Source organism: Ambystoma mexicanum, chromosome 13, assembly GCF_040938575.1.
Source record: "Ambystoma mexicanum isolate Mex_15411 chromosome 13, UKY_AmexF1_1, whole genome shotgun sequence".
In the NCBI taxonomy this organism is placed as follows: domain Eukaryota; kingdom Metazoa; phylum Chordata; class Amphibia; order Caudata; family Ambystomatidae; genus Ambystoma; species Ambystoma mexicanum.
The window spans coordinates 246,899,643-247,402,239 of NC_090938.1; the positions used below are offsets into that span (position 1 = coordinate 246,899,643).

At 46.1% G+C, this 502,597-nt stretch overlaps 1 protein-coding gene across 1 annotated transcript; it reads right to left on the reverse strand.

Annotated features, from left to right (window-relative positions):
- Positions 1 to 30,932: 30,932 nt before the first annotated feature.
- Positions 30,933 to 380,948, reverse strand: PIP4P1 (phosphatidylinositol-4,5-bisphosphate 4-phosphatase 1). Its single transcript, XM_069633725.1, has 7 exons — positions 380,785 to 380,948; positions 232,302 to 232,492; positions 128,621 to 128,727; positions 128,290 to 128,395; positions 69,177 to 69,229; positions 68,931 to 69,021; positions 30,933 to 35,111 (listed from the first exon to the last, which is right to left on the reverse strand). Exons 1-7 carry the CDS (start codon positions 380,903 to 380,905, stop codon positions 34,968 to 34,970), a joined length of 813 nt encoding a protein of 270 aa, XP_069489826.1. The 5' UTR covers positions 380,906 to 380,948; the 3' UTR covers positions 30,933 to 34,967.
- Positions 380,949 to 502,597: the final 121,649 nt, after the last annotated feature.

The window sequence follows — 502,597 nt, forward strand, 5'->3', positions numbered from 1 at the left end:
TTAAGCGTAACTAGGGGGACCAGGCTTTGTATCTTGCTCTGAATTATTATGCTCCTTACCCCCACCTGCTCCCTAGGTTGATGAAATATGTTCAACCTGTCCGTGGGTAATGGTAGTTATGACACAGAATGTTGGGTGGAAAGGTCTTCCATGAGAAGCTACATGGCTCACGTTTTGGGGTAAGGTCTGGTATACGACATGGCAGTTGCGGCACAGTAAAAATAACAAGCTGCAAATGTACAGAGTGAATGTCAACAGGCCTTTTTCTCTGCAACATTCAGTGAAGTTGGTTTCCAGATAATGGGACACTTTCATACTACTGTGGGTTGTGTGCTGTGTGCCAGACGGGCACAGTTTTCTATCCAAATTGTTTCCCTCTCCAGCCTTTGCTCTTAGGAGATAAGAGAGGGCAGTGCCTGCCAATGCTGGTGGTATCAGGAAAACTAAATCTCTTATTCAGTGGATACCTGGAAGTTGAGAAGAATCGGATATACTTAAAACCTCAGATTGGAGTAGTAATAAAATGGGATTTTTGTTTGAACTTAGAGGGTTGAACTTAGAGGGTTCTGATTTATCTCCCCATGGTCTCATTGCACGATTTATTTTTACAATCTCATGTTTTTATGCATGGCATGCATTGTCATAGTCATTATTGAGGGTGCCAGTGAACATTATTTCAATTGTTCTGCGCGTCAGTAAACTTTAAGACATTGGTACAGTGCATCTGGTATTTGTAGAATTGATAATTCAGACATGGTTCATTCACTACATTAAAAAATTCACTGATATTGGGATTGTGAAGAATGAGGACAGCCGTCCAAAATCTGGTTTGGTTGCTGTCTTCATAAATTCTCCAACATAGGGTCTGGCATGGATTCACATGCTCGTGAATATTTGCCGTCAGGCTAGGAATCCTCTGTAAATGAAAAAAACTTTCACTTTCACTTAAACGCTGTATTTCTCCACTAAACAATCACTGTCTTCTGGGTCATACTGTCCCATCCAATGACAGTCCTCTCCCTAAGCCCCTCTCCTGGCAGCCATCTTCAGATTTTTACCGCACGCTTCAGTGTTGGCAGTCCTCGAGTTTGCTCTCTGAGCTATTTGTAGGTTTGTTGTGTTTTTTAACGGAAAACGTTTTTGTTCTTTTCAAAGAAGCCTGTGTGCTCTTTTTTTCATCTGCCGACGGCATCAGTGAAGTTCTGCTCCCCTCAAGGGCTAAGATTGTCGAAGATTCTACAAGGCCTTTGGGCCTACTTTGCACCTGCCGACCATGACTGAGGAGAAGGAGGGAAGGTCCCTCTTTAGGCCCGGTATCAAATGCAGGCTACAGAATGTGTTTGTGGAGGACAAGCACCAACAATGCCTCTACTGCCTGCACCCACCCGGACCACAAGGAGGTAGAGTGTGAGATGGGCCTCGGTTTCTCCAAGAAGACAACGAAGGACACGTGTAGTAGGCTGGCAGCATGGCTCAACACCAAGGCCTCTTCAAAGAGAAAGTCCTTGCCCCCGGCTAAACTACGGGAGAGATCTGAGAAGCCGCCGACAGAGGAGAAGAAGGCCGAACAGCCCAACAACTGCTACTGCCACGACAGCTGAGGGCGCTGATCTTGCGAGGGTAGCCCCAATGGCTCAGAAGGTGTTCCTACCCCCGAGGCGCGACACTGCCGCAGTGACTTTGGCAAAGAATGCAGGCACACCAGAAGTGGTCAAACCGGCTCAGGCCCCGGTTCAAGACTCTCAGGGGGAAAAAAAGAGGAGCGAAGAGGTCCCAAAACATCCCTTCCAGGCCGTCGTCCAAACCATGAAGGTCTCGTCCACTGACGAAGATCAGAAGTCCTTTCTTACAGTCCACGAGGACGACGGTGAAGGGCCTAGTTTTCCTGTTCTGGCTTCTCAGGCAAGGGACATTTCCTTGGATATTTTGTCGCCTCTACACACCTTGGTGTCAGAGATCCAGATAAGGATGCCTCTGACTCTGGTACCTGTGGTCCCCGAGGTCCCCTATCAGCCTCCAGCGAAGAAGAGTAAGCGTCATCCGACGCCCCACCAGTTCAGCCTCTGCCACCACGTTGTGTCCCTTCTCCAGCAGCAGACCCAGACATGTGTATGGGGACAGATACAACCACAACGACAGAGGACGAGGATATTGTCTAAGCGGATAGTGAATCTCCACATTCAGATGCTCCACATAGGGTTTACCCACCGGATGAGGAGGGATCGTTCCACTCGATCTCTAGATCCTCCAAGCTGTTCCAGCTGGTGCCCTACGAAACCAAAAAGGAGGGCTTCTTGTACCAAAGGTGCGAGAGGTCAAGAGAAAGATTATCATGGTGGTGCCCCTTCTGGACAATGTTTGGGAAGAGGGCCTGGCCCTCATGAAGAACCCTTGCACGGCTCCAGCCAAACGGGATGGGCTGGAGAAGAAATATAGGGTGCCAGACTTCACACACAAGTGCCTAAGGTTGCAGCCATCACCTGATTTGATGGTATAGGCGGCCGTGTGGAAACGGTCAGCCAACCTGTCCTCGTCTTTGGTTCCTCCGGAACAGCGAAAGGAAAAGGATGGACACCATGGGGAAGAGGGTGATTTACACTGCAATGTCCACTATCAAGGCAGCCAACGCATTGGCGATCCTGGCCAGGTATGACTGAGTTTTGGTACAAGCTGGGGCTGATTCTGGAGTTCCTCCGCGACCATAAGAAGATTGAGGCAATCACTCTCTTCCAGGAAGGGGAAGTAGCGTCTGATTGGACATCGCCGACACATAGTTCTGACAAATGGGTGGGGAACGGTGTGTGCCTTAGTCGCGAAGGTTGGATGAAAGCCACGAAGTTCCATCAGGAGGTCCACGCGAAGGTGCAGGACATGCCCTTCGACGGCAAGGTCGTCGACGAGTTTCTCCAGGCCATCAAAACGGATACAGGGGCACTCTCCAGCAGCACTGCTTATCCTTTTGCTACCTCATGGGGAAAGTCGAGCAGGTCTTCAAAAGGTTTCTCTGCATCGTACCGACAGCATTCCAGATCCACAACGCAGGAAGCCTACAGTTCCCAGGCCTACGGTAGTGGAGGACAGCGTCTGGTGCTGAAGCAAGCCTGAACTGTCCGGGACGTCGGGTCCCCATAGGTACGGTGGGAGGCTGGCTGACTAGGTTCCTCAGAGGGTGGAGAAAGATCACCACGACAAATGGGTGCTGTACCCATCAGGAGCAGCACATCCCTAAACTCCTGGAAGAGGTACGGGCCATGCTGTGAAAAGGGGTGATAGAGCTAGTTCCCCGACGGCTCTTGGGCTCCAGAGTCTATTCCAGATACTTTCTGGTCAGAAAGAAGACAGGGGGCTGGAGGCCCATCCTAGACCTATGACGTCTGAACAAATACCTAAACTCCCAAAAGTTTAGGATGGTCACGTTGCAACACGTTCTTGGCCAACTGGAAAAAAGAAAAAGGAGACTTCTTGACGTCGTTGGACCTTGAGGACGCCTACTTCCACGTCCCCATTCACAAGAAACATGAGCAGTTTCTTTGTTTCGTGGTGCAAGGACAGCACTACCAGTTCAAGGCTCTACCTTGTGGCTTGAAGTAGTGTACACGAAATGCCAGGCACCACTGGCGACCCATCTGCATCTACAGGGCATTCACGTATGCCTGTACCTGGATGACTGGCGGATTAGCGTTCCCTCGCCGGAGCTGGTCGACTGACACACAGAGACCGTTCGGCTTCTGACGGTTTTGGGATTCTCCGTCAACTTTCCAAAGTCTTACTTAACGCCGTCACAGAACGTGCTGTTACTCGGCGCCAGACTCAATACAGTGTCTTGCCTGGCGTCGCCCTCGGAGGAGAGGATAGCAGCCATTCAATGAAAGGCGCAACTGCTGTTGACGAGGACGCCCAAGATGCGGGCCGTCAAGTCATTACTTGCCATGATATCGTCCTGCATCTACCACGTCCGTCTCTGTAGGTTGCAAATGCGACCCCTACAGGAATTCCTGGACGCTTGCTGGATACAGGTGTTCGGAAGCTTCACGGACAAGATCTCGCTCAACGAGTTCCGTCGGGAGATGGGCTGGTGGGGCGTTCGCTCCAACCCCCACCGCACGAGATTTCAAATCCCCCCATATCAGGAGACGGTCACCACGGACGCCCCCCTAGAGGGCTGGGGAGCGCACACCGGGCGTCTGCACGCCAGAGGCCTGTGGCTGCCAGAGGAGGATCTTCATATCAACATCCTGGAGTTCCGGCTGTGTTCTGGACCTGCAAGTCGTTCCTACCGTCTCTGAAGGGCAAGGTGGTATGGATGTTCACGGACAACACCACCACCATGTTCTACATCAGGAAGCAGGGGGGGGGGGGGGCACTCTATCCCCGGTACTCTCCGAGGAAGGGCAGGACTTTTGGCGCTGGGCCGTCGGAAAGGGGATGTTCCTCTTCCCTCTCCACCTATCGGGAGTCATGAACACCATTGCAGACTCCCTCAACAGGGAACTGTGCTCCTGCCACGAGTGGGAGCTTCATCAGGATCAGGTGGACCGCCTATTCATCACATGGGGCAGGCCCCAGATCAAACGGTTTGCGACGGCCAGAAGTTTGCCAGCAGATTCCACCAACCGAGGAGCCTGGAAAACGCTTTGATAAATGATATGGTTGATTATTTATAACGTGCTCAATACCCAGAGGTTTCTAAGCACGGATTCGGGGATTGAACCTGTGTTGCTCCATGTCGCCATGCTTCCAAGGTGAGCGTGTTGCCCCCGAGCTATCCTCCACCCGCCCCGCAGCTATCCTCCCTCTATTCTACCCCTGTGAAGGACTACTCCTGTACGCGTTCCCTGCGTTACCTCTCCTGTTAGGAGTCATCAACACATTTAGACAGTGTCCATGCAAGATGATACTCAGCGGCCAGTCATGGCCGAGGCAGATTTGATATCCGGACCTTCTCAGCCAGTCAGCGTCACCGCCGGTCCAGCTGCCGGTGGTTCCGGATTTTCTCACCAGAGAAGGATGCGCAATCCTTCATCACGACCCAGGATCGCTGAACCTGAGGGCTTGGCTCCTGCAGCCCTAGAGTTTGGAGGATACGAGTTGCCTGCAGACTGCAGGGAGGTCCTCACCTGGGCCAGGGCGTTGTCGACTTTGAAGTCCTATGGTCACAAGTGGAGGCGTTTCGCTACGTGGTGCTGGTCTCAGAAGATTACCCCTTTGAGGGTCACAGCTCTGCAGATGCTTCCATGCTTGCTAACCTAAGCCAAGGTCGGACTGGCGCTCGCCTCCATCAAGGTACATCTGGCAGCTATCTCCAGTTACACCAGGTCTCCAGGAAGGTCTTTGCTTTGGTCCCACCAACTCGTCAAGGAATTTCTCAAAGGGCTTTGTTGATCTTTCCTGCTGGTGAAGGCCCCTTCCCCGGCGTGGGAACTCAACGTGGTTCTGATGAGCCTCATGGGGGGCCCCCTTTGAGCCTATGCATCAGGCCCCTCTCAAGTTCTACACAATGAAAACGGCTTTCTTTGTGGTCATCACCTCTGCAAAAAGTGTAGGTGAGATCCATACCCTATCCAGCAAGCAACCATACCTTTCCACAAATTGAGGGAGATGCTGCATAGGCATATCTCTTTCATGCCAAAGTTTCTGTCTGAATTCCACCTCAACGAGCCTTTGGTGTTATCTGTTTTCTTTCCCGAAACCTTATTCACCGGCTGAATGGGCTTTGCACTCGCTGGACGTTGCTCGTGCCTTGAAGTTCTACGTCACACGCACAATGTTTTTGCAAGACTTCACAACTGTTCAGGAACTTTGGTCCTATGAACCATGGGAAGGCCTTGTCCAAGGCTTCCATTTCAAGGTGACTCTCCGTCTGCATCATGCATTGTCATCCGTTGGTCGAACAAGACCGCTGCCCGGCCTTCCGAGAGCCCGCTCTACCAGAGTGATCGCTGCAACGATGGCGTTCCGGTCTGGTGTGCCCCTGCTGGACATCTGCAGGGCTGCTACGTGAGGTCCACGCAAACCTTCATGAAGTTCTGCTGCATCGACAGGGATTCCGGGGTGGAGACCAGAGTTGGCCAAGCAGTGCTACGCAACCTGTTCACTTGATTCAAGTCTGTTCCAGAGGTAAGAGTTAATTGCTTCTGTTGAGCCTTGCCACTTCCCATGGTTGTTTAATGTTGTACTGCTATGTATTAATTATTCATGAGCATGTGAATCCATGCCAGACCCATGCTGGAGAACAATAGTTACAGGTAAGTAACTTATACCTTACTCACTGGTCAGTTCAGTCTGTTTTTCTCTCGATAGCAACATTGACTGTGGTTCTAGTGTTCGTGCAATGAGGGAAGCTCACAGCAGAGACATCATTGCACCACAAGGTTCTCCAGGTGCATGTAACATGAGCTGCACTGACACCAATGTTAAGGATGCTTCATGGCTATGCACGGTACAGACAAATTTCTGTCGTGCTGATAGTTACCATTAAAGAATGTTGGGTTCTAAATGTTCCTTTATTACAAATAGCTTCTTAATTTGGCCAAAGTGCACTCATAGTCCTTCTGGTATCAGGGAGTTATATGCCTATGCCTTTGTTTTATTCTTACATCCGAGATATTTCTTTACAATTAAATCCCTTTTACATCGGTCTGGATGGAGTGGGCTATAGTTCCACCGTGATTCACAAACATTAGAGGGAGTCATTCAATTGTAGGACATTCAATCCAGCACATTAGTGCGTCATTCTAGGATTTTGTACAGTTGGAGTTTGACAGACCATTGGCGGTATTACAAAACATACTGGGGTCCGTATTCTGCATCATTTTCTTTTTCCATTATATATAATTTGTGTAATTACATACGTTTCCATATTTCATCCCTTCTGGTTTGAAGGTGCAGTTTTCTTTTCATCATTCTAGTCTGCATAGCACTTTTTTCAGTTTGCTATTCTGTAGATATTTACTATTGAATTAAGACATGGGGTGTGTCAGCACAGTGTTTTATTTTTTGTTTTGTTTGTTTGTTTTATTATTTATATTGCGCACCAGACCCGGGGGTATTTTTGTCAGTGTGTGGTCATCTAGTTCAAAGACAAGGAGCTTACATCCTTACTTGCTCAGGACTTAGACAAAGAAGTTTGGACAATGAGGCAATGCACGGATTACATACTGAGGACCTTAATTACTCTATGTCGTATCTTTCTAGTCCTCTTCCATCCCACCTTCCCAGTACATCGTAAAACTTTGAACTTTATTTGGCTTGTGAGGTACAGAAAGTGGCACTGGAGGACAATCCTTCTGTAACTCAGGAATTGTTGCCCTTTACAGCACCTTTCCTTCCATTTCTTAGAACCCCCAAACCTTTTGCTTTTATTTTTGATTCTGGCCTGCTCGTTTTGCAGTGCAGTGACGCCTTCAGCTTCACTACTCTGGCTTTTGCTCATCTGTCATGGGGAAACGTGCATGTCCTTCAGGCTGTCAGTACTGGGAAACATTGTTTCCCTTGGTCTCGTTACTTTGTTGCCACGTTTGGTAACTCGTTATCACTTTGGTAACATGTTATCATTGTACAATGCATCTTACGATTTAGTACAATTGGGTACACATTTCTTTTACCATAGATTAACACTCAGTGGATTTACGGTCACTCTAGGTGTACTCAAGGGATAAGCTGGTAGCAGCAGTTCGTTTTTGCTATTTTGGTGTGCTTAACTTTAGCCTTACAGCATTTACTGTGTTTGGCTACCAACTGTGGCTAGTGTTCAAACATGGCCATTCCACATTCTTTTTATTTGTCCCTCGGCCATCTTGTCTTTAACTCTTCTTCCTGGACTGTGAGGCCAGGAAAATCCTTTTATGGACTTCCAGTGCCTGGGAAAGCAGAGGCTTTTGTTGGGCTTCTGCAGGGCCATAGGTGTTTGCTGCAACTGCCTGGTCCCAATCCACAAACTGGTTTCGGTGTGTCTGAGTGGTATTCATGAGCTGTGCCACTGCTTAGGCGTGGGGGGGGGGAGAGGAGGTGTGTGTGTGTGTGTCTGTGCGTGTGTGCCTGTGTGCGTGTCCGTCCGCCAAATATCCTGTCCAGCTGCAAGGCCTGGCGATCAATGTCTGCTGCTGTAGAGCCCCGTCCTGTCGAAGATCTCCAGCAGTCCTGCGAAGGAGCTGCAAACCCTGGAGTGGAGGGAACATCCATTCTCAACGTGAGCTCAGAGTCCTGCAAAGAAGAGCATTTGAAAGTGCCCCTGGATCGCCCAGTGGCTGACTAGTTTGGAGTTTCTGCTACAGTGCTGCAGACGTTGCTGTTCCAAGTTGAGACCTGGAACTTGGGGGTTTCTCAGCTTGTGCGATGAGACTTACCCCTGCGAAAGTTTGTGTTCCTAGCATCAAGGGGACCCGTGATAGGAGACAAAGTCTGACCTCTTGTGTCGCTGGGCATCGGTGGCTGTCGTCCGAAATTGCTTACCTGCATCCAGTCCTGTCTTGAGAGGGGCCCTGCTTCAAGTTCTTTTGCATTTCCCAGCCTGAAGACCTTTCACCAACAATAGTCGCCGGCCGGAGAAGTGCTTGAACCTGCAATCCCAGGGCATTGACGGAAGCTGACGGAAGGCAAAGCAACCTCAGACCCTCTTCAGCAGAACTGCCAAGTCCTACGAAGAATAAGAGTACAGAAAATGTGTTGTAGCAGTACTTATTTACCTGAATCCCTACCTCCCTCTTAAATGTTTTGATAACTTTTATTAACTTTTGAAATAAGTTGGCTTTGCCATTGCTTGTGCACGCAAGCACTTCGAACGTGGGGGACACTTTTGTTAGAACAACTTGTCCTATACCACTTGGAACTGTTCATTAGATCCCAGCGACCCCATCTTCATTTTTTTCAGCCTCACAAAATACAGAACTTTGGTCACAAGGACACATACATCTCAGTGATGGACTTCTGCAGCTAGTATAGTATCTTTGTGGACATGTACTGCTTATACTAATACTCACATTCCTTACAGCGGATTTATATCTATATTTTTCCCTATTACGATGATTGTATATATATGACATGCATTACTTACCGTAATAGCACTTCTGATGGCATTTAGCCGACCCGATAGCACAGCGAGTAAAGCGCTCGCTTTCACATCTGTGCAGAGCCTGCTGGCCCAAGTGTCGAATCCTGGTAGGGCCAAACTCAGCCCTTCATCCTTCCGAGGTCGATAAATGAGCACCACACACCATGGGTATTAATAAGTAGCGCTGAGATGCCTGAAGATTCGTAGCGCTATATAAATGCTAAAAATAATAATAATAATAAATAAATGATTTTATCTGCTTAGAATCACATGCTGTGCATATAGTTTGACATCTAGTGGTAACCGCATAGTATTGCATCTGGTCTTTCGAGGATTGAAAGGGGACGTAGACTGCCTGTAACACTATCCCCAACGTGACGTGTAGTGTACCCAAAATCCCTCACGTGTCGAGGTCCCTCCGATTGTATTTTTTCTGCCGTGAGGGAGCCTTATGACTATCGTGAGTGAGTACAGAAAGAGAGAAGAAGTAGTAAGATGTCTATGTACCTTCCATCCGAGCGGGGAGGAACGGTGGGCCCATGTGAATCTAAGCAGATACAATCATCAGAAATGCTATTACAGTAAGTAATGCATGTCTTCTGATGCTTGTTAATCTGTTTAGAATCACATGCTCTGCATAGAATAGCAAGCAGTACCCGGAGTTGGAGGTGGGATGTGAGAAGGATCAGTAGTGAAAAGATGTCTTAGTACTGCTTGTCCCACCTGAGAATCAGACCTAGAGTGTGTGTCTAGGCAATAGTGTTTTGTAAAGGTGTGTACAGAACTCCAGGTTGCCGTTTTGCAAATGGACGAGAGGAACATTTGCCATGAATGCTATGGAAGCCCCAGTTCCCAGAGTAGAGTGTGCTCTAGGTTTGAAGGGCATATCTCTCTTTGCAAAAGTGTAGCAGAGTGTGATACAACTGACAATCTACCTTGAGATGGCCGATTTAGAGACAGGATCCCCTTCTCTGCCAGCTGCCATTGAAACAAAAAACCGATTAGTCTTCCTTAGTGGTTTAGTTCTTTCCAGGTAGTACAGGACTGCCCTAAGCACATCCAATGTGTGTAGGCTTCTTTACGCAACATTAGTGGAGTTTTGGAAAAACGTTGGTAGTTCGATTGATTGGTTCACATGGAACTTAGAAATAAATTTGCCCACAAACCGAAGGTGAGTGGGCAGAACCACCTTATCTCTGAATTGTGACAACAGGTCTAGAATAGAAAGGGCCTACAGTTCACGGCCTCCCCTTATTTAACTGCCACTAGAAAGGCATTTTTGTAAGTAAGAGCTTTGAGGCTTGCTTTATGCATTGGTTCAAAGGGCGACCCCATAAATCTGGTCAATACCACATTTAGGTCCCAATCGGGAGCCGGGTTAGAAATGGGGGGATGAATCCTCTTCACCACTTCGATGAAAGCTTTAATAACTGGGATCTTCCACCATGACACCTACTGTTGGGACGTGGTATAGGCTGAGAGAGCAGCTAAGTGCACCTTCAGGGAATTGAATACCAGACCAAAATCTAGTAAGTGAGTCAGGTATAACACAATATGAGTGGGAGAGCAGTCAATTGGATTGATGCCCTTGGAATTGCACCAGATGATGAAGCATTTCCATTTATTAGAGTAGCAATGTCTGGTGTTAGGTTTTCTTGCTTCCCTAAGTATATCCATGAATCTTTGAGGAATCTGGAGAGGCCCTAACTCTATGATCTCAGGAGCCAGGCTGATAGTTGAGAGTCTGCAGGCATGGATGAAGGGTTTCCCCCTTGTCCTGTGATAGTTGTATGGGCAAGGTAGTTTCATCAGAGAGAGAGACATCTCCATCTGATGGGAGAACCAGGGCTGGCGTGCCCACATCTGGGCCACCAATATCATGGTGACTGGTTCCTAGTGCATCTTGTGCACTATCTTGTTGAGAAGGGGTGTCGGGGGGAGAGGGGTGGAGCGAAAACAAATTTCCCTGACCATGTTATGCAGAGACTGTTCCCAATGGATCGGTTCTGAGGGTACCTGGAGGCGTAATCTGGGCATTGTGAGTTCTCCAGAGATGCAAACAAGTCGATCTCTGGGAAACCCCATTCTGTGAAAATGTTGGAGACAATGTCTTTGTGTAGTTGCCATTCGTACTCCAAGGGCAACGGGAAGTCTCTGCTGAGCACATCTGCCAGATGATTGAGTTCCTCTGAGACAATAGAAACATCTTGTGTTAGAGAGCCCACTTCCAAATGTTCTGGGACAGTTTGGACAACCCTGGAGAGTGATTGCCCCCTTGTTTGCTCAGGTAGTACATGGCTGTGGTGCTGTCTGTGAGGATCAGTACTGTTTTTCCCTGCAACTGTTTCTGAAAGGCTTTCAGTGCCTTGAATACCGCTAGCAGCACCAACAGGTTTACGTGGTTGGCTGCTACTGCCGGGGACCAAACGCTGTGCGCTGTCTTTTGAAGGAGGTGAGCCCCCCACGCAGTGAGAGATGCGTCCGTCGTTCGAGTGGCTTCTACTGCGGGGTGGGGAAGGCTTACCCCTTCAGAAGGTTTTCCCTCAACCACCACTGCAGAGAGAGAATGAGAGCTGCCAATACAACCCACTAGATCATCCGATTGTCCCCTGGCCTGACACCACTGGCTGTTGATCCACTCTTGCATGGGACGCATGTGCAAACGTGCGTGAGGAACCAAGTAAATGCAGGATGCCATCATCCCCAAACAGTCACATGGCTTTGTGTTACTTCACCTCTCGACTGGCTACATACTGAGGGATCTGAAACATCATGTTTTGAACCCTCTCATTGGAGGGGAAGACAAGGCAGTCTTCTGTTCGAAATAGAACCCCCAGAAACTGCTTGACTTGGCTGGGGTCTAGGCTGGATTTCTTCTAGTTTATGTAGAATCCCAGACTGAATAAGAGGTCTATCGTCTTTTGAGTGTTTGGCAGGCATGTTCCGTAGGAGTCCCCTGTTATGAGCAAAGAGTCGAGTTAATGATGAACTGGGATGGATTGCCTGCGCAGGTGTGTTACTGCAACTGCCAGTACCTTTGTAAATACCCTTGGGGCTGAGACAATGCCGAAGGGAAGGACCTTGAACTGATAGTGTTCGTCCTTTATCATGAACCTTAGGTATTTCCTGTGTGCCGGCAACATTGAAATAGGAAAGTATGCATTTTTCATGTCCAATGTTGCCAAGTAATCCCCCTGCGTCAGTAGAGGAATTACCTCTTGCAATGTTACAATTCGAAACTTTGTGGTTTGGCAAATTTGTTCGCTGGGCGCAAGTCTAGCACAGGGCGCATGGTGAGATCCTTTTTGGGTACAAGGAAGTACACTGAATAAATGTTGTTTACCTGTAGAACTGGGACGACTTAGATTGCGCCCTTTTCCTGCAGGACTTCAACCTCTTGCAGCAGGATCTTTAGGTGTTCTGGTGTTAGGCACCTTGATCTTGGAGGTCTGAATAGAGGTGGTCTGCTGAACTCTATGCAGTAATCGTGGGTGACTGTCTTGAGCACCCACTGGTCTATGGTATTCCCCTCCCATGCGTGCAGGATTGATGTTATACGCCCCCCGACCAGGGAGGTATGGGAGGGGACCCGGACTTGAGTCAGTTCTGACCAGAGGCCTGGGAGCCTCTGGGGGTGGCGTTGTGACCCCTACCTTTCCCATGGCTTTGTCCTCTGGGTGGATAAGGGTTTGTGGAGGCAGACCCCTGTCCTGAGGACCAATTGTTGCCTGAGCCATATTGGTTGTGTGGGGAACGGGAGTAGGACTGCCCACGAAAGGAGCAGCGAGAACTCCCACCCCCCCCCCCCTCTCTGTTGAAAGGGTCTTTGAGTGATCCGATTCAAAGTCTTTAAAGTCTTGTGTTCCTTCTTGGCCATTTCCAGTGCCTCATCAACAGCCTTGCCAAACAAGTTCGAGTCTTCCATAGGTTTGTTGATCAACTATGCCTGCGTCGCTGGTTTGAAACCAGAGTTTTTTTAGCCAGGAGTGGCGTTTTAAAAGGGTACCCTGAGCCAAGGTTCTCCCTGCCGACTCAGCAGCATCCACATTTTTCTGGATGATGTTGTGGTTTACCCGATTATCCTCTGAAGCAATTGAAAGCAGGCGACAACGCACTTGTTCAGGAACCTCTTGAAGGCCTTCCTGTAGTAGGTTCCATTGGACGTCATAATAGCTGGCCAACAGCGTGTTGTTGGCTATGCGGGTAGAATATGATGCCGCAGTAGTGCCTCTCTTCCCAAGAGCCTACAACCTTTTACATTCTTTGTCTGGTGGAGCCTCGCCTGTGGATAAGGGGACCTCTGCCCTTTTTTCTTGTAGTCGTAACCACAAGAGAATCTGGAATGGCATGACCTCTAATATATAGGGGGTGAGGGGGCAAAAGTATTTTTTCCACCCATGGGTTCACAGCCCTAGTCTGAGAGGGCTGTAACAAGGAAGGGGCGATGCACCTTTTGATGGAATTGAGTAAAGGGACAGTCTGGCTGGCAGGAGGCTTCTCTTTTAATATGTCTTCCACAAAGTCTGAATCTAACACTGCCTCTTGCGTGGCTATTTGGAAGTGTTCTGCTGTGTAAGAGGATTCAATTCAACACTACAGCTAAGTCAATGCCTAGTCTGGGATACTGAATGGAAACCCTTATTAATATATCTTTATGTCCAGTTCATGCGTTCTGGATGACTACCCCTATATAACACCCCTCTCTTGGAATCCTCCTGGCCCGACTGAGCCAAGAAGTAATTCTGTTTTGCAAGTTTAAAGGTTTATTTGATAATTTAAACAATATATTTATATATATATATATATATCACGCTTTATAATAAATTAATAATTGAATATCACACTGAATCTGAGCAGTAATCAATAATGGATAGTCTGGCACTAGCACACTTGTGAATAGGAACAGAAGAATAAGGTGGTAGAGAATGCTTTATATAAGTTCAGATGGATGTAATGTTGAATGAAAATGCAATACAGAAAATACTCATTATGATTTCAACAAAACAATGTAATCACTTTTCTCTGGCAATCCCCTCCCCCCTTAATGCAATGCAAGGAAATGGAAGGAAAGCACACAGTTCTCAGAAATGCAATCAAATGTAATTCAGTTCACCCCAGCAAGCTTAGACTACAGAAGTTGGAAACACAGGCCCAAAATGCTTTTATATGTGCTGGCAATGAAGTGAAAAATATGCTAAAATGCTTTTAATTCCCTCTAAGGTTCAGGGTGAGTGGTATCTAGTTAATATTAGTCCAGGCTCACTCTAGCAATGATTCAGGGATGGTTCTTAAGAGGCAAACAAATTTTTAGCAAGGAAAGCAAGGAAACTGTTGTTTTCACACGTGGAGAAATTTGCAAATCGTGGCAAAATTCGCGAGTGCGTTTTTCGCGACTGCGGCAATAGTGTATGGAATAGGAATGCGGTTCTAGGTTCGTTGAAAAGCCAGGATTCTAAGCTTTCAGAGGAAAGTTAAACCAAGTTCCTAGCACAAACGGTTACGGAGTTATGAACGATTTTGTGAAGGTTGTTTTTCGGATTTTAAATTTTAAAAGTTCAAAGCTACAGGTTACAGCTTGCAGATAGAAAATGACGGGTGACAGCTTTTAGGCAGTTCTACTTAGATTAAAATAGATTGAATTATATTATTTTAACTAAGAGATTCGTTCTGCACAGTTCTGCTAGGTACTCGCAATGTATTTTTGAATTAGGCCTCGCCACGGATCTGGTCAGGTTTTGGACTGGACTCCGGTCTGGGTCTCTTCACAGTGATCCGGGTCAGCTCTCTGGTTCTGCTAACAGCGGTCTGGGTCAGCTCTGCTCTGCTGGTCTTGCCTCTCTGGATTCTGGAGATTGATGGATTTGAAGTCTGGATCTCTGGATGTTGTATGGTCCGGCAGCATGCTCCGCAGCAAATGGAATTGAATGTCCCCATCTGTCCTGACTGTCTGCTTTTATGTGTTTTGAAAATGGGTGGAGAGGCTAGCTTCCTAGGCCCTACCCCTCTCCACTTGTTATTGGCCACTTCATCCTCTTCCCCTTGATAATTCAATCAGAGAAGTGTCAGATCCCTTTTGGTGGGAGCAGCAAAAAGGCAGCTAGGCCTGGGAACACAGCAGTTGTGCAAGTCTCAACTCCTGTCGGGGGTAGCTGGTGGGCAGAATTCAGTTCCTTAAACCAGGCCCCAGCTAATGTCACTTTTAGTTACCCAGTTTTCTGCATTCAAATAAAATTAACCATTTTTACATATGCAGCTAGAATGCTGATTCTAAGTTTAAAACTATGACATTTAAACAATTGCAACGTATGTGACACTCAAAAGTAGGTCACTCATTCTTTTAAACATTTAGATTTTTTAGTGTCTTTCAGTCCAAATTTACTTAAACTGCTGAAATCCACACCTCAGCCAGTCTTGTTATAAACCTTCAAGTCACTTCAGAATCTAACTTTACATTGTATCCACCTCTCAGTAAGTCTTTCTTTGGCCTGCTTTGGGTTAATTTATTCAGTTTTACACAAAAAAGAAAAAAGTCTGGTGTTGTTTTAAAACGCCGGCTTTCTGATAGTGGTGAGTACTGGTAATGCACCCATTTTTGGGATTTAAGAAAATGAATTCCCCACAATTCTAGGTTGCTTTTGGCAATCAGCATTGCCATTCCCAATGGTTTCAGACTACTGTGTGGGTAGTCCAATGGTGGTTTTAGGCAGTGCCCTTCTGTGCCCATAACATCGGCAAAAATGAGTGGCAGCCTATTCTTCATGCATTTCCCTGTGCATTTTCTGGGAAGCTCTGGCCATCATGATGTTTTCCATGTCAGTACTGCACAGTTTTGAGGTAGGGCTCGGATGCATGGGTAAAAACATCCCACAAGCCCCCCTCTTGCGAATGCCATTCTGTTTCACTGATGGGACTCGCAAGACCTGGCATGTTTCCTCATCTTCTTCCAATAGATGGCACAGTTCAGCATCTTTTCCTCCATCCGGTACTGATCGATCGGTGTTCCTCGCCGGTCCTGATGGGAATATTGGGCGGTACACTGGGCCCCTTGCGTCTCTGTTCCCGGTCTCCGGATCGTCCTCCTTGGCCCGTCTCCAGGTTTTCTTTCTCCTAGGACGACAAAGGAAGAGCGGCAATACCTATTCATAGACATTTTTCCCCCACCATTGATATAGTGGGGTGGCATATAAATTTATAGTCAAAACATATGAACATGCACATTTCTTTTTGCATTCAAAAACGAAAACACCCACATTGAGAAACTCAGAATTTGATAGGCGATATGTAGGATCTTTTAAGTTAGAACTGAATTAATCTGAGACAGTACCCTCTAGGATTCCAGAGGATTCCTCCAGTTTTTGCAGAGTGTGCCTGGGATGACAACACTTCAACTGGTTAATGTGGACCCACTTGTCTTCCCCCTCTGCCAAACCGCCTTTGGGGATGCGGATCTTGTAGGCCACAGGGGAGATCTTGTCTATAATCTCAAAGGGTCCCTTCCATGTAAGCAAAAATTTTCGCTGTTTGGCCTGGTTCCTTTGGAAATTGTATAGATAGACCCGGTCCCCCACCTGATATTCCTTCCTGGAAGTCTTCAGGTCATAGTGGGTCTTCGTGCTATCAGCTGATCTTTCTAGATTCCGCTGAGCATAAGCAAAAGCATGTTGAAGGGGTTTCCTTAAATTCTCCACATACTCATGAGTTGTGGAGGCATTTATCAGTGTCTGCTCTTGGGTCCTGTAGAGCAAATGCTGAGGAAGCACCATCTTGCGCCCAGTCAACTCAAATGGTGACATTTTGGTTGCAGATGAAGGGGTAGATCTGATGGCCATTAGGACCAGAGGTAATCGGATATCCCAACTTGGCCCAGAATCTGCCACAAACTTCTTTAATATGCTCACAATGGTTCGGTTATATCTCTCTACTGCCCCAGAAGAAGCTGGCCGGTAAGCAATATGCAACTTCCTTTTGACCCCCAGTATCTCCCACATCTTTGTCATTACTTCACTGGTGAAGTGGCTACCCCTGTCTGACTCAATCCTTTGAGGTAGACCGAAACGGGAAAAGATGTGGTTAATCATCAGGGCAGCTGCAGTTTCTGCCTTGCAATTTGGGGCTGGGAGACATTCCACCCACTTGGTAAACAAGCATGTCACAGTCAACATGTACTTATTCCCCCTAGCAGAGCGAATCACGGGGCCTACAAAGTCGATTTGTAAATCTGACCATGGCAGTGTCATCCCCCGCTTTTGGAGAGGCGCGCGGTGTGTGAGGGACGTCGGCTGAAATTGCGCACACACAAGACACCCCTTCAAATATTGGTTGAGGTCCTGGTCCATGTGTGGCCAGTATGCAACCTCTCTTAAGATTTCCAATGTTGTGTGAAACCCCCTATGACCGGCGGTGGCCGCATCATGGGCGTGACTTAACATCAGGCTTCGGAATGAGGTAGGAACCACCCACTGATCGTGGCCAGCTTTGGATTTCCTTACCAGCAAACCGTCTTGGATTCGGAACATTTTTGGACATTTCATCAACACTCTTAGGTCCTCTTTCCCAATGTAATCGGTATCCGTCCGGGGAAAGTTCTAAGGGTCCTCAAGGTGCTGGTAAAATTTACCAATTATTGGATCCCCCTTCTGAGCGGTAATCAAATTAGCATCAGGGGTCTCCTTGCTCCATTGTGCAATTGAAAGGTCATTGTGAGCATTTGTCTGGGACCTAGTGATAGCAGTGACCTGGATTTCCCCCAACAGAGACTCAATCTCAATTAGATCCCCTTGGATGGCCCCGGTTTTGGCCAGCTGATCAGCTAAGTCATTTCCAGTTTTGTCTGGTCCCTCTACTTTGGAATGACCCTTGATCTTTTTCCAATAGATGGTCATCTCATTCGAGGTGACCAGATCATCAATGCTTTGGATCAACTTCCCATGTTTCAAGGGTTTGTTGTTAGCACATAACATGCCTCTGGTTTTCCAATTAACCAGGTGCTCCACCAACCTGTTCCGTACATAATCCGAATCTGTGATTATGACCAGTTCGCGGAGTTGATGCTGGACAGCAGTGAGGATGGCCTGATGCACAGCCATCAATTCTGCCACCTGACTACTTCGGGGATCGATTTTGTATCCAGCGGAGGGTTCTGGGGACTCATTCACCCATGCATTCCCTACGCCGGCCACCAGTTCTTTCTCCCCGTGGTTGTCAACATGGTACTAGCATCCATCCACATAGACAGTGGGCATTCCCTCACACTTGTCTTCTTCAAAGACTTTGTGTGGGGAATTAAGGTATGCCTCCGTGTTGTCCTTGATTTTTAGACTTTCGTCCTCGAGACAGTTTTCTCTGGCACAATCATGCAAGTCAGCCAGACCTTGCGCGAGGGGACTCTTCTTGTTTTGGCCATATCTGACCTCCACAGGAAAGCCTTGCATTGACAGAATCCAGGAAGTAATTCGGGAATTACTCACATTTCCGGCCCGGATTCTGTCACTTTGGAGATATTGCAGAGGCTGATGTGGAGTCTCCACTATGATGTGTTCCCCCTGGATAAACGGGCGGTAATTCTTCAATGCCCACACCGTTGCCAGGAGTGCCTTCTCACAATCGTTGAATTTTTTCTCCACAGAGGATAAGGTTTTGCTCGCATAGGAGATTACTTTATTGACCTTGTCATGCTTTTGGTATAATACTGCCGTCAAGCACGTATTAGAGAACCTCGTCTCCAGGAAGAACTCCTTGTTTCTGACAGGGTAAGCTAGGCAAGGCGCTTTTGAGAGGCTTCTTTTGAGTTGTTTTACTGCCTCGGCTTGTTCTGGACCCCATTCCCACTTGACCCCCACCTTCAAGAGATGAATCAGGGGTCTGGTGATCTCTGCGTAGCCCTCAATGAACTTTCTGCTGTAATTAGTCAGTCCAAGGAGGCTCCTTAGTTCCCGCAGAGTTGTGGGGTCTTTCAGTTTTTGAAGTGCTTCCACTTTCTTTTCCTGGGGACAGAGACCCTGAGGAGTAATCTCATGCCCCAAGAAATTAACACGGGTTCTACACCACTGTGCTTTCTGAAAGGAAAGTTTTGCTCCGGCGGCCCTCAACTGGGTCAGAACATAACCGATCTCCGCTATGTGTTCCTCCACAGATGAACTTTTGATGAGGACATCATCTACATAAGCCAGGTTACCCCTCGCACCCAGGTCGGGCATGGCCTTATGTAGGAAAATGTTGAATTCATTGCCGGAGTTGAGGTATCCGAAGGGAGTCCGGGTCCATGTATACTGCTGGCCCCCAAAGGTAAAAGCCAGCTTGTATTGGTCCGCCCTACTGACAGGCACAGTCCAGTATCCATTGGTCAGGTCTATTGCAGTGAATACCTGTGACCCCTGGATCTGGGCCAGCCCTTGGTCAATGTAGGGCAGAGGCCATCGGGAAGTATGGACCCGTTTGTTGAGCTCCCTGAGGTCGGCGCAGAGTCTCCACTGGCAATTTGGCTTCAATATTTCCAGCACCGGATTATTGAAGGTGCTGTGAACTGGACGGATTATTCCCCGGGACACAAGGTTCTTAATTATTTCAGTAAGGGACTCCATTGATGCGAGAGGCAAGCGATATTGCTTCACAAACACAGGAGTCATGCCAGGGTCCATGGGGATTGTTGTTGTGTGGATGTCGGTGCGGCCACAGTCATATGAGTCTACCGCAAAGAGATCTTGGAAATCCAAGAAAACTTGTTTCAACTTTTGCTTTTGTTCCATAGTCACACAGGCATCAGCTAGGTTGACTCTCTCTTCCACCATCTGCCTGAAGCCTGGAAAGACTTCTGGTTTGGCTATCTCAGCGGCCTCCTCCAGCTGGGTGGAGAAGTCCCTGGTCAGAGTGCTGATTTGGACTGGAGGCTTCAGGTGGGAAAGACAGCCCTCATGGACCTGGAAAATCACCTCATCCCTCCTGAAGTCACAAGTCACATCTTCCTTACCATAGGGGCAGGAAGTGTACACCAGGAAGTTCCCCCTATGCTAGGTAAAAATCCTGTCTGGTGTGGTGTCATCATCACTGTTACTGTCAAAGCAGTCCTTGGGGATTGGCCCTAACAGTTCATTACCTAAATCTATGGAAAAATGTCAGTCATCAACCGCCATTCCAATAATGGTGCCTGCGGCTAGAGTAATACTCTTTAAGTCGCTGTTATCCACCTCTATTAGAATGGTGTCATGTTCTATGTTGACTAATGGAGTTGGGTTTACCCCCAACCCTTGCTGTTGGAGAGAAGCGTTTAGATGTATGTAAGCATCACAGTTTTTCAAATGTTGTCCTCTTTTAGCTTTCACTTCCAGGGAGAATTGTCGGGTCCTTTCTGGGATGGTGACTTCCTCTTTGATCTGAATTTCAACTGCATAAGGTAGCAATTGAGCTGACCTAAATGCTTTTTCTGGATCATCAAAGCCCATGGGATTATCCGCTAATCGGGACCAAGCTTTGAAGTTTATTAGGTCCAAACTAATGGCACAGCGATTGAGAATGTCACTGCCTAAGTAAAAAGCGGCAGTGACGTCTCGCACGACCCAACAATTGTGGACTATGCTCTTGGTGCCAATGGAGATTTTGAGCATACACCTTCTTGGCAGGAGATGTTTGGAATAGGGTGCTTCCAGGTCCATTTCCCATTTGTCTATCAGTTTGAATGTGGGAATGGCTGGATCTTTTGGGAGTTGGCGGAACATGGCTTCGCTGATGAAGCTCTTACCGTTGTTCACACACACTCGAGCGAGAACAGAGTCCTTCCCATCATTTAACTGGACAGGGATGAACAACTGCTCTCCAATTTGCTGAATATCAGCCAGGCTCTGAGCTGATTTCACATCTTTCTGGACTATAGGAGTGGGAGTTTCTGATTGTGGATTAGTATAGAATTTCAGAGTATTTCCTTCCAGCGTGGAATACCACTTTAGGCTGGAAGGAAGGTTGATTTTCAGAAATAGAGAGGACCCCCCATCACCAGTCTGTTGTCCTACTGCTATTACTGTCACGTCTGGAGTTTGGTTGTTCTGGAAGTGAAATTCTACTTGGTCAGATTTTTGTTCAACCATGTGGCAGGTGCCGTTTAAACTAACATGGTTGACACTCTGTTTTAATTTTATTGGTCGGCTAGTCTGGGTCCAGAGGACCTTGTTTACGCAATCTATTAAGGGTGACAACCTCCTCAGGAGGTAATTCCCCAGTAAACAAGGGGTGCCCTCTGGAGTCACAACTATGACCGGGTGTTTCAACTTGTGTCGCCCGATCTTAATGTCCAAGTCTGCCGTCCCCTTGACGGGAATTTCCTTCCCGTCAAAGTTCTGGAGTTGTCCAGGAAGTGAGGTGAGAGGAATTTGGTAATTCCCTCCCCTTCCTGCATTCAGTTCATCAAAGGCCCTTCTGGACAGAAGGGTAGCTTGAGATCCCGTGTCCACCAGCGCTGAAATCGTACCCTGCCCCTGTACTTGTACCGGGGCATAATATCTTCCCTCCTTCTCCTCAAGGGGGCACAGATAATGCACATTTTTGGACAACTGGTGGGCTAACCTTCTGGTTTTGGACATTGCTAGCGAAGAGATTTGGGCAGAACTCTGTGGAGAGCCTTGGGAATCTGAAAGAAAAAGTTGGCAACTGGAGATCAGAGCCATTGTGGGTTCCCCTGGCTCCGGTTCTGGGCCGCCCCCCCTTTTTGGAGGCAGTCATCAGGATGGGTTTGAACCAGGGGATTTTCTTGCTGTTGGTTCTGGGATGAGATGGTGGGCGGCGGTAGCTCGGTCTCCACATCTCCCCAGTCTGGATTTGCATCCCTAGGGACCCATTTTTCTTTGGGAGGAGTTCCCCCCTCTCTGAAGGAGAAGATCCTTTTCCCAGGATCCTCCGATGATCCCTCTCCCTCAAATTGGAAGATCTGTACCTCCTCCTCAAACTGTGTCTGTTTGGGTCTTTTGTTTCTCCTACCCCCCCTCTGTTCCTTAGGAGGCAGACTTTCAGGGGCAAGAGATTTTGTTTCCGGTTCCTGGGTTTCCAGGGGCTGTTTACAAGTGAGGAAGGAAGCTTCCTCCAAGGCTTTACACCCCCCTTCCCTTTGTGCCTCCTCCCTGGGAACCGGCGAGTTATCGGGGTGCTGCCCCGGTCATTGCTCTGGAGCACCAGGCCCAGAGTTTGGTGCATTCTGTGCCGGCATGCCCATCTGAGGGTTCTGCTGCGCCCTCAGTATGTGACCCAGATCCCGTGCCATATTTTGGACCTGGCGCTCTAACTGGGAAACCCGCTCAGGCTGATATGGGGCTCTATTTTCTCCCCTGGGCTGATCCGGGAAGGGTAGCTATCCCTTCTCTGGTAGTACCCCTGGTTGGGAAGATTTGGATATCCCTCCACCCTTGGCCTCCCCTCTCCCGGATTCGGTTGTCTGGGCTCAGGGAATTGGAGAAAGAAGGATGGATGATTTTGGGGCTGGAAATTGGGTGGATACCTGGGGAAGAAGTTCTGCCCAGGATTTGGAGAATTTCTGCCCTCCTGTGGGAAGTTGGGAGGGAAGTTCCCGGGGGTTAGGTGCTTGGCTGGATCACCCCCCTTGGGCTGGAGGAGTCCACACATAACCCAGGATGGGTCGATTTCCCTTGTAACGGGGACTTACATAGTCAGGAGAGCGAGGGACCCCATTTGTGGGACTACCTCCTTGACTCCCTGTTTGTGACTGGCCCGAGGGCCTTCTGGGCCTAGCATTATTAGGTGCAGGTGGGTTTTTAGGCCCCCCCATCTCCAACTCTAAAACGGGGGTGACCTTTACCTCTGCCACCTTGGCAGCAGCAGGGGTGTTGTTGGCTTTGGGGTTTTTGGGCGCATTATTTTTATTTTCTATTGGCTTCTGCACCTCATAGATCCGGGTCGCCTGTTCAATGACCCAGTCTAAAGATCTTTTCTCGTGAAAATCCCTCACAAGCTGGGTCATTATGTATTTGGGCAAGGAATGGAAAAACGTATGAATAAATTCTCTGCTATCCGTGCGCACCCTTCTTGTGGTCTGTGCAAAAGCACGCTTTAACTCCTGCACAAATTCTTGTGGGGCCTGATCCTCCCCACATTGTAAATTGTAGGCTGCCTTGCGAGCCTCTTGAGGATTTCTATGAGTAGAAAAATGTTTCAAGATGGCCGCCTTATAGGCGGACCACCTGGAATGATTTTGGTCCTCCAGCCCTGCAAAGAAACTGGAGTACTCTGGGGAGAATGTCCACTTTACATATTTGATACAGCTTTGGCTGTCCTTCAAATGAAAAGTCTCCATCATTTGCTCATAGAGCTCCAAGTGTTCCCAAACAGAGTACTTGGCGTTCTTATGATAAGGCGTGATGACACTCCTGATTGCCTTAATCTGTTTCAATGGGTCCTTAATCAAGGCCCCTTTTGCCTTATTGGCCTTTTTGGTTCGGGTAACCCTTGTCCATTCGTCCTCTGACTCAGAGGCACTGCTCCCAGAGGTTCCTGTCTGATCTTCCAGGTTTTCCCGGATTCTGCGAGCCTGGGAATGGCTGGCAGAATGTGGGGACCTGGTCTCCTGTGTCCTGTACCGCTCAGAGGAGTCTTCAGATCCCTCCTTGCTGCCAGGATTTGATGGGTACCCCCCCACTGACCTAACTGGGCAGAGGTTTTCAGGATGCCCTTAACGGGCCTACTCTCCTGGGGTTCCCCACTAAATTGCACTGTGCTTGGGTGCCCATACCCGGATGCCCGCCCATCCATTCCTGGGAGGTACTGGCCTATGAGCCCCATGCTTCTGGCTGGATAGTAATCTGCCATCCCTGTGGCCCGGTGCTCATGTGCGCCAGGGGACATGGGGGTGGCAGAGTCCAGGGACTGAGAGAGATAAATGCCTCTGGTACTAGGGCTCCTGAGGTTATGCTCAGGAGTTTCCCTTTCCCAGCGAACCTGGTCTCTATCCGCCCCTGCTCCCTGTTGCAATGCAAGAGCCTGCGCCTTCAGTTTCTCAGTTAAGGCCTTACTAGACTCTATCAGTCTCTCCTGCATTGCTACCTGTTGTTGGAGCCTATCATTGTGCTGGCAGAGAGCCTCATTCTCTCTCTGCGTTTCCTGATTGGTCCTGGAGCACTGGGCCAGTCTTTGCTGCAGGAGGGTTACCTCCTGAGCTGTGTCCCTATTGGCCTGCTCCTTTCTTGCCAGAGCATCCTCCACCTTCCTGGTGTGCTCTAACAAGTTCTGGTGTTCTTTTTGGAGGTCACCCAGTCCCTGGAGGGCCAGGTGATTTTCTTCCATTTTCCTTTTTAAGTGGCAGACTTCCTGGCCTAAGGTATCCCTTTCCTGACTAAGAGCCTGCATCTGTGCCGCCAGGTCGTCCCTTTGCCTTTGGAAGGCACCCGCTTTCTGGCGCTCCTGGTAAAACTCTGCCTGGGTATCCAGGTCTTTCAAAATCAGTGTATTGCTCTCTGCCTTCTCCCTATCTAGGTGGCTTTGCAGGGTGACTACCTGCTCAGCACATGCCCTATTGAAGTCTTAACTGTTGCTCCAGCTTTTTCTGGCTCTGCAGTAGGGAGTCCAAACCTTCTTGGTACTCCTTCTGCAAGGCCAGAAATCTGGTATCCTGGTCAGCCTTTTCCTGTTGCAGGATGTCCATATCCCTCTTTATTTTAATGATGTGCTCTCTACTCTCATTTTCTGACTCCTGGCTCCCCTGCAGCCTCTGCTCAGAAGAGACCAGGTCAGATTGGACCTTCTCTAACGCCATCTGTCGCTTATTCGCCAGATCTTGGCTTTCAGTACATTTATCCTGCATGTCTCCCATATATAGGTACAGGTGTGCCGCTATCCTAACCATCTTGTCTTGTTCATCCTTAGCTTTAGGAGCCATGTATAGTTCACTCAGGGCCACATGTAAGGGACCCTGATCTCTCCATATATCTGACCCTGTTTCAGTGATCTGGGGTGCGATTGCCTGCAACCAGACCGTCTGGTCCTGATGAGTCCACTCACCTCTCACAAATAACTTATCTAAGAAGTGCTCTCTGGCTATTTTCATGTCTACTAAGGTCGTCATTCTGGAATTTGAGTTCCTTCCTGACTTACAGAAGTTTGTGTTTTATTTTTGCAAAACAAACCTTTTCCTTAGAGCGTTCCTTTGAGGAGTGCTTTACAGCGTAACACAGCGTGGTGATCCGACCGGATATGTGTATCTGGTCAGCTGGCACACTGTATTAGTCTGCACAAGTGATAGATCTAATCCAAACGTCCGGCACGAGCCCCCAATTTGTAAGAGGATTCAATTCAACACTACAGCTAAGTCAATGCCTAGTCTGGGATACTGAATGGAAACCCTTATTAATATATCTTTATGTCCAGTTCATGCGTTCTGGGTGACTACCCCTATATAACACCCCTCTCTTGGAATCCCCCTGGCCGCACTGAGCCAAGAAGTAGTTCTGTTTTGCAAGTTTAAAGGTTTATTTGATAATTTAAACAATATATATATATATCACGCTTTATAATAAATTAATAATTGAATATCACACTGAATCTGAGCAGTAATCAATAATGGATAGTCTGGCACTAGCACACTTGTGAATAGGAACAGAAGAATAAGGTGGTAGAGAATGCTTTATATAAGTTCAGATGGATGTAATGTTGAATGAAAATGCAATACAGAAAATACTCAATATGATTTCAACAAAACAATAATCACTTTTCTCTGGCAATCCCCTCCCCCTTTATGCAATGCAAGGAAATGGAAGGAAAGCACACAGTTCTCAGAAATGCAATCAAATGTAATTCAGTTCACCCCAGCAAGCTTAGACTACAGAAGTTGGAAACACAGGCCCAAAATGCTTTTATATGTGCTGGCAATGAAGTGAAAAATATGCTAAAATGCTTTTAATTCCCTCTAGAGGTTCAGGGTGAGTGGTATCTAGTTAATATTAGTCCAGGCTCACTCTAGCAATGATTCAGGGATGGTTCTTAAGAGGCAAACAAATTTTTAGCATGGAAAGCAAGGAAACTGTTGTTTTCACACGTGGAGAAATTTGCAAATCGCGGCAAAATTCGCGAGTGCGTTTTTCGCGATTGCAGCAATAGTGTATGGAATAGGAATGCGGTTCTAGGTTCGTTGAAAAGCCAGGATTCTAAGCTTTCAGAGGAAAGTTAAACCAAGTTCCTAGCACAAACGGTTACGGAGTTATGAACGATTTTGTGAAGGTTGTTTTTTGGATTTTAAATTTTAAAAGTTCAAAGCTACAGGTTACAGCTTGCAGATAGAAAATGACGGGTGGCAGCTTTTAGGCAGTTCTACTTAGATTAAAATAGATTGAATTATATTATTTTAACTAAGAGATTGGTTCTGCACAGTTCTGCTAGGTACTCACAATATATTTTTGAATTAGGCCTCGCCACGGATCTGGTCAGGTTTTGGATTGGACTCCGGTCTGGTCTGGGTCTCTTCACAGTGATCTGGGTCAATCTCTGGTTCTGCTAACAGCGGTCTGGGTCAGCTCTGCTCTGCTGGTCTAGCCTCTCTGGATTCTGGAGATTGATGGATTTGAAGTCTGGATCTCTGGATGTTGTATGGTCCGGCAGCATGCTCCGCAGCAAATGGAATTGAATGTCCCCATCATCCCGACTGTCTGCTTTTATGTGTTTTGAAAATGGGTGGAGAGGCTAGCTTCCTAGGCCCTACCCCTCTCCACTTGTCATTGGCCACTTCATCCTCTTCCCCTTGATAATTCAATCAGAGAAGTGTCAGATCCCTTTTGGTGGGAGCAGCAAAAAGGCAGCTAGGCCTGGGAACACAGCAGTTGTGCAAGTCTCAACTCCTGTCGGGGGTAGCTGGTGGCCAGAATTCAGTTCCTTAAGCCAGGCCCCAGCTAATGTCACTTTTAGTTACCCAGTTTTCTGCATTCAAATAAAATTAACCATTTTTACATATGCAGCTAGAATGCTGATTCTAAGTTTAAAACTATGACATTTAAACAATTGCAACCTATGTGACACTCAAAAGTAGGTCACTCATTCTTTTAAACATTTAGATTTTTTAGTGTCTTTCAGTCCAAATTTACTTAAACTGCTGAAATCCACAGCTCAGCCAGTCTTGTTATAAACCTTCAAGTCACTTCAGAATCTAACTTTACATTGTATCCACCTCTCAGTAAGTCTTTCTTTGGCCTGCTTTGGGTTCATTTATTCAGTTTTACACGAAAAAGAAAAAAGTCTGGTGTTGTTTTAAAACGCCGGCTTTCTGATAGTGGTGAGTACTGGTAATGCACCCATTTTTGGGATTTAAGAAAATGAATTCCCCACAATTCTAGGTTGCTTTTGGCAATCAACATTGCCATTCCCAATGGTTCAGACTACTGTGTGGGTAGTCCAATGTGGTTTTAGGCAGTGCCCTTCTGTGCCCATAACATCGGTAAAAATGAGTGGCAGCCTATTCTTCATGCATTTCCCTGTGCATTTTCTGGGAAGCTCTGGCCATCATGGTGTTTTCCATGTCAGTACTGCACAGTTTTGAGGTAGGGCTCGGATGCATGGGTAAAAACATCCCACAGCTGCCCTTTTCAGAATTGCATTAAATGCCATCTGGTCATCGACAGGTGAAGCCTGACGTAGAGGAGGGAGGGTCCATACATATGGTATCTGGGTATGGGTGGGTGAAAGCCAGGGTGGGCGAAAGCCAGGGTGGGCCATCCCCCTGCTGGTCATCCTCCCAATCCTGGGTCTGATCAGTGGTTTCCACAAAGGGATCATCCTCCTGCAAGTAAGGGTCAAGGGGCTCTTGATCTGTAAGGTCAAAAACCTCCTCATGAAGAGTTCAGGATGTCTTCTGAAACTTGGCCACTGCAGGATAAAGGTCGTCTGCCCTAGGCCTCTTACAGTGAACCTCTCAGAGAAGTCCTAAAATCTAGCCAACCTGTCCATACATCCCTCTAATTTTTCTGGTCAATGGGGAAGAGTCAGATGGGTCCAGAGCGGGAAAGGGCTCCTCCTGGGGATCCCCTAGCCTAGAACGTCGAGATTTATTAAGGAGGGTCTTAGATAAGGATTGGGAGCTTTCAGAATAATCCACCCGCCCTTATGGGCGTTCAGACGTGTGTCATTCGACGTGCCTTTAGACTTGTCTTTTTGTTTACTGGCCGCCGAAACGATCTTAGCAAGGCTCTCGCTGATGTTCGGCGTTACCGCAAGGGGTTTAGGCTGTTTAGACGGTTGCATTACAGATTTTGCCACAACCATAGCTTTATGCGTCAGCGCGCTCTTAGGATGCATCTCAACGCTTTTGTGAGATTTAGTGATGGTGCCCTTACTTGTAGATTTCCCGGACGCATGCTGCTGACACGGTTGAGGGAAAGGCTGCCGATCACACGAATCGGCGGGTGCCGTTGAGAAACTCGACGTATTCGTCGGCACCTTGGACCGCTACGACTGATCCGCCGAGGCAGAACCGTGGGTTGTGTGTTTGGTCCTAAGGGTATCATGTGCGTCCCTGTCACCGCGGTTTACAGTTCCCATAGCAGGACTATAGTCATGCCTGTTGGGGCCAAGGACGGACGTCGTGGAGCACACACGCTCCGATGTGAGGTCAATGGCAGCCGAATCCGAGCCATGGCTGTTGCTTAGCTCATCACTTTCAGCGGCTGCTGCGGCGGGGAGCTAAACTCGGCCTGCGACATAGCGTAGGCTGCCCAACGTTTTACTCGATGCTCCTTATCGTCTTAGGACGCAGGAGTAGGCTGTGCTTACAGGACACTTCGTCGTGATTGAGGGGAAGACACTTATTGCACCGACAGTGCTGGTCTTTCCAAGGGTATTTTCCTTTACAGGAAGGGCACAATTTAAATGGTGTCCTGTCCATAGCTGAGGTGTGTGACAGCAACAGCAAAACCAAAAGGGCAAAGAGGGGAGAAAGAAACACATTCTTGAAAAGAATAGAAAAACCTTAGACCCCACTCTCCCTACTATATAGCCAAGCCAGAGGGCCAGGCCATGCGGTCGGCAGCGCCGACCGGAGCACCCGCCGTCAAAGCTTGTTCTTTGCGGTATTCGGCAGTGATTTAGGAAGTAATAGTCGACGTGGGGACGATAATTAACGACCGGAGGTCGGGAAATAACAATTTTGCAATAAGTAGGAGCTCCACATTAGGCGACCAGCTGACTAGGCGGAAAAAAACAATCTGAGGGACCTATACGCGTGAGGAATTTTGGGTGCACTACAAGTCACGTTAGGGATAGGATTACAGGCACGCCCATTTCGACGCCCCCTTTCGAACCTCTAAAGACAAGATGCAATAAACTGCGGTTACCACTAGATGTCGGACTATATGCACAGCATGTGATTCTAAGCAGATTAACAAGCATCAGAAATATATATTATCTATTAGTGTTGTGTGATAATATAACCGGTTAGTAATTTTCTCAGTGTTATATGGACACAAATAAATAAGTATTTGTATAACTAATTGTCTAAATGTAATCCCTGACTTTGCACTGTGTGTGCTCATTCGAGACCCCTTACAAGCTCACCACCTCGTGAGACTTAGCGTAGACCATTCGTCCACCTACCTTGAACTGGTTTGGCTACAGCTCCCAGAGTTGTGCCCGTCACCATACTAGGTTGTCCTTCTATACATCTGTACACCAGACCAGAATATAGAAAATCAATCCCAACATTTCCCGCAAAAGGGGAAGACCTATAAAATCAAGATATTTAAATAAGATGCTTGTTAGCAGAGGTTCGTCTTGGGACTGGCAGCCCTCACTTGTTTAGGTGTGGGAAGAGGAAGAAAGGGACTCCACCTTTGAAGACTACTTGTATGTAATCAGGGCATTGGTCACACAGTGACAGAAACCCAAGTGACGCCTCTCTGATGAAGTTGAAACAAGTCTGATTGGTTGTGGTCTTGTGAATAAGGGATGTGACATAGCAGTTTGGGCTGGAATGCCCCTTTTGGTGTGCGACTAAGCTGGATTTGCATTTGGTCTTTCCCATTCAGTAATGGCATGGAAGGCTGAAAAACAATGGTCAGGGGGTTGGGATAAAGAGGGAGTGTGGGCGAGATGGCCAGGGATTTTGGATTCATGGTTCGTCCACAACCTTCCATCCATCCATCTATCACTCGTTCGCATTGCAAAAATATTGCAGTCATCCACAATATTGTGACGGTATATTCAACAGATGCAGACTTAATGCTTATATTCTGTTCACACATTCTGCCGCCCACAAGTAGCACTAGCCCTGCAGGGAAATGCTTTGCCTAGAAGGGTCATGCTCCTTGTTCTACAAGACATTTTCCACAATTTAATCGGAAGGGAAAAATGTACCGAGGGGTCGAGGGGGCTATAGGAGGTGTGAAACAAAGAGGCTTGATTCTCACAAAGGACCCAACATACAGTTTTCAAGGTGAAACCCACACCCCACTACTAAAGGCTCGTCTCCTATGGGGCAGCTTAAGAAAATCTCAGTTTAATGAAGGAATGGTTTGCAAATCCTCAAATGTACTTCTATATGAGGCGGAGGACTCTTCAAAGAACAATGTGTTGTTACACTCTTAAACTAACCGCTGAGGTGGAGCTTCGGTCCTTTCCACATCACTAGCTAAGGAGCAAAAGGCCTGAAATGTGGTTAATAGGTTGCACAAAGTACTGCAGATTTTTTTCACTTCAGGACTAATATAAAACTTTAATCAAGGGTTCACAGCCTGATGACATGATATTCAAAGCATGTGAATCCATGAAAAAACCAATGCTGGTGAAATGAAGTGGCAGGACACTGGAATGTTGGGTAAAGTCAACTGCTATTTTAGTATGTATAGTGGACAAAACAGGGTAATTTGTAGTGGAAATAACCTTCAGAAGGTTGACAATTCAAAACAAATCCAACACATTTCTTCATTCTTAGTCATCAGGGAGGATTTTTATTGAATTATTTCAGGAATGTCAAACCCTGATCACAAATGACAAACATCATTCAGAGGGGAAAAAGAAAATATATATAAGAGGGGATAACAACAGAAAAGTTCATTTTGTGCAACTTAAAAGACGGATTCAAAAGAAACATTTAAATAGATATTTACATCCGTTATTATACAGCTTTAAAATGTTTTTATACCAGCATAAACTTCCAGTGGATTCCAGCGTTTAACCCGTGATTAAAATGGACGAAAGCGCGGCCGATGCTGTGCAAATTATGCGCCAGGGGCAGAAGGCCTACCTCGCAGCTGTAAGTGGGCGAACAATAGTGGAACATGTACCAGCACTGATAGAGGGAGGTATGAAGTCAGCCACAGGTGTGGTGGGAGAGCCTTGCCATTTAGGAAAGAAGGCAATGGTCATACAGGGGTTATAACATGTCATAACAGCTGCCAACAAACATTTGTCTGGGAACATGAAACAGTCTTTCAGCGCCAATAAGGTATAACCTCCAACGTACGAGATACCACCCTTCTCTGTGATCACCCAACAGCAGTCCAGGGTCCACAAATCTTGCATAAAATACCTTGAATCCCCAAAAAGACAAAAAACAATTATATACCATCCTGGGAAATGCCACAGTATCCCTCGATCCTCAGCTGATGATGGGAACACTTTCTATTGAAACCTCAAAACACCCAAAGGCACTACAACCTCCACACCTTAGCCTAGGAACATCTAAAAGCTCTTGAGGGCCACCGACCCTTCAGACAGATCCAGGGAATAACCAACAGCACCCATAGGACCATCAAAATATCGCGCCTTTCCAGCAAATTGCCAATATCCTGATCAGAGTTACATCATCATAACTTAAAGCCAAAAGCAGTAAATGTCTCTTTTGAGGGTCATCAAATCAAGCCATCCGGGCCCGCAAGGCCAGGAAACCATCAGACCTTTCCCCCATTTTATTGTAACACTATTCAGACCCAATACCTCAGACCATATGCCCAGTCTGAAACCATACAAGACATTACCTGAAAAAGCAAACCATCACACACCTACATTCTGATAAATTAAACAGCACCATCCACCAACACAATCACACCATGTCAGGGGAACACCTAGGATAGCACTGCTCCACCATATCTGATAACTACTTCAACCTTACCAGGAACAAGGCAACAAAACCATGACCAACATCACAACTTCAACAGAATCAGCCAATCACACCAAGAGCCAACAACCGTTAGAACTCCACCAGGATCCCCCCAATAGCCTCTAAAGCTAACACATCACTAATAGGCTCATGCAAACGTACCACTCCACTTGGCCAATGGATTCCACACCACCAGATGGTCACACAGACAAGAATGATCCCAAAAATACCTTCAGTCAGCATGACAATTTTCAAATCTCAACATACCCATAATTACCATGTACTGCATGTGACATGGCAGCTAGACTACCACCATTTCCCTCCTCCGAACAGTCACAAACTCACTCATCTGTATGAGTGTTCATACCAGATGTTAAAGCAACAGTTCTACCATGATTTTCAAATAAAACCAAGCTCTTAGCCTGAAGATGGACATCTTTAGAATGCACTTCATGTACCTTTTGACTTTACTATGGATTAGGGTAACCAATGAGAACCTTAAGGACACATACTCTCTAAGAAAGCTCTTTAGATTTGCCACAAGGTGTTTATTTACCGCCTAATGGGGGAGGGCAGATGCCCTGTGGCCTAAACCTTGCATGCCATCCTGGACATCACCCACACCCCAGTTCTGTGGATCCCATAAAAAACCTTCTATTGTGTCCCAACTCTGAAGACCAAAGGCAGAGAAAGAGGTGGCATTCAAACTGTTAAGATCTTCATTTTATTACTTTTTGTGGGTTGGTAAGAAAGGATAGCAAAGCATTTATTTTAACAAAATGTCTCGTACACACATGCCTTCGGCCGTGAGATTATGTTGTTTTTAAAAGAGCCACGTATTTAAGAGTGTTGTGTGTGTTTTCTTGCTGTGTGATTACTAATCTAATTATTTATTTTGATATAGGGGCACGAGATCAGCAAATCCTCTATTGCTTACAATTTGATATTATAGTACCCCTCTATAAGGTTACCTTATATGTGTTTGTTTTGATATTACTTGGAGAGGGTTTCCATCAACATAGCACAGTGTGTACATGTAACTCAGGCCAGACCAGTACTTTGAAAGTATTCTTTTATGCATATATATACTTTTTCTTCTCTCGATGTTCAAGGCTGCTGTAAAGACCGGTTTCTCTTGATACATACAGATGGCTCATGCAGTATCTGAGAATCTGCCTCTGTGACTGAGGGGGTAACATATTAACACTGTTCTACAGCGGCCCACTCCGCGCCTTCGGGTTCTAAGGAAAATGTAGATACAGAAGATATTTGTCAGTTCTTTCGGTCTTACTACTTCAAAATGATTTTTTTTATTTTGCTTTGTTGCTTCAACGTCTTCTAGCCACTGTGTTCCACTTCTTCCCCGTCCAAGATATGTTTTGGGCCCTTTAAACATTTATGGACATTGAGGGGGCCCTATTACCCTGACCCGCAAATAACCACTCATCCCGAATGCCTCAAAACAGGTTGATGAATAACTTTTAGACTACAACTTCTGATTTACAGAACGTCTATCTATGGGAAATAGAACTGAAACATTTGGGATATTCCATCAGGTTTAGTCTTATTGTCTAAAATAAGAACTTCTAGAGTATTTGCTCTTCAGCCATCCTGCAAACAAGAAGACAGATATAAGTCACAAGTGGCACCATTGTATAAAATCAAGAAGCGCTACTTGCAATATGCTGCATTCCAAATAACAGACAGCACCTTTCGCATCCACTAAATGAGGAGCAATGCACTTTCAGAATACACCCCTCAATGCCTGGTCTGTCCTGATCTCCTAAAAATTTCTCTTCCATTCTTGAAATAACAGACTTTAAAATATAATCATCTGCCTATTGACTTCACCAGAGGCCTCCAACATTGACAACACTGTCTACCAACGTTCCCAACACTATCCCTTCCCGATCCCGAGCCCCACACGCCAATAATGGTCCATCCTTGTGCTCAAAACTAAATTTCACGCTCTGCTTTACACACACAATAGCTGGGTAGCTCCACCCTCTTAATTGCCACTTCATGCTCCAACACACTTTGGCAGACCTGAACCATCCTTCTGTAGGTCACTTGGCCATACAATATTATGCAATGTGCTGCACATTTGCAATGTGAAACACTACCAAATGCCACGAAATGCACAGTAGAAGTTGTCCAATGAGGAAAATAAAGAGTTCACCAACAGAAGGAATCAGGGGTCATTAGGCGGTTCAGGGATTTTAACTCACCAGGTCCCCGGTTCCAAAAAAAAAAAAAAATGTACCTATAACCGCCGATAACCTACGACAATTACTGGCCCATCATGGATTGTAGCAGACACAGAAAACTTTAAATGTTCCTCCAAGCATGACAGTGTTCAGTATAGAAGGAGATGCAGTCAACGGACATGCCACAAAGCCAGGTCAACCACACTCCTAGCAATCCAGTCTTCCTTTTCAGGTGGTTCAGTTCTGGGTGTGCAAACAGCAGAGTCCACCCAGCTTAACAAGCAATTATTAATCAGTTTGGTTTCTTCTTTAACTATGTGCAATATATCTCCAAATGAAAGGCAGCAGGCAGGGCACAGAAGAACACCCTTTGATATCACAGCTGGCCAGTAGGCATGATGGTAGTAGCCTCAAGATGTTCTCACTGTTCCCGCTGTGCTTCAACCTCAGCCTGGGAACAACTGCTGCAGTTGCATGTAGGAGCCTTGGAGGCCAGAAAGATAGGGAAGTAGCTGCTGAGCACAAGCAGGCTGGAACCAAGATTATGAGTATGGGTTAGCAACAAATGGTTAGGGAGAGGGCCGGACCGACATGGCTCAATGACTTCTTCCACTCACTGCTGCGTGATGTCTGGACGGAATGGAGCTCAGGAGAAACTTTGCACAGGGTGGCTGACTCGCATGCAGGCCCAGTAAATGGCACGACCCATAAAGGCTAGAGTAAGCAGCATGACTAGCACCCAAGAGGCGTAGATCCCACCATATGTCTGTGCAAGCTTCCAGGTCCCCACCTACAAGAAACAGGACAGAAAGTTAGGGCATCTCTATTAAATAAAACATGCCTTGTTCAGGCTCTAATACAACACTCTTGAATGGCCAAGTGACCCCATCATTCACTCCAATTGACGGTACAAGACTAACACCACAAAAGAAAGTCTTACTAGGAGGTGGGTACTAAAGACAAACACAAATTACCAGTGAGTTTTAGAGCCATACAATGATCATGGTAAAAAATGTGAAGCTCAATACAAACAAAGACAGATCAAACAATTCAAGAAATACACATCAGATAACGTCTAGTTTTGTACTAGGAAAGAAAATGTAAAATATGAACAGTTCAATATCTAGACTGCGTACAAGAAATCAAGGAGGTCCTTTTTCAGTCCAAGTTTCTATAAAAATAGGACAAACTTCATTGTAGCAAGTAAGGCCTATTGCTTTCACAGCTGTTGATGACTTGAGTTTTGTAAGGGTGCAGGAGGCGACTGACAAACAGGTTGCATGTTTGTTGGCATAAACTTTTATTTTATAGAAATTAAAGAGGACATCTCTCCCTCCTTAACTCTAAGAGAGGTTTCCCTGCCTCAACTAAAAGCTAAGAGTTCTGTCAGGATGCCCTTCTAAATTAAATAGTCCACGTCCTGTGTCAAAACCTATTTCCATCCTTCACACTCTAACTTAACTAAGGAAATGCTGATCTCTGTGGTCCAGAAAAAGGACTTCCTTCTTCTGACAGGCAATCAGAAGTTAGTTTCAAGATTTTGGGTTGGCCTTGTTTGTATCCTGGTTTCCTTTTTGGTCAACCTATTAATGTTCATTGTAATTGTTTATTAGTAGAGCGCTTATACACAACTGAAGTGCTTCAAGGCGAGAAGGGAACAAGGGAATACAACTGTCATTCTTAGGCCTTGACATTTCCGAATGATCTAACAAAGATAACTAGCTTACTCCGCCAGAGGCATTTCTACTAGTGCAAGTGCATGACAGGAAGGAAAGAGAGAAGGGGTCTGGCGGGGAAGGAAGAGAGCATGCAATCAGTAAGACATGCATTACTTACCGTAAAAGCATTTCTGATGATTGTATCTGCTTAGATTCACATGCTGTTCATATGGTCCGACATCCAGTGGTAACCGCGGAGTATTGCATCTTGTCTTTCGGGGGACCGAAAGGGGACGTCGGCATAGGCATGTCTGAAACACTTTCCCTATCGTGACGTGTGTAGTACCCAAAATCCCTCACGCACCGGGGTCCCTCCGATTGTATTTTTTCTGCCATGAGGGAGCCCAAGGCTATAGTGAGTGAGTACACGAAGAGAGAAAGTAGTAAGAAGTCTATGTTCCATCCACCCCGAGCGGGGAGGCAGGGAGGGCGCATGTGAATCTAAGCAGATACAATCATCAGAAATGCTTTTACAGTAAGTAATGCATGTCTTCTGATGCTTGTTAATCTGCTTAGAATCACATGCTGTGCATAGACTAGCAAGCAGTACCCAGAGTTGGAGGTGGGTAGTGAGAAGGAACAGTAGAAAAAAGAAGTCTTAGTACTGCTTGTCCCACCTGAGAATCAGATCTAGAATGAGTGTCTAGGCAATAGTGTTTTGTAAAGGTGTGTACAGAACTCCAGGTTGCCGCTTTGCAAATGGACTCTAGGGGAACATTTGCAATGAATGCTATGGATGCCCCAGTGCCTCGAGTAGAATGTGCTCTAGGCTTGAAGGGCAGTTCTCCCTTTGCAAGAGTGTAACATAGTGTGATGCATTTGACAATCCACCTTGATCTTGCTGATTTAGAGACAGGGTCCCCTTCTCTACCATCTGCCACTGAAACAAAGAATTGTTTAGTTTTCCTCAGTGGTTTAGTTCTATCCATGTAGAACATGACTGCCCTGCGTACATCTAGTGTGTGAAGGCTTCTTTCGGCCATGTTAGTAGGTCTCTGGAAGAACATGGGTAGTTCGATTGACTGGTTCACATGGAACTTCAAAATAAATTTCAGCGCAAATCTGGGATGTGTGCGCAGAACTACCTTATCTTTGTGGACTAACAAAGGGGTCCAAAACCGAGAGGGCCTGTAGTTCGCCAACTCTTCTGATAGAAGTGATAGCTACCAGAAAGGCTGTCTTGTAGGTCAGGTCTTTCAGACTAGCTTTATGCATAGGCTCAAAAGGGGGTCCCATGAGCCTAGTTAAAACCACATTTAGGTCCCACCCAGGGGCTGGGGGGGATACATTCTTTTAACCCCTTCCATAAAGGCTTTGATCGTAGGTATTTTCCACCACGACACCTTGTGCTGTGACGTGGTGCAGGCTGACAACGCCGCTAGGTGAACCTTTAAGGAATTGAAGACTAACCCAACAGTCCAACAGATGGGTTCGATATAACACAATGTGTGAAGGCGAGCAATCGGTGGGATTGACGCCTTTGGAACTGCACCAGATGACAAAACGTTTCCATTTGCTGGCATAGCAATAACGTGCGTTAGGCTTTCTTGCTCCCTCAGTATGTCCATGCATCGTTGAGGGAGTTGCAGATGTCCAAACTCTATGACCTCAGGAGCCAGGCTGCTACGTTCAGAGTTTGTGGGCATGATATGATATGGCATTTGTAACGCGCCTATACACAAGTGCTGGGTGCAGAGTCCCCCCCCCTGTCCTGAGACAACATGTTGTACGGGCAGGGCAGCTTGACTGGTGGGGAGAGGGACATTTCCATCAGGTGCGCAAACCAAGGTTGGCGGGCCCACATGGGAGCCACCAGAATCATGGTGACTGGTTCCTGGTGCATCTTTTGTACTATCTTGTTCAGAAGGGGAATCGGGGAGGTGGGGGGGGGGGGGCGTAGACAAATTTCCCCGACCAAGTTATCCAGAGACCGTTCCTCTTGGATCGGTTCTGGGGGTACCTGGAGGGGTAATCTTGGCATTGGGCGTTCTGCTGAGTAGCGAACAGGTCGATCTCTGGAAACCCACATTCTGCGAAGACGTTGGATACAATGTCTTAATGCAGTCGCCATTCGTACTCTTCTGGCAGAGGAAAATCTCTGCTGAGTACGTCTGCCAGAAGATTGAGTTCCCCTGGAACATGTTGGGATATCAGGAACATCTTGTGTTTGAGAGCCCATATCCAGATGTTCTGGGACAGCTAGGATAGCCCTGGAGAGTGAGTGCCCCCCTGTTTGTTGAGGTAATACATTGCTGTTGTGCTGTCGGTTAAGACCAGCACTGTCTTCCCTTGCAGTTGCTCCTGAAAGGCTTTCAATGCTTTGAACACTGCTAGTAGCTCCAGTAGGTTTATATGGTTGGACGCTACCTGAGGGGACCACACTCCATGCGCTGTCTGTTGAAGCAGGTGAGCCTCCCACCCCGTGAGAGATGCGTCTGTCGTGAGAGTGGCTTCCACTGCAGGGGTGGTGAAGGTTTTCCCCTTCAAGAGGTTCTCCCTCGACCACCACTGCAGAGAGAGAAAGAGGGCTGGCGAGACAACTAACAGATCTTCCCATTGTCCGCTGGCCTGACACCACTGGCTGTTGAGCCACTCTTGCATGGGACGCATGCGCAGCCGCGCATGGGGAACCAAGTATATGCATGACACCATCATTCCTAGCAAACACATAGCTTTGCGTACCATCACCTCTCGACTGGCTACATACTGAGGAACCCGAGAGAGCATGTTCTGAACCCTCTCGCTGGAAGGGAAGACTAGACGGTCTTCTGTACGAATTAGAGCCCCCAGGAACTGTTTTACTTGGCTGGGGACCAAGCTGGATTTCTTTTCGTTGATAGAAAATCCCGGGCTGAACAGTAGATCTACTGTTTTTTGGGTGTTCGAAAAACAAACGTCGAACGAGTCCCCCGTGATGAGCCAATCATCGAGGTAAGGGTAACATGGAACTGAAAGTCTGCGCAGGTGTGCCGCTGCCACTGACAGGACCTTGGTAAACACCCTTGGCGCCGAGGCTATGCCGAAGGGGAGTACCTTGAACTGGTAGTGTTTGTCCTGAATCATGAACCTTAGGAATTTTCTGTGCACTGGCAGCATTGAAATATGAAAGTATGCATCTTTTATATCCAATGTTGTCATGAAGTCCCCCTGTTTTAGAAATGGGATCACCTCTTGCAGTGTTACCATGCAAAACTTCTGGGGCTTTATGAACTTGTTCGCTGGGCGCATGTCTAGAACAGGACGCATGGTGAGATCCTTTTTGGGTACAAGGAAGTACACTGAATAGATACCCTCGTTTACCTGAAGAATCGGGACGGCTTCTATGGCGTCCTTTCCCAGCAGCGCTTCCACCTCTTGGATCAGGATCTGCAGATGTTCCGGTGAAAGGTGTCAATGTTTCGGCGGTCTGAACTGTGGAGGTCAGGCGAATTCCACGCAGTAACCGTGGGCGACCATCTTTAAGACCCACTGGTCTGAAGTTATCCCCTTCCATGCCTTGAGGAAGGATGTTAATCGCCCCCCCGACCGGGGAGACATGGGAGGGGACCTGGACTTGGTGGTAATTTCTGACCCGAAGTTGACGTTCCTCTGGAATTGGAGCCCCTGCCTCTATTCTTTCCGCGCTTCTGACCCCTCTGGGGGTAGTAAGTGGGGCTTGCAGCAGGTTGACTTGAGTTGAAGTTGCCCGTGCCGAAGTTGTTTTGTGCGGCGCAGGCTTGTCCTCGAAAGGACCGCCGAGAATTACTGCCCCTCTGTGAAGAGGATTTCTGGTAAATCTGGTGCAGCGACTTAATAAGCTCCTTCTTGGCGGTCTCCAACGCATCGTCTACCGCCTTCCCGAAGAGGTTGGTCTCTTCGATGGGTTTGTTGATAATGGATGCCCGAGTCTCAGGCCTGAATCCGACGTGCGCAGCCACGCGTGCCTCTATAGGAGAGTACCCTCTGCGAGAGACCTGCCTGCTGTCTCTGCGGTGTCCAGGGTATTCTTTACCACATTCTGATTGGCAAGTTTGCCCTCCGAGACAATGACGAGAAGCTTGGCTCTGGTTGGTTCCGGAACCTCTTGAAGGCCTTCCTGGAGTAGGTTCCATTGGGCATCGACGTAGCTTGCTAGTAACGTCCTGTTATTGGCAATCCGGACGGTATAGGCCGCCGCCGAAGTAGCCCGTTTGCCTAAGGCATACAACCTTTTGGACTCCTTGTCCGGGGGTGACTCTCCCGTGGCAAGGGGAACCCCTGCTCTCTTGCGAGTGTTGGTCACCACCAGCGAGTCTGGGATTGCGTGTCCTTTGATATAAAGCGGGTCGGTGGGGGAGGGTCGGAAAAGTTTTTCGACCCTTGGGTTCACAGCCCTAGTCTGAACGGGTGTAAGGAAGGGGCCAGCCGTCTCTTTACAGAGCTCAAGAGGGATAGACTGGCTTGCTGGAGGCTTTTCATTAATAATGTACTCCGCGAAATCTTGTTCGGGCAAGGCTTCAAGCGTGGCAATTTTAAAGAATTCCGCTGATTTTTTAAACATGTTGTTGAAAGCCATTTGATCATCCACCGGGGAAGCTTGTCGAATCGGGGTGGATGGGGGGAAAGTCGAGGCAAACAATATCAGAGTTGTGATCGTCCTGCTGAGTGTCCTCCCAGTTGTCCGTTGCTCCTTGATCTTCCCCATAGTAGTCCAGAAAAGAAGACTCCTCTTCTTCTGTATAGATGTCTCTATATGTGTCCATCTGGACATCTTCTTGATAGTCAACTTGGTGTTGGACATCTAGGTGTTGGATATCTTGTGTTTGAGGGTTAGGGTCTACCCGAGCTTTTTTCGGGTAAAGTTGATCAGAAGCCCTGAAAAACTGCTCCAGCCGATCCATACACCCCTCAAATTGCTCCGTGGTCCACTTGGATGACCCAAATGGACCTAGCTGAGTAGGAACCATGTTCTCCGTCCTAAGGCGTCGAGAGGATCTCCTCAGGGTGCTTGAGAGGGGTACCTGGCTTTCTTCGTAACAGTCTTCAGGATCGTCTTCCCAATCAGTGGAAAACTTTTTGGCAGATTAGCCCATAACTGTTGGCGGAACCGGTACTAGACCCACTGCCGTAGCAATCCTATTGATGCTCTTACGGATAGACACCTAATCTTCGGGAGACAACGCCTCCGACGATGTGTCGGCAGTGAAAATGTCTTCCGTGGCTCCAGAAGGGCCAGCGGATGGCTTCTCGGGTAGAGGCCTAGTCGTAGTTTTCGGGCCTGTACGGGCCTTGGAAACCTTGGAATTCGTCGAAGTTTCTTGTTCTGAAACTTCGGCGCGTGTAGTTTGGGGAGTAGCGCCCTTGTTATGTTTGTTATGCCCAGTCGTCATGCGCTGCTGCGGATGCGGGGAAGGCTTTGGATCAGACCGATCCGTGGGCGCCGACTAAAGTTTCCGGCGGACCCGTTGGCGCTTTCGCCTTCCTCGATGAAGTCGTTGAGGAGGGCGTTTGGGTTGTGTGCTTTGTGCGGTGCGATTGTACGCCCCTATCACGGGGTGTGGTCCCTAAAGAAAGGCCGAAGTCGAGCCTGGAAGGATCAGGGACAGGTGTGGCAGCCCTAGAATAGTCTGCCTCAAGGTCTATAACGTCCGCGTTGGACGTTTGATCATCCGATGTACCCCCGTTACTTTCGGCTGGTGTCGCAGCAGGAGAGGGAGGCTCCACGTGTGACATTCCGTACGCGGCCCACCGCTTCAACCGGCACCTTAAGGGTTTTAGGTTTAAGGAGTTTACACGCCGAACACTGCTTTTCGTCGTGCTCTAGGGGGAGACAAGCGTTACACGACGTGTGCTCGTCTTTCCACGGATATCTGACCCTACACACAGGGCAGAACCTAAATGGAGTCCTTTCCATAGCAGAAGGGAAGGGTGACCAGACCAAAAAGGAAAGCAGTGGCAAAGAGGAAAGACATAACAGTATGGCAAACCCCGAGCCCACTCGCCCTACTGTGTAGGCCGGCCCGACCACGTGGAAGTCCGAACACCGGATCTTAGGCGCCGGAACCCACAGCCGTAGACGATTCCCCCGTAGTCTTCGTCGAAGATGTTCATGATGGGCGAAGTGACTTAACGGGGAATAACCGACAATTCGGTAAGATAAACAATGTCTCATGAAGAGCTCCGCTATAGGGCGACCAGTTATCTGGGCGGACAAAAACAATCCGAGGGACCTCTGCGCGTGAGGGATTTTGGGTACTACACACGTCACGATAGGGATAGTGTTTCAGACACGCCTATGTCGACGTCCCCTTTCGGTCCCCCGAAAGACAAGATGCAATACTCTGCGGTTACCACTGGATGTCGGACCATATGCACAGCATGTGATTCTAAGCAGATTAACAAGCATCAGAAACTACCGTACTACGCCTAAAGACTGTCAGACAGTGTAAGTGCATGACAGAGTGGGGAGAGCGGGGGGTGGAGGGGCAGGGGTGAGAGGGAAAAGTAAAAGTACATACAGGACACTAAACTACCGTACTAGGCCTAGTACATTCAAACAGGACGTGCAAGTGCGCTGACAGGAAGTGCGGATGGGGGAGGTGAGGGTGGGCTTTTGTGGAGACAAGTGCGCCCAGTCCACCAGGGGCCTGGGTTTAGTGCAGAGTGGTTGCCCCTCTCATGGAACGTATTCCGAGTGCAGTAGTGCCAAACAGAGTGCAGAGGCCCGGAGGCAAGTGCAGTACTGGAGGGGGAGCCTGGGACCTGTGAGGCTCTGGAGGTGCCACCAGGGGACCAGTCAGCGAACTGAGCAAGCTAGGGAGGAGAAAGGAAATGAGGAGGGGAAGCAGGAGAGGAGAGAAAGCAGGTTAGCAGAGGAGAGGGAGAGAGAACGAGGAAGAGAAGAGTAAGGTCTTGAGGAGTTTCTGGAACTTAAGGAGATCCGGCTCAAGATGGAGAGAGGCATGGAGGCTGTTCCAGGGAGGCACCTGCAGAGGATAAAGATCTACCCCCAAATCTGTGTTTGGAAAAGCAGTTCACCCCCAGAGAGTTGGAGGAGGCCAAGCGGAGGGCTCTAGAAGTAGAGCATTTAGGAAGAGAGTTTCAGAGATAGTATGGGCCCCGGCCTCAGAAAGCCTTGCAGACTATGCAGAGGGATTTGAACTTGATCCTTGCACCCACAGGGAGCCAGTGGAGGGATTTCAGTGCCAGAGAGATGCGGTCCCTAGGCTTGAGGCCAATGATAAGTCTTACGGTTCTTTTCTGAGAGGTAGAAGTAGAAAGATTGAGAAAGACTGTTGCAGTAGCACAGTCTGGAGAGAACCAGGGCTCTGGAGACAGCGAGCCTCTGAGGGAAGATGAGAAAAGGTAGAGTACCTCTGAGGAGGAGCAGCTGATAATGGGACTTTTTGGAGATGTCGGAGATGTGAGAAGATTTTCTGCCTCACTGGTGTGCGAGGGCGCAGGAACAAGGGAGGCTGGCCAGAGTGAAAGTGGGAAAGCGGGAGCAGGGGTCATAATGAGGACAAGCTCCGTCTTACTGGCATTAAGGCAGAGATCATTAGCAGCACAGCAAGACTGATTTGCGGACAATTAGGAATGAGCGAGGAGGAGGAAGAGGCCGTGGGTAGCCTGAAAGAGAGCAGAGTGTCATCCACATAATACTGAAAGTTGAAGGTGAAGGCAGAGATCTTGTGGGCCAAAGGTGCTATGTAGAGATTGAAAACCCAGGGGGATAGATTAGATCCCTGTGGGACCCACAAGTAGAGAGAGTGATAGCGGAGAGAAAGGACCCAAGTTCCACATGGGAGGGACGGTCAGAGAAAGGACGGTAGCCACGCTAGGGCCTGATCTGTCATGCCCAGAGTATCACGGTGACGGGAGATCAGGATGTTGTGGTTTACTGTATCGAAAAGAGAGGTCAAGAAGAATGAGGACAGAGGGAGGCTTTCAGGGCAGGTGTTCAGAAGAGCAGCTTCTGTGCCTCTGAATGCTCTAAAGCCAGATTGATGGTCATGGAGACAATCAACAGATTCAGTTAGGAGGGTAAGATGAGAGATAGCCAACATCTCCAGGAGTTTGGCCAGGAAAGGGGTGATAGAGATCAGGCGATAGTTTGAAGAGCAGAAGGGTTGGCAGAGGATTTTTTGAGCAGAGGGTGTGCAAGAGAATGCTTGAGTTATGTGGGGGAAACTCCAGTGGCCAAGGCTGGAGCTAGAGAGTCGATGTTGTCCTTGATGGTTTTGGAGGGGCAAGGGTCCACCTGTTTGGAAGAAGTTTTCATAGACTGACCTCCTGAGGTGTGACAGGGGAGAGGGAGGAGAGTAGAGGGGCGTGGTGGCGGCAGCAGAGGGGTGGGGGGCAAGAGATGATGGTGCACGAGTGGGTGCAGACTAGAGAGGACAGGATGGCAAGTGTTTTGGCGGTGAAGTGTGCACTCAGGGCCCCCGCAAAGGGCCTAGGTAGGTGCAATAGAGGATGAGGCTGCAGTAGGGTGGGCGAGTTCCATGCAGACTTTGAAAAATTCGGCTGTGTTGTTGGAAAAGAGAGAGAGAGAGAGAGAGGGAGAGAGGGAGAGAGAGAGAGAATAGAGGGGGAGTATGGAGAGGGAGAGAGAAGGAAGAGAAGAGAAGGAGAGGGAAGAGGGAAGAGGGAAGAGAGAAAGAGAAAGAGAAAGAGAAAGAGAAAGGGAGTATGGAGAGAAAGAATAGAGAGGGGGAGTATGGAGAGAGAAGGAAGAGAAGAGAACGAGAGAAAGAACGAGAGAAAGAGAAAGAGAGAGAGAGAGACAGAGAGAGAGAGGGGGAGAGAGAGGGGGAGAGAGAGGAGGAGAGAGAGGAGGAGAGAGAGGGGGAGAGGGTCCCTGACTTGGTATCTTTCACTCTTCTTTGGCTTCTACTATACCCGGTACTTTACCTGAAATAAAACGGCCAGAGGAGACCGTTTGGCAACTTCCTGAGTCAGTCTTATTAAGGGTTCAAATTAACCACAAACAGAAGTATTATACAAAATAAAGGTTCATTATAAATACAACTAGGCCAAGTTAAGTCTAGTACTTTGTCATAGGGCCTCATTACAGGTCAGCCGTTCCGGAAAGAACGGTGGTGGTAAATCCGCCACCACCGCTCTTTCCGAACCGGCTGATCTCGGGTTCTGCAGGAGGGAGGTGTCACTCCCGCCAGGTCTGACCTGGCGGGTTTAACACCACCTGCCTGCAGGCGGACATGGAAACACTGGCACCATTACAACATGGTGCCGGTGTTTCCACTTCCCCACTCCCATGGAGTCCTGTGGGACTCCATGGGAATGGGGAATTACAGAATTCCGCTTCCGGAATTCCCGGGTCACCGGGGTCGTAATGCCCCGGCAATTCCAGGAATCACAGAGGCGGAATGGTAACACTAGTCCGGCGGTAATCTGCAGGTTTTTCCGGCTTGGTTACCGCCAGACACGTAATGAGGCCCAGAGAGTCATAAACACATTATAAAAACACAACACAATGCTTGAAGGTACACCGACCAAAGCATAAACATTCTTCAGAATAACTAATCGTAAGGAAGTTAGACCGTATCAAACAATTAGCATAGGGCACACCTATTCATGGGGAGTAAAACCATAAGTTACTTTTAGATAACTTTACAGTAAGTCAAGGTTAGTAGACCCTGTCAGTCATGCAGTGACACACTAAGAAATCAATTAATAAACCAACCGTGTTACCAGGATACTTTTCTGAATAGTGGAACACAGAATTAAGGAACAGTATGAACCTAGCATAACACAAGGTTATACCAGGTGGGTAAGACCTTATGGAGTAATCCACAATTACAGTTGCTGTTCAGATCAGTGGAACATAACACAGACTAAGGTAAGCAATAACTCCAACTTATTTTAGGATGGCACACAGCTATTGAAGGCAAGTAAAACACAAAGCAGACCTATTCTAGACAGGCTATACAGCAGATCAGGGGAACAAGATCCAGTTGGCAAATGTATACATTAATATTCTGAAAGAAATAGCTAAGTGAAGCCAACAGAATTACTTTTGGGAAAGCAGCATAACCAAATCACAGGTGAGAAAGATAACCTTACATATACTTTTCAGAATGGCAAAACACATTCAAGGTAAGTAAGAACCTTTGCAACTGCCCACTCTCAGAGGGGCAGCTACCAACCATAAGTAAGTAACTTTTAAACACTTGTTATACTTTTCAAGGAAGAATCCTTTTTCCTATCCAGTCCTTCCCTAGTCTACTGCATGAGTTCTCTCAGACGCAGAAGAGGGACCCTAGTGGTCTAGGACCCCAGCTATAGCCAGGGTTGAGATTGGGTTCAGTTGCAGGTAAAGTCAGAGTTCCTGAGGAAGTCTCTTCAAGTAAGCAAGTATTTCACTTTAGAGTTAGTTGAAAGGGCCCAGGTTGTTCTGTGAAGACACCCTATGAGGATTCCAGCAGTCGGCCTGGGTGAACTAGATGGGGACTCCCAAACACAAGAAGCACGTCAAACCTTATTGCAACAGCCTCCTCAATCTTCCCTGCGACCCCTCCAGCTAACCCAGAATAGGGCAACAAGATTTATCCTTGGCCTGAAGCGCAGGGATCATATCTCTCTTGCCCTACAATGCCTTCACTGACTCCCAGTCTCAGCACAGATTAAATTCAAATCCCTCTGTATCATCCACAAGGCTATCTGGGGCCGGGGACAACTATCTTCAATGCTTCCTGACCAAATACTCACCTTCTAGACTCCTGCGTTCATCTGGCACCGACTCCCTTTTTGTGTGGCGGTTTACTAAACAGAGAGCTGGTGGGCTCCCTCCTGGGGAATAGCCTCCCTCTCCCTGTGCGTCTTGAGCAGACCGCCTTAAGTTACCTCTTCCTTCTCCTCTCTTCCCTGCTAATCATACAGTAGCGTGACTGATGTGCAGGACCCTTATGTATCCTTGGGGCCCTGACCCCAATCTCCCAATCTCTCATCCCAGTTGCTGTCTATTTCCTGCACTTACTTAGGCGCACCCTCCCAATGGGATTGCACTTATGTTCTTCTCTTCTTAGCACTTCACCCTGAGCACTTCTCCATGAGCACCACAGCACTTATCCCTTACCCCCTCCCCTCTGCACTTGCATGTTCTGAACACTCAAAAGGCATAGTAGATTAGTCTCCCCTCCATTTTATTCTCATTATTTGTTTGTACTATTAATTCAATTATTTTCTTTGTAGTAATTTATGGTCTACCTTCACCTGTTGCCCTGTGGAAGCTTTGAAACAGTTTTGCTAATTGTATAAGCGCCTAACAAATGACCAATAAATAAAATAAAGCTATACAGAAATCACAGGCTTAATAAGTAAATACCCCAGCCAAAACAGTACCTTAGCACATAAGAAGAGTTTGCAAAGGGGGAGATTTCAGGATTTGCAGCCAAAAACCCAGTCGATGAATTCCTTGCCATGAAGACGGAAGACAGGGCACTGGAAGGGATTTTGCAGCAAGAATCAACAGGGAAGGCTCAGGCAAGAGTTACTTCACAACTGGATGTGGCTCTGTGGTTTTGGCGCCCTTTTCAGGCACCAGGAGAAGACTGAATATCGCTGGTCGGATTCCGGTTTCTAATCTGGTCCAGCACTCTGGTTAGGGGACTTCAAGGACTTAATGTCTCTGGTGGGCCAGGAGGCTGCCACCAAATTGTCCGCTCGATTCAGAATTCGGAAGACCATACACTGCACAATGGCTCAAGGTCCCAGGGTATTGAAGCCTTGCAATGTTGCAGCACGACGTGGGATGGCTCAGCAGCTTCCAGGTTCAGAGTATTTAACAGGAACTACAGCACAACTTCTGCAATCTCTCCCTGCATTTTACAGAAAAGGGTGGCCTGGCTGTCCAATCAGGACAGCAAGCGCCCCCATTGAGACGGGGCTCTTTTCAGGCAAGGTGAAAGACAGTGCTGCAGAGATTTGGACTCCTACCTCGCATCCTGCCTTCTCAGACCCTCTGGAGCCTTGGCAGGGAATACAAAGGATTCACGCCGAAGTTAAAACTCCCACTGAAGTCGTTCCAGCCCAGAATCGTAGGGGAAGACCTCAGAAACTACAAGCAACCAATGGCAAAAAGGAAAGGATCCAACCATTTTGGAAAAATGGTGGCCCTTCTGTGCTTTACCGAGGCTGAATTACAAGCCTGCAAGTAAAAAAAAGGTAAAACCACTGCCATCAACCATTCATGTAAACTCGCAATTGTAACTAGATGTTACCAGGTAAGTAAGAAAGGGGATACATTGTATCCTCCAGCACTCCACATAAAGGTGGGGTGTGCTGGCTCACTATTCAAAATGTAAAGGTGGATTAAAATCCCTCTTTACTACTTGCGAATTGAAGTTCAACCAAGCACATGAAAGATAAATTAACAGGGGAGCCCATAGGGGCAACCCAGCCTAAGCCTGTTAGGCAAAGTTTGTATGCAGTACCCTCTGGGAACACTACAAAACTCTGACTACAGGTATAGGAAACCCAACCTTTGGTATAAGCCTGTACTACACAGTGTTGCTAGTGTGTTGAGCAGCCAGGCTTATCTCAAGAGGGGTCAATGTGAGCTGTAGGGCAGTTAAACAGAGATTCACAGTGACAAGTATTCAAATAAACACTTACACTCAAGGTTTCTTGCATTAACAATTATTAATTTATTTATCAGTCAGTTAGAATAAGCCTTCTTCAGACGGGAGCAATACAATGGTTACACACAATACACTTCAATACTGCACACACTTGGTTTCTAAATCAGTAAAAACCCTTTTGGGATGGCCCACAGACACAACCTACACCCTCAGGTGACTTCAATTGCTAGGGTGCTGGGGACATTAATATCTTACTGTTTGCATTTAGAATACTTTTATAAGTTGGTAAAAGGAAAAGGTTATTACAACAAGAGACCACAAATATTCTTAAGCAGGCAAATACTTTTGGATCCCCACAGCAGAGTCATTCAGTATAACAGGCTAGGACACAGTCAATGGGCAAGCGTCTTATATAGGATGAAGCACGTAGAAAAGTCTTTGAACAATGTTTTAGAAGTCTTTGAAGAAAAGAAGAATCAAATGTAAGGCCACAAGCCGTTAGACTTGTGAGGGTAGAAGATGCAAGCAACTCTACAGCAAGAGGTAAGCTCCCTCAGACTATGTACAGTACCTTTGAATTGAAGAAAAAGTGCAGCAGATAACTTCTGCTCCTGTGGAGCTCTGCAGATCTCACTGTTCCTGGGCCTCAGTCATGGGGACAAGAGGGAGGACTTCTGGGGACTCCTGCACTGCAATTGAACGGTCACTGCTCGCAACTGGCAATCTTGAAATCAGTGGCTGTTCAGTGTTTCAGCTCCTCGCTTCTACCGCAAATAGCAACACTGCGGTTCCTGGCTGTCGAGGTGGGCTTTCCTTGCTTCTGGGGTCCTGCAATCTATTGAGGGGGCTCAGGCTCGGTCAGTGCTGCTTCCTGGGAGCCCAGAGGAACTTCCTGAAGTTCTAGGTCTGCTTAAAAGCAATGTACACAATCTGGTGTTCCTCTCCCTGGCTATACGGTTTCCAGCAGCAACTCTGTGGAAATACAACCAGCTCAGAGAAGGATGTCCAGGTGGCTTACTTTGGAGTTGATTGGTCCCACCAACTCAAGGGGAGAAGTCGTCCTTGAAGGGGCTTCTCTGTCGATATGAATTTTGAGTTTTAGCACAGCAGCAGGGCTTCATCGGGCAAACCAACGGTCCAGGAGTTGCAGCATGCGTCCTCTTCAAGTTCTTCTTCAGTTCCTTTGTCCAGTGGTCGACTCTGCCTTCCAAGCCAAAAGCCTTTCCTTTCATTCAGTTCCCTCCCATTCATTCCAGCCGAGTTGTCAGTCACCCAGCAGGGTGGCTGTCCTTGTTGGACAGTCAGCCGGCCAATCACTACAGAGTGCATTTGTGTCTCCTAGGAGACTAAGCACAGTGAGTTTCAGGCACCTCCCTAACTTCCTGCCTACCCCAGACACCCTGGAGCCAGAGGCAGGCTTCACTCGTGAATCTCACCAAAGGCAAAGCGAACAATGGGACCAAACCTGGTTTGGCGCGCGGAGCAAATCTCAAGAACCTTTCCACAAAGAAATGGTGAAAAAAAGACAACCAGGGCCATTTTGACAAAAATCCTTAGGTGCTTTACTGCAGCTGCGAACGCAGCCCGCAGTAAATGCACACCATAGTAGTTAAAACGAAACCACTACCACCAGCCATTGGAAAGGGTAAAATAAAAAATGTTAGATGAGAAGTTAGACAAAGGGGATACTAGGTAACCCCTCCAGCACCCTATTGTAAGATAATGTGTGCTGGGTCTAGAAAGTTACAAATGTAAGTAAAGTCAATTTCACATTACTGCTCTGGGAAACAGTAGTTTATCCCAGAGAAGGTATTTACACCTTGGGGAAATGTAACAGACTTCCCTGTGCCACTGCACTGAAGGTGCTGTGTGACACAAAAGATGATGCCTATGGAGTTTGTCAGACTTAACAACCAAAAGAAACGCAAAGCTCAGAAATCACATTAAATATATGAGTGGGAAAAAGGTCTCGCTCTCTCCAGGTTAAAAAAAAAAATCAAGTCCTCAAAATCCAGCAAAGTTTCTGGGGGTCTTTAAGGTGGAGGGTAGCACATTTCTGAGAATTCTCCCTAACAAAGCCCAAAAGTTGTAGGAAACTATAAACTTCAACCATACACTATGGAGAGACTTAAAAAGGTTACCCATTAACAAAAAAAAAAGTAAAAGACTTGGTAGGAGGGGGTGGGGGGGGGTAAGATTCCCCTTCACCTAGGGACAACGTAAAATAGTTAACTAATCAAGGCAAAAAAGTTCTGGGGTTGACACAGTTTAGGAAGATTTATCACAGATATGAAAATCTTACCCAACACTCCTCTACGCCAACTACACTGTTCAAGGTTGGCCTGTTAGGCAAGGACCTGTGCTACCAATGCAAGAGACAGCAGCTCTCTATTACATATGTTCTGTGACTGTCAATGGATTTTCATTTTCTGGGCCAACATAATGGACAGACCAAATAGAGTGTTTGACTGCAGCTATAACCTAAGCTTTAATGCTCGATCATAAATCCATCAAGAAGCTGGAAAAGGTTTTGGCCGATGTACCCGTACTGAATCCCATTGAAAAATCCACAGCCAGGAACTCTTTCTTTGTCAACAACAATATCATGATCCCACCAACACATAGGAACCAACGCCACAACTGACACGACATATCCGATCTGGTAAAACCACAACTACATGGACAACTTTCAAGACACTGGAAAACCTCACAACCACCCTAGCATCCCACAAGGCCACACCGTATGTAGACTACATCCTTCCTGCTCTATAATTCAAGGCACCTTCCCCTCGACTCTCACCAGACAAATACTCTGCTTCTCAAGAAACCAACACTGGACCCTGACGACATCTGCAACTACCACCCCATCTTTCCTTCCTATGCAAGATCCTTGAGAAAGCAGTAGCCACCCAACTCCTCTAGCACATCGAATGCAATAACCTCATTCGGGATTCAGACCCAAATGCAGCACAGAAACAGCTACCATCAAGGCCATCGACAATGCCCTTAAAATAGTTGATGATGGTCGTCCTTGCCTTCTGGTTCTCCTTGACCTCTCACCAGCAATTGACACAGAAGACCACCAGACACGACAATCTACATCGTCACATGAGGAACAGCAAGATGATCCTCAGCTGGTTAAAATTCTACCTTGCTAATCACCAACAGCTCATGTGATTGGATTCCTTCAGGTCACCAAATCCAGACATCTGTGCAGTCCTGCAAGGATCCATCCTGTCCCCTTTGATTTTCCATCTTTTCATGGAAATGCTTAGATTTGCCCAATCGCTTCAACAGTTCAGGAAAGGACTCAAAACCTCCTTGCCAACACACCTAGGTCCCCATACCACCTACTCCCCCACCCTACCTGAGATTGATCTGCTCCTCACGGTTTCCTCCCCTTGTTGCTTGCGGATCCCTTTTTTGCCAATTGCCCCACAATCTTGCTAGGGCCCTACTCCCTTTTTCCCTGCTTGCCTCACTGTGTTCTTCCCCCTATAAAGCGCTCTGTTGCTCTCCAAAGCTAGGTCTGCACTCAATAAATACCTAATAATAATATACCATCTCTTTTTGTGTATAGAAATGGAGCACAAACCTCACAAAAGGAATCTCAGTCCTCATGCTCTGAGCGATAAGTCAGAGAATTTAGCTTTACTGAAGAGATTGAACAATAGCCTGATATTTCATCAAAAAATACTGCCCTCTGTGCATATTTCTCATGCAGTTAATTCTCATGTTTCCCCAATTTGTGATTATTTTGTCCTCACGTTTCCATCAGGAATTTTGTAGTTTTCTTTCTTTAATGAAATATATTTGAGTGTTGATAACTCCATTCCCTTCTACCTTCAGATATAGATTCCAGATACTGGGTCTGTGTTCTGGCGTCCATTTGTAATTCAAATTATGGAACTTTCCTGAAGCTCTAAAAATGAGACAAATTCTCCCTCTAAAAATTGGATCCTAGTGAGAAGGCAGATCATCCCATTATGGCCTTACATTTATGTGAGAGATCCAACAGAAATGTACAACAGATCAGCATCCCCATCACTTAAACCAACATGGGTTATTATTACTGAGTTATCAATCTACTTGCCAGTTCGGTTACAGCAGCAAGAGGGTCACTTTGCAGATTGTGGATGACGTTATGGATTTCTTAGACTTTGGTGAGGCTAGTTTACTTGTGCTTCTGAATTTCTCAGGCGTATTTGACACTTTGGACCATGAGGTGCTGTTTTCCAGCCGAGTAGGAGTGGTGGAGACGGCCCTGACCTGGTTCACTTTCTTCATGTAGTTTGCTCAGGTGTGCTTAGATGCCTTCCAACCTGTTGCAGGGTTCCTCAAGGTTCCATCCTCACTCCAATATAGTTTAATATCTACTTGGAACCACTTGAGATGTGGTGCTCAGGTCAAGTCTTGAGGTGTGCCAAGATGCAGAGAACACCAATTATATCTTAAGGTGTCCCCTCCAGCTTACATTGTTTGTCTGGGTGATGATTTGGTTGCTACTGAGGATTGGATGTCTACAGACGCTCCAAAACCTAATCCACTGAAAACTGAATTCGTCACATATTCAATAGTGGATGACTCCACTCTGATTTCACCTACTTTGGTGTTCTCTGCAAAAGCATTGGGCCTCATTACGACTACGGTGGTAGCCGCGCCGGTATAACCAGAGTCGTTTTTGCCGGCGCCCGGGAATGGGCAATTACCGGGTCATTACGGCCCTGCCGAACCCGGTAATTGCCCATTACCGGCCGTCGGTAAAACATGCTCCCCATTCCCGAAAGGGCTCAATGGGAATGGGGAGGCCGGATGCACCGGCACAATTCAGAATGGTCGGGCCTGGCTGGCGGTAAGGCACCCGCGAGCAGAACTCTTAGTTTGCCGATACCGTAACAACGGCACCAGCAAGCTTCCCAGTACCATTGTTACTCTATCAGCAAAATGTGGCCCATTGTGCTACATTTTGAATTGTATTGATACATTTTAAGTTACACATTTCTAGTTTATTAAAGACTTATTTTTTTAGCATAGCCCTCCGCAGAAGCTAAATGTTTTCATTTCCTCCACATTTGTGTGTAGTAATCAAAGCCTTGATTTCATCATGACTGGATAGTTGGAAGGTTATTCTAATCGGTTTACCAGCTTCATTAGTTACCTTGAAGTTGTCTTACATTCTGTTGCCCGACTGGTTTCCGGCTTATGGAAATTTGATCACAATTCGCCTAGTATAATCTTGCCTTTGTTGCCTTCCCATTCACTTGTGCATTTATTTCAAGATCTGCTGCTCTACCTGCACAGCTATAGTCCTAGGTACACCCGACTATCTAGCTTCAAATCTATTTCCGGAGTCATCAGATCATCTCTGAACCAGGAAATTCTGCTGCTGCTCTATTCGAGGTTTAAACAGGCATGATTTGCTGCTCAAGCTTTCTCTTCAGCAGCCCCATACAACTGGAATCCTTCATCCCCTCCTGCCCACCCTTATGTTTTTCTGTAAAGCTCTGAAAATCTATTTGTTTTCCATTGCCTATGTTTAAATATGCTCCATCTGTAATATTTGCAAACTTTTTTCCATTTGGTGCATGATTTGTACATTTCTATGCTGGAATTTTATGTTTGCTGTAAAGCGCATGGATACTTTTGGGTTAGACCGCACTTTATACATTTAAAAAAAAACAAATAGCAATTGATAAATGCAAATCTATGTTTGCAAGCTGTTAGGGGAGTTTTCCTAAAGACCACTTGAGGTAAGACTTCATAAAACGAACCCAATGGTATACATGTCCCCAACTCTTAGTATCAGTCTGTACTACTCATGGAAACTTGGTTGAGTAGGAGAGCAGTCAGGCTTATCATAAGAGGAAGATGTGAGATGTAGGTAAGTACATTGAACCTATTTAGTAAAGCAGATCAAAGAACCACACTAATAAATGTATAATACAATATATATTATATGTACACAATGAATGTTTCATAAATGCTTAGATAATTGAACTAGAAATACTTTTAGATACTTTTCAAAGGCCACTGCTTAGATGCTCACGGTTTTAAATGTTACAGAGTTTGACACCAAAGACAGTTCTGCCGTGTTATCAGTATTAACGCACTGATTAAGATATACAGTAATTGTATTTAGTTAGCAAAACCACAAATTATCTTTTGAAGGAAAACAGTTGAGTTGGTCAAACAGTAGCAGAGCTTACAGTTCTAGAGGCAGTTTTAGTGCAAGTTAACACTTTTTAAGTCAGATCCCTAACTCCTTGTAAAAGTCAGTTGGGATAGGGCTGAAAGACTGAAGAAGCAGCAGAACAGCAAATGTTCCTGTGGCTACTTTCAGTCTCTAGGTAAGGATACTGTTAGGGAGAATGCTCAGAAATGTGCTAATTCCCTCTAACTTAGAGACCACCAGCAACTTTGCTGGATTTTGAGGACTTGATTTTTTTACCTGGAGAGAGCGAGACTTGTTTTCCCACTCTCTCATGTATTTTAATGTGATTTTGAACACTGTGTTTCTTTTTGTTATGGAGTCTGACAAACTCCATGGTCATCATCTTTTACACTGTGTCACACAGCACATTCAGTGCAGTGGCACAGGGAAGTCTTCCAGGTTTAAATACCTTCTCTGGGATAAACTACTGTATCCCAGAGCAGTATGGTGAAATTGACTTCACTTACATTTGTAACTTTCTAGACCAAGCACACACTACCTTACAATAGGGGGCTGGAGGGTCTACTTAGTATCCCCTTTGTCTAGCATGTAACATTTGTATGTTCCCCTTTCCTCGATGAATGGCTGGTGGCAGTGGTTTACTTTTAACTACCGTGGTGTGCATTTACCCTGGGCTCCGTTTGCAGCTGCAGTAAAGCACACAAGGGTGCAATTTTTGTCAAAATGGCACCCTTTTTTCGCCATTTCTTTGTGGAAAGGTCCTTCTTGATATTTACTCTGCGCGCCAAACCAGGTTTGGTCCCTTTGTTCGCTTTGCCTTTGGCGGGATTCACGAATGAAGCCCGCCTCTGGCTCCACGGTGTCTGGGGTGGGCAGGAAGTGATTGAGGTGCCTGAGACCCAAATGCACTCTGTAGTGATTGGCCGGCCGACTGTCCGGCAAGGACAGCCACCCTGCTGGGTGACTGACAGCTAGGCTGAAATGAATGGGAGAGAACTGAATAAAAGGTGAGGCTTTTGGCTTGGAAGGCAGAGTCAACCAATGGACGAAGGAACCAAAGAACTTCTTGAAGAGGACGCCTGCTGCAACTCCTGGACCGTTGGTTTGCCCGGTGAAGCCCTGCTGCTGTGCTAAAACTCAAAATTCATATCGCCAGAGAAGCCCCTGAAAGGACGACTTCTCCCCTTGAGTTGGTGGGACCAATCAACTCCAAAGTAAGCCACATGGACATTCTCTCTAAGCTGGTGGACTTTCCAGAGTTGCTGCTGGAAACCGAAATGCCAGGGAGAGGAACACCAGATTGTGTGCGTTGCTTTTAAGCTGGCCAAGAGCTCCAGGAAGATCTTCCGGACTCCCAGGAAGCAGGACTGACTGAGCCCCATCAACAGAGTGCAGAACCCCAGAAGCAAGGAAAGCCCATCTCGACAGCTAGGAACAGCGTTATTGCTATTTGCGGTAGATGTGAGGAGCTGAAATACCAAACAGCCACTTGTTTGAAGATTGCCGGTTGCGAGCAGTGACCATCCCATTGCAGTGCAGGAGTCCCCAGAAGTCTCCAAGACTAAGGCCCAGGAACAGTGAGATCTGCAGAGCTGCTCAGGAACAGAAGTCTTCTGCTGCACTTTTTCCTCAATATAAAGGTACTGTAAAAGTCTGAGAGAACTTACCTCTTGCTGTAGAGTTGCTTGCATCTTCTACTACTCACAAGTCTAACAGCTTGTGGCCCTACATTGATTCTTCTTTTTCTTCAAAGACTTCTGAAACATTGTGCCAAGACTTTTCTTACCTACCTGAAAAGAAGTAAGTCAGCTCATATAGACTTTTTCCCATTGACTTTGGCTTAGTCGGTTCTACTGAATAACTCTCATTAGGGGATCTGAAAGTATTTGCCTGCTTAAGAATATTTGTGGTCTCTTGTATGTTCTAATAACCTTTTCCTTTAACTTACTCCTAAATGATTCTAAATGCACAGTGATATATTAATGCCCCCAGCACCATAGCTAATGAAGTCACCTGAGGGTGTAGGTTGCGTCTGTGGGCCATCCCAAAAGGGTACTCACCGATTTAGAGATATTAAGAGTGTGTATTTTGTGAAGTATATTTGAGTGTTACTGTTAATATTGCTCTTTTCTGAAGAAGGCTTACCCTAACTGACTGATAAATAATTGTTTATTCAAGAAACCAACCTTGCGTGTAAGTGTTTATTTGAATACTTGTCACTGTGACTCTCTGTGTAACTACCCTACAGCTCACATTGACCCCTCTTGAGATAAGCCTGGCTGCTCAACACACTACCAACCTGTGTAGTACAAGCTTACACCAAAGGTTGGGTTCCTATTTGCAGGAGGTCAGGGTTGTTGTAGTGCACCCAAAGGGTACTGCATACAATCTTGCCTAACAGATAGTAGCAGAATAACTGAACGGAGGAGACCCTGTTAAAAGACTTGCGAAAGGGACAAATGCTGTCAGGTTGGGTCCGAGGTAAGAATGGACACCCTGGATACCTCTATGTGCACCCCAACACTCTGGAGTGACTTCTTGGATTAAGGTAAGCAATACCTTTTCTCCCCACAGTACCTTAGGTTAGAATACATTTTTGAGGCTGGATTCTCCTTGATGTAGCAGCACTAGACCCGGTCTCTGGGTTCCTTGGTCTGGTGACGAAAGGCAGGACACTGAATGGGATTGCTCAAGAGCAGTCTCGAGGGCGGACCTTTGGTACATATTTCCTCAGTTTATCTGGTCAGTCTGTGGTTTTGGTGCCTTTTCTTCACCAGCAACAAAAAAAAAAAAAAAACACAATTCGCTCTGTCAATCTTCTTTGTTTCCTAGAGTCCTGCACTCTGGTGAGGGGACTTGGATGAGTCGGATTGTGTCTCTGGAGGTTCAGTTGGAGCTCAGCAAATACTTGGTTGGATTCGGCCTTGGTAAGACGATGCACTATAATTAGGTCAGAGGTCTCGTGGTATTTGCGGTCCGCAGCTCTGGAATGCCACAGCACCTCGGGCGATGGCTCAAATTGTAGTTTGTCTTAGGACTGGTTGTTCCCACCAGTCAAAGGGAAGTAGTCACCCTCTTCGGAGTTCCTCTGTCGCATAGAAAATGGGGACAGAACAGCAGTGGTTTCTTCATGGTGTTGCAAAGGGTCTTCAGGCGTCTCTGGTCATCTTCTTTGGTTACTTCACTTTCCAGTGGCCGACTTGCCTTTCAACTGAAGAACCTCACCTTTTATTCAGTTTCAGCACACACTCCTCTGCAATCTGTCAGTGGTTTACAGAAAGGGTCAGTTGGCTGTTGGACAGCCAGACGCCCAGTGGAAGCTGGTCTCATTCAGGCACTCAGGCAGACAAAGAGCAGGGAAGTGAAAAACTCTTCCCCCACTTCCGACCTGTCCAGACACAATGGAGCCTAGGCGGGGACCCCCAAGGGTTCCTGCCAAAGGCAACAAACCCCCCCCCAAAAAAAGCACGCACGCACCTCCCAGAATGGTAGAAGAAGGGCTAACAAGAAGAAATGGTGCAAAAATATAGGAGCCACCAAGTTAGTACTTAGGTGACCCTTTTGTGCACCGCCGGTACTATGAATACAGTCTGCAGTAATAAATAGCAAAATAGTTGGTAGAACATATCCACTGCCACCCGCCATAACTAGAAAGTTGTCTATGTGACTAAAAAGTCACAGGAGCAGAGACAAGGGGGATACTAAGTATCTCCTTGGCACTCGTGTGTGCTAATTTCTCAAAATAAAACTTTTTAGGCGATACAAAGTGGTAACTTGCCAATAACCACTTGCCAGGTCAAAAGTACTGAGGAATTTCGCTGAGCCCAGTTTATCAACCAGTTCATCTGTCCTTGGCAAGGGATGGGCATCAGTCTTAGTCAAGTGAATTCAAGGCCATATAGTACACACAGAATCCAAGCTCTCAAGTCCCTGCCTTTGGCACAAACAACTGGGCTAGCCCATGGACTTGTGTAATAGTCACTCCAAGGTCAAGCATTTTGTTGACCTCCACCTTAATGTGGTTTCTCACATTGTCTGACATTCTGTAGACCCTGCTTTTAATAGGTACACACTATCACCAGGGTCAATGTCATGTTGGTCCCCAAGGGTTAAGCCTGCTGTACGTGAGAACAGAGGGGCAAACTGATTTAACAGAGCTTTGAACTCCTCTTGTTGCTGCAGAGTCCTATTAGAAGAGAGTTTAACTCCTTCTATAGACCCATCTGAAGGGTGTCCCCTGAGAAGATCTGGGAGACTCACTCTCTTCATCTTCTTCTTCTTGGACAGAAGCTAACGGCAAAGCTCCTATCTCTGGTCTGGAAACATAAGCCTTGAGGCAGTTGGTATGAAAGACCCTAGGAGCCTCCTTGGGGTTGCCGAAGTCAACCAAATAATTCACCTCTCCAAATGTGCCTACAACCTTGAAGGGCCACGTCCATTTGTTCTGTAAGACCCTCAGTCTTACTAGGACCAATATAAGAAATTACTGGTCTGGAGTAAACGCCACCATGTTAGCCTTCTTGCTTGATCAGAGCGTGACCAGCTTTCAAGTTCTCAGAAGCCGCTATCAACATCATCATCATCTGTGCCATCCTCTGTCTGAGGCCTAGCAGTCTATAATCTTTACAGGCTTGAGGTGAGGGTTAGAGCACTCTCCAGACCCTCCTCCTTAATCAGGGCCAAAGGGCCTCTGATAGGATGACCATGAAGTAACTCAAAAGGACTCAAGCTCACTCCAGCTTGAGGTATTTCTCTATAGGCAAAAAGAAGGCGTGGCAGAAGAAGATCCCACTTTCTTCTAAGCAGTTCTTCTAAAGCTCCAATCTTGATCTTCATGGTCCTGTTAAACCTTTCTACCAACTCATTTGTTTGAGAGTGGTAGAATGTTGAAAACTTGTAGGTGACCCCACAGATTTTCCACATGGCCTGCATGTAGTGAGACATAACATGTGACCTCCCCGCCCCCTGTCGGATATAAACGTGCGGTAAATAGCAAGTAGGGTCTTAGCCACTGCCTGAGAATTAACAGTCCTCATTGGAATCGCTTCAGGTTATCTAGTGGCATGTTCCACTACAACCAAAATAAATCAGTTGCCTGAAGAAGTCGTATGGTCTAGGGGACCAACAATGTCAATCCCCACCCTCTCAAAAGAACTCCCACAACTGGGAGAGGCACTAAAGGTGCCACATTAGTGGCTCCACTCTTACCATATAACTGGCAAGTGGGCGACTCCTACAATGATTCCTAACCTCTGCACCCATGTTGGGCCAGTAGAAGTACAATGCTATCCTCAACTTGGTCCTTTTTGGAGCTGAAATGACCAGCTAGAGGGAACTTAAAGTGCTAATTGTAGGAATTTGGATCTCAATCCTTGGGTAGCAGCAGCCACCTGAGCCCTCCTTGAATAGATTCCATTTGCTCACTGTAGGGGAGTACATCCTCCCAGTAACAGCCTTTGCTTCCCAGGGTCTTGCCCTTCACTCTGGGAAGCTGCCTGCTGATGACGCATATCTTCTAGAGAGGGATCCTCCCGCTGTCCCCTACTGAAGAGAGTCCACCTTCTGCAAGCAAACTCTACAGCTCAGGACCGTCTCTAGGATCCAGATCTTCCTGACAGGGTATAATCTCCTCCACCTCTGACTCATCAGCAGATTGTTCTTCTGGGGATTCCTCTGGCAGCAACTCAGCCTCAGCTGGTGGTGGGGTCAGATGTTCAACCTCCATTTTCTCTTCTACAGGAACCTTCTTTCTTGAGGAAGTTTTAGGCTTGGGGACAATCTTTAGTTGGAGACTCTGGGTTTCCCCTTGGCCTCTGTTGGTAGGTCTCTTAAGGTTGCCTCCCTTGCTTTTCTTGCCAGCTCCCATCGCTTCTTAGGAGGCTTTGGGTCCTGGAAACTACACACAGGTCCTTCAAGTCCTTGCCCAAGAGTACCTTACCTGGGAATTCAGACTGGACACTCTGTGATTTTAAAGTCATGTCATTACATTTAGTGATAGCTGGCTGCATGGGACACATTTGGACTGGACCGTGTACTAGCTTGATAAGCCTTTTGGGAGCCTTAGCAACTTCCTCAGGTTGAAATAAACTTTCAACCACCACGGTTATACTGTCCCCAGTATCTCTAATTGTCATGAGCGCTACTCCCGAAGAGCCAAGACTGGCCCAGCGTCCCCGGAAGCAGGCTCATCATCCACACCCCCGGTTCCAGCAGACCCCTACTGGGGCCCTTTGGACCATGTCCTGGCGCCTCTGGCACCAGGCTCATAATGAACCACAGGCGCCTGGCTCATATTCTTAAAGTGTGCAGTAGTGATTGGGTGGACTTACCTGTGGCAGACCATGCTGCATACTCACCTAGAACAATCCAAGCTGGGTGAAGTCCCAGCCACTGGCAGGGAACGACCAATCCTCTGTTACAGGAACTCTTTTCTTACCTGGGTGGGGCTGATGCTAATCCCCTGACACAAACTCTTTTCTTACCTGGGTGAGGCTGGAGGAAGAATACACACCAAAGCACTTCTCCACTATTTAAACCACGCCTGATAGAATTCACGTGCTTCGCGTTATTCTGCAACAGCAGCAGGACGCTCACCGAGTCGGCTCCTGCATTCCAGGTCCAGACACACCCTCAGCTTCTCGAGCAGCAACCTGTGGATGAAGAAAAGGCACAGGAACATCTACTCACCAGAATTCAGCCACAAGAGTCCAGTCTCCGACAACCTGCAAATAAAGACATAAGGTTAGAAAACGGGCAACAAGCTCGCAGCTCCGCTCGGTTACCTTATCCATCCGTGATCACACCGGAGTTCACCGCGGCCTTCGCTTCGGCAGCATCCCAGCACCTGGAAGACAAAAGACATTGTTAGTGGTGTCCGAGCCGAAGGGTTCGCAACTCAGTTATACTTACGCGCTTCTTCACGCGCAGCAGCATCGCCCTCAGCATTTCGGCATCTGAAAGAAAGGAAATGACATTAGAGGTGCCCATTTTGAAGTGGCCACAATTCAGTAATACTTGCGCGCTTCTTCACGCGCAGCAGCAGCAGCAGCAGCAGCAGCATCGCCCTCAGCATTTCGGCACCCGAAAGGAAGGAAAAGACATTATCAGAGGCGCCCATTTGGAAACGGCCACAATTCAGTTATACTTACGTGCCACCGCACGTGCAACAGCGGCGGCTTCGCCCACAGCATCTCGGCACCTGAAAGACAGAAAAGGACATTATAAAAGGGTGCTCCTTCAGAAGCGGCCTCAGATCTTCTATACTCACGAGCCTCTTCTTGCACAGCAGTGGTGTGCCCAACAGCTCCTCGGCACCTGAAGGACTATTACAAGCCACAAAAGGACACTAAGCCTAGACACTGAAATCATCCAGTGACGTAACTGGATTACATGCGCCCCTGCACCAGAAGCAGGTTGGAGAGCTCGGCTTTACTAAACCAAAGGTGAGAGTTCGTGGAGACCAGTCGAGAACCAAGAAGTGGGAAAAGCAGAAGATTGGTGGGAGAACTTATCCAACCAGCTTGTAATTACCCCTTTTTCTTCCACCTGCAGAAAACTCACCTTACAAGCCTGACAGTCAATATTCGGAGGTCCTGCCCAGAGCGTCTTCCGAGTTCTACGCCTCATCATAGTCATAGAAGCAACTGTAGCAGTCCAGTTTGGGTCAGCGCCTCCGTGGGAATCAGGTGAGCGTTACACTAATGGCAGGGGTGTCCTGGCCATTTACAAGTACACTGTCTTTATAATACTCTTTAGTAGTATCAGGAATGGACAGACTTCAATGTTCTGTTGTTCCCACAGTCCCAGGGATACTAAATAAACTCTAGCTTTAACACCAATGGGTTCTTCAGTATAGTAACTAGCCACGAGGATGGATTATTTGAACACAATACAACCAGGAGTCAATGTTATCCAACCTACACAAATTCCACCGTTGCCACCAGTGTTAGGGGAGTTTTACTAAAGTCCACCTGAGGTAAGACTTCATAAAACTATCCCAATGATATACAGGTCCCCAACTCTTATTATCAGTCTGCAATACTCATGGAACCTTGGTAGAGTGGCACAGCAGTCCGGTTTATCATAGGAGGAAGATGTGAGATGTAGGTAAATGCACTGAATCAAGTTAGTAAAGCAGAGCTAAGAAACACACCAATAAATTATCTTAAAATATATATCTACAGAAGGAATGTTAAAAAAATGCTTAGATAATTAAACCAACATACAAAGAAATACTTGTAGATACTTTTCAAAGGCAAGTGCTTAGTTGTTAGTTGCTCACGGTTACAATTGTTACAGTTTGACAATAATGATAGTATTGCCGTATTATCGGTAATAACGCGCCCTCGCGCACAGAGAAATATATAGAGTAATTGTATTTAGTTAAAAAAACAAATAAGATCATGGGCCTCATTACGGTTCCAGCGGGACTGCAACCCTGGCAGCCCGGAAAGCCCAGGTGCCGGTAGATTGTAATTCCCCATTCCCATATGTGGGAATGGGGAACACGGAAGCACAGGCACCGTAGTTAACTGTGCCGGTGCTTCTGTGGCAGTTTGCCTACCGTGGCTGCTGTGCTCGTCAGGGTCCGACCTGTTGTAAGCTTACCGACACCGTTGTTTCCAGACCGACCTAGTTGTAATGAGGCCCCATGGCTTTTTGGAAGGAAAACAGTTGGTTAGTCAAACATTAGCAGAGCTTAAGGTTCTAGAGGCAGTTTTAGCGCAAGTTAACACTTTTTAAGTCTGATCCCTAACTATGTAAAAGTCAGTTTGGAGAGGGCTCAAAGTCTCACAAGTAGCAGAACAGCAAAGGTTCCTGTGGCTCTTTCAGTCTCTAGGTAAGGATACTAACAGAATAACTCAACGGTGGAGACCCTGTTAAAGGACTCACCACACGGGCACAAGCTGGCAGATTTGGTCAGAGGTAAGAGTGGACACCTCTACGTGCACTCAACACTCTGGAGTGACTTGATTAAGGTAAGCAGTACCTTTTTTCTCCCCACAGTACCTTACGTTAGAAGAAATGTTTGTTGCTGGATTCTCTACGATGTAGCAGCGCTGGACCTAGTCTCCAGATTGCTTGGTCTGGTGACAAAAGGCAGGACAATGAACAGTATCTCTCAGCAGCAGACTCGAGAGAGGACCTTTGGCATGGGTTTCATCAGCTTCTCTGGTCAGTCTGTGGTTTTGGCGCCTTTTCTGCAGCACCAACAAAGGGCATGATTTGTTAGTCAATCTTCTTCATTTCCTGGAGTCCTGCACTCTGGTCAGGGGAATTTGATGAGTCAGATTGTGTCTCTGGAGGTTCACCCGGAGCTCAGAAAAGACTTGGATGGATTCAGCCTTGGCAAGACTATGTGCTATGATTGGGGCATAGGTCTCTTGGTATTTGCGGTCCGCAGCTCTGGAACACCACAGCACCTCAGGAGATTGCTCAGTCTTAGGACTGGTTATTCCCACTCATCAAAAGGAAGGAGTCATCCTCTTCAGAGTTCCTCTGTCACAAACTGTGTCAGGACAACAGTGGTCGCTTCACCGTGTTGCAAATGGTCTACAGGTGTCTCTGGTCGTTTTCTTAGGTGACTTCAGTTTCTAGTGGTCGACTTGCCTTTCACCTCAGGAACCTCACCTTTTATTCAGTTTCAGCAGACACTCCTCTGCAATCTCTCTCAGTAGTAGAAAGGAGCGGGTGGCTGTCAGGACAGCCAGATCCCCAGTGAGAGCTGGTTCCATTCAGGCACTTGGGCAGGCAAAGAGCATGGGAGTGAACAATTCCTCCCCCACTTCCTGCCTGCCTAGACACACTGGAGCCTATGCGGGGACACCCAAGGGTTCCCGTCAAAGGCAAAACACACACACAGACCTTTCCCTCCCAGAATGGTAAAAGAAGGGCTAACAAAGAACAAACACGCTAGAAATGGTGAAGAAAGAAAGGAGCCACCAAGTTAGCACTAAGGTGACCCAATTGTGCACAAACGGGACTGTGAATATAGTCTGCGGTAAAACAAAAGCACAATACTTGGTAGAACACGTCCACTGCTATCAGCCATAACTAGAAGGTTGTCCATGTGGCTAAAAAGTCACAGGAACAGAGAGAAGGGCACTCCACATAAGGTGGTGTGTACCAATCTCTCAGAACTGAACGTTTAGGAGAGATACAAAGTATTCCTCTATCCTTAAGAACAGTAGTAAGGATAAAGAATCTCAAAGGAGAACTCAAAGGGTTCCCCAGCAACACTGCCCATAAAGAGCTGTGTGCTGCAAAGGTTAAACACAGATGCCTTAAAAGAGTGGAGGAAAGTAGACACCATAGTAAAGGTAAAACAGAACAGAGTTGCAAAGGACCGAGCACATAAGAATGAATGAGTTGAAAAAGGCTCCACTCATTTTGGTCCAGGAAAAGACTGTGCACATATTCAATCAAGGCTAATCATAAGGAACAAAAGTGCGTTGGTAAGGGAAGATGTGCTCCGCTCTAATCTGTGACAAAGCACAGGGATGTAAATAGAACATAAAATAACATGGAATAAGTTTTGTAATTTGCCAGCACAAAAGGTAATGCAAATCTGCAGGAGAGAAAAACAGTTTTACATACGGAATATCAGTGGAAAAAAAGGAGGGTAATAAAGGAGGTTGAGGTTGGGAGAGTGTACAGGTTACTAGGATTTTTCAAATTTGCTCCAGCACGGGCTTAGGAAGAGCAACCTGGTCAGTGGTTAGCAGGATTACCCTGGAGTCACTCAAAGTGGTAACTAGGCAGAGCAGTTGGGACTTCACTCTTAGGAGAGGGGTGCAATAATGTACATTTGACACAAATCAGCACACAAAGGAACTTCCATATAGTATATTATTTAAAATATATTTTTTATCAAACGTTTTATCAAACGTTGCAAGAATAAAACTACACTAACAAAGGAAAAAAGTGTCAGTTACCAACTTTGTAGGGGAGCTGCAGAGGGCACAATCTTTGATATAAATTTGACAAGGGGCCATAACAGAGGAGGCCCAGATGAGATCCAAATGAAAGTAGGCTATGATGACTCCAGGTGGGGTCTTCGAGACGAGGTGCTGGAGGAAGAGGAGGAGTCAGATGACGCCGAGAACCAGCGCCCCCTTTGGACTTTCTCTTCTGCAGGGGTGAGCCCAACCTCAGAGGATCCGGCGTTTCCTGTGGAGGCATAGGCCCCCGGTGGTAGCACCCTCTACTGGATTACCGTGACCAGAGTGCGTAGGGTTGTTAGAATATCCAGTTCCCAGCATAGCAGTGAACGCGCTGCAATATAATAATTTACAGATACGTTTTTCGTGCAACTGCAAAGTAATGGGAGCCCACTATTAATTAACCCAAACATTTAGCCTCACCTCTGTAACTAGATTTAACATAAACCAAGATTAAGCCTCAGTAGAAGAGGTGGAAGCTCGAAACACGTGTCAGGCTGCAACGGCACGGATTAAAAATACTTAATTAATCTGCAATATGCTTGTTACTTTATGTGTGAGCGCAGTTTGAGAGCAAACCCATTTTTCTCTTGTTAGAATATCCGGTGACAAGTCCCTAGGTGGTCTAGAGGTGAAACAAGACAGTGGAGTGGGGTGGGGTCTGGGCTGACGCGTGTTCTCTTACGAGCAGGGGAGGTCCACCGCACCCAGATCCTACCCCTTTGTGATCTGTAGCCAGTCGGTCCACGTACCGGAGGAGTTCCACCATAGAGACCGTCTTTCTCTCCTTCACAGGTGATTACTGGGTCTGTGCGGTCGCCAGGTCTTTTCCTGGCCCCAGAGTGCCTTCCGCCTTCGTCACTGCCTCTGCAGTCGTATCTCGCCTTGGGGGTAAGGAGACCCATGGAGTGGTTGTCACTTCCTTGGCAGACCCACTCTCCTTCAGCGCTGCCATAGCGGACGTTGTTGCCTTTGTCGATGATGATGTGCTCCTCAGTGCTTTCGTCGATGGCATACTGCAAGGTCTTAGCCAGCTTGAAGGAGTCCTCTGCGAACTGGTCTTCCTCGGTTTATCCGCGAACACACAGTTTGCACGGGCTTAGGCACTTTTTCCTTGAAGATGCCCCTTTTGTTGGTAGGCTCACTGTGCAGGCCGATTGCCTTTTACCCAACTTGGGACCCGCATCAGCGCCGAACCCAGCGGTCTTCTCTTGGAGCCCTGCGAGCGGGGCATCCTAAAAGAATCACAACCTCCTCCCAGAGGGAGTTCGCTCCTCGGACTGGCTGGCTCTAGATGAGGCTTGACTCAGCCCCGAGTCTGAGCGAGTGGCCTTGCTCGACTTGAGCCACGCTGACAAGTCTGCTGTAGCAGTCTTTTTTTGGTTTTCTTCGAGAAACCACTTCACACCTCACAACCCGCCTCATCATGGTCGGATGTAGGCAATATAAGCCTTTATGATGCCGATCTTCCACAAAGATGTTTCTTAATCTACACTTCGGTAAAACCAGACGTCCAGAGCGGGTCCCGCGAGGGAACCTCGTAATAGGGCGGAATGGGATTAACGGCGCCGGCACCATTACCCGCGCCGCTAATCACATTCCGCCCTTCTTGTAATGAGGCCCATTGTCTGGGTAAGAAAATGAACCAACGGACATAATGGGTATTTATAGATTACCCCTGGCCTCTGGTAAGCATAAGGGCTGCCAAGACAGCATATACAATCCATTTGCTTTGCTATCCCTGTCTCCAGTGAGGATTTCGATTAGTATTACTGGTGAGAACAATGTCTCAGAACAGAGTAATAGTCAGCAAAAAAAAGTTGGTAGGCTTTACTCAGGTTAGAAACCCCACTGAGGTTAGAAAAGGGAACTTTCTTACCAAACAGTAGAGAAAGAGAATGAAGGAAGTCGTTTTAGCATTTCAAAACTACAAAACAGCCTGAAAAAAATTGAAAGGGGAGACAGAATAGGAAATGGGGAAGCCAGGAGGTGTGGCTAATTCGCCCGTTTCACAAACTAGTCAGTTTTAGAGGACTGTGAAAAGGTTTGAATTTAGACAATGGTCGGGGATATGAACTGTGTGAATCGAGAGCCTCCAAACGTCTATGCAAAGTACTTTGATACTCAGAGGACTCTTTTCACAGGAAGAATGGGCGGCACTGCAGTAGCAAACTTTTTTCAGTACCAGGGACCCTTGAGTGGGGTGGCTTAAATCGTGCAAATGGTTGACTGACCCCTACTGCGGTGGATAAAAAGTCAGTATGCCAAAAGATAAATGGAAAAGAGAGCATATGGTGAATTCCATGAGGAACACTGTGATCCAAAGATGGGCTTGAAAACATACTGCTTACCAAGAGGATGGCTGCAAAGGAAGGCAAAAGACTATTGTGTTCCTTGTGTTTAGCATATACACATCACAAGGAGCGTAGCAAGAGGAAGAAGGTAAGTACATCGAACTTAAAAGAGCTGTAGTGCAAAGAATGGAAGAAAGTACAGTACCTACAATGAAGACAGCAATAAGATGATTAAAGCAATGCAACCCTTCTGTGAAGTACAACTACTGACCAGTTGGACATTATCAAGAAGAGGAAGGGGAGAATGCACAAGGAATATACATTACCATAAAGTGAGTGGAAACTGGTGGGACGAGAGCACATACTACCTGTGTTAGGGACAATTAAAGAGAAGAATAAAGGGGCAGAGCATGTAGCATTTACAGGGACTGGATTGGCTGAGAAGCAGAGGAAAGCTGAAGTGCACACAATAAGGGCACCAACCATCCCAGACGGGATGAGGTTTAAAGGAGGATTGTGGGGGCACATGGGAATCAACCCAATTGGTATAATTACAGAAGAACAGTGAAGGAGAGCACATGGCAATCTGCAAAGCAGATGTAGGGAGATAAGGAAGATGTGAGCACATGGCACTCACCAGGACGGATGTAGTTAAAGAAAGTCGTTGAGAGCAGGTTACCTACCATGAGGACAGCTGTAGTGAGAAATGGAATGTGAAGGAGCAATTGGAACTTTGAACAAAAGGGGCTGGTACTGACTCTGGTCAGTAGGAAACATGGAGCACACAATACTTACTTAGAAGGCTTTAGTGAGAGGAAGAATGATCAAGATATTGAAGTAAAGGTGCTGTAGGCAGGTTAAAAAAAACAGTACTCACAATGGGGGCTGTAAGATGCAGAGATAGGGGAGAGCATTCAGTACTCACCACAAGACCAGCTGTAGTGAATGTGACAACAAGGCCAATGAGGAAACAGCAGAGGCACCTCTTCCGGGGATACCGTCTCCCAATGGAGGATCTGGAACCAAAAAGAGCAGGTCACATACGTACGCAGCAGGGGGTTACCCTCTACTCGCCCATTTATACACAGTGGTGTCCCTATTGCCAAGTACTCTCAACCTTTCTTTGCATGCTGCACCACCCCAGAGCACAGTCATACGAGGAGTCACTTACACTTTCCTGCAGTGTGGGCATCGGGCCAGGGTCCGGTCTGTAAACTCTGTCCACTGGGATGGGTAAAGGGTACAATGAAGTAGCAGAAGGTAAGGGAAGTGAAGTTGTGGAGAAAGGGAAGAGAAGGAGATGAGGAAGGGGGGATGAAGGAGAGGGGAGAAAAATAAATAACTTTCAATGTTTTGCATTGGAGTCTAATTTCACAGCATGTCTTCTACCACTGTTGGAAGAGCGAAAACAGCCACTTGTCACTGCTGATGCAGGATGCACTGATAATTCATGTTTGATTGCAAAATGTCTACTCCACACCCCATAGCGCATAGCCAGACATCTCTTACTGCAGGAAGCTCCCTAAGAACATTTTGTAAAACCACCAAGTATTCTGTTACCTTATCACATGATCCAGTCAGAATGTGAAAATACAGTGTCAAAATCATTGGCTGTATTAACTCCAAGCAGTCTCATGGCATCAACAGGGAACCCTTGTATACGTGTAACTGCAATACTCTTAAGGCTGTATTTGTAACACCCTCTGTTGAGGATGATACACCACTAACCTTGAGGGGGGGGGGAGGGGAAGAGAAGGCTAATATAGCTGACAAGAGCAGCCAAACCTCTTAAAAAATTATTTATTAAAGTAACAGATATAAAACTATCAGTTCAAATAAGTACTTTGGGTATTAATACACAGTATTAAAAATATTCAAGCAGATTATTGAAAAATAGTAAAGTCTCTACAATGACTCCTAACCCCATTGTTTATATGGGAGTCCTTTACCAGGGGTAAGCACCTAACATACAACAGTGGGGAGGGGGAGGGGAACAGAGAACCAATAAACTCAACAAGCCGGTAAGTTACTTATGGGTCTGCACCATACAGTATAGTGTCTTATAGACACTCCCCGACCAAAGCATATGTGGAAGGCCCTAGACCTAGTGGTCTGCAGCTACACAGAGGTGTATTGGCAAACAAGTGAGACAATTGTACAAAAAGGAAAAATGTATGCAATACATCCAAAAGGCCTAAAACATTTCTCCATATTAAATTGAACTCCCTATGGCATTGTACACATATTTATATACAGGCACATATGATAATACATTATAGGCAGAGAGAGTATGAACAAATGTGAAGTATAGCTAAAGGCTCCAAAGAGTTAGAAAAACATTTACCTGATTTTTTCATTTCAAGGGAAAAGTGTTAGTTACTAGAAACAGTCACAATGTTACACTTTTAGTCCCATGGAAGAAATGGATATGAAGACGTTAACGGTCAACTTAAAAAAAAAAAAAGAAAAGTAAAATAAAATAAAAAATGAAAGGTTAACACAAAAAAATGCCAAACTTAGTCCAAAGCTCATTTAACCCCTTGGAGATCCAGGAACAATGGCCAGGGGCACATACGTACCACAGAGTTAATTTGAGAAGAGTTGCAGATAAGTTCTCAGTTACAATGGAATGAATAGGAGAAGGTTAAAAGGCCACCTATAGTTTGATGGAAGCAAGTTTGTTTGATCCGACAGGTGCAGTTTCTGTAGCGGGGGAAGGCCATAGGAGACTCCAATGAAGTGATTCAGAATTTGGAGGATGGACCCAGGCACCAGACGATGAAGCAGCAGAATAATCACCCACCCAGGACCCAAAACGTATATACTCATGTTGGTAGTTTCAGTGAAAACCCTTCCAGTAGCACGAAACAGCCCAGTGGGAAAACAGCTCTTTCCCACAGGTGCGGTTTGCAGGATTCTGTTCTCTAGGATTTGAATCCTGGACAAAGGAAGGCCCCAGCTTTCCAGGAAAGCAAAAAAAAAAAATTCCCACGTCTGCCATCAAGCATGCATCAATGAGTTCGGCAAGGACAACTCAGCTAAGACTAGGGAAACTGTAGAAACTGTCTGCGGTTCAGGGAGTCTAAAAAGGAAGACCGCTAAGCAGAAAATGGCGAAAGAAAGGCAATTGGTGGCACCTTTAGAAGTGGAATATTTGGCAGACAGTTGAGACCTCAAACACATAAAGGACTTCAGTAGCTACACAGCCATTCAGAAGAATCTGGGGTTAAACGGCCCAGACAAAGGTCTTGGTATGAATCGCCTGACCCAGCTGATTCGGGGAGACTGCGGGAGCCTTTTGGAGACCCTAACTGGACCTACAGAGGCAAAGAAAATGAAGCAGAGCTATGCCCAAACCATTGTAGCCAACCAGTATGGTATGGGTAAAAAAATTGCAAAAACAGTACAAATCGGAGGGAAAAAATCTCAAGCACGTCACCGAACCTGCATCCTACACAATGCAGAACAGGAAGCAAGTGAGTGCAAGAAACTCAGGCCCAAATACATCTTCACAAAGGGGTTGGCCTTTGGCCAGCCGGTTCATCAGTAGAAGGGGCGGAGGTAGGCTTGGGGTTATTTAACCAACCATAATGGTTGGTCAGTAGGAATGCCACTCAGCCTTAGCCACGGTCCTACAGGAAGTGTGAGGGATAGTTCCAAGGAGGAAGCCATGATGGACTCGCAAAATGCCCAGATGGTCAGAACAGCCATTTTGAAGCCACCTTGTGGTTACCTACAACAAAGGAAAGACCTGAAATACAAAATGTCAGAAGAAAAAAAAAATTGGCACCACAATGAATACCAAACAAGTACATTTGGTTAACAATGAGGTAAAATGGTCTGCACCTTTGGTTAAGCCAAACTGAAGTATTGCTGCCACCAACCTACACAATAAACCTCTGTATGGTGATATCACCACCTAAGAGCAAAAAAATAAGGGAGCCAGTGAGGTACCCCTGGTACTGGGCACCTTAGGGTTGACCGAATAACATACACCCAAAATACAGTAAAAGGGAAGTAATGGCAGAGGAACTTCAGAAGTGCCTCTGGCCACCAAAAAGAGCATTGCTCAGCATTGTCCAGCAGGGTCACAAGTCCCAGAAGTTCCATATTGTCATGCTGCAGCACATGCTCAAACAACTTCTCAAAATCCCCTGATTCTGCGACTGATGAGGGCACTCAAACAGACCCATTGCAGGATGATACGCCTTGCTCCGACGTGGCCCAGGGAGATCTGGTACTCAGACCCTGACCACCTGGCTCTGGCTCCTTGCGTCAAGCCGCCTCTTCTCCCATACCTACTCTCCAGGAAAATCGAGAGCCCTTTCCACCAGGGCTGTGGCTGCTACTACGGCGTTCCAGTCTGGTGTTCCCCTTCTGGACATTTGCAGGGCTGCTACATGGAGGCCGACTCATAACTTCACATGATTCTACTGCATCAACAGGGATTACAGGGTTGAGTCCCGTGTTGGCCAGGTAGTTCTTCACAACCGGTTTACTTGAGGTGAGTGTTCCAGGTAAGCATATGAATCCAGGTAAGATCCCATGCTGTAGAAGGAACAAGTTACTTACCTGTAACTCCGGTTCTCCAGCATGGGTATCATACATGGATTCACATGCAACCCTCCCCGCTACCTACTCTATGGCTATTCTTGGTTCCTACTGCCACTTCACATGCACCTCCAAATCTGAAGATGGCCCCTGGGGGTGGCGCTGAGGAGGAAGAATGCCAGTGGCTTGGGCAGTATAACCCAAAATGACAGCAATAGGCTGTAGAAGTGATAAGCAGTTTTAGTTTTAAAGCAAAACTGCTTTTTAATACAACCAAGGATTCCCAGCCTGACAATGGGGAATATTCATGTGCATGTGAATCCATGTGATACCTATGCTGGAGAATAGGAGTTACAGGTAAGCAACTGGCTGCATAGCAGACTTCGTTCATTCCCCTTCTATTGGTGCTACTTTGGAAGACAATTTAGGAAGACAATTTATTTATTATTAATATGCATTTAGCCACATTGGCTTTACATATATTTCACCACATCATCAACAGCATAAAAAGAGTATAAAAAGCACATTCCAATATAGACAAATTAATCTCAATCTGAAATACATAAAAAACCTTATCCTTACTCATTTTTTTTAAAACAACTATTAAAAAATTCTGTAAAAAATCAATACATAACATTTTGCTCCTTTGGATGTCCCATTTTGCCTAGTTTCTCTGCCCTTCTCCTAGATCTGCTAGGTGCCTAGCATCTCCTGTGTATGAAGGGACTTCTTGCACTAGCAGCATGGCGGATTTCTGGTAACAATGGGCTAAAGCACAATCTCATCTGTACAAATGTTCCACAGATTGTGAATTTTCTCTTGTCTGTGACCCGCTGGACATCTTCCAAGACCATTAAAGTCTGTACTTTGACTATTTCAGCAGGTTGTACAACTTTTTGGACTGGGAAGAGGACCTCTTGCTTTCCATTTGAACTTCTCAAAAAACATTGCTTATTTCATGACTTTGCGTTTCGTACAAAGCCCCTGTATAGTTTCTACTCATTATGACATTTGTTGTGTGTGGTTCATTGTTTGCACGAGTATGATTCTCGCATTGCACCATATGTTATCTTTGCAAAAGCTTTGCTTGTTTTTGCCAGCCTCACAATCCAGTTTCTACTCTGACCTGGGCTTTCCAGATTGGTCTGGTTTTGAGGTTTACATTTTTTGGGTTGCACTCCTCTGGGTGAGCGATTTACTCTACGGTGTTTGTTTCAGGAGGAAGTCTGATTAACGGTACAAAACGGAGTAACTGCCCATTCTAGAAGCCTATTAAAATCACATCAATTGAGGTTGCGTGGCTTTCAAGTAGCAACACTCTAGCATCTGGATGAGAAAGTAAAAATCAGTCATGGGTAGAGAATCATGATTTTACTAATTATTCACAGTCACATTCTCATACTGCCTCCTCATTTCACGTTAGTGTTTTCTTTCCTCGTCAGCCATGTGATCATCGGTCCTATGAAAAGATCCCCTGTGCGGAGTCCCATGTGACATCTCTGCTTCGGACGGGGGTTTCCTTTCATTCAGTGATGGCAACAAAAAGAAAAAGGAAATTGGACCCGGGCTTGTAGCATTCATTGTTCAGGAACTACATTTCTGATGCCAGGGATTTTCAGACCCACAATTCAGCAGTCCACCTTCAAAGCATCCTCCCACAGATCAGGAGAGTATATCAGGAATGAGCAGGGTCTCCCATAGATATGCACCTTTACTTGAGGCCCAAAACAACATGGCCGGGAGTAGAGTAACAAAAGGCATTACTACCCCAATGGCTCCTATACTGGTACATTGGACTATTAATGCAGTGAAAATGGCTACATCCTTGGTGAAGCTAAAATTAAAATCACAGCTGGGTCCTCCTACTCCACAACACAATTGTAGTGCGACAGACTCACACTGGGGCCAAAATGGGGTACCCCAGTCCTGGGAGCCATAGAGGCTACAGAGGACAGCATAACGGAAAATAATGCAATGGCATGGGGACTTCTATTGAAGTCCCTATGACCACAAAAATGAAAGAAAATAAAAGGCAAAGATTTAGAAAAAAGAAATAGGGGTCCCATAATGAAATACCCAAAAATGCAATTCTGTTCCATCACCGGACATCCAAACACAAACTTGGAAAACCCTGGTGCCCGTACACTGCGGATGAATGTCCACTCTCCCAGTGGCCCGAACATGGCTGTGATGCACTCACAAGACTTGAACTATTCAATTTACCTGGGTTTTCACCTGTAAATCTGCATTTCTTTTCTCGTGCACAGCAGTAAATAAAAAACATGTTTTAAGCAATAGGTTATGCAGACATTGCCTTAATGTAGGTTAAGTGTTTACTGTACCTTCAACCAATCTACTCCGCTCTCAAGAACGCGGTCTCGACTCCTCTGCCACGTTTACCGTCAGGAGGATAACTTTTACCTAGCTGTGGATAGATTCTTTTCACAACATGCCCAAGCAAGGGAACGGAGAAATCCTCCTACGACTTGGGCAGTTAACTCTACTGGTTGGCGAGTTTTCTTGAAAGGTGGTATGTCAGGTCCACTGTGAAAGCAACAAAGGCTAAGCAGAGATAGTTGGCAAAACTCATTACTGTTTTATTTGCAATGATCTAAAACAGGGAGTTACAACGGACATCAACGGACGTCGCACAGTACGATCTGAACGCGTTTAATAAAAAACATAGCAAAAATGTATCAAAATTGATGTCATTCTACGTGGCAAACTACAAAAACCTACTTGGAGATGCGATAGGCTTACAGGGAACATCTAAGTATACATTCCGTACTAACGGGGGTTGTGATTGGGTCTCTAACATCAGGTGACAACTAAGCTCTCCTCTAGGGCAAGTCAATTTCATGGTCACAAAATACACAACGATTCATTGGTTACACAAACTATAGGGCTCTACGATATGTACCCCTCTACGATAGGTTGGCACGCTTGTACCCTTCTGGAATATTTCACTTGCTAGGAGCACACAAGCTGGTTATCCCAGGTGCTGGGAGGCTTCGGCCTGGTTATGCCTCCCCACCCAATTAGCCCAACATCTATAATCACTCTTGCGGTCTCCCATTCAATTAAGGCTTTGAACTTTGCAGAAGCTCTCTGTGCCTGAGAATAAAAAGGGAGTGTGGCATGGTCATATCTTCTGGTTTCGGTGTAGCTCGACCCAAAGTCTATTTTCATCTGACCATGTGACTGGAGACCACGTTTTCGAGCTCTTCGTTGCATACAATACTATTAAATGATGAACCATTTACTCCTTCAGTGTTTTTCCATTGCGCTTCAAACAGAAGTTTGTTTCTTTCTCACGTTCATGTAGCTTCTTGACGGACAACCAGGCCCACGGTGGCTTCGACTCCAGGTGCTGGGCAAGCCAGCCTTTCTTGAATTCTCTTCCGCCATAAGCTAATTTGCAACTGCGCCACACTCGAGCCCTTTCCATCCATGGGGTTTTAAGCTTACTAAAGTGCATTGTGGAACACCCAGATTCTATACATGTCCTATGCATATACATTGGTGCATCGCTGCAATCTATTTTCTACGTAGTCCGCCTCAGAATCATTTTGTCTACTTGTGTTACAGCATCTGTACAAGTATAAAATGACTTTGCATTTTCTTCAGCATTTCGTTGCATGAACATCTTCATTTCAATCCCAAAATGTTGCTCATCTTCGAAATCTCCTCTTCAGAGCTTATAGAAAGTGTATGTTCTTTCATATCTTTTCAGGGTGCATCAGTTCTGCTTCGCATGACGTCACCAGTCCTTTTTCTCATCCACTGTCACACTTCTTCTGGGACTCTGTCCAGAAGAACATTTCGTGAATGCATATAGGGTTTTCTCAACGGATGCCTTGTTTCAAGAATTCTTTGCGGTATAGGTATCCACACTGGTACTGCATGTGCCACAATTTACAGTTCCCAACATATAGGCAACATGGGGCAGAGCTTCTGGTAGGGGTATTTGACTCCTCCTCTACATCATCTTTAAAAGATTTGAATTGCTGGTCATGAGAGTTGCAGTCCCTGACAAAATTCAGCAAATGTTTGGCTTGCTGGCTGGCAGGTGCCTGCCAGCTTTTTTTATTTTTTATAAACTGACGCTCACTGAACCAGTTTTTCACAATAGTTTTGTTGTTCACAAAACATAGCACATTTTACAATTTCTAACTTACCATCCTCGGCAAAACCATTAGTGTGTGTAGTGGTCAAACTATTACTGCCATTTGTAGAACCCAGTGATAAACTGGACACTTCACAGATCAATAGACATATCTGTTTTGGAAGACCTAACTATGCAAGTGGACAAAGGGAAGGGAGGAGTACTTTTGCTCATGGACCTCTTGGGCGTCTTTGAAATGGTCAGTCATTCAATCCAATTTTCTCGGCTTACAGGTACTACCATTAAGAAGAGCACCTTAGTTGTACTGGATGCTTCTTAACCAACTGTTTAAAGTAAGTTATCTTAACTCGTTTTGTCACACACGTCACCACTAACACGTGGAATGCCTCAGGGATTGGCACAATCTCAACTTTTATTTAATATACAGATATAAACATATGTTTGCCACATTAGTGTTCACCGCCTAGGTAGTGTTCACCGCCTAGGTGGTCGTTCTTCGGTGGTTTTTGGCCTAACTACACCCGATTGATTGGACTACAAGGCAAACCTGCCAGTAGCAGGTAAGCTGCAGTCGGCTCTCCTGGTAACGCAACACCCGTTGTCATCCACTTCCATACCGTGCAGTGTAACATTGAATCCTTGAACCATCGATTCCTTGACAAAGATCATGGAGCAGGGCTGTGAGTGAGCATTTATTAATGGTTTATTGACCCATTGTGCTCTCCCTGCATCTCCGCGTATAGTGCATTGTTCTATTGGTATCCTCAGAGTGACAGGCTACCAGAGCAAGGGTTCGTCTCAACTCTGCTGCAAAATTGATCCCGACGGTTGTATAGAGTAGGGATGGGGGTAGAGGGAGTCGGACTATGGATGCCCCTAAGCCAGTCGGGCCTTGCTCTTGTTCAAAATCTGTTTTATACCAAGAACTGCATAACCGTTGATTTGACAACTTGGAGACTTATTTTCTTTTATTTATTACTTTTATTGATTCTTGCCTGCTCACCGGACTCAGGACAGATTGGCTCAATTTGGTGTTGTGAAAGCTGGGAGTTGTAAAGAGTAGTCTGGAAATTGAGTGTGTTTTTCTTTTTACCCTGAACCTTGAACGGACTATAGAATTGACTTGAAGGGTGCAGGCTCTTCCCCTGCATTTTAACTATCATTTTTAGTGGACACTAAATTGGCACATAGGCATTGTTTTTAACTGTTTATAAGTGGTTTTTATTAGTGATGTTTTAAGTGGAGGTTGTTTAATGAATTTTAGTGTCTTATTTTTCTTATCGAATTGAAACCAACCAAACTAGGTCATTTTATTTGCTATACTGTCTATCATTACTGCCACTATTGTCATTATGACAAAACGCATGGCAGTTCGGTCTATCTCACCTGGAGGGAAAAATAAAAGGGCACATAAATTGCTAGAACCTCTTGATTATGTGAATATTTTAATCACAGAAATCAAAGACTTATTATATAACTTTGGGTGCCCCCTAAAAAAAGAAGGTAATGGAGCTTGTCATAAGGAAGGCAACAGCGGCCAATTGTGTGGCAACAATGGAGGACACTGAAATTCTTTCTGAAAGTGCTTCCCCAATCCTAAAACCCATTTTACAAGCATAGGCCCACCTCTTTAGAAAAAGGGAGAAGCCGAAAGATTTTTTGGAGCCATGAGATTGGCCCTTCTGAAGGACAGAAAGGGGGGGGGAATGTTGTCGTCTAGGTTAAAGGCCAAGGGGAGGAGGGATTACCAGGTGATTGTATTGCATTCCCCCCAATGACAACTTATTGGTTCTATCCAGCCCCTACCATCTGTCTACGAGTGGAATGTTTCAAACTTCCCAGAGGTTGAGGGGGAGAAAAAGCTTGTTCACCCAATATGAAAGACAATATAGGGCCATCAGGGCCTATGCTAGCCAATGTGGCTATTGGATCCCAGTGCTTGTCCTGTGGGTGCCCCTATGCGAGAGAGAGCTGGTCATATATGGGGTAGGCAATGGAATTTGCAACAGACTACTGAGGCTTATGCTGATCCCTTGAGTCCCCATGTACTGGAAAGACAGATGCACAGGAGGGCTGGATAACCGCGCCATAGCCCATCAAACAATTGTGGGCCCCCAAGACAATTAGCACGGCCCTTGTGACACTATAATGTATGCCGCCTGCAAGCTCATCTAGAATCACAGCAATCCCTCAATGTCTTAGAGAAGAGGGTGTAAATCCATAATTCGTTTTGACAATGTGATGTGAGAGGTCCCAAATGAGCCCCCAGGATTATGATAAGATTGTGGTCCATCTTAAAAATGAATGGCTAGTTGATGGCCTACTGTCTATTGAAGAGAGAGCCTACCCCCCCCCCCCCCATGGACTCTAGAATTAAACTTAGGTCAACGGTTGTGAGCAATAGGGATTGTGGTTAGGATACTATTCCCCCACCTGTAGTGCAACCCCTCCACCCTATGGCACAGAGGAATGCCACACTATATAACATCCAGAACTATGTAGATCTTGAGGCAATAGATTGACATGATGTTAAGCTGGTTGCCCCAACCGGTCAAGTTTGAAAGTGGAGAGATCAGTTTGATCTCCTGCAACATAGCAGGAAGGAAAAACCTGGTTGACCCGACTTGGTGTGATTTTATCCGGGGGCACAATATCATCTGCTTCAAGGAAACATGGGATATGCAGCAAACTATCTTCCAGGGCTACAAGGTTTTTGTGTACCAGCAGGAAAGGTTTCTGGCAGGCCTTTGGGGTCCTATCCACTTGGATCAATACCACTTTAGATTACAAGGTATTGAATATAGAAACTGCCCCCCCCCGATCTTCAATATATAATCTTGACTACTGGGGGTGCTAAGCCTGTGTCTCTTTTTAATGTGTATAATCGAGTGGCTAGGAAACGCCCAATTAATATTATTGAAATGTCTGGACAGCTGCTGGAGTTATGAATACAATGTGATAATATGGATCCCCAAACCTTAATGGTGGGTGATGTAAACCTCCAAGTTGAACCCCTTGTGGATTTTGAGGGTGTGTGGAATGAGATTAATGAGGCCTGGGACATCCCGCCCTTGACACCACTGATGAAGCATAGGGCACATTTTATGGCTATTAGCTATGCTACTGCATTATTGGGAATGGGACATTAAAGCGTGCAATGGCTGCTTTAGAGATGATCAACCACCCAGACCAACGTTTCAGGGTCAAAATTGTTCTTCGATTATTGATTATATTTTTCTCTCATTGAACCTGTGGAGAAAAGCCCTTGGGTTTAAGGTAATGAATGTGCAGGGGAGTGTCCACAAGCCTTTGACGTTGAAATTATCCAATATGGAGGGACAGCCAGATAGAGAATGGACTTCTGGGAAGTGCCTGGAGATCTTTATATGGGGTCTTTCCAGGCAGCTTATTAAATGGATCGAGGTCATCATCCCAGTCCTAGAGCAACTCACAGGCATGTTTCTGAAGGACCTGGGGATCTTTTAAATGTATGATGATCTTGTCTACTTTGCTCAACCGTTTGTAACAAAAGCTGGTAAAAAACATAAAAAGACGTTCCATTAAAACAAACTTGTGGTACGATGAGGAATGTAGGTGGGCAAAGAGGGGTGTATTGAAGTGCTCGGAAAAAGGAAAGGATCTGGATAAACCACTGTTGAGATCCCGGAGGCTGGCTTATAAGTCCCTAATTAAGACAAAAAAAAGAAGCCCATGTAGGGGCCGAATGGGACAAAATGTATGTGGCCTCTACCTACGGCGACTGCTGCACATTCTGGAGATTAGTAAGTGGGAACACCAATGGTCAGGCAAAGGATTTGGTAACGGATACCTGCCAATGCCTGGATACAGCACTTCCAGGAATTATATAGTTTGGACCCAATAATACAGGACCTGGATGTCTTGCCTGACCATTATGAGAACGTGGATGGGCATGAACCAATACAGCTGCAACTGGGGGAGGTTTGCAATGCCATACTCTCACAGAAGGGAGGAAAGGCCGTGGACCCCGATTTGTTGCCAGTCGACTATTTAGAGATGAGGACAGGGTTTGGGCTCCAATTTTGTGCCTTTTGTTCAATGCCGGTTTGAAACAGAATAGGTTCCCCCATTCTTGGTGCAAAGCTACCATCGTACCCATTTATAAAAAGTGAAGGCTTGGCGATCCATCCAATTACAGGCCAATTTCCCTACTAGATGGGGTGGGTAAAATGTTTGCCAAAGCCCTACTAGAGCATTGACAAGAATGGGTGGACGGGAATGGTATTATTGACCATTTGCAGGCAGGGTTTTCTACGGGGGTAAGCACACTGCACCACCAGGTATTCCGGCTCTATTGGATTACACAAAAATACATGGTACTGAGGGGGACGAGGGTATATGCAGCATTCATCGACCTCAGCACCGCGTTTGATAGCGTCTCGAGATCAACCCTGTGGGCAATGCTTGCCAGTGGGGGGATTCCAGCTGGTCATCTCCAGATAGTGATCCAGCTCTACTCTGATAACTCTGCTAAAGTATGTTGAGGACTGGGTGGGGACCTCACTGATCCCATTGCAGTAGTTAGAGGGGTTCGACAGGGATGTGTTCTAGTGCCTCTATTTTTTCTGATGTACATCAATGAGGTAGTCCACCATGCAAAATCGAACTGTTTGAATCCCCTGAATTTGGGGCGGGAGATCTATCCAATGTTCCTCTTTGCGGACAATGTCATTTTGCTATCAAAGTCCGTAAAGGACCTCAAAACCACACTGGAGGCTTTTGTCTTGAGATTAATATGGCCAAGACCAAAACATTGGTCTTTAGATCCAGAAGTAAAAAAAAGTCGATTCCAGTGTTGTTGACCATAAAAGGCTCACTACTCGAACAAGTACACAATTGCAACTATCTGGTTGTTAGACTCAATGATACTGGAGACTGGACACCCCAGTTCCTAAAAGCTAGTTTGACCATGGGAAAATATGGGGTAGGCATCATAAGGTTTTTTTACTCGCATGGCCAGGGTGCTATCTCGCCTGCAATCAAGATGCTTTCGGCTTAGGCAAAACCAGCAGCTACTTCTGGGGCTCTCAAAATGTAACCATGTGGGTTTGGCTGAGAGAGCCTGTTTGAAGAAACTATTGGGACTTGCCAAAAGCGGTCCCCCTGCTCCCATTTATTATGAACTGGGATTAAGCCCAGATTATGGTTGACCCCTGAATTACAGATTTTCCGAGAGGGGGTGTCACATTCTGGAATCGGAGGGCAGGAAGTCTCTACCCTGGTTCCAACATGTAAAAGAAAAACTCTTGGCTCATATGAGCATGGATGACCTATGGTTATGCCCACAGATAATCATCATCCTCTTCGGTTTCGGTTCCAGTGGTCGACTACCGCTTCAGGTTCCAGGATCTGACTTTTATGCAGGAACCCAGACAATCAAACATCCATGCAACATTCAAACTTGGGGGGTTGACATCCTTTCAGGACAGCCAGCCTCCCAGTTTGAACTAGATTCTCGCAGTCAGGCTGGAAGACAAAGGGCTGCAGAGTTTTGGACTCCTCCCTCACTTGCTGCCTTCACATACACTCTGGAGCTTGGGCGGGAATCCGCAGGATTCCTGCCGAAGACAAAATTGACACAAAGCATTTTCCCACTCTGGAGGTCTGGGGAAGGAACAACAAAGGACAAGGAACACTGAAATGGTGAACAAAGAAGAACAGGGCTATTTTGGTAAAATGAACCCACGGTAAAGGTTCACCGAATTAGTGAAAAGGTTCAATGTCATCAGTCATTAAAGGTAAGCTTGGACCTGTAACATAAATGTTACAGTTAAAAGGAGAAAGTGTATACATTTATTTATTGATTTGCATTTTTAAAGCACTCACACAGCCCGTGGGCAACGAAGCGCTGTTACAGGAATATGTCTCTTAGTTGCAAATTTATAACGCGCTTAATACCCGGAGGTTTCTAAGCGCGGACCCGGGGATTGAACCTGTGTTGCTTCATGTCGTCCAAGGCGAGCACATTGCCGCTGAGCTATCCTCCCCATTGCATCTCCCCAGCATGCCACATAAGGTGCGGTTTGCTGGTTTCACATAACAACATGTAAAAGTGATCCAAAGATCCTTTCTACCCTTGGGAACTGTAGTTCCAACAAGATTAGCCAGAGGAAGTTAAAAAGGGGAGCCTCAAGGGCAACCCAGCAACAATAGGCAGCATGTGCCAAAAGTTGTCAAAGAGGATAACATTAAAAAGACACTATGCAGTCTTAAAAATGACACCCATAAAAAGAGTAAAAGATGTGAGTGAGGAAACAGGTTCCCACTCACTGAGGTATAGGGAAAAATAATCCACCGGCAAAGCAAAATGTTCTGGTGTTAAATCAGGAAGATTTATCATTGCTATGAAAATCTTACCCAACATAAGCCAATGTCATTTTTAAAGGGGTCTGAAATGGTTCTGGCAATGGTTTTAAGAAACTTGTATTTTTCTCTCTGATAAGTGGCATTGCCTTAATCCCCAAAACATATGGCACCGATTTACTCTTGGCCTGTGCTGATCTTTACCGTGTTTACTATTGCGACTGCTTTTTATTCATTGTATGAAGATGATTGACTCGTTTTAATAATTGAGTTGTAATTCTGTTTTATATTGGATTGTTTAATGGATTGTGATAAATCTGAACAAACACATTTATCACTACCTTGATAACACTAAACATGACTAAGGATAGTGTACTACAAGAAGGGAGTAATTTCTTACCTGTAACTCCATTTCTACAGTGTTATCTTTCATGGATTCACATGCTAAGAATATTCCCCGTTGTCAGGCTGGGAACCCTCGCTATTTTTATTAAAGCGTTTTCCATTGGAAAAACTCAACACTTTTGTGTCCTACTGATGTCCTTTTGGGACGCTTACGCATGGCCCAATAGGACGTATGGTATAAATAGCCCCGCCCTGCGGCTCTCTTCAGATTTTAACCCCCAAAGTAGAGGCAATATCACGTCTGCATTGAGGGGAGGCTGGCGGGCGCATGTGAATCCATGAAAGATACCAACGCTGTAGAAATGGAGTTACAGGTAAGAAACTACTACCTTCTCCAGCATTGAATCTTTCATGGATTCATATGCTTAGAATAGATTACATAGCAGTATCCTTATATTTGGAGGCGTGTAATGCAAACCAATACCATAGGAACGCAAACACAGAAACCACTATAAAAAGAATCAACAAGCATGGTACATTAGAACGGTTAACCCACTTTGTGGGGGTTTAGCTTACTGAAACAGGTGTTGCAGGACTGCCCGTTCCATCTGCTCCATGCTGTTGCTCTAGGCAGTAATGCCGAGTAAATGTATGCAGCACCAACCAGGAGGCCGCTTGACAGATGTCCACCAGCGGAATTCCCGACCACAATGCCGCTGATGACGCTGTGGATCTTGTCGAATGAGCCTTCGGACGCCTTCCGAGCCAGAGGCTTCCCTGCTTTAGAGTGACAGAAGGCAATAGCAGACGAAACCTAGCGGGATAGTCCTTGTTTGGAGATTGGTGTTCCCTTTACTGAGGGTCCGTAAACCACAAACAGTTGTCTAGTACGCCTGAAAAACTTCAATGCTCTTTTGACGTCCAACGTATGGAGAGCCTTTTCTGCCCAAGAGGAAGCCGCAGCAAAGAATGCTGGTAGCACAATAGAAGAGTGCTTATGGAATGTAGTTGGTACCTTCGGAATAAAATGAGGGTTAGTGGCTAACACAACTTTTCCTTGAAGAAACGCAAGTATGGGGGATCAATCACCAGTGCTTGCAGCTCCGACATTCTTCTTACTGAAGTAATGGCGACCAAGAAGGCCATTTTCCATGACAAAAATTTCAGGGGTGACGACATCAGCTCGAATGGAGCCTTCATTAGCCCTGATAGCACCAGATTGAAACTCCAACCAGGAGGGAACTTCTTGGCCGGAGGAAAAGTCCAAAATAAACCTCTCAGAAAATGTTTGACTAGTCGATCAATGAACAACGGAGTTGAGTGCCTCTTCCGAGTAAACCTAGAAATGGCCGCCAGGTGAGCTTTTATGGAGGAGAAAGACAAACCTCTTCTCGCCAAGTATAGTAAATAAGGCAGAACTTTCTCCGATGAAATGTTTAGAGGGTCCACCCCTGGCTGATCCTTACACCACACACAGAATCTTTTCCACTTGCATGCATATGAGACATTCGTGGACGGAGCTCTCGCCGCCTCTAAAATGCAGCGACAATCTCTAGAAATGTTCAGCGAACCAAACTCTCAGAAGTCAGGAGCCAAGCCGTCAGGCTGAGGGAGCCCGGGTCGTGATGCCAAATTGCTCCCTTGTCTTGGAAGAGAAGGTCCGGCGTCACTTGTAATCTCATCGGTTCTGCCACTGATAGATGGAGCAGGTCTGAAAACCACGGCTGCCTGGCCCAGTGAGGGGCAATCAGAATCACACGGCATGGATATTTCTGAATCCAGTGGAGGGTCCGTTGAATGAGCGGAAACGGAGGGAACGCATATGCGAACTTGCCTGTCCACGGGAAGGAGAACACATGCCCCAGCGAATTGGGCTGCAGCCATCTGCTGACGAACTGCTTGCATGTTTTGTTCTCCTGGGTTGCGAAGAGATCCAGCGAAGGACCCCATTTTTTGAAGATTCTCAACACTTGCCGATCGTTCAGCTGCCACTCGTGGAGTTGGCTCATCTCTCTGCTGAGAGTCTGCCTGTACATTCTTCACCATTGGCAGGTGAAACGCCACGGTGTGGATGGGCCCTCGAACAGGACAATGCCATAGTTCATGAGCCTCGCTCGAAAGCACCCTGGAATGAGTGCCCCCTTGTTTCCTGAGGTAGAACATTGTGGTTGTGCTGTCCGTTAACACTCTCAGAACCGATCCCAGTATGCGCGGCAAAAACGATCTCAGAGCCCAACGAACGGCTCTTAGTTCCAGTACATTGATGTGAAGGTTCGCTTCTCAAGGGGACCATCGACCTTGAACTCGTAAAGTCCCCAGATGAGCTCCCCATCCTGTTTGGGAGGCATCCGTCACAATTGTGGATTGAAATTCCGGCTTTGTCAGATTGTCTGAGCGTTGCCACCACCGAAGATCTTCCAGTAGGTCGCTGTTGATCATCACTTTGTCGGACCACAATCCGCAACTTTGAGACCATTGGTCCGCCAGAAATTCTTGTATTGGCCTCATGAAGAGACGACAGTTCTTCACTAACGGGATACATGGCTCCTCGAAGCGACATGTAGCCTCTGACTGACACTCTGGTTCCAGCTCTCCACTCTTCTGCTTGAGTTTCTGAACTCTCTCTACAGAAGGTTTTACCAGTCCTGACTGGGTTTGGAATTCCACGCCCAAAAACACCCATCTCCAGGAGGGAGAAGGAAAGGATTTCTCGAAGTTGACTGCAAAGCCCAACCGTTGTAGCAGCTGCATGGTAACGTCGAGGCTTGCCTGTGCTGCTGCCGGCGACGAGCCCCTTTATTAGCCAGTCATCCAGGTAAGGGTAGACGTGATGACCTTCTCGTCGTAGCCATGCCGCCACCGGGGCCAAACATTACGTAAACGTCCTGGGAGACGATTTTAGACCGAATGGGAGCACTTTGAATTGGTAATGACTCTGACCCACCACAAACCTCAGGAATTTTCTGTGCCGCCGACGCATGGGTATGTGGAAATATGCGTCTTGTAAGTCCAACAACGCCAGAAAATCCCCTGGTAGTATCGACCGGATGACCTCCTGAAGCGTAAGCATCTTGAACTTCAGGCATTGTAGTCTTGTTGAGAGCTCGAAGGTCCAGAATGGGTCGCCACTTGCCGTTGGGTTTTTTGACCACGAAGTAACGCGAGTAGACCCCCCAGGCCTCTCTCTGCCACCGGAACCAATTCTATAGCCCCTTTTTGCAGCATAAGCACAACCTCCTGCTTTAAGATGTAAAGATGGGGTTGCGCTGAATACACAGGAGGAATGGGCGATGGCGTGATCTTGAATTGCAAAGAGTGGCCTAGTTTCACCGTGTCCAACACCCAACGGTCTGATGCTATCCTTTCCCATTTGTTGACGCAATGGGACACTCTGCCTCTCAGGACTTCTTGAAGATTGTCATTGCTGAGATTTTGATTGCTTACTCTTTGTAGATGAAGACTGTCGTCCTCTCCTTCTATAAGTATGGAAATCCCGGCTTCTCTGTGTCGCTTGGACAGTTCGCCTGTATCCCTGGGAGGAGTATGTCGATCTATTGAAATTCCGGTCTCTGGATGTGGCAAATCAAGAATTCCCTGAAGCTCGGCCGAAGGGGCGAAAAGGCCGAAATGCTTTTCCACTTTGTAATGCCCGCAGTGACCTTGCCGTATCTGAATCCTCCTTCATGCCCCTGAGGGCTTCGTCTATCTTCTCCCCAAATAACTGTTCACCTTCACAGGGCATGTCCAGCACTTTATAATGGACCTGCGGCCTAAAGTCTGTACATTTTAACCAGGCCTGGCTTCTTAGTACCACTCCATTATTTATTTGCTTGAATCCCGACTCCGCCAAATCCACAGCGATGCTGATGCTGTCATTTGATGCCTCCTCACCTTCACGCACCAGCTGTCTTTTGGTGTTCTTCGGGCAAGTGCTCCAAGATGGGGGGCAGGCGATGCCACATTTCACGATCGTATTGTGCTATAATAGCTAACGAATTAGCCGCCTTGACCGTCGTCGCTCCTACTGTTAAGACTTTCTTACCAAAGGCATCATGTCTTCTAGCTTCACTGTCCGGAGGTGTTGTGCACTTGTGTTGTGATCTAGCCTTTCTGCTAGCCGCCGCTGACACCACTGATTCAGGAGAGGGCTGTGCGGTCAAACACTTAGATGTAGAGTCTGGAGCCTTAAACTTTTTTTTTCTAACCTGCCCTTGATTGCAGGCTCCAAAAATGGATGGCGCATGGTCCGCAAGCCTTTCTGCCAAACGTGGTCCAGAATCGAGGCCGAGAAGATTGACTTCCTCCTCTTCCCCATATGGTCAAAGAAGAAGCATTCCTTCTTTTCTTCCTCTGGGGCAAGACCAAATTCAACACAGGCTTTCGCTCCGATGTCATCTCGGGGTGGCGGTTTGCCAGGCTTCTAGGAGCTTCCACTTCTCCATCCGATTCCCACGTAGGGTCTCTTGACGGCGATGATGAAATGGCCGAGATGGAGTCTCTGGGGCCTTGATCCGACTCAAGAGTCCTGTAGCTCACCCTTTTCTGGATGTGAACGGGGAGGTTCTTCACTGATCGGACGGGAGAGCGGCAACTCAGCCGTTGACATTGAACTTGGAGCGGGCCTGCCGCATCGACGAAGGGTGTCAATGGAGGCGCACCCATAGGAGGAAGTCTTGCATCCCACTGGCTTAAGAGAGACTGCAGCGTTGATAAAACTTGCAAAGACAGCATTGACTGCGGATTTAGTAGAGAAGGCGTAGGAGGAACATCTTGGATCCTCAACGTTGTCGACGGGCCAACGCCCTGTAAGCCGAGATCTGATGGATGAACCACCGGTTCCCGCTCCTCCTCCATCAACTACACCGATAGCGCCGACTCCTGCTGTATTCGAGTGTCCGGCAGAACTGCGTCATACACCGTCGGTTGCCAAGTCTCTGGCGGGCCCACCGTCGACGATGAAAACCTGGGAGTTTCTACTTCTCCCTTATCGATCGCCACCACGGGTGTCGACGACACCACCGCAGGGATGGACTGTGCGGACTGTATTGGAGCTGTTGACGATACTGGCAGTTGTGGCGCAGACTTTTTAGGCGATCCCACCTTTTTTGAGTCTCTAGGCCGGTGTTTAGAAGATTCCCTACTCGAGGAAGACTTATGATGGTCTCCTTTCCATCCTTTTTTGCAGTAGATGAAGACAAAGATTTTTCTGTCTTACGGCCTTGGTCCAAACGACCATGTTTTGACGCTGAAGGAGCGTCCTTCGTTTTCCCTGAAGAGGAACGACTCTTCTCCGTAGGCCGTAGCTTCTTCGCCGGAGGCTCAGCCGACACTGACCGGCGAGGGACTGCAGGGGACTTTGGTCTGTTCGATGCCAGACTGCGCACTGATCCTACCCCAGATGGAGGGTAGGCCCCTTCGTTCAGCCATGATATGAGACGCCGATTACGGTCCCTCAACGTCTTTTGCGAGAACCCCTTGCAGATATCACAGGTGTCCACAGAGTGATGAGGGTAGAGACAATAAAGGCAATCCATGTGCCCGTCCCCCTCAAACTTTCTTCATTCCACACGTAGCACACAGGCGGAACAACGCTTTCCCCAACATTGGGAAAGAAAGTACAACCTAACAAAGTGTAGAAACACAAGGTGATCCCGACTACTTTGGAGACGGTTGAAATCTGAAGGGAGCCCTGGGGGCGGGGCTATTTATACCGTACGTCCTATTGGGCCATGCATAAGCGTCCCAAAAGGACGTCAATAGGACACAAAAGTGTCAAGTTTTTCCATTGGAAAATGCTTTAATAAAGATACCGAGGGTTCCCAGCCTGACGACGGGGAATATTCTAAGCATGTGAATCCATAAAAAATCCATTGCTGGAGAAGGTGTAGAAACCTCTGCTATTAGGGACACTTGGGCAAGCTGGACTGTGTTGGATTCCACTTTAAGTTCCGAGGCTCTGGCCAGAACTCCTCTGATGCCCACCAAGTAGGCAGATGGTCAGCCCCCCTCTCCACTTCTCAGTTATGCCGGTTACTTTAGCGGTCAATGGAGGAGTGGTCAGAACACCGGTCAGTGTGAGGAGGAAATTTCCAAGAATCGTTCTGTCACAGAATGTCTGCAAGGACTTGGGTCTTGTGGAGGACACTGTAGACTTTCTGAAGACTACGTCTCAAGCTAAGGCTACCTTAGCCAAGTCTAAGGGCCAGCCTAAGCCAAAGGGGAAACCTAAGGCTAAAGGTGGGAAACATCAAAGAGGGAGTGAGAATATTTCCCCTGCCACACCTACAATGGAGGTTGAGGAGGATGAGGTAAATTGGTAAGAACCTTGAACCCGACAAGGTTGTCAGAAAATCTCAAACCCCATGAGAAACCTGAACTGTCGAAGAATCCGGGCCTGCTCTCAGTTGGAGCAAATAACCCAGACGGAAGGTCAGTTACTTGATAGTAAGCACACTGGAGGAGACCATAAGCGGTTGGTGGTTCCTCAGGATGCGTTGTCCTTCCTCCTGCAGTTGGTGGATGAGGCTCCCCTTACAGTTCCTCTTAACATCAAGAGAACCAAGGAGAGGTTATCCCAGCACTTCTACTGACCCAAGATGGGGGTCCAGGTAGAAAACCACTACAGGAGTTCCAGGACTTGCCAATTATCTGGAGGGAATGTAACCCAGATTCAGGCTCCCCTAGTGCCACTATCAGTAGTGGATTTACCCTTTAAGGAGGTAGAGATTAAAGTGCATAATCCCTTCCCTCAAATCCTCTTACATCCTGAGGCAACAGGCTTGCAATAGTGGTATTTGATCACTCCACAAGGTATCCCAAAGCCATCCCACTCACAGTAACTGCCAAGTCAGTTACTCAAGCTTTACTAGACACCTTTACCAGGGTTGGTTTCCCTAAAGTGGTTGTTGCTGATGAAAGCAGAAACCTCATGTCTACGTATACGCAGGCCAAGTGGAAGGGATATGAGGTTATTGGTCATCCACATCCCCTCCACAATAAACTGGTTTAATCAGGAGATCAATTCAAACTCTCAAGAGCATGATTAAGAGCCCCAAAGAAGGAAGTGGGAAATTCTGATGTCACGCTCAATGGTTTCCTTTGAGGTTCGCCATTGAGACTCCTCAACCTGCTCTACCGCACAGGTTCAGGTGAAAACATTGCTGAGGCAATTTTGCCTCTGGTTTCCCCTAGCTCCAGGCTCAACACTAAATTTAAGCAGGTCATTGACACTGGTGTTAAAGGGGCTACCACAAGTAGGAGCTGTAGAAAGTCACACCTAATAAGGTCTCACCTCAAGTCTGAGGTCAACTAGATGTTGGATCTTGGGGAGATAGAGCCCTCCCAGTGGTCTCTGGTCCAGTCCAGCGGTTCTGGTACCAAAAGCAGGCACCACAGATTTGAGGTTCTGTGTGGACTACAGAGCTCTGAATGCTGTCAGCAAGACACATGCTTCCAGGAGAGGAGTTAGTGAACAAACTGGGTGCTGCAAAGTATCTCAGTACATTTGATCTCACTGCAAGGTATTCGTAAATATCCCTGACAAAGGATGCCAAGGAGAAGACCGCATTCTCAACACCTGAGGGACAGTTCAGTGTAATGCCCTTTGGTCTAAAAAATACACCTGCCACTTTTCAGAGACTAGCCAACCATGTCCTGAATGGGTTAGGTGAATTCTGCATAGCATCTCTGGATGATATTGCAGTATCCAGCCCTACTTGGGAAGAACATGACACCCCTCAATATTGTGAGGCAGACCCTTCAGCAGGCCCACTTGACCATAAAGGCAATCATCAAGTGCTTTGGACAAGAGGTTGGTGGGGACAAGATTCAGCCTCTACCCAGTAAAGTACAAGCTGTACAAGACTGGGCAAAACCCACAACCCAAACTCTTATGGGAGCTTTTCTAGGCCTCGCTGGATATTATAGGAAATATATGGCAGTCTGTGGTACCATAGCTGTTCCTATGACTGCCCTCAATACTCCAAAGAAACCTAACAAAGTCTCTTGGTCTGAAGAGTATGAGAAGGCCTTCCAATTCCTAAAGGATTCCCTTTGTCAAGCCTCTGCCCTCAAGGCACCCAATTACTAGACCTTATATTGTGCAAAAAGATGCCTCTGACACTCGGACTCTCAGTTAGAAGACAAAGGCAGGAACATCCTATATGTTTTATTTGCCAGCTTAAGGAGAGAGGGCTCAGATGGGCAACTGTGGACAAAGAGTGCTTCTATATTGTATGGGCCCTTAGGAAGCTGGGACACTCCCTCTTTGGGAATTACTGAACTGTGCAGACTGACCATAAGCGCTTGATGTGGCTAATTAACAGAAAAGGAGAGAATCCTAAGTTGCGTAGGTAGTTAATAAGTCTTCAAGGCTTTGACTTCACCATTGAACATAGGACAGGTGCTCAACATAATAATACTGATGGGCTGTCTAGGCTGTATAAGCGACTGGAACAGGAAACCCACAGGAGGGGTGGATTAGATCCCCACCCCCTGTCCCTAGTTTGCAGGGTGTAGGGGGCAAGTGTTCAGAAATATTTTGAAAATTTCCCTCCTTAGTTTCCTATGGAACCCCATTTCTTTTGCTCTGTTTTTGATCCTGACCTGACTTTTTGAAGGGAAGGAAAGCCTTCAGCTTCACTTCCTTTGCCTTTTGCTAATTTGTTATAGAGAAACTGATCAGTCCTTCAGACTATCAGTAGTGGGAAATTGTTTCCCCTTTTGTATTTTCATGTTGCACACAGCATCCTAGAGAGTCCAGATGAATGGGGATACATTTGTATCACCCTAGCTTTTTACACATGGGATTTTTGGTTACTTTTATATGACCTAATGATAAGTTGCTGGCAGCAGTTACATTTTTTCCAGCATTTGCATTATTTTTGGTGTGCACTTTTGATTATCAAGTATGGCTACTAAAAGAGGCTAGTGATTTTCGCTTGTTCTTTGCCCATATTGGAGTTTGTCCTTCCTGCCTTCTCAGATCAGGAACGTCCTTATAAGGTCATGCACTTGCCCGGGAAAGCTGCTGCCCTCATTGGCTAGTGAGCCTTTCTATGTGTGTGGCCCAAGAAAGGGGCTGGGACTGTCTAGTCCCACTCCAGCACCAGTAGCAGACGTTCTGTCCCAGTGATGTGATGTGAAACCTGTAGTTATCCCTTACTGAAACACTTCTGGCTGTTTGAATGGTGCAGATCCTTACCATTGGCGGGCTTGGACTTGCTTCCAGCTCAAATTTTGGATAAGAGGACAACTCCTGCAATATTTTCTCAGGTCTACAAATCCCTCAAAGAAGAGCAGCCTGTAGATGACTCTTGAAGACTCCTGAAGTAGCCCAGCATCCCCTTCAGGGTCTGGCCCGGCAAAGCCCTGCTCCTATGCCTCATCTCTGCAGACCCTCTGCGGTGCTCCAGCCTTTGGATAGCGGGATCAACTAGTCTCAATTCCCTCGAGAATCCAGCCCTTCAGAGTCTTCGGAATTGTCCCTGGACTGCTTGGTGGACTGACCAGCTCTCTCTCATGGTCTACTCCACCAGAACCATCATGATTCTGCATTCAAGCCAGAACTTTGGTGGTCGCCAGCTTATGCCACAAGTCACTTTCTTGCAGAATGTCAGCTTCCTATCTTCAAGGGAACTGGTTGTGGAGCAGCTTCTGTGACCACGACGGAGGAAGCTTGTGGTCGCCTGCAAACAGTAATAGTCACTGGAACTCACTTTCCTCCATTCAGAGAAGCGCCCTGAAGAGGTCTGCATCCTTGGAATCCGCATTTTTTCATCGACATGAATTGCATCTCAAACTTGCAACCCCTGGGCATCTCCATCTGGAACAAAGGATGAAAGATCAGAGTCCCCCGCGACCCCCAGTGGACCCATCATGACCCCAGGGAAATCGGAATCAGGGGGGAAAGTAAGCTTCACTGTGCCAGTCCTTCCCTCTCCTCCACAGGAGAACATTTGGAACAAGTCCCATTACCTTCTATCTCTTTTACTCACCTTTGGTAGTCAAACTTGGGTCGTGGATCCTGTCCCTGGTTTACCCTTACGCCTGGAAGAAAGGAGAGAACTTAACTATCTTTCGATAAATGTTGTTGAACTTTTAAATAGTTTAAAACTAATCACCACCACAAGCCCATTGCATCCTTTGAGAGACCTAATAGCTGTGAGAAACCTTTTGTTGGAACCTGTGACCTTTGGGCACTAGGTCCCATACATCTTATGGCTGGACTTCGAGAAAGGGCTAATATACTTGTGACTGGTCTCCATCATTTCACTTCACTGGCACTATTTACCTGCATGACCTGGCTAGGATATTTGATGGGGTATATAAAGTGAACCTAATGGTGATTGTATATATTTGTATTTTAGAGTGTTGTGTGATAATGCTACCTGACAATTACTTCTGTGTGTTCTAAAGACCTAAAGTAAATAACTATTTTTATAACCGACTGTCGAAGCTGAATAATTGTGTCTCATTCTGTGTAAACTCAATGAGGGCCCCTGGCAGCGCTCACACTCTCCTGAGACTACACCTTGACTGCTCTCCACTCAACATTGATTGGGGTTTGGCTAGACTCTCAGCTCCCAGTTCACCATAACTAGGGTGGCCTAAAATCTGTCCGCCAGGCTAGATTCTAGAAATCCATCTGAACAGTTACCGTGTCCATGACTCGGAGCACATAGTCTGCTGTTTTGAGACCGTTCTTCAGCACCTGGCATGGCACCTCTTTGCCGTCCTGAACAAACTATTTTAATAAGTATCTGATCTCACTTTCAGGGAGGTGCTCTGATGCCTGGGAAACCACCTTTCAGAAACAATGTGATATTTCCTTTCCCTATCTGGGGCAAGGAACACTGAGCTCTTGGAGCCTACACTGGCATCTGGAACTCCAGGCTCCCCGTGGTAGCATGCCTTGATGGTTAAACCGGATCAGTCGAGGCCCCTTTGTACTTCCTTGATAACTACCTGCTTGATGGCACCAATACCATGACTGACTGCATCTGCCTTCTTCATTCCTCAGCAATCTTCTTGGTGGTCAACTTCTTCTCTGGATCTTCTCTGAAGGGATCCCCAAGTGCTGCCAGCTCAAAGGTCGACTCTTCAGCAGTTCTCCCTGGAATATGGGAACGTTAAACCTCCTTTTTCCTATAACAGAATTCAGCTTAATGGCCCTGAGAACTAACCAGTCTGCAAACCCTCAATTCACTTTCTGTTAAACAAATCTACCAAGTCAGCTGCATTATCTTGATGTTTGAAAACAACGCTCCCAAATACTTGAACATAGAAATCTATGTAACAAGGGCATTGTACAGCTCATCACAACATAAACGAACAGTGCCCATGATCAACAGTATTAGAACCGAAACTCTGGAACACTCTCTTTCTACCCCTACAAACAGAACAAAACCTGAGGGGTTTAAAAGGAATATGAAATTCCAGCTTTTCAGACGGAAGGCCACAGTCAGTAATCTTCATACGCATTAACTAGCCTTATTAACTTCCTGATTCATTACTATCATTCTTCAGCATTTACCAGTAACAAATAGCAACGCTGCCACACAGCGAAAACCTACTCATTATGTCTTAACCTTGAATCTGCTGGACTTATCCCAGCAAATTGATATTTGCCTTGTACCTATTGTCATGAATCTGAGGTGATCATCCCAGAAATCCTGGCCTGCACCCCTTCTCATGTGTCCAGGGAAAAGGCTGCCACTGACTGATCCGGTCCCTGGAGGTGGCATCACATGGGAAGAGCCTCAGACCAGGAAGAAGGGGAGAACACTCTGAATAATTTCCCTAATGATAATAACTTGTTAATGGCTTATTCTTCATCATCATCATCATCACCTGGCCTTTATTTGACATTGTCATTTGCCAATAATAGATACAAAGGACAATAATAAAACATCAGATAAAGTCACCTGAAAAATACAAAAATGGCGCACAACAATTATGAAACCAATGATACCCTTGCTCTCCATATGGCAACCAGAGACAGTCCATTTTGGGTGGAGACAGTTCGAATTATATTAACAAATTTGTAGTTGGGTAGGATTCATAGATATCCTGTAAAAGATAGAATGACAATGTCCAGGGGAAGATCATTTAACAGCAACACGAGATAGACGTGCAAAACACAATTACGTAACCATAATAATCATTGTATTCTATATGGTTGTTATATGCATATTAGTTGTACCAAGTGGGTTAGAATTTAATTCCCTCGCCTTTCATTATTTTTGCTCTTACACACCAGGACAGGCTGATGTACTTGGCCACAAAAAACTACATTTATATCTTTACAGTATCTGAATAACAGTAGTACACGTTGCAAATAGTTTTAACGTACTGGTTCCTGGCCACACGATAACCGTCACACAAAAAAAACAGGAAGTGCCCTATGGATTCACTAGCTTTACCGCACACGGAGCACAAATCAGTGCCGGCTATGTGCCATCTACATGTTCGATAATAATGGTTTATTGTGAAGTTGAAGATTCTGAGGTTAAAACTAGTAAGAACATTATGGACTTCAAGTCCCATAATGCTCTTAGTACTGAGCCGAGGAAGAGGCGCTCAGAGTTGCAAAACCGTAGTGTGCAGACTAGTGGTTGTAATGTCCCACACCCGAGTGGGTCGTTTAAACATTTAAAGGCCATTCAGGTGTGAGCCATTAGAGAGAAGCAATGGGAGCAGCAGAAGCAGGAGGAAGAAGTAGAAGATGGAGCTGCCGCTATATTGCAAGCAGGACGCCGTATCGGGTGGCAGAAGTCAGGAATCCTGTGAAATGCAGACACGCAGCAGGAAGTGGTGCTAAAACTAGCTTTCCCAAAGGCAAGCAAAGCGCTCCCCATCCTGCATCCTACTCCGGTGGCTGGCTTTCATCAGAATATGCGCATAGCAGAAAAAAGCGCCCTTTTCGGGATGCGCGAGCAGCAGGTGTGTTACCGGAGCTGTCAGGCACCAGGACAATCCCGACGAGCCAAGAAACTGAATCAGCGGGTCCAACAAAGATGCAAGGAAAGACCAGTGAGCTGGCCTTTGCTAGCTAACGCCGGGGTGCTTCCGAAATAGACTGCTGAAAATTGAAAAGCTTTTGAATACCGAACTGTTGAATCAAAGCATTTAAGAGAGACTGAATTGAAGAAGATTGTAACCTCCATGGCCAAAGTAAAAAGGGCACAATATTCAAACTAATGAGGGGTATCCAGAAAGGAGACATTGTAGACGATCTTACCAACACCAAATTGGTGGTGTAAAAGGAAATCGAAGATTGCAGGATAAATGCCCTCCTTATAGAAATCATCAAGGGGGAGAGAAATGTAACCTGCATTGCCTGTGGAAAACAAATCAGAGTGAGAGACATTGTCAATGTGCACTTTATCCTTGTGGAAGAAGTTATAAACTGCTTATTGTTGAAAGTCAAAAAACGTATCCAAGAAGCAGCTTTTAATATACTTTCCCCATTGAGGATTTAAGTGTGGAAAGTTGGAAGCAAACCTCACGGAGGAGGAGGAGGACGACGAGGAGTAGGTAGTAAGAGGAAGAGGAGGAGTTTTATCCTGGCCGGCGAGTGGTCCAGGAAGAAGACGTACTGCAGTGTGGTAGAAGGTTGTGGTGGAAATAAAGTGGCAAGTCCACAAATGTGTTATAATGAACTTTTGTAAAACCATCCTGACAAAACTGTGTTGCACATGAGGAAGAAATGTGATTTGAGGAAAAGTGATTGGTCTTCCAAGAAGAGAATAACTACATTAAATACTGACTTCGTGCGAGAAGACAAAGTCTTTTTGGTTTGTCAAACAGAAGGTGGAGGAAACTAAATTGTCTTGAAGAGTGAGCAAATCTGTTTGTAAATAAGACAATCAAATGAACAAGTTACTTACCCCGGGTAACGTTCTTTTGATTGGATGTTCCTCCCACGTATTCCTCATCTTATGATAGACTCACAAGGCAGTAATAATTTGGTGGTGAGAGTACGAATTATATTTTGCTTTAACTGTTGTCATGGACTGAATGAAGGACCGCTTTTGCAAATTATCCTTACTGACTGGAAATAAATGCAGGCAGTAATGTCTCACAAACGTGTGAATAGACGACCAAGTAGCCACTGAACATTATGTATTTTATTGGGACACCTGTCTGAAGAACAGCAGAGGTTGCCATGCCCCTAGTGGAGTGTGCACTCAAGCCTTCCGGCGGGTCTTTGCCCGCTAACCAATAACATTCCCCAATAGCCAGGAAGATCCATCTGTATAGAGATCGTTTTGTAACAGCTAAACTCAATTTAGGGCCTGTATAGCCAATAAATAATTGGTCAATTTGACAAACTTTTGCCATTCTTGAAATTTAAAAACTGCGAGCCCTTTTGGGTCCAGTCTATGTAATCTTTCCTCCTCCTTTCCAGGTCGAGGAGGTGAATAGAAAGTTGGCAAAATTATATTTTGCGACAAGTGGAAGTCGAAGACTACTTTAGGTAGAATAGAAGGTTTCACCCTGAGAACAACCTGGTCTGTATAGAAAACCCTATGTGGGGTTTACAGGAAAGCGCTTGCAAATCACTTACCCTGTGGGCTGACGTTATTGCAATTAGCAAAACAGTTTTGCAGGTTAACATTCTTAATGGGCAAGAGCGTATAGGCTCAAAAGGAATTCATGTTAGAAATGTTAACACCAGGTTAAGAGCCCATACAGGGACCTTTTTTTTTGTAATTGGTTATTTATAACGCGCATAATACTCAGATGTTTGTAAGCGCAGACCCGGGGATCGAACCTGCGATACTCCATGTCGCCTTGCTTCCAAGGCGAGCACGCTGCCCCTGAGCTATCCTCCCAAGCCAATTTTACTTTGAATGGAACTGGTGGGAATCCATTAGTAAGACCCTTTAGGAATTGAACAATCAGAGGGATTTTAAAATATTAATCCTCCTCTGAAGAGCCCTTGAAAATAGATAGCGCTGCCAGGTAGCCTTTATTTGTTCCTATCTGGAGCCCCAGATTCACCAAAAATAACAGAAAAGAAAGCACCATAGGTGTGTCACATAAAAAGGGGATCCACATTCTTATCCCTACACCAGCTCTCGAACTTGTTCCAACGACAGCGCTGCAAAGATTTTGTTGCTGGCCTTCAGGAGGTCCCAATCCTTGTATCTCAACCTCTCAGAAACCATGCGTGAAGGTTGAGAGTCTTGACCTCTGGATGGAGAACCCAACCCTCCTCTTGCGAGAGAAGGTTCTCTCTTTGAGGAAGACATACTGGATTGCAAATGGACATGTCCATGAGGTCAGGATACCACGTCCTACTGGCCCAATCTGGGGCAATTAGGATCATGGGTTTCCCAAACTTTCTCAACCTCCTGATCACATGAGGAACAACGTGGACTGGAGGAAACGCATACATGAGTGGAAACTCCCAGTCCACTACGAACGCGTCCCCTAGAGCTCCTCTTGTGGGAAATTCACAGGAGCAGAACAGTTTGCATTTCCTGTTGACACTGGTCGCCAACAGATCCACTTGAGGGGTTCTCCAAAGGGTGAAGATCTCTAAGAACTTCCTGAGCTAGGTCCCACTCCTGGGAGACTGAGCTCTGCCTGCTTAAAGCTCTCTGGCTAGGCGAACTGCTGATAGAGCGATTCCTTCTTGAATTGCCCAGAACCAGAGCTGCATTGCTTCTCTGCACAGTGGTAGTGACCGTACACCACCTCTCTTGTTGAGCTAGTACATGGCTACTGTATTGTCCATCATTATCAGGACATTCTTTCCCCGCACAGATGGCAGAAAGGCCTTCATTGCAAGCCTGATTGCCCTCTGCTCCAAAAGGTTGATGTGCAATTTGTACTCCGATGGAGACCAACAACCGCCGACTGTCAGCTCCTTGGTGTGGGCTCCCCAGTCCATGAGAGAGGCGTCCCATCACTAGTGTGATCTACGGCCATGGATGCCAAAAAAAATTCCCCCTTGAAAATGTTGTCCTTGCAAACCCACCACAGGTGGTCCTGAGCGACTCTGCTCAGAACTTACAGGTGGTCTGACATTCTGCCTGAGAATTGGGAGCATCGAGTCCTGAAAGCCCATTGAAGGGATCTCACTCTCAGGTGAGCCTCTGGCACCTGGAAAATGCAGGATGCCATGAGACCGAGCAACCTCAAAAATATCAAAGGCCGGAAGACACTGGCACTCTGGAATTTGTTGAGCTCTCACCTTGGGTGCCGAGGCTTTCACTGAGGAAGCATCCAGGACTGCTCCAATAAATTGGAGTCTTTCAGATGGTATCTTGTAATTGAGAGAGAAGAACAAGTTACTTACCAGCTGGTAACGGTTCTCCAACGTATTCCTCATCTATGACATAGCTGTGCTGCTTCAGAATTTTTTTCGGCAGTGGGCGCCCTGCATCGATGCCGCCGAGTCGATGACCCTTGAAGGCCTCCGTCGAGGGTGACGTCATTGGATGTTATAAGAAGCACACAAGGCGCACATAGCCTCAGTTCTTGTTTTTTCCCCCCACACATGTGGCACACGTGCCTATAATACAGCCTTGACTGCACTTAGCCTTGTTGTAATGAAAGCTGTAATGGCATGGGAAATTCTCACGAGGGGTAGGCTGGGAGGCCGATGAGGAATACGTTGGAAGAACATCCAGTCGAAATAACATTACCAGCTGGCAAGTAACTTATTCTTCGAATGGATTGTGTCCTCCAACGTATTCCTCATCTATAACAGACTCCAAAAGCAGTATCCATGAGTGGAGGATGGAGAAGAATTTAGACATACCCGATCAAATGGCAGAGTAAAGCACTGCCTTACCAAAGGCGACATCCTGACCATGGAAGGTATACAAGGAATAATGCTTAACAAACGTGTGTATGGAAGACTAGGTTGCAGCATCACAGATGTTCTTTACCGGTACACCCCTCTGCAGGGCTGTCGATGTAGTCATGCCCCTGGTGGAATGAGCCCGTAAGCCCTCGGGAGGGTCCTTGCCAGCCAACCTGTAGCATTCCGAAATAGTGAGGATGATCCACCTAGAGAAGGTTTGCTTAGAAACAGCCTGGCTTAACCAGTGTCCAGTATACACCGCAAAGAGCTGGTCGCCCACTCTGACCTTGGATATTCTGGAGAGATAAAAGCTGAATGCCCTCCTAGGATTTAACCTATGGAGTCTCTCCTCATTCTTACTAGGTTACGAGGCGGATAGAAGGTGGGGAGCACCACCTTCTGACTTAAATGAAATTCTGATACTACCTTAGTTAGGAAGGACGGACATACTCGCAATACAACCCTGTCCTTGTGGAACAAAGTAAAGGATGGCTTAGAAGGAAGTGTCTGCAACTCACTCACTCTATGAGCAGAGGTAACTGCAACCAGGAAAACAGTCTTAAATGTCAACAATCAGAACAGACAAGAGTGCAAAGGTTCAAACGGAGCACCCATCAGAAATTTTAAGACCAAATTAAGGTCCCAGACCGGCACCTGAAAAGGCGACTGCTGGAACACATTTGTGAGCCCTTCCAGAAACTGAGTGATCAGTGGAATCTTAAAATATGAGCATTTCTTGGACGAGCGCCTAAAGATAGAAAGCGCTGCCAGGCAACCTTTAATGGTCCCCACCTGAAGACCCCTGTGGGAAAAAGAAAGGAGGAGAGAACCTCCAGAATAGAGCACTGAAAAGGATCAACATTCCTTCTTCTGCACCAGTCACAAAACTTATGGCAACGGTACAGGGACTTTGTTGCTGGCCGCTTGGCCGAAAGCAACACCTCCATCCATATTCTGGGATGTCCCAATCCTTATATCTCAACCGTTCAGAAACCATGCGTGAAGGTTGAGTCTCTTAACCTCTGGATGGAGAACCCGACCTTCCTCTCGCGAGAGAAGATCCTCTCTTTGGGGAAGACCTATCAGAGGACAGATGGACATGTCTAGAAGGTCGGGGTATCACGCTCTCTTGGCCCAATCTGGAGCAATGAGGATCATGCGGGTCCAGAACCTTTGTAAACTCCTGAGAACTTGAGGAATGACGGGGATCAGAGGAAATGCGTACAGAACCGGGAACAACCAATCCATGACAAACACGTCTCGTAGAGCTCCTCTCAGAGGAAATTCCCCTTGAGCAGTACCTTTCGCACTTCCGGTTGGCACCGGTCATGAACAGGTCCACCTGCTCGGTTCCCCAAAGGGCGAAGATCTCTTGAAGGGCTTCCTGAGCTAGTTCTCACTCATGAGCGACTGCCTGCTCAGAGCCCCCACCGCCATGTTCTCCTCGCCGGCCAGATGAACCTAAATTAGGGAAATTCCTTCTTGAATTGCCCAGAACCAGAGCTGCATTGCCTCCCTGCACAGAGGGAGTGACCCTAAACCACCTCTCTTGTTCAGGTAATGCATGGCCACCATGTAGCCCGTCATTATCAGGACATTCTTTCCCCGTACAGTCAGCAGAAAAGGCTTCAGTGCTAGCCTGATTGCTCTCAGCTTTATGTGTAGTTTGGACACCAATGACTGCTGATGGTCAGACCGTTGGCATGAGCCCTCCGCCCTGTGAGGGAAGCGCCAAAAAGGTTCCCTCTTCATAAGATTTTCCTCGCTGGCCCACCACAGAAGATCCTGGAAGACCTTGACGGGAACATGAAGGAGATCTAATATCTTGCCTGAGAACTGGGACCATTGAGTCCGGAGAGCCCACTGAAGGGATTGCATTCTCAGCCGGGCCTCTAACACCAGAGAAATCTCTAACACCAGAGAAATGCAGAATGCCATGAGGCCAATAAACTTTAAGAATTTGAAAGCCAGAAGAGTGTGGGCTTGTTGAAACTTGAAGACCATCTGGGGAACGTGTTGAGCCTTCACCTTGGGTGGCGAGCACATCCCCAAGGACGTGTCCAACACAGCCCCGATGTACTGGAGCTGTTGGGAAGGTGTCATATGCGACTTCTTGAAATTGAGGGAGAAGCCCAGTTTGTTAAGGAAGCGGCAGGTGACGCTGAGATGATCCAAGGCTTGTTCGGGAGAAAGAGCCCTGATCAGCCAATCGTACAGGTAGGGGTAGACGTGAATCCCCCCCTCTTCTGAGATACGCTGCCACTACCACAATGAGCTTGGTGAAGACCCTCTGGGTGGAGATCAACCTGAATGGCAGGACCCGAAACTGATAGTGCGAGTCGCCAACTGTGAACCTCAGGTATTTTCTGTGCTTGAGATGGATTGGCACATGAAAATAAGCATCCTGCAGGTCAAATGACACCAACCAATCCTGAAGTTGGAGGGTCTGAAGGATCTGAGAAAGAGTGACCATCTTGAACTTGTCCTTCCTGAGGAACTTGTTCAAGTACCTCAAGTCCAAGATGGATCCCAGTGCTCCGTCCTTTTTGGGAATCAAAAAATACGAGGAATACCAACCCTTGTTCCTCTCCACTACAGGCACTGGTTCTACAGCACCTGTCTCTAGCAGGGTCAAAATCTCCTGCACAAGCAGCGGATCCGGATCCCTCAAAGAGTGCTTCCCCGGTGGATTGTCGTGAGGCTGTCTTAGAAAAGGAAGGCAGTAACCGCGGGCTATTGTTTACAAAGCCCACGCAGCGGAAGTAATGGCTTGCCACTCTTCTAGATGTTGAGACAGACTGCTCCCAAATAGTGAACAATGAGACAAGGCCTCAGAGTGGTTGTGAAGCAGCTGTGGCAGTGCCTGATGGTAAAGAGGCTGCTGCTTGAGCGGCCTTGGCACCTCTACCTCGTCCACAAGGAAATTTACGTTGGCCCCTCTGACTGGCCATCTCTCTCGCCCTTCCAAATGAGGAGTAGTAGCGAAAGGAACCCCTCCATTGCTGTCCCCTAGGACGAAAAGGTGGAGGTTGTCGAACAGCTGCGCCCAAAGATTTTGCAGCTGCTTTGGAGGTCTCCAACCTCTCAAGGCTCTCGTCAGCCTTGCTGCCAAACAGATGCGACCCGTCCAAGGGCATGTGGAGAAGACAAGCCTGCACTTCTGGTGCAAACCCTGACTTCCGCAACCATGCACATCTGTGCATCATGGTGCTTGTGGCCAGGGACCTGCTGACACTATCCGCGGTGTCCAACCCAGACTGAAGGGATTCACACATGGCATCCTTGCCATTCTTCACAATAGCTAGAAGGCAATCCCTTTATTCCCCTTCAGGAATATTCTCAGCCACTAAAGAGATGCAATTCCACAGAGTGTGCGAAAACTTTGCAGAGGCACAGGTGCAGTTGGCTGACTTCAACGCCATACTCCCAGCAGAAAATACCTTGTGTGCCCATCCATCCATGCGCTATCAGGAGGGATGGTAGGGTACGCTGCCTGCTTCGAGGTGGCCGTAGCCGCCTGAACCACCAAACTCTCCGGAATGGGATGTGTGCACAGGTAGCTGGGGTCGCTACAGGAAGGGCGGTATTTCTTTGTCAAAGACTTGTTCACTGCCGGAATACTCTCCGGGGTGTTCCAAGTAGCAGCCACCCTCTTTTGCAATGCCACATGAAATGGCAACCCTGGGTCAGTGGACGGACCCTGATCCAGAATATCTTTAAGATCATCTTATCAACCAGCACCGGAGGCCTGGCCCAGCCTAGGTACTCCACAACTCTCAACATCAATCTCTGATAAGAGGAGTCGGCATGGTCCATCTCAGGGGAAGTGTCAAGGCCACTGGCATCATGCAAGGACTGACCCAGATTCTCCATCCGACTCTTCAGAAATGAGACACTCCGGAACACCAGGAGTACCATATGGAAGACCTAAAGGGCCAACATCCTCCTCTGACCTTTCTTCGTCCTCATAAATGTCCTAGAGACACTTAAAGAAGTCCTTCCTCTGTAACAGTCTTCACAGACTTAGAAGTAGCCTTCCTCGGAGAGTCTAAAGTCGCAGGGACCTTCACCGGTAAATTCGGCCCAGATGGCATGGATTGCTCTGACGCCGACAATGGCACCCACGGCTTCGTGGGCCTGACTGGGGGCAAAGACCCGACAGGTGCACCCGACAGGCATGTTGCCAACACCTTCGAGGATTTCACAGGTTTCGACGAAGATGAAGACCGCGACTTTGACCTGGCACGTCTCTGGTTAACACCCAAAAGCCTTGTCCGAAAGGGGCCACGAAGGCTCATTGTGTTTATTACGCCGTCCACCCGGGCACGAAGGCGGACAAGTATCCGGACAAGACCGTACCCTGCCGGCTTCGTCAGAAGGCACAGACAGAACTGTGCCTTGGGATTGAAATATCTCCAACATCTGCACCCGGAAAGCATCCCACTGCTCCGAGGTCGAGGATTTGGTGGGGCAGGTCACCTTTTTCGAGGAGGTGTCATCCGAAAAGGACGAGGAAGGCTAACGGTGACGTCGCTTCCTGGACCGCCGCGACGAAGGGGACGAGTGGCGTGAACCACTGCGGGACCTGGAGCGCTTGGACTTGTTCCGACGAGGAGAGTCCCCTCTCGACTCATCGGTCGAAATACCAGTCGACTTGGATTTACGGGGCTGGGACACACTTCCTACCTTCAATGTCCCCTTACGTTCCCGCAAGGCCTTGGCAGACAACGACTGGCACTTCGAGCAGTCATCTGTAGAGTGGTTCTTTCCCAGGCACCACAGACAAATTCTATGCAGATCCGTAATCGACATATTGGAGCCGCAGTCTCGACATTTCTTGAAGCCAGACCGCGGGGTCGTCAGGGTAGGAAAAGAAGACATAATACGTAACTTAACAGTAACCACGAGGCGCGCCATGTTTTACGAAGCAAACGCGTTTGTGGAAAAAATGGAACTGAGGCTACGGGTGCTGTGCATGCTACTTATAACATCCGATGACGTCACCCTCGACTGAGGCCTTCGAGGAACATCGACCCAACGCCATCGACGCAGGGCTCCCTCTGCCAAAAACATTTCCGAAGCAGCACATCTGTGGACATTACATGTCATAGATGAGGAATACGTTGGAGGACATAATCCATTTGAAGCCCAGTTTGTGGAGAGAGTGGCAGGTTACGCTGAGATGTCCCCAGGTTTTTTTGCGAGAATGTTCCCTGATCAGACAATCGTCCAGGTAGGGGTAGACGTGAGTCCCCCCTCTCCCGGGACTCGCTGCCACCAGTGCCATAAACTTGGTGAAAACCCTTGGGGCGGAGGTCAGCCCGAATGGTAGAACTGATGGTGAGAACCGCCAATCACAAACCTCAGGTACTTTCAGTGCTTGTGATGGATAGGCACATGAAAGTAAGCATCCTGAAGGTCCAATGACACCATCAGTCTTGGAGTCGGAGAGCCTGAATGATTTGGGAAAGGTTAACCATATTGAACTTGTACTTCCTGAGGAACTTTAAGTTTCTGAAGTCCAAGATGGGTCTCAATCCTCCGCCCTTTTTGGGAATCAGAAAGTTTGGGGAATACCAACTCTTGTTCCTTTCCGCCACAGGGTTAACATTTTCTGGGAGGATCCGGAACTTTGAAAGAGTTGTTTTCAGGTGGATGATCCAGAGGCCTTTTTTGAAAAGGAAAGGCGATGGTTGTCCATCCGGTCCTCTTCATATAATGCTTGGATGTGCTCTGTCCATGGGTGACAAAGTTTATCAACCTCTCGTTCACGGAGGGGACTGTCCCGCTATTTCTAAAAGAAGCCTGGGTCTCACCCCTCTTAAAAAAGAAAAATCTTGATCCCTTTGCAGTGGAAAACTATCACCCCATTACAAATGTCCCTTTTCTTTTAGAATTTTTGGATAAACTACTTATATCCAATTTCAGAAATTTGTTGAGGGTAATTTATTTATTTATTAAAATGTATAAAGCGCTCAGCAGCCCATAGGCATTGTGGCACACAAGACAGCATGCTTAGTTACATAATACATTCTTAGTTACATAACGAGTACAGGAGGGAGGGGGAGGAAAAGGCAGGGGGCATAAGGTAGGCTGTGTTAGTTGAAGAGTGTAATTTTTAGCACTATCCAGGAAGGTCGGGAGGGAAGTCTCTGCTCCGAGTGTGGTGGGTAGGGCATTCCATAGTTTGGGAAGCCAATCCCACCCACTTTGGCCCTTTTGATGAAAGGTATGTGCAATTGGTTGGCATGGCAGGTTCTTTTGGGACGTGAGGAGGTAGCTCAGGAGGTAGCTCAGACGATTGTCTGATAGGTAGGGCAGTGCTGTGAGTGGTAAGCACTTGTGCGTTATGGTGAGCGTCTTGAAGGTGATCCGTTGCTTAACGGGGAGCCAGTGAGCAGCTAGCCTGGCCTGTGCAATGTATCTCTTTTACGAATGTTTAGTGCTGCTCTAAGGGCATTGTTTTGTATGACTTGGAGTCTATTTAGATTTTTTGCCGAGGTGCCTGCTAAAAGGACATTACAATTAGCCCGTCAGATAGCAAAGAGATTAGAACGATCGCTTTGACATCCGTGCAGAGCCTGCCGACGCAGGTTGGAATCTCGGCAGGGCCCATCTCGGCCTTTCATCCTTCCATGGTCGATAAATGAGCACCACACACCGTGGGTAATGAGCAGCGCTCAGATACCAGAGGGTTCATAGCGCTATATAAATGCCAAAAAAAAAACAAAAAAATAAAAAAACACCCAATGGTTGTTCTAGCTATTGAGAGGCAGTTCTGTTTGGATAGGAAAGATTTTACTGCATTTATTAGCTTGGTGGTGTGAGCCGAGGCGGAAGCAATGGTGCTAACCTGTCTCGTCATGGATAGAGTGCAGTCTAGGTAAACCCCTAGTGTCTTTACTGAAGAGGAGACAGGGATGATGGAGTTATCGATTGTGAAGTTACAGTATTGTGTACCAAGTTTGGATGAAGTTTCTTTGGGGCCAATAAGGATAATCTCGGTTTCATCTCCATTGAGACATAGCCCATTTGCCACCATCCAGGTTTGGATGGTGGCGTGTACAAGGGGGAGGGCTGCGGCGTCTTGGTCATAAGAACCTGAGAGTGGTAGGAGTACCTGCGTATCATCGGCATATTTTGTATATGCTATGCCGAGGGTGTCCAGTTTGTCAAAGAGCGGCTTTGGGAACAGGTTGTATAGAGTAGGAGCTGGGCATGACCCCTGGGGGACACAGCAGTGGATGGTTGTAGGAGCTGCACTTAGCTGGTTTGAGAAAACCTTCATGGCTCTTCCTTCAAGGAAGGACGTGATCCACGAGGAGGCTTTGTTAGAGAATTGTGCTGCATGAGTGAGATGTGAGGTAAGAATCCTATGATCCACAAGATCAAAGGCGGCCGAGAGGTCCAGAAGTAGGAGGAAAGCTAGTTTACTTCTGTCCATAATTTCTGTTATTTTGTTTTTAAGGCCTAGAAGGGCAGTTTGTGCCATGGCCTTTGCAGAATCCAGATTGTCTTTTACCGAGGATGGAGTTAGATTCGAGGAAGTGTTGGATTTGATTGTGTGCCGCTTTATGCAGGATTTTTAGGAGAAACGGGAAAGTGGTGATGGGTTGGGGGAAGTGGGATCTAGGGTTTTTTTTTTTTGTAGTAGTAGTGGGCACACCCACACTTCTTTGAGGCTAGAAGGGATACTACCTCTTGTAAATGAGGCATTGATGAACGACGTTAAGATAGGTGCCAAGGAGTCAGCGCAATCTTTAATAATGGTAGGACGACAAATGTCTCCTTTGCACGTAGATGGTTTAAGATTTTGGAGGATGTTGAGGACTTCCAATTCAGTGACGTCTCGGAAGGAAAAGTGCAGGCCTTTAGGATTATAGGTGGGGAGGCTAGGCGGGGGGTGTGGGACAGCTGGTCATGGTTAGGTAGGGCTTTTAATTGCACCTGGATTTGTTCTTGGAATAGTTCTATTTTGCTGAGCAAAGCTGCTTGTATGCTAGAGCACTACGCTTCATCTTTAATGATCTTGTCAGGGCTTGTAGAAGGGGTGATTAGGTCTCTGAAAATGGCAAGCATTTCCTTGGATTGAGAATTGGCCTCAGAAATCTGTGAGTTAAATGAGTTAGACTTGGCTTTAATGATCGCTTCTTTATACTGTGCGGATAGTCTTTTGAAATCTTCCTTAGTGGAGTCACTGGGCTTGGATTGCCAGTTTGTTAATGCGTCATGTTTACTGATACGTAGGGTCTGTAGTTCATCTGTGAACCATGAGTGGACGTGCATTGATTTTTTCTCTTTTTTGCATTCGATCGAGGCTATGGAGTTGATGGCTTTGGTAAGGTTGTCTGTGTAGATATCTGCTAGTGTGCCAGGGTCACTAGAGAACGCGGGTTTCATTTCTGCGACTTACAGAAAAGGACGAAGGTTGTCCTTCGCTAATTTTTTATAGCTTCTAATCTGAGCTGGTGGGGCATAGGGAGAGCTTTAGTAATTGGGGCTGTAGGAATGGTAAATTGAACACAGTTCTGGTCCGTCCATGGGTAAGCAGAGTTGGAATTGACAGTGGTGGAGCAGTTGTGGTCAGCCACCCAGTCGAGGGTGTGACCTTTGCAGTGAGTCGGGCTGGTGACTTTTTGTAGGAACCCCATGTCTTTGAGTTCCTTTGCTAGGGCTGTGGCTGCTTTATCTTTCAGATAATTTAGGCATAGATTAAGGTCGCCGAGAAGAATGGTTTTAGTGGAGCATTTAAGGTTATCACCTAATACGTGGAGGAGATGTCCATGAAGTCTAGGGCTAGGCCTGGTGGCCTGTAAATGAGATGTATATTTATGGTGCAGTTAGGGGATGTGGACAGTATAGTGGGAGGTTGTGCAACCTGATGGAGAGGGCACCTTTTGTAATAAGAGCTACTCCTCCTCCTTTCCTCAGCTGTCTGTCTTGTCTGAGGATGGAGTATCCAGGTGGGAGGGCTAGAGAGATGGCCTCATGGAGCCATGGCTCGTTCTTTTGGCACACTATTCCGAATTTAGAAAGGGGCATGGCACAGAAACCGCCATGCTAGATCTTAAGGCTAACTTGTTGCAGAGTATTGATATTGGGCAACCAGCTGTACTTATGTTGTTGGATCTATCCTCTGCTTTTGATCTTGTCGATCATGTGTTGTTAGAGGATAGACTCCGCTCGGTAGCTGGATGCTGGTCTAAGGCCATCCCATCCAATGGATCTCCTCTTTCCTGGGCCCTAGGAATGCCAGAGTGAGTGTGGTGAGGTTTTCTCCACACCTACCCCAATTACATGCAGTGTCCCACAGAGGTCCTGTATTTCCCCTCGCTGTTCAACATTTATATCATCCCTTTTCTAAGACTCCTTGACAGCCTGGGCGTCGAGTATGCAAATTATGCAGATGACACCCATGTTGTCGTAAGATTATCTGGCTCCTACTCTGAGGACCCGGCCAATCTCAACTATCTATGCTTCAAATCATGCCTGGATGGCTACCAACTCTCTTGCGCTTAATGCCAAGAAGACTGAGCTCTTGATTGTCGCGTCCAGCTCAAAAGTGAAATCTCTTTCGCCTAATTCGCGTGGCTAAGAAGGTCAAGACTCTTGGTGTTGTCTTAGACGCCAAGATCACCATGAATCAACATGTTGCCAAGGCCAGATCCTCCTGTGGCCTGCTCAATACACTTTTATGCAACATTCCACGATTCCTCACCCACAAAAATGTAGCAACTTAGTCCTTATCAACTCTCAACTAGACTATTGCAACAGCCTCTTGAGTGGCTGTTCACAGTCTAAAATCCTCCTTTCAGGTTATGGGGAAGTCGGGCTGTCTTTGGTTTATCAAGAAACTCATATCACTGCGTCCAGGCTGGACTTGCATTGGTTGCCAGTGAAGCTCAAATTTAGACAAAGTACATACCCTGACCCACAAATGTCTCCTCAACCTGGCTCCTAAATATCTGGTGGTACCTGTCCAGCCTTATGTTCCGGCCTGTATACTTAGATCACAGAACCTACTTAAACGTGTACAGCCCAGATTCAAATTGGTGAAGGCCTGCGGGTGTAGCTTCAATGTTCAGAGCCCTGCTTCTTGGAATCTGCTCCAAGCATGCCTCAGAGCTATTCCGCCAACAGTAGAGTTCGAGAAAAAGTGGAAAACCCTTCTCTTTCACCTACCGCCTGATTAATTGCTCAGCACCCCTGCTTACTGTCCCCCTGACCGTTTCTCAGGTGTTTGTATGCCTTGCCTGTTGTATCTGCGCGCCCAAGGGCATGTGGCATGGTATACATGTTTTAAATAAATAAAAGGCAGTAAACTTGGGCTACGGTTTCCAGTGCCAAAGCATCTGAAGTAATGCCCCGGCATTTTTTCAGATGCTGAGTAAGTCTGCCTCCCACCTGTGTCTCTTGAAAGGCCTCAGTACTTTTGAGGTGGCTGAAGCGGCAAAAAAAGTACTGCTGCTTGGGTTGGGTTAGCACCTCTCCCTCATCCACCACGAGGAAATCTTCACTGACCTCTTTGACCGGCTTGTCCTCTTCCTCTTCCAATTGAGGAGGAGGATCGAAAGGACTTACCCCTCCAAGAAGATGAACCGGAGTAGGGCTGTTGAGGCTGTCTAATAGCGGCACTAAGGGATTTAGCCGCCACTTCGAGGTCTGCAGCTTTTCCAAACTCTCATCAGCCTCGCTGCCAAACAGCCTTGAGCCATCAAAGGTCATGTTGAGGATTCTAGACTGCACATCTGGTGCAAATCCAGACTTCCTCAACCATGCACATCTGCGTAACACTGTGCAAGTTGTCATGGATCTGCTGATGCTGTCTGCAGTATCTAGACCTGACTGGAGGCATTCACCCACTGCCTCCTATCATCCTCGATGATTGCCAGGAAGCCGTCTCTTTCTTTACCTTCCGAGATGTGGTCAGCTGCCATAGCTACGCAGTCCCACAGGGTAAATGTAAACGTTGATAAGGTACAAATTGCGTTAGTCAACTTTAATGCCATACTGCCAGCAGCAGATATTTTCCTTGCCCAGGCATCCACTCTCTTACCATCTTATCTAGAGGGATGAAGGGATATGCTGGTTGCTTGGTAGATGTAGCAGCCTGAACCACCAAACTTGGATGTTTTGCCAAGTACTCTGGGTTGCTGCTGGATGGTCTAGGTTTCCTAGCAAAATTTGTATTCACTGCAGTCGTAGTCTCTTGTGTCCCCCAATTTGCTGCAACCCTTTTTTGTAGTGCAGTGTGAAATGGCAAAATTGGATCTTTTTGGGGACCCCGATCCAAATGATCTGTCAGGTCATCCTGCTCAAAAGGAGTAGTAGGCCTGCTCCAGCCTAAATCACCTCGCTCATCAGTTTCCTATATGAGGAGTCAGCATGGTCAGTAGGATATGGTTTGCCAAATTCCATTTCGGGAGAGGTATCTAAACCACTGGCCGACTGAAGGTTATCATGCAAGTCTTTTAACCTAGACTCTTCTGAGATGAATTCATCTGGTATATTAGGGGTGCCATACTGTAACCCAAATGATGGTGCGTTATCATCTGAAGGTTAATTATCTTCATAGATCGAGGTTAAAGACTTTAAAAAATCTTTCTTCGGCAAAGATTTGAAAACCTTTTCCTGGGTTATTACTGGCTTCGACAATGTTGAAGTAATCGTCGGCAACAACTTCAAAGATTCAGTCGATTTTGTGAGAGTCGACTTTGACACTGGTGTCGACGGCTCCAACGCAGATGGTGTCAGCGAATGCATCAGTGTTGTCGACTTATGCTTTTTTGAAGGAACCCTTGATGGACTGGATTCCTGACTTGTCAAAGACCAACTATTTTCCATCAGATCGAGATTTTTCCTCGATGCTGTACCAGTTTATGGCTCGGTTTTTGAAGATTTCGTCTTCACCTTCCCTTTGTCGTCTTTATGCAGATCGACAGGGGCATGGGCTTTCTACTTGTCCTTCGAGGAGGTCTGGGTCCTATTCTCGAAGATTTTAAGCATTTCATTACAAAATGCATCCCATTTTGCTGGGGATTCCATTTTAGTTGGAGATTTGATTACCTCAGCCGAGGAATCACTAGAGGTTGAAGGGGTGTGCAATGCCATTTCTTGGCCTTCTTCGAAGAAGATGAAGAATGGCATGATCAATTTCTCGATCAAGACCTTTTAGATTTTTTCTGTTGAGAATCCCTCTCGACTCATCAGTCTGTCTCTAGGAGCTCTTCAAAGGAGATTTTGAAGGCAACCTCCACACTGCCAATTTACCTTTACGCTCCCTTAGAGGCTTCTTTGTCATCGCCTGACGGAAGTGACAGTCTGAGGTACGATGACCGGTACCAAGGCACCATAGACATATGCGGTTGGGATCAGAGATCGACATCTTCGATCCACAGTCTTGGCACTTCTTGAAGCCAGTCTTAAGCGTTGATGGAGCCGACAAGGAATACATTTGCGTTGACTGAAAATAAATGAAGTTCTCTGAAGAACCAAAGTGCACCGTAATTCTTCAAAGCGTTAGCTCTGAAAAACTGAACTGTAGCCAACAGGCACTGTGTGTGCTATTTATACTGATGGTGATGTCGACAGTCGAACAGAGGCCCTCGAGGGACATCGACTCGATGAGACGGCATACAGCACCCCCGGTCGAAAAATCTTCCAAAGCAGCTGAAGCTGGAAGTCTAATTATCGTAAGAGGAGGAATACGTGGGAGGACACAATCCATTCGATATGTATTTATTTCAGACCCAGAGGTATCTTAGCGCTAGTACATAATTACAGCAAAGGCAGTAAAGTCATGAGCTGGTAGTTAAAACATATTTGTTGAACAGAACGGCTTTCTGTTTTTTTCTAAAGGTTGGGTACGAAAGCACTTCTTGGATACATGGAGGAAGGGCGTTCCAGAGACTGGGAGCTATGACTGAAGCTTACTCCCACTGCACTTTTTCTGGTGTATCTTGGGGGTGTCTAAGGCCAAGGTTGAAGAGGAGGGTAAGTAGCGTGGTTTGGACATTTTGAGATACGCTGTTTGAGGTTGGAGGGTGCAGCGTTGTTAATACATTGGGGAGCAATTCATAGAATTTTGAACTCCATTTAGGCTTTGATAGGCAGCCAGTGTGCCTCTCGCTTCGCTTGAGAGATGTGATCTGTGCATTGCATACCTCAGACAGCCCGTAGGGCATTGTTTAGGATCAAGATTAACACGGAGCACCAGTCATCCTCGAGAAAGAGCGCTTTCAACTGACCCTAAGGGGTAACGAACATAAAGCACCAGCTTGATCACAAGCAAACAACTAGTATGAGGAGCCTCAACTTGTCAGAAAAAATTACAGGCAGAAACACATCCCTGCACAGGTGTACTGAATTTACAGCCCACCGTCCAGGAACCTATGGATGACATTGTATCTCAAGCAAATGTTAAATGATTCAATGAATGCACGCTTTGAGCGCAATGATTTGTACTAAACCATTATAAATTACTTAATGAATGCACGCTTCAAGTGCAATGATATGTACGAAATCAGTAACCTGTAGCATTACAGAACCAATGCAACAACTGTACCAACACTATCTGACAACAAGCAGCAAACCACAAACTAAATCTTAAGCATATGTGTACTATGACATGGTTATACAAGCAACTGCATACAAAGTACCAATTGATGACTAAATAATTGTAATGTATGCACTAGGCTTCACCTGATCACAACATGAACGTACCATGCAATGCCTTGACAAAGCCTGATAAAGAGAAACATTAGCACGTGCCACCACTAGGCTAATGTTGGCTCACAAAAGAGGCTTCTAATTAGGCCGAAACAGTACGTAGGACTGATCCTCAGTTCCTGCCATTCCAAATGGAACTTCGAATAGATTCCTCAATGCTTTTTTTAAAATCTTTTTACAAACCACGTTTAATTTCTTATATCCTAGCGCAGCACCTTAACGGACTGCTTTCCCAATACATTGTTTTGGATCAGTTGAGAAGTTTAATTATTTGGTAGAGGTTCCAAAGAGTATGGCGTTAAATGAATCCAGTTTACTGCCAATAATTGGCCTGGCCCTGCGGGTTTGCACCTTATTTATTATTTGTAAAAGTGTGTTATACTGTATGCACTTTACACATAGCCATAGACAAATATTTGTTCAAAATTAAATGTTCATAAAACATTGATATACAATAAAGTTTGTTATAAATATTAAATACTTAATTCTTACATTGTTATTCTTCCTAATTATATTTGTAATTTTCTAGATATAATTAGCTAGGATTACAATATACCCAGGATTAATGATATCCGACTCCTTCCAAACACTGTATCCAAAAGCAGATTGTACCTACCATCGTAATATTGTGAACAATTTCACCAAGCAGAATAGTGTGCACACCTGAGAGTGCTATACACGGAGTCCAAAGATGGCATCGTTTTCACTTGATTCTGCTGTTTGCATGACCTACATATTCGCTGCTCTCATGGAATGTGTCGCAATGCGCCTTTTAAAAATCCACAAAAAGGGCACTGGGGGATGGACTGCTTAAAACCCTCCAATACTATCGCATGAGGTCCGCATTTATCAGGAGGTGGCCGCTATTTCCAGACGAACCAGTGGTTCATCCATGTTTACAACTAATAACGACTACAAATGGTCTGGGGATCTCCAGGCTGTACTCTGCGGTTCAGGCACACACCCCCACGCTGAATCTATTAGGGAGAAATGGGAAGCAGATTTGCAGAGGTCAATTGGGGAGGAGAAATGGGAAAGGTATTGCATGCTCACTAAAAACGTTTCACTAAATTCGGGGCCGAGATTGATCCAATTCAAAATTCTAAACATGCTACACTATACACCAGCCAAAGTTGCAAAATTTACACCAGATGCCTCAGACTCCTGTCCCAAATGCAATTCACCTCAGGCTGATGCTTATCATATGTATTGGAAATGTCCGCTGGTAGCGGGGTTTTGGAAAGAAGTTGCGGTATTGTTGGAAGAAATAACAGATACCCCTGTGATGACCCCCCCAGAAATACCTATTTGGCGATATTGGCAAATGCTCTGAAAAAATTCGGAGATTATTCAATATTACGCGTGCCATAGCCAAAAAATGTTTACTTCAGAAATGGAAGAGTTCCACCCCCACCCAGTATGAATCATTTCTTGCACGAATTGACACACATAAATGAGGCAGAAGAACAGTTTATGACCCAACCTGTATCATGCAGACCCATGCACATGGCCCCTTCAGAGTCTACTTGTGCGATATGATTGAAGATGATAACATGTCCTCGTAACAGTGTAAACAGAATTGAATTAAGATGTCTTCTTGTTGTATATGCGAGTTGAAATGTGCCATGGTGCCGCTGTACTTTTGTAACCACGAATAAAGAAAGTTTTAAAAAAAATAAAAATATCCAGAAAAATGTAAAGCATATTCGCAAACTTTATGACAAACGACAAAATGTCCTAAGTATTGAAAACTCTTACTTCTCTGTAATGTGTTGCCTACTTGTTTAGATTATTCTTGTGTACCTCTTAAAAGTCACTTTACTATTTGTAATAAACTCTTTCAAATTTTGGCAACATCACATATTTATTTGCATTCTCATTTAAGTTTACTGTGCAGACCTTCCTTTCAGAAATTGTGTTAGTCTGTTTGTAAACTGCCCTTTACTACCACACGTGTGGACTAACTTAAGGGAAAACATGCAAATAAACTGCAAGCTTGTCTTCCTAAGCCCTCACCAGAGGACATTTAGAATATCCTGCCATGCTATTGTTACTTCACAGCATTACTAATCTGGAACATATAGTAAGTGTAAGTATTTAGAACCAACACTGCATGTTGTGGCACAGCGTGATATTCCAGATCTGAAACTAGAAACTAGCAGTGCAGGCGTTGGAGAAGATCCCTCTGCAGTTCTGATGGAGGGAAAGAAGGTCACATTCAGTTCCAAGATGTTGATACACATCTGTGGATGCTCATTCCACTGGTTGTGTATATAGAATGATCCAAGAGTGACACCCCATCCATAGGAGAGGAGTCTGCCATCAGAGTATCCATAGGATTAGAAGCCTAGAATGGTCCTTTAGACAAACTTTCGAAACGTGGCCACCTGGATCCACCTAAGCAGATCCCCTCCTCCCCCATTTCCATTTAAAGCGGGTTGCAGGATGACTGGGGGCTTACTTCTAGGGTTTTATGTCATTTAATCGCCTGCAATTTCATCCCCTGTCATTTTACATTCTAACGAAAATGCTAATCTTTTTTTTTGGGGAGGGGGCCCAATCTCCCATTCCACACTTCTTTCTGGCTATTGCCTACCACCCAAACCCTTATTCCGCCCCTTCCCACCCCCCCTAAATAATTAGATGAGCATATTCGTTGTAAAATGCACGTTAAAATGCCAGGGGATGAAAATGCAGGCAATCAAAGGACGCTGTACCGTCTTCTAGACCTCAATCAAAGTAATCAGGCCTCTCTGATGATGCGTCTTTAACATAGATGTTGAGCTAGCCTCTATAGACACTAGAATCATGAATATCGGAGAGCGCTCAGGGTGTGCTGGGATAAAGGTTACCTCTAAAACATGGAGCCACTTGCCTCCACGGTGGATAAAAGGGCGTTAGGACGCGTGCTAGAGTGTTACTGGCTCTAGCCGTTGGAACTTCAGTGCAATTCACAGGAGAGTTCCTCCGAGGGACTCTTCGAAGAGGGGAAAGGGAGGAAAATGTCCCAAAATGTGTCGGTTAAGGGCCACGGAGACCAAATCTGAGTTGACAAGGCAGGTCTGAGAGCCTGGACACTTCTTTTAACTGAGAGGTCATGACCAGATGAACATGCAAGAGTAAAGAAGAAGGAGGCAGGAGATGGCTGGACGAGGACACTTATGTGTGAACCCTTTACCTGAATGCTCTGCCAACGTTTCCTACCATGCAGGCACATTGGTTGGGTCACCTGTGAAGAAGCGCAGGGTTCGAAGGCTCAGAATATTTCAAAGTAATCTCTTGGTACAAACCCTCAGGAATGGGGGCAAACACCAGGGCTAACGCTCATGTAGAGGGCCAGAGATGTGTCTGCTACCCAAAATGCAGGACTGGTGAACGGTTTAGGCAGACCAAGGAGGACAAATCCCGATTTGTAGGCTCGTTTCTTTGGCAGATCCAGTTGGCCTTTACAGGGAAGCACTGGAGTAGGCCAGAGATCTCCTAGCCACCCTCAGCCCAACAATAAACAGCCTCTGCTTGACCATTGAATTTGTTCCTTCCAACCTGCAAGAACCACTAAGAAGAGGTGCCGCTGAAATTAAAATGCATTAAGCAATTCATTACAAGACACTTCTGTTCAGGACAGATGCTTCCTGTAGAAGGAACTATAGCGAAGGTCAAACGCCCTCAAGGCCCTAAATAAAAGTGTGCTACAAAAGATAAATGGTCACTCTTAGAAATATGTATCTATATACATTATCAACCTATGCCCTGCTTTTGATGGAATTTCACACATTTTGTTATAGGACACATTCCGTTCACAGGGAATCCCACATGCAATACTTTCCGCCATATTGCTGCTATACAAAACAATGAGGCAGTTGCGAGATCGGGTTTAGGAAACCTCAACTATTGAAGGTCACAAAAGAGGTGTGGCAGGGCTGTGTTCTAGCACCCGCACTATTCTTATAGTACATAAATAATGTAATTTATTAAATCATAGCATCTACTGACGCATCCTCACTGTACTATGAAAAGTGCATAGCCCTCAAATTTGCAGACAATGCCGTTTTGGTATCCTGAACAGCTTCGGGTCTCAGAAAACAATTACTGGAGGAGTTCTGCACTGAGAAAGGGCTCGACAGAAATGTAGGTAAAACCAAATGTATGATTTTCAAAAAAAGAAAAAAAGATACAACACGTGTCACAGTGACAGACGAGTGCCTTGAACAATTGGAATCTTTCGATTACCAAGAAGTAAGATTTGCCTGTAGCAGCAAGTAGGACCTCCAGGTGGAAAAGTCAAGAACTACTAGCCCTACAGGTAAGGTGTATCGCCACCTTTACTCCCTTACAATTGGTAAATACTCCCCCCCCCCCCCAAAAAAAAGAAAAATAGGGAGTAAAAATATTCATAACAAAAAATAGGAAACAGACACGCACGACCTGGTCCCTCAACTTTCATCCACATAGCTCCATCGATATGTTTGTATAGGTAGCACACTTAGTGTCCGAGGAAGAAATTGCTATAACTACTGCCTGATCCTAAGAGTTAACAATGCATGAATAACTAGGTACAAAGAACGTGCACAAACACATGTTTTATAGTTTAAACGTGTTTTTCTCGCTTATAGAATACTTTGGGAATAGGACTTTTTAATTCCCTAAAAAATCATTTTACTGCTAACTTTAAAAAATAGGGAGCAAAATACTCCCACTTGGAAAACTTATTTGAAGCACTAAGAAATACCCTTTCTAAGTTCTGTGGTGCAATACGTAAACTTGCATTAAAACATGGAAATGGGCCAGTGAGACCATGCACTGAGGCCTATAAAATCCGAGCAAGACAGGTGGCACAATATGGGCCCCGAGATTTGGGGATATGTGAATTGCTCCAAGAGCTGAGTTATACACTTTTCTGAAGACGATACCGGGTCTACCCAAAAGCATGTCAAATATCCTTCGTCATGAAGAACTGGATTTGCCATATTTTGACCAGACAGTAACACTTGGACACCTTTTTAATTCGCTAAGATTGTAGAGTGTGCCTATGCTGAATAAGTACAGGGATGCTGTAATTGGTGTACCTGGTCAGGAAAGAGGCTCTTCATTACTATGGTTGGCCCATGTAAAGAGAACCTTATGCAGCATTGGATGCATGGATTTATGAACTAATACATCATTAATTGACAGCAAAATTATAGAGTTAGGGCAGAGGCTTTTGCAAAATGTAAATTTGACGTACTAGATAGAATGCAAGCCTCAATGTCACTGAGAGCATATTGGGATTGCAAATGCGCACCAGGCTATGAGTTATATCTTGATGAGATGAGACCTAGATTGACTAAAATCAATTCGGAAGAACACTTTCTTTGTGTCTGTCCCTTATACATGCCATACAGAAAATGTTATCTGAGGCAAAGGTTTTTGTTCTGTGGTATTAGAACAAAAAGTGAAGCCATGTGTCTTTGTAACAATACGAGCGACACACAGTCTTTGCTGTTGCCAGATATGCCTACAGAGCATGACTGACGGGGTCAGTAATGAATGTTGTAGCCATAGTACTAGTAATAGGCTCCTTCTTACTAAACATCTCAGGACTATGCCAGCTGGTAGATTGTGTGTCGTACTGTGTTTTCTTGTGCTGTAACATTTTTATTTAAAATAGTGCAATATTGACTTAGATAGAGATGGAATTTTTGCACCGAATAATGTTGAATTTACTGTATATTTTAATCATTTTTATGATGTTTTATACTGATGGATTGGTATTTTAAACCGAAATAAAGTGAGAATTGACTAAGCATTAAGAGCGTATGCACTAAATGTAATGAGAAGCTTTAACCCATATTGTCAGAGAACCCATCCGCACTGTAAACAGATTGTTCCAATGCATAAATAAACAATACAATACAATCTAAAACGTGTTCCTCAATGAAACGGTTTCTAGCCACACCCTGATAATTGTTTATCTGTTATTTAACCTCATCATTCTGCCCTAATGTAGTGCTTTATTAGTGATGCATCACTTTGGCAAGGCAATTTCGATATAAAAGTAAAACATGCTGAAATGAACATTAAGGAAATTCCACCTGACATCTGTTGCTGACATCTACTGTGTTTACTGAGAAGGATGTTCCTGGAATAAGTCCGGTCTTTTTGCAAAACCGGTTTTTCGATTTCACAACTGTTTTCTTCAACTACTGATTGGGACCAAGGGATTGCAGAATATAAAGCTTTTGGGTTTAGCGTGGAAATCAATCTGGAGTTTATAAGCACTCCTAGAATTAGATCCCTAACCATTAGTACGTCCAGCCCTGAAAAGAAGTGCAATTCCAGTGGTTGTGGTTAAGTGTTCCAGACATCAGGAAAAGTTCAGTTAAGTGTCTCTCCCAGTCCCACCACCAGGGAGTGGATCCTCGACTAGACCTGCAGATTTTAGTCAGGCAAGGCAGAGATAGGACCAGGACTTTATGCCATGTAACCCTATGGATTGTGGCGTGGCAGGAATAGGTAGTAGAACTTACCTCCTTGATGGTGGTCAATGGCCACGATCGTCCACCTGTCTTCAGAGGATTGCAATTCGTCATAGGGGTCCAACAATCTGAAAAATCACTGTAGGAGGCCTCCTTTTATCCAAGATTTGGACTCAAGTCGCCACCAGGTCCACCAATGGTCAATGTCTGTACCATTCAAACTGGCAGTGGCTATATATATATATATATATATATATATATATATATATATATATATATATATATATATATATATATATATATATATATATATTTTTTTTTTGTTTATTTGGTAGGCTGAGTTAATCAACCTTTCAAATTCATTACAAAATCCATATATGGCTATTCCGGACCAGAGAGGTCAAGAAGAAGCTCAAAGTACAATGGGCAAACGACAGGTGGATATCTTATGGAACGGCCATTTTAGAGTATATGGTAATGTTTATGGCATTATGCAGTCAAATGCAAAAGTGCTTGAGTAAGTCAAAAACGTGGTAGAAAAATATCCGTTGCCACTGGCCCATCCTGGACACATTGTATTTGTAACCACAGAGTTACAAAAGAAAAAATAAGGCTACAAAGTACCCTAACCATGCTTCGCTTTAAGTTGGTGCATGTAGCTTTCAAAATACAAGAAAATCACCCAAAAAATAAAAATAAAAAAAAATAAATGTCCCGTTGCTGATACTCTTATGGACTGATCAATTTCCCCATAATATTGAGTAAAAGGAGGAAGTAAAGTGGAGGGCTTTACGTACCTCCAAAATCTCAGGTCAGCAAGCAGTACACTAGCAAAAAGAAAGGGTGCCCCATAGAAGTCTATGGGAGTAAAGCAGTACAAATAAATCTTTCCTAACAACTGGCATGAAATTCTCTACAGGATGTCCTCAACAAATGTTCAAGCGGTCATAGCAGTACTGAAGCAACATTCACCTTGATAAAATCTGCATCTGTCTACAAATGTTATTTGCACCCACTCTGTGGGTTAAGATTTTATAGAAAATTGAGGGTATTACCAAGTTTGGGAGCACTGGAGGCATTGCTGGGGGCGGGTGTGAAGGGTGGTAGAGGGGGCTATATGCCCAGGTCTTTTCGATGTAGCCCCAGATAGAAACTTAGGGGCTACAACCAAAGGCTAGCTAGCACTGAGTCCCTGACAGTCCCAACATTAGCGCAGACCCAGATCTTTTTCAGATTGATCTTTTGCAGTTGCTCCCTCCTTTCCCAAAAAGAAAAATAAATTCACAACAGAAACCCAATAAAATGTTAACAAATCCTCACAAAACGAGATACTAAACTGGTTTCAAAGCAGTGCACTAGGCCATGTGAAGCATCTGCAAACTTGTGCTGGGAGAATGGTGCAAATTACCTAAAGGTGCAACACAGGTTTCGATACCTATTGGTAGCAAAATAGGCTTTTCTGCCTGCTTTCCTGTAGGGGTAAGAGTAGTGTGTAGTAATACCCCAAAAACATTTCTCTAGCCACTGTTTGGAATGTCACTACTTCACGGAGCCATCTGTGGGATATAGAGACATTTAAAGCACAATGTCAAAGCATGTAGACGCCCAATTATAACTGATCGCAGGTGTTTTGTTGCACTATATAAAGTACTGCTACTTGTGACCTTACAGGAATCTTGATCCAAATATCATTGATCTATGAAAGATGGCCACAAATATATTTCATTTGCCTTTGTAAAGCATGTGCGTGTGGTGTGAGCATGAGTGATGGAGGGACGCACTCCCTCCCGATAAAGAGTTTGGAAACCAGGACAATGGGAAGAAATAAGGTATACATAACGGTAAATAAGGTTGAACATTAGATCAGGCACAATGTAAAACAAACAAAGCCGAGCACACTCCCAACTTATGCACTTTCAACAAGCCAGAACTGAACAACAATCTGAACCTGAAAATTCTACCCCTTCATCTGAACAAGCCTGCATGGGCCTGTGAATGTCTGTTTCAACGTACTGCTCTTGATGTTCCGTAGATCAATTGTTACGAATCATTGAACCATAGGATTGTATTTCACAGGTAAAACCAACTTAGCCACTACGTTATAAACCACACAGAGGTATTCAAATCTAAGGTATTGCTGCATCACCTGGGAACATTAAAAACACAACCCTAAAATTTTCCAAATACATAATGTCCCATTACACACATAATGTCAAAGAACAGGTTGCTCTACATCAGGAGTTGTTTGCAGGCCAGACGGTCCCCGAATCCCCTTTCACAAGGCCTCTGCAAATTTCAGAGAAATCGCCCCGGCAGAGGGGAATCCAAGACAAGACTCACCTGCTGCAGCCAGGGGCTGCAGCTAAAATAAAACGAGAAAGCATCTTCACAAATATCCGGGTTTTTTCAGAGTATCTCTTGCGCTTTTTTTTTTTTACTTTTATTACCATAAAATGATGGGATAATTCGGTTTCTGAAAAGGAGGTCTGCTAATCCAACCCCCTTTCATAAGCGCACCATGCTGAAATGATAGTGCACACCTGGGCCTATGCTGTAACTAAGTCTCCTGACATCTGCAGCCTGAGCGCTTCCGTGGCGCATAGTAGGTTCAAAGGTCACATGTGCATCACCAGCTACACTCGCATCATGGTGCTGATCACTGGAGCCCCTCTGAAGACCGCAGGTACGGGAAGGAGCAGAATTAGAGTAGAACAAGAGCGAAGGTAAGCCCAGATGGGTCTGCCGCTTTTAAAGCTAAAACATCTCAAAACTTACCTGACATAACCAATTGCACGACGGCTTTAGTAATGGATTCAACCTAATTCATGGAGTGCACAGAAGGACCCAGAGTAGGCACTTCCTCTAGTAAGGCCACAGGGGTCTTAGAAGCGTCAACCAAGGATGAAATGACAGCCCTGAGCAAAGGAGAAATTACTTTGCTCTTCCTATGGATTCTTCTCCTATAGATTCGTCACCTTGATCATCCCCTCAGAACCTTTAGACAGGGGGCTTATAGCGCCACTCCACTCGTGATGTTGGTGATCGTACTTAAGGCATGCGCTACTCCCCCTTCCCTCAGTTCCCCACCTCCCAACTCCTCCCCAGCCCCGAAATCAGCATTTGAGGATAAGAGCCCATACACTGAAAGGAAAAGGCCTGTAATTAGCTTTTATTATGAGGAACAGATACACAATTATGTGGGCCAAGAATCCATAGAAAGAACATTGCTGGTAAGTAATTTCTTCTTGAATGGATTGCATTCTTCCAGATTGTTCATTTTGACAGACTCCCAAAAACAGTGCCCCTAACAGGAGGTGGGAATGGAAGCTACAACAAGAGATGCTTAAGCGCAGCCCAACAAAACGAGGCATGCCTGCCCAGGGCCAGGTCTTAATTGCAATGTTTCGAAAAGGTATGCAGTGAGGCCCATGTTGCAGACCGACAAATCTCTCTCACTGGCATGCCCCTTTGGAGGGAAGATGAAGCGGCTACGACTCTGGTAGAATAGGCCCTTCCTTAGAAGGGCGTTACTTGGAGCCGGAGCACGAAGCATGGCTCAGTGACAGCTCCTGGCCTAATCCTGGCACTGGCCCTGGACTATGGCGCAAAACCACAAATCTGCTGGAAAAGTGCCGGGTGTGACAGGGAATGCTGAAAGATGCAGCTTCGGAAGAATGGGGATGGGCAGGATGGTTTGTTCGAGATATTGTCCCTGTCACCTCGGGGGCCGTGAATCCAGTATGGTGCCTCGCACCTCCGCAGCCAGTAACCCCACCGAGCAGTTGACCCCACCGAGCAGTGGGCTTGCCCGCTGGTAACAACCCCACGCCTGGCTGGGCAGACCTGAGGCAGCAGCGCAGTGTCCTCCACTGTCATCGCTGACGAATGAGCTCCCCATGTTGCCTGCTGCAGCGCCCAGAGGGAGGGGCTTGCACACGCCTCTGGCGTGCATGAAGAGCACAGCTCCTGTGTCTCCCCCCAACCACCCGACATGCTGCCAGGTGCAGAGCGGAGGCTCCTGTTAGCGGCGCCAGGCTGAGGTGTCAGTGTCTCCTGGTCATTGGGCCAAAGTGGGCTGAAAGGCTTGAGGTGGGGGACATCTGCGGGGGGCTTGCACCTGGCCATGGTGCATGTTCTGGGAAGCCACCTGGTGGTATCCCACAATAGATCCCTGCTGTGAAAGGAGGCCAGGGGTCCCCACCTGGCCCGTGTGAGCAGCCTGATTGAGAAGGGAGCATGGACGCAAATTGAGCCTGGCACCAGTCCGAATGGGTTGTGGCTGTGGCCAGCCTTCCGTGAGCCAGCCCGCCAGTTAGGGGCTTCATTTGTGGAATCTCTGGTGCAACGGCTCCAAGAATACTTCCTGGTCCTGGCAGACCAGAAGGGGCCCGACCTTCTGCTGCCAATTGATTGCTGGATGAGGTTGGACGCCTGGTGATTCGGCGGAGGGGATGTTGAGACCCAAGGGCCCTGCGGAGCACGCACTTCACACGGCAGCCACAGCGGGCAAGCAAGGCAGATTTCAAGAGGTGGCTAAACCACACAAAGACTGTGGATCAGTTGGCAAGCACTGCTATCTACCATGGGGGCTGCACAGCACCACCATAGGAGAATATGGCGAAAGACTCCAAGGCAGTGAAGCAATCAGATATCACAACTCTACTGTTGAGCGCCACAGAGAAGCCTAAAAAGGGGGAGCAGGTTAAAGCCATGGTTCACGCGGTGGACTCTGTGGTGAACCCTCTGCCCCCCCCCCCAGCCTCCCGAAACAGTGACAAAGACGGACCTGCAGAATCTCCTTGCTGCCACAATGGAGTATCAAAAATACAGGGGAGGTCTTAAAGGAGATCACTATCTTGGACAAGCAAGTCGAGGAGGCGGACAGCAGCACAGCTGAAGTGGAGTCCGCCCTGTGCGAGCAAGGATACAAAATAGGCTAGGGTGCCAACAGGATCATGCGTTGGAGGCCAGATGCAAGGCCCTAGAAGCAAAGCAAGAGGATGCCGAGAATCGCTCCTGCTGCAGTAACATCCGCCTGCGAGGCATTCTACCCACGGTCCCCAGATGCAAACCTAGAAGAATGTGTGCGCAAATCTCTTCCGCTTTGTCCTGGCCCTCCCCAACAGTGCCTCGCTGGAGGTGAACAGAGTGCATCGCACCGAGCCGCAGCAAGCACAGCCCGCTCCTCCAGATGTCTTGGTGAGAGTCGACTATTATAAGGTCATGGAGAAAATTATGAGAGTGTCTAGGGACTCTCCTATAATCCAGTTCAGGGTCGCCTCAGTCGCACTGTACCAGGATCTATCAGCCTCCATGCTTGCAAAAAGGAAGGACTTGATACAGCTCACAGAATGGCTGCGAGAGAGCTAAATCACCCATCGCTGGGGGTTACCCAAAGCTGTGATTTTTGCAGCAGCAGGTTAGCCTTGGAAGGTGCGCTCGATGAAGGAGGCGGAGGAGCTTCTTAACCCGGATTCCGGAGGTGACAGGGGACACTCCTGACTCCGCGCCAGGTTCTCCCCTGTCCCCTGCCCCCCTGCAGGGGCCCGTGGAGTCCTGGGCCCAAGTGAGCAGAAGAAGGTAACCCAATGGTCCGGCCTGCAAGAACAAAAAAAGGCTCCATGGGTCAAAGCAAGGAAGACAGTTGACAGGTGCCGAATGCAATTTCTTGCGTTGGAGGCAGGGGGCTGGGGTGGCTTGGTGCAGGGTGCTGGGACTGCAATAGGACTTTGTCGTTATGGGCTGTGGCAGCGACTCCCGATAGGAACTGGGAAGGGGTGAACGCTGTAAAATGTTAATTGTTGAGGAATTGAACTGGACCCAGGTCTACAGGATGCTCCTGGAATCCTCCGAGAAAAATTTGCAAGGTGAGGGATTGTGGCCGGCAGTTCACGGTCATTGATAGAAGTAATGTTCATTGCTCTTTGGGGCCTGGTTGCCTGGTTGGGGTTAGTTGCCCCAGGGAATGTGGGCTTTGCTATTCTGTTCCGATGTTGGGCTGGGAGTTTGGATGGGGGAAAATCTGTAGGGGATATTATCTACATCACTTTACCATCAGCAAGGCACTCCCTCACGTGGCAGGTCGATAATTTATATTTGTATTTATTAATTTTATATAGCGCTTTACGCCACATCACTTTACATTACAACAAGAATACATTAGAAGCATGAGTTTCAAACTTGAGTCAAACAATCGAAAACAGTATGCAGAACAATTTGCTGAGGACTAAGAACAAGATAAAAATAGTGGAAAAGTATGAAGGCAGTAATAAGGAGCTGTCAGGAGGAAGGATGAAGAAGGTAAGATTTTAAGGAGGAGCGGAAGGAGGGGTAAGAGGAAATGAAGCGGATAGTAAGAGGTAGAGGAGTTCCAGTGTAGAGGGGCGAGGAGCTGAAAAGATTGGGTTGTACGCACCACATCTTTAGCAAACCATGGCTGGCAGCAGTGTAAAAGAACTCGGTATGGTGACATGGAATGTGCAGGGCCTTAACTTTCCAGCTAAGTGAAAGTCAGCCGCCGCGGGCTAACAGACCTACCAGCCGACGGTCTGTCTGCAGGAGACGCACCTCTTAGCCACAGCTGAGAGGCGTATACATTTTGGCCAGTTTCCTAGATCGTACTTAGCCACGGTGGGGGGAAAAAGGGGGCTCTGCGGTTCAGCAAAGTGGTACCTTTAATTGAGGTCACAGTGAAGCGGGACCCAATTGGTAGATATATACTAGTTAACGGACGTCTGAGCAACCACTCACATTTGCATCAATCTACTGCTCAAACAGTGCGCAGGATCGGGTCCTGCGAGCCAATCGCACCAGACATCTCCTTTGCATAGGGATAGATTCTCATGGGAGGGGTATTTCAACTTGGTCCTCGGCCCAGCAGCCGGCAAAACTCTCCCGCCCACTAGAGAGGACTACAAAGAGGCCACAAGGTTTGCCTGGTTTATCTGGGAAGTCGGGATAGTGGACGTCTGGAGGATATTTCCCCCAAGGTTACAAGTCCAAATACTATTCAAATGCAGCACGAAATTTTGCTGTGCTCTTTTTCTGTGAGGACTATAATGTTGCCAACAGCACTTCATTGACTATGTTATTGCACGTTTATGTTTGAATCCCGCCCTCTCTTTGTATCTTGTTCCTTCAATAAAAAGAATATGTTGAGAAAAAAAAAAGAAATGAAAAAAAGAATAGGCCCTTAATCCTGCCGCCACTTCCTCACCCGCTCTTGCATAGTATTACAGTTTGCATAAACAATACAATGTAATTGTCTACTTTGTAATTGCCTGTCTCTAGACAGGGAAAAGGCAACAAAAAGCTGATCGTCCCTCCAAAAGGCATAAGTTCTTGCCAAGTAGATACTCCGAGCTCTCTTTGGATCATGCCTCATCATAACCCCAGAAATGATCTGGGTTCTTGCACATGATTGTCTGTGTAATCACTGAATATGTTAAACAGAGGAAATCGAGGTTAGCGTTACATGATTTTGTGCTTTTCCGCCCGTCTTCCACGTTTTCGATATTGTTTGTATTCTTGTATTTGTCTTTGATACAGTGTGCCAGCTCTGAACAGAATGGGCACAAAAAGTAAAGTTTGCAGAAAAATGAAACCAATACCATTGTAAGATAATTTAAAAGCTAGTCAGTACAGAATGTATGTATTAGTTAAATAATGTTAAAAATGATGTGTGGGTAAAGTACAAGCCCATCAGCTCAGAAAAAGTTGTTATTTTTGCTTCTTGGACTACTACAAAAATTGGGCATTATATGTCATGCATGGTCATAACAGTAATGCTCATTTTAGTGCACAGAAATGTGTCTGTTAGGACACTCCTTTGTTATACGAGTGTTTGCCAAGTTTCTGCCCACATGATAAAGTCCTGCACTCCCTCATTACCCTGAAAAGGTGTAGAAAAGGGACATACCAAGAAAGTGTTTTTGCAGTGTCCACACACAACTCGTACGCCCACTGGCTGTGGATCTGGGCTGAGGGGTCCGGCATGCACAGGTCCCAGGTTGATGATTCGTTTACTGAAGAGAAAACCAGAAAGGCGATTACACACAAAAAATGAACAACCATAAGCCAGGTCACTGTTCCCAGTACAGTCTATGTTTATAGGCCAAAGATGTTCTAAGAAGGGCAGAGGCCTGACCCAGGACAGCCCATGGTGCTATGAAGTTTGCGCTCCTTTTATGACTCCCCACTCCCTCTGCACCCCTCTCCCCCCCCCCCCCCACTACTGCCCAGTCACTTACCAATAAGGCCTGGGACACGCTATCCGTTGTGATGTCACTTTACAGATGAGAAGGCAGTTACAGGGGCAGCGCACATACTTTTTTCCTGGAGGAGCATTCTTGATTGGCTAAAAAAACAAAAACTCAAGTCAGAAAAGAGTTGTTGCAGCATAATGCAAAGAACTATCCATCATTGTTGTGTGATAGGTTTGGCCTGGGTGAGCAAAGTGGGAACAAGGTGATAAGGCCTGATCCTCATAGCAGCCAGCGGAAGGTGGAGAGGGGAGGCTAAGGCAGACTGTACGACAGTACAGAGGCAAGACAAGAGCCTGCAGTTTTAAGTCTGGCCAAGGGTGAAGGTTGACAATGATGGCCATGCAGAAAGAGAAGTCAGGTTGCTAGGGCATACAGCAGACTGCAGGAAGCAAATAGATAGGACATATGGTAATAACACACAAGCCTATGGTGATGACAGACGTATGGGATAAAACGCTGGAGGAGACAGGTGGGGGTGAGGGTGAAAGTGTTGAGAAAAGCCACGAGAGTTAAAGGTGAGGCTTTGCACCCTATGTATAGTAACGGAAAACAATTTTTAAAAAATGAAAAAGAAAAAATAATAATCTGACCAGAATAGGGTACACCCTGTGCAATAAATACAGTTTTGGAGGCATGAAAAGACCAATACATGCTGCAAGAGTGGAATTGATGAAGCCAGAAGGGGTGACAAGGTGAAAATGGCAGTTGTGAGGCACGCCTTACTGTCGAGCAACACAGTCCCTGGGGCGGTTATAAAACCAGATCCTGGGCAGGTGGTTTAAGTAAGCCATGGAATGAGTTTGAAAGCATGCCCATGTACTAAGCAAACTAAAAAGAATTGCAATCCAGCATTCTCTGTGGAGAACCTCTGCTCCAATCTAGATTTAACTTAATTTTGTAACTTCACATTATTGTATAACTGGTTTGTGCATCTAGAGAAAATATGCAGGCTCTCCAGTTCCAAACTGCAATAAAACAGGACTGGGCTGAACTACAAGCTTTACAGTACACTGGGATTGAAAGTCTGGATGAACCGAGGTAAATACAACCTACATCGCCTTTTTTTTTTATCAACCTCTCGCTCAGATTCACACAATCTCTGAGACCAATAATAATTAACTGCGCTGCGTTTTCTTGCTTCCAAGACAAAATGTCTTGCCCTTGAGCTATCCTTCCTCCACTATATCTAAATTCTATAATCTAATCTTCAACTATTATACACTCCTTGGCTGCATCAAATCAAGGGCTAAAACCATAGAGGCCATCAGTGGCACTTGTTATTTATTGTATATAGTTCTAACAACACTTATACAATTCACATACAAACTTGACAACAGAACATCTTTACAAATACGGTACACAAATATTCCTAGCTCATTGACACAATAATACAATCTTTCCTTCTATTCATTCTTTCCTTTATATCCTACCACATCGACCACATCATACAGAATAAATACATCATATCAAAATATAAACAAATTAATCCGAAAAAACATTTGAGTGACAAAACATCAAATGTATCCTACTTTCCTCCCGTTTAATCACAAATATATGGTTGTACCCCTCTACATACCCTATTAAGTGCAAACTACGTCCTAGTTGATTCAGCATTTAAACGAAAAGCCCAAAACTCAGAGGATTTAATCGCATTGTAATCATGGACAAGGCATCCCAAGGTGGTCATATATGAAGGTCCCATACGAGGACACTCGGTAAGGACATGCTTCATGGTCTCTCTATTTACACCGATTTCACACATTCTACAAAATCTGCCATCTTGCGAGAGCTTCAATTTGGCACCACACATGGACTGGCAACTGGTTGGTGCGCATTTTTGTATGAAAACCGCATACCGCGAGATGCGGACAAAGCAACAGATATAATTGAGGTTAAATGAACCTATGGACCACCTGGGCCACATGCTTAAATCCATTTAACTTTGCCAGGTGGTAGTTACACTGCCAGGCCCATTTTGCCAGACGGTGGCTGAGGGCCCTTTTAATGTTCAAAAAAACTGAACATCGCTTAAAATCAGGAAACCAATCAATTGCATCACACATCTCCCTAAAACATGTCACAAATGACCCTTTCAAGACTATAGTCAGATTGTGGCCATAACTCTCACCCAATTTAGCCAGAAGAAGGCAGCTTGGAGACATTATTGCCTTTAAAGAAAGGGCACCTCTACGCAACAACTGCGTTTTTAATGAAAGCAGCCCTAATTCAAGGTGTAAACATTCGATTGAGGCAGACCTAGATAACTCCAAAACATTCCTCCAAAAATAAGCCTCTATCACATCTAACCATGTCAGGTCCTTTAGCACCAATGCCTCAAAGCCATAAATAATCGCAGGACAGAACCACTGTTTATAGAGTGCCAAGACTCCACCTAATGAAAAGCCTGCGTTTTCAATGGTACATTTTCTCACCAAACAAGTGATTTGTTTTGCCCTTCTGGATTTGGCTTCAATTATGTCACCATATCCAGACGTAGCCGACATCTCAAGCCCCAGACCCTTATTTGATTTAGTATAGTCAATAAGGCCCACATTTAACAATAAACTTAGATCTATTCACTTTCTTGGAAGACAACAGCATTATCTCGATTTTGTTTAAATTTACTGATGGCTGATACTCCACCAAATACTGCCTCAGCCCATTCAACATGGACTTCATTCCAGTCAGCAAATGGTCAATAATTGCCAGATCGTATGCGTACAACATCACAGAGACCGGGCAAGGACCAATTTTTGGTGGGTATCCAAAACTATCTGTCAAATGTTCCAGTAGGTCGTAGATATATATGTTGAACAGCAGGGGAGCAAGCCTACATCCCTGCCTTACTCCCCAGTATATTCTCATTTGTTTGGACAAAAGTCCATCATCACACAAACCGAATCTGGGCCATTGTATCAGAGTAGAGAACCATGATGACTTCCAACAACCAACTTGGACAGCCCCACCTTCTCATTTTATTCCATAGGATGTTAAAGTCCACTTCATCAAAAGCGGACCTAATGTCCACAAATGTATTATATACTGAGGGATTGTGGCTCAGCTTTGCCTAAGTAATTTAAGTGTCCAATACACAAATATTATGCATCTTACAAGACCCAGGTCAAAAACCTGTCTGGAACGAGTGAAGAATGTCATTGCTACTAACAAAGGTTTGTAGGTGTTCCAAGACAAGAGGCAAATACCTTGCCAGCGATATCCAACAGAGATAACAGCCTGTAGTTTTCGTGGGATAATCGGTCCCCCGATTTAAAAACAGGTACAAGAATCGATTTTTTTTCCAGGAGTCCGGTATCTCCCTAGCAACACAAACTTGTTGGAATGATGGGGTACAGATTTTCAATATTAAACTCAATCGGTAATTCCAAAGTAGTAGGGCATACTTCCTCTATAATATCCACATGGAACATTCTTTCTTCAATATCGGAAACCGAGGTCCCCTCCATAATGGGGTTTAAAATTGAAGGGTCTGAAGACCCCCTGACTAAGGTCAATACCCTCCACATGTTACCAACATTACCACTCTTCACGGCATCTATCATACGTTGCCAATTTTCCGTTAAACCCCCATGCCTTCTCCTAGCAAGCAAATTTCTATATTGATTCTTCAACTTATGTGAATTTCTCAGCAATACGTATGCCGAAATAGATGTCTTTTTAGATCTCTGAACTGTTTTTGCAGGCTTCTCTTGGCTACGGAAATCTCAGGAGTGTATCGCCTGTTTGGCAGACACTGATGGTCGTACCCCTCCTCGCACCTGATCTACTGGCAAGCACTGTAAACCAGTGTTCAATATCGTTTGGAGCGCGTAATTTTAAATTAGAATGGACTTCTTGCATTTTAAGTCTCAAAATGCTACAGGCTATGCACATTTTGCTCTGACCAAACCAACCTGTTTCCCGCCTTAGTGGGCACAAGATCGACCGGACCCTAGATCCCTGCTCATACACCTCTGGATGCCAAGCAAGAATGAGAATGGCGCCATCACTGACCGACCTTCTGCAGATAAAGTACTTACTCTTTCGGTCAGTACATTATCACAACACACAATCCAGAGTAGCCCTCCTAGTTCCAGCATACCAAGTGGGCTTCCACAGAATATCACAGCTAGTTCTCCCATTCAGGATCACCAATTTCCAATCCGTCAGGAATTGCAACCATCTTTTACCACTGGCATTTGCGTCTTTTAATACCATTTTACTGTCCTCCACTACAGTGCAAGATTTGCCAGGATTCAGATGATCACCACATATTGCATTTAAATCTCCTCCCAATATAATACCATCCTCTATTGGGACCTTTACCCAATTGGTAATCAGCGCATCAACATAAATATTTATGACCCTACAGGAATTGGGGCTGGTGATTCATTAATCAACAAGAGTCATTTTAATTTTGGTGTCCCCCCCTGTTAGCTCCCCTAATAACACTGACTGCAAGTTGATTACCATCTGAGTCAATAGGGGATACCATACTAGATTTTAACTCATGTTGAATGCCAATTAGAAGTCCTCCATAAGGGCGCCCTACTGTTCCTTTCTTGGCCATGACTAGATGTATGGTACATCCGTCGGCAAGAAAAAGTGCAGGTAACCAGGTTTCCTGAAGCATAAACGCTGAATAATACAGCAAAGAAAATAAATAATAATAATCAACGGACAAACCCTTCTGAAGGAAGTGATAGTGGCCTCTAGTATTCCAGGAGGCCAATGTAAATGTTCACTTTACCAAACCCTCAGTCCCTGCTAACATACTCTTCAGCCATACCCAGCCTTGGGCATTGTCAAAGCCCACCGGGGGCGAATCATTCTTACCTTTTACCACGGGAACCTTATTTTCCAATGGATTTTAACACGGATTACAACAGACTTTAGTGTCCAAGGATAGGGTAACCTTGTCCAGTTCGTACCCAAGGAATTCTAAGGATTCAAACTGGGCTCTTATTAGAAAGGCTGCCATCACCCGTAAACAATAATGCACCCGCGAGCAGCCCCCTGCCCCCACCCCAGACTTCACCGGCTCAATAAAATCAAAATCACAAACTTAATGAATGCTTAAAGAAGGGGTTTTCCCACAAGTTCTAAACAATTTGCTTCTATTAATATGTCTTTTATGTCCCATAGCCAATTTCGTCCTGAGTGTGAATATTCTGGTATCAAGAGGGTGACCGCTCAGCAGATCCAATTGTAAATGCTTAGTTGAGTCCACAGGTCCGGTATGTCCCAGGCCTAAAGAAGCAGACCTAAATGCACCCCCTACCTTTTGGGGGCCCTCGTGGATCAAGTCCACTACATTAACCACAGGCATGAGCAATCCCAAGTGGGTTGCTGGGGTCGAACTAGGCACAACATCAGTGTCCTTAAGAAGCCAGCTTTTTAGTGTACCCACACTAAGTTGTTGTCTTTTCTTCTTTCATGCCACTCTTTTCTTGGTTTGTTTAGTCCCCTTTCTCTGATTTACCACTGTCACAATTGTAGATTTCAATTGTTGGTGAAAGTCATCACAAGGGAGCACCTTTGTCTCCACGTTACTTGCCGCAGCCCTTTTTCAGTTTTTCCCTCCGTCCAAGTTGTTTGTGGGTTAAATAACAAAAGTGAGATTGGAGAGATATTTCAGGTTTGTCACAATTCTCTTCAGGAACTTGGGATTGAATAGTAATAAGCGAAACTTCGGTGCCTCAGGTTGATTGCTAGAAAACCACCATTCAGGGGCCAGACCATTGCGTTATGCTGTACAGAACATGTTGCAAGACAACCTTGCAATTGTAATATATGGCCATTTTGCTTCAATACTTCCTCATGAATAAACCCACATAATTTTAGGAATATTTTCCATGCAAAATCTCAAACATCGCAGGAGAAACCCACCTCCAAATGGAACGTATGCTTGTCAGCAGAGTAATTAGATTTCTCAATTGGGATAACAGACCCCTTATCATGTGCCAGCTGATCCCCGTTTACCTGCACATACTCATCCGATAAAGAAAGGTGAGAGGATAACAATTTGGAGGACCCAGATAGCCTCTGCGAGGCCAGTTGTACGTCCAAAGGAGGAGCACTTGTTGCAGGCTCGACCCCAGTAATCAGGTTTCCAGATTGTATAACTATTGTGGGGTCCGATACTCGTACACTGTTAGATAATGAGCAACAACTGCAACAAGAATTTTTCTCTATGCCGCCAAAAGTAGCATTTGAGTCCACACCCAGCGAAAGCCCACCCACGCATCAATTTTCTCCTCCTGGGTGGACTTCGCCGGGGAAACTTGAACCACCTTAGAACTGTTTGCTATGAAATAATTAGTTATCTGGCCCGCACCAGTGACAGCCATAGCCGGAGAAAAGCTTTGCTGCTCATTAACCAGTTTACCAGCAGGGTCCACAGACATCACTACTTGCGGGTCACTAGCCACAGCACGTTTGGAGTGGTTTGTTTTTCTATAAGGCTTACTCCTGCTCTTACGAGGTTGTAAAGCCCGGCATAACCAAATTAAAAGCAATAATCAAAAGATCAAACGGTTTCTCCCAAGATGCAGAAGTTAGTTGTGCAAATTGCACTAACCAATGCCGGAACCATCTAAAACGTCCTTTTCCTCACCTTAACACAACCATAATCAGGGAGAAAACACAGAGAAGGTAGAAAGTGTCCCCTGATGACGTAAACCTTCCCTTGCTGATTACCACCCGCACCAGCAGGTGCAATGAGCTCAGAGCTCAAAACTCAGATCATTAGACTCAGATAGCCCACTAGGAAGCCTTACCAGTCGCACCCACAGTGCCTGCTCAACTCAGTTTAACACCTGGCCGATGGTCGGCAAACCCACTCCTACCAGCTCTGCCACGCCACCAGACTACAAGGGCAAGAAGCAAGGGGCAGAGGAGATACAGGGGCCGAGCCTGCAGTCAGGATTGATGTAACCACAGCAGTGTATGTGCAAGCCACTCAAATAGACTACTCAGGCTATAGCAGCACCAGCTCTCCAGCAACTCTCTGCTCTGCTACTGAATCCCTAGGAAAGGACCTCAAGTCCAGCATGTCACGTAAAACGTTATCGTCAAACCGCACTGATCCTCACCATCGACAAGTCAGCTGCTTCCGACAATCAGCCACTTCTATTACCTGAATGAGAACAGCAGATCAGCTTCAGCTAAGTCACCGTTTTCATCACTGAGGAGGTGAGTGCATTGCGTTTTCTAACCCACCTGGGCCCTTCCACAGTGTAAATTTATTTTGAATTCAAGCCCCCAGCCCCTTTGTCCACCCTCCGATTGCCGTACCCGATCCCTCTTCCTGGTTGCTGCTTCCCCTTCCCGCCCCTCAACCTTCCCACCACGCCCGATTGGCCCACTGTCCGTGTGCCTGTAGGCCTTGCAGCCCTCACTGCATCCCGCTCGCATCTTTTAGCTGAAGCTGAGGAAGTGAGTGCATTGCGTTTTCTAACCCACCTGGGCCCTTCCAGTGTAAATTTATTTTGAATTCAAGCCCCCAGCCCCTTTGTCCACCCTCAGATTGCCGTACCCGATCCCTCTTCCTGGTTGCTGCTTCCCCTTCCCGCCCCTCGACCCACCCACCGCGCCCAATTTGCCCACTGTCCGTGTCACACAGGCCATTACTGCCTTTCCAGGGTAGCCCTCTGCCCGTGCAGCCCCCACGGCTTACGACCCAAGGCAAAGGACAGATCATACAGAGACGGCTCCAGATTGTATCTGCAGGTATCCAAAGGAGGAGCAAGAAGCCAACAATAAGTAAGTGTGGCAAGGGCGGGGACTGAAGCAACTACTTCACGCCATACTACCCCCTACCACTCATCCGCCGAAAGCTAAACCGTTGTAATCTCTTACATCTATAGTTAATTGCATATAGAAATGTGCCTAATAGCATGCCCTGGTGAATTTAGAATTGTCCCTGATAACCTCTCTGTGCAAAATTGAACTTCAAAGTGTGCCCAAAAGCCTCTCTGTGAAAGTTGAATTTAGAAGTGTGCCCAATAGCCGATCTGTGAAAGTTGAATTTCGAAGTGTGCCCAATTGCCTCTCTGTGTTCGGTCTGATTTTAGAAGTGTACCTAATATCCTCTCTGTGCAAAACTGAATTTAGAAGTTTGCCCAATAGCCTCTCTGTGAAAATTTGAATTTAGAAAGTGTGCCCAATAGCCTCTCTGTGAAAATTTGAATTTAGAAAGTGTGCCCAATAGCCTCTCAGTGCTCCGTCTGATTTTAGAAGTGCAAAGTTGAATTTAGAAGTGTCCCTAATATCCTCTCTGTGTAAAGCTGAATTTAGGCACTGTGCCTAAATTCCCCTCTGTGTGAAGTTGAATTTATAAGTGTACCTAATATATCTGTGTAAAGTTGACTTTAGAAGTGTGACTAATATCATCTCTGTGTACATTTGAATTTAGAAGTGTGCCTAAAAACCTCTCTGTGCAAAACTTAAAACTAGAAGCGTGCCTAAATATCCCTTCTGTGCAAAGATTAATTTAGAAGTGTGCCTAAATATACCCCCTGTCCAAAGTTGAATTTAGAAGTGTCCCTAATATCCTCTCTGTGCAAAGCTAAATTCAGAAGTAGACCTAATAGGCACACTTCTAAATTCGGGCAAGGTGCGCTAAGAACGTGCCCTAGTTGAATTCAGAAGTATCCCCAATACCCTCTCTGTGCAAATTGAACTTAGAAGTGTGCCTAATATACTCTGTGTGTACATAATATCCCTCTCTGTGCAATAGTGTGCCCATTAGCTTTGAGTTATTAGTTGAATATAGAAGCATCCCTAATATCCTATCTGTACAAAAACTCAAATTTAGAAGTCGGCCTATTAGTGCCCCTCGCTTGAATCTAGAAGTGTGCCCAATAGCCTGCCCCGATTGAATTTAGAACTACAATTAGAAAGTCCTCCTAAACAGCACTTAAAAGTCCACCTAAAAGCATACCTGCAGCGTTGCTACACTCAATCTCTCCCTAATAGCTCACCAGTATTCCAGCTTGCTAGAAGAAAGTCTACCCATCAGCGTAACTGTGCTGTAGTTGCAACTAAATAGGCCGCCTAACAGCATATCCCAACATCTAGCTATACCTCAAAACAGCCTAATATCTGCAGCCTAGTTACAATTAGTACACTAAAACCTAGAATAAGTGAATAATATCACCCTGCCTAGTGGAACCCTGAAACGAAGACTAATCTCACCCAGTAATATAGCCAAATTTATAAAGTCCAATAAAGTGTAAGTCCTACCTGAAACTACACCTAATAGCACCTACTGACCATGAGCGCACTCAATCCACCAGGGTCGGCCGGAAACGACCACCGTGGGCCGCCTCCGGTCTCAGCCTGGACTCCCATCCCCTCCCTTCCCAAATCATCCCATCCTCCTTCACATCCCCTACCCTTCCCCTTTCCAAACACCAAGCCAGAGGGGCACAGTGGTGATCCAACCACCCTAAAACCACCGCTCCCCCAAACCACACCACCGACCAGCCTACGTTGATCTTGCCCGCTCCCCTCACTATCATACTGGGCACACCCAGCCCTGCAATCATGCACCCCCTGCTTTTCCCACTAACACCCACCATGATACCCCGCCGACCACACCCCTTCCCCACCCTAAAAACTGCATGCCTAGCCCTAGCAAGAACAGAAGCCTCATCCCTCTCCTCCTCCGACCCCCCCACCCTCTCTCACACACCAATCGCAACAAAGACACTAAAGAGGAAACGTACCTGGTCCCCCTCAATCTCTCAGCATTCATCCCATCCCCTGTTTCGAACCACCACATCATTCCCCCAATCACCACCTTCCCCCCTCGCTTCACCCTTCCTGAAACCCCTCTCCCTCAATTTCTCACCGACTGGAACTGAAACTCCTAACCGCCCACACCCCACCTTCAAATCCGGCGTGCCAAACCCAATCACCCTAACACACGCATCCATCCACTCCCACCTGAAACCCGTCAACTCTTCTGCTCGCCCACTTTTCCCATCGATCATCAATCACCCCACCGCTCTCCCTCTCCACTTTCCACTCTCTCCACCCCCACTGCCTTCCGCTGCAGCTCCGACACCAACCTCACCTACCGAAGTTAATTGCATCCTATTTAATGCCTGATCCATAGCAAAAAACAGATACAGCATCTATGACCTCCTCGCCTCTGACAAACAAAGACCTGGTTTTCATCACCGAAACTTGGTTCTCCGACGACTTCGCCCCAATCTCCTATGAAGCCTGACACCCTGCCCCTCCCCCCCAAACTACTCCCTCATCCCACTGAACCGTCCCTCTAGGAGGTGGGGGAATAGCATTCATCTTCAAATCTCACTTGCACGCCTAAATCATCGACAATCAACCTTCCATTCCTTCCTGCGAATCACTCCTCGTTAAACTATACCTCTCCCTGTCGTTCTCACACAGCTTCCTAATAATCTACAGACTCCCTGGCTATGATAGACAATTCTCAAACCACCTCTGCGACTCTATTGCTACCCTTCAACTAAACCATCCCAACCTCACCCTTCTTGGAAATTTCAATATATGGCTCGACATCCCCACCAACCCTATGACACTCTCTGGTTGACGGTCTAGATGCGATTAACCTCCAACCCCACATAAATGGCCCGACTCACTATAAAGGACACACTCTTGATGCCATCTTTAGCTCCCACAACCGGATACATCTAAACCCCCCCCTCCCGACCCCTATCATCTGGACCGATCACTTCATTGTTTCTTTCGCCATTCGCTCACCCGAACCGCTTCCCGTACTCGAATCTGAACCTCCGAATCTATGCAAATGCTGGAAAAAAACGAATAATCGCTCCTGACCTAGCAGACGCACTCCTCCAGTCTCCTCCACCTACCTGCCAACTCAAACAACTAACCCCAGACACCTTTGACTCATGGCTCAACACCTCACTAATGCGGCTCACACCCTCTTGCAAACCATCAGCTCGCTGTGGCCTTTTCCCTAGATGGTTCACACCCGATTTGAAGACCACTAAAAAACTATATAAATACCTAGAATGCAAATGGCAAAAAGACAAAACCCAAGAGAGCAGAGCCACCTTGTACTGATGAAGGTGTCGGGCCAAGGCCGAAATCCGGAAAGCAAAAAAAGGCCACTACAACTCCCGAATCTTAAACTGTGAAAACCCCAGCAAAGAACTTCACAAAATAATCTCCGAATTCACCAAACCGACATGCACTACCTCTCTCCACTTTTACGCCATAGCTCTCGAAAAAACAAAATGCACTAACCACCAAACTGGCTCTCTTACATCCACCAAGCAACCCTCCCCCCATACCGGCCAACCCCCCGCCTGCGACCACTACGCAACCAACGTTCGACTCCTTTAGCCCAATATCACCTGACTAATTTCTCAAACTTCTCTCTGCCCCCAAGTCATCCGGCTCTCCGCTAGACTCTTGCCCAGCCACAACCCTCAAAGAAATGTTCACTTCTACCTGCGCAGGAGAACACGCAAGATCCATCATAAATAACTCCCTTTCCTTGGGTATTTCTCCCCCCCACCCCCGACGCATTCAAAAAGGTTCATGCCAAACCTCTATTAAAAAAAGCTTCCCTCGACCCTCCGGAGCCCAAAAACTACCACCCCATCTCAAACACCAGGCTCCTTGCCAAACTCATTGACCGAACGGCCTACTCCCAACTAAATGCCTTTGTCGAAGCCAACAATCTCCTAGACCCTGCACAATCAGGTTTCAGAGCCGTCACAGAACTGAAACCACCCTAACCTCAATCTGGGATGACCTTAAAATCACGGCAGACTCCGCGGGATGCGCCGCATTAATCCTTCTTGACCTATCCGCCGCATTTGACACAATCAATCACTCAAGCCTCCTTGACCGCCTCCACTCCCTAGGAATTCGTGGAACCGCTCTCAAATGGATAGCCTCATTCCTCAAAGATAGGTACCAAATAACGCTACTCTCCAACTATTCCTCCCAAGCCTGACCAGTCGACACGGGAGTCCAACAAGGAGCATGCCTATCTGCTCTCCTGTTCAATCTGTACTTGATCACCCTCCCACCAATAATCAGTTCACACAACATCCTGTGTTACAACTACGGTGATGACATGCAACTAATTCTAAAACTCCTGACCTCGCAACCCAACTGCCGACCTGACCTTGCCTCCTGCCTCCTTGACAGAGCTCTGGATGGCCCAAAGCCACCTCCTGTTAAACCCCTCCAAAACTGAAATCATGGTATGTGGCAACTCCAAACTTCTTCCTCACTCGCTACCCTGGCCATCCGCCATGGGCAACTCACTGACTCCCTCTAACTCAGTAAAAAACCTTGGATGCACCCTTGACTCTGACCTAACAGTCTCACGCCAAGTCAACAACATCTCAAAGTCCTGCCACTACCACCTTAAAACACTTAGGCGCATTTTTCCATACCTCTCCTTTCCCAACTCTCTGCGAACCAATCAATTGTTATATCAAGACTGGACGACGCTAACCCCCTCTACCTCGGAGTCCACGCTAACCAACTGAATAAACTTCAAAGGGCACAAAACGCCACAGCCAAACTGCTACTTGCATCGGCCCGAGAGACCACATCTCCCCAGCCCTTAAAACACTGCACTGGCTCCCAGTGGCCCGAAGGGTGACTTTCAAAACGTTTTGCATTGCTAATCAAGCATTCCATAAAACCGGACCTCAATATCTTCGAGACAAGCTAAAACCCTATCACCCTTCACGTACCCTAAGATCAAGCTCAGCCGGCCTCCTAGTCATACCCAAAACAAACGCAGTCAGGTTAGGCGGATCATCATTCTCAGCCTTGGCCCCTAGCCTTGGCCCCTACGCTATGGAACACACTCCCACCCCACATCCGCCTAACTGAAGATCTAATGTCTTTCCGTAAACTACTGAAAACTTGGCTCTTCCCCTAAAACTAACCCGTATGCAAAATAACCCAAACAGAATAACAGCATCTCAACAACACCAATCCAACTAACTACTAGATCTTGAATAACAATAAGACAAATAACAATACAACATCAAGATGCATGCGGGAAATCGACAACTAATAACCGCTAATGTAAACTAAAAGAACAAACAGAAGGGAATGAGTAAAGTCGATCAAAGCAGTGAATTGGATAAAAAGAATAAATCGTACGAAAACAGTAATGAGGTTTAAATTAATGAAATGGATGTAATGAGTGTAATGGACAAAATGAACAATATGGGCGAAATTAATAAAGAGAAGAGGATGGAAAGATGAATACAAGAGATTCATGGATACAGAGACAGATGACTCCGACTGTATGTGTTCATGGCATAGTGTGTAGTGTGGACAAGTATGTAGAGCGGATGAGTGCGTAGAACGCAGGAGTGCATTGAGCAGATTAATGTGCAGAGTGGATGAGTGTAGAGCGGATGAGTGTGTAGAGCGGACGAGGATGTAGAGCGGATAAGTGCGTAAGTGCAGACGAGTGTGTAGAACACAGGAGCGGATGAGTGTACAGAGCGGATGAGTGAACGACTTTGTAGAACCGATGAGTGCATATAGCAGATGAGTGCGTGGAAAGAACAAGTGCATAGAGCGGATGAGTGCGGGTAACAGATGTGTGCGGGTAACAGATGGGTGCGCAGAGCGAATGGGTGCGCAGAGCGAATGGGCGCGCAGAGCGAATGGGCGCGCAAGATCGGAAGAGTGCGCAAGAACGGAAGAGTGCGTAGAGAAGATGAATGCGTAGAACAGACTAGTGGGTAGAGCAGACGAGTGTATGGAGCAGGCGAGGGCATAAGAGCAAATTAATGTGTAAGAGGAGGGGTGCGTAGAGCGAGTGAGCGCGTAGAGCGAGTGAGCTTGTCGATCGTGCGAGGGCATAACACAGACGAGTGCCTAGAGCAGACGAATGCCTAGATCAGACAAAACGGGTGACGTATGTGGATGGAACGGGTGACGTATGTGGATGGAACGGGTGAAACATGTGGATGATACGGGTCAAACATGTGGATGATACGGGTGAAGCATGTGGATGATACGGGTGAAGCATGTGGATGATACGGGTGAAGCACGTGGATGGAGGGCATAAAACAACTTAGAATACACAGAACGGATCGGAGTACATGGAACAGATTCGAATGCATGGAACGGATTGGAGTGCGTGGAGCAGATTGGAGTGCGAGGAGCAGACTGGAGTGCGAGGAGCAGACTGGAGCGCATAGAATTGTGCAACTTATATGGAATGGTTTGGAGTACATGGAACGTTTGAAAGAGCATGTAACCCATCATATCACATCGCCACGCTTACCCCCTTCTTTACACCACCATTCAACTAGAACAAAGAGATACTATGACACCATTCGGTATAGCTGTTCTCATACCAACATCTGCCTCATACTCCCCATCACTCTAACTAAACACTGCTGGTTACACACCCCCCAGCCAGGCGTTCTCCTCAGGCCTAACGCAGCCACAATTGGTCTGGAAAAATCCTGCCAGAACGAACACATACTCTTGATCTCTCAACCACCACACCTACCGCTAAGAAGCAGCTATTACACGAATGCCACACCAGCGGCACACATATCCAGTGCTCACACGCACCTCTGACTCTCTCTACTCTCTATACTGACTTGAACTTTGGTTCCCAAGGGCGTTCAACCTTCCAACGCCTTCAGACCACACCAAAGGTACATAAGGCGCTATATAAATGCAAAGTAACATAACATATCAAAACTTAGAGGCCAAAGATGCCTTTCACTCACAAAAGCGAAAATCTGAAGAGTTGTACTAAAAGCAAAATTACATTTTAAATATCTGTTTGCAAGCTCCCTAAATCAAACCCATTCTCTTTTTGCCAGTTTGCAGTATACAATACACTCCCTGATATGACCTTCATGCATGCCTCAGATATTGTGCGGAGGCATCAAACACTGCATTCCGAAAGGCACCAAAAACTATGCTCTTCGCCTGAACAACCCTGTACTTACCTGTCTTCACACTTAAATATGTAGGACCTGCAAATGTATATTTAATCAGTGCCTAACTGTATAAATGTAAAAAAATGTAATTGTATAACAGTATAAATGTAAAATGTTGTAATATGTATAATCAACCTGTACCATCCCCTGTAACTAAGTTCCCCTCAAGTAACAGCGCCTCCATGCCCAAGGGCTGTTTGTGCACTATACAAATGTAAAAATAAATAAATACATTGTTTATTCCGGCATAGTTGTTTGTCAATAAGATTTACAAGTTCAAAGAGCAACGACCCACTGCTGACATTAGAAATTAAAAATGGACTGGGACAATCCCCCTTAATGAAAATCTACACAAGATCTGGCCTCATGTTGCCCTTTTATATCCCATGCTAAAGAAAAGAGAAGAAAAAATGTCTTATTGAGCTTGCTAGGGCCAAATCTCGATGACAAAATAGCAATCGAAAGTATTGAGCCTACTGATGATGCTAAATGCCCATAGGAAGTGCCAATGGACAAAGATATTCAGCATGGTGTCCAATTTGGATATTAATACAACATTCTCTGAAGGAATAATCGCCTTATGACATTTCATAGACCAAACATTCTGCATTAAGAGAAAAATATCAGGTTACCTCCTTTTGGATGAATCTAAGAATTACAGATGCAAGTTCATCCTTTGAGAGACGACAGATGAACAGGAGAAGAGGATGACGAGCCAAAAAATGGTCAATGAACCAATTAAGTGCAGCAAGACTGAAGAGATGTGTTTGGGCCACAGAAGAAATGGCAAAAGCTGGTCATCTTCCTTTCACCTTTTTCACACAATGGGACCTCGGCTCGTAGATTTAAATTCATCACGCATTTTCACACATCTACACTATAAACAATAGTGGTAAAACACTTCATAGCCCCCAATAAATTAATCAACCTCTATAATACCACAAGAAACACTGGATGTCACATTTTTGTAGTTGTATTTATTGAGTGGTAATAGTATTTTAAACGAAAGAAAACCTAATAATGGTAGACTGGGCAGTCCTACACACAGATGCACTGTATGCGAATTTCAATAGCAAGCAGATATATTGAACCCCAAAAGCCCAACTAATAGCAATGTGGTGGGTTTGGGGACTCATAAGGGGGGCTTAATGTAACACTCACCTGGTTCCCACGGAGGCGCGGCGTCGAAGGCACAGAACTCTGAAGATGGACAGGAAGGGCCCCTCTATTCTGGCTTCCCTGGCTCGTTGGATACTCTCCTGTGCGTGAAAAGGGAGTATTACCAACTGTGGAACAATGCTCAAGCCTCCCACTCCCTTCCAACCCTCCACGATACCTCCTCCACGATTCCCCGTGAAGCCTCACCTTAGGGTTTGGAAGGATGAGCTCTCCATCCTGCTTCTGATGCAGGGGCGCATTGAAACCCAGTTACTTCACTGGATTGAGGATTGATGGGAGTTCAGGTAAGCTTGACTGTTCAGGTAAGGCGCTGTAAAAGTTCTGTTCAAAAGTTCAAGCTTAATAATAATGTTCGTTGTCTAATTGCAGCAAGCGCTAATGCTTATGTCTTTTTCCCCTTAGGGGCCGGAGTTCGGAGTGCCGGAGATATGGCGCCGACCCGAAGTGAAACAGTTCTGGATGAGCGCTCAGGTAATGTCTTTGCATTCGCTCATTCAATGTCTTTGTCTTTTTTCCCCATACGGGCCGGGGTCCGGAGATGCCAGGAAGCGGCAGGACCCGAAATGCAGTGGGAATAATCCAACAGGTAAGACTTAAAAGGAAACTGAGCTTTCCTTATTCCTTTTCTCCCTCTCACCTTTGTTCTTGTCTTTTTTCCTCTAGGCGCCGGGGCGTAGCTGAATCCGGAAGATCGCTGCTGAAGATGGAAGCGCCTTGCAAAGGTGAGTAAAATGCAGCGCTGCAGCGAAACAAAATGCCTTTAAAATGATGTCTTCCTTTTCAGGGCCGTTGGAGAAATGACTCTGGGATGCAGATTTAGCAGGTAAGGGCTTTTCTTCTCCTATTCTCTTCCTTTCTCCCCTTGCAGGTGTTCCAGGGTGCTGGCAGGCGTGGCTGAAGTCAGGATGCAGGAGCTGACACGGTGAGCGTCCAGCTGCTAGGTGCAGAACAACGTGAAGCACGTGTGGCTGTTCGGGTGGGGTTTAAATAGCCTTGGAAGAAGTTCCTGGTATGTATCCTTCCACCAATCAGGTATGTATCCTTCCCCGACCACACCCGGGTGGTGAAGTAGTCCTACAGGTAAAGTAGTCCCATTCAGGCCTCAAGAGGGCCTGGATGAAGCAGCAAGGTCTGCATCAGGTAAGTGTGCACCCAAGCACTTAAACACATATCCTCTTCTATGAGCCTGGCGCCTAAGGCGCCAGGACTGGGGTCCGCTATGAGCCTGGCGCCTAAGGCGCCAGGACTGAGTCCAAAGGGCCCCGACTTGGGCCCGCTGAGACTTCCCTGGGGAAAATGATGTCTGCCTCTGGGGTTGCTGGGCCCGGCCTGGCTCTTTGGAGGTAGGCATCATGACAGTACCCCCCCCTCAAGGCCCCTCCCCAGGTCTTTTCCTCCGGGGTTTTGGTTTGTGCGGGAATCTTCGATGGAATCGTTGAATTAATCGTGGTGCGTGAACATAGTTACTGGGTTCCCAAGATCTTTCCTGAGGTCCATATTCTTTCCAATCAACAAGATAGAAGAGTTTCGACTTAACTATCTTGGAATCTAAAATGTCTTTCACTTCGAATTCTAATTCTCCATCAATTTGGACAGGGCCTGGGGGCTCAGACAGTCTGGTTCCAGGTTGTACTGGTTTTAGAAGAGATGCGTGAAAAACGGGATGAATCCGCATGTTGGATGGTAAATCGAGTTTAAAGGCCACTAGGTTGATAATAGCTTTGATGGGGTAAGGCCCAATGAATCTGGGATTAAAAGTTCGCTGGCCCTTGAGGGGTAGATGTTTAGTTGCTAGCCATACCTGATCTCCTACTTGGTAAGGAGGAGTTTTACTTCGGTGCAAATCAGCGTTTTCTTTATACTTTTTCTTGGCTTGCTGTAAGTGGGTTGTAGCTTCTTTGAAGGCTTGGGTTATTGTGGAATGTAGGTGATTTACTGCAGGCATCTCCAGGGTCAGAGGTGGATCTAGGTCAGAGGTCCGAGGACGGTGACATACAGGGTATAAAAAGGAGTCTGTCCGGTTCCAGAATGCACTGAATTGTTGTATGCATATTCTGCAATCCAAAGGATGTCTTTCCAATTTAACTCGGATTGGTGTAACATGCACCGCAGATATTGCTCAAGAGTCTGATTGGTTCTCTCGGTTTGTCCTTCGGTCTGGGGGTGGTGGCTGGTGGATAACCGCACGTCTATTTGTGCTAGTTGGCAACATTTCTTCCAAAAGTGGGAGATAAATTGACTTCCACGGTCTGAGACTAATATGGAAGGGAAACCATGTAACCGCACTATATTTTCCATAAATTCCTTGGCCAAGGTGGAAGCTGATGGCAATCCTTTTAAAGGGATAAAATGGTCATTTTGGAGAATAGATCCACTATTACGAGAATCGTGTTGTAACCACCACAAGGAGGCAGGTCAGTTATAAAGTCCATTGACAAGGTGTGCCAAGGTGCTGGTGGAATGTCCAAAGGTTGAAGTAGGCCAGCTGGCCTTTTCTTTTGACTCTTATTTTGGGCACAGATTCCGCAAGACAACACAAATGACTTTATGTCTTTTCTCCAAGAAGGCCACCAGAAGTGGCGTTTGATCTTTTCTTCTGTTTTCGCGATACCGGGGTGTCCTTCCATTAATGATTCATGATGACGGGTAATGACAAGTTCCTGCAATTCTTTACTTGGCAGAAATAACCGCTCTTGGAAGTAGGGTAAATCATCCTTAACGGTGTAGTGAGGACCCTTTTGACTCCATTCCAGTAAGGCAGAAGAGTCAAAAAGCTGTTTTACTTGAGCTTGGATGTCCTCAATGGTTTGCAATGAAGTCAAGCCCAGAATTCTTTGTTCCGGTATGATTGGCACAGGTTCTAAACTCGAATTGGGTTCTTCCATGCCTATCCGGGATAAGGCATCTGCCTTACCATTCCTGCAGCCGGGGCGATAGGTAATTACAAAATCAAATTCCGCAAAGAATAAAGCCCATCGGAGTTGTCGCGAAGATTGAGCTTTGGCCGTCTTTAAATACTGCAAATTTCGGTGGTCCGTAATTACGGTGATGGTGTGTCTTGCACCGCGAAGATAGTGACGCCAAGCCTTGAAAGCTGATTTAATAGCCAGTAGTTCTTTGTCGGTAATTGCGTAATTGAGTTCAGGTGGAGAGAATTTTCTGGACCAAAAGGCTACAGGGTGTAGTTGGTTAGTTTCTGGGTCTCTTTGCGACAGGACAGCTCCCATGGCCGAACTGGATGCATCGGTTTCCACGATGTAAGGGAGATCTGGGCGAGGGTGCTTCAATACAGGTGCAGAGGTGAATTTGGTTTTCAGGTCCTGAAAGGCTTGTTCAGCCTCAAGAGTCCATTCAAAGCGTTTATTTTTCTTTAGGAGAGCTGTGATGGGTTGAACAGTTCGAGAAAATACCGGGATGAACCTTCGATAGAAATTGGCAAAGCCAAGCATGCTTTGCACTCCCTTCACAGAGCTAGGAGATGGCCATTTGAGAATGGCGTCCACTTTCCGCGAGTCCATTCGGATTCCTTGAGGTGTCAGGATGAATCCGAGAAACTCCACTTCTGTGGTATGAAAAAAGCATTTTTCGAGCTTGGTAAATAATTTGTGCTGGTGCAATTTCTCAAAAACTGCCCTAACATGGTTTCTGTGATCAGATTCTGAGGAGGAATACACCAGGATGTCGTCAATATAAACGATGACACAAACATCGATAAGTTCCCGAAGAACATCATTCATGAAGTACTGAAAGGCGGCAGGTGCGTTGCACAAACCGAAGGGCATTACTTGATATTCGAAGAGCCCAAATTTGGTGCGGAATGCAGTCTTCCACTCGTCGCCCTCTTTTATGCGTACCAGGTGGTAAGCTCCTCGGAGATCTAGCTTGGTGTACACACGAGCATCTTTTACTTGGTCGATAAGCTCAGGTATCAAGGGCAAAGGGTAACGATTCTTAATCGTTATCTGATTTAGGACGCGGTAGTCAATAAAGGCCCTAAGGTCTACTTCCATTTTAGGTACGAAGAACAAAGCGGAAGAGACTGGTGACTTTGATGGGCGAATGAAGCCATTGGCCAGGTATTGATCCAAATACTGGCGCAAATGCAGGTTCTCAGGTTCAGTAAGAGCATAAATCCTACTACAAGGTAGTTGTGCATTAGGCACCAAGTCGATTTGGCAATCGTAAGATCGATGGGGAGGTAAGGTGTTAGCCTGCTCTTTCTGAAAAACGTCTTGGAATTCTTGGTATTCAGATGGTAGCTGTACAGGGGTGGAAGTTACAGAGGCTAGACACATAGCTGGATTCCTTGGGTAACAGGTTGGTTCACAATCAGGAAAAGTTATCTTCTTTGCTCGCCAGTCTATTCTCGGATTATGTGTTTCTAACCAAGGGATACCAAGAAGTACTTGAAATTGTGGGGCCTTGATCACATCAAACACGATTGTTTCCCGATGTCCGCCCTGACCCACCAGAGTGATTTCAACTGTGGAATGCGTTACAGGCCCTGAGGCTATTTCGGTTCCATCAACTGTAGTAATTACATCTTGGGTTACTTTCGGGCGGAGAGGAAGCTTAATCCTGGAAGCCAATTCACGGTCTATGTAATTTCCAATAGCTCCACTGTCTATGTATGCTTTTATAGCATGCAACTGCTGAGGCTGTTTTGGGTTCACAAGCACCATTGGCATGACAAAATGCGAGGTCAAAGAGTTTGTTTTCAAGCTCGGCAAGCGGACCCCTACGCTTGTCGGGCTAGGTCGTTTCCCGAACCAGGTGTCAATAACTCGTTATCAGTGGCTCCAACGACCTTCTTGGGTGGTTTAACTGGACAACTTTGAAGAAAGTGACCGGAAGTTCCGCAATACAGACAAAGTTGCATTTGTCGCCTTCTCTCTCGTTCCTTCTGCGTTAATGGTCCTTTAACACTGCCAATTTGCATAGGTTCGGAAACGTCAGTACTCTTAGAGTTAACATGGGTCTTGATAGGTACTCTGGTTTCATACTTGAGCCGATCTGCTTTTCTATTTTGAAGTCTGTGATCAAGTTGAACCACTAAGTCTATGTAGTCTGCGCAGGCCTGGGGTGGATCTACTATCTGAGCTATAACATCTTTAAGCTCTCCGCGCAGGCCTCGATGAAACAATGTGATCCTTTTATTTTCAGGTCATCCGGTTTCCACAACTAGTCTATTAAAGGTGGCGATATAGGACAAAAGATCCTGATTACCTTGTCGTAAGGATAGCAGCTCGTTGTCAAGGGCCTGTCCCTGCGAGTGTCGAGCGAACAATCTTTCCATGCTGGCCTGGAAGCCCTGGAAATCCCGGAGCATGGGATCATCCTGATTTACCAATTGAATAGACCAATCGGCAGCACAGCCACTGAGGTAAGATAGTACAAAGGCTACTTTGGTCTGGTCGTTGGGGAAGGCCCCGGGCCTGCATAAAAAGTGTAAACGGCATTGGTTCATAAAAACGGCATATTTCTTGGGATCCCCCGCAAAACGTTCCGGCGGGGCCAAAGGCATGTGTCCAGGTAGATTGATTTGTACCGGGTTATTCGAACCCATTGTTGTAGAAATATCTCCGGAAACAGGTAAAGGAGTGTGCTCTGCCTGGCCCTGCAATAACCTTTTGGCCAGATCATCAGTTCTTTCCTTGGATAGGATTAGTTCCCTTCTGAGAGCATTAGTCTCCTGGCGGGCTGAGTGCACTTCTGCCCGTAATTCCCCTAAAAGATGGGCCAGCTGATCTGTCTCGGAAGTCTCCATAGCGCCCAGATGGGAAATTGTGGTAAGGCTTCGCGTTCTGTAACGCTCACCTGGTTCCCACGGAGGCGCGGCGTCGAAGGCGCAGAACTCTGAAGATGGACAGGAAGGGCCCCTCTATTCTGGCTTCCCTGGCTCGTTGGATACCCTCCTGTGCGTGAAAAGGGAGTATTACCAACTGTGGAACAATGCTCAAGCCTCCCACTCCCTTCCAACCCTCCACGATACCTCCTCCACGATTCCCCGTGAAGCCTCACCTTAGGGTTTGGAAGGATGAGCTCTCCATCCTGCTTCTGATGCAGGGCCGCGTTGAAACCCAGTTACTTCACTGGATTGAGGATTGATGGGAGTTCAGGTAAGCTTGACTGTTCAGGTAAGGCGCTGTAAAAGTTCTGTTCAAAAGTTCAAGCTTAATAATAATGTTCGTTGTCTAATTGCAGCAAGCGCTAATGCTTATGTCTTTTTCCCCTTAGGGGCCCGGGTTCGGAGTGCCGGAGATATGGCGCCGACTCGAAGTGAAACAGTTCTGGATGAGCGCTCAGGTAATGTCTTTGCATTCGCTCATTCAATGTCTTTGTCTTTTTTCCCCATAGGGGCCGGGGTCCGGAGATGCCAGGAAGCGGCAGGACCCGAAATGCAGTGGGAATAATCCAACAGGTAAGACTTAAAAGGAAACTGAGCTTTCCTTACTCCTTTTCTCCCTCTCACCTTTGTTCTTGTCTTTTTTCCTCTAGGCGCCGGGGCGTAGCTGAATCCGGAAGATCGCTGCTGAAGATGGAAGCGCCTTGCAAAGGTGAGTAAAATGCAGCGCTGCAGCGATCGAAACAAAATGCCTTTAAAATTATGTCTTCCTTTTCAGGGCCGTTGGAGAAATGACTCCGGGATGCAGATTTAGCAGGTAAGGGCTTTTCTTCTCCTATTCTCTTCCTTTCTCCCCTTGCAGGTGTTCCAGGGTGCTGGCAGGCGTGGCTGAAGTCAGGATGCAGGAGCTGACACGGTGAGCGTCCAGCTGCTAGGTGCAGAACAACGCGAAGCACGTGTGGCTGTTCGGGTGGGGTTTAAATAGCCTTGGAAGAAGTTCCTGGTATGTATCCTTCCACCAATCAGGTATGTATCCTTCCCCGACCACACCCGGGTGGTGAAGTAGTCCTACAGGTAAAGTAGTCCCATTCAGGCCTCAAGAGGGCCTGGATGAAGCAGCAAGGTCTGCATCAGGTAAGTGTGCACCCAAGCACTTAAACACATATCCTCTTCTATGAGCCTGGCGCCTAAGGCGCCAGGACTGGGGTCCGCTATGAGCCTGGCGCCTAAGGCGCCAGGACTGAGTCCAAAGGGCCCCGACTTGGGCCCGCTGAGACTTCCCTGGGGAAAATGATGTCTGCCTCTGGGGTTGCTGGGCCCGGCCTGGCTCTTTGGAGGTAGGCATCATGACACTTAATTAATAGGGAAACAGTGGTTGCAGGAAATCCACATGGGGAATACATGGGTCAAATAGGCCCAGAATCAGCCCCGGCACGTGTTCATTTTACATCGTCCAACTCAGGCAACAACTTTGAGGTTGGGTTTAACTCTGGTTCCTTAGTTGAGGATCAGTTAGTCTCTACAGTATCATTAATACTGAAATTAGTTCATAATATATGTTTCAAAAGTGATTTACATTGAGAAACGGGACGCAATTGTTTATAAAGCAAAAAGAGTATGTTGGGTGCAGAAAGTAAGGAAAACTAAAGGAGGGGACTGTGGTGTTAACTTGCAAGGATCAGTCTATTACTAAAAGCGGAACCACAGACTTTTTGATGATACTGATACTAAGTGTTATTGTAGATACTAAGCGTTGTTGTAGAAAGTTAATCCAACACTTCACTGTCCCAAAAGAGAAACACATCTTTTTATTTAAAAAGTAGTAGCTACTATCGGTTATCGCTCCTGCTGAAATACTATCTGCGCCCAAATGCAATTCTTTGCCTGGTTCCTTACGGATAGGCGCTTACAAAAATTCCTAAATGAAAAACAAAATAGTTGTGGACAGTGGCAGAATGCTTTCTTTAGACTAGATAAACAATTCTGTGTGAAGATAAAACCCCCCACCCTAACCTTGGCAACATGTAATGGAAAAGTTAGGGAGTTAACATATGCTGTCTTTTACAGCCCAGTCCAATAATGTTCAATAACCTTCTGCTTTCTTTTAAAAGGTTCTACCGCCCCAAAAGTACCTGAGAGGCCACAGGAGAACAGGATCCAAGACAAATCTGGGATCCCTGGACGACTCATGAGGCTAGAAGATGTTCTTTCTTGCCACAGTACCTTTGGTTCCTTGGCAGGCAAAGTGGCAGAGTTTCTCAGTTTCACTTGATGATTCCCTCTGAGGGTGTATTCACCCCCCCCCACCCCACCCACCCCCTTTGAAGAAGGAGCTGCTGGATTTTGAGTATGCAAAAAGAATGGAACCAAAGTCTTTCTGAAGTGCAGCAGTTTGGCCCTTCGTGGTGCTCTCCTTTGGTCAGCAATTTCTCTGCCTGTCGAAGTCCTGTGAAGATGAAACTTGCTGTGGGCTCCTTAAAGACTTGGCAGATGAGAGTAAGACCCCTGGGACCCTTTAATGACTTCTGGCGGCAACGGGTGCATAGGTCACTTTTAGTGTCGGGTTTCGGAATATCGCTGTTTTCCGACTTTCGGTTCTTCAGTGCTGCAGCTACAGCACAGACCTCTGGACGGCTTCTGGTGACCTGGACTCAGCCACTGGAGTGGACCCTCACCAAGTCTGGACCCTCGGGACATCTTTGTTAGCTTCTGGTCGTGGGAAATCCACCAACGGACCTTCCCCTGCACTGAGCGACTCTGAACTCTCTCCAGTGGGAAAAAGTGGTCAGTGATGATGGCAAGGATGTCCCTTGAAAACTTCTTAGGCAGTTTGGAACTTTCGTCGCTCTGGGTGTTCAACAGCAGTATGCCAACGTACCTCCTTTTCTGGGCAGTAGACAGCAAAGGCTTTCAGGGCTCACGAAACGCACTGCCAGACCCTGGCTGACAACAATGGACTTCTCAGACTCGAGATGTCCGGGCACTCCTCTTGAGGACTCACAAACACCCCTTTTCTGGACAGCAGGCACACAGGACTGGCTTCCAGGGTACTTGTGATGAAGAGTAACAGGTTGCACAATGGCCTCTCGTAGCTCGGGGAGAGGTTTCCTTTGCAGGTCCTCTTTGGATGAGTCCTTGGGAGGCACAGCAGCTTTTGGATTACAGTGAAGAAATTGCAGCAACACACTTCTCCAGCTGGGCTTCAATGAACAACTTCTACTGGCTAAGCTTCAACCTCAGCTTCTGAACAAATTGGTAAGTGAGAGGTCCCAGATATACACATCTGTCCCTCATTCACTCTGGCTGAGTCAGGCTCAGTGGACCAACCGTGCAGAAGGGCATCCATTCAGATAGGCAGCCAATCAGGCAAAAAGGAATTCAGGCCATTCACTCCACCGAGACACCCATAACAAAGAATGTGGATTGGGGCAAGTATCCAGCCTTTCAACACACTACACACTGCATTCATGTTAGTTTCAGTCAGGGCTATCTCATTCATTGTGTCACACACAGAAACCAGACATCCACAACAGAGAATGTGAGCTCACTTCAGACTCCATTCAAACAGGTCCTTCGGCTAGGGTGTACCCACACCACAGAGCCCCTGGGAAGGCTCCAGTCAGTCTGACAGGCGACATCTCCAGAGCCATATATGGTATTTCTACCCAACAGCCAGTCAGGAGGAAAGGACAGAGTCAGGGCTTCTCAGGACCTTGGGAAACAAGGTAAAAGGCAATGAAACCAAGAGGCCACAATGGCCATCTTGCCTTTGTGTAGGAATTGTGAGAGACTCATGGTGACAATAAGTAAAATAGACACAGTGTTTATTGAGCAATGAAAGATGTGTGTAGGTTGGAAAAATGCCTATTCTAAACCTAGATCTAAGATGGGAGCAAGTGTCGATCATCAAATGAAAAATAAAGCAGTCCTAGTTGCACTGTGTCAAAATAAAAGGGCCTATACTAAGAAACCTATTGCCAAATCGCACAACTAATAAAAAACAAGGGTGTGGGATAGTTTGCAAGAAAAGAAAACAAAGTGTTCTGAAATAATATGCAAGGATGCGGTAGCCTGGGCCTCCCTTGGATACAGGGTAAAATGGGAGCTTAGAGCACAGTACAGTCTCGAGCTTCTCCAGCACGAGACTACAGTTCTAATGGAAGCCCTCAGAACACACTCTCGAACTTTTCTAGCACGAGATGACAGTTCAGCTTTTAACTCACAAGCTTTCAGCCATCAGGACCATCTCTTGCCTTCGAGGACCTGACCTATTCAAATAACAAAACAAAAGTTCCTTTGACAAATGAAGTTTGTTTCCAATTCTTGCTGGGTGATGGGTTCACCCCCTGGTTCTCCCTATTCTGGGCACTGACCTTCTCAATTGTTTATCAGTTTCATGTAGGGTGACAGCTTCACATCTGGATTGCCCTCGGACATGCTCGGACCCCTCTTCTCTTTACATAGTTTGGTGATGGCTTCGCCCCTGATCTCCCCCGGTCATGCTCGGACCCCTCTTGAGTTTTGCAGGATTTCTCTTCCCTCAATTTCTCAATGTCTTTTGCTTGGGTGTGGTTTCAGCCCTGGATCTCCCTCGGTCGGGCTTTGACCTCTCAACTTTAGAGGGATTCAGTTCCCACAGTTTCTCAATGTTTACTCTAACTGTGGGATTCACCTCCCTTTCCCTCACACTGCTTGTAGATCAAAGTCTTTCGATTGCACAAGGATTTTGCTTGACCCTCTGTATGACCACTTTGACCCATTTTGCTGGCCCTCCTACGGCCTTCTGGCATCTATAGTTTCTCTCATATGGGGCTTGACCAGAGTCTCTTGAGTTAGCATCCTTGTGGTGCCTCTTTACCTCTGCAGCTGGTCTCCCCTTCACACTGTTTACAGTTCATTCATAGTTCATTCGCTTTGGTTCAAAACTTGCCCCTTTGTGATTCCCACTCAACACAGCCCGGTTCTTATCAGTTCTCCCCTCGACTCACCGGCTGTGACGAACCGCTTGGCTTTCGTCTTCTCTGGAGTCAAGGCCAGTACCACTGGCCCAGGAACTTCCCTTGCTCCTGCTTATCGGCATAGGCTTGCCCAGTGTACCGTTGATATCTGCTGCAGGACCCTTTTGCCATTGTTCGCGGTCTTAGGCTCTCTTCTACTAAGGTTCTGCGCTTCTGGGACATAAAGGGCAAAGTCACTTCTCTCCTCGCCACCCTCTCGATTTCTTGCTGCCTTTCTCTTTTGCTTGAACTACCGGGCCTCATTAGCCGCCTCGTTGCGCTTTCTGCCGTGCTCGCCTTGCTCGTACTGCGCTCTCTTGCTCCACCTTTTATCCCTGTGGGGAAAGGAAAGGGCTGACGTGTGTATTTTGAACAATTTCCTGACTTTGCCTGACCCTCAATTTGGGACACGTCAGGTATACATGTTTAACATTAGTCCAGTGTTTGTGGTGTGCGCAAGTGTTTGTGTCAGAAAAGGGGACAGTTTTAATGTCAGAGCATCGTACAGAGTCGGAAGGGAAAGAGTTGTTGTATGGGATCATTTCCTTCATATTTGGGTTTAGGGTGTTCTCGGAAGGGTAGGTTTTGGAGCGTTTGTTAAATGGACAAGAATGACCAGGATGGAGAACAGAACAGAGTGGATTGTGAGAACGGTAGTGTTCTGTCACAGTGGATTGGGTATTCAGAAAATGACAGAGGGAAGGGACTGGTAGGGTTTGTGGGGCAAATGGGAATGACCGGGATTAGTAGTATGAAGGGATGGAGAACAGAACAGGGGGAATTGTGGGAATGGTAGTGTTTTGTCTGAACAGAAGGGGAGTTCAGGATATAGCAGTCAGAAGGACGTGAAAAAGAATGACTGGGCGTATTCGGAGAGAAAACAGGAAGGCAAAGATTCGGAGAGGTGGTTTTTGATCCTGATTGGGTTCATGCTCCTAGGGTATTTATCAGATGTGAATGGGTTGTTGGTTTTACCTTTGGTTAAGGTGGATTCAATAGGTGGAAGAGATGATGCGTGGGAATAGCTGATAAAAGCCTCAGGGACTTTGTTCCTCCTCACCATCCTCCCTGTGATGGTACCGCGTCTCACCTGGGGTATTCTCCCAGAGCATAACCGCGGGTTCCCCTACCCAGGTGATCTCCCAAACTGGTCCACCCCCAGGAACTGGATCCAACAGTGATGGCTGTGTCCTGGCCACCTGAACAAGGGATTCACAAGGTTTCAGTGGGAGAATACCCTCTGGTTTCTGACAGCATCCATCAACTTCTATGGCATGGCCTGGACGTCACAAAAATGGAGGACACTCAGATCCACTGCCAAGTCAGCACTAGCTGCCACCAGCCCATACCCTGATCTGTGGGCAACACGTAAGTGCCCAAAAAAACACATAAGGGGGAACAAGGGCGTACCCCCACCCAGGGTGACATAAGGGTATCCCATGAGTAGTGTTCACCAAAATATAAAAAGAGCTGCACTGCCAGAGGTCCAGGCTGGACCTCGGTGGCAGAAAACAGAAAAAAAACACACAGAGAAGTTGTAGGACAAGGTCAGGAGGCCCTATCCATCCATAAGGCATTTGCAGCATCAAAGTAAGGAAAACTCAGGCAATGGAAATAATGGATATTTGAGGGCAATGATGCTGTCCAAGCACCTAAATCCATAACTCCTTCAAATAGATTCTGTTTTAAATCCACTGGATGACATTGATTGAGGTTATGTGAACAGGAGGGTGCAGTGTACAGGCCCATTATCAGCAGATGGCCTATTTCTTAAGAGAAAGTATTAGTGGTTGTGTATTTCCTGGAAGACTGCAGGTCTAGAATCCAAGTTTAAAAATCATAAACTGTGTGCTTATGTAGCCCAGTTTGATGCATTATATCAAGAAACATGGTCACGGAATTACTCTCCCTGGATTCTGTTCTTTTAATGTACTGGCACAACCATCAGAGGTACAGCGAAGGGCAGACTGTCTAGTTGGATTTCAACCTCTCTGCAAGTGACTGCTGGCCAGGATCATTTATTTTCTGGGAATATTCAAATAATAAGGACTCTAACAGAAGGGAAATGGAGAATGATTGTGACAATTGTGTTGGAGCTGGTAGGGAGCCACAACTTTGAATTCCCTTAAAACAATGTACTGTAATATTTTAGATTTGTTGTTCGTCATATTTTAGATTAGTTGCATGAAAGACAAGGATACAGTATCCTTGTATTAATTGATGCATATTTTAATGCAGGGGTCTTGTATTCCAATGAAGATTAAAAAGTGAGTGAATTGGGAAACTAGATAATCCCATAGTTTGTATTAATTACGCTTTTGTTAATAATGAAAGGTATTTGGTTAATAACTTTACTTCTTGATTTAATTATTTGCATTATTAATGGTTGGTTGTGTGTCACTAGCTAAAGGAACCTTTGTTAGAGAGATTTTTGTACAACCCACTGGTGAGGGCTGTGTAATCATATAACCTAATGGTGGAACAGTGGGACTCCCAAAAAGGAAGAACAGACTCTCCAATGGCAAGCGTAGCAGAGCAGTCAGGCTTAACCTTGGGAGGGAAGAAGGTTGGCAGGGAGGTACAATTAGTCCCAAGAGAGACCACACAAGAACACCTCACAATGATATACAGTAAACATATACACTTTAGTTGCACATTAAATATTTATGAAAGGAAACAATACGTTCTCTGGTTACACAGAATGCACAGCAGAGCATAGTGTAGATAAAAAAACAGTACATGACCAGTAAAGGCCCAACTCAATCCTTAACCTAAAATGTAGGCCCTATACCTGGTGGTACACCCTATACATATAAGCTTTCAGATGTAAGTTAAGAGAAACACCCCCTAGACAATACTGCACAAAGTAATGATACCAAACACAACTTAGTACATGCTTCCTATTACCTTCTACATGAAGTATTATACTTTAACACACATGCATATTACACGGTGTATCACTTAAGATGTTGAGCACAGAGGACCATAATGCCCAACATAACCAGAAGGACTACCAAAGTCCAGGATATCTTTCACATAGACAGTACCTAGGCACAGGAGGTCATATTACACATCAATGAGGGAAACAATATCAACACACACAGAAACAATGTATAACCTATCAAGGAGTTTAATATACAGACGTAAAAGCCCCTAGAAAGTCAGGGGAAATCTCCAAAGATCCAGGGCTTGGTGAGCAACTCCAGGGACCTTAGAATTAAAATGTCACAGACCAGGCGAGTACCTTGCAGTGTAACTTGTAAGAGTTCCAGTGTTGAGAACAGTGCCCCCACAAGAAACAATAGTAAAAGCTGGGCAAATCTAACCAGGTGTACCAAGAAGAAAGCAATGAACCCCAGGGTAAACCAGCGGTGATCCAGTAGAGGATTCAAGACTCAGCAGCCCAAAGAGCAGAGAAACTAAGCACGACTCAGGCCCCAATGGTATCCAATGGAAAAATGCAGCAGAAGGGGACCCAACGACCACAGAATACACAGACCCGTGAGAGGGAGTCTGGAATAACCCACCAACCCAGATTAAGTACGGACAGTGGTTTCATGCAGAAATGTGGTTTCCAGAAGAAGAAAACGTGGCAAGTAATAGCTTCTTTCTAAAGGACCAAATTAAGTTTCTGGTCACCCAGGGATTGGCACCCAGAGCAAACGATTGATTGATTGGGTATTTATAATGCGCCTATACACAAGTGTTTCGAGGCAAGACAAGAGGGTGGGGAAAGGGAGGACAAAACAAAAACGATCGTACTAGGACTTAACTAGTACTTGTGACATTCGGACCGTGCAAGTGCAGTAAGAGAAGTGCAGGAGAGGGGGGTATGCCGGTCAGGGAGGAGTGGCCCATGATAGAAAGTGAGAGCCAGTGGAAAGCAGAAGTGCAGGAGAGGAAGGTCCACAAGCTCAGTGCGAGTTAGGGGGCTACAAGGGTGCAGGCCCAGCTAGCGAAGTGTGAGGGGGGGGCAGAAGAGCAGGTTCAGGGGGACAGGGTCCGGGGAGACTAGGTGCAGGGGTAGACTGGAAAGAGGGTGGGGTGGTGCCCTGAAGACTCTGAAGGAACCAGGCAGCCAGTCAAGAAAAATACTGATGTTAGCGGGGGAAAGGGAAGGAAGAAGGAGATCCGGATCAAGTCAGAGAGGCAGGGTTGCCATTCCAGAGGGTGGCACATGTGAGGAGAGAGATCTACCCCCCACTCTTTGCTTGGAAAAGCTGCTCCTCTGCAGGGAGTTGGAGCTAGATGATTAAAGGCATGGTCTAGTAAAAAATGGTATTGTCCCTACGGGTCGGCCATGTTTTTTTAAGCCTAATTGGCTCCATTTTAGAAAACTTTCCTATGGACCTTACCCGAGTTTTCGTCCATTAAACGCACGCGAAAACAGGCAGTAGGGCGCCGCCATTTTGTGATAATCCTATCACTTGCCGCATCGCCCTGGCTGACCTGCTTCTGCAGCACTAAATCAATTCCCCCGCCCCTGAGCCTGATATTATCCAAACATTCATATTCCCCGCCTCTCTCCGTGACGTTACTGTGCTGCGTAGGCAAACGCGCCCAGTCGTCTTCTACGCGACTTCACACAGAACCCGGAAACCAACACAGACCATCTCACAACACAGCGCGCCACAATTCGGAATATGAAACTGTACTTTAAAATCAAACAGCAACACAGTACATTTGGTAAAGTACATTTATTTGACATTAAATGTTTAGAGAATATTCTGCAATTGCCATATGAACTCCGAAAGCCATTTATTTTCTTTTATCTGTATCCGCATTGGTACACAGGGTGTTGCTTTTCGTTAAAAGAAGCACTTTGGAAGCACGGTGACCCGCAAGGCTGTTCCATCAACTAGGCACTAGTCCATCGTAAAGGTTGATAGGGAGGTGCAGTACTTGGCAGAAGATCCAGGGCTGTCGCACTGTCCATCGCCGGCTAGCCTGAAACGTTTCCCTTCGAATGTACTTACTAGAGACAATTGTTCAATTTTCCAAGCATCACTAATGGCCGGAAACAGATAATCACGTTGGTATATGTAGTACAGCGATTTAGAAATGAAATGGAGTCCCACAAACTGAAAGAAAGCCTCTAACTTTCTAAAACTGGAGCCACTAAAAAGTGATGCAGCTGCACACAGTAGATTGCCTGCTGGCATTTTCCCCAGCATCGTTTGTGCAGACCATGAGAACCTATGATTTAATCTACAGGCGGCATTTATTTTGACGTTACTGTCTTTTATTTGACAAGTCACATTAATCAATGGCTTCCCACATACTTTCCCTCTAACGGAATGCACACATTTCAGCATACTTATAATTTCCATCAAACAACTGTTGAATACAATGTATTTGCTCTCTTTCATTAGACTGTCATCCTGCGTCAACGTTGTTTCGGCCTGTGACGTTGCGGAGATTTCAACACATTGGAAAGTAATATCGCTGATATCAAGTTCTGATGCGTCTATGGATGCTGCGGCTGGTTCATTCTTTGTCATTTCGACATCTATTACTTCAACATTGATGGGAAAACACAACAATGTTGACAGGTTTTTGGGTGGCACATTTTTGGCGGGTGTAGATTGTGTGAATTGATCTGCAACTACTTCAGAGCTATCTTCAATACATTCAATAACATCTTCTTGTGGTGCTACGGTCGCACTGTAGCAATGGTCCAATGCAACTTTGCTGTATTCTCCAAACACAGTTAATTCATGTTCTGGCCATTGGACATGAGCATCTCGAGCCTGAACACGCCTCGCCTCAATTAATAGTTCCTCCATAGTGTACATGGTCTGGCAAGCAACATCTCTCATTCGCTTCACTGTCTGTGTATGTATAGTTCTGACACCCACGGGTAACTGGAGGAGAGATTGGAAAAGGGATGTTCAGTTTAAACACAAGATAAAGTGTAGTCCAATTGACTGGAAAAAAACATAATAGTCCCCAGCACAAACATTTTTTTAAAGTTATGAACTGTTTGTAACTAACCTTTTTTTTTTTTTTTTTTCTTTGCAACTTTTTTGACTCGACCTTCAATATCTGCACGCTGTAGCTCCGATTCGTTTCCGCATGTCCTCCCTTCCTCTTGCGCTGCAACGACTATATTTTCTGTATCCGCATAGACAGCACGGAATGAGGCTCCATCGTCTCCCTGAAACATAGTACTTTCATTACTATGTATCAAAATATTGTTCGCATAAAACACACGTGAGGACGAACACATAGGTACATCTCAATAGCCAAACACGATTTAAACATTGTGTGCAACAATCAAACGACAAGTATTCGACCAGTGATGATCTATTTCGATGGAGCTGTCAGTATCCATACCCCTGGCTCTGCATGGACTGCCATGAATGGTTGTATTGGAGAGGAGGCATCCGCATCTCCCTGAAACACAGTACTTGCATTAGTATGGTTTTCAATATTGGAAACATAACACACACTTGGGGTCGAACGCACAGGTACATATAAAGAGAACCACGAATGATGCATTGTCTAAAAGAATCAAGGAAAATCTAAATATGATCACATTTCATCGACTTATTTCTCTGATTTATTTACATCTGCATCATCTAAATGGGATGTTGTGATTGTAGTGGAAGCTCCGTCGTCTCCCTGAAACACAGCACTTGCGTTAATAGGGAAGAATGTATAGCAAATGGAATCACGTTATATGATCACGCATGATGGAGCTGTCAGTATCCATACCTTGTGCTGCTGAAGAATATCTATGGATGTTGCAAATGTAGTGCGTACTTCCGAAAGCTGTTGCGCAGATTCGTATACGCATGGTCCCGCTTCCACTTCCCCTGGAATTACTTGAATGTCAGGCTCTGCATCAAGTGCAGGGGTTGACGCTCCATCAACTGCCTGAAACATAGTACTTGCATTAGTGAGGATTACAATAGTGAAAACATAACACACACCTGGGGTCGACAGCACAGGTGCATATCAACGGCTAACCACGAATGAAACATTGTGTAGAACAATCAAACGACAAGAATTCCAGCTCTGATGATGACGCTCGATGGAGCTGTCAGTATCCATACCTCCAGCTGGTGAAGAAAATCTAGAAATGTTGTAGATGTGGCGGACGCTTCAGCATCTCCCTGAAAGACAGTACTTGCATTAGTATGGATAACACTAATTATAACTGAAAACAAACATCACTGGACGATAACTAAGGTGTATATCAATTGGAAAGCACTAACCAAATATTTGGTAAAATAATTACACGATAGAATAAAACTATTACTTGACATGCATAAAACAAGTCTGTAGCGGATTAGCCTAGTAAGATTACCTGATGCGCGCTAGAAGTGGTTGATAACTGCGACCACGTCAAGGATGTAGAAAGTTCTTGCTTCAGATCCAAGGGATAGTCAAGAAGTTGTAAAGGTAAATTAATGATTGATAATGAAATGCCAATATTACAAATAGCCATGTAAGGCGACAGAATACTTGAAAAATGCTCAATACAGCACAGTTCCCTGTTCCCATATATATACATTGCGTTTGTGGTTTATGAAATCGAAAAAGAATATATTGATAAATGTCATTATTCAAAAAACTATACACTCATATCAATATGGAAATTATTACAAGGGATAGAACACCTACAATATCAATTAATCCATTCGGCTACCTACACACTACCGCAAGGCCTAAAGCTAAATCCGGACACTTGACTCACCGGTGGCGGAATGTGGACGAATAGAGTGGGAATAGCGTTCAAGCAATTTCCGTGTCGTTCGCCGTTTATTCTTCTTTGTTACCCAAGATGTTGTGTACATGCCCAAGGAAAAGTGCCGGCTGCAGATGCGGTATCGATCACCCCTCTTGTCCTGTAAGACTTGTTGGACTCTACTTTCCAGCTCATCCTGTGGATATCCGCAATGTCTGACCCATTCTCTTATTCGATCAACAGTTTCGGGAATACATGCATTGTAGTGCCTTCAGATTTCGCATTGGGGCTTCGAAGGGCAACCGCTAATCGAACAGGCAAGGCATTGTTGATAAATCTGAAAAGTAAATATCGACATTATTATACAATCTTCAAGAATAAAGATTTGATACAAAAGTAAATGAATCATACAATGATCAATGCAAGGTTTGTTTTGGTCGCAGGAACTATACCAGTTCATTATGTGTGGCTTAGTATTTGCATAAGTTGCAGAAATGTATAAATGATGTGACTAAAATCTGAACATGTGACTCGTCCCTTGGATGTTCCGTCTTGGATGTTCAAGTCAATAGCAATGAGACCAATGAACATAGCATTATTGTGTACTCTACTCGCAAATAGATAGAAATTTTAAAATCTGCGAAATATGACTAGAATACATGGCCTTACCTTGACCAACAAACAGTTGGATTCAGTAAGCAGAGCAGTATGTTGCAGGAGAATAGGTGGGTGGCCACAAACCTGATGGGTTTGCTCTAAGCGGTCACAGAAGTTCACGGATAGCACGACGACGAGCAGATTAGCGTAGATCTCAGTGTTTGCCAGGTAGCACGTTCAGGAGTTGACTTGCAAAGCACAAAGATATTCTCATGAGACATATCAAGTGGTTTATAAAGTATTAGAAACAGGGGTGTGTTTGTGAATGAATGACGTATGTATGTCGTGGTATTAGGGAGGCGGCCTGCTTCAAGGGGAGGCCTGCCTGGAGACACGGGGTCTGAGGAGGCCATGTGACCGATGGCCCCTTGGCGTGGGACACCTTTTGAAGTGTACATGTAGTTTGGCACCTTGGCCTTTCGCGCCCCTGATAGCGCGCATCCACTGGCGCGAACCGCCTTTGATAGAGGGGGGTGGGCTGGATGGGCCTGGGGCGTGCAGATAAGGCACAGGAAGACTGCTGAATGGAGACAAACTTATGTGGATTGCAGGAGGGCGGCCTGCCTGGAGACACGGGGTCTGAGGAGGCCATGTGACCGATGGCCCCTTGGCGTGGGATACCTTTTGAAGTGTACATGTAGTTTGGCACCTTGGCCTTTCGCGCCCCTGACAGCGCGCATCCACTGGCGCGAACCGCCTTTGATAGAGGGGGGTGGGCTGGATGGGGCTGGGGCGTGCAGATAAGGCACAGGAAGACTGCTGAATGGAGACACACTTATGTGGATTGCAGGGGGGGAGGCCTGCCTGGAGACACAGGGTCTGAGGAGGCCATGTGACCGATGACCCATTGGCGTGGGATACCTTTTGAAGTGTACATGTTTGGCACCTTGGCCGTTCGTGCCCCAGACAGCCCCGCATGCCAGCGCTCATCCACGGGTGCGAACTGCCTTTGATGGGGGGGGGGGGAGGGTGGATGGATGGGCCGGTGGGCGTGCAGATAAGTGTGTGGGAACGAGGGGCCATCAGGCCCCACTCGATTGCCCCTCTCATGCTTTACTTCTCAGTAGAAACTCGGACCAAGTGCCTCCAGTAGTGGGTTCACCCCTTGCCCTTATGTGATAACTTTGGTTGACAATCGCGTAGATAGGACCACTAAGCATGACTCTTCCTCTGAGATCACTGTCCTGCATGTGAAACAGCCTGAACTAAGCACATCGCTCGTTCATCTCCATAAACGTGTCCTTGCCCACGCACCCTCGCCAGTGGAAACTTACTGCCATTTTGACCCTGTGTACTTGCAAGGTATTCTCTTCAAGTGCCAGACAACTGACCACGACATAATGCCCACCTAGCAGATCCCCAATTAACATTAGACCCCTACTCCAGTATATCGTTGCTTATCAATAACAAATGCCACATACCAGAGATTCTTGTGAGCACAGACCCACACTTCAATCGGTGTATTATAGTGGTCAAGACCCTTAACCTAAGGCCTGTATAATCCAATGTTAATTGTTAGTATAGATATATGTGTGACTTTTATAGAGACATAACCTACTGAAAGACTTTGAACAAGTGTTATTTAATGCATGCATTATCGAGAATATTTTATGTTAGCTTAGACAGTGACCACCTTGCTTCACAGCGACCAGACCTTCACCCATTCGGAGCGCAGATGTCTGACGTCCATCCTTGAATGGAGACACACTTGATTCATTTAAAAAAAATCGAAACAACCGTTGTTAAAATATATGTGGTGTTTTATTTTGTATCTTATTTTCATGACACAAAAATACAAGACTTTAAAGATTATACAGGTCAGGTTGCAGCACAGCGAGAGAAAATCCCCTGTACTGACCGCTGTCACTCGGGAACGTTTCTCTTACGGCACGAACGGCACAGGCGGGTATCACTCTTTGAACGCGGTGTCCAAGCCTCCCGTGGAGCCACCATGTAAAGGAACGATAGGCCACCAGCCTGTACCACCTGTGAAAAGGAATGAAACAAACTGTTTTTAAATGACCAAGATAAGTTTAATAAACGTTTGTTGTCAATGACAATTCTTGTAACTAATGGCATTCTGCACGGACAAATGCTATCTAGACAATGCACACTATTGAACGACTTTCATGCGTTACTATGATATGAATATATAATTTTGGATATAGTAGAAGACCATAAAATAGGAGTGGCATGACAAGCAGAGTATACTTACTCGTTACTCGGATTACGAGGACGAACAGTTGCGCGAAGTTCGTGCATAAGCACCATCATTATTCTCAACACGGCCCGTGTGAGGCAGGCTGCCCTGAAGTCTGGCAGCTCAGTGATGCATTGCGGTCGTGGCTCGCCTTCCGAAATGTAGGCCAGGCATCCCGAGTTTTCTCGGCAGCAGCAGTTCTCCTCCTCGGTTGGCATTAGCTCGCACCAATTGCATCTGCACCAGGTGGAGACGCTGTCCATTCGACTAGGCCCAGGCTCTTCATCTGTTGATTCGTCCTGCCAACTGCCGTCCGAATCCCCATCATTTTCGCGTGCTTCCCTTTACAGTAATTCCTCCTCGGTATACTCGGGCTCGTACATGTAGGGCATTATTGTAGCCATTGTGTGGTAAACAAAGTAAAATAATTTACCGAGATGGTACAGGTGTTCACACGGGCTACAAGCGGCGAAGGTAGCTGACCAGAGCACAGAAACTAGTCACAGAATACTCGAAGTAACACAGAGAGAGGAATGGAATTGAAAATCTGCTGCTGTGTGTTGTGAAACGGTCTGTTTATACTTATTGAGGAAAGAGGCGTCCTGCCATTTCCATGGCGACACGTCATTAGCTGAAGCGCAACTAATGTTGACACAAGACATGCTTTGGCGTTGGGAAATGGGCGGTACGAGTCTGCTGATGACAGGCTCAGGAGCGGGGGAATTGATTTAGTGCCGCAGAAGCAGGTCAGCCAGGGCGATGCGGCAAGTGTTAGAATTATCACAAAATGGCGGCTCCCTGGTGCCTGTTTTCGCGTGCGTTTAATGGACGAAAACTCGGGTAAGGTCCATAGGAAAGTTTTCTAAAATCGAGCCACTTAGGCTTAAAAAAAACATGGCCGACCCGTAGGGACAATACAAATTTTTACTAGACCATGCCTTTAATGGGATCTAGCAGGGAGGTATTTGGGGAGAGAGAGAGTTGTATGTAGAGGGGTCCGAGGCCCCAGAAAGCCTTGTGGATGATGCAGAGGGTCTTGAACTTAATCCCTGCAGCAACCAGGAGCCAGTGGAGAGATTTTAGAGATGCAGTCCCTGGGCTTGAGGTCAAGGATAATTCTCGCAGTCCTATTCTGGATTAGTCGAAGGAGCGAAGGGAAGAATTAGGCAGATTAAGGAAGAGGCTGTTGCTATAGTCCACCCCGGAGAGGACCAGAGCTCTGGAGATATTGGGTTTCTTGGGGAAGGTGAGGAAAGGGAGAATTACTTTGACACAAAGGTTTTTAGCCTCACAGGAGTGCGAGGGGAGGGGGCCCATGGAGGGCAGCCAGAGTGTGGGAGGGGAAAGAGAGAGCTGGGGACCCAATGAGAAGGATCTCAGTCTTACTGGTATTAAGGCAGAGATCGTTAGCAGAGCACCATGCCTGAATAGCAGACAGGCAGCCAGGAATGAGAGAGAAAGCGGCTGAGCAGGGAAGCTTAAAGAGAAGCTGTGCGTCATCCGCATAACGCTGGAAGATAGGAGAGAAGGTGGAGATCAAGTGGGCTATTGGAGCCAGATAGATGTTGAAAAACCAAGGCGAGAGGATGGAGTCCTGATGGACTCTGCAGGTGGAGAGAAAAGAACCCAGTTGAACCTGTGAAGGTCGGTCCAAGAGGAAGGAGGTCAACCAGTCCAGAGCCAGGTCCATGATGCCAAGGATATCACAGAGCCGATTTATCAGGGTGGCATGATTGACTTTATTAAAGCCAGAGAAAGGTAAACAAGGATGAAAACAGAAGGAGAGCTGTAGTCTAGATCAGAGAACAGGTATTCACGGGTGTTCAGGAGAGCAGCTTCCGTGCCTCTGGTAGCTTTTAAGACAGACTGGCGGTCGTGGAGACAACCAACAGATTCAGTGTAGTGGATAAACTGGGAGAAGGCCAGCTTCTCCAAGAGTTTACCCAGGAAGGGGGTAATGGAGATGGGGCGGTAGTTTGCCAGACAGGAGGGGTCGGCAGAAGACATTTTGAGGTTAGGTTGCACAACGGAGGGCATGAGGAGTGAGGGGAAGAATCCAGTGACAAAGGAGTGATTACAAAAATTGAAGGCTGAAGCAAGGGAGACAATGTTGTTCTTGATAGTTCTGCAAGTGCAGGGGTGAACCCGTTTGGATGAGACCTTCATGGAGCAGACTTGTCTAGAAACCTCATCCGGTGTTATGTGAGAAAAAGAGGAGAATAGGAGGAGGGGAGAGGTCAAGGGGGCCAAGGGAGGCCTGAGAGCGGGTGAGGGGTAGAGGAGAGTGCAGACAAGATGTCCTGAGTTTTAGAAGTGAAGTGAGAGGCCAGGGAAGGTAGAGGAGGAGTGGATACGGTGTTACCCATATTGTTCTAACAATTGTTCGAATGACCGATTGTATTTCGAACAATTCGTATACAACCGTGAATACCGCAGTAGGGTTGGCGAGTTCCTTGCAGGTTTTTTAAAGTTCAGCCGTGTTTTTATTGGCTGCAGCGATGCAGTCTTGGATACAGGCCCTCTTCTTCGAGCAGATGGAGTCTGTATTCCCTCTGGAGCAGGCGGCAGGCCAGTTTGTCAGGGGATGCGCTTGAGACCTGCCACACCCGCTCAACCACTCTGTGCTTGCATTTCAGAGCGGCCAGGTCAGAGTCATACCAGAAGTTACACTTGGAGGCAGGTTTCATGCGGATTCTCATGACAGGGGCAAGGATGTCCCGAGCGAGGGAGATGGAGAGTTGAAGCTTAGTAAGGGCTAAGTGAGAGTCGGAGGTAGGAGGGGGAGTGAAGGTTGTGGCAAAAGCGAGAACTGACACACTTCATAGGTCGAATGACTGAAAAGGAGGCTAGCAGCACAGGTGGGGGCTTGGCAAGGGGGCCCAGGAGGTGCAAGGAGAGCATGATCAGACAAGGAGAGAGGAGTAATGGGAGGAGAGCATCCAAGGTGTGTCCGGCTGAGTACATCGGACCAGAGAGAAGAATGGAGAGGGAAAGGGTCAGAGGCTGTAGAAGAAACCAGAGGCCGCATCAGGAGAGTTGAGGTGAATATTGAAGGCTCTGAGGAGAAGCCTGAAGGAGGAGGCAAGAAGGGAAGATGTGATGTGTGAAACCTGTCCAGGGGGCCTGTAGATGGTGGCCAGAGTCAGAAAGAAGCCAGGGGAGACACCCAGCCTGCAGACAAGGCATTCGAAAGAGGAGTAGGCCTGAGCGGGTATGATGGAAGCAGGGACCCACTCAGGGAAGATCAGTGCAAATCCGCTTCTGGGCCGGTTAATCCTAGGCTTAGAGAGGACCTTGTAGCCCTCATGGAGGAGTGTGTCAAAACTCTTGACAGAGCTGGCAGTGAACCACGTCTCAGAGAGCGAGGACATCACTGTCAAGGTATTCAAGAAGGTGGCAGATGTCAGAGAAGTGTTTGACGGCAGAGCAAGAGTTGAGGGTAGCTAAGTGGAGCAGGTTGCGACTTTTGAAGGTTTTCAGAGGAGGTTGCAGAGGGGCCAGAGGGGCAGCAGAAGGAGAGGAAGTTGATGAGATGCCAATCAAGAAGGAGGAGGCTGGGCTGAGAGCCCTGCACCATGACAGGGCCATTTTGGTAGACATTCAGTATGTCCCTAGAGGACAGGAAGGATGCCAAGAGCACCTCTCAACGGGTGCCACCATTAATGGGAGAGGAAGAAAAAGTGGAGAGCACAGAGACCATAAGGGGAAATCGACAAAGAAGAGGTCAGTGAGAGTCTGCCTGGAAGAAGCATTGACATAGACGTTGCGATGTGTAGGCCTGGATTAGAGATCAGGAATTCCTTCTTGAACTTTATCCTTCCAGGCTTCGTGGGGCGATAGGATAGTTGACAAAATAGCAATTATAAAAGATGGGGGGGATTGAGAGCACCATTGAGGGGGGCTGCAGAGCACGACACCAACTATATCCAACAGTAATGATACAATTGAATCAGGTGTCAATGAAGGGTGAACGGCCTAGGTAATATATAGCAGAAGCATGACACCAAAAAGTGTGTTATCAGTGCGATACTGAAAATGCACTGGAGGCACCGGGCCTCCCTGTCCTTGTCCTGTACTCCTTTTTCATGTGTGTTCTGTGTTATTTTCTGCACAGGAGCCCATGTGGGACTCCTGGCAGTGCAGCTCTTCCTCTTTTTGGTTGTGGTGAACAGGCTCTTGGGGTACCCTCGTGGCACACATGGGTGGGGGTATAACCCTGTACTCTTAGTGTATGTTTGTGGGCACCTGTGTGTGGCCCACAGAGCAGGGTATGGGCTGGTGGCAGCTCCATGGTAAATTTGATAGGTGCTCTTAGTATCCCCCATTTTGGGATACCCAGGCCCTGCCATTTGAATTTATCTATTCCTGATAGGAGACAAGATGTCCCCTGTAGCCTATTGCTTTCTATTGCCTGTTACCTTGTTTTCCCAAATTCCTGGGAAGCCCTGACTCTATCCCTTCCCCTGACTGGCTTTTGGGTGGAAGTTCCATATATGTTATTGTGGGGTACGCTCCTGGGGTGGAGCCTAGGTGAATGGAGTGTGTGACCAATATACATATCATGTTATGGGTGTCTGGTTTCTGGTGTATGACACAATGACTGAGACAGCCCTACCCGAAACTGGTATGAATGCAGTGTGGAGTGCGGTATGGCTGGGTACTTGTCCCAATCCACATTCCTTTTTGCGAGTGCCTGGATGGAGAAGAATGGCCTGAATGCACTGAGTCTGATTGGCTGCCTGCCTGCATGAATGCCCCGCTGAATGATTGGCTGCTGAGCTTGGCCCAGCAGTGTGAATGAGAGACAGAACCATATATATGGGGGCTTCTCACTTACAGGAATTGTTCAGAAGCTGAAGTCGAAACTCGATGCTTACTCTCGAAGCCGAGCAGGAAGAAGAATTGCTGCTGCTTTGCTTAGACACAAGCTGAAAGCTGCCGTGCCTTCGAGGACTGATCCAAGAGAGGACCTGGCTAGAAGACCTTCCCGAGCTATGAGGGAACATCTTGCACAAGCTAACCTTCACCAAGGTTCCCTGGAAGTCAGTCCCCGAAAGGCTGCCGACCAGAGATGGGGACTGCTGAGGAATCAGAAGTGAAGCGCCAGGACGTCGAGGCGGTCGACGACCATAACGGTCGACCAAGGGTCGGAGGACCACTGTAACCCTCATCGAGCGGAGCTACAACACTCCAGTGCCTAAGACACTTTGAAATCAAAGATACTGTCAACTGCTTTGTCCCACCGGAGAAAGTCATGGTCGTCGCCGAACCGAGGAGGATCGCCTGTGGGTTTCTCGCCACCCGAAGTCCACAAAGATGCTGACGAAGATCCAAAGGCCAGCTGTGGTCGAGTCCCGATCGCCGACGACAAACGATGATGACGCAAATCACTTGCTGGGCCTACGTTCTTCAGTGATTCTTTGTGGCAACTAACTATTGTCGCTGAGGTGCCCCGCACGCCTCATCTTCGCAGGACGTCCCCGATCGATCATTGACGAGCACAGCAAGGACCAAAGCTGCTGTCTCAACATTTTTTCACCTTTTCTTCAAGGAATCTTGACAATCTGTGACTCCTGCCTTAAAAGGAGTTCATTCACAAGGATCCGTCGACGACCCATCAAAGAACTCTGCTAAATCAGGTACATTGGGGTAGTGGAACATTTTAAGAAGGGAACAAAACTCTGCTAAACAATATATGGACAGGGCTGGTCAATATACTTTATTTACAGGTTGCCCAGGTGGGGGGATCCTCACACAGAACTGTGTCTTGCGGCAGGGACCAAGTGTGCTGCAAATTTTTTAACCATTTGTTTCCCTCCTATGTCTGGTGTTGGTTCACATTTTTTTTTAATGTTTTATTGGTTAAATAGAATTTTTTAAACCTTTAACATTACATCTTTCCCTACTTATAATACAACCAAAATCAGTTCTCATCAAAGTTCCAATGAATCACTGGTAAGCATGCGTAAATGTTTTGTCCTCCTGCGGATTATTCATCTTTAGAACTGTCTCTACAAACTTGAGTGCGGCTATCGTTAGGCCTATTTTTTCCGCCATCATTATCTTTTCCTACCAATAACCATTCGACCCTTGCAAACTCAGTTCGACATAAGACCCCAAGAATTTAGTTCTTGACTCAGTCAGCGCTGTGCAGTTCAGCATTAGGTGGCGGACTGTTTCAATCCTGTTTTGGACATTACAAAATCGACAATTGGCCTCCTCAGGCTTTATCCGTTTTCTTCTTAGGAGAACTTCTCGGGTAGCGAAGATGGTAAATCTACATCTCATTAGCATATCTCTGTAGTAAGCTGATGGAAACTTATTGAAATATTTTGATTTAGCTTCTTCAACTCCCAAGTAAGGTAGATACTCCAAGTGTTAGTTCTCATTTGTTCCAAAGTTTCCAACCAATCGTTTTCCTTTAGAGTTTTTTTTTACCTTGTTAGGGTTTATCAGAACTTCTATTTCAATGTTATTCATTTGCAAGTATTCCTTACATTTGCTTTTCCAATTTTTCAAATGTTTGTCTTTATTTTCCCCTACACTGTTCAGAATCTTAAATGCCACTGGTATATGATCCATCAAACACCTCCCAAACAGGGAAATCGTTTTCCACATAACCACTGAGAATAAGGATTGAAGCCTCAATTCATGCCTTGTAGTATTCACAGGTAAAGAGTTTGGCAGTCTTAAGAGCTTTCTCCAAAAAAATATCACATCCTGGCCAGATATTCCAGGATATATTTAATAAGGCCTCCGATTCATATGTCAGAACGGCCACCACCTTTTGTTTATAAAAAGTGATGGTCGGAAGCAAGGGGAGCATCCCATATGGCCTGTGAAGGGCTCTCCGCTGGTTTGTTAATTTTATACATATTTCTTTAATCAACAGGTACTGCCCTTGTTCGTTAATATTTCTGTTGATCCGAACTCCTAGATATACTATGGAGCTTACCACTTCCAGCTTCTGTTTATTGATGTACCAGTTAAAAAAATGTTCTCTTTTTCGATTACCTCGAGCAGTCTTCATTATTAGAATCTTGGACTTTCCAGCATTGACCTTCATCTCATTTTTGTCCAGGTATCTCTTAAATGCAGTGAATCACAGCTGTAGACCTATCCCCGTCTGCTCAATAGACTGTCGTCTGCGTAAAGGATCCATGGGATCAGACCTTGTTCCAATTTGGGGGGGGGGGAGGGAGGAGTCTTTATGTCCATTTGTGACTCATTCAAATTTGCTTCTCTAGTCAATCTCACCTGTATTGTTGTTTGTGTATAAGGCTCGAATAGCTTCTAGTAAATCCTCTGTTCCATCGCTTCAGCTTGAGCCACAATAGAATGCGGTTTATACCATCGAAAGCGTGCTCCAAGTCAATGAATCCTAAGTAGAGTGTAGATTTTGACTCCAGTACACGCTGCTTTAGCAGGTTCAGAATCAATAGATTTAAAGATGTTCCCACTCCACTTGTAAATCCCGTTTGCCGGGGGTCAAGGATTCCTGCCTTCAATGCCCAGGATTTTAAGTCCCTCAATAATATTGATGCAAATAGTTTACCAATCGAGTCCAACAGAGGTATGGGCCTGGGTTCCGGGGATCACCGCAATCTCCTTTCTTGTAAATTGGCACTATTAGAGCATCTTTCCAGGACGCTGGTACTGACTGTGTTTTCAATATCTGTGAGAATAATAAGGTGATAAAATGTCCCCATCCTTCCTTATTTAGCTTCAACATGTGGTTTGATACTCCGTCCGTCGGATCCTGCCGCCCTTGAGGAGCTTAACTTGCTTATTCTGTGTATAACTTTGTTGCGGTCAAACTCAATATCCCATGCTTTTGATTGGTTACTATGACCGTCTAACTAGAGATTCAGGTAGTGTTCTATCCACAGTTCTTCTGATACTTCTTAAAGCTCTACCTTCCAGTTGTGATTCGGATTTAGGAGAGCCTTCTTTGTTCAGTAGTTTAATATTCAAATCTCCACATATCAGTATTAAGTCTTTCTCATCTTCTAGCATCCATCTATCCACAACATCCATTATGTCTTTGATATATTTCTCCGCTGGACATTTATTAAGGCTTCAATAAGTGTTGATTATTAGTATCTTTAGAATCCGCTCTTCTAGCTGTCTGGCGATTGTTGTAATCTGTACGAATGGATTAGGGATCCTGTGTTCTATGACCTTCAGACCACTATTTATCTTGATCATGGTTGCCAAGCCCACATAGAGCCTTCTCTTTAATCCTTTTCTAGCTGGATTTATGCACACTTCATAAACTTAACATAGTGAATTGGATGAGAATATAGTTTCAATTGAAGAACAGTAATCATCCAAAGTCTGTTTTTGGTGAGTCTTCCACAATTATCATTTCACGTCTAGCCTTCTTTGCACATTGCATCAGCTCTAATCTTGGGGGTGTACTTATATTTCTTAAGAAGGACCTAGATCCATTAGTTTTCTTTTAGGCAGTTGCTTCATGTTTTTAGATCCCCCCTTTCCTCCTATCTGTTTTGGAAGAGAGGTATTCTCAGTCGTCGCTTTTGTTAAATCGGAAGGCCCAGTACCCTGAAATATTGAGAAATTTGATTTTCCCAGATCTTTTGAGCTTTTCAGCTGTAGGATTATCCTACCCTGTGGCTCTTTTAACTTTTGGTTAATCGTCTCCTCCATTTGAGTTGGGTGAGAGACTTTATCCATTAAGTATTTTGTTTTTTTTCCTTTCTTCTTCCCGCCTTACTTCCCACCAATGCAAGCTTTTCCATTAATGTTGGATGCACCATTAGCCTTTATGTTCGCGGGACCATTCCTCTTTTCCGGTCTGGTAGGTGTAATTTCCTTTTTACATACTCATCTCATCCATATAAAATCTTCTAAAATAGAATCCACCAATATTGATTTATCATTTGACTCTTTTCTGACCAGATCGCATAGCCGATTTTGCCATACCCTAGATGTTTCCGCTTCTACAACTAGTTGTTGCTCCAATTTATTCAGCAAGGGTTCTAAACCTTGAATCTGGGACTTGTTTCTCTCGGATGCTGAAGAGAGGTCCTGCAGGGATGAGTTAATGTTCTCGTAAATGTTTAAGAAAGTGGCAACTGCAATTGATAATGCTGCCATCACCGTGTTTTGGATGTGCGTAAGGTCGTCCCTTCTTTCCCTCCTCTCGCCATTTTCTCTCCTCTTCCGCCTCCTTCTTATGGTGGGGTGTAGAGCTCCCCCTCCCATGGGGGATCCATTCTTCCCACACGATGCAGAAAGGTGTGATTCTGGTGTAGGGTTACATTTGCAGAGTCTCTTGCTCTTTGTCCTGCACCCTTCGCAGTGAAGGCCGAATGTTGTAGTCCAAAGCCGCTAATTTCTCTTTAATAAGAGTCTGACTGTTTTTCTCCCTGACGATTTTACCAGTCAGGGCCGAGATATCCTGTATTAGCTTTTCTGCCAACTCATAGTTAGTAGAAGTCCTCAATTGCTGTGGTGGGTATTTTAGAGTGGAGGCGCTGGGATCCGAACTGATTGATTCCTCGGTCGTCTCCTTAACCCGTTTAGTGGACGGGGTTTCACCACCCCGAGTTTCACTCTCTCGCACGAGATCCTGGGCATTCTCCCAGTACGTTGCATCTTGATCATACATAGCTAGGATAAAGTTCGATTGGAAAGAGCTTGAGATATCCGGTCTTGGTCTTGCCTCACTTCATCTCTTCCAACTGACAGAGAACAGACCCTTCTTTGTTCTTCACTTGCAAACCCTGCCAAGTTAGTTACATCGTGGGGGGCCATTTCCTTTATTGACTTGGCTTGGATTTTAATTAGCTGGGCCAGAGGGTCCCTGTACTTTGTGTTTCTGCAATCAATAGTGGCATATATTGCTGACATCTTTCTCCCCATCTCGCTTTCCATCAATAATGTCTGCTTGTGTCGGGGAGTCAGTGATTTTTTTAAAATCAGTTTCCCATTGATTGTTTGAGATTGGTTTGTTCGTATCACTTGCCACTTTACCCCTTTCTCCCGGGGCGGGGCAAACCCCTGTATCAATCTGGGGCATAGTGCCTTGAGGTTGCACTGGCAAAAAAAAAAAAAACTCGTCAGTCATTATTATTGGTTCATCAGTTTTCTGAGGACTTTCTCCCAATAGTTCTTCCACCACAATAGTATTATCAGGTTTTGTCCCCTCCATAACAGCCAGACTGCTCGCCTCCTTTTCACTGGAGATGTTCATACGAGCTAAAATAGCAGACTCCTTCCCTGCCGCACTTAAACACGGCAAGAAAGGCCCCTTCCCAGCAAACACCACTTCCCTAGCACAAGCTACGTCTTCGTTCCTCATTATTTCCTTCAGTGTTGCCTCATCACCACTCGAGCAGGGGGCTCGTCCACCACCTTTGTGGCTTCCACTGCAGCAGCAGCAGGCTCTAGCCCTAGCCCCTGCGATGAGGCGGGGCACGGCACAGCCTCCGAAGCTTCAGCTGCGGCAGCAGCCGGCTCCCACCCCAGACCCCGTAGTGAGTTGGGGCACAGCAAGTTTGTTGTCTCTCCCTCTGGCCCCAGGGCCTGCGCTGCACCTGTGACCCCCTCCTCTGCACTGGCCATGGTAAGGCAGAGATACTTCATTAACCCTCTGCAGGTCGCTGCTCCTACTTTTCGTTATGTTTCCGCTCTCAATCTGTGGAGTAATTAAACGTGCGACTTTCAAAAGGGGATGGGGGGCTCACAAGCACTACAAGTCAGGCGTGATTGTCTCAGGAGTAAGTTCGCAGTTTTAGGGAGAGCTTGCAGGTGAAGCAGAGGATCTACTCTGTTCCAGTTCAGTCGGGTTCTCATCTCCAGTAGCTCACCCTTTAATTGAATTGGGACGCCGCCTGTTTTCTTCATCATCGTGCAGCTCCTCTAGGCATCCTGCGCAACCGTGGCAAGCACCGGACAACACCACTTGCTCCGCTTTCGCAGGGAGTGGTGTATTTATAGCGTCTTCTGGTCAAGTCACACGGTCCAGCAGGCTGTTCCTCCTCCAAATAATTAAAGGGCCAACAGCATAGCCCTATGCCAGACACCGGACAACACCACTTGCTCACCACTTTCGCTTTGGTTCAAATTGCTATTAGACTTGTATGTCATTCTAACTGTCAGCAGTTGGTGCAGTTCAAAGGAGCGAAGAGTGCATTGTGGTACCACATAGATATTGTACACATTTATCATTATAGTATTACCTGTGCACAAAGTGTTTTATTGTGTGTGTATATAACTTGAACCTTATTTATATAAAGAACTGTGTTATCACTAACACCTAGTGTATGGACATTCCTTTGTGGGGGCTTGGGGACTACATTGCACTTAAGAACCAGCCCGCAGCACCTCATGAGAGCTTAAGCCTTGATTGCTCGTCCATAGCTACCTTATAGAAAATCTTGGCTGGGGTGCTATGTGCTTCTACTCTGCCATATAGAGGGCAGGAGTACAGATAAACAGATAACCCCCCCACCTCCTCCAGTCTTTACAATCAGGACAAAGGGGAAGAGGGGGAAAAGCCTGGTTTATAAAAAATACAGCAGCAAATACAAGAACGGTGACCTCCAACAAACCCAACAGAAGAACAATCTTCCTTCAGTGGAGTGGGACCCACCATCCAGAAGTGGAATCCACAACAGAAATGGCTCTAGGAGGATAGAGGAACCTGCACAAAACAGACTCTGCGGCTCAGCAGGCAAACATGGTCAGCACACAGACATAAAACTGCCCCTGCAGCAGGACAACAGGGGCGGCGACCAGAGACGACTCATGGAAGCACATTTGGCGGGTTTGGGGAGTCCCAACAGCTTTCCAGGCGGCAACAGCATCAAAATCAAGGCAGTATTCCCTGGTGGGAAACTGCAGTAAAACGGCCTGGAAAACAGCCTGGCCCCAGCAGATGAGCAGGACGAGGACGTCTCGAGAAGGGCAGCCAAAGATCCAAATCGAAGCTATACACATGCCTCGGAATCCAACCAGAAGAGGCCTAGAAAAGCAGCAACGGCAGGAAGCTGACAAATATCCTTGAACAGGTAAGCAGATCTGCTGATCCACAAAACATCCAGCAGTTCGGAGCTCAGGAACAGGGTTTCCACTATATTCCCTTTATTCACAGCGGTTGGCTTCTACCAGCTCACCAATCCATTAGGTGATTTAGAAGAAAGGTTTTGGAGGCCAGCCAATTAGGATGGTCTCAAAAACCACCAAACACTCAGGTCCACCTCCACAGGAAGTATAGTAGTTAAGAACCATCTTGGGCTAACAGAGCCCATGTGGCAAAACAGCCATATTAAGGCCTGCCTTGAGGTTTCACCCAACAAAGGAAGGTCCCTAAATACAATGGCTAAGAGTAGGGCTTAAAAGACCCATTGTTTCTTCAATGGATACCAAAATGGCACATTGGGCTACTAATGCGGTAACTCAGCTTGTACCCCTGGTGAAGCTAAAACAAAATATTAGCTGCCACCAGCCTAACCCCTAAAACCAATGTAGGGTGAGAAAAATCTTGCTATGGCAAAAAAAGGGTGCCTAAGAGGCACCCCTGGGACTAGGCACCTTATGGGTAACCCAATACCATATGCCCTATATCTTAAGTATAAAAAAAGGGATGTTATGGCAGCAGGAAGTCCGACTGACCACCAAAGTAACTTTAAAGCCCCAAAAAAGAAAGAGGGATAAAGCAAAAAGAGTAGGGAGTCCCATAAAATGAGATTGCAGAACCCCAAAAATGGAATTCTGCCCCAAAACATAAATCACCCCAATAGATATTAGGGTCTAATAATTAGACTATCGATTATATTAATCATAACATGTACTCTAGAAAGATATGCCGCAGGAGTCTGGGGAACAGGTAATTGTGACAATCTTGAAGGAAGAGCATAGGTTTTTGAGATCTGTACTAGGTCTGCGACAATCCACTGCATGTGAACTACTATATTTGGAATTATCCCAGTCAGAAAGCACAGCGAGTTGAAAGCTTGCCCGTGATATTCTGTGCGCAGCCTGCTGTGGGAGGTTCGAATCAGAGGTTGACAAATTGAGTACCACTCTGTGGGAAATTAATTCAGTTCAGTTCAGCTTTATTTCTGTAACAATACCATAAAAGCACATCACATCAACACAAAACCATAAAATAACATTGACAGCTCCTAAAAATGGTAGTATCAGGATCATATGCATGCAGTATAATTCCATGTAATTCATTAGAATAAAACATAAAAAACTACAAAAATCTCTATCATCAAGTTAATTCCATGCCTAAAATACAGTAAAACAGATAAAATAACCAGAGTGATCTAAATGCAAGTGCCATTACAGTACTAATATGTATACCTCACAGCTTATGAACACTTTTAGCAGAAGAGTTTCACTATCTTGGCCTGCCTCCTTTTCAAACCTGCACAAGATCGTTGGATGAGGAATTAACTGGCAAACTGTCAGCGGAGAGGCTACATAAGAACAAGTTACTTACATGTAACTGTTGTTCTCCAGCATGGGTCTGGCATGGATTCACATGCTCATGAATATACCCAGTCGTCAAGCCGGAAATCCTCTGTAAAAGAATAACAAAGTTACTCACTGTAGTGACTATCATACTCCTAGTCCATAGTCCCCTTTCCTCCATACTTTTGGGCCATTCCGCTCCTGTCTCACTGGACGGAGCACTTTTGTAAAAAAGCATCAAATTGAAAAATGTGTTCTTCTCTTTTTACGCGGGGTACCGCATGTGGCTGTAACCCCTCCCTCCTGAGCTCCGCCCCACGCATTGTCCTTCAGTCCTTTTCTATCGCCAGGTCTGAGATCTTTAAGCAATAATAAAAGCAATATGCCCCTCGCGGCGGGGGCATTACCGACTCAGGTAATGCCCCGGGGCATAACCAGAGTCGGTAATACCCCCGCCGCGAGGGGCATATAGCTATTAGTACCCGGCCCGCAAAAACCGCGTGACCGGGGCACTAAAAGCTTTGTTTTTGTCTCGAAGCGCTGCAGAAAATGGCTACCGAGAAAGGGAAAACAGAGTCTGTTTTCCCTTTCCATGGCGGCCATCAGGAGCGGACGCGCTGGAAACAGAAGCGTTTCCAGCACGTCCGCTCCCGAAGAAAAAGAAGGTAAGTGCGGTTGGGAGGGCAGAAAGGAGGGGGAAGAAAAAAATTAAATAAACGTACCTGGGTCCCCGGCAGGGGACGATGGAAGCCTCCAGCCGTGTGGAGGCTTGGAGCGGGAATGGCCCCGATCCGAGCCTCCACACGGCAGGGGGCTGTCATCGTCCCCCACAGGGGACCAAGGGATAGAAGGCAAGTGGGGTGGGGTGGGCAGAGAGGTGGGAGGAAAGGGGAGGGGGGAAAAAAGCCTTACCTCAGTCCCCAGCAGGGTGGGGGGAGTGAAGGTAGCCTCTCAGCCGTGGGGAGGCTCGGAGCAGGGATGGCCCCGCTTCGAGCATCTTCATTGGCTGAGGGGCTGCCACGCCCGCCCGCCGGGGACAAAGGCCGTGGAATCCCGACAGAGGGATTCTCGGCCTGGTAATGACTCGGCGAGGGCCAATCAGAATGGCTCTTTCATTCTGATTGCGCCCTCGCCGGGTACTAATAGAGGATACTTATTCGGAGGGGGGGGGGGGGCGGAGGGGAGCGAGCGGGTGTATGGAGGAAAGGGGACTATGGACTAGGAGTAAAATACCTTTGTTACACTCCTACGTCCCTTCCCCTTTCCTCGATACTTTAGGGAGATTACCAAGCACTCCTCACAGGCAATACGGGTGGATGCAACCTCCTTACTGAAAAAGGTTTTTAAGAACAGCCTGGCCGAATTGAGTATCGGCTCTGGAGCTCAGGTCTAAGCAGTAATGCTTACCAAAAGCTGATGGGTAAGCCCACGTAGCTGCTTTGGCAATGGTTTGATGTGCTTACAGAGCAACCAATAGATAGGAGGCAATGAGGGGAAAGCATAAGCTTTCATGTTGACCCACAAGCTGCAAAGAGGACCACCTCTGGCGTGCCCCATTGCTGGAAAAGTTAGAGATGATATTGCTGTTCATCTCACACTCGTAACCGATGCCGACTGGAGACTGAATTAATCTGTGGTCACATTGAGGTGACCCGGGATGTGTGGAGCGTAGAGCCAAACAATATACTGGATGGCCCAGCCCAAATTTGTATGGCAAAACCCACAAGGAGAGGAGAGTCTGTGTCGCCCTGCTTGTTGATATAAACCCTCGCTTTAAGGGAGGTATTCAAAATGTCCACTGTGGCCTGTGGAGGTTGGGAGCCATTATCACACACCAGGGGCGAACTGAGTCACAGGAGCAAGTAGCAAGTGGAGCAATAGCCTCCCCAGGGGAGGCCCTGTGTGCCATCCTAGCCTCGAAACAAGGAACCTCGGCAGAGACGGTACTGGCAGATCTAGGGTGTTCACTCGGCACGTCAGGGGCGTCCCCAGAATTAGCCCCTAGTGGAGGATCCTCTGCAGAGCCGGTACTGAAAGGTCTGTGGTGCGTAACCGTCTTTTTTCACCCCCTCAACAGAATTGGTATCACCACGGCCGCGCGCGCGGAAAGGCTTAGGGATATACCATACACCCAGGTCCCTCGCCGAGGGACCCTCATTTGTGTTGGTGACCGATTTAGCCCCAAGCAGGGGCACCTCAGGTTTAACCCTGGTCTTATAGCCACCTCGAGAGGGGCCTTGAGCCAAGACTCAGTACAGTTTGCTCCAGATGGAGAAGCCTCAGGGCGAACCCTGGCATCCAAGGCCACGGCAGAACTGGGGACAGCCTTAGCCCCAAATGGGGGACCTTGGAAGAAGATCCAATATTGGGAGACCGCTGCAGGGCCCCTCAAAGGAGTTTCCTATGCATCTCGCTAAGCCGAGACCAAAAGGAGTACCCAAATCTGAAGTGTTCTGCTCCCACGGAGAACCGCAGATATTTCATATGCGGGCTCCAAGTCAGAATGTGCATTTACGCATCCTGGAAGACCACCACACTGAGCCAATCGCCCTTCCGAAGAGAGGACTTTATTTGGCAGGGCGTGATCAGCTTGAATCTCTCTCAGAAAGACAGACGATAGTGCGCAGGCCAGCCTGGTTGATCACTGTGACAGGACAGCAGTACTAGCCCCTCCCTTGCTCCATGAGGGGAACAGGTTCCACCGTTCTGAGGTATAGAAGTGTCTGCACCTCTGCTCTGAGGGGTATCATTTGGTGATTTGTCGGCAGGGAGATTACCTGTCCCTGTAGAGGAGGCTGATGGCCAAGAGCAAAACCAACCACGTTGCCGCTGGCACTTAAGGCGGGGCTATCAACAGGAGTTTCAGATCGGCACACACAGTGACACTGAAACCCCCTGATCCCAGAGAACTGAGTCTGGGACCCTGACCTCTGTGTACAAGGGGCCTTAGCTGAAGCTGTCGCCAGGACCGACAAAAGGGTCTTTGTTGTCCACATAGCGTGGAAAAGCTGCTCATCCCCAAAAGGAACACTCCCAGCACCAGTCGTCATGAAAGTTGGGGGAAGGGAGGTATCCATAAATGGCCCGCCGTGGACCAAGGAGGTTGGGCCGCCATTTAGTCAACACATGAAGAGAACTGTGTCATAGGAGAAAATGAGGCAACTGTCCCCTCAGGGGAGTCAGGGGACTTAAGAAACACTTAGGGCCTCATTACACGGATGGCGGAGAACCATGGCGCTATTAGCGCCATGGTTCATGCCGGTAAAATACCGGCACCGCCCTGGCGGAAAGGGGAATTACCGCCCCATTCCAAGGTTGGCGGGGCGGTAAATCCCCCTTCCACCATTGCCCTTCCCCATTCCCATTTTTGCCCCATAGGGCTCAATGGGAATGGGGAAGTCGCTACTTACGGTACCGCAAATTGCTGTACCGTAATTGGCTCCCTGGGTCCCTTTGCGGGTTGGTTTTTAACGCCTGCAAAAAGCAGTTAAATCCCCCAACCCGCAAAGGGACCTTGTAGTAAGGCGGTAATGAGGCCCTTAGCCTTTAAACAAGGATCTTCGGCTGAGCCGGTTCTGGCAGATCTAGGATGTTTAGTGGACAACCAAGTGACTGACCCAGAATTAGCCTCCAATGGAGGAACCTCGGCAGAGCCGGTACTGGAAGGCCTGTTGCTGATCACCTTCTTTGCCCCCTCGACAGAATCGATACCACCACAACCCTGAGCGTGGGACGGTTGAGGAATGTACGCTACCGACAAGACCCTTAGAGGATCCCTCGACTCCATCGGTACTGTATTTCGAGGAACCTTGGGTTTTGACCCGGGACATATAGCACCCCCAAGAGGGCCCTCGAGCCGTGGCTCGGTGTGACAAGCACCAGAAACTGAGACCTCGGGGCGTACCCCAGTATCAGTGTGGAAAGCTCCAGAAATGGAGACCTCAAGGCGAACCCCGTTATCCAGAGCCACAGACTGACTGAGCTGAACCTCAGCACCCAAATGGTGAACCTTCGAACCACATCCGGTTTTGGCAGGTCCTCTGAGAGCCCCTCAGAAAACACTCTGGTGCACCTATTAGGCCCTTGAGGCACCTCAGGGGAATCCCTGGTAACAGAGCTACACAAGCCCTTCTGGTCACGGAATGCTCTCACCGAGCGGGGCTGCCCATCGCCGTCCTCATCCGCTTAAGGCTCATCCAAACAAGGCGGGAACAGAAGACTGGTCCTCCACGCTTATCGCCACAGGCTTTAAAAGAAAAACTGAATCGGAGCAGCCAGGGCGGAACAGGACGCTTGAAATACCTCCTCATAGGGTCAGAGTGCATGAGCATCTGAAACTCCCCAAAAAAACTAATCCTCAGCCGAGGGCTTGGATGTCGAAGAGGAAGAAACTGCTTGTAAGGGACCTACCCCCCGAACACAAGGAGGATGGTTGCCAGGAGGGTCCACCACCGGCCGGGTCCACATAGATCAGTGGAGCAAATGCAGGAGGGAGCAAGACGGTATGAGGCAGCAGAGCCCACGCATGTCGGTCGAAAGAAGGGCAGAACGGGTTACTATTGCTGAAAGGAATGCTCCCAGCACCAGACATTTTGAACGTAGGTGTAAGGGAGATATCCAAAATGGCTGCCGTAGGTCACGCAGGTTGGACCGCCATTTTGTCGCCACCGGAAGAAAACTGCGTCACATGCGTAGCTGAGGTAATTGCCTCCTCAGGAAAGTCAGGGGACTTAAGTAACACTTTAGCCTTAAAAGGATTCTCGGCAGAGCAGGTACTGCGTGGTCTCAGATGTTTAGTCGGTACCAGAGGGAATGTAGCACGTGACCCCTCTTTTCCCCCCTCGACAGAACCGGTACCACCACGACCCTGAGCGTAGGACGGTTGAGGACAATACCTTACCGACAAGACCCTCCGAGAAGGCCTCTCAGATCTGTCGATATAGACTTTAGCCTCCACAAGAGGAACGTCAGGTTTCAACCTGGTTACAGTGGGGAAAGCTCCAGAAACGGAGACTTCAGGGTGAACCCTGGTATCCGAGCACCCAGCCAAACTGGGCTTAACTTTAGCAATGTGATGGTGAACCTCGGAACAATGTCCGGTACTGGCAGGTCTGTCAGAACCCTCGAAGGAATCTCCGGTACGCCCATTAGGCCCTTCGGGCACCTCAGGATAAACACTGGTGACAGAGCTACAAGAAAGGCCCTTAAAGTACTCCTTCATGGGGTCAGAGTGCATACATCACTGAAACTTCCCAAAAAAAGGCATCCTCTGATGAAGATTTGGACACTCGGGTGGACAGAGGCCGCTCATGAGGAGCATACCCCCCACAACGTAATGAGGAAGGCTTCCAGGAAGCGAGATCGTATGTGGTAGTGGCATCCGAGCACACCAATCATAAGAAGGGGCGGAACGGAGTTGCACTGACCCGTGGAAACTGTTTTTCACCAAAAAGGTTGCCAGCACCTGTCGTTGATACCGTGGGTGTAAGGGAAGAATCCAAAATGGCCACCGTAGACTACGAGGGAAGGCCCGCCATTTTGTCCACACCTGAAGAGAACTGCATCACATGTGTGGATGAGCCAGGTATCTCCACAGGATGGTCAGGGGACTTGATCGAAACTTTAGCCTTGACACAAGGATCCTAGGCAGAGCTGGTACTTTGGGGCCTGAGATGCTTACTGGACATCCTGAAGGGGCCCCTTGAATAAGCCTCCAAGAGAAGAACCTCGGCAAAGCCGTTAACAGAGGAGATACGGTCAGCGACCTCTCCCTGTGACCCCTCAACAGAACCGGTATCACTGCAGGTGCAGGAATGTTGAGGAATCCACCTCACAGACAAGACCTTAATGGGTCTCTCAGTTCTGTCGGTACACACTTTGGCCTCAATGAAAGGAACCTCGGAACGGAGTCCGGTCTGTATAGCTCCCCCTAGCGAAGCGACGTTCGCAAGAGGAACAAGAGACAAATAAACGATCCGGCATAGACGGAAGATTATGCGAGCGCAGAACCGGAGCAGGAGAGAAGGACAACGGGAAAGAAGAAAAAATGTCTTCCCGGTGATGCAAGTGAGTCCAGCCCGACCGCGCTGAGAAAAGGACTGAAGGGAGATGTGTGGAGCGGAGCTCAGTGTTACAACCACGTGCGGTACCCCACGTAAAAAGAGAAGGACACATTTTTCAATTAGATGCTTTTTTACAAAAGTGCTCCAGTCTAGTCCCACTGGACGGAATGTCCCAAAAGTATGGAGGAAAGGGGAAGGGACGTAGGCGTAAAACAGTTTCACTTTCGTTTAAAAACTGTCTTTCTCCTATAAACCAATCAATGAGCTCTGGGTCACAATGCCCTCAGCCAATGACAGCCCTCTCCCTAAGCCCCTCCTCTGGCATCCATCTTCAGATTTGGTAGCACGTAAAGTGGCAGTATGTCCAAGAAGAGCCGCAGAGGGGCTGGATGGAGGGTTTGCATGTGAATCCATGCCAGACCCATGCTGGAGAAAAAGAGTTACAGGTAAGTAACTCGTTCCTTCTCCAGCATGGGGTCTGGCATGGATTCACATGCTCATGAATAAAGACTACACAGCAGTACATACATACACAACCACAGGAGGTGGCAAGGCTCAACAGAAGCAATTACTCTTACCTCCTCACCAGGCTCACCTTCAAGCGAACAGGTTGCGTAGCACTGTTTGGCCGACTCTGGACTCCTCCCTGAAATCCCTGTCGACGGAGTAGAATTTCGTGAACATGTGTGTAGACCTCCACGTCGCAGCGCTGCAAATGTCGAGTAGGGGCACACCAGACAGGAACACCGTTGTTGCATCGATTGCTCTGGTAGAATGGGCTCTTGGACGGGCAGGCAGCGGTCAGTTTGCCAACCGGTGACAATGGGTGATGCCACCAGAGAGCCACCTGGAGATGGAAGCCTTGGACAAGGTCTTCCCATGGTTCACAGGACCAAAGTTCACAAAAAGCTGAGAGGTCTTCCGGAAACTCTGTGTGGGCCACATAAAACTTCAGCGCTCGAGCCACATTCAGCAAGTGCAAAGTGCTTTACGCCGGCGACGAAGGCGTCAGAAAAAAAACACAGCTAACACCAATGGCTCGTTGAGATGAAGTTCCAACTGAACCTTAGGCATGAAGGAGGGGTACGTCCACAGCACCACCCTCGTCTTGTGAAAAGTCAAGTAAGGCTGCTTGCAGGACAGAGGCTGGATCTCACCTACTCGTGACTGGCTTTCCACTACATGTGACCAGCTACCACATGCCATCTGATCCTATCCACCTTACATCTCTCGTCAATCCACTTTCCGCCTACTGCCCACCAAACTGCAATGTTATGTACATTACTTTTATGAACATTATTTGACTGATGTAATTTATCTGTCCCTGTGTAATTTATCTGTCCCTGTGAATTTTACTGATTGTTGTACCTGCTGTTCCAAGATATGCGCCCGGTTGCCCTTGGGCCTTGTGCTCTATACAAATAAATGGAATACAAATACTCTCCTTGCAGAGGTGATGGCCACGAGGAAAGCTGTCTTCCAAGACGAGAACATGAGCAGAGCTTGATGCATCGGCTTGAATGACGCCCCCATTCAGCACAACGTTGAGTTCCCACGCCAGGGCAGGCGCCTTCACTGGCGGGAACGACAGAACATTCCTTTGATGAATTCCTTCACTAGACTGTGCGACCAAAGAGAAGATCGTCCCGGAGACCTGGTGTAGCGGGAGATAGCCGCCAGATGCACCTTGTTGGAAGCGAACCCCCAGCCCCAACAATAAGTACGGAAGGACCTGGGGGGGCCATGACCCTCAGAGGGTTCATCTTCAGCGACCGGCACAAAGTCTGAGTTGACTGATGACTTGCAGAAGCAGCGGCAACGGAGGGAACGCATACAGGAACAGGCCTTCCCAAGGGAAGAAGAATGCGTCCCCCCATGCTCTCCGGCTCAGGAAATCTACCGGCGAAACTCCGGCACTTGGCGTTCGTCGCAAGAAGATTGATCTGGGGACTGCCCCACCAGAGGAAGAGGTTGTCCACTTGGATCATGTAGAAGCTCCCACTCGTGGCTTGAGCGTAGCTCCCTGCTGAGGGAGTCGGCAACAGTGTTTTTGACTCCCACCAGGTGGAAAGGAATGAGGAACATCTCCTGTGTGACGGCCCAGTGCCACAACTCCTGCGCCACCACCTTGTCCTTGAGGGACGGAAGAAATTACTTGAGGGCCCAAAACACAGCCTGTAGTTCCAAGACGTTGATGTGTAGCGCCTTCTCCTCCGTCAGCCACAGGCCTCTGATGTGGAGACATCCGGTGTGTGCTCGCCACCCCTCCAGGGAAGCGTCCGTCGTGTCCGTCGCCTGGTACGGAGGGCTCTGGAAGTCTGTGCCCCGGTGATGTTGGAGCACACGCCCCACCACCTTATCATCGCTCGACGGAACTCTTCCTTGAGAACGATCCTGTCCTTGAAGCTTCGGACACCTGATCCAACAGACGTCCAGGAATTCCTAGAGCTGTCGCATCCGCAACCTGCAGAGCTGCACCAGGTAGTTACATGATGACATCATGCGAGCAGCGACTTGATGGTCCTCACTGTGGCGCTCTTCAGTGCTAATAGCTGTTGAATCTTGCCCAAAATCTCCCGAGTTCTCACTGAACAAAGGATAGGCTCCAAGTATCCTGCAAATAGGAAGCTGAGTCAAGGAACCGCTGGTGACCCGCTGGAAGGTTTGGCACCCTGAGACCGCTGTCGTCTCGTCGGACCTCACTGCATCTGGTCGTCCTAGAAGGTCTGCGAAGATGCTTCGACCCACTGGAATAGTCAGACCAACTATTCTCGGCACCTTCATCAAACCCTGCAAGTAAGCTTTCTCGGAAGTATCCCTGGGCCAACAAGTGGGGTGACCAGCTTACCCAGTTGCTTTGCTCTGTCACCGCCGCCGTTTCGAGGAGGCCCTCGGAACTTGGTATACTGCTAGCTCTGTGTCCCCGGCACCCTCACACCGAATTTCGTACACCTGGCGTTCCCAGGTCTGAAGTGAGACGAGTGCGCCAGGACCGGAGTGAACGCAGTTACTGTGTTGTCCTGCCGCGGCAACGCCCTTTGCAAGTCTGCTGCATTTGTGACCCTCTTGCCCCTGAAGCCTGCTGCAGTGAACCTGGGTCGATTCATCCACCCACAGTGGAGAAATCGCCACTGTTCAGTTTGGGAATCATTGCTGTATCTCAGGAACTGAAAGGTTGTAACGCTCACCTGACTCCCCGTAGAGGCGCCGGTCTTGACTGGGCGTATACCGTATCTTCAAAGGTGACGTGTAACACACGGCTGGCTCTTTGGGCTGGACCTCTGTGCACTGTATGTTTGACTCGAAGGGTAAGATGTCTGCAGATAGAAAATATGGGATTAATGAACTGGGTTATTGAATGTCTCTCTCTTCTTCCCTTTCTCTTCTCCTGTAGAACCCCGAAGGTTAACGCTCTCACCTTAGGTAAGTGAACGCCGTGCTCTCCATCTGCCTCGGGGCAGGGTGCTGTAACCAGTTTCTTCACTGGATAAAGGGAGCAGGCCTCTTGACTTCAGAGGACTGCTGTCCGTCGTTTACTGCACGAACGGTAAGTTTCGAGTAATTCTAATGTCTTTAAAGTCTTTAGTAATGATGTCTCTTGTTTTGCAGGGTTCCGGCGAAGGTGGATGACGGGCTGAAGTGAGTTGAAGATGGAGCCCGTGTGATGAATAGAAGCGCCTGGAAGCACGTAAGTAAGCGCTTGTTGCCTGCTTCACGATGCGCTCTAACTGTCTTTTTATTTTGCAGGTACAAGTTCGGAGCGGCTGCAGGGTGCCGGAATACCCACTGGGTTAGATGTGGAAAGGAGTAATGGCATGTGAGTATTAAAGTTCCCCAATGTCTTTAAACGCACCTTGTTTTGTCTTTCAGATGCGGGATGCAGCGCCAAAGGCCTCCGGAGCGTACGAAGAGTTGGTAAGCTTTTGTCTTTCAGATGCCGGAATGCAGTGTGAAGACCTCCGGAGAGCACAAAGAGTAGGTAAGCCTTTGTCTTTCAGAATGCAGCGCGAGGCGTTGGTGACAGCCGATGGCCCTGGTAAGTGAAGAGCTGTCACTGAAGACCGTAATGCTAACCTGTTCTTTCTTGTCTTTATAGGGGTTGCTGAAGACTGGATTCAGGATGGTAAGCCTTTTTCCTTAGGCCCAGGGTCAGATGCAGAAGACACGATGAGCGTTCTGCTGCAGAGGATGCAGAATAACGCAAAGCAAGATTCATCCATCGGGTGTGGTTTAAATAGCCTCCTGTAGTGCTTGGGTGTCTCCTTCAACAGCCACGCCTAGGTAAGAAAAGAGTTCCTGCTTTCCAGAAGAGTTCCAGTGTTCTGAACCTAGGGAGTGGCTCCTGCCCCACCCAACAGGAAAAGTAGTTCCAAGCAGAAGAGGATCAGAGGCTCAACTGGCAGGCAAGTAAGCAGCATGGTCTGCTGCAGGTAAGTCCACCCAAGCATTATGAGCCCGGCGCTTCCAGCGCTGGGACTGGGCATATTTATGAGCCTGGTGCCACTGGCGCCAGGACTGGGTCCAAAAGGTCCCAATTGGGACTGGTTGGCACTCGGAACCTGGGTTATGAATCTGCTTCCAAGGGAGTTGGGAAAACCCTGACCTTTTGGAAGCAGAGATCATGACAAAGGTGCCGAGACGTCCTTTTTGCCGCATTCGAACCTGCAAGCAAAGTGGACTGAACTGGCGAAGTTTGGGTCCTCCTGCGTCGGGGTCCGTTGAGTACTCCATACCCCAACCGGTGGCCCCTAGCGCAAGGCCCCATTTTTACGCACGAGTGGCCCCTCTCCTTTCCACTGCTATCGCAAAATAGCGACTCCATCCCAAACTCTCGAACTGCTTCTGCCTTCAAGTGGAGATCCTTCTTGAATAGGGGAAACTTGTTCTGCATCGCCTCATCCACCTTCCCAAGCTGCTAGAGACCCCTGAAGAGACCCAATTCTGCCGATTGGACCAACCGCGTGTGCTTGCATTGCATGTACTATTGAGCACAAGGCTCCTCTCTTCTTAGGGCTTGGACTGCCTCTTAGGTGTATTTTCGATGTCGAACAGGGCCTAAAGACTATTTCCACTGCCTGTTTCCTTCCCCTCTAAGTTGTCGACATATTTTGTGCATTTAACCCTTTAGACCACACTGGTCTTGTATATACATTGTATTGATAGAGATGTGTTGGTTTACTTAGTGTTACTGTGATTCTTTTGCTATGGTCTATGTTACAAAGGTTTGTAATAAATAGGTCTATTTTTTAACACCTGTCTGGAGTAATTTGTAAGTGTCCTTGCTTTGTGTGCTCATTGAGGTCCTTCAGTCACCCTCAACCCTCCTGAGACTTAGTCTTAACCACCTGCCATAGCTACCCTGATTGGTCTGGCTTGTCCAGAGGTTACCCTGTTCCAAGAAACTAGGCTGGCCTTCTGAACCTCTGCCCCTCCAGGTCAGAGTTCAGAAATCCATCTTAACAATGGCCTGAAGAGATTGGTTGATGGCCTTGCCCATAAATGTGTCTCTGAACCGCATGTTCAAGACCCTCGTCTGGACCTCTTGTCTGAAGTTGGTGGCCTTCAGCCAGTCACGATGATGGAGGCAAACTCTGTTTTCCATTTGGCGGAACCCTGTGTCCGCAATGTACAGGGCCACAGTGATGGCGTGGTCCGACGCCACCTCACCTTCCTGAAGAATATCCATTGCCTCTACTCGCTTGTCCTCGGGGAGGAAATCCAGGATCAGAGCCATCTTGTACCATAGCTCCCGGTTGTACCTGGCCAGGATCGCCAAGGCGTTAGCCACCTTGACCACCATCGCCGCTGAGTAAATGACCTTCCGCCCCATGGCATCCAATTTCTTCTCCTCGCCTTCCGGGGAGGGCGGGGGTAGGAGGGGAGACAGAGGTTGAGTCCGGTGATGGGCAGACATTTGGGTGCAGACTCCAGCACCCTGCATTTCTTTTCTAGCCGGTCTCTCTTCGCCGGGGCCGAGGCTGGGTTCTTCCATAGCGCCAGCCCCTCATCCCAGACGTCGTCCAGAAGCAGTACAGACAAAAATGGTCTTCCTTTTCGCCTCCCGGCATTGATACAGGAAGGCTTCCTTTTCTTCTGGGGTAAGCTGGAAGAGTTACGACGCAAGGGCCATCATGGAGTGGAAGGATCCCACTTCGTCTGGCGGAGAAGCCCTGTGTGGCAGAGAGATTCCACCATCGTTGTTGTGTCCATCCCTTTATCTCTAGGGGGTAGGGGGGCTGGGCAGCAACCGTTGGAGTACAGGCGTAGGGTGTCTTCCCCTCTTCTTCATTAATGGTGGCCCCGTTGTCAACAGGGTCGTCGCCGGTGGTGCCATCGGCATCCTCTTCGGAATCTCTGACACCAGCGTGTGGAGGGTCGAGAGCATATCCTGTGACAGATCTGAGGGGTGCCTGGGGAACAGGGTTGCTGGGCCCAGTACCTATGTCGTCGCCCCCGCCTACATCGTCATTGGCGCTGCATCTGGTGGGCAACTCCTCTATGTTCTCGTCATCGCCACCATCTCCTCCAAGATGAAGAAATATCCGTGCCCTCTAGCTCTTCCACACCATCGCCAGCCATCTTCGTGTCCTGAGGGGTCGGCTTTGGGCTGAGGTCCGGCATCCCCTTTTACAGAGTCTTTGCCACTGGTGTGGCCGAAGCCTCCCGCCTTGGAGGAAGGTCCACACTGATCGCCACTGGGGTACCCAGGACCGGGTCAGCCCCTTTCACCTTTGAGAGGGCGGCAGCAACCAGCTCGATAGAAGATGCCTTGGCCTGGATCACCTGAGCCTTAGTCGGCAGGACGGACACCTTGCCCTGATTGGCCTTCTCCGGCTTCCCTCGCAGCCTCCCCGGGGTAGCTGACTTCCTATTAGACGAAGAGCTGGAGCAATGGATGGAGATTGCAGCTGATGAAGACGATGAACGCGCCCTGACCGTTGCAGGACCTGGTTGCGCAGCGACCCCGACAGAAGCGGACTTGCAGTGCTTGACCTGGTCTTGGGCCCCCAGGGGTGGAACGCCCCCAAAAGTACTTCGAAGCCCCCTCTGGCCAGATGGATCCAGATGAGGCATGCCCCTGGGGACCACAGGGGGTATAGGCCCTGGCTTTGAGCCACGCTGCCAGTCAGACGTGCCGATCCTTCATCGTGCCCTTGGAGAGGCCACGGCAGATCGCCATCTTCTTCCTTGTGCGTCAGGTGAAGAAAATACAGGCACCTGGAATGCTCATCAACGTGAAAACATTCCGCAAACCGCAGCTGGTGCAGAGCTTAAAGAGGGAAGCCCCGTCGTCGTCCTTCTCCTCCTCCTCTGACATGATCCGGAGCGGTGTAGGCCTGGAGACCTTCTAGAAACGTCCAAGAAGAAAACATTTCACGACTTTGCCCTTGAGCGGCGATCAAAGATGCTGAAAAATGGAGCCCCGTTAATCGGATGAACAAACAATGGAGCACACAGGCTCGATTGAACAAAAATAGGGTTTTCCTAGTCAAAAAAGCGCTAAAAATGCAGAAAGCTCACAGAGCGAAACACAAGGACTCCCAAGTTTGTTTAACTGAGTTGGCGGAGCCTACAATGATTCCTTATGGGAATTATTGACCAATATACCGGTCCTTAGCACTGAAGGGGTGAAGACATCACATTCCACCTTATTTCCAAAAGCATTCTTTATAACCAACTTGCTATTACTATCCATACTTTCAGGCCTGAATCCGTACTCACTCAACCCAACATCATGGAGTTCATTCTTTATGTGTACAAACCATGGCAACGACCTGCCACCATCCTGCGCCATAACATCACCAAGGGCCTCCCTATATTTGCCCGCTGTTCGGTTGACCAGATACTTGACCAATAATAAACTGGTCTAGCCTTACAAATTGACTCAATATGCTGCATGTTCGTTTCAAGAAAAACTGGAAGATTCATTGCACTTAATGGTAGACCAAGAATGTTCTTCAGACACTTATTTTCAATAACTGAAAGGTTCGAACAGCTAATGTTTCCCCCAAGTTCAGCACCGTACAGGGTTGTTTGCCTTGCCTGAGACTTATGTGCTTCCTGGGAAACCCTAACCATCCCATTCCCATGTTGCCATGTGAACCTTGCCAGGGCACCACTGTATCTTGCTAGTGGATCTCTCGCATTGGCTTCTTGTCTATCCCATCTGCAATCAGCTCGGGAGGATAGCACAGGGGAACAAGCTCACCTTGGAAGCAAGACAACGTAGAGCAACAACAGGGTCGATCCCCGGGTCCACGCTTAAAATCTCTAGGTATTAAGCGTGTTATAAATAACCAATAATAACAATAAAAATTATAATCATCTTCTTTCACCCTCAGGCCTAAATGATCATACAGATCAACCTGCTCTATGGGCCCTTCGGCCAACTCAAGGCTTAAAGAACTTTTGTCTTTCTGTTCCTAAAAAAACAGGGATTTTGTTTGTGAAACATTAATAGCTAGCGCATTTGATCCACAAAACTTAATGAAAGCATTATGTTGTGTTTTAATTCCTGCAGGTGAAAGAGAAAGGAACACAGCATTACTTGCAAACATGAGTGCGAGGACCATTTCCTTGGCCAGTACCGGAGCGTCCGCCAGGAGACTTAGCTTTTCAATTACACCATTAATGAAAATACAAACAGCTTTGGAGCTAAAACACACCCCTGGCATAAGCCCATCTCTATTCCTACTGCTGTTGAAGTGCTACCATCCATACCCAATCTTAGCACTGCCTCATTTTCGGCATAGAGACTTTGAATAGCCCTTAATAACAGAATGTGAATATTAAGCCTAAGTATAGTGTCCCATAACCTAGATCATGGCACTGTGTCGAACGTCATTCGAAGATCAATAGAGACAGTATAAATGCACATCTTCATGAATGCGACGTATTTGTCACACAACAACCGCAGTCGCAAGCTTTGATCAACCGTGTTTGTGCCACTATGAAAACCTGACTGCAGATGACTTAAGATCCCATGCTCCTCAATCCAGGTTTCAAGGTGGCTCAGACTTGGATCCTTTTTCCACACTCCCAGATCCTTTTACTCTTGTTATGGGTATCTTTTTCAAGACTCTCCATAGAGTCCTTTTAATTATATCTTCTGACAATGTTTGGTGTTTACCTTTTTATTGTTACAGGGTTGCTCTTTGGGCTCCTCTTTTACTTTCTCTGCCTAACCTTGTGAGAATTACAGTTCCCAAGGGTAGAAAGGATATTTCTATCACTTCTACATTTTGTTAGGTGAAAATAGCACACCCCACCTTTTGGAGTGCTGAGGAGATACAATGCATACCCTTTCTCACTAGGACTATAACAATTCCGTTACAGGGACAAGCTCACAATAAATGGCTGGTGGCAGTGAAACTTTTTACCAAATCCGTGTACCTTTACCGTGGACTGTTTACGCATGGGTGCTAATTTTACCAAAAGGGCCCTGGTCGTCTTTTTTCCACATTTTAGTGTTCCTTGTCCTTTCTTGTTCCTTCCCCTGACCTCCAGGGTGGGAAAGAATGTGATGTCAATTTTATCTTTGGCAGGAGACCTCGGTCAAGCCCGCCCAGGCTCCAGAGTGTCTGTGAAGGCAGGAAGCGAGGGAGGCGTCCAAATCTCTGCAGCATTTTGTCTTCCAGCCTGCCTGCGAGAATCCATTTCAAACTGGCAAGCTGGCTGTCCTGAAAGGACTGCCAACACTAGCCCCCTTACCCCACCACCCCAGGTTTGAATGCTGCATGTCTGTTTGGCTTGTTTCCTGCATAAAAGTCCAATCCTGGAAACTGAAGAGGCAGTCGACCACTGGACCTGAATCCGAAAAGGAAGATCAAGAAAACGCAGTTGAGATGATTTCCAGCGACCAGAGAGCCTGCTGTGTAACCTGAGGCTGCAGTTACCCTTCGTTCCAAGCAACATGGGGACTCCGAAAAGGGTGACCATGAGCCTGTGAGATCCAATAGACTCAAGACCTGCATTTTTAGCCATCTCACATTGTGCTGCGAGCTTGCGGGGCTGCAATACCCTGGACCTTCGAGCCATTGTGAGATGCATGGTCTTCCGAATCAAGCTGAAACTTTGGTAGCATCCTGCTGGACCTCCAGAGACGTGATCCCAGCCCTTGAAGTTCCCTCACCAGAGTGCTGGACCAGATTAGCGACTTGAATCCAATCAGCGATATTCAGTCTTCTTCTGGCTCCTGAAAAACCACAGAGACGCATCAGGCCGCAAAGAAACTCTTTCCTGGAGCCTTCTCCGTTGATCCCTGCTGCAGAAGACTTCCCCGTGTCCTGTCTTCAGACTTCATGACAAGGAATTCAGCTACCAGGTTTTTGGCTGCCGATCCTGAAGTCTTTCCCACTGCAACCTCTTCTTCTGTGCCGAGTAATCCATGCAAAGAACCTCTTGCCTAGAGCCTTTCCTGTAATCCCTGCTCCAAAAGTCCTTCAGGTGTCCTGTCTTCAGCCTTCATGATAAAGGAATGCAGATCCTGAAGTCTTCTTGTAGCAACTCTTCTTCCGTGTTAAGGTACTGTGGGTATTTACTTAGCTTAAGCCTTTGTGATTCCTGTGTAGCTTTGGGGTGTTTTCTGTGATTGGGAGGCCACTCGCCCATTTCACCCAGGCCCACTGCTGGAAGTCTTCTAGCGTGTCTTCACAGAAGTCCCTGGACCCTACCTAACTTTAAAGTGAAATAGTTACTTGTGTGAACAGTCTTCCTCAGGAACTCTGACATTGCCTGCAACTGAACCCTATCTCACCTGATCTACAGCTGGCACCTAGACCACTAGGGCCCCTCTTCTGCCTTTGAGTGAACTCATGCAATAGACAAGGGAAGGACTGGATAAGTAAAATATTCTGCCTTGAAAAGTTTAACAAGTGTTTAAAAGTTACTTACTTGTGGCAGAGTTAGTTGGTAACTAACTCAGGGAGTGAACAGTTAAAAAAGTTCTTACTTACCCTGAATGTGTGTTGTGCCATTCTGAAAAGTATATGTAAGGTTATTTTACTCACCTGTGAGTTGGTTGTGCCTCTTCCCCAAAAGTAATGCTTTTGGGCTAACTTTACTATTACAAGTTAAGATATAAATGTATGAGTGATGTGAGAAGCCTGAGGGCTTTCTCACTTATGGACCTGGGGATTCTTTGTTCAGGTGGCAAGGGCACAGCCATCGCTTTTGGAACTGGACCCTGTGGGTGGACCAGTGGGGAACACATGGCCAGATTAGCCAGGGAAAGATGGCAAATCTTCAAAAGGGGAGGGGAATTTAAGCAGGAAGGGTGGGTTTTTCGGGTTGAGTTCAGAGGTGGAGGTAAACGAGGAACAAGAGAATAGCAGAAGGAAGGGGGAGCAGCGGCTTGTGGGGGAGATTCCTGGAGAAGGTGAGGTATTGTCTTAGGACTGAATTGAATGGTAAACGAGGGGGTTTGAACAGCTGGTGGGAGGAGAGCAGTAGAAGGTGAAGGAGGGTAAATTAAATGAAATTATATTTTATTTATATTGCGCTCGTACACAAGTGTTTCAGAGCGCGACCAGGCAAAAAGGGAGGGGAACAAGGGAGAGAAAAAACAGAAAAAACAGCGATCTTACTTGGCCCAGTGACATTTAAGAAAGCGCAAGTGCATGGGAAAGGAAAATGGGGGGAAAGTGCAAGGAGGGGGGGAGGTGGGGGGAGTGGAAAGTGCGAAGCAGAGGAGAGAAAACATAAATAAATATTAAATAGAATAAATAATAAATAAGGGCTTTAAATCATGGTAGTGCAGCCAGCAAGTGGCAGGTGAAAGTTAGTCAGAAAGGTATATGTGATAAGTGCAAATGAAACGTGGGAGGGGGACTGTATGGGTACAGATACAGAACAGTGCAGATGGTGGCCTGGAGGCAGTGCAGGAGGGTGGCAGGGTGAGCAGATACCTGGGCCCGAAAGAACAGAGGATGGCCAGGTGCATAATGCCATGAGAAGAAACAGATCAACAGAGGAGAAGGGGGGGGGGCAAAGGCAGAGGCAAAGAGGAAGGTCTTGAGAGGTTTCCGGAACCGAAGATGTTTTTCCTCAAGTCTCAAGGTGGCCGGGAGGCTGTTCCAAAGGGAGGCACCAGCCGAAGACAGGGATCTACCCCCAGCTCGTTCTTTTGCAAAACGGCTAACCCTGAGGGAGTTAGAAGTAGAGGAGCGAAGGGCTCGAGAGGGGAGGTATTTACGGAGGGATAGTTGAAGGTATATTGGACCCAGGCCCCAGAAAGCCTTGTGGACAATGCAGAGGGTTTTAAATTTAATCCTTGCATCCACTGGAAGCCAATGAAGGGATTTCAAGGCTGGAGAGATACAATCCCAGGGCTTGAGGCCAAGGACAAGTCTCGCAGTCCTGTTCTGGATTAATTGTAGAGGACAGAAAGTGGAGGCAGGTAGATTTAGGAAGAGGCTGTTACAGTAATCCAGTTTGGAAAGAACCAGAGCTTGGAAGACAATGAGCGTTTGAGGGAAGGACAGGGTAGTAGTTGAAGAATAGTAATAGTTGGAGGAGAGTAGTAGTGTGTAGGAGGGAAGTAACTTTAAAAAGGGTGGTGGTTCGAGAACTAGGAGGATTGAAACATCATAGTGACATAATATTGGTGGGGGGAGTAAGGCGGAGGACGAGATAGTAAGAGTAGGAGAGAAGAGGTAGGTGTGAGTGAAACAGCCTGTATCCAACCGAGTAAGTGCAAGGAAATGTCCAAATTTCCCATTAGAACAGTACTCTTTGGACAGAGTAGACACGGTTAGGAAGTCTGAGAGGAACGGCCCTAGACCCCACACAGGAAAAAATAAAAACTTGAACTGTTTCCAAGAATATCTATTGCTTTACCTCATCTCTTCAGACGATACACTCTCCTATTCCACCCAGTCTTTTCTCTCACCCAGACACATCCTATTCTCTGTCTCCAATCTTCCCCTCTCTACTTACTATATCCACCCTACAAACTTACTCCTTGCTACTCTTCTCCCCCTTCCTCTATTCTACTTCTCCCCCTCTGAGGAATTGCCATCTGGCAAGGGTGTAGGGACCCTGGCTTTTTTGATGTTTATTAGAAAATACAATTATGCAGGTTAGTGTATTTCAGGATGGGCAATCTGCAGGGCATTCTGTAGCGATTTCCCTTTCATAACTCCATGCCAAAACAGTATACACCTGTGTACTGCTTCCTTACTAACCTGATTGCAGCACGTGCCCTACAGTGGCACTGAGCAGGTTCAGGTCACAGGTGGCCTCTTGACAGCTGCAGCGACAGCCAAGCCTCTGCAACACATGGGCTGCATTTAAGATATGCACCTCTGCTCCAAATATGGCACAACTCTGAGCACTCTATCCTGGTGGCACGTCAAACTGTAAAAATAAGCCATACCCGAGTTAGGGTATGTTGGCCAGCATCTCATAGTTATCCCAGCCACATTAAATTGATATCACACGTCAGTCCTGTGGGCCCATTTCAGCTGTAGAAAAGTTATGTGTATTCATTCCAGACAAGGCTCCCCCTGCCCGCTGGCAGGACTGTAGCATTGAGTTCCTCGCTTTGTTCCGTTGTAAGGACAGTTAACACTCTTTCCCCAGGAACAGCCACTCCAAAGGAAGCTGGGCTGGGACAATCAATCAAAGGGCATACCCATTCACAAAGGTCTAGGCCTTACACCAGGATGATGCATTTCTAAAGGCCTTTGTTCCTAGAGAGTAGGGACAGGGGCATGACGAGACTAGAAAGGAGGCATGGTACAGTGGAAGAGGTTTTCCACCATCTTGTTTCTCTCTGCTCATCTCTTTCCTTCCTGCCCCTTCCACTTCCTCTGGAGCAAAGCACTTTCCGTGTGATGTCAGAAGGGCAAAGTCCACTTCTTACAAGATCAGAGATTGTACCACTAAGGTGCTTTAGCCCAATGACGTGGACTTTTGCCATTAAAAGAAGGGGTTTCCCACCACTTGTTTGAATCATCTCTGTAATCCAGCCCTGGAAGAAGATTTCACTGGACACAGAGGTCCTTTCTAAAGTCCTCCAGAGAGTGGTCCTTTCTAAAGTCCTCCAACTGTGAGGTGAAGGCAGTTGTTTCAAGACAGAAGCAAGCTCGGTCCTCAAACCATCCCCAGGGACCATTTGGGGTGAACTCTGCTGCTGGACCAAGACCTACATCTAACCCAGCCACCCTGTTGCATTTGACCTCACCGTGTTGCAGGACCCCTAAAGGGTGTGTGCCAGTCTCCCTTATGTTTGGGATCCTCTGAAAAGCACTAACCTTGGCCCATGAGACCCTGGAGTGGGACTCAGTTCCTGAGAGCCCAAACAGCCAAGATCCCTGCGTCTTCTACGCCTTTGCCATCTGTCAGTATGGCACGCCTGGCCCTTTCACAAACAATTGCTTCAAAGCCCTTCCCCACTGACCCCACCCACCTTTCACACACCACCCCCTTTCACTCACCCCAAATGCACCACCCCTCCCCTCGGCACTACACACCTCTCCAGCCCTGCATCCGTCTACCAACCACACCTTTCCTACCCACCCTCTGTCAGCCCCCTCCTCCCCCCCCAGATACTGATGCCTGACAAATCCTTTTTTGAACATGACCAAGAACCTGCCCCCTTCAACACCAATCACCAACATCGGCTCCTGGCCACCAACCCCCCCAACACCACCAGGCCTGCCACCCCACAATTCCCCCTCTCCACTCCTTGTGACCTCTGAGCCAATCACTACCAACCTAACTTCTCAACCACAAGCCACACTGGTCCTCTCTTGAAGGCCTTTGATCGCCCTATCCCTTTTCCTGCTCCTAATGCACCTCCCACACACCCTCCTACCCTCAGAATCCACCTCCCTCTGACCAACACCATCCCACATATCACATCGTCCACCCCAGACCTGCCAGCCCCTGACACCTGGAAAAGCACCCTCCCCGCCACACTGCATAAACTCGCCTGCCTCCTTATCAAAGCCTGCTCTGTGACCAGGAACAGCCACAGCATCTTTGATCTCCTCACCTCTGTAAATCTTCATCTCATTTATCACTGAAGCATGGTTTTCGGAGGTCTTCAAACCAATCACAAACAAAGCATTTCTACCGACTACTCAGTCCTCACCCACAACAGACCCTCGAGAGGAGGAAAAGTAGCCTTCAAACACAACCCACAAATAACCATCACTCTCTCCGAAACACAGCCTTGCACAGCCAACTGCAAATCCCTACAAGTCAAACTCATTCCTCGCCAACAGAGAGCAGTACCCCTTTCTTCTCCACCGCATGGCAGTGAGCACTGGAGTACTCTACGGCGCCTGCCTCTCACCCCTTCTTTCCAACCTTTACATGACCCCTCTGCTCAGGCTCATTCGGTCTCAAAACCTCACCTGCTATAACTATGGCAATGACACACAAATCATCCATAGGATTCCCAAATTGCCCTCTGACACTCACCCTGACCTTGCAGCATGCCTGACAGACATTGATCTCTGGATGACAGCAAACATCTCCTTCTGAACTCGGGGAAAACCGAGATCATAGGATGCAGTAAAACAGCTCTATTCCCACAACCAACTCCCTGGCCACCCTTCCTTGCTCCCCCCCTACCCCTGCCACCTCACTTCCACCTCTGTCAAAATCCTTGGATGCACAATGGACTCTGACCTAACTCGTTCACATCACATTAACAACGTATCCAAACCCTGCCACTTCCACCTTAAGCTTCTGAGACGCATCTTCCCTTACCTCATGTACCCGAATAGACTGACAGCAATCATGTCCATTGTCATGTCCAGGCTGGATTATGCAAACTCCCTATACCTGGGTGCACCGGCCTAGCAGCTAAACAAACTCCATAGAGTCCAGAACTCTGCAGCCAGGCTCCTCCTTGCTCTCAGACAAATGGATCACTTTACACCTGCACTGCCCACCTTTCACTGGGCTCCCAAGTGGGCGACAGGCCACCTTCAAAATCCTGTACATTGCTCACCGAGCTGTGCACGAAGCCGGGTCCAAATACGTACAAGAAAACATTACATCGTACCTCCCAACCCACACTTTAAGGTCAAGCACTGCCCTCCTCCTAGTGGTCCCTGCCTCCAAATCACCCAGGATCGGAGGGTCCGCTTATTCAATCCTGGCGCCAGCAATCTGGAACTCACTGCCCCCCTCATTCGATACATGCAAGACTACATGGCATTCCGTAAAACCATGCCTGCCGACCAACCACCCTCGGCTAATAAAAGGCCTAGAATCCACTACTACAGACAAGGTAAGAATGTCCGGGACAAAGAACCCTGTTACCAGTAGCATTTGTGTTTAACGTTCTGATTGTGTTGACTCGTTACATGTTCAGCAATGAATGCCCAGTAGCACCTTTGTGTTACGTGATAACCTTGTCTGCTCTTTATTTGTCTGGAAATGAATGCATGGGACTCTGAACCCTGTGTCTAGTAGCACTTATGATGTAACATTATGACTGGGCGGCTCTTTGTTTTACTGGTAATGTACTACACCCTTAGATCAGGTGAGGACTCTGGCGAGGTCAGCGCTTGTAAGTGACGACAAGCTGTCACATTCAACTCAAAGAATACACTACACCTGGAGTACTGGAGTACTCTGGCTTCCGTTGCACCTATGAATGTCAGACAGGCACCGCACTAATAGCACTGCCTCGCTTTTGACGTTAGACCCTTCAGGTTTAAAGAGTACCCAGCCACATATTTAGGAAGTACTCTTAATTCTCACTGGCCTGGATGTATCTGCTCACTGAGAAGGTGTTAGTTAATGAGCAATTGTCTCCTCAGGTAGGCACAGGGATGGTGGACAGTATATCTGCAATCACCTTCGCCCAGTAATTATAATTATAATTGGTTCTTTATAAAACACTTAATACCGAAGAGGTTTCCAAGTGTGGACCCAGGCTTTGAACCAGTGTTGCTCTACATCGTCTTACTTCCAAGATGAGCGCATTGCCACTGAGCTATACTACCTGTACACCAGGACTGGTACTACTAGAATTGCTGCTACCCTCTGCAGCCCTTGCCATGCCTGGACCTAAACACTCAACATTCCACAGCATAGGGAAGCTACTAGCCTCGTACAATAGGTGGGAAACGGCCAAACCCAACATTGATCATATTGTTAAGCCAGGGAATGGTAGGGCTATATTTTGTGAAACAGAGTGGAGCCCACACCCAGAGGTTCCTAAAGAACCAAAGCACCATACCACTATAATAGGGAGCAAAGTTAATTTAGTTAAGCACAGGAAGGTGATCAGGAACAGGAGACCTCTCCCAATTGCATGGATACTCGCACACACCTCCCCATATACTGGCTCTCGCCTCTGCACCATAAAACAATAGAATGCAGCTATCCCCTCATGATTAATTTGGCCTAGCTGCACACATACTATTGATCTCACAACATTCACGCTACTTCTAGCATTAGAATGCAGCTACCCACATCAACATATTTGGCCTAGCTGAACACATACAGAGTGCAGACACACACTACTTACAACCCTAATTTATCAGCTGAACTGGACTATGGTTCCCGAGGGCATTCAACCCACAAAGCATGGAAATCATACCAATGGTGAAAGACGCTATACAAATGCCCAATAAAAAACTATAATGAAATCAATTTGCAATTGTTGTGCAGGATGGTGCCACATGCATCTCCCCTCCCGATCCCCTTCAACATTTCCATTAAATTTGACAAGATTACACTTCTTAAAGAAATGTGCCCACGCTTCCCCTAACATTTGTTTCTTACCAATAAGCCCCCCTTAAAGTACTCCCTTTGCCTTTATCCCATTCTTTCCCCAAGCAATTCCCCAGCATTGAAATCACCTGCAATCACAATATTTTACACAGGCTGTACCAGTTCAGTAGCACTTTAGCTAAGTGATCAAGGCTTTACTAACAGCACATCCATTCCCCTAACATTAGTTGTCACATGCGTTGCTACGAAGCCAGGGACCAAACCATCAAAAAACATTCATTTCCCATGCACAACTAGGGTCTACCGCAATTAGTAGGTCACCCTTTGATCTGCCCTTCATTCCACCTCTAGCTCTTTGGCTCAAAATGCTATACCCATCCAAATATCTTCAAAAAGAAAGGTTTCCATTTGCGTAATTGTACGCAAATGTTTTCGCCCTGCACTAGATGCAGGAAATCTCTTGCATACCAAGAAATGACGCTAAAAACGGAAGCTTTCCCATCCCCTGAGAATTAAGGGACACTAGAGACCCTGCCAGCCATGACCAATCATCAGTGTGTTGCTTATGAATCCCGACAGACTATCATGGTTACCTTACTTGTTGGTACTTGGCCTAGTGTACAAGATATAGTCAATAGTTGGGGAGCTTTGTACACCAAATTAATTTTCTGCATAGGCCAGACCTTTACTTGGTACAGATCATAACCTCAACTGCTGCAAGGATGTAGTTCCGCACAAGTTGCGAGGGAATATCCATAGCCACAATATCCGTTCTCGCGTCATCTATGAAGTCCACTAAATAGATATCTCTGGTTGTAATTATCTGCAAGCTAGGAATGTCATGCAGATGTTGTTCCGCCGATTTAGTTTCACCTGATCTTCTGTGGTAAAAACAGACTCCAAAATTAGAGGGTTATTTAATAGTGGACTTCTTGGCAACTGAACCGTTTGCATTGATTGCAAAGTACTTGGAAGACTATGCTCCATCCACGGTTCACAAGATGACGGGGCGGCTGTTTGAAGATACTGAATCACGACGACGTACAGGCATATTAGGCAAGACACTAGATTGCTATACACACCACGCCACTGGCTCAAATTATTTTTTTTAAAAGTTTGAATACAGAGGCAGGCTCATTCGTAATGGTAATGAAATGTTGTTCCTCTTTATGTACTTCCAACGTAGCCATTTGAGATCCAACCTTGACAGATCTACTTTCCACCAGCCCTCCTCCCATGTAGCCTTTCCAACTTTTTCTTACCCCTTTGGAAGATTTGACAAAAAGTGGACCTATTCCACCCTTACGTCCACTTTTTCTGGGCACCCTGATGATCATTCATACCATTTAACTCCACCTCTTCATCTTCCTGGGTATTTAAAGATAGTTTAAACTTCAATGAGAAACTCCTATAAATTTGTTTGCTCTTACTGTTTTCACATTCAGAATAGGTGGGCATAGTACCAGGTACTGTTATCAGAAGACCCTCCTCGCTCTGCTGCAAGCGCACAAAGCTTTTCAAATTCTTCCATTACCTCTTTTGATGGCAGTATGTCAGCGGCCAATTGAGCCGCCACCAAATCAATTTGGTGTACTTCAGGGTCCTCACACCTGCTATTATAACTGGTATATGGACAATGTTGTCTTGAATCACCGCCAGTTGAACGGTATGTGACTTCACCTTTTCTTTAATTAGATCAAAGACTTTAACCAAAGAGTTACAAATAAAAATCAGTGCCGCCAGAGTGGGGGAGTTTGAGTCCCTTACCATGCTTTGCTTGGCTGTTTAGAATACTTGGTTGAGCATGCTAACACTGAGTAATCTGATGACTCATTTATTGCATCTGGAGCCATAATGGTTGCCATTATTGCTGGACAGCTCAGCCCATATCAATGGCTTTACATATTCACCATCATGGAGTGCAGCCGCCACATGATTAAGGGAATTAAGTGGGACATGTTGGAGAAAAGAGGCCGTGGTTTCTACCAAAGACATAGCCCCATCCTCACACACTCCCTTAGTCAGGCTTATACTGCTTAAAAAATACATCTCTTTTCCAACTCCAAACCACTCGGATAGGACCCACCACCACCAGTTTGCGTAAAGGGCTACTCCTCTGGCTCCTCCGGTAAGTGCACTTTGTTGGGCTTCGCTCGCATGATTTCCCAAAGTGCCTTTTCAGGCACGGTCGCTGGCCACGCCTCCTGCTTGCTTCCGATATGGGCGCTAAGAAAACCACAGGGAGCTCCATCAAACAGCACACTGTCTGTAGCCTCTCCTACTGGTAAGTGCCCTGTGCTGTGCTTCTCCAAGCTAGGAATGAGAAGTCCCACCCTAACCCAGGTATCCCTCAATCCCGGGCTATACTAGTGATCGGTAAACCCTACCATCTAAAAACTATCCGTCTGTTGATGATGGGCTAAAGGAAATTTGCCTTACCCATCTAGACTTTCTCTGGGAGCAACCTAGGTGACAGCTGTAGGCAAAGCCAGTTGGATAGTGCCTTTGAATCACCCTGGGTACTTGCCTGATCTTCCATACCCTTCTATTTCTCTCCTTTTTGTGTCAAAATAAAAAATGGCACATTAAGCTAGGGGATGGTTTCTTTCTGTTCATTTACTGCTATGCTTTGTTTCTGTATATGCTCCTGGACAGTTGCAGATTTATTTTCTAGCATTTTACGATCTCATCAGTAACAGAATGGAAAACTTTGTTACAATTGGAATGTATCATTCATAACAAAGGTGGTTTTGGTGAGTGCACGCTTGCATTGCACAAAAGTATTTCAGGATTTCCTGTGCTGTCTATGTGGTGTGTTCATAAACCTTAATGTGTAGGAGAATCAATGTAATACATGGTTTGAAGCTAGACATCTTTGCTATACAACCCTGTTTTGCTTTTAATGCACACCATTTTCAAGTTTAGTCATGTTTTGGTTCTTTGTCGCAAACATTTTACACTAGTGGGGAGGCAAATCATTTTTACTCTTGCAATTTAATTTACAATCCAATTATAAAAACAGTGGGCCGCATTAAGTTTGGTTATGTGGTAAAAAAAAGTGACTAATTGAATCACTGCTGCTGTTACCACACAACTGAATTCAGAGTTTGGAAGTACAACAGAGGAATCATCTAAAGGCAGCAAAAAGATGGAGGGGAATTCCCCACTTTCGTCCAAAAATCTTCGGATTTACTGTGCAGTAATTACCTCTCATTTTAAACCTGCCAAAAATCCACATGGTGTACTATATACTCCAAAAATGAAATGGGGATTTACACTGCTGACCCCACCACTCATAATCCTGTGGTAATGCCACAGAAAGAAGTGGGAGTATTAGTAAATGATTTTGACGGAAAATGCCCTACGTGGCAGTTAAGATATCATGAAGCTGCTGGCAACCCATGTACAAAAACCCACCTGGACCACCAGGGAACAAAAAGGAGGGAGCACAACCCCGCCCACCCCAGAGAGACTAACCAGGGATTCCCAGCAAATGAGAACACAAACCAAAATACTGGACAGTCTACGCCGTCACTTGGTACATAGCAATCCCGCTGAGCAAGTGGGTGGAGCGTAGACTCATTTTCAGGATTTTTCCTAGCACATACATGCTCCGGGTGGGGAACACAGGGCCAGATTAGCAAGGGAGAGATGGCAAATCTTCAAAAGGGGAGGGGAATTTAAGCAGGACGGTGGGTTTTTCGGGGCGAGTTCAGAGTTGGAGGTAAAGGAGGAACAAGAGAATAGCAGAAGGAAGAGGGAGCAGCGGCTTGTGGGGGAGATTCCTGGGGCAGGTGAGGTATTGGCTTAGGACTGAATTGAATGGTAGAGGGTGAAAGGAGGGTTTGGAGCAGCTGGTGGGAGGAGAGTAGTAGAAGGGGAAGGAGGGTAGTAGTTGGAAAATACTAATAGTTGGAGGAGAGTAGTAGTGTGTAGGAGAGTAATAGAGAAGAGCAGTAGTGAAGTGGGAGAGGAAGTAACATTAAAAAGGGTGGTGGTCGAGAACCTGGAGGATTGAAACATCATAGTGACAGAAGATTTGTGGGAGGAGTAAGGTGGAGGTCGAGATAGTAAGACTAGGCGAGAAGAGGTAGGTGTGCGTGAATCAGCCTGGATCCAACAGAGTAAGTGCAAGGAAATGTCCAAATTTCCCATTAGAACAGTACTCTTTGGAGAGAGTAGACAGTTAGGAAGTCTCTGATGTAGCTGGCACTTAGGGAATCACTGCTGTATAAAATAGTGATTAGACAGTAGGGGGTGGGGGGGGTCAACATTCGGTAGCACTAACCTGGAGTTAGAGATGCCCGAGTTGGGGAGGAAGGTCATAAGATGGGGGAGAGAGGAACGGCCCTAGACCCCACACATGTAAAAAAAACCTTGAACTGTTTCCAAGACTATGTATTGCTCTACCTCGTCTCTCCTATTCCACCCAGTCTTTTCTCTCCCAGACACATCCTCTTCTGTCTCCAATATTCCTCTCTCTACTTACTACATTCACCCTATAAACTTACTCCTTGCTACTCTTGTCCCCCTTCCTCTATTCTAAAACTCCCCCTGTGAGAAATTGCCATCTGGCAAGGGTGTAGGAGCCCTGCCTTTTTTGATGTTTATTAGAAAATACAATTACGCATGTTAGTTTATTTCAGGAAGGGCAATCTGCAGCGATTTCCCTTTTACAAAACTCCATGCCAAAACAGTGTACACTTGTGCACTGCTGCCTTAATAACCTGATTGCAGCACCTGCCCTACAGTGGCACTGAGCAAGTTCAGGTCACAAGTGGCCTCTTGACAGCTGTAGTGACAGCCAAGTCTCTGCAACACATGGGCTGCATTTAGGATATGCACCTTTGTTCCAAAAACTGCACAACTCTGAGCACTCTATCCTGGGAGCACATCAAACTGTCAAAATAAGCCATACCCGAATTAGGGTATGTTGACCAGCATCTCATAGTTACCCCAGCCACATTAAATTGATATCACACGTCAGTCCTGTGGGCCCATTTCAGCTGTAGAAAAGTTATGTGTATTCATTCCAGACAAGGCTCCCCCTGCCCGCTGGCAGGACTGTAGCATTGAGTTCCTCGCTTTGTTCCGTTGTAAGGACAGTTAACACTCTTTCCCCAGGGACAGCCACTCCAAACGAAGTTGGGCTGGCACCATCAATCAAAGGGCACACCCATTCACAAAGGTCTAGGCCTCACACCAGGGTGCTGCATTTCTAAAGGCCTTTGTTCGTAGTGAGAAGGGTCAGGGGCATGGATAGAGTAGAAAGGGGGCATGGTACAGTGGAAGAGGTTTTCCACCATCTTGTTTCTCTCTGCCCATCTCTTTCCTTCCTTCCTGTTCCTTCCACTTCCTCTGGAGCAAAGCACTTTGGGTATGATGTCAGAAGGGCAAAGTCCACTTCTTACAAGATCAGAGATTGTACCACTAAGGTGCTTTAGGCCAATGACGTGGACTTTTGCCTTTAAAAGAAGGGGTCTCCCACCACTTGTTTGAATCATCTTTGTAATCCAGCCCTGGAAGAAGAATTCACTGGACACATAGAGGACCTTTCTAAAGTCCTCCAGAGAGAGAGGACCTTTCTAAAGTCTTCCAATTGTGCGGTGAAGGCAGATGTTTCAAGACAGAAGCAAGCTCGGTCCTCGAACCATCCCAGGAACCATTTGTGGTGAACTCTGCTCCTGGACCAAGACCTGCATCTCTGCCAGCCACCCTGTTGCGTTTCACCTCACTTTGTTGCAGGACATCTAAAAGGGGTGCGTCAGTCTCCCCTATGTTTGGGATCCTATGAAAAGCACCAACCTTGGCCCTTGGGACCCTGGAGTGGGACTCGCAGTTCCTGAAAGCTCATAAAGCCAAGATCGCTGTGTGTTCGATGCTGACCCGCGTTTCACGTACCCTTCGAAGCTGGCTTCAGCATTCACTGCTCTCTGAACCGCTGTTTTCTGTCGGACTCAGTTCGCCACTGCATCATGCCCGCTGAAGCTCATCATTGCCATGGGACGAACCAACAAAGTACTGATACCTTGCGTTGCATTGCTCTAGTCACTGTTTGAAGCACCAGGTTCTTCATCAACGCTCCTTTTAAGTTGATCTACCCAAACTTCGTATCCGCCAAACAGCAACCTCAGCATTGAATCAACTGCCCTGCACATCCTGGTACCAGCTCACCGCTGTCCAAATTCAACTGATGACAACCAGATCCACACAGCTCGAGTAGACACGTTGAGAATGTAGCTACCTTCTACTCTACCCACACTCGATGCCAGCTTGCCGCTGGATCATCTCAACCTGCCACATCCTTGAACTGAAAATAACCCGTGAATGATGCCAGGAAGCTGGGTTCGAAGAAGTTGAACCGCCAAGACATTTGCAAAGGTATTCATATTACTGATTGATATCTGCCTCCCTGATTAATATTTGGACTCTAGAGATTGGATAGGTTATTTTAATCCCTTGTGAAACCTCAAGAAGAACAAGTTACTTCTTACCTTGTAACGTTCTTTCGACGGGATGTTCCTCCGACGTATTCCTCATCTTAGATATCTCTTTCCAGCTCTGCTGGCCTCGGAAAATGTTTTCTCTCTAGAGGGTGCAGCGCGTCGACGTCCTCCGAGTCGATGTCCCTCGACAGCCGCCGTATCGACATCGACGTCATCCTGCCTATAAAGGCCGCGCACAACGTCCGTTGCTCAGTTCCGTTTTGTAGCCCACAATAATTCTTTCTGGACTAGACTAATCACCCTGAAGGAGCGTAAGCTGCAACAACAAGGGAAGTAGAACTGCGGGGATGGATGGGAGGGTCGATGAGGAATACGTCGGAGGAACATCTCGTCGAAAGAACGTTACAAGGTAAGAAGTAACTTGTTCTTCAAAGGGATTGTGTCCTCCGACGTATTCCGCATCTTAGATAGGCTCCCATAGCAGTATTCTATTATTGGAGGAGGGAGTACTGACTTCACGCTGTCTTCTATTGATGAATAGAATGCAGTACAGCCCTTCCAAACCTAGTCTCTTGACTGGAGGAGGAATCCAAGTTGTAAAATCGTGTAAAGGTATGGACAGACGACCATGTAGCGGCCGCACAGATGTCTTTAACCGGCACACCTCTTTTGAGGGCCGATGAAGCTGCAATACCTCTGGTCGAATGAGCACTAAGGTTTTGAGGGGGCTCTTTCCCTGCCAGTTTATAACATTCCAGAATGGCTAGAATGATCCATCTGGAAATGGTCTGCTTAGTTATTGGTAACCCCAGCTTGTGACCTGTGTAACCTACAAACAGCTGGTCTGCCTGTCTTATCCTGGCTAGTCTACTGATGTAAAAACTTAAAGCCCTTCTAGGGTCTAGCCTGTGTAACCTCTCTTCCTCTTTCCCCGGATGAGGAGGAGGATAGAAAGATGAAGGGTAATCTTCTGAGTGATATGAAATTCAGAAACCACCTTTGGGAGGAAATTAGGCTTCACTTGCAGGACAACTTTGTCTTTGTGAAAGATTGTGTGAGGGGATTTACAAGAAAGAGCTTGTAATTCGCTCACCCTTCTAGCAGATGTAAGTGCTATTAATAAAACAGTTTTAAGGGTAAGGAATCTTAACGAACAAGAATGGAGTGGTTCGAAAGGTGTGCCCATCAGGAAAGTTAGGACTAAGTTTAAATCCCATAGGGGAACTTGGAATGTTCTTGGGGGATAAACATTGGTTAACCCCTTTAGAAACTGTATTACCAAGGGTAACTTGAAATAGGATGGTTCTTCCGCAGTGCGCTTAAAGATGGATAGCGCTGCGAGATAGCCCTTAATGGTGCCAACTTGAAGGCCTGAATTCGCCAAATATAGTAGGAAGGACAAAACCATTGGTGTACCACATGAAAAAGGGTCGATATTCTGTTCTCTACACCAGCTGCAAAATCTGTTCCAATGGCAGCGGTATAAAGACTTTGTTACTGGCCTCCTTGCCGAAAGCAACACCTCCATATCATCATCAGGGAGGTCCCAATCCTTGTACCTCAGCCTTTCAGAAGCCAAGCGTGAAGGTTGAGGGTTTTGATGTCTGGATGGAGAACCTGACCTCCCTTCTGTGAGAGTTGGTTCTCTCTGAGTGGAAGTCGAATTGGAGGGCAGATGGACAAGTCTAGAAGGTCCGGGTACCATGTTCTCCTGGCCCAATCCGGGGCAATTAGGATCATGGTTCTCCGGAATCTTCTTAACCTCCTGATCATTTGAGGAATGACAGGGACCGGTGGGAACGCGTACAGAAGTGGAAACTCCCAGTCCACTATGAACGCGTCTCCCAGTGCTCCTCTCGGGGGAAATTCCCTTGAACAGAACAGATCGCATTTCCTGTTGAGGCTGGTGGCGAACAGATCCACATGAGGGGTTCCCCAAAGGGCGAAGATCTCTTGAAGGACTTCCTGAGCTAGCTCCCACTCGTGGGAGACTGTGCTCTGCTTGCTCAGAGAGTCCGCTGTCAAGTTCTTCTCTCCGGCTAGGGGAAACTGCCGATAGAGAGATTCCTTCTTGGATTGCCCAAAACCAGAGCTGCATCGCCTCTCTGCACAGGGGTAGTGATCCTACGCCTCCTCTTTTGTTGAGGTAATGCATTGCCACCGTGTTGTCCGTCATTATCAGGACGTTTTTCCCTTGTACAGCTGGCAAGAACGCCTTCAGCGCAAGTCTGATGGCTCTCAGCTCGAACAGGTTGATATGTAGTCTGGACTCCGATGGAGACCAACGACCGCTGATGGTCAAGTTGTTGGCGTGGGCTCCCCACGCCGTGAGTGAGGCATCCGTGACTACTGTTATCTCCGGCCAGGGTTGCCAAAAATGTTCTCCTTTCAGAATGTTCTCCTGACAGGCCCACCACTGAAGGTCTCGAGCCACCCTGTCGGGAACCTGAAGAAGATCTGTCATTCTCCCTGAGAATTGTGACCACTGAGTCCTCAGTGCCCACTGGAGGGATCTCATTCTCAGGCGAGCCTCTGGCACTAGGAAAATGCAGGATGCCATGAGGCCTAGCAACCTCAAAAAGTCGAAGGCTGGGAGACGTTGGGCATCTTGGAACTTGGTAACCATCTGTAGAATATCTTGAGCCCTCACCTCTGGTGGCGAGGCTTTTCCCAGGGAAGTGTCCAGGATCGCTCCTATGAATGGTATCATTTGTGACTTCTTTAAATTGAGGGAGAAGCCCAGTTTGTGAAGGGAGTGGCACACGTGATTTAGCTGGATCTGAGCTTGTTCCGAAGAAACAGCCCTGATCAACCAATCGTCCAGGTAGGGGTAGACGTGAATCCCTTCCCTCCTTAGACTTGCCGCCACTACCGACATTAACTTGGTGAAGACCCTCGGGCGGAGGTCAGCCCAAATGGCAGCACTCGAAATTGATAGTGAGAGTTGCCAATTGCAAACCTCAGGTATTTTCTGTTTTTGAGATGGATAGGCACATGGAAATAAGCGTCCTGAAGGTCCAGAGATAACAACCAGTCCTGGAACTGTAGGGCCTGGAGGATCTGAGAAAGAGTCACCATCTTGAATTTGTCTTTCCTGTGGAATTTGTTCAATTCTCGCAAGTCCAAGATGGGTCTCATTTCTTTGGAATGAGAAAGTAAGGGGAGTACCAGCCCTTGTTCCTCTCCGCTACAGGTACCGGTTCTATGGCACCTTTCTCTAGCAGGTCCAAAATTTCCTGCAAGAGGAGCGGATCTGGAGCTTTCTGAGAGCTGACCCCGGTGGATGACTCTGAGGTATGCGTAGGAAAGGCAGGCAGTAACCTTGGGCAACTGTTTCCAATGCCCAAGCATTTGACGTAATAGCCTGACATACCGCCAGATGTTGAGTCAACCTGCCTCCTACAGGTGTCCTGTGAGGGAAGTCCTCAGAGTGGTTTTGGGGCGGCTGATGCAGATGCCGATGGTAAAGAGGCACCTGCTGTTGCTGCGGCTTTTGAATATCTACCCCGTCCACCTCGGGTAGTTCTTCTTTGTCCCCTTTGAGCCGGTCGTCCTCTACCTCTTCCGAATGCGGAGTAGAAGCGAAAGGACTTGCCCCTCGCAGAGGTTCCTGTGGGACGAAAAGGTGTCTGACGGATTGCAGCGCCTAGGGATTTTGCTGCTGCTTTTGAAGTTTGCAGTTTCTCTAAACTGTCATCCGCCTTTTTCCCGAACAAAGAAGAGCCATCGAATGGCATGTTCAAGAGCATGGCTTGCACATCTGGGGCAAAACCAGACTTTCTCAACCAAGCGAATCTCCTGGTTGTTGTACTTGCCGCCATTGCTCTGCTGATACTGTCAGCCGAATCAATGCCCGTCTGGAGGGATTCGCACATAGCGTCTTCACTGTCCTGTATGATATTCAGGAACGCATCCCTTTCTTCTCCCTCCGGGATGCAGTCAGCCGCTCTAGAAGCACACTCCCAAAGTGTATGGCTGAATCTAGCAAGGGTGCAAGTAGCATTAACAGATTTTAACACCATGCTACGTGCCGAAAAAAACTTTCTTTGCCATAGCATCATATTTTTTATCGTCCCTGTCCTGTGGACGGTAGGATAAGCCGTCTTAACATCGGTAGAAGGTGCTGCCTGTACCACCAGCCTTTCTGGGGATGGGTGTTTTGACAAAAACTCTGAGTCTGTAGAGGATACCCTGTATTTTGTAGACAGTTTTTTATTTACTGCCGGGACGACATCTTGGGTTTCCCAGTTCGTCATAATCTTCCTCTGAAGAGCTTTATGAAAAGGCACCACAGGATCCTCCTGTGGGCCTTTGTCAAGAATATCCGTGAGGTCATCTTGTTGGAAAGATTGTGAAGGTGCAGGCCACCCCATAAACTCTGTGATCCTGGCCATTAAGGCTCTATAGGGGGTTTCAGCATGCTCCCCCGGGTCTGGCCTAGCAAACTCCACCTCAGGGGAGGTGTCTAACCCACTTGCCTCATGTAAGGAATCATGAAGATCCTTTAACCTGCGTTCTTGAGAGGAAAATTCCTCTCTAATTGGGGTTACAGGTCCCTGCAACTCAAATGTGTCTTCCTGTTCAGACAACTCACCCTCTTCCATAATTGAGGACATAGTTCTCAATTGTTCTGAACTGAAAGGGTGTAAACCCCAATTCCAAGGCAGAGGGTGCCGAACTTGTCATAATCGGCCTCGAAAATGTCGATGTCGTCGTCATCGACGCCGACGTCGAAGGCTTCGAGCGTGGCGTCGAAAACAAAGGCGGAGGCCTCGATGACCTCGACAGAATTGGGATTCTGCTCGACAATCTCGAAGCCATCGTCATCGGGGACCTGGGGATAGTCACTGGGTGTGTCGTAACCGTGACTTTTCTTGGCGTCAACGCTGGTGTCGAAGCTGGCGTCGAGTCGACAGACCCGTGTGTCGAAGGTCCCTTCGACAACATCGTCGAAGACACCGACCTCGGCGTCGACGGAACCTTCGAGGAAGGTTTGGAGGTCATAGTCCTACTCGAGGGTTCGAGACGCGCTCGAGAGGTTTCCTTCGCCGGGTACTGCGACTCGCGGTGTTTTTGACCTTCGGGTCGTTCGACCAGAGCATCGCTCTCGGCAGTCTTCGAGGGGGTCGAGGCCGCTTTCTCGAACACGCTCATCATATTTTTGCGGAATTCCTCCCATTCAGCCCGAGAACTATGTTTCGTGGGGCAAGGGATTCTCTTTGGCGAAACAGAGGAAGAGGAAGACGGAGAAGGGGATCTTCGACGTCTCCTCTTCGAGTGCTTCGATCTCGAGGAGTGATGGGACCCACTCCGAGACCTAGAGCGCGAATGGTGACGAGGAGACGAATGTCTCGACTTCGTCGACGAAGAAGAAGCTTTAAAAGTCTTACCTTTCTACAGCTTCCCCCTACGCTCCTTCAGGGCCTTAGCTGTCATGGACATACAGTCCTCGCACTCCGAACAATGGTGTTCAGCTCCCAAACACCACAGACAAACTCTGAGGGTCAGTCAGCGACATCTTTTTCCCACAATCTCGGCATTTTTTGAAGCCGGATCGAGGAGTTGTCGGTTCCGACGAAGAAGCCATCGAGTACGGATCGAATAACTCGAGGTAAATGGGTATAACCCGACAAAACTGAGGTACTGAGTAAGCGCGGAAAAACGGAACTGAGCAACGGACGCTGCGCGCGGCCTTTATAGGCAGGATGACGTCGACGTCGATACGGCGGCTGTCGAGGGACATCGACTCGGAGGACGTCGATGCGCAGCGCCCTCTAGAGAGAAAAAAATTTCCGAGGCCAGCAGAGCTGGAAGGAGATATCTAAGATGAGGTATATGTCGGAGGACACAATCCCTTCGAAGTATAATTTATGAACACTGGGTCTTTGACTTGCCTTTTCTCCCCCTGTCCCTATTATCCACAGTGCTGAAGCTTTTCTTTGCATCTTCTCTGTTCCTTCTACAGGGGTAGGTTTTTACAGTGATTTCTACTTTGTTATTCTTGTACATGAGGTGTTTGATTAAATAGGACATGCATTACTTATCGTAATAGCATTTCTGATAATTGTATCTGCTTAGATTCACATGCTCTGCTTATGGTCCGACATCCAGTGATAACCGCAGAGTATTTCATCTTGTCTTTCGGGGACCGAAAGGGACGTCTGCATAGGCGTGTCTGTAACACTATCCCTATCGTGATGTGTAGTGTACCCAAAATCCCTCACGCGCCGAAGTCCCTCCGATTGTATTTTTTTCTGCCATGAGGGAGCCCAAGGCTATTGTGAGTGAGTACATGAAGAGAGAAAGTAGTAAGACGTCTATGTTCCTTCCACACGAGCGGGTAGGTAGGGAGGGCGCATGTGAATCTAAGCAGATACAATCATCAGAAATGCTATTACGGTAAGTAATGAATGTCTTCTGATGCTTGTTAATCTGCTTAGAATCACATGCTGTGCATACACTAGCAAGCAGTACCGGGAGTTGGAGGTGGGTTGTGAGCAGTACCCGGAGTGGGTTTGTGAGAAGGAACAGTAGGAAAAAGATGTCTTAGCACTGCTTGTCCCACCTGAGAATCAGACCTAGAACAAGTGTCTAGGCAATAGTGTTTTGTAAAGGTGTGTACAGGACTCCAGGTTGCTGCTTTGCAAATGGACTCAAGGGGAACATTTACAATGAATGCTATGGATGCCCCAGTGCCCCGAGTAGAATGTGCTCTAGGCTTGAAGGGCAGTTGTCGCTTAGCAAGAGTGTAACAGTGTGATGCATTTAACAATCCACCCTGAGAAAGCTAATTTAGAGACAGGATCCTCTTCTTTACCAGCCGCCACTGAAACGAAAAATTGGTATGCTTTCCTCAGTGGTTTAGTTCTTTCCAGGTAGAACATGACTGCCCTGCGCCCATCTAGTGTGTGTAGGCTTCTTTCGGCCATGCTAGTGGGGTTCTGGAAAAAGGTAGGTAGTTCAATAGATTGGCTCACATGGAACTTCGAGATGAATTTAGGTGCAAATCTGGGGTGAGTGCGCAGAACTACCTTATCCCTGTGGACTGTAACAATGGGGTCTAGAACAGAAAGTGCCTGTAGGTCGCTAACCCTTCTGATAGAAGTGACAGCCATTAGGAAGGCCGTTTTATAAGTCAGGTCTTTTAGACTTGCTTTATGCATTGGCTCAAAGGGGGATCCCATGAGCCTGGTCAAAACTACATTTAGATCTCATGTAGGAGCTCGGAGGGAGATGGGAGGATAAATCATCTTAACCCCTTCCATAAAGGCCTTAATTACTGGTATCTTCCACCACGACACCTTTTGTTGTGATGTGGTGTAGGCTGAAAGAGCAGCCAGATGAACTTTTAGGGAATTGAAGACCAACAGTGTCCAACAGATGGGTTAGGTACAGCACAATGTGTGTGGGTGAGCAATCAATGGGATTGACGCCCTTGGATTTATACCAGATGACAATACATTTCCATTTGCTGGCATAGCAATAATGTGGGTTAGGTTTTCTAGCTTCCCTGAGTAGGTCCATGCACCTCTGAGGGAGCTGTAGGTGTCGAAACTAGGACTTCAGGAGCCAAGTTGCTAAGTTCAGAGTTTGTGGGCATGGGTGTAGGGTCGCCCTGTTCCCCCCCCCCTTCCCCTGTCCTGAGACAACATGTTGTACAGGCAGGGTAGTTTTACTGGTGGGGTGAGGGACATTTCCATTAGATGAGCGAACCAGGGTTGGCAGGCCCACGTGGGGGCCACAAGTATCATGGTAACTGGTTCCTGGTGCACTATCTTGTTGAGAAGTGGAGTCGGGGGGGGGGGGGTGGGGGAAGCATAGACAAATTTCCCTGACCATGATATCCAGAGACCGTTCCCCTTGGAGCGGTTCTGGGGATACCTGGAGGAGTAGCCTTGGCATTGGGCGTTCTGAGTTGCGAACAGGTCGATCTCTGGGAAGCCCCATTATGCAAAGACATTGGACACGATGTCTTCGTGCCAATGCCATTCGTATTCTACGGGCAGAGGAAAGTCTCGGCTGAGCACGTCTGCCAGAAGATTGAGTTCCCCGGGAACATGTTGGGACAACAAAAACATCTTGTGTCTGAGAGCCCATATCCAAATGTTTTGGGACAGCTTGGACAGCCCCGGAGAATGAGTGCCCCCACCCCCTGTTTGTTCAGGTAAAACATGGCTGTAGTGCTGTCTGTTTGAATCAGCACCGTCTTCCCCTGTAGTTGCATCTGAAAGGCCTTTAACACCACTAATAGCTCCAGTAAATTTATATGGTTGGACGCTACTTTTGGGGACCACACTCCATGTGCTGTCTGCTGAAGTAGGTGAGCCCCCCCACCCGTGAGAGATGAGCCTGTCGTTAGAGTGGCTTCCACTGCAGGGGTGGTGAAGCTTTTCCCCTTCAAGAGGTTTTCTCTTGACCACCACTGCAGAGAGAGAACGAGGGCTGGCGAGACAACTACCAGATCTTCCCATTGTCCGCTGGACTGACACCACTGGCTGTTGAGCCACTCTTGCATGGGACGCATGCGCAGCCGCGCGTGGCGAACCAAGTATATGCACAACGCCATCATTCCTAGCAAACGCATGGCTTTGTGCACCGTCGCCTCCCAACTGGCTAAATATTGAGGGATCTGAAAAAGCATGTTCTGAACCCTCTCATTGGAGGGGAAGACAAGACCGTCTTTTGTCCGGATTAGAGCTCCCAGAAATTGTTTTATTTGACTGGGGACTAGACTGGATTTTCTCTCGTTGATTGAGAACCCCAGACTGAACAGAATGTCTACAGTCTTTTGGGTGTTCAAAAAACGTGTGTCGTACGAGTCCCCTGTTATGAGCCACTTGTCGAGGTAAGGGTAAACCGGGATGGATAATCTGCGCCGGTGTGCTGCAGTTACTGCCAGGACCTTCGTTAACACCCTTGGCGCTGGGGCGATTCCAAACGGCAGTACCTTGAATTGGTAATGCCTGTCCTCTATCATGAACCTTAGATATTTCCTGTGCGCTGGCAACATTGAAATATGAAAGTATGCATCTATGTCCAATGTTGCCATGTAGTCCCCCTGTTTCAACAGTGGGATCACCTCCTATAGCGTTAGGTTTTATGAACTTGTTCGCTGGGCGCAGGCCTAGCACAAGACGCATGGTGAGGTCCTTCTTGGCTACAAGGAGGTGCACTGAATAAATACCCTTGTTTACCTGAAGAATAGGGACGGCTTCTATGGCATCCTTTCAACTCTTGATTCAGGATCTCCAGATGGTCCGGTGAAAGGCGCCATGAGCGCAGTGGTCTGAATTGCAGAGGTCGGACAAATTCCACGCAGTACCCGTGGGCGACCGTCTTTATGACCCACTGGTCTGAAGTTATCCCCTCCCATGCCGCGATGAAAGATGTTAAGCGCCCCGACCGGGGTGACATGGGAGGGGACCTGGATCTGATGGTCATTTCTGACCGGACACTGCGGCTCCTCTAGGATTGGGGCCTCTACCTGTGACTTTGCCACGTCGCTGACCCCTTGGTGGGTAGTATGCGGGGCTTCCTGATGTTTGTCCAGCATTATGATGGGCTCTCGGACTACTTGGAGACCTTCCTGTACTAGGTTCCATTGAGCATCAGCATAACTCGCCAGTAGCATAGTGTTATTCGCTATGTGCGTGGTATATGCGGCGGCCGAGGTAACCAGTTTACATAGGGCATATAACCTCTTGGATTCTCTATCTGGAGGCGCCTCCCCCATAGCAAGGGGTACTCCTACCCGTTTCCGGGTGGTAGTTACTACAAGGGAATCAGGGGTGGCGTGCCCTTTCATGTATTGAGGGTCCAAAGGAGCTGGCCGAAATAACTTTTTTACTCTTGGGTTCACTGCCCGGGTTTGAGCTGGTGACACCAGGGAGGGAGCCAATCTTCTCTTAATGGAATTAAGGAAGGGAATGGCCTGGCTAGAGGATGGTTTCTCCTTAAGAATATCTTCTACAAAGTCCTGCTCAGGCACTGCCTCTTGAGTAGAGATTTGAAAATGCTCAGCTGTCTTTAACATGGTATTGAAAGCCATTTGGTCGTCTACAGGCGAGGCCTGGCGAGCCGGGGTGGAATGCAAGCACAATACATCAGTGTCCTGATCTTGTTGGGGGAGCGTCCATGGGTCCATTCCCACTTGCTGGGTTTCTTCCCAATTGTCCGTGGCATCTGCTTGGTCCTCATTGTAATTCTGTAGGAAGGAAGGTTCTTCATCTTCAATGTAAATGTCCTGATAAGTATCCATCCGGACGATCTCTTCATGAAGGACGGGGACCGAGGGCTGATCTTCTTGGAAATGTGAAACAGATTGAAGATTAGGTTATCCACAAGATCTTTTCGGGGAGGGATGTTCAGAAAAATTGATAATTTTTTCAAGACCTTCCATATACCCTTCCAATTTCTCCCTTGTCCATTTAGAGGACCCAGAAGGGCCTAAGGATGGAAAAGCGTCGTCTTCCGCCCTTTGGCGCCAAAAATAGTCTCTCAGGGTGTTTGAAAGAGGCTCTTGACTGTCCTCATAGGTTTCGTGACAATCGGGGCACCATGGCGTATCTAAAGATTTGTCCGCGGTCTGCCCAATGTTTTTTGGCGGAACAGGAATAAGCCCAACCGCCGAAATAATTCTTGCGATACTGTGTTCGATTACCGCCAAATCAGCGTGAGTTAGAGGGTCCGAAGGTCTATCGGTAGACTTACTGCCTACTGTGGCGTTAGAGGGCCTAGCAGTCGGTTTTTCGCCTTGAGGCCTACTCGTGATTTTTGGGCCTACTGAGGTCTTTGGGACCGTTGTAGCGTCGGATTTCCACGCTTCGACATGTAAACCGGATTTAGGGATTGCGCCCTAGTTTGTTTTGAAATGCCCAGTCGCAAGACGTTGCTGCGGATGCGGTGAAGGCTGTTGATTTGAACGATCAGAGGAATCCGCCGAAACTCGCAGGCCCTGCTGGCGCCCTCACCTTTTTCGACGTACCCGTCGAAAAAGGTGTAGGGGATGTGTGTTTAATGTAATGCGCTTGTACTCCCCTGTTGCTGGGTGTTGTCCCTGAAGCGAGACCAGAGTCAGGCCTTAAACTGTCGGGGACAGGCATGGCGGACCTAGAAGTGTCCACCTCGAGGTCTATCACATCTGCAACGGATGTTTGGTCATCGGAAGTGCACTGGTCACTTTCGGCGGGTGTGGCGGTGGGGAAAAGGGGTTCCGCCCGCGACATACCATACGCGGCCCACCGCTTTACACAGCGCTCCTTAAGGGTCTTAGGCCGAAGGAGTTTACAAGCCGCACACTGCTTCTCGTCGTGATCTAAGGGGAGACAGGAGTTGCACGTCCTGTGTTCGTCCTTCCATGGGTATCTGACCCTACAATTAGGACAGAACCTAAAAGGAGTCCTTTCCATAGCAAAAGTGAAAGATGACCAGACCTAGAGGGTAAAGAGGGGGAAAGAGAAAAGACATAACGGAAATATGGCCACCCTGACCCCACTCTCCCTACTGTAAAGGCCGGCCAGAAGGCTCGGCCATGTGGATGCTTCAGCCGCCGGATCGTAGGCACCAAAATCCACCGCCGTAGACAAGTCCCCCGCAGTCTTCGTCGAAGTTGTTCTTGCCGTCAAAATGACTTAAGGGGGAATAACCGACAAGTCGGTTTAGGATAAACAAGGTCTCTTATGTTAGAGCTCGGCTATAGGGCGACCAGTTATCTGGGTGGAAAAAACGAATCTGTGGGACCTCGGTGCTTAAGGGATTTTGGGTACACTACACGTCACGATAGGGATAGTGTTACAGACACGCCTATGCCGACATCCCCTTTCAGTCTCCGAAAGACAAGATGCAATACTCTGCGGTTACCACGGGATGTCGGACCATATGCACAGCATGTAATTCTAAGCAGATTAACACGCATCAGAAGAACAAGTTAACTCTCTTACCTGGTAACGTTCTTTCGATGGGATGGTCCGACGACGTATTCCTATATCTATGACAGTAATCACCACAGCTGTGCTGCTTCGGAAAATCTTTCACCGTCTGTGTCCTGCGTCAATGATGTCGATAGGCCGTTCTCGAGGACCTTCTCCGACGGCACCAGATGTTATAAGTAGGACGCACAATGCCCGTAGCCTCAGTTGTAGTTTTTTCCCAGAACGCGTGGCACCAATCTTCTGCCAGTCTGACCACATAAGCCTTGAGGAAATGTAAGCTGCAATCGCATAAGAAATTCTGTAGCGGGGAAGGCAGGGAGGGAGCGATATGGAATACGTCATCGGGCCATCCCATCGAATGAACGTTACCAGGTAAGAGAGTAACTTGTTCTTCGAGGGGGATTGGGTCCTCCGATGTATTCCATATCTATGACAGACTCCCAAAGCAGTACCAACGTAAGGAGGTGGGAAAAGAATTTAGTATATAGAAATTTAGAATGCCCAATCAAATTGCACAGTAAAGGACCGCCTTGCCAAAGGCTAGATCCTGCCCACGGATAGAATCGAGGGAGTAGTGACGTACAAAAGTATGGACCAAAGCCCAGGTGGCAGCATCACAGATTTTACGAATAGGAACAGTAGAGGCAGCCATACCCCTGGTAGAATGGGCCCGCAAGCCTACCGGAGGGTCCTTACCCACCAAGCGGTAACATTCAGAAATTGCCAAGATAATCCATCGAGACAAAGTCTGCTTAGTAACAGCTTGTCTCAAACGCCTTTCAGCATAACCAATAAAGAGTTGAGCGTCCATTCTGACCCAGGACATGCGTGAAATGTAGAAACTTAAAGCTCGCCTAGGATCTAACCTATGGAGCCTCTCCTCGTCCTCACCAGGATGCGGAGGAGGATAAAATGCCGGAAGAATAACCTTCTGGCCTGAATGAAATTCCGACACCACCTTCGGAAGAAAGGAAGGACGAACTCCAAAGACAACCCTGTCCTTATGAAACACAGTGAAGGGTGGCTTAACTGAAAGTGACCGCAACTAAAAATACAGTTTTAAGAGTTAACAGTCTCAAAGGGCAAGAATGTAAAGGCTCAAACGGAGCACCCATTACAAACTTGAGAACAAGGTTCAAATCCCAACCGGGCACCTGGAAAGGTGACGGAGGGAACACATTAGTGAGCCCTTTTAGAAACTGAGAAATTAAAGGAATTTTAAAATAAGAACACTCCTCAGACGAGCGCTTAAATATAGACAGAGCCGCCACGTAACCTTTAACGGTACCCACTTGCAAGCCCCTGTGGGCTAAAGAAAGCAAAAAAGACAGGAATGTCACATGAAAAAGGATCCACATTCTTAACCCTGCACCAGTCGCAGACATTTCTCCAATGGCAACGGTACAGGGACTTTGTCGCCGGCCATCTGGCCGAAAGCAACACCTCCATCACGTCTTCAGGGAGGTCCCAATCCTTATACCTCAACCTTGCAGAAGCCAAGCGTGAAGGTTGAGGGATTCGACCTCTGGATGGAGAACCTGACCCCCCTCATGTGAGAGCAGATCGTCTCGGTAGGGCAGATGGACAAGTCGAGAAGGTCCGGATACCACTTCGTCCTGGCCCATGCCGGAGCAATGAGGATCATCCGGGAACCGATCCTCCGTAACCTCTGCAGCACTTGCGGGATGACGGGGACTGGAGGAAACGCGTACAGCAGTGGGAATGACCACTCCACTATAAACGCGTCTCCTAAGGCTCCTCTTGGAGGAAATTCCCACAAGCAGAACCTTTCGCACTTCCGGTTGACACTGGAGGCGAAGAGATCCACTTGAGGGGTCCCCCAAAGAGCGAAGATCTCCAGGAGAATCTCCTGAGCCAACTCCCACTCGTGAGAGATCGCGCTTTGCCTGCTCAGAGGGTCCGCTGTCTCGTTTTCGTCTCCGGTCAGATGAACTGCCGAGATCGAAATTTCCGGCTGGATTGCCCAGAACCAGAGCTGCATCGCCTCCCTGCACAGAGGAAGTGACCCGGCTCCCCCCTTTTTGTTGAGGTAGTGCATGGCCACTGTGTTGTCCGTCGGAATCAGGACATTCTTTCCTCGCACAGTCGGCAGAAAAGCCTTCAGGGCAAGCCTGACGGTCCTCAGCTCCAACAGATTGATATGGAGTCTGGACTCCGACGGAGACCGACCACCACTGACTGTCAGTTCGTTGACATGAGCTCCCCATCCCGTGAGGGACGCGTCCATCACGATCGTCACCTCCGGCCAGGGAAACCAAAACGGAGCACCCTTCATCAGATTGCCTTCGACGGCCCACCACAGAAGGTCCTGGGTGACCGAGGGCGGCACCTGAACGGGGTCCAACATTCTGCCGGAGGACTGAGACCACTGCATCCTGAGAGCCCACTGCACAGATCTCATCCGCAGCCTGGCCTCTGGCACCAGAAGAATGCAGGATGCCATGAGGCCGAGCAATCTCAAGAACTCGAACGCAGGGAGACTGGGCACGTTGGAACTTTTGTACCATCTGCTGAATGTGATGAGCCCTCACCTGGGGAGGAAAACACTGCCCCAGGGACGTGTCGAGCACTGCTCCGATGTACTGGAGTCTCTGAGTTGCCGTCAAGTGGGACTTCTTTAAGTTGAGGGAGAAGCCCAGCTTGTGGAGGGAGTGGTAGGTGACGTACAGATGATCCAGGACTTGCTTGGGAGACTGCGCCCTGATAAACCAATCGTCCAGGTAGGGGTAGACGTGAATCCCTCCCCTTTCCTGAGATGCGCTGCCACCACTACCATGAGTTTGGTGAAGACCCTCGGGATGGAGGTCAATCCGAACGGCAGGACCCGAAACTGAAAGTGCGAGTCGCCAAACGCGAACCTCAGGTACTGCTTGTGCTTTGGATGGATCGGCACATGAAAATAAGCGTCCTTGAGGTCGAGAGACACCAACCAGTCCTGAAGTTGAAGGGCCTGGAGGACTTGAGAAAGAGTAACCATCTTGAACTTGTCCTTCCTGAGGAGTTTGTTCAAACCGCGCAAGTCCATGATGGGTCTCAATCCCCCGTCTTTCTTCGAAATCAAAAAATAAGGGGAATACCATCCCTTGTTCCTCTCCACTACAGGCACCAGTTCTATGGCGCCTTTCTCCAGCAGGGCTTGAATTTCCTGCACAAGGAGCGAATCTGGACTCTTCAAAGAGAGATTCCCTGTTGGATTGTCGTGAAGCCTCTGCCGAAAGGGAAGACAGTAACCGTGGGCTATGATCTCCAGAACACACACATCTGAAGTAATGGCACGCCATTCTACAAAATGCTGCGCCAGCCTTCCCCCAACAGGCGAACCATGGGACATGGCCTCATGACTGAGCTGAAGCGGCTGCGGCGTTGCCTGAGGGCAAAGAGGCAACTGCCTGAGCGGCCTTGGCACCTCGAGTACCTTGTTTTCCACCTGTGGCACTCCTACAGTGGCCCCTTTGATTAGCAGCTCCTCTCGCTGTACTAAAGGGTGAGTAATATAGGATCCTCCCCTCCATTGCTGTCCCCTAGGACGAAAAGGCAGAGGTTGGCGAACTGCAGCGCTCAACGACTTCCCTGACGCTTTTGAGGTCTGCAACCTCTCAAGGCTCTCGTCAGCCTTGCTGCCAAAAAGATTTACACCATCAAAGGGCATGTTGAGGAGCCTGGCTTGCACATCAGGAGCAAACCCGACTTCCGCAACCACGCAAGCCTGCGTATTACGGTGCTTGCCGCCATGGACCGGGTGACGCAATCTGCCATGTCCAGACCCGACTGAACGGCCTCACACATGGCATTCCTTGCCATCCTGTATCATAGCAAGAAAACCATTGCGTTCGTCCCCTTCGGGAATATGTTCAGCCGCTAAGGAAACACAGTTCCACAGAGTGTGCGTGAAACGTGACAAGGCACATACAGAGTTGGCTGCCTGAAGAGCCATACCCCCTGAAGAAAACACTTTCTTCGCCCAACCATCAAAACGCTCGTCGTCCCTATCAGGAGGGATGGTAGGATACAACGCCTGCTTTGCAGGGGCCGTCGCCGCCTGCACCCCCAAACTCTCCGGAGTGGGGTGCGTGGTCAAGTAGCAGGGGTCGCTACTGAATGGGCGGTATTTTCGTGGCAAAGACTTGGCCACTGCCGGGAGACTCTCTGGAGCAGTCCAAGCCGCTGCCACCCTCCTTTGCAGAGCCATATGGAACGGCAGTACCGGGTCAGTTGGTGGACCTTGATCGAGGATATCCGTCAGGTCATCCTGCAGAAAATCCCCTGGTGGAGCCGACCACCCCAAGTACTCGGTGACCCTCGACATAAGGCGCCGGTACGAGGACTCGGCATGGGTACCAGGCTCAGGCCTACAGAACTCCACCTCCGGAGAGGTGTCCAGACCATTGGCGTCGTGCAGCGACTGACGCAGGTCCTCCATCTGGCTATGTCCAGAGAGAATGTCGTCTGGTACCGTATCGGGAACCATCCCATCTTCAGAACCCTTATCCACCTCAGAAATATAATCAAGATGGTGGAAAATGGGCACAGAATGGGGAACAAAAACATGTCTGGCCTTGGCCAGAGCCTTTCTAGGGGGTTCCACCGTGCCGAGGGGTACCTCCGACAAAACAGCCTCGAAGCTTCGACAGCATCGACAGCTTCGACACAGGCCTCGAGGGCAGAGCCCAGAGCCTGTCCTTCGACAGCCTGGGCGCCGACGACTTACTCGGAGGCAGAGCCTCGAGAGAGTCCCTCGACGACCTCGGCACCACAGGCGTCAACGTCTTCTTCGAAGACTTCACAGGTGCACACGGTCTCGAGGGCGTCGAGGACCGGGACCTGGAAAGGGCATGACTAGAACGATTCCCCTTGTCCGAGCGGGACCTTTCCCGTGAATCGTGCCGCCCACCCAAGCTCGAAGGCGTATGAGCGGGGTCTCTAGTACGGTCACGCCCGACCCCACTTGGAAGCGCGGACGGACTGGTGCCCTGTGATTCAAGAATCGTCAACATTTTCTTACCGAAGGAAGCCCATTTCTCCTCCAGTCGCATGCTTGCTGTATAAGCAACCAGCCGACGGGCGGAGTCCTCGGATGAGGAAGGCGACCGATGACGGCGCTTCCGGGAGTGCCTCGAAGAGGCAGGAGGAGTGGCAGGACCCACTCCGGGACCGAGAACCCTGAGACCTATGACAACGATGCAGAGAGTCGCCCCTCGAATCGTCCGACGAAAGCCCAGTGGACCTCGACTTCCTGGGCTTGGATACCTTACCAACCGAAAGCTTCTTCTTATGCTCCCGCAAGGCCTTGGGCGTAAGCGACTGGCAGTCCACACAATCATCCGTGTCGTGGGCCTCCCCCGAGGCACCAGAGGCAGGCGTCTTGCGAGTCCGTCACCGACATCTTTGACCCGCATTCCCCACACTTCTTGAAGCCCAGACGCGGGGTGGAAGAAGAGGAAGACATCCCGATAAACTTCACAACTAACAGGTTCGAAGAACCAAAAGAACAGAAACTCCAAAGAATCGAGGCGCGCCGAGATCTCCGAAGCGAACACGTTCGCAGAAAAAACGGAACAGGCTACGGGCGTCGTGCGTCCGACTTATAACATCTGGTGACGTCGCCCATCGGAGGAGGTCCTCAAGGACGGCGTATCGACGTCATCGACGCAGGACACAGACGCCGAAAGATTTTCCAAATCAGCACAGCTGTGGTGATTACCGTCATAGATAGGGAATACGTCGGAGGACACAATCCCCTCGAAATATTTGTATAGAACCTTGAGTGAACTGTTGTACTTGGCTGTTTGGGTTGTGACTGAACCACATTCACAGCCCTTGATAGCCTATCCTCATTACCAAAGAATGAGGAGGAGGTAAACGTGTAAGACTAAAGGAAAGCACTGTAATACAAAAAGGTATCTGTCTCTCACCCTTACACATACAACAAAACGTTTCAGGTATTTATATTGCTGTTCAAATTCAACAAAAATAATAATTATAACCAACTATTCTTGTAACCAGGGTCAGATCCCATTTCCCAAGATCAAGGTAGAATGTCCAAATAAAAGTTTCAAAGGATAAGGTTCACTTCCAGTGATCAGATTCTACTTCAAAATCTAACAGGAAGATCTCTCCCAATAGACAAGTTCTGTTTCAAACACAATGTTCCTTCCCTCCTGGAGGGTTTCACTTGGCGTTGTGATCGTTTTATGATCAAACAAAGTTTAATCAAAAAGTCCCCACAGGCTTTTGTTTGTCGAACCAAAAGTCTTTGTCTGCACTCTTCCAATGAATACTTCAATATAACTTCTCATCTCTTTGAAAAAGACTACTACACACTTCTTTATACACAACAATGTTTTGTCAGGATGGTTTTACCACAGTTCAAACATTTTAGTCACTTTGCCAACTTCTTTCCACAACCTTTCACCACAATGCAGTACTTCAAGGTCTTCTTCCTGGTTCACTAACCTGCCAGGACTACCACCAACAATCCCTTTCCTGGTGACTTGCCGGTCAGGATGAAACTCCTAACACTACAACTACTCTGCAGTGTGGTTTACTTGAAAACATGAAGTCTTTGACTTTCAATAACAGTAAGATTCAGAACTTCTTCCATAGGGATACAGCACCCATAGATGCAGTTTGTTCCACTGTTTGATTGCCCATATACAATGCAGGTTATATTCCTCCCTCCCTTGCCACTCTCCACAAGGAGGACCACTTTTCTGCCACCTTTGGATTTTCGCTATCACAACGGTTAATTGTTGGTAATGTCTTTTATTCAAGTTTCTCTCTCCAAGTAAGCAGTTTTCCCTTTTTCTTTCAACTACCCTTCTTTGGCTTAGAAAATGCTGGTTGTCAGTCTCACATATTGCCCCCTTTTTACTGCAGCAATGGTGGTTATGCCCTGGGTTCAATACTGCCCCTTCTTTGCTTGGGCAATGGTAGTCACAGTCTTTCTTAAATATCGCACTTCTGTTACTTGGGTAGTGATAGCTATAAACTTTCTCTTCTTGTTTCCTTTTCATACAAGTTTTATGCCAAAAACACTTTTTCATTAGTTCTGTATTCAAAAGTTCTTCAAGCTGTCAGCGGATTACAACAGAGCGCCCCCGGTTCACCTGCCAGAGACCAACTCACTGGTCTCTGACTGCGCATCGGTGTATCCCGCTGCCACTTCCATGTGCTTCGGTTTTTAAGTTTTAGAAGCTTCTGGCAGCTCCAGTTGCAGTCCCATGACTCGCGCCTTCCCTAACAGGAGCCCACTTTGCTCCTCTCGCTTCCCGGTGCACACCAGCCACCGCAGACAGGCACAAGGAGCGGAGAGTGCTTCTCTACCATGCGTTAACCTGCAACAGCAGCGATTCTTGCTGCGTGGCCTCCAACTTGGGCTTCGCCTTCTCACGACTCTCTCAGCACCATCACCCGCTACAGACATGGCATTGGTCCCTGGCGTCCTCGGCTCTCTGCCACTGCTGCATACACGGTCGCTGATAACTTTTACTACAACTACTGTCACTTCTTTTCTTGGTCTGCACCTGAGGGGGATTTGAAGTCAAGATTCCGGCTCAGGTGTAGATTGTCAGGAACACTGGACTGCATACTGCAGTTCTGTGCCTCTGAGCTCCTTTTCCTCGTCCAAGTACCTATGTCATTATGGGACTTGAAGTCCCCACATTCTTGGTCTTACTTTCACCACAGATGTTGGTTTTAACTTTTCCTAACTCACTATAAAACATGGGTGAGGGGACAAGCCTTGTTGTTAGTTGGTGCTGGCAGTTCGTGGTTATCATGATGATAACCACAAACTGCCAGCGCCAACTAACAAGGCTTTTCACCTCACCCAGTATGTAAAATCCTGAGAACCCTGGAGTTTGGTTCTCTGACTAACCATGTGCCAGGCTGCAGGCAATAATTCAATTCAAAACTAAAACGGTGCGCAGGGGACCGGTTTTTCCCAACCAAAAACTCCAACCCTCCTGTAAACTCACTATAAAACATACTTCCAGATAAGGATTTTGAGGATTTTAAGGGTTGGTTCTCAATTTCACAGTTCAAACCAAAGAGGGAATTACATTTTTCAGAAATAATTATATTAATGTTTTGATCTTAACGTGTTCAATTCTTAGACTGACCATAAGGGTTTTCATTACTAACATATTGGGTGTTTTTGTGTAGGGTAGTCTGACTCAGATAGCACGCCATGAAGTACTATGTAATTCTAACCCTCCAAAGATGATGAATACCGCGTCTCTTGGGATGGCAAGAACAATGCCAATGGCTGCTCTATGGATCTTGCAAAAACTAAAAAATGTCTTGAAAGCAGTTGAGTCGGCTTGCAAGCGGTTCTATGCGACAGACTAATGGGCTGTTCCTTTGTTCCTATGCCACCCTTTCCAGGGTCTCAAAGCATAAATTCTACTTCTCTCCTTAAAGGCTAAGTTCTACTTCTGCGCTTTACGGCGTGGAAGGTTGCCAAAGAGCACTTGCAGGGCTGCCACTTACAGCAAGTAGGCAGAGTCCCAATTACCAGTGTCTCAGCAGCAGGCAGGCCCAGTGCTATAGCATGTCACATTAAATATTCCTCTTAAGTGGTTAAGGGAGTATTTACCCATTTTAGGGAGTAACAGTGGCTGATACACCCCTTATTTGTAGGGCTGATTCAATTATTTTGTTCGTCCTAGGTGACAAAACTCGAACAAGTTTGTTGGCCTCCAGAAAATCCACCTTCACCTCAAGATTATTAATTACCTTGGCTACACACAGCTAAAAGAGGTGGACATTTGATGAGCTACACCAGACAACTTGACTGCCTACTTCAATTTCTGCCACCTACCCATTCCTCTTTCACAATATCTGCTTAATGCCTGACATGTGCAAGGTGAAGTACTTTAATTTACACTCCACAGAAACCACATCGAGCATCCATAGCGTCAGACTTCAGGCTATGATCGGTCTCCTCTACTGGAGAGGACATGGCACTCACCAAACGAATACTCCCATCAGCTTCATTTCAGATCATACCATCAATTTATAAACCACTCTCCCTATTCTCCAAAAGATCCAAGCCACAAACATGGCCATCCACGAGCACAGTGCATTTTTTGCACTGTCCTCACTGCTCCATTTCTGCTGCGCCATCCCAGCTTTCACTAGGTGTCATTACTAATGCTAGCCTATTTTTAAGCATAGGACGCAGTCCACTGCTGCTCTTACAAAACAGAATTGTAGGTCCATCCGTAAGAACCTGCAGTGAAACTGCCTAGGATCCTCAGTGGTGTGTGCCCCTCCCTCACCCCCCGCCCCTGTACCCTTGCAGTCTCCACCAAAGGTTGCCATTTACAAATCTTTGAATACCTTAAACCAGCCCTTTTACTATCAGAGCCACCTTAACAATAGGAGACATAACTATCAAGCTGTATGAACAGCACATTAAACACAGGTTGGAGGCTGTTGGACTTTGCCCTGATCTCCAAATCCAAAAAGAATGTTCCCGTATTGTGCCAAAGCAATACAAGTCATTTCCTGAAAGCATCAGACTTGCAAAGGGCTGAAAGTTCCTTAGTTGAAAATGTTTTGCTTTGTAGAACATAATTGAAATAGCCACAATATTGACTCCATACATGCCACTTTTGTTTCATACTCCTCACCCTTCTATTTTGTAGGATCTAGCTGTAGCTTGTAGGTTTTCCTTCTGATGCCAACTGTTACATGGGTTTTTACCCCTGATTTTGTCATTCCCAAATGATTCCTTTTTGAAGGTGCCGTTTTTAAATTCGGAGCAACAGCAAAATACGAGGGAGACACCACACAACCCCTAATTGACACCCAACCCCACCATAAAGTATCCCTTTTTCCAAACTTATCATCTGTACCCTTTTCAATTAAATATTGTAGATTCATTTCTTGCATTTGATATTCTGCACTGAAAAATGTGGGTGGTGAATATTACGCAATAAAAAATAAATTTAAAAAAAGAATAAAAATCGCTGGTTACGCTGCTAGCACAAGTATTGGTAAGTCAGCCTGATATAGCACAATGAAGGCAATGAAGTAGGTGTTGGAGAAATAAAGGAAGCCCTTAAGTAATCAGTTGGGCACTTAAGTTGATGAAACAGACTTCCAAAATAAGAAAGCAAGCATACGTTTCAAAAGTCCCCTGGAGAAAAAAAGTAAGGCCTCAGATGGAGAAAGGGCAGAATCTTGGCTTAATGGGAAGCTCCCTGGTGCAAGGTAGAGAGAGTGATAAGGGAAGGCCAAAGGGGTGGTTATGCTTATACAGTGCCCATGACGGGTGATAATTACAATTATCCAGGGGAGTGCCAATTGGGCCTACAGGAGTTATAAACCAGATCCGTAGCATGAGAAACAAAGCCCAGGAGAGATGCTGCAGACTACCCCAATGGTTAAGCAAACCCTTTGAGTGATTAATAATCCAGCCCTGTTTGGTGATAATGCAAACAAAGGGGCGATCCGTCATGTCTAGAAGATACACCTTCAATACAAACATAAGGGTAAAAAGGCACAGCAGGTCCTCACCGTCGCCTCGTTGCACACTCCACATTTCACCACATGCTGGTGCATCTTTCCCTCCACGTTGATGAGCGACTGGCAGACCCGGCAGGTGATCATGGGGGTGCTCCCACTATCTGGGCTGGTCATTGGCGAGTATGGTGGAGGATCCTCCCCTGGCACCACAGAGGAGCGGGCATCGGGGAAAGGGGGAAATCCTGAAAGAGAAGAAAAAGAGAGAAGTCGTACCATACAACCTTGTAGATTTCGGCTGCTTATGTTGAAGTACATTTTTCAATATAGCATTTAATGGACTTTCCCTTTTCACAAGCTTACATTTCAGAAGATCAGGGAACAGAATGGGAGATTAAGTGATTTGACCATGATCACAGTTTGGTCAAGGGTAAAATATAGCTTTAGAACATTGGCCATCTCGTTCTACAGCAGAAAATCATCAGGCTATTCATAGACAATCGCAATGCAGCTAATCCTACAGACCACTTCCCAACTGATCAAGTGGCCAGGCAGCTGAAACAGAGGCATCATCTATCTGCCTTTCAACTCAAAGGACTATAGGACTAGCAGGTGAACCGTTTGTTAAAACCGATTCGGGGGGAGGAAGATTGCTCCATGATGGCCAAATAGCATGCAACCTACATTCCACATTTCTCTTTCAGCTGTAAAGACTGGCGACATGAAGTAGTCTAGGTTGAGAGACAGAACAAGTGGCAAGACATACATTACTCACCGTAATCGTATTTCTGATGATTGTGTCTGCTTAGATTCACATGCTTTGTAGATAGTCTGACATCTAGTGATAATCGTGCAGTATTGCATGTTTTTTTCGAAGATCGAAAGGGACGTCGACATGGGCGTGACTGTAACAATATCCCTAACGTGACGTTTTTCTGCCGGGAGGGAGATTTATAGTCTGCGTGAGCGAGTACAGAAGAGAGAAGGTGTAAGAGGTTATGTTCCTTTTACTCCAAGAGAGGAGGAAGGGTGGGTGCATGTGAATCTAAGCAGATACAATCATCAGATATATGATATATATATATATGATTACGGTGAGTAATGTATGTCTTCTGATGCTCGTGGATCTGCTTAGAATCACATGCTGTGCATAGACTAGCGAGCAACACCCACAGATGGTGGTGGGATGTGTGAAGGGATGTCTTAGCACCGCTTGTCCCACCTGAGAAACAGACCTAGAGTGTGTATCTAGGCAGTAGTGTTGTGTAAAGGTGTGTACAAAACTCCAGGTTGCTGCCTTGCAAATGGAATCTAGAGGAACATTTGCAATTAATGCTATGGTAGCCCCTGTGCCCAGAGTCGAAAGAGCTCTAGGCGTAAAGGGTAGATCTCTCTTGGCAAGAGTGTAACACAGTGTGATGCAGTTTACGATCCACTTGGAAATAGCTGACTTAGAGACAGGGTCCCCCTCTCTACCAGCTGCCACACATGAAGAACTGGTTTGTTTTTCTCAGTGGTTTTGTCTTTTCCAGATAGTAAATTACCGTTCTCCTCACATCTAGTGTGTCGAGGCTCCTTTCTGCCACGTTAGTGTGGTTCTGGAATAAGGTGGGTAGTTCCATGTACTATATTGTAAAATACTAGGCCTTTTCTCCCCTTCCAGGACTCTCAAACTTAGGTGGCTTCTCACCGGCACTAAAGTTACGCATTTGTAAGCTCCTCATCTCTGAGAATCTGTCTTTTTTGTGCAACTTGATTACCGCTCGCTTTCTTCTCTGCCTACTTGCGCAAGTGTCTCCCCCTCTCCTTCCACCCCCTCCTCTCCCACCAACTCTATGGTGCTCTCTGTCTCTCCTATCTTCTCTAACTGCTTCTCTATTGACTATCCTGCTCTCCTCACTAAATCTGGTAGGAAGAAGTTTAAAAAGGACATCCTTGTCTCCAAACCAGGCCTCCCTATCGCTGACACCTACACCAGTGCCTCCTCCAACGAAGCTCTCACCGACATCCTCTTTGTCGTGCCCTCTCCTGATCTATGGACCCTTCATATGGTCTTGGTGCTCTCTCCTTTCTCCTCACCCATTAATGGTGGCACCCGTTGGGACGCCCTCCTGTCCTCCTTGCTTTCCTCTAAGGTCATCATTAATGTTTACTCTAATGGGACCGTCTTGGTCCAAGGCCCTCAGGCCAACCTTCACCTCTTTGATAGACGCTTCCCGCGCCTCATCAACTTCCTTTCTTCTCCAGCTGTCCCCCCTCCCCTTTCCCTGACCACCTTGCCTTCCCCCTCCCTCTCCCTCTCTGCCCCCCCCCACCCTCGGGTCCTTCCACACCTCCGCATGGCGTACCCCTGATCTGTACCCCTCCCCTGAAGGCCTTCAAGGATGGCAACCTTCTCCACATTGCCACTCTTAACACTTGCTCTGCTGACAAACATTCCTCCGATATCTGCCGCCTTCTTGAAGAACTTGACCTCGATGTCCTCGGTCTCACTGAGACATGGTTCGCGGCCAGCTGTGTCACTAGCTTCAACACACTCCTCCCTGACGGCTACAAGATCCTCTCCTCTCCCAAGCCCAACCGCCCTGGTGGGGGTGTTGCCCTCAACTTCCCCGAGTGGATTCCTGCCTCTGTCACTCCTACACAGACCTACTCCTCTTTTGAATGCCTCGTTTGCAGGCGCTCTCTCTCTCTCTCTCTCTCTCTCTCTCTCTCCCCTATCCATTCCCTTACTGTGGCTACTATCTATCGGCCACCTGGTCAGATTTCTTCCTTCCTGAGTGGGCGGACCTCTCCTCTTCACTCCTGGCCTTAACTACTCAACTCCTCCTTCTTGGAGACTTCAAATCCACCTGGATGCCTCCTATCCCCCCTCTGGACTCTTTCGCAACCTCTGCGACTCTCTCTCACTCACCATTCTCCCCTCTGGCACGACTCATTCTGCAGGGCACACTCTCGATGTTCTGATCTCCTCAGACCTTCCCCTTTCTGCCCCTCTCTCCACTTCTCTCTCCTGGAGTGATCACTTTCTCCCATCCTCCCACCTCAACCTCCCTACCCTTTAGGCCAAGCCACCTCCATCACTGCCACCGACTTTCTCGGTCATCCGACCCATGAAGCGTGTGTCAGTCGAGGCTTTTCTGCCACCTTCTCACCCCTCCCTCCCCCTTTGGCTGACTCTCACCCTGACACAGCCATCTCCACGCTATACTCTTCTATATCTGATACTCTTGATATCCTTGCCCCTGTCATGAGAATCCGCCTGAAGGGCAAAGCCATGTGTAACTCCTGGTATGACTCTGACCTAGTCACTCTAAAACGCAAGTGCAGGGTGGCCGAGAGGAAATGGCACGTTTCATGTTCATCCTCTGACAAACTGGCCTGCCGCCTGCGACAAAGGCAATACCGACTCTCCGTCCTCACCAAGAAGAGAGCACATATCCAATCCCGCATCTCTGCGGCATCAAACAACTCGGCTGAACGCTTTAAAATCTGCAAGGAACTGTCAAACCTGCCGCAGTCTCTACCTCTCCTGTCCCCTCCCAGGCCCTCTGCACGGCACTGGCTTCTCACTTCATTTCAAAAACTCAGGACATCCTGTCCTCACTCTCCTCCTACAGCCTCCCTCCCTCTATTCCCTTCCCTTCATCTGGCCCTTCTGCAGCCAGCCCCCCCCCCCTCCGTCCCTCCCTCCCTCCCTCGCTCGCTCCCTCCGTCCGTCTCTGCCTTTCCCCTTTTCTCTGCAGACGAGGTTTCTAAACAAGTCTGATCTATGAAAGTCTCGTCGAAACAGGTTCACCCCTGCTCCTCCAAAACTATCAAGGACCACAAATCGAATCCCTGGCTCCTGCCCTGGCTAATTTCTGCAATCACTCCTTCGCCACTGGAGTCTTCCCATCCCCCCTGAAGCACCCCCTTGTGCACCCTCTTCTTAAGAAACCCTCTGCCGACCCCTCATGCCCGGCTAACTATCACCCAATCTCCATCACTCCCTTCCTGGGCAAGCTCCTGGAGAAACTGGCCATCTCCCAGCTTAATCGCCACACTGAATGTTAGTTGTCTTCATGACCATCAGTCTGGCTTCAGAGCTGCCAGAAGCACGGAAACTGCTCTCCTGAACATTCGTGAAGACCTGCTCTCCAACCTCGACTCAAACACCCTGTGCATCCTCATCTTGCTTGATCTCTCTTCTGCCTTTGATACCGTCAACCATGCCATCCTGCTCAATCGTCTACGTGATAACCTGGGTATCACTGGTCAGGCTCTGGCGTGGCTGTCTTCTTTCCTCTCCGACCGACCCTCCCAGGTCCAACTTGGGTCCTTCCTCTCCGATATCATTTTCTCTACATGTGGTGTCCCCCCAGGGGTCTAACCTCTCTCCCTGGCTGTTCAACCAATACCTGGCACTCCTTGCCCACTGCATCGCGCCGCTCTCTGCCCCAATTTTCAGTGCTATGCGGATAATACCCAGCTCATTTGCAGGCTACCCTTGGCCTCCTCCTCATTCACTCATCTCCAACTGCCAGTCTGCCATCCAGGAGTGGTGTGCCGCCAATGACCTCGGCCTTAATGCTAGTAAGACTGAGATTCTACTCATCGGCACACCCACTCCCTCCTTCCCTGCAGCTCTCTGGCCGTCCTCTCTTGGCACTCTTCCTGCTCCCACCTGCAAGGCTAAAAACCTTGGGGTCATCTTAGACTCCACACTCTCCTTCTCTCCTCACATCTCTGACGTCTCTAAGAAGTCACACTACCAGCTGCACCTCCTCAGAGTTATTCTTCCTTTCCTCTCCTTCCCCCAGAAGCTCACTGTCCACAGAGCCCTGGTTCTCTCTAAACTGGACTATTGTAACAGCCTCTATCTAAATCTGCCTGCCTCCTCTCTCCGCCCTCTGCAACTTATCCAGAACAGGACTGCGAGACTTGTCCTTGGCCTCAAGCCCAGGGATTGTATCTCTCCAGGACTGAAATCTCTGCACTGGCCCCCAGTGGCTGCGAGGATTAAGTTCAAAACCCTCTGCATTGTCCACAAGGCCTTCTGGGGCCGCAATACCTTCAACTCTCTCTTCCTAAATATCTGGCCTTGATTAAGAAATCTAAGAACATGGCCATGCCGAAAATTCCGAAAAACTCGGTTGCTACTTTTTTTAAAGCAGTGTCATCAACCGTACCATAAGACACCTGCGCAAATAAGCACAATAAAATATCTCCACTAGAAGATGCGGTCAAAGACGCTGCTCAGCCAACTATTCACAATTTGCAATATTCTCCATTGAATAAATTGCTCAATGCCATGGAAGACGCAACACCTAGTTTTCCGCCTTCTGCTGCAAGTGAAGCCTTGCCTATTAATGCTCATAGGGCTCCTGACCACTCGTGCAATCATAAGCAGATCGTCAAGCCCAGTTCAGCAACCTTTCCCTCATCCAGTAGCAGTTTTGATGCCTCTTCTCGCGATCATGTGAGAGGAATGATTGATGAATACTTCAAATCCAAACAGCTGGTGCCGACAGCTCCAGGCCCATCAATACCACCTACGGCTCCAAATCTTCCTTCTATTACCAGTGCCCAAGAAGTCTCTCTTCCAGCAACCACACCCGTCGTAGAAAACCTTCAATCGATGGACTCCAGAATATTACAAAAGGAATCTGTAGATACCAATGTGATTGCATCACAGATGAAATCCCTGATAGATGCCTTTTTTGCAAAATCTACAAACACACATTTGGACAATCATTCCCTGGAATCCAAGCTTGCCATTCCATCGCAAAGTGATTTAATCACATCAACCACACGAAATCCAGCAGAAACCTATAACATCAATATGGCGAAATCCAACTCTGTTCCTTGGGTCTTGAGATCAACAGTTCCTTTCTTGAATGACAGAGCGTCCTCTCATCCACCAACGATGCCTTCAATCCCGCACTCCGACCCATTGACCAGCCTTAACGTCTCTAACCCAACTCAGATAGCGAAACAACCAGGCTCGAGTAGTCATTTGCTTATCATGAAATGTTGAGGAAACAATTTTCCTCTTGTTGGGGAGAAGCTGGACCCCCACCAGGTCTGTGGGGGGCCAGCAGCTATGGGAGACCCCAACACCTCCCATATGGCCCACACAAATGCAACAGAGACCCGAGCAGGCAGCCACATGTTCCAAACTGCATTTATTCATGGGCAGCAAAAAAAGAAAAAACAAACACGCAGAGCTTCGTGCACATCGAAAGTCCAGGCGCCTTCTCCCCCGGGGCTGGCTTGCAAGCCAGCTTTGTAATCACACTGCAGGCTGACCTCACAGAATTGGATCAGCTCCCAGAAACCCATCTCCTCCTGTTATTGGCTGCTAAGTAATAGGTTACCTATGTAGCCCATAGAGAGCCTGATAATTGGACATTGGACTTTTGCGTCAGTGGGTTGGTTTAGCTGCGCCACCCCCCCCATTACCTAATTCTAACTTGTTGCATTATGAACTTGTTCCCATCAGTTTTTAGCTGAAACAGGTTTTTTCGCCTCTGGGCTCTCAGTGTTCATTGGCCAGAGCTGAGCCATTCTTGTTACAATTATGTTTCAAATGGTGTCCGAGTCTTGCAAAAATGTCTTTCGTTCCCACAGAAAGAAAAGGAAAAAAAAAAAAACACACACTGGGCTCTGGAAGTTCTGCCGTGGCTTTCGTATTTGTTGAGAATTAAAAAATATTTTTCTGCAATCTTATCTCACTCTGCGACCTTGGCTGTTCCTGGGTTTGCGAGGAGTATTGATGAAGTCAGCACGGCTGGTGTTCAGTGAGGCAAAATGCACTTGGCTGTGATTTTCCTGAAACATGGCTTTACACTGTGCAATTAGTTCATGTTAATTACTATAGGCATCTGCAGCCTTTAAACAGGGGTTCTTGTGTTTTGTAGATTATGGTATTGCTGCATTTATTCTAATGTAGCATGGAAGTTGCAATGTTGGTGGAGTGGGTGTCTTTCAGCATGTTTGTCACCCATGGGTGCGCTGGGGCCTGGTTCAAATGATCAGTGCGCTCCTTGTTCTTCCTGCTGTTCTTCTGTATATGCGCCTGGGGTGAGGGAGCATGGGTTTGATCTCGATTTGCCCTCTTCATTCCTTATGATCTTAACAGTTTATCTTGAACATTCTCAATGACGTTGATCAGCTGGAAAATATAACCACAAGTGATATTGACTTGGTAGAGTTCATTGCTGGTAATGATTTCACCATGGTACGATTATGGATCCCGTCAGCAATAGTTGCAAAAACCATCTGTAACGCGAAATTCCGACTGTTTGACATGGGATTTCTTATCTCTCAAGATCCTGACAGGCTACAAACCCTATTTGCTCCCATGAATCAATTTTCAACTAAGTCTGTATGCTCTGCTACTAAGACACGCACATATATACCTACCAAAAAGACAACTATCTCAAATTGTAAATCCTTAACTCACACAGTCAGACTATGTAGCTGGAACACACAAGGTCATGCTCATCTTCAGAAATCGATTGCCTTGTTTTCACATCCATTTGACATTCTTGCATTCCAGGAAACCTGGTTTATTCAGCCCCCAGTCTGGGATAATTATACTGTTGCATTAATCCCTGCCATAAAAGGTGATAAAGGGCGACCAATGTCAGGTTTATTGGTGGCAGCTTGTTCTTCACATTTTTCATTACAACCATGGCTCAGCTTCAAATCTTTTTATACAACTTGTGAAACTTACTAGTCCAACGGGAAATATTGCATTGTTTAACATTTACCGAAACACGGCTAAACTTACAAATTCTGTGTTCTTAGAAGCACTCTGATCTGCTAGAGACCGTTGCTCTCTCTAAAGAAATCACGCCCACTCTTCTAGGTGGCGACTGACATTTGGACTGTATCCATCCCAAAAACAAAGCTGCCACCCAAGAAGCCTGGACATGGTCCTCTTTCATGCTTGAACGCAATCTCAAAATGATTAATGGGGGAGTACCTGGAGATATTCCAGCTGCCACCACTTGGCACAGAGATGGTATTGTTAGTACAATTGATTATATTTTTTCTGATATCAACCCGTACCGTGACATTCAACATGTTTACTGTAATACCTCAAATGTATAGTGATCATAACCTACTATCTCTTGTAATCTTGAGATCAGAGTGGTCCACTAACTCCCAGAGACAATGGTATAATTTACCCCTAATGATCAACCAGGCAAAAACTCGTTTTTCTTGGAATCCCACCAAACTTGGCGATCTCAACATTGCTATCAAGACCATGACCTTAGATAATATGCACTCAGACTACACTAGCATTTTGCAGAAATTTAAGAACAATATCATAATTGCCAAATCTAAACCCGTTATCCACCTACATGTCTTTGATCAAGAACTTAAGCTTAGAAGAGCGAGCTACAGAAAAGAACGCAATATATTGATCGCATCTTTACATATATCCCTTTTTGACGCCCTTAAAAAGGCCAAAACCAGGTACCTGAACTGGGTACGATCTCATAGAGCCAGTCTTTTTCAACAGGATAGCGAGAAAATGCTTACCACTCTTATAGCAAAGAATTCTGCAGATATCTGGAAGTTTCTAAATCACACCAACTGTGCACACCAGTTGGCTGCTCAAGCCAACGGAGTGAAGGAAGAGCAATGGGTCTTGTACTATTCCAAATTATATGCCGATCCCTTGTATGATAGCCTGGACTAACACATGCAAACCAAGTGCAAATGGTCACTTAATTATGATATTGAAACATTAATCTCGTACATCAAAATGGGCAATAATTCGAGAGCAGCTGGACCAGATGGCCTGAATAATATTGTGTTAGAGAACAATCCCGATCAGTGGGCACAAATTCTAGATCAACTTTTCCAACATATATTAGCTACCAAAAATCTACCTGCATCCTGGAAAGCGTCCATTATTGTGCCCATATACAAAAAGGGTGACCGCTCCTCCCCCCATAATTACAGACCCATTGCCCTCCTTGATACCCCATGAAAAATGTTTGAAAACTTGTCCTGTGTGATTTTTCTGCCTGGACCCAATGTCATCAACTTCGAGACCCATGCCAATCAGGTTTCGTTGCAGGCATGGGTACAGCAGTTAACTTGTTTCTTCTGAATGCTATAAAACAACAACATGTCGCACAAAAACAACAGATGTACTTCGCGTTTGTAGATCTACATTCTGCATTTGACTCGATCTCCAGAGTCAAACTTCTGACCAAACTAGCCAGAGATAATTGTCCATCTACATTATCTGGTATCATTTATCACTTTCACTCTTTCACCTCTGTACAAATTAGGCTTAATTTGAATAGGCTGCTCTCAAAACCAATTCCCAATGCGTGTGGCCTAAAGCAGGGCTGTCTCTTGGCCTCCGCCATTTTCAATTATTTCATTCAGGACGTTAAAACCAATTTTAAAGCGGCTACATCTGATTCCCCAAGAGTAAATGGAATACCGATAAAAGCGCTCATGTACGCTGATGACATTGTGTTAGTCTCTAAAACGCCTGCGGGGCTTCAAATATTATTATTTATCTTTCACTCCTACATTCTAGAAAATGAACTCAAATTGAATACAGTTAAAACTCAAGTGGTCATTCACAATCCCCATCGTGGAATTCATACACTCAAGCATTGGTCTATCGACAATGTCAATCTGTCGATCGTACCTGCCTATACATATCTGGGCATGATCTTTGAACCGGTTCTCACAAAACATTTAGACCTCATAGACTCCAAACTCTTGTCGTCTATGTCCCAGACTCGCATTCTTCTGGCCAGATATGGCAAATTTTCTATCTCACCGGCCGTCATTTTCTGGAAAATGAAAGTTACACCAGCAATTTTATATGGACTGGAAACAGGCCCCCCCCTCCAATATCTCCGCACAACCTAGACAAATGGGAAGCCAAATTCTAACGAAAAATACTACGACTGCCTCAATGCATCCCAATATCTTGGATACGATGCGAGCTGGGAATCAATCCATTGTCCTCGATCTATCATTGGAAAGAATGAACACTTCTGAGAAAATGCATTATATCAACACAGACAGATACCTTACTTAGAACGTTCTCCATCTATATGTTCAGTACAGAACATACCTTTCTTCGAGACTGGCTTACATCAACATACAAGATACTGGATCATGCTTATGTCAACATTGAACTTTTGATAACAAATCCGGACAAGGCCAAACAAAACATTGCTCAAATGGCCTGGATTGCCAACCAACAGCAATGCCTCACATATATAAATGCCACCAGCCATCACTTTCCACCAAAATCAAGAGGTACTATGGAACGTTATCTCTGTAAAGCTCCCTCTCCATATTATCGACAGTTGATTTTGCATTTTCGCCTTCACATATGGCAAGCGAGAGATCTCTTATGCACCAGAAAACTTCTGCCGAGATCAAAATATATGTTGTTTTTGCAATGCACCGGAAACTTCCGAAACCCTAGAACCTCTCATCACGCAATGTCCCATGCTGTCTTCCAAAATACAAACACATTTTCATAAACATTGTGCCACATATGCTTTCTGTGGTCAAAGACAATGTTGGGCCCTTATCTTCGGCTCTCAGTCATTGGCAGTACAGCTTGCAACAGTACACTTTTTACGTTCAATGCAGTTAGACACTATAGATACTCTAGAAACCACTGATACACAAGATCTGTGAGTTAATGATTACTCAACTGAAATCGTACAAGGTTGTTGATTCAACATTGTTCTAGCTTTCTATATTCCAGCTCTATAATTGGTGTTATTTGCTGACATAGTTGATTTTACTGTGATTCAAATGAATGCATTGTTCTTTTAATCAAAAAAATGTGATGTCTAATTATGTATTGTATTATATGATCGTAATATTTTAAATATGTCAAATGTGTTTATATTGAAAAGTTGATGTATTCAACTAAATTAATAAAAAAAAAACTTTAAAAAAATATCTTCCTTCTCGAGCTCTTCGCTCATCCGCCTCCAACTCCCTCAGCGTGAGTCACTTCTCCAAGCAACGAGTTGGTGGTAGAGCTCTCTCTTCGGCAGGGGCCTCCCTCTGGAACAGCCTTCCTGCCTCCCTGAAACTCAAGGAGAACCATCTCCGGTTCCAGAAGCAACTCAAAACCTTCCTCTTTGCTTCTGCTTTCTCTCCCCCTCTCCCCTGCTGAATTCCCAGCTGAAACTGCACTGGTTACCTGGCCACCCTTTCTGATCTCGGGCCCAGGCCCCGCCAGTTGCGCACCTGCACTGCCTCCCTGGCAACCCCTGCACCTGGGGACTGGTTCTGTATCCCTACAGTCCCCCTACCAGCACTGATTCCTGCACTTACCTTGCACTTGCCACCAGTTGGCCTTTTTATTCATCTTATTTATTCTTCAATCCCATGTACTGCACTTTCCCTTCTCCCTTCTTCCTCGCACTTTTCCCTTACCCTCTTCCCATGCACTTGCGCGATCTGAATGACACCTGGCCTAGTAGGATCGTTGTCTGTCTTCCCTTTGTTCCCCCTACCTGCCTCGTCACGCCTTGAAACATTTGTGTATAGGCGCGTTATAAATGCCATATCATATGGCCTGGTTTACATGGAAGGTTGAGATAAATATGGGCGCAAAGCGTGAGTGTGCGGAAAACCACCTTGTCTTGGTGAATCGTGACGAAGGGGTCCGGAACTGAAAGGGCCTGCAGTTCACTAACTCTCCTTCTAGAGGTGATCGCCATTAGGAAGCGTTCTTGTAGCCGAGTGCCTTAAGGCTGGCCTTCTGCAACGGTTCAGAGGGAGGTCCCATTAGTCTGGTAAGAACAGCATTCAGGTCCCATCCAGGAGCTCGGTTGGAGATGGGGGGGGGGGGGGTGGAGGTGCGGGAGGCTGTGAGGGGTGTGAAGTCTCTTTACCCGCCCCATCAAGGCTTGGAATCACAGGAATCTTCCACCACGAAACCCTGCTCTGAGACGTGGGGTATGCCGAAGGAGCAGCTAAATTGACCTTTAGGGAATTGAAAACCAGTCCTGAATCAAACAGGAGAGTCAGGTACAGAACAATATCTTTAGGAGAGAAATCCATAGGTTTGATGCCCTTGGAATTATACCAGGTAACAAAGCGCTTCCACTTACTAGAGTAGCAAATCACTGGTGGTAGGTTTACAAGCCTCTCCGAGTATGTCCATGCATCTTTGAGGGAGTTGAAGGTGCCCAAAACTCTAGGACTTCAGGAGCCAAGCTGCTAAGTTGAGTGTTTGGAGGCATGGATGCAGTGTCTCCCCTGATCTTGAGACAGCATGTTGTACAGGCATGCCCGCTTCCTGGGAGGTGAGTCTGACATTGCCATGGGATGGAAGAACCAAGGCTAGCGGGCCTATATCGGGGCCAACAGGATCATCGTGACTGGTTCCTGGTGCATCTTGTGCACTAGTCTGTTGAGAAGAGGAACTGGGGGAAAAGCGTAGGGAAATCTCCCAGACCATGTTATTCAGAGACCGTTCCCCCTTTGGAGCGGTTCTGTGGGTAGCTGGAGGCGTAGTCAGGACATTGGGCATTTTCCAGGGTGGCGAACAAGTCGATCTCTGGGAAGCCCCATTCTGCAAAGATGTGGAGTAAATGTCCTCTTGCAGCTGCCACTCTTCCTCTACTGGTGGGGGCGAAGTCTCTGCTGAGTACGTCTGCCAGATGATTGAGTTCCTCTGGAACGTGTTGTGAGAGGAGGAACATGTGTTGGAGTTCCGACTTCCAGATGTTCTGGTACAGTCTGGACAGTCCTAGAGAGGGAGTGCCCCCTTGTTTGTTCAAGTAGTACATGGCCGTGGTACTGTCCGTGAGGACTAGAACTATCTTCCCCTGGAGGTGTGACTGGAAAACCTTCAGGGCCTTGAACACTGCTAGCAGTTCCAACAGGTTGATGTGATTGGACGCTACCATTAGAGACCACACGCATGTCTGTTGAAGGAGGTGAGCCCCTCCCCCTACCCGACAGAGAGGAGTCTGTGGCGAGTGGCTTCTACTGCGGGGGTGGTGAAGGTTTTTCCCTGCAAAAGGTTTTCCCCTTGACCACCAATGCAGAGACTGAACAAGGGCTGCCGATACAACCACTAGATCATCCCACTGGCCGCTGGCTTGACACCATTGGCTCGAGAGCCATTCTTGCATGGGATGCATGCAAAGACGAGCATGAGGAACTAGTTAGTATGGTCACCTAGGGACCGGCTACATCGTGAGGGTTCTGGAACAGCATGTTTTGAACCCTCTCATTGGAAGTAAAGACGAGCCCATCATCTGTTTGAATTAGAGCCCCCAGAAACAGTGAGCTGGCTGGGGGTTACACTGGATTTCTTCTTGTTGCTAGGGATTCCTAGGTTTAAGAGGAGATCTATAGTCTTCTGGGTATTTGTCTGGCATGTTCCGTACCAATCCCCTGTTATGAGCCAGTCGCTAAGGTAAGGATAGACTGGGATGGACTGCCTGCGCAGGTGAGCCGCCACACCCGCCAATACCTTTGTTGACACCCTTGGGGCTGGGGCAATGGCAATGCCAAAGGGGAGAACCTTGAACTGATAGTGGGTGTCCTCTATCATTAACCTGAGGTACTTGCTGTGCGCTGGCAACATTGAAATATGAAAGTATGCATCTTTCATGTCCAATGTGGCCACGTAATCCCCTGCTGCAGCAGTGGGATTACCTCCTGAAGTAGTGTCATCCTGAACTTTTGAGGTTTGACATACTTGTTTGCAGAGCGCAGTTCTAAAACAGGGTGCATGGTAAAATCCTTTTTGGGTACAAGAAGTACACTAAATAAATACCCTTGTTTACCTAGAGAAAGGGGAAGACTTCGATGTTGCCCTTTTCCAGCAGGACCTGAACTTCTTCCAGCAGGATGCGCAGGTGTTCTGGCGACAGGTATCTGCTTCTTGGTAGGTGGTAGCGAGGTGGTCAGAAAAACTCAATAAAATACCTGTCGGCAACAGTCTTTAGTACCCACTGATCTGAAGTGATTCCCTCCCAAGTGTGGATGAATGAAGACAGGCCACCCCCAACCGTGAGAGGGGACCCGTACCGGCACGTCACTTGGAGGTGGAGGTAGGAGAGCCTCTGGGAGTGGAGTTTCTGCCTCTACCCTTGCCCCTACAAGAGCCTGTTTTCGTGGTACTGGAAGTTGCCATAGGAGCCCTGGCCGCATTGACCTTGGGGCAAGCCGGGGGATTGGCCACTAAAGGACCGGCAGGTGTTGGAGCCACCGCGCTGGTGAAAAGGTTTAGCCATAATCTGGTTAAGTGGCTTCAAAGTCTTGTGCTCCTTTTTCGCCGATGATGTTTGGGTCAGAGGTATGTGGCGGTGTGCGCCACGAGCCTTGGTCCTCCGCCTGATCCCACTCTGGGTCTTGATAGACTGGGTTTTCATCATAAATGTTAAACCCTTCATAAGAAACCTCCTGGTCGGGTCATCGGGGACGTCCCCAAAGATATCAATAAATGTGCAAACAAGACCTGGATTCTCAAGGGAAGAGAAACTCTCCATCATAATACAATGAGATCTAAAAAGGGAAAAATAAAATCTGTATGAGGTTGTGCAACGAAGCACACAAAGGGAGTAACTGTGTAAAAGGTTTAAGTTACTTACCAGTAACTATTTCTCGAGCATAGGTCTGGCATGGATTCACATGCACAGGATTATTCCCCGTCGTCAGGCTGGGAATCCTCTGCAAAGGAAAAAACAGCTTAGATTTCACTTTAAAACTGCATTTCTTCTCTAAACCAATTACTATCCTCTGGGTCATACTGTCCCCATCCAAAGACAGTCCTCTCCCCAAGCTCGACCCCTGGTGGCCATCTTCAGATTTGGTAAGGACAAAGTGGCTGTAGGAGCCAAGAAGAGCCACAGAGGGGAAGGCGGGAGGGTTTGCATGTGAATTCATGCCAGAACCATGCTGGTGAACAATAGTTACTGGTAATTAACTTAAAACTTCTCCAGCATGGGGTCTGACATGGATTCACATGCTCATAAATAACGATTACAAAGCTGTACATATGCACAACCACGGGAGGTGACAAGGCTCAACAGAAGCAATAAACACTCACCTCTGGAACAGACTCACCGCAAACAAACAGGTTGCGTAGCACCGCTTGGCCAACTCAGGACTCTGCCCTGGAGTCCCTGTCGATGCAGTAGAACCTTGTGAACGTGTGTGTGGACCTCCACGTAGCAGCCATGCAGATGTCAAGCAGGGGCACACCACAGAGAAACGCTGTTGTTGCTGCTATGGCTCTGGTGGAGTGGGCTCTTGGCCAGCCTGGCAGCGGCCTGCCAGCCAGTCGATGATAGTGAATGATGCAGACGGAGAGCCACCTGGAGATGGAAGCCTTCGACAAGGCCGTTCCTTGAGTTACAGTTGTAAAGTTGATTAACAACTGGGAAGTCTTCTGAAAATTATTTTTCGTGCCACGTAGAACTTCAAGGCACGAGCAACGTCCAGCAAATGCAAGGCCCTTCCGCTAGCGACGACTGATTAGGAAAGAAGACGGGTAACACCAAAGGTTCGTTGAGCTGGAACTCCGACAGTACCTTTAGCATAAAAGTTGGGTGTGTACACAACACCACCTTTGAAGCGTGAAAAGACAAGTAAGGCTGCCTGCAAAACAGGGCCTGAATCACACCAACCTGCTTGGCTGAGGTAATAGCCACGAGGAAATCCATCTTCCACGAGAGAAATATGAGCAGGGCCTGATGCATAGGTTCGAAGGGCGCTCAACACTGAGCTATCAAGCCGGGGCAGGGACCTCGACAGGTGGGAATGTCCTTTGAGGAACTCCTTGACGAGCCTGTGAGACCACAGCGAAGGTCTGCCCCGGGATCTTGTGTACCTGGATATGGCGGCGAGATGCAGCCAGTCCCGCTTTGGCCAAGGAAAGCAAGTATGGTAGAAGTTGCAGAGCCGCGACACGCAGAGGGGTAATCTTCTGAGTCCGGCACCACACAGAGAAGCATTTCCATTTATGCCCGTAGCACTTCAAAGTTGACAAGGCTCTGGCCCTAGCCAGAATGTCCTTACATTCTGCAGGTAAAGCATAACCTTCATACTCTAGAGCTGTAAGAGCCATGCCCTCAGGCTCAGAGACTCCGGGTCATGATGCAGAATGGCACCCCTCCTGCCCTTCTCTGGCAAGAAGGTCCAGGGACCGCGACAGCCAGATGGACGGGTCTACTGACAGACTCAAGTGCTGATACCAGATTTGGCTCGGCCATGCCGGAGCAACAGGTATTATCCTGCAGTGGCACTGAGTGCGTTGATCAAAAGTAAGAGGAGTGGAAACAGAGGGAAGGCGCACGGGAACGTGTCCTCCATGCTCCTGGATTGAAGGAACATGCCTGCGAACCGTTGGCACTTGGTGTTCACTGCCGTCGCGAAGAGATCGATCTGGGACTGGCCCCATTTGCTGCATTTGTCATTGAGCGACATCGGTCTGCAAAGTTCCCGACACCTGCATCCACCTCGCATCCAGAAACTCATGGAGAGGTCTCATGTGAAGTCTGCACAGGCGAACGAGGCGGCTTCAGGAGGACATCAGGACCAGCAGCAACTTGATGGACTGAACCATCGCCGTCTGCACCGACAACAAGCACTGTACTTTGCACTATATGGCTCTTATCCTCTCCTCAGAGGGCAAAGCCAAACGCGTCACTGTGTTGAGTCGGCACCTAGAAACAGAGCGTCCTGTGATTGCGTCAAGCAAGACTTCGGATAGTTTATGGAGAATCCCAACTCCGTCAGCAGATGTACAGTCTTTGATGTGTGTTCGCCCGTCAGAGCGAGTGAGCAGCAACGCACCAGCCAGTCGTCCAGGTAGGGCTATACGTGGATGCCATGTAGACGAAGATGTGCTGCCACCGGGGCCAGGCACTTTATAAACACCCTTTGGCCGATTTGAGGCCGAAAGGCAGAGCCTTGAACTGGTAATGCTGACCTCGAACTACGAACCGCAGGAACTTGCAGTGTTTCTTGTGAATGGGGATGTGGAAGTAGGCGTTCTCCAGATCCAACGACATCGGAAAATCTCCTTGCTTCAGTTGGCCGAGCACATGTTTCAAAGTGACCATCCAGAACATTTGGGACTTCAAGTACTTGTTGAGATGACGAAGATCTAGGATTGCCGGACTTCCCCCCACACCCTCAAGACCCCCCCGTTTTCTTTCAAAACCAGAAAGTATCTGCAGTTTTCGAAGAGCCCACTGGTCCACGTAATTGGTGTCCTCAAAGGATCTTTACCTCCTCCCTGAGGGAGTTCACTCATCGGACCGGCAGGTCCTAGATGAGGCTTGACTCTGCCCCAGGGCAGAGTCAGTGGCCTTGCTTGACTTGAGCCACGATGACAGTCTGCTGTAGCAGTCTTTTTTGGTTTTCTCTGAGAAACCCCGGCACACCTTGCATCACTCCAAATCGTGGTCCGGATGCAGGCAATGTAAGCATTCTGATCTTCCACAAAGACCTTCCTTAATCCACACGTCGCGCAGAGTTTGAAGAGGCTTCGACTTTCCTTCTCTTCATTCATGGTTGAAAGGCGCAGAGTAGGCCCAAGGCCGGGCCTTCTCGAAACTTCAATGACGATCCGACGGTGGATGAAGATCTTCACCAGTAGCAGATCCATGATGCCGGTCTCTGTCCTTTGTCAAACATAATTGGTAAAAATTCAAAACCATTTTGGCTAAAAATCTGAAAAAACACAAAATTAGCTCAGAGAGCAACTTGGGCACTTATAACATTGAAGTGTGCGGTAAAACTCTGAAGATGGCCACCAGGGGTGGAGGTTAGGGAGAGGACTGTCATTGGATGAGGGCAGTATGACCCAGAGGACAGACTTTGGGTTAGAGGAGAACAAGTTACTTTCTTACCTTGTAACGTTCTTTCGATGGGATGTTCCTCCGACGTATTCCTCATCTTTGATGATACCCATCCCAGCTTGCTGGCCTCTGAAAAAAATGTCAGTAGAGGGCGCTGTGCATCGACATCCCTCGAGTCGGTGTCCCTCGGCAGCCTCCGTATCAGCGCCAAAGTCATCATGCGTATAAATAGACTCGCGCAGTGTCCGTTGCTCAGTTCCGTTTTGAAGCTTGAAATTACTTTGCATGAATTGGTTATTAACCTTGAAGGAGCATAAACTGCAACTACAAGGAAAGTTTTACTGCGGGGGATGGATGGGAGGGGCGATAAGGAATACGTTGGAGGAACATCCCATCGAAAGAACGTTACAAGGTAAGAAAGTAACTTGTTCTTCGAAGGGACTGCGTCCTCCGACGTATTCCTTATCTTTGATAGACTCCCATAGCAGTATTGTAAAGAGGAGGCGGGAGTAAAATTAAATATTTCCCTTTAAGAATGTACAGAATGCAACACAGCTTTCCCAAATCTTGTTTCCTGACTAGAGGAGGAATCCAGACTGTAAAATTTAGTAAAGGTATTGGCAGACGACCATGTGGCAGCCGCACAAATGTCTAATTGGAACCCCTCTTTGGAGAGCCGAAGAGGCTGTTAAACCCCTGGTTGAATGAGCCCTAAGATGTCGAGGGGGCTCTTTTCCTGCTAATTTGTAGCATTCTAGAATGGTTAAAATGATCCACCTGTTGGTCTGTTTCGTGATTGGCAATCCTAATTTGTGCCCTGCGTATCCTACAAACAATTGGTCTGCTTGCCTTATTCTAGCAAGTCTGCTAATATAAAAACTCAAGGCACGCCTTAGATCCAGCCGGTGTAACCTCTCTTCCCCTTTCCCTGGGTGGGGAGGAGGATAGAACGAAGGTAAGGTTATTTTCTGAGTAATGTGGAATTCAGAGACCACCTTTGGGAGAAAATTAGGCTTCACTTGTAAAACAACCTTGTCTTTATGAAAGATTGTATGAGGCAGTTTGCAAAATGGAGCTTGTAATTCGCTCACTCTCCTGGCAGATGTTATAGCCACAAGAAAGATGGTTTTAAGAGTGAGAAATCTTCATGAACAGGAATGAAGTGGCTCAAAAGAAGTACCCATCAGACATTTTAAGACTAGATTTAGGTCCCACAATGGAACTTGAAAAGGTTTTGGGGATAAACATTAGTTAACCCCTTCAGAAATTGGATTGCCAAGGGTAATTTGAAATATGAAGGCTCCTCAGCAGTACCCTTAAAGATGGACAGCGCTGCAAGATAGCCCTTGATTGTACCAATTTGAAGACCTGAATTTGCTAAGTAAAGCAAGAATGATAACACCATTGGATTGCATGAAAAGGGTTCAATATTCTTTTCTCTACACCAGCTGCAAAATTTGTTCCAACTGCAGCGGTATAAAGTTTTTGTTGCTGGCCTTCTGGCCGAAAGCAACACCTCCATGACGTAATCCGGGAGATCCCAATCTTTGCATCTCAACCTTTCAGAAACCAAGTGTGAAGGTTGAGGGTTCCGATGTCTGGATGGAGAACCTGACCTCCCTTCTGCGAGAGAAGGTCCCCTCTTTGCGGAAGACGAATTGGAGGACAGATGGACATGTCCAGAAGATCCGGGTACCACATTCTCCTGGCCCAATCCGGGGCAATTAGAATCATGGCTTTCCGGACTCTTCTCAACCTCCTGATCATTTGAGGAAGGACAGGGACTGGAGGAAACGCGTACAGGAGTGGGAACTCCCAGTCCATTACGAACGCGTCCCCTAGAGCTCCTCTCGGGGGAAATTCCCTTGAACAAAACTGATCACACTTCCCGTTGATGCTGGTGGCGAACAGATCCACCTGAGGGGTTCCCCAAAGGGCGAAGATCTCTTGAAGGACTTCCTGAGTTAGCTCCCACTCGTGGGAAACTGTGCTCTGCCTGCTCAGAGCGTCCGCCGTCAAGTTCTTCTCTCCGGCTAGATGAACAGCCGATAGAGGGATTCCCTCTTAAATTGCCCAAAACCAGAGCTTCATTGCCTCTCTGCACAGTGGCAGTGACCCCATGCCTCCTCTTTTGTTGAGGTAGTGCATGGCCACTGTGTTGGCCGTCATTATCAGGAAACTTCCCTGTACTGATGGCTGAAAAGCTTTCAGCGCTAGTCTGATTGCTCTCAGCTCTAACAGGTTGATGTGTTGTCTGGACTCCGATGGAGACCAACGACCGCTGATGGTCAAGTCGTTGGCATGGACTCCCCACCCCGTGAGTGAGGCATCCGTGACTACTGTTATCTCCGACCATGGTTACCAAAACCGGTCTCTTTTCAAGATGTTCACTCGACAGGCCCACCATTGAAGGTCTCGAGCTACTCTGTCCGGAACTTGAAGGAGATCCGACATTCTTCCTGAGAATTGCGACCATTGGGTTCTCTGTGCCCACTGGAGGGATCTCATTCTCAGGCGAGCCTCTGGCACTAGGAAGATGCAGGATGCCATGAAGCCTAGCAACCTCAAAAAGTTGAAGGCTGGTAGACGTTGGGCATTTTGAAACTTGGTGACCATCTGTAGAATATCTTGAACCCTCACCTCTGGTGGCGAGGCTTTTCCGAGGGAAGCGTCCAGGACTGCTCCAATGAACTGGAGTCCCTGTGATGGTATCATCAGTGACTTCTTTAAATTGAGGGAGAAGCCCAGGGTGTGAAGGAGTGGCAGACATAATCTAGCTGGATCTGAGCTTGTTCCGAAGATAATGCTCTGATCAACGAATCGTCCAGGTAGGGGTAGATGTGAATCCCTTCCCTGCTTAGACTCGCAGCCACAACCGCCATTAGCTTGGTAAAGACCCTCGGGCGGAGGTCAGCCCAAATGGCAGAACTCGAAATTGATAGTGAGAGTTGCCAATTGCGAACCTCAGGTATTTCCTGTGTTTGAGAAGGATTGGCACATGGTAATAAGCATCCTGAAGGTCTAGAGCTACCACCCAGTCCTGAAGCTGGAGGGCCTGAAGGATCTGAGAAAGAGTTACCATCTTGAACTTGTCTCTCCTGAGGAATTTGTTCAATTCACGCAAGTCCAAGATGGGTCTCAGTCCTCTGTCCTTCTTTGGTACTAGGAAGTAGGGGGAATACCAACCCTTGTTCTTCTCCGCTACGGGTAGCGGTTCTATGGCACCCTTCTCTAGGAGGTCTATAGAAACTTCAAAGAGTTGTTCCCTGGTGAATGACTCTGAAGAATGTGTAGGAATGGCAGGCAGTAACCTTGGGCAACTGTCTCCAATGCCCAAGCATCTGACGTAATAGCCTGCCATTGTGCCAGATGTTGAGTTAACCTGCTCCTTACTGGTGTCTTGTGAGCAGAGACCTCAGAGGGGTTTAGAAGCGGCTGACGCAGATGCCGAAGGTAAAGTGGTGCCTGTTGCTGCTGCGGCTTTTGTACCTTTTCCCCCGTCCCCCACGGGTAAATCGTCTGTGGCCCCTTTGAGCTGGCTGTCCTCTGCATTTTCCAAATGAGGAATAAAAGCAAAAGGACCTACCCCTCCAGGAAGCTCCTGAGGGACGATTTGGAGTTTGCCGGATTGCAGCTCCAAGGGATTTCACTGCTGCCTTGGATGTCTAATTTCTCCAGGCTGTCATCAGCCTTCTTCCCAAATAAAGAAGTGCCATCAAAGGACATGTTCAGAAGTCTGGCCTGTACGTCTGGAGCAAAACCAGACTTCCGCAGATTTGCGTGGTTGCGGATTGTGGTACTTGCTGCCATGGCTCTGCTGATGCGGTCAGCAGAATCAATGCATGTTTGGAGGGACTCGTACATTGCATCCTTTCCATCCCTGATTATGTTTAAGAATGCATCCCTTTCTTCTCCTTCTGGAAGACAGTCAGCCGCAGATGAAGCACACTCCCAAAGTGTATGGCTGAATCTGGCTAGCGTGAAAGTGACGTTAATTGACTTAAGCACCATGCTACATGCCGAAAATACTTTTTTTGACATGGCATCAAATCTTTTATCATCCCCATCCTGTGGAATAGTAGGGTATGCTGACCTACTGTTAGATGAAGTTGCTGCCTGTACAACTAAACTCTCTGGAGTTGCATGCTTGCTCAGATATTAAGGATCTGAAGCAGATACCCTGTATTTAGCAGAAAGTTTTTTTATTTACTCCAGGGATAACTTCAGGAGTTACCCAATTTGCAGACATTTTTCTTTGTAGAGTAGTATGAAAGGGAACAACAGGGTCCTCCTGTGGACCTTTATCTAAAATATCAGTAAGGTCATCCTGCTGAAAAGAAGGTGTAGGTGTAGACCACACAATGAATTCAATTATTCTGGACATTAGAATCCTATAAGGGGTCTCAGCATGCACTCCAGGGTCTGGTTTAGCAAACTCTACTTCTGGAGAAGTATCTAAACCACTTGCCTCATGCAGAGAATCCTGAAGGTATTTTAACCTGTACTCTTCAGAGATTAATTCCTCTGGCATGGGTATTGTAGTCCTTTGTAAACCAAAAGATCTCTCATGGTCGGAATCCTCCCCTTCATCATATATAGAGGACAAGGCTCTAAAGTAGTCAGAGCCAGGATATGGTTTAAAACCCATTTCTAGAGCAGAGGGAGCCAAATTGGTTGTCACAGGTTGAGAAAACATCAAGGTTGTCCACGTGGAAGTAATTGGCTTTGACAATCCTGAAAAAGGCATTGAGAAAGTTTGAAGGGACCTCAATGCACTCGAGACGATCGGAATCCTACTCGGCATCGTCGAGATTGTCGATGGCATCCTCGACGTCATGGTTCAAGCTCTCCACCCCCACTGTCTGAGTTGTAGTGACAGTTGTAGGTTTGTCTTTTATCAGCGTCGACAGTGGCGTCGAAGATGGCGTTGATGCAATCGATTTATGCGTCGAAGGGCTCTTCGACAAAGGCTTCGATGACGCAGATTTGTGAGTCGAAGGAACGCGGTCTTACTGTTTTTAATCGAGGGTTCATGACGCTCTCGAGTAGCTTCTTTCGCTGGGTTCAACGACTTGCAGCGTTTTGATCTTTCGGGTCTTTCACCCATGGTATCACCTTTAGACGTCCCCAAGGGGTTCGAGGCTGCTTTCTCTTAGACGCTAAGCATTTTTTTGCGCAATTCCTCCCACTTAGCTGTAGAGCTGTGTTTTGTGGGGCAGGTGACCCTTTCTGGGGAGGTAGAGGAAGAAGGAGATCTACAACACCTCTTCTTGAAGTGATTTGATCTCGAAGACTGATGAGAACCGCTTTGAGATCTTGAACGGGAATGTTTCTTTTGTCGACGAGGAGACGAATGTTTCGACTCAGCCAAAGAAACTTTTGAGGGAGTAGAAGTTTTAAAGCTCTTACCTTCATCTAACTTCCCCTTGCGCTCCTTCAAGGCTTTCGCCGTCATGGACATACAGTCCTCGCATTCTGAACAGTGATGCTCCGACCCTAGGCACCACAAACAGACCCTATGAGGATCCATTAACAACATTTTCTTCCCACAGTCATAACATTTTTTGAAACCGGACCGTGGAGTTGATGGTTCGGATGAAGAAGCCATCGCATTAAGATAATAATCTTCGAAGAATAAAAATATTTTTCCTGAAGAAAGGAACTGAGCATCACATTTCCAAGGCCCACAAAGCGCAGAAAAACAGAACTGAGCAATTGTTATGCTTGAACTAAAATGGCGCTGGTGCGCAGTGTATTCTGGGAACGCTCGGAGACATGATGGATATTTACTTCATGCCGCAGTGAAAAGCTGCACACATTTTGCTGAGTTAGATTCATGGTGCTGAGGAAAACATGCTTTCCAAACCTGTTATGCGGTCAAGGACATTTCTGCTGGGAAAGCTAACTTTGTTATGGTTTGTTACTGTTCTCCGTGGAGAGGGTTTTTTTAGAGGAGGGAGGCACTCTGCTCCTTGAGGGTAGCTCCCGATTGACCCAGCTGGCAACCGACGGCTGCTCATCAACTGCACAAGTGCCATTTACAGAAGGTTCGAGAACTGCCACTCCTTTGCGGAGTGTGTATATATGCGGAAACCCGGAGGTGGTCAGGTGAGACTTCAGCCGGAGAAGGACGCTTACGTCCGGCACTCCTGTGAGCTGTGGTGCTCTCGGCCTGGCTGTTCCCGGGGTCTTCCAGCTGCTTCTGGGCGAGATGATGAATCCTGTTACGCTCACGGTGATGTATTTCCTTTTGAATTCTTTGCTTCTTTTGCGATTTATGTCTATATTACTTCAGTGATTTATTTCTATGTTATTATTGGTTGCTTCTAAGCTTTGAATAAATAGCCGTATAAGAGCTGATTATCTTCTAAGAGTGTGTGGTTGTGAGTTATTGTGTCTGTCTGCGTTCAAAGTATGTGCTCTGTAATTGCATTGGTGATTTATGTTTTTCCGTGCACTCTGGGGAGAGCAATACAGCAACGGACGCTGCACAAGTCTATTTATAAGCACGATGACGTCGGCACCGATGCGGAGGCTGTCGAGGGACACCGACTCGAGGGACGTCGACGCGCAGCACCCTCTACTGAAAAAAATGTTCCAAGGCCAGCAAGCTGGGATGGGTAACATCAAAGATAAGGAATACGTCGGAGGACACAATCCCTTCGAAATATAGTTTTAAAGTGAAAGTGACACTTTTTTTTTTTAAGAGGATTCCCAGCCTGACGACGGGGAATATTCATGAGCATGTGAAGCCATGCCAGACCCCATGCTGGAGAATTACAATATTTTATGTTTTCGAATATTATGTGCCATGCACAAGTGTGGGAAGAGCAGCAACACTACTACAAGTAAGGCGCAGCTGAGCCACAAATGAACAATTGGTTGGCAGGCATTGGGAAGCCTAGAAAGCACTGACATTAGTGTTTGCTCTGGGTCAAGGCACGCCCAGTGATGCTTGACACGTCATAAGTGAGAGTGAGGTATTTTTTCTGGAAGAAATGGGGTACGGGTCACAAACGTGGGTGCTAGTCAGCAGATCAGGGACATCTATGCATGATGGCCAGATCTGCTTCAGGGTGAGATTTTGTCACATGGGAAGGCCAAGCAGAAAGGTACAGACCTAGCATGCTATGGTGCCCGTAGACCATGCTCATCAAGGTCAGGTAATGATTTGTGAGGAAGTTGATTGTTAATATAAACAACACCTTGTTGATTTTCTGTATGAATCTTTATTTAAAACCTTATAAACCCCCCTGAGAAAACTGTATTCAGGTCCCTCTTTCAAAGCGCGCTCTGCTGGTTTCTCTGCTAACTTTTGTGCAGCAGTATGGCAATAAATCAAACTCTGCTGCATCTCACCGTTTTCCGTTACTGGATTTATTGGCAGGCTTCTACAGTACCTTTTATCATTTCAAAAATATTTTCCGACTAAATGTTTTCAAGTAAAGTCCTGGCATTGCCAACTATTTTTATGCATTCAAAAAGATTGGTTGTGGATCTCTCTGCCTCAAAGATACAAATAGTTATACTGAAATGTGACAAAATAAAAAGTTACAAAAAGAATTATTAAATTCTGGGAAATAAACGGATCGTAAATGCCATACAACGTACTCCAGTGGGAAATGTTTCATGTTGCAAACTACTAGCTAGGCCTACAAAGTCTCTCCACGTTAATTCTACATACACACACTGTACACCATTTCCAAAACACTCATCACTAGCCAATGGCCTGTGGCAAGTGCACATTTGGAGTCCCGACTTACACATCCAGCATGTGTCAATTTGGACTCTCTGTAGAAATCTGCGTTAATCATCTTGCAAAGTAGCGGGGAACTTGTTTCCTATAAAACTTGCAAAGAGTTTGTCAATCAGAACTCAAAGTACCACATGCTTTTTTCGAATATCAAACGGTTAAAACTTGTAACTGATCCACTATATTTTGACCCAAGTACTCTATAGATGCATTGACAGATTTGTCCAGGTTCATCTTAAGTCTTGAATATTGCCCATAATGTTTATAAGCAACTCAAATTAGGTATGACGTCCAAATCAGCACATCATCCTTGAATTATCACAATATGAACTCCAATAGTTGACCTTCAGTTCCCTTAATTACACCAAAAGACTGCCGACGATTTCTCCATACAAAAGTGAAGATATTGGATGTTTCTTTACCAACCCCCTTTTTAACCTCTGCATTGTACTTCTGTTGGCCAACAAAGTATCTGTTTCATCTCCATTTTCAAAGTATTCTCGCTTCCTAAAAACTTCCTCCATTAGTATGGCTGCCGTTTCACCAGTATCTTAAGAAGAAGCTCTCTACCTTCTTCGTCTGCATGAAGTGCATCCTTAAGGTATTGGATCTCCTTTGTAAGTTGTTACTCTACCATTCCCTTTTCCTTCTGCCACCTTCAATTAGGACCCCTCTGAAGGTAGTCTTGGCAGCATTCCATGCAATACGTAGGGTGATGTCCCCTATGGTGTTAATCTCCAAAATTCAATTCCTACCCTCTTAAGTTCCCTAAATGGCAAATTCTGAATGAATGTACCATTATTTTCCAGCACCTCCTGCCCCAGGGCAACATCCTGCATCCAATGACATTACAACCATGTCATGATCGAACCACTTAAACATGTCTAGATTGCACAAGGTCACTAAGCATTCCTTCTCCATTTCTATTAATAAATAGTGCAAAATGTGTGAAGGTGTGATTCGACAGCAAATAAAACAAGAACACTAATAGTGGTCTAAACCTCACTCAAACATCAATTTAAAAATAGCGATCAAGGTGTTTGAATATGTCCACCTTCCGATCTCTTCACATCTCGCCATCCTCTCCTCAGGTCTGCCAGTTTATGTTTGGATCAGATATCAAATTTAATCCCCCTATTCACCAAACCTTGTGCCCACCCCTTTACTGTTTTAAGGGTATATGCACAGAACTTTGCTTATCCCGGTTTCAGACCGTATGCTATCCCACAATATCATTAAGAGCGTCCACATTCTGCCCTTAATAATAAAAAGGGGGCAGTGAAGGTCATTTAAAGGCCAGTATTTCCAACCCAAGTGATCCTACGCCTCATTTTTGCAAACATCTGAAGCCCAAACTGTCAGAGTCATTTGTCCTCTTTGCAACAGCAACAAAAATGGTGATCCCGAAGTGGAGAGTTCAAAAGGGTCATCCACCATTCAACCATGAAGCCTGGCGAAACTTGGGCCATTAGAAATTTACCCCCAGCCAGCTGACGATTGTGTATCAGCCTGGGACACTAAACCTGTACACTCCTATACAAATTCGGTGCAAGCCCCCCCGACCTCCCCATTTGCGACCCCCACAAAGTTGTGTATTAAACAATTGCAAACCTACCATTTTTACTGCACAAAAAGAGTCTACTTTTAACCAGCATCACCTCTTCTACTCCCTCCGAGTCATATCATAGAAATAATTAGATGACACACTGCCTTATTCATGCCTTATTCAGTGAAGGTGCGTACAGCCTCCTATTGCTCTGTGTCCCAAGCATCCTCCATCTTGTTGTGCTCATTCGGGATTTCCTCAAGGAACAATCAGACAATTCTTCTGAATCCTTTGGAAAGTTTGGCCCAGCCTTTCCATCAAGTCACAGAACACATTTTCAGCCTCATCTATGCAGGACTGTTCTCCCCATGTTCAAATATAAAAAATAAATAAAAGGACCTGCCCAGTGACTGCAAATTCTGTTTGCAAGACAAGAAGTCAAAGCTTATATTCCGCCCTGTTTCATTATCAATGCACAGAGATACAACACAAACAATAGTTATTTCTGAAAATACATTTCCATAAAAGAATTATATATAAAAAACATGAACATTAAAACAAATCCATTTCCAAAAACTGTTATTCCCCAAACATGATACAAATTACAATAAATACTTAAAAAAACAAATAATATGGTTTCAAATAGTCAGTTCCACTGTACAAGGATACCATTTTACGCATCAAAAATCTCCTGCTACTTGGTCTCCTTGATCAATTTCTCACTTATTCAGGGGACAATCCTGGCTCCCCAATTCTTAACAAAACTGGTAAATGATGCTACAGATGCCAACAGACTCTAAAATCATTTGCCAACATAAGATAGTGGTAAGCCACTTTACATTATCTAAAACCCAAAGTCTTTAAAAGGGGAATCCAATATTTCCATTGGCTTACATTGTACCATGGGAAAAAAAGAACAAGTTACTTACCTGTAACTGTTGTTCTCCAGCATGTGTCTGGCATGGACTCACATGCTCATGAATATTCCCAGTAGTCAGGCCGGGAATTCGCGGTAAAAAGAAAAAAGCAGTATTGCTTTAAAAAGCTTGAATACTGCCTTTCACCCATTATCCAATCACTGAAGACAGGGTCATACTGCACCCATCCAATGACAGTCGTCTCCCAGAGTCCCGTCCCCAGCGGCCATCTTCAGATTAGAAGCACGTCAGGTCCCAGTATGAAACCAGAGAGCCATCGCAGGGACGGAGGGAGGGTTTGCATGTGAATCCATACCAGACCTATGCTAGAGAACAACAGTTACAGGTAAGTAACTTGTTCCTTCTCCAGCATGGGGTCTGGCATGGATTCACATGCTAATGAATATGATAATAGAGCAGTAACAATTACACAACAACGGAAGGTGGCAAGGCTCAAAATCAGTACAACACTTACCCCCGGTTCCGACACACCTTAAGCAAACAGGTTGTGCAGCACTGCTTGTCCGACTCTGGAATGCACCCTGGAATCCCTGTCGAGACGGTAGAATTTCATGAAGGTGTGCGTCGGCCTCCACGTAGTAGCCCTGCAAATGTCCAGCAAGGGAACCCAGAGAGAAATGTTGTGGTAGCAGCTATGGCTCTGGTGAAGTGGGCTGTCGGCAGGCGTGGAAGAGGTCTGTCGGCCACACGATGACAGTGCATGATGCAGCCGGAGAACCACCTGGATAGAGAAGCCTTGGACAGGGCCTTCCCCTGATTCACAGGAGCAAAGTTCACAAAGGTGTGAAGTCTTCTGGAAATCTTTGGAATGGGCCACATAGAACTTCAAGGCACGAGCAACATTCAGCGTATGCAGTGACCTTTCAGCAGCCGAATCTGGATTCAGGAAGAAGACTGGAAGCACCAAAGGTTCATTGAGGTGGAACTCAGACAGGACTTTCGGCATGAAGGAGGGGTGAGTGCGGAGCACCACCCTAGTAGGCTGTAGCGATAAGCAGGGTGCTTTGCAGGAAAGAGTCTGGATCTCCCCTATCCACCTGGCCGAAGTGATCACCACCAGGAACACAGCCTTCCATGAAAGAAACCTGAGAGGAGCACGATATAAAGGCTTAAATGGAGGACCCAAGAGCTTTGTGAGGCCAACATTGAGCTCCCACACCGGTGCCAGAGCTTTCACTGGAGAGAAAGACCTACAGATACCCTTCATAAAATCTTTGACTAGTCTGTGAGACCACAACAATGACATTGTAGAGAGAAGCCAGAAGGAAGGAGCCAGAGCAGGAAGAACTCTCCAAGACTTGGAGGCGCGAGGAGGGCCAAACCCCCGAGCCGGTGAGCACCAGAGAGGCTGCAGAGTGGTGGGAAGCCTGTACCTCCAGAAGATCAACCCAGGAGCACCTGAGACTGCCTGACAATGCCCTATCCAGAGCTCCTCCCCCCTCTCCCCACTCCCCGAGTCAGACGCAGCGACTCAGGCCTTTGAGGTGCAGGTGTACAAGTCTCTGACATTTTCGAAATAGCAGGCGCCCCTCTCCAGAAAGAACATGCCATGTTAACCTGTTCTGTGGTTCTTTCCCACTTCGAGAGAATTTGCAGCCATTACTTTTTGCTCACTGTACTTTTCACAAAGGAGGAATACCCATTTGCATATCAGTCTTTGTCCCGCCCACATGGGGTTGCTGTTGGTACTCTTGTTCAAAGGAGGTTTGCCTGGCATTTCGGTGCTGGACTGCCCTTCTGGGTGAGACAAAGACTGATATGCCAATTGATATTCCCCCTTTGTGAAATGTACAGAGAGCAAAAAGCGATGGCTGCAGACTCCCTCACAGAACAGGTTATCATGCCATGTTCTATCTAGAGAGGGGCCCTGCTACCTTTTTTGTATTTTGTGCAAGACCCTGACCTCACACCAAATCCCATTGGAAATCGCGGTGCTCTCAGACGTTGAGGTTTAAAGATATTTTGGCATTTGTGGTAAAAAGGCCCGAGCCCGGTGGAGGGAGACCTTTAACGAGAATAAGAGCAAGGCGAGCATGGCAGCATGAGCGCAATTCCCTGGGAGCAGAATTGATCAAGGAAGCAGAACCTGACAGCCCAGATTGTGCCACGGAGGCCATGGCCCCATCTGCTAAACGATGAAGGTCGAAGCCTCAGAGAGAAAGTAAAACTCTTGCCATGCACAAGTTTGACAGATTCCTCTTTTGGGTGAACGAAGGCATTGCAAAGAGCCAGGTGCAGCTGTACCTTCAGCCTTCACCAAAAAGGGGAAAAGGACGAGAAATATCCTACGCAACCGGTGAGCGAACCAGATCCCAGAGACCGGTTTGTGTAGGGCATCGTAACATTGGCATACTTGAAAGGCTCGATGTGTTCCGTGAAACCGCGACCGAAGCTAAGAGACATTGATTCTGTTCAAAGTGGTAAAGAGAGCCCAAGGGCTATGAGTGTGCAGTGAAACCGTGCAAGAAACCATGAGAAGTGAATGACAGCGGAGTGGTCCGGTAATGGGAAATTACATAGTCGAAAGCCTCTGTAACCTGTGTGAATCAAAGGGGCCTAGAGAGGGGCCATGGTAAGAAAAAACAAATGAAAATGGTGTGAACTACAAATACCAGGAGGACCTGGGAGAGGCCGGTGTAACTTGTATGCAAAGTCAAAGTGGTCATACGACGGTAAAATCCTCATACAGTTGAAAGTCTTTGACAAATAGGAAATTGTGAAATTGGCGTTTGCACCCAGACGAGGGGAATGCTGTGAGAACATTGTGTTGAATTAACTAAGGGAAGCCTGACTGGGGGCGAAGACCCGGACTTGGGTAAAGGGAAGGACCTAAGGTTTCTAGAATGACTGCCTTGTGAACTGTGCATTGTGTTGACAAACCTGAACCCGACTTAGGGATGTCCACAGCGAGTTGTTGGTCTGAGCCCGATTGAGGGAGGCTGAGGTGAAGTGGATCAGAGCCCGGCTGAGGGGAATACTCCAGTGAAGAATAATCGCCCAACGTGAAGATTAATAGAAGGAACTTTTGTGTGCGTTTGTGATACATCAGGCCCTCTGAAGCAAGAGACTTTGCATACAAGACTTGGGCACAGAACCCTGATATTTCAAAAAGGAACTGTAAACTCGGGCCGGAGAAGCTGAGAAGTGTGCTGTGCTTGAGAGTCCTGCCTTGTCCCGTGCCTCAAAAGTGGGGAAGGGAGACCCCGACCAGAACATTCTGACTTATCATTTGAGAACACTTATTTCTTTGTGAACATTATCCCACACTATTTTGTAGCATAGCTGTAAAGATTGGCAATAGGTGTTTCTTAGTATCGGCCCTTTTTATTTGACTAGACTCCACTAGGACTATTATTTTTTGATGGTCGTAGCTTGCTCCCATCTGAGATTTAGGTTTAAATTAGGCATTTATCTCACCCACTTTTACAGTTTAATAAACACCCAAGAACTGTGATCACTTGCGTCTGTCTTGCTTTGATACCATGCCTTCCTTACACCATGATGGGGCGATGAGTATCATCTTGCAACAGCATCTCTTCAGGGTGCTGATGATGCGCTAGTGGAGGTGGAATCTGAGGAAAGTGTCCAGTAATAGGTCCTCCCATGTGAGTGAGAATGCACCCCCAAGGTCCCCGGTTGAGGGAACCTGCTGGCAAACGGCTTGCATTTGGAGTTTGTTGCCGTGGCAAATAGATTGATCTCGGGAGAACCCCACTGACGGAACAGGCGGGTTACTTGGCCCGTCTGCAACTCCCATTCGTGATCAGCCGGAAGCTCCCTGCTGAGGGCATCCGCTATGTGTTTTTTATATCTGCTAGGTGAAAAGGTACAAGGAACATGTTCTGAAGGATCGCCAAGTGCCGTAGGGTCTGTGCCTCCAACAACAGAGCAGGGGACTGGGGTCTGACCTGCTTCCTGATGTAGAACATCATGGTGGTGTTGTCTGACATTCCTCACCACCTGACTTTTCAGCAGAGGGAAAAACGACTTGAGGGCCCAGAACTCATCCTGAAGCTCCAGTACATTGATGTGCACATCCTTCTCCGGCAGCCAAAGACCTCCGCCGTGGGAATGTCCGGTGTGGGCACCCCCTCCATCCAGAGAGGCGTCTGTGGTGAATGCTGCCTGAAACAGAAGGGTCTTTAACGAGGATCCCTGCATAAGGTGAGATCTCACCTCCCACCATTGGTTGACTTGCCCGAAGTCCAGGTTGAGCTTCAACTTGTCCGACCAATTGCCTGTGGCCTGGTGCCACCTGCAGTCCAGCAACTCCTGGAGTGGCCTCATCTGCAGCCTGCAGAAGGGGGACCAGATGTATGCAGGAGAACATCAATCCCAGCATCGACTCGACCTGGATGGTTGCAGATTTGATGGCGGACCGACCATGCACCTTCCCCAGGAAGGCCAGCACCCACTCTTCCAGGAGAAAGCTAGGGAAACCACTGTATTGAGAAGTCAGAAACAGAAAGTCCTCCAATGGCGTTATGCAAGATTTTGGATGATTGGTGAGCATCCGTGCCCAGTTAGCAGGCGTATGGTCTTCTGTGTGTGTTGCACCGCCAGGCTATGAAAAAGTGACCGGAAGAGCAAGTTGTCCGGGTGCGGGTAGTTGTGTATGCCCTTGAGACATAGATGCGCTGGTACCAGGGCCAAACACTTTGTGAACACCCTCAGTGCCGACTTCAGGCCGAAGGGCAGCGCCTTGAACTGGAAGTGCTTCCGTAGAACCACAAAGCGAAGGAACTTTTGATGCTTTGGATGAATGGGGACGTGAAAGTAGGCATCTTCCAGATCGCGAGTAATCATGTAGTCCCCTTCCTCCAGTTGGCTTGGATTGGCCGCCACCCCGTTAACCCTAACTAACCACTGTCCCCCCCCCAAAACCCCCCCCCCCCCCCCCCGACTACTTCCGTACTAGAAAGTACTTGGAGTGTGCTCCGGAGCCCAGGAGTCCCAGAGGGACACATTCTATTGCGCCCTTTGCCAGCATGGCTCGCACTTCCTGCAGCAGCTGGGCAGTCTGTTGTTCCTTCCTCAGGCACTTGCGTGTGAATTCCAGCGTGTGACCATTCTGCAGAATGTCCAGCACCCATTCGTTGTTGGTGATGCCTAACCAAGCATCAACAAAATTTGACTAACGGCCTCCCACTGGGGTGCAGAAGTGGGGGCCCTGTCCCTGGTGCAGGTCAGGCCTGTTTGCTTGCTTGCGGCAGCCCCTGCGGGTGCCAACGGCACTGTGAGCCTCAATGAAGGCCTGGGACCGACCTCTGTACAATTCCTGCACTGTGGAGAGGGAACTGACGGTAGGAAGAGGTGTATCCCTATGAGGATCTTCCAAATGAACTATCTTCCAAATGTACTCCTGGAGGACCAAAAGGAAGAGGAGCGGCACTGCTGCAGGGTTCCTAGCGACCTTGCTGTCTCTGTGTCCATCTTGATGGCTTGCAGTGCCATCCACAGCCTTCCCGAAGAGATTATCGCTGTCGAAAGGCATATCAATCACCTTTGCCTGAACCTCCGGCCTCAAATTGGTAGCCTTCAGCCAACCTTGCCGCCTGAGCGCTACGCTATTTCCCATTTTGCGGAAGCCGGAATCCGTGACGTCGATAGCCACAGTGATGGCATGATTTGAGGCCTTCTCTCCCTCCTGAAAGTGCCAACACCTCCGAACTGTCGTCAGACAAGAATTCCAGGAGTGGGCCCAGCTTAAACCACAGACCATCATACTGGGCCAGGATGGCCAGCATGTTGCCAGCCTTGATGGTTGACGCTGCAGTATATATGAGGTGTTTTCTTGACGCATCAAGCTTCTCCCCCTCTTGGTCTGGAGGTACCATAGACGGAGTATGGGTTTGCTGATCGCTTGATCGCTGCAGCCGAAACCACTGAGTCCAGGGATGGCTGAGAGCGGAGGCATTTGGTGGCTGAGTCCGGCACCCTATATTTTTTTTCTGGCCAGCCCTGCTTCACCAGTGCAGAGCTCAGGGCCTTCAGTAAGGCCAGGCCCTCTTGCCATACCTCGTCCAGCATCGGGACAGATAACATTGTCTTCCTGGCTGAGGTACATCTCAGGTAGAAGAAACCTTCCTTCCTATTCTCCTTTGGTACCAGATTAAATGGGGCAGAAGCCCTAGCCATCATGGAATGGAATGAACCAACTTCATCTGGAGGTGAAGCCCTGGAGGTATCATCAGTATCTGCTGATACTCCATCCACTGCAATGAAGTAATCAAATTCATCCGTGTCTGTTGTGCCGGCTTCCGTGTTAGTTTCTGTATCAGTGTGCAGCAGGTGGTAGTCGCTATCTCTGAGACCAGACAACTGAGCACTGCGAGGATGTTCTGAGACACATCCCTAGGAGCTTGCAGAGGGGCTGTTGGGGGAATGCTGATGTGCCTGAACGGGGTCGTATGCCTTGGCAGATACATGCCTACAGCGTTGTAGTGCCCTGCCTCTAAGCACTCATGCCGTGACTCGTTGCCGTTGGACCTAGTGTAAATGTGCAAAGGGTCGACTGCACTCTCTGCGTACTGTTGTCCTGTTATAGCTACTTCCCTCAGGGCTACAAACATGAGCAGAGCTTTTATTGACTCAGTAGTGGCGCTCAACGAAGCAGTAGTCGTGTGTCTTGGCGGCAGCAAAACCTTAGCTGCAGGTTTTTCCAGTGGCTTTTCCTTACTCATCGATGAGGTGGCCGCCGACGAGGTGGCCGTTGACGTCCTCGATACCGATGAGCCCACTGCCTTTGACGATAAAGCCAACGTTGACTGTTTTGCCGACGCTGACTAAGTCACAGCAGCGGGTGTCACAGAGGGCTTTGAGTAGGGTTCCTTTCGAGAGTAGGTCTTCTCCTGAACCACTGTGTTGCAAGGACTTTGTGCTGGCCACGGGCAAGGTGACAGAGCACTTGTGCTCTTAACTAGGACCTGCATCAACGGCGTCTCTAGCTGGACCAACACCATGGCGCTTGGCCTTATGGAGACCTCCGGGGGTATCTCCACGCCTGATACGAATCTCCTACCAGGTGGAGAGCATTTTGGAGAGCGGCCCGATCTGGGCTTCGTCTGAGCATGCCTGGAGGCCACGCCAGAGCCCCTGTCCTCTTTCAACCATGCCACCAACCGTCAGTAGTGGTCCCTCTTTGTTTTGGCCGAAAAAACTTCAGCAGATGTCGCATCGCTCCACCTCATGGTCGGATTGCAGACAGTAGAGACACCGGGAGCAAAGCCTGAAGAGGCTTCTCCTGCCTTCCTCTGACATGGCGCAAAGTAGGCCTCGGTTGCCCTGATCCTCCTTGATCAAGTTGTGTAGATCTTCGAAAATTAACCTGCAACAAAGCCCCATTACCAGAGCTGACCAGTCGTCAGCAGTATAGAAAAAGACAGAGCAAAACTCAAGGATTCCCTGTACTGAAATGTGCAGTAAAATCTGAAGATGGCCGCCAGGGGCAGGACTCAGGGAGACAACCGTCATTTGATGGGTGCAGTATGACCCGGTCTTTAGTGATTGGATAATGGGTGATAGGCGGTATTCAAGCGTTTTAAAGCTTCAGTGCCTTCTCCTTTTTAACTGAGGTTTCCCGACCTGATGACGGGGAATATTCATGAGCATGTGAATCCATGCCAGACACCATGCATGATTGTTTCAAGCAAAATATCGTCACATTGCCATCTTGTGTTCTTTATATTTCTGCATTTCACTCGATTAACCGCAAATGACTGCATGTAAAACCTTAATTTTGTAATCCGTTTTCTTGCCCTTGTATTCCCCACAGATGATAAATAAAATGAATCGTTAAAATAGTGTGTGAATGGCAAGTAGGCTACTACAGTTGGTTTCTTGACGTGCGACCATAATTCCAGTGACTGCCGCTTCCTCATAAGTGAGTCCACATCAGTCTTCTTATTAGTTGGTAAAAACAAACAAGCATTGGCAATGTCAATAGTTTGGGAGTTTACGGTTCTTTGCTTTTATAGGCACCAGGGTGCAAGGAGGAGAGTGCAAAGCTTTAAAGGAGGATGCGATAAGGGGTGCAAGTGTGCAATGGAATGAGAAGGGGAATAGAGCATGGGAGGAAGCCATTCATAGAGGGTGCTGATGATGAGCAAGAGGACATTTGAACAGGAAAGGCTGAGAGTAAGAAAAAAAAAATGAGTCTAAGAGGGAGGATTGAAAAAGGAGAGTTGGAGAAGACAGAATACGGGGATATCTTCAAAAGTGACAGAGAGAGAGCAACAGCGCGTGCAGGGAGAGATCTGGCTAATGGGCCGGCTCTCCCCGGATCTGAGATGCAGCATCAGATCTCTAGCTGCATCTCGTGACCCGGCTTGCCTCTGCCCCAGCCTCAGGAAATAATCATGCATAGTGCGCTTGTATGTGAACAAATGTGCTCTCAGAGAACATTAGATCACCAAGGCCCAGTGACATACCGAGCAAGAGGGAGCAGTCAGTGGGACACCTCTCCCGTTCGGCACCTCAATGAGGGTGCCCAACGGGAAAGGTTTCCCTCTGGCAGGAGAATGTGTGCTGAACAATTCCTGCTAGCATGCTCTTTGTCCTGGCAGGACATCTTAACCTTTACAAACGGGAGAGATGTCCCGCTGCCAGGACAATGCCCCAAGGAGGTACAGGCAGCAGAGGGGCTGTCACATTGCTTTGTGTAAACAGGGCATAAGAATGTGAGCCATTAGGCACTGATGGAAGGAAGGGGGATCCTATTAAAATGCTATCTGCCATTAATGTTACCAAAAAAGTAGATTGGTGCGGGGGTGGCGGTTTGGGGGCACGAATGAGACCATATGGAATTGCGTACACTGCATTTGGCGGGTGTGGGGACGGAGGGTGGGAGGGGAGTAGCAGGACTTTTCGTGGCTCTACCCCCTCCCTTGCAATGTTGGATATTCCTCTGCCAAAGATAGCCCAGGAGCAGCTGCCGAGGATAGCCCAGGAGCAGCTGCTCTGTGGCTACAATAATCACCGGCAATGCCACGTGAGCCTCTGGAGCCCCCCCCAGCCACCCACATCAAAGCCCACCTGGCTCAGGTTCCGCAACCCTCACGCCGTGAACCGAGCATTTCCCTTGGGGAAAATGGCAGCTGAGGCCAGTTTATACATGGATGCCTAGCAACCTTATTCAAACAACACGCTCATAATCGCGCAAGGGATGCCGGGAAGCGACAGCCGGCCCCCCTCGCTCAAGGCCACAGAAGCATAAGGCCCAGCCTGTCTGGGCTCCCTCACCATTCCGCCTTGGCCACGGGCAGGAGCCCGCATCAGAGGAGCTGCAGAAGCAGACTCCCATGACTGCCGGAGATCGAGCGCTGCAGGAGCAGCTAGGATCTAGATCCACCGCGAGCGCTGCAGGAGAGTGAGCCTCTGGAGCCCCCCAGTCACCCACATCCAAGCCCACCTGGCTGAGGCTCCCCAACCCTCACGCCGTGAGCCAAGCATTTCCTTTGGGGAAAATGGCCGCCGAGTCCTGTTTATACCCGGTTGCCTAGCAACCTTATTCAAATAACGCGCTCATAATTGCGCAAGGGTCGCCGGGAGGCGATAGCCGGCCCCCTTCGCCCAAGGCCACAGGAGCATAAAGCCCAGCCTGTCCGGGCCATAACGGCCAGCCGGCACTCCACTCTAGCTGTGAGACTCTCCCTCTGTACCTAGTCCGAAGACTACAACGGACTTGATGAACATTGTATCACAGAACTGAAATTTTCGTATTACCTCCTTAATACATGAAATTTGTGGTAAGCACATACAGACCACATGTTATTATGCATGCTCTGCTCTAAATGTCTTTTGTACTGTCATTACAATATGCTATAGCGACTTCAAACTGCCTACGCATTATACCATATGCCTTGTGTTGTTCAAATAGCATGTAATAGTGCCGGCTCACTGCCCTTACATCTACCACGCCCTCCATCTGTTCTCGCCTGCATCGCAGACCCGCTTGCACCCTTTCCAGGACAAGCTGCTTTGTGCCACTGCCATCCCAGCTTGTCGCGGTCCATTCTGCTTATTCTTGTCTTTTGCTGCACTGCAAACCACTTCACTTAGCAGATTCCAGGGCCAACTGTTCAAGCGATATAAGTTTGTAATTAGTCAAGTGTTATAAGGCTGCGATTACTCGCCGACAGACCTACACTCTGCTACCCGCCTCTGAAGCTACGATAGCTACCTTGCTACCATTCCACTTACTGGCTATTCTAATAGCTATAACTACATTTACAGACCAGACTTGCCAATTTGCCGACTCCAATAAGGCCTGCCCCTTCTTCTGACTGTATTCTCTGTCTAGCTTACTCTGCTGATTTTATTAGACTTGTCTACCCTTTGATCGTAACTACTCATGTCGGTCCTGCCCACCCTGCAGATGCCACCAAGTTGCCTCTTTCACCGATTGTACTCACCTATGCTAATATAGGACTAGCTTACTATGACGATTATACTAAGCCTACCCACTCCATTGTCCACTAATTGTACTAGCCCATTTTAACGTCGGACTAGCCTATTTTGCTGATTATACCAAGTCTGCCTATTCCATTGATTGTACTCGTCTATATTTAATGTCAGACTAGCCTATTTTGCTGCCTATACTAAGCTTGCCCATTCCATTACCTGTACTATATTATTGTCGGACCAGCCTATTATGCTGATCATACCAGTCTGCCCAGTCCATTGATTACACCTGCCCTGCTCACAAGAATCGACTGAGATTCCTATCCCAGTATGTTCACCTCGGCCCCTAACTTCAGTGCTAGAATCACATTACTTACTCTCAATATCCTATAGTGCGTTGCTAGACTCCTCACCCCTTACCATCGCTCCCCCCTGAACGTGACCAACCTTACAATGACTACAGACGCTCCATCGAACCCAACCTAGTATCTCAACCATAAGCCTATTCCTAAACAATCCCTGTAATACAGATATTAGGAATTCTAGACTCTGATCTAGACTAGCCAAAGTATTCGAACCGACGCGCCAAATCTATGCCCAATTCTAATCTGAAAACGAACTATCCCCCTCTTAGCCAAAACACCACTAGAGCCAAACTCTCCACCAATCATCCACCCTTCCACGCTAGCTCCAAGAAGTACCGTACTGATCACGTACCTAAGAGAGTAGACTAAGTCCCCATTCATCTGCCATAGATCTCCTGACTCCTCCGCTCAAGGGAGCTTTAATAAATACCAGGTCTCTGGTAGCACATGCCACAGAGATTGCGGATCTGAATTTGGACGCAAACCTCGACTTTCTCGCCATTACTGAGTCATGGTTGCATGCTGCAGCAGGCCCTATACTCACGTTAGCAATTCCCGACGGCTACACTATTCTTAGACAACACAGACATGAGGCGCGAGGCGGAGGCATCGCCATCATCTCTAAATTCAGCCTATCCATGAGACTCACTCCCCCCCCGCCCCCCAAGACATCCAATCCTGCAAAGTTCTTACTGCCAAATTACCGCTGGTTAACTCCCAGACTCTCACCATTCATCTGATCTACAGACCCGCTGGCCCCATTGGGACATTTGAGGAGGTTATCTACACCATACTCTCAAACAACCTTAAAAACACTTTGCAAGTACTACTGTTAGGCGGTCTCAACTTGGGCTTCAACGACCCACTTGACAAACATGCCACCACAACTGCTAACATCCTGACTGAACTTGGCCTGACCCAAAAGACTAACGAGCCCACTCACAACAAAGGGAGAATACTAGATTGGGTGGCTTACTACAATTGCCACGCTAATATCACTTCCATATCCCCTCAAGTTTGGACTGACCACTCCCTTCTGTCATTCACACTCACCACCACCGGACCTCTCCCCATACTTACCCCCACCGCCCCACCCACCTTAACCAGGAACAAAAAGATGAGACTTATTGCCGCTATTCTCCCCACCCTTAATTTGGTATGCAGTGATAAAATCGCGGCAAAAATGTTGCCTGTACAAAATAATCATGGCAAAAATGCTGTGGTTTGACCAGTTAAAGGTGTACCTCATTACACCATTTAAGGGGTGGTGGGGGTGTCACCGTTCCCCTTAAATGGTATAATGGGTCCATGGTTGCGGGGGTGTCCCCGCATCCTTTACATGGATTGCAGAGGCAAAACCACAGCTTTTTGCCGCAATATTTTGCGTCCACAGCCATTTTTGCAGCGATTTAACACATGGAATTCTCTTCGACTACCGATCCCGGAATGCTTGTCGATGAGCATAACAAAATAATGACTACATCACTAGATTTCAATGCCCCGCTTAAATTGAGATCAAGTAAGCCTAAAGCTCATCTGAACAAGTGGTTCACCCCACATCTAAAAAAAAACTTACAGCAAAAAAAAAAAAAAAAAAAAAAAAAGCTGCAAGGCCTCCTGGAGAAAACTTAGCAAGATCTCTTCCCTTTACAAAAAATAAATTTGCCTGGCCAAAACGAGAATCCAACAACAACTGGATCTCTCAAGCTAATTACAGCAGGAAATGACGGTTTACGATCCTAAAAGAACTAGAGACCCCTACCCCCATGCCAGACACTTGTACCAAAGACAAAAACTGGTGCTCTGACATCCAGCATGCGCTCTCTAACAAAATAACCACCCTCCAAAATAAAATAGCTAAAAAAATTAAGTAAAAATAATAAAAAACATCCCTTAACCCCTCACCTCCTCTTAACAATACATCTTCGACCCCTGATACTACTCCTACCCGCTTCTACTTCTCTAAAACATCGATCCTTGAGGTAGAAAAAGTCATACTTTCACTCAAACCTTCTAATTGCCAGGGTGACCCCTGTCCAGCCCAGCTTATCAAGGATGCAGCGAGGGATCTAGCTCCCGTTCATCTCAAAGCTCATCAATGCCTCCTTCATGTCAGGCACCATCCCCACCAATGTTAAAGAATCATGGGTGCTCCCACTGCTAAAAAAAACAAACATTAGACCCTTTGATACCAACCAATTACCGGCCTATCACAACAGTACCTTTTCTTTTAAAAATATTAGATACGGTTGCATACCTTCAAATGCAGAGATTCCTGGAACTACACCACCTACTAGGAGCACGCCAATCAGGCTTCCGTCCCAAACACAGAACAGAAACCGCTCTCATTGACCTGAAGGCCCAAGTCGATGAGCTAAGAGACAAGGGGAAATCAGCCCCCCTCCTCCTCCGACCTCTCGGCTGCATTCGACCTTGTGGACCACGGGGTCTTGTGCAGCCATCTAGACTCAGCCACTCACTTCTGCAAGGAGCTATAGTCTGGATTGAGTCATTTCTGAGCGATAGGACCATGAGGGTCTTCTCCCCCTCAGCACCTGCAGACCGTATTTCCCATTACCTGTGGGGTGCCCTAGGGATCCTGCATCTCTCCCACGTTGCACAACATATTCACTAAGCCCCTTTTCGATGATCTGGATAATCTTGGTATCACCTACACGAACTATGCAGATGATACTCAGATTCTCCTCCCACTTTCGGGGGATTACGTTAAGGATTTGGCCTTGGTGAATAGAGTTTACCTCATCATCCAAGCATGGATGGCAACTCACGGTCTGTACCTGAACGATGACAAAACAGAGCTCATTATCCTGGGTAACCCGACTAATCTCAAAAAACTAGGACATGAATATTCCTCCTTCATAATCGATGGTCACCTCATCAAAGTGGCCAACGAGGTAAAAACAATAGGTTTTTACCTCGACTCAACTCTCTCCTTTACCAAGCAAGTGAAAGCCCTGGCCTCAGCCTACACTTGTAAACTTATCAGAACCGGCAAACCTTTTCTCTCCAACAACAGTTGCATCATCTTGGAACCCCCTTTACATTGGCTCCAATAAAACTATCATCGTGAGAATCCAAACCCTCCAAAAGAATGCCCTGAGAGCGGCCCTCGGTGTAGCTAGTAGGGATCATATATCTGAGATTAGGCGACAAAACAACTGGCTGTCGGGTGGGCGTGGCCAGCATGCGAGCAGTCGGGACGTGAGTCCGTGGAGCTCCAGCGGCCACCAGTGATATCCTGCTTTAACATCCTTTTCGGTGGGGCACATTTCACTTAAATACATCTGTGGCAAAGAAGATAAGGTACGACACAGATGTACGGAGCTAGAACGCAGAAAACCGACTCATCATCGAGGAATCTGCTGTCATCGAAACCCGAACGGGCGCGAAAGTGCGACACCAAGATGGCCGCCGCAACTTAGAGCTGCGGAGGAGAGCTGTGGCGTCCACGTGAAGGCTGGAAGCGTGGCTGTGCTTTCGCACTGTTGGCGTGCCCAGTATTGAGGCGGCATACGTGTGCGGACTGCAGCAGAGCTGCGGTGCAGGACGGAGGGAGAGACGCTGGGAGCAGCGGGAGTGACGGGCGGTACGACCGCTCGCGCTGCAGTCAGAAGTGACCCGGAGCGGGCGGCGCGGTGCTGCGAGAACCTCCCGAAGAAGGGTGCGAGGGGCTGCTGTGTTCAGAGGGAGAGGACGGATCCCCCGTCCCACCCGCTGGGGTGTGCGATCCCTCGGACCGGAGGACGTCCTTTCTTTTCCTCTCCCTGCCCCCGCAGCCTCGAGGGATTGACGGCCCGCCGTTGGACTGGCAGTGAGGCTGGGGACTCCGCTCTGGGAACGGGGCAAAAGGCCCGCGTCGACGTGGTACGCCTGGGAGAAGCAGCCTCTCCCTCCCCCTTTGATTGTGATTAACATTAGCCTTGAGGCCCACGGCCAATCCTGTCCTCGTCCTCCACAACCGTGGGGGGGGGGACTGTACAAAACCCGCAACCCGCAGACTGGGCAGAGCGGCGCGCTGCGAGGCACCAAAGAGTGCACCCCAACCATAGAACTGGAACCAGCAGCAGCTGGGGGCATTTCAACTGAATAGCACGTTACACACGGTCTGTGCCTCCTGGGGTCCAATAGCCCTCCACATTGACCGGGTTTTCGGCCGGGAGCAGCCCATACCTCCCACAAGGGGCACTCCTGAAAGAACTTAGACACTGCTCCTGCCCCAGCAGATAGCAGGAAGTGGGACAGGCATAGAACCGCATCAAAGGGCACGAAGCGTCAATTCCACTTCGCCCCAGCCAGGGCGAGCAAGCACAAGGGCAGTGCGGGTGATACCCCCCGCTCTACAGTGGTGTTACATCAGCTGGACGGTGCCATTGGAGATAGATGGTCACGCAGCGCCTGGACTGCTCTGGCCCGGAGAGGAACACGGCAGTTTAGAGCTACCCTGCCAGACACTGACCGAAGCGGGCTCACAAGAGGCCTCTTGCTGAGGCGCAGCAGCACATTGCAGCCAATATAGCAATCACAAGTCTAAGTAATACCTGTGAAATCCGTCAAGGAGCACAATAGAGCAAGCTCCTACATACTATACCGCCATCTCCCACGCTACAGAATGGGGAAAGACAAGCCGTGGAAATCGACTATGCAAAGCAGGATGGACCAATATGCTTTCGCTACAACCTCTCAACCAATGGATCAAACACCACTGCCAAACTCTCCAGACACGGAAGATGCCCTCTCACTGAAGGATGTAATGGCGGCCATCACGAGTTCCCGCACCTCCATGGAAATGAAAATAGACAGTATCGCGGCAATTGTATCTTTCCGTCATGACTTGCAAAAACTCACCTCCCGCATGGGGGAGGCGGAGCAGCGCATCTCAGGAATGGAGGACAATATTGGCAACATAAACCAACAATTGTCACAGACATCGCGCCGGTTGAAGACCCTGGAGGCCAGAGTGGACGAGGGAGAGGGTAGATCTCGCCGCAACCACGTACGTATCCTCGGAATCCCAGAGGGGACGGAGGGACCGAGCATGGAACTGTTCCTGGAACAGTGACTGGCGGACATCTACGACCCACATTCTTTTTCCAAATTCTTCTCAGTGGAACGTGCCCACAGGATACCATCTGGCAAGCCCATCCCAGGAATGCCGCCCAGAACCGTAATTGCTAAACTCCTTAATTATCGTGATAGGGATGCGCTGCTCCAGATGGCCCGTGCGAAGGGAACGGTCACTTATAATGGCTCCCGGATAGCCTTCTTCCCCGACTATACAAGAGAAGTGCAACGTGCAAGACAATCATTTGAACCACTGAAGCGGCAACTATCCCTCATGAAAGTAAAATTTGGACTGCTATTTCCAGCTCAGCTAAAGATTTACCATAAAGGGACGACAACACACTTCAATGACGCTCAAGAGGCCTGGAAATGGGCAGAGACCCACATTGAGGGTGACTGGACGGCGCGACCAAGGAGACAGAAGGGTAGACCCCAGCCCCGTCCAGACCGTGCCCCCCAGGGCAGACCCCCGGCGGACATGGAACAAGTAGCCCCGGAACAAGCAGTAGAACTCGCCGAGCACCAGCCAGTATGATACAAATAAGCATTGCCAAAGGGGCTATGGGCCACCACTTCTTGCAACGCAATCGGAACCAGAATATTGGAAGTAAGACACAAACATTGTCCTGGAAATAACCTCGTCCTGCCCCTCATACGCTGAGATCAAGCAAAACAACTGTCTCCAGAGGGATCTTGGGTTGCTGCACGGCCACAATGCATTCAGAACCCCCTGCGTCCTTTACCTCTCGTTTTCCTCTTGCAACGCCAACAGATCCGAGACATTGAGAGTACGGCCGTGACGTCGCCCGAGAAACACCCTCATCCCGAGCCACATACAACATCACGAAACCAACATAGCGACGGCGGCCGCCGGAGGCCACCACCAAGGAATTTAGACCTTTACTACGAACAGTAAGTTTGGAAACAAAACAACCAGAGTAAGACAGTTGGAGACTGGTTAAAGCAGAAGCAAAGAGATTAGGGTAATGGTTATTAGTTAATGAGTTACCGGTCCTTTTGACAGTGTGTTTAGTTGTTATATTGGGCGAAAGATGCTTCAGGTTGGGTGGAGTATAGGGTGGGGGTGGGAGGGTCAGAGTTGTTACGTTAAAACCTGTATCAAGTTCAAGACGCGCATAACAATAACTCCCTTGCGAATGACTCACATAGAACGAAGGAGCAAACGAGTCTCGACAAAGAATCAACAGATGTATGGTCTAGTTCAATCCCTACCCGGATTGGTGGATCATGGAACACCCCTAGATATGCAATATACTGACACAACACATGCACAAGTCACATGGCACAGATCACCAACGTAGATAAAGGCAGAGCCATCCGAGTGATGACATGGAACGTTAACAGGCTCGGAAATAGTATTAAAAGACGCCTAGTCCTACAAGCACTGAACCGTCACTCACCGGATGTGGCCTTCTTAACGGAGACACATCTGGCGGGCACAAGGTGTACACTGTTTAGACGCACAAACTACCGACAAGCCTTTCACACCGGATTTACTATGGGATCACGTGGGGTATTGATCCTAGTACACAAAAGACTCCCCTATAGCCCCACCGTGGTCACCCAGGACCAGGGAGGCAGATATGTACACACGATAGGAACCCTTTGGGAACGCACTATTTCCATGATCGCTGTAAATGCACCGCCTAATCTACTAACCCCCCTGACTAATGAAATTACGCCCCTAATTGTTAACAACACTGAAGGCCTCACGTTGATTGGAGGAGACTTTAACGAAGTCATGGACATAGAGTTGGATAGGACACATGTACGATCCAGAAACCCAGGCATACGCACTCAACTTGCCACATTTACCAATGCACTGGGGTTACATGACGCATGGAGATCCCTACACCCCAACACAAGAGAATATTCGTACCACTCTGGTGCACACGGTTCGTTGTCCAGGTTGGATTATTTCTTCCTACCTCTGAGTAACATACATGAAGCATGTGAGGCGCAACTGCTCCCCAGAGGTATACCAGATCATTCTCCACTTATTTTAACGATTAGGACCAAAAGGCCACTTCCCCCACCCAGCTGGAGATTCAATGGTTATTACCTAGGATTTCCGGAATTGGTGGAGCACATACAAAAGGTAAACGAAACATACTTTGAAACAAACACTGACTCTGTGGTTGCCAAACAACGCTATGGGAGGCACTAAAAGCAGTTTTAAGGGGTGAAATCATAGCCTGGACTACAGCCCACAAGAAAAAACGCCTTGAAGCAATACGTGCAGCTGAAGCCAAGGTACAGAACGCAGAGTGTGCTCACCTGGCCCATGATCAACCCGAGACACAATGTGCACTGCAGTTAGCACAGAAACAACTACAGCACATAGCCTTAGACAACGCAAAACATGCGCACGCAGCAATGCGAGCGAAAATATATGAAACTAGGTCAAGGCGGGGAAAATACTGGCATGGTTGGAGCGCAGGGACTTAGGCCTCACCCAAGTTAGGAAACTAACAACAGAAGAACCAGAACCACTAGTAACAGACCAGGACATAGCGGAAGGATTTGCTAAATATTACGCTAAATTGTACAGTGCACCACCCGCATCGCCGCCGACCGATATACTAGAAGAAATCACCCTTCCTATCCTAGATGAGCAACAGGCGATCCTATTAGAACAAGAAATCACAGAGGAAGAAGTAACTTGGGCAATGTCAGAACTCAAATCAGGGAAGACCCCAGGCCCAAATGGTTTTCCTGTCGAAATATGGAAAGAAATAGGTGCAAACATAATCTCTCCACAACTACTGCACCTATTTCAACACTCGCAGGGTTGCCTCCCTCCAGACCTCAGAAAAGCTACGATAATTGTTTTGCCAAAAGCAGATAAGCCACCCGACAAGTGCAGTTCCTATAGACCCATCTCTCTTATGAACTGCGAGGCCAAAATACTCGCGAAGGTGTTAGCCAATCGGCTGCAACAAGTCATACACACACTCGTACACCCAGACCAATGTGGGTTTATGCCACAAAGATCCACCAGGCAAAATATATATAGATTACACACAGCATTAGAAAAAACACCTAAGCTACAAAGTTCCCTGGCCCTACTGTACATAGATTTCGAAAAGGCTTTCGACTCTGCACTGAGAGGCAATTTGGGAAATTATGCGACGAATGGGCATAGGCCCTTACTTCAAGAGTTGGGTCAAACTACTATACCACCTTCCAGTGGCAGTAACAAGAGTGAATGGGTATACTTCAGAACCCTTCCAACTAGGTAAAGGCACATGACAAGGCTGCCCCCTGTCAGCTTTGATTTTCGCGTTAGCAATCGAACCTTTAGCTATCCTGTTAAGATCCACACAAACATGGAGTGGCTTCAGGTGGGCAGACGGCTGGGAGGACAGGGTGTCCTTATACGCAGATGATCTGTTCATTTATCTGGCGGACCCTCGAGTTTCCTGTCCCGTTGTATCGCACTTACTAGAGAGATATGGCGCGTTCAGCGGACTCCGTGTCAACTGGTCAAAATCCATATTATTCCCAATGAAGCATATAGGTAATGCAATACCAGATGTATGCCCCTACCGTTTTGAAAAGCAACAATTCAGATACCTCGGTATACAAATCACACATAAACTAACAGACTATGTAGGGAAAAATGTTCATCCAATAATGCCCAGGTTCAAAGATGATGTTCGCCACTGGATGTCCTTACCACTCACATTACTGGGACGCGCGGCACTCTTCAAAATGATGGCCCTTCCCCGTTTTCTTTATGTACTACAAAAGGCACCATTACCCATAGCACCCAGTGAGTTCCATAGGATAGACCAAACACTTAGGAGGTTGTTATGGAACGGGGGGCACCCTCGAATGGCACTTACTACTTTACAAAGATCCACATGGGAGGGTGGGATTGGACTCCCCCGGCTACTGGGCTAGTCAAATGGCGATAGTGAATGATAAGCTGCATGGGGATACCACATTACTGCATAACAAAATACAGGACACCGACACACAGGAAAGGCCCAACATGAGCCTTCTCTACCGGAAAAAAGATTGATCTACTGACCCATCCATGTTGTCGCATATAACCCTAGTCTGGGCAGATATACATAAGTTGGGATAAAAAAACTAACTCTAGCACAACCACTCTGGAACAACAGACGTCTCCCGGAGGTGAACAAACTCCCTAAATGGCAATCATGGGCCCAAATAGGCATCACGAAAATTGGTGATGTGATAAACAGAAAATGTAATAATAGCATTTGTGGATCTAGCTGCCACCTTCGCAATCTCACCCAACAAACGATACCATTCTATCCAGCTCAAACACGCACTGCAGGCTCACCTCCCTGAATTGAGTGACATACCTGACTACTCCCCATTAGAACGTAATGTATTCCCAGAACTGCTTAAACAGAAAGTCACGTCTACTATGTACAACGCTATTAACTCCTTTGCTACGAAAGAGCTGTCGGGTCTGAAAGCCAAGTGGGAGAGGGAGGTAGGTGACATACTTCCAGAGGAATGGGTAACTGCATTAATGTACCCCAGAGAATCAACTTTTTCCTCTAGGCTTAGATTAATTCAACTGAAGATACTACATAGGATTTACTACCCAAGGGTGGCACTGTTTAAGTGGGGAAAGACTACGAATCCATACTGTCTGAGATGTAAGAGGGAGGAAGGTTCCTACTATAATATACTGTGGGAATGTGCCATCATCCAACAATACTGGCAGCAGTGCTGTGACGAACTGTCGAGGGCAATGGGAAAGGGAATACATGTGAATCCAAAGCAATTACTGCTGGGGATAGAAGGAGACATTGATCTAACAAGGTATGAGAAAGCGTTCTTATCTACCACTACAGCGATACTTAAAAGGAACATGGAGCAACTTTGGGGCTCCGAAAGGCCACCGAGCTTTGAACAATGGATCACGGATGTGGACATCTGCATCGCGATGGAAAAGAGGGTTTATACTGCCAGGGGGTGCCCTGAGAAAGCACAGAAAATATGGCAAAATTGGGAAGAGGCGCACTAAAAGTAATTTATAATAATAAACCGTACCGCCATCCAGAGACTTGCAAATGAATTGGTGGGTGTGATACGAAAGTAGAAAAATGTCGGGACATGTTTTAATGCTCGTTGGTAGTAGACCATGGCGAGGAGTTATTGGCGGGCGGGAAAGGGAAATTTTGTTTACCCCGCTGTACGTTTTGTGTTTCCAAAAAACCAATCAAATGTTGTATTAAAAAAAAAAACAACTGGCTGTCGACTAACGACAAAATCCAGCTTAAACCAATATCACCGATTCATAAATCATTGAATAACGCTGCTCCCAGCTACCTGAGAGATTCCACAGAAGGACATCCGCTAGACCCTCCAGACTAGTCAACTCCAATTGCCTTTCCATTCCCAGATTTAAACTTACTAAGGTGGGAGGTAGTAGCTTTCCCGTCAGAGCAGCCCAGCTATGGAACTCCCTGCCGCCCTCACTCCGGGAGGATCAATCATACCAGAACTTTAGACTTAACTGCACTAACTGGTTTAAGTCCATAGATCATTAAGGTCTGATCACCTTCACCTCTCTTCACCTAGTCCGTTACGTTGCTACCATTCCGCTCTAATTTAGCACACCCTACTCACTTGCCCACTCCTGATTGTAAGATCTGTAAATGTTACCCATGTATGCCCCTGCATATATTTATTGGTTTGCCTTGTGTAATTTACCTCTGTAACCCAAGCTGTGAATGTCCTCGCAACTTCTGATTGTAAATTTCGTAACTGTCACCCATGCCTGTACCTGCATATATTTGTTTGCATCGTGTAATTTATTTCTGTAACCTAAGCTGTGAATTTCCTTGTAACCTCTGCGCCCTGATACCCTCGGGTCTGGCACGCAATACAAATAAAGAAACAAAAACAAACAATCCCTGAGGTTCGCAGAGGGTCAAAGACCCTGTGACGGAGCTGAAAGTGTACTGTGCACACAGAGCAGAATCCATTTGAAAAACGCAATGATCAACGAGCCCCCAGATTTGCAGGCTTGGTAATGTATCTGCTCGGTGCAAGCACATTGTGCACACAGAGCAGATGAGATCACTGAGCCTGCAAAGCTAGGGCCTCAGTGATCATTGCCTTTCCAAATAGATTCTGATATTTGTAGTCTTGAGAAGATGGCTTGAAAAGAACACAAACCAGAGTAAGGTACGCACTTTCATATCGTAATACGGTTTGTGTACTTTTCAAGCAATTAAAGAAATTTGACAATTTTTAAACAATTTCGAACATCCTTTGATCGGCATTCAACTGCAGCCCCGCCCCACCTGCACTCCGCCTCCTCAGAACTCCACCCCTTCCCCAAACTCCACCCCAACACCTGGCCCTTGTGTGATGCCCCTTCAAATTTTTTCCATTTCCACCCCTGGAGAGCGCGACGGCACGTGCACGGGGAGAGAGCGCGACAGCACGTGCACGGGGAGAGAGCGCGACAGCACGTGCACGGGGAGAGAGCGCGACAGCACGTGCACGGGGAGAGAGCGCGACAGCACGTGCATGGGGAGAGCAGGGAGAATGACAGTGTGCATAGTGAGAGAGTGGCAGCGCACATGTGGAAAGAGCGACAGCATACAGAGAGAGCGAGACAATGCAGAGAGAGAAAGGGCGACAGCGCAAGGAATGAGTACAATTGTTGGAAAAATAGATGATGCACCAGCAATAGAAGCCTTTGCGGCAGCAGCATGTAGGAGAGTCCCCTTCATTTTGACACTGAACATATAAACATGGGATAATGAATATACATTTTGTTTTAAATAATATTGATGTGTTCACCACATAACTTAAAAAAATGTTTTAAAAACAAAACTAAAAAAAAAGCATAGGTGCGCATTTCCATCTACTCCTATTCTTGCTCGGTGTCCTTTATTGCAATGCATATGCACGGCAAGGGGTGCTGATCACACAAAATCTAATGGTGCTGGAGGGGTGCTCGCCACGTTCCACACAAGGCCCTTCACAGAAAAAGAAAAAAAGGTGTGCAACAGATTTCCACGCTAGAAATGGGGATACATTCAAAAATGTGTTATAGGAGAATAATGGTAATGTGAGCGGAAGGTGAAGTTGGCTCTGCAGACACGCGGGTATTAAGTTGAAGGATGGGTTTTAGCCCTCTATATGCCATCAACATATGCCCCATCTTGAATTTTGCTTAAAACATGTTCACGGTAGTGCCAATCAGGGCCGGCGCTAGGCGTGGGCAGGATGTGCAGCTGCACTTGTCTCCACGATCCTAGGGCCTCGCGCTGAGAGTGCCGTGGACTCCCTCTTCTTGCAGGCTGCAGTGTGGGCTATGTGCCCAGAGTACCTAAACTTGCTGCAGTGCTCTCCGAGCTCACAGGCGGCACACGCTGCAGCACGCACGACAACAGGGAAGATTGACGGAATATCTTTTTCAAAAGCGGCTGTTCTACCTCGAGGGTTGGCTCCCTTTTGTTTCACCTATTGAGGCAACAGGTCACCTGTCTACCTCCAGCTGTGACTCTGAAGAGACTAACACCCCCCCCCCCCACACTCCCTCCCTCCTAGCAGCCCAATAGGCGTTGCGGGTCTCATAAGCACATATGAAATGCTGTATGCCATTCTTGCCCGCCGAAGCAAGCGCATCATATCGCTTTCAATAGACGGAGGAAATGACTATATATCACTGAATTTGTAAGGCAGGTTGAAAAGGCGATTGGATGACGAGTATATTTGGAGACATTCTGCAACATTGGATTCGGAAATGGAATCAAGGGTTAGTTTTACCGAAACGTTGCCCAGGTGCAAGTGCATTTAGCATTAATGTATAAAATGCACTAAATCAAAAAAATATTACCGCAATGCATTTTTGCACCACGGTAATATTTGCTCTAGTGCGAAAATGCACTGAAAGAATGTTTTTGTACAGGGGCAGTTTTTGCCCTCGTGATAATTGCACTTGCTGGGTTCAAAGATCTGCAATATGGCCACAAGGGCTCCCAATGCCACCAAAAGTCTCTTTGTATTTTACTGCCAGTTCGGTAGCTGTGGAACAGGCCTCTTGGTGATCGCACGGACAAGGCGGGTTTGATCCCATTGCTGTGTATACATATTGCGGATTCATGTATTGCGATGTGCCATACTCCCCCTTTACCTTTACCTTAGTCTGCTTACATTTAGAGCTCCATCCACCGCCTTACCGTTCAGGTATTCCCGATCCTTACACACAGCAGCTTCCCAGATTGCGGATGCCCTTCATATATCGCACCTTATGGCGCTAAAACGATTCACTAGCCGGGCACCCTCAGCACAACATCTCATAGATTTCCTAATAACCGGTCCCTCCGCAGGGTCTGATTCTGGGGCATAATGATCATCTGGAATCAGGGCATGGGTCTGTGCTGGTGAGGCTGCCTGGCAATCTGCACTCGCTGTGCATGCAGTGTGTCTGTGCAGTGCTGGGTGTGAGGTGTCTGGGAGGGTGCGTCTGCAGGAGCAGTGTCTGTGCTGACTGTCAGGGAGATGCAGTAGCACATTTACAGTTGCAATTAAACCATTAACACTCAGATGGCTGCTTAGAAATAACACTGAGGGATGTATATGACAGTTTGATGTTAGAGCTTTCTCAAAGGGATACCAGGAGGATGTGCGTTGGTGGAAAGGGGCAGGAAGTGGGTGGAATGGCCAACGGGATTAGTATGGCTATGGGCAATCAGTGGGTGGGGTGGGTAATTAACCCAACAAACCCTTGTGTACCTTGGATGTCATCTACCTCCTATCTGTACATCGCAATAGTATTGGCTTATGACACTTGAGCACCACTTAAAATTCAAAACTAAATGGGTGGCTCAATTAGACATGAAGTCGCCTGCAGCTGCTGTGGAGTAGTTTCATCTTACTTGCCCTACAGCGACCTATTGACAATTAGCCAGCGTGGGGCTTACCTTGGAAAAGTACCGGCCTTTCCTTCGTGCAGTTCTAATATTGATGTGGCAAAGCAGGGCTTCTGCACTGTTCAAAGCCACGGAAAAGGGCATGTGCAAAACTGTTTTCTAGTGGACTTTTTTTTTTAATGGCGGTCACTGCTGCAAAATAGTGTGCCCCGTACTATAACATTATTAATGCTATTTGTGTCCTTTCAAATTGCTACCAGCAGCGCATTGCAAAGGCCTGAAAATTAGGCTTTCACTCGTAGACCGAGAGCATTTTGTATACACGCGAACAGCAGTGTCGAATCATTGTAAATCATAAAACACACGGTACAACACGTTTTGGAGCGAGCCTTCTGGCGCCGGCCGAAAGCCAATTCGGCGCGAGGGTCGTTTAGACGTGGCTGACATTACATCCTATGTGTGAACGGCCCTCACACGAAATTAGTTCGTGAGATGCATTTTGCATTTTCGAGGCTTCCACCCTATTGCATCCATATGTAACTTCACAATGGCGTTTCCTTTGTGAAATGAAGCTAGCAGTGGAGGCGGCTTTGTCAGCTCTACACTCTGTGTGCGCCAGTATGGTGTGGGCAGAGCACCTGTGGGCGTACCCTGCAGCCCCTACATCCTGCAGAGCAGCTTCTCCTGGAGAAAGCTGGCACCGTTTCCCTGCTTTGAGGGGCGATAAAGACTCTGTGCGGCACATCGTGGTGTCGGGATGGGACGAGCGCTACCTTTGGCCTGCACGCAGCTATGGTTATCAGCGGAGGCGGCATTCGGGCCTTTCAACCTTTGAGTACATATTTAATGCTGTATGTTAAATGGCACGCATACAGGTTGACTTTGTTACTTCCACCTCACTAACTGCAGCCTCCCCATATCCAGCCGCCACTCATTTTTATCACGGCTTTGTCTTGCCATACAGGGTTTCTAATAAATGAGCATTTTGATGCATCGCCCCCATCAGTACTGGTCATCGGGACATGTCGGAGCTCTAGCTGCTTGAGTACTAAGCATCTCTTTGTCTCACCAACATGTTAGGTCCTTGTGCTGCCATCACAGGCCCATATTGCAGCGCTGGCATAGCCCCCAGTAACACAAGGGTACTTGTAGAGGCTCACTGCCAAGGGGAAGGAATTTGGGACCTGTCACTGGAAGCATTCTCCCAACAATGAACATATTTTGGATGAAAGTCAGTGGGTAGAGAGACTGGGCTTTAGGGTAGGCAGGTGTGTTAATGTCGCCCAGACAACACCGACCCAAACCTCTGCTTCCATTTAACTAACAAATGCATTCTGGGGTTCGTAGTCATGGTTAACTTTAATTGGATACACTGGGCGTCATCACCTGATTTGTTAAAGGAAACCCAGCGACTGGAAAAGTGGTGCGGGAGACAGTCACCATCTGGACACTTTACAGGGCGAGATGCACACACTGGGCGGACGTGGTGAAGGGTAAGAAAAGTCCCACGAACACCCTGTACACAATAATAAAGCTACTCGCCGTAGTGACTACCTTACTCCTAGTCTATAGTCCCCTTTCCTCCATACTTATGGGACATTCCTCCGGACGGGACCAGAGCACTTTGTAAAAAGCATCACATTTTTCAAAAATGTGCCCTTCCTCTCTCTTTTTACGAGGGGTACCGCACACAGCTATAACCCCGCCCTCCTTAGCTCCGCCCCACGCATCGCCCATCAGTCCTTTTCTATCGCCAGGTCCGAGACCTTTAAGGAATAACAGAGGAACCTTATTGGACTGGTGTATGGAGGAAAGCAGACTATGGACTAGGAGTAAGGTAGTCACTACAGTGAGTAACTTTATTATACTCCTACGTCCCGTCCCCTTTCCTCCATACTTATGGGAGATTCCCAAGCACTCCTCACAGGAATTACGGGTGGATGGAAACTCCTTACTTAAAAAGGTTATTAAGCACAGCTTGGCCAAACTGAGCATCAGCTCTGGAGCTCATGTCTAGACATTAATGCCTACAAAAAGCTGATGGGGAGGCCCACGTAGCCGCTTTCGCGATGGTCTCCCAGGGAACAAACTTTTGGAAGGCAAAGGCAACCGCCTTGCCCCGCACAAGATGAGCATGAATCCCTTTTGGAGGTTGAAGGCCTTGAACAGTGTAAGCCTCCGCAATATAGGCAGCAATCCATCATGATATGGTCGCTTTCGAGGCCGGCTTACCTTGCGGATTACCAAAAGTCACCAAAATCTGAGAAGAGTGCCTAAGCTCAGATGTTCTGTCCAGATAGAATTTAACATCGCTTCGGGCAATTGGCATGTAGCAGGATGGGTCGGTATGATTGCCCTTTTTTAAACAGCTGAACAATATTTGACACTAACCAGATGACCGGAATTTTCCTTGTTAAAAATATCGTCTTCAATTTTAACAGAAAATCTGGATTAGTATCCAGATTTTAAATAACAACTGCACTGCAGAGAGATACTGGTAGATTAGTATTTTGCACCTTCATAGTTGATATGTTCCATCTGCCTCATCTCATTAACATATCCATCTTGTCATGGTGAGGATACAATGATGGGGAGAAGGCCCTTCAGAGGACCTCCTCCCCTGTGCGCCTATCAAATAGAACTGCCTTCCCTGCCTCCCATTTGAACAGAGATTTTATAATTTCCTTAGCTATTCACTCTGTAATCTTAAGGGGTTCTCTTTCTCCGGTGCACCTAGAACACCCAGATTGCAGAGTCACTCATGACATTCAATGTTGTCCACGATAAACATAGATTCCCACATTTCCATTTCATCCAGTCTTGCCTCAAAGTTAATTTCCAAAATGTCTATGGCCAATTGGTAATTGTCAAGGACTTTCATTTTGTCTTTTGCTGCTATATAACTCAGAAAAGGCGGTTTGCTTATCAGCACTCAATTCTCAGATTTCCCACAAAATACTGTGAACATCTTTCTTAGTTGCCATGTTATTAGAGCGGTCCCCTTTGAGGTCACCTTGACCCAGGTTTTCTGCCATAAAAGGGCCCCTGAATTTTTCCAAAGGTGCTGCATTGATGTGAATCTAGCAATATCTCATGGACGCCCCTTTGAGGAGGTTATAACTGACTATTTCCCCACAAGATATAAAAATAAGTGAGGAAATCAGGCCTTCAGCCAATTATGGCACAGAGCTTGGCACACCACAAATGTAGTGAAGCGGGAGTCCAGGCAGAGGAGTTCTTTCGTGCCTCTCACAGCGAACATATTTTCCTATAGCTAGCCAGGCCTGACCCCAGTTCAAACTTTTCCAAATTCATACACACTCCTCTGGGATCTTATGCAAGTGAACCGCTGTCAAACGCCACATTAAGTGGAGAGAGAATAAGTAGAAAAGAGCTATAGGAGGTCTTGACTGTCTACATTTAGCACGGTATTGTCTTGCTAGAATCCACTACTAGAGTGCCCCTTCAAAGTCCATCAGATACTCACCAGGCCAGGCTCCTACCCCCACCCCTGGATATGCAGAAGTGCTCCAGTATACACACTCTACTGAGAATGAGGTACCCTGGTCACGTGCCCACCTGCTAATGAAAGCACCAATAATCGGACTCCTAGAAGAGTTAACTGCTTCTCCTGGTGTCCCTGTTGTTGTCTCTGCTCTTGTAACTCTAAAGAGGCCTGCTTCACTCTACTCCCACTCCCAGCAGCCCGTTGTGAAGTTTACCCACAGGCAACATGCCACAACATCTCTGCTTGTTCCAACGGTGGGGAGAGGGGATGGGTAAAACTGCAGTCAACACATGCAACAAATTTGGGGTGGTCGCCTTTGCTTTCAGGTCATGAAATGAGTGGAGCTTGCAGGTGTGATCTCTTCAGGCAGGCATCTTGCTTGGACTAATTTTGGTCTCACTTCATAGCACAAGGAGGGCTTTTAGAGATCTATTCCCATGTTTCCAATGGAAACAGTTTGGGGGCCAGGTTCTTTTTTTACCATTCAAATATTTAAAGTAGATCGTTTTGAGAATCTCTGCCCAAACCATATGTTAAATATAACACACCTCTGTACTGCATCCAAGGTCTATAAAGCAAGACATCAATTGTGCCAATCTTGTAGGGTTTGTCCATAGTTAATCGAGTATCTTCCCAACTCACTTGCCCATTTCACTGCTTTTAGTGAAGGTCCGATCGACTATTTTTTGCTGCAATATATAGGGGGGAGGGAAAAGGGGGGCATACTTTCGTTTTTTTAAGGTAGTTGTGGTTGGGGAAAGGTGTTGGAAGGTGTGGTATAACAACAGGCAAGCCCTCATAACAATTACTGCCTTTTTCGTGCCATAACTGGTCTCAATGAGTTGTGATCCGATATCTGAGCTGTATCACTTTCATTTCAAACTTATAGATATTTACTTGGAACAATGAAGTGCTTATTTTCAATCTTCTCCATCGACAATACGCATACTTGATTCGCCAGCTCACTTGGTCTACCATCATGGTCTTTTCCTGTTTTGGTTGAAACAACTGTTTCATGGGACTTCTCCCACATACCTTTCAACCACTGGTGGAAAGCTTACAGGTTACGTTCTTGCTCCAGACATGGGTCTAGCCCAAGTTTAAATCCCGGTAGGGCCCACTCAGTCCTTTATTCTTCCATGATTGATAAAATGAGTACCACTGAATTGGGAAGAGTCCTTATGCAGGTGGATGCTGGTCACAGTGTATCACTACAAAGCCACATAGGACAGAAAAAAACGTTTAGACAAAGGTCTGTAGAAGAAAGAGGGATAAAAGCAACCTCTATTCACCCCCCAGTCTTTGTTCGGAGGTAGATTCCCTATAAACAAACAAAGAGGAAACGCAACAGCAGCTCAGACAATGGGATTTTTACTTGGTATTCCCTAACCAGTCTGATGAGGAAAATCCCTATGAAAGTCACGTAAATGCTTTGTACTCATGTATCCCTGTCATGTGAAAGAAAACAGACCTAGCCCAAGTCAAAATGTATGAAGATTGTCCCCCCGTTCCGACATGTGTTGCTGGCGATGGAATGTTACAATTTACCTGTCCTGAACCCTCACCTAAGTAAAAGACATGTGTAAAAAAAAAAAAACCTCTTCTCCAGGACTACGGGGAGCAGAGCAAACAGGAAACTGGTGCCGCAGGGGGTGGAGTAAAGGAACACAGAAGAGATGGGAAGCAGGAGCAGCAGCAGAGAACAGGTGGAGTAGGGCCGGAAACAGAACTTAATATGGGAAGCACAACTAAATAGGGTACGCCAGACTCTAATGGGACCACTAGAGGTTTGAGAGTGTGGGGCGTATGGCAAGCGAGAACATTTCAAGGAGCAATGGCTTGGTTCATGAGATTTTGTCTGCACCTGGTTCGACCCAAGAAGTCAATACTCTGACCACACCTGTAGAGAATACTAGTCCTCTGGAACTAATGGCTCGAATGGCCTTGGAGGCCGAAGACATGCCTGAAGACAGCCCATCTCTCATTAGCAGTGTCTGGAGTGTGAATCTGCTGAACATGTGCTCAGGGAATAGTTCTTTACTTCACTTAACCTCACTAAAGTGTCCGAAGCAAACTGGCCAATGTACTCCGTCTAATGCTGATCTAGCTGCCAAGGAGGTATGCCCGCCCAAGGATGTAACTGCAAGCAAGTGCTTTCTGAACTTGCAGATATAAAAAATCTGTTACTGATCCCGATAGAAGCCTAAGGGTGAGGAAGGGGACTAACGATAGAGCCCCACACTGACCCCTTGGTTGCAATGCAGCCTTTTAAACCATCTGAGAAGTTACCCGAGGGGCTGCATACAATTGGCCCTTCGACTGATGAAGATATGATTGATCCCTACAAATGCAATACCATTAAACAACCCCAGGTCACTACCTATTGAGAGCCCAATGTGCACACTCCTGCGACATTGAAAAAGATTAGCAATTCGCCCAGCAGCACATACCTACGGAAATCAATAAGGCTCCTAATGTGTAAACTATGCACGCCATATCAGAGGACCGGGATATAAATACAGTGGGAATGCCGAACATAGAGCATACAGAACTTGTGTTAGGGAATGCTTGAACAGCTATAAGGACCAGGGGAGGGGTTCTGTATTTCCCCATGGGGTACCCAAATTACCCCCTAAACAACGAGAACCAAGGGATGCACTCCTAAACAAATGCTTGCATTGGCTTCGTACAGTAAGGGGTGTTATTGTGACCAGGGAAACTATAGCGAGTTGCAATAGAGTGCATAAAGAGGGTGATCGCCCCTGTGACTGTCAAGTTGAAATGTTGGGACCAAAGAGTGGTCAATTGTGTTTTGGATAGAACCAAGAGTCACGGCTGGTCAACAAGCAGCTCGGTCGTAACCAGCCCAGACTCCTATTTCAGTACCACCTATTCCTCTGGAAATATTTCTCAAAATCATGTTCTATCTGGTGCCAATATAACACCATGGAGAAAAGGACTAATGGCAGCCGTTGAGGTCTTAGGTCAGAGGGCTCTGGAATTGTTACGTGAATATAAAAAAGGGGTTGTTTCTTCTTAACTATTGAACCCCATTGCAAACGCAGGACTTGGTGGTCAAAACCAATGCCATATTGTTTTCTCTGATACCATGTATTGTTATATTGAATTAACTGTTTTGTTATGTTCGGATGTACTTTGATGGCCTGATGGCCGAATAAAGTTATTTGATGTTAAAGTAACAAGTGTTGTTTGTGTTTCCAATCAACAGAAAAGTTCCACTCTTTCGGGTAATAAAAACTGATGAAATAAACAATGCTCAAAGATGTAAGTTTACCAGGCTAGGGTTGTTCTCCTTTTCCCTAGAGTTCTTCTCAGTTTTCCTCCTTCTGGGCTCTTGAGCCCCTTTATCTTCTTAAGAAAATGTCAGTGGACAATCCACAAGAATATGTGGTTAGATTCACAATCCGTTTTCCCCAACTCCGGGATACTTGACCCTTTTAATCTCTCACATAGGTGCGAGTCCCAGACTCGATCTATAGCTTGGTTCAGTTTCCTGCTAAAATGGTGCACTCTCGTCGACTGTCACCCTTTCACGTGGTTCTCAGACCCTCTTTTTCTGCCTTTCAAGGCCCTTGTATTTCATATGGGTGCTGGTCCCGGACTCAATTTGTGATGCTATATGTTTTGTCCACTCTCCTGCCAAACATAGGACTCCTGTTTTACTTATTCTTGTGGTATCGTAGGTGTTTGGTTCACACACCTGCCAAACACCTGATCCTGTTGTCTTGGTTGTTCTCAGTTTGTTATGTGGGTGCAGATCCCAGACTCCTATTTTGTCATCATAAATGTTCGGTTCACTCTCCTGTCCAACGTATGATGCTCTTCTCTTGCGGTTTGTCAGAGTCCCCAACCCTTTTATTCTTTAATATGGGTGGGGGTCCAAGACTTGCAGTTTCCTTCAGGGTGCCAGACCCCATTTCCAATTTCTAAATTCACTCTCTAGTTCCCCCGGACCTCCAACACCTCCTAGAAAACCTGCATATCTGGATAGGTACCAGCGTTTCCCCAGCCTCTGCGTTGCTCTTCGAGGCTCCGGCAGCTCCCTGGTGAATGGCGGGGTCTGCAGCAGTTCCGCAGGCAACTCTCTGCCCGGTTGCGCGTTCTTCCTTGCAAGCGGTTCACCGGAGCCTGTGGTGCCCTGAGATGCACATTAGCAGAAACCCGAACTGTCCCTCCAGCTTGGACCACGTTCAGGATCTCCTCCTCGCTTCGTGGCTTCTTCCCCTTTGGCGCTCGTCTCTGCTTGCCCAGTGCTGGAGTCCTGCAGTTCCTCAGAGGAAGATCGCTCACCCCCTGTCTCACAGCTGAGTTCCTTTTAAACTCCTGTGCCGGCCAGCTGAATTTGTTTGGGCAAATGACATCTTGAGAAATGCTAGACCGCTCACTCCACTTCTTCCGAGTGATCCTCTATGGTCATCTTCTTCACAGTAGTTATTTTCAACTCAGATGCAATATACTCTTGTATTTTAGGTTTGTCAAGTATATTAACGCGACGGACCTGGCAACAAAATACATTTTCCCTACCTATATGTGGGGTAGGGGAGAATTTGGCATTCGTAACTATCTATATATTCACTGACAAAAAAAAGTTGTTAAAAGTGACGTTATGGTTAAGTTGTACTAGTAAAAACCTATGCAATCCAATGGACAAACGTTGTTACGGGGACTTTATGGTTACAGGTAAAACCGGAAAACCCCAGAAATTCGCAAGTTATGGTAAGCTAAGCAACCATAACTCGTGCTACCCCTGTGTACTGCAAGGACTAACACCCATGACATCATGACATCACAAATGTTATTCCTGACATGACTGATGATGTCACATGTGTGGCTCCCTCTTTTGTTCAGTGACGCATGTACACTGGGTGCTTTTCTTCACTGGGAGTCAGGAACTAAAAGTGGGAAAGGTGCTATATTTGTTGACCTTAGCCTTCTCATATGTTCTGACAGTACTTTCCTTACGGTTGAGTCACATCATAAGATACATAGGAGAAGAAGCAAGCCTGAAACACAGCAATCAGTTTGGTGCATGAACGTAAGCGGTGGGGGTATGAACACTTTCTGGTAGTACTCCTACTTTTTTGTTTACTTTACTTTCTCCGTGTACGCTCATATTTGTATACGTTGTCATCTCATTATGTGTTGTGCATGGTAGAATAGTAATGTAGAAAAAGAGGCTTTCGTAGCTACTTATTGCATGTGTCACACTGCAGAAAGCTCTCAAGCGAAAGCATTCATCCTTGCATTATCCAACATACGAAGATTTTGATTATTGCACCTGTATGATGCATGCTGTAGACAATTGCTACGTTTCTACATGACTGGGCTCATGTACTGGAAAGAACTAACGCCATGGTGTTTATAGCAATGCATTCCTTAAAGAACCATGTACCTCATGATAGTTCTTCCAATGATTTCTGATAGTTTTCTGCCAACATTACAATGACAATTGCTTGTGGAAGGCTGTTTATGAAAACTATACACACACATGTGATGTCATCAGTCATGTCATGAATGACATTTGTGATGTCATGGGCGTTTGTCCTTGCAGTGGAAAGGGGTAGTGAGAGTTATGGATGCTTAGTTTACCATAAATGGCGAATTTCTAGGGTATTTCGGCTTTACCTGTAACCATAACATCCCTGTAACGTCTCTGTAACAACCTTTGTCCATTGAATTGCATAGGTTTTTACTAGTGCAACTTAACCATAACGTCCTTTTAACAATGTCTTTTGTCAGCATACCCTTAGTTTGTAAAAGAACTGTGCAACATAGTGAAACTGCTGGCACCATGTTAATGCGGACAGCAGTCGCAGACTATGCGTCTGTTTGCGGAGATCGGGTGGCATCCAACCTACTGAGGCAGGCAGGTGCTCTCTTACATAGTAGTACCAATCACCAAACGCAAAGAACATAGACAAACTGCACCATGTGCAAGAATTGCAAGGGAAAATAGAGTAGGTTTGCAAATTGTGTACTTATGAAGCAAAGAGGACAAAGGCATAGGGAGTACACGAGAATGAAAAGCGGCAACAACAGAAGTGACGTCTGCCTTCAAAAATCTTACCACACTGGTACTGTAAAGGGGATAAAGAACGAACCGCCAGAGTAATGACTGGAAAGTGCTAAGACCTGAACGTCACTACAATGTAGTAAGGACGCAAAACTTTGTCTAATAATTGCACAGGTGCTGCAGTATGCAATAGTACAGAATCATAACGTGTCTTTGTAACGCAGCAATGGCAAGCACCTTAGAGTGGCAGGAAGAACATTTCCCTCACGACGCAATGACTTTCTATAGTAACCCCATTGGTACGCACAGTACTGTGAACCGTAAATGATGTAATATATATTGCTGCATGTACACCAAACACATTCTCTTTTCGGTAAGAGAACATATTGGAAAGGAAAGCAAGGCAGTGCAAGCGGCAAACCTTCCACACCACCATACGGGCATAGGAAAGAAACTCTGCATAGGGAAATTGACAGCGTGGAAGTAAAAGTGGAAAAATTGGTGAACAATTGTGCCGCTTTAAAGGTTGCGTACAAGGATATATTTAGGACAAAATGAAACAGCACTGGCACACCTGCACGTGTACTCCTTCCCCATGTCGGAGCCCGCCATTCCCAGTGATACATCAATCTCTTCCTCCCCTCACAACCAAGTTTTGCAAATCCCCATTGCCCCACAATAAGTATCCACTTCTGCTACCCTTTCCCTTTCCAAATGGGGTGTATGCATGTGCACAAGAAAACAGTAATAATGAGAATGTTGCCAAGTGTTTGTGTAGTATTCTTTTTCACCTGAAATGGGGTTCTGACTCAGCGGCACACAGTCCTCGTTGCAATGTCTGCAATTACGAAAAAGGTAGGTGTCCTACAGATACCGCAGCTGTCCGCCTATCCACAATGACAATGGAGGCATCCGTACCCCGCCAGCAGGCTCTGCATGTCCACATGTTGTCCACCACCTATCAATGCGTGTGGAAGTGACGTTTGTGCATAGTCCAAGTACACGCATATGTATCGGTTCCTCTGTGTCCTGGTAACATCACCACTGTGCAGCATCTGCAAAGGAATGTTAATTAGGTGGGGCGTCCACCCATGTCCTATAGGTCGCTATGCAGATAAACATCCCACCTGCTGTACCTTATAAATAGCCAGCGTATCCCAAAATGGTCGGCGCACGTGTGGCACACTTAGTCAGTAGAGAAGTAGCAACGGTGTGCATAGCACACCCATGCACACGCGCACAATGTATTCTGCCCAAAACGTGTCTAGCGGACAGCCATCCCAAAGGAGAACAGTGGCGACGTCACCATGTGACCGCACCCACGCTGCACGTGGGCCCTTATTTCGGGGACAGGAGCCGGACCCTCGAACAGCGGCAAAGTGCAGGGTTGAGCAATTTACAGAGTGTTTCTGGGAAAGTACACACTTCCAAAAATATCACAATGTGCCGTTGCACATGTATGTATGTTTTGGAACAATGTAGGCCTGCTTTTTGGGTGAAAGTTGTCCACAGCAGTCCTACAAAAAGGGCACACCCCAGAGGTGCTGCGCAATCTGTTTGCAGCTTTTCAGAACAGAGTAGTAGGCCACATATGTTTGCCCTATAAGTAATGGTGCACCAAATCTGTTGTGCTACAGTGCGTCTGCAACTTATAGCAACCCAGTCAGTCTGGCTGAGCATGCACAGTAATGGAGAAAATTATGAACATGCCTTACTGTGACCCACACCCGCAGCAGCGATAGTCCCCATTGTCCCAATCTCAAGGGTAGCTAGCGGAAAACAGGAGTATGAGCATGTGCGTTTCCCCAAGTACGGCGAGGGCTGTGTCCCAATGAAGCAGAAACATTCCTTCTTCCCCTTCCAGTTTCTTCTTTGCAGCACAACGCCATTGTGTAATGTTAAAACGTTCCACACGCTTCCACCAATGACATTGAAGAGCTCACCATGTAACAGTATCAGTTCTGTACAGCAGTCCTCTGCGTACACACCACGCCCAGCAACGTTGTTGCGCAATCCCGGTGGCTCCACAGTCCCATTTCCATGGCCGCAATCCTGAAAATCCCTGGATGTGGCTTTCGTGCTGCGTGCGAGCATGGGGAATAACTTGCAACCAGGGTAGGGGGAGTTTGTTGTAAGGGGCAGCTCTGAAAAGAGTCTTTTTTAAAAAATGCTTCAAGAGAAACACCTTTTTTCACTTTTTATTTGATTTTGTGTTTTCTTATGCGGACATTGTTACAGTTAACTCTTCACTGCATCTTGTAGACGGGCAAACAAAACAGCATTACCAAAGGGGAACAAAGAAATACCATTTGCTTGGAAAAACTCTGCATTTCCACAACTAATGAGGTCATTGTTGCAGAAGAACATCCTAGCAGCGGTCAAAAAAGTATACATGCTGCTTTTTATGAGACACATTCCTGCCTCTGGCTCGGAACAACTTCCAGTAGCAATGTCTCATACTCTTCATGGTGTTATGGATGAGAAAAGCACCTTGGCATTGGGAAAAAGCCTCTTCACTAGATTTAGCAACCTCTTCAGTCGACGGAACAAACCTAAACAAGACACGTAACCCATATGCGTGCCACCTTAGTGGATGTCGATAACATCGGCTCTAGCAAAAGTGGCCAGGTCTTTGCAAAGTGCATGCCTGTCGGCAAAACTGCGCTCGTAGACACCGTTCCACAATGTGTCCACTCCTTCCAACCCGAAATTGCCATCAAAATTTCTTTCCAGGGCATACTTGTGTAGATCTAGTAGAAAGGCGTCACCTATAGGCAACACAATGCGTTCAACATGTCAGCCAGCCTCACCAGGCAGAGTATAATGTACAACAGTTTGACCCCCCCTTCCTGTGAACCACACCCGCAGTACCCAATTGGATAATCCCGAAAGTCCCATGTCCATTGGCCAGCAAGGTAAGAAGCTGTCTCTCTCCTGGGTTGGCAATCTTTAGAAGAGCTGCAAATTCTCAAGTGAGTTTAGCTGTGAATTACCCTGGATCACTGCCAAGCTAAGTCAGGGAATATCAGCAGCTTAACCTAGGTTAAATCTGTTAATTGAGGCGGGCAAAGTGAGTGATAATATATAGCACAGATTAGATCATTCAGTTCATTTTAGGCACTGCATTAACGATGAGAAGTTAAACGTGCATGTACCACTGTGTTTGTATTTCTCTAAGCTTTGCTGCAAGTCTAAGTATATTTATCCTGCCAACTTTTGTTACAAAGCCAAGGTTGATTTGGCAGAGTTTTGCACATATCAAAGAGCGTTGAAAGCCATGGCAGGAAAAACTTTGCTTACATTGTGAATTACAACGTGGTGTACGTGTCACTCTATGTAACTTGCATAATTCTAGTCCATGATAAAGAACAAGTTTGAAAAGGTAATGTAGTTCCAGTGTATTTCTTCTGCATTCAGTCGCATTGATTTGACATGCATAGAGAGATAAACGTGCGGTAAGAAATAGCTCAAAGCAAAGTTAGCTGCAGTAGAACAAGTTACTTTCTTACCTGGTAACGTTCTTTCGATGGGATGTTCTAACCACGTATTCCACATCTATGACAGGTAATCACCACAGCTGTGCTGCTTTGGAAAATTTTCAGCGTCCTGCGTCGAGGACATCGATACGCTGTCCTCGAGGGTCTCCGTCGAGCCGACGTCACAGATGTCATAAGTAGGACGCACGACGCCCATAGCCTCAGTTGTAGTTTTTTCCCCAGAACGTGTGGCACCAATCTTCTGCCAGTATGACTACAGAAAGCCTTGCGGAAACGTAAGCTGCAATCGCATAAGAAATTCTGTAGAGGGGCCGGCTGGGAGGATTCGATGCGGAATACGTCATCGGAACATCCCATCAAAAGAACGTTACCAGGTAGGAAAGTAACTTGTTCTTCGAGGGGATTGGTTAATCCGACGGATTCCACATCTATGACAGACTCCCAAAGCAGTACCAATGTATGGAGGTGGGAAAAGAATTTAGAATTTTAGAATGTCCAATTAAATTGCAGAATAGAGGACCGCCTTGCCAAAGGCCAAATCTTGCCCATGGATAGAATCCAGGGAGTAGCGTTTTACAAAAGTATTGACAGGGGCCCATGTGGCTGAGTCACAAATGTTACGAATGGGAACACCCCTCTGCAGAGCAGTAGAGGCAGCCACACCCCTAGTAGAATGGGCCCGTAAGCCTACCGGAGGGTCCTTACCCACCAAGCGGTAATATTCAGAAATTGTCAAGATAATCCATCTAGACAAAGTCTGCTCAGTAACAGCTTGTCCCAAACGCCTTCCAGCGTATCCTACAAAGAGCTGATCGTCCACTCTGACCCGGGACATGCGTGAGATGTAGAACTTAAAGCTCCGCTAGAATCTAACCTATGGAGCCTCTCCTCTTCCTTACCAGGATGCGGAGGAGTATGGAACGCCGGAAGAATGACCTTCTGGCTTAAATGAAATTCCAACACAACTTTCGGAAGAAAAGAAGGACAAACCCTAAGGACAACCCTGTCCTTATGGAACACCGTCAAAGGTGGCTTAGCGGATAGTGCCTGCAACTCACTAACTCTGCGAGCGGAAGTAACCGCAACTAAAAATACAGTTTTAAAGGTCAACAGTCTCAAAGGACAAGAATGTAAAGGCTCAAACGTAGCTCCCATTAGGAATTTTAGAACCAGGTTCAAATCCCAACCATGCACCTGGAAAGGTGACGGTGGGAACACATTAGTGAGCCCTTTCAGAAACTGAGAAATCAAAGGAATCTTAAAACAAGAACACTCCTCAGACGAGCGCTTAAATATGGACAGCGCCGTCAGGTAACCTTTAATGGTACCCACTTGCAGGCCCTTGTGGGCTAACGAAAGCAAAAAAGACAGAACCACAGGAATGGCACATGAAAAGGATCCACATTCTTAACCCTGCACCAGTCGCAGAACTTTCTCCAACGGCAACGGTACAGGGACTTTGTTGCAGGCCTTCTGGCCGAAAGCAACCTCCATCACGTCTTCATGGAGGTCCCAATCCGTATACCTCATCCTTTCAGAAGCCAAGCACGAAGGTTGAGAGACTTGACCTCTGAATGGAGAACCTGAACCCCTCCCGTGAGAGCAGATCGTCTCGGTAGGGAAGACGGCGTAGAGGGCAGATGGACATGTCGAGAAGGTCCGGGCACCACGTTCTCCTGGCCCATGCCGGAGCAATGAGGATCATTCGGGAACCGAACCTCCGTAACCTCCGCAGTACTTGCGGAATGTCGGGGACTGGAGGAAACACTTACAGCAGTGGGAAGGACCACTCAACTACGAACGCGTCCCCCAAGGCTCCTCTTGGAGGAAATTCCCGCAAGCAGAATCGCACTTCCGGATGACATGGGTGGCGAAGAGATCCACTTGTGGGGTCCCCCAAAGGGCGAAGTTCTCCAGGAAAATCTCCTGAGCCAGCTCCCACTCGTGAGAGACCGTGCTCTGCCTGCTCAGAGCATTCGCTGCCTCGTTTTCATCTCCGGCCAGATGAACTGCCGAGATCGAAATTTCCTGCTGGATGGCCCAGAACAAGAGCTGCATCGCCTCTCTGCACAGAGGTAGAGACCCGGCCACCCCTTTTTGTTGAGGTAGTTCATGGCCACTGTATTGTTTGTCAGAATCAGGACATTCTTCCCCCGCACAGACGGCAGAAAAGCCTTCAGGGATAGCCTGACAGCCCTCAGATCCAACAGATTGATATGGAGTCTGGACTCCAACGGAGACCAACGACCTTTGACTGTCAACTCGTTGGCATGACCTCCCCATCCCGTGAGGGATGTGTCCGTCACAATCGTCACCTCCGGCCACGGTAGCCAAAATGGAGCCCCCTTCATCAGATTGCCTTAGACGGCCCACCACAGAAGATCCTGGGTGACCGAGGGCAGCACTTGAACGGGATCCGACATCCTGCCGGAGGACTGTGACCACTGCATCCTGAGAGCCCACTGCACAGATCTCATCCGCAGCCTGGCCTCTGGCACCAGGAGAAAGCAGGATTCCATGAGGCCGAGCAACCTCAAGAACCCGAACGCTGGGAGACTCTGGGCATGCTGAAACTTGTTCACCATTTGCAGAATGTGAGAAGCCCTCACCTGGGGAGGCAAACACAGCCCCGGGGATGTGTCAGGCACTGCTCTGATGTACTGGAGCCACTGGGTAGGTGTCAAGTGGGACTTAAGTTGAGGGAGAAGCCCAGCCTGTGAAGTGAGTGGCAGGTGACGGACAGATGATCCAGGACTTGCTCGGGAGAGCGTGCCCTGATCAACCAATCGTCCAGGTAGGGGTAGACGTGAATCCCCCCTTTCCTGAGATACGCTGCCACCACCACCATGAGCTTGGTGAAGACCCTCGGGGCGGAGGTCAATCCGAACGCAGGACCCGAAACTGAAAGTGCGAGTCGCCAACCGCGAACCTCAGGTGCTTCTTGTGCTTGGGATGAATAGGCACATGAAAGTAACCGTCCTTGAGGTCGAGAGACACAAACCAGTCCTGAAGTTGAAGGGCCTTGAGGACTTGAGAGAGAGTAACCATCTTGAACTTGTTCAAACCACGCAAGACCATGATGGGTTTCAATCCGCCCCACCCCCCCCCCCCCCATCTTTTTTTGGGATAAAAAAAATATAGAGAATACCATCCCTCTCCTCTATGGTGCCTTTCTCCAGCAGGCATTTGATTTCTTGCGCAAGGAGCGGATCCGGACTCTTCAAAGAGAGAGTCGCTGCTGGATTGTCGTGAGGCCTCTGCTGGAAAGGAAGACAGTAACCGTGGGCTATGATCTCCAGAACCCACACATTTGAATTAATGGCACGCCATTCTACAAGATGCTGCGCCAGCCTTCCCCCAACCGGCGAACCAGGGGACATGGCCTCATGACTGAGCTGAAGTGGCTGCGGCAGTGCCTAAGGGCAAAGAGGCAACTGCCCGAGCGGCCTTGGCACCTCAAGTACCCGGTTTTCCACCTCTGGTACTCCTACGTTGGGCCCTTTGACTTGCAGCTCCCACCGATCTACCAAAGGTAGAGTAGTATCGAAAGGAACCTCCCCTCCATTGCTGTCCGCTAGGACGAAAAGGCGGAGGTTGGCGAACTGCAGCGCTCAACAAAGTCGCTGCAGCTTTGGAGGTCTGCAACCTCTCAAGGCTCACGTCAGCCTTGCTGCCAAAAAGATGTTCACCATCAAAGGGCATGTTGAAAAGCCAGGCTTGTACATCAGCAGCAAACCCTGGCTTCCGCAACCACGCAAATCTGCACATCACGATGCTCGCCGCCATGGACTGGCTGACGCAGTCTGCCACGTCCAGACCCGATTGAACGGAATCACACATGGCATCCTTGCCATCCTGTACAAGGGCAAGAAAGCCATCCAGTTCCTCCCCTTCGGGAATATGTTCAGCCGCCAAAGAAACAATTCCACAGAGTGCGAGTGAAACGGGCTAAGGCACACACGGAGTTGGCTGCTTTCAAAGCCCTACCCCCTGAAGAAAATACTTTCTTCGCCCAACCATCAAAACGTTTGTCGTCCCTATCAGGAGGGATGGTAGGGTACGACGCCTGCTTTGCTTGGGCCGTAGCCGCCTGCACCACCAAACTCTCCGGAGTAGGGTGCATGAATAAGAAGCCGGGGTCGGCACTGGCTGGACGGTATTTTTTCGGCAACGACTTACCCACTGCCGGGAGACTCTCCGGAGCAGTCCAAGCCGCCGCCACCCTTCTTTGCAAGGCCATATGAAATGGCAGTACCGGGTCAGTTGGTGGACCTTGGTCCAAGATATCGGTCAGGTCATCCTGCAGAAAATCCACTGGTGACGCAGACCACCCCAAGTACTCCATCAACCCTCGACATGAGACGTCGGTACGAAGACTCTGTGTGCGTGCCAGGCTCAGGCCTACCAAACTCAACCTCCGGAGAGGTGTCCAGACCACTGGCGTGCAAAGACTGACGCAGGTCTTCCATCTGGCTATGACCAGACAATAGTTTGTCAGGAACCTCATCAGGAACCAAACCTTCACCAGACCCTACATCCACCTCAGAGATGTAATCCAGAGGCTGGAATAAATCTCTGGATAAGGGAACAGAAAAAGGCTCAAATACAGGCCTGACTGACTTCTTCGGGGCCTTCCTCAGAGTTTCCACCGATGCACAGGGTACCTCCGGTAAAGCCTCCACAAAAGGCGTTGAGGGAAACGGCATAAACGTTGAGCGTGGAGCTGATGGCTTCGACACAGGCCTCGAGGGCGGTGCCCCAAGCGTGTCCCTTGACGCTGATGGCATCGACGTCTTCTTAGAAGACCTCACAGGCTCCGACGGTCTCGAGGGCGTCGAGGACCGGGACCTGGATCTGGAGTGGGCATTGCTAGAGCGATCCACCTTGTCCGATCGGGACCTCGAAGGCTCCCGATGATCGCGCCGACCGCCCGAGCCCGAAGGCATGTGAGCGGTAGCCCTAGCGTGTTCCCTGCCAGCTTCTTTCGAAGGCGCGGATGCAACGGAGCCCTGCGATTCAAAAATCACCATTATTTCCTTACGAAAGGCATCCCATTCCGCAGGAGAGGAATGCTTGTTGGGACAAGCAACCCGCCGTCTGGCGGAGTCCTCGGACGAGGACGGGGAAGGCGGCGGCACTTCCGTGAGTGCCTCATAGAGGCAGAGGAATGGCAGGAACCACTCTGGGACCGAGACCCCCCCTAGATGTACGCCGACGCAGAGAGTCGCCCCTTGAATCTTTGGTGAAAAGCCCAGTGGATTTCGACTTTCGGGGTTTTCAACCCTACCTACAGATAGCTTCTTCCTCTCCCGCAAGGCCTTCGACATTAAAGACTGGCAATCGTCACAGTCATCGGTGGCGTGGTCCTTCGCCGAGGCACCAGACGTTGTGCAGGTCCGTAAGTGACATCTTGGAACCGCAGTCCCGACACTTCTTGAATCCCGACCGCGGCGTAGAAGACGAAGACATGATATCTTCACAAACAACCAAGTTCGAAGAACGGATAGAAATCAGAAGAACTGAGGTGCGGCGAGATCTCTGAAGCAAACACGTTCGTAGAAAAAACGGAACTGAGGCTAAAGGTGTTGTGCGTCCTACTTATAACATCCGGTGACGTCGGCTCGATGGAGGCCCTCGAGGACAGCATGTCGACGTCATCGACTCAGGACGCAGACGCCAAAAATGTTCCGTAGCAGCACAGCTGTGGTGATTACCTGTCATAAATGTGGAATAAGTCAGAGGAACCAATCCCCTCGAAAATTGTTTTACTTGGAGAAGCTGACGGAATGTTTTGCATTTCATTTGTATGCTTTATATATTTTTTGAACCACAGCCAGAGGGGCATAAGCGTGATGTTGTAAATAAAACATCACAGTAGAGCCATTTATTCAGAGTGTATCAAGTCCAGTATTTGTTTATTTTTAGCGACCCTGGTAAAATTATTAGGCAGTATTCTGAAATTAGTCTCATCACTATAAAATACCAAAATATCATAAAATACTAGATATAAGCCCAAAATATCTCTTACAGATTTGGTGCGTTAGCCGGGAAACTTTACAATAATTACTGGGCGTGGGTTTGCATCCAAAAGCATACCCACATTGTGCACTCATTAGTGCCATTGGGGGAATTAGTGCTGTGAGGTAGTGCAGTACTGTGTGCTCACTTGACTCTGTCATTGGCAATAAGTGCTGCTATGTCCCAGATTCAGTATGAGTTTCCTGAATTGTCAGATTACCTCGAGGCAAAGCTTTATTCCCATAGAGTTTGGTCCTCAGAAAATGTGACAATATGGAAAAACAGAATTACCACAGAGGTAGAGAAGGAAGCATTTAAAAATATTTTTGTTGAAGAAAGCATTGTGCAGGTGTGCCTGCTTAGGCTACTCTGAGCGACAGAACGCACAGAGGAGAAAAACTGCATCAGACTGTGCGCAAAACTTGTTCCTGCGGCACAGATCCATAAGGATGCAAGCGAAAGACAGTAAAGTCATTAGCAAGTTACAATGCAGTTTGGACAATGAATGTGATCGGGTACAGCAATTAAAAGCAGACTTAAAGCAGAGGGTGCTAGACACGGAATTTCAAGCCAAATGCAGCAATCTCGCTACTCAATTGGCTCAGAGAGAACCAACTTAATGAGAGTGAGCAAGAATTGACCGACTTAAAAGCAATATTACATGACACAAGACAAGAAAAAGATGTTGCTATTTTGGAAATTCAAGCCCTTAGAGAAGATGGCAGAGAGAAAGATAAAAAGAAATCCATGCTATTGAACAGAATATATTTCAATTACTGAGGAAAAGTGACAAAAAGGCCAAAGAACTTAACCAGTCTCAGACGCAAATCAATGAATTGCAAGTAATAATCAATAAGGTCAGGGATGAGAATTCTGATCTTTGTCATGCGGCAGAACAGCTTCATGGACAGTGCAAGAACCTGAAACAGCAAATATTTAATCTCAGATCTCAGGGAAAGTGACAGGGTACTTACTACATTCACTGGAGCTAAACTCAATCACAGCTCTAGCCAAGGAAACAATGTACCAACAGCTGTCCCTTTGACCAGACCTGGTTATAACCCAATGGTAGAGTCTGAATCACCATCAAATATTCACACACATTCTTGCCCACAAGAGAAGAGGAATGAGGGTCAAAATGACACACCAGACTGCACCATGTAGTCAGATAAAAATTAGGAAATCCATAAAGACTTTAAGTGGTCTTCTATGCAACAATTGCCACCCTTTTTTTAATTGTTTCATTAGAAACCGTTCATAATATATTCAAAGCCCCCCAGATACCTAGGGAACAATACAAACAGTACTTTCAACTCACCCTAGATGCAGGATCTACTAGTATCACTCGTGGTCTCATTGAACAGGAATATTTGTCATGGGCAGACTTTGAGGATGTTAGACATCAATTCTCACCTTACCAGTCCATACAGTATGCCAAAAAAGCAGTTTATACTATGACAACAAAGCCAGATATATCACCTCACCAATACTTTCAAAATTGAAAAAGAGCATTTTCATGCTTTGATGTGGCCTTTAACCCGAACTCTGTAGAATTTAACACTGCATACATTTATGGGCTCCAAAAAGAAATAGTCTTCCAGTTAATTTGTGAATTTGACAGGGGAAAAACCACTATAATGGAGAATAGAACAGGAGACCAAACTGTATGAAGTTATATTTGGTCAGAGAGAGGAGGGGCCTAAGAATACAGAGACAAAACCAAGGTCTAAGGAATCCACACCAGCGATTTTGGAGGTCAAATCTGTAATGATGCTGCTAGAATCAGTCCAAACTCAAGCAAAGAAGGACATGACATCTAGCCAAAGAGGAGTGCCTCCATAGAGGACATCACCCCAAACTTGTATGTTCCAATCCATTGATCCCAGCAATAGGAGTTCTTGCATTAGCCCTAGATACCAATCCCCAGAGTGGGATTTCGCCACCATATGCGAGGCCTAAATAACAATCAAAATCAAATGTACAATGGCCCATGCAAGACGCCAGGGGCTCAGAGTAGATTTGACCCTATTATAATGGTATATGGCCACCAAGAAAGACCAAGGTATGTGGATAGATTCATTGAAAATGGAAACCAGCATAGGGAATAATTCCCACCAAATGAAAGAAAAAATATGAATTGTATCCCTCACCAATATAATCAATCATCACCATTAGTCGACCATGGTCAAAGGATGGTCACTCTGCGTTCTCCATCTCCTGTGTGACGTGATTTCAGAAGTATCACAAACAGAAATCAATCTCCAGAGAGATATAACAGACCTAATCAGGGTGAGTTTTATCATTACCGGCCCAGGCCACAAAGAGGAATTCAGAGACATGGACAGGTTTCAATGCTTACACAGGCCCAAGTCAAAATGTTGTCTGAACAGATAGGAAAATGATGCTCAGTCCAAAAGCAACAGCCAAGTGAAGGTGCAGAAGGCCATAGGAGTGATCCTGTGTGTAGAGACAACAAGTGACTAGCTAAGGACCTCTGCCCTGATGAGAACAAAACAAATGCCTATAAGTCACCTTTGAATGAAAATACCCAATTGCTTGCCGATTTAACAAACAAATGAAAGTGAGACAGGGAATTTCAACAGAAATAGGGAGTGTGGCTCAATTTAGAGTTGAACCAGACTATTCAGGTGTGTGAAGATGAAGAGCAAAAGGAGGAAAATGAACAAGAAAAAACCCAAAGAAGAGGAACAGATTTAAAATATCCAATATGAAAATGCATTCATAAGAGTGCATCCAGCAAATGTTCCTGCCACACTCTCTGGATCGGCTTCTCCCAGTTTGCTCCTGACTTACATCGCTTTTACACAGGACTTGCCTGAATTCTGCTGTGGACTTTGAACTGTGTGCACAGGCCACACCCACCAATCCCAGCATTCAATATAATCTGGAGGGACACGTGCATTCGTGAGAGTGCATCCGGCGAGTGCTTTTCCTGCTCCTGCCACTCTCTCTGGATACTACTCCCCATTTGTTCCTGACTAGTTTTGCTTTTCCACAGGACTTTGCCTGAATTCTGCTGTGGACTTTGAACCGTGGTATGCTCACTACCATATAATACCTCTGTGCACTATATACTTCTAGTATATTTGCCTTAAACTATGTTGTTCTTCTTGCAGTGCACCGGCCACAGCCACCAATACTAGGACTCAATATATTCTGGAGGGTGCGCGCAATTGCTTTCTTCACAGTGCATCCGGCGAGTGCTATTCCGCTGTTCAGCGGGCCAGCAGCATTGGGTGCCTCTCTCACTTTATCTTCATTTCACCTCTCACTAACCTCCTAAATTGACATTACTATTAGCAGTTTTGTGTCAACTTCCTCATGGAAGCTTATACTCTTACAAGCGACATGCCGGTGAAAGTGAGTTCTATGCTCGTTTCAGTGAATTCTCCAACTATATCACAGAAATGCCCCCTAAAGGCGTATAACTAATTTGGGTCAACAGCATGTACTAAACGCTCCAGACATCTGACTCTTCTATAATGCAAAAAAAGATCGCCTGGTGCCCGCCGCTGCCTAAGCATGCAGTAACTACATTGTTGATGTTGCCAAAAACAGCAGACCTTGCACATCTGTATGCTCAGTAATATTTTGGCAGCAAATTGCCAGCTGTCGGATACTGTTATGCTAGCATGCTGTATGCCGACAACCCCAGGCGCTGCCCAGGAGGTTTATGCAACACCGGAGGCTATTTTGCAATCTCGCCCTGGCGACGACTGCAGACCCTTAATTCTCAGAGTTGATTCTACAGCAATTCCTATGCTGTGTTCCAAGGCTGTACAAATAGTTTCTCAGCTATTCTTACCAAACCTGCTCTTGATATTTTCTTACCAGCTACTAACGCATGTATCCTGATCTTAATCAAGAAAACTTATCTCCAATTGCATTATGAAATGTCGTAGCCGAAACTCAACCGGGTCTGGCCATTGGCAGTACTGCATTGAATTGATCTAACCCTCCTATGCTATATCCGACAACAACAAACCAGGATGTAGTTAATTCTAAATTCTCATCTGTGTCATCAGCCGCCTTATTTGCCAAACCGACTCCAAGACCATCCTTTGGCATCTCCCATCCTCCAAATTTCTTTCAGGAATCGATTTTTGCTGCTATTAATACAAGTAGCAAATATAGTCTAATCAGGTTGCATGAAGGCATGGATAGGAAAATGAAACAACACACTGCTATTGTCAACTAAATTTGACTGGATAGCTGTGGAAATTACTACATATCAATTGAATGGTAAAAAAAAAGTCACATGTTCTAATCCTGCTTTAACATCTCCCATTGTTATTGAGTGTACAACATTGCCAATTGAAATTGGGGGATGAACTAGTACAGGGGGCATGTGGCGAAGCAATTCCAATTCCCTCCCAACAGTCACATAATGAGACTGAATCAACGCATTCAAGCGCTCTCATGACTTGACCCCAATCATCTGTACCCAATCAAGAACCCGCTCGTAAAGCCAATTGCCCTCCAGTTTTTGATTTGTTTCACCCAATTCCCAGCAAGAAAAGGGCTAAGAAATTTAATACCATTATCCAACCCAAAATTCCTAAAAAACAAAAAGCCTTCTGAATACAAAAAAGGGCAATCAAAAAGCTCCATTGAGATCTCTTACAGTTCCTAATAAACCATCAACATCACAAGGGGCTTCTAAAACCATTAATCATACTTGGTGACCCAAACTAGCTCCCCGGACAGAGAAACAATCAAAGCCTGCTACATCAAATTCAAAGCAGGATTTCTGTAGTGCCCTAAATAGTTTTCCTTTAACTTTGTTTGACAGGCAAACTCATGACCCCTATCCTAATCGCTGGACATTACTTGCTGTTTTTCATACAATTCCGAAGGTGAAATATATTAGATCGAGCGACATCAAGGCAATAGGATATATAAATACTCCTATGCATGACATTATGGAGCTTGTGATACCCTCTCAAATTGTAGCCGACTGTATTGGTATACAAAATAGGATTTATTCAAAACAGGCTTCTTAGTGCAGAAACAAGATAATGTGGGGTCCTAAAAATTAATGAATCAGCCCCTGGAAGCCATGAACAATAAGTATAGTCAAATACGACAATCAAAATTCTCTTCTCCAGCCTATACAACTCAGAATCGAGCCCCTGACACAAGCGCGCAACAAGAAAAATACCAGCTGCTTGCAATTAGATATACTGTTGCTAAAGGCTGTGTAGACTCTTGGGTTCATTTTAAAGATGATCCAAAGCCCTCTACTCCCACAAACTGGTCATGGCTTGCCGAAGCACTTAATGCAAACTGCCTCTCCAAATTAATACTCAATACTTGCGCCTACCGCACCATTCTCCATGGCTGTATGGAATACTCAAGGTCCCCCCCCCCCATCTACTCTTTTCAACGATGCTTAAATTAGCTATATCCGACATTCTAGTCCTACAGGAGACTTGGATAACTGGCCAACAGATATCGGTTCCAGCACATAAGCAAGCCAAAATGTCGCCGGGTTGCTGGTCTCCTCACGGCTGTAAAATTACAAGCAGATATCCACCTAGAACCCTGGGCCTGACCCTATTTGGGTTTACAATTAACTAAATTGACACCCACAGATAGCAATCATCAGTTGGGCTCACATGCAGCTCTGCTTAACATATACTGGAACCCGATTGCTATTGATGACAGTAAGTTATTTACTTGTATTGAACAGCTCTTAGACCTCATAGCCGTTGATGGGAAGTCCAGCGTTAACAGTTGGGGACCTTGACATTAAATATTTTCCAAAGGTCCCATCGAGTCTCACTCAGCTTTAACATAGGTGGACAGCCTTAATGAAAGTGTGTAATTTCGTCCCTTTGAACAGAACTATTCCTGTTGATATCCCTCCTGCGCCTACATGGTCCAGAGGAGCATCCCAGGCTGCCTTGGACTATGCATTTATATCATCTCATGCAACCAATACCATCCAATCATTCACTATAGTTCCTTCAGATGAGAGTGATCATGACATATTGGAAATCAAATGGCCCCCACCAACCCAGGTTCCTCGTGAAGTCTATGATGGGCATATACCACTTAATTCAAGTAGAAATAGAGTGAGCTGGACCCATACTAAACGTAATCACTTAAAGGTGACACTTGTTGAATCCCTTAAATCATCTACTGGGCAAAACTGTGTGGATTACACAGATACCCGTATGCTGATTGCTAAAACCTGTGGTCAACATAATCGATCTATGTTGAAGCACCGTTACACTTCCCATCCCAACATTAAAGCCCTAAAAACCCAACTTCGATCGGACCTAAGGAAATGCTGTTCCAGTAACAATAGACAACTAAAAGCAAGTCGGCGTAAATGCTATAGAAATAGAATTTGTCAAATAAGAGCCCATATAAAACAGCAGCAGGGTGAAAATATGCTTAAAGCCATAATTAGCAAATCATCAGCCCAAATTTAGAGTCTTTTGAAAGAAGAACCTGCATCAGCAACAGAATCTCTTCTGCTCAATTCAATCAGTGAGCAAGCTTGGATCACTCATTACTCACCATTACTCGCCCCAGGATTATTGCAACCTCTGAAAACAATTATACCAGACATGAAACGTTTGACATTAACCTTTGACCAAAGAGGAATCTTATTACTTATCAATAAATTAAGCAATTCTCGTGCTCCAAGCCCAGATGGCTTATCGAACATCATCTTAAAAAACATCATTATGAATGGGCAATCACTTTAGAAATTATTTTTAATAATGTGCTTAAGACCGAGCTGATACGAAATCATGGAAAGAGTCCATTGTAATACCTATTTTTTTAAAAAAAGGTAACCGGGAGGATCCAACTAATTAGCGTCCCATAGCCCTCCTAGACATCCCGGGAAAATGTTTTGCAAGACTGATTGAGAGACCTATTGACATTTGTTTCATTGTCTTCAGTCTAGTTTTGTAAAGGGAATAGGCACATCTTTAAACTTACTTTTTTTTTATCTTCCATTAAAAAACAAGCCATTAAAACAAAATCAACCCATTTATTTAGCTTTTATAGATTTTAAAACAGGCATTCGACTCAGTCTCGCGTGAACTACTCTGGTCAAAGCTAATAAAAGCAGAGTGTCTATTTTAAACCTACTTCATCAATTTTACACGGATGCATCACTCAGGATAAAACTAACAAGCAATGTTTTTTTATCAAGAGCAATTTCAACATCAGGTCTTAAGTAAGGATGTTTTTTAGCTTGAATTCTTTTTAATTTTTATATTAGGGATAGTAACCCTGCTTTAGAACCAATCTGCCCCTTTCCACCAAAATTTGGTAATAATCATATATCCTGGCTTTTATATGCAGTTAATTTGGTTTTAATTGATCAAACTTCAGTGGGACTGCAACAAAAACTAAATGCTCTCGACTCTTATGCTCAAAAGAATGAATTGATTATTAATACTTGCAAATCAAATACTCTGATACTACATCCCAATCCTAACAAAATTAAGTCTAAACTTCGGTGGTCACTTGCTAATACCACCCTTTCTGTAGTTAATGAGTATTAGTACTTGGGACAAAACATAATAGCAGCACTGATCTCCCTTACATAACTGAACTGAAATTAACGATGTGCACTCTTACAACTCAGGCCAGAATAATCCACAAGAAGTTTGGGAAATTTACTCACGTACCTTTCATTAATTTTTATAAACAAAAAGGTAGTCCCAATCATTATATATGGTGCACAATGTAAATACCCAGAAACTCACTCATAGTGGGATTATATTGAAGGAATCTACTGGAAAGGAATCATGCCAATCCTGCAGTCTACACCAATTGTAATTGTACGATATGAGTTGGGACTAGTTTTATTATCAACTATGGTGGCATGGCAAGCTCTTTCCTTGTATAGGAAATGCCTGATTAGCCCTATTAAGGGCCCAACTTTACTTCCGATACTAGCTGCGTTCATTAACAATCATCAAACTAGTCTACTTGATTCCTGGGAAACGTATTGTAAGCAAATTCTAACAAATGCTAAGATTTCTATTCAACTCCTAACTAAACTATCAGATAAGGCCAAAAAAAACTCTGGTCGTGGGATTGGCGAATGACTTGGGAGAAATGCCCGTCATACTCAATCTTTCAAGCAGAGAATTTTCCCACAACATCTTTACATACGATTCTGCCTTAACTACTAAAATTCCCAGACAGCAAATATGCCCAATATCTCTTGAGATTTCAGTTCAACCTTTGGCCGATTATTGTCCAAATTGCCCGACAATCGAAAAATGAAAATGCAATTACAAATTGTCGATTTTGTAAACTCAACAACCAACAAGAAACGTTAAAACACCTAGTGGTTGCATGCCCTTTGTTAGCCCATCAACAAATTGAAATCTTTTCCAAATATTTTAGGCAATATAAGATTTTAACTGAAGATATCTTGTGGTCTAAACTGTTTAATGCAACCTTTATCTCGGGAAATATTGGCACTGTAAACATTTTATTGAATTTGAGAATTCATGATATGACATACTCACTTGAATACAAAAATCCATTGAACTCCGGGAACAGGATCATCTTATGCAGTGCGATATAACATTTTATGTAATAATGTCACTTGTTTTTGAGATCCCGAAGTGTATTCGAATGTTCATGTAAGATTTTATTATATTTTTATGTAAGATCTTACTGTGTTTTAACGTTGTGAATTAATGTGATTTTCTTGTGTAAATGTAAAAAAATCATTACTTTTATATATTTGAAAAGTTGTAATTTACAGCAAAAACAAATAATTAAAAAAAGAATATCAAAATAAAACACAAAACGAAGAACTAGAATCAAGAGACAGATTATCCTTACTTAATAGTCAAAATACTGTTGATAGCCACACAGAGAAAACAATTGCCCAAAAGACAGGTGCAGGTCAGTCACCTGAGGAGTAATATGAACAACGGATATTCCAAGGAACAGAAAGGACAGGCTCCATGAAACACGCAGATAAGTGTCACATGCCAGAAGCTGACATGCCGTCATGTGACATTTAGGACTCAGAGAATGGCAAAGGCACAATGAGAATTTGGGGTGTTAACACTAGTGGTCCCAAGCCAGAGGGGCAGTTAGTGGCTACACTCCAAATGGGTTCTGAGCCCAGGAGAATAGACAAAGACATTCGAAATGAAGGGGGCAAAAAGGAGGGTAAAATGTAATTTCATATGCCAATTTGCCTAGCAAAGATAAAAAGGAGCCAGAAATCCTGAAATTAGAAAAAATGGACATGTGTACTAGAAGATGTTGAAGCTGGGTACTATGCTCCTATCACTGTTGAAGAAAAAGTAATGCATTTTCAATGATTGACACTGGTGCCCAAGGAACGATGTCAGAAGAACTGGTGAAAAGTATTAATGAAGAGAGATCCCCACAAAATCAAGGTCCAGTACACAATTTCAATGGGTAAGAAAGATCTATCGAAGGTATCACTGAGGTTGACCTAAAGATAGGGACCCATCGGATGAGACATGAAGTGTTCATCACATCCATTAATGAAATACCCTTTCTCATAGGGACGGATTGCCTGAAGAGATTGTCTCCCCTCGTTGATGGGGTAAATGGAGTATTGTGGTCCTTAACTAAAAAGCCATTGAGACCCAAGAAAATAATGACCCAAGGCAACAGTGTAAAAGAATGCCACACCGTTGCTTAATCAGAAAGTGCACTGCAAGCATATCTTCAGAATGGGTGTGTGCCCAACGTCACTGTCATGCTCAGGTGTCATGATGAAATGCGACGAGAAAAAGAGAAGCAATCTTTGGAGATGTATTTGGACCCCAAGAAAAACTGGCAAACAGAAATAGATGAGAACTAGTTGCGTTTTTATCTAAATGAAGAAAAATGCAAACCAAATGTCACTCCAGAGGTAAATCAGGAAAAACACATTTCAACAATCTCAAAAATACACACGGAAGAAGGGCAGCCATGGAGCCCCATCTATGTGAATGGGCATCCTGAAATGATTGAAGCCATTTTGGCGCTTGAACATGAAAGGAGTTTCATTAATAAAAAGACACTCTGGCAAATAATTGACAGGGAGGAGATCCCAATATTCAGAATAAAAAAAACAACACATTTTTGACCTAGATGACCCAGAGTTGGGACAAAGAATTGTAGGAAGATGCATGTTAAAGATTACAATTGGCCCTAAGAGTATTCATCACAATGTGTGGATCGTGAGCGCGACACAAACTTTCTATTTGGGAAATGACATCATGCACAGGATGTGTATGGTATCAGACTTTCTAAATCAAAAGGTTTGGTCCAGGTTGGGTGGAGCGTACCAGAATTTGAAGACAAAAGACAAGCTTACCATTGTGCCCAAATGACGCCATATGCAACTGAGCTCCAGGTGAAAAAGGACGTTACCATTCCTGCATTTACCAGACAATTTACAGTAGCATTAAAATACAGGAAGGGACCACAGATAAAAGGACATGGTGCATGTGTATGCCTTATTGAATCCATAAGGCAGCAAGGGTTAGAATGTGAATATACACCATTGATGTAGATTGGGGATGGACCCATTCAGATCCTGGTGGACACTAAAGGGTGTCAAGACATTCATTTGGAAGAGAATTCAGCATTAGGAATGGCAATAAAGAAGTCTTACTACACTGCCAATATCAGTATACCAGTGATCAGGAACATTCCTGAAAGCTATGCGACTGCACAGGCCGAGTTACAGAATCATTGTAGTCTAAGCATAAGGGAATCTTTAAAGTTCAGTCTGTGTAACCTTATGAGCCAAGTGAAATAGTGTGCTGTCATCAAGATGATTGTATCCTATTCGAATTAAGTGAATCTAAAAGAGAAAAACAGCATATTGAAATGGAGGTCAATATTCCAAAATATTTGAGCGTAGCAACTCTCCAAAGAGACAATGCCACACGATTAGAGGAAAGTACAGAGGTTCCTCCGCTGGAGGACGTCCCACAGTTTTTCTAAAATGGTAGAGGAGCAGATTCAAGCTGCAAATGCTTGCACAAGTGAGGAAGAAATAGACCAATTGAGAAAAATATGTATGGAGGTCAAACATGTTTTTGCCGCACATTGGGACTGCGGGCTGACCGATTTACATGTTGCCAGACTACCAAAAGGACATGGTAGGGAGCCAGTATTTGTGCGACAATATATGTTACCCCAGGCATGTTTGGAATCACTAGCTGAAATAATCAAAAATTTAGAATCTAGGAGGAATCATTAGGCCTATTCATAGTACATCAAATACCCCTATAGTAGGTGTGCTAAAGCCCAATGGCCAATGGCGCTTGTGTGCAGATCTACAACAATTAAACAAGGTGGCCTCTTCCATTTATTGATCAGAGTCTTGCACAAGTTCACAGGTAAAAGGAATTTACTACACAAGATCTTACAGCTGCATACGGGTGTGTGCCACTAGCTGAAGATATTCAAAATGTATTTGCATTTTCATTTGACAAATCACAATATGCGTGGTCCCGGACCCCTTTTGGGCATGTCAATAGTGGAAGTGAGTTTGGGATATTCCTGAGAAAGTAACTTCCGGATGCAGCTGAAAGAGGGAGAATAGTCTCTGTGGATGACGTGCTAATCAAAAATGAAGATCTAAAAAGCCATTTCAATGAGATTAGGCATGTGCTCAGTCAGCTACAGAAGGCTGGGGCAAAGGCATCTTTACAGAAAGCACACTGGTGCAGAAAAAGGGTGAAACTTCCTAGGTCATGAAGTGACAGAGCATGGGTTAAATCCACAAAAGAAAAAGCAGAAGTGATTCATAAACTAAAGGATCCTACTAATTTGAAAGGTTTAAAGATCTTATTAGGAATGACAAGTTACAACAGGAAATGTATTGGAAATGATGCAGAGATTACACAACCTTTGACAAGATTACTGAAGCAGGGTGTACCATGGAAATGCGAAAAGGAACAAAGTGAGGCAGTGGCAATGCTAAAGGAGTGTCTAAAGAAGCACCACGTTTGGGGTTTCCAATGAAAAAAATGGATTTGTTTTGTAGGAATAGGATTCACACATCAATGCATGTCAGCAGTATTATATCAAAAACATGGCACAAATAATAAAACCATTACATAAACTAGCAAAGCACTGTCACAGGTAGAGACCAAAATAAGTGAATGTGAAAAAGCATTTCTGACCACAGTCTGGGCATTACAACATTTCCATCCCATAATTCAAGGGGCGCGGGTGATTGTTGAAACAAATCACCAGCCTCTGCAATTTTTGCAAAGTAAGAGAATCAGATCAGGGAATGTGTCCCAGGCAGGAATTACCCTGGACATAAGCATTTCGGAGATTTCCTGTAGAAGTGAGATATGGACAAAATAAAAAGAGCCCAGTTGCTCAAGGACTAGCAGAGTTGCAGGATTGTGTAGCTGTCTGTGCGCCTGATGACACAGAGCTAGCGTCAAGTTTGAATGAATTTGAGCAATCCCCACACAAGGCATTCAACAAAGAAACATGTAAGGATTTACCAACTGTGTATGTAGATGGATGTGCATACCATGGAGAAAATGATACGGAAAAAGAGCTTGTAGCAGGAATAGAAAACATATGGTTTAAATTTGACAACATTCCAAGAGTAAGCATGGGGATAGGCCCCAAAAGCAGTCAAGTGGCAGAACTGGCCGCTATTTATAAGGCAATATTTACAGCAATAGAATATGGACTCAAAGAAATAGTTCTATTACCTGATTCTGATTATGCGCAAAATAGTTTTGAGCAGTATTTAAAAATAGTTTTGAGCAGTATTTACCTGGGTGGAAGTTGAAAGGCATGCGCACCTTTAACAAGAAGCCACTTAAACATGGCAAGATGATTCAGGCTATAGACGAACCTGTGTCAGAAAATGACCCGATAATCCACTGCAGGAAAATACGTAGTCATTTGAAAAAGCCAGGTGAGGATAAGGAAGGAAATAAGGCAGATCAATTAGCCAAAACTGGAGCTGAAATGGGCAGAGTTATTTTCTATTGAACATCTGCTTGGTGAAATATAGGTAGACAAAACTCCAAAAACAGTTGAACAGCCTGTGGCACAATGGAGGTTTCCTACTCCAGATCAAGACTTGATCAATGCGCAAACGTCCTATTTTACAGCCGTTTGGTAAATGCAGAATAAAATCCCTTGACTGAAGAGGAATTAAGGGTGCTATTACAAAACAAAGAGAATTAGAATACGGGATGGACTGATGATTAGAAAATCTATGACAGGCCAAATCCAATGGGTAGTGCTTTGATGTTACATCATGCCCACAATGCCATAACGGCAGGACACAGAAATTCACAGAAAACTTTTGAAATTTTAAAAGATTACGCCTACTGGCCACAAATGTTCCAAGATGTTGAGCTCTACACCAGAGGCTGTTCAGTGTGTGCACAGTTTCAACCTGCGTCACTAGTTAACAGAGCACCATTGATGAAAAGGGTGTGACTCTGCCATGGTCTGATTTACAAGTAGACTATGTCGGGCCTGTGAGGCGATCGGCAAGTGGAAACAGGTACATGCTGACAGTAGTTTGTCTAATGTCTAAATGGGTGGAGTGCATTCCAGCTCCAGACTGCAGTGCTGAAACGACGGCCACTTTCCCGGTAAATCATATTTTTTCAAGGTTTGGTTTACCTCAAAGAATAGAATCAGACCGTGGAAGTAATTTCGCTAGGGCATTAATGACTAAAATATGGCAAATTATGGGTGTGAAGGGGAAGCTACACATTTCTTACCATCCCTCCTCTTCAGGGGGAGTGTAACAGATCGATAGTTGTAAAAAAGTTTGTAGCTGAAGAAGGATCTAGTTGGGATTTACGGCTTCCATTGGTACTAATGGCTCTCAGGTCGATGACCTCAAAATCAACATCTCAGCCCCCAAGGAATATTGACAGGAAGGAAAATCGTTCTGCCACAATACTTACTTTACCGAACAAATGAACAGGTGATTGTAAATGCGTCCACAATTCATGAATATGTGAAAGAAGTGAGAAAGTACTTGGAATATGTGTTTGCATTTGGGCTGCAAAATTTGGAAAAGGCCGCTGACGGTGTAAAGACATATTATGATAGGAAGGCATCTGTGAGAGAATACTAAATAGGAGACCAGATACATACGTTTAATTTCGGAAAAAGTAAACATAAAAACTCTAAATTCCTTGTGACATTATACAGGCCATATAGAATTGTAGATAAGATTTTACCTGTGGTCTACAGAATTGCTCAAAAAGGAGGGAGAACTAACAGTCGAACCGTTTGTCCATGTTAATCAAATTAAGCCATTTCACCCGAAACATGACGTGTAACGACTAGAGCGAATTGAGACTACCAGAGTGAAAAAGTGAAGCACTTACTTATTTAATAGAATTACCAGAACAGGTGTATAGGTGTAAATCGTACAAAGATGTCAAAACGAGATTTAAAGAGGTTACAAAATAAAGGGAAGACATGTCAAGTTAGTGAACAAAAATGCAAAGTGACTAAGAGAAAGGAGTGTTTGTTTGAGACCGTTACCTGAAAAATACCATGTGATATTAGTATGTTTAATTCATGTTATTTTCAGTTGGTCATAAGGGGATGTATTAGATGTTTGGTGTAATCTGCATTTGTGTGCATAACTGAATGATATCCAAGTGAGAAAGGAAAGTAAAGGGTTTGATGTGTTGAATTCTAAAGTGGTCTTTTCTTTTTACTCTAGAAAATAATTTTTTCCCCCAGTCAGCGCCGGATCACTGGAGGATACCACTATAATGGAGTCCACTGGAAAGCCCCCTGGACCGAAGAAGGGGGTGGGGGGATGAAGAGGATGACCCTGAAAGAAGTGCCCTGAAGTCCCGGAATGGAGGTTAATTTCACCAAGAACGGTTTCCTGGGTGATTTTTTTATTTTTATTATTTTTTACAAACTGAGTTTTATCACAACCTGATGTTTACTGACTCTTACATCTGACTGAGGCCATTGGCACCATTTTATGGACTTGTGTATTTAATTAAAGTGACAATGTTTTTCTTTAATATTTTATTAAAAAAAAGATACACATTTTTAAGAAATTAGATCACCAATTAAAAGATGATAAAAGATAAAGGTGATCAAAAAATAATAAAAATAAAAAATACATAAATAAAAATTCCAAAAAAAGAAAAAGACCACCAATTAAAAGAAAAAGGGGATCAAGAGAAGAGATAAAAAATCAATATAAAACATTCTAAAACAATGATAGAGATATATACATAATGTTTCTCGTCTATGAATATTATCAATTGCATGATGTTTGTTTGTGGCTGATAAGATTAAGATAAAATTGTGCTCAAAATCACACACTGAAAATGTGAACCTTGGAGAAGCACGTGTGTTTTAGAGCACATATGTTCATTTTTCCTGCAGTGATTTGGGGTTATATCCGAGCACAAAAAAGGAGGGAGTGTAGGATGAATGTAGGCTTCGCAATTCAACATCTAGACTCCGCATTTGAACATTCACATTTAGGCGAGGGTTTAAACTAACTAGGGCCAAGGAGTCTCAGGCTGAATTTAAATAGATGCCAATGCACAGGGAACATGCTAGAAAATGATCACTTTGCTCTATGATGCCATTTTAATGGGCTGAGCTGCACTGAAAAAATAATACTAACATAATTAACCCAGCCCCATTTAACATATAACTGATTCCCATAATAACATTTAGTGCAAATTAGTCCATGATATAAGCTGGATGCAGATTGAGCAGCAAAATACATGATGCTCTGAAAATGGAAAAGAAAGATTATTCAAAACGTGCAGACTGAATCTGTGTTGCAAGCTGAGGAATGTGAAGATCCGTTCCTAAAGACGTCACTTTGTGTTAGAGAAGTAAGCCCAAGAAAGATGTATCATTTTTATTTAACAAAACAGTGTATGCTTTGCCTAAAAGGCACAGAGGAAATCGTGGGATGTTAGTGGGAGGATCTTGCCAAGGAGCGGTGCTCTTGATTGACAAGGGGTTTGATGAAAAGGCTTTGAGGCAGGGTTAGAGAGGGATGCCTCTTCTGGCACTCACTGCAAAGGGAGCAAGAAGGCTGGTGCTGGGCTGACTGCTGAGATAAGGCTGAGGCTGTCTCTCGCCTGGGTTGGCAATCTTTAGAAGAGCTGCAAATTCTCAAGCGAGTTTAGCAGTGAATGATCCTTGGTCACTGCCAAGCTGAGTCGGCGAATATCACCAACTTAACATATGTAATTATCTGTTAATTGAGGTGTGCAAAGTGAATGATACTATATAGCACAGATTAGATCATTCAGTTCATTTTAGGCACTGCATTAACAATGAGAAGTTAAATGTGCAACGTGGGTCTCCCTCAGTCGGGGTACACTACGGCCTTTCATTTACAATTTCAGCAACTGGTAACATTTGAGAGTCTTAATGTCTTTTTTTCATTTTATTAGTAATATACTTCTAGCCAAAGGCTTTGTATATACACAACATAAATTACATACATATCAACATTATTCATTTCCATTTTAAAATCATGCAAAATTAATCAACATATTACAGTACTAATTACAGTGCAGTTTTGGTAGCTCTTTGGCCTCGAAAGACAACCTCATTCCTAATATAAAATCTAGATTACTCTAAAACATGGTTCTAAAATACATCTGTTATGACAAAACTTTAAAAATCATAACATTTCACAATGCAATACATAAAATCCACATCATCACCTTTCATAAAATACCATAGTTCAAACATAGCGCTACTATCCACTGCATGGTCATATGATTTCAAAAACAGTAAGCCAATCTTAGACTTTCACAATTAACAAGCAAATGTTCCAATGTCTCCACTACATTACACCCACATAGGCGACCCAATCTTTCTGTTTGTAATCTCCCATGCTTACTGCATCAGGATATGCTGTGATATAAAGTGGCATGGTTGTCCGTGCCATCCAGTATTGACAGTATTTCCCAATGATTTTCTAAGTCGCTAGTTCGACCAAATGGGACTCTGACTGTACACTTGCATTTTCTTTTTTCATGCCAGCGTTTGAACTTATTTTGGGATACCACATTTAATGATCTTTCATAATCTGCTGACCAGTTCCTATGTTGTTTTATAATTACCTCATAGTACCAATGGTGTAGTTGCTGTCTATTTTTAAGTAGGCTTGCATATAGGTAACGATCTGTGTCATTGTCTATCAACAACACATTTTCTAAACACAACAATTTTTAGTAAGAATTCTGTGACAGCCCCTTCCATTTCAAATTCTAAATAAATATATATTGTGAGATTCCTAGGCATTCTAAATATTTTCCTAATCAAAAGTGCCCCAAATATTTGAAGATCCAACAGTGCCCCAAATTTCACATCCATAAAGTAAGGCCTGGCAATATTTTGGCAGAATAAAACAGCAAAATAGCATGGGTGGAAATCCCAACATTTCTTCCTATAAATGAGTTTATTGCATTTGCAGACTTCATAAAGGTTTCTTTTGTAACTTTCCAATGAGAGTCCCACTTCAATTTTTCATATATGGTGTCATCCAAATATGTATACACCGTCACTTGTTCCAATCTAATATTTTCAATTTAGCAAACAGTGTGTTGTGGCTTTATTTACACCAAACACCATAACCTTTTTGTACATTTACTTTCAAACCATTTAGTTTGGCATATTCCGTGCATTAAATAGATTTTGGAGGCCACTCACAGTGAGATCGACCAATAGCAAGTCGTCCGCATATGCAAGCCAACTTAACTTTGCCATTCCAACTTTTACTGGGCTAATCGACAAGTTTGTAAAATGAACATACATGTCAGCTAGGTACAGATTAAACAGGGTTGCTGCCACTATGCAACCCTGCTTAACCCCTCGACACGTATCTATAGAAGCAGAGAGTTGACCCCTTGCATCTAAACAAATACGAACAGTATTATCAGCATATAACAGCATTAACATTGTCAACAATCCCATTAGTATACCCCATGAACTAAGCTTTATCCATAGTCTATTTCTAAGGACAGTATTGAATGCCGCACTAAAGTCGATAAAAGCACAATAGACATTAAGTTCCCATTGTTTCCATGAGTATTCAATAGCCGATGTCAAGATGAATACATCGTGCATTGTGTTTGCTTTTGATCTGAATCTGATTAGCTGGCAGTATCTTCTTTTCTTTGATCCATAAATTCACCTCTGCTAACAAAACGCTGGCAAATATCTTTGAGGAAACAATCATTCATTCACTGTAGACAACCCTTGGTCGGGTTCAGCTTTTGTCAACACAATGTTCTGGGTTTATTTTGCTTCAGCCCGATTTGCGGGCATCATTCAGCCAGGGTCACATTTGCCAGATACACAGTTCGCTTTGCTTTATCACAATACAGGATTTACTTCCCTTAGCTTTCCTCTTGACCACGGGTCAGAGACCACTCTGACCCTCAGCCACCCTCGCCGAGGGCCTCCTGGTCTTTGCAGTTTCATCAAAGAGGGCCAGCCAGTCCTTTGAAAAAACGCCTCTGCGGCGCCTGATCACTCTGCAGCTGGACCTTCACTGCTTTTTGCCAAAAGGTCAAACACACAAATGTTCTTTGTTCACAAGTTCTTATAAAGGTTGCAGTTTGCAACCTTGGTTTCAACACAGTCCGGCTTACTATCAGCTTTCTCCACTGTGCTGAACTTGTTGGCGTTTCTCCTCTCTGGAGTCAAGGACGGTACCACGGTATCAAACGTGTCACCCCGCCTTGGCATCAGCACAGGAGGATCCCGTGCACCACTACATCTGTTGCCCCACACATCAGCTGCATCTCCTGGTCTTATGATTCCTTTCACGGAGGCTTTGCGGGTCTGGGTTGGAAAGGGCTAGGGCACTTCCCTACTAGTCATCCTTTCCAGTCATGCTGCCTTTCTTCTCCGTTTGAACTGCCGTCCTGGAACAGCTGCTTCCTCGTGTGGTTGTCCTTGCTCAAAGTGTGCACTGGTGCTCCGCCTTTTATCCCTGTGGGGTAGGGAAAGGGCCGTCAGGTGTGTGTAGTTGTTGTCAATTGCCTGACTCTGCCTGACCCTTGTGTTGGGACATATCAAGTAAACCGCTCTGGTGTTAGTCTGTTGTCTTTCACGGTGTAAGAAAGTGTTTGTGTCGGAAAAGGTGTCATGAGGAAGGGGATAACACACCTCACCTTTGGTGTCCCACTTCCACTCCCGAAGACTCCCCCACTGGTCCACCCCCAGGAACTGGATCCAATAGCGATGGCCATGTCCTGGCCAACTGGATGACAGATCTCCGGGGACTAGCTTCCCCGGATATTTTTTTTTTATTTTTTTTTTATTTTATTGCATCAATTAGTTACCAAAGGAAACTTTAAATGCATTGTGGAGATAAAAAGAAAAGAAAAGAATTGAAAAAAAGAAAGAAAAGGAAGAAGAAAAAAAAAATGAAAAAACACAATCACATCAATTATATATATATAGGGGGGGAAACAGTATAACTCAAGAAAAATAACTAAATGTCCAAAATTGTAAAGGTTTCTCTCAAAGTTCAACAGAGCCAGGGTCGTAGATACTTTTTCCCCCCTTCTCAGAATTAGCCACCTGTCCTGCAAGGTTAAAGTGCTTAAATTTGAAAGGTGCGTCCCCAACCATTTCTCTCTGAACTTAGTTAAGGTAACACAATTCATCACTAGATGCTGTAAGGTTTCAGCCTCTTGCCCACAGCCTCGACACAGCAGACTGGGGTTTTCCTCTTTTTTGGTTCTTCTCCCTAAGACTTCTCTCGTGTGGAAGAGGTTTAGTCTGAATTTTAAGAACCGCTGTCTTTCCGTATTTGAGGGAAATTTATCCAAGTAAGGGTGGACGGTGCCTCTGCAATAGTGCTCGTCCATGCCTTGGGTGATTGATGGCAAAGCACGGAGCCTGTCCAGGGTGGCTATCCAGTCCCAGTCCAAGAGTTTTCTCTTTACCATGAGCGGATTTAACATGAGATTGTCTGGTTTTAGTGCTATGGTTTTCAGGATTTCTAAACAAATTAATTGCCACTTGGTTAGGACCGGAATCAATTGTCTTTTGATTGCTTCGTTAATTGCCACAAATCCACTTCTTTCCTGGGGGTGCAGACATTTGCAGAGGAGTGTCAGGGATTACCAGACCGTAGATATGTAAAGGGACGATAGGCCTAGTTCCTTACGCACACTTTCCATTGGAGTTGATGTCGGTAAGCCCAATACTCTTTTCCAGAATAGGCCCTCCAACAGTTTCCAAACATCTGAATTGATGAAGAAATTCGCCTCTGCTGCGTAAGTGAGAATTGGCACAAATTTCAGTTTGTAGAAATCTATCAGAGGACGAAGGGAAAAAGAACAGTATCGTCGCTTGATTAACAAGGCTTGCGAAGCTAAGTTCGTAACTTTACTTCTAAGCCTGCAGATACCTGGACCATCTTGGAATCTGTTGTTTAAAGTTACTCCAAGGTATATCATGGACGAAACCACCTGTACTTCTTCCCCGGAAAGGTACCACCTTAGATTTTTCATGCCGATGATAGGTCCTAGCCTCAAGATCTTTGATTTTTTTGGATTTATACGGAGGCCGTTTCCTTGTGTGTATGACTCGAGTGCCTTTAGTTGCCGCTGAAGTCCGATGGCCGTTTGGTCTAGCAACAGAAGATCGTCCGCAAATAACAGCCTTCCCACGACGGTCTCCGCGATTTTTGGGGGGAAACACCTCACTGCTTCGAAAGCTTCCTGCATGTCGGATATAAAAAGGCAAAAAACAGCGGGAGCCAACCGACAGCCCTGTTTCAGACCGTGCATGGCCACCACATTGTTTGAGAGGTTGCCCTGTCTGTCCAACCTTACTCTGAGGGTTGTCCCCGTGTGTAGTGCTTCGAGAGGTTCTCTCAGGTTGGTCGGACATCCCCATTTCCTTAATTTGTGCCATAGCATTCCGCGATCAACAGAATCGAATGCCTGTTCCAAGTCTATTGACGCGATATAGATGTTCTTATATTTCTTGGCCTTAACCATGCATTTGATTATGTTGATGAGTAGCACATTTAAGGATGTTCCAATGCCCTTTCGAAAGCCTGATTGCCCAGGGTCCAGATGGTCTGCCAGCTGACTCCAATCATTTAGATGTTTCAAGATTAGTGCTGCAAATATTTTGCCGACGACATCCAAAAGGGCAATCGGTCTGTAGTTAGTGGGCACGGAGCTATCTCCCTTCTTAAAGATCGGCACAATTATGGACGTCGTCCAAGATTTAGGTAACTTTTTTAGTCTTGTTATACAAATCCAGCATGAACGAAGCCATTTTTCCGGGTCCCTTTTGAGGATGTCATTGGTGAGACCATCAGGTCCTGCGGCCCTTGAAGAATTGGACTGTTTAATAAGGTCCAGAATATCTTGTTTTCCAAATTTAAAGTCCCAGGACTCATTCGATGGTAAGAATGGGGCAGGACCACAGATTTTCCCCATAGAGTAAAGGTTCCGAAAGTGAGTTTCCCAAACTTCTGAGGCTATTGGATTTACCATTTTTGAGTCGGAAGGGATGTTTATTTCATTGATCAACTTCCAAATACCAGTGATGTTTTTAGTAGATAGTAGGTGAAGCATCTTCTCACTGTCTTGTTGCATTATTTGATGTTTGTGTTGCTTAAGACAGTTCCTGTAGGTGTTTCTAGCTTTAGTATACAGAACTAAGTCAGCTGGTGCTCTAGTTTTAACATATAATCTCCTGGCTTTTTTAACCATTTTTTTTTGTCACTACTTGGTGATCATAGTGGTGCCGCTTGCATTGGTGAATTTCCTTGGCGACTACTTTTGGGCGAAAGATCTTCAGTGTTTCAGCATATTCTATCAGGTTTGGACCTTGGTCCTTGATTAAGGAATCCAGCACCAGGGCCATCTCTTTTCTTCCCATGCGTAGTCTTTTGCCACCAGGAGTTGACTCAAGAAACTGGTTTGGTAGGTGTTTGCCTGGTACAGACAAGAGCTTGTTCCAGGCTTCAGATTTGAGTTCCAGGATGTTGTGATCACTCTGGATCGTGGGGATCACTTCCAACGATATTAATTTGCCAAAGAGATTTTCTGATGCAAACATATAGTCCAGTGTACTTGTTTGGGCACCCCGTTTCCATGTGCGGGCGGCTGGTTTGTCGCCCGCCAAGTTACCGTTTACCAAGTATATATTTCTGGCTAGTAGTTCCTTCTCCATGACCACGCCTCTCGTTATTTTTTTTGAGGCGTTCAAAGGCAGGAACTCTATTTTCCTCTGCTTCTTGTCGTAACATTCCATGTTCAAGTCACCACATAGCAGAATTTCAAGTAGTGGGCATTCAATCCTGGCGTCGTCTATGGCTTCCAGTAGGACTTCCATAAGTTTGTCCTAATCTCGGGCTGTCGGGCCCCAGTATACGTTGCATATAAGCAACTGCCAGTCTGAAGTAAGTGAAGCTGGTTCTGATGTGGATGAAATCCTAGTAAGTTGGATCCAAGGGTTTCTGTTTAGAGAAGAGAGCACTTTTATGCCACTGGTGCGCTTTACCCCCAACAGTAAACCAGAGCTCTGTCTGCCTTTTGAGCCCGTTGTTGCGGGGTTTAGATATAGCTCAAACCTGTCCAGAAGAGGTAGATCACACAACCAGGTTTCTTGCAAGCAAAATAGGTCGTAAGAGGACAGGTGTGTTGCTGAATTGCCAAGTAAATGCACATAAACCCTTGTGTTCCAACTCATGATCTTTATCCCTTTTGGTTTGGAGTTGGAGTGGGCACTCGTAGATGGGTGTTGGCGTTATGACTTAGCAGATAGGACCCCAGCCAGCCAACTCCAGTCGTCTTGACTATTCACCAAGTTTAGTCCTGCTTTTTCTGATTGAATATGCACTTGGTCTCCTCCACTATCAACCTTTCGGGTCCCTCTACCACTAGTTCCTACTTTCATCGGATGATCCTTATAGGGTTTGGTAGTGGTACTTCGGTGGTTGTGTAGTAGATGTTTCCGAGTAGCTACACGGTCAGATCTGTTTTCCTCCTCCAACTCCCTAAGCACGAATCCACATAAGTTAAGTTTTGGGCCCAACTCTAAGAGTACATTTTTAGTGTTTTGATCAGTTGTGTGAAGAATCACACTGTCGTGTAGCTGTTCATTATGAAATTCGATCCAGTCTAAATCCCTCAATTTTAATTTCTCCAGAAGATCCAAAGATTGTAAGAGCCTCATAACGTTAGCCCGATTAATAATTAAGTTGTCTTCGTAGCCTAGAGTTCTTTCCAATAGTATTCTGTAGTGTTCCTTGGCATTTTTTGCCCCCGGTCCATTGTGGGCATTGTGATTGTTGGGCCCACATGTCGGTTTTCTCTCAATCGTTTCTGCCCATGACACTGTTCTTTTTGTTTCCTTTGACGCGTCAGGGCTGACTCCTTTATTACTGGTAGTTTCCAGGGATCTGTGGACAAGAAAGTTCCGTCTGTCTTCCAGTGTTGTGTAAACCAAGGCGTTAGATGGGTGTATGTCTGCCCTCTCTTTTTCTGTGGGGCTGGCCGATATTTCTCTACCGGAGTGCACTCTAGTTTTCCACTTGAGTTCTTCATCGAAGACCGAGTTCGGAATCGATAACGTGGGCATTGAGGGCTTTTTGAAGGACACTAGCCGCACCGCCCTGTCTTTAATCGTCTGAGCCTTCGTCTCCCCTTTAAGGTCGACTTCTTTTATCTTGCTGTATATTTCTGGATCTTCTTCCTCAATACCACTTTCTGTTCCGGAGGTATTCGATCCTGACTCCCCCTCCCATGTGGTGTTTATGTCTGAATAAACAGATAAGTCCATGAGAGAGATGTCCATGTTGTCATTTGTCGACGTGATGTCCAGTGGGCGAGGGGACTCATCAGGAGTTACTTTTAGGCGGGCAGCAGGAGCAATTTCTGTTTTTTTATTACTGGTCTCTCATGAGTTGGCAGTTTGCAGGGAAGTGCCAAGTTCCTTGGAAGGGATAGACCAGTTGCAATTTTAGATCTCAATGTGGGTTTTCTTGTAGGCAAAGGTCTCTGTCCTATAGGTTTGTCCGTTGGTATGACTATTTTCCCATAGTTTTTGTCGCCTTTCTGGTTTACTTTAAGTAGACCTTCCTTCATTGGGGGATAAACCTGATTTTGGTATCTTAAATAAGTCAAATAATTTGATGTTGCTAGTTGGCACTGGAGCCTCGAGCTGATCCCGTGTAACCAGGGGCAGAGTATTAGTTGCAATGGAAGATGCTGAACATCCTTCCTTCGGTGCCAGCCTACCCTCCTTCATTACTGGGCTAATTGCCCGCACAGCAGGGTCCGTGTTGGTAGAACTGTCCTTGTATTTAGTAGTGGAAAGTTCCTCAAAAGTACTCTTTGTAGACAGAACCACCTGCTGGTTATGAGTCTGTTCCAGGGAAGTCAGACCACTCTCCGGGCCACCTGCACTCCCTAACCTGAGACTTGTCCTTTCCGATCTTCTTATTTCTTTTTCTTTTATGATTGGCTCGATGATGCTTTTCAAAATGTTTGTCGTATGTTCGTCATTTTTTTCGAGTTTCAACTGAATTGCCGAAACAAAGCCTACTATAAAGATCATTTTAGAAAACATCATTGCGATTGTTGTCGTATGGTCCCGAAGCTGATCATTTTGCGACTCAATAAGTTTCATAAAGGGGGCCATTACAAGAGCAAAAGCTGTTATCATTCCAGGATCGATTTGGGGATCCTTTTTAGAAGGAGCATCTCCTTGAGTTGATTCCAAGACGGACAAGAGATCCTAGTCTGTGGGAGAGGGTTGTCTTCTTTGCCGTTTACTTGGAAACGGCGTTTGCTGGGGGAATACTCCTTTATGGAATCTTTGTGGGGGTCCCTGAGGTAAAGTTTTGTTGACTGAGGCAAGAGACCCTGCCCATTTATTTGGTGATGGCCCCTTACCCTCAGGGATAAATGTGTACGACCCTGGGGTGGTCATTGGTTGGGATCTAGACCGTGGCGTAGAGGGGTCCAGAAGACACTCTCGAATAGTCACCCTGTTTTGCTGGTTCGTACTTGAATAGTTTGTGTGGAAATCGGTGTTCAGTAAGGAAATCCCGAAGGGTTTCCAACCGTTGTCCGATTTTTTTGCTGGAGGCTGATCTCTTTTGTTCCCATTTAAGGAACCGAAGACAAAGGGGTTCACAACAGGAGGTGCGGTTGGCCTTAGAGAACCCGTCTCATCATCATAAGTTGCGCCCAAGACCTTTGGGGAGGAGAGAGTAGAATTTAAGGGAATCGGATTGGGCGAAACCTCTCACACTGTGGCCTTGGGGGACAGTCCTATTTGTGGTTTCGCGTTCTGGCCCCTATCGTCAATGACCACTGTGCTATTAAAAAGTCCCCGATTTTCAATTTCTATGGAGGACACTGATGTATCCGGGGTCTTGGAAGACTGTTGGGGCTGTAGGTGAAGCTGTGTGTGGGAGCCTTCCCCTTCTCCTATACTTGATCCGTTCACCACCTCCTCAGCCGTTTTCACATTTGTTTGTAAAATATTTTCGAATGAGGCAGTGCTGCATGTAATGGCTACCTCGGGGTAGCAGCCCACCCCTGTCCTATATGGCGAGAGCTTTGAGACCGGTGAGTCCGCCATTGTGAACAATTAGTCAGTAAGACCAGGCCGAATTACTAAGATTTCAGAAGTACCAGGTTGACATACAGGTCTTTTCAGAATAAATTGATCTTGCAGTTACCTTGCTGCCTTCTTGTCTTCCTGCCACAGTCTACACATAGGCGCACTTCCCGAGTGAATCTGGCACCACCAGCGCCTAACAGCCGCACAACAGCTGATGGGCTTTTCCCCGCCGGGCTTAACGCCGCGAGGGTGACACACGGCTGAATAAAAGGTCCGGATAAGTCACGTGATCCGTCACGTGATGCAGCGTGGCTCCGCCTCCTCCAGGAAGCAGAAGGGGCCACAGCAAGAGCTATCTGCAGCTCGCAATGCTGTGAATAGCAGGGTAGAATTCAAACTGCAAAACGAAGCTCCAAGGTAATGCTTCTCCGGATATACAAACACACTTTCACACCATTTACACAAAATCCATATCTTCTTCAATGAAAACATTACTTTTCTACACGGTTAAGAATCATCTGCATAAATTTCAGAGTCGCAAATGAAAGTAGTATGTAAAGTAACATCCCTAAAGATTTTTACAAGTTGTTGGAGAATAGTAGCGTATAAAAGGACTACAAACAGATATTAAATATGGAATGGCAGGTAATGAATACTTATACCAGTGATTCCATTTTCCCCAGGATGTTACAGAATATACATGTCTGCAAAAGATTTAATCATAATCTAAGCAAATTTGCTCTCTTTTCTATTGGAAATGTCTTCAAGTACGGAGGAATTGAGTTAAAAGGTTTCTCTAAACGGTGCTAAGGGCATAGCGTGTATAGGTTTTTACATAACTCTATAGTCAAAATCCAGTCCATCCTCCATAGTTTTTGTTTCACAATGCTTGGATTATGGTTCAATTCCGACAGAGAAGATGCACGTTTTTCCAGTATTGCCTCACATTCAGATAACCACTTATTCAGAAATTGGCCCTTAATGCTAGTCATGTATTCATGGAGATTGCAGAACAGCGATTCAGCCAGAGAGGACAATATTTCAGCAAATATCTAGAGTGTTTTCCAGTTAATTATAGCATTTAAAGAGATTAAACCGAATTCAAAATCGCACTATAAGAATAGGAGTACGTTTAGGTAGTTTTAGTGTGCGTTTCCAAATGGTACCCTAGATCTTATCAAGGAATAAACGATGGGCTAGATTCAGCTACATATGTAATACACAGTACCATCTTACATTTATATTATTTAATATGTGGTGTCATGGAGAGGTTCCCATATTTATAGCCCCTTTTTCGAAGATGTGTTGAAAATGCCAAGATCTTATGGATAAAATAATTTGTTGTCCTGGTGCTACATTTTCTAATAGTAATACCCAAATATTGCAATGATTGCATCTCTTCTAATTTTTGCTTTCTTAGGTATCATGTATATTCCCCTGTTTTTCTTGTTTTAGATTCCAAAGAGATTTTTTTTTTTTTTTTTACACATTTAATGCTAGGTCTGCAAAAGTGTGGAGAGCATCTAAAGATCTGTGCATACCGAGCAAGGTTTGATCTAGTAGAACAATATCGTCCATGTATTGTAGGTGCTGGATATGCACATGTCCAAGTTGCAGAGGAAAGGAAGCGCTCTGGGCCAATTTAACACCCAGGTCTGATATGTAGATGTGAAAAGGACTGGTGGTACGTACGTGGGGACAGGATAATTTCACCTTTCAAATGTAGGTGACTCCGCACCAGTGAATCAGCATATGGATGTTTAATTATGTTACTTATGTTACTCAGAGATTTTGGGCAACCAAGATTGTCTAATTTGGTCCAGTTTTTCATAGTTTACTATATCAAAGGCACGTGTCAAGTTCACGAAGGCCAAATACAGGGGGATATTTATCTGTTGGGCCTTTCATTGTAAGCTTTTGAGCTTTGATCAGCAAAGAGACCCTCCTGGCCTGATCGGTTTAAGGGGCAGTTATATACTCCCTTCCTGCGAAACTCATAACCCAGGGACAGCAAAGATGATGCTTCTCCAAAATACTGGAAGCTATAAACAAAGATGCAAAATGGATATCACTTCTAAAACCCGAGGAAAATTGTACTTGCCATAGGCCCTTTGAGGATATCATTCTTAGGTATAGGCTCTCATAGAATAAGCTCAGAGTATTTTGTCTATTCAGAGTAATCCCCTGCTGAGCTCCAAATAGTTGTTCAAGGCAAGTTTGCTTTGTGCGGTTTCCCTAATAAGTGGAGTTAACTTGCTGGTTCCCTTGCAATAGGCTCCCCATTGGAACTGTGATGGTTTTGCTGGGCTCGCTTTTCCTCCAATGGTACAAAACGAGAGAAATCAGCAGCCCCATGTGGATTACCAGAACCCTCTTCTATGGCCTTGTTCTGTACGTATCAAAATAAGTAGAGAACCGAAAGATTACAAATCTCAGGCTCTTTATTTTTCTGTTCGTCTTTTGGGCGCATGCATTGCTTTATGGAACCCTTGTCCAACCTTTCCTTAACCGAGGTGGAGAATACCTCTTCTTGGTCATAAAAATACACTGTGGAGGGATTTGCTTTATTAAGGATGACATTCCTTTTTTTCTAAGGTTCTTTCAGCATTGAGAATCCGTATAGTGTGCTCCTTAGAGGCGGACTACCAAAGTGAAGCTTTTAATTTTAAAAACGTTTTGGGAACCTTAGTTGTTATCAGTCTGCTGATTTTTAAAAAATATTTTTCGTTATTTTTTTTTAAAGCTGTGCCCAGCCGTTTTTTGGGCGGCGTGATGTGGGTTTCTGAATTTTCAATAGTTTTCTCTTTTGCTGCGATTTCTTCTACAAGTGGTATTTTGTCAGATAACAGCGACACAGCACTCCCCATTTCATCTTGTACCTCTTCATAACATAGGGGTGTGGGGGAACATCCTTTTGCAAAATGCATATTATTAGGAGGTGCTTCCATGTTCCCAAGTCCCTCTCCTGTAGTAATTGATGCCTTTTTCCGCACCGATGTACCCTTCTAAAAAACTACCTTCGAATTCATTAGGTGAAGAATTTAATTTTGTGCTTTCAATTTCAAATGGATATTTTCGTAAAGTGTCACGTTGACGTTTCTACAGTTAAGGGGGGCGGGACACGGGAGAGGAAGTGAAGGGACGGAATGGGATAGGACGGGTGGTGGGAGGAGGAAAGGGGCAGTGTTACAGTAAGTTTAATAAAGACGGATGCATGTTGGAATCCTCTGTCTTTATTTACAGGTGCGCATCACGCCGCGCCCCCCAGGCCAGAGCATCCGACACTGGCGACAAGGATGGGATGGCGCACTCATTGCGGAGAGCGGGCGGGGGCTGATGCTAGGCTAGCATCACGACCCAGTGCTCGCAGGAAGGAAAGTGAAAATCACTGCTACGAGCGCCGGAGCGCTCGCTCGCAGAACATAACGTTGGAGGCCTGCTGTGACGAGGCCGCTCCACGTTGCTGCCACAGACTGCTCATCGAGCCCTTTCTGGGAGAGACCACAGAAACAGGAGCTGTGTGGGAGGACCCAGCCTACCTGCACATACCGAGGAGAATGGGATCAGCCTGCTATAAAGGGAGGACAGGCAACAGGGCCATACTGGCACAAGTGGACCCAAATTATCCCTCGCGAACGCACATTGTCGCTTACGCCAGCTGCAGCCTATCGGCCACGGAGCAAGCATACTCCCAGAGAAGAGAAGGAAGGCCTTGCCGTGGTGTGGCCGTGCAAACATTTTCATCTATTCTTGTACGGCAAACCATTCCGAGTGGTCACGGATCACCAAGCACTACTATTTCTGTATGGAAATCCACAGGCCAAAATGCCACAGTGAATAGCACGTTTGGGGCTAATGCTACAAGACTACGCCTTTGAAATTATGCACCGACCAGGCAAAGGGGATAACCCAGCGGATTTCCTATCCAGGAGACCCCAGGAGAGGTGTATACCAGAACCCTCTGTTGCAGACAGATGTCTTTGATATCTGATACACCAATCCACACCAGCTGGAACAGACATCTGGATGGTATCCAGGCAAACGGAGCGATACGGCGTGCCAGATCACCTGTGAGGGTCTCCAGTCGGGCATGTGGAGGCGAGCCTGAGACAAAGGAAGAGCAGCAGGGGACATAGTACACGCCGACGTCGAACGGCTGGTGCAAGTATGGGATGAACTAGCACTATCCGACTACCACCTTCTGATCAAAGATCGCAAACTAGTAATCCCACTAGCTCTACAAGCAAAGGTCATCGAGATGGCTCATGAAAATCACCGGGGGGAGGCATCAACCAAACGGATGCTACACCAGAAAGTCTGGTTTCTCAACCTAGACTCCATGGTGGAGAAGGCCTTAAAGTCCTGCCCCACCTGTAGACTCATCACACCAAACCGCCACCCGGAACCGTTGAGGATATCAGAACTCCCTCAAGGAGTATGGGAAGATGTAACGGCTGACTTCTTTGGGCCCATCGAGGGAGGCAAGTATGTGTTGGCAGTCATAGAGGAGTACTCTCGATATCCCGAGAGACAGCTCATCTCATCCACCTCCGCCCATCACGTGATCCCTGCTCTGGACCGCATCTTCTCCGCCTATGGCGTCCCGAGGGTACTCAAGACACATAATGGGCCGATCTTCAACGGACACCAGTTCACCCAGTTCGCGACTTACCTGGGTTTCCATCATCGCAAGATAACCCTTCTGTGGCCTCAAGCCAACGGGATGATCGAGAGATTCATGGCCAACTTGAAGCGGGCGCTCCAGATAGCCAAACTGACCGGGCAGCCCTATGAGCAAGTGCTAAACCAGCTCATGAGAGACTATAGAAACACTCGTCACAGCACTACAGGACGAACACCTTTAGAAGTCATGTTCGGAAGAAATATACTGACACGCATTCCTCAAGCCCCGCCCCAGGACCCGGTGGCCGATCTAGATCGAGAAATAAGAGAATGAGACAAGGCTGCCAAGGAACGGGTGAAAGACTATGCTGACCGGAGGCGAGGGGCACGGCCCCTCGAGAAAGAGGTAGGAGACGTTGTGGCTGTACAACAGACCCAAACTCACAAACACACCCCCATCTTCCAAGCAGAGCCCCTACTGGTCACCCAGAAGAAGTGATTGATGATCACGGCGGAAGGATCTGGAGGCCCCGTCACTAGGAACTCCTCACATTTCAAACCCATTCCCTCCTTGGGAGCGCATCGACTCAGTGGTCGCATAGTCATCCTCATTGACTATGATTCAGAGGAGCTGTACCAAGGGGATCACGGAGAAACTGATGACTCGGACATCAAAGGTTCCCCGGTATGTGAGGGCTGTGGACAAAGCCCCGACCTGATAACCTCACGCCCTCAGCGAGCCAGGAACAGGCCTCGCCGCTGGATTGAAGAGATGGGCTAGGAGGCACGCCAGGGATGTTCGCCTGTTGTGAACATACTGGCCATTGTTTAAAAAGGGGGGAGATGTCACGTTGACGTTTCTACAGTTACGGGGGCGGAACACGGGAGAGGAAGAAACGGGACGGAACGGGATATGACGGGTGGTGGCAGGAGGAAAGGGGCAGTGCTACGGGAAGTTTAATAAAGACGGATGCATGTTGGAATCCTCCGTGTTCATGTCTTTATTTACACGTGCGCAGCGCACCGCGCCCCCCCAAGCCAGAGCACTGCGACATATAGCTTCACCAAACAGTTAAGTACGAAATTCCAAGCCAGAAAAGATGAGTAACGACCTGCTACAAGAATTTAGTAGTTATTGAGGGAATGAGGGGGGTCCACAGTGTTGGCTCATACAAATAGGCAGAAACTTCCAGTGGATGAGAACAATTAGATTGAAATAGCTGTGACGCACTTAAGTCGTCAGAGCATGGGCTGCTCACTTGTTGTCCCGAGATGGAGAATCAGTATTATTGAGCATCTCAGAGTTGAAATTACGTTGGTGTCCATAATTGTAGTCCGCTTTCCTAAGTGTATATTATGGTTTGTATATGAGGCTTTCTTGTGTTAGGATTTAGTGGTCTATCCGTCAGCCTATTAATTAGAAAGCTGGTAATTTCCCCCTCTACCAAAGGGAACATGCGCTCCAGAGTCCCCCATTTAGTTGCAAATTAGTCTCCCCAGTACTGCTAGACAGTCTAGCACTTTGGAGAGTATGGGCGTGTAGGGCCTTATAGCTATCGGAGGCTCAAACAGCAACACCCGCGGGAGCATTAGATGTAGAATAGCTGAACAGTTCATATGCTTTCGTTGTTCTCAATAAGGCAGCATTTTTGGTTAAGATCTCGTTATCACCTAATAAATAACCAACAAGCAAATTACTGTGACTCCTAGTTCGGGATAGAGGATACAGCTTGCGATAGAAAGGTCTTACCCGCGTCAGACCGTAGCAAGCCTCTCTGCCCAGACTGCTCGTCCTTTGGCACTCCCGCTGTGCGTTTGACATTGCCTATGCCATGCATCATGTTGATCATTGCCATAATTGCTCATGCATGACAGATCACGTCCTGTGGTATAGACCACCAGCCATTTCATAACTGAATGTTAATTATGCATGGCATGCCTGTTGTCACAGATTGCCTCACAAACTCGATTTCAAAGTGTGGTTTAAGAGTTGTTTTTTTAAAGTTTTTTTTTTAAAACACAAGATATTCCGACTTGTAACAGATTGATCCGGGTTTGGGGCACAGTAGTGGGCACCCCTCATCTGGCTTCCTATGAGCTTCGACCTCCCTCACAAATCCACACATCCAATAAACCACACTTTGAGAACCAGCAATCAGTAAGACTATTGTCTAAAAGCTAGCTACTCTAGGGGCCTAAAGGGAGTAGCCTTATTGATCTATGGGTTACATATTCTCACAGATCAAATTATGGAATGTATTTCATTTTTTTATTGCTGGTTTAACAAACATTTATAAAATAGAAAAAAGACATCACCTCTCTCCATACTTTACATCAATTCATTCACAATTTAAACAATTATGATCCTACAACTTCATCTATTCTCATGGTTGCCAACGTCATCCTTACATTAATGCCCATTAGCATCATCCATCATGTCCCACTGTTCTTTAGACAGCAGAGTCCGTAAGTCTTTCACAAAGTTCTCCAAGTAATTGGTTCTCAATATTGTCAGTAGATGGTATGATGATTCACAAACATCTCTACGGTCACAATATCTACAAAAGGCCTGGTCCACTGCGAACTGCTTGCAAAAACAGTACTCCTTTAGTTGGCAGAGTATTTAGATGAAATCTCAGAAATATATTGAGGTAATGTGATGAAGGAAATTTGGAGAGTTAAGCAGGTAAATCATTTAATTGATCTTCTTTCATGATTTAGATTCAGAGAAAGTCTATATTGACTGGGTATCTATCCAATCTTATGTCCGCAATTTACACTTAACCTTATCAGGGTTAGTTATTAACAATTCTAAAGACGCCCCCAGAGTTTTAATCCATCCCACACATCTTACTTTCCATTCTTCCAAAAACCTCTGAAACTTTCAACAGCCAGATTTCCTTACAATTTCAAAAGGAGGAAGATGGTCAGACACATTTCCTACACAACATTAGGATCTTCCAGAGGACTAGGAAGCCCATCGATTGAAGACCCAGCTCATACCGAACTGTACTAATCGGCAGGCTCTTGGACAGCCTCAGCACCCCTTCCCAGAAGAGACCGTCTAGTAACCCCTCTCACCCCCATGTCTGCCATGGTAGATTCAAAAGTGCCTCTGCACCGTATGACAACATTGGAATGACCGGTCTATAGAATGTTACCTAGGGAATCCCTGTGAATTTACCATAGAGCGTGTGTATCACCCACACTTGAGCCCTTAATTTAGCCACCTTCTCCCTTAGGATCTCTACCCAAGGCTTCTCGTTGACACTCCTATTTATCAAGACTCCTAAATATCCAATTGACGGTCTATCTACAAGGTAGTACTACTTTAAACATGGCACTTTTCCACCCAAGACAAACAGTTCTCAAGGCTGCAGACGACTGCATACCAGTTTCACCCTTTTTAGAGATCATTAGTGCAGTAGTCTAACAGTCGTGTGGTTGGAGCATTGGTGCATGTTTAGAAAACACCAGCAAAGTTATGGTGGGTTTAAAAAGGCTTCCACCTAAAATGTGCAAGTTAGATTAAGCCTAAAAGATTTCAGATATTAGAGAACTCACTCACTTTGCAGCTCAGCTACAAACACCCGATTCATACACCATATTACTTCAGTGATAAAGACATTACAGTGGATCCCTGCAGAGAGGCAAATACAGTTCAAAAGAGGTGTACAGAACCTTGTGCCCACATTTTAACTCATTCCACCTCCTTAGTACTCTGCTGGATTGGCTACTGCAAGCCTCTGGCTAACTTTATGGCTGTACCACGATTAGAGCCGATCCGGAGGCAGCTTGTGTTCCTATTTTGCTTCGATCTAACAGAATGAATGGCATCCATTAGCATCCTTGATCAGAACTTCGAGAATCATCAGACCTTTAGGATGCCGCAGAAAACAATGCCGTTTTAAGTACTCCAATGGTTTTCAGAACTGCAGTTCTACCACAGCATCAAGAAGCATCTTCCAGCATATGTTGCGCTTTTCAAACCCGCTTAACTATGTCAATAAGAGGAAAATCGTACGAGTATCTTGATGAACTATGACAATACCAGCCAGGTATCTGGCCATGTGACAGCAACACCTGCCATATGGTACAAGCACCTGAATACATCATGGTAGTACTTGGCAAATTAGGCTAGTATCTGGGGATATGAAGACAGCACCAAGAAAAAAAGTGCACCTTATTGGGCATACAATACTAAAAAACCAGCCCTGAAGATAGGCATTGTACCGTCCCGTTTTACCCCCTAGAATTAGGAAAATACTCCCACCAGGCAGATGTCTGAATCTTGCTGCTGGCTTGATGTGTACCAACTACAGGAATGGGTGCCACAGCGCAAATATGCGACACAGAGGAGCACCACTATTGTTTTATGTGACCTAAAGAGGGTGTGTGTGTATATATATATATATATATATATATATATATATACATATATACACACACACACACACATACATACATACATTAACAAAAACGTTGTTAAAAAGGGACGTTATGGTTAAGTTGCACTACCAAAAAACTATGAAGTTCAATGGAAAAACGTTACAGGGACGTTATGGCACAGGTAAAACCGAAAACAAAACAAAATTCCACAGTTATGGTAAACTAAGCAACCATAACTCGTGCCACCAGTGTGCACTGCAAGGACTAACATACATGACATCAAAGATGCCATCACAAATCTCATTCATGACATCACGGATGACATCACACGTGTGGCTCCTTCTGTTTTGTTCACTACCAAAAGTAGGCCATGTGCTTTTCTTCCCTAACAGTCAGGAACAAACAATTCAAAAGGTTCTACATTTTTGTACGTCACCCTTCTCATATGTTCTTACACAATGTTCCTTACGGTTCACTCACATCATAAAATACATACACATATAGGGGAAGAGGAAAGCGTAAAACAGCACTGGTTTCTGTGCATGAACATAATCAGTTAAGTTATGAACAATTTCTGGGAATACTGCTTCTTTTTATCTTACGTTAATACCCTTGTATATGATAATGTTTGTATGCAATGTGGTGTCTTTATGGTTTCTGTGCAGTAGTGCAATTATGTAGTTATAAAGACAATGGTAGCTACTTCTAAGGCAATGGTAGCTACTTCTTACATGATTCACAGTACCAGACACTGTAAAACGAATGCATTCATGATTTCACTATGTAACATGAAAAGATTTTGAAAGTTACACTTCCATGAGTCATGGTGCAGGCAATGGCTACGCTTGCACATAAGTTCCTTCATGTACAGTGAAGAAGTGTGCAATACAATGGTGTGTATGGCAATGCATTCCTTCATTACCTACTTTTCACATGATAGTTCTTGCAATAATCTTTCATAGTTTTCTGTCACCATTACAATAACAATCCTTTGTGGAGGCTTCCGATTGAAACTACATGCACATGTGATGTCATGAATGAGATTTGTGATGGCATCTTTGATGTCATGGGTGTTAGTCCTTGCAGTGCACACTGGTGGCACGGGTTATGGTTGCTTAGCTTCCATAACTGTCGAATTTCTCTTTTTTTCTTTTCGGTTTTACCTGGAACCATAACGTCCCTTTAACAACGTTTTTGTTAGTGAATTTCATAGGTTTTTAGTAGGGAACTGTAAGCAGAGCGTTGCTTTAGCATAGTGTATTTTTAAATGTTGCTATGTTTGTAGTACCGCAGCTGCACCATAACGTCCCTTTAGCAATATTTTTTTTGGCTGATTATGATATAAAGCTCCTTGCAGAGTGTCACAATGTAAGTGGCAATGAAGGGAGGCAGTGCGACGCGCATCATATACCCTCCACACAATGGTGTGCTAAATGGAAGGAACCGTGGTACTGTGGAAAACATTGCAGTGCAAACAGGTAGAAATGGGTGGCTGTTGAAACAGATGTTTGTGCGTGTTGCAGTGCGTTTAAGAGCGAAAGTGCGCAACTGCAAGCACAAACATTATTCCTATACTTCCAAAAAGGGCAGAAACACTGTGTATAGAGCGTGCAGAATACAGAAATGCAGTTATATCAACAAGAACGCTATTTATGGGGGAAACTGCTTGTGCTGTGAAACGATAGATTCCCATTTCTACAGTACGACAATGGCACAAGTTGTAAAAAGACAGAAATGCAGGTCTTCACAATGTACCACGCTTTCTCCATTTCTGGACCCAATAAAAAAATAACACGCCTACATGGGTGTCTGCATATTGGGATACAAAATTATGCAGAAGATCAGAAATAGAAGCATTACCTGGCCTCCTACCTCCCTCATCACGAACGCCGCAGAAAATTGTGTTACATGGTTTGCCTTTGTCCCTACACAAACAACAACATCGTCGGGATCGAGTGTCAACAAAGTCTCACACACACAAACGAGAAGCAATCACTGCAGTGTAGGTGCTCCATACGCGTACAAACCCACATGATACACTCTACACAACTCCCACCAGACTCAGTTTTCCATTCACTGTCAAGTAATGTACATACAATTCACCCATAAAGCATATGCTGTGGCGCATACAACACAGCCATAAGCTTACCCTCTGCATGTAGGTCGACAAATATACCGTATACCACAGTCTCTGTGTGCACTCCACACCCAGAAAGCCTATTGCGCAATCCCGTATCCTCACAATCCCAAATATAAAATGGCCATATGCAAAAGGGGCGAACGTTACACGTACAACCCTCCAACTGTCGCGATGTCCGCAGACTTTTGCAGTTGTGTGCGTGCGGGAGTATGGGGAATAAACGTCAACCAGGGTAGGGGATGTCCTTTGCGGTAGTGGCTCTTAAAATTGACTTTTTTTTTTTTAAACCAGTTTCCACAGTAGCAACTCTTTGTTCAGGCTTTTATAATTGTTTTTATTTGTTGCACGGCACCTCACATTCTTACAATAGTGTCTTCTGCCTGTGGATTGGAAAACCAAATGTCATTGCCACTGGGCGACAATGAAATGCCATTTCCATTCAGAAGGTGCACATATCGATAAGTGCACATATCGATAACCAATGTTGTCATTCTCACAGGAGTACAATCGAGCAGCACGCAAAAAGTTACACATGCTTCTGTTAAGACGCCTTCCCACCAACAATCATTGGAATAGTTTTATACTAGACTTGGTCGTATACATGAGAAAAGCAGCTCTGCACTGGCACAAGCAAGCTATGGAACCCAAAAGCAATGCTCCATAGTACACTACCACAATGTGTACAGTTCCTAAAGTGGCCACTCGTCGACATTCAGCAAGCAAAAGGGTCGAAAGAATGGACAGGGACAACGTACCACAAAGCGTCCACTTCGTCCAAATTCAAATTGCCGTTAAGGCCTCTTTCCACGGCATAATGGAGCAGATCTAGCACAGAGCGATCAACCACTATGAAAACTGTGTGTCTTGCCATTTCTGCCAGCCTCACTACACACAGCAATGAAACCAAATATCAAAAAGGTGAGGAATCTATTTTTTGGTACTGATATCGGAGAACTCTGCGCCCTTTTTATCTTTTGTGTTCATACAGTTAAGGTCGCATGTGTAATTAGGGTAACCGTGGAGTCCTATGATTCCTCTGCTCCACTAGGAAAAGACCGTAACACAAAAGTGTTACCCTTATGTGTTGCTCATGCGCCCAAGTTGTTTTTACTCCATACAGATGGAGAAAGAAATAAGGTACCACACAAGATTTGTATTGTGATTCACCAGTATTTATATAGAAATCTGTTGCCCTTTAGTGATGACACGTGTTTCAACGTAACCAACGTCTTTCTCAAATCAGGGCTTGTATCAACAAATGACATGTAATGTCAAAAACAGTGCATAATAAATTAAATTTAAGTAAACACCAATGTGGTCCACAAGAACGTTTGCACATACATGAATTGAAAAATAATTAACAAAATGATAATAACATGGCCATGTTTGGGGGGGGGGGAAAGGAAGGAGGTTTGTGGGAAAGCGAGAAGAGAAAAAATATAAAAACACATGATTGTTAAACAATATGTCAATAGTGTTAATCCTATTTTTTAATGAGTACATTGGTATATTTGGAATAATTTATTGTATGCTTATGTTTATTGTATTTCTTACCCAATGTAACCGTCCTCTTAAATGTTCTCAAAGGCTTGAATCCAGTCATGGGTTAAATCCCGTGTCTCTGTAGGGGAAGCATTTACATGTGCTCGTTTAACTGCCTTATACTATGGGCACAGATTGTGTCTCTATATAGAGTCTATCCAATGCTGTGTTCATGCTTTAAATACGTGCACACAGAATTTACAAGGATATGCTGTTCTCACCACGTTACATTGCATTCAAAAACTCTAGGGGAGGGTGTTTGTCCTTTTCTATTTTTCCTTTTCCTTTTGTTTGTCATATCTACAATCGTAAAACACGCAGGCCCACATGTCCGTGAACCTTATTCCTTTCCCACCTGGTGGGCTTTCCTGCTTACCTCTGTTTCCTCAAAGTCGTCCCTTTCAGTCCTTGTATGATTGTGTCTCCCAATCTCGTCTTTTGTTTGATCACGTTACTAGGTTACCTGTGTCCTACTTCTGTTTCTACATTGTCAGCCATATTTTGGGGCTGAAACCCTATGTCCTACTTCTGTTTCTACATTGTCCGCCATATTTTGGGCTAAAACTCTATATCGGTATTGTGTTTTGTATTTGTTTGGACGCACGTTCACGTAATCGAAAATAGTTGCGCTCTTTTAAAGACAAATTGTTCTAATACTTTTTTGGTCTTAATGAAGCGGTGTGTAACACCAAACAGAGTTCATAATAAATGTTGTTCTAAATCTTATTTCCAACGGCACTTCCTAAATCGTTAAAGACTCCTCCCCTTTTCTCCTTTTTTGACGCAAGTCATGTCAATGGGACACAAGTTGCTGTAACTACAAAAAATATATTGGCATCTATAGTCTTGTGGTATTATAAGACACAATGTATCATGCCTCCAAATATCATTGTATTAATCTTTTTGATCAATGTTGATGCCTCTGTCTAAGTACATTTAGGTGTATATGTTATGGGACATGTGTACCTTTTTATGTGTTGATGTTTCTAAAGGTGATAATTCTTTCATGAAACCCACAAAACAGGATATTACATTTATAATATTTTCAGAGAAAAGAATACATCTCATTGTCAGAGTTTAAACCTTTTTCAACAGTTCTAAATTTGCAAATCATTCTGGCTTCTTCTTGTCGTAATTTCAGCTCCAAGTTTCCTCCTCTTGGTCCTAAGGTTATTCTTTTTAGACCCAAAAATTTTAAAAGTCTTTTTTCATCGCATTGATGCTCTTTTTGCCAATGCTGTGCTAATGGTGAGTTAGAATTAGGATTCCCTATTCCTGAAAAGTGTTCTCTTATTCTAATCCTTAATTCTCTTATCGTACTTCCTATGTACATTTTGTGACATAAACATAAAATGACATATATAACATATTTACTTCTGCAATTAATGTGTTCCAAAATTTTTTGCTTAATGCCATGTGTATCCTGAAAACTTGCAGTATTGTCTATGGTGTATTTGCACATTGTGCAAGTTCCACATCTTCTGAAACCTTGTGTTTGTTTAGGTAACCAGGTATTCGAACTCCCAGTTTCTAGTATAGGGAGCAGAGATGGACTCAATACATTTTTTATGGTTTTGGCTCGTTTGAAGATTATAGTCGGGTTGTCCTTAATGTAGTTCCTGACGTGTGGGTCCAATTGTAGCAAATGCAAATTCCTTTTTAGGATCTTCCTTAAAATTCCATTATTCTTACAGTAAGTCGTAATAAAAGTCACTTCCTCTGTTTGATTGTTGATTCTGGTTTTCGTAGTTAGGGTGTCTGCTCTGTTAAGAGCTTTAGCTTTCCTTTGTGCTTTGGCAATAATCTTAGTTCCATATCCTCTGGCCTTAAATCTTCTTGAAAGCAGTTGACATTCTTGCTCAAAAGTTTTTTGTTCCGAACAGTTTCGCCGAGCTCTGATGTATTCTCCACTAGGGATGTTCCTTACAACCGAAGAGTGATGACAGCTGGTTGCAAATAAAGTTGAATTAGCCTCTGTAGGCTTCCTGAAGGTCCTAGTCAACAGTTGATTATTTTTCACATAGATATTTAGATCCAGAAAATCTATTTGTTCTTTGCTGGTAATCCCAGTAAATTCAATCCCCATAAGGTTATTGTTGGCTCTAGTCTTAAATTGTTCTAACTCCTCTTGTTCACCTTTCCAGATGAGTAACACATCGTCGATATAGCGGGTCCAAAGAATCACATGATCCTGATATATTTCATCTCCATAGATGTGTTTATCCTCATACATTGCCATTGTGAGGTTGGCGAGTGCGGGGGCAAATTTTACTCCCATCGCCACTCCTCTTGTTTGCTGGTAGAATTCTCCATTGAAAATGAACACGTTATTTTGCAAAGTTAAAAGTATCATTTCCTTGAGCATGTTAACTGATTGAAATTTTGATGCAGTTTGATTGGAAAATATATAATCTATTGTCTCAAGTGCCGTGTCATGCCTGATGGATGTGTATAATGCCTTTACATCCCATGTGGCTAATATATAATCAAATTCCCATTTGATGGATGCCAATTTGTTGATTACAGAAGTTGTGTCCTTCAAAAAAGCTTTGGTCTCAGTGACCATGGGGCTAAGTATATGGTCAATATACTGTGCCATGTTCATTGTTGCCCAATCAATTCCACTCAGGATAGGTCTTCCTTCTGGTACTTTTTCAAAAGCCTTGTGAATTTTTGGCAAAAAATATATATTGTGGGTAATGTTGGTTGCTGCATATCTAAAAATGATCTTTCTTCATCTGTGATTAGCCCTTTTCTATGCCAGTTTGTTATGGATTCCCGCAACTCATTTAAAATCTTCTGTTTAGGGTTCCCTTCAAGTTTATGATAACAAAAAGGAGTATTTAGATGGTTCTCGGCCATTGTTACATAGTCTGCCCTGTTCATAACCACAATTTTTCCTCCTTTATCAGCAGCTTTTATAGTCAAATTTTGATTCTGTTTCAATTCCACCAAAGCCTTTCTTTCTCCTTTGGTCAAATTATCATAATCTTGTTTACTTTGTCTTTTCTGTTTCTTTTTATCTGTGATATCGTTCAGTTCTTTAGTTACTGCCTTGTAGAAGGTGTCGACCAGGTTGTCTGTGGTTAGTTGTGGAGTAAACTTAGATTTCAGTTTAAGATCCCTCGTTTGGAGACCAGTTTGTTGTATCTTAAGATTCTGTATGGTTTCATGAATCGGTCGATCTGTGGTATCTTGTAATGAACTTAAGAGATGAATGTTCCTTATATCTTTGAGGATAGTGACTATACCATTAATGTCGGGTTCTTTGGCATGAAACATCGAAACTTGTGTTGCAAAAAATTTCTTGCGTTTAAATTTTCTAACAAATTTAAACAAGTCTACACCATAGACAATACTGCAAGTTTTCAGGATACACATGGCATTAAGCAAAAAATTTTGGAACACATTAATTGCAGAAGTAAATATGTTATATATGTCATTTTATGTTTATGTCACAAAATGTACATAGGAAGTACGATAAGAGAATTAAGGATTAGAATAAGAGAACACTTTTCAGGAATAGGGAATCCTAATTCTAACTCACCATTAGCACAGCATTGGCAAAAAGAGCATCAATGCGATGAAAAAAGACTTTTAAAATTTTTGGGTCTAAAAAGAATAACCTTAGGACCAAGAGGAGGAAACTTGGAGCTGAAATTACGACAAGAAGAAGCCAGAATGATTTGCAAATTTAGAACTGTTGAAAAAGGTTTAAACTCTGACAATGAGATGTATTCTTTTCTCTGAAAATATTATAAATGTAATATCCTGTTTTGTGGGTTTCATGAAAGAATTATCACCTTTAGAAACATCAACACATAAAAAGGTACACATGTCCCATAACATATACACCTAAATGTACTTAGACAGAGGCATCAACATTGATCAAAAAGATTAATACAATGATATTTGGAGGCATGATACATTGTGTCTTATAATACCACAAGACTATAGATGCCAATATATTTTTTGTAGTTACAGCAACTTGTGTCCCATTGACATGACTTGCGTCAAAAAAGGAGAAAAGGGGAGGAGTCTTTAACGATTTAGGAAGTGCCGTTGGAAATAAGATTTAGAACAACATTTATTATGAACTCTGTTTGGTGTTACACACCGCTTCATTAAGACCAAAAAAGTATTAGAACAATTTGTCTTTAAAAGAGCGCAACTATTTTCGATTACGTGAACGTGCGTCCAAACAAATACAAAACACAATACCGATATAGAGTTTTAGCCCAAAATATGGCGGACAATGTAGAAACAGAAGTAGGACATAGGGTTTCAGCCCCAAAATATGGCTGACAATGTAGAAACAGAAGTAGGACACAGGTAACCTAGTAACGTGATCAAACAAAAGACGAGATTGGGAGACACAATCATACAAGGACTGAAAGGGACGACTTTGAGGAAACAGAGGTAAGCAGGAAAGCCCACCAGGTGGGAAAGGAATAAGGTTCACGGACATGTGGGCCTGCGTGTTTTACGATTGTAGATATGACAAACAAAAGGAAAAGGAAAAATAGAAAAGGACAAACACCCTCCCCTAGAGTTTTTGAATGCAATGTAACGTGGTGAGAACAGCATATCCTTGTAAATTCTGTGTGCACGTATTTAAAGCATGAACACAGCATTGGATAGACTCTATATAGAGACACAATCTGTGCCCATAGTATAAGGCAGTTAAACGAGCACATGTAAATGCTTCCCCTACAGAGACACGGGATTTAACCCATGACTGGATTCAAGCCTTTGAGAACATTTAAGAGGACGGTTACATTGGGTAAGAAATACAATAAACATAAGCATACAATAAATTATTCCAAATATGCCAATGTACTCATTAAAAAATAGGATTAACACTATTGACATATTGTTTAACAATCATGTGTTTTTATATTTTTTCTCTTCTCGCTTTCCCACAAACCTCCTTCCTTTCCCCCCCCCCCAAACATGGCCATGTTATTATCATTTTGTTAATTATTTTTCAATTCATGTATGTGCAAACGTTCTTGTGGACCACATTGGTGTTTACTTAAATTTAATTTATTATGCACTGTTTTTGACATTACTTGTCATTTGTTGATACAAGCCCTGATTTGAGAAAGACGTTGGTTACGTTGAAACACGTGTCATCACTAAAGGGCAACAGATTTCTATATAAATACTGGTGAATCACAATACAAATCTTGTGTGGTACCTTATTTCTTTCTCCATCTGTATGGAGTAAAAACAACTTGGGCGCATGAGCAACACATAAGGGTAACACTTTTGTGTTATGAAACCAAATATGGCTGCCCTTTCCTGTGACACACACTCTAACCACCTGATTGGACAATTGCAACAATCACATTTCCATTGGCCAGCATGTTCAAAAGCGCAGAATGTAGCATGTGCGCCTCGCAAAGTATTGTGAGAGCCGTGCCCCAGTAAATCACAAACAGTCCTTTTTCCCTTTCCAATATCCGCTTCCCACCACGCCCTTATTGGATATTGTTAAGTACTCACACACGCATCCACCAATGCCCTCCAAGACTACACCATCTTACAATCACAGTTCTCCAGACTTCATAAGTACCGTTACAAAATCAGCATACACACGTGCTGTTATTGGGAAGCACGTCAAGTGGAAAGTACAGAGAAACATTCCAGGAGTTATACATGCACATTCATCCACATAAGCACCCATCACCACAAAACATAGGTATGACTTTTTTTTGGCAGTATGGTCAAAACTCTGTTATAAAACGCTTTTAAAAACGCATACTGATGTTCCTCCCATCTCCTACCATGAAGTGGCAATTTGTTGGTATGTGCATGCAAATTGTTCCCCACTAACGCACCTACTACATAACTCATAAAAAGAAGTCACTAAAGCCACCAGTGAATTTATCTTCGCAACCTGCAGTCACTTTCCAAAAGGTCAGTGTCTGCACGAATGTGGTGCTTTGTGCGTTGCACTGTTGCCACAGGCTCTCTTTAAATCTGCCAGCTTCCACTCTGCGCCCTCAAGTCATCCATAAGAGGAGAGTGCAACTTGTCCTTTGCCTGAACGGCAGGGATCGTATCTCTGCTCAACTAAAATGGCTGCAATAGCTCCCAGTGGCTGCAAACAATAAAATAAAAGCCCTGTGCATTATGCAGAAGGCCTTCTAGTCCTTGGGACCTCAATACCTTGCACTCTCACTTCCTAAATATCTTCTTGCTCCAGCTCTTCCCTCATCAGCCTCCTACTCCCTCCGGGTCAGTTGCTTCTGCATGCAACCAGATGGTGGTAGATGCGTGTCTTCTGCTTGGCCTCACTGTGCAACACGCTCTCTGTCTCCCTGGACATTGAAGATAAGCATTGTAGGCTCTGAAAGCACCTGAAAACCTTTCCATGTGCTTCTTCTTTTTCCCCCTCTACACTGCTCACTTCCTGGCTAAAAAGTATTCTGCACTGGTTTCCTACCCACCCTATAATCTGTGGCCCAGGCCACCTCCCTCCCTACAGTTCCCCTCCCCCTGCACTGGCTTTCTGCAAACCCCCGGACTTCGGGACTGTTTTCTAAAACCTTAACAGTCCAGCCACCACTTGATGTCTACACTTAGCCTTGCACTTGCCAGCACCGGGCGCAGTTGAATTTATTTCTACTTTGTATTGTTCCCATGTACTGCACTTTGCCCTCCCCCTTCCCATTCACTTGCACACTCTCAATGTCAGCTGGCCTAGAGGAATCAAGGTCTCTATGTGACCTCCATTCCGCCTCCCTTTCCTCAGCGCGCCTTCACACTCATATGGTGGCGCGATACAAATGGCACAAAATACCATAGGATATCATATCATATGATGCACACACTGCACTCATAGGCACATGATGCCTGCCACGTACCTTGTTCACTTCACAATACGGTCTTCCTATTGTAATGCATGTACTACAAATGTCAGAAAAGGGATCCCACAAAAGCAGCAGGGAATGTATATTAGCAACGTTAAGCAAGTGCGCGCAGTGCATGCATACAAACAGGATGCATACCCCATACCCAGCAGACTTTCACCATAGCCTCCTACATTTATCTGTACAAACAGACCTTCTGTCACAGTGTTTGTGTACACAACGCTAACAGCAACCACAATGCCCAATGGCTTAGCCGCCACAGTGCCAATGCTATAGGTGCCCTCCTAAAAACAGCCAGATCTGCCACTTCTAATCCACAAAGTCCCGCGGAATTACCGTGCTAGAAACTGGAGGGGATGATGGGGGGGAATGTCAGACAGTGGTAAGGATTGTGTCTTTAGGATTGTCTCTAAAAACACATATTTCTTTTTTTTTGTTTTTGTCGTGTGTTTTTTTGGTACGTGCATGCAAACATTTTTTTTCTTGTTTTTCTCTCTATTGCTCACTGTCTGTTTGCTTCTCCTCCTGACATTGTTGTCGACTGAAGATCAACGGTTATCTGACATTGCTACAGGATTCTCTACAAAGTTTCGTGCAGAGTGGCAAACACAACAGCATTGCCAATAGAAGTAAAAAAAAAAATGCATTTCCTTGGAACCACTGGAAATCTTGCTGGTTATTAATGCTCTCATAGTCGGTGCAGAACATCCCAGCACTGCACATAAAGTCGCACATGCTTCTGTTTATCCAGCGTCTCCAAACCTCTAGCTGTGGACAAATTACGCTGGCATGCTCCCAATGTCTTCTTGATGTCAGCGATGCGAAAATCATATTTGCAGTAGGAAATATCTGCATCACAGCTGTCATCAACTTTAAGTAAGCAAGCAAACGCGAGCACGACATACGCCCCAAATATAGTCCTCCAAAATGCACAACCACCACATCTACAGTACCAACAGAGGCCACACATTTACAAAGGAGATTCATGCACCCGAAACCCCACTCAAACTGTGCCCCAAAAAGCCTGCACTCCTTCCAACTGAAAGTCAGTATCAAAGCCTCTTTCCACGGCATACCTGTGCAGATCGTGCACAAAAGGTATCACCGACTATAAGCACTCGCTGTCTGTCCATCTCTGCCAACTTCACTGCATCGACCTTTGGGTAAATATGTCACCGCCCCTTCCGGTGAACCACACCCTAGAATCCTCATTGGTGAATCCCCACAGTTACATTTGCAAAGGCTGCATACTCAGAAGGCCATGATGTGGCATGTGCGCTTTCCCAGCTACAACTATGGCCACACCCCAGTAAAGCAGACAATACTTCTTCCCTTTGCACTCGAATTTTCTAACACTCCCTTACTGGTTGATATTGGCGACTATGAAATTTGCAAGAACGCCTCCACCAATCACTTACTGAACCTCGGCATTGCACACTATAATTTCTGTACACACCTCCATATTTCCCGTTAAGCACTCTAAGAACACGTTCCCTTTGCTTCCAAAGCCAATCCACCAGAAACTTTTCCTACAGGATGCCCCATTTCAGCACCCACAATGAACCTGTAGCACAACTAGCACATCTTTTGCCATGCACACAACAGTTCACCCTTGCCCACACCCAGAACAACACTATGAATCCATTCATGCGACCATTTGGGCAGCTAACATTGTGCACAAAGTTAACATACATAACGGCACCTCAACCCAACTCCCTCACACCAGAAAGCACGCATTCACGAAAACAGGTCGCAATTAGCAGCATCTACAAACATACCACAGCCTATATCACCCCTACCCAATGCCATTCACAAAGTATTGTGTCACTACCAACCCACCCACTACCTTTTTACAACATTGGCCCCACTTCAACAAATTATCACACAGCATAGTAACCAAGCACATTTAAGGTGCATTTCTACCATATACTCTTCCATACTAACAGTGTGCAAACACAGCACCCACTGCCCAGACTGCATGACTTTTCACACCACCATCGCCAAGTACACATCAAAAACTTTAACCTGTTGTAAAAGTGTCCTCACCTGCAAAAGCAAACATGCACACATGGCACCTCATGTCTCCTGCTCTAGTGTGTCAGGGCACCACCCTCCAACTGCGGTAAAATCCAAAATGCATCACTGCTGTGTCTGTCCTAAAGTCCTAGCCTCTTGAGTGCATGGCCTACGGCCTTCGGCCATGCACCCAACAGTCTAGGCCTTCAACACTCTCACTGCTACAAAATGGCACCATCCATTTCATCATGTCACCATGTCACCAACTACGACAATGCACATAGGCAGCACTGCCACCAGCACTCCTACCCAACCTGCACACCGCCATACAGCTATACAGGAAAATGTTGCAACACTTATTACACTATAGAAACACGACACTGTTTCCTGCACCCCTGTGCACATTCATTCACAAAGTACGTACGTACCCACTTCCATTCAAAGTAATGTGTCACTGTAAACCTACCCACATACTGTTCACAACATTGCTCCTACTCCAACCAATCTGCACACACCACACCATGCAAGCAACCCCCCTCTACCGGATGCATACTCGCCATGCATTGCTGCGGTGTGTGAGCTGAAGCCCTAGGCTCTTTTTGTTCACCAACATATCTAGGCCAGGTGGATTTCTTCATTGACAGGAAGTAAGAATGCAAAAGGTACTACGTTTGCAGACCTTACCCTGCTCATATGTTCTTACACTACTTTCCGTAGGGTTCAGGCACATCATATGATACATATACATAGGGCAAGAAGGCAGCATGAAATACAGCAATCATTTCTGTGCATGAAGATAATCAGTTAGGTTATGAACACTTCCTGGTAGTACTGCTACTTTTTTGCTTACTTTACTTTCCCTGTATATGCTCATATTTGTATGTGTTGTGGTGCCTTTATGTTTTGTGTATAGTAGTACAATTAAGTAGTAAATGAGGCATTCTTAGCGACTTACAACTTGTTTCACAGTACACAAAACTCTGAAAGGAAATCAATCATTTTACTATCCAACATGGGAAGTTTTGGAATATTACACCTCTATGATGCATGCTGCATACAACGCCTACGTTTGTTCATGAGGTGGTTCATTGCACATGTATGTATTTGGTTCAACAATGTAGGCCACTTTGCCGGTTGCAAGGTCTCTGCAGCAGCCCTACAAAAGGTCACACCCCAGAACTGCTCTGCATTCTGTTTCTAGCTTTTCAGAACAGAGTAGCGGCCCACATAGCGTTGAGCTGTGAGTGAGTTTTGAACAATTACTGCTATGCTACATTACCTTTGCAAGTAATGGCAACCGTGTCAGCCCGGCTCACTATGCACAGTAACAGAGAGAAGTATTAACGCCCCTTCCTGTGAACCACACCTTCAGTACCAATAATCCCCACTATCCCATTCCCATGGGCAGCATGCCGACAACAGTAGTATGTGCGCTCTCCCAAGTACTGCCAGGGCCACACCCCAGTAAAGCCCTTCTTCCCTTTCCACTATCTTCTTTCAAGCACCCCCTCATTCGGTACTGATAAATAGTCACACACGCATCCACCAATCACAGTAGTAACACTATCAGTTCTGAACAAAATTCCTCTGAGTAGACAACACACCCAGAAATTTTAGTGCGCAATCCTTTAGCCTCCACAGTTCCATTTCCATGCCCGCCATCCTCAAAAGCCCGGAAGTGGCTTTCGTGCTGTGTGCGGGCATGGGGGAATAATTGCAACCAGAGTAGGGGATTTCGGCTTCAGTGGTGGCTCTGAAAAGAGCGTTTAATTATTTTTTTGGATGCTTCTAGAGAAACACCTTTATTTTCAGTTTTTATAGGGTTTTCTTCTCCTCTTACAGTAAACTTTTCAACGCCTTCTGTATATGGCAAACAAAAGAGCATCACCAATGCTGGAAAAAAAAATGCCATTTTCATGGAAACACAGCATTTCGAGAATGAATGCTGTCATTCTTGCAGAAGAACATCCCATGAGCAGACAAAATAAATAAATAAATCACACATGCTTCTGTTGATGAGACCCCTTCCAGCTTCTTGTTGGGTACAACATACATTAGGATAGTCCCATACTCTTCTTGGCGGTATGGCAGAGAAAACCACCTGGGCAGTGGGGGAAAAAGCCTCTCCACTGCCTTCATCAACCTCTTCAGTTGGTGGAACAAAGGTGACCAAGCCATGTAACCCAAATGCATGCTGCCATAATGCACGACGACAATGTGCACTGTAGCGAAACTAGCCACTTGTCTGCAGATCAAGCAGAACGCCAAAAAGGTGGATATGGACAGCACACCACAATGCGTCCATTCCTTCCAAACCAAAATCGCCCTCAACGTGTCGTTCCTGGGCATACTTGTGCAGATCTACCACAAAAGCATCACCTAAAATCAATACAATGCGTTTCTCCATGTCAGCCCCACTCACTACGCAGACTAATGAAAAATAGCATTACCGCCCCTTCCTGTGAACCACACCCTCAGTACCGAATTGGATAATCCCCACAGTCCCATTTCCATTGGCCTACATGGTGAGAAGCGTAGACTGTGGCACGTGCGCTTTCCCCAAGTACCGCGAGGGCCGCGCCCCTGTAAAGCACGAGCAGTCCTTCCCTTTCCACTATTTTATGACCATCACTACCTCATTGTGTACTGTTAAATAGTCACACGCATCCACCAATCACAGGCAAGACGTCAGCATCTACCACTGTCAGTTCAGTACAACACTTCATATGTACCGTTACACATTCAGACTGCAAGTTTCATGTGAATTGAAAGCACCTCCAGTACAAAGTTCAGTAACACTATTCAAGACTTCCGCATCCAGATCGCCAGGATTGGGGGGGAATACATTTCAACCAGGGTAGGGGATATCGTCTGTAGTGGTGGCTCTGAAAAGAGCCTTTTTTATGTGCCTCAACAGAATCTTGTTTGGTTTTGCTCTTTATCTCAGTTTGTTTCCTTTTCCTCCTTACATTTTGACAGGATTCTCTTCAACGCTTCTTGCACAGTGTAAAACACAGCATTGCCAATGGCGGTCAAAGAAATGCCATTTGCATGGACCCAGTACAAATTTCGCTCATTAATGATGTCATAGTCGGTGGAGAACATCCCAGCGTTGCACATTGACTGACACATGCTTCTGTTTATAAGACACCTTCCGACCTCTGGCTGGGGACAAAATTACACCGGCATGGTCCCATGCTCCTCTTGGTGGTATGCTTGAGAAAACCTCCTTGGCAGTGGGAAAAATCTGCATCACTGCTTTATCAACTTATTTAGGTGATGGAGCAAACGTCCACACGACATATACAAACATTGACCTCCAAAATGCACCACGACAACATCAACAGTACCAACAGAGGCCACACTTCTGCAAAGGTCAACCATACCGCCGAAAGTGCACTCCTAGACAGTGCCCCAGAAAGCCTCCACTCCTTCCAACTCAAAATCAACAGCAATGCTTCTTTGCACGGCATTCCTGTTCCGATCTTGCACAAAGGTAAAACCCACGATCAGTACTCTGCGTCTCTCCATCTCTGCCAACCTCACTACAGTGTATTGGGGAAAAAAAACAAAAAGAAAAAAAATAAAAGTGTACCACCCCTTCCTGTGAAGCACACCCTCGACACCTGACTGGATACTCCCCACAGTTCCATTTCCATGACCACCATGCTGAGAAGGGCAGAATGTGGCATGTGCGCTTTCCCAGCTACAGCGAGGGCCGCACCCCAGTAAAGCATGGACAGGCTTTCTTCCCTTTCCACATTTGTTTTTGCAGCTCTCCCTCATTAGGTACTATCAAATAGTCACATAGGCATGCAGCAATCACATCCAAGACCTCTGCATCGAACACTATCATTTCTGTACAGCACTCCAGATGTACCAATACACACTCACAGTACACGTCTACATGGCAAACCTACTTGCAAGCAGGCCACATAGTTGTCGGTGCAAGGGCATCAGCCATGCATCCAAGACGCTAGGGCCTCACCACACACAACACACCGTAGTACACCCTATGTTTAAATGCTCATGTCATCTGGAATGCACTCCCCCCGCTGCAATTGAGTCTGCCAACTTTCACCCTGGCCACATGTGTGCATGCATAGCTGCATGACGCTGCGTTGGGTGTGGTGAACAGTATGTGGGTGGCTGCGTACATTGTCCATATTTGAAATGTGTGTTGATGAGGACTTCCTTTCATGGTACAATATCTTAAACACTTCCTACAGCAAGGGTCTTATAAGGGGCACACCATAGCAAACGCAATTGCTCGCATGTGGCTCCCTAACGTGTAACACATGCAATGACCTACACCATAAGGTAATGCACGCTTAGCACCTCACTTCAGGTGTCCTACCAAGTCTAAAGTGTCCTGCACAACCAATCTTTAAAGGCCACCACCATCGGAGAGATGCATTATGTTGTGGTGGCTATCGCCAAGGCCTAGGCTCTTGGGTGCATGGCGTACGGCCATGAAGCCAAGAGTGTAGGCCTTGCCCACACCCACCACAACATAATAGATCCATGATTGCGAACATGTGGCCACATTCCACAAACATACCATAGGAAGGGTGTTCTAAAGGTCAAACCTTAGCAAACGCAAATGATCACATGTGGCTCCCTAATGTGCAACACGTGCAATAACCTACACCATATGGTAATGTGTGCATATCGGCTCACTTCTGCTGTTCTACCACACCTAAAATGTCCTCCACAATCATTCTTTGAGGGTCACCACCATCGGAGAGATGCAGAGGTAAAACTGCATAGCTACATTATGTTGTGGTGGCTGTGGTGAAGGCCTAGGCTCTTGGGTACATGGCCTACGGCCTATGGCCTTTCGCCATGCACCCAACAGTGTAGGCCTTGCCCACACCCAGCACAACATAACAGAGCCATGCAGGTGAGCATGTGGCCAGGTACCACAATCCACAAACGTAACATAGGCAGCAACACTTCTACCCAACACGTGCACCATATTACAGCGATGCATGCACACGTTACAGTTATCAGAATCCACAAACATACCACAGGATCCGGCACCCCCACCCACATAGCATTGTATTACTGCCAACCCAACCACAAAATCTTCATAACAGTGGCCCTGCTCCCAGCACTCTAGGTACACAAAACCAATACTTCATGGTGCAGTACAGTAGTCTGCACTCCGCGCAATGGACAGTATCAAAGTTGATAAAATATGCAGTTCAACCCTATCGACTACTATGCACACAGTACTTCAAACACTGCACCTAGTGGACACACTGCAGGACTGTTCACTTCATCAGGTCCAGCCATGGACTACACACTGTGCTAACAATCTGCACACCCATGGAACCAACAGTGTATGCAATGTTGACAAACCACACACACAAGGCAACAATGTGAAACCTACTTGCAACCAGGGCACATAGTTGTCGGTGCAAGGCCTCCACCCATGCATCTAAGGGCCTACGGCCTTACCACACACAACACACCATAGTACACTGTATGTTTAAATGTTCATGGTACAATGCACTCCCCTTCATCCATTGATCTGCCATCAGTCACCACGGAAATAGGTCTCTGCAGCAGCTATAGTGCCGTAACGCAGGCTGCCTGCATTCACCACGCAAGGTAGTCGCCTGTGGAGATTGCGAATAGATGCAATACGCACGAATACTGCGGGGACACCACCGTCTTGTTCCACCTAATAAGATAACAGATGAACCACTTGTCACTCCCCCACCCTTTCCATCTCTTCTTCCCACCACCACATGGCGTAAAGTATGTTTTCCAGGCCCTTCCGGCGCTGCACTGTCCTCCAATACACCGTGGCGGCGTTTCCCAAAAATGTTGACACAGCACGCTTCCCTGCAGCCAACCACCGGCCATGTCCAATGTTCGCCGACATCACGACATACTGCAAGCCAATGAGACTTGTCCGCGGAGCGAACAGGGAAATGGGTCTGCGCAGCAGAGACAGATATCACTATTTTTTTGAGACATTCATTTCAGTTCTTTGCAACAAAAGTACTAGTTGGATTTCCACCAAACACACAAAAGCACGCTTTCAGAACCAAGCCCCCGCTCCTGCCGCAAATCTGGTTAACATCCAAGTTTTTGCCCAGTCTATGGAAAATACACTATATATTTGGGACCCCCTTTAACTTTGCCCACACGCCCCTCCACAAAACCTCACCCAACTTTCCCCAAAAATTCAGTGGGACCCATATACTTTTTTGGCAAAGGTTTAGCCAAATTCGTCCATGGGGAGCAAAGTGACAAGCCACCCAAAAGTTGCACACGAATACTTCCTATAGAATAAGAATCTCTCCGGAAGGTGGGACTACTCCCCCCATATGTACAAAAATTGGTGTAAAACAGGGTTGTAATCTGGCGGCCACCTTATTTAACTTATATCTTTCTGATATGGGTGAAAATTGGGAAAAAGGGAATTTGTTTTCGGTTAAAGTGGGGAGTATTCATCTGAAATGGATTGCATTCGCTGATGATATCAACTTGTTTGACCCTACTCCGGTAGGACTTCAAACTAAACTCTCATTATTTGAGACTTTTGCAAAAGCTAATAATTTGACACCGAACCCAGCGAAAACTGCAATTATGACCTTTGGAGTTAAATCAAATCAAAAGGAGGGAATTTTAGATGGCAAATGTTGAACACACAAATTTGTCGTGTGAACAATGCTCTCTACTTAGGGTATCATTTATCAGCACTCAACTCCATTAACGCTTGGTCAATTATAATTAGAAACAAAACACAACCACTATTGTCCCAAATGAAAAGGATCTATAGCCAATATTGCAAATTCTCTTTAATCCCGCTAATAGATTTTATGACATTAAAAATTGAGGGTGTTATATTGTATACATTAGATATTTGTCTATGTGACATGGCAAGCGCGCTGGACAGCTTACAGGGCTCTCTTTTGAAATCTGCAATGTTTCTCCCTATGTCAATTCCAAATGCCATTATTCGGCATGAATTGGGGCTGGTTGCACTATCATCTCGTTGGAAATGGAGACAGCTGTCCAACTATGTCAAGATTCATTATCCTCCAATTAATTCATTGTACATTGATCTAAACAAAATGTTGGGTTCTCAAACTCCAAAATCTTTTTCTAACTATCAATTGAAAATGCAACAAATCTTGGACAATGCAAATATTACTGTTGAGGATATTCAATATCGTCCTGGTTTTGCTAAGAAACAACTCTTTGAAATGGATTAGTGTATAACAATTGATTCAATTAAGACCTATGGGCTATATAAAGAATATGGTACATATGTAAAACAGCGCATTACACGTTACGATCATGTCTTGTTATTCCCCTGTGAAAATATCCGAAAGGCATATATCCGTTTTAGACTAAACCTATACCATACTAGGGAAAGAACTAAGAACTGGGAAATGAATAAATCAAATAATTATGTGGGATGTCGATTTGCTGAATGTAACGAATCTTATGAAACATTGAAACATCTTATATTGTACTGTCCGCATTTTAAGAACTTTAGGACACTTAAATTGAGGAAATTTGTGGAAATTGAATTCGAGGACTGCCTTGAAGTTTTGTGGTCCAGAATGATGCAGGGATCATATAAACCCCTAATATATGAAGTGGCAAAATTCTGTAAGTACATTGAAAATGAAGAGTTATTTTCTAAACTATATTGATTGATTAAATGATTATCTGTAAGATTTTAAACTTTGTAAAGGTTCTACATGAATTGTCATGAATTTTGAACCAAATGCAAATAAAAAAAAAAAAAAAGGTGATCTTCCTATGGGTTTAGCAACTTAACCAGAACTACACGGCCACTAGCGCAGGGCGTGTAGTTTATATACACATATATGCTATTAAGTGGCACTTAAAGCGCTACCTTTTAGCCGAAACTATTGTCATTCGAATAAGAGTTTTAACATAAGAGCTTCAAAAAGGGGCTTTGAATAAGGGTGTCTAATGCTTGTCAATTCAGATGACATACGAGGATGGATGGCTAATCCGTTTAACGCCCATCACCAAGTTAAATGGGTACGATTTTACACCCATTGCCACCCATCTCCACTGAAAACCACACCCATTTGGCACTCTTTACCTGCATTTGTATTATGTATTGAATTTGTTATGTTAATGGATATTTATACCATGCACTATCACCACCGGAGTGGTCTCCTGGCGGATCTGAAAAGCAAGAGGGTAGGGTAAGTTAGTGGCACTTAGCAGGAAAAGGCTCAGGAGAGCTGTGATGTGCTGATGGCAGCTGCAGTTTGGGTTACACAGTTCGATGAGCGTGGGTGTGATTTGTTTCGCTCGGTAGCTGTTGTGCGAGGCTGCGTGCGGTTTGTTTCATTGGTGTGGTGAAGCGTTTGCGGTTTGTTTGAGGAGGTGTGAGCACAGGGGTGAGAATTTTTGTGGGGGTTTGGTTAGTGGTGGTCCTCCATTGTGCCTCTTATGCTGTGGCCACCTGTGATACGCGACCCTACTAGCATTGTGTATTATTGTGCTCTTGGCGGATGGAGGATATCCCTCCTTATTGTATGTAGGGTTGTGGGTTGTCTGCAGGGATATCTAGAGAGAGTGCACCCTCCTTCACCCACTGTCCTGGATGATTTCTGTGCCTGTTTAGCCCTTTGGCCTATACTTGTGAGACCTGCCACCTCTTTCCTAGGCCCCTTGGGGGTGCTTCAGGTTGCGGGGGGTGGTGGTACCTTTTCCCTGTGCTCCTGATCTATCTTGTCCCCTGCTTTTAAGTTCGCTGCCCCCCCCCTTTCCCCTTCGACTCTTATCCCCTCTTTCTGTGATTCAACCTATGGTGTTCCCATCTTCCTCTTTAGACTCTGTTAGAGACTCCATGGGGGACCCGGGTTTCCCTCCCACTCAGAAGTCTCTCCAGCTCCATGCATTTGTTGTAGTACGCTTTGGTCCTCAGTCTTGCGAGGTGTGTGTTCATTCTGGAGGGGGGGTGGGAGGTTGGGTGCTGCTCACTCATTTTTGTCCAATTCTGCGTTGAATAGCCTGTTTTATAGTAGTTTTCTGAATTTTAGATGGTCTTTCGTTTTTCTAATTTCTTTCGGGAGGGAGAGCTAAGTTTTTGCCACTAGGTAGGAGAATGTTGATCCATCTAGTTTTTTCCTTGTGTACTGTTTTAGTTCCAGGCAGATGTCGTTGCTGGATCCGAGTCTTCTTGCCGATGATGGCGATTTTCTTTTATAGGAATTCAGCTCCTTGGCCGTGGATTGCTCTGTGTGTTATGCACATTGTTTTGAATGCGATTTGTTTTGTGACTAGCAGCCAATGTAGCATCTTCAGCGCAAGAGTGATGTAGACTCCTCGTGATAGAGTAAGGAGGAATCTGGCCGCTGCGTTCTGTATATGTTGCAGTTTCTTCAGTAGATAATCCGACATTCAAAAAGGTATAAGCTGTTGCCATAGTAAATCCTGGAGATGAGGAAAATGATGGCTAATGTTTTGTGCGTAAACGAGAGGAACGGTAGGATCTTTTTGATGGAAGAAGCATTTCATTATTGTGTTTACTTGCGGTTACAAGTGTTCGTTGTCCATTAGGATTCTAAGGTTTTTGACCATTTTTGATGGCGTGGGAACTGTTCCTACTTCGGTTGGCCATGAAATGTATTGGTTGCTTGCCTAGTTTTTGGATACGATTAGGATTTCTGTCTTTCCCGGGTCCTGCGTAGTTGTAGCAGATGAAGCCGTGCCTTTTGATTAGATTGATTAGTGGGGTCAAGTAGATGTTGAAGAGGTTTGGGGACATCGAGGATCCTTGCGGTACTCCACATTTGGTGTCTGGCGGCGCCAATTTGAATGCTTTTATCCAACCTATTTCTGTTCTTTCATATAGGAATGATTAAATCCAGGTCAGTGCCATGTCAGTGATCCCTGTTACTTCCAGTCTTCTGATTAAGATGTGGTTGACTGTCGAACACTGCAGAGAGGTTGAGTGGTACCAATGCAGGAGTCTGCATTGGTCTTTAGATCATGCCAGATTGAGTCAAGTTTCGGAGTGGTTTGAAGTATGCAGATTTGAAGGACTGCAGTACTCTTCTCGTTGAGAATGATCGGTTGAATAGGTTTCTGTGGCATTACAGTGGGATGCCTTGTGCGAGTATTGATTTATAGATGCCTGGTGGGCAGTGGCCCATTGGAGATCCTGCTTTAATGCTGAGTTTCACCAACTTGATGAATCTTTTTTCTGATATTCGTGTGAGGTTTTGCAGGTTATTCTGTGGTTCCAGGTTCTGTGGGGGATGGTGCACGGTCTGGTCTATTGGTCTGCTTTATATGATCCGATGCATGTCATTGATTTTATTTGTGAAGTGGTCTGTGAGGTTGTTGCATACAGGTGGGTTTCTCACCTTATTTATGATGTTGAATGGGTGTTGGTTGCTATTGTGATTCAGTTGTCATAGTATTTCTTTTGGCTTTGAAAATTTCATTTTTGTATGCTTTTATTTGTTTTGCTAGTTTATTATTTTTTTTTGGTCTTAGTTTTTCCTACATTCTAGTTTCTGGTTTTTTATTTCCACTTCATTGTACTAAGGTGGGGTGTGAACCATCTTGCCACTGCTTTCTTTTGTGAGGGGATAAAGGGTTTTTCCATGGGGGGGGGAATGGTGGGGGTGCTGTCTATTGTATTGGCGATGCATTTCTGGATTTGGTCTGCTCTTTCATCTAGGTCAGTTCCGTCTAGGCTTGCGGATGATGGTTTAGAGGATTCCAGTACTTGCATTGGTGGTCAGGTGAAGTACGAGGGATTCTCTGTTTCTGATGTTTAGCATGTCTTCTGTTTTTATCTTTAGGTGTTTTTGTAGGTATTGCAAGTCCTCCCCCTCTTTTCCCTATTCTGTTTATCTGTATACATTTGAAGTTGTCAGGTAGGCAGCTTTGTAGTTGTCGTCTAACCAGGTTTCTGTGACGAATAAGAGGTCTATTCCACCATCGTAGAGTAAATCTGGTTTCTCTGTAGCATGTTTGGACATTGAGCTAGCATGGATTAGAAAATTGTATTTTCATAACAGTATTTGGTTTTGTTCCAGGATTCTTCATATGGTGGTCTCGTTTTCGGTTTTCCTTGTTGCTCTCAGGATGTGCAGTGTGCTCAGTAGGGATTGTATCTTCATGGAGTATTTCTGCTAGGTGTTGTATTGGGTTGTTGCTGACTTCTTCCGGTTCCTCTTCTGTATCTCTTTTCAGTAGCTGTGGGGGCTGTAGTGTTTTGGTGACATATGTGGTGAGGGTGTCGTTTTCCCTTTTGTTCCTTCTGGGTGTTAGTGGTCTTGCAGTGAGGTCCTGTTATCTTGCTGGAGCGTCTAGCGATGTTGGAGGTTGTGAATTGTTTAGCCATTTTTACTTCCAAAATGGCAGGCCGCCATATGATGTTAAGAAAAAGTTGCTGATGCTTTCAAAAATATTTACTACAGCTTTTAAGTTAGTAAAACTATGTATTTTCTATTTAAAATAAACAAGTTATTGTAATAGTTGTGCTTTGTTCTAAAATGTCTCTCAAAATGTGCATGTACTTGCTTGTGGATGTTTAGTATTTTCGGCCGTAAGTAGTACCCAATTGGATATGCTGTGTGTTAGTGATGTCAGTAGGATGTGATTGATTCTGCAGTATGTGATTTTTTTCAGCAAGGTAGCCATTTTATTTCCGTATTGGAAGAGTGGTAAGGGGCCCATGCACCGCAGGTCTGTGTGGCAGGCCGCGGTTTTGCACTGGTGTGCAGTGATGCACACCTTGTGTGTGGAGGGGGTTAGAACCAGCTGGAGCCATCTCGGGGTTGGCGTGGGGGCTTCCATCTCTGCCTCTAGCTGGCTCGCACCCTCCTTCCTAATCTCGGAAGCTCTTTTTGGTAGCATTAGCAGGCGCGAGTGACGGATTGCCAGGAAGAAGTTGCGCCCAAGCATGCACTGGCTTCCAAAGTTGGAGTAGAGCGCCAGTCCCTCCTGCACGAGATGCTGGATTCTCCCCCTGCCTCCTCCTCCCTCTGGTGTGTGTGAGGGTGAGTGTGAGTGTGAGTGTGTGTTAGGGATTACTAGTAACTGACACAAGTGAAAGTCGTGCTGCTTACAAGCACTTTGGACTGCTCCCAGACCAGCGAGATGCAAGCCAGAGGAAGCCTAAACCCCCCCCCCCCGGTCTCTGTGCGCCTCCCCTGTCTGGCTTCACCCCTGCCCCGAGGGAAGCCCAAGCGCGTGCCTCGCCAGGAGCCCATTCCATGCACCGTTCTGCTTCTCCTTCTTTGTGCTTCCCCATGCACTGCACCTTTCTTACCTGCTCTTTATGAGCTCGAGCCCCAGCCTCCGGTCCTGCCTCACCGGTGACATCTCCGAAAGCCCTGAGCTCTCCTTTTCGGCATTCTGCCAGCTGCCACAGACTCCCACTCCTTGCACACCCCACAAAAGGCCCTTTTCCATCCCCCTCACTTAGTGTCCAGATCTGCAACGATGTTGCAGTTGGTGCAGGGCCTGCTGCTGCCATAGGTCACCTTTGAGAAGGACGTAAAGACAATGTATGTCAAACTCTTCAAGAAGCTAGTTTGCATTTTGGGGTACTTTTTGGCACCGGCAAGCTTAAACCTCAAGTGACTGGCCTACCATCCCTAATGTACAGTTTGAGAATCCAACCATTTGGCAAGATGAGAGTCTTACTTGTATGTGGGTTGGAATCCTCCAATAGCCTTTTATCTGCCAGGCCAGGGCATCTCACCAGGAGCTGAAGTGGCATGGCTCAGGTGATTAGGATTTTGCATTTGTTAGGTTTACAAGCCCTACATTGAACTGGGTTGCAAGGGTCCTTACCCTCTCTGATAGGCTTACCATGTCTGCTCCCTTGTGTCGTGACTGCAATAATCCCATCTGCAGAGAAGCAGAATCATTTTCTGCTTTATTGAATGCAGTTAGGTAGAGACTTTAGCAAGGGAGGGAGTACAATGTGAATACTGTGCCTGTTCGGAGTTCTGGATAAATAGGAACTGAACCAGTCACTGAAAAGATTCTCAAACTTGAAGGGCTAGAAAGACATGTCCTCATTCACTGGATGTGCAGGGACCATTGGCTTACAATTGCAAGGCCCAAGGACTGCCAGCTCCAAGAAGATCTGCCTCTATGTACTGCTTACCTGAGGGATAGGGGGATGGGGGGGGGACAGCTGAACCCACAACGTATCCCTCACACTGTGGGATAACAGGACTGCCTAGCAACCTCCTTGCACGTACTGGGAGACTCGCTCCTGCTGAAGAGCCATCGACAGCCGTTCAAAGTGCTGACGACGAGTGGGCTTAAGCCAGTGCCTAGAGGGGGTGAAGAGGGAACTAAGAACTATTACATGGCACTAATCCCATTTTAAACAGCCAGCCGATGGCCACAACACAGTCCTCCCGAACAGAAGAGAACCAACAATGGTACTGCATGGCCCAGTAAAAGAGCACTCACTGGCTCTACCATGGCTTCCTCACTGTGAAAGGAAATATTGATTTAGAAGTGGCACAGCTTCCACACTTTATGAAGCCTCGAGTGAACCCAGCCTTGGACATGCTGTGGCAAGGAGCCCAGTAAAATACTGTAACAGCGAGACCCTCAGAATCATGTGGCCCCCAGGCTTCTCCGCAGGGGTTTGCATTTTCCAGGTTTTATCTAGGCGTGTTAGCCATGGAACAGGTGGGTAATGAGCCCACAGAGCGAACCCAAGTGGACATGTGCTGCTTTAGACCCTGTATCAGACCAGATGAGAGATACTCAATTCCAGAGAATAATTTCGGTCTAAGGTGGATGGATCACTGGGGGACAACTTTTGACACATGTGGTTCAGCTCTGTGTCCACTGCATCCACGTTGCCATGGCAGCACCTCACCCTGTGATCTGCCCCTAGCCAGCACAGTCTCCCCCCCACCCCTTGTTCTGTTGTAGACTAGTGGGGACTGTGGGATGAACGGGGCAAAATCGAGGATCACTCCAGGGTCATCTGGGAGAAATGTCCAGTGCTCAGGACCTATGCCGTTACCATGGCTTCAGGTCGGGCCACCCTGCTCAGCTGCATCATCTGCCTCACCAGGTGCCTCTATCATTGTAAGAGCATCTAGGTGCATGTGCCAGGAGTCTGCTTTGGGGGTGTTGGTTCCTCCCCCCTGCCACCTGTTCCCTGCAGGGCCTTCTTATCAATTCGAGTTTACACTTTTCTTCCGGATTTCCTCAATGTACTTGTTTCCAAACATGTGTGAGGCACATCGCTCTCTACAGAAAAGCGCCTCTTACCATTAACACAAGCGTCTATTAGACATCGGAATTCACTGCAAGCAAAGCCCACTCACAGACACCTCTGCCCAAAAAACCAGAACTAAACCAACAAGACACCTCAAATCGCGACCCATCACCAACTGCAATTTCTTACTGAAAATACTAGATAAGATTGCCACAGAACAGTTAGAAGAGTACGTAGATAACAATAATCTCCACCCACAACAGTCAGGATTTAGAAAAGCCCACAGCACTGAATCTGCTCTGCTCGACCTACAGACAGAAATGCTGGGACTCTTAGAGCAGGGCAAAGCAGGCCTACTGATATTACTGGACCTCTCGGCAGCTTTCGATTTGTTAGACCACCGGAAGCTCCGAGAGGCCCTAGACCTTGTCGGAAACTGCTCTCAGGGAGCCATTGACTGGATATCTTCCTTCCTCAAAGACAGACAATCCAAAATAATTTGGGGAGACCACGCATCAACAACCAAACCTGTGGACTGTGGCGTCCCACAAGGATCCAGCTTCTCTCCACTGTTTAATTTGTACCTGCAGTGCCTATGCACATTGCTAACCCATCTTGGCATATTTTTCACAAACTTTGCCGCCGACACACAGTTTGTATTCGAACTCAGTGGAGACTATAGTCAGGACAGCAAAAAACTAACATTTATCTGCAACACTATCGAAGCATGGATGAAGGCTAACTGGATGTGCCCCAATGGCACCAAAACTGAGTTTATGATGTTTGGCTCACCTCACGCCAGAAAAAAAACGCAGTACAGCTTACTGTACATTTAACATCAAAGAAACACCACTTCTCGTTTCAGAAAAAGTCAATACGCTAGGAATCTACATGCAGGCATCGCTGGGAGCTCAAGCCCAAGAAGCCTATTTAAATAGAAACTGCCAATACTACCAGAAACTCCTGAGGAAAATCAGACTCCTGCTAAATAAGCAAAACAGCACAACTATAGCTAGGGCCACCATACTCACGGCTAGCTTACGGAAATGCCCCAATGTTGGGAGCCAGTAAAAACTGCATTAAATAGTGCTAGGTGATCCAGAACAACGCGGTAAGAACCATAACCGGCAAGACAAAAAGAGAACACATCACAGGAGAAAGGAGAGACCTACATTGGCTAGCCATAGATGAGCGAATCACATTCAAATATTTGACCTTGGTTCACCGCTGTCTAAATGGAAATGGTCCAATATACCTTAAAAGCAATTCAAGAGATATGAACCAATTCGAAATCTCAGATCCACGAAAAAAGGACTTTTACAGGCCAAGCTATCTAAAAAAACTAACGGCCTAGGTAGGGCCTTTTCAACCAAAGCAATAGCAAAATGGAACATACTACCTGAGACCCTAAGAACTGAAATAAACTTGCTATTCTAAAAAAAAAAAAAAAAAAAAAAAAAAAAAAAAAAACCTTGTTATTCAAATAAACACCTACTAAATCAAACACCAACCACCTGAACCACACACACACACATTTGTGGTCCCATCACCATGTCCCTGTCTATATTGACCACGCTCTGATGCCTGCAGCGCTAAATAAATAAATGAATAAAGCGAGTGATGGCCATAGTGAACGCCCTGAATTTAATGCCCAAACTGGCTCATGAGTCCAAATGCTGCCATCAGTTGCGACAAAACCCCCCTAAGCAATGGGTCAATGCCATCAAGCTGCAGACCGCCCCAGCAGTACCTTATAGACAGTCGATTAATTTCTGCATAAGATAAAGAGATAGGGCTATGCAAATATGCACTGTGTATTTGCAAAACATAAGCACTGCCATAGTGTTATTACCTGGCATTGATGGTAGCAGGTGCAAAATAGTGCAAGTACCTGAGCATCTAATAGCAGTGCCTTGCAAATGATTAACAGTTATACACAAGTAAAAACTGTTGGCTTTGCCAGTGCTTGTTTTTAAATGTATGTGTGTTACTCGCAAGGTATGATTAATCGTTGTGTTACAACAAAAACACTTATACAAAAAGCATTTTACTTGCCTAAAGATAACTCAGTCGATAACGAGAACTACTTTTTTCTCCTTTACTCCCACCACAGCAAAATCTAATCTGCAGGCTAATAACTGCCAAGTGGATTAAACAGGGCAGATGTCCATTTCTAAAAGAAAAAAGGCAACACTAAGGGCTTTGTCAATGTTGTTGTTGTATGTTGGAATGAAGCCTCTGCATAACTAGTACAGCTATGCTGATGTGTACAGTATTGTACAACGGGGAAAGAAGCCCTCCCCGCCAGTGTGGAGCAGAGTTTACGAACATATGCGTTCATCCATCATTGCGAGGACCCTGGATGGTTATAGTTAAACCTACTAATAAGCGGTGCATTTTTTTCCATAGAAACAGGTGCAAAAATACACAGGTCCATGGATATGTTTAATAAGTGGTACAAGCAGAGCAGTGCCACAAAGAACTCATTATTACTGCCTGATCAAAAGACGAAAAGTAAGAATGCATATTTTAATATAATTACAATATTGAAGAGCTTTCACTCGCTGTGGGGAATGGGAATTATCCTCAAAACTTAAAAAAAATACAGAGTGCTAACCCCGGGTTAACCTCAAATGAGTATACAAGGGAGAGGGGCAGAAAACAATCGTCCACTGCTGGTATCCAATTGTCTGAAAAGACTCAAAAGATTGTTGGTTGGTTCATCAACAAAGACTTGCACTCTGTATCCTGCAACATCCCCCCTTCCTGCACGGCGTTCAGACTATTCCCCTATAGCATAACCCACAGCACGATGCGTCCTTTCGCAAATAAAGATGTGCAGTCTTCTGTTTCATTTGGCTTAATTCCATTGCTGTTGCTCAATAAGAAGCTTAACCTCACTAAAACGGCGATGCAGGATAAATGAAACGGTATCGTTGACATGCCATTGTAAAATATTATTATTATTTCATTTATTCAAAGAAAGTTATCTTAATTTAAATAATTACAAAAAGTAATTTGCTCAGAAATGTTTATGTTGTTATCTACTGAATAGGTAGATTTATTTCACAAAACAAAAACTATTACAGTAAATACTAAAGTGCATCACATTAATATTTTTTAACGTGAAATTTGGGTGCATAAGCAACTCCTGTAGTGATTCTACATAATCGATATGTCAGAGCAGGTAGGTTCAGATGCAAGAAGTAGAGGTTTGCCCATTAGACATGGGTTTGATGCTTTTTAAAATCACAACAAAATTAGATGCTTGAATTTGCTTTGATTTTGAATTGCGTAATTGCAGTTTAAAGTGATTAATTTACATGTTAATTCTGTTATTCTGATGGTTCCTTTTTTATTTTAAGCCATTTACAGTGCTTTAACGATCCATTTGGCATTTCTTGCTCCTCATTTTTATATGCTATTTTTGCATGAGTAATTAGGTCTAGGTTATTCTATGGAAACGTTTAGTCTAATTTGCATATATAGTAGCTTCAGGGGACCATGGTAGAGCTATCCACTATTGTTCTGAGGGATATCAGGTTTTCACCAGAAAAGCAAAGTACGAGTGGGTCTTTCTCAAAAGCAGAGCACCCCAACCCGTGGAACAAACCCTCGTCCTGTTGATCCATTCCTCACTAAGTGAATGGAATGATCTAGGTTGAAAATATAAAAAGGCCAAGTTTCTTTGCAGGGCTAAGGTAGTTCACCACAAAGAAGGAAGAATTGCTCCCAGTCGCTCTACGTTTGGCTGAATGCCCAGTCCAGTATGCAAGTGATAAATGTTCCGACAACCAAATCTAAAATAAATGAAAAATAGGATTCATTTACAACTAAATATTATGGAGCATAACAACCGGAAACCATAGCAATCAGTGTATGGCTGCAATATAATTATTTTCCTTGAGAAAGTGTAAAGCCGAACATTTAGGCATTGGATTGAGTGTTTTCTGGACGTTAGGTTTAGTTATCGACAATCTACCCATAGGAGAGTTCACCAGAGCAAGGAGAAACTGTAGAAAAAACCAGACTTACGAACGATGTAGAATGCTCACTGACTGAGAACAGATTCCTAACACAAGCCTATCTAACCAACTGCAGGACAGAGGTAAGATATGAATCGAAATTGGGCTCTGCGGGTTATCTGACAGTATGAAAACTAAAGCAGGCTCATGTGAATTGGATTAAAAGGTACAGGCACCTGCTGCTTCAAAAAGACGTAGAGTTGATGCTACGATCCATCAATTGCAGAGACACATCCACCTGCTGGAGATTAATAAGGGCAAATCTCTCTCAAAGTTATTTGCAAGGGCAGTTAAATCAGGGGTGGAGTGGGAATCATATTTTACCAACCTCTATTCTTTGCCAAACTCTGATCAGGATGTGAGTTCTTATGGCAGGAGTGCATCGGAAGTGTGGCATTCGTGGGCCATTCTTAATGTGGATTTGGATGCGATTCTTACTGCCTTTGGGAAAGTGAAAATGTCCAATGCTCCTGGCCCCGACGGCCTTACCAATTTAACTTTAAAATCAGCACCATGACTTTGGACTAAAGTGGCATTGCAACATTTTCAAAACATAATTTGCACCCACCAATTTCCTTCGTCTTGGAAGGATGCAATTGTGGTTTTGATCTCAAAAAATGGAGATGGAACGACTTATCTCCCTTTTGGATGCATCCTACAAGATTTTTGCTATGTTCATTCTGCAATCTTTTGAGAGTTGGGTATGTTACTCAGGCAATTTAGATGTATATCAATCTTGTTTTTAAAAAAAAAAAAAAAAAAAGGGACAAACCCATCCTTGAATTGCCTGTTAATCCATCATACAGGTGACCACATTAAAGAGACGGCTGTATTTGCCATTTTTAGATGCCACTAAGGCATTTGATTGCATAAATCGCCTTAGATTGTGGAATAAACTAAGAGCTGCAGGGTGTCCAGGAGCTTTGGTAGATATGCTTGAGATGTTGCACTCAGATATTAAAAAGGGACTCTTATTCAGGATGGTTTTATAGTAAGTGGCCTACGCCAGGGTTGCGTTTTGGCCCAGTATCTTTTTAATATGTTTATCTCCGATATAGGGGACTATTTGAGTGATATCGCAGCTAATCTCCCACAATTAGGTTCCATAAAAGTACTAGCTCCAATATGCCGACTGGTCCTTGAAAGCATTTGTACCTATTTTCAGGATATCCAAATGAACACAAATGTACCAAAGTCTAAAATTCGGACTTTGAATACTTTGCAGGGCAATAGAAGAACTAAATTTGTTTGGTCAATTAATGACCAGAAAATGGAGGTAGTTGATAACTTTAAATATTTGGGTGTATTGGTTAAAACAAAACCACTGTTAGGAGACCACAATCAGGCTTTGAAAACTGACGCAATCTCTGCTGCCTCACAATTACGTGTGGTAGACAAGAGGTATGGTTGGTTTTCCTTAATCCCTGGCTCTCAAAATGTACAATCAAATGATAATACCTAGAATCATCCATGGAGCAGACGTCCGAGAAGAAAGGTTGGATTTGTCAAAAATGTAATTGTTAAGATGGATTTCTGAACTTTAACCTGGTGGCCAGAGGTTCAGAAGGCCAGCGTAGTTTCTTGGAACAGGGTAACCTTCTGGACAAGCCAGACCAATCAAGGTAGCATTGGCAGCGGTCAAGACGAGGTCTCAGGAGGGGTGAGGGTGACTGAAAGACCGCAATGAGCACACAGAGTAAAAGGTGGTGTGTGTGTGTGTGTGTGTGTGTGTGTGTGTGTGTGTGTGTGTGTGTGTGTGTGTGTGTGTGTGTGTGTGTGTGTGTGTGTGTGTGTGTGTGTGTGTGTGTGTGTGTGTGTGTGTGTGTGTGTGTGTGTGTGTGTGTGTGTGTGTGTGTGTGTGTGTGTGTGTGTGTGTGTGTGTGTGTGTGTGTGTGTGTGTGTGTGTGTGTGTGTGTGTGTGTGTGTGTGTGTGTGTGTGTGTGTGTGTGTGTGTGTGTGTGTGTGTGTGTGTGTGTGTGTGTGTGTGTGTGTGTAAAAATACATTTAATCAATGCCTTTGAGGTTCAACACACAGTAATAATCACAGTAACCCTTTTAAACCAACACAATCCTACTAAAATACATATATATATACACACAAGACGAAAGGGGCCTTAAATGTTAACGCACGAAATGGGTCCACAACCTAGAAAAGGGAACGAAGCAGGTAGGACAAATAGGATTGTGTTTGCTGCAAAACTGCCTAAACACTAACTGAACAGTCCAATCCCTAAGAAGAGGAGAGCCTATTGCTCAAACGTACTAGCAATGCTGGCGCACGCTGTAATGCAAATGGGCAAAATGGGGTCTCTTGAAGGGTCGGTAGCAGCTCAGGAAGGTGGGTGAGGTGATGCAGAATAAGTTCCCACTATTCTTATAGGGTCTCCCCAACAGGGCAGAGCAGTTTCCAAGAGTTGGGAATAGTTCACTAGTTGCACTAGCAGTGGAAAGGAGAGGGGCCCTCAAGGGCCATTCGTGCGTAAAAATGGATGGACACGCTAGTGGCCACCGGTTAGGGTTGCAATTACTCACCAACCCCAGGCGCACTCCAGGCCAAACTTCGGCAGTTGAGGCCACTTCGGTTGCAGGTTCAAATGCGGCAATTTCACGGCTCTGCGGCTTTCAGCGACAAAGTTACAGCGTTGATTCCCAAACAGAACAGTGCCGATTACACTGCTCCTGTCGATCAGGCCAGTTCTGCTGTAGCAGGCTTCAGGGCACAGAGGAGCACAGCTGCAATGAGTTTGCAAAGTTTGTCACCACGGCTGGGCGACACAGTAACCATGTGTACTCTGGTTCGGTCGCTCTACCTTTACTCCAGACCTGGGAAAGCCAAATGTACAAAATTGGGTGTGAGAGTGCCGTCAACACAGAGCTTGCGATGTACCAAGTTTCAAGGGCCTCCTTGAAAACGGAGGCGGTTTCAGAGCAAAGGTTCTGCGCAAGCTGGTCAGCCCATTGGCTGGGCCAGGGACACTTTCGAGAAGGCTTACTTGCAGGGTTTGATGAAGGTGCCCAGAATAATTGGTACCACTATTCCAATGAGTCAAAGCGTCTTTGCAGACCTTCTAGAACAACCAGATGCAGAGGGGTCCAGCGGGACGACAGTGAGCTCAGGGTGCCAAATTTTCCAGCGCTTCATCCGACTCGGCTTCTTAGTTTCAGGATACTTGGATCCTATCCTTTGTTCAGTGAGAACTCCAGAGATCGACATGCTATGGGTGTTTTGGAGCCTTCTCTTATCCAAAATCTTCTTCATGCCAAAAGGAAGAGGATCCAATGGGAGATCTGCTCGCATACAGGCATACCATACGTGGATCAATCATGGACCACGGTGGTGCCAGGCATTCACAGCACACCAGACTCAATGTATATTGGAACCAGACAGTCCAGCCCACATTCTGGAAGCACACAAACAAGGCATGCAGAAGCCTGTGAAAGCGTGGCATTTTGAAGGAGAATGCACGCCCAAATAAGGACTGACCTGGGTCTGCTCGACCTGGGGAAGGTGAAGAGGCAAGATGGCCAAAGGAAGGACAGGACAAAGAACCTTGTGGCATGGCCAGTTTGGAGCCAGGCCACCTATTTGTGGTTACCGTGGTTTACCTGGCAGGAAAGGGTTAAAAATATATGAAAAGATAAGCTTCCACCAGCCCTGTCCAAGGAACACCTACACTTCTCCTAAAAAATACTTTGAGAGTATCTAGGGCCTTTAGAAATGACAGGAAGACCCAAGTGCACTACACTGGAAGGTACATTGTGCACTTGCAACATGTTGCAACATTGACAAGGACTAAGAGAAACAAAGTCTCTGAGTACTGACTGTCTTTAAGGGCATGTCAATTTTCCCATACTAAGTGAGCGAAAAGCCCAGGGGGGCGCAGCAGAAGACTGTGCTCCTCTGGCGAAGTCAGACTATGGTGTTTAAATCAGCAAAAAGTTTACACATGGAATGGAAATCTTTCCTAACAGTAATAGCATAGCATGGTATGCAGGTGTTATCTTTGCCGGTGATGACTCCTTTTCCTGCTGTACGCCATATGTTGAGTTTAATTTCGTTGCAGGTTTTAGCTGTTTAGAAATATTTTGTTCCCTCAAGTGAATACTAGTTTGTGAAAATAAATGATGTATGGAGTAAGAGGGCATGCAGATCTCTGAATGAGTGGGTGACTGTTTTGCTAAATCTGCTGATAAATAATTCCCTTACTGAAGATGATTTAGTATAGTGTCCCTGTAAAGTCAAAAAGAGAAGTTTTGAAAACGATTGGATCAACAATAGAAACTTACTGGTGTCTTATAAGACATTTGATCATTTTAGTATCGACACTGAATCTTATAACAACATGCAGCCCTTTCTTAATAGACACAGTTCAAAGAAAAATAGAGAGTTTCTGATTAGAGTCAAGCTAAACTTATTTCTTACTAACAATGTTAGGGGGTGGGGGAGACGAGGCTTAAAATCCCAAAGGAGGACCGCATTTGTCGATTTTGTATGGAGCATAGGGAAACGTTGAAACATTTGGCAATTGAATGCACTGTGCAGATTAATCTTCACTGTATAACTTTTTATGGGTATAAAAAAAATCTATTTTATCTTGGGAAAGTTTGGTGGCATCTACGTATAGATTCGAACGATCAATTGGCTATTGCAGCAATTAATTTTATGAATAATATTTTTGGTGATGACTGACCTGTTTTATTGTATTTATAATATCACAAACCACCTGTTTTAGCAATGTGTTAAGTATCTGTTTTTATAGATTATGTGCTTCATGTCATATTTAATTATTGTTATTACCGATTTTATCTTGGGGATTTCTTTCTTTTTTTTTAAGGATTTTCTAGGTGTGTAAAGTTTGCTTTAGCTGAAACTATATATCACACAATAAATAATGATGTTGATAAAATGTAGCCTATGTGACTTGTCGAATAAAGGCTTGCTTGCTTATGGCTGTCAGGGAAGTGCCTAATCTGAAACACTCACCCGACACCCAGATATTCACATAATCCAACTTCAAAACAGACTAGCATGGAGGAACACACTTCCCTGCACCGTCAACATTCCGGATGATTGTTAGGGAGGTTTTTCTACAACTCTCCTGTGAGGGATGTGAAGAGTACTGTCCTTAGTGGGAGAACAAAGTATCCAACAAGTCAGAAGAACAAAAACAAAACACTCTTAATGGGTAATCAGGCTTCACTGTGAAAGGGGAATGGTTTGGTACCAAAGTACAATTATCTCATACACAATAAAATACACCACACCTAATATTACTTAAAAAAACATATTTACTCATACATTAGAATATACCCACATTGTATATTTTAAAATACTTCTTTGACAAGGTATTGAGCAGAACACAGTATTGGGGATAAGGCATAGATTCCACTTCACTCCAAGAAACACAAAATAGTGACCTACCCTAACAGATGAGTAATATGCCTATATCGTTCCTAGACATGAGGGAGGAAACGGGTTAAAACCAAATCGAAATTAGATCCAAAGGGCCAAGCACACACAGAAAATTAGATTCATATTACAGAGCCTAAAAAGGTCACCCACATAATTACAAAGTAATGTAATCGCAACCAGTTACTGCAATATTTATATCCTATGGGCAAGAGTAAGCTGCAGTGATTTATTATACTAAAACGTGTATCCACAATGTTTAAAAAGAAAATCACTGCTACTAGAATCAATTCTACTTTCTGTTCCAGAAACTTACATAACGATAATGCGCTCATCCCTGACCATTACACTGCGGGTTGTTTACCTTTACTGAATGAGTCACAACAGGTAAAAAGTCACTTGCCACCTCAATTCTGTACAGATAGACAGCACACAAATGTATTTCTCGCCAAGAGTCAAGTATCATGGAGAGTACACATTTTGCTCACCGATTCACGATCAAAAAGTACTCATGAGTAATTAAATCATTTTAGACAATCACAAAATGATTGAACTGGCATATAGTAATTTTACATGAACCAAACATTTTATAATACACAAGGTCACAAATCATCAAATGTTACTCATATGATCAATTTATCGATCCAAAGATGATTTGGTTGTGCATAAAATCCCAACTCAAAATGTATGTTTAAGTTCTTTTCTTGAACAAGAAATTATCATTCATCAAATCTTAGATTGCCCGCTTGACAATATGCGTTTTGTCGCCCAGTTTAGGTTTCTCGAGGCTGCAACTTTACTAATATGAATTAGCGAATAGATCACACACAGATATGGCATCAAAGAAAAAGGTTCTTTTGATTTGTGACATTTCAAGACCTTTAATTGATGTGTGTCTCTGCATTGTTCTTACATTTATATAATGTCTTATTTGTTATTCTTACAATGTATTAGTAGGAGAGGCATCTGGGCATGGAAATATTCTCAGTTGCCCTGGTCCTTTTAAGTACCACTGGGCGTAGCCACTGGAAAGCCTGTCTGGGATGCATTGTCCTGTTGCCTTGCAGCTGCTCCGAGAGCTATTTAGTGCTAATCTAGCAGGTGGTACTGCTCCTGTAGGTAGTCTAATTTTGTGGACAACGATTTTTAAACACATCCCAAACGTTGCCGAATTGGTCCTTGTATCGTTGTTCCCAGTCTGTGCCATCCACACAGGGTACTTGATTCTTGCTACTGGGATTTAGGACAACCCCTAATTTTAGTGTGCAGGCTTTCTATCCCGAAGTGCCGTCCATAGGTTGTGGGGGGGTCAGATCTACCTTTTTGATACTGACAAAATCTCTCACCACCATCTTAATTGAATAAATTAATCTTTTATAACACGCTTAATTCTGGACGCCGGTCTACAAGCGAAGGACCTGGATTGCAACCTATGTTGCCTGAGCTATCCTCCCAGCCCATCTTCGCTTAGGTCTCAACTGGAATCACTGAGGTCCAACCCGAATCCTAAATTAGATCCGTTCTGACAGGCCGTCATTAGCTAATATGGTGGCACACTATTCGCCTGAATCTTTTCGGTTATCTGGTTTGTTTTCCATTGGGCCCCTAGTCCCTTGCTTTTCTGTTTACATACTTTTGCAAAGTGGCCTGAGCGACCATGTGATGCGCAATACTCATTCCCCACAAAGCATATGCCATAATTGGCGTGATGCCAATACTGTTAACTGTCATATTTGTAGAATGATTTGCTTGGCCCAAAATTTGTACCCTTAATTCCTCTGGGTTTGCGCTCTTATTAAGGGCATGGTCACGTTTCACATTTCTGCATTCGTTTTTGGTATGAGGCAGAGAAATGGCTTCAATTTCCATAACGTGATTTCAACAAGGTGTCTTTCCTTTTCAATGTTGTTGCTTCAGAAGATCTGGCTATTGGTATACATTTCCCTAGGAAGTCTTTTTCCTGGATGAGCTGTTCTTGCTATAGACACGTACTAAGAGCATCTTTCCTATGTCGGCTAATCTAGCGCCAAAATTACAGTACAATGATATTTCTTGAAACTTTACCTCAGTCTGCTTCGCTAGGTGCTTGTGATCTCGAATACAAGTTTATTTTATGAAGCACTACGTTTCACTTATTGACAAAGCAAAGTACCAGCCGCCTCATAGCTTTGTTATATACTGTACCTTCATCATGTGCACCCTAAAAGTGGGGGTAGGGGCAAAGAGAACACCTTCGAGCCTGCAAATTGGTGCTGTTCTTCTACCCATGAGGCATTTAACAACACGTCTTTCAAATTGAGGGGCACAATCTATACCCCTATTGTATAGGCACAAGTCATGAACAGCAGTAGCCATGGGTCCCAAGGAATGGAAGGCGTGACAGGAGAACGGAGGAGGTGGTGTTCCTATTACCTTGGTGTAGATGGGCGGCATTAGCAGGCCATACTATCCTTAATTGCCAATGTGGTATATAAACGTAGCAATAAAAATAGGGTTCATGGATGGGAGGCTTGAAGCAGGCATAAAGAACATCTTGCTTTTGTATTTCAGGTCTGAACGTAAGCAAAATAAAAACGTCCACAAGCAGGCCCGAAGACGGTGGTGCCGTCTGTGCCGACCACTCCCTCACTAGGCATATATTCCCCTCGTACATACACAGTCCTTTCATTTATGCCCTGCAACCTCACATCACACCATGCTGATGTTTATGTTTATATAGCGCTTTAATCCAAAGCGCTCTACAATAATGAAAGAAGCATATTTACAATCATGAAACAAACCAGTGAAACAATATGTGGAACAATTTACTTAGATAGTGGAGGTGAGGGAAGGGTGAGGAAGTAGTCAAGGGAAGAGGAACAATAATTCAGTTATCTGATTCAAATTCAAGTGGGTATGAGAAGGAAGGGGAAGGTATGAAGGGGAGATGGAAAGTCAAGTGGGGGAGGGGGAGTGGAGAAGAAGGGCTTTCAAGGAGGTGCGGAAGGAGATGGAGCGGATAGAGAGAGGTAAGGAGTTCCAATGTAGGAGGGCCAAGAGCTGAAAGGAACGGAAGCGTGAAGAGGCACATGGGGTGGGGTACAGTGAGTAAGAAGATGTCAGCAGAGCGGAGAGAACGGGAGGGAGTGTAAAATGAGAGGAGCAAAGAGAGATAGGGGGGAGCAAGGTCATGGAGAGATTTGAAAACCAGACAGAGGAATTGAAATTTAAGTTGGGAGAGGAAGGGAGGCCAGCCAAGGTGAGAAAGCGAGGAGGAAATAAGAGTCACGATGACCAGGTCAAGCCAGGGAAGACAGTACAGCTCAGGGGCAACCCCCTGCCTTGGAAGCAAGACGACACGGAGCAACTCCGGTTCAACCCCTGGGTCCGCGCTTAGAAACCTTTGGGTATTAAGCATGTATATATATCAGTAAAAAAAAACTTTGTTAAAGGGACGTTTATGGTTACAAGTAAATCTGAAAAAACCCTAAAATTCGTCAGTTATGGTAAGCTAAGCAACCATAGCTCGCGCCACCACCATGCACTGCTAAGACTAACACCCAGGACATCAAAGATGATATCACAAATAACATTGATGACATCACTGATGTGATCAGGCGAGCTGGTAATATGAAGATATTAGCGCAGATAATGTCATAATAATATCCGTCTAACATGTTACAGCACCATCATCAACTGTAAAAAACCTAGGGGTCCTGATGGATAACAACCTCACTCCAGAGCCACAAGTAAACGCTCTACTCAAGAAATGTTTCTTCCTCCTACGAGCAACAAAAAGGATCCTACTATTCCTGTCGTTCGCCAACAAAACACTTACCATCATCGGTCTGATCATGTCCAAGGTAGATTACGCCAATATCCTATAACTGGGCATGCCCGAATGACTTAAACTACAACGCGTACAAAATGCGGCAGCCAGACTCCTCCTCAAGCTACCCAGAAGAGAACACATCACACCCGCGCTAAAAATACTACACTGGCTACCATTGAAAAAGTGAATAAAGTTCAAATCCATGTTCATCACGCACAGAGCAATACACAAACAAGGCGCAGAATTCCTAAGCGCCAAACTACACCTACATCAACCGACAAGAACACTTAGATCAAGCACCGACATCCGCCTGGAACCAAAACCCTATAACAGAAGAAACTTGGAGGATCCTCTTTCTCTCACCAGGCACCGAAATTCTGGAATGACCTACCTAAGAATATACGGAACACAACAAACCACCTAGCATTCAGGAAACTCCTAAAATCATGGCTCTTAACATCATAACTACAACAGCGACGCACTAGAATGCCCACTCCGTTAAACAACGATGAAAATAACACCAACCTCGGTCACTCCCAAAATGGGCATACACAGAACCCAAAGAACGGACCCCACAACAGACCATAAAACATTAATGGAAATAGCCACAAAAGGAGGTAGACTGATCACATACTCAGACCGAGACGAAAGCCCTTAATTGACTCATCCATTGCCTCCCGGATGTACCATAGCCAAACCCCCAGCAGGCACATTTAGATAGAAAGTTTGTGAGAGGAGACCATAACCCCAGCCCCAGCACCCAAGGAGGAGAATAGACACCCAACCCACATTAATCAATCCATCAGCATTAGAACACCTACAGAGCTTGCTAGAATAGAACAGCGAGGAGCAATTAGAACACTTACAGAGCGCGTTAGAACAGCACATGGAGCGCCTCACACAAACCTAAAACCCTGCCAGGCGTAACCCCTTCGCCCACCCTGATGAGATTGGGAGGACTGGCGAGCACCACACTCGGACAGAGTTCTGAACGTTAGCATGTTAAACTTCATACAACCGACTAACAAAAAAAAACTCAGCATTTCTGCAGACTTATCTCAGACAACCATCTCTCGCACGCACCCGCACGCACTTCACAACACCGCAACAACACATAAGCGGCACCAACAGCACACAAGACTGACATCGATCCGATACGCGCACCAAAGCACAGCACCCGGTGTATACCGTGTATACCTAGTTGAAGCTGCCAACAGAACACCACTCATCTCACTATCCTACTCTCGCTTCACCTACTAACGCATCCCACCTTCTCGTTTGCAGATCTGCCAGAGCGCCTGGGGACCAACTCCGTTGGTGACGGTGCAAGGTACAAATACCTTTAACATAAGTCTACCATGTTGTTCAGAGGTGTGAAAGAAAGATGATTTAGCCTAACCTTAAACTCTGCATAAGAACTCACAACTATTTTTGTTTAAGCGCCTTTGTCAGTTTATAGCGCAGCACCGTTCTCCCTTGTATCAGTCCCACCATGTAATATCTTAAGCACAGTTTGAGCACCCATCCTCTCCCTCTAATGACTCAATTCCGCTTGAGTGGTCAAATCACAACCCTTATTGGTTCAATACAGACTTTATTGTGCAGGCTCTCCTAATGGTGCAACCCACTATGGATCCACGTTAAATAGGTCAGCCCAACCATGGGTGGGTAAGCTCCACAATTTACGATCACCCTTGCTTAAGACCCACTCCCTTTGTTTGTCTCCCCCAACCAAATGTCTAGCCGCTCCTCTTCTTTTGACAGGTCGACCACACAGCCTTAAGCAGCGCCTCTTTTAACTTACCCCACCCCTGTCTTCTCATTGGTACTTACAAGCCCGGCCTCCTTGCTCTGATTGGTGAAATATAAAATACTTCCTAGTTAGCCATATGAACAGTCAACAAATAAACCAGTCGTGCAGTTTCTTGGTGCTTCAATATGTAATATACTCATGAATAATGAATGAGCTGCGAGTATGATCCGTTTCCCTTCAGATACACTTACCCTGGGGTCTCGGGACTCCACTGCCAACGTAGGGTGGCGCGGAGGGCAACAGGCCACTGGGGCCCCCTCCGCCACCATCGTTGGTATCGGGCAGCAGCGGGGATCGCTCGCCGTCCGCCATCACCGGGAGCCAGCGATGATCGCAGTGCGCAGGCGTAGTCTGGAGAGAGGCGCAGGCGTCGTTGCTTGTGTGACTTCCGTAGCCGCAACGAGCCCCTTACACGTGACAGGAACGGATGTTGTTAATGTTTTCGGTGGTGTTTTTTTGAGCTGGCATCCTAATAGCGTCTCCCTATTTCTTACATTCCGAGTATGGTCCCAAAGAGAAGTAAATCGAAAATAATCAACTTTGATTTATTAATTTTTTTCTCAGTGGTGGGTGGTGATTTTATTCATTGGAGAGGCGTATGCACATATTCGTTTACCACGAATACACGTGAGCGCCCAATTGCGTACATGCCAACATTTTGCCACAGCTGGGAGGGAGATTTTGTTTCAGAAATCGGGAGAAGGGAATGCTCTCATTGGATTGAATTGAGGTTACAAATATTTTAGGAGGGAGAAACTAGTAAAAATGTGCAACATTTTGGATGAACTAATCGGGAGGGTTGGCATCTATGCAATTGTAGTGAGAAAACCCTAATCCATAAAGGCCAACATATTCCATTGGGAGACTAGTCCTGGGTTAAAATTTGCCTTCTGAGATGTGTAGTGCTTACTTGCCAACATTCTGTGGCCAAAAAGATGTAGGATTTTTGAAGTTTCAAAAATAATAATTCGCATAACAATGACATCACAGGATATTACAAAATAAACATTGTTGGCACCATTGAAGCATTCTAAAATACACAACCTCTCAAACAGCACAACATGGAAAGATGTTCAAATGTTAAAAATGGAAAATTCTGAATGGTAAATTAACACCAAATTCAATTACCTAACTTCACAGAAGGTAATCACACAGAGCTGGTAGGCAACGTTTACCACTGCATCAGCCTGGGTGATACATATGTATTCCTGCAGTGCAAGTTAAACACTGAGTAAGTCGTAAGGGTTTTACCGGCAGGAGTGCAGGACAGAGTCACGTAGCCAGGCATGCCAACATTCCAACTCAACTGGGCGGGAGATGTCATCAGAGAAATCGGGAGTTGCATATTTTCCCATAGGGATACATTGGGGTTTGAAATATTTTAGGCGGGAGAATGTGAAAAATAGCAATACTTTTTCACAAAAAGTCGGGAATCTGCCGCCTAAATCGAGAGGGTTGGCATGTATGCGTAGCTGTCAGGTTCGTGGATTGGTCTGAGCCCAATCAAAGTAATCACCTACCATCCCACTGTACAGACAGACTCACTGATGTGTTGCATGCTTTGTCCTGCAGCCTTCCTTAGTGTCACATAAATTACCTACCACTGTAAAAAGCAGTAGGTTCTGTCACTCAAATCTGTAGGCAGTAGGACTGCTTAAAAAGCAGTAGCCTACTGCCTAAATCTATAGGGTTGGCACGTACGGTAGTCTGCTGTCCAGGCAGGCCTTGCCTGACAGCCAAACCCACAGAGCCTCTCACGTACGCAGCACCAATGAAATAATAATAATAAAAAGGCGGACTCCAGGAGTAGACGACGACACGTCTTTATTCATGTAACATCTACTGGAACTGCCCTCTCCTGCCGCCTGCCCCTCTCCTTCCTGTTGCTCCCACTCCCTCCCCACGTGATATGGGAGGCTTTACTTTTAAAGTAACAACATCAACCCCCCCCATAACCCATGCTAAACGTAAAGATGCATTCTAGTTCATTTCTTCAATTAGTCGGTGAGGCCGGTTCGAGAGCCCTCTGAGGGTGGGTGCTCACCCGCAGAGTCAGAGTGTCTGCCTGAGTTTCCAAAACATCCAGAGTCCTTTTCTCACCAGAGTCTTCACCGTCACCTTCGTAAAACGGATCCCACCCATGTGGGGTGACATCTGGAGTGAATGACTTGGATGAGATGATCCCTGGCATTTTCCTGCAGTGAGAGGAATTTCTGGTTACAGTTCTGTTCTCTTTGTCCGCAGAGACGAGAGAGCCTTTAACCTGAGTGACCATTAGGGGCTCTTTACCAAATGCGGCTATGCTCTGTCTTTTCTGCGGCTGGCGCACTACTACAACATCCCCTGGCTTTAGATCATTGTCTCAGGCCCTTCTGTCATCATCATCACGCCTTTTCATAGTTTCCTTGTGTCTGGTGTCTTGGTTCCTCATCTCAGTATCCCCTTGATATCTCTCCTCTGAGCTGGTCTCGTGGGATAACCTTGTCCTGATGTTTCTGCCAAACATTACTTCAGATGGAGTCTTCCCTAGTGCTGTGAGGGGTGTTTCGGTATTCCTGCAACAGCTGGCATTACACCTTATCGACTGGTTCCCTCGTCAGTCGGGCAATTTGCACACTCCTTTTTATGTTGCTCATGAAATGCTCAAAAGTGGCATTCGCTTGGGGCCACAAAGGTGTAATTCTGCGATGAGTGAACCCCATGTATTCCGCAAATGTCTTGAAGTCTTGTCCCGTGAAAGGGAGTCCATTGTCTGACTTCAGCATTTTAGGGATGCCATAGATGGCAAACATTCTATCCAATGCGGGTATGGTGTGAAACGCTGACGTGGAAGGCACAAGCTGTATGTCAGGGAAATGGGAGTATTCGTCCACAGGTAACAGTATGTGCTCAGCCCCTTCCAATGGTACAAAAAGTCCACTGCAATTTCGTCCCATGCATTTTTAGGGAGTTCAGTCATGCGTAACGGTTCAGGCATTGTATGAGGATTCATCACAGCGCAAGTGGGGCACTGCTTGAGGAGGTTTTCTACTTCTATGTCTAGGTGAAGGAACTAGACCTTGTGTCTGAGCATTCTCTTCATACATACTATTCCTCTATGAACCTCTCGTGCCAAGTCCAATATCTTGCGACGTAATGTGCGGAGAATTACTAATTTTGTTCCTTTGAGTAGTAAACCTCCTTCTGTTTTGATTAATTCTTCCTTGACTGCTAATAAGCAGCTGATGTCTTGCTTTGTTTCGCTACAGGAGTTTTCTCCTGTCTGATTTGCCTGCTTCCAGTGTCCCTTCTCCAGGCATTTGAGTATTACTTGCAAGCCTTGGTCATTTTCCTTTTCTAGTGCAATTTGATGTGGGTCTAACCCCTTTGGTGTGTTCTCATGTACGATGTAGTGAATGTTCTGGTCTGCGATGGAGGTAGCGGACTGGGATTCTTTACGTGGATGACATGACAGGAAGTCATCCGGGTTGTGTTCCTTCCCGGGCTGGTGAACTATGCTAAAGCTGTAGTCCTGTAGTATTAAAGCCCAGCTGGTGATTTGCTTGTGGATTGCCGTTTATGAATAGTAGCGTAGGTTGTTCCATGACTACTGTGAATGGTTTTCCGTAGAGGAAAAGGTGGAAGTGTTCACAGGCCACACCATTGCTAGCCCTTCCCTTTTTGCTTGTAAATACACCTGTTCTGTCCTTGTGAGGCTCCTGCTGGCATATGAGACGACATGTCTTGTGCGGCTGTCTTTGGTATCAGTTTGTGTCAGGATGGCACCCAAACCTATGGGGCTGGCATCCACTATGAGCTCTGTTTCCCGTTTCGAGTTGAAATTTGCCATGTTTTTAGCGTCTGAAAAGTTTTGTTTGATTATCTGGAATGACAGCTGACACTCTTCGGTCCATTCAAAATCTGTGTTTTGTTTTGTTAACCCCCAGAATGGCTCACTCACTGACGCAAAGTCCTTAATGTAGCGGGTACAGAAGCTGGCTAGCCGGAGGAACGAACATAGGTCTGAGATGTTCTGAGGCGGGTCAGCATCTGTGAGCGCTGTGACTTTCTCGGGGCCTGGGGTCATGCCTTCTGATGAGAATAGGTGCCCAAAGAAGCTGAGTGTTTGCTTTCTAAATTCACATTTTTCTTTGTTTAGCGTAAACTGGGCATCTTCTAGGGCCACGCAGACTCGAGTGAGTGTGTTGTCGTGTTTGTCCCGGTCTTGTCCGAACACCAAAATATCATTGCTCTATTTCAAGCAAATTGTTATGTGCTTAATGACAGAGGTGTTTGTATCTGAACAGCCCTAGTTGTGTTACGAATGTTGTGATATATTGGGAGTTTTTACTCAGTTCCAAATGGTGGTACCCCTTGTTGAGGTCTAGTTTTGAGAAGACAGTGCCACCATTCAACAAGTGTACCATATCAGTGATGCAGGATGCTTGGTGATGTTCTCGTAGTATGGCCTTGTTTGGACACCGCATGTCTATGCATATGCGAATGTCGGTGGATTCCCTTTTTGGCACTGGGGACACCCACGGGGTGGGCCCTTTTGCAGGTTCAATAGTGTCTGCTTCGAGGAGCTTATAAAGTTCTTCCTCTATCTGCTTCTGAATGTTTATGGGTATTGCTCAGTAATGTTGCGCTACCGGGCTAACCTTGGGATCAATATGTAGTTCGATCTGTCTCCCTTTCAGCTTGCCGAGGCCCTTGAATAGTGCCGGCAATAACTGTTCAATCTTAGCAGCTGGATCGAAGTATTTATGAGCCATGAGTCTGTATAACGCGTGGATGAGGCCCATGTCAACGGCGGTCTTGTAGCTCAGGATGTATCCGCTTTCAGAGGCTGCCTTCAGAATATGCATTGGAATCTTCATTGACTGTCCTTTGTAGGAGCATAGCGCTGTAAAGTAACCTTTGCAGGGCAGTGGCATTTTGTATCCATACGGGCAGATGTTGACCTCTGCCGGCTTGAGGCGAGGAGCTTGTGGTAAGCTATCGTACACTTCCTCACTTATAACATTCAAATTTGCTCCGTGTCTACTAGGAATTCAGCTGTTAAGTTGATTACTTGCATTAAGAGGATGGGGCTGTGTTTTTTCGCCATCTGGTTACCTAGCACATATAGATAGCCCTGCTTCTTTGGCTCCTCTCTGTGTTTCACCCTCCTTCTGGAGTCTTCTTCAGATGAGTCACTTTACCGGCTTTCCATTTGTGAGTGTTCAACCAGGTGATATATCTATCTCCTGGGTCTTCTTGTTGATCTCAATGATGTTGATTTGTTGTCTCTCCACTCTCCAGCTGCTCTCTCTTATGGTCTTTTGTCTGTTCTTATTTTTTATTTTCTTTTATTAAGTTTTCAATTTAACATCTATAAGATCATACAGGTACAATTGGACAAGTGAGTGTCAAACAAAGAAATGAAAGCCTATAAAACTTCCTTCTCTTGAACCCTCGAACCGTTTCTCAAAACAACTTTCCCTCCCTCCTTCCCCCAACCCCTCCCACAGCAGTGTTATGCTCAAAACGATTCCCTCAGTAGGTCTCTACTCTCTAACTCACACTTATATTCAGATTTGTGTTCTACACATTACTATAGGTTAATAAACAGCATGTAACAAAGTCCATCGGTGCCCTCCGAAGCACTATCTCACATATTCCTACAATGGCCGTCTTTCCCCGTCATGCTTTCATCCACCCCCTTCTTATACGTGTTGCAACATTTCACTGTTGGGGATCCACTCCATATTTTGATTTAGGTTCTGGGAACATACTTATCAATAAAGTCTTTCCATAGTGTCTCATATTGTGTGGATCTCCCGTGCAAAGCTACAGTGATCCTCTCCATCACACAAATGTTAGTGGCAACAGTCTCCCACTCCTTCTTCCTCAGGGCCCGAGGAGCTTTCCATTTAAATACTATACATGCTCGAGCCGCTAGAAGCAGGGGGGCGATCAGCCCCGTCACCCTCACATACACATCCTCATCTCTCTCCAACCCAAATAGCACTAGAAGAGGCATCGGGTCGTGTTGGATCCCCTCAATATCCTTGATCCAACCGAGAACTTCATCACAAAACACACTCACCCCGGGGCACCGCCACCACATGTGCCAATAGTTTGCGCTCTGGCCACATTCGCGTCAACACCGGGGGCTCACTGTTTGAAACATCCGGGACAGCCTATAGGGGTCATATTGCCATTATTGAAGGAGTTTAATGGCGTGCAACTTATACTGGGAGGCAATGGATACCCTAGAGGTACCTTTGCACATCTTGGACCATAGGTCAGAATCAATTTCCATATTCACGTCCATCTCTCATCTCTGACTAAGTTTATCTGTGGATCCCTTTCCAGCCTCTATCAGAGTTCTATACATGCTTGAAATCAAGCTTTCGGTGTCAGTGATGGTATCAAGTTGGACCTCAAACGGGGGGAGATCCCTTTGTATTTTTCCCTTCCATGGCTCTCTCATTAGTACACCTTTATGGTGAAGAAAGTGGAAAACCTGTAGCTTCACTATACCTAGTGCATTTTCGAGGTCGATGATCGTAACAAAATCACCCCCTTTCCAGAGCTGCCCAACCCTCTCAAGACCCGCTTCAAACCATCGTTGAAACCTCCCATGATCCGGGATTTCCTCCCGAATCCCCGGCACCCAGGTGTGGTTCAAGCGGGATGGCCATGTCGTAATACCTCACATGTCCGCCCTCTCTGTCCAGACTTCCCAGATAGTGCCTAAGATTGGATGTTGTCGTATTCTACGTGTCAATTTGTCCCTCGGGACCAAGAGCCATTCCGATAGAGTGGCTGGAGTAAAATTGTGGTTGTCGAGGCCCACCCATTGTAAGTGTGTTTGATTCCTCAAATGTGGTATTACGACCCTCAGTTGTCTCGCTGTATAGTGTTTCTCAATGTCAGGTAAGCCCACCGCCCCCCCCTTTTTCCTTGGGCAATGTTAGTACTTCATATGCAATTCTCGTTGTGTCCCCTGCCATAGGAATCTCAAAACCGCCTTCTTCACTTCTCCAAAGAATGATTTGGGCATCCTGATAGGAAGCATCTGGAATGGGTATAAAACCCTGGGGAGAGACACCATCTTAATTGCATTTACCCTCCCCATCCATGAGACTGAGTTTCTGCCATTTGATCAAGTCGGACTGGAATTTTCTCAAACAGGTGGGGGAAGTTGGCCTCATATAAAGCATCTTGGTGTCTTACCAGGTTCATCCATAGGTATCTCAAGGTGGCATCTCCAATAATTAGGCCCAGGACGGCATACCGCTCTTTGTCACTCTGTGTGGGTTCATTCAAGGGGAACAAGATGGACTTGCTCTTGTTAATTTTGAACCCGGAGATGAGGCCATAACTTTCTATCAACTGTATTGCTCTGGGTATAGTTATGAGTGGGTTTGTGACATGCAATAGCAGGTCATCAGCATAAAGTGCTATCTTAAATTCTTTCCTGTGTATTGACATCCCTTCGACCTGCCGATAAACTCTGATTTCCTGTGCAAGAGGTTCCAGCGACAAGGCAAACAATATTGCGGACAAAGGGCAGCCTTGCCTGGTTCCCCTGCCCAGGGTAAACCATCTCGAGTATTCAGAGTTAATCGATATCGAAGCTTTGGGAGATGTGTATACCGCTTTTACCCCTCTCCTAAATCTCACCCCCAGTCGTACCATGGACAAGACCGCTTCCAGAAATCCCCACTTGACTCTGTCGAAAGCTTTCTCTGCATCGACTGACAGAAGAGCGGGCTCTCCTGCCATTGCCTTAGATTCATGTATCAGGTGCAAGGTCTTACGCAAGGTGTCCGACCCCTGCCTCCCTAGGATAAATCCCACCTTGTCTGAGTGTATGAGCTGGGGCATATATGTCTCTAACCGTGCTGCTAGGATTCACGTGTAAATCTTCGCATCGATGTTAAGTAGAGATATTGGGTGGTATGACCCACAATGTTTGGGGTCTCTCCCTTCCTTAGGTATTACCAAGATCAGTGCTTCCGAGAAGGAGTCCAGTGCTATACCTGTCTCCAAGATATCATTAAACAATTCGACTAAGAAAGGAAGGAGGGGGGACAGGAACATTTTATAGAAGCCTGCCGTGTAGCCATCATTACCGGGAGCCTTTCCCAGAGGTAGCCTTTTCACTGCATTTTCGAACTCCTCAGCCGTGACTGGAGCGTCCACCTCGTCCGCCTCCACATTTGTAAGTTTAGGCATCTCTACACCAGCCAGGTAGTTATCTATTTCGATTCTACTTTGCATCATTTCAGATTCATACAAGTGTTCATAGAACCGCGCTAATGCCTCTGGGATGTGTCCGATCTGTGGGTCTTGAATATCCCCCCTCCCTTCGTCTATTGTTGCCACCCACCTGTCCTCTCTTTGTCCACGCAGCCTAGCTGCTAATAAAGCGTCAGCCTTATCGCCCATCTCATAATGTTTTTGTTTGAGGAGCTGAAGTTTCCGTACGACCTGCGCCTCTTCAAGGAGGCGAAGCTCGTCTCTTTTCTGCCTGGCCAGTGCTATCTTCTCCACCCTATCCTCAGTAGCAGTTCGGGCCTCCCAGTCTAGGCATATCATTTCCTCCCTCAATTTGTTTTCTATCAGGGCCCTTTCTCTTTTCTTATTGGCACCCTCCCTGATCAGCACCCCTCGCCAGGTCGCTTTACCTGCTTCCCATAGCACCCTTTTCGATACCTCGCCTGTATTGTTCACATTGAGGTATTCCTCAATTTCAGTTACCATTTCTGCTCGAAAGACTGGGTCTTTCCACAAGGACTCATTGCAGCACCACTTATTTCCTCTACATGGCAGCGCCCCTAGATCTAGACCCGCTGAGACCATGGGCCTCATTACGACCCGGGCGGTAAGGGATTACCGGTATCGGTAAGGGCACTGGTGCCGGTAATCCCTTACCACCCTATTACGAGGTCCCTTTGCGAGTCGCTACCATAACGGCTGGTTTTACCAGCCGTTAAGTACGGGACCCGCAAAGGGACTTTGAAGGTAATTACGGTACCGCTATTTGCGGTACCGTACTTACCGCCTTCCCCATTCCCATTGAGCCCTACGAGGCCTCGGGCCTTTGATGCGCCATTGCCTGTTGTCTTGACTTCTGCCTTCTTGGCTCACTCCCTCCTCTAAGTTACCTAGCAGGTCTGCTGTACAAGCTTGGATGTCCTTTTCCGATTTCAATTTAATTGTGTTTCCCTCCCATTCAAATGTGAGAGAAAAGGGGTAGTCCCATTTGTATCGTATGCCTTTTTCCTTCAGCCACTTGGTGAGTGGGATGCATTTTCTTCTCATGGCTAATGTGAGAGATGACAAGTCCTGGTAAATCGAGATCCTTGCCGTTCCCAGAGGCATTTGTGGACTGTGCTTGGCCTGTTCGAGGACTCTGGTTTTGTCGGCGAAATTATGGAACTGTGCCAGGACTGTCTTTGGGCCTCCAGCGGTACCCCCGGCTCTATGTATGCAGTCAAGTTTTGGTTCATCGATGGAGTCATCTTCGAACAGAAGTTTCATGAGCTCATGGAGAGTCCTCTTTAGGTCTTGGTCAGTTTCCCCTTCAGTCTCTGGAATACCAAAAATACGTATGTTATTGCGTCTTTCTCTGTTTTCTAGGTCATTCATTTTCATGCAACATTTTCATGCAAAATGTTTCCTCTCTGGCCTCAATATCTGCTAGTCTCTGGTCCATTTGGGATACCCTCTTCCATCTTATCAATCCTCTGTGTTATTTTATCCACTTTTGCACCTATATCCGCCCTCATGCCCTTTATTTCACTTAGCAGGTCCTCTATATCGGCCTTGGTCGCGGCCGTCTGCATCCCTGAGGCAGCCATTGTTGGATCTGGAGGGGGGGCAACTTGAGGGTGACACAGGGAGAATTTGTATAGGGCGAGTTTCTCTTTGTCGTTCATATGTGTTCAGTGCAAGATCGCTCAAAGGGGTGCCTACAGGACCACTTGGTCCCCTCTAAGCTCACATGCAGGAGAGAAAATTATATCCAACCATAGTAGATGGAGAAGAGGGCACACGCCCCACGAGTTGGGGCCCCAGCCTTCTCATTTGTCCATGATGGATCCGTCCTGAGGGTGTAACTCTGTGGCCTAGGTGGGTCACCTTTGAGAAGGTGGCCCGAGCTACCCAACAGTTGCGTTCTCCCACCGTAGCGACCACCTTCAGTTATGAGGGAGATGAAAACATTGTGCTTCGCTGGAAGTAGTGTATCCCCAGGCTGTCCACACTCTCTTGCCTGTCCAGGGAATTGGATGTTGAGGAGGGCACACACCCTGTCATGCAGGGGCCCAACGCTCTAAGGTTCACTTTCAACTGCCGGTCCTTTGTGCTAGCACTGATGCATGGAGTCTGTTCAGGGTTCCCGAGACTCAACTACACACCCCCTACGACGGTTTATTACACGTGGTTCTCAGTATGTCGGGACGCGCCCTCCCACCCTCTCAAGGGGAACCAGTTTATGAATTTCCGACCACGTGGTGTCGACCACCAATATACAAAGGTGTGCAGACAGACGTTGGGTGAGAGGGATTTCCACCGTGATGAGCACCATGCTGTACTTCCATGTGCTTGAGAGCTCCTAGTTGTACGACCCTTAGTAATATTTTCCCTTAAGGGCAGCGTACTGGTCGATCCGGCATCACTATGCTACCACCATAGGGTCAGCCCTCAATGCAGATGATTTTAGAATTATTCCAGGCGTGTGGGCACATTATCATACCATTGCTCCACTGGAGGCAGATCTTCTAGTGCTTTAGTTTCCCCTCCTGTGCGCCTTCACTATTTTGAGTCTACTGAGGAACGGCTGCGGCAACTCCTTTTTCGGGCCGTGCAAACCATTACGCAAATAAGAGGATTGCTAGTTCACCTTAAGAAGTTCCGGGTACCTTGGCTGGGGGGCCTCTGATGCAGTATACTCAGGTCTTTGGGGTGTGCTCCAGACCTCCGATTATTCGGGACAGGTTCGCGGGCCAAAATACATATCAGGGTATTTACTGCCAGGCTATGCGCTAGCTGCACAGGTCAGGGGGGATCCGTTCCCCTGGGTGTTTACAATGGCCAGGACTCAAAGGTAGAACGGTTCAGGTGTTTCCCAATACTCTGCACCTTTCACACCATCAGGCCCCGTCCCATGCAGTGCCCTTACCGTCTCGGGACCGAGGCGGAGTGTGCCGCAGTACTCTACTCACTTCAATGAAACTCAGCTGTGTCCCTGGGGGCGCACCAATGCAGGAACATCCAATTCCTTCTTGCCATCCTCTGGACTTGTAGACAGTCACCCAGTTATGATGGGGTGAATTGATAGGCCGTACGCCACCAGCCTCCGTGCACCCCCTTCCACTGGGAGTCACCTGCACACCTCAGGCGCCGGATTCCTCACTGCAGTCGGTCACCGCACCAATCCACGGGGGAGCAAGGTCCGGCCCGCTGTGGAGCGCAAAGATTCCCTTTGAGAGCGAGTGAAATAGGCAAAAGGAAAACCCCCAAGACAGCGGCAAGAATGCAATGTCAACAACTATGCAGGAAACAGCCTGCAGAAGAGGGGGAGATGGACAGAAGAACGGAGACTGCTGCACAGTGAAAGTACCTGCAGGACAAAGAGAACCAATTGGAACCACAAAAAGAGGAAGCTGGTTGAAGAGAAACCAGCAGCGTGCTTTGAGGAAGAGCACGGAGAAGAGAGCGAGATCTCTCAAGTCAGCGAAAAGCTGCAGGGAGGAGAAGGAAACAAAGAGGGAAGGCTGGGCAGAAAGTAATTAACTACGAGCGTCTAACCTGGTAGTAAGGGTTTCAACACTCCGAACTGGCGGAGTGGAAGCCGGTATATTGTCACAGCTGCCATCTTGGAAAAGACTGGTCTGCTGACAGACGCTGGCACGTAGCAGAACATTAATGGAGCCGCCAGCGTTTCCATGATCTCCACGGCTGGCGCATGCCACAGATTTGGCCTTACGTATCAGAATCTAGCAGGGCTCTGATTGCGGCCGCCATAGTGAACACAAAGCTAGACTATTGCAATAGTCTCCTGCTGGGGACATCACAAGGCAACAACAAGACACTTCAAGTTTCGCGAAATGGTGCAGTCCGAGCTATCTGTGGTCTTGACCGCCAATCTCATGTCTCATCGAAGCAAACTACATTGACTCTCCATCGAACAGCGCATTCAGTTTAAAGGCACTGTCATGGTGTTTAAATGCTTTATGGGGGAAGCACCGAGATATCTCTCCTCTAGAGTGAAAAAACTCCTATTCATCGGACCCTGCGTTCAAATAACAGGCTGATTCTGGAACAGCCGTGTGTAATTTTGAAAAAGATTAGTGGAGCGAGCTTCAATGGCTGGGCTCTGTCTCTCTGTGTTTCCACTCAGCATTTCAGAAAACTTTAAAAAACATTTGTACATCTGTTCCAAACTTCCAAGCTAAACCAGGTTTGGGGCCTAGTCTGATGTAGCATCCAGGGGGAGGTATTAGAACTTAGTCAGTGAGAATCATACTCCTTTTCCCTGGAGGGATGGATGTTTCCCTACTACTGCATATGTTGAATCCTATCAAACCTTTTGTAGCTACAGTGGGGGTTGAGGCTCGACCACTTTGTTTTTGAAATTCTTGGGTTCCACAATTTGTTTCAATTGAGTTGCATCCCATTCTGACACCATATTCAAGGCAGGCATGATATCAATAGTAGACACAGACACAATGCATACAAGTTTCGAAAACCTTTATTTAGTAATTTGGTTGGGTTGGTAGAATACCTAACTTGCCCTTATTCTGGAATGGAAGTAATCTTGACCATTAAATAAATAACAAAACAGTCCCAGTCCATCTAGTCAACATAAAAAAGCCTAACGTTGCTCTCCTTCTCAAAATGACAATTGCATTAAGGGAATTCAAAAATTCAAAAGGAAAATAGTGTCTAAAAATAATTGGCACAATGGCTTTAAATAACAACTTCCTTCCCCACGTTCAGCACCATAGGGTCTAGATATGAAATGATTTGATGTGGCATTTATAATGAGCCTGTACACAAGTGTTTCTAGGTTCGACAAGACAAGGAGGGGGAAACAAAGGGAGGACCAAATAACAATCTTACTAGGCATTGTGTCATTCAGATCGCGCAAGAGTTTCCCAAAAGGTATAGGTGGATGGCACAGTTCTTTCAGTCTTGGACACTTTGGCTTTCTGGTACAATTTAACAGTTCAGGCTTGGGCTTCAAGCTTCTGGTAGTTCAATCACTTCCTTAGGCTTCGTCAGAAATATACAATTCCACTTTTGCCCTTTACTGTACAGGCTTCCCTCTATCGGGCTAGAGCTAGAGCCTGTCTTTCACCTTTCACTTTATCACTTGTAAGGAAGGCATGGTATCAAAGTAAGACACCTGGGTATGATAAACTCCTATCTAAGCCTAAATCTAAGATGGGAGTAAGCTACGACCATCAAATAATAATAATGCAGTCCTAGTGGAGTCCTGTCAAAACAAAAAGGGCCTATAGTGAGAAAACCTATTGCCAATCCTTGCCTCTAACTTACAAATAGTGTGGGGAAATGTTCATGAAAAACAAAGAAGTGCTCAAAAAATGATCAGTCAGGATGTTCAGGCCATTTGCCTCCCTTCCTCATGTTATCAGCACGCGACAAGGCTGTGCACTCGAGTATAGCACACTCTTGGGCTTCTTCAGCACAAGGACACAGTTCTGTTACAAGCATCAGGGCCTTCTATGCCCAAGTCTCTTACGTAAACAAAGTCTCTTGATTCAGAGGGCCTGATGTGTCAAACAAAAAATAAATGTTTTCCAAATATTCACATATGTAGGTGACTCACGGTTCACCCCGGATGCCCCTCAGCTAGACTCAGTGTTACGCTCACCTGGTATCCACAGGGACGCCACCCAGCCGGGTTACACACTGGTATGCTTCTCAGCCTTACCCTGATGTGGTCTGCGGGGAAGGTTCTGCCTGAAAATACAAGAGGACTGTGTTCAAGACTGACCGACTGGGGTAAGTATCCTCCCTCTACCCCCATATGATTTCAGTCCCTCTGGCACCCTATCCGCAACTTGTGGTAGAATTAGGCGTGCTCTCCATCCTGCCTTCTTTGCAGGGGCGCGTTGTCTTTCATGGGCGAGTGCAGTCCAGTTACTTCACTGACGCCGGCCCGTTTGATATTGTTCAGGTTGGTCTTATTGCAGTTCTTTAGTTTTTTGCTATCCTGCATGCCTTTCTTTGTTTAAAATGTCTCTTTTTTTCTCCCTTAGGTATGTAGAGCTTCAGCGCGGCGAACTGGCTTGGTTGAGCCCCGCTGGTAAATGATGGCGCATTAAGAGCGCTATGATGCGGTAAGTAAGCGCTATGCGCAGCGCTGCAAAGTCTTGCCTTTGCTAACCTGTGTTTTCCTTCCTCGTAGGTCGCTGTGTTCTTCAGCGGGAGTGGAATGTCCTGATGTGGTGCCAGCCGAGAGGCGACCAGCCAGGTAAGCCTTTTGAGCAGTTCGTAATTTGTAAATGTCTCTACTTCTTTCTTTAATGTTGCCTCTATCTTCCTCTTTCAGGTCGTTCTGTCCGGGAGGTGTGCAGATTTGAGGAAGCTGTTCTCAGTAGCTGCGAGTGTTTAAAGATGAAGACTGCAGGTAAGATGCTGCTGCTAATGGTGTTCTTTTTGTCTCCTTCTGTTCTGCTTCTCCGAGGTTCGAAGGAATAGCTGGACACGGTGAGCGTCACGGTGCAAGCGGCAAAGTAACGCGAAGCGTGTTGTCTTGCTCGGGTGTGGTTTAAATAGCCCCAACAAAATAGTCCAGGTAAAGTAGTCCCTAGGCTACCTCACCTACAACACTAGACCGCATAGCTTGGTTCTTAGGAACCAAGCTATGTGGATGCCTCCATGTTGGCTGACAATACAATAAAGTAGTTCCCAAGCACATTGTTTTTCATGGCGCCAGGACTGGCCCCATGAGGGGTTTTGAAGAGGATGCCAGGCTCTAGAGGCCCGAGTCCTGACTCCACCTGGCCAATGGGTTTGCCAGAGGGGGTTCTGGGCGAGGGTCGTGACAGCACTCCCCCCTAAGGCCCCTCCCATGGTGTTCCTTATGTCTGGAGCAAGTTTGGTTGGGAAGTTCCGATGGAATTTCCTGATTAGGCGTGGTGCGTGGATATTCTCACTGGGCACCCAGGATCTATCTTGTGGTCCAAATCCTTTCCAATCGACGACACAATATAGCTTGGTCCTAGAGTATTTAGAATCCAAGATATCTTTGACTTCGAATTCTGGTTCTCTGTCAACAAGTATGGGCTTAGGTGGTGTCCCAATCCGTGTGCCGGGTTGCATTGGTTTCAGGAGGGACACTTGGAATGGATGTATAGATTAGGTGGTAAATCCAGTTTTACGGCTGCTGGGCTGATAATTGCCTTACTGGTAGGCCCGAGTCCTGACTCCACCTGGTCAATGGGTTTGCCAGAGGGGTTTTTGGGCGAGGGTCGTGACACTCAGATCCCCTTCTCAAAATGAGTCTCCCTCAACCGGGTTTGGACCAATTATACATTTTATACTTTTTCTTCGGGTGAATCATGGTTCACCCCAGATCCTTCTCAGCCGGGCTCAGATCCCCTTTTCCCAATTAGTCTCCCTCAGCCGGACTCAGACCAATTGCAGTTTGCTTTAGCTATCAAAGACTTATGAATATGCACAGGGTTTGGCTTGACCCGTTGCAGGACCACTTTGGTTTCTCAGTTCACAATTTTTAGACCCTATTGTTGGATACCATACAGAGGCTTTTGAATGGGCACCCACATGGCACCGGACCACTCTGTATACGGTATCTGCCTTGGTTTACAAAAGTATTCCTTGGATACTCAATTACATCCACGTCGCTCACCATGGAAGCCTTGTTGTTTGTTCTTTGCACATTTCTTCATACAATGTTGGCGCTTGCAACCTTGGTTCTAACACAGACTGGTCTGCTATCAGCCTCCCCGACTCACCGGCTGTGCTGACTTTACTGGAGTGGCTTTCTTGTCTGAGCCAAGGCAGTACCACGGCAGCAATCGCTCCTCCTCGCCTCAGTTGTCGATGCGGGAAAGCCCCAGGAACCTTCGACACACAATGCACCTTTCTTCAACTTTATCTCTGGGTTTTATGGTTCTTATCCTCGAGGCTTCATGAAAGTAGTGGTTTCTTTCCTCTTAAAAGGCCACGGGAAGTACCCTCCTTGCAACCCTCTCTGATTTCGACGTCTTTCTACTCGTATTAAACTGCCATCTCAGAATTGCTGTTTTCTTGTGCGTTTTGTCTTGCCCAGAGTGTGATTTCATGCTCCGCCTTTTGTACGTGTGGGGAAGTGTGATGGAAGTCAGGTGTGTGTAATTAACAGTAATTGTCGGACTCTGCCTGAGCCTGGTGTTGGGACATGTCAGGTATACAGCTCGGGTGTTAGTATGTTGTCGCTCACGGGGATCTGTCCGTGAGAAAGTGTATGTCTCAGGAAAAGGGGGCTCGGGGGATTGAATTACTAGGTAGGATGGGGAAAAGGTGTTATTGGGAAGGGGATACCGCGTTTCACCCTGCGGTGTCCCACTTCCACGAGGACCCCTCATCCAGGTCATCCTCCCGCACTGGTCCACCTCCAGGAACTGGATCCAAAAGCGATGGCCACCTGGATGACAGATCCCTGGGGACTAGCAGGTGAGACACCTTCAGGTTTCTCACAGACTGTAAGGAAGGCATGGTATCAAACAGTAAGACAGACACAAGTGATCACAATTCAAGGCTTGCCTCCCTTGACTTCTGAGCATTTCCTTTTGGTAGTCTTTGTTATGATTGTCTGTCTTTCTTCAGTTGTTTGCGCTCCCTGAGGCTTGCAGGCTTGTGGCGCGATGGACTAAAAATTCTAAATAAATAAATAAGGGTGTTTATCGAACTTCAATTGGGTTTGAAAAACACCTATCTAAAGCTAAATCTAAAGATGGGAGTAAGCTACAACCATCAAATAATAATAACGCAGTCCTAGTGGTGTCTTGTCAAAGTAAAAGGGCATATACTAATAACCCTGTTGTCAATCCTTACTTCTAAATACAAATAGTGTTGGAAACAATATTATGCAAAAGAAAAGTGTTCAAGAAATGATATGTAGGATATTCAAGCCGTTGGGTTCCCTTCCCCACGTTTTCAGCTCAGCACAAGGTGGCACACTCGAGCTTAGCACATTCTCTGGTTTCTCTAGCACAAGGGTGCAGTTCAAAATGTCCACATCATGGCCTTCTGTGCCAAAGTCTCTTTGCCATTCAAAGTCTCATTTTCAGAGGACCGGATGCAATATGACAAACATCAAAGTTCCTTTCTTAGTATTTCACATGTACAAAGTCTCAGGTGATTTTCTGTTCACCTTGGGTCCCCCTCTGCCGGGCTCAGACCCACTTTAACACAAAACCTTCTTGGGTGATTTTCACGTCACCCTGTGTCCCCCTCGGCCAAGTTCAGACTCACTTTAACACAAAACCTTCTCAGTAATTTTAGCTTCACGTTGGGTCCCCCTCTGCCGGGCTCAGACCCTCTTTAACACAAAACCATCTCGGGTGATTTATGCTTCACCCCGGGTCTCCCTCTGCTGGGCTCAAACCCACTGTAACACACAGTTCTGCACAGGCTTTGCTCTGCCGGTGTCATGCTGCCTACTCCCGGGAAGCCAGTTCAGGCCCAGCGTCCCCGAAAGCAGACATCATGTCCCCAGGGAGGGACCCAGCAACCCCTTATAGGGGCTCTTTGGACATTGTCCTGGCGCCTTTGGCACCAGACTCATAGAAGGCATCAGTCCTGGCACCATAGGCGCCAGGCTCATTATGGGAGTGCTTGGATGGACTTACCTGATGCAGACCATGCTGCCGGATCCAGACCTCCTTGAGGTCTGAAAGGGACTATTTTACCTATGGAACTATTTTACCACTCGGGCGTGGCTGAGGAAGAATACTTACCTGGAACTACTTTGGGGGCTATTTAAACCACACCCAGACAGCAGCTCACGCTTCGCGTTGTTCTGCATCTAGCAGCTGGACGCTCACCGTGTCTGCTCCTGCATCCTGGCTCCAGCCACGCCGGCTGCAACCTGGAACACCTGAAAAGGAATGAAAGGAGAGAAAGGTGAATAATTGAACTTTACCTACCTCCATCCGGAGTCCGGAACCATCACTCCGACGATCCAGAGAAAAGACATTATTTTTAGAAGCGCATCGCATCGCTCTCTGCAGCGCCGCATTCCACTCACCTTCACGAGGCGCCCTCGGGCTCTTCAGCGACCATTGGCACCATCCGTCGCCTTTCAGCGCCTAAGGAGAAAAAGAGACAAAACAAAGGTGAGCGAAGGAACAGATTGAGGAAGGCCTGATTCTTCCACCTTAAGGCTTACCTGAGTATTGTTGGGACAATCTTTCCTCACCTCGGGTCGGCGCTGCTTCTTTGGCACTTCCGTACCCCGGCCCCTGAGGGGAAAAAGACACACGCATTAGTGGGTGAAAGCAAGATCACTAAGGGAACCATCCATCAAAAAGACTCACCAGAGTTTACCTTCGGCTAATCCATTCCTCTACGTGGATTCTTCATCCTGCATCTGAAATAGAGAAAAGGACAACGGACAATTAAGGCTTGGACTTTTGCAACTGAATACTTACGGCCTCATATCGGAAAAGTCAAGCGGAGTTGAATACTCACCAAACCCGAGATCCAGTGAAGTAACTGGAAATCAACGCGCCCCTGCATCGGAAGCAGGATGGAGAGCTCGTCCTTTCAGACTCTAAGGTGAGACTCTACGGGGAATCGCGGAGGGGGTTCGAGGAGTGTGGGAGGAGGAAGGGGGGGAATCCGACACATTATCCAGCAGACAGTTAATCCCCTTTTCCATCTACAGAAGGATTCTTCTACGGGCCAGACAGGCGAGGTTTGGGGGTCCGGCCAGTCCGTCTTCCGAGTCCTGCGCATCACCTTAGAAGAGGTCATAGCAGTCCAGAACAGGTTGGCGCCTCCATGGGAATCAGGTGAGCGTTACAGCCGGGCCCAAGCCTGTCTTTTAGCTTTCACATCATAACACAGTTCTGTACAGGCTTCCTTCTTCCGGGCTTGTGTCTGTCTTTCTCTTCGTGGGGGTTGCCTTCCCCACGTTTTGTCTCAGGTGTCTTTTTCACTGTCGAAGACTTTCAAAACTGCAAGGATTGTTACATAGACCGCTGCATGACCACTTCGACCTCTCTCTCAATAATTATACAATACGCAATCTTCCTCCTCTTACAACACCAATGCATCTTAGTACCTGTAGTTTCTTATTCTCTTTGGTTTTCCTTCTTGGCCTCTTTCATAGTTCATATATTTTGCCCTCTTGGCATATTCAGAGTTCACATATTTTGCTTTTCATTCATTCAACTTTCTTTTGGGATTGCGCTTGCTTTTGATTCCCAATCAACTCCAAACATTTCGCACAGACTTTGAATGTGCGATTTCGCCTTGCAGGACCACTCTGTTACTTTGTATCCATTCCTTTTACAATTCAGCAATTGTCCTTTACGTCACACTCTTTATCGACATGCGCGCAAACCTTCAACTTTTGAGTTACAATTACTTTGCTTTTAACACAAACCAGACGTTCCTTGACTTCAATAACTCACCGGTTGTGTTACCCAGCCTTCTTTCATCAACATTCTTCATGCAGCAGCCAAGGCCATTTCCAACGCCTCCGATGCTCCTCGACCAACTCTGTTGTTCACCCAGGAGGGTCGTAGGCTTCTTTCAAGTACCTTGAAGGTTTCTTTCTTCGGCTCACTCGGTTTCAGTCTTGGAATTCTTTCAGCATCCCGAAAGAGAGGGATTTTCCCCAGGCTCTCTCTCGATCTTCATAACTGCAGATTATCCACTTGGCCTTGAGACTTCCACCGCCTGGTTCGCATTAGCCCGGAAAGAGATGTTACTTCTTGTACCCACCCTCGCTCAGCATGTGGCTGTAAGTGCCACCATTTATTAGTCTGAACAGGAGTGTTATCAAGTGGCAGGTGTATATAGTTAGGATTACGTGCCTGACTCGTCCTGGCCTCATTACAGAGACAGAGCCAGTGCATGTCAGTGGAGGTAATCTGCCTGACCTTATTCCTCATCTTCCTCGACTCAGTAGTGTGGCCAATGTAACGTGGGGAGGAATTATGGGAGCTGTAGTTTCTCATAAAATAAGCAGGGATAAGGGTTAGATGAGTTGTGGAAATAGGGGGATAAAATGTCTCACTATCAGTTGTTTCTCCCCCATTCTCAGAGGTCTCCTACCCAGGTGATCCTCCCTCGCTTGTCCACCCCCAGGCTCAGGATCCAACAGCAATGGTCCTTCCCTGGCCAACTGTGTACGGGATCCCCAGGGACTAGCTTGTTAAACACCCTGTGTTTTTTCACACTCCCCCAGGAGGTCTCCCAGGGAACCAGTACTTCAAAGGCAACACTGATATAACAAAGCTACCCTTCCACAAGGAGGTTTTTTGTGGTTTTTCACACTCCCCCAGGAGGTCTCCCAGGGAACCAGTACTTCAAAGGCAACACTGATATAACAAAGCTACCCTTCCACAAGGGTGCTGATCCCTGGTGCCCCTTTGACATCAGCAGGGAGGGGAACAAGGTGAAGTTAGAGTCACAAGGAGGGAAAAGATGGACTTAGAGAAGGGTTCTACCATCTTGGTTTCTGTTGGAGCTCTCTGTCACTTACTGTGATCCACATTTCTTGCAGGCAAGGCACTCTAGATGTGATGTCAGAAGGCAAAGGAAACTTGTTACAATAGCCTGGATTGCCTCCCTCGTAGCAGGCTTGCCTTGGAACAATCCCCTGTGACGTTTTGCCTTTATAAGAACACATAATCTCCTACATTGATTCATTTTTGGATTTGGAAAGAGAAAGAATTAATCTGGAATTGTGTTTGGGATACTGTTTTTTTAAAGTCCTCTGCCATTAGGGTGAAGACAGGCGCTTCCAAGGCAGAAGACAGTTCCGCCCCCTAACAACCCCTGTTAAAAATAGGTGGTGATGCTGCTTTTGGAGCAAGGCCTCTCTGCTGGCTATGCATTAGAACCAGGATCCTGCTCGCTGGAGGTGAAGGATCCCCTGTAGGTGCCAGTTAACATCCTGGAGTAAAAAGGCAGAGCTAAGTACTTGCCTTGTCCCTGGATAGCCTGAATTGGGCCCAGTAGCATCTCAGAAGTCAAGGAACAGCTCTGGGGCCTGATTCCCGTATTGAAATCTCTGTGAACTATACTGACCCAGACATTGCCTACCTATCCCAAGCTACTTCGTGTCCCTTTCCATTGCTGCTTGGACCGCACCATGGGTTGATTCAAGTCGACCAGCTCACCAACCCGATGCTGAGTAGGCGGTTTAGCCACCACTCATCCCTGCACTCCTGAAGAGCAGTATTCATGTTGTCACACTGGTGGGCAGAGGTGTGATTTGATAAAGACAGTGCCTATAGCTTAGTCTGCCAAAATAAAAAAGTTGCAATTAACGTTAGAAACACTGACTGGAAAATGTTGATTGCTGCAATGGATTTGGACATAAGCTACTTGCAGGGCTTGGAAACCAATGCCCAACGTGAGATATGTAAGCAAAGGGGACTGCTCTGCAGCAGTAAGGTTACCAATGCCAAATTGCATAAGAGCCTCCAAGCTTTTGAGGACGCTAGGGGATAGAGGAAGCCTGGGAGGGTGATAGTGATCTGGAGCCCCCAGCCCAGGTACCCAGTCCAGTTGGGGAAGAGGGCATATATATGGAGGAGGATAGCCATAGAGATAGCTTTTCCTGCCATTCTTCCCAGAGAGCGGGTAGTGTGATATCCCAGAATCATGAGCCTCAGTGAGTTCCTGTGTTTCAGTTAGGTGCAGAGTCTCAGTAGGGTCCCGGGGTAGTGCAACAGGTGTGTGCTTACAGTTAGGAAGGCCCTCTTAGAGGAACAGTAGGTAGCACCAGCTGAGCAGAGGCAAGAACATGTGGCAATACTGTCAGAGGGGAAAGAGAGGGATTTAGCTGCACTAGCAGATCAAAACAAGAAAGATAAAGTGGAGCTGCGCATGCTAGAGCTCAAGGACACAAGAGTGACACACAGAACCTCTAGCGGCGAGGGAAGTATCTCTAGAGGTAGCAGCCAGCAAAAGCTTAGGCACCACATTGCGAAGGACTTAGTCCAACCCTGTGAGGTGGGGAAGAATATCTTGGATTTATTTGAAGCACTGGAGTGAGCTTTCTGCCTTCAGGATGTAGAAGAGGAATTGTGGGGGACAGTCCTTATGAGTGAGTCACCTACTCATGGTGGGAATTGATGAGATTATTCAGTTAACTCCAGAGGATGGGTACAGTTATGACTAAATGAAAGCCACTATCCTCAGGAAGTTCTTCAAAACTCCACAGGAATATCTTAGTAGCATTAGAGAGCGCACAAGGAAGGGGAACCAAACCTTTGAGGCATTTAAATATCAGTCTTTGAAATATCTCTGTGCATGGGTGTTAGGCAGAATCATATGCAGTACCCTTTGGGAACACCACACACAATTAAGACTACAAGTGACATTAAAAATTCACCTTTGGTACAAGCCTGTACTACACAGTAAAGTGGTAGCGATGGCTGAGCAGCCAGACGTATCTCAAGAGTAAAGTGAGTACTATCAATGGTTACACAAAGGACAGCAATTACTATGGTTCAAACAAACACTGTCTCAAGGTTTCTGAGTAAAAGAATATACATTTATTTACACATCAGTTGTGAAACAATTCACTAAAGTAAAGCAGTAGAGAAATGACACTCGTAATATACTACACACCACCCAATAGATTCTGGACAAGTTAAGTTCAAAAGGAAGTGTGAGCAAAATGGCATTCCAGCAATTTAAAAAGGGAGGGAAAGACAATGTTAGACAAAAGAATTCGGAAAGAAATTATTTGGAAGAAAAGTTACTTTAAAGAATAGAGAAGGACAAGCCCTCAGATTGGCGAAAGATTTCAAACACTTTCACTGCGGTCGGATGGAACGAACGACCGGGTTAGAACAGTACCTTAAATGAAGAAGAAGGTCGTAGCTGAGGCAGAAGTTCCTGGCAGGTCCTGAAGGCTCACGGTTCCTGAAGCGACTGTTGGACTGACACAAAGTAGGAAGACTGGAGAGTCCTGCACTGCCCAGGGAAGAAACCAGCACAAGAGCAAAGCAACAAATAAAAGGTGCGCTCCTTAAAACCCAAACAGGGTCCGGTCCTCCTGGCTATCCGGTTCACTGCAGCTGTGCACAGCAAATTCGACCAGGGGAGGGAGGCCTTGCTTGGTGTTTGACGAACTGGTTGGTCCCACCAGCTCAAGCGAAGAAGATTCCTTGCAGATCTTCTCTGTCATTGAAGTTGGAGATTCAGACCCGTATCAGGGCTTCACCGGGAGGTTCAGTCATGGTAGTGGTCCCCTTCATCCAGCTTCTCTTCAGTTCTCTCAATCCAGTGGAGACTATGCCTTCCAAGCCCCATAGACTTGCTTTTTATGCAGTTTTCCCCCATTCACACAGCCTGGCTGTCAATCACACAGCACGGTGGCTGTCCTGGCGGGACAGTCACCCCAGCCCATCATACAGAGTGCGACATGGGTGTGCAGGGAGTCTCAAACCCCTCCCTCACATCCTGTTGCCCTCAGACATTCAGGCACCTAAAGAGGGCTTCTGTGCAGAAGCCCACCAAAGGACGGCGAACAAAGGAACCAAACCTGGTTTGGGGGCGCAGAGTAAAACACTAGAAAGACATTTACAAAAAGAAATGGCGAATAAACCCAGCCGGGAACCAAATAAAAGTAAATGGGGTCCAGCGGATTTAAGTTCGAGGCTACTAACTTAGCCTAAAACAGTACAAAGGCTATTTAAATAGACAGCGGTAGGAAAAATAAGGTAGATACCACTGCCACCAGCCACATTTTAAAGAAAGGGGAACAAAATAATGTTCTATGAGAAACAGACAAAAAGGGATAACTATTAACCCTTTCCGGAACTCTATGTAAGATAGTTTGTACTGGGTCTGTGAAATTAAAAAGACTAATAAAGTCAATGGCAACTTTACATGTTCTGGGAGACAGTAGTCAGTCCCAGAAAATCGAGTTTAAAGTGGGAAGTCTGAAAAAGACAACCCTGTGTCACTGCACTAAAGGTGCTGTGAAACACACAGTAAAAAGATGATGCCTACGGAGTAGGTGAAGCTCCACAGTCTATGAACACAAACATTTTACACACACAGAGCAAAAAAAATGTAAGAGTGGGAAAATAATGGTCACACTCTTACCAGGTGAAAAAAAATAAATCCCAGAAAAACAGCAAAGCTGTTGGGGGACTCAGTGGGTAAGGGAAATTAGCCATTCTGGAGAATTCTCCCTAACAATGGGTCGCAGGTAACACATTTGACACCTTTGAAGGGATGCATACTTTGCATACAAGCATGCCCTTAAAATTGTGAAATGAAGTTACACAGCATGTAGTGGAAAAGAATCTCCCAGACTCTAGGGAGCTTGCAAAAGCTGCCGACAGTTATGTGGGTACTTGAGTCCAGAAAAAGGATCAGGTGAACAGATATAAGTAAGAAGAAAATACATCTAACACAAGTAAATCAAAGGAGTGTAAGGGCAAAGGATTGCACCCTTTTGTCAAGAAACATCCCCAAAAGTACAATGAGAAATCCCAGCCACATGGCTCATTGGCTCCCACCAAAAAGGATGCTAATGGTTCGTCTAAAACTAGGGCAACTACACGCTCTGCACCGAAAGCTGGCTTTCTATTTGGAGATCCAACGCATAGGAAGGGAGATCCAGCTTGCAAGGAAGACCCAAGCAGGCCATAGTGAGTGCTGCTCTCAAGGAGTAAGAAACCCTCTTCAATTTGGGCATCTTAGATGATAGATTCCCACTATGCCAAAGAGTGGCCAAGTGTTCCCTTGTGATTCTGAGTGGGAAAGGTACCCAGTCTACTGAAGAGGACACTGTTCCTGTTAGGCCCAAGGGCTAAAACTCAGAAGTGGTGGCTTGAGATGTCGTGAAGCAATTGAGTCTTTCTGACAATATACCACTCAAGAGTACAAAAGGACAGATTGAGGTGAGTATTGCCCGAAAATATATGGTACACCCTGGTACCCACACAGCTGGCTGCAAAAAGAAAAAAACAAGGATTAACGTATTACTCAGAGCACCAAGAAAAACGAAACAGTAATCGAAATTGTTACTCACAATCAAGGAATGAATCGTTTGACTAATGTATTCCAGGCTAGTAGGATATGTAACCCTGAGAAAATAGAAGCAGCAATTACTAAAGGAAAACAAAGTAAGAAAGAACTAACACGGATGCAATAGTCTGCTTACCAATGGAAGAATTTTATGCATCTTGGGGTGTGGTGGTCTTGTAGGAATATTGTTGAAGGATGAATGTTAGTTCCGGAATCACAATGTTGATCTATTCCTGCAAGCACGAGGACACCTAAACACAAGTACTTGATCCTTGCGCCGTTGCGCCAATGTCCCCAGAGTTCTTTGATGGTCCCAAGTGGAGAACAACCAGACTCTTAGATGTGTGGAAGATGAAATATTCCAAATCCGTGACAATCCAATAAGCGTTCCGAGTTGGCAACAGGTAGGAGGAGCATGGCTGGGGTAAGTGTTCACAGTTCAGTAAACTTTCCGAGTCGGCAACAGGTAAGGGCAGAGTAACAGGGAGAACCATGACAATCCAGTAGACGTTCCGAGTCGGAAACAGGTAAGGAAACAGCAAGAGGGAGAACCGTGACAATCCAGTAAGCGTTCCGAGTCGGCAACAGGTAAGGAAGGAGCAAGAGGGAGAACCGTGACAATCCAGTAAGCGTTCCGAGTCGGCAACAGGTAAGGAAGGAGCAAGAGGGAGAACCGTGTCAATCCAGTAAGCGTTCCGAGTCGGCAACAGGTAAGGAAGGAGCAAGAGGGAGAACCGTGTCAATCCAGTAAGCGTTCCGTGTCAGCCAGGTAAACAATGCAGAGCAGAATCAGGAGACGAAGCAAGGGTAGCCGAAATGCAGACCAAGAGTTCAAGACCAGGAAACAAGGTAGTAACAGATGTAACGATCAATAGTTATTCTTTGTTACAATAAGATGAGACCAGTTTTTGCGCCCATGTCTTATTTCTTTATAGTATTCTATAAATAAAGAGAGGAACTCTTGTTTGCTGAGTAGAACAAATGATATTTAATTTGTTTGTTTTCCAATATTTTTAGGCTGTTGTTGGTTTCAAACTTATAGTGCACAGCATAATTCCAACCCTCGACACGTGTTTCACTGTCTTTTGTATATTTTAGACATTTCTTCAGGAGGGATTTTTTGTGTGTGACAATTTCTATCTAAAAAGTGAAAAAATAATCATTGAAACATTTTGTACTTAGTGACCTTATGTTATTAAAGAAAAATACCTTTTTGCTCATAGACATAGCATACCATCATCAATCTTTACAATTTATAGACATTGCATTTTTTAAGAGTTACATTTTTCAACCTAAAAGTTCCTTCACAGTCAGACACAATTACCATTGTTTGTAAACTTCATTTCATTAATGGCACTAAAACAAATAATATTTGAAATTGGAGTCCTGAATATAGAGATCTATTATTTATATTGTTAATAATGGTACGGACACTCACTGTTACGGCTTTGCTTTGCTTCTGAGTTTTGACCGCTGTATGCGTTTTGTAACCAAAGGATTTGTGCCTCTATGTTTGTGTCTCCCGTTTCCTTGCCTCTATATGCGATACGTTTGAGCACGATCTAAATATATACAAACCAAAAAGACGGTTTTCAATTTCGGGACAAATTTCCCGATTCTTTTCAACAATTATGCTTCATATACTAGCTACTGCATTTGATCTTATTAGTAAGGCGCTAGGTTTACTACTGCTTCTTCCTTACCTTAATTTTTCTTGTTTCCTTATTGCAATCCTTTCGGGTGGCTGCACGGCTTGTTAACCTGTGTCCTATGCTCTAAATTTCGTATTTATGGATTTGCGGTCACGTGAAAATTGCGATCACGTGACCGCTGTATATCCATTTTGGATTGGGGATGTTTTTGGTTTTACTTTAAGTATAAGATTCTAATCTAAAGGCTATGTTGCCTTGATTATTTTAACTGCGATCTAATTTGTGTTTTTAGGGACTTGATATTCTATACAAAGTCTCCCTTACTTATAATATTGTAATTAGTGGTACCTCGGTCATGTGATCGATATTGTGACATGATCGTTATGGCTCCATTTTGGATTGGGAGCAGTTGAATAGTGGATCTAATTATGTTTCCACATAGTTGATTTTTTCCCATTTGTGGATTAAAAACAAATTAGGTATTACTGATTTATTCTAATTATAACCGCAATTTACAATATTTATGAGTGTTCCGTACATCTAGATAAACATTATGTCATGCATTCATTTTTTGGAAATCCTTCCAAAGCAGTTCAGTGATTTGCAGATACTTCCTCTCAGGCTGAACAGTAGAAAAATTGTATTTCTTCTTTACAAGAGGTGTATGAGTTCAGTGTCAGAATTCAGGCCTGTGCGGTAACTGTCCAAGGTGCAGATCCAGTAAGCTTCTCTGGACCTGAGGATTTTATTCCAAATTGCCACCTCTCTGTGGCTTGGAAATCTTCTCTATTCCCTAGAATGTTATTTCTTTCTTTGGTTGATTTGCATGCTCTGTCAGGTGATGGTACCCTAAGGGGTATCTGATGTCATGTTTCATGATGGCTCTTAGATGATCTTGAATTCTTATTTTTAATGTTTTCGTTGTACTCCCTACATATATTTTGTTACACATACATTTGGTGGCATAGACTACTGTTTTACTGTTGCAATTTATGAATTCATTGATCTTCTGCTTCTTTCTGTTTGGCAGACTGATGTTTTTCTTCCCATTTTCTGAATATGGGCAACATATACATGTGCCACATGTGTAGTTTCCTTTAAGTGGCTTTCTGTTCCATAGTTGTGGAAGTCCTGTTTCTTGTTTTTTAAGTGTGAAATGTGAGTGGCTCAGGATATACTTTAGGCTTTTAGCTTTTAGCTTTCTTGAAGGTGATGTGAACATCGTCCTCTATGTATCCTACTAAGTCTTGAGCCATTTTGAGGATGTGCCAGTTTTTCTTCCGTATTTGTTGGATTTGCTTAGCGTTGGCACTGTATGGAGTAATGAACCTGAGTTTCAGTTGTTCTTTTTTATTTTCACTTGCTTGTTTGTTTGTTAGCAGCTCTGTTCTTGATTTACTTTTGTTTTTTTTCATAAGTTTTGTTTAATAGCTTGTTGGTATAGAAATTGTCACACACAAAAATCCCTCCTGAAGAACTCTCTAAAATGTACAAAAGACAGTGAAACACGTGTCGAGGGTTGGAATTATGCTGTGCACTATAAGTTTGAAACCAACAACTGCCTAAAAATATTGGAAAACAAACAAATTAAATATCATTTGTTCTACTCAGCAAGCAAGAGTTCCTCTCTTAATTTATAGAATACTATAAAGAGATAAGACATTGGGCGCAAAACTGGTCTCATCTTCTTGTAACAAATAATAACTATTGATTATTGCAACTGTCTGGTCAGTCTCAGACAAGAAAACCAGTATGCAGCCCTAAGCCACCACAAAATATTGCAAAAATTGGAAAAACTTAAGGCTCCACAAGGGGTTGCATAAGACTGAAAAGGACTGTAGAGTCCTTGTTTAATCAATTCAAGTAACAGATGTAACAAAGCTTTCAGAACAAATTCAGAAGCAGCGACGGGCAGGATGGGCGGAGCTATATTAGGAACAGCTGACTGCACGCACAACGTGCTGCCGTAATCCAGGAAGCAAATATCTATGCAGTGGAAGCCAGCATTTCCACGGCAACCGATAGCATTCTTTGAAGGGACGCAAACTTCTAGATGAACGTGTTTTCTGAGGGCTTAGGATTGGATTTTTGAGTCCCCAATTATCAGGAATAGAGGCAGGTGTACTGGAGGCATGAGGATGTTTCTTTTTGTGTGTACCTAGTCCAGGACGTGATGATGAAGAGCGGAATGGAACCCTGACAGTTCCTATGAGAACTCATTTTTATTAATAGGAACATTATACAGCTGCGAGTATCACCGCTGTCCAGTGACAGTGGGTGCAAGAGGTCCAAATAATTCCTGATCCAGACAAGTTGGTCCGGGGTTTGACAACCTTACCCGATGCCCACTGGAAATTAAGGAGTTTAGCTGGAGAGGGAAGATGTCTTTGCGTTCTGTCTCTGTAAAGGACACATTTCCAGTAGACTGTTAGGTAATGACCTTCCTGACCCAGAGATAATCACAGCTTTCACGCGATCTAGGGCAAAGAAGCAGTAAGGAAACCAGCTCTTGAGGCCATGGGCCAAGGGGCTTTTCCAGCTGGAGAAGGCAAAAGACCGCAAACCCCAGTGCTCCCCAACCTCGATCCTAAGCCCACAGAGGTGCTTGATCCTGCTTGAGAGTGCCCTTGCCTAATGGTGTAGAACCTGAGGTGGAGGACACAGTGTTTTCAGACCTCAACGGCCAGCCAGAACTGAGTGCATTGTCATCAGCTGGAAGTCCAAGTCAGGCTAACTATTGCAGGGTGCAAAGAGCCTGCCCCATTCTGGCTAATCTAAGCAGACAGAGAAGCAGGCTCAGGGGGAAGCCGCTGGGATGTTCAGGATGTACTGGAAAATGGTCTCCTGTACAGTGAGCCACAGAAATCTGGGACAGGTACCAGCCAGGCAGTGGTGCCCCAATGCCATAGGAGTTTCCTACTGGACTTGGCTCATGACATTCCTTTGACAGGTCAGTTAGAAGTGACCAATACAGCTGGTAGGCTGTCTCCCAATTTTACTGTCCTATGATGGGTGTTAAATTAAGGGAGTGCGCCAGCTCCCATCATATTTGCCAAGCATCTAGTAAGTCATTTGGGGCCGACAATGGCCCTCTTAATTCCACTACAAATGGTTGCGGGCCTTTTAGGGCGAATTGTGTCACAGATGGCATATAAATCACACAGAGTCAGTACAAGGGCTCCTATTGTTCTTTTTGGGGACTAGGACTGTCCCTCTCTTGCCTCTTGCTTTGACCCGACTTCCTAATGAAACCTTCCCCTCTCTTTCCTGTTTAATCTCTCCCTTTCATCCTCACTGCTCTCGATCCCCTTTAAACATGCTGTACTTCTTCCCATTCTCAAAAAGCCCTCCCTTGATCCCTCTTCTCCAATCAATTTTCGTCTTATCTGTCTCCTTCCCTTTCTTTCTAAAGTGCTTGAATGCATTGTCATTTTTCAGATTTCCACCTACTTAGATCATAATTCTCTGCTTCCTCCTTGTCAATCTGGATTCTACTCTCTACAGTCCACTGAAACTTCTCCCCTAAGTATATCTAACTCTTAGCTTTCTGCATGCCATGCTAGGCAGCCTTCTTGATCTGTCTGCGGCATTCAACACTGTGGATGACTTGCTTCTTTCCTCCCTAGCTTCCTTTGGTATCTCTTACTCTGTGCTTATTGGGTTCCAATCTTATCTCCCAAATCGTTCCTTTTCTGTTACAACAGTGGGATTCGTCACAACACCCAACGGAGAATTTAGTACAGTGATCACAGGTGTTCCCCCAATGCTTCCCTGGTTCACCCCACCCTCTGGTCATCAACTAATGGTCTCCATTCTAGGCTCTAAGGGAGTTCCAGCAGCAGTGCGCATATGTGCTTTTAAGTCGCAAGGGAAACTCATCAGAGTGAAGAATCAAGGAGAATGGAGCATGGAAGGTGAGGAGTGCGACAGGGAGGTGGGGCCCAACTAATTCTATTTGATCACCCACCCCTGTATGTTGGGTGGTGCTTGGCTCTACTCCTTTTGGACTGCTTCCCCTTTCTTCTGCGTGTCTTGGAACTGACATTGTCACTGCTATGGATACGACGATGATTGCAGTGGCCATGCAGGTTGTGGTCCCTTTACCCTCACCCCCACCTCATCCCCACAAAGATCCTCGGTATGCCTTGGGAAGCATAAAATCTTAGCAGTGAAATGGAAGACGCTGCCTGTGGCAAAGCCAGGAGCCGGCAAGTTTGTGGGCTACAACCATAGCCCTGTAATGATAACAGGGGAGGCTTACAAACTGATTAAGGAAATCAATCATTTCCTTGTAAACACCTCGACCACTCTATGGAAAAAAGCCCATGCCGACGACACTAATACAACCCATATTGCAGAGGGGTATACAGAGGGGGAGCCTGGCCGGAAGTCCAAACGGCAGGAGCCAGTCTGTACTATAGCAGAATATATACTCCGAGGGTGAGGAGGGTGGCTGCAGATAATGCTTCTATGGGGACCTGTGACCCTTCAATAGTGCATACACTGTTAACTACTAAAATACCTCCTAGCCTTTTTATTTCTCCCACTAGCATGGAAAGTTGGCTCCAGAAGTGATGTCTGGCGCCCCGAGAGAACCCCCACCATCCCCAGAAACGTTTCCACCATTCTGCCCCCGCCGACTTGGCTGTCATCATAACCAATAGTCACGCAGATCTAGCTGCCACTGTAACTGATACCCAAGAGTCAATATGTAGGGGAATGTATTCTGAATTTCAATAAGGGTAGCTCCACATTTCAACATCCACATTTTAACAAAGGTCAGAATGTTAACTAGGACCAAGTGTGTGTGACTCATGTGTGAGACTCATGTGTGAGACTCAGGCGTAATCTAATAGATGCCAATATTGGGAATCCACAGAACACATGCTAGAAAAGTAAAGTGTTTTATCACTTTGCACCATTATACCACGGTTGTGGGATGAGTTGCATTGAAATAAAAACTAACATTAGACTAACATACTAATTTACATTAGCCATTTAACATATCACTGATTCCCATACTAACAATCAGTGCAAGTAAGTTCATGCTGGTTATACAAACTTAGAGCAGATTGATGGAAATGCAGGGCTAGTTTGGAAACAAAATCAATTAAATATTAAATGTGCAGGGTTAAGGCTGCGCTGTGTTTGGATGGGGATGTGACAAATCAGAAGTGTAGAATTTAAGATCTGTTCTGATAAAGATATTGGGCTTCATTATAGCTTACCAGCACTGTTGTTTCCGGACCGGAGTACTACACGTCTGCCTGTTGGAGCCGCCGTGCCTCACAGGTCTGACCCTGCCAGGCACAGAGGCAACGGTAAGCACACAGTCATGGAGGCACAGCTTCTGTGTCCTCATTCCCATAGAGTCCCATGCGACTCTATGGCAATGTGGAACACCATGTTACAGGTGCCTGACTTTCTGGCCTGCCGGGGATGTAATCTCCTGGTGGCACCGGGAAGTCCAGCACCGATACATTTTTCCGAGTCCAGCAGCAACCCACCGGTAGTACCGGCACGGTTACCGCCAGACTCCGAATGAGGCCCATTGTATTGTTTAAAAAGCTTTCAGAGCAGAAAAACAGCACTGAGATGGAGCTATTGCTTCTGTTTCTAAGCAATCAGGAGGAACACGGGCAAGACATTCTTGGGTTGGCTGATTGTCAAAAAGGGATGTGGTTTGAATGACACATGAGGTCACAGAAAGGGGCAGGCATTTCTACAGTTCATGTAGGTCGGATCTGTTTTCTGGGGAGGTCTCTGAAAAAAGCTTAAAAGGCTTGCAGAAGCAAAGACTGGCTCTCGCGCGCTCTCTCTCACTATCTGCGGCTGCTGGACTTACACACTCTCCGTCTTCTGGTTCCTGGCGGGCAGCTGTCTCAAACGAGCTTTGCTGACCCTGGGGTGAAGTGCGCTGGCATGCGCTGACAGAAGACTCTGTGGTGCTCCTTTCAGAAGAAGAGGCAGCTGGACAGGGGCACTTGCAGTTCAGGACACATTTAAATAAGTTATCCTTGGTGGGTTCAGTTAATGTGAGGAGCAAGCTAATGTGTGAATGATTTGTGATCAGATAGTGCAGAGTGGGAAAAACGGTTTTATTGTTGCACTGTACAGTGATGACTTAAACGTGCATGACTATGTTTATTTTTTTCTCTTTTAATGCGACTAAATTCATATGTAATAGAAGTTTAGTCTCTGCCAAGATTTGATATAAGCTCAAGGTTAGTTTCCACAGAGCGCTGTCTATTTACCAAAATACTCTGTCCTGAATGCTCATTCATACAAAAATGAACACTTTGAAATCTATCATAGCAAGGCCCTTTCATTGCAGAGAGAAATAACTGCAAATCAATTGCACTTAGAAATGTTTATTGTCGATGGCTGATTCCCTGATGCAAGGGACAAGTGAACATTTTGCATTGTATATTAAGTCTGTATTTTGCATATTTATAACAGATAAAGAATAACAATTTAAAAGTTGAATTATCTCAGAACATTTATTGTGTGTTTTATCTATGTTTAATCTATGAAGGTGACACGGGCCATCAGGAATAACCAATAGTGGGTTTGCACTATCGCTCGTGGTAACTTCACTTTGTCTGTGATAAGACATCAACATAACTGGTTATTGTACACTGGGTTTTAGAAGAGCTTTGTATGTGTGTGAATGTTCGTACGCCATTTACATAGTAAATGTGTTCTCAGATGCAAGCCAAAAGGGCATAAAAGTGGTATTGTAAATAAAATATCGCAAGAACATAGAGTCAGCATCAGGAGTGTACTAAGTCCAGTATTTATTTGCTGTTGTTGATCCTGGTATAAGAACAATTTTCAGGTGGTTCTCTAAAGTTAGGCTCAGCACTACACCACAAAATACCAAAAAATACCACCAACCAAAATACAGCAAAAAAGAAAATACCCCCTAATAGATTGGTGCGTTGGCCAGGAAGCAGTAAAGTAATTAATGGGCGTGGCCTTACATCATAAAGCATAACCATATTGTGCACTCATTCTCTAAATTAGAGCAGTGAGGTAGTGCAGTACTGTTTGCTTGTTTGACTCTTGTTATAGTGTTATTGGCAATAGTACTGCAATGTCCCAGATTCAGGCTGAATGATCAGATGACCTCAAGGTGAAGCTCTATGCTTACGCAAACTGGTCATCTGAAAATCTGACAACATGGAAAATAGGATTAGCTCAGAAGTGGAAAAAGAGGCTATTGAGGGTATTTTTGATGAAGAATTATTGTGCCTCCTTAGTCTGTTCTGAGTGCCAGGATGCATGGATGAGAAGAATTGTATCATTAGGCTGTGCGTGAAACTTTGGTTTCTAGTACACAGGTCCATAAAGATACATGGTAAAGGTAGTGAGGTAATTAGCAAATTATAGTGCAGCTGGGACAATGAATGTGATCAGGTGCAGCAATTAAAAGCAGAATTAAAACACAGAGAGCCAGACACAAAACTGCAAGCCAAATGTAGCGACCTTGCTACTCAACTGGCTCAGAGAGAGAAACAACTTAATTAGAGTGAGCAAGAACTAACCCATTTAAAAACAATATTGGATGATATAAGGCAAGATAAAGATGTTTACGTTTCTGCAATTCAAACCCTTAGAAAAGATAATAGCGAGAAAGATAAGGAATTCCGTGCCATGGGACAGTGGATATTTACATTACTGGGTGAAAATGAAGGTAAAGCTAAAGCAATTGATCATTGTCAGACACAGATAAAAGAATTGCAAGCAATAATCAATAAGGTCAGGGATGAGAATTCTGCTATCTCTTATGAAGCAGAACAGCTTCACGGACAGTGCAAAAACCTGGAACAGCAAATATTTAATTTCAAGTCTCAGGAAAAGCAATAGTGAACCACATTCACTGGAGCTGAACTTAATCACAGCCCTAGCCAGGGAAATGTATCAGCAGCTGTCCGCACGGCCAGACCTGGTTATGACCCAATGATAGGGGCTCAATCACCTGCAAATACTCACATGCAGTCTTACCCACAAGAGAACAGGAATGAGCAACAAAATAGTATATATCAGAATGCACCCTGTAGTCCTTTAAGAATTATGAAATCTATTAATACTTTGATTAAACCATTCAAAAAAAGAAGAGATTGTTGCATAGAAGATCTTTTGGAGGTGGTCCATGATATATTCAAGATCCTTCAGATTCCTAGGGAACAATATGGACGGTATTTTCACCTGACTCTAGATCTGGCTTCTGCTAGTATCATAAGTGGTCTCAATTAACAGGAAAATATGTCTTGGGCAGACTTTGAATAAGAGATTAGACACCAGTTGTCACCATATCAGTCTATACAGCAAGCCAAGAGATCTACTTGTAGCATGGCTGCAATACAAAATGAATTCCCTCGACAGTTCTTTCAAAACTTAAAAAAAGCAGTTCACATTTTGATGTGACTTTTAACCTTAACTCAGTAGAATTTAAAACTGTGTATTGTATTTTTATGGGCTCCAAAAAGAAATTGTCTCACAATTAATCTGTGAATTTGAAAAGTAAAGCCGATTGAGAATAGATAATAGAACAGGGAACCTAACTGTTTGAAATGATATTTCGTCAGAAAGAGGAGGGGCATAGAATAAGGAGGCAAAACCAAAGTCTAACGAATCCACCCCAGCGATTTTGAGGTAAAGTCTGTAAAGATGCTGTTAGAGTCAGCCCAAACTCAGGCAAAGAATGAGATGACACCTAATCAAAGGAGCGTGGCTCCACAGAGGATACTACCCCAGACTCCTATATTCCAATCCATTGATCCCAGCGAAAGACGTTCTTACAGTAGTCCTAAAGACTTTGGTAGTTCTCCCAGAGTGGGGTTTCGCCATGATATGCCAGGACTAAATACAATAAAAATCAAATGTACAACTGCCCATATCAGACATTATGGGCCAAGAGTAGATTTGATCCTAACACAATTGTGTATGGCCACCAAGGAAGACCAAGATATGTGGATAGATTCATTGAAAGTGCAAATCAGCATAGGGAACAGTTCCCACCAAATGAAAGACAAAATATGATTTATGTACCTCGCCAATATACTCAGTCCCCACCACAGGTTGACCATGGTCAAAGGATGGTCACTCCACGTTCTCTACCTCCTGTGTCACTTGAATTCAGGGGTAACACAAACAGAAATCAATCACCTGAAAAATACCAGAACAGGCGTAATCAAGGTGAGTTTAATCATTACCGACCCAGACCACAAAGAGAGGAATTCAGAGACATGGGGCCTCATTACAAGATGTCATGACCCTTGCCCCTGGCCCTCACTGGCAAGTCAGCCTTCCAGTTAGGGCCAGGTCAAAGGCCTTAAAACTTCATCCAAGACTCTCTTGGAGTCAGTCCTGGCACCTTTGGCACCAGGCTCATAACCATCATGAAGACCAACATTAGAATGGGACTATTTACTTGGGACTATTTAACTTGGGGGGATTTAGCCAACATGGTGGCACACACATAGCTCAGTTACAAGGAACTGAGCTATGCGGTCTAGTCTTTTGGGTGTGGTTAGCCTGGGACTACTTTACCTGGACTACTTTACCTGAGACCATTTAAACCACACCCAAACAGCCGAACATGCTTTGCTTTATTCTGCTGCGAGCAGCGTAACGCTCACCGTGTCCAGTTCTTTGATGCCAGCTTACCTGAAACCAAGGACCTGCAGAGAGAGAAAGAACACTACGAAGCTTACCTGGACCAGTATCCCGTCTTCAATCCATCGCCGACTTCAGTTCCACTCACCTGAAGATACGAACTCCATCATCCGGCACCACATGCATCCTGGAATACCATAACCTGGGAAGAGGAGAAAGAAAGACAGCATTAGTAAGCGTTTACTCACGTTTCCTTCCGAACGAAGAAAGCCACACAATTCTTACCTTGGTAGTCATCTCCTGGTCAGTATCATTGCTGGAACATTACGGCGCTCGGCGAGGAACATCGCAACCTGCAAGGAGAGAAAAGACACAGGTTAGCAATATAAAAGGCGAAACAGCGCTGCGCATCGCGCATTACTCACTGGACAGCATCGCGCACACTGCGCTTTTGCCTACCGGCCCATGCTCATATTTAAAGGATAGTTCCGGGACTTTTTTTTTATTGTCCCTACGGTTCGGCCATGTGTTTTTAAGCATAAATCGGTAGATCGTAGAAAACTTTCCTATGGACCTTACCCGACTTTTTGTCCATTAACGCACTCGAAATCAGCCGCCATTTTCTGATAATCCTATCATTTCCCCCCATCGCCCTGGCTCACCTGCTTTTGCGGCACTAAATCAAATCCCCCGCCCCTGAGCCTGACATCAGCAGACGCGTACCGCCCATTTCCCAACGCCAAAGCACGTTTCGTGTCAACAATCGCTGCGCCTCAGCTAATGAAGTGTCGCCATGGAAATGGCAGGACGCCTCTTTCCTCTATAAGTATAAACACACCGTTTCACAACACACAGCAGCAGATTTTCGATTCCATTACTCTCTCTGTGTTACTTTGAGTATTCTGTGACTCGTTTCTGTGCTCTGGTCAGCTACCTTCGCCGCTTCTAGGCCTTGTGAACACCTGTACCATCTCTGTAAATTATTTTACTTTCTTTACCACACAATGGCTACAATAATGCCGTATATGTACGAGCCCGAGTACACCGAGGAAGAACTACTGGAAAGGCAAGCACGCGAAAACGATGGGGATTCGGACGGCAGTTGGAAGGACCAGTCAACGGATGAAGAGCCTGGACCATGTCGCATGGACGGCGTCTCCACCTGGTGCACGTGCAATCGGTGCGAGCTAATGCCAACTGAGGAGGAGAACTGCTGCTGCCGTGAAAATTCCGGGTGCTTGGCCTACATTTCGGAAGGCGAGCCAAGTCCGCAATGCATCACCGAGCTGCCAGAGTTCAGGGAAGCCTGCCTCTCATGGACCGTGTTGAGGATGATGATGGTGCTTATGCATGAACTTCGCGGCACTGTTCGTCCACGTAATCCGAGTAACGAGTAAGTATACTCTGGTTGTGATGTCAGTGATGCCACTACTATGTCATGGTCGTCTCCCACATATAAAATTACATCTACATATCATTCGAATGCATGTAAATTGGTTCCATATTGTGCATTTTCTAGATAGAATTTTTTTCAAAGCAGAATGACATTTTTTACCTGAATCGACAGTGATAAGAAAGTTTTGTCATTTTAATACAGTTTGCATCTTTCATTTTCACAGGTGGTACAGGCTGGTGGCCTATCGTTGCTTCACTTGGTGGCTTCACGGGAGGCTCGGACACCGCGTTCGGAGAGTAATACCTGCCGGTACTTGCCATTAGACAACATTTCCCCAGCGACAGTGGACAATACCGCGGATTTTCCCTGGATGTGCTGCAACCGGAACTTTACAATGTGTAATGTTTATTATTTATGTTCAATTGAAATTAAGATCTAAAATAAAACCCAACATATATTTTAACAATGGTTGTTTTGATTTTTTAAATGAATCTAGTGTGTCTCCATTGAATAGTCTTCCTGTGCCTTGTCTTGTCACACCACATGTCTCCGGCCAGCATCCTCCCTCACGCTGGCCGCCCACCTTCAATCCACATAACCGTTGAACCCATATGCAGCAGACATACATATGTTATTTTGCGGGTTGGCATCAAGCCTCCCGGCCTTGCCTCCTCCCCCAAAAATACTTACCACACCACTTTGTTCAAGCGTTGGCAATAAAAGGAAGGCTGTTGGATTTTATTGATACAAAACATGGTTATAGGTAAATAATCCATATGGTTGATCATAATAAATCATCCTTTTGGGCACCGGGTACAGAGATGACCCCCTCTGGCCCGTGCCGCCTTGCCACCACAGGCCAGCCTGCTGCTGACTAACTGCCTAGGCATCCAGGGTCTCCAGGGTGAACTGCACCCATATATTCTCCTGGGAGGGTGAGGTATTTATAAACTCACCCCCCTGCCTTCCATGTACTAGATCCTGCAGCCTGCCTCTTACATGCAGTTAGATGGCCTCTCCTTGGTGAGGCCCTGCTGCAAACGAGTCTTGTTTGCACGACCACCGCCCCAATCCACCCCCCCCGCCCTATCAAAGGCAGTTCGCACCGGGGTACTTGTGCTGGCAAGTGGAGCTGTCAGGGAGCGATAAAGGCCAAGAGGTGCCAAAGACCATGTACACTTCAAAGTGGTCTATAGAGCATGGGTTGTTGTTCCCATGTCTACCTCCAGACCCCGTGTCTCCTGCCAAGCATCCCCCCTCACGCTGGACGGCCCCCTGCAATCCACATAAGTGTGTCTCCATTCACGAGTCTTCCTGTGTCTTGTCTGCAAGACCACCGCCCCAAACCACCCCCCCCGCCCTATCAAAGGCAGTTCGCACCGGGGTACTTGTGCTGGCAAGTGGAGCTGTCAGGGAGCGATGAAGGCCAAGAGGTGCCAAAGACCATGTACACTTCAAAGTGGTCTATAGAGCATGGGTTGTTGTTCCCATGTCTACCTCCAGACCCCGTGTCTCCTGCCAAGCATCCCCCCTCACGCTGGACGGCCCCCTGCAAACCGCATAATGCCACGACATATACACGTCATTCATTCACAAACACACCCCTGTTTCGAATTCTTTATAACCCACTTCATATTTCTAATGAGAACTTCTTTGCGCTTTGCTAGTCAACCCGTGAAGGTGCTGGTTATCTGCTCTTCGTCTCTGTGAACTTCCGTGACCACTTCGAGCAAACTCGTCAGTTTGCAACCTGTGAACTGCTCCCTGTTCTACGACAAGAAACTACTCTGATCCCTGCATCTAACTGTTTGTTCGTCAAGGTAAGGCCATGTACCATAATCATTTTGCGTCCAATTTCTTTTCGTTTTAGACAGTACATGCAAGGAACTAGTCACATGTTCTGAGTTTAGTCAAATTATCTTTCTATTTTTTTACAGTTATTCAAATACTTATCCGCATGTGAATAACGTGTATAGTTCCAAGAACCAAAACGAACCTTGCATTGAACCTTTTATGTGTCATTTAATTTTTTAACACATTGGTATTCATAGAGAATTGTTGATCTTTACTTTTCAGAACTTTCCACAATGCCTGCCTGTTCCATTGGCGGTTGCCCTTCGAAGACCCATAATAAATCTGAAGGTACTATAATGCATGTTTTCCCTAAGACAATAGATCAGATAAGAGAATGGGTCCGATATTGCGGATATCCACCGCCTGAGCTTGAAAGTAGAGTCCTAGAAGTCTTTGCGGACAAGAGGGGTGATCGATACCGCATCTGCAGCAGGCACTTTAGCTCAGACATGTACTCCACATCATTGCTAATAAAGAAGAACACACCGCGAGCAAGGCGAAAATTGCTCTCAACCGCTATTCCCACTCTATTCGTCCACATCCCTCCACTGGTGAGTCAAGTTTACGGATTTAGCTCTCGGCCTTGCGGTAGTGTGTAGCATTAGCTAACAATAATTTCCCCATTTATGTATCCAGTCAATATGAAGGCGGAAGATTCTCCATCCGTGTCGTTATTGCAGTCATCAGCCACTTCAAGCGCCTATCGGGTAATCTTACTTAGCTATTCTGCCACTGACTTGTTTTAGGCATGTAAATCAATAGTTTTAATTTATCGTGTGATTATTTTACCTAATGGTACACCCTTGTACTCGTCCTCTAGTCTTTGTTTTCAGTTATAATTATTGTTATCCAAAATAATGCAAGTACTGTCTTTCAGGGAGATGCTGAGGAGTCCAACGTATTGACGACAACCGTTGATGTCACTCAGATGCTCGAGGTACGTTTCCGGACAGTTCCATCGATGGAGATCATCAGATCTTGCATTCTTGTAGCGTGATTGTTACACACAATGTTTCTTTCGTTTTTAGCCATTGATATGTCCTTCTGTCGTCGCCCTCCTATGTGTCTTCTTTTTTCAATATTGTGTTCATTACTAATGAAAGTCCTATGTTTCAGGGAGTCGATGGAGCATTAGTCCAAGAAGAAGGGGGAGCATGCAGTTACGGGTCGGCGCAACAGCTTGCAGAAGTGTGCACCGCAGTTACATCGTCCCTTGATGTTCTTATGCATTTCGAGGTATGGATACTGACAGTTCGATCAAGCGAAATCATATGAAGTGATTACATCCGCTATACTTCCTTCTTTATTAACGCAAGTACTATGTTTCAGGGAGATGACGGAGCTTCTTCTACAAGAACATCACCCCTAGTAGTTGATGCAGATATCTGGGTGGTGACACTTCCAACGATCGAGCAAATCGAATCATATTTAGATATCCATTATTTATTTTAGACAACTGATCATTTGTGCAGGTCTATTTAGATGAGCCGTTGACGCCTGCACAAAGTGTATGTTCTTTTTAACAAAATAGAAAACTATACTAATGCAATTACTGTGTTTCAGGGAGTTACTGAAGCATCATCTTCAATAATATCATCAATGGAAGTCTATGAGGAGCCCGAGATATGGATCTTGACAGTTCCATCTAACTAGATCAACAATGCGTGAATAATTGTCGTTTGAATGTTCTACACAAAGCGTTCATTCGTGTTTTGCTATTGAGATGTACATGGGTATTGGTCCCCAAGTACATTTTGTGTTTTCAATATTATTATACATACTAATGAAAGTTCTATGTTTCAGGGAGTCGATGGAGCGTCAGTGCGTGATGGATGTGCTTATCATGAAAATATAGTCGTTGCAGCGCAAGAGGAAGTGGAGACATGCACACACGAGTCGGAGCAACAGCGTCCCGATGTTGAAGTTCGAGGCAAGAAAGTTTCAAAGAAAAGAAAGCAAAAGAAGGTTAGTGTCCTGGTCACTATATTATGTTGTTTTTCACTGTTAATAGTTCAATACTGTAAGTTGTGTTTAAACTGAACATCCCTTTTCCAATCTGTCCTCTAGTTGCGAGTGGGTGTACGAACTAGATCTACACAGACAGTGAAGCGAACGAGAGATGTTGCTTGTCAAACCTTTTGGCAGGGACTTGAGACTGGAGATGCATCGTGCCAATGGGAAGAATATGAAGTGATTGACAACGGAGCTATACCACATCCAGCCATTGATAGTGAATGTCCTCCTGGTAGTTCGGATGCAGTCGGAGATCAATTCACAGAATCCACACCCGCAAAAACTAAGACCGCGAGAAAGTTGAAGAAATTGTTTTATTCACCCATCGCCGGAGAAGGAACAGATGTTCCAATGGAAGAGAATGAAGTGGACGACAATGAAACACCATCAATATCACTGAACATAGCGGAAGACGATATCAGAGATTCTACCTTTCATGTGAGTGACATGTCCTCAACGTTACAGGCCGAACCAGCTGGGATGCAGAGTGACAGTATAAGGAAAGAGGCCAAATTCATTGTATTCGATAGTTGTTTGATTGATATTATTATTCGAATGAAACGTGGGCATTCGGTTGGTGGGGAAGTATGTGGGGAGCCATTGATTAATGTGACTCGTGCAATTCGAGGCACTAACCTTAAAATACATGCCACCTGTACAAAATATCATCCTTTCTCATGGTCTGCACAACCCATGCTGGGGCAACTGCCAGCAGGCAATCTACTTTGTGCAGCGGCTGCACTTTTTAGTGGTTCAAGTTTTAAAAAGTTAGAGTCTTTCTTTCAGTTTGTGGGAATCCATTTCATTGCGAAAACTCAGTTCTACAAATACCAAACCGATTATCTATTTCCAGCCATTAGCGAAGCTTGGAGAATGGAAAAAATGTCTATTGATAGTACATTCTCGGGCAAACGGTTCAGGCTAGCCGGTGATGGACAGTGCGACAGCCCACGATTTTCAGCCAAGTACTGCACCTACCACTTTCAGGACATGGAAAGTAAGAAAATTGTGAGTTCGGTGGTCGTGCAGGTGTCACAAAGTACATCCTCAGTGGCCATGGAGAAAGTTGGCTTTGTAGCATCATTGCAAGAACTACAATCGCGGGGAATGGTGATCAACCTGATAGCCACGGACAGACACGTTTCAATTGCCAAGACAATGAGAGAAGAGTACAAAAATATAAATCACCAATTTGACGTTTGGCATCTTGCAAAAACAATCAATAAAAAAATGTTGGCTGCAGGTAAAAAAAAAGATATGCAAGGTATTTCACAGTGGTCCAAGTCAATCAGCAACCATCTTTGTTGGAGCTCAAAAACATGTGGAGGGTCGTTGGAAATTCTACTGGAAAAATGGCGGTCAGTAATGCTACACTGTAGCAACGTTCACCGCTGGACCACAAACCAACATTTTCACAATTGTGAACATGGCCATTTGTCCACAGAGGAGGCACGGAAGAAGAAGTGGTTGATTCCTTCATCACCCACTCACAAAGCCATTGAAAAGATTGTATTTGATAAAACTATAACAAGAGATTTGAGGGGACTCACGGAATTCTGCCACACAGGAGATTTGGAGGTGTTCCACAATATGTGCCTAAAGTACAGGCCAAAACAATTGCATTTTGGCATGGAGGGCATGATAAATCGGACTCTTCTAGCGGTCTTGGCACATAACCATAATGTTGGCCGTCAACAAAGTAGGACGACCGGAACTTTAGGGACGCTTCGCTTCAATAAGGCCTTCACAAAAAGAAGTAAACAATGGGTTATCAAACCAGTGTTTGAGGATATGCAATATGACTTTATTGAGAGACTTATTGTTGATGTCCTAGATAGGCACATACATGGAGTTGTGAACAAACCTGTGCAGGGGACAACTGCATTGCCACCCAACATTGCCTCTGTTCCATGTCCACCTAAAGAAGAGCTCATTGAGAAATACACATCACGGTTTAAATGATTGTGATTTGATTGTCTATTCTCTCGAGTCTCCTCATGTCGCAGGCCCATTGAATATGTGTAGCTATGTATTGTGTAAATAAAAGTGATTGCTCTGTGAGTCCTGTGAGATGGCCTTACACTGAATGTTGCTAACTAGGAATGTGTGCTCGTTCAAAGTGAAGGTCAGCTGCTTTGATTTTTTCTCGGGTGCCGGAATGGCCCACGACTCAGTATAAGGTTCTATTGTTATTTGACCTTGACAGGCCGGGACCATCCCGAAAGACTTCTTTTTGGGGGTGTGGGGCAATAACGTAAGAAACGATAATGAATATAATTTCAGAAACGAAAGCCATTTAATGTTCGTTCATTAGAAGAAATAACGTCGGCATAGAAGGAGTGGTATTTCGGGGCTGCCCTACGCACAGACACAATGGAAAATGCAAATATAATGTAAGTAACTCTTTAGATGAGTTTATACCGCAATTTAATTACTATACAGTAGCTTTAAAGACGGGTTAAGTTGTACTTGTTCGTTCTATGTGGCATATTGTTTTGTACCGCGCACTATCTTGAGGAGAACCATCTCCTTTTACGGAAGCACCTCAAAACCTTCCTCTTTGCTTCTGCTTTCTCTCTCCCTCTCCCCTGCTACAACTGGTCCACTGTCTGCGACCTCGGTCCTGGGCCCTTCCACTCTCCACCTGCACTGCCTCCCTGTCAACCCCTGCACTGGGGGACTGTCTCAGTATCCTACAGCCCCCCCTTGACGTATAATACCCAGTTGCACTGTCCTAGCTATGAAATAATTTCCCGACCTAATATATAAAATGAATAATTTTAATAAAGATCTGAAAACAGGTACATCCTTCATTATTGTGTGTCACGAGTACCAGACACCGGCGGATGGCTTTTATAACCGCCAGTTGCTTCTCCGCGTGAACAACGTTACCACCCTGACCATTTTATGGGACGATCGCCAAGTACAAGTATGCCCTTACGCGGTACTAACGGCTAGATGCAACATACAGACCGTTGTGGTGGCCTAGTGCCTCGTTGTTGGAACAGCCATGCGATTATCAGTGCGACCGAAGAGCTTATTTTATCGTAAACCCACACCCTGTGTACTGCACACGAACATCGCTTGCCTCAAGACGAACTATTTTGGATCGAGAGCAAAGAAAAATGCAAATCGCAGAATATTCTCTAAACATTTGATGTCCAATAAATGTACTTTGCCAATTGGACAATCTTGCCGTTTGCTTTTAAACCACAGTTTCATATTCCGAATTGTGGCGCTGTATTGTGAGATTATCTAAGACCCTGTGTACAGCAAAGGAACATCGCGTGCCTCAAAACGAACTGTTTGGAACATGAGCAAATAAAAATGCAAATCGCTGAATATTCTCTCAACATTTGATGTCAAATAAATGTACTTTACCAAATTTACAATCTTGCGGTTTGATTTAAAAGTACAGTTTCATATTCCCAATTGTGGCGCGCTGTGTTGTGAGCTGATCTGTGTTGGTTTCCGGGTTCTGTGTGTAGTCGCGTAGAAGACGCCTGGGCGCGTTTGCCTACGCAGCACAGTCACGTCACGGATAGAGGCGGGGAATATGAATGTTTTGATAAAGTCTGTTTCAGGGGCGGGGGATTTGATTTAGTGCCGCAAAAGCAGGTGAGCCAGGGCGATGGGGGGAAATGATAGGATTATCAGAAAATGGCGGCTGATTTCGAGTGCGTTAATGGACGAAAAGTCGGGTAAGGTCCATAGGAAAGTTTTCTACGATCTACCGATTTATGCTTAAAAACACATGGCCGAACCGTAGGGACAATAAAAAAAAAGTCCCGGAACTATCCTTTAAACTGCATGACAACTCCAAAATACCTTTCCATACCTAAAAGGAAAGAAGCAAGACATTATTATTCGAACTAACAGGAACATAAGAACTGCATATAAAGACTGTAAAGCAGCAAACCTACGGAGTCGCAGCAGGCCTGGATTCCCACAGGGGGCTTGCACCAGTGAAGTAACTTGGTCGCTGCTCGCCCCCCACATCTACACGCCCCTGCCACGAGGAGCAGGACAGAGAATCCACCGTCTACAATATTAAGGTGAGGAGAGGGCCCAAGGGGGAGGAAGGAGTTGAGGCCAAGGGAGGTGGGAAAACATAAAGACAATCTGGTATTGAATCCAGTTCTCCTATATTGCAGACCCATCTTTAACCAGAGACCTTACCAAGGGACCGGGAGAGGGTTCGAGAGTGCAAATCATCCAACCAGGGCTGGGTGGCGTCCCCGTGGATACCAGGTGAGCGTAACAGAACGGAAAGCCTCAATAATATTATCCACCTGGGCGTCATGGAGACTTCAGAGACTGACCAGTTAGTTCAGTTGTTGGGACAATTATGCGCTGAAGTACATTCAGCCAGGCAAGAAACCAATGCTCTTAGGAGGGATTTGATTGTTACTAAGGATTGTACCGATGAAATAGGTAGACAATTGCTCCAATCACAGGCAGGACAGACCCCATTGCCTGGTAACATTCCTTCAGCACCTGTACCAACTTCTATCAATCCAGTACAAATAACCCTTCCTGGGGCAGTTCCTTTAGCTCCACCTGAACGATTTACAAGGGACCCCAAGAAGTACGCAACGTTCATGAACCAGTGTCGTCTTCATTTCCTCTGCAGACCTGGGGCTTTTCCTAACGACCAAGCGCAGGTTGCTTTTTTTTTGTCATATCTGAGCGGCAGTGCTGCGGACTGGTCAGTACCATTGGTAAGTCAAGATGACCCATTTTAACATGACTTTGGGGGTTTCCAGATGGAAATGGAAAAACTCTTTGCTCGTCATACCCAAGGCCAAGCATTAGGCAACAAACTTTTGTCACTCCGTCAAGGAAGTCAAGACTTGCTTACATATATAGCAACATTTAACAGACTAGTCGTTGAAACTGGATGGCCTGAGGAAAAAAGGACCACACTATTTCATCGGGCTCTACGGGGGGAACTAAAGGATGTCCTTGCTCAAGTGGTTAACCCACCTAAAGACTGCGCAGAATTCATCAACCATGTGGTGCAATTAGATCACAGATTACAAGACCGAAAAGCGGACCTGATAAGGTTAGACACTCGAGCTGTGTATGTCCTGTCAAAGGATAATGTTCCACGTACATTGGGAAACACGGTAGAATCCATGGAAATCAGAGGTGTACGGCCCCCTTTAACTAAAACTGAAAGAGACAAGAGAAGGCAACAGCAGTTATGCTTATATTGCGGAAAATCAGGCCACTTCGTCAAAGAATGTCCAGTGAAACCACCAAGGAGAACAGTTGGAGCCACAGAGAAGGAAGATAATAACAAGGAGTCGGAAAACTACCAAGCCCGGCAAGCGTAGAGGTCTTGTTGTCGAGCGAGAAGGATGAGCCACAGATCTCACACTTTGCATAACCAGTAATTTTGATCAATCACCAACAACCGTCTCGGATGCATGCTGTCGAAGCATACATAGACAGCGGAGCAGTTGGGAATTATGTAGACTAAGATCTGGCAGCAGAGATGGGGCATCCCTTATGCTCTAAGTCGACTACTGAAAAAGTTACTACTGTTGATGGGACAGAAATAGCTTCCGGACCAGTAACCCAATGTAGAGCAGCACTAACCCTACTGTGCCAGGATGGACACCGAGAATCTATTGCATTTGATCTCATCAAAGCGCCTCAGTTTTTACTAATCTTAGGGATGCCATGGTTGGTAGCTCACAACCCTCTAATAGATTGGTGTGCCAAGAAGTTGGCCTTTTCCGATGATTGTCCTTGCACCTGTTATTACCAAGAAAAGGGGTAAACAGACTTATGTACATCTGCTACTCCCAGTACAGCGGCAATTGTACTAGGTGTGACTAGTACTCTACCAAATGAATACCAAGATTTTCAAGACTTGTTCCAGAAAGAACAAGCAAATACACTACCACCGCACAGGCCCTACGATTGTCAGATCAACCTCATACCCGGTGCGCAAATTCCTTGTGGCCGAATCTATGCACTTACTGAACCGAAAACCTCCATTTGAAATCTTATCTTGATCAGTACCTGGAAAATGGATTTAACCGCCCGTCTAAATCACCGGCAGCCAGTCCCTTATTCTCCGTACCTAAGAAGGAAGGAGATTTGAGGACTTGCATCGACTATCGCGCATTAAACCAGATCACAGTAAAAAACCGTTATCCACTGCCCCTGATTGCCGAATTATTGGATCAAGTCAAAGACGCCCAAATCTATACCAAACTGGACCTTAGGGGGCGTACCATCTTGTTCGAGTGAAGAAAGGAGACGAATGGAAAACCGCCTTTCGTACCAAATACGGCTTGTATGAATACCAGGTAATGCCTTTTGGACTTTGCAACGCTTCCGCTGCATTTCAGTACTTTTTGAATGATGTTTTGCGTGAGTTCATCAACGTGTGCGCCCTCGTTTACATTGATGACATCTTAGTGTATTCTGCTACAAAAGAAGACCATGTCAGGCATGCCCGCTCCATCCTTACTAAACTCCGCCAACATAAACTGTATGCTAAACTAAACAAATGCTCTTTTCATGTCACCGAAGTGGAGTTCTCGGTTTTATCCTCACACCAAAAGGTATCAGAATGGATAGGCACAAGGTAGATGCCATTCTTAACTGGCCGTCACCAACTTAATTTAAAGCGATCCAGAGTATGTTGGGATTTGCAAACTTTTACTGCTGATTCATCCCAGATTTTTCCCAATAGTGCATCCAATTACATCACTATTGAGAAAAAACAATAAAAAGTTCCATTGGACTGAAGAAGCAGAGAAGGCCTTTCAAGAACTTAAGAAAAAATTCACTTCTGCTCCAGTTCTACGGCATCCTCGCCCAGACCTCCCTTATAGTGTTGAAACAGATGCCTCTAGCATGGCTATGGGAGCTGTTCTCTTGAAAATGGACCCAGGGACTGGCCAGTTACACCCTGTGGCCTTCTGGTCACGAAAATTCTCACCTCCCGAACTCAACTATGCTATCACAGACAAAGAATTCTTGGCTATAAAATCAGCTTTCAAGGCATGGCGACACTATCTCCTTGGTGCTAGACATACTGTCATGGTCATAACTGATCATCAAAACCTGCAATACCTAAAAACAGCAAAGGCTCAATCATCCCATCAACTGCGGTGGGCTCTTTTCTTTGCTGAATATGACTATGTGATCACGTACCGGCCAGGAGTCCGAAACGGAAAGGCTGACGCCTTGTCACGCATGGGTGTTGATGAAAAGGTATGCATAACTCCAGATCCAGTAGCCATCATTCCAGAAGACAAACTCCTGGGTCTTACGACAACATTGACACAGGGTGAACTCCAAAACAAGATCCAACTCTTAATGGATCGCACTTTCTCACAAGAGTGGTGTACTCAAGGAGAACATTACACCATTAAAGACCAGTTACCATATTTTAGGAACCGTCTATACTTGCCAAGTAAAGATTTACAAGAGCAGATTATTTCGGGTTATCACGACTCCCTGATTGAAGGTCATCCTGGAATTGCCAAAACTCTAGCTAAAGTAAAACTAAACTGTTGGTGGCCCACATGGCATAAAGACATCATACAATTTATCCAATCTTGCGGTGTGTGTGCACAAAACAAGTCCCCAGCTGGTCTTCTCCAAACATTGGAAATTCCTCCCGCACCATGGCACACACTGTCCCTTGATTTCATTACAGATCTACCTCCCAGTCAAGGATTCAACACCATCTTAGTAGTTGTAGACTTGTTCTCTAAAATGGCACACTTTATTCCTTTTAAGGGTCTTCCAAATGCATCCAATTTAGCAAAAGCACTCCTGGAGGAAATTGTACGGCTACATGGCTTTCCATCGGTCTTGATCTGAGATCGTGGTAGTCAGTTTGTATCCAACTTCTGGAGGAAACGCTGTTCAATGGCCCAAATTGACATTCAACTATCCACACGTCACCATCCTCAAACAGATGGCCAAACAGAAAGAACAAACCAAACCCTCGAGCAATACTTACGTTAAATGTTACATCAAGTGGAAAGAAATTGGAAGGACTTGTTATGGATAGCTGAATATGCCTATAATAATTCAATTACACACCAGCACTGGACAAACCCCTTTCTACACTACATATGGTAGACATCCACGTACTTCAGAATTGGATCTCCCAACCCCCTTGGAAATGCCAGCGGTTAAAACCCTACATACAACTATTTCCCAGGCCTTCAAAGAAGCAGCAGAACATTTACTCCAAGCCAAGAACAGACAAAGGAAATTCGCTGAGCAACATCGTAGTAAAGCCCCCGACTATCAAATTGGAGACAAGGTCTGGTTAGCATCAAAATATGTGCCCATAAAAGGGACTCAGACCTTTCGTCCTCGATATTTGTGACCTTATTCTATTGAATCCATAATAAATCCAGTGGCAGTTAAATTAGCCCTACCACCCACTATGCAGATTCATCCTGTGTTTTACGTATCACTCCTGAAACTGGTACAACCCGGTACTCAGGTTACAAAACCACCAAAACCAGTATTAGTTGACAGAGAACCAGAGTTTGAAGTAAAGGATATCCTAGACTCAAAATACACCAGATCCAAACTATACTACTTAGTTGATTGGAAGGGATATGGCCCTCAAGACAGATCATGGGAACCTATTGAATACATCCATGCACCTCGCTTAATTAAAAAAGTTCCATCAGAATTACACAGCCATACCAGGACCAGGCAGAAGTGCCACCATGACAGGGGCCTTGGGGGGGAGTGCTGTCATGACCCTTGCCCCTGGCCCTCACTGGCAAGTCAGCCTTCCAGTTAGGGCCAGGTCAAAGGCCTTAAAACCTCATCCAAGACTCTCTTGGAGTCAGTCCTGGCCTTTGGCGCCAGGCTCATAACCATCATGAAGACCAACATTAGAATGGGACTATTTACTTGGGACTATTTAACTTGGGGGGGTTCAGCCAACATGGAGGCACACACATAGCTCAGTTACAAGGAACTGAGCTATGCGGTCTAGTCTTTTGGGTGTGGCAGGCCTGGGACTACTTTCCCTGGACTACTTTGGGTGTGGCAGGCCTGGGACCATTTTACCAGGACTACTTTACCTGAGACTATTTAAACCACACCCAAACAGCCGAACATGCTTTGCGTCATTCTGCGGCGGGCAGCGTAACGCTCACCGTGTCCAGTTATTTCATGCCAGCTTACCTGAAACCAAGGACCTGCAGAGAGAGAAAGAACACTACGAAACGTACCTGGAACAGTATCCTGTCTTCAATCCATCGCCAACTTCAGTTCCACTCACCTGAAGGTACGAACTCCATCATCCGGCACTGCATGCATCCTGGAATACCATAACCTGGAAAGAGGAGAAAGAAAGACATCGTTAGTAAGCGTTTACTCATGTTTCCTTCCGAATGAAGAAAGCCACACAATTCTTACCTGAATAGTCATCTTCTGGTCAGTATCATTGCTGGAACATTACGGCGCTCTGCGAGGAACATCGCAACCTGCAAGGAGAGAAAAGACACAGGTTAGCAATATAAAAGTCGAAACAGCACTGCGCATCGCGCATTACTCACCGGACAGCATCGCACACACCGCGCTTTCGCCTACCGGCCCATGCTCATCTTCAAACTGCATGACAACTCCAAAATACCTTTCCATACCTAAAAGGAAAGAAGCAAGACATTATTATTCAAACTAAGAGGAACATAAGAACTGCATATAAAGACTGTAAAGCAGCAAACCTACGGAGTCGCAGCAGGCCTGGATTCCCACAGGGGGGGCTTGCACTAGTGAAGTAACTTGGTCGCTTCTCACCCCCCACATCTACGCGCCCCTGCCACGAGGAGCAGGACGGAGAATCCACCTTCTACAATATTAAGGTGAGGAGAGTGCCCAAGGGAGAGGAAGGAGTTGAGGCCAAGGGAGGTGGGAAAACAAAGACAATCTGGTATTGAATCCAGCTCTCCTATATTGCAGACCCATCTTTAACCAGAGGCCTTACCAAGGGACCGGGAGAGGCTTCGAGAGTACAAATCATCCAACCAGGTCTGGGTGGCATCCCAGTGGATACCAGGTGAGCGTAACACAAGGTTGCCGGTCCGGTAACAACGGTACCGGTAAGCTTGCCGGTACCGTTGTTACCGGACCGGCAAACTACGGGTTCTCCTCGTGGGAGCCTTTCTGCCCGCCAAGTCTGACCTCGACCTCGACGGATGCACCAGCACCATTCATTAATTGCGCCGGTGCATCCGGCCTCCCCATTCCCATTTCAGTCCAATAGGACTCAAATGGGAATGGGGAGTAATAAATACCGGCACTCAGCAATGTGGATTTAATGGGTCCACTGGGGCTGTGATGCCCCGGTAAGTACCCATTGCTGGGTGCCGGTAAATTCATGACTCCGGTGGCAGCCATGCTGGTATTTACCGGCATGGCTACCGCAGCACTCATAATTTGGCCCATGGACAGGTTTCAATGCTTAGAGGCCCAGGTTAAAATGTTGTTTGAGCAAATAGGAAAATGTTGTGTGGTCAAAAGCAACAGACAAGTGAAAGTTCAGAAGGTCATAGGAGTGATCTTGTACGTAGCTACAAACGACTGACTAATTACCTCTGTCCTGATGAAAACACAGATGCCCATGAATCGCTTTTGAATAAAAATACTGAATTACTTGCCAATTTAAAAACAAGAAAACAAACAAATGAAAGTGAGACAGGGAATTATAACACACACAAAAAGGGAGTTTGGTTTAACTTGGAATTGAACTAGACCATTCAGGTGTGTGAAGATGAAGAGCAAAAAGTGGAACATGAACAAGAAAAACCCAAAGAACAGAGAAGCAGATTTAAAATACCCCACTGTTTGTGGGGTATTTACCTGGCTGGAAGGTGAAAGGTATGCTCACATATATCAAAGAAGCAACTTAAACATGGCAAGATGATTCAAGCTAAAGACAAACTTGTTTCAGAAAATGACTTGATAATCTATTGGCGGAAAATACGTGGTCATTTGAAAACACCAGTTGAGGATAAGGAAGCAAATGACAAGGCAGATCAGTTAGTCTGTCATGACCCGGCGAAATTGCCCCTTCTGGATCTCATGGTCATTGTCACGAAGGGCTTGTACTCCTTGTTCCTCCCAATATGGCCGTACCAAGCTCCATGCTACGCACTAGCTTTCACGTCGTGGCACGTACTATAAATTGGTCACGCGCCTGCGGGTCTGCGCGTCTCAACGCTATCTTCGGTAGTGACCCGACGTGTGCTTACTCTCTACATTGGTTTCCTTTGATCCTCTTACTTCCTTCCTTGCCTTTTATCCTGTTCCTGGATTTCCCCCCTACTTACTCGTTCATCGCTAATCCTGGATACCCTGGAACCACGAACTTCCCGGAACTCTGAACGCGTCCTGCAACCTGACGAGGCTCGGGCGAGCCTATTCAAGACCCGAACCATCCTGTCATGAGCACTACTCCCGAGGAGCCAGGACTGGCCCAGCGCCCCCGGAAGCAGACCCTTCTTCCACATCTCCGGACCTAGCAGACCCCTACAGGGGCCCTTTGGACCGTGTCCTGGCACCTTTGGCGCCAGGCTCATAAAGGACTTCAGTCCCGGCGCCATAGGCGCCGGGCTCATATTGATAAACTGTGTAATAATGCTTGGGTGGACTAACCTGAGGCAGACCATGCTGCATACTTACCCAGAACAATCCAGTCTGGCTGAAGTCCCCAGCCATCTGGGCTGGGGGGAACTATTTCCTCTATTCAGGAACTCTTTTCTTACCTGGGTGGGGCCGGTGGAAACACACACAACCGAAGCACTTCTCTGCTATTTAAACCACGCCCGATGGAATACACGTGCTTCGCGTTATTCTGCATCAGCAGCAGGACGCTCACCGAGTCGGCTCCTGCACCCTGGCTCCTGACACGCCCGCCAGCACCCGGAACACCTGCAAACAGACAAGAAAAGAGAAGGCGAGCATTAGAAATTATACTTACCGGAATCCGGCCTCAGCAATCCTACCTCCGACGATCCTGCAAAGGAAAGGTACAAGATTAGCAGCGCTCTCAAAGGCTCGCAGCCGCGCCGCCTTGCTTTACCCATCCGTGGCCTCGCCGAACTCCACCGCGGCCACGACGCCGGCAGCATCTCGGCACCTGAAAAACAGAAAAAGACAGTCATTAGAGGTGCCCGCTCTAAAGCGGCCACATTTCTTCCACTTACTTACGTGCCTCATCACGCGCGACAGCGGCTGTGTCGCCGGCAGCATCTCGGCACCTGTAAGCAGAAAAAGACAATCATTAGAAGTAAGCAGTCGCTTTTCTTTCACTTACCTTCCTCCACCGCGGCTACGACGCCAGCTACATCCCAGCACCTGCATACGAGGAATACATGGTGAGCACTAACTAAGCAGGGAGAACAAATACTCACCAAGAAACTTACCTGCTTTAGGTTTCTGGGTCCCGTCTCCTGTGGAGAAAAGACACTCATACTTACGGCTACCGCAGGAGAGATGAATGGACACAGTGTCCGCAACTATTTCCCATCCAGTGACGTAACTGGATGCTACGCACCCCTGCACTTGAAGCAGGATGGAGAGCTCATCTTTACAATACCTAAGGTGAGAGCTCGTAGAAACCAAGTTGGGGGTCAAGAAGAGTGAGAAACGGGAGATTGGTGGGAACACATATCCACCCCAGCTGGTAATCAATCCCTCTTCTTCCACCTGCAGAAAAACTACTCTACAAGCCAGGCAATCTAAATTCGGAGGCCCCGTCCAGAGCATCTTCCGGGCCCTGCGCCTCACGATAGAAGAAACGGTAGCAGTCCAGTTCGGGTCAGCGTCTCTGTGGGAATCAGGTGAGCATTACAGAACGCGAAGCCTACCAATAATCTCCTACCCAGGCGCTATGGAAACTTCTGATACAGATCAACTGGCCCAGCTACTGGGGGAATTAAGGGCTGAAGTTCATGCTGCTCGCCAGGAGACGAACGCCCTCAGGAGAGAGTTAATAGTGTCAAAGGAACGAACTGACGACCTTGCCAGACAGTTATTACAGAGCCAAGCGGGGCAAACCCCTCTGCCCAATCCAGGGGGGAATTTTACCCCAGTTACTTCAACCAATCCCTACTCCCGAGGAGCCAGGACTGGCCCAGCGCCCCCGGAAGCAGACCCTTCTTCCACATCTCCGGACCCAGCAGACCCCTACAGGGGCCCTTTGGACCATGTCCTGGCACCTTTGGTGCCAGGCTCATAAAGGACTTCAGTCCCGGCGCCATAGGCGCCGGGCTCATATTGATAAACTGTGTAATAATGCTTGGGTGGACTTACCTGAGGCAGACCATGCTGCATACTTACCCAGAACAATCCAGTCTGGCTGAAGTCTCCAGCCATCTGGGCTGGTAGGAACTATTTCCTCTATTCAGGAACTCTTTTCTTACCTGGGTGGGGCCGGTGGAAACACACACAACCGAAGCACTTCCCTGCTATTTAAACCACGGTCGATGGAATACACGTGCTTCGCATTATTCTGCATCAGCAGCAGGACGCTCACCGAGTCGGCTCCTGCATCCTGGCTCCTGACACGCCCGCCAGCACCTGGAACACCTGCAAACAGACAAGAAAAGAGAAGGCGAGCATTAGAAATTATACTTACCGGAATCCGGCCTCATCAATCCTACCTCCGACGATCCTGCAAAGGAAAGGTACAAGATTAGCAGCGCTCGCAAACGCTCGCAGCCGCGCCGCCTTGCCTTACCCATCAGTGGCCTCGCCGAACTCCACCGCGGCCACGACGCCAGCAGCATCTCGGCACCTGAAAAACAGAAAAAGACAGTCATTAGAGGTGCCCGCTCTAAAGCGGCCACATTTCTTCCACTTACTTACGTGCCTCATCACGCGCAACATCGGCTGTGTCGCCGGCAGCATCTCGGCACCTGTAAGCAGAAAAAGACAATCATTAGAAGTAAGCAGTTGCTTTTCTTTCACTTACCTTCCTCCACTGCGGCTACGACGCCAGCTACATCCCAGCACCTGCATAAGAGGAATACATGGTGAGCACTAACTAAGCACGGAGAACAAATACTCACCAAGAGACTTACCTGCTTTAGGTTTCTGGGCCCCGGCTCCTGTGGAGAAAAGACACTCATACTTACGGCTACCGCAGGAGAGACGAAAGGACACAGTGTCCGCAACTATTTCCCATCCAGTGACGTAACTGGATTCTACGCACCCCTGCACCTGAAGCAGGATGGAGAGCTCATCTTTACAATACCTAAGGTGAGAGCTCGTAGAAACCAAGTTGGGGGTCAAGAAGAGTGAGAAACGGGAGATTGGTGGGAACACATATCCACCCCAGCTGGTAATCAATCCCTCTTCTTCCACTTGCAGAAAAACTACTCTACAAGCCAGGCAATCCAAATTCGGAGGCCCCGTCCAGAGCATCTTCCGGGCCCTGCGCCTCACGATAGAAGAAACGGTAGCAGTCCAGTTCGGGTCAGCGTCTCTGTGGGAATCAGGTGAGCGTTACACATCCACTGGAAGAGTCCTGCGGCCGAACAAGGGAGATCCCGATCACAGGTGAGACGGGGGGAGATTTACGACAGTTTGAGACGCCAAACGATCAATACGGATTCTGCCATGGAGAATGCTATTCGGGACCTGATGCGCGGAATGCAAGAACTTTCCACAGAGATGCAGAATTTAAAAGCCGAGAATGCGGCGCTAAGACAGCTTGTCTTATCACGTGACTCTGCGAACAAGGACAGCGTATTATTGGGAGGAGTGGTTGGTAAATACGACGGTTCAACAAAGACCTTACGTGGATTCCTGGATTCTTGTTTGGTACATTTTACCTTCAAGCCCTACTATTTCTCAACTCCTAGGGCTAAGGTGGGCTTCATAATATCGCATCTTTCCGCTAATGCCCTTACATGGGCCACTCCTTTACTCAATTCAGGGGATGCTCTCCTGGATGATTATGAAGGCTTCATCGCGGAACTCAAGACCATGTTGGAACGTCCAGAGCTGGTCCACGGTGCTCAAGAGAAGTTACTTGACTTCCAACAAGGATCCCAAGACATGTTGACCTATGTTACCAGATTCAAACAGCTAGACAAAGAGGTGGACTGGCCCCTGGAAGCCAGTTTTACCTTGTTTCGCAGAGGTCTAAATGAAGAGATTAAGGACCAATTAGCCAGAGTGGCACGTCCTAGTTCATTCCAGGCCCTCCTGGACTTGTCTATGCAAATAGACTTCAGAATCCAAGAAAGAAAGGCCGAAAAGAAAAAGAATAAAGTCTCAATTCAAAGAAACTCCCCAGAGAATACTACAAGGACTGAATCTGCCAAGAATCCGAGCACTGATTCTGAACCCATGCAACTTGGAGCCTTTCGTGGACCAATTTCCCCGCAGGAAAAGTTAAGAAGGATACACACAGGCTTATGCATGTATTGTGCCTCAGATAAACATCTAGTTAAAGAGTGTCCTCTGGCTCCTCCCCGACGCTTTGGAAACGCCAGCTCCCGATCCTAAATGGAGCAAGGTTTCGGGAGAGCGATGTTTGCTCCACATCAATTCCATCCTTGAACTCTCCTGGACAAAACAAATTGGTGATATTACAGGCCTTTTTATCGCCATCCAAGGACAAGGTCTACCCCATACTGGCCTTGGTGGATTGCGGAGCAATGGGAGTCTTCATTGATCAAGATTGGGTCAGAAGTCATAACATTCCACATGAAGCAAGAAGTTTTTCACAGCCAGTGGAAGCAATTGACGGAAGACCTCTTTCCTCAGGACCCATAAGTCTGCAAACAAGGGAGATCCATCTTTCCATAAATCATCATCAAGAAAGGATTGTGTTTGACATTATAAAATCAGCCCATTACCCCTTGGTTCTGGGCATGCCCTGGTTACAAAGGCACAATCCATATATTAACTGGACGGCCGGATCCTTATTCCTGGGCTCGGAGTTCTGTAGGAACCATTGTTTTAACCTGGATACCTCAGTCACAGCTCCTATAAGTCTACCAAGGTGTCCACAGACACCACTCATGGTTTCCAATATTGTACAAGTTCCAGAGATCTATCCAGGGTATGCTGATGTATTCTCTACTGCCATTGTTCAAGCCTTACCTCCACATAAACCTGAAGACTGTGCCATAGATACTGAACCCTCAGCAGTGATTCCCTTTGGCAGGATGTTTATCCTTTCAGAACCCGAAAAGAGAGCCCTCCGGGAATACCTAGACACTAATCTTGAGAACGGCACCATAAGACCTTCAAAATCACCAGCTGGTGCTTCATTGTTCTTAGTTCCAAAAAAGGATACCAAAGATCTCAGACCTTGCCTGGACTATCAGGGCCTAAATCAATACACCCTGAAAGACAGATACCCACTACCCCTGATCTCGGATATCCTTGAAGCTGTGAGAGGTGCAGTGATATTCACGAAACTGGATCTCCGAGGTGCTTACCATTTCATCCGTATCCGGGAAGGAGACGAATGGAAAACAGCCTTTAGAACACCCTTTGGTCACTTTGAATACCTAGTCATGCCCTTTGGTCTGACTAATGCTCCCGCAGTCTTCCAGCGTTTTATGGATAGGGTGTTCTCTGACATGTTATTTCTCAATGTTATCGTCTACTTGGATGACATATTGATCTTCTCCAAGGACTCCTTGAAACATGAAGAACATGTAAAAGCAGTACTTCAACGTCTCCGTGAAAATCAACTCTTAGCCAAACCAGAAAAATGTTTGTTTCATGTTACATCAGTTCACTATCTGGGATTTGTCCTCAGTTCAAAAGGAATTAGTATGGACCCTTCAAAGGTGAAGGCCATACTGGCTTGGCCCGCCCCAACATCTGTTAAGCAAATACAATCCTTCCTGGGGCTTGCCAACTTCTACCGGAAATTTATTCCCACCTTTTCCGAGATTGTTCAACCCATTGTTAATCTCCTAAAGAAAGACGTTCCATTTAACTGGTCTATACCACAAGACAAGGCATTCCAACGTTTGAAAGAAGAATTCACTCAGGCCCCCATCCTGGCCCAACCTGACATAAATCGTCCTTTTTTAGTGGAAACTGATGCCTGCAATTACGCCATAGGAGCAGTTTTAAAACAAGAATCCGATGATAAGTTGGAACATCCCATTGCTTATCTCTCACGGACCCTGACCACCAGCGAGACTCACTACTCAGTTCTGGAGAAGGAGTTATTGGCTATTCGTCATGCCTTCACTGAATGGAGACATTCACTCCTGGGTGCTAAATATCCAGTTCAAGTCCGTACTGATCACCGAAATCTTCAGGTCCTACAATCCATGGAGTGCAGGAACAGTAGACAAGCTCGATGGGCCTACTTCTTTGCTCAATATCAATTTCAAATTTCACATGTTCCTGGATCGCAAAACTTGATTGCCGATGCCCTTTCTCGGCGTCCCGACTACATTCCCTTGGAGGATAAGATCTATCCTAAAATGTTTCCACCCACAATCTTTGTAGCTCCAGCGATCAATCTCCTGGAAGAAATCAGAGCACAGACTCAATTATCTGAACTTTGGAAGGACATATCGAAGAAAAATCCCTGGCGTCTGATAATCAAGGAAGGATATTTATTCAAGAACAATTCAGTGGTCATTCCAACAAAAGAACTTCAACAGAAGGTAATGAATCTATGCCATGATACTCTTCACTCCGGCCATCGAGGAGTAACCAACACCTTCTGTCTTATACAAAGACAGTTCTGGTGGCCAGGGATGAAGTCCAGTGTAGTTCAATACATCAAGACCTGTGCTATTTGTGGTCAGAAGAAATACGATAATCAGAGGCCGGCGGGTCTGCTTCTACAACCTACGTTGCCAACCAGACCCTGGGAAGTTATTGCCACTGACTTCATTGTTGAATCACCACCTTCCCGAGGATATACAACCATCATGGTAACCATTGACTTGTTCACTCATCTAGCTCATTTTACACCATCGTATAAACTACCATCTTCCTCAGAACTTGCTGGAATTTTCCTGGAACATATTTTTCGTCTTCATGGCCTTCCTTCCAAGATTATTTCGGATCAGGGACCTCAGTATATTTCACAATTCTGGAAACATCTCTGTCGTGTTCTAGGAATCCAACGTGCCCTTTCTTCATCCACAAACCAATGGGGCAACGGAACGAGTAAATCAAACCCTGGAACAATATCTTCGTTGTTTTGCCACCAAGGTTCAAGACGATTGGTTTCTCCTTATACATTTAGCCGAATTCTCCTACAATAACTCAGATCATTCAGGTCTCAAGATCAGCCCTTTCTATTGCAGTCAAGGTTATCACCCGTCTGTTTTACCATCAGTTCTTCCAGAATCTACTCCGGTACCTACCCTTGACTCTTGGATTCAGACGCTGATCGACTTACAAAGAAAGGCAAAGGATCAGTTAGAACAGGCCCAGGCTCGAACCAAAAGATATGCGGACTCTAAGAGAAGACCATCACCTTCCTATTCAGTTGGCGATCAAGTCTGGTTAGCCTCGAAAATGTTACCTCGACATCTACAACCAAACAAATTAGCTCCTCGCTATTATGGTCCATTTTCTATAAAGGAGATCATCAATCCTGTCTCCTTCTGACTTAAGCTCCCGGATTCCTGGAAGAAGACACATCCAGTCTTCCATACTTTCCTGTTGAAACCCTACGTTAGTTCTACTCGAAAACCCTTCAAACCCACACATGTTGTTGTGGACGACCAGTTGGAATATGAGGTGTCCAGGATATGTGATTCCAGGTATAGGAGGGGTCGACTACAATATCTGGTCAAGTGGAAAGGCTACCCCCCTAGCGGGGGGACATGGGAACCAGTTTCTAATTTAAAGACCCCTCGTTTGCTCAGAAGATTCCATCTTATTCACCCAGGCAAGCCTGAAGGAACCAGTCTTCGGAGGGGGCATGCTGTCATGACCCGGCGAAATTGCCCCTTCTGGACCTCATGGTCATTGTCACGAAGGGCTTGTACTCCTTGTTCCTCCCAACATGGCCGTACCAAGCTCCGTGCTACACCCTAGCTTTCACGTCGTGGCACGTACTATAAATTGGTCACGCCCCTGCGGGTCCGCGCGTCTCAACGCTATCTTCGGTAGTGACCCAACGTGTGCTTACTCTCTACATTGGTTTCCTTTGATCCTCTTACTTCCTTCCTTGCCTTTTATCCTGTTCCTGGATTTCCCCCCCTACTTACTCATCGCTAATCCTGGATACCCTGGAACCACGAACTTCCCGGAACTCTGAACGCGTCCTGCAACCTGACGAGGCTCGGGCGAGCCTATTCAAGACCCGAACCATCCACAGGAAGAGACCTGTGGCCGAACAAGGGAGATCCCGATCACAGGTGAGACGTGGGGAGATTTACGACATAGTCAAAATTGGAACTGTAATGGGGGAATTATTTTCTATTAAACACCTGCTTGGTGAAATACAGGTGTATGCGATAACACGCTCCAAAACTCAGAAAACTGTTGAACAGCCTGTGGCACAATGGAGTCTTGATACTCCAGATCAAGACTTGATTAAGGCACAAAACGAGGATCTTATTTTAGGCCCTTTTTACAACCATTTGTTAGATGCAGAACAAAATCCTCTGACTGAAGGGGACTGCAAAGGGAAAGAGGAATTGAGGGTGTTATTCAAAATCAAACAGAGAATTAGTTTACAGGATGTATTTACTGATGATTAGAGAACCTGCGACAGACCAAATCCAATGGGTAGTGCATTTGTCATTTCTTGTCATTTCAGGGATTGATGTTGGATCATGCCCACGATGCCATAACTGCAGGGCACAGAGTTCCACAGAACACTTTGAAAATGTTAAAAGATTATGCCTATTGGCCACACATGTCCCAGGATGTTGAACTCTACACCAGAGGGTATTTAGTGTGTACACAGTTTCAGCATACGTCACCAACTCATATAGCACCTTTAATGAAAAGAGGTTTGACACTCCCATGGTCCAATCTACAAGTAGAGTTTGTAGGGCCTGTACGAAGATCATCAAGGGGAAACAGGTACATGTTAATGGTCATTTGTTTAATGCTTAATGGGTGGAGTGCATTCCAGCTCCAGACTGCAGTGTTCATATGGTGGCCACTTTACTTTTTTAATCATATTTTTCAGGATTTGGTTTACCTCAAAGAATACAATCAGACCATGGAAGACATTTCACTAGTGCAGTGATGACAAAAATGTGGCAAATCTTGGGTGTGAAGAGGAAGCTACATATTTCTTACTTGCCCTCTTCTTCAGGGTGAGTGGACCGGTGCAACAGATCAATAGTTGACATGTTGAAAAGGTTTGTAGTTGAGGCAGGATCTAGCTGGGATATGTGACTCCCTTTGGTATTAATGGCTCTCAGGTCGACGCCATCTAGATCTACAAATATCAGCCCCCATGAAATTTGGCAGGTAGGAAAATGGTTTTGCTGCAAGACCTGCTTTACAGATAAAATTAACAGGCCCTTGTAAATGCATCCACAATCCATGAATATGTGGAAGAACTGAGAAAGCACCTGCAATATGCATTTGCATTTGCGCAGTGACATTTGGAAAAGGCTGCTGAAAGTGCAAAGTCATATTAGTATAGGAAGACATCGGTGAGAGAATCTGAGCTAGGAGACCAGGGGCCTCATTATGAGTCCGGCGGTAACCGAGGCGGTAAAACCACCTGGTTACCGCTGGACTCTTATTACCATTCCGCCTCCGTGATTCCCAGAATTACCGGGGCATTACAACCCCGGTGTCCCGGGAATTCCGGAGGCGGAATGGTGTAAATCCCCATTCCCATTGAGTCCTATGGGACTCAATGGGAATGGGGATCATGGAAACACCGGCACCATCTCGTGATGGTGGCGGTGTTTCCTCGCCCGCCTCCAGGCGGGTGGTGGTAAACCCGCTAGGTCAGACCTGGCGGGAACGCCACCTCCCGCCTGCAGGACTCGGGATCGGGCGGTCCAGAATTAACAGTGGCGGCGGGTTTACCACCACTGTTATTTCCGGACCGCCCAATCTGTAATGAGGCCCCAGGTCTACAAATTCAACTTTGGGAAAGGTAAGCATAAACACTCTAAATTTCTTGCAGCATGGCACAGGCCATATAGAATTGTAGTTAAGGTTTCAGCTGTGGTCTACAGAATTGCTATAAAGGAGGGAGACTTAAGAGTGGAACAATTTGTCCATGTTAATCAGATTAAGCCCTTCCACCTGAAACATGAGGTGAAAAGGATAGAGTAAATTGAGACTAGCAGAGAGTGAAATATGTGATGGTGTTCTGAAAATAGAGTACTTACACATTAAATAGACTTACCATAGACTTACCATAGCAGGTAAATAGGTGTAGATATTTTGAAAATATCAAAATGGGGTTTAAAGGGACAAAAGGGGAAAATATATCTTCATAATGATATATGAGAAAAGGAGGGAATATGAGCCCAAAGAAATCAGCAACTAAACAAATATGTAAATAGATCACTAAGAGAAAGTGGTATTATTTTCATTATTTTTTATGAGATGCTGTGTTGAGATTGGTTGTGTTTGAAACAGATGCCTGGAAAAGTGCTGTGTTATGTTAGTGTGCTTAATTTATGTTATTTTCAGAGGGTCTTGAAGAGATGTCCTTGGTACATTATATTGTATTTTGTATATAATGCGCATTTGTGTGCATAATTCATTTTTATTTCAGATATTTCAAGGAAAAGGTAAAGAATAAATGGATTGATGGACATGATTCTTAGTTAGTGTTTTCTCTTTGCCTTCAAAATTAACTGATTATCCTGTTAGGGTTGTATCCCTGGAAGTGCTGGATCCCTGGAAGCAGGAGATCACTGGAAGTGCTGGATCTCTGGAGGATGCCACTGGAATGGAGTCCCCTGGAAAACAGCACAAACCAAAAAAGGGGGTGAAGTTGGTGACCCCAGAAGGAAGGCCCACCTACAGAGGATGGACATTTACTTCACCAAAAACAATTTCCTGAACAATTTCTGACTTCACTTATAAATATCATATTTTATTTTATTATTTTTACAATCATTGGTTGACTTTTTAAATCAGACGGATGACACTGGCACAGTTGTATAGGCTTATGGTTGTTTTGAAATTAATATTATTTTCTTTTAATATTTTATTTAAAAAAATACAAAATAGTTTATAAATGATAAGCACAAATAAAAAAATTACAAAATCAAATAGGTGATCAACAATTAAAAGAAGATAAAATATAAAGGTGATCATAAAATTAAAATATAAGATTATTAAAAAGTTTAAAAAATGTGAACAATTCTTTTTTTAAGAACATTAAAAAAGATTTTTTCAAAAAATAAATATATATATATATACATAATGTTTTTTGTGTATGAATATTACCAATTGCATGTTGTTTGATTCTTGTAGATCTATTTGATTGGATTAATTGTTAAAATTACGGTAACATCGCTTTTTGCATGCCCAAGATCACACATTGATTACATGTTGAAGCCGGGATTATTTGCATGTTTGTTTTTTCCTGCAGTGATTTTGGTTATGTCCCAGCAGAATAAAAGGAGGGTGTGTAGGGGAATGTATTCTGAATTTCAACAAGGGCAGCTCCATATTTCAACATCCACATTTTAACAAAGGTCTGAATTTTAAATAGGGCCAAGTGTGTGTGACTCATGTGTGTGACTCATTTATGAGACTCAGGATGAATCTAATAGATGCCAATTTTGGGAATGCACAGAACACATGCTAGAAAAATAAAGGGTGTTATCACTTTGCCCCACGATACCATGGTGGTGGGCTGGGGTGCATTCAAATAAAAACTAACACGAGACTAACATACTAATTTACCTTATCCATTTTACATATAACAGATTCTCATACTAACAATCAGTGCAAGTCAGTTCATGTCAGTTATATGCCGTAAATCTCCCCCGTCTCACCTGGGATCGCTTCTTGCTCTGTTCCGCGGGAGGATTCCTCTTGTGGACGGATCGGGTCTTGTATAGGCTCGCTCGAGTCTCGTCCGGCTGCAGAGCGCGTTCAGAGTTCTGGGAAGGTCGCAGTTACAGGATGTCCAGGAAAAGAAGTAGCGGTCGCTAGGGTGAGGATTCCGGGAGCAGAATTAGAGGGAAGGGGTGAAAGGAAGGAAGAAGGAACCAGGAAACTAGGAATAGTCGATTCGCCGAACAGCACACACACGTCAAGTCACTACCTAATGATAGCGTTGAGACGCGTGGGGCCGCGGGGGCGTGGCCAATTTATAGAACGTGCTGTGTGCGACGTGAAGGCTGGTGCGAGGCAGTCACTTGGCACGGCCATGTTGGGAGTAACAAGGAATACAAGCCCCGTCGCGATAAGGACCAGGAAGTCCAGAAGGGGCAAGTTCTATGGGTCATGACAGCATGCCTCCTCCGAAGACAGGTTCCACGAGGTTTGCCCGGTTGTATGAGATGGAATTTTCTAAGCAATCGAGGGGTATTTAAGTTAGAAACTGGTTCCTAGTTTCTCTCGCTAGGAGGATATCCTTTCCATTCAATCAGGTATTGAACTTGACCCCGTTTATACCTGGAATCGCATATCCTGGAACTTCATATTCCAGCTGATCGTCCACAATAACAGGACTGGGTCTGCAGGATTTTCGGGTGGATTGGATGTAGGGTTTCAATAGAGAAGTGTGAAAGACTGGGTGTATTCTCTTCCAGGAGTCTGGTAGCTTAAGTCGGAATGAGACAGGATTGATGATTTCCTTTATGGAAAATGGTCCATAGTGCCGAGGGGCTAATTTGTTTGGCCGTAGATGTCGTGGTAATAGTTTCGAGGACAACCAGACTTGATCACCAACAGAATAAGAAGGCGCTGGTCTTCTTTTGGAGTCCGCATAACGCTTAGCGCGTGTCTGGGCCTCTTCCAATTGTTCCTGGGCTTCTTTGTGTATGTTGATGAGAGTCTGAATCCATGAGTCGAGAGTAGGTACTGGAGTGGGATGTGGAAGAACAGAAGGCAAAACGGACGGGTGAAAACCTTGACTGCAATAGAAAGGGCTGACCTTGAGGGCTGAGTGATCTGAATTGTTGTTGGCAAACTCGGCCAGGGGTATGAGGAGAGACCAGTCATCCTGAACCTTGGTGGCAAAACAACGAAGATATTGCTCCAGAGTCTGATTTACACGTTCCGTGGCTCCGTTGGTTTGGGGGTGATAACCTGATGAGAGAGCGTGTTGGATCCCTAGAATACGACACAGATGTTTCCAGAATTGTGAGACGTATTGAGGTCCTCAGTCCGATATTGGAAGGAAGTCTATGAAGACGGAAAATGTGTTCCAGGAAGATTCCAGCAAGTTCTGAGGAGGATGGTAGTTTATACAAAGGTGTAAAATGAGCCATATTAGTGAACAAGTCTATAGTTACCATGATGGTCGTGTATCCTCGGGAAGGTGGTAGTTCCACAATTAAGTCTGTAGCAATAAATTCCCATGGTCTTGTTGGCAGCGATGGTTGCAGTAGAAGACCCGCCGGTCTCTTGTTATCATGTTTGTTTTGACCGCAGATAGCACAAGCCTTGATGTACTGTTGTACGTCGGTTTTCATTCCAGGCCACCAAAACTGTCTTTGTATAAGACGGAGGGTGTTAGTTATACCACGATGACCGGAGTGAAGGGTATCATGGCAGAGGTTTATTATCCTTTGTTGTAAATTCTGCGTAGGAATGACCAGTGCATTGTCCTTGAATAAATATACTTCCTTAACTCTTAGATTCCATGGATTCTTCCTTGAAATATCCTTCCAGAGGTCAGAGGACTGGGTTTGCACTTGGATTTCTTCCAGGAAGTTGACTGCTTGAGCTACAAAGATAGTGTGGGGAAACATCTTAGGATAGGTCTTGTCTTCAGTGGCTACGTAGTCAGGACGTCGAGATAAGGCGTCAGCAATCATGTTTTGTGATCCGGGAACATGAGTGATTTGGGATTGGTACTGGGCAAAGAAGTAGGCCCAACGCGCCTGACGACTGTTCCTGCACTCCAACGACTGTAGAATTTGGAGATTCCGATGGTCTGTGCGGACCTGAACTGGATATCTAGCACCCAGAAGAAGGTGTTGCCATTCAGTGAGGGCTTGGCGGATGGCCAACAGTTCCTTCTCCATGACGGAATAGTGTGTCTCGCTGGGAGTCAGAGTTCGTGAAAGGTAAGCAATAGGGTGTTCCAGTTTATCCTCCAGTACCTGTTTCAAGACCGCTCCTATGGCGTAGTTAGAGGCATCCGTTTCCACTAGGAATGGGCGATTTATGTCGGGTTAGGCCAGGATGGGGGCTTGCGTGAACTCTGTCTTCAGTCGTTGGAATGCTTTATCTTGCGGTGTAGACCAGGGGTGTCTTTCTTCAAGAGAGCAACGATCGGCTGAACGATCTCGGAAAAGGTAGAAATAAACTTCCGGTAGAAGTTGGCGAGCCCCAGGAAGGATTGAACTTGTTTCACAGATGTGGGAGCGGGCCATGCCAGTATGGCCTTTACCTTTGAAGGGTCCATACCAATTACTTCTGGGCTAAGGATGAATCCTAGGTAGTGAACAGAAGTAACATGAAACAAGCATTTTTCAGGTTTGGCTAAAAGTTTGTGTTCACGAAGTCGTGGTAATACTGCCTTTACATGTTCTTCATGCTTTAGAGGATCCTTGGAAAAAATTAATATGTCATCCAGATAGACAATAACGAAGGGGAACAACATGTCAGAGAACACCCTATCCATAAAATGCTGAAATAATGCGGGAGCATTAGCTAGTCCAAAGGGCATGACTAGATATTCATAGTGACCAAAGAGTGTTCTAAAGGCTGTTTTCCATTCGTCTCCTTCCCGGACTTGGATTAAGTGGTAGGCACCCTGGAGATCCAACTTCGTGAATATTACGGCGCCTCTCACAGCTTCCAGGATATCTGAGATCAGGGGCAGTGGGTACCGATCTTTGAGGGTGCATTGATTTAAGCCTCGATAGTCGATGCAAGGTCTGAGTTCCTTGGTATCCTTCTTGGGAATGAAGAACAACGAAGCACCCGCTGGAGATTTCGAGGGTCTTATGGTGCTGTTTTCAAGATTGGTGTCTAGGTATTCCCGAAGGGCCTTTTTCTCAGGTTCGGAAAGAATGAACATTCTGCCGAAGGAAATTACTGTTGAGGGATCTGTATCTGTTGCACAGTCTTCGGGCCTGTGAGGGGTAAGGCCTGGACTATGGCAGTAGAAAATACATCAGCATATCCTTGATAGGCCTCTGGAACTTGTATGATATTGGAAACCATGAGTAGTGTTTCTTGGTCTCTTGATGGCTCTTTAGGAGGTATCGAGGAGGGATCCAGGGATAGACAGTGGGACATACAGAACTCTGAGCCCAGGAATAATGATCCTGCTGTCCAATTGATATACGGATTATGCTTTTGTAACCAGGGCATACCCAAGACCATGGGGTAATGGGCTGACTTAATGATGTTGAATGTAATCCGTTCTTGATGATGGTTTATGGAAAGTTGGATCTCTTTAGTCTGCAGGCTTATGGTTCCTGAAGAGAGGGGTCTTCCGTCAATTACTTCCACCGGCTGCATGGTGTTTCATGTCTCGTACGGAATATGATGTCTGACAACCCAGTCTTGATCAATGAAAATTCCCATAGCTCCGCAGTCTACCAAGGCAAGAATGGGATAGGTCTTATTCTTGGAGGGTGACAGGAAGGCCTGTAGTATCACCAAATTGTTTTGTCCAGGAGAGTTCAAGGATGGAATTGATGTGGAGCAAACATCTCTCTCCCGACACCTCGCTCCATCTAGGATCGGGAGCTGGCGTTTCCCGAACGCTGTGGAGGGGCTAGAGGGCATTCTCTAACAAGGTGTTTATCCAAGGCACAATACATGCACAGGCCTGTGTGGATCCTTCTCATCCTTTCTTGTGGGGAAATAGGCCCACGGAAGGCTCCTATTTGCATGGGTTCCGGATCTATGTCAGGGGTTGGGGCTGGATAGGTTTTTACAGAAGTCTCAAGAGAATTCTTTTGAAATGGTATCTTGGTCTTTCTTCCTTCAGCCTTTCTTTCCTGGATTGGGAAGTCTATTTGCATGGCTAGATCCATAAGAGCCTGGAATGAGCTAGGACAAGCCACCCTGGCTAATTCGTCCTTAATATCCTGGTTTAGACCCCTGCGGAATAAAGTGAAACTTGCTTCTGAATCTAGTAACGTACGTTAGCATATCCTGAGATCCCTGTCGGAAATCAAGTAACCGTTCCTGAGCACTAAAAACCTGTTCTGGCCGGTCGAACATAGTCTTGAGTGCCTGAATGAATCCGTCATAATCATCCAGGAGGGCATCTCCTGAGTTGACTAAAGGAGTGGCCCAGGTCAACGCGTTCCCTGTGAGGTGCGAGAATATGAAGCCCACCTTCGCCCTGGAAGTTGAAAAATAATAGGGCTTAAAAGTAAAATGCACCAAGCAGAAATCCAGGAATCCACGTAAGGATTTTGCCGAGCCATTATATTTGTTTACCACTCCACCCAGTAACACACTGTCCTTGTTAGCGGGGTCGTGAGACAAAACAAGCTGCTTTAACGCAGCATTCTCCGCTTTTAAGTTCTGTACTTCAGTTGTGAGTTCTTGCATGCCACGCATAAGGTCCTGGACTGCTTTCTCCATAGCAGTATCAGTATCGGTCGTTGGGCGTCTCAAACTGTCGTAAATCTCCCCCGTCTGATCTGGGATCGCTTCTTGCTCTGTTCTGCGGGAGGATTCCTCTTGTGGACGGATCGGGTCTTGTATAGGCTCGCTCGAGTCTCGTCCGGATGCAGAGCGCGTTCAGAGTTCCGGGAAGGTCGCAGTTCCAGGATGTCCAGGAAAAGAAGTAGCGGTTGCTAGGGTGAGGATTCCGGGAGCAGAATTAGAGGGAAGGGGTGAAAGGAAGGAACCAGGAAACTATGAATAGTGGATTCTCCGAACAGCACACACACATCAAGTCACTACCTAATGATAGCGTTGAGACGCGTGGGGCCGCAGGGGCATGGCCAATTTATAGAACGTGCCGTGTGCGACGTGAAGGCTGGTGCGAGGCAGTCACTTGGCATGGCCATGTTGGGAGTAACAAGGAATACAAGCCCCGTCGCGATAAGGACCAGGAAGTCCAGAAGGGGCAAGTTCTATGGGTCATGACATATATACTTGGTGCAGATTGATGGAAATGCAGGGTTAGTTTGGAAATGAAATAAATTAAATGTGCAGGGTTAAGTCTGGGCCGTGTTTGAATGGGGACGTGACAAATCAGAAGTGTGGAAATTGAGATCCATTCTACTAAAGACATTGTATTGTTTAAAAAAAATTCAGAGCAGGAGAACATCAATGAGATGTAGCTATTGCTTCCATTTCTAAGCAATCATGATGAACACGGGCAGGCCATTCTTGGGTTGGATGAATGACAAAAAGGGAGGTGGTTTTGAATGACACATGATGTCACAGAAAAGGGCAGGCATTTCTACATTTATGCAAGTCGGATCTATATTCTGGGGAGGTCTCAGAAAAAGTCTTAAAAAGGCGTGCAGAAGGAAAGGCTGGGTCTTGCGCTCTCTCTCTCTCTCTCTCTCACTATCTCGGGCTGCTGGACGTATGCACTCTCTGGCTTCGGGTTCCTGGCTGGCAGCTGTCTCGGTAGAGTTTGGCTGACCCTGGGGTGAAGTGCGCAGGAAGGCGCTGACAGAAGACTCTGTGGGGCTCATTTCAGGAGAAGAAGGAGCTGGACCGGGGCACTGGCAGTTCAGGACACATTTAAAGAAGTTATCCTTGGTGAGTTCAGCTAATGTGAGGAGAGAGCTAATGTGTGAATGATTTGTGATCAGATAGTGCAGAGTGGGAAAATAGCTTTTAGGTGTTGCACTGTACAGTGAAGTCGTAAATGTGCATGACTATGTTTATTTTGTGTTCTCTATTCATGCAACAACATTTTAATGTAATAGAAGTTTAGTCTCTGCCAAGACTTGTTAGAAGCTCAATGGTAATTTCCACAGAGCGCTGGCTAGTTACCAAAATAAACTGTCCTGAAGGCTCATTCATGAAAAAAAGAACACTTTGAAATCTACTATAGTAAGGCTCTTTCATTGCAGAGAAAAATAACTGCAAGTGAATTGCACTTAGAAATGTTTATTGTCGATTCCTGATTCCCTGATGCAAGGGACAAGTGTACATTTTGCATTGTATATTAAGTCTGTATTTTGCATATTTCTAACTTCTGATGAAGAATAAAAATTCAAAGGTTGAATTATCTCAGAATATGTATTGCATGCTTAATCTATGATGGTGGCACGGGGCACTGGGAATAACCAATAGTGGGTTTTTAGTACCCCCTGTGGTAACTTCACTTTACCACATGTGATAAGACAACAACAAAACTGGTTATTGTACACGGGGTTTTAGATGGGCTATGTATGTGCGTGAATGTTCATACGTCATTTACATGGTAAATATGTTCTGAGATGGAAGCTAAAAGGGCATACAAGTGGTATTGTAAATAAAATATCGCAAGAACATAGATTCAGCATTGGGAGTGTTCTAAGTCCAGTATCTATTTGCTGTTAGTGATCCCGATATAAGAATAATTATCAGGTGATACTCTAAAGTTAGGCTCAACACTATACCACAAAATATCAAAAAATACCAACAACCAAAATACTGCAAAAGAGAAAATCCCCCCAAACAAATAGCTGCTATTATAACTGTTGACACAACCCATGATTCCTACGGCCCAGATCCGCACGAAGAAGGGTTCCAGCAAACAATGATTAACCCCCCAGTAGTCGTGAAAGAATTTGCTCTTCAAGCAACTGGCCTAAGTGAATCACCAATTGGGAAAGCGCACCTACGGGAGGCCAACTCCTCTTGTTCACCTACATTAGAATACCTTTTTAATCCGGTTTTGGCCACCATCACTAAGGAAGCAACTCAGGAGTGCAAATGTTCACTGGTTTTGGCTGAGCTGTGACCTTAAAGAAGCTGCTACTACACATCTTAGAACATGGCAGAGGCTCAGGAAGAGGTACCCCTTGGGTCCATTACAAAATCCGTGAAGTCAACATTAGGGGCCTTGCAACCCCTGTCTAGGAATCTAACAGCATCCTTCCAGCCCTCGAACAAGGATCTCACGGCACCCACCGAGATTGTGCCCATAAATAGGTCCTGGGATTAGTCGACGCTGCCACCAGTCCCATAGTTAACCATGCCCAGGCAGAAGGTGAACATTCACCTCGGCACGGAGCTGCTGGGGAGGCTATTCAAGGGGCCAATGTCGTATGTGGGGTGGGAAATTGGGGGGGCAATGAAGATGGGCACAGAGTTGCTCCAGATTTCCCACCTCCTAGTGTAAGCAGCTCATTGGGCATTGGAAGTGTACTAAGTCCCGTATCTATTTGCTGTTAGTGATCCCGGTATTAGAACAATTATCATGTGGTACTCTAATGTTAGGCTCACCACTGTACCACAAAATACCGAAAAATACCAACAACCAAAACACAGCAAAAAACTAAATAACCCCTAACAAATAGCTGCTATTATAACTGTGGACCCAACCCATGGCTCCTCCAGCTCAGATTCACAAGAAAAAGGGCTGCGGCAAGCAATGATTAACCACCCCAGTAATCATGAAAGACTTTGCTCTTCAAACAACAGGCATAAGTGAATCACTAATTGGGAAAGCACAACTACGGAGGCCAACTCCTCTTGTTCGCCTACATTAGAACACCTTTTTAATACTGTTTTGGCCACTATCACTAAGGAATCAACTGAGGAGTGCAACTGCTCACTGGTTTTGGCTGAGCTGGTGACCTTAAAGAAGCTGCTACTACAAATCTTAGAACATGGCAGAAAGAGGTACCCCAGGGGTCTATTACGAAACCAGGGAAGTCAATATTAGGGGCCTTGCAACCCCTGTGAAGGAATCTAACAGCATCCTTACTACGGAAGAGATCCAGCACTCCAACAAGGATCTTACGGCGCTCCCCAAGGTGGTGCCCATAAAGAGGTCCTGGGACCAAGTAGACGCTGCCACCAGTCCCATAGTTAGCCACGCCCAGGCAGAAAGTGAACAATCACCTCAGCAGGGATCTGATGGAGGAGGCTATTCAAGGGGACCAACGTCATACGTGGGGTGGAAAATTGGGGGGGCTATGAAGATGGCACAGAGTTGCTCCAGATTTCCCACCTCATAGTGTATTTGATCTTCGAAGAGGGGTTCAAAGAAAAGTTGTGGTATTTATGCACAGGGTACCTAAATCCTAGCAGTAAAGTTGAATCTAGAGACTCCCTCACAAATAAATGTACTCACTGGATGAGGTGAGTATATGGATGGTGCTCTTTGATCAGAGAGAACATCTTAAGCAATTGAGCAGCAGAAGACTTTCCTGTGGAGAGAGATGCCCCTATGATTCCATCCATATAGAACTAAGGGACTCAAGAATGGCCACAGATATACTGGAAATTGGCCATCAATGGTGACCAGTGTCCAGCAGTTCGATCACAATTAGTGCTTCCTCCCTCCCTGATCTCATCATCCATACAGGACTTAAACCCCCACCAGGCAATGGGCTCCAGCTTTCGATGCTTTTGGGAGCTAATTTAGTTCACCTAGGGACAAGATCTGTGGGACCCTGTAATGGTTGCGGCAATGGTTGTGGCAACCCCCCTATAGTTAAATACTGTATATCTCATACACTGGTACAGTAATGGATTGATCCTGCTGGGGTTTGGTTTTGTGCTGATATTGGTTAGAGACTGGGAGGCCCCCTGGTTTTTGTTATTATTTTCTGTATTGATCCGAGTATTGATATGATGTATATGATGTTTATGTGTACTCTGAATCAAGTTATAATGATGACAACTCCTCATATACGGTTCACTTTCTACCCCCTTCCATGACCTAGATCATTCAGCTCTCCAAACCAGGCAAAAAATGAATTCCTGCGAATCCAGGAACTCTGCGGCCTATTAAAACTCCAAATAGGTAAAACCTGCATTCTGCAATGTCTCTGTGTATCTCCAATAAACCCCCTATTTCCCAATGCCCTAAATATGGCTGCAATTTAAACCATTGTTGAATTCCTACATGTTAGTTTCCCCTTCAATGAAATTGTCTCTCGCATGCAAAATGCTCCTCACTATGTATTTCTCAGCGTTACAAACTCTACATTGCACAATACATTGGGGCTCATTACAAGTGTGGCGATCTGGAATTAAGGGTCACGGTCAGACCGTACCGGCATCCTTTCTAGACCGCCACACTACAACTGTGCAGGCGTAGCCCTTTGCGCCCAACAGGTCTGACCTGCCAGGCGCAATGGCCCCCATCCGCAGACTTTTCACGTAAGTACGGGCACCGTTAGCAACGGTGACGGTGCTTCTGTGTCCCCTTTCCCATGGAGTCCTATGAGACTCTATGGGAATGGAGACTTACACTTTCCGCCGCATCATATCACAGGCCGCTGGGACTTGTAATGTCCCAGTGGCACCGGGATCTCAGGCGGTGTAAACGGTCTTACGAGTCTGGCGGCAACCCGCTGGTGGGACTGGCGTGTTACCGCCGTCTCGTAATGAGGCACAATTGTATTCATCCACTGCTACTCATGTTGCTGCCTACTGTGACTCTAAAAATGTATCCAACTAAAATACAAAGTAACACTCCTTTCACTTCTTCTAACTACATTGAACACATATTTAGTTGCCACATTGCATCTAACCCAGACACAACACAGCCTAGTGCAATTTACGTAGTGTGAACCTCTTTTCCGTATTGGGACCTAAAACATCTACCCCAACATTCTCCCCTTTATTTAATGTGTTAACTATAAAATTAATTTCTCGTTCCTTGACAGAACCACATCTGGGGACACAAATCTTACAGAAATCCTGCATGCTTTTTTCACTTCGAGCATATTCCTTTAGTGTGCAAGACAAAAACAACCACCCACCATTTTTCCCACCATCTACCCAACACTCCACATAATCATCTGGATCGGGTGGAAGACACAAAACAACACCTGGAGGCCCAATAAATCCTAACTCAGTCTGCATGCCTATGTGATTTGAAATGGCAGTGGCCCTACCTGTGGACAGAGTGACCGACATAATAGCAGCTGTTTGAGGTAACTTAGCAGAACAGCATCTTAAAAGTACTTGGCTGGGACAGAACAGGACAAGCAGAAAAACTAAAAGTGGCATCAATATCTTCACATTCTGACTCATCCATGATGGATCCCAGGCAAAGAACGACCAAACCCCACATAAAATTCTAGGAGTGAGTAATGTACCTGCGCTTCCCTCTTCCTCTTTTTGGTTTTACAAAGAAGGACCTTTAAGGGACATTAAATATTTTCTTAAAACCCTGAATGCACTCTGTCTGTGTTATATGCAAGAGCTGTACATATCAATCCATGTATTTTGCACAAAATGCCAATATGTTCCCCTGTTCTCATATCAACATAATGGCCTGCTATATGCCCCCATCTGTTTCCTTTGACCTATGATACTACCTTACTCTTGATATAATCACACCTGACTTCAATGTAATCTCCACTTGTTCTAAAAAGTGCTGCATTATGCGGATTATTTATGCACAAGTGTGCTCACACTTCCAAGAGACCTTCCTGCTGTAACCGTGCCATTGTTTATGCTAAAATATGGAGTAGGAGGAGTACAGCCTGATGCTCAATAGTGTTAAATCTGAGACTCCATTAATTCGCCCAGGTTGGAAATACTGCTGTGAGCAATGTGAGAAACCAGAAGGTGTCTCGCTCACTAGTACCTGGGGATCTATCATCCAGGGCCCGGGACACTGCCATCGCTTTTGGATCCAGTTCCTGGGGGTGAACCAGTGTGGGAGGATCACCTGGGTGAGGGGTCTTCGTGGAGTGGAATTGGGACCTCAGATGCAGAGACGCAGTATCCCCTTCCCTGTAACACCTTTACCCCATCCCACCAAGTAGGATATTTAAGAACTCTAACCACCCCCCCTTTAAAACATAAACACTTTCAAACGGACAGCCATAACACCCGAGCCATATTCCTGACTTGTCCCAATACAATGGTCAGGCGAGGTCAGGCAATTACTGACCATCACACACACCTGACTTCCATTAAGCTTTCCCACACATATAATAGGCGGAGCATGAGAGCACACTCTGAGAGATGCAAGGCAAGGCACACGAGGAAACAGCAGTTACAAGATGGCAATTTAATTGGAGAAGAAAGACGGAAAAACAGAAGGGGGATTGCAAGGACAGAAGTTCCCTTGACCTTTTCGACAAGGAACCGTTACTTTCATGAAGCCTCGAGTATAGAAAGGGTAAGACCAGGAAACCAGGCTGAAGACTCCTGCATTGTGTGTAAGAGGTACCTGGGGTCCTCCTGCGCCAATAATCAAGGCAGGGAGAAGTGCCAGCCGCCGTGGTACTGTCCTTGGCTCCAAGAACAAAGCAGCATCAATGAAATCAACACAGCCAGTGAGTTGGGGAGACCGATACAAGGCCAGTCTGTGTTGAAGCCAAGGTTTCAAGCAGCAACAATGTATAGCGAGTGCTGGAACGAACATTGTTAAAACACATGTGATAAAGGACGCAAGTAAAATTGAAACTGCTGATGAGTGATTGAACTTTTAAAGCAAGATACAATACCTTTGACAGAGTGGTCTGGCACTGCATGGGTGCCCAGCTGAAAGTCTCTGTAAGGTATCCAGCTGGGAAATGGCAAAGTGAAAGTGAGAAAGAAATCATATGAAGAAGAGAGCGAGTAATTGTGAATCAAAGTGGTCCTGCGACGGGTTGAGCAAAATGCTGTGCACAATCGAAAGTTTTTGATTTTTGGAGTAAAGAAAGCTTGGAACAGTAGATGAAGTTGGTCAGAGCCCAGCGGAGAGAGATCAACTGAAAACTTTGTGTTAAAGTGGATCAGAGCCCAGCAGAGGGGGACCTGGGGTGAACAATAAAACACCCGAGAAGGTTTTCTGTTAAAGTTGGTCTGAGCCCGGCAGAGGAGGACCGGGGGTGAATCGAAAATCACCCAAGAAGTTGTACATGGGAAATCCTAAGAAGAAAAGAACTTTAATGTTTGTCGTGTTGCATCAGGCCCTCTCAAAAAAGAGACTTTGAATGGCAAAGAGACTTTGGCATAGCAGGCCTTGATGTTGAGGTTTTAAACTGCATCCTCATGCTGGAGATGCCAAAGACTGTGCTAAGCTTGAGTGTGCCACCTTGTCCTGTGCTGAAAACGTGGGGAAGGGAAGCCAACGGCTCGAATATCCTGACATATCATTTCTTGAACACTTTTCTTTTGTATAACATTGTTTCCCACACTATTTGAATTTTTATTTTATTTTTTTTATTTTCATTTAGTTTATACAAACTTTTGAAAAACTTTATCTTTAACATAAGATCAACATTGCATCTATCATCCTTAAATATTCTTCACTAAACACATTATTGGTCTACTTCTTGAGGCTTGTTCTGCCCTCATTTCCTCTACCTTTGCGCCAACAGTTATTCTTTCTTCTCAGTCTTTTCGGAGTGGTTGGTCTCCTGACCTATAACTGTGCGGGACGCTGTTTTAGGCAACCACTGGATTCGTTTTTAGGCGCTTCTGCAGGAGCTCTAAAAATCGCATTACTGCAATCAACAGTGACTTGCTTTCAGTCAAGTGTAGTTGTCTCCACCATTCTACTTCAGACAGCGTGTGATAATGTGTCATCACCTTTCCCATGCAACTATCACATTGATCGTTTAGTTCAGTACAGCTTAGAATGATATGTTTTAAATTTTCATCTTTCTCCCCGGCATAGAGTATTTTCCCTTGATATTTTCCCTTGATATCGCACGCCTGATTCCCAGAATTTCTTTTGTTTCTAGAATGTTTAAACGAAACATTAAGTAATGTTTTCTGAGGTGCTTACTTCCGGGTCGTACTTTTGTTTGGAGATGTTTTGGTTCCTTAGAGCATTCGTTTTTTTAGAGTTATAGATTTCCAGTAAATGCTGGTATTCGATTGCCTCAATCAGGCCTTGCTCCTGGGATCTTTGCAGTTGTTCGGATACCACCTTAATATCTGGTTTCTTTATCCTTAGTCTGTTACGCCCAGGTTCCACTGAGATGTCACATCTCCATTGTTCCTTTTTTTCTACTTTTCTCCATTTCCATTCCATTGATATAATATTATGATCACTTTGGATGTTTTTAGTGACTGTGAAGGAGACTATTTCTTGTAGTATATTCTCCAAGACAAAGATATAGTCTATAATAGATTGCTGAGTTCCTCTTTCCCAGGTCGGCTTTGCTGGAATGTCCCCTCTTGTTGCTCCGTTAAGCATTGATAGATTTCTATTTGCCATTTCTTCTAGCCAACATTCATTTTTAAGTCTCTCCCTGTTAGTCTTCGTTGTTTTTCGTTGTTCGAGGTCAATGAGTTTCCTATTGAAGTCTCCACATAGGATAATTAATGCCTTTGAATCTTCTATTTTAATTGTGTCTATGGCTTCAATGATATCGTCTTCAAGCTTTTGTTTGAGCTTTGGAGTCGTGTTCCAGTATATATTTAATATATATAATTGGTCCATCAACTTCTCTGTGGGCTCTGTTTGTTCTAAGCAAACCTCCTGAAGGAAAGGTGACAAGTTACGGGCCGATTTTATTCTTAGTCCACGTGTTCTTTTAATTAGAGTCAGTTGTCCTGACATAGGCCGCCCTTTTTTTTGTTTTATAGCTGGGTTTATCACTACTTTGTAACCGTCCACACATGGTAGATTAGTGACCCATGTCTCTTGCAAACATATCAAGTCTGCCTTTTGTATCGTTTCAGGTGGAGATCCTAGGAGATGTGAAAATCCTCTGGTGTTCCACAAGGCTATCACCAGTGTCTCTACCTCGCCATAGCATTAGCTCCTCATTGTTGAGTTCAATGATTTTGCCAACCAAGACCATTTTTTCCTTTCATTCTCGTCGGAGTTTACTTCCGGGGTTTTAGAGTTCACTGGACCTGACTTTTCGCGATTATCCACTGTTATTTTGATTTTCTTCTTCCTTATATCGTCAGGAGGACCTACTACTTCAGTCTCCATTTCAGTGTCTTTAGACTTGACATTGGACACGCACTCCTGGATTACGCTTTTTTCAGTTGTTTTGATTGCCGCTAGATCTTTCTTCCAGAGAAGGTCTAAGTAAAACTCAGTTAGTAATCCCATCGGAAGATCGTACTAGAGATCATGCATTCTCATTTGACAGGGGGACACTTAGGACAATCTAAGACCTAGGCACATGTCAGTGGGAAGTTTTACTGGCCATGTATCCATGCTGATATAAAGAACTTCATTCAGACATGTGAAATATGTGAAAAAACCAGTATGCATATTCCCTTGCCTGCCCCTCTGAACCCTTTACCAATAATTGAAGTTCCTTTCTCCCGATTTGGGATGGATATCATTGGACCGTTGGAAACCTCTAGACTGGGTAACAACTGTGTCCTTGTAGTCATTGATTACGTTACCCGATACCCAGAGGTGTTCTCCATGCGGAACAACACAACCCAACACATTTTAAAACATCTATTAGCATACCTTTCCAGGGTTGATTTCCCCAAGGAAATTCTAATGGATCAGGGCTCCAATTTTATGAGCAAACACATGGGAGAAGTCAAGGAATTGCTCCATATTTTCACCTTAAGAACCTCAGTTTACTACCCCCCAAAAAGACGGTTTGGTAAAAAGATTTTTTTACAACACTTAAGATGATCCCAAGAAAATTGGTAGACAAGGACGGGAAAGACTGGGATCGCATGATTCCCTGGGCCCTATTTGCAGTTCGAAAGACCCCTCAGGCATCCACTGGATTCTCTCCTTTTGAATTACTTTATGGTAGAGAACCAAGAGATGTCCTAGACATGCTCCGGTACACCTGGGAAGTAAGAGGAGAGGTGCCTATTCCCCTCTGACAAACAGCTACCCGATTGTGAAAGCATAAGAAACTTGTTCGAAATCTAGTCTATACTCACATGGAAACAGAGTCCACATACGACAAGAAGGTCAACTTAAAGGGATAGTGCACTCAAAAATATTATTGCCCCGATCATTCTGGCATGTGTTTTTCAGCATACGGTGATCTATCGTAAAAAACGTTCCTATGTATCTTACCTTAGTTTTCCTCACTTTCACACATGCAAAAACAAGGAGTCGGGCGCAGCCATCTTGTGCTAATCTTATCTGTTGCTGCATCGCACTAAGGTCGAGTGCCCCTGCGGCACTAAATCATATCCCCCGCCTCTGAAGCTGACATCACTCGACGCTTACGCCCCTTTTCACAAAGCCAATGCAGTCTCATGTCAAGGTTCTCTGTGCGCAAGCTATTGACGTTTCTCCATGGAAATGGCCGACGCCTCTTTCCTCAATTAGTATAAACAGACTCTTTCTCATCAGACAACATCAGAGTTGCTTTTTCATTCTTTTTGCTGTCTTTAATTTTGGATTGCCTGTGACTCGTTTCTGCTCTGTTTAGCTTCTTTCTTAGCACAAAGCCCATGCAAACAGATACTTGGACTAGTATTGCTATTAATTTCAATCGTTACTTGCATTTTATTTAAAAATGTGTCGTGTAATGGCAGCAATACGGCCCTACCAGTACAAGCCTGAGTATTTCAAGGAGGAAGTAATTGAAAGGGAAAGGTGCGGAAACAATGGGGAATCGAATGATAATTGGGAAGATGAATCACCAAAGCATGAGCCTGAGCCTAGTTGCATGGAAGACGTTTCCACCTGGTGTACCTGCAATCGCTGCAAGGTCATGCCAACCGAGGTGGAGAACTGCAAAGAAAACTCTGGATGCTTGGCCTACATATCAGAAGAAGACACACCACGGCTATGCGTTACCGAGCTGCATGACTTCAAGGCAGCCTGCCTCACAGGTCCGTTTTGAGGATTATGATGGTGCTTATGCATAAACTTCGCGCAACAGTTCACCCTAGCAATCCAAGTAACGAGTACGTTTACTCTAGGTGTGATGTCATTTTGACCACTGAGAGGAATAATATTTCATGTTTGTACCCTCTGTTGTCGTCACTTTGATCGATCGCTGACGAATGAATTTAGTCTTCAAATTGGATATATTTCTCTCGCTTTTTGCAAAGCGCAGTGTTCATCGCTTATGTGTGTTTCATTTTCAACTGAGAAACAATATTTCTCTGTGGCCCAAACCATTATGAATTGAATCGGTGTTTACTCTTGCAATGTGTCTTGACTCCAAAGCCCAAGTTCATTTCTCAATAAAGTGACGTTTGTGAGGGCAACTATGTCATAGAATATAGGATGCATTTTCAAGTAAGGCTGGAACACTTATATGGTTAATTCAATTACTGCATGTATGTTTCTCTTCCACAGGTTGTACAGGCTGGTGGCCTACAGTTCATTTACATGGTGGCTTTATGGGAGGCTTGGATTCAGCGTTCAACGGGTAATACCTGCCTGTGTTGTTGGAGCCATTCGCGCAAAATTCCCCAGTGAAAGCGGACAGTACAGGGGATTTTTGCACACTTTGTTGCAACCTCAAGTATACAATTTGTAGTTAGTTTGTGCAATCAACATCACCAAACTAAATAAAACACAAATGATCATATACAAATAGTTGTTTCAATTTTTCAGTGAATCAAGAACTCACTCTCTCGTTTCTGCGGGACATGAAATAATAGTTGGTGCCTTTCTGTGCTCACTTCGCCCACAACAAGCCATCCCCCCTCCATTATACCGCACTCCAGTAATGGGTGAGTGGGAACGGCCAAGGTGCCAAACACCATGTACACTTTAAAAGGGATCTTCTGCACGGTGACATTGTTCTCATGGCCTCCCCAGATCCAGTGTCTCCAGATTCCCCTCTGCAGAACCCCACCCTTGCAATCCACATAAGTGTTCCTCTTTTTTAAAACACCGCGAGCGCTCGCCTCATGCCCATCCATCCCCCCTGCAGTATCAATGTACCAGCATCACTTAAGATATCATGAATAAGGTGCACATTCAAGCATTGCATCGGTGAGGGGCCTATGGAAAAGTTTATACTATATGGGAAACAAGCTGATAATTGGCCGCCGTCTCTCCGTTGCTCTTGGCACACGTGGGTCTGCTGGGCTCAGCTCCACTGTGTGAGGTCAGGGCAAGGGTGCACACATCTTTCTAACTAAAACACACAACAGGATCTGATAATGCAGAAATAATGGAACACATACAATCTAGCATGAATAGGTTTATTCTGGTCACATAAGCTAATTATATAGGCATTCTGAACCTTTCGCTTTTGGATTCTCTTTAATACCGCAAACTCTTCACCCAGGTGCCAACCCCAAAGGTTTGATTTGCCATCTGTCCCACTTGGGTCCTCATAAGATAGATAGACGTTTGTTGTTCTTTGGGAAAATATATTGCCACACAGGATTAGGACTGTGTTGGGGGGTCCTTGAGTGATCGGGGCATTGTAGGGTAGGATGGGTATCACCATCAAAGGAACTGGGGGAGAGGGGGGGGAGATGGGAGGATCTGGACTGTTCGGGGACGGTGGTTGGGAGGGCACAGGAAGTTTAGTGTAGATGAATGGGCACTTGACTTATGACTTCTCACTGTCTCACGCTCTTCACAGAGCACATTCTTTTGGAAATCATACCACAGGATTGTAGCAAGGCATGGGATGGCTGGCTTCCATGACAACAGGGCTCACGCAGAGCTGGCAAGAGGCAGGCCATGGTGTGGGCTGGCTGTGCGAGCTGCTGTGGATGATGGATGAGAGCTGCATTTCTACATAGAGATTGTTTTTTGGTCCTGGTAGAAAAGATGGCATTGGGACTAGTTCACATATGGTTTCTAATGGCTGAGCTGTAGGCTATAAAGTTTGGGTTATTTATTATGGGCTGTGGTACAACAGAATGCCGCGGTGGTGTCTACGCCCCCCCTGGTTATTACTTATGGTATGTTTCTAGAGCGACGGAATTGTGGGGGGAAAGGATTGTCTCCTTACCAACAACGGTGACCATTGTACACATGGCCTCCCCAGACACAGTGTCTCCAGACTCCCCTATGCAAGACCCTGCAACAAACACGTCACACATTGACATACACACCCTCTTTTCTAATCCTTTATAAGCACCTTGACATTTAACAGGAGAACATCTATTTGCTCAGTAAGGTATCTGTTCGTCGTGCAACTTTTTCCCCGGATAGTTGCACCTCTGCTTGTTGAATTGGCTTGTTTGTTCGTCCAGGTAAGGGTGGTAGGTGTCATGCGCCGCTTTCTCACCTGGCGTCTTTGGCCCCGCTGCCGCTTACGGACTTCCTGATTTCCGTCACGCTGACGCTACGTTCACTAAAGCGGTCTAGTCTTTTTCCGCTAGGGTGACCGTAGCGTTATTTAACCACTCCTCTCCCTGGGTCCAGCGTGTTGCAACCTTCCACGGTCAGCTGCTTTTCCTCGCGGCCGCGGTCTTGCTACACGCTGTTTTTCTCTTGCCCCTCGAGCCTTTCCTCTTTCACCTCTCTTACTCTTCCCGGTCCTTCTCTGGTCCCCGCCTTCTGTTCTCTCCCTCCTCCCTACTTTCCCTCCTTCGTGCCCGGCTTTCTGCCTTTGGTTTTGTTTATTTCGCTTCCGGTGTTTGCTGGAGTTTACATATCCTGCTGGGTCCTGTTGCTGCCTTCTCCCATTGTTCATCTGCTTACACGCCCAGCTGCCATCCGGATACCTGCCGGTTCCAGGGGTTTTTTGCCTATTCTGGCTTTTTTCCCCCTTTTTTGTCCCTCCCGGGAGTGGGACACGGTCAGGGCGCATTTACACGCTCTCACTGTGGCTTCCTCTTGTGGGAGACACGCTCAGCCTCGAAAAAAAGAAAAGGACTACACGGCACATCGAGCGCTCAGCCCAGTTGAAGAGGATTTCGACTCCACAGGTGAGGAGGTTGAAGAGATAAAAAAGGGTACTACAACTGTATTAGAAGTTGGTGCTGACAGTAGGTCACTGAATTTCCTTCTCTATATTCATCCACTGCCAATCTCAATTTGTTGTAGTATTTCCACCAATTGTACCGGCCATTGTAATGTTCATTTAGCCCAATGACTTCACCATTGTCTAATCTTTCAACTATTTTCATCTCGAAAAATACCATATTACATCTTTGTCCATTGTAATATAATCGAATATTTCATGCGACATGTTTGTAAGCATGTTCCCTTTTGATGCATGAAAGTACATGCAACGGATGATTGACACGTTACGAATAGTGGTATATCAATCAAATCTGTAAAACAGTTACAGCCGTGTTCATTCGACAATGATAAACATGTTTTCCCTCTTTGAAAAAAAATGAATATTACATAGAAAGCTGTAATGCAATCACATCAGTCACTGGCGTACAGTAACATTTTTGAATTATTTAACTATTTGTATAGAGGTCTAAGAGACAATTGAAGAATGCGGGCCTGTATGGTACTTGGTTGCTCTTCTAAGAGCCATTCAAAAAGTCTGGACATGGTCCTGCATACATTCACAAAGGATATTGATTTAATAAGAGAATAAGTTAAATACTGTGGTTTTCGGGTGGTCGAGATTGAAAGTGGAGCCCAGGCTGTCTTGACGGACGTGAGAGCTAATCGATTCCACATCTGCAGCTGGCCCTTTACCGACAATATGTTCGACCGATCCAAGTACACTAAAAAGCATTGACTCCGAATTCATCGTACATTGCTTCCACATGCAATTCCAACTGAATTTATGCACACCCTGCCTCCGGTGAGTCCTGCGTGATGAATTAGCTGTGTTTGTTGTTATGTTGGATGATGGGTTGCATAAATAAGTACTATCAATGATCTCTCTATCTAAATCTGGTAGAGTACTGAAGTACTGAAATGGTAACTTCATGAACGGATTTGAGCTTTAGGTGTATATTGACTTCAAAAGTGTCTTACTAAGATTTCCATTGAGACTCTAACAAATCTAACCATTATAAAACAATGCCATTGTGCCCTTTAAAAGTCGCATTGTGTTTTCATAATCGGTTGCTTCACATGTTCCTTTTTTGGTGTAGAGCACAGTGGTGGATGCACAGACCCTCACAAGTGAAGAAACCACTGACATGTCCAGTGTCCCAACGGTGAGTCCTTCTGGCATTCACAAAGTGATATTCTCGAGCATTGGATCTGCCCACACATCTAATACAACTTTGTTTTTCCCTTGGCCCACTATGACAATGCTCAGAAAATGAAGGAACAAGAGTCTGCATCAATTTCATTTCCAGAGTCAACATCAAGTTTGCTCGCCTATCAAGTAATTTTATTGCACTTGTCCTTTACGAAAATGTGTTATGCTTGCAATTTAAAATGAAATGAAAAAAAGTATGTGTGCTATCGATTAGTAACACTAAGTGGCATGTATGGGTGTCCCTCTATATGTAAAATTGTTTGAATCTCATTTTCACATTTCCATTTCGCTGTTTTCACCCGTACTAAAACAAGTACTGTGTTACCGGTTGATGCTGGAACTTCGGCCAATGTCACTTCATCCTTTGCAACTGGTCCAGAGTATGAGGTATGTGTACTTCCTCCCAAATGCTGAATACATTACAAAAAGTTTGAGGGCAACATTACAATCAGTATGTTTTGCATGGTGATCTCTGATGAAATACATGTGTCACCTCTGAACGTTATCAGGTGCAATGTGAAAAGTATATTATGACTGTTTACGAGGGGATGTTCATACGAATGCTCTCTTAGTGTTGCAAGAACAAACCTTGTAGTATACAGTTCTTATTCATGTAATACTCCTTTGTGTGTAAGTGCACAGTGTGATGAAAGATTTTAATTTCCAGTACCGTTATCTTTTCCTTTTGTTAATGAATATTATGTTCAAGGAATGGTGTTGAATAGAAGAGGAGGCACATGGACCAGAGGTAAACATAACCTAATATTGAATACTATTGGACATCACATTGCATTTAGAATACATTTGAATGTTGTAATTTTTCCTATTCAATCAAGTTGTTCTGTTTGTGGGTATGTACAGATGTTGGTTTGCGATAAAATGAAATGAGCTGGATGTACACCATATAAAAACGCAATTTTTTTCAGCTTGCCGGTGCGGTGGAAAAAGAGAAGGCCACGGTTTCCATGAAAACAAAGAAAACAAGGGTAACGAATACACAAGTTTGCTTTGTAGAACTTTTTAAGCTGTTGATTTATTCATATAATGTTATTGTTTATAAAGTGGTATCTGCTGTATGTGTGCTATACATTGAGCATGTTTCTCAACACATCTTTTAGAATCCCAGAAGGAAAGCGAAGTATAAAGACACAGACAACAAATGAAACAAAAGATGTCACTTGCCAAACTGATTTCACAATGGAGCAACTACTATTTGGGGCGCAGCGTGGTCCAGTCACGAACCAGACTTGTGATGCTTATACTCAATGGCCAGAAACTCAATGTAATGTAACCGGCGATTCGTGCAAAGTGTCCATGGACCATTGCTACCATGTGACAACTCGACAAGATGAGATTGAATACAATGAAGATGCATTGCAATTCATCGCAGACGCCTTGACACAATCTACACGCTCCAGAAATATTCCACCAAAGAAACATTCAATTATATCTGTTTCTCCAATTCGTGTGCAAATATCACAACCTAAAATCACAGAGATTGAAGCTTCAACGGAACTGACCTAGGAACTTGCTAAAGATCTCGACTTCAGTTTGCCTAGTTTTGTCGATTTGTCCACCACAGCCGAATCACAAACCACATTCATGCGAGACGATTGGCTGATAAAGGAGCAAAAATACATTGTATTTGACAGCTGCCTGCTAGAGATTGTACAGATGCTGAAATGTGTCTATACATTAAAGGGGAACATGTGCGGGGAGCCATTGGTGAATGTATCTCGTGTTTTACAAGGCACTAACCTGAAAATCCAAGCCAGCTGTGTCCACCTCCATAGTACATTTTCTTGGTCCGCTCAACGGATGCTGGGCAAAGTGCCAGCTGGAAATCTACTATGTTCAGCAGCTTTATTTTTCAGCTGGTCTACTTTTGATAAGATTTCCCGTTTCTGTACATTTGTGGGAGTTGAGTTCCTTGCAAAAACCCAGTATTCCAAATATCAAAGGCAATTCTTATTCCCAGCCATTAGTGAATCCTGGAAAGTTGAACAGATGTCAATCGAAAGCACATTCTCTGTCAAAGTGCTGCACATACCACTTTTAAGACATGGAAAGTAAAAAAATGGTGATTTCGGAGATAGTGCAGGTGTCCGAATGTACATCTTCTGTGGCCGTGGAGAAACGTGGTTTCATCAAATCCGTCGAATTTCTTCAATCGAGGGGGATGCAGATATATGATATGATATTTTATTTATATCGTGCTCGTACATAGGTGTATCAGAGCACAGCCAGACAAAGGGAGGGGAATAGGGAAGAACAAAAACAATAATCTTACTAGGCCCAGTGATATTAAGAGCATTCAAGTGCATGGGAAGGGAAAAGGGGAAGTACATAGAAGGGGAGAAGTGGAAAGTGCGGAACGGAGGAGAGAATAGAATAAATAATAATAGTACAACACATTTTAAAAAAAATAAAGGCGATAAGCAGTGGTAGTGCAGCCAGCAAGTGGCAAAGTGCTAGGTTAGACAGATAGGATGGATCTGCTAAGTACAGAAGAAAAGTGGGTGGAGGACTGTATGGGTACAGATACAGACCCCAGTGCAAGGGGCAGCCTAGAGGCACTGCAGGAGGGAGGCAGGGTGAGCCGGTAGCTGGGCCCGAAGGACCTAGGGTGGCCAGGTGCATGGTGCCAAGAGTCAAAGCAGATCAGCAGGGGAGAAGAGGGGCAAAATAAGAAGGGAAGAGGAAGGTCCTGAGCTGCTTCCGGAACCAGAGATGGTCCTCCTCAAGTTGCAAGATGGCATGGAGGCTGTTCCAAAGGGAGGACCCAGCCGAAGACAGAGAGCTACCCCCAGCTCGATTCTTTGAAAAATGACTGACCCTGAGGGAGTTAGACATAGAGGAGCGAAGGGCTCGAGAGGGGAGGTCTTACGGAGGGATAGTTGAAGGTGTTTTGGACCCAGGCCCCAGGAAGCCTTGTGGCCAATGCAGAGGGTTTTAAATGTAATCCTTGCATCCACTGGGAGCCAATGAAGGGATTTCAGAGCTGGAGAGATATGATCCCAAGGCTTGGGGCCAAGGAAAAGTCATGCAGTTGTGTTCTGGATTAGTTGTAAAGGGCGGAGAGTGGAGGCAGATAGATTTATAAAGAGGCTGTTACAGTAGTCCGACCTGGAGAGAACCAGAGCTTGGGAGACAATGAGCTTCTGAGGGAAGGAGAGGATAAGGCAGGAGGAGGCCAAGGGAGGCCAGGCAGAGAGTGAGGGGAAAGGATGGTGAAGGTGTGCCAATGAGGAGGATTTCAGTATTTTTGGCATTTAGACAAAGATCGTTGGTGGCACACCAATTTTGAATGGCGATTAGACAATCAGAGATAAGGGAAGGAGAGAAGGTGACTGAAGGAAGCCTGAAAATGAGTTGGGTGTCATCAGCATAGCACTGGAAACTTGAGCAGAAAATGGAAATGCAGTGGGCGAGAGTTGCCAGGTATTGGTTGAAAAGCCAGGGTGAGAGGTTAGAACCCTGGGGAACACCACAGGTAGAGAGGGAGACAGAAGATAGGAAGGGCACAGGTTGTACCTGGGAGGGTGGATCAGAGAGGAAAGAGGTCAATGAGGCCAGAGCCTGTTTGGTGATACCAAGGTTGTCACGGAGACGATTGAGCAGGGTGGTATGGTTGACTGTGTTGAAAGCAGAGGAGAGATAAAGTAGGATGAGGACAGAGGGAATGTTAGAGTCAAGGTTAGAGAACAGGTCTTCACGGATGTTCAGGAGAGCAGTTTCCGTGCTTCCTATAGCTCTGAAGCCAGATTGTTGTTCATGGAGAGAGCTAACAGAGTCTGAATGAAGGTTAAGCTGAGAGATGGCCATCATTTCCAGGAGCTACCCAAAAAGGGAGTAATAGAAATTGGGCGATAGTTAGCCAGACAAGAAGGATCAGCTGTGGGTTTCTTGAGGAGAGGATGCACAAGGGAGTGCTTCAGAGGGGAAGGGAAACATCCAAAGGCAAAGGAGAGGTTCCAGAAATCAGCAAGGGCCAGAGCGAGGGTATCAATGTGGTCCTTAATGGTTTTAGAGGAACAGGGATGGACCTGTTTTGATGAGGCTTTCATAGATCGGACTTGTCTAGTGACCTCATCAGGGGAGAAAAGAGGAAAGGAGGAGAAAGAGGGAGGGAGGGGTAGCTGAAAGAGGGTCATCAAGCAGAGAGGGTGAGGGCAGGGGAGAGGGAGCGAAGGAGAGGGTGAACAGGATATCCTGGGTTTTAGAGATAAAGTGAGAGGCAAGGGCATTGCAAAGAGCCTGGGAGGTGAGAGGAGGGGTAGAGGCTGCAGCAGGGTTGGCCAGCTCCTTACAGATTTTAAAGAGTTTGGCCGAGTTGTTAGATGCCACAGAGAAACGGACTTGAATGTGGACTCTCTTCTTGGTGCAGACAGTGAGTCAGTATTGCCTTTAGAGCAGGCGGCAGGCCAGTTTCTCAGACGATGAGCAAGAAACCCTCCATTTCCTCTCAGCCGCTCTACACTTACATTTGTGTAGCAAGGTCAGAGTGTCACGCTTCGGCAATCGAAAGCTCCCTGTTCTCCATTGCGTACCCATTCAAAAGCTCTCTATTCTCCATTGCGTGCCTGTTTCTTACGGAACGCTGTGAGAAGCTGGAATCCACTATGGCATTGTTATCCTTTGCCATGGCGACTGGGAAAGTCACGTATACGGACAAGTCAGCTGACAGCCTCCAGACGTGCTCTCCATTCTGTGAAACCACACCCCCCTGCGGTTTAAAACCTGCGGCTCTCGGATTACACATTGCTGCTAATTGAAGGTCAGTCTGCGGCGTGTTCGTTTCTTCCTGTTTCTTCGGATTACCCTCCGAACTGCTCTTGTTGGATTACCTGGTTTCCGGACCCTTTTCTTGCTTTGGACTGCTTACTCGGATTGCCCTCCTGATATTGGTTACTTCGGCTCCTCGATCCCGCTCGGTTCCTTCCGCACGTCGGATCGGGTCTCCTTCCCCGCTACAGTCTCTCATAAGTGGACGCAGCTCCGACCTTCCTTCCGTTCTGCAAATCGGAATTCCATCCCACTGCAGTTCTCCATTGTATGCAGGCAGAGCTTCTCATTTCCTGCTCTGTATGATCAAGACCTCCCTGATTCTCAAGCACTGCCAGCCCAACACCTCCAGTTTTGGCAACACCGTGAGTCTGTATCTTCCTACTTATCTCCACCAATCTTAGAATTCCTGTCTTGTGCCTCATTCTGGAACTATACTATTCATATTGGAACTTAGCTGTATGAGCTACAAAGTGCATTTGAACGCTCTCCAGTACATGCACCAACCTGGACCTAGTGCGACCCTCGTGCCGACCGGGTGTATTTACCCATACGAACTCCCCAGTTTGTTATTTTGTCCTGTCATTGCTTTTCCATTACCTTCATTACTCTGCACTACATTACCAATTCAGGTTAGTTTCATCCTATACTACTCTCATAAATAGAACCTAGCATTGGTCAACTCTTACCTGGGTGTCTCCTTTCTTATAGGTACAAGATTGGGATTCAAGTACAGAATTACCTTCCTCTTAAGTCAGGTACCGGTCGTTCCAGTTAGACCTGTAGTTAAACTTGATTTCATTTGTCTAATCATTTTTCCTATTTCCTTGCAGCATTGGGTTTGCGGTGTGTGCATTCCCCGCTCTTTTATTTGATAGACAGCTCTGACTGTATACACCTAAACAGCAGAGTGGTACATCACAGAAAAGAGCCCCTCATTAAGAGGAAGCCTGACTCTCCGGGATCAGGGGACCAGGAGGCAGTGTTTGAGGCGGTTCCATACTTCTCCGCATCCACCACGCATCTTGGGCAGTCACAGACCACCGTCCAACGTGGTGAGTAACACAGAGTCATACCAACAATTGCACTTGGCTTTGGACTTCAAACGGATCCTCATGACAGGGGCAAGAGCATCAGGAGTAGCAAAAATAGAGGAGTAGAGCATGGAAAGGGCTGAGTCAGGGTGTGAGTCAGCCAGGGGTGAAGAAGGGGGCGAGAAGGTGGCAGCGAAAGCCTCGACTGACACACGCTTCAGGGGCCGATGTCCGAGAAGGGGGGTGGCAATCTTGGGGTAGGCTTGGCTAGAGGGGATGAGATGGAAAGATGAGAGGAGAAGAGGCAGTGATCACTGCAGGAGAGAGGAGTGGTGAGGGGAGTACAGAGGGGAAGGTGGAGGAGATCAAGACATCAAGTGTGTGACCAGCAGAGTGAGTCGGGTTGGAGGGGAGGATAGAGAGGGAGAGTCAGTCGGAAAGGTCGCGAAATACCACAGATGAGGAACAGGGAGAATCAAGATGGATATTGAGGTCACCAAGGAGGAGGAGTTGAGTGGTTCAGGTCAGGAGGGAGGAGGAAAGGTCAGCCCATTCAGAGAGAAAGGAGGTGATTTGACCCGGGCGGTCGGTAGAGAGTAGCAACAGTAAGAGAGTGGCTAGGAGAGAGAGAGAGAGAGAGAGAGAGAGAGAAAGGAGAGAGAGAGAGAGAGAGAGAGAGAGACAGAGAGAGACAGAGAGAGACAGAGAGAGACAGAGAGAGAGAGAGAGAAAGAGAGAGAGAGAGCCTACACAAAGGCATTCGAAAGAGGAGTAAGTCTGAGTGGGGATGAAAGAGGCAGGAATCCACGTGGGAAGATCAGGGTCACACCCCCTCGGCCCGGGTGGATGTGAGGATGGAGGGGATCTTGTAGCCGTCAGGAAAGAGAGTGTCAAATCTTGTGACAGAGCTGGCCGTGAACCATGTCTTGGTAAGGCCGAGGACATCAAGGTCAAGTTCTTCTAGGAGGTGGAAGATGTCAGAGGAGTGTTTTACAGCCGAGCGAGAGTGGCAAGATGGAGAAGGTTGCCAACCTTAAAGACCTTCCGTGGAGGGGTACAAAGCAGATGTGTGCCCTGCAGAGATGTGGAGGGGGCTTGAGATGAGGCAGAGGAGGAACAAAAAGAGGGCAACATAAAGTTGTGGTAGTAGAATCATGTAGCATTCCGGCAGCAGACAGGGAGGCAGACAGGGGCCCTCGATGTGGACGATGTGGATGTACACTCATGGACAGAGCTGATAGCCACTGACAGGCATGTTTCGATAGCCAAGGCCATCCGAGAACAGTCTCCACACATTCGTCATCATTTCAATGTATGGCACTTTGCCAAATCAGTCAAAAAATTACAGCTGCTGGTAGAAATCTTAAAGCGTTGTCAGTCTATCAGCAACCATCTTTGGTGGAGCTCCAAAACTTGTGATGGGTCTGTAGAAATTCTACTTGAGAAATGGCATTCATTGATGCACCATTGTTCCAACGTACACTCATGGACAGAAAACCAACATGGTCATGAATGTGCACATGGACCTTTATCTGAGGGGCAGAAATGAAAAAAGAAGTGGTTGGTGCCATGTTCACCTCCACACATAGCTCTTGAGAAGATTGTATACGATAAAACGCTTTCAAGAGACATGAAGGGACTCACAGAATTCTGTCATACTGGAGATTTGTAGGTGTTCCACAACATGTGCCTAAAGTACAGGCCCAAAAGGTTGCATTTTGGTATAGACGGTATGAAGGCCAGAACAAGACTAGCTGTACTTGCTCACAACGATAACGTTGGGAGGGAACTTGCAAAAACTGCAGGATATTTTAGGATGCATCGTTACCTCAAGGCCTTCACAAAACGAAGGAAACAATGGGTGGTTAAGCCAATATACCAGGATATGGAATTCAAATTTGTGAAAGATTTGACATTGAATGTGTTGGCCATGCATACTCATGGAATCGATCCAGATTTTGTTCTTAGGACACATACAGTACCACAAAACATTGCAAACGAACCCTGTCCACCTAAAGAGGTACTTGTAGAACAGTTTACTTCCCGATATAAATAATTAGTAGCTCTTCACAACCAGCTTACAATACCATTTTCGATATGTTCCCCAATGTGTGTGCATTGTACATCAACAATTGATTGCTATTACACTAACCTTTGATGCTACAGACGGTATTAAAAAATATTTAATTATGCAGATTAAATTTGGTGTACGATTCATTCATGTATTTCATTCACCTTCCCTTCATCGATATTTATGTTCCCCGAACGATAAGATACATGTCTGTGATTGCTATTCATGATATATTTGAAAATGGAATTGCCCTAGCACATCGGTGCTGCACTGCCCATTTCGGTTACTGAAATAATGATGGGCAAATTGGATATTAGCCATCAGTCAACGGGACACTGAGATTTGGTGTCTGTCAAACCCTTAATTCTTGACCCAAACCACATACACATACGCAGTGCTTGGTACTGGCACTGAAAGCCTGTGGTGGGTAAGATTTTCATAGCACTGATCAATCGACTGACCTGTGTCAATCCCCGAACTTCCAGAACGTTCTGCCTTAGCAGTTTTAAAAAAAATTTAAACACCTCTGCGATTAGGCCCCTTTTTACTCTCTTTGATACTATTTCAGTATTTTGATGTGTGAGTTTTTTGGGTTTCTCCATAGCTCTACATAGCACACCTGGGTTTCCATGTAGTGTGACTCCGTGTTTTGCTTTGCATGCGCTCCTTGTGTCCTTCCCTTGTGCTTTTCATATACCCTCCAACACCATTCCTCTTCTTCCCCCTGCCTACTAAGTCCCTGGTACTCTCTGTCTCTCCTATCTTTTGAAACTGTGTGTCTATTGACTACACTGCTCTCCTCACTAAATCTTGTCGGAAGAAGTTTACAAAGGACTTCTTTGTCTCCAACCCCGGCCTCCCTATCGCTGATACCTATACCTCTGCTACGTCCAGACAAACCCTCAATGACATCCTCTTTGTCGTTCCCTCGCCACACCTATGGACTTTACATATGGTCTCTGTCATCTCTCCTTTCCCTTCTTTTCCCATTAATGGTGGCACCCGGCAGGAGGCTCTCTTGGCCTCGTTCCACTCTGTGCAAGGTCATCATTAATGTTTACTTAATGCCTCTTAATTAATAATTAATAATTATAATTAATAGGTTTCCTTGTCAAAGTCTCCTTCTTGGAGAATTTAACATCCAACTGGATGCTTTGTGTACTTCCTCAGGACACACAGAAAACTGCTCTCCTGAACATCCTCACAAACTTGATTCCTTCGCCCCTGTGTCCTCATCTTACTCAATCACTACTCTGCCGTAGACATGGATGAACCCTACCATCCTTTTAAACCATCTCCATGATAACCAGGGTTATCACCGATCATGCCCTGGCTTGGCTGACTTCTTTCCTCTCCGATCAACCCTCCCTGTTCCAACTTGGGTCCTTCCTCCACTCTATCTCTATCTGCTTTTTCTCCCCCTATACCCTGCTGATCTGCTGACTGAAACTGTGCTGGTTGCCAGGATACCGTCTGACCTGGCTACCCTTTGATCTTGGGCCCAGGTCTCCTCCCCGCTAGTTGCCCACTGCACTGCCCCCCTGACAACACTTGCACTCTGGGACTGTTTCTGTATCCCTACAGCACCCTAACAGCAATTAACGTTGTCTGCACTTACTCTTGCACTTTATACCTGCTGTCCGCCCTTTTTATTTATTGGATTCCTTTTTTTTTATTTTACTGTTTATCCTATGCACTCCACTGGCCCCTCCTTTTTGCGCTTTTGCGATATCAATGTCACCTGGACTAGTAAGATCTTTGTCTCTGTCTTGTCTCTGTCTTCCCTCTGTTTCCCCTCCCTTGCCTCGTCGCGCCTTGAAATACTTGGGCATATGTGCGTTATAAATGCCATATCATATCATCATATGATATCGTGGTCTGTTTTAGACAGACACAAAAGGAATTCAAGGTTACACAAGGCTTTCAGTGCCTTGTACTATCGGTTTTACTTACCTTCAGTGTAACTGTGGTCAAAAACTAAATTGAAGTCAAAAAGCAGCTGTCAATGAATATTACGCCCCAAGGTCCAACTCTCCTCGAATTACAGAATACAATCCATAGTTCTATACCAATTCATAGTTCTATACCGTCTCTATCATAGACCATGTGGTTTCTTGCTTAGATTCACAGTACAAAGGATAGAGTCTGGCTGGTTTGGCCTGTGCTCACCTGCCGTTTTTAGATTTCGAAAACTGATCTGCCGCGATGGGCACACGCTGCTGCAATAGTGGGAAGCAATTCTTCATCACCTCAGGCCCCTTCCTGACTTGCTACGGCCTTCCCACGAAGATAAGCTTTTCGCTTGACCGTCGCGATTGCGTGACTTCGCGCACTACTGCAATGTTGAGCACAAGGCTACAGACTTCTCAGGTCTCCGTTTGAAAATCAGGTGAAATAATCAGAAAAACTGGCTAACGCGCATCCACGCTTAACCTATGCACACACACTGTCGATTGAGACAAGGCATAGTCGGATCATAAATACAACTAACCGGGTATGTGCAAGCAATGTGACCTGTCTCGCTTGAACCTAGACAGGGCTGCCTCAGGTGGGATAGATAGTGTGAACGGCTGTCCCATGTTACGCTCAGAACCTAATGAATACAAACCTCTCGTGAAAGAAGCAAAGAGATAGGTTGCAGGGTTTAACAAGGTTAACTTTATTCGGAAATTAAATAATAATCAGCAAAAGGTAGATGATGTTTGTGAACGTTGAGACTCCAGATCTAATGCTTTTGCCTATGGAAAGGCCAAAGCGTCGTAAATGACATTACATATAGGTTCATAACCCACACTGGTGATGGGTGAGACAGTATTCAAGATTGCGCGGCATTGCTGGATGCCAACAATTTGTTTATTTTTCTTGTGTTTTTTTTAATGCCATGTGCACCTGCTGTGCTCAGTGCTCCATTGAGTGAAGGTCACTTCGTGGGATGACGTAAAGAGTGGACAGAATACGTTGTTCCGTATAACGCGCCATATTTAAAATACTGAGCGCGTAACTCGCGGTTTATTTATAAGTCTACTAATAATTGTTATCAGTGTTTTGGTTAAGTCGGAATGAGTAAAGGTTGGGATTTTTGGCCTGTATTGATTATTGACATTGTTATGGGTTGTTGTGCGTTGGAGCATATTGTGACGATTACTCATACACGAGACAAAAGCACAACCTGTATGCAGGCTAGTGATATCCAAACCAGTTCGTTCCATGAAATATCAGGGTGTGCAATCAAGGTTGCATTATTGAAAGGGCCGGGGTCAGAACATTTTCCAAGGGTAATTGGTTCGCTTTTCTATAGATAATATTCCCCGTTCCGTTACAATGCCATATGTCTGTTGTCCCATTTCTGAGTCACTTTATCCATACCTTTGGGAGCTACACCGACTTCTCAGTGCTAACCTTTCATGCACATTGTAGTCTAAAATAGTCCCCCACGTTGTCTGTGTATGTTTATTGTGTGTGGTTTGTGTTCGTTATTCTGTTTCATCTGGCGCAGAATGACAGCATAAATTAGTACAAAGAACAGATGCTAAAATATATTGTTATTCTGTTATTTACACAGATATATTGTAACATTCTGCAAATGCCATAGTTTCCAGCTGCCGCAGGATGGCTTTTTCAACCAGCAATTGCAGATACGCCTAATCGCATCGTTCAGCATCATCTGGGATGATATACGGGGACCAACATGCCCTTTGGCGGTACCAGCGACAAGGAGCAACCTGTCATCATTTACGGTGTAGTAAGAATCTGATGCGTCAAATCCACATCCTCTCCCGAAAGGAACACCCTGTGCGTCATTTAAAACTTTTGCCACTCGAGCCTAAGGACACACAACTATTGGTGGTTCATCGCAATTAGTGGATCTCAATGTGGTTTTTGGAGTGTTCTTTGATAAATAAAAGCATTTTCGAAATTGGATATTAATGTTTTCTGTAAAACTATTGATAGCAAATTCGATTTAGGACGTGCTGTGAGAGTGGGCCTCATTATGAGTTTGGGGGTAGCCATGCCCTTAATAAGGGCATGGCTACCCCCAAACTCGGGTCCGGCTCCAGGTCTTGTGAAAGGGGAATTACCAGGCCATGCCGACCTTTGCGGGCCCGGTAATTTCCCTTTCGGTGGACCCTGAGCCGGTATGTCCCCATTCCCATTTGAGCACCCATAGGGCTCAATGGGAAATGGGGAGGATGGTAGCAGCGGTACCGTTCATAACAATACCGTTGCTACCATCCTGTTCTGCTCGCCGGTGCTGCTCTGCATGCCTGGTCTGACCAGGCGTGCAGAGCGGCCCCAGCGAGCAGAACTCGTAATGTGGCGGTACAGTGATAACAGCGCCAGCATCACTACTGGCACCCTTATCACTGTACTGTCACAGTTATAATGAGGCACAGTGTGTTGCTCTTCCATGTTCTGCGTCAACTGACGTTATTACGTGGGTGATGACTGGGCGTGTTTGGCCACACTAATGTCATGAAAATAGGTGGAGCATATCGTTTGAAATAGTGATGTCAGCTTCAGGGGGCGGGTGATATGATTTAGTGCCCCAGGGGTACTCAACCTTAGTGCGATGCAGCATCAAATAAGATTAGCACAGATGGCCTCACCCGACTCCTTGTTTTCGCATGTGTAAAAGTGAGGAAAACTAAGGTAAGATGCATAGGAACGTTTTTTACGATCGATCACCATATGCTGAAAAACACATGCCCGATCGGACAATAATATTTTTGAGTGCACTATCCCTTTAAGATCTTTTTCTGTACGAGAAAAGGTATTAGTCCTGTTACCTACCTCTGAAAATGAACTTGTCTCAAAGTGGCATGTGTGGAATATATTGACCCACTCCCCTGTGCTATGCGGAATCTCTTGACAGTTAGGGGGAAAGAAACCACAACAATGGCGGCAAAACCCTTGTGTACACCACAAACCTACAAAAACCTACCAAAACTGTGTGCTTCAACACACAAAAAAAGGGATGCACAACCTGCCACCCCTGGTGCATGTGCAGGGGAAATAGAGCACACCCTGCAGAAATGTGCCAGTGGGTTCCATGACGAGCAAACAGAGTGCAGAGAGAAAAGCAGCACTTTGCAAATAATACCCAAAAATGTGCCTACAAATGTCATTTGCTTTGTTGCTAAAAACTCCAAAATGCCAATAACACAACACTTTTCAACATTTACAATCTTGCCTGGTGCTAAAATCCATGTATCGAATGAAGCATTGTAAACATACAAAGTCCTAATATGAAGAGCAAAACATTCATGTGAAACATACAAAGTCTGAAAACTGACAGCCTCTATGCCAAAATCTGGGTGCAGTACCCTGACAGCTGTCAGAGAAGTTACCAATGAAACTTTAAAAGTGAGCTACAACTCAAAAGCCTGCTGGATTAGCAAACAGAAAAAGGATTGTTGCCAAAAAGGAATGCAGATCTTAGTTGTATTTTTATCCCTCCGATTTTAAGGCCAAGAAAGAAATGTATTTGTATGTGATGCAACAGATGTGGTTTTTGCTAAGTTTAAACGTTAGTTAGCTTGGCTGAAGCTGCAAAGAACTGGAAAAGCAGTTTTTTTCCCAGAAGGAGGGCCTTCCTCTCAGCAGAAACTCACGGGGAGGTGTTAATTGCTACGTAGACCTGACTTTTGTCTACAGAGAGCAAAGGAACAATGACAAAGTGCAGCCCAGGAAATTCGAAGTGTGAAAAGGGGTCGTAAATGGCCTCTGGAAGGAGCAAGCAAGGAGGGGGATGCCTTGGACTGCAGGGAGACAAAAAGAGGCGGAGCCAAGCAACCATCTGTTGCTAAACATGAACAAAGAACACTTTTTAAAAGACTTATAACTTGCTATTTAACATGGTGAAAAATATACAAACGACAGAGTGTTATTTTAATTTCTGGCTGCACGTGCGAAGAAGCGCAGAACTGTGTGACATGTTCTGGGCAGGAATGACAAGATATGTGGTTTTTTATGCAAAATGTATTACTGTTAGAATTGTGAAAATGTACACGCATGTCCACATGTTAAACACGCATATTTGTGGAAATTTGCAAAAAATGGCAAAATTCTCTAGAAAGGGGAGACAAGATCCCACCACTGCAGGGTTTTGAGGAATAGCTGCTATGTAAAATATGGCATCTTTATGTGTGATTTGTATAAAGGTGACCAATGTAGAAATGTACATTTAATATAAAATCAGATTTGGAGACCAATGGCTAAAGGGAGGTCTCTGAGGATTGTAAAGCAAATCATAAAACCTGACATCACCCAGCCTTGATCCAATCACTCAAAATGCAAGGCGGAGATGAAGTGTTGACCCTATCCCAGCTCAAAGGGGCAAGCTTAGCTAAGCCGGCCATACACCCCTTTGTGATGTCATTTTTATAACATAAATAGAGACAGTTGACAACACACAGAGACAGAGAGATCCGCTCACTCTCCTGATGCTGGCAGAGCGCCCTGCTGCTGAAATCTACATCTTCCTTGTTCCAGACTCCAGCATAAATGAACCATTCTCAGTGAGGCCTCATTTTCTAGAACAGAACCCCAAAAGCCTAGGGGAAGCATCATAATACAGCCTGGCATGCTGTTAATGATTGCCTGCTGAATTGAAACAACCTCAGAACCAAGAAGGGCAGATCCCGTCCAGTCCTGTGCTGTGCTGTGACCAGAGGGCCTTGCTGACCCTGCCCAGTCCGATGTGCCCAGCTGTCAGTCCCAGATAGATCTGATTCAATGGTCCAGAATCCTGACGGTCCAAAATCTTAAATCCATTTTGTTTTGTGAGTATTGACAGGAAACTAGAAACTGTTGATTCCCATGCATTATCTTGTCCCCTCCTAACCTCTGAACTATCCTTACTTTCATAATCAATAATATTGTTTAAATCCGTAGTGAAATCTTATTCTGTCTATCTATAAAAGCATCCTTTTCCTAGTCATTTTGTCAACTTTGATCTATTAATTTCATTCGAGTGACCAGACTAGCGCTCCAGGGTGTACAGCAGGGAACCAGGACTGAGGAGCGAATCATTCCTGACTCTTACGTTGTGCCATCCTGGTGGCTTAGCTTGGATGCTCTAGTCCATGGTCAATATTTTTCTGATTTTAAAACTGAAGCCTCTTTCCATTCTTGCACCTATCTCGAAAAAAACGACCTTTACTAAAACCACAATAACTCCCTCAGTTTTTGCGATAGAAACGAAATTTCAACTTCTACTTGTACCTAACACTCATAGCTATCCATAGAACGCAAAATTCTTCTCGTGTTATTACGAATATCGTGCACGGAAAAGTTTGCCGCGACTTTAAAATCCTGAGAAATTTTACACGTGTAAAATACATTCAACTGCTTCCGACTTGGATTTTAGGATTGCACAGTTTTTCTGCTGACTAGATCATATCATTGCTTATGCTTGTGTGCAACTGTTCAAAGCAGCTCCCATAGGAATTTACAACAATCTAAGCATTTTTCCACACATTTAGAGTTCTTGCTCAGCCACCTTAAAAGTCATCCTGACAGTGAAAAGCCCACTTCGTTTTTCTCTTTCTGTGTAAGGGTCAAGGGGGAAAGTGAGCCACAGTGATCTCTGCTATTTCTGAATACCCGATATCTCATCACATTTATTTAAATGTGCTTGTTGGTGGGTTGAGGGGTGTTGCAGGGGGAATTTCTAACCATTGTGCTATCTGATCTGAAACCAACACAAAAGTATTAATTTCTGTGTTGCATTTGTTTTGCTCATTACTTAGTCCTAGTGTATTAAAGATATCAGTCCATGTTCTGTCACCCCATTGGTGATTGGTGTTTACCTATTAAAATACATTTTGTGATGTTGATCTTAAATAAATAAATAAATAAATAATACCTTTTACAAACCAGCCTGATTCCTGGTCCAGCGTGACGTTGGGTATTTTTAAGTAAGGGGTGTGATACGAGTAGTACATCTTTCAAATAATTGAATCCATATATCAAATAAGTTTTTCCATCGCGCTGTACACTAGGCAAGAGAGCAGAGTGTATTGCCTGATTGAAATCCTTAACAAATCACCCATATGAAGTATAAGAGCAAACAGGCACCTCTACCTATACAATCTCCCAACCTGACAGGAAACAAAAGACCCACTTCTACCATGTAAATCTCTTAAAAGAAAGGAAAGAGAATCCTTCCGCAGCCACTGCCTCAATACTATTCTGATTGGTGCCGGAGGAAATGGATAATTTTGAATTCCCAAAGAACTATCTAATCAACAACAAAAAGACTTAAAAGATCTAGTCACAACATTCCATGATGTATTATGATATGATATGATAGGTTATTTATAACGCGCTTAATATCCGGAGGTTTCTAAGCGTGGATCTGGGGATCGAACCTGTGGTGCTCAGTGTCGTTTTGCTTCCAAGGCGAGCACATTGCCCCTGAGCTGTCATCCTTCTGTGAGAGTTCTGGAAGAGTGCATAGCACTTGTCATTATATCAGAACTACAAAGGGAAAAAAGGTTCATTTGAAACCATATAGACTCCCGGAAGCCCGTAGACAGATAGTGGTTGAGGAAGTGAAAAAAATGCTAAGGGCAAATATTATTGAACCCTCTTTGACCCCATGATCCTCTCCTATTGTGTTGGTCACCAAACCTGACCAGTCCTGGAGATTTTGCATAGACTTCCGACAGGGCATCGCCATTTACGACTTTGATGCCTATCCTATGCCAAGCATCAACAAATTGATTGATAAACTCGGAAGTGCCACCTTCCTATCAACCCTAGATTTAACTAAGGGGTACTGATAGGTCCCAGTACATGGGCCTGATAAGGAAAAGACAGCTTTCTCGATGCCCCTGGGACTATTCCAGTTCACAGTCCTCCATTTTGGCTTACTGCCCCTGCCACTTTCCAACAGCTTAGAGACAGGATATTACAGCCCTACTCTGATTTCTGTGGGGATTATATTGACAACATAGTCATTTATAGTTAGACTTGGGAAGACCATCTTTTCCATCTCTTTACTATTATGAGAGCCCTCAGAGAAGCGGGCCTAGGTGCCAATCTATCCAAATGTAAGCTAGCTCAATCAGCCGTGAAATACCTTGGCTTCTTTGTAGGGAATGGCAGTGTCCAGTCTCAACGATAGAAAAGTGAAAGCCGTTAAAGATACCCCCATGCCCAAGACCAAGAGAGACCTCAGAGCATTCTTAGGGTTAATTGGTTATTACCGTAGGTTTATCCCTAATTTCTCAGACAGAACAGCTAGGTTGACAGACAAATTAAAGAATGCAGAACCCCAGAAAATGTATTGGACTGACGAGGATGATGTATGTTAAAACAGCTTAAAACAAACCCTGTGCCAGAACCCAATCCTAAAGGTAGTAGATTTCTCAAAGGAGTTTTTGTTACAAACTGACACCTCCCTTAAGAGCGTTAGGATCAGTTTTGTCACAAATTTGTGAAGGATTAGAACACCCTATCCTATTCACTAGTCAAAAACTCTTCACACATGAAAAAACGACTCTGTGTTAGAATTACAGGCCCTTGCCATCAAATGGGCCTTCACCCATCTAAGATACTATCTCCTAGGAAGGAAGTTCACACTTGTCACAGATAATTCTCCCTTAGTGTGCATCAGCCAGTAAAAGGACTCTAACCCTCAAATCATAAGAATGTTCCTAGTCCTGAAACCCTACTGTTTCACTGTGCAGCACGGAAAAGGTAAAGAGCAGTGGAACGTCGATTTCCTTTCTCAGTTTCCCTGTGGAAAAGATGCGGCTACATCACATAGGGGAAAGGCATGTAAGAAACCAGAAGGTGTTTCACCCACTAGTCCCTGGGATCTGTCATCCAGGTGGCCAGAACACGTCCATCGCTTTTGGATCCAGTTCCTTGGGGTGGACCAATACGGGAGGATCACCTAGGTGAGGGGTTTTCGGGTAGGGGGACACCGGATGGAGAGACGCGGTATCCCCTTCCCTGTAACACCTTTTCCCCATCCAGGATATTTAGGAACTCTACACCCCACCCCTTACAACATGAACACTTTCAGACAGACAGCCTGCTATGAGGGAAAACAGACTAACACCCGAGCCATATACCTGACGTGTCCTAATACAAAGGTCAGCCGAGGTCAGGCAATTACTGACCATCACACACAGCTGACTTCCATTAAGCTTCCCCACACGGATTAAAGCTGGAGCACAAGAGCACACTCTGAGCGTGGCAAGGCATATGTGGAAACAGCAGTTCCAAGATAGCAGCTTAACGAGAGAAGAAAGATGGCAAAACAGAAGGGAATCGCAAGGAGGGAAGTTCCCTTGACCTTTTCAACAAGGAACCGTTACTTCCTTGAAGCCTCGAGAATAGAAAGCGTAAGACCAGGAAATTAGGCTGGAGAATCCTGCATTGCGTGCCGGTGGTACCCTGGGCCCTCCTGCATCAATATTCAAGGTAGGGAGAAGTGCCAGCCACCATGGTACTGTCCTTGGCTCCAAGAACAAAGCATTGTCAGTGAAATCTACACAGCCGGTGAGTTGGGGAGAACGATACAAGACCGGTCTGTGTTGAAGCAAAGGTTGCAAGCAGCAACATTGTATGGCGAGTGCTGGAACAAAATGTGTTAAAAGGTGTGGTATAAAGGACACAAGTAAAGTTGAAACTTCTGATGAGTGATTGAACTTTTAAAACAAGGTACACTATGTTTGACAGAGTGATCCAGCACCACGTGGGTGCCCAGTCTAAAGTCTCTGTAAGGTATCCAGCTGAGAATTGGCAAAGTGAAAGTGAGAAAGAGATCATATCAAGAAGAGAGTGAATAATTGTGAATCGAAGTGTTCCTGCAACAGGTTGAGCAAAATCCTGCGCACAGTAGAAAGTCTTCGATTTTTGAAGTAAAGAAAGCTTGGAAAAGTAGATGAAGTTGGTCCGAGCCCGGTGGAGGGAGATCAATTGAAAACTTTGTGTTAAAGTGGGTCTGAGCCCGGTAGAGGCGGCCCCTGGGTGAACAGTAAATCACCCAAGAAGGTTTTGTGTTAAAGTAAAACTGAGCCGGCAGAGGGCGAACCCAGGGCGAATCGAAAATCACCCAAGAAGTTGTACATGTGAAATCCTAAGAAGAAAGGAACTTTAATGTTTGTTTTGTTGCATAAGGTCCTCTGAAATAAGAGAATTTGAATGGCAAAGAGATTTTGGCACAGAAGGCCTTGATGTTGAGATTTTGTACTGCATCTTCTTCCTGGATAAGTCAAAGAGTGCGCTATGTACGATGTGCTGCCTTGTTCCGTTTTGAAAACGTGGGGAAGGGAAGCCAACGCCATGAATATCCTGCCATATCATTTCTTCAACACTTTTCTTTAGCATAACATTGTTTCCCACACTATTTGCATTTAGAAGTAAGGATTGGCAATAGGTTTATTAGTATAGGCCCTTTTATTTTGACAGACTCGACTAGGACAGCGTTATTATTTGATGGTCGTCGCTTGCTCCCATCTTTAAATTTAAGGTTAGATAGGTGTTTTTCAAACCCAATTGAAATTCAATAAACACCCTTGAACTGTGATCACTTGTGTCTGTTTTACAGTTTGATACCATGCCTTCCATACAGCAAGCAGAGACATTGTTAGGCTCTGGATTACAGCACTGGACACCTGAGCCTTTGTCCAACAGTGATGCCACACTCTGTCCTCTGAGGATAGAAAACAGTAATCCTACCTTGCTTGATTGATTTGCGATTGTTAATGTTGCTATGCATTGCTTATAAAAAAAACATCTGCTCATTTCTGAAGATCAATACGTACAAAAGGAGGTCACTGTTTTTCCGAAAAACTGCTGAGTCTCAATAAGATGCCCCAAAACAGTATTGCGCCATCTTATTGCGCCGTCTCAAGCGCTCTGCCATAACGTAGATTGATTACTCATTTTATTCAGGGTAATTACATATATCTGTTGTCAGAATACTGTCCTACAACCCACATCAATATATATAATGGATAGCATGCTTAGTTGAGAAACATGGCAGAAGGGAACCATTGTCATAAGTTTCATATCTACTGCTAGTTTAACAAAAAATGTTAACGACTAATAATATTGAGAACACGTTTAACTTATTGTTCTAGGACAGGAGAGGCACCATATGTATTGCAATTCTCCCAGATAAGCAGAAATATTAACAACAACCAAAATGTACAAACATACCCAGAAATACTTTACACTACAAAATTTACAACCACCTCAAAGAAGGAATGGCCAGGCTCTTTGTGATTTTGTTTGCATTAACATATTATATACAAGTAAACTGTGGGCACATACGAGTTGCCAAGTTCCAGTCTTTAAAGCAAGATGGCTACATTTTCCACTACAAAGCCTATAATCTTTGTTATGGTATGAAAATATGTTACAATGGAGCCCTGAATGAAAAGTTTTATATTTTGCCAACTGATCTAAAAGACTAATAAAACAAAACACATGTTGGGCTGAGAAACGTTGTTTGGGAAAGTCCCCACTACATAGAGTAGGCCCCCTTATTTATAAACCCTTTTTGTATAGAATAACACCAAAAAGTGATAAAAAGACTCTGTTGGAATACATGATTTTTTTTATTTTTAATGCCTGCCACCGTCTTTACTAAAATGTTTGCTCAATAACAAGATAAACATAAGTGGAAAGGTGAGCCTCTCTATAGCACCGGATGAGATCTCTAGACAAGTCCTCTCTATGAAAGGCTCCTCCAAACAGGTGCTCCCCTTCTCCTCCAGAACTATCAAGGACAACATTACCTCTATTCCACCTACCTTGGACAATTTATGTAATCACTCCTTTGTCACTGGCACCTTACTACTGCCCCTCAAGCACTCCCTTGTGCATTCTTTCCTCAAAAAGCCTTCTGCCGACCCCTCCTATCCGGGTAACTACTGCCCATTACTCACTCCCTGGGCAAACTCCTGGAGAAGCTGGCCACCTCCCAACTGTGCCAAAACTCTGAATCTGTTAGTTGTCTCCATGACCGACCACCAGTCTGGCTTCAAGCAGCCAGATGCTGGGAAACTGCTCTACTGAACACCCGTGAAGACTTGCTCTCCAACTCTCCATCCGTTCTAATCCTTCTGGATCTTTCCTCTACCTTCGACATGATCACTGATGCCACCCTGACGAATCGGCTCTGTGATACCCATGGAATCACTGGCCTGGCACTGGACTGGTTGACCTCATTCCTTTCTGACTGACCTTCCCAGGTTCAACTGTGCCATTTTCTCTCCGCTATCACACTCTACACGTTTAGTGTCCCTTAAGGCTCTATCGTCTCACCATGGCTCTTCAGTATCTACCTTGCCGCCAGGCCCACCTGATCACTGCCTTTTCTCCTCACTTCCAGTGTTATGCATATGACACACAGCTCTGTTATGTTATGTAAACTTTTAAAGCGCGCTTTCACCAAAGGTATCTTGGCACTATGAGAAGAGGGAGGAACCAATAAGGCCAAGGCAGAGTTAGAATAGCAAGATCTTCACAGATTTTCTGAAGGCTAGGTGGTTGGAGATAGCCCTAATCTTGGGAGGCAGATTGTTCCACAATTGAGCCACGGCCACAGAGAAAGCCCGTCCTCCAATCCATTTACGCCGGTAGGAGGGAACCACCAACAGGTTGGCAAATGAAGAACACAGTGAGCGGACGGGGAGATAGCGAATAAACTTGGACTGGAGATATTCTGCCCCCAGTCCATGGATAGCTCGGTGCACAATACATAGAGATTTAAACTCAGCTCTCTGACTAACAGGGAGCCATTGTAAGGTACGAAGTACCGGAGTGATATGTGCCCCATATAGGGAGCCAGTAGCAGTACGAGCAGCCAGATTTTGCAGGTGCTGAAGTCGCTGCACTAAGCCTTCTGTGACAGATATAATGAGTTACAGTAGTCCAGTCGGCTGAGCACCATGGCAGCAACAACTGGGGGATAGAGAGAGCCAGGCAGAAGCGGTAAAACCTTCTTCAGTATTTTAAGATGAAAATGACCCACTTTACACACAGCTGAGAATTGGTCATTCATAGACAGTGAAGCAGAGAGGGTGATACCAAGATTCTTAACCTTTGTCACAGGGACAGGTAGAGGACCAAGAAAAGAAGGCCATAAGGAGGACACCCAGAGAGAAGGATCAGGAGGGGCATCCACCACCATCACCTCTGTCTTGTCCCCATTCAGCTTCAGCCAATTCTGGCCCATCCACTCACCTACAGCCTGATGGAGTGCGCGATGGAGGCGCGACGACACCTCAGTAGGATCTAGATCGTGTCGGATCAAAAACTGGGTGTCGTCGGCATAAGAATAGCACCTGACGCAGAGGGAGCAGATGAGACAGATAAGAGGCCAGATGTATATGTTGAAGAGAATGGGCGACAAGGCAGAGCCCTGGGGGACACCACAAGCAAGGTGAAAGACACGGGAAAGATAGGGAGGAAGAGAGAGCACCTGGGCATGGTTGGCCAGGAATGATGAAAACCAAGCCAAGACCTGACCCGCAATCCCAACCTGGGACAGGCGGGTCAGCAGGGTGGGGTGGTCGACAGTGTGAAAAACAGCTAAAAGGTCTAACAAAATCAGTGCCCCCACCCCACCAGCTCTCCTTTAAGCTACCCTCTACTGCCTCTTCTTCCTCCTCTCTCATCCCAGACTGTCTGACTGCTATTCAGACATGGTGTGCTGCCAATGATTTCTGCCTTAATGCCAGTAAGACCGAGATCTTTTTATATGGGACTCCAGCTCCCTCCTTCCCTCCTACCCTCTGGTCACCCTCTATGGGTCCCCTCCCCTCACCCGCTTGTGAGGAAAAAAACCTTGCTGTCATCTTTTACTCCTCTGTCTCCTTCTCTCCTCCCATCACAGACCTTGCCAAGAAGGCCCACTATCTGTTGCACCTCCTCAGAGGCATTCTCCGTTTCCTCACCTTCCCCCAGAAACTCAATGTCTCCAGAGCTTTGGTCCTACTGCAACAGCCTCTTTCTCAATCTTCCTTTATCCTCCCTGTGCCCCCTTCAACTAATCCAGAATAGGACTGCAAGATGTATCCTTGGCCTGAAGTCCAGGAAACACATCACATCAGCCCTAAAATCTCCCCACTGGCTCCAGGTTGCTGCTGGAAGGAAGTTCAAGACTCTGCATCATCCACCAGGCTTTCTGGGGTTTAGGACCCACTACATCCAACTCTCTCTTCCCAAATACCTCCCTGCTAGAGCCTTTCAGTCTTCTAGCTCCAACTCTCTGCAGATCTATGGTGTAGATCTCTCTCCCCTCCTTTTCTCTTGTTCCTTCCCTCTCCCCCTCCCCTGCTAACGCCCCGGTCTGCCTCAGTGATTGGTGCCTGGCTCCCTCTGAATTCTACAGGGCGCCAGACCCCCCGCACACTTCACCCACCTCCTCGCACTTAGCATGTGGTCCCTCACCTCATGCCCCCCATGCAATCCTTGGCACTTGCCCCCCTGTCCTCTACTTAGCACTCGTCTATATTCTTGTTGCCATCTTCTCCTCCGTCCTTCACTCCCCCTTTCAACAGCACTCTCTCCTCTTTACCCTGCACTTCCCTTCACACCCTAGCACTTCGGATTTTTCCCTACTTGCACTTCCCCGCCCCCTCTCCCTCACACTTCTTGTTACTGCACTTGCACAGTAAGAATGTCACAAGGCCTAGTAGGACCATTATTGTTATCTTCTCCCTTGTCCGTCCCCCCTTTTTCTGTCTTGTGACACCTTGATACCATTTGTTGTATAGGCACCATACAAATATCCAATAAATAAATAAATAAATAAATAAATAAATAAATAAATAAATAAATAAATAAGCCCACCTCTCTACCATTCTGTCCTCAGACTACTCTATGTAATTTATAAATATGTAAATACTAGCCTCAGGCTGACCAATCCCTTTCACTGGTTTATGCTCCTAGTCTTATCTCTATACCACTGCCATAGACCATTCAAAACAACAATGCGCTTTTGTAAAGGCACCTTACCATAGGAGGGTCCCTGGCCTTGCTTAGTCTCCTTTGTCCCATCCTGCTGATGCTAGGGGTTCTGGATGCAGTACTTGCATCCTCTCTTTGGACAGCGGCTTATGCTTCCTCCTGTTGGGGCGGGGGTCAAACGTTGCAATCTTCATCCCCAGAATCTACAGTACACCTCTGGCTGGATTTGCTCTTCAGGAATCTGAAGACTGCATCTCTCCTTTCCTGGGATAGCGGCATCTAGACTCGCATAGTTGCCTCATCATAACCACTAAACGACTGTTGGCTACGGGTCCGTTTTAACCTGTGGACCTGTTGTCTAAGGTTGAGCTATTGCTCACCCTGGTAGTTTTGTTGGAACATATGGGGTTTGTGTGGTACCTTTTGGACCCTAGAACTACTTGGGTTAATGTTGGTCCACTATTACTTTATTTTATATGAATTAATTTCTACTTTAAGTTTCGTGCTTTGGTTTATATAGGCCCATTGGTTTCGATAGGAAAGCCAAAGCCTTACACGGCTATGTTCAGTTAGTTGAGTTTTTTCATTCTGTTTGGGGGGAAAAAAGTAATGGCAAAAAGGTTTGTAATATAATAACCATGAAATGCCAATAAAAAATAAAAAATTCTGTTTGGGAAAGTGTCATTTTGGATTTGAACTTTCTGACCACTTTCCACTTTTCAAAGTGCCATAAGGACGTTTTAAGATTTGTAGGAAATTCGTGTATTGTTGAGACACACTTTGGTTAAAATTGTGTAACAATGTGACTGTTCATGTAACCCCTGCCTTAAAGGGGGATACGATACCAGAAAGAGTTTGTTAAACTTTTATTAAATGTGTATGTGATTAACAGTGTTATGGAGTATGAAAGCCCACGTTGGCCACCTAGTCTCTTGCACCTCTTACAATCTGAGGCTCCTAGCCCTGATTCGTCCATTTCTCAGCACAGTTGTGCTGCTTTGGCCCGCGCTATTATTGGTGCTCGCCTGGACCTGTTCCAGTCTTTTGCAGGAACTGGGACAGGGTGAACTAAATCGTCTTCATGTGGTGCTGGATAATGCGGTCCGTATAGTCTGTCACATGACCTCCCTGGTCAGAAAATCCCTGCACTGGCTGCCCATTGGAAGAATAATCACTTGTTCCACCTTGTGCGCTGCGCATGCCTGTCTATTTAGAAAGAGTCTGATCTATCTTGCCTCACTGTTAAGTTGGCACCCAGCCAAAGGGGTCTTGAGATCCAATGACTCCAGTCTTCTGCTGACCCCTAAAGCTAAGCTCTCCCTAGTTCTGAAAGGGTGTTTCTCGATGGCAGCTTCAAGACTCTGGAACTCTCTACCTTTGGACTTGGACATAAAATCTTACGTCTCCTTTGTTTTTTTTTCAAACGTTGACTAAAAACCTTCTTGTTTGAATGAATCTCCTCCCTCCATTTATCTGATTTTTTTGCCTGTAAAGCATTCTCGAATGCTTTTCTGTTACCTGGTGTATGTCTTGTCCATGCTGCTATGCCCATGGGCCTTTGTTCCAGCGTGTTATAAATGAAAAAAAAAAAAAAAAATAGAGTGTCTTACATGAACGTACCAAGTTTCCCACCACGGGGGACACATGGAACACTGCCGTGACAATGCACAGTACGCAGGTCTCCCCTGCTAAGAAAAAGGTGGACTGGATTTAAGGAGTTTCAGAAAGGAATGCAAGAAAAAGACAGTTGAAAAGAGAAAGTTGAAAGGAGGGGGAAATAACAGGAGATACAGAAGGAAGCCTTGCGAAAGGTAAAAGAGCAAAAGAGGAAGAAAAACTGCACTCCATGGGGGGTCGTGGCCTCGAGCGCCCCCCTAGGCCATTGTAGGTGAGCTGAGCCAGGCTGCGTCTGCCAGCTGCAGCCTGGCGTGAAGAAAGCCCTAGGTTACATGTGCTGCCTGGGTGAAAACTAACGCCTGCACCCGGGGCTGTGTTTTTCCGGGCAGTCCCTGAGCAGGAGCGTGACTGGGAGGCAGTAGCCTTCCGGAAGGCCAACCCACACGGGCCAGAAGAAAAGAAAGCACTGGGTGGCCCGGGTGAAGACAATTACGCCCCATTCCGGGGCCGTGCATAGCAGTGGCCTGTACTGGAGCGCGGCTAGTCCAGGTGGCCCAAAGGTGAGACAAAGCCCGGGCCGCGTTCATGGTGCAGCCCGGGTGAAGATTATGGCTGTGCGGTAAGCCTGCATGCCTCGTGGCCAGGCAGGGCAGGTGGTGAAGAAAGAAGAACCCCGAGGGAGAGCAGTGTGAGCTGGACTTACCTGGAGCCCTGGCCACAACATCCTATGCGGCCATGGTTCATCGCAGAGTGCGTCAGCTAGACGCTCTGATTCCACCCATGTGGGAGGGCATGGGTGGAGTCCTACAAGGACTTTGCTCGCTGTGAGAAACCTGAGGGTGTCCTCCCTTTTTCCCCCTCTGGATCCTTTGGTCAGGTGGCCAGGGAAGGGCCATCACGCTTCGATCCCGACCCTTAGGGTGGACGAGCGACGGAGGATCACCTGGGTATGGGAGTTTGGGGTTGTGCCCATGCGAGGACCCCAGGTGAGACGCGGTTTCCCAAAGGAATGAGGGAGATTGAAGGGGAATTTTAGGGTGAACCCCCCCACCTTGGATTTTCTAGAAATTCAGCAAGTTTGGTAGATTTTGGGGGTGGCGATGGGATCGCCTTCCCGGAGGTGGGGAGTTTCAGAATGTGATATTTCAGCATTTTGAATCCCACACAAAATTGTCTGAAATGTTTTTATGTTTGGCCTTCAAAATGCAGAAATATCACATTGAACCCTATAATCAGCCTGAACATGCCTCTGTTGTGCTTGGGGACCCGGAAAACTCTGGAATAGAATCCCACCTATCTTGTACCCTTCAAAACATTGACTAGATAGCCTTCTTGTGTAATAGTTCCTTTATGGTCTTTGTCATACCTACCTGCTTGGTCTTGTGTACTGGAATCAGAGATTTTAACATGCCTGAAGCTGGGGGGAGGGGATGGAGGTGAACTCGATCTGGTAGCCCAAGTGTATTACGTTCTTGGCCCACGCCAATTGGCCCCAAGTCTGGAAATAGTGCACAAGTATGCCTCTTACCGGCCAACTGTTTATTGCCAGGACTTCTGATCTTGAGGGGACACCTGGCCTTTTCTCAAGTTTCGTCGAAACATGATCTTCCTTTGTTCGCCTTAGAGCTCTTTTTTATCCGCTTGTCCACCTGCTTGTTAGTCTTTAAAACTTTGTAAACTTTAGTTTCCAAGTTGTCACCAAACAGCTTTTTGAGGGGAGTGAGTTTAAGGGCCTTCTGAGAACCTAAAAGTCTCCATTCTCTAATGTGTATGTGGTTGCTTCAATTGCCATCCCCCTGACACCATCATAAAACAGGACAGACATTAATTCATCTTTCTTCTGCATGTCGATCAGAGGTTGATCTAAACCATCTTCTAATGCTTTTTTCAGTTTTTCAAATCCAGTTAAATAGTCCCTAGAGCACAGGACCCATAAGTGTGAGATTGCAGGGCAAAATGGGACCCTGCATAAGATCTTGTCAAGGCAGGGTACACCTTCCTGTTGAACAACTCCCTGGCTGCAGCTTCCTCTCCTGACATAGAGGATAAGCTCACAAGACTGGCAAATATGTCATTGATCTTGACAAACTCTGGTAACTTGGATTTTTCACCCTTTAGTGGGTACATATTTGATATGAATTGGGACATGGACATATGTTCCAGATCTTCTCATTCCCGAAGAATTGTAACCTTGATACCCAATATCAAAGCTAGGCCTTCCTCAGGAATTTGTTTGCGCTTGCTCCATTAATTCATTAATTTGATTGAATACTCTCTGCATCCGTGTGCAGTCTTGCCCCGATGCCCAACAATGGAACTGTTTTTCCTTTGCACAGGGAATTCTAATCTCTTTGCCCTCACTATTGGTTTAGCCGCTTCTCCCTTGTGCTGGGAAAGCACCTACATCATGTTAGCAATAAAGAGTTCATTATTTGGGACAAGATGAACAAACTTTAGTGGTGCCTCTCTTGCTTTTCAATAACTGACTCAGTTCTTGCTCCAACACCTGTGTCTCCTGCTGGACTTCTAGCACTGCGAATGAGGCATAGTTGTCTGGGGCCGAGCGACGGGCCCAGTCTTACTACGGATTCTTGTCAGTGACAGAACCACCTGCAGCAGGCAGGGCATTACCCCTGCCAGAATGATAAATAAAACAGTTAGACAGACAGTGGTCGTAATGTAAGGTTGTTCAGACACTTCTTGGTGAACTGCACATAAAACATCTCCCTGACACATATAGTGGCTGTACAATGGGCAATTTCAAAGGCATGTTTTTCTTCATTATATGGTGTCTCTAAAATGTGCAAACGGCTAGTAATATTGGGTACCTTCCTGATCTCCTCCTCTACGATCTCCATTTCTTCAAATCTGTGAGGCACTAACTTGGGTCAATCCTTTAAAAATTTGACATACTGTCATGCCTGCGCCATGGACGCATACATTGGCGAGCAATATGGACCTTATTTCCCATTTGCGAGACTTTGGTGTTTTTCTATTTTTCCCAACAAACAATACTTACCACAATGCACTTGGCTATAACCATCTATTCCTGGCCATTCCTATTCGTCATCTTCGGAACTACATTCCCCAGAAGCCCTAGGGATTTGCTCTGCTTCCACCAGCTCAGGAACAGAGAGGGAGGTGGCCGATTGTCTGCAGGTGTGCTGAGGCAGGTGCAACCAATTAGCCTGCCTCTGGGCTGGGCAGGGCGGTATAAAAGCTGCTGCCTGCAGTGGCTCAGTCTCTTGCATTTAGAGTCCTTCCAGCACCTTTTTGCTTCGAGCTACGGATCTTTGTATGCGGTTCCTTCTTACTCCTGCTTTGGATCCAGTGCCCTGCCGGGCTCTCTACATTGCAGCTGATCACGCTCTGCTGCTTTCCAGCCTCCGCCTTTGCCCTTCCGGGCTTCTGCCTTGCAGCCGATCACGCTCAGCTGCTACCTTCCGCCCTGTTCTTCCAGGCTCCTGCCCTGCAGCCTGCCTCACTCCGGCTGCCTACAGTCCTTGTCCCCTGGGCTCCCTGCTCTGCAGCCTGCCTCACTCCGGCTGCCTACAGTCCTTGTCCCTTGGGCTCCCTGCTCTGCATCCTGCCTCACTCCGGCTGCCTACAGCCCTTGTCCTCTGAGCTCCCTACCTTGCAGCTTACAGTCCTCTGCAGCCTTCTACAGTCAGCGGCCCTGCTCCTCTGGGCTTACTCCTTGCTGCCGGTCCTTCTGGCTCCTTGCCACGCAATTTGCTTCTCTCCGCTGCCAACAGCCCTTGTCCTCGGGGCTTCCTTCCTTGCAGCCGATCACGCTCCGCTGCTTGCTACCTACAGCCTTTGTCCCCTGGGTTCCCAGCCTAGCAGCCCTCTACAGTCCTCTGCAGCCTTCTACGGTCAGCGGCCCAGCCCCCCAGGGCTCACTCCTTGCTGCCCGGCCCTTCTGGGCTCTGTGCCGTGCAGCTTGCTTTACATCACTGCCCTAAGCCCTTTCCCTATGGGCTCCCTACCTTACAGCCCTGCTCCTGTGGGCTTGCTCATTGCTTTCCTGCTCCTCTGAGCTCTCAACCTTGTTCCCTACTGTCCTCTGCTATCCAATCCTATTATACGACTTTCCCTTCATTTCCTTCTGCTAGTTTGCTATCGACTTCCTTTTTCCTGGATTTGTCTGTTAGTATCTTCTCTTGTACTGTTTGTAGACCCTTCTGTACAGAGCTAGTCTGTTGGTTTCCGTCAGGCAACCTCTGCCCCTTCCCTTGTCTCGTTTTTACGTTACAGACACCCATAGCTGTTGTTCCAAGCCATGAGCAAACAGCGGGGGCCTCTGTTATAGCAAACTGTGCAGAAGGCTAGAGTTTTTCCTAAGGTCCGTGGAATACTCTTTTCCTATATCTGCACACACCCCAAGAGGCAAGCCATTCTGTTGTACCTTATTTCCTTGCTACACTTGCCTACTCTTCGTTCTCTTTACTTTCAGCTGTGTGTGTACTGATTTGTCCACCTTACTTCGGCACAACCACCCAAACCCTTCCCGGGTGTCCTGTGCCACTCTTAACAGAGTGCCATCCATGACACATACACTGTTACTGTTCTCCTTACTATAGCTGGCCCGAAGACAGTACCCAGTCTAGTCTCAGTATGCACCACGAAATGTATATCTGTCTCAGAAGGCAACGCAGGTTCTACTCATCTGTCTTTTCCTCACAATAATCTCCTGCCTACCAAACTATACCCCACTACTTCACCTTCCTAACATACCCTATTTCGTACCAACCTCTAGGTTCGTGTCCTGAGCCAGTTTCCACAGTAAAAAGTCTAGGTAATAGACTCATGGCCAGTGGATCTAGCGAAGCCCAAATCTTCCAGTTTGTCAATCTGGCTACGTGAAACTAAAGGTTCTGAAGAGAATTCTCCCTTTCCTCCCTCCCAAATCCAGCATTAAGGTGGCAGCATCATCTATTATGGGCTCTGTGGACTTCTGCAAAGGCATCTACCTTGGACAACCTGAGATGCAGTTGCAGAGTCTTCATATTCTCCAGAATGCAGCTGCCCGCCTGGCTCTGGGAGCTCCTAGACTTTCCCACTCCCAAGACCTGCTTCACTGGCTTCCGATTAGGAGTAGTGTCAAGTTCAAGACTCTTTGCCTGGTGCACCTTGACATCCATCACTCTGGCGCTGGGTTTTTGAGGTCTAAACTGACTCTTTACAAGCATGCTAGATCCCTATGCTCTTCCTCCCTGCTCCTTCTACGCATCCCTAGGTTTCGCCAGACTCGTGCCGGAGGAAGATCATTCTCGTTGCTGGCCCCCACACTCTGGAACTCTCTTACACTAAATCTTCATAACACTGCTGAGTATCTACAATTTAGGAAGACTTTGAAGACTCATGTGTTCTTATTCTTGGCTGTATCAGTCTCACTCTCTTCCTAGCACCTAGATGCCTCTGGCCTTAGTTCGCGCTCTATTCGTTTCCCTACAATACAATACAATACAACATGATCTGCCGATTATCTAGCTTATTTAAGCATTGTAACTGTGGAGGCTGTAAAGGCCATCATTTACGATTGGTGCCAATTCCAAACCAAAAATCAGGGGTCTTCCCCGGGCAGAGATAAGGTATTGTGTGGCACTATCAGGTGGCTTCACTTCACAGACTTCATGAGGAGTCATCCACTCCCAGTTGCACCCTGCCCATAGACCAGGCAGTATTCGGCGTGTCAGTGCCCAAAGCCTCCTTATCGGGCCTATCTCAGTGAAGGAACATTCCTTTATCTCTGAATGCCAACTGCTGCATTCCCGAATGCTCCTCCAGGGCCACAAGTACTCTGGTGCTCCCGAATCGTTCTTCAACAGTCTTGGCCAGCTGTTATGTAGGACATCCTCCCAGGAAAGCAGTTGTGAGTTCAGGTAATCTTGAACTTCTTCACACGCCATGTCTCATTCCATATTCCTGACAGCTTGCATCACGCCATTCATCAAATGCTGCAGTGCCTCTTGTGTCAGTTGGCTGAGGGTACCAATAACATGCAGCTCCCCGACGTGTACCTTGCTTCTGGAAAGCTCTGCTCCAGACATAAGCCCGGTGGCTTGTCACAGCTGATCTACCGGGCCATTTAAATGTGTATCTTTACAGGTACCCCAAGCTGCAAGTGCAGTATTTGCCACATTCCATATTTTATCAACTAGGTCCCTTTTCTGTCATCCTTCGTAATACTCCTGTTTCTGCAGTTGCAGTCTGACTTTGGCCACCCTGGTGCAGTTAGGGTAATGGGTGAGGACCTGAAAAGCAGACAGGGGAAGAGTAAATAGGACAGTAGCCTAGTTAGCATTTAACATTAGATCCCAATTTGTCCAGCTGGACACTGTGTTATACCATAGCTTCTGATGCATATCTATGTATATTCCATAAATTCTTCAATATCTCTTTCAGGATACTGTATGTGCTGTATCATAGTACAAGTTCTATTATCCAAATCACCTGAAAATTGACATTGCGTATCTCTAGATTTCGAACAAACCTTCACCACTTGTGTATCATTTCTATGGTTTAATATGGTCAATAACTAACATTGTAAGGTTATGGGTCGTTCCCTATTGCTCACTAATGCAGTGCTAAGGTCTTCTATCTCACAATAACCAGGCACCACTACCCTGTGCATTGCTATGTGTAATTTTGCTGTGTTCGATACCAGGCTGACATTTCCACCCACTTGTCATCATGCTGACACCACTGTAGTACCAGGCCACTGTGTGAGTATCACTAGATAAGCTTGGAGATCATTTTGTTTCCTCTTCTAGTGAAGAATACAGAATAACAATAATGAATCAAATCTGACCAGTGGGAAGGCTCTGGGTATCTAACAAACGTTTCAGTTCTAGTTGCCAGGACACCAGTTGTGGACAGAGTTCTATCTCGAAGTTGGGGTTGCAGTGTTACAGTGGGAACTTCAGTTTATGCATTCACAGTTCATCACTCCTCCAATTTGGAAGAGCTTCGCACAGAAAAGGAACTATTCCAACCGTACATTTGGCAGGCCATGGAATACACCCTAACCAAAAGTTTACCTTGCACTCCAAATCTCCTTTTAAATCACTTACCCCGCACAGCCAATGTATAATAAAACACTTCTTATATCATGGCCATGCCCTTATGTCCGAAGAAGTAGCAATGTTAGTCAGATTACGCACCTCTTATCAGGCACAGTAAAAGCGAAGTAATTACAGGTCAGTGTAAGCAAACACATCACAGTAATCGTATGCATTATTTTGCAGAGGCTACCACCCTCTTGTTGTGGCTTACATCCCATTTTGGGTGCTTCTGCACCGTCACTGCTGAATTAGAAGAACCAGGAATGGCCCCTGCCACCAAGGGGCTTGGGCCGTTTTTGTTTGATAAACACCTATGAGGACGCTGTCACCAGGCTGTAGTGAATGACCTGGCATGGCTGCTTAGACCTGATCGTGAATCAGACTGACAGAAGAGATTAAGGTATTCACATACTCAAATAATTTGCCATTAGACAGTTGCAAATTAGCAGGCACGTTTTTCACAGGAGGAGACACAGGTAATCACACACATCATAGATAGAGGATCTCATAAATGGTTTGTCCCAATTTCTTACTTTTCATACTAAATAGAACCAAATGGAGGACTTCTAGCCACTTCAATCCCATCTCCTAACATAACTTAGAAAGCTTATTCTTTAAAACCCCATTCCGGCTCTCTACTGCACCTGCTGACTGGGGATGATGCGGGCATTGCAGTTTATGTTGGATCTTTAATGTGACAATAGTGTCTTAATAATATTATTCACAGAGTGAGTGCCTGGATCACTGTTGATGCACACAGGTACTCCAAACCTAGGGGCAACATCTCAAATCTGAACTTTCTGCAAGGGTACGCTTCTACACAGCCAGAAAATATGTCTACAATAACAAAGCAGGACTGCCACTAGTTGCACTGCAGAGCTGCAGAAAATCAATCTGTAGCCCCATCAACTGCCTGTATGGGGCAGGTGGGCATTTGCCTAACTGGAACAGCTTTCCTAATGTTGTTCTGTAATCAAATGTCTAATCTCTGACAGTATTCTTGGGCCATCATTGTGAAATCGGGCACACACCATGAACATTGTAGCCCATCTCAACCTATGTGTGTGGCGGATCAGAAGGTGAACATTGACTCTTTGTGGTGTTAGGTAAGATTTTCATAGTAATGATAAATCTTCCTGTCCTGTGTCAACCCCAGAACCTTTTGATTTCACTGGTGGATTATTTTTCCTTATACCTCTGTGAGTGGGAACCTTTTCTCACACTCACAAAATCTGTTACTCTTTTCATTGGTGTCATTTTTAAGACTCTCCATAGTGTATTTTAAAAGTTATCCTCTCCGACAAAGTTTTGGCAATAACTGCCTATTGTTGCTGGGCTGCCCTAGGGGCTCCCCTTTTAACTTTCTCTTGCTAACCTTGTGAGAACTACAGTTCCCAAGGGCAGAAAGGATCTTTGGATCCCTTTTACATGTTATTAAGTGAGACCAGAACCCCCACCTTATGTGGAGTGCTGGGTAGATACAAAGTATCCCCTTTCTCATTTTAAATGTAACATTTATGTTACAAGGACAAACTTACCTTTAATGGTTGGTGACAGTGAAAATGTGTATTAATTTGGCGCACTTTTACCACGGGCTGTTTGCACAGCCCCGGTAAAGGCACCCATTGGTGCTCATTTTAACAAAATGGCCCCTGTCTTCTTTTCTCGCCATTTTAGCATTTCTTGTCCTTTCTTGTTCCTTCTCCGGACATCCAGGGTGGGAAATTCCTTTGTGTGATTTTTATCTTCGGAGGGAGTCCTGTGGAATCCCCACCCAGGCCCCAGAGTGTCTGTGAAGGCAGGAAGCGAGGGAGCAGTCTAAAACTTCGCATCTCTTTGCCTTCCAGCCTGAATGCGAGATTCCAGTACAAACTGGAAGGCATGCTTGTCTGGAAAGGATTGACAATCCCCCAAGTTTGAATGTTGCAAGGCTGTTTGATTGGCTGTGTTCCCACATAAAAGTCTGAACCTGGATGCTGAAGAGGTAGTCGACCACTGGCACCAAAACCGAAAAAGGAAGATGAAGAATTCACAGCTGGAACTAGTTCCAGGACCAGGGAGCCTGCTGTGTAACCAGAGCCTGCTGTAGCCCATACTTCCAATCGACCTGGGGACTCTGAAAACAATGACCCTGACCCAGAGCCTGGTGAGATCCATCAGACTCAAGAAGACCTGCATTTTGAGCCATCAATGCCATGCTGCGGCCTTGCGGGGCTGCAATACCCCAATACTGTGGGACCTCGAGCCATTGTGCAGTGCAGTCTTCCTAATTCCAAATCTTGCTGAAACTTCCTGAACATCCTACTGGATCACCAGAGGCACGATTCCAGTCCAGAAAGTCCCCTCACCAGAGTGCTGGACCTTGCAAACGACAAGAATCTGACCAGCGATATTCTGTCTTGTTCTGTGCTCCTAAAAAGGTGCCAAATCCACAGAGCTGCATCCAGCTGTCAGGATAACCTTGCCTAGAGCCTTCCCCATGAACCGTAATGCAAAAGTCCTTCCAGTGTCCTGTCTTCTGTCTTCTTGATGAAGGAATTCAACAACCAGGTTTTTGGCAGCAGATCTTGAAGTCCTCCTGCTGCAAAATCTTCTGTGCTGTGGTATTGTGGTGGCTTGGGTATTTACTTACCTTCAAGGAATGGTTCACCCAAAAATCTTTATTGGCCAAAAAGATGGGCAATAATAAAAAAAAAATATACTGGCACTTTTTTTTTTTAAGTCCCTATGTAAAATTTTTAGCAATTGAAGCTCAAAATTTACAAAAGCAAGCACATGGGGGCATCAATTTTGTGAAATGGATGCCCGCCTGTGCTTGCTTTTGCTTTTGCGGCACAAATGAAGAAAAAAACAGCCAGCTGTAGTAAACAACAATTTCAACTGGTAAGCCATCCAATCCTGAAGACATACCAGTCTGAAGCTGATCAATAGCTGCTATTATTTCTGACAATGTGGATATCCAGGGAGCGTTTGCTTTCAGCAATCAGAACAGGAATGTCACACTTCTGAAAGAATCCATTTAGGTCTAACTCAGATGGAAAGATATCTTCACTATACAGTAATTCCTAAAAGGAGCGGAAACATTTGCATATTTCCAAATGTTTTGTTACAAGATGTACATGTGCATTCTCCACGCTCTTAATACAAGATCTCTCTCTCATCCCTTTAAGTTTATTAGCCAACCACCTACCACTTTATCACTTCGCCCCCAATATTTTTGTTTAACAGAGAATACCTGCATATCAATTTTACTACCCAGAGCTTCTTTCACCCTTTTAAATTTAATATGCGCTCATTCTAAGCCCAGCCCTTCAGCAAGCAAAGTGGTTTAAACTTGCTTAGCATGGTCTTCTGGAGCAAGCAATGCCAATAGACACCCTGTGTTTGGCAGATTTAAGGGCCAGCCTGGTTGGGTGCTGATCAAAACCTTTGTGCGACTGCCTTGTGTGTGTGACTGGAGGGCTGGCTGAGTGAGTGTGCGAGGTGAGACCCTCTACATTCCTCCAATCAGTAGATTCCTAATTGAATTGCTTGAAGATTGCCACAAATATGGATTGCTGTATTTGACACCTTGGTTTGGCTATGGCTCCTTTGTTCTGGCTCTCATTTTAATCTTTGACTATTGGCTATTTCTCATCCCCTTCGTTATCCTTACAGGCTGGATTGGCTGTCCTGTACTGGGACATTTTCCCGGGTTGTTGCAGTGTTGCCTTCTTGCAAAAACCCCTGGATCAAGCACCTTGAGGTAAGGAAGTCTCCCCTACCTAGAAGAGTAGCGAGTTGCCAGTGCTATGCATCATCTCTGTCTTGAGCCATCCTGGGTTTCCTCCATCAGGTGATATGATATGATAGTTTATTTATATAGCGCCTATACACAATGTGTTTCAAAGTGCTTCAAGACAAGGGAGGGAACAAGGGAACATACAATGACATTCTTACAGGACATGAATGGTAAGGATGTGAAATTAACTATCGTACTCGGCCTGACGACATTTCAGATAGTGCAAGAGCTAAGACATAGATAAGGATGGGAGGGGGAGAGTGGGAAGGAAATGGAAACAGACAGGCGACTACCGTACTAGGCCTGACAACATTTCTAGTGGAGCTGGAGAAAACAAAATGTGAGGAAGAGGGGTGAAGAAAGGGAGGGGAGGAATAAAACAAGTGACTATCGTACTATGCCCAACGACATTTCAGATAGTGCTGGAGGGAGGGGTGGAGGAAAAAAAACAATTAAGGGGAGGGGGAGAGGAGACAGACAAGGTTGCTATCATACTTAGTCCAGGGACAATTCTGATAGAGTAAGTGCATAGAAGAAAGTAAGGGGATGAGGGGAGGAGATAGGAAATGGAGAAGGGAAAGGAGGAGAGAACAGAGTAAGCAGTCAAAAAGAGTGGCGAAGCAAGAGGGGAGAGTGATTACAATTGCAGAAGTCAGTAGTAATACATAATGGTGCGAACCAGGATACAAGATGAAGATGGGAACAGCATGATTCAGGGCCACCATGA

Coding starts and splice junctions, on each gene's coding strand:
- PIP4P1 (XM_069633725.1), bottom strand. CDS start 380,905: ATGGCGGACGGCGAGCGATCCCCGCTGCTGCCCGATACCAACGATGGT. Junction 128,396..128,620: donor GCGTGTCCCAGGCCTTATTG/GTAAGTGACTGG, acceptor TTTTCTCTTCAG/TAAACGAATCATCAACCTGG. Junction 69,230..128,289: donor ACTGCAAAAACACTTTCTTG/GTATGTCCCTTT, acceptor TACCCATCCCAG/TGGACAGAGTTTACAGACCG.